Below are 454,420 nucleotides of genomic sequence, written 5' to 3'. Positions count from 1 at the left end.
GCTACACACGAACTGCAGAAACCGAAATTCAAACTGCTCACTCCCCTCTCTCCAAGATGGCTAAATGGCAGCGCGCGGAATTCTGGGAGCTCTACACGACAGCTGCGCAAACGTGTGCTGACGTCCCTCCTTCTCTCCGCCCCCAGGCTGAAGCTCGGCCTATGTGCGTGACGCAGGGTGAGGGCGGTGCCTCTGTAGTACTAGGGACGGGAGCATGACAGTTTCAAGATGAATGTTTGTCCATGGAGACACCTAGGCGGCTTGGAAACATTTGGAGCGAGGAATTAAAGCAAAAACTAAGCGTCACGGTTTAGCCTTTAAACGGAAAGCCATCTTGAATAGACTAGAGACCAGAAGGTTTTAACACAAGCCTGCGCTGTCAAATGTAAGGAAGTTCCTTGCAGTGCTTATTGGCACCTAGAGTGACTGGTGATATAATATGTAGATAGGGTCGCCATTATTTATTGGCTAAACATCGAAAATAGTTGCAAATGAAAACTACCCAATCTATCCCTCTATCTCTTATTTACAGTCCTCGGTTATAGAAGTTCTTGAATTCTGATAGTGTTATTGTTTCCACCACTTCACTCCAGTTATGTCTCCTTCAAGAACCTCCTTTTTGGACGGTTGCCTCCTGTGTATTCAGACTCTCCGTCTCTTTGCCACACTGAACTCTCTGCTCAAAGTGCCCCCACCTCCATCACTTTTCTCCAGACCATGGCCGATTACTTCTATGACAAGTTCCACAAAATTCATCTTGACTTCTCAACCAACCCACCTACACCTCTTCCTCCCCCTGCCCACTCTGTCAATTCTCCCTCAGCTCTTGCCTCCTTTTCCTAAAATCAATGACGAGGAAACTGCACATTTCTCCTCTTCCAAACTCACTATCTGATCCTTGGTCCCAATTCCTACTCCTCTACTCAATGCTATCTCTCCTACAGTCACCCCCTTCTATCTGTCACATCCACTGCAACTGTCACCAATACCTTCAAACATGCCATTCTCTCCTGGTTCTCTTCCTATCTCTCACATCGCACCTTTTGTGTATGCAGTGGTGGATCCTCCTCCACTGCTCTCCCACTATTGATCGAAATACCACAGGGCTCTGTCCTGGGCCCTCTTCTCCATCTATACTCATTCCCTTGGTTTTCAATATCACCTCTATATTGATAACTCCCAAATCTACCTCTTTACACCTGAAATCTCTACATGAATCCAAGCCTGAGTCTCAGCTTGCTTGTCCGACATTGCTGCCTGGATGTCCTGCCGTCACCTAAAACTAAACATGGCCAAGACTTTCCTTTTCCTTATCCTTTTGTCCAAACCTACATCTCCTCTTACCCCACTCTATCTCAGTGGATAACACTCATCTTCCCTGTCTCATCAGCTCACAACCTCAGTGTCATCTTTGACTCTTCTCTTCCACGCAAATCCAACAGACTGCCAAAACCTATCACTTTTTTCTCTGTAACATCACCAGAATTTGATCTTTCCTCTCTGAGCACACAACCAAAACCCTTATCCACTCCCTTATCACCTCTCGCGTAGACTATTGCAACATGCTTTTCACTGGCCTCCTACGTAATTATCTCTCTCCCCTTCTATCTGTTCAGAATGCTACTACACAACTTATATCCCACCAGAGTTACTATCCTCACATCACCCCTCTCCTCAAGTCACTTCACTGGCTCCCCATCTACTTCCTCATACAGTTCAAACTCCTCTTATTGACTTACAAGTGTATTCACTCTTTAGCTCCTCAATATCTCCTCTCTTGTCTTTCCCTACCCTCTTCCCTGGGAACTCCCTGGGAACTTTCTCTTCTATCGCCAACTCGAGACTGAACCCTTTCTCTTTCTGCACCTTACATCTGGAACATACTGCCTGAGTCAGTTTGTCAAGCTTCTTCTCTGGAACTATTCAAATCCAGAGTAAAAGCACACCTCTTTGAGAATGCATTTAACTCATAATCCCTCATCCTAAGCACCCTGAGAAACTCCCTAAGCCTCTATTTGTCCTGTTTTCTGTTAATTTAGATTGTAAGCTCTACTGAGCAGGGACTGTCTCTTAAATATCTTGTTGTACAGCACTGCATATGCCTATCAGCGCTAAAGAAATGTTTAAAATAGTAGTAGTAAATAGTAGTAGAGATATTTAAACATTTTCATCATCTTCCTTTTTCTCTATGGTATCCATGATTATAATAGTAATATATTAAATGACAATAAAGATCTGAATGGTCCATCCATTCTGCCCAATAGTTACATGCATTATAAATTCATGATTACATTAAATTCTCTTTTTTCTTTGGTATTTCTGGGTCATAGACTGAAGAAGCCTGCCCAGTACTGTCCTCAGGTTCAAACTACTAGAGCTGCTGTTGGAGATCACTCCAGCCTATCCAAACCATCTCGTCATTTGCGGGACACAGACCGTAAAAGTCTACCCAGCACTGTCCTCATGTTCCATGTTACTGGAGTTCAAGTCAAAGCCCCCCCCCCCCAGCTCATCCTAAACTGAATTGCTATATATGGGACACAGACTGTACAAGCCTGCCCAGTACCATCCTTAGTTCTTCAATTTATACCATTCATTATCTAATTAGAGATCCTCTGTGTTCATTCCTTGCTTTTTTTAATTCTGCCACCATTTTCATTTCCACCACTTCTCTCGGGAGGCATTCCAGGCATCAGCCACCCTCTCCATGAAAAATAATTTCCTAACATTACTCCTAAGTCTACCACCCTGTGACCTCAATTCATGCCCTCTAGTTTTACCATTTTCCCTTCTCTGGATAAGATTTGATTCTATATTATTACCTTTCAAGTATTTACCACAAAAAAACCTCTCTAGATGTGAGAACTTCGCATTCTTTATCCTTCATATTGCTGGTGGGTGAATTAGAGATGTAACCATAGGGGGCTGGGGCTCCCAGCTTAAGAACTCCCCTATCTTCCCAGCCAGACCACACAGCTGTAGTGGGCAGAACAGCTGGAGCTCAGCAGCAATAGCCCAGCCTTTTAAACAGGATAGAAGCATGGGGCTTCAGCAGATGTGAACTAATGGCCTACCATGTCCTTGCCAGCTCTGGTATGAGGCTCTGGGCTTTCTTGTTTTAGCTGCCAGGAGGCTGCTTTTTCTGAGCTCCACCATTCTGGGCCACCATATGTGTATGACAGGGGGGCAGAGGATACATGTCTATGGGAGAAATGGGTGTAGAGATGCTAAACTGCTGGGGGAATGGGAAAGGAGAAAAGAAAGCCTGCTGCTGGACCTCTGAGAGGACAGGGAAATACTGGACTATGGGGAAATAGAGAGATACTGGTCTGCAGGGTAAGATCAAAGTAGAAGAGAGAAAGAGGAGGTGCTAGATCAATGAGTGGGGGGAGGGAGGAAGATACTGTACTTTGAGAAAGGGAGGTGGACTGTGGGGGGAAGAGAGGGTGTGTGTGTGTGTGTGTGTAGAAATGCCCTTTTTCTTCACCCGAAAGTTCAGCAAGGGACATGCTGGACTACCAGAGAGGGGAGGGATGCTGGACTATGAGAGTGAGAAGATGCTGGACTTTGGGAGGAAAATTTGGATGAGCAGACTCTGGATTATAAGGAGAAGGGGAGGAGAAGAGAGAGAAGATGTTGAACCACTTGGGGGAAGGAGCAGGCAGCTGTTGGACCATGAGGGAAGAGAAGAAGTGTTGAAATGTTGGACTGCAGGGGGAAGGAAATAAGTGAGATGGTAATGCTTGACCATAGGGAGAAGGGGTACCGAAAAAACATCCAAATGCCATAGGGACAAGGGGGTGCCGAAAAAAACATCCAAATGCCAATTTAGAAGTTTTTGGGATGTTTTTGTTTTGAAAATACTCTTAAAAGTCAATGAAGAGAATGCATATTAGAAACATAGAAACATAGAAATAGACGGCAGATAAGGGCCACGGCCCATCAAGTCTGCCCACTCCAGTGATCCTCGCTATCTATCTTTGCGGATAGATCCCACATGTCTATCCCATCTGGCCTTAAAATCCGCCACACTGGTGGCCTCAATAACTCGAAGTGGAAGACTATTCCAGCGATCAACCACCCTTTCAGTGAAGAAGAACTTCCTAGTGTCACTGTGCAGTTTCCCGCCCCTGATTTTCCACGAATGCCCCCTTGTTGCCGCGGGACCCTTGAAGAAGAAGATGTCTTCTTCCACCTTGATGCGGCCCGTGAGATATTTGAATGTCTCGATCATATCTCCCCCCTCTCGACGCTCCTCGAGTGAGTAGAGCTGCAAATTCCCCAACCGCTCCTCGTACGGGAGCTCCCTGAGTCCCGAGACCATCCTGGTGGCCATCCTCTGGACCGACTCCAGTCTCAGCACATCCTTGCGGTAATGCGGCCTCCAGAATTGCACACAGTACTCCAGGTGCGGTCTCACCATGGATCTATATAGTGGCATAATGACTTCAGGTTTATGGCTGATGAAACTCCTGCGTATGCAACCTATGATTTGCCTTGCTTTGGATGAAGCTTGCTCCACTTGGTTTGCCGACTTCATGTCTTCCCTGACAATCACTCCCAAGTCTCTTTCTGCTACAGTTCTTGTCAGGATCTCGCCATTTAGGGTGTAGATCTTGCATGGATTCTGGCTTCCCAGGTGCATGACTTTGCATTTTTTGGCATTGAAACTGAGTTGCCAGGACCTAGACCAGTGCTCCAGCAGAAGTAAGTCATGCACCATATCGTCTGTCATTGCTTTTTTGTCTGTTGTGCTTTTGCTCACTACATTGCACAGTTTGGCATCATCGGCAAACAATGTTATTTTACCTCGAAGCCCTTCTGTCAGGTCTCTTATATAGATGTTGAACAAGATCGGGCCCAGGACGGAGCCCTGTGGCACTCCACTTATCACCTCCGACATCTCGGAGGGAGTGCCATTCACCATCACCCTCTGAAGCCTACCTCCAAGCCAGTTCCCAACCCATTTGGTTAAAGTGTCGCCCAAACCTAAAGAACTCATTTTACTGAGATAACATCGCAAAAGGAATCAACTGTAGAGGCATTTAATTTTTGAAAGGGCGACTATGATAAATGATAAAATGAGGAAAATGGTTAAAAAGAAGCTAAAGGGATCAGTTACAAAGGTTAGGACTGTAAACCAGGCGTGGATGCTATTTTAAAATACCATCATGGAAGCCTAGACCAGATCTAATCTAATCTTCTATTTGTGCGTCGCTCATACCTATACATGCTCAAGGTGACTAAAGAGAGGCAAGAGGGGAGAGGATGGGGAGAGAGGGGAGGTGAGAAGGTAGGAGAGAGGAAAGGGTAAAGGAGATTAGGTGTCGAACAGATGGGTTTTCAGTTTTCTTCGGAAGATGATGTGGCAAGGTTCAGTTCTGGTCCTTTCTATAAGGCCATTCCAAGTTTTTACTCCTAGAAAAGTGAGCATGGAGTGGAAAACTCATTTGTAGTGAAGATCTTATGTGGATGAGAGATTTAGTAGCATCCGGTTTAGGGTTCTGCGAGAAGTAGACCACGCTATTGAGAAGAGCTGGATGAGTAGGGCCGCAGAGTTTCCATAAAGTATGCGGTGAATGATGCAAGATATTTTGAATGTTATTCATGATGGGATGGGTAGCCAGTGCAGTTTTTGATGAAGGTTGTGACTGAGTCGTATCTTCACAATTGAAGATAAGTCTTATGGCAGTATTTTGGATGAGTTGTATTTTGTGAATTAGAGTAGTGTTGATTTCCTTGTAGATGGAGTTGCAGTAGTCCAGTTGTGGTAGGATCATCTGCTGTACGATTAAGGCAAAGTGGTGTTGGTGAAAGTACGGTCTGATTAGTCTTAATTGTCTCAGGGTGTAGAAAGACTTCTTTCAGAGACTAAATATTTGAGGTTCCATGGTAAGAGTGGGGTCCAGTATGCAACCTAGGATTTTGGAGGATTCGTCGATGGAGAGGGTTTCGCCTGATCGAAGGGTGATGCTTGTTGGTGCCATTTGCTGGGTCATGTGGAAGTATAGAACTTTGATTTTTGTTGTGTTTAGTTTCAGTTTGTTGGTTGTTGCCCAATTTTGGGGTTTTTTCTATATTGTGTGAGATTTTGTTGGATAAGTCCGATTGATTTTTGGTTGTGGGAATAAGGAGAAAATGTCAGCTGTGTAGGTGCCATAAGGCGGTAAAAGGGGCCAAAAGAGACTATGAGGAAAAAATAGCCACGGAGGCGAAGAACTTCAAGCCGTTCCTTCGATATATTAAGGGGAAATGACCCGCAAAGGAAACGGTGGGAACATTGCATGACCATAGAATAAAGGGAGCGCTAAAGGAGGATAAAGCAATTGCCGACAAACTGAACACATTTTTTGCGTCTGTATTTACCGAAGAAAATGTACACAGCATACCGGAACCCATCAGGCTATATGCTGGAAATGAAGACGAAAAGCTAACAGGATTGACGGTCAGTCTAGAGGAGGTATGTAGGCAGATTGATAGGCTTAAGAGCGATATATCCCGGGACCAGATGGCATCCATCTGAGGGTCATCAAGGAACTGAAAGGGACCATAGCTGAACTGCTTCAACTAATAGCCAATCTATTGATTGAATCGGGAAAGATTCCCGAAGGCTGGAAAGTGGCAAATGTTACACTGATCTTCAAGAAAGGTTCGAGGGGAGATCCAGGAAACTACAGACCGGTGAGTCTGACCTCGGTACCGGGAAAGATGGTAGAGTCACTGATAAAGGACCGTATCATTGATCATCTTGAAGGACATGGGCTGATAAAGACCAGTCAGCACAGTTTTAGCAAAGGCAGATTGTGTTTGACGAACTTGCTGCACTTCTTTGAGGGTGTAAACAGACAGATAGACAAGGGCAACCTAGTCGACACTGTATATCTGGATTTTCAGAAGGCGTCTGACAAGGTTCCACATGAACAACTACTTCGGAAAATTGCGAGCCATGGAATCAAGGGTGAAATACTCACGTGGATTAAAAACTGGTTGGATCATAGGAAACAGAGAGTGGGGGTAAATAAACAATACTCGGACTGGAAGAGCATCACCAGTGGGGTGCTGCAGAGCTCGGTGCTTGGACCCGTGCTCTTCAACATCTTTATAAATGATCTAGACACTGGTACGATGAGTGAGTGAGGGGATTAAATTTGCAGACGATACGAAGTTATTCAGAGTAGTGAAGACACAGGGGGATTGCGAAGATCTGCAACATGACATAATCAGGCTCGAGGAATGGGCATCAACATCGCAGATGAAGTTCATTGTGGATAAGTGTAAAGTGATGCATGTAGGTAACAAAAATCTCATGCACAAATACAGGATGTCCGGGGCGGTACTTGGAGAGACCTCCCAGGAAAGAGACTTGGGAGTTCTGATCGACAAATCGATGAAGTCATTCACGCAATGTGCGGCGGCAGCGAAAAGGGTAAACAGAATGCTAGGAATGATAAAGAAGGGGATCACAAACAGATCGGAGAAGATTATCATGCCGCTGTACCGGGCCATGGTGCGCCCTCACCTGGAGTACTACGTCCAGCACTGGTCGCTGTACATGAAAAAGGACACGGTACTACTCGAAAGGGTCCAGAGAAGAGCAACTAAGATGGTTAAGGGGCTGGAGGAGTTGCCATACAATAAAAGATTAGAGAAACTGGGCCTTTTCTCCCTCAAACAGAGGAGATTGAGAGGGGGCATGATCGAAACATTCAAGGTACTGAAGGGAATAGACTTAGTAGATAAGGACAGGTTGTTCACCCTCTCCAAGATAGGGAGAACGAGAGGGCACTCTCTAAAATTGAAAGGGAATAGATTCCGTACGAACATAAGGAAGTTCTTCTTCACTCATAGAGTGGTAGAAAACTGGAATGCTCTTCCGGAGTCTGTCATAGGGGAAAACACCCTCCAGGGATTCAAGACCAGAACTTACGCAGGTAGGGCTAGTCTCAGTTAGGGCGCTGGTCTTTGACCAAGGACCGCAGTGTGACTGTTGGGCACGATGGACCACTGGTCTGACCCAACAGCAGCAATTCTTATGTTCTTATGACAGGGGTAGGCAATTCCAGTCGTCGAGAGCCGGAGCCAGGTCAGGTTTTCATGATATCCATAATGAATATGTATGAAATGGATCTGCATGCACTGCCTCCTTGAGATGCAAATCTATCTCAAGCATATTTATTGTGGATATCCTGAAAACCTGACCTGTCTCCAGCTCTCGAGGACCAGAATTGCCTACCCCTGGCGTAGGACATTATGTTTTCGTCTTCAAATTTGATGTTACCTAGAGAGCTCATGAGGAGATTGAATAGAATGGGGGAGAGTGGGGAGCCTTGTGGCACACCACAGAAGGCTTTCCAGGAGTTTGAGGTCTCTCCATTCTTATTGATGATATATTCTCTGTTTTGTAGGAACTCTGAGAATCATTTTAGCACTGTGCCTGTTAGGCCTATTTCTGATAGTTTTATTAGTAGTAAATGGTGGTCAACTGAATCAAAGGCTGCTGAAATATCAAATTGGAGTATTGCTTGGCGTCGTGTGCTGAGCAGTTTGGTTTTTGTGATTAAGGTGAAGAGGAGAAGCTCTGTGCTGTGTTGTTGGCGGAATCTGAATTGGGACGGGTGAAGGCATGAGTGTTGTTCCATGTAAGTTGTGAGTTGTTTACTCACATAGGTCTGAATGATTTTTGTGAAAATGAGTATGCCGGCGTTAGGCCTATAATTTGAAGCCAAAGAGAGATCTGCCTTTGGTGATTTTGGTATCAGGGTGAGGGCAATCTTTCCCATTATCTTTGGCAAGTGGCCTTAGCTATTGAGTAGGTTGGTGATCCAGGTGGTGATTTGTTCAGGAGCAGCAGTGAGAAGGTAAGAGGGACAGTTATCTAGGGAGCTGCAGCGCGCAGATAGTTTGGATAGTAGTTTTTTTTGTGTCCGGGATGGACAAATTGGAGAATGAGGTCCAGATTTGGTCTGCTTTGGTGGGTTCAGGGGTATGTTGAGATGCACTGAGAATGTGTGTCTCGGTGGGGATTGATTTGGTTACCTCTGATTGTACAGTTTTGATTTTGTTGAGAAAGAAGTCTGCTAGATCCTAAGCGCTGATTTTGTTGGGTTGTCTTTTGGGTTCATGAGCCGGTGGGGTTGTGAGCTGTCACACCAGGTGAAATAGTTTCTTGTTATCCAGCGTTTTGGTGCCTAATTTGCTGGCGTAGTAGTTCTTTTTGGCCTTTGACATGTTGGATTTGGATTTGTTTATTGCCTCTCGCCACAGTGTTCTGTGTGCTAGTGTTCCGCTTTCTCACCATTTTCTTTCCAGACCCCTGCATAGTTGTTTATCCGATCTTAGAGATTCAGGGAACCAGGGGGAATTATGGTTTTGTTTTGCAAGGGTGGGGGGGTGAATATGTCCAATGCGTTGGTAATGGCTTGGTTCCAGTTCATTAGCATAGTCATATTGCAGTCTGAAGGGGGGGGGTTAGGGTATTCTCAACTAAGTTTCAGATGAGCTTCAATGTAGAGAAATGTAAAGTTATGCACATAGGGAAAGGGAACCTGATGTACAGTTACACGATGGGGCGGATAATATTGGGGGAAGGCAACCTAGAAAAGGACTTGGGGGTTTTGGTGGACAAAACAATGAAAACGGCGGCACAATGCGCAGGGGCCTCAAAAAAGGCGAACAGAATGTTGGGCATTATCAAAAAAGGTATCACTAACAGAACCAAGGAAGTTATCCTCCCGCTGTATAGGGCGATGGTACGACCGCATCTGGAGTACTGCGTTCAATACTGGGCGCCATACCTTAAGAAGGATATGGCGATACTCGAGAGGGTCCAGAGAAGAGCAACAAAAATGATAAAGGGCATGGAAAACCTATCATATGCTGAGAGGCTGGTGAAGCTGGGGCTCTTTTCCTTGGAAAAACAGAGACTTAGAGGGGATATGATAGAAACTTATAAGATCATGAAGGGTATAGTGAAGGTAGAGAGGGACAGATTCTTCAGACTGGCGGGGGCAACAAAAACTAGAGGGCACTCAAAATATTGAAGGGAGATAGGTTCAGAACAAATATTAGGAAGTTCTTCTTCACTCAGAGGGTGGGGGACACCTGGAATGCGCTTCCAGAGGAGGTGGTAGAGCAGAGTACGACTTTGGGTTTCAAAAAGGGACTGGATGAGTTCCTGAAGGAAAAGAGGATCCAGGGGTACAATTAGAGGGTTACTATACAGTACAAAATGCTTTAGAGTAATAGATCACTACAGGTTATTGACCTGGGGGGCCGCCACGGGAGAGGACTGCTCGGCATGATGGACCTATGGTCTGACTTGGCAAAGGCAATGCTTATGTGCTTATGTGGTCTTTCTTTGCACGAGTTTCACTTCCTTTGTGGCCTTGTTGTTCTGGTTCCCAGTTGTGAAGTTTAAGCAGAAGTTTAATAGGTAGTGGTCTAGGAGTTGATTCTAGTATGTTTAGGGTATGTCCTTTCTCATGGGTGGGACCTGAGGGTATGATCGTGATGTCACATTCTTCAAGTAGTGTTTTGAATTTGAAGACATCTTTGTTCTCAGTAGATTCGAGAGGGAGGTTGATGTTGTAAGGTTTGTTAGTGGCCCCCACAATGTATGATTGGTGGGGGTCACTTGAGAGGCGCCCTTACAAACGCCAGGTCCCAGGTTCAGTTCCCTCACAGATGATTCACCAGGAAGTAGAATCAAAGAGGCCAGAGGTGATTGCATAAAGAATATATTATAGAAATAGTCTTACAGAAAAGCAATATTCTGAAGCATTACAATTAAGTAGAGAGCAAAGCAGTTTCCCTGTCTTACAGAGTCCAGAAGGAAGCGTGAAGTTCCAGGGAAAGGCAGAGAGAGAGAGAAAAGGGGGATGGGGTGATGGTCTAAGCTTCGTGTTCCATAGATAAAGAGAAGGATAGACAGAGAAAGAGAGCGAGAGCTCAAGAGATAGAAGAGAGGACCAGAGTGCCAAGAGCCAAGAGATAGATTTTTGTGTGTTGCAGAGAGGAGGCTTTTATAGCTTGGAATCTTATTCTGTGTATAGAAACTATTGTATGTCCCAGTATCTTTCTGTTAGAATTTGTAAACTGTTTGAAACAATGGTTAATTTAATTGATAAGGAGGGTGTGATACTTGCAGGCATGGTAGATGGAATTAGTCTCTGGCTTCTTTGTCCCATTCAAGCAGCCTATCTTCTTGATAAACAATCCAGTCTGGCCGAATGATTAATGTATGTGAATTCGGTGCAGGAGCACAGAATTCTGCATCCAGAGTCAGATTGATATAATTTCCCATAGGCCTTCGCTGACATTAGTAATGCCAACTAAGAATGCTAGCAATAGCTATGCTGACAGATGTCTCCAAGGATGACTAGTTTATTGTACTGGCATGCTAGGTTTGTTATTATTTCACTCATTTTGGGGAGAGAGCTTGATTGAGAGTTGGGTGGTCGGTAGATCAGTAGGATTCCAATTTTGTTGCGTGTGGAGTTGGGCGTATCTTCGAGTTTGCAAGCAGTGTATTCTAGATCTGGGTGGGCTGCTGAGTCCAGCTCGGTGATGACGTACGAGCTTTTGTATGTTATTGCTTGTGTTTCCTAGGGAAATGCAGTATGTTGTACCCTTGGGGGCAAAGTTGGGGTAGTTCTGGGCTATCTAGGTCCTTTAGCCATGCTTCCACTATGAATGAGAGGTCTAGGTTGTTGGTTGAGATTAGGTCATTCAGGAGGAATAGCTTGTTTGCTTCCGATCTTGCGTTGGCATACATGCAGTGGATGGAGGTGAAGGTATTTCCGTTTTTTGATCCGGTTGAATGATTTACTGGTTGTGGATTGGTGAATGTTTAAAAGGGGATTGTTTTCTCTGCCTTTTGTTGTTGGTGTTTTTGTTCCAGAGTATAGGGATGGTGTTATGGTGGGTTTGAAGGTTCTTTGAATGAATATTGGGGGGTCTGGACCTCTGTTGTTTGGGGTGCCATGAAGGGGGGGGTGGCTTTTGCTGGAGGATGGGCTGTGCACAGCTGCCAAGCTGGAAAGGCAAATAATTGGGAGAATTTGGGTGAGTGGGAATTTCATTTTGATGGATTGATGATTTTGTAAGTGGTGCCCGTAGGAGATGGTAGGCCCTCTTCTTTGTTGGTACAAAGTGTAAAAGTATTTAAAAAAATGCAACAGTACAGACAAGGGCTGGGGTGCGGCTGAGGTGCAGCTCTTGTTTGGTGAAGATGTATCCTGTATGAGTCCTTATGTCAATGGTTGTCTGTAATCTGTGGTTTGTATGGGCTGAATTAATCTGTGTCAAAGTTTATCTGTGATCAATGGCTAATGTGAGGCTAAGTGAGATTTCTGTGATGAAGTTTGGTTGTTGTTGTTTTGTGTCTGTGAGTGACTTTTTTCTGCCCTCGGTCGCTGCCCAAAGGAGCGCACCTTTGGCTTGCCTTAGGCAGTAGTGCCGCAAGGACCATATCAGCAAAGGTGAAAAGAAGAGGAAACAAGAGCCAACGTGATTAAAAGGTGAAGTGAATGAGGCTATTAGAGCCAAAAAAACATCCTTTAAAGAATGGAAAAAGGATCCAAATGAAGAAAATAAGAAGAAACACAAGCACTGGCAAATTAGATGCAAAGCATTGATAAAGAAAGCTAATAAAAGAATATGAAGAGAAATTGCCAAAGAGGCAAAAACTCATAACAATTTTTTTAGGTACATCAGAAGCAGAAAACCTATGAGGGAATCTGTGAGACCGTTGGATGATGAAGGAGCAAAAGGGGTGCTTAGGGAGGATAAGACCATAGCGGACAGACAGAATTAATTCTTTACTTCGGACTTTATGGAAGAAGATGTAAGAGATCAACCTGAACCGGAAATGGTTTTCAAGGGTGATGATGCAGAGGAACTGAAAGAAATTTCAATGAATCTGGAAGATGTACTAAGCCAAATCAACAAGTTAAGAAGTGACAAATCACCTGGACCAGATGATATACATCCCAGGGTGCTAAAAGAACTCAAACATAAAATTGCTAACCTGTTGTTAGTGATCTGTAATCTGTTGCTAAAATCGTCTGTAGTACCTGAAGATTGGAGGGTAGCCAATGTTACGCCAATTTTTAAAAAGGGTTCCAGGGGAGATCTGTGAAATTACAGTCAGTTAAGCCTTGCAAAATGGTGGAAACAATTATAAAAAATAAAATTGTAGAACACGTAGACAAACATGATTTAATGAGACAGAGTCAGCATGGGTTCAGCCGAGGGAGATCTTGCCTCACCAATTTACTTGACTTAAGAACATAAGAACATAAGAAGTTGCCTCCGCTGAGGCAGACCAGAGGTCCATCTCGCCCAGCGGTCCGCTCCCGCGGCGGCCCATCAGGCCCATTGCCTGAGCAATGGTCCCAGACTATCCCTATAACCTACCGCTACTCTTATCTGTACCCCTCAATTCCTTTATCCTCTAGGAACCTATCCAAACTTTCTTTGAAGCCTTGTAACGTGCTCCGGCCTATCACAGCCTCCGGAAGCGCGTTCCATGTGTCCACCACCCTCTGGGTGAAAAAGAACTTTCTGGCATTTGTTTTAAACCTGTCTCCTTTTAATTTTTCCGAGTGCCCCCTTGTACTTGTGGTTCCCCATAATCTGAAAAATCTGTCCCTGTCTACTTTTTCTATACCCTTCAGGATCTTGAAGGTTTCTATCATGTCTCCTCTAAGTCTCCGCTTTTCCAGGGAGAACAGCCCCAGCTTTTTCAGTCTGTCAGTATATGAGAGGTTTTCCATACCTCTTATCAGTTTAGTTGCTCTTCTCTGGACTCCCTCAAGTACCGCCATGTCCTTTTTGAGGTACGGCGATCAATATTGGACACAGTACTCCAGATGCGGTCGCACTTCTTTGAAGGTGTGAATAAACATGGATATAGGTGAGCCGGTTGATGTAGTATATCTAGATTTTCAGAAAGCTTTTGACAAAGTTCTTCATGAGAGAAAATTAAAGTCATGGGATAGGTGGAGAAGTTCATTTGTGGATTAGGAATTGGTTATCGGATAGAAAACAGAGGGTAGAGTTAAATGGTCATTTTTCTCAATGGAGGAGAGTAAACAGTGGAGTGCCGCAGGATCTGTACTGGGACCGGTGCTATTTAATTTATTTATAAATGATCTGTAAATTGGAACGACGAGTAAGGTGATTAAATTTGCAGATGACACTAAACTGTTCAAAATTGTTAAAACGCATGCAGATTGTGAAATATTGCAGGCGGACCTTAGGAAGTTGGAAGACTAGGTGTCCAAGTGACAGATACAATTTATTGTGGACAAATGCAAAGTGATGCACATTGCGAAGAATAACCCAAATCACAGTTTGGATGGTAGGGTCCACCTTGGGGGTTAGCGCCCAAGAAAAGGATCTTTTAAAACCAATAGAAGGAAATATTTTTTCACTCAGAGAATAGTTACGGTAAGCTCTGGAACGCATTGCCAGAGGTTGTGGTAAGAGCAGATAGCATAGCTGGTTTTAAGAAGGGTTTGGACAATTTTCTGGAGGAAAAGTCCATAGTCTGTTATTGAGAAAGACATGGGGCAAGCCACTGCTTGCCCTAAATCGGTAGCATGGAATGTTGCTATTCTTTGGGTTTTGTCCAGGTACTAGTGACATGGATTGGCCACTGTGAGAAAGTGTCTACTGGGCTTGATGGACCTTTGGTCTGACCCAGGAAGGCTATTCTTATGTTCTTATGTGTCCTTTTACAAAGCTGCACTGGAGAGCAGCACACGCTAAATGCTGAACCGCCCATTCTATTCCTTTGGCGGTTCGGCTTTTAGCGTGCACCGCTCAGTAACGCAGTTTTGTAAAAGCCTGTCATAGGTTTTTAATGTAGTTTCAATTTTTTTGGGGGGGTTATAAAGTGACCCATTTTTTGAGCCTCGTTTTGAGTCAGGAGTGCAGTTAGTGCATCTGATCCTTTACTCTGACAAAGTGGTGTTTTGAGCCGCGAAACAATGGCTATCGTTGGAGGAAGATCATGATTTCATCTTCACTGGTCAGATAAGTGATTTATTTACTATCATTGAATACCTGCACGGATTCGTGCAGACTGTCACAAGACACTTTAAAAAGATTCTGAGAACAAATTTCAAATAAAGATTGGAATAAGATAATTCAAGAAGGGGTTGTTGTTGTATTTTTTGCCATTCATTGATGTCTGGTCCAGAGAGGCATTAACAGAAGTTTAGCTGCTCCATTGGTACATAGGATCTCGCTACACCATCTGAGGTTTTTTTTTTTCCGTCTTAAATTCATAGATATACAATATGCTTTATTACTGGAGTGTTTCATTTTGATGTAATAGGGTTATGAAGTAAAACATCCTACTTCTGTTCTTCTCCACTGCACTTCTTATGTTTTATGTCGTTTTATTGTAGTTATGTTGCTGGAAAAATGATTTAGGAAATAATATATAGATATTTGCTTTAGTACACTATTTATTAGCTTTGATGTTTCCATAATGTAAAATTTGTATTCTAAATATCCACCCTCCCCCCCCCCAACTCTTTTACTAAGCTGCAATACAGGTTTCTACCTGGCCCGGAGCACTAAATGCTCTGACGCTCATGAAACCTCTATCGCAGCTTAGTAAAAGAGCCATTATTCTTCTTGTGTATTTATAAAATTCAGTAGATATAAAATAAGACTTGAGGTACTGTATTTTCCCGTTTTAATAATATAGATTAAGGCAGCAATTGTTATAACATCAGGTTGTTTTTTTTAGAACATTTTGCAGGATATAATGTGTGTTGAGTCCTTATAGCAGACTTGTAGCTGGCCAGGTTTAAATTAAGTTATTGGACACTGCCTCTTGGGGCATCTTGAAATATAATTGAATTGTTTCCATAAGTGTTTATGTGCTTTCATGTTGATAAGTGCTTGAAATAATTGAGTTTAAAATATGTGACATGTCACTTGTGATGTATAGCAGCTGTTGCTTACTTAGGGCTCTTTTTTCAAAGGTGCGCTAGCGTTTTTAGCACGCGCTAACCCCGCGCTACACGGAAAATACTAACGCCAGCTCTATGGAGGCGTTAGTGTGTAGCGCGCACGGCAATGTAGCGCGCGCTAAAAACACTAGCGCACCTTCGTAAAAGGAGCCCTTACACATCCATTTTAAGTACATACAAAGACATTATATGTAACTAGCACAACTGAGATCTACATGCGTTAGTGTCCCGCTGTGCTCCTTTCCTCTCCCCATTTAACTCTTGGCCATGAGGCAGTGTCCAATAACTTAATTTAAACCTGGCCAGCTACAAGTCTGCTATAAGGACTCAACACACATTATATCCTGCAAAATGTTCTAAAAAAACAACCTGATGTTATAACAATTGCTGCCTTAATCTATATTATTAAAACGGAACAATACAGTACCTCAAGTCTTATTTTATATCTACTGAATTTTATAAATACACAAGAAGAATAATGGCTCTTTTACTAAGCTGCGGTAGAGGTTTCATGAGCGTTAGAGCATTTAGTGCTCCGGGCCAGGTAGAAACCTATATTGCAGCTTAGTAAAAGAGTGGGAGAAATGTAGAATACAAATTTTACATTATGGAAACATCAAAGCTAATAAATAGTGTACTAAAGCAAATATCTATATATTATTTCCTAAATCATTTTTCCAGCAACATAACTACAATAAAACGACATAAAATTACAGAAAAATAAAAAAAAAATGACAGCAGATAAAGACAATAGGGTCTATTCAGTCTGGCTATCCACATTAAGTACTAAGTTTTGCAAACCCTTCCTCTCACTCAATTAGAGATGTGCTGAGGGGCATAATCAAAACATATGTCTAAGTCTGATTTGGACGTAGGGCACTAGTCACTCAAAGTCAGCAGTGAGAAAACGTCTACAATATTTTTTTTCCCGAAAATCGTCTATCTAGACGTCCAGGCGTTTGATCGTCCAGACCGCCAGTATGCCTATCTTTATACCACATTCTCCACCACAAATTCGTCCAAGTCCCAAACGTCCAGAACAAGACCTTTTGGATGTGGGAGGGACCAGCATTGTGATGGACTGGCCACCCAGACACGACAACAGAGAAGTGGAGCACCTTACAGGGCACTGCTGTGAACTTCACAAAAAGGGTGCCACTTAAACATTTCACCAGAACTCCCTTGTAGGTTATGATGAGCCCCCAGAACACCCCACAAATCCATTATACCCACCTGTCTACAACCCCCCAATATCTTATAGCTGCAGGTAGCACTACATAGAAGTAGAGGAGGGTTTGGGGGGTTTTGGTGGGCGCACATGTTCCACCAAAAATGTAGTGGTTAGAGTGACTTATGGGCCTGGGTCCTCCTTTCTATGGTTCACTAGTCCACTCCCCCCCCCCCCCCAGGCTATTTAAGAGACCTGTGTGCAGCTCTGCTAGGCTTTCCTATTCTAGGTGCTGATGTTCTGGAGACAGGTATGTACGTTTTTATTCCGATCTTTGCGGAGGTGTGAGGTGGTCAGTGAACACTGGGGAGTTTGTGTGGGTCTTTACTTTGTCTCTGCAGTGGTTATCTGGTCACTTTGGATACCTTTTGGGCGCTTATACCTGTTTTTACATTGTCTAAGTCACAACATAAAAGTTCCGTCCAGGGAGTCTCATAAAACCTTTGATTATCCCTGCAGGACGACTAAGTCTAGGTCAGCCCACATCCCATCCTAACCATTTCTCCAGATATGCCCCTTTTAGCTCTGGGTGCACAGCGGCATTCAGAGGTCTAAAAGGCCCTGGATGCGTCCAAAAAATAGGTTTGATTATATCGGCACTTGGACGACCTGTATTTTATGTCGTCCAAGTGCTGACTTATGCAGGTTTTTAGACGTGTTTACGTTTCGATTATGAGACGCATAGACTGTTTACAGCTTTTAAATTCTGTTGTAATACTGATTTTTTAAAATTTTTTCAATAAACTTGAATTGATGTTTTAAAATACAAGAGCATATTGTCCCAGGTTGATGTATACAGTCCCTTCCCCACTTTTCCTTTTTTTTTCTGTTTGTTCAACGTGGGGTTGTTTCCTTGTTTTTGCTCTGTGCTTAATCCATAATAGGATATTATCTTTTATCCCATGACTTTCTAATTTCCTCAGAAGTCTTACATGAGGTACTATACTTTGTCAAATGCCTTTTGAAAATCCAGATAAACAATATTGACTGGCTCATTTTTTAATCAACATTCTCCCTTTCAAAAAAATGTAGTAGATTGGTGAGGCAAGATTTCCTTGACTAAATCCATGTTGGCTTTATCTCATTAATCCATGCTTATGTATATGTTCTGTCATTTTGTTTTTTATAATAGTCTCTACCATTTTGCCTGGCACTGACATCAGACTCACCAGTCTAGAATATACCAGATCACCTCTGGAACCCTTTTAAAAAATTATCATTACGTTGGCCACCTTCCAGTCTTCTGATACTATGCTGGATTTTAAAGTTAAATGACAAATTACTAACAATAGCTCTGCAAGTTCATTTTTTAATTCTATCAATACTCTGTATACCATCTGGTCCAGGTGATTTGCTACTGTTCAATTTGTCAAACTGATTCATATCTTCCAGTGTTAGCAGAGATTTGTTTTAGTTTCTCTGGTTCATCAGCATTGAATACCTTTTCTGGCACAATGGCCCAAATTCTGTAACTGGCGCCTAATGTTAGGCACCTATTTTGGAGGTGCCCAACTAGATAGGCACCTATCTAAATTGAATAACAAGCTCAATTAAGCTTTTTAATCAGCAATAATTGAAACTTAGGCGCCTATCAAGAAAGAACGATTCTGTAACAAGGTGCCTCTAAATATTTAGGCGGCCTTCAAAAAAATAGGTGCTATGCTTGTTAGGTATGGCTTTGTGTTAGGCACCTTGTTGCAGAATCGCTGCTCTTAAGCGTGCTTAAGCGCTCACACGGGCGCCTAAGTTTTAGTTGTGCCTAGAGCTGGCCTATTTATTGGGCGCCTCCAAAATAGGTGCCGCTCAGCGTGATTCACTAAACAGCAGCCAATTTTACTTGAATCACGCTGAACTTTTGGGCGCTTCTTATAGAATTTGTCCCAATGTCTCCCTCACATCTTCCTTGGTGAAAACTGAAGCAAAGAATTCATTTCATCTCTTTGCTATGGCCTTGCCTTCCCCAGGGAGATCTTGCTGATTTGCGTGGAATCATGGATTTAGTGCTTTAGCTGCTGGTTAGTTGCAGAACCAATATTAAGTTCAGAAATTATTTTGGGACCTAGCGAAGCATTTCAGGTGCACACATTGTTGTGCAATTCAGGGTACATATCTGGAATGCCAAATAGTATATAGTATATTCTGCACATAAATATTAATGGTATGATGGGAGGGGCATGGGTGTGTCTCTAACATTTACATTACTTATAGAATGCTATAAGTTACACACTTTGCAAGGCACACTTAAGCACGTCAGTTTAATCTGATTGATTTGGCATAATATTTGCATCTAAATTTAGGCATGTTTGCATCTAAATTTGGGTTTATGTTAGTATTCTATAGTGGTGTCTTGGCGCACAGATGCTGTTATAGAACCGATGCTCTTTGGAATTGCATACTGTACAGTAAAGTATTCACCATGAGCTACCACTGAAGAGGCATGGGCTAAATATTAAAACACGGGTGATAAATATGTGGCTTTAAATATGCATACTGCACAGTTCAGATTGCAGTATTGCCTCTCTGCTAACTAAAAGCATGTATTTAGGTATTTAGAAGACCTTGCTATATCCTGTACTGCCCTAGTGTTTCTTGGCTTTTACATTAAGACTTCACGCTCTAATCAGGGGAAGCTCAGTCTGAGCACAGGAGGTGTAACAAATCTGATCCTGATGAGACTTCAGCTGCTGTAAGAATTAACCTCTGACCCTAGGAGCAGTAAATTCAGAAGATTGATTTATTACTGAAGATAGATTAAAGGTCTCCATTATTTCATTTACAGCATGACTTAAAGCAATGGTAGCAGCAATGTGTTGGATAATTTAATTGTTAAGCCAAGCAGAATCATTAAGATCACATTTTATCCTAGATTCCTACAGAACAATACGAGAGATCATTTGTGTCTCCCCCCGCCCCCCCCCCCCCCCCCCGCATAAGTGTGTTCCATCCCTCCAAACACTTGCTAAATTAGACATCCAATTTCTGCTACAGACAGCATTCCACCCATGTGCCTAGATGTCTTTGACGCTCAGAATCACTGTGATTGTTTCTTTCATATAAGAAAACAGGTCAGTTTATTTAATTTTGGTTCTAATCTCAGGAAAATCAGAGCACGTTAACAGTATCATTGAGCTGCCCCACCTTTGTTTTCTGGAGGTCTGTGAAGGGGCTGCTGAAGAGGTAAACTGGAATGGGGAGGGGGCCATTCAAATTTCAAAAGCATTGTAGGATTTTTTTGGGGGGAGGGAGGAGGGAGAAAGCCAAGGAGACAGGATCCATAGTGCAGTATCTTCCCTATTTATATGTGAAGGGATAAGCTAGGGGTGTCAATATTTTGACTGATACCTATTGTTTAAATATCTTTAATCTCACAAGATGTTTGGGACTGCTAATTGTGGATTATCCCCTAAATTCAAAATATTTATTTATTTGATTTTTTTTAGCCCATCCTCCAAAAGGAGCTCAGAACGGGTTACAAATTAGGAACTCAAGCATTTTCCCTCTCTGTCCTGGCAGCTCACAAACTATCTAATGTACCTGGGACAGTGGAGGATTAAGTGACTTGCCCAGGGTCACAAGGAACAGCATCGGTTTGAACCCACAACCTCAGGGTGCTGAGGCTGTAGCTTTAACCACTATAGAAATCAAAATGTAGTAAAACTGAGTCAATTATAGGACAATCAAGCCATTGTGACATCACTGATAAGGTTGGCTCTTAGGCACTGGTAGAATGAGGCATTATGATGTCACAATACCAGCTCTGGTTATCACAGGCTGAAGCTTTTCACACTATTTATTTATTCAGTTTTCTATACCATTCTCCTAAGGGAGCTCAGAACGGTTTACATGAATTTATTCAGGCACTCAAGCATTTTCCCTGCCTGTCCCAGCAGGCTCATAATTATCTATCTAATGTACCTGGAGCAGTGGAAGATTAAATGACTTGCCCAGGGTCACAAGGAGCAGTGTGAGGTTTGAACCTACAACCTCAGGATGCTGAGGCTGTGGCTCTAACCACTATACCATACTCTCCCAAAAAATCAGAACTCGTTAATACGGCACTTAGTGCGATCCTACAAGGTATACATACCTTTTATACTGTAGAATTGCACTAAACACCAGTGCATCACATAACTTTTAGGCATGCCCATTTAGGCCTGCGCCTAAGTTGTACACTGACCTGGCACATAACTTTTAGGAGCACCTACAATCTGCCCATGTCCCTCCCCTGCCCACATCCCCTTTTGAGGTTTGTGCACTAGAACTGATGTGCACCATTGTATAGACAAAAAATTATCAATCAGGACTACTACTATTGAATCTTCTCAAATCTTGATAAATATTATTTGTTTCATACATTCAAAAGACATATACAGTATATATAATAAAGTGAAAGAAGTACTCGAACCTTAAAACTCTCACATACATTAGAAGCAAGAGATGAGGAACCATCAACACACTTCTCAATGTTCCTAACCACCACTATCACTGCTGTGGAAGCGAATTCACTTGGTTGGTGGGCACTAAATTATTACTTACTATGCATTATGGCGGTGTTTTTTTAGCCATTAAGCCACGAGACAGATGCCCAAATTGATGATATCATAAGTCTTTAGCGCCTAATGATGACCAAAGAATTTATAATGAATTTCCATAAAACAATGACATTATGTTTCCTCTACAAGCTCTGATATTAAACCATATTCACAGGTGATGCCATTCTATCTCAATGTTAACCCTCTTAGCACCACTGTATTCCAAATAAAGTGGATAATAAGTTAAATTAATGATTTTAACAAGCATTAATTGAAACTTAGATGTCTAAATGCTTGGCACGATTCTACATACAGATGTCAACAATTTCATGGATGTCCATTGGAAAAAGCTGCGCCTAAAAAATAGGTGTGGGCGTGGTGTAGGCATGACATGGGAGTGGCTTCGATTTGGACATCCATTTATAGACTCGTATGCCACTCAGCACCCGAATGCATCTACCTAATGCCTAAAATGTAGGCGCTGCAAAACCAGGTCTACTTTTGAGTGTGAGCTGGGTGCTAGGTAAACGCTAGTTAGGTGGATGTGACTTAGGCATCACTTAGGTGTCCGTTTATTTTAGGGTTTTAGAGAACTCCAGGTTGATATTAAGCTCAAAATATATTTAATAATGCATTACTTAAGCAACACATTAAAAAAAATATATTGCATATTAAACTTCTATTTTTGTTCTAAAGAGGACTCCAATTTGATAATAATAGAAAAATATATTTAATAATGCAGCTTCTCCTCTTCAAAGAAGCCACAAACAGTTGCAGTAAAGAGAAGAAACAGGCATAAAATTCTCTAGAGCACTGGCTGCAAAAGAACAAACTACACTTCTCCCTCCTTATTCGCAGGGGATAAGGGCAGAGCCGGACCGCAAATGGTAAAAAACCGTGAATATCCGGCTCTGACCCACCCCCGCCCCCTCCGCCTTCCCCTGGCATCCCAGCCTTACCTGGTGGTCTAGCTGGTTTTCGGGGCAGGAGCGATCTTCCTACACTCCTGCCCCATGCAGATAGCCATTAGGAAATGGCTGTGGGGAGTTCCTGTAGTCTCTCGAGAGACTACGGGAATTCCCCACAGCCATTTCCTAATGGCTATCTGCACGGGGCAGGAGCGTAGGAAGATCGCTCCTGCCCCGAAAACCAGCTAGACCACCAGGTAAGGCCGGGATGCCAGGGGGAAGACAAAAATATGGGGGGGGGGGGTTCCCTCCCCCCCAAAAAAAATTGTGATTATGTGAAATCGCAAGTAGGGAAACCGCGAATGGGGAGGGGGAAGTGTAACCCTTTACCCCTCCTCGGGGCTTGGGTTAAAACCCAGTGTTAGAGGATCTTCCTCTCAACCTGTCATTACCATGGATTTAAATGTGCTGTAAGTTAACATCTGCCTAAGGCCTTCATACAGTTATGCTGTAGGCAAAACTCATTTTTGCATTGGGCACCCCCAAAATTGGACACTGCTGAGCTAACCTGTTTGCAGAGCCTAGCACATTTTATTACACAGGCTCCTCAATATTTCCAATAAGGTAGTTAGGACTGTTTTGAAAAAAAGAATATAGTGATGTGCCAGTGATTGTAATATCCTCAGAATAACTAAATCGCAAATGCTAGAAATACCTTCACCGGGACCCCAAATCACCTAGACAAAATTTCTCTATCACCCATAGAAAAATAATCCTGTGCAGCAGAAAGAATCTGCTCAAACTTCCAAGACATACAATGGCTCGACCTAGACAAACTCTACATAAAATACAATCATGCGGCTTACGACCTCAATCACTGTCCCACATACCTATTAAAAACCGTCAGCATTAGTTTCTGCACCCACCTCCTGCAGTTGATCAACTACATGTTCAAAGAGGGCCAATTCCTACAAGATCTCACTGAGATCATCATAACCTCTATCCTGAAAGACCCTAAGGGAGCCACAGATCAACCATTCAATTACAGACCCACAGCCTCAATACCGTTATATGCCAAGCTAATAGAAGGCATCGTAGCAAAACTCCTCACCAAATACTTAGAAAACCACAACATACTCTGTCCCACACAATCAGGCTTCAGAAGCCAACACAGTACAGATACACTACTAGTCTCTTTCCTAGACACAACCAAACAACACCTAAGCAAAGGCAAAAAAATGCTGCTCATTCAACTTGATCTCACCGCAGCATTTGATCTGGTAGATCACGACATCCTACTACAAACACTGGAGGCAATAGGAATCACAGGCAGAGTCTACAATTGGTTTGAAGGATTCCTCCGCTCAAGGAAATACAAAGTCAAAGCAAAGAAAGAACAATCAGAAACCTGGAACAATTCATGCGGTGTCCCCCAAGGCTCTCCATTATCCCCAACACTCTTCAACCTTTATATAGCCACATTCGGCACATGCCTAGACAAACTAGGCATAACTTCATACAATTACGCAGATGATATCACCATCATCCAGCCTTTCAACCAATCCACCAACGACACAACAATCAAATTACATACAACACAAGAAACAATATCACAATGGATGAGAGACCACAAATTAAAGCTGAACCAAGACAAAACTAAAATCCTACATCTAGAAAAAATCCAAAACCCCTACCATAACATACCTAGAAGTAAACTCCATCTTATATCCCTTACAACCCAACCTAAAATTGTTGGGAATAATGAGAGAAATAGGCTGCACCATGCAACTGCAAATCGGCAAAACGGTCCAGAAGGTCTTCGCAACCATGTACAACCTAGGAAAAATCTGAAAATACTTCAACAAAGAACAATTCATACTCATGGGCCAAGCGCTAATCCTGGGACTGCTGGACTACTGTAACATCCTATACCTGTCATGCCCCACCTACACTTTAAAACAATTACAAACAGTATAAAACACAGCTCTCAGACTGATCTACTCGCTGAAATAATACGATCACATTACCACTGCTTTCTGAGACTCACACTGGCTCCCAATACAAGCTTGTGTACAATACAAATTCTACTGCACCCTATTCAGGGCCCTAAATGGAACTGGTCCTAGCTACCTAAACAAACATCTAATCAGAAAAAACTCATCAAGACCAAGGAGAACCAAGGAGAACACAAGATCTCTTCACTCATCCCCTAGTAAAAGGTATACAAAGCAAAAAATATACAACGATCTACTAGCCACCAGAGCAGCGAAAATAGACTGCCACATCGCCAAGCTATTGACCAAGACGACCAACTACAAAACATTTAGGAAAGAACAGAAAACTATGCTTTTCAAAAAATTTGTCAAATGATCTAGAAATTTCAAGAAACAAATAGGCTTGTAGATTATAGCAATACTTACATACTATTACCCATCTCTTTTGAAATGAGAGTGCTCACTTAAGTAGTTGAGAAGATACTAACTTTGGCTCACAGCTGTTGATCCTGTCAAACCAAGAGGAAAGACAACTGAGAATTTCAAGACATAAAGAGGGCTCTTTAGAAATAATGCCAGAAGGCAGGAGCATTTTAGAAATCTAAACAATAACTGATAAGGTCAAAACCACACTGTGGGGGCAATTCTATAAATGGTGTTAAAAGTTAAATTCCCAAAGCTGGGCTCTAAGCAGAATTGTGCATCAAATCTGTTTTAAAATACTAGTGTAAGTCCACAGTTGCATGCCAAACTGTAGATATGACCATTTATGCCACTGTCTATGGCTAGTGTAAATAGTGATGCCTGATGGACAATTGCATACAAGCAAGTACAGGCCCCCCTCACCTCCATATTCACGGGTTTAGTACTCATGACTTTGGTTATTTGCGAGTTTCTAAACCCTGATCCACCCCTGCCTCCTGGACCTCTCCACACCATACTTGTAAAGCCTGGTGGTCTAACAGTGAAATGGGGCAGAAGCAATCTTCCTACGCTCTTGCCCCGTGCACAGCCACAAACAAAAATGGCTGACGTGAGCTCCTGTGGTATTGTGAGACTACAGCGGGAACTCAAGGCAGCCATTTTTGTTCATGGCTCTGCATGGGGCAGGAGTGTAGGAAGATCACTCCTGCCCCGCTTCACCGCTAGACCACCAGGCTTTAAAAGTAAGGTGTGGAAAGGTCCGGGAGGCCGGGGGAGGGTCAGAGTGAGTCCTAAGTAAGGTGTGGCAAGGTCAGGAAGGAAGGAGGAAGGTGGAGGTGGGTCAGAGTCGGCCTAAAGGTATTTGTGAATTTTTCTTATTCACAGGCCAGCTTTGCCCCTACGAATATGAAAGGAGGAGTGTATTCTATAAAGCATATGTAAAGTTGGTTGAAACACCCTTGATGCACTCATTCTTCCACATTAATGCCTTCTTTGTAGCTGCATGTGAGCGAAGTTAGGTACTCCGTTTACAGAACAGGAGTGTAAGCAAACTACACATGCAGCTGCTATTTTGTGCCAGTTAGTGCTTGTTAATGGGAAGGAGTAAAACGCGGACCTCACGGACCTGACGGACCTCGCAGATCTAAAACCGCACGTTCTTAAAAATCTGAGGACTGTGCCACTTGTAGTTTCAGTGTCTGACAGACCTCTATGAGATTTTAGCACTGACGGGTCCGTCTCAGCATAGGGAGGGGAAAGTATTAGGATCCGTCAGCGCTAAAATCTCATAGAGGTCTGTCAGAGACTGAGGCCCGCGTTTTACCCCTTCCCCAAGAAAGGCAGAGCAGAGGGGTACATCGAGCAATTCAGAGGAAGGAAAGCAGCCGAGGCTCTGCCTCATGCCTACGATCCTCAGACTGAACCCCGGCAGCACCCAGCAACGTTTGGAGACTTCTTTTCCATAGCGCACTTCCCAAACCTATGTTCCCGCTCTCTTTGTCTTTCCGAAAACCTATACATAAGAAGGCTTCTGCTCTGCCGCTCCAGCACTAGTCTCTGGCTCTGACAGACCTCCATGAGATTTTAGCGCTGATGGATCCTAATACATTTCCCTCCCTATGCTGAGACGGATCCGTCAGCGCTAAAATCTCATAGAGGTCTGTCAGAGACTGAAACTACAAGTGGCACGGACATGGACCTCGGATTTTTAAGGACGTGCGGTTTTAGATCCATGAGGTCCGTCAGGTCTGCGTTTTACCCCTTCCCCTTGTTAACACCAATTATTGACACTAATCTCCAATTAAGTGCCAATTTAGAGCAAATCGATTATGCATTTACTGATAAACTAATTATGAATTTATTGGTCTTTATTAACCATCTTTTTCATAAAGGGATTCACCCAAATTGGTTTACAATACATTGACTAGTAATCAGGTACTCTGAGTATTTTTACTATCTTTCCCAGCATGCTTACAAGCTAACAGTGGTACCTGGGGCAATGGAGGGTCAAGTGACTTGCATAACAGACCCTGTTCCTTAACTGACTGTGCAATTGTGCACCCAATCTTAAGCACCATTTATAGAATTTGGGGGAATAGTTCAACCTATCCCAGTTTTTCCAATTTCTTAAAATAAGCTGCATGGCAACACCTGTCATTACTACTAGAAGCTTGTTATTTCTCATTGATAATTGGCTTTTAGCTCTCATAAGAGTACCAAATAAAACAGTATCATAACATAAAGCCACTGGATTCTCTAACATATTATTTACTTGGTCCCAAATAGACCTCCAAAACTGCAGTATCAAGGGACAATAGTAAAGTAAATGATCCAAAGTCCCAGCTTCAAGATGACAATGCCAGCATCTATTAGATTTGGAACTATCTAATTTATGTAAACGAACAGGGGTCCAGAAAGCTCTATGTAATAAGAAAAACCAAGTTTGCCTCATAGATGCTGACACTGTACATCTCATCCTCCAAGTCCAAATTCGTGGCCATTGAGACGCAGTAATCTGATGCTTAATCTCAATGCTCCAAATGTCACAAAGACCAGTTTTTGGTTTCTTATTCAAAAATCCAGATACACATTCTGGTGGGAATCCCTGTGTTATACATATAAAACAGAGCGTTGCATGGCCATACAGCAGGGACGATTTAAGAATTTTATGGATGTTTGGGAGCCATTGGCTAAATACTGTAAAGAGAAATAATTAATTTTATTTTATTGACAAGTAAACATACACATCTGGGGGAAAGGGGGGGGGGGTAAGTGTAGGGAGTGGAATTGGAATTGATCCGGGGATTTTATGAATAGTTTCATAAAGGTTTTGATATATTTGTTTATTAGCTGGGAGGGAGGGGAAAATTTCTTTGTCTAGTAATATTTGTAAGTTTGTTGCGCTTATTATATAATATACAAAAAGGTGAATCATTTATTGCGCATTTGTAGTTTGAAAATCAATAAAGAATTTTAAAAAATAATAATAATTTGGGGGAATATAACAAAATGGTGTATTATCTCTTTTTCAATTTGTAGTTTTGGGAGTGATATATATGGGGTGTATGTTAGTGGCTGGGGGAGTGTCTATGTGGAGGATTTTGTGTGTTTCTTTGGAAGGGGGAACAGTCATTGCTGTGGGTGTAGGTAGGACAATGGGGGGGGGGGGAAACAGCAGTTCAGGGTGCCAAGCCAGGAGAGTACCATGTTGATCTTTTAAAAATTATTTTAAATCATTTTTTTTGATAATTATATACCACAGAACATCTGTGATAAAACAGAAAAAGTAATATTACAACAAGAATTAATCATTACAGTTATTACATTACATCAAGACACACGCATATATCAATTATTGCCAATAATTGATAGCACTGATATTGGGTGCTATCAAATTGGCCCATTAAGCAATTACATTGCGCACACAAATTTGAGCACTATAGTTAGAATTAGGGGGATAGTGTTTGACTTATAAGCTCTACCTTCATCTGAGTCGAAACCAGGGCTGAGATCTGGTGTCATGAACCTTTATTCAGAACTACCAGGCTTCTCTCACCTTACATTCTCTTCCAACTCATACTGTAGTATAGTCCAGTCATTGTAGAGTCATCTCTACAGCAGTGTTTCCCCAGTCAGTTCTGGACCACCCCCTTGCCAGTCTGGCTTTCAGGATATCCACAATGAATATACATGAAAGAAATTGCATACGATAGAGCAGTGTATGCAAATCAATCTAATGCATATTTATTGTGGATATCCTGAAAACCGGACTGGAAAAGGGATACTCCAGGACCAACTTCGGAAACACTGTTCTATAGAATCCTCAGTTTTAGACGCCCAAGGTGGTGGAAGACCTGAGCCAGGAATAAAGCTGGCCCTATACACTCAAGTAGTTCTGGATGTGCAAGAGAAATCACAGAATGAAAGCTAAAAAGGGATATAAAATACAGGAGAATAAAAATCCCCAGGAACTTATAAATGAATGTTTGTGGCACTAGATCATAGCCCTGGTTCCGACAGAGCTGGAAACCCAGAGGAGCAAGAAAATATTTCCAGGGGGAAAATAATAAAGAAATATGAGTATAAATTTATAGGGTGCCTCCAAGAATCAAATCAGTAATAGTGATAGCTCTCATGAATATGCATGCCAATGATTTGCATGCCCAATACATCCATTGTATGTGGATCTCTTTCATGCATATTCATGAGGAATATCCTGAAAACCTGGTCTGCTTACAGCCCTGGAGGATTGAACTTGGACAAGCCTGTGCTAGAGGGAGCCCAAGCTGTTAGAAGGAGCGTGGAGCAGCAAACTCTTTCTGGCTGTTTAGCAGGCCCTAACTACACAGTACACAGCACAGTTTTGCTTTTTAACAGAGACAGTAAATATAGATTGCCAAACCAGGATTATGCCAGTAAATCTGGACATGTGGTAACCCTAAGACTGGAAAGATGAAAGAACATATAAATAAGCCTTCTTGCTCCCATGGGTTGCTTTCTGCAATTCGAAGAAATGTTTTTCTCTGAACTGGTACTGTGCTGCTTTTCTTCTCCAATGAACTACTGCCAGTTCACAATCTCAGGTATTTTTCTGACAGCCACACTGAGGCTTTCACTATATTTTTTTCTAAATTCGTTCTTAAGGTTATTCACAGAACAGACCTGGTTTTGTCCTGTTAAAGAAGCTAAAATGCTTGCTTGTTTCTCCCACTTGTAGGCCAGTTTAAGATAAACATGTGCAAGCATTTAACTTCTTAAAAACAGTGAAATTTAAGCATGCGGCCTACATTCTTCTAATTTTAAGGGCCGCTGGCCTTGATGAATGAAAGTCTCAGCTTACAGCATTCTCAGCATTCCAGTCTTATGATTTAATATGGTCCAGATCAAGTTTCATGTAACCCATCCTTATAGAACAATATAAACAGTTACAGACCTACTTGGCACACACAATTCTCATAGATATGGTATATGAATATCTTGGTCTTGATAGTTTCAGGTTTAAAAAGAAACCAAAACAAAAAAACAGAATTCACAGAGAAGGCATAGTGCTAATGCTGGACAGTAGTTCCAGATAGTTGCAGAATGGCCTGGGTTCCATTCCCAGCTCAGGTCTTCTGCAGTAAGAGAGCGAGAAGGAGTCATACTTAGGACCCAGATTTAGGGCCCATGATTGCGGGGTTCTAGCATGAGCATGAGCCCTGTTGTATGCCTCTGAATGAAGACAGCTGCTGCAATGACAGTAGGTCCAGCTCTGGTTCCAATCAAAGTGACGCTCAGAGGAGAAGGAGAAAACTGCCTGGTTAAAAAAACAATTATCCGGCTGATATTCAAAGCAATTTAAATGACCAGGAGATGCTTTTGGCAGTTTATGTTGCTTGTCCAGGGCTAAGTAGCAATATTCATTGGCACTTAATCGGACAGTGCCTCTGGATACTGCCTTTTAACAGCCAGCCCCTAATCAGAGAGGCTAGAAGTGGGCCAGAGATAGAGTTTGGGTGGAGTGGCCACGTAGCCACTTAGTAGTGCTATTCAGCCTGCTAACTGTCTAGGAACCTGCATAAAGTTTTTAGAACAGAAAAAAAAAGACTGTCCTAACTTTATACGGGAAAGGTAACTGGGGACCAATCTTAATATCAGCTGGTGCTCAGTTACATTCTGGATAATGGCCCTGGCTGCTCTCCCCCCTCTTCCCAGTCCTCACTCCCACTCTCCAAATGTAAAACATTTCCTGACTTGAATCCCCCTCTCTCCTCATGATACAGCAAGGTAGGCATAAATCTGGGCCTACTCTGATGAATCCCTGGTAGTCCAGTGGTAAATGGGAAGGAGTAATGCACACTGCCCTTGGCTATGTTAGCAGCCTTGAGGGGTGGATTGGGATCTGTGTCCCACCTAATCTAATCTGGGTTTTATATACCTTTATTATCCCCAGAACTGGGTCCAAAGCAGTTTACAAAAAGCACAACAAATGCAATGTCAAAGTTAACAAAGCAGTAATAATGAAAGCTAAGTTAGAACTCTCTGAAATAGCTATATTTTATGGCTCCTTCAAAACATTGCATATTAATCTAACTGTAGGAGGAAAGGTATTCCACAAAGAAATGACTTTATAAGTAAAAGGAAGAAAACATCAAAGTCAGATTGTAATCTCAATACTCTTCTGTCAAACAAAATTTAAATAAGATTTGTAACATCTTCAGGTGCCCCACCAAGTAATATCTTAAATATCAAGCACACTAGTTTGTACCTAATCCAAGCTTGTATGAAGAGCCAATGTGCTACAACCATTAGTGGGAGGTCACATGTTCGAAATGCGATTTCCTAAAAGTCAATCTTGTTGCTATATTTTGCAATAATTACAAATTTATTTTTAGCAATTTAGTTGAAATTCCAGAATAAAGTGAGTTTGTTTCCAGAATAAAGTGAGTTTGCATAGTCTAGTTGTGTCAAGACCAAGGCTTGAACTAAGGGCTCCTTTTACGAAAGCGCGTTAGGGCCTTAACATGCAGAATAGCACACACTAAAATGCTGTGCGCTAGCCGCTACTGCCTCCTCTTGAGCAGGCGGTAGTTTTTCGGCTAGCACGCGCTATAGCGCACGCTAATCCGGTGCATGCGCTAAAAACGCTAGCGCACCTTCGTAAAAGGAGCCCTAAAATGAGAATCATGAAAATAATGAATAGTCTGCAGCTATTTCATCCTAAAAACATAACACTTTTTATACACATGATTTACTTGCATTTCAAAGGACAAACTAGAGTCTGTAATAAAACCAAGAACACTTGTAGAAGTCACTACCGGTATATCTTCAGGTATTGTGGCTTCACATGGCATTAAATAGGGTTACCATATGGCTCCAGAAAAAGGATGGATTGAGACATCTGGGTTTTACTTCCATTGCTTTCCATGGAAGTAAAACCCAGATGTCTCAATCCATCCTCCTTTTTCTGGAGCCGTGATGTAACTGGGATACCTGAGGTCACTCTGAGGAGGACGATACATTCATGAATAAACTGCACAATAAATGCTTTTTGAATCCATTGCGACAATGCCAAAGAAACATGAACCCCTGATGAAGCTATTTAAGTGAAACGGCAGACTCTCAGCTGGGAGTTATGTTTTTCTAGTTTTTCAGCAATTTCAGTTGTTTATTTGAAATCAATATACAGTTGATGGGGTTTTTTAATTTTATTTTAAAACTTTCATTAAATAAATAAAAAAGTGACAGTGAGGTTTTTCTGGACCAATAATATTCATTATCCCATCAAAGACACCAGATTTGACCTAAAGTTTAGGTGTTTGAGATCCTTTTTCACAGTTGTCTTTTTTGATACTAGGTTGATTTAGGGCCTCTTTTATCAAGCCACAGTAGCAAGTGCTGTGTGCCAAATGCACCGAAGCCCATTCAATCCCTAAGGGCTTTGGTGTATTTATTGCACCAGCCCGTACTATTCAGTTTGATAACAGAGGCTTCTTAATGCGTTAGCTAATTTTGTTCGTTCTGAGGTAGTTGTGCCTTGCGTCTGCCACATGCTATTTACCACAGTTAAGTATGCGAGTATAAAAAGCAATACATTATTTTGACTGTGGGTAAACAGAGTTTGCAGGTCTAAAGCAGTTTGGCCAAAACAGAATTATATTATTATCTTTTTTCAGCCATGTGAGGTCCTAGAAATATTACACACATGGAGGAAAGTGCTATCACTGGCTGTGATGCCTGCCTAAGTCAGAGGCTCTGCACCTCCTGAACATCAAAGTGGAAAAGGGGGGTTGGGAGAGTGTGGCACAGTGGTCAAAGCCACAGCCTCGGTACCCTGAGGCCATGGGCTCAAACTCACACTGCTCCCTGTGACCCTGGGCAAGTCACCCAATCCCCCCATTGCTCCAGGTACATTAAATAGATTGTGAACCCACCAGGACAGACAGGGAAAAATGCTTGAGTACCTAAATAAATTCATGTAAACCATCCTGAGCTCCCCTGGGAGAATGGTATAGAAAATTAAATAAATTGACAGTGAAGATAAAGCAGGCAAGAAAAAGAGAATTGATACCATATTTTTCAAAAAGGTGGTACATGAATCCTAATAAATAAACAAAATAAATAACAGAAACAACTTCATCTACATCTCTGTAGCACAAACTGTATTGCTCTTGCCATACTTACCATTTCCTTTGCACTAATGAGAACAGGGAAATATATTACACTTTTTTCAATCTTGGCCAAAACCAAAACTGGCCCCATTCTCCAAACAGGAGCAGCACCACTCCCTCTTCCCCTGAACAATAACAGCCTCCATTCTCTCTTCTTCTCCCCCCCCCCTACCTAAACTACCAGTAGGCACTCCCTTCCAGCCTACCTTAGAGTCTCTGGTGGGTTAGTAGCTAAGTCATGGCAGGAAAGATCCCAAGTCACTCCTGCCATACCATCTCTATTATTAAAATGGCTGCCATGACCTCAAGCGGCAGTCTCATGGCAACCATTTTGAGATTGGCACTGGCATAGGCAGGAGTGATCACCAAGCCCTCCTGGGAGTCATTTTAGATTCCTGCTTGTCCTTTCAACCTCACATTCTTGTTATGGTTAAGAAGATTTATTTTAAATTACGATTGCTGAGCAATCTTAAATCTTATTTGTCTGGTATCAATTTTAAGTGCCTTCTACAATCTGTAGTGTTGTCCAGTTTTTGAACTATTGCAATTTGGTGCTGCTAGGTATTCCCAAGAGTGCGATTCATGCGCTACAAGTTACACACAACTCGATTATTCGCGTTCTGTTTGGTATTGGGAAATTTAACCATGTGTCTGAATTTTATGTGAATCTTTACTGGTTGAAGATTGATGTTAGAATACGGTATAAACTGCTGTTGCTAATTTACTTTTGCCTTCATCAAATGGCTCCGAGATATTAGATCAACTGTATATCTGAGTATGTACCATCATGTAGTTTATGCTCTGCTCATGCTGGAGAGTTATATATTCCTACTATACAGCAGGCAAGGTTGAAAGTCACATGAATGGGAGTTTTTTCTTGTGCTGGTCCAGAAGCGTGGAATGCTACTCCATTGTATATTAGAAAGCCAAAAGATTTCAAGATGGCTTCACAAACCTCCTCTTTACAGGTCAAAAACTTAGAGGAAAAAATTCAACATCAGGATAAAAGAAACAGGTCTCTGAGTTACAAAATTCTTCCAATTTGCATTTCAAGGATAAAGCATTGTTGATTAGGAAGATTGAGAACCTGGAAAATGCAAATAGGAATTTAAACCTAAGATTGATTAACTTTCCGGTCTCCAGGCTACAATCACTAAGGAACTATTTCAACTGTTTCTAACCTTTGTCTTAAAGTATCCAGAGACTACTATACCCCCATTACAGAAATTGTATAATCTAAATATTCCTAAAGAAACAAAGCAGGATTTGGGAAAATCAATCAACAGTATTAAATCACAGATATCCTTGAATCTTCACAATCTGAAATTTCTGTAAGGGCTACATTTCTTGTGACTTTTGTCTTTTTATAAGACAAAGAAGCTATTCTTCGCCTATTCTTCAGAGACGAGAATGTTGAATTTTTTGGTAGTAAAATAGCTGTTTTTTCTGACGTCTCTAAATGGACACAATCACAGCAGAAAAAATTTCTTATGTTACGTCAATCTGTATTGAGTTTAGGAGCTACCTTTCAGCTGCGCTTTCCCTGTAAATGTTATATTAATTATCAAGCTAATAGATAAGTTTTTTATGAACCAGATCAATTACAATTTTTCTTGGAGGGCAAAGTCGCTTCAATAGCCTCCGAGATACCTACTGATATCACTGTCCAGACCATTTAGTATGATATACAACTGATTTTGCTCTGTATTTATGTGTATATTGATATGTTTTTCTTTTCTTGAAATTCAACTACCCTTGATGGTGCTTGATTCTCTTTCCCTTAGTTGTGGACTACTTTCATAGTATATTTATGTTAATCAGAACCTTGGTCCAACTCGTGTGGAGTGCCACAAGGATCACCCCTGTCTCCCACACTCTTCAACCTATACATTGCCTCCCTAAGCTCCCACCTAGACAAACTAGGCATTACCTCATATAGCTATGCAGATGATATCACCTTACTCCTCCCCTTTGACCAACTTGAGCCCTTCATGATAGGCACAATACACGGAACACTTGAAACAGTAGCAACATGGATGAAAGAACACAAACTAAAACTTAACCTGGAGAAAACAAACTTCATCCTCCTTGAAAACTGCAAAACCCCAACCTTGACTAACTCAGTTTCATACCCCATTCAACCCACACTAAAACTCCTCGGAGTGCTGATAGACAGAGGCTGCACCATGCAACCACAAATCAACAAAATTATAAAAACATCATTCGCCACAATGAGAAACCTAAGACAAGTTCAAAAATTCTTTGACAGAAAACAATTCCAACTCATTGTTCAATCACTAATCCTAGGCCTAATAGACTACTGCAACATACTATATCTCCCCTGCCCAGAAACAATGATGAAACAACTTCAAACAATACAAAACACAGCCCTAAGACTTATCTATTCATTGAAAAAATACGACCACATCACAGAGTCATACCACGACTCACACTGGCTCCCAATAATAATAATAATAATAATTTATTTTCTTGTATACCAATACAAGCCAGAATACACTTCAAATTCCATTGCCTACTATTCGAAGCTAAAAACCAGGGGTGTCCAACCTGCGGCCCGAGGGCGATGCAGTGTTTTCCTCTGCTGCCCCTGGGTGTTTACCATCTTGCTGGCTCCCTCCTCTGTCTTGCTACAGTGTTTGCGCATTTGTGCGGCCCCAGAAACATTTTTTTTCGGCCAATGCGGCCCAGGGAAGCCAAAAGGTTGGACACCCCTGCTATAAATGGAAACAGCCCTACCTACTGGAACAATTGACTAACTCATTCCACCTCAAACAAACACAGGAGAACCCACACAATATTCACACACCCGCCAACCAAAAATGTCAAACGAAGAAAAATGTATGACAACCTACTGGCCACCAGAGCAACGAAACTGGACCGACAACTCACCAATCTGCTGACTTCAGTCACAGACTACAAAACCTTCAAAAAAGAAACAAAAACCCTACTCTTTAAAAAATACATAAAACCAATATAATACAACCAATAATGTTCCGAATTCCTCCTGCATTACCAACTACTCCTTAGCAAATTAGAAAATGTTCAAACTATTCCTTAAGTACTTCTTAATATCTTATCAATATGTACTTCTTAAGATCATAACAGTTCTTATGTAATCCGCCTTGAACTGCAAGATAAAGGCGGAATAGAAATCACTAATGTAATGTAATGTAATTATTTCATTATTGGACATTGTTATTTTCCCTTATCAAATGTGTTTTCTTTGATGTTAAATAAAGATAAATAAAATTAAAAAAAAGAAAGCCAAAAGATGTGATTGTTTTTATGAGGCTTTTGAAAATACATCTTTTTTTGCGAAATGAAGCATGGATGCTGAGCATTTTCACTGGGTAAATTGTATGATATGTTGACGAAATTTATACATGTGTGTCTAATGGCTGTTTGTAATGCTTATTGTGAATGTGGTATTGTAACCCACCTTGTTAAAAGGGGGATATAATTAAATAAACCATGTCAGCAGCCCTTACTACACCAGTAATCCACCAGGGACTCTAAGGTAGGTCCAGAAAGGCATACAAGATGGGTCCAGAAGATACCTCTGTTGGTGGGTGGGTGGGAGGGAGGGAAGGAGAAGAAGGAGAGAGTAGAAGCTGCTTCTGTTTAGGTGAGTGAGAGAGAGGAGGAAGTGGAGGCTGCTATTATTTGGGAGCAGGGCTGGTTTCCATTTTGACTGCAACATGGAGTGCACAGCAGCCATTTTGTCAGCAGAGCTGGCATGAGTAGTAGCAACTAGAGATTGCTCCTGCCCTGACTATACCATTAGTAGAGCTAATTCTTTTTGGTGGATAGGTGGAGCCTGCTCTGGTTGCTGTGAGGAATGCTATGGGGGCATAGCTATGTTCTCTCTATGTGAACAATTGCTCATACATTCTAGGAGAATTGCTCACAGATGTTACCTAGTTGCTCACAAAAATACTTACAAATCTAGACAATTCTTGGTTTTTAGAATTTGTTGTTATTAACGAGATCTATCTGCTTTTCCAATCCAATGTTTGACCATGCCCAGGATAGTTCTGTAAAACCAAAATGAAAAACCCAAACTCAATTACCTGCTTTCTCTATCTGCAGTCTCTACCATCTACAGTCCATGGTGTCTCTCCTTTAACTGAGAAGAGACTGATATCCCAAAGCTCTAGAACTCATATGCTGTGGAGATTTCGGGTGTGCCGTGACACACTGGCGAGGCTAATATAAATAGTGATGCCTGATGGACAATTGCATAAAAGCAAGTACAGCCCCCCCCCCTCCATATTCGCCCACGCCGGATGACTTCCTGTAGGAAGTCAGCTGGCACAGATGACTCTCCTCGCCGGTGTCTCTCCCCCGCAGGTCCCGTATCCCTCCACTGAAATGGGTTGCGGCCGGATGGGTCTCCGTGCATGCGTGGATGTCGACGCGATTTGCCTCTGGAAGCTGGAGCATAGTTTGCTGCTGCTACTGTTATTCTATAGCTCGAGAAAATCAACGCTCCACTACCTCCTGGTTTGCATGCCACCTGCTTGGCTATCCATGTCAGTGCGGCTTCTGATACCATGATCCTGCAGAGTGGAAGAAAAAACAAAGCCCAAGTGCAAATCACCAACTACAAGCACTCAAAACCTTGCATATACTCCCCTCCAGCCAAGGTACCCTTTACCTGGCTTTAGATAGAAGTACCTTTTCCAAGGGAACACACATACAGGTGGTTCTTGTAGGTCCTACCACAAAATGGTTTTCCAATCCAATGTCTGACCACATCCAAATTGGCTCTGTGACATCACAATGAAATATCCAACCATAACTACCATCTTCCTCTGTCTGCAATATCCACCATCCATAGCTCTACTTTCAGTCCCTCTGTACAGTCAAGGTGATGAGTTACTCAATTTACCAAAATTATTCAGGACCACCCAAAATTCCTGTGGAACCCTACAGCCACCTTCCCCTAGGGCCCATTCAGGTCCAAAAGGGCCTTTCTCCCTTCTGAATAGTCTTATTCTCAAGCTCTCTGTCTATGCAAAACAGTATACAAATGATATTTTCAGTTTATCTGTTGGGCACTACTCAGTCATTTCCAGTGCTCAGGGAATTTGGCACCAAGGATTTGAGGCTTAGCCCACCCCTGCCACCTCCCAAGTAGCTTTTCCTGTTCAGCTACTACCTCCCACAGTAGCGTCCCCAGTTGGGATGGGTTCTGTTCTCTTCTCTCCTTTCCATGATAAGACATACACCCTGTTACAGTTGCTCACCCCAAAAAACAGATTTTATAACATCATTCATGTGAGAAAAAATTTACATGCATCTGGCCAATTCTTAGAGGGAGCACTGGGGCACAGAACAGTTCCAAGTTTCAGCCAAAAATACACTGGCAGTTTTGACTAAAATTGAAACATAGCAAAATAAATTTTGGTCTAGTTTTGGCACCAAAATTTGGTCAGACTCTAATTACAAGGCTAGGCTAAGGGTGGTCTATACCAGTGTTTCTCAACTCGGTCCTGGAGTACCCCCTTGCCAGTCATGTTTTCGGGATATCCACATTGAATTTGCATAACCTTGATTTGCATACATTGCCTCCATTACCTATTCCTATTACCTATTGCCTAACTTACCTATTCAGCAAACACAACCCTTAATATTCCGTTCACCCCACATAACACTTACCCCACCCCTGCCCCCTTCCTCCTTCACCAGACCCTCCCTTCCACACTCTCTACTTCCCTTATCTAGTTCGACCAAACCTGCAATTTCTGTTATACTGATGTAAATCTTCCCCTCATTGCAGACAGTTGTAAATCGCTGTAATTTCACTGCTGACTACTGTAAATCGTTGTAATTTATCGTAAATCTGCTTGTAATTTGTTGTAAATCTACTTCTAATTTTGTTGTAAATCTGCTTGTCAATGCAGATCATTTGCTAATTGATGTAAACCGCCTAGAACTCACTGGGTATGGCGGTATATAAGAATAAAGAATAATAATAATAATAATTATATGCACATTTCATTCATGCATATTCATTGTGTATATCTTGAAAATCTGACTGGCAAGGGGGTACTCCAGGATCGAGTTGAGCAACACTATCAGAAGTAACAAGGCACTATCAGAAGTAGCAAGGGGTTATTACCACTCTGCTCTAATCTACCTGCAGTCTGGGGTACAATAGCGGTACCAACAATCCCACAGGCATTTTCCAGTCATGCAACATTTTGTCTGTCTAGGTTTGTATAATTGGTGGTAAGCAGAGCTTCAGAGAGGGCTGCTGTAATATGTTTTCATACTTAGGTCACATCATCTGAAATGCATTCCAGAGGAATTACAGAGTTTACAAGATTATTTATACCTTTGAAAGCTGGCCAATGAATGGCTTTTAGTTGAAGCAGAACGTTTTTTCATTGACACAACCAGAATGTAATCGGGCATACTAGTAGGCAACAACATCACATGACACCAGGGCGGAACTGCTCTCCCAGAGCTTAGAACGATAGTAAAGTTCTGAGCACATGCGGCCCTTCTCCTAGGTAGCAGAATCCTCATTCTCAGATTTGTTTTTCCAAATGGACTAAACGACAAAACTTTTCCATTTCCTCAGAGTTTAGTTAGTGTTCCATTAATGTCTTTAGACATTTTCTTGGTTTCAGCCTTAATATAAAGGTCCTGAGCTTTAATACTCATTTCAGGTGTCTCATCTGTTTAGGCTCAAATCCTAACCAAGCTGTATACAAGCACTGTAAAACCTGAGGCCAAGTTCAGAGCAGAGGGACAGCCAAATAGCAATGGCCCATGGAGGATCCAGGGCAGGATTAATTTGTCAAGGGTCCCTAGGCACCCAAATACACTGGGCCTCCTGCCCCGCCCCACCACACGCCCAGGCTGAAACAGGAAGCTGCGTCAGAGGGACGCTTTGGGCAAGCAGCACTGCTTGCACAATTACAGTTCCCGTTGTCCTTCTTACCCGCGTTGCTTGCTTGTCTTACTTTCCGTCAATGGAGGGGGGGGGGGGCGCGTTGCTGATCGGGGTGGGGGCCTGCGTTGGCGATCGATGTTGGAGGGGCCCATCACTGTTTGGAAAAAACAATGTTGATGCCCTCCTTCATCGGGCCCCCCTGACCATTTTGGGCCCTAGGCACGTGCCTACTTGGCCTATTGGTTAATCCTGCCCTGGGAGGACCCCTTCTGCTGGCAGGGCTTGGGAATCTCTACCAGCTCAGATATATGGGCGTCTTATGGGGGATGATGTGCACAGAGAGCAGAGCAGGAGCAGAGCAAAAAGTTTGTGCTTCCTCTCTTCTTGTATTCAGGGTCCCCAGAATTCAAAGTTTGGCTATGCAACTGCTGTAAACCATAAAGGATCACTTCAGTTACCTCTGTAAACACTGTGCATTCATATGTGCACAAAAGTTAAGTGATGTTTGGCTTCTGTACAAAGATCAGTTGACTCTACACACTCAAATAGATTCTTTTTTTGTGGATATCATCTCTACACCTTGCCCAGTGATTTTAAAAGTCCAGTTATGAAATAGCAATACCTGAGATTCTCCTGCTTAGCAGGAATCTCAGCTGAGACTTCTTGACCTAAAGAAGGTATTTCTATAAAATGGGTCCTAATATTTTTGTGCTCATAAATCAGAATAATTGTCTATATGTATGCACATATGCACATTAATGCCAAATTTCCACCTGAATGCTATTTTGTAAATGCATGCATATCTTCCATAGCCTATATTTGACTGGTGGGCATATACATAGGTGGAGTCTGGGTGGACCATGGACACGACATATAGAATACTATAAGTCACGTACATAGATGTGAGCATTTATAATAGCTCTGTTACTGAAATTAAATGCTCACAGCTAAATGATAGAGGTGTGTATAACTAGTTATGCTAGTATTTTCCACAGGAAACTAGAATTCATTGCTGGAGAATGCGGTAAAAGCAGTTAGTTTAGAAGGGTTTAAAAAAGGTTTGGATAATTTCCTAAAACCAAAGTCCATAAGCCATTATTACGATGGACTTGGGGAAATCCATTGCTTATTCCTAGGATGAACAGTATAAAATCTATTTTACTGCTTGGGATCTTTCCAGGTACTTGTGACCTGGGTTGGCCACTGTTGGAAACAGGATTTTGGGCTGGATGGACCTTCGGTCTGTCACATTATGGCAACTCATATTCTTAAGAGTATTTACTTATAGAATAGGTAGCCATAAGAATAGACATACTAGGTCAGACCAATGATCCATCCAGCCCAGTATCCTATTTCCAACAATGGCCAATCCAGGTCACAAGTACCTGGCAGAAACCCAAATAGTAGCAGTGCTGTCCCATGGTTTATTTTTCTTAGAACAGCAGAAGTAGTAGTAGGAGTATTGGGTGGAAGGAAGGAAAAGGAGGTAGATGCTGGATGTGGGATGGGGAAAGAGAGAAGGCTTCCGGTTCAGGCGCAGGATGCCCGTAGGAGCCACTGCCCGTGGCTTTGTGCACCGAATCAGTTAGGAAGAGGGAGTTGGCTCGAAGATAACGCCGCATCGATCGCACTGTGGACTGGCGGTTGAAGAACACTGTTTTGGGCCTGATGCACGTGCTGACTCTGTGGACCGGCAGAAAATTTCTGTGGACCGGCACTGGTCCATGGACCGGTGGTTGAAGAACACTGTTCTAGAGCACAAGAGGGGCTGCCCCAAATGTTGTTTATAGTCCATTATCAGTAGTAAAAGAAATATTTTAGTAGCTTGATATTTCGTTTTCATTTTTTAGGTGCCATATACACCTTTTAAAATTAATTAGATATGGAATGTACAGCTGAATTAAATATTGTCAAACTAATAAATGGAATTCCTATTAAAGCAGCAGTTATTGGGGGCTGAGAAAGGAGAGGCTTTTTATGTGACGATTTGGGTATTTAATTTTTATTACATTTTAAATAGAGGTAGAATGGGGTTGATTAGACTTGTATTAGCTGTTTTAAGAGATATATAGAAACATGAAACATGATGGCAGATAAAGGCCAAATGGCCCATCTAGTCTGCCGATCCACAGTAACCATTATCTTTTCCTCTCTCGAAGAGATCTCACGTGCCTATTCCAGGCTTTCTTGAAATCAGCCACAGTCTCTGTCTCCACCACCTCTATCGGGAGACTGTTCCACGCATCTACCACCCTTTCTGTATAAAAAAAACCACTTATCTGATAGAGAGAGGAAAATCTCCTTTCAGAACATGGCATTAAGGAATGCAGATGTTTCAGTGTGCTTTGTGTAGTTTAATTTTGTGGTTACCATTATATATTGTGTGTATATGAAGAATGAATGGAAGAAATGACATTACAATTAGTACTATTATTATGGAAGTGGAGTCTGGGGAGGAGCTTGGGCACCCCCAAGTATCTGTAAGTTTTGAAAAAGTGAAGAATCAATTCATTTGTATCCATTCTACATCACTTAGGATTTTGTTGATCTCAATCATAACCCCCCTCAGCAGAGCTCTAACCTCTTGAGCCTTTCCTCATACGAGAGAAGTTCCATCCCCTTTAAGATCTTGGTCATTTTTCTTTGAACCTTTTAGAATTCCGCTTATTAGAGGATTACTCTCTTAGTGCTGGACAAAACCAACTAGGTCTAATAATGAAGAAATTCCTAAGCCTCGTCCTAAAATAATAGAGGAGTGTTGCTATATCAGAACAAATAATCAGGGCATTATGTTTTAAGAGCAAGCAGTGCCAAAATCCCTACTGTTGTACTACCGACATCAAGCAAAAATCTCAGCAAGAACACGGTGTTGATATATGCCCGTTGCCATCAGGGTCGAAGGGTCAACTGTCTTCCAGCGCAGACATAGGAGGCACCTCAGCATAAGCCTAGCACACATTAGTTGGAATTTGGCACCATGCCACTCCATTCTCTGCGTAGTAACTTGCCTAGTTTTGTTTATTGTATTTATTTCCCACATGATCCAAAGTTCTCAACGTGTTACAATAAAACATTCAGAGTAAAAACAATCAAACCAACATTAGCACTAAATAAAACAGAATTCTGCAGAAATCTAACATAGAGTTAGATGTCTTATTCACCAATCATAGCGCAGGCTTTTAAATTGTACAGTATTTTTCTAGTGGAGCAACCTTTAGTTCTGCTCACAGAAGCAAAGCTTTTTTGGCATCAACTCCAACACTCTTAATGATGGTAGATGAGTTCTACCTGTCAGTGTCTCTGCTTCTGCTGAACCGTCATACTCGTTCTTGCATAACATAAGAACATAAGAAATGGCTTCGCCGGATCAGACTCTAGGTCCATCCAGTCCGGCGACCCGCACCCGCGGAGGCCAAGCTAGGTGTTCTCTGCTGAGAAACCTTGTTTACTCGTATCCCCCAATGTGATTTGCAAGAAGGTGTGCATCCAACTTGCTCTTGAATCCCAGAATGTTGGTCTCCATCATGACCTCCTCAGGGAGAGCGTTCCAAGCGTCCACCACTCGTTGTGCGAAACAGAACTTCCTAATATTTGTCCTGGGCCTTGTGCCCCTCAGTTTCAGCCCATGACCTCTTGTCTGGGTCACATTTGACAATGTGAATAACGATGTTTCTTGCTCTATTTTGTCAAATCCTTTTATTATTTTAAAAGTCTCTATCATGTCTCCTCGCAGTCTTCTCTTCTCGAGGGTGAACAATCCCAGTTTTCCGAGGCGTTCTTTGTAGCTCAAATTCTCGATACCTTTAACTAGCTTCGTGGCTCGTCTTTGCACCCTCTCCAGTAGGGTTATATCCTTCTTTAGGTAGGGAGACCAGTGTTGGACACAGTACTCCAAGTGTGGTCTGACCATTGCTCTGTAAAGCGGCATTATGACGTCCGCCGATCTACTTGTGATTCCCTTCTTTATCATACCCAACATCCTGTTTGCCTTCTTTGCTGCCGTTATCCGTGCAAAGGAAGAAATGTATTCATTCTAGGATATCATCGTTTCTCTGTTGTCCACTTGGATTAGAACAGCAGGGAAGAAATTCTTTCCCTCTTTCTCCCCCGTGGTCTGAAAACTTTCAAAGTGGTCCGGAGGATTATGCAGATGCAGACTGCATTCCAGAAGATTCATCTGAAGGAGTTCTCTACAAAGATCTCCTTTAGCTCTTCTCCTCTGGCTTAGAATGACTCTTTTAATGAAGATAAGTTTTGCCTCAGGTTTATTTAACACATATCTTTTCCCTTACAAGACCTAAGTCAGATGTTTTTATAAATAAAATTTTAAAGGGTAATTTTGCAAAGTAAAGCAACCACCAGCATAAAAGTACACATTTTGGCACGATGGTGTATACTTTGACTGTAGGCGTGCACAGGTCCAGGTACCAGCATCAGGGCATAATTCTGGGTGGCCTAGCAGCCTGGAGCTCTTGCAGACCCAACCAATATTCAGAGGAATACTTTGGGGGTAAGGTAAAACAATAAAAAAAAATCATATGACTGTAGTTTTAATATATTAGGAAGATTGCTCATTCTTGCCCAGCAGGTTCTTAGAAGGTGCAGTTTCCGGCTGTATTATAATAAACAGGGAGTATGACTCTAGAGAAATAGGTCATCTCGGTTTTGGCCCAAAGATCCTTCAAAGAGCCTTATTTTTAGTGCCTAGTCTGATGTTCGGTGGCAAAGCACTTCAAAGGGCTGGGATTAAACCAGAGAAATTCTGTATGGTCTGCTTTACTCAGTATGCATCCAAATATCTATTACATGCTGCAGTACTTAGATGAAAAGTTGTTCTCCACTAGTGCAATTATAAAAACTGTGGGGTCCTTTTACAAAGGCGCGGTAGCGGTTTAATGCACAGAATGCCACGCATTAAACCGCCTGCTGCGCTAGTACCTAACGCCTCCATTGACGAGGCGTTAGGATTTTAGGCTGCCACGGGGGTTAGCGTGCCTTGATAAAAGGAGCCCTATATTTTGTAAGATGTTACTAAAAATACAGTAATGAGAATATTTTTGAAACCTAATTTTAGCAGTCTTCCCTGCATATTAGATTCCAGTCTTCAAAAAAGCCTGGTGTGCAACTATATTTTCTAAATCTGAATATCTCTGAAAAGGGCCTTTTTAATAAGATGCACTACATAACGAGCTTAGTGCATTTTAATGCGGAACTTTCCCACAGGCTAAACTCATTTCTCTTGTGTTGCTAAAAAAAAATGCTTTTTTTTTCTTTTTTGCAGGTCCCATGCTAATTTTTCCATTAGTGTGAAAGACCTACAGAAACATAAGAACGTAAGAACATAAGAATTGCCACTGCTGAGTCAGACCAGTGGTCCATCATGCCCAGGAGTCTGCTCACGCGGCGGCCCTCTGGTCTAAGACCAGCACCCTAACTGAGACTAGCCCTACCAGCGCATGTTCTTGTTCAGCAGAAACTTGTCTAACTTTGTCTTGAATCCTTGGAGGGTGTTTTCTCCTATAACAGCCTCTGGAAGGGCGTTCCAGTTTTCTACCATTCTCTGGGTGAAGAAGAACTTCCTTACGTTTGTATGGAATCTATCCCCTTTCAACTTTAGAGAATGCCCTCTTGTTCTCCCTACCTTGGAGAGGGTGAACAACCTGTCCTTATCTACTAAGTCTATCCCCTTCAGTACCTTGAATGTTTTGATCATGTCCCCTCTCAATCTCCTCTGTTCGAGGGAGAAGAGGCCCAGTTTCTCTAATCTTTCGCTGTACGGCAGCTCCTCCAGCCCCTTAACCATCTTAGTCGCTCTTCTCTGGACCCTTTCGAGTAGTACCGTGTCCTTCTTCATGAAACATTTAGGAGGTGCATTATCAACGTGAACCAGTTAGTACACACTAATGTGAACACACTAGCTGGCTAACACTTCCATGCTCATTCCCCACCCATGACATGCCCCCTCCTGAAAACATAACAAAAAAAAATAGTATGCAAATTACCACATAACAAGAACTGTTGCAGAATGGGACCTGGGAGTAATCATTAGTGAAGATATGAAGACTTCCAATCAAGTAGAGAAAGCTTCATCCAAGGCTAGACAAATGCTGGGTTGCATCCAAAGAAGTTTTGTCAGCCGAAAGCCTGAAGTTATAATGCCGTTGTACAGGTCCATGGTGAGACCCCTTCTGGAATATTGTGTTCAATTTTGGTGGCCACACTATCAAATGGATGTGCTGAGAATGGAATCGGTTCAGCGAATGGCCACTAGGATGGTCTCAAGACTCAAGGATCTCCCATATGAAGAACGCCTAGGTAAGTTGCAGCTATACACTCAAGGAACTCAGAGAGAGGGGAGACATGATAGAGACGTTCAAATATGACGTATTGAGGTGGAAGAAGACATCTTTTTCCTCACAGGACCTAAGACTACAAGACGGCATCCATTAAAAATCAAGGGTGGGAGATTTCATGGTGACATCAGGAAGTATTTCTTCACCGAAAGGGTGGTTGATCATTGGAATGATCTTCCTCTTCAGGTAGTTGAGGCCAACAACGTGCTCGATTTTAAGAAAAAATGGGACAAACATGTGGGGTCACTTCGAGAGAGTATTTAGGGGGGGAGGGTTCTTCGAGTAGGCTGATGGCCCTTTTCTGCCGTCATACTCTATGTTTCTATGTTTCTATAACCCTTTAACCTTTGTTCTTGCATTAAGCACACATTAGTGTTTACAACAGTTTAGTCAAAGAGGTCCAAGTAATTTAGGGGTCCTTTTATTAAGGCGCGCTAACCGATTTAGTGTATGCTAAATGCTAAGGCATCCATTATATTCTATATGGACCTTAGCTTTAGCGCACACTAAATCAGTTAGTGCACCTTAATAAAAGGACCCCTTATAGCAGAATATTATGATTATAAGTACATTATTCTTAGATCATACTGTAAGAGAAACTCCATATTTTGGCCTTTTTGTTGGAATTTACCGATTACTGTAGCTCAGAACACTTCTGCTGTACCTGTGTCTAATACTGTAGACCAGTGGTAAGCTGGACAAGTTCCTGCTAAACTGGGGCGTACATAGGTGAGGCTGGACTCATTTTGGAGCACTAGTCTTTGACCTGGAGGCCGCCGCGTGAGCAGACTGCTGGGCGCGATGGACCACTGGTCTGACCCAGCAGCAGCAATACTTATGTTCTTATGTTATGTTCTTAATAAAAATAAAAACTTATGATGCCAGGGCCAGAGGGAGATTCCACTGGAACCTCAGTAGAAATGGGGAAAAAAGAAGAAAGTTCAGAAAGGTTTTGGATCAGTAACTTGGCATGATTTGGCAGAAAATCACCTCTGATATAGTCTGGATGCAGTGTGCCATTCTGCTTTAAGGATCAAATAACAGTAATAGACATGCCAAGTTGCAAGCATTCATTCACTCATTTGTTCATATCTTAAGGAAGGGATGAAGGTGTGTATAGATGATTAAAGCCAAACTCACAGGATGGGGACCTGAAATAACATATAGGTTATAAGAGGTCTTAGGATCTAATCCTATCTAACTCTATGATATACATCCCTTTTAGTCTTATACATTAACAAAGTAGGATCTCTTTAAATATATTTATATATTTTTATTATATATATATGTTCGTAAATTTTGCAATTTGTTTGTGCTTTAACTTATATGTCAGCAATTTGGATATATCCTATTTTATATTTACCCAATATTTCTATAAGTTACAAGCATTCGGCATGTGCTTTCAGGCCCCCTTCTCTAGCTCACACAAGGGACCCGATCTCACGCATTGGCTTCCAGCTGCCCAGCCCAACAACTTTCCCTTCCTTACCTTCCACGGGTCTAGCAAGTCTCTCTTTCTTCCCCCTCCCTCCACCGCTGGTCCTGCATCTGCGTCCCCTGTCTTCAACAATCAGCTTGTCATTGGTAGCACTAAACGTGCTTTTGCCGCCAGCTGCCAGTCTTTCTCTCTGCTTGGTCCCATGCGCAGGTTGCATTAAAAAAGGCAGAACCAAGCAGAGAGAAGGACTGGTAGCCAAAAGCAGCAGCACATCTTTAGCATTGCCCATGATTTACTGGTGTTTGAAGACATGGGAGAAGAGATGCCAGAGTAGCAGTGGGGACAGGAGAGAAAAGGGAGAGCTGCCAGACCTGAAGGATGTGGGAAGGGGGAAAGAAGAAGAGATGTCAGACTCATTGGGGGGGAAGGTGGGATGCCAGATCCATGGGGGGATAAGGAAGGGAGAGATGCCAAATCCATGGGTGGAGATGGAGGAGAAAAACAGATGCTGGACCAGCAGTGGCAGGAGGGGGAAGTGGGTGAACTGCTAGACTCATAGGAGGAAGAAATGCCAGACCCATTGCTGGGAGGGAGGGCAGAGAGGGAGAGAGAGATGCTAGATTTGCAGAGGGGTGAGGAAGGGAGACACCAGGCCAGAGAGTGAGGGGGAAAGAAAGAAGAGTGATGCTGGACTTTGGAGGAGTGGAAAAAAGAGAGGGAGAGACCAGACTATAAAGGGGGAAAGAGATATTGAACCCATGGTGGGGGAAGTGACGGAAAAAGAGAGACCAAGTGAGAGACGCTGGACCAATGGAGGGAGGGGAGAGAGAGAGGGAAAGATACTGGACTGTAAGGGTGGGCAAAGAAGAGAGAAGAAGTGATGTTGGCCCCAGTGTGGAAGTGCCATAGAAGGGAGGAAAGAGGGGACATGCTGAACAAAAGATGGGACAGGGACACAGAGAAAAGCATGGGCATGGAGGGAGCCTAGGGACAGTGGTGAGGGAGATAAGGATATTGAGAAGGCAGATGAGGAACAGAGGAGAGTTGCTGGATGGGACAGATAAGGGATGCAGAGGGAAGATTGGTGTTGGATATGGAGAGAAAAGAAGTGCCAAATGGACAAGGAGACACTGGCAAGATAGTTAAGAGAAGACAAAGAAAAGCAATAACTAGACTGGGACCAACACCATAAGAAAAATGAAATGACCAGAATACAAAGATAAAAAAAAAAATAATTGTATTTTCTATTTATGCATTAGCATATGTCAGTTTTCTGTAATGATAGATTGGAATCAACTGTAAGATGTTATCCCACAGCCTTGATGTACTTCATTCAACAATAATTTATTTGAAACTTATTTTCGTTTTGGATGCAATGGTTGGTTGAGTAGTATAAAGAGGGAGTGGGAACCTTGATAAAGCCCTCCGAATTGCACGGGCGAAACATGTTGGTGCATGGTGAAATAACCCCCCCCTGAACAGCGTCTTACCAAAAGCTAAGTACTCTCAGTATTTACATTAAGTTATTTATTGAAAAAGTTGAAGTAGCATAGACTGGATCCAATGACGAGTGGGAGCGTAAAGCCCAGCACAATGAGAGAGTTTGAGTGCATGGTGGCCCGCTGAGGACCAGTGAATATTAAGTTTCAAATAAATTATTGTTGAATGAAGTACATCAAGGCTGTGGGATAACATCTTACAGTTGATTCCAATCTATCTGATATTCTCTTCATTCGAATATACCTCATTATATTAGTGCCTTAGCTTACATTTTAAGTTTTCTGTAATGTGCATCTGCCAAGACTGGTTTTAGACATGGCTGGAGCCCATGAAAAAAACCTTACTCATTGACCTTCAATCTCCAGCACCATTGTTCCAGAGTTTAACTATTCTTTGAATGAAAAAATATTTCCTTCTATTGGTTTTAAAGGTAATTGTATGTAACTTTATTGTGTCTCCTAAATTTTTGATAGAGCAAAAAATTGATTCACCTTTACCTATTTGTACCACTCAAAATTTTGTAGACCTCAATTTTGGACTTGCTAACTTTCTGATTATGCTACTTATAGACATTCTATAGATAATTAAAAGCATTTTTGATAAATAATCATTTTTTTATTACCAAACTATAAAGAAAAAAATTGGATTGAGAAGCAATAATGTTGAAATAGATTATTCTTTCATATATATCTCTCAGTCAGTTTGAAAAAACTATAGTACCTTATGGCCATAAAGCTATCCCGTTAATCTTCTACAAACAAAAAGTCCTTTCTCTACTGGGCCCCAAAAGACCCTATTTATCTTGTGGTTGTGGTTCTCTCTCAGGCCTTCATTGGGGACCCCCTCCACTCGCAGGGTGAAAAGGAAATATTCACTACAACATTCAACATTTGGTCATTCTCTTGCTCCTTTAGGATAAGTGGGTAACAGTCTCTGATGTCATCCCCTTTCAGCCAGAACAACCTTATATATGTCCTCATTCCAAATGTTCCTCATTCCTATGCAAATGACTTCCAAAATTTCCTTCCAGTCACCATTCTCTTTCATGATTTCAATAACAGGTTAGGAAGTCCCGTTTAACTTATCAATATTCCTTTTCGCTCGGGAACTTTGGCAGCACAATCCTTTGGGATCGTTCTTTCTCCTATCTGGGTCTATCCCATCACCTGCACACTGCCAGCAACCTGAGGTAAAAGGATAGTTAGTAACCTTCCCTCCCCTCATATCCGTTCCATAGCTTGGGTCTCTTCTCAGACATCAGAGCCAGCCTATATTGTCTCCAGGTTCCTCTGGCTCCTCTACCTCCACGGGAACACCTTCTTTTACCCAAGCCCCATGTTTTTCAAAGTTGAGATGGTGTTATATACTGTTTACAAACCCATGAGGGTTCATCATCCTAGGTAGGTTTGACCTCATCCCAGCTAGGGAAATTATTTTCAACAGTGGTAGAGGGTTTTGGGGTTGACCCTGGGGAAGAAGCTGGGCCCTTCTCTTCCTGCTTATGACATTATAGTACTGTAATTGTCCTTAAAAAAGTTCCAAAATAGTTTTGGAATAGCCTGAGAGAGGGATTGTTTGGATACTGGTTTTGATATTTCCCTGCACTTTTTGGTTGGATCATTTATCTTTATAAAATAAGCATTACATAGCTGCCTTTCAATTACTTTGACATAGGTACTCACTTTTATTAAAATTAACCTCCACTCCATTCCCAGATGCCCAAAGAAAGAAGCATTTCCTTTGGTTTTTGTTTTAATTTTTTATAGTACATTGGAAAGTGGACTAACACGGCCACCACACCATTTCACTGCAATAGAAGTAATATGATTCTTCTATGATGAGATTGCAAAATTATTCAGAACCCTAAATTCACACAATCCTGACAACTGCAACATATTGTTTCAGTCTCTACTGCTTACTCAGTCAAGGGTATTTGTTTCTGGAGTTGGCAATTGCTCATACATTAACATACATAGATGAGTGAAATGTGACTTGTTCAGAATATAAAGTGATATGACTAATTCAGCTGGTGAACAGGTTAGATGTGATTTATGGCAGAAGAATTCTTAGTTGCTTTTCAGGGCTGAGTCATATTGCATGACTAGGGAATGACATAATCATGTTAGAAAGATAATTGATATATATTTTTAAAAAGCTGTATCCATACCTCAGCATTTAACACACCCTGGGAATTATGTTAAGTCCGTAGGCTGAGAGATACTTCGACATCTGCTTCAAGGTTTAAAGTGGAGGCTCTGGCCCCTCTTATAATTTGTGCACCCCATCTTAATTTCAGATGCTTTTGCCTCTACCCTTTTCATTTCAGAGCCTGGTAATTTCTTTCGAAATAGGCATTTTTATTAATATGTTAAACAATTCGATATAACTAACTAGAGAATTCATATAAAAATATATATAAATGTGCTCAGTGATTGAACAAATCATGTAGCCACAGGGAGGCTGAAGAAAATTCAACTTATAACATCATTGCCCATGTCCTACCTGCCTCCATTGTCCAAAATATCACTAGTAAAGTACGTCTACAAGATCAAAAAAGTATAAGTTAAAAAACTTATCTCAATTCTTGTAGATTCCCACAATTCATTCGGCAGGGAGCACGGACGTTATACCAATGATGAACACCTCGACCAGCTGGCAGACGAACACAACATGTGTGATCAATACTCCAAATTAATCCATAATAAAAATCAGGAACAAAATCAAAAACAAAAACAAAACACCATTGAAAGTCCAAATCAAGGAAGATTTAAAAGTGTGCAATAAATCCACAATTTGATTTTCCCCAGCACAGATCGTGTTTCTATTAGTTCTTTCTCAAGAGGAAAAAAATGCTGGAGAAATAAGCACACACAGTGATAAAAATCATCAAACACATCTCAAAAAATAATATGGAAGCCAATTTTAAATTTCAGTCAATAAATTAAGGGCTCCTTTTGCGAAGCCCGCGTTAGCGGCTTTATCGCACGTACCTTTTTAGCACGCGCTAACCCCCGCGCTAGCCGAAAAACTACCGCCTGCTCAAGAGGAGGCAGTAGTAGCTAGCGCGGCCGGCAAATTAACACGTGCTATTATGCTAGTTAAACCGCTAATTTGGCTTCATAAAAGGAGCAGAAACAGACAGAGGGATAGATGATTACTCAGAGTTCAAGTCCTTGTCAGTAAACAAATAACAGTTCTTTTTTGGGCAGCTAGGCTGCTAACAAAAATGAACAAGTTTTAGTGACAAAAGCTACATAAATATTATCAGCAACAAGAGGCAAAGATTTGTCAACAAGCAAATCAAAACATAAAAATGTGGTTAATATTTAACCCATCATGATCATGTTTTGACCCTCCCAAAAAAAGCTGCATCAGGGGTGAAACTAGAAGGGATTTCAGGAAAAAAAAAAAACTTGTCCCTTCAGAGTAGCAGCATGTCTACCATATAGGCAGTGACTGTCTTACTGGGTGGAGAGTCAAAACTACACATTACCCACTACCAAGTTTAGCGACTGAATTTTCGGGGGACCCAGCCGCGTGAGTACATGACCACTCACAATTCGATATATCAGAAGGTAATATAGTGGTGCAAATAAAATGAATATAGTCTAGAGCAGGGGTCTCAAAGTCCCTCCTTGAGGGCCGCAATCCAGTTGGGTTTTCAGGATTTCCCCAATGAATATGTATGAGATCTATGTGCATGCACTGCTTTCAATGCATATTCATTGGGGAAATCCTGAAAACCTGACTGGATTGTGGCCCTCAAGGAGGGACTTTGAGATCCCTGGTCTAGAGGAAACAGAATTACCCAGAATACTCAAAACACACTGGTACGTATTACAGATCATTAACAGTAATCTACTAGTTTAGGGAGAGCCTAAGATTTTTTTTACTGATTCAGCATAAGAAAAGTAAAAATGGTAGGTGCAAAAGTGTGGATACTTTTTCAGTCAGCAATTTGTGGCACCTCCTTTGGCTGAAATAACAGCTTCAAATATTTCTTCGGCCAACTAAAGAGGATAGGGAAATTTGATCAACATGGGTTACCATTAAGATGAGTTTTCTTATTGTTAAACCCTGTTATTGGTAACTAGCGGCCTCTTTTACAAAGCCACGCTAGCGGCTGCGCTGCACTAATGGCCCCAAAGCCCATAGAGATTTAAAGGGCTTCAGAGCTGTTGCTGCGTGGCTTTGTAAAAGAGGCCGAAGGTCTCATTGCACTAAAACAGTATGAGTTAGTGGTAAAATATGTCTTAACGGTAGCCCATATTGGTGTCAGTCTAACGTTTAGTAAGCTCTCAATACTAGTACTGCCCAATGGTGACTGGGGGTATAGTACAGTAGAGAGAGGCCCTGACCCTGCTCTATGTTGGCTTACCTGGTAGAGCTTGGATAGACTGGACAGGATTCAGGCTTGACAACCAGCAGAGGGCCCAGTGACAGAGTGTCTGAGGGACTAGGAGAGTTCTCAGAGAGAGAATGCCAGAAGGAATGATCAGTAACCAGAGGGTTTGTGAAAGGACCAGAATATCAGTGGCGTCTAGTTTGACCATGGCTGGTGGAGACTAGATCAGTGGGGAGGACTGGTAGTGAGAAGCCAGAGGGCCAAGTAGAGCTTGGGATGATCAGGAGCGTACTCCTGGCTTGACAAAAAGCAGAGGGACTGGTGAAGAGCATCCAGGACTGGGCCAGGGAGCAAGGGACCGGCTGTGGCCCCATAAAGATTGAGGGGGACTGGCAAGCGACTGACGGAGGGGCCAGTGCCAACCAACAGAGAGATTGGTAAATAGTACTAGGAGCTGTCAGAGGACCCCCTAGGAAGTAGCCTGATAACCCAGAGAGGTGAATGACCAGTGGTGACCAGATGGACCAGTGAAGAGGTAGCCCAAGAGACCAGGGAGGTCGTGTATGTTTTAGAACAGTGTGATTGAAGCAAGTCCAGAAGAAGAGAGTGAACAAGAAAGAAGACTGGAAGCACTTGGAGAGTGGAGAGGTGATGGGTAGAGACCGTTCGGCCTGATCACATGATCAGTCACTCTCAAGTTGTAGAAGGAATGCGTGATGGAATGGATGGTAGATGTTAGTCCAGCTGAATTTTCCCCATATATAGCCTTGTGGACTGTACATGTGCTTTTAAATTGGATTCTGCACTTAAATGGCAACCAGTGTAGCTCCGCCAGTAGCCGAATTGCCCTCTCCAACTGGGTCATGCGAAAGATCAGTCTAGCTGCTGTGTTCTGTTCATATACTTTTCCTCTTATTCAAATCAAAGAGCTTCTGTGTCTTGTTATCTGGTCCTGTTATGGGTAGTTTTGTCTTTTTCGTGGCACCATCAGCGGTGGAGCATTCAGTGTTTCTGTGATTCCTGTTATCCGAAGAATGCTTTCCAGCTAAAATTTGTAGAGCCTAGGAAGGCAGGCGTAGCACGGCGGCCCTGGATCCAGGCAGGCAGGGCAGCACTGCACAGCAACCAAGACCTCAGACGGCGCACCTCATGGAGACTTGGATGGTGTCAGCGAACAGTGGCAAGGGCGCAGGAGCACATCTGAGAATCGTGGACGACTCAGCAAAGAGTAGCGTGCAGCCAGATGCTGGTGCAAATTTTGAATGATTGATGTTAATTGGCTTAGCCAATTAATTTGCACGTGATTCACTGGAGGGTGCCCAAATTTTGACGCACAAATCTAAGCGCCATATATGGAATACAGGGGTGTATGTGTAAATTACAACTTTTGGGGACTTTGGGGGGGGGAAGTTTTCTAATTAAATTGCAACTTTGCCTTTTCTCCATTCAGACTCTGCCTCTGAGCATTCCTACTGTATACATATGTGCTGGCTTGCACTGCATATATTTTTAGATATGAACTAATTGTATAAGAGGCCATTTACATCGTTTATAAATTTACTCAAAATTACAGTCTGTTCAACTGGACTGGATTTATTTTTCCAAGAAAGCATTTATGTAGTTCACCCTACTGCTAACCACATAAGTGCTTTTTAAATATTGACCCAAGAATGTCTAGAATAGGAGGGTAATATCTATTCCTACCCTCTAAAAATATCATCACAAACACTAAGGAAGAAAGTATGAATTCATTTGGATGCTAAACACAGATAATTTATGCGGCTGGAGTGGAGAAGTAGCCTAATGGTTAGGATAGCAGACCACAATGCTGAGGAACTGGGAAGGACCGTATCATGCTGTTTATTGCACGGGGAAGATAACCTTCCATTGCCCAAGGTACAAAAACATAGACCAGGGGTAGTCCCTCTTCAAGGGCCGCAATCCAGTCTGGTTTTCAGGATTTCCCCAATGAATATGCATGATATCTATTTGCATGCACTGCTTTCATTGTATGCTAATAGATCTCATGCATATTCATTGGGGAAATCCTGAAAACCCGACTGGATTGCGGACCCTCGAGGAGGGACTTTGACACCCCTGGTCTAGTAGCACTATAGAAATGATTAGTAGTAGTAACTGTCACCTGATTATTTCCAGTCTTACTGATTTTGCTTTTATATTGATGATGTTTACTTTATTTGTTTATTTAAGTTATTTGCATACCACCTATTAATTGTCTAAGTCAGTGTCCCTTAAACCTTTTTACTCAGCGGCTGGAGGGCACCCGGAATCGACGTCTGTGTGAATACCCTCCAGACAGGGCCCCGAGCCACCAGTGGGGGGGAGGGGGGTGTGCTGGAGCAGGAGAGGCACCGATGAAGAGAGGAGGCGTGGATGCCAGCTGACTGCCTACAGGACATGCCTCTCGCTGTGAGGCAGTTAGCCAGCATCGTGCGGCATGCTCGGAAACTCGCCATGGCACACAGTTTGAGATATACTGGTCTAAGTGGTTTATATTCAGGTACTCAAGTCATTTGTCCCTATCTATCTCAGTGGGCTCACAGTCTGTCTAACATACCTGAGACAATGGAGGACTGAATGACTTGCCCAGGGTCATAAGAAGCAGTGCAGGGCTTGAACCCACGACCTCAGGGCTGAGGCTGTAGCTCTAACCACTAGGCCACTCCTTCCTCCATATGTTTTCTTTTTCTTGCATAATATCTAGAGTTACCAGGCTTTCCCGAAGGAAAATTTGGACCCATGGCCATGCCCCCAGGCCCGCACAGTTCTTCCCGCATCATGTCCCTCCCCCACCCCCAGTGGGGTATAAGAAACTGTATGGTACGACACAATGACATCGCATGCATGCGCGCATGCGTGCGTGATGTTATCATGTTGCATCTAAACGTTCGTGGATGCTGTCCAACGTCGGAAGCTTTTCTAAACCTGGACAAAGTCCGGGTTTTGAAAAGGCGTCTGGACTTCCGGACATGTCCTCAAAAGAAGGAAATTTGGACGTTTGGGAACCCTAATAATATCCTCAATGTATGAGGCACCAAGCTCTCTGTATAATGTTAATCATGTATGCTGCTCTCCTGTTCTGTTACTTGTATGTTGCACAAACAGATATTAATATATATAATACAGTAGTTATTTATAAGGTAAGAGTGGGTGAGAGGTAGATTTGAAAACAGATGGGCTATCAACCTACGAACGCTAAAGATATCTTATAATACAGTTTTTACAAAGTTTCTTATAGATAAACTTTGAAAACTAGGTGTAGCACCTTAATGCCTTTCTAAAACTGAAACTTTTATTCAGTCTAAATGAGTGAAATGTTCACATGTTTTGTCATGGAGAGTCTGCCCTGGAATTATCTAGAAATGAAATTGGAATAGTTGAGGTTGGTGGTGATGCCAGTGGCAGTGCTTCCACTGTAGTCTAGCACACCACTTGCAGTCTGAATTTTGCCGAGCACGATTAATGGAGAACATTCTGGAAAAGGAAACAAACTCCTTATACTGCGCTATTAAAGTTGGACTGTAGGTGACACTAGAGAGAGAAAGAGAAGCTATACAATAAGAAAGACCGTGGGAAAGGCTCAGGATCAAAGATTTCTGACTTGAAAATAGCAGGCACGGTTTTCCGTGGCAGCGTATGAGATTCTATCTTTCAGTGTTAAGCTGTGGTTGGCACCAGCTTTGAAGTTGTATTTTATGATTATGTAAAGATGCTCAGATGTTTTATGAGGTTTTATGATTTTTTAAAATGTATATTGCTATTATATTTTGTTGTTTGTTATTTGCTGATTGTGTATGTTTACACTGGTCTCTGCCTAGACTTGTAGATAGGCGGGCTACAAATAATTTTAAATAAATAAATAAGCATAAAAGGTTTCTGGAACTCCCAGAAACTGTTAAAAGAGGGGAATACACAATTGCAGTGGCATAGTAAGAGGGGGTGCGGTCTTTCACTGGTGTTGGCACCCCACCGTGTGCGTGCCTTCACTTCCCCCCACCGTAGCTCTTGCTCTTCGCCAGCACAAGCAGCAATGGCTCTCTCTCTAACATCACTTCCAGGACCTGCGCCTAGAAAGTAACGTCAGAAGACGAGCCAACCTGATGCGGGCAGCAAGTTGGTGATGCTACTTGTGCCAGTGAAATTAAAGAGTTATGGGGAAAGGGACGAGGCATGGGTGGGGGGGGGGCAGAGACGAGAGCGGGAGAAGTGCACCACTGCACTCATCCTCGGTACGCCACTGCACAATTGATTCTGTTTCTCTCTTTTTGCAGATTCCCAACAGTAAAGCACGGTTCCTTAACTGTAATGGGGGTTCTGTCTGTACAGAAGGAGGAGGTGATGTTATCTGAGTGTGCATTGGACTTTCCACATAGATGCTGTACCAAGTTTATTTGCCGTTTTTGATATACTGTTTAATCAACAAGTACCTAAAGGGTTTACAATGGAAGACTAAAGAAAAAAAAACAACAAAACATAACATAAAATAAGTAAATAATAAGACATACCAAAACCTGCTTTATGAGGGGGGATAGGTAACAAAAGACATACAAGAACAGAAGGAAGGAGGGACCAGGTAAGTGAATAAATACATCACGATAGAAACTAAAAATAATAAGTTCAAGTTTCAAGTTTATTTACATTTGATGGATCGCCTATTACAATATCTAAGCGATGTACATATTAAAAACCAACAGTTTTTGGTAATACATATAATATTGTAGGACAAGACATTAGACAGAGGGATTGGACATACATGAATGAGTGGGTAAGAGGGGAAAAAGTTACAATTGTAATGTTTAGTGAAATTACATAAATGGGAAATACATTAGGTAAGAATGGGATAGGAATTTAAAAAAAAAAAAAATTTTAGTTAATTGTTATAAAAATGCAGAAAATTGGAATATATTTGTTATAAATCAAATGCATCTTGAAATAAATATGTTTTTAAAATTTTTTTAAAAGAAGTGATGTCTTTTTCAAGTTTAATAAAATTTGGGAGGGCATTCCACAAGGAAGGTGCTACGACTGAAAACATATCATTTCGTCTTGTGCCGATAACCCTCAAAGACGGGATCGAAAGTAGATTCATTGAAGACGATCGTAGGGAACGAGAGGAATTATAAGGGACAATCATTTTTGATATGAATAGAGGTTCATTGAAGATTAATGTTTTATAAACCAAAAATATAACTTTAAAGGTGATTCGATGAGAGATAGGGAGCCAGTGTGATTTAATAAAAAGTGGGGTTACGTGATCATATTTTCTTGCTTTATGAATTAATTTTATTGCGGTGTTTTGGATTATTTGGAGCCGTCTCTTTTCTTTTTGGGTTATGTTAATCAAAAGAGAGTTACAATAATCTAGTTTTGAGATGATCAGTGAGTGTACTAGTATATTGATTGATTTAGAATCTAGAAAGTTTATATACCGCAGGACCGTGAAGTTCTATGCGGTTTACAATGTATAAAAAGTTACAGATTGAGTAGCACTAATAGTGTTAAGATTAGAGGGAGGATAATAGGTGAGAGTGTACATAAACACCCAATTACAGGTAAGAAATCACACTTTCTCGCATCAACAAAAATAATTAATTAGTTGCACAAAGGGGGATTCCCAGGCCTCCTGTGTAAGAGGATAGATTTCTTGTTTTGTTTTAAAAAATTGTTATGGTGATAATAGTGGAAGAATTTTTTTTTTTTTTTGCATTGATATGTTTCAATGTTGGAAAGCTCCCCTGTAGAGGAGCTAAAACTTTTTTTTTGGCTTGAAATATTTTTGTTTTTTTTAATTGAGAAAGCAAACAGACAGAACCAAATGCACATGTAGTCTTCTTGTAAAGTAGTTGGGTCTACAAAGCTGCTTGAGCAACCTTTTTCTTATACTGTAAGAGCCTCAATTTGGAATGGTCTTCTTGAAGTTATTATATTTCGTGAAATCTGTTTTATTGAAAATTTCAAGGCTATAAATAAACAGTTCAAACAGTATGAACATAACCTGTAAACATTTAGTCCATGTTGAACCCTAACCCCTACCCCATAACCTCCTGGTAAATAATGAACCAAGCAGCCAAAGGTGTGTAAGACCCATATCTAGAACATACACCTCTACTAAGAACAATACTATCCCCCCATCCTTTTCCCCTTTCCCCTACCCACCCACCCTCCCAACCTACACCCTGAAGATAAAATAGTACAAAGAAGGGCCACCCCACTCCAGGCACAAATTTGCCCCTCCAAGGGTGGGAGGACCAACCAATCATGTCAGAGGCCAAACTCTACAGACCCCTGAAGAGGTTATTATATTTAATAATTTGTATTCTGCATTTAGAAGAAGTTTGAAAGCATCCTATTTTAGGGATAATTGCTGTGATGCTTGGGGGGAATTTATCAACAGATGCTACCGTGTTAGCACCGGCTAAACGCTAAAATACACCCATAGGAAAATAATGAGCATCTTTTAGCATGAGCTAATCATTAGCATATGCTAACGCAGTTAGCGCTCATTAATTAATTCCATCCCTTAGTTTCTTTTTGTATTGCGATTACGTACTGTACTTCTGTTTTTGATGATGATGTTGTATAGAATAAGGCGGTTTAAAAATTTTAATAAAATGAGCTGAAAATAAATTATTATGGTTTAATTTTATTTTTTACTAGCTGATTACCCGGCATTGCCCAGATATTTATTTATCCCAATCATCTGTCATTTTTGATAATTTTTATATATCACCCCCTTCCCACCCCCACAGTATTTTTTCCCAGATAGTAAGTCATATGTATACCAAATTTGGTTGAAATCTCTCCATGCGTTCCAGAGTTATGCTAGAACTTCATCTCGGGGCCGAAAACTATGGGTTAGAGTTAGACACTAATAACTGTGGTTTTCAATAATTTTTACATATCACCCCCTTCCCACCCCCACAGTATTTTTCCCCAGATAGTAAGTCATGTGTATACCAAATTTGGTTGAAATCTCTCCACGCGTTCCAGAGTTATGCTGGAACTTCATCTCAACAAGGCCGAAAACTATAGGTTAGACAGTAATAACTGTGGTTTTTGATAATTTTTATATATCACCCCCTTCCCACCCCCACAGTATTTTTTCCCAGATAGTAAGTCATATGTATACCAAATTTGGTTGAAATCTCTCCATGCGTTCCAGAGTTATGCTGGAACTTCATCTCAACAAGGCCGAAAACTATAGGTTAGAGTTAGACACTAATATCTGTGGTTTTTGATAATTTTTACATATCACCCCTTCCCACCCCCACAGTATTTTTTCTCAGATAGTAAGTGATATGCATACCAAGTTTGGTTGAAATCTCTGTAAATTTTGGGACATTTATGCAAAAAAAATGTAGAAAAATCATATGTTGATTTAAGATATGTGTTTATTGGTTGCTTCTTTGTTTTAGGCATCCTTTTAAAAGTAGGAAGCCATTCTGGAAACTAGTATAAGCTATAAGATTAAAGACTAGTAAGCTATAAGATGCCATCAAGAACAGGAGAGATTATGTTACTGTATATACTCAAATATAAACCTAGATTTTGGGGGGAAAAATGGGGGTCTCAGTTTATATTCGAGTCTTACTTAGCATTTCTATAATACTGCTAGACATACACAGTACTGTTAATGTAAGAGATGATCCCTGATCAATAGAGCTTATAACCTAATTAAGATAGACAAACAGAACAAATAGGGGTTAGGGAAATTCTCACAGAGGGAATGATAAAACAGACATGGATCCATCTCGGGCCTCTCCCCAGGCCTACCTTAAACTCTGCTGGTCCAGTGGTGAACCAGGGCAAAAGCAATCCTCCTATGCTCCTGCCCTGTGCAGTCTCACTAACCTTGTGAGACTACTGTGAATTTGGTTTATATTGAAGTAAACTTTTTTCCCCTTTTTTGTGGGAAAAAAGCTTACCTCTGCTTATATTCGGATAGGTTTATATTTGAGTATATATGGTAATTAAAGGTTTGTTTCAAAGTATATTAACCTGACGACTATCTTTTTTTTTTTTTTTAGATACACGAATACCGGAGATTCTACCTCCTCAAGGTAGAACAAAAGAAGACAAAAGAGGTGACTTGTGATGCTTAATCTGTTTATTCACTGTTAATCCCCAACATGTACATGTTTCGGCCATAAGGCCTGCCTCAGTGATCTTGTTTCCAATGGAGTACAATTTATCGCATATGTCTCTTATCTAAAAAGATGGTAATTAAGATAGTTAGGTACCTGATCACTATACTGGCAACAACCTCACGCATCCACTCAAAATGAAAGTTTTGTTTCAAAGTTTATTAACCTCACGTCTATCTTTTTTTGTTGTTGTTGTTTTAGAACATCTTTTGAATAACCCTTGAAGAAAGCCACTGGTGAAATAAATGATAGGCCTCTGCTGGATTTTGAGATAAGTTCTTAGAATTAACTTTTGCACAACATGCATGTTTGATTAAAAAAAAAAAAATTACATAAAGGGAGGTTTAGACTAGAGAATGACACGGTGGTTGTTACCCGAGTAGCCGTGGGTAACCTGCCGAAAGAGGGAGAGAAAAATTCATGGTCGCTGCGGGGACGGGGACAAGGCCATTCACCATCCCGTGGAGCAGTGAATGGTCTTGTCTCCGCAGTGAAGCCAGCATGGATCGCGCAGTCCAGCATCCCCACCCGATTGTTGAATCTCCTCCTCTGATGCAACTGGAAACAGGAAGTTGGGTCAGAGGAGAAGATTCAACAGCTCAAGCAGCCGCACGCGTGGTTTATCAAAAGCATGTGGCTGGGAGAAGAATTAAAGTCGGACTCGGCAGGCACCTAAGGTGAGGTGGAGGGAGGGAAATGGCAGGATGCGGTGATCAGGTGGGAGGGGGCTTCTGGACTGCGCAATCCCTGATCGCGCATGTTCCCTCACACTAGGAAGGAGGGAGTGGACAGTAGTCGCCGGGATGGAGGTGGCACAGTGGTCGCAGGGACAGGGTGGTAACGGGAACAAATTTTTTTCCCCGTGTCATTCTAAGGTTTAGACCTTGGATGGAAGTTGAAAGCAGAAAAGGCAGTCAAATTTGTATCTTGCAGTAGCTTGAGGTCTTTTCCTCCATTAATTAAAAAGTTTGTGAAGATTTTATCAAAGGCTCTGTATCTGAAGGCATATTATTCATTCATTTTTCACTCAGCTTGTGGTGATTGATGAATTTTCCTCCTCAGACACCAGCAATACTGTTGTCACCGTGTGTGCTGATAATTTCAATACACAGTGTGCTTTCAGCATCAAATCATTCTGTGCAGAGCCGGCTCTGAATGATATACTACACTTATAAAATTATCTCCTTGCATCTCAGAGTAAATGAACTAATTGATTCAACTTAGAATTCTAACATTTACATTAGGATGATATATAGAAATCATCATTTTCCTTGAACAATGAATGACAATCTTAATCCACAAATGTTTCATTTTAGAGTAAAGTCAATTTGTAATAACCTTTATCTTCCAACAGATTGAATATATTGTGGAAGATTTTCAATACTACGTACTTAGATGGGTAGATTGCATTACATTCTAGCTTATATTCTGCCAAAGCCCTTATGAGTTCATGGCAGATAACAATATATTTCTATTAATGGGAACAAACCCAATTAAACATACAATGTCAAATATTCAAATAGTAGAAGATGATAAATTTCAAGACAATTTTTTTTTTAAAATAAATCTTTATTCATTTTTAAATCTTATAATAAGTGTGACAACAAATCATAACATTTTAACTTAAATACAACACTTAATATTCTTCAATAATCCATCTTAAAACTTATCTCCCCCCTCCCCCCATTCCATAACAATTTTTAACAACACATAAGAGCCCTTTGCCCTGATCCAGCCAGACAAGTAAGCTCTTCCCCAGCATTCCGTTGGAAAAATCAATATGCTTGCTTTTAAATATCATCAGAAGTAGGAGATCAACTGCTTTTACACCTAAGCAGCACCAAGACCAGCCGCCACTATCGAGAGCCTTTGTCCCAATCCAGCCAGACGTGTGTGCTCTTCACCATACAATTTGTTGGAGAGATCAATCTGCCTGCTTTTAAATATCAGCAGCATTGGGAAAACAACTGCTTTTACACCTAAGCAGCAGCGGGTACATCCGCAACCACCAAGAGCCCACAGACCCGATCCTGCCAGGAGCGTGAACTCCTCCCCCTGCAGTCCATTGGAGAGATCAATCTGCCTGCTTTTAAATATCAGCAGCAGTGGAGATCAACTGCTTTTACATCTAAGCAGCAATGAGACCAGCCACAACCACCGAGAGCACTCAGACCCGATCCTACCAAGAGTGTGAACTCTTCCCCCCCTGCAATCCGCTAAGAAGATCGACTGTCGGTTCCGGGAGGCTTTCCCGCAGAGGAGAGAATCCTGCATTCACCGTGGACCTCATCTGGGGCAGCCTCCTTGGAGCGGCTGGGGCACGGGCAGTGTGTCTGGGAGGGAATGCATGGATGGGAGAACATCGCAGGGGAGGAGACATAGGCATCCTGGGACTGTCGGCCAGAAGAAGCCCTTTCTGGATACGTCAATCGCGCCTCCTAAACTTACTTGCTCCACTTCATCACTGACGCTGACCCATTCTGCTTCTATTCCTTTCTCTCCTCTCTTCTACCTTCCAAAGTATTTAGATCAATGCTGTCTTTTTAAAATGTTTATTTTATTTTTATTTTTCCTCTAACTCTACTTTTCACTTCACTATTACCCTCCAGGTACTTTAGTTAGATTGTGAGCCTTCGGGACAGTAAGGGAATTTTCCAAGTACCTTTCTTATTTCTAATCTTAATGTATATTTTCTGTAAACCGCTTAGAACCTAACGGATGTAGCGGTATATAAGAAATAAATTACATTACATTACATTACATAAAAGCCTATAATAGAATCCTTTTGGACATTCCTTATTATTATATAAAGATTAAAAATCACCCCTCCCCCGTCCATGAAAATACACAAATTTAAGACAAATTTTTAAACAAGAATGTCTTTAAAAGTTTTCTAAAAACAGTATATTGGCCTATTGATCTTATTAAGGCCCTCTTTTATCAAGCTCAGTAAGGATTTTTTTAAAAAAAATCATAGACCACTGTGGTAAAAGCTCTGATGCTCATGGAATTCCTATGAGTGTCAGAGCTTTTACCGCAGTGGTCTGAGATTTAAGAAAACCCTTATTAAGCTTGATAAAAGGGGGCCTAAAATCATTCCAAATTAAAGGAGCCTAATGGAAGAAGGATACCTTCCATTGAACAAATGGCCTAATTATCTTTGGTGAGGGAAAATGAAGATAGAATTGCTTCCGTACAATATGACCTGGTTTCCCTGCTAGTAATGAAATCAATTCCACTAAATAATATGGCACCTAGCATTATAGAATGTTAAAAATCATAATACAAAGCTTAAAATAATTCCTTGCATTTACTGGCAGCCAATGAAATATGGTGTAATTCTATCATATTTAGAGATAAACACAGACCCCAGGGGTCTGTGCTGGGACCGCTGCTTTTTTAAACACATTTATCAATGATCTAGAGAAAGGAATAACTAGTGAGATAATTAAATTTGCTGATGACACAAAGTTGTTAAATCGCAAGAGGATTGTGAAAAATTGCAAGAGGGCCTTGTGAGACTGGAAGACTGGGAGTCAAAATGGCGGATGACGTTTAATGTGAGCAAGTGCAAAGTGATGCATGTGGGAAGCAGGAACCCGAACTATAGCTAAGTGATGCTGGGTTCTGTGTTAGGAGGCACCTCCCAGGAAAAGGATCTAGGTGTCATTGATGAGGATATGTTGAAACCCTCAGCTCAATGTGTGCCAGACTGAGGAGATGTATTTCTAGAGGAATGTTTTGGGCAGGGCTGAAAATATTTGTGGACTCAATTTTCATGTCTGTGTGTTCAGTTTCTTAGCAAATTTCTGTCTGCTGGAAATGCTGGTACAAAGTCTGTGGGTTTTTTGGATCCATGGACAATTCTAATAATGGAAGTGCATGCTTACTTTTTCTTTAGGTAATGTCTGCCAGCTTCTTTAAAAAATGTCTCCTTTAAAATCTATACATATTTGCAGCTCTAGTGAGCTGTTCTACACTCTGCAGCTTTTTATGGCACTTGGCAGGGCTAAGTATGTAGTACCTGCTTGTGCTTATTGCAAGGTTACACAAAACATCTTTATTCACCAGGGGAGATATGATTGAAGTCTACAAAATCCTGAGTGGAGTAGAACGGGTTCAAGTGGATCGATTTTTGACTCAGTCCAAAATTACAAAGACTAGGGGACACTCGATGAAATTGCAGGGAAATACTTTTAAAACCAATAGGAGAATAGTTAAACTCTGGAACACATTGCAAGGGGGTTGTGGTAAGAAAGGATAGTGTTGCTGGTTTTAAGAAAGTTTTGGACAATTTCCTGAAGGAAATGTTCAGTCCTTTATTGAGAAAGACATGGAGGAAGCCACTGCTTGCCCTGGATTGGTAACATGGAATGTTGCTACTCCTTGGGTTTTGACCAGGTACAAGGGACCTGAATTGGCCACCATGAGAACGGGCTACTGGGCGTGATGGACCATTGGTCTGCCTATATGGCAGTATAGTAGGATTTTGGTGGGTTTTGGTGGGCTCACACTTTCCACCATAAATGTAGTGGTTAGAGTGGCTTATGGGCCTGGCTCCTCCTCTCTATGGTTCACTAGCCCACTTACCAGGTTACTTAAAACACCTGTATAATGCTCTACTAGGTTTTCTCATACGATGTTTATGTGGGAGGAGGTCAGTGACCACTGGAATGGTCATAACAATCCCTCCAGTGGTCACCTGGTCAGTTTGGGTACCTTTTTGACACTTAGACACTTTTAAAACAGGTCTATCTCAGAACGTCTAAGTTCCATCCAGGACTTCTTGGGAAAGGTTTGATTATTACCACAAAACATCCAAGTCTAAGCCTTCCCAAAGCCAGCTCAGAACATGCCTCCAACATGTCACCTTTAGGTCTGGTTGCATAGCGGTTAGGATGCCTCACAAGACATCCAAAAAGACAGTATCAAAAATCGGCACGTGAAAGTTTTGATGGGAAAAACATCCAAGTGTTGATGTAATGCCATTTTTGAATGTCTTAGAGTTTTGATATTGTCCCTAAAAACTTCTAATTACTATCAATTAGTGGCAATTTTGAGGTGTTGATTGCCAATTATCGGCGCCGCTTGGTCTTGTTAAACCGTGAGTGAAGTTATGCACACAAATCAGCTGTGTGCTCCGATTTGTGCACACCATATATGGCGCAATATACAGAATGGGGGGGGGGGGGTTTGCTGATAGTGTACACTCCTTCAAAACTGTAGTCTATTGATGGCACACAAAAGAATACAGAATTATGTGTATTTTCTCTTCATTTTGGTTTGCCAACCTGATGAGTCAAATGGGAAATGTCATTTCAAACAGACATATGTGGAGATCCAAGGCTTAGATGGAACAAAAATCTACACACATATTCCTCATTTTACAAAGGGAACACAGGTCTCCCACCATATTTGAAGGGTTAGGGGCACAGCTCACTCGTGAATACCATAAATTCATGAATAACTTTAGGGCCCTTTTTGCTCTATGGACAGCTCCCACTTAGCAGCGATGATCACCAGCATTATGCCCAGGATGAACCACTCTGCGGATCCTGTCCAGCAGGCCTTTGACAATGACCGCCAAACCTGCAGGCAGTCTTATTGAGGATACTGCTAAGCCAGCTTGACTCACTTGTAGCAGCGGTGGGCTGAGCTTTCAAACAGAGGCTGGGGCACTTTCATGTCACTCTCCCTCAGGAACTCTCCAGTCACAGAAGTCACTCGGAGCACTGCCATTGTTACCACCCTGCTCCTAACAGCGCCGGTTTGGGGGGGGGGAGGGGCAGAGAGGAGGAGCATTCACTACAGAACCTCAGATGTTGTCCACTTTCTCACTGCACCCACCCACCCACCAAGCACCCCAAGCACTTCTCCTTCGTTCAGCTCTGCTGCAGATACAAGGCGTGAAGCGGGGCATTGTGGCTGCATGCTGCTAGGCTGAGGGGCGCAGTTTGCAGATTTAACAGCCAGAATTGTGGCAGCGGTGACACTGAGAAGGTGGAGCATTTTCTCTTTAAAATATTTTCTTATTGGATGCCCATACTGCATGGGCGATGCTTGTGCTGTTTGATTGAAAACTCATGAATAACCAAAGTTGCGAATGCCAAACCTGCAAATATGGAGGGAGACCTGTACAAATATATGAGAAAAAATTTCCTTGCCAAGTTTTGCATGAGCTTAAAGGCACACGCAGTTGGTTTTTTGTGTTTTTTTTTGAAGTGCTCGTTTTGGCATGGGCATAGCCCCTGCTGTTTATTTCTATTTCCAAAATGAAAAAAAAAATTAAATTAAAATAGCTGTTTCACTACTTAGTTGATGGCACTTTTACATGTTTGGCATGGCTAGACATGGAAGTGGTACCACTTAAAACATGAAAGTTGCAAAATCACCAACTCTATATCAAACTTGCTAAGTTTATGCTACTCACTTTTCCACATGTACATTTATAAAATGGCTGCTCGCACTATGCATGCCAGCAAATACAGGTGCATTCCTGTATGTCCTTATATGTTCTTTACCGAAGGCTCTTTGTTGGGCAGAGCCTTTTGTAAAGTAGTGCTGGAACTGAGCACATTTTGACCTGGATATCTCATGTCCAATCAATGTTCTATGCAAAATGGCCCTTATTATCTATTAATTACCGAGCATGAGAGACAACCAGAAATTCCACTGTATAATCATATTCCTAGATATTATTATTAGCCCAATTACAGACTTTCAGATTTAGATACTTTATATAATTCCAACCCGTAAAAATCAAATGGGTGTGGAGTTTTGGTACAGGTTCAACTTACCGTAACATTAGGAAGGACTATACACATACATTTCAGTGTTGATAAATTCAACTGATGGCATGTCACAACTGTGAGAATTATTGAACGGAAAAATGAATCACACCTGAATGAAATAGGCAAATCAAAGCAGAGGCATGAAAACTGCAAATTCTAGAATAATGGATTGGGATCTTTCTTGTAAAATTTATTGTAACTGTGAGTAAGTCACCTTATCTCAGGTACTCATTTAGACTATAAGCTTTCTGAGGTAGAAACTCATCAAAAGCAATTTTGAAAATTGACCTCGCATTTATTGGCAGCCGGTAAGAAAGCAATTCTATAACAATGAACTATATTGAGGCACCTAAAGAAGCCCATGGAGTGCCTGTTCTATAAAGGAAAGTAGAAACTTAGTTTCCGTTCTAGAATATTACCATTAACAGGTTTCAGATGCACTTGTATAATTTAGGCATAGACACACCAACCAGCCATAGAGCTGGTATAAGTGCTCACATCTAAACTGCAAAATCACATCCATAATTTATGTACTTAACTGTCCATCCAAACACCCCTATGTGTATGTCCACCTTCAAATTATGCACTTAGGCAACTTTTTTAAAAATAAAATTCAAGCATGCACATACACAATGATGTCGCTTGCATGGGTGGATACCCTCTAGACACAGCCCCAAGCTCTGGCAGAGCCAGGGTCTTTCCTGCACTTCCAGCCAGGACCAAATGAGTCTCCAGCATCTCACAATACAAGCTCTTGGCCCTGGACCACCAGTGCCCACTGTGGAACCATGATTGATGCAGCTTCCACATATGGGTGACCCCCAAGCCTCTTCATTCCTCCTGCATCCCCCTGAAGGTAAAAAATTTTAGGGTGGACTCAGAGAGAGTCCAAAACCTCAAAAAACGTCCGGACACCAGGACAGTCTTCTAAAAAGAGGACATGTCCAGGCAAATCCAGATATATGGTAACCTTAAGAAGGATAGAATACCATGAACTGAAAATCTCCTTTTTGAAATGTACTTTCTCTTGGCAGCTCTGATATTGAGAGGAGCTATGGTCAAAGATCGAACCAAGGGAGAATGGAGAGTAGCATTGTTCCTAAATAAGATCACATTCGATTTGCAATCACAATGTACTGATGTAAATCTTGACTGTAAATTGTTTAATAGCAGGAGGGAAAAAGACCTCAGACCATTCTTATATCATTTCAAAAACAGCTGAAGCTGGTCGGTTGAACAAGACTTCACTGTAATCATCTTTTTGAGTGTAGAGTTTTACTGGTCTGGTTTTTGTTGAGAGTAGTATTATTTCCATACCTTGCAAAAATTAAAATATTATTCTCTTATATTCCATAGGAGGTAGAAATTGAGGGGGGGGGGGGGCGGCACTGGGCTATGTGAGCCTAATGAAGTAGCCTAGCATCTGCAGCAGGAAGAGTGGAAGGAGACCTTTGGCAGTACTGGGGATGAGGGAGAAGGGACGTGGCTGCCTCACAAATTCTGCATGTTTCCTGACTTGTCTCTCTGGCTTTCCTCTTGCTTAATTTCTAGACACTTGCCAGTAGCGTACCTAGGGTATGTGGCACCGGGGGCCCATCACTTTTTGACACCCCCCCAACGTAAAAAATATTTTTTGTAATAACCATGAAATGGAATAAATGGTCAGAATAAAAACAGGCAGTGAAAATTTTTTTTAATTGAACCTCATATATGTAACCATTATTCCAAACATAACATAAATTATGTCTGAATTGTCATGACATCAGAAGTACATATGGAGTAGTTGCAGGTGATGCTTGGGACAGTTCTGATTGTGTTAGTTCGGTTTTATGTGTTTTTTGAATAGAAGGGGTTTTTTTTTTTTTTTGAAGGTTTTGTAGTCTGTGGTTGAGCTCAATAGGTTGTAGAGTTGGGGATTGAATGTTAGGAGGTTGTCGAACAGTTTTTTTTCTTTTGACGTTTTTGGTTGGAGGGTGTGGGAATGGTGCGTGAGTTCTCCTATGTCTGGTTGAGGTGGATTGAATTATTTAGCTGAAGAAATTAGTAAACCCCCCACCCCCCCTCATTCCACACACATTCTTTTCCATTTTTGTTCCCATTCTAAAAAAACACTGATAAGTTCCCAGAAAAAAAATACATTAAAATAAGAAGTGAAAACAAAGGCCCCTATAGATGAGAACATAACATAAGAATAGCCTAACTGGGTCAGACCAGTAGCCCATTCTCATGGTAACCAATCCAGGTCACTAGTACCTGGTCGAAACCCAAAGAGTAGCAAGATTCCATGCTACCGATCCAGGGCAAGCAGACACTTCCCCCATGTCTTAATAATAGACTATGGACTTTTCTTCCAGGAATTTATCCAAACCTTTCTTAAAACCAGCAACGCTATCTGCTTTCACCATAACTTCTGGCCACTTCATTTTTAAGCTTAGATTTTCCTTCCAAACAGAGACCTTGCTAGATGTCAAATACAGAAAGAACAAGGTAACTTCACAAGGACTTAGCTGTGCAGGAAATGTGAATCTCTTCATACACCCACCATATAGTGCAAAAATGTGCAAAGGTCTGTTTTTTTCTTTCGATCACTACATAGCCTAATGCCACACAAGCAGCGCTGTTACAAACATATTCTGAAGGTCAATGCTAAGGTTAACAAATTTTCCTTCCTTGGACCACAAGGAGATACTGACAAACCACTGGAAGAGATCCCAAAACAACTACCCAGGCACAACACCCAAAGACCCACTCAATGTGTGAACCAGTTGAGTGGAGTGGACTAACTGGGGGGTGGAAATGGGCCCGGAGTTTGCTCAGCAGAATTTCCCAGACCACCTCTTCCTCTCAACACATTGACATACTGCCACCACCACCACCATTAGGAACACCTCACCGGGTAGGCCAGCAATGCTTATAAACTTTATAAAACACATTATTATATTTTCTTATAAAGCACATATTTTAATTGAACTCTCTGACATCTTCAGCCTTGCCATTCACAAAAATAGAAGGAAGAAAAGTTCCCATTTCCTGCTGTCTCATGTCCCCGGCATATACAATATTTTTCTTCTGCAGACCCTTCAAAAGTCTGACCAAATCCTTGTTTCACTTGCATTATAAAGTACTGAGGATGCCATCTCTCCCCAATCCCAGGTCCTAAAGTCTAAGACAGTAACGCAAACTAGTGCTGCCCGATTCAGGGAAAAAAAAAATTCGATTCGATTCAGCTGATTGAATTGGTTTTTCGATTTGATTTTCCTGCCCAATTGGGTGGTTCTTTTCAAACATCCTGGTGAGTTTATTTTATAGCTTTTTCACCCCCCCTTTGGCTTCTCCTAACCACACCAGCGCTGTGGTGTAAATAAAATAAAGAAACAAAAATAACTTTTCCTCTCTCTGTTAAATCCTAGCTCACGTTTGTGGTCTAACACCAGCTCTGGCAGGATACACATTTCAAATCTGACATATTGTAATCACAAAACAGAAAATAAAATTAGTTTTTCTACCTTTTGTTGTCTTGTTATTTTTCAAATCTTGTTAGTCCAGGGCTCTGGTTGTCTTCTGATAACTTGCTTGCCAGGGTCTCCTTCTTCCTTCTTTCTGCATGCTAACCATCCATCTGCCATCTCTGTCCTCCCTGTTTCTCTTCCCTCCCCAGGAGGTCTGGCATCTTTCCTTTTTTCGTCTTCCTCCACAGATTCATCTTTTCTTAACTACCCTTTCATCCAGCATCTCTCCCTCCTTCCCAACCACCCCAGGGTCCACCATTTCTCCATTTCTTTTCCCAACTACCCTCCTATCCAGTATCTCTATCCCCCCTCCACACCATCCCTTGTGTCCAACTTATCTCCCTTTCTGTTCCTTCTCTCCCTAAAAACCATGGTCCATCATCTCTCTCCCTCTCCTCTATTTTCAGACCCATTATTTCTTCCCACCCAAAGTCCGACATATGCGCGTCTCTTTCAACCATCCCTTCATTCCGTGTACTTCTACACCAGGGCCCCCCCACCCCTGAAGGTCTGTCCCCCTTAAAGGTCTGCATCCCACCCCTGAAGGCCTATCCCCCCCCTTGAAGGCTTGCACCCCCCCGAAGGCCTGTCCCCCCGTTGAAGGCCTGTTCCCCCTTGAAGGCCTACCTGCCTGTCTCCCTTGAAGGCCTGTCCCCCCCTTGAAGGCCTGTCCCCCCCTTGAAGGTCTGCCTGTCTGTCCCCCTTGAAGGCCTGTCCCTCCCTTGAAGGCCTGTCCCCCCCTTGAAGGCCTGCCTGCCTGTCCCCTTTGAAGACCTGCCTGCCTGCCTGTCCCCCCCTTGAAGGCCTGCCTGCCTGTCCCCCCCCTTGAAGGCCTGTCCCACCCTTTGAATGCCTGTCCCCCTCTTGAAGGCCTGCCTGCCTCTCCCCCTTGAAGGCCTGTCCCCCCCTTTAAGGCCTGTCCCCCCTTGAAGGCCTGCCTGTCCCCCCCTTGAAGGCCTGTCCCCCCCCCTTGAAGGCCTGCCTGCCTGTCCCCCTTGAAGGCCTGTCCCTCCCTTGAAGGCCTGCCCCCCTTGAAGGTCTGCCTGTCTGTCCCCCTTGAAGGCCTGTCCCCCCCTTGAAGGCCTGCCTGCCTGTCCCCCCCCCCTTGAAGGCCTGCCTGCCTGTCCCCCTTGAAGGCCTGCCTGCCTACCTGTCCCCCCCTTGAAGGCCTATCCCCCCCTTGAAGGCCTGCCTGTCTGCCTGCCTGTCTGTCCCTCCCCCCCTTGAAGGCCTGCCTGCCCACCCCACCCCATCCTGAAGGCCTGATGCCCTGCCCCACCCCGAAGGACCGCTCGCTGCCCAACCCTGAAGGACCGCTCATCCCCCTGGCCTCCCCGCACCACCTACGGTAGAGAAGCAGCCCGCAGCAAGATCGCGATGCCAGGGATCCCTGCGCTGCTTCCTCTGCCACGGTCCCGCCCCTCCTCTGACATCAGAGGAGGGGTGGGACCGCGGTGGAGGAAGCAGCGCAGGGATCGCTGGCATCGCGATCCTGCTGCAGGCTTCTTCTCCACCGCAAATGGTGCGAAGGGGGTGCTGGGGGGAGAATCCGGACATCGGGGGGGGGGGGGGGAACCGGACACCAACCGCTTCAAGGCCGGGAGCACCCCGGGGCGGACTGCCCCCCCTTGGTACGCCACTGACACTTGCTCCCCTCTTTGCTTTTAGTAAAACTCTGCAACCACCTCCCAGGTCTCAACTCAGCTCCTTGAACTGGGTGCTTGTTCCTTGGCCACTGGAGCAATATCCTTCAGGCAGCCCAGAACATAGTGGCTTAGTATGGGTGCATGCTCTCACACTCAGCACGTAATCTTTGACGTTTCAAACTGTGATCCTTGCTGGGCTTCCAGAGCTCAGGATGCGCATGTGGCAAAGAATCTGATGTAGATTCTGCAGGCAGAGAGTAGACATTGGCTGGAATCTGAGAGTGCCAGGGGAAGTGCTGCAGTACTGCAAAAGGCAATGAGGAACCAATCTGTTATTGAGACTGGTTCCTCATTGCTTGCCCTGGATCAATAGCATGGATTGTTGCTACTATTTGAGTTTATGCCAGGTGCTTGTGACCTGGATTGGCCACCGTGAAGACAGGATACTGGGCTAGATGGACCATTGGTCTGACTCAGTAAGTCTATTCTTATGTTCTTTGAACAAACTACCTGAATGAACATGGATGGAAAAAAATTACTTTGCTTTACGGAATGCTGAATTGCAATCTACTACATGTAACCCCACAAATGCAGGCCATGTTTAAATTTATATTGGATAATCAAAATACAACAATCAGTAAAAGAATGATGCCTTCATCACAGCTAGCTTTTCATGGAGACAAGATGGAGAAAATCAGAGCAGAAGCAGCAAGATCAGCAGAGCCACCATATCTAAAAGCAAAGGTTGAGTGGCAGTCCATGAGATGGTACGAATTGCTTTTGTAAAGTTTATAATGAGGATTAAAATTTCTGTTTCTCTTAACCCTTTCAGGACCATAAGGATCGTAGGCCAATTTTTGTGGTTTTGACGACATTTTTGTGGTAAAAAGGGCTTGCAGATGCCAAAAAATTGATTTTTTTTGTGAAATATCATTATTTTTATTTAAAAAAAATCACACTTCTGGCTTATGGACAGTGTGGCAAGTGAATCTTCTCGTCAATCTGGCAACGACGCTAATGAATGAATGTCGGAACCAGTTTGTTTACATAAAGGCAGTATCATATGGAATCCGTACATATCAAATTTAGAACTGTAGACTATCCCAATCAAAATTGATAGGATTTTAAAGTTATGGGACAAATATGTCCCTTGGTCCTGAAAGGGTTAAGAAACATCATATTGCAGCTGCCTTAATGTGGGAATATGCACAGCAGGATGTGATGGAAATAGACTGAGACTTATGCAGACTTGGGTGGAACAAGATGTGTGTCATTCAGTGATGAGACTCCCGTGCTTAAAAGATAGCTGCTAGCAAACTCTCGCAAGTGTTATCAAATCCCTAGTTATGATGCTCCTAATTTTGGTCCAGGTGCGTGTTTTGTGCAATTGCCATTAATAGAGCCTGATATTGTCATAGTGGAGTCAGATTTTTGGTGCACAAGTAATCCTCCTTCAGTTATATCAGCTAAATGAGGATTTTCCTCTTTCCTGTTCAAAGAAAACCAAAAAAACTCTGTGGAGTGACGATGTTCCCAAATGGACTTTATTGGGGTCAATTCCTTTTGTTTTTTTCCTCTTTTCTGTTCAACAAACATGGTGAACAGTTGCAGTTGAGCCCAATGGAATGCATGACATCACCCTCATTTCATAAATTCATGGTATGTGAGAAAATGAGGTTACAGGAATAACCCCCCTCCCCCCCCCCCCCCCCACACACAGAAATTAAGTTGTGATCATTTGAACATTAGACATAAATATCTCCACAGGAAACAAAAGGGTCTGAATATATCATCAGTGTAATTCGCAGAGAAGTTCCTGAATAGATCATCAGTCCTAAAATATAAACACTTTCAATGCCATGATATAATTATACTGCAATGAAGAATGAAAGTCTGTCTCAAGAAAAGAACTTGCTATATAAAAATCAAAAATCAAGCTGAAGATCAAACAGATCTACAAAATACTGTATTACATAATGCAGTTTTAAAAATGAACACAGCTGTCAGATCTGCAAGCAGTGCTCCTTGTACTGATTACACATTCATGGAGTGCACGAGTGGAAAAAATGATGATCATTACATAATATTGATAAATAAGGATCTTCCTCCCACTACAATACTTATGTTTCCAGTTTTAGTTGCTTACTTTCTAAAGCTGAGTTGCACTCAAATATAGTTGGTGTAAGGCCCTGATAAGCTGTTCCTTCCTTCCCCCTGCCTGCCAGCAGGGACCACTGTGGTGTCTCTGGTTATATGGGTGCTCTCAGAACCAGTGTTCCCTCTAAGCTGCGCTGGCGTGCGCTGGCGCACAAAATATTACATCCAGCGCACAAGTTTCACGTCACAGCGCACGGCGGGCAGGGCGGCGAGAGGAGAATCGGGCGAGTTGGCTCATAACTTGCTGGCGCCCGATATTTTTAGCGCACAGCGAAAAAAATTTTGCTCACAACACCCGCCCGCTTAGAGGGAGCACTGCTCAGAACTCTGTTCCACACTTCCTGTTGGTGACAACACTGCTTCCTGTATATATAAAATTTCTAGCTCTTCTGCCTATTTGGTGCCAGAACATGGTCATTGCCCATATATTCAATATACTATAAACTAAACTATACCGTAAGGGGTTCATAATCGAAAGAGAAAAACATCCCAAAACCTGCCTTGGACGAACATTTCTCAAAAACGTCCAAGTGCCGATAATAAAAACGGGTTTTGGACGTATTTCTAAACGACCTAGGCCTTCATAGTGTCGCTCAACATCCAAAGCTAAACGGGACGTTTCGGGAGACGTGTCGAGGGCGGGAGTTGGGCGGGATGTGGGCCGGCTTAGACTTAGTCGTACAGCATGTATAACCGAAAGTTTAACAACAGAGCCTAGACGGAACTTGGACGTTGTGACTTAGACCATGTAAAACGTGGTCTAAGTAACAAAAATCCACCTAAACTCACCAGATAAGCACTGAAAACACATAACACAGACCCCCACACACTATCCCAATGATCACCAACCTCCCCCCACCCCCATAAAAAATTTTATTCTGAACTTTAAATTTCAGCCTCCAGACCATCGTCACCTGGCATAGGAAAGCCTAGTCATCCAGCCCAGAGGCAGCTTAAGTCATCTTGGGGGTGGGTTAGGGACCCATAGAGAGGAGGACCCATGCCCATAAGCCCCTGTAATCACTGCATTGATACTGAAACATGTGCACTGCCCTATACACCCCCCAAACCCTTTTTACTGGCATATAAGTGGCTCCTGCAGCCATAAGGGCTATTGGGGTGGTAGATAAGTGGATCTAGGGGATTCTGGAGGTGATTTGGGGGGGCTCACCATCACCTATTAGGGAGCTGTAGTGAGGAGAAGCCATGGCACCCTTTTTGTGAAGTTCACAGCAGTGCCCTGTAAGGTACCCCACTATTTAAGTGGCATGTCTGGGTGTGCAGTCCATCACTTTGCAGACCCCTCCCACGTCCAACAGGGCTTGTTCTAGGCGTTTTGGACTTGGACTGAAGGTTGGACGGAAATGTGGTATAAAGATAGACGATTTAGTGGCTTGGACGATCAAATCGACTCGACATATAATTAGATGATTTTTGAAAGTAAAATAAAGTTGGACATATCTTTCGAAAATGTGTCTTAGGCTCTTTTTAACTTTGGACAACTTGCGAGATGGACGTAAACGGACTTAGATGTCCCTTTTGATTATGCCCCTCCACGTTTGTAAACCACATCATCTCCATAAAGATAGAGCTCGGCATGGTTTACAGGTAATTCAATAAATGAGGGAAGGACATAATAAGAAATTAGAGGTTATGAAGAGGATAGCTAGCTTTACATTTTAAGTAGATAGCTTTATGTTTTGGAGAAAAGCCAGGTTTTCAGATGCTTTCGGAATAATTGGAATGAGCATAGGTTCCGCAGCGGGGCAGGGAGGTTATTCCAAAGCTCAGTGAATTTGAAGAAAAGGGATTTCCCTAATTTACCTGCATACATGACGCCTTTTAACGAGGGGAAAGATAGTTTGAGTATGTGGGCGGATCTGGTAGTGGCAGGTCTCGAAGAATTTCAGGATAGTGGAATTAGGGGAGGAAGAATGCCATGTAGGATCTTGAATATTAGGCAGGTACATTTAAAGTGAATTCTAGAAATCATCGGAAGCCAGTGAAGTTTTGACAGAGCGGGGAAACATGATTGAATTTGCTTTTTTGCGAAGATAAACCTAGCCGCAGTGTTCTGGATCCGCTGAAGTCTTTGAAGATTTTTCTTGGTTAGACTTAGATAGATCGAATTATAACAGTCCAGTCTGGAAAGAATGATTGATTGTACAAGGACAGCAAAATGTTGTTGGCGGAAGCAGGATCTCACTTTCCTCAACATATGAAGACTGAAAAAAAACATTTTTTTACTAGAGAGTTGAGATGATCATTAAAGGAAAGTGTAGAGTCAATAATGATGCCTAAAACTTTGCTTGAGAATTCGATCTGCAGTGTGGGACCAGAAGGTAATGAAATGAGCATGGGTAGGTGATCTAATTTAAACTATAGGTGATCTAATTTATACTATAGAGTCCATACTCTAATTCTTGGAAAAGTCCATCGGGAGTTCCTCAGGGTTCCCCCATATCTCCCACCTTATTTAACATCTATACTTCATCCTTAGGCCACCTTCTACAAAAGTTAAACCTTATATACTATATATACGCCGATGACATCTCTATCCTAATCCCAGTGACCAAAGTGACCAATGACACCTCAAAACAAATCTCCCACATAATGACCAAAATAGAACAATTGTCTATTAATTTTAAACTGAAACTAAACTCAGAAAAGACAAAAATCTTCATGGCAAGCCCAAAAGACAAAATCAACACAACAACAATACACTTAAATGGTCATGATCATCCAATATCCAAAACTATAAAAATACTAGGAGTCACCCTAGACACCCACCTGACCTTGATCGAACACACAAACTCGGTGACCAAAAAATGCTTCTCCACACTTTGGAAAGTAAAAACCATCAAAAAATATTTCGACCCTCCATCTTTTAGACTACTGGTACAATCACTGATCCTATCCACCTTAGACTACTGCAATATCATCTATGTGGGTATACCCAAAAAAACCTTGAGAAAATTAAGAATAGTGTAAAACACGTCCGTCCGATTAAAATTCGGACTAAAGAAAAGTGACCACATTAGTCCCTACTACAAACTGCTGCACTGGTTGCCAATTGAGGCACGGATTTTATTCAAGTTTTCCTGCTTTTGCTATAAACTGGTGTGGAGAATACCCAATTTACCTATTACCTCACTTCGAACTTTACACCCCCATAAGGACAACCAGAAATCGCAACCTCTTTGCCTACCCAAAGATCATAGGTTGCAAATACAGAACCTTTCTGGATAGAACTTTTAAGTTTCAAGCTGGCAGACAGCACACCTGGCTAGGCAACTTCACTGACAAAGCCAGGAAGACCTATGGCGCCTTTCGGAAAGAAATCAAGACTGCTCTATTCAATAGATTTATTTCCCAGCCAGACAATGCCCCCCCCCCCCATCCTAAAACTTTTCTCTTTATGCTGATACTGCGCTTCTTCACAAATATATTCTGTTCTTCTCTTGACTATTCAGTGTCTTCCTCACCATCTGTATTCTGTAATTCGCTGACCATCCAGCCCCTTTGATGTAAAATGTTTAAGATTATACTGTAACCTGTAAACACTGATTACTCAGTGACTTCCTACCTGTCCTCACCTGTAATTCGCTGATTGTACAGCTCTCTTTCACTGTAAACCGCCTAGAAGTCGCAAGATTATGGCGGTATAGAAAAAATAAAGTTATTATTATTATTACTTCTCAGAGTTCTGATCAGATTACCTTCTATTCATCTGCTTGCCCTCCTTTTGAAGACACCTTGCCCTTTCTGACTGTCTCAGGTTAAGACCTTGCTTTCTCTAAGTCCTGCAGGATGCCAGCATCTACAAGACCAAGGCGATGATAGGGGCAGCTTCAGCGAGGTGCAAACAGGGAATTTGCCCCATGTCATATGGGATACCATGTCATTGTGGGGGGGACCCTAACCTGCTTAAAGCTGTAGGAGATACAACCTGTTGAATGGGCTTTGGGGGCCTCCTCCTAAATTTCTGCGCTGGGTTCCAGCATGTTTAACATGGACTCTACATGAGGGGAATGCAGACAGTCAGTGCAGCCAGGAGACCATGTAGAGCTTCTCAGTCCTGAGCCTGCCTTTGCCACTGATGGATTTTCTGAAAGAAGGAACGAAGAGAATGGAGTCATTTCCTCATTTTGTTCTATAGTGTATGAGCACACTGAAAACAATTATTGCATATCAGTTATTGCATCAAATTTGAGTGTAGTTTTATTTCAGTTTTAAACAACTAAGGGTTCTATTTGTGGTATTTTCTTCTTTATTGAAATATGTTCACAATATTCAAATGTTCACAATGTGCATAAACAAAGTCTTCCAAGAATTACAGAATTGGGTATTTCCAGCTAAGGCATGTTTCCTGAAAAAAACACCACCACCAAAACAAAACACCAATGCACCTCTCTGCTTCTATGCTCCCTCCTATCAACAGCAATAGCCATCTCAATCACAAGTACTGCAAATCTGCTGGGCCCTGGGTAAGGCAGAAATAGCTGCCCCTTTGTTTAAATTTAATTCTTGCCCATTCTGACAGCAGATGACAGGATGCGAGTTCCATGAGGTATTCAAGTGCTCACAGGCACATAGCCATGGCGCTGCTGGCACCATTTCCTCAACTGGCTTTACTGACACATGCAATAAATGATCTAATGAAAACTGTAAACAGAAAGCCCATTAGGAATTTGTTTGTGGTTTGGCAGCAAGTTCAGCCAGCATTACAGAACGAAGCTCACACTCTTCTCAAAGTGACCACTAGGGTTTAGCACAGGATTAGCATCAGTTTTGAAGGATTCTTTTTTTTTATGCTCCTAGTGGGTTGGCATGCAGAATAATACAGATTCTGTTTCAGATAGTATATAATGATTTTCCTCATGGTAAAGGTACAGAAAGGATGTGAATCAGCACAGGTTTGTGAGCAGCAGCATTAATCACAAAGGCTTTACCCCTGGCCGATGACTATTTGCCCCAAAGTGATGGACTGGAAGACAACTGCTTGCCTTGTATTGGTAGCATGTAATACTGCTGCGCCTTGGGTTTTGGCCAGGTGCTGGTGGCCTGGGTTGGCCATCGTGAGAGCGTGCTATTGGGCTTGATGGACCATTGGTCTAACCCAGTAAGGCTATTCTTATGTTCTTAACAGAGGGTAGTGGTCAATGGAGATCGCTCTGAGGAAAAGGATGTTATCAGTGGTGTGCCTCAAAGTTCTGTTCTTGGGCCTGTTCTGGTTTTATGAAAGGTTTGGACAAGTTCCTAGAGGAAAAGTCCATAGTCTGTTATTGAGAAAGACATGGGGGAAGCCGCTGCTTGCCCTGAATTGGTAGCATGGAATATTGCTACTCCTTCAGTTTTGGCCAGGTACTAGTGACCTGGATTGGCCACCGTGAGAATGGGCTATTGGGCATGATGGACCATTGGTCTGACCCAGTATGGCTATTCTTATGTTCTTATGTTCTAAGCACAATGGCATCAGACAATTATAAAGGCATATAGAAGTGTTCTTTGTCCCAAGCATTATACATCTGTCTTTTGTTTTCTCATGGTTCCAATCAGTATTAGGATTTTATCATTATATACTCTATTTTATGTAGTTTATTGATGTATTGTTATTTTTAAGGAGTATTTGATTCTTGATTGTACTGATTCAAGTAAACCACTTTGGGCTGACCTTGTTTTGAGAAAGCAATATAAAAGCAATATAGAAATACAATCAGGCCTGCTTACTTCGTTACCTTGGAGATTGGATTCTGGAACAAAACGTCTATACTTGTTTTGCTTATGAACTGGCGTATTATCATCCTTTTAATACACTAAAAAAGGAATTCCCAAGTGGGCAAACTTCAAATAAACAGACACATTCTAGTTTAAGTGGGGATGATTGTTTGATAGTATTATCATCCTTGGCATTTATCCTCTCTGTTACATGTACCTCAGCCTTCTTTTCCTACTTACTTAGTCTCTTATTGGGATCTCTACGCAACATCTGGAAGATTTTGGTGTTGGGCTTGGGGGGCGGACGGGGGTGTCCGACCAATTGCCTCTGCATGGGAATCTTCAGTTCTTGCCCAGTAGCTCTTTGGCTTCTTTTCGACGATGGGGCCAATTGGGTCTGACTATTTTGGCACATGTACTTACCCCGGTCGGGACACTTCCCTCTTGGTGAGTTTTTCAGCTCAGGGAGGGGGTTCTGGAGTTTTTTGCTTATCTGCAATTGGATCATTATGTCCATTCCTTGCAGGTGGAAGGTCTGCAGATAGGCTTGGGAGACCGGCTTAGCACCTTTTTTGACCAAATTGAGGATATGGGCTTTCTATATCGACATTGCATAAGGCTTTGTGTTTGATGGGTCTGCCTCGATCTTGGGAGTCTTTAAGTAATCGTTGAGCTCTGGAATTAGGTTTGCAGCCAATAAACTTAGATATGGGAGATCATATCAAGCACATCCCGACTGTCTCTGTTTCTGCTGAACTCCGGGAATGTCAATTTTGGGTGGTGCAAAGGGCATATTTTGCATGGGTTCAACTGTATCATTCGGGCTTGGCAGACTTGGATCAATGTGAGAAATGTAACACCGCCCCTAAGTTCTTTTTTCATGCTTTTTGGAGTTGTCTGGTGGTCAAGTCTTTTTGGAGGTGGGTGGTTAGATATTTGGAGGGTTTGTTGGGCTGCTCTATACCTTTTACTCCGGTGGGATTTCTACTGGATAAATTTGAGGCATTTCGATTGTTGCCTGGTGTAGGCAGCCTTCTTATACGGAAAGCTGGTTTGCTGGCTAAGAAGGTTATCTTGACGAAATGGGTGTCGGACAACCACCCCTCTTATTGGGCGTGGCGTAATCAATTACATGATTTGATGTTGCTGGAGAGGGGTCGGGTGCTTGCTTTTTTTCGACAAACTAAATTCTTTTTGCGAATCTGGGGCCCTTATATTTATTCCTTGTCTCCTAGAACCCGTAGTCTGATTCTGAATGCCTTACGAGTCTGAGGTGATTTGAGTGGTGGGGGGAGGGGAATTGGCAGTGCTGGAGCGGCCTTTCCCCAGTAGGATCTCCTATGTTTTCCTTCAGACCCTTTTTTGTTTGGTTTGTTTTGTTGGAGTGTTTTTGTTTGTTTGTCTGTTAGAATGGTAGGTCCTATTTATTTATTTTTGGTGGGGGGAAGTGATATGGGGGGAGGCCTTGCCTTTGGTATCTCAGGGTTCATAAGAGCAAAGGGCTCTGTTTGCAGTGTTCACTAGACCATTTGTCTGGGCCTCTCCCGTTAGGTAGGGTTGGGCTTTTGGCTTTTTGCTGGTTTCTTTTCCTGCTCAAGGTTCTTGCTAGGGTATCATGCTGTGTGTTGGACTACTGTACCTTAGTAAATCGCCTTGGGTTTGTGTGGCAGATGACCATTATCTCTGTATCCATGGCATTCTTGTAGTAGTGGGGATTTGATGTCAGGTGGGGAAGGGTAGGCTACGGAAGAGGGGTGGGAGTTGGAGGCTGTTGTATATTTCTTGAACAGTTGTTATATCTCTAATGACTTTATATTTTTTTGTTTTTTCTTCCTGTTCAATAAAAAATTGTTTTACTAAAAAAAAGCAATATATGCCTTCACACACACATACACATATATCTAATCTAATCTAAACCTTAGGTTTATATACCGCGTCATCTCTACATTCGTAAAGCTCGACATGGTTAACAAGAGTTAGGGTAGAAAGGAACTCCAATATAGGGAAGAGTTAAAATGAAGAGAAAATTTAGGACTAGACTAACCAGAGAAGGAGGAGGAGTTACATTTTTGAGAATAACCAGGTTTTCAGATGTTTACGGAAGAGTTGGAGGGAGCTCAGATTCCTAAGAGGGGAGGTAAGGTTGTTCCAGAGCTGAGTGATTCTGAAGGGGAGGGAAGAACCTAGTTTTCCTACAAGGGAAACGCCTTTTAGAGAGGGAAAGGAGAGTTTCAGTTTTTGGGTGGATCTGGCGGAATTGGGGTTAGAGGAGTTCCAAGAAAGAGGAACGAAGGGAGGAAGGATACCGTGTAGGATCTTGAAAGTGAGGCAGGCACATTTGAAGTGGACTCTGGAGATTATCGGAAGCCAGTGGAGCTTGGACAAAAGCGGTGAGACGTGGTCGAATTTGCTTTTTGCGAAGATAAGCTTAGCAGCGGTATTCTGAATCTGCTGGAGTCTATGAAGGTTTTTCTTTGTTAGGCTAAGGTAGATAGAGTTGCAGTAGTCCAGTCTAGAAAGGATGATGGATTGGACAAGGACGGCAAAGTGTTTTTGATGGAAACAGGATCTCACTTTTCTCAGCATGTGAAGGCTGAAGAAACATTTTTTTACTAGAGAGTTGAGGTGATCATTGAAGGAAAGTGTAGAGTAAATGATGACTCCCAGAACTTTACTAGAATATTCAAGATGTAGAGTGGGGCCAGAGGGCAGTGGGATGGAGGTAGGCAGTTGGTCCAATTTTGGGCCGAGCCAGAGAAGTTTTGTTTTAGATTCGTTCAGTTTCATCTGCACGGTTTGGGCCCCACACCCCCACACACACACATCATAAATCACTCACACAACCAACACACACACACCACACACAGACACATATATCTATTTAAAGGAAGGGTTCTAAACCCAATCCTGAGGATACCCACTATGAATACGCTTGAAAAAGATTAACATAGAATGGAGGCAGTGCATGCAAATTTATCTCATGCGTATTCATTGTGGATATCCTGAAAATCTGACTGGCTAGGTGTGTTCCAAGCACTGGGCTGAGAACAACTGATCTAAAGTGAGAACACTCACTCCCCTCAGGCATATAAACTCTTAGAAAATGTGTGTATCAATGGAAAACAAGTTTGTAGGAGGAAGTGATTATCCAGGGACAAGAAAAAGGGTGGGGGCAAGGAGAAAAGAACAACCCCCCCCCAAAAAAAAAAAATTAACAGGGCTAGTCTGGTGGCTCAGTGACAAATGCTATGCACTTCTATGTAGAAAGCCTTTGGTTTAGTCTTCCACATTCTGGGTTCACTGGGTCTGGGGCTGAAAATGCAATGAAGCAGTGTCCCCCGTCCCTATTAGGAGTGGGAGGAGTCATGTTCATCCTAAAAAGGTGACCCTTGGTGGCCCATGAAATATTCTGTAGTTCTGGAGGAATCTCAGGACCATTGCTGAATGGCCAGACTATGGATAGTGAGAGGAAGATTCTTTTAAAATAAGGGATAAATGAAGGCACATACCATGAATTTATGAAATGAGGGTGATGTCATGCATTCCATTGAGTTCAACTGCAACTGTTCACCATGTTTGTTGAACAGGAAAGAGGAAAATCCTCATTCAACTGATATAACTGAAGTAGGATTACTTGTGCACCAAAAATTTGACTCCACTATGACAATATCAGGCACTATGATTTTGACACTAGTTCTGACAGCTACAAGGAAAAACTATAACTGGAACAAGGGCCTGGAATTGAGCTAAAATGACAACACCCATATACGAGGAGGTGCTGAAAAGTTCTCAGCCCAGCCAAGATGTGAATGACGTGGATATGGTTCAATCAATGACCTGAAACAATGTCAAAAAACATAGAATTTTGTTTCTGCAAACTGGCACTTAACGAAATAAGATAACACTCTTTTCAGCTACAGTGTCAAAATAACGCTCAGAATTTAGGGAGTTGGTTGGTTGGGATGATAACTCAGCACCCCCTTGTATGTAATAAAAGTGAGCCATGTATAGGACAATCAAGCCATTGTGACATCACTGATGAGGTTGGCTCTTATTGGTGGAATTAGGCATTATGACATCACAAATCTCAGCTCTGGTTACCAGAGACTGAAACTCTTCACACTATGAGGGGGTGCTGAAAAGTTCTCAGCCCAACTAAGAAGAGAATGACGTGGTTATAGTTCAATCAATGATCTGAAACAATGTCAAAAACATAGAATTTTGTTTCTGCAAACTGGCACTTAACGAAATAAGATAACACTCTTTTTCAACTACAATGGCAAAATAACACTCAGAATTGAGAAAGTTGGTTGGTTGGGCTGAGAACTTTTCAGCACCCCCTCATACAATGATGTTGTCATGATCCCCATCCCTGTAGAACTTCTGTCTACTATGGCGGCAAGAAGGAATAGAAATCCCTAATGTAATGTAATAATAAAGTGCTTACATGAAATGTCCATAAATGAGGCTATGTTATAAAGTAAATATAGTCACCTTTGTGCCTTTATAAAATAGACTTATACAATGACTTATAACAATGACCAGATGTCCAGATTTTTTTTTTTTTTTTTTTGTAAATCTTTATTGATTTTCAAACTAAAACAGTGCAATACGAACAAAAGAACAATAATTTCTACATACATTGCACTATTAACTGTACAGGTAACATATATATCATTCAAAATTCTCCCACATTTCCTACTTTTATTAGTAACATAACATAAGACATAATATGTAATGATAAAATTAAAATTACCCAAGTGTAACCATCAAGATTTATTTCCCTCCCTCCAACCCCCCCCCCCTGGATGTGTAAAGGTAAATGAGAAGAAATGAGAAGGTAAAGGTAAATGAGAAGAAGAAAAGAAAAGTTAAATAAACATTATTATTATAATTTCATAAATTTAGTCAATGGGCTCCACACCTTATTAAATGCACTACTAAATCCCCTACACTCCGCATTAATTCTTTCATATCTGCATGTAGTACACACATTCACCCACCAAAAAGTGTAACTTAGTCTGTCATGATTTTTCCAGTTGCTTGTGATCATAAAAAGACGGCTCTTATATTTATCTAAAGTGGGCTTACATGTAACATGTAATATCGTTCCACATATTATGACTTCATATGTTAGTGGAACATTTGATTCAAGAACAAGATTTATTTGTCCCCCATATAGACTTCCAAAATATAAATATCAAAGGACAAAAATATAACAGATGATCCAAAGTCGCTACATTAATATGACAATGCCAGCATCTATTAGACTTAGAGTTATCTATTTTATTTAAACGAACTGGGGTCCAGAAAATCCTATGCAATAAAAATAACCATGTTTGTCTCATAGATTCTGACGCTGTGCATTTCAATCTCCAAGTCCAAATTCATGGCCAACGAGCCACAGAAATATACTGTTTTATCTCGGTACTCCAAATGTCTCTAAGACTATTTTTTGGCTTCTTATTTAAAAATCCAGAAATCCGGTTGTACCACTGGGCAGCCTGATGTCCTACTAGATCTGTTTGGTAGCAAAGGATCTGCAAGCTAAAATAAGTTTTTACATTTTTCCATTCGGGGAACCCACTCTGAATAGCCTGCTTCAACTGCAACCACCTATATTGTTGAGATTTTAAAATGCCAAATGATTGCTGCAGTTGTGAAAAATCAAGCAGTTTTCCATTAGACATAACGTCATCTAATGTCCTAATATTTGCCTGCATCCAGCTCTTCCAAGCAATCCCAGCACCGGCTATACACGTGGGCTTTTCAAAACCCAGCACTTTAGGTTTTTGAAAAGCGTCCCGACAAAATTGCATTGAGAAAGGGCATTTGCGCGTGCGCGGACTTAACACAGTGACGTCACCACACCCATGCATGCATGGATGCCATCTGGGGGTGGGTCGGGGTTGGGGGGCAGAACTTGGGCAGTCCTGGGGGCATGGCCATGGGTCTGGATTTTCCCCAGGAAACTGAGAGCATTTGGTGCTAGGCCTTAGACGTTTCTGTGTGGATTAAGTTGTTTTAAGAAAGCCTTCATCTTGGACATTGACCCTCCACAAGTTTCTTCTTTAAGTTATACTATCTCCACAAGCTTATTTATATTTTCATTAAGGGCTCCTTTTATAAAGGTGCACTAGCGCGTTTAACGCGCGTAATACCGTGCGCTAAACCGCTGGCCGCGCTAGCCGCAATCGCCTCCTCTTGAGCAGGTGGTAGTTTTTAGGCCAGCGCGGGGATTAGCGCGTGATGAAAAGTCACGCACGTTAACCCCGCTAGCGCGGCTTAATAAAAGGAGCCCTAAGTCTTCCAAAGATCTCAGTGAATTGGGCAACCCTCCTGCCGGGAATGTTCATGAGGTGAGGTTTCCCTGCCACAGCCGCTCAGCTGATCGTGGCAGGGAGATTTCCTTGCTGCGATCAGTTTGGCAGCCATGTCTTTTTGAAATGTAGGCCAACATTTCAGTGGCCTACATTTCAGGCGCCTATCGCGGCCCTAGGGAGATGCCTAGGGAGGGTTAAGAGGAAATCAATGGATGTCCTGGCAGTGAAAATTGATGGGGCATTGGGATGTACAGGGGATCCATTGGGAGAAAGGGGAAGTGGAGGAAACTGCTGAGTTTGTACCAGCCCCTTTAAGAAGTACCAGGAGCGTCAGGCTGTAGCTTAGCACCCAATGCTCCTGGGCATTATGAATAATAAAGCTTGCAAGATTGACCACAAGCTGTAGCATATATTATGGGAGTAACCAACCTGCAGCACCAAGTTACAACAGGAAACTAAGATGCAGTAAAAGCATGGGGGGGGGGGGCATAATCGAAAGGGACATCTAAGTCCATTTACGTCCAACTCACAAGTTGTCCAAAGTAAAAAAACAGCTTAAGACACATTTTCAAAAAATACATCCAAATTTTTTTTCATTTTGAAAATCGTCTAATTATACGCCCTGCTGATCTGATCATCCAAGCTGCTAAATTGTCTATCTTTATACCACATTTTCGTCCAACTTTTCGTTCAAAACACCCAGAACAAGCCCTGTTGGACGTGGGAGGGGTCTGCAAAGTGATGGACTGCACACCCAGACATGCCACCTAAATAGCGGGGTACCTTACAGGGCACTGCTGTGAACTTCACAAAAAGGGTGCCATGTCTTCTCCTCCCTACAGCTCCCTTATAGGTCACGGTGAGCCCCCCAGACCACCTCCAGAATCCCTAGACCCACTTATTTACCACCCCAATAGCCCTTATGGCTGCAGGAGCCACTTATATACAAGTAAAAAAGGGTTTTGGAGGTGTATAGGGCAGTGCACATGTTTAAGTATCAATGCAGTGATTACAGGGGCTTATGGGCATGGGGCCTCCTCCCTAACCCACCCCCAAGACGGCTTAAGCTGCCTCTGGGCTGGATGACTAGGCTTTCCTATGCCAGGCGGCCATTTGATGATGGTCTGGAGACTAAATTTTGAAGTTGTGATTAATATTTATATGGGGGTGGGTGGGGGGTTGGTGATCACTGGTGTGGGGGTCTGTTTAATGTGTTTGCAGTGCTTATCTGGTGAGTTTAGGTGGGGTTTTGTGACTTAGACCATGTTTTACATGGTCTAAGTCACAACGTCCAAGTTCCATCGATCCTGGGCTGTATAACTTTTGGTTATACATGCTGTACGACTAAGTCTAAGCCGGCCCACGTCCCGCCCAACTCCCGCACTCAACACTCCTCCCAAAATGCCCCGTTTAGTTTGGTTGTTCAGCGGCACTAGAAAGGCCTAGGTCGTTTAGAAATACGTCCAAAACCCGTTTCGTATCGGCACTTGGACATATTTGGGAAATGTTTGTCCAAGTGCTAACTTCGGCCGGTTTTTGGACGTTTTTCTCTTTCGATTATGAGCCCCCTAACGTTTACCACATCTTAATAAATATGCACCTAAGTTAGTCCAATGTAAAGGTATCACTTAAACCTTGATTTTTACCCTTAGTTCCACATATCCAAGTGGGTTAACATGGCAATTACAAGTCTCTGCTCAGAAACAATCTTCAAATCCTTGTATTGACTCCTGAAGACGGTTCATAGGAAGTAAGAAAACCTGGTCTTTCCTTCTCCAAGTATTCCAGCCTGTGTACCGTAACTCTTCTAACTAGGCAGCCTTCATTTCAGCTGCCTTTCCGGATCAGTGGTTCAGGGTACATCAAGCTCTGAAGAGTTTTGTCTACAACAAGCAGTACAGTATGTCTGTTATATAATTGCTCTGACATAAGGGAGCTCTGTGTAGTAAGCCATGGATTTATGAACCTTTTATAGATGTACAGGCCATGTGGACTGTTTGCTAAATCAATCACTAGTTTACAAGTTCCTAAAATAAGAAGTTCTATGTTATGAACACATATAAAGGAAGAAAGGAAACCTGGCAGAAAAAGTTGATACTAATGTTAAAAAAATTTTATACTTGGAAATCTTAATGCTTTATTGGGGTAATTTTATAAACTTTTTTCCCATGAGTAAACCCTGTTTCATCTGCAGAAAAAGACTTCTATAAACAGCATCTCCCCTTGAGTGCAGAAAAATTCAGCGCTAACACTATTCTGTAAAGGGCTTATGCATTTAGCGCAGATCTTGCACATAACTTTGGAGCACCAGATGACGCCTTTGATAAATAATTAAGACCAAAACAACCGATTAAAATTCTGTGATGTTTATAAATTAGCCTTTTTGGCAATCAGCTACCCCTTCCTTTAATGATTTTCCCCTATTCGTTCCTCTTTAACGAAATTGTAGTTCCACCCTTTTACCCGAATTCTCTAGTTAGTCATGGTCTATGTCTGTCTATTATATGTATCTATACTCCTGATTTTATAAATGTAAATCGCTTTGAAATTTTTTATAAGCATTATATCAAATTTTAAATAAAACTTGGATGTATGACCAGGAGTAAATGCCGGTGCCCAACTTAGGCGTGCATAGGTAGTATTCAATAATTCCGTGCACATCTTTTCAGAAGGTCCCAAGTCCGTGGCCATGCCCCCTTTTGGGCTGCCCATGGGAAAATATATGCGTAGATCTTATAAAGTCATGTATAAGCAGTTGTGTGCGCAGCTCCAAATATGTATCAATTAATTCCAATAATTGATTCATAGTAGACAATTATTGCTTTTGTTATGGGTTTTTTTTTTTTTTTTTAAAATAAATAAATAAAAGCTTGTATGCATCTGTCTATGCATTATTCCAGTGTTTCCCAAATCAGTCCTAGAGTAATCCCTTGCCAGTCAGGTTTTCAGGATATCCGCAATGAGGCCTGGATTCTATAAACAGCATCCCGATTGTAGATGGCCAACTGCTGCCTAACCAGGATATCGAGACACACAAATTCTAAAAAAACCTCCCGAGGCAGGCCACCTACATTGGAGGTGCCTCTGGGAGCCTAGGGAGGTGCGCAAGCCCGCCTAAGCTCGCCTAAGGACAGGCGTGAGTGTGGCTTGGCCCGGAAGTAGCCTTAGCGGACCTAGGCAGTTGCATGCATCTCCCTAGGCCAGTGGTAGACATGTACAATGTAGGCCAACAAAATGCTGGCCTACATTGTAAGCAAAAGCGGCCGCAGAGCTTATCGCAGCAAGGGATCTCCCTGCCGCAATATGTTTAGCAATTGCAGTTGCAGCTGCCCATCCCCCCTTGTACATCCCGGCAAGAAGGATGCCCAATCCCTTCTGCCGGAACCCACCCCCCACCCACTGCGAACGATCATGGCAGGAGGGATGCCCAGTCCCTCCTTCCAACACCTGCTGCAAACCCCCCCAAATGATTGCGGCAGGAGAGATGCCCCGTCCCTCTTGCTGTCATCCACTGCAAACCCCCCAAATGATTGTGGCAGGAGGGATGCCCAGTCCCTCCTGCTGACCTCCACCGTGACTCCCTCGAATGATCACGGCAGGAGGAATGCCATTCAGACGAAGGTGGGCCTGCTGGCCAGACAAAGGGTGGACTTTCAAAAAAAGGTTAGAGGGAGTTCTGGGGAGGGGGTTGGGGGGTCCTGGTGGAGGTGGGGGTCTGGGAGAGGGTGGAGGGGGGTCCTGGGATGGGCTGTCCAGCAGGGGGGTGGGGGAGGTGTCCAACAAGAGGGACTGGACATCCCTCCTGCCAGTGAAGATCGTGCAGGTTTGGCTGGTATCCGGCAGGAGAGATTGGGCATCTCTCCTGTCAGTAAAGATCTGCTGGTTCTGCTGCATTCTTTTGTCCTGGGTAATACGTTGTTTTGCAAGCTTTTAATTATGGATTGAGAACATTCCTTTTGGGGGGTTTTACAAGTATATTGATGCCATCTACTGGATTTTATCTACACACCCTTGAGGATGGCTTTTCAAGCCGAAACACGGACCTTGTTGGAGTCCAGTACTAAAAGGATTAAAAAAATCTCTGTAAAGCTTGCCTTATGTTATAGCTATTTATATGTATATGTTTTTATCATTTATATGTTTTCAAACAATTGATTGTCCCTGTGGCTGCCTTCCCCATTTTTTTTGTCTTGCAAAGCTAAGAATTCTGCAGAGCCACCTTTCATCTTTCCTGAAAATAGAAAGAGCAATCAAGGTTTGGGTATTCCACAGTCAGGAAGAAGTTGTTCTCTATGATGTAGTCAAGGATTTTTTATTGCAATGGCTGGAGTAAATGGGAAAAGAGGCAGAGTGTGAAAAAGTAGAGCAAATTTTGGAGAGTCTTTAGCAAAAGATAAGAGATTGAAGGTAATAGCATTGAAGGTAATTTGTGCACATTAGAAAGATAGCTCTATAGCAGTGGTTTCAAACTCAAACCCTTTACAGGGCCACATTTTGGATTTGTAGGTACTTGGAGGGCCTCAGAAAAAAATAGCTAATGTCTTATTAAAGAAATGACAATTTTGCATGAGGTAAAACTCTTTATACACTTCTCCCTCCGTATTCGCTGTTATAGGGGATTAACAGAACTGCAAATACAGAAAAACCACGAATAACTTTTTCATATGTTATTCGCTGTTTTCTATTAAAAATCATCGTGAATATGGTGAAACCGCAAATAACATGGTGGAAGACCTGGCCTGTTCCTGAAGGAGAGGCAAAACACGGTGAAGAAAGTGCTGGGAATCAGTAATTTTTTGCTGTAAATCCTTGGAATCGGTGATTTCTCTATGCAAGCTGATGTAATTTGGGGGAGGAGCCAGCAAGCTAAAAACCATGAATAATTGAAACTGTAAATGCTGAAACCACGAATACGGAGGGAGAAGTGTAGTTTATAAATCTTTCCTTTAGGCTAAGTTTTAATAATAATATTGTAATTTCTAGCTAAAGAGACATATGATCAAGAAACTGTTTTATTCTACTCAAAATAATACCTGGCGGGCCACATGTGGCCCAGGCTGTGAATTTGAGACCACTTCTCTATAGTCACTCTTTATGAATGGTGGACTCTTTGTTTGTGTAACTTATAAATACGAAAGGGTTGCTGCTGAGAAAAAAGACATTTCTCTTCAGAACTGATCAAAGAAAAGGGCTGTGATGAATTTGTAGAAGACCCTGAAAATTGCTAATGTATGAATGCACGCACATCTTATTCAAAGCTGTTTAATGTTGCATTGTTGTTTCTTCTTTGATGGAAAATTCAATATAGAACATTTGAACATTAATAAAACCACTTTGAGGCGCATAATCCAGTGAAGATCAGTTCTGATTGAGTTGGAAGCTCAGGAACACGAGAAAACTGCCAGACCTCAGTAGAAGTGCAGCTTGGTGTATGATTAGATTTATTTTGGATGATTTTTTAATCAAATATTTGGTGGGTGAGTCCAGGCACTTCAAGGATAACATTATTCTGGATTTGCAAGTGGCTTGGTCTCTGTATTGCCTAGTAACGAAGCCTCAGTGCACTTTGCTCTCTCGGGAGTTTTCACAGGATTTATTGCGTACACTCAATGGCTAATATTTACTATTTATGGATGTGGCTAGGAGATGAGCAAAGGTTGGCTGTGAATATCATGAATCTGTCAGAGCATTCTGTAATTAAGACAGAATGTCCAATATTACTGCTATCAGTGAAACAAATCAAAAAGAACTTAGAGACTGGGTTACAAGTTCCAGCAGGTCCCCAAAAGTAGATGCTTCCCACAATTCATTTCCAGAGATAATAAATAGCTCTATCAAACATACAATTCCACTAGACAAAAAATTCTTAATAGAGGAACAGTTTCTTTATCATCTCATCTCATCAACTTACTGTTAAAAAAAGGAAGAAAAGGGTCTCAGAACCCAGGCCAGATGAACATTAAACTCTGGACAAACTTGAGGAAAACACTTCATTGGCTGAAAAAATACATCCCTTGCAGGTAATAATTGCACTGTGCACTATGCAATGTTATGGCAGTGCACAACAAAACAATTTGTTAGAAATGTTTTCAAATTATGAAAACAACCACTTATCTCAAGGGTTCCTTTTACTAAACCGCAGTAGAGCTTTTTACTGTGGGCCAGTGAGGTAAATGCTCCAATGCTCAATCAACGCCCGCCCGCAGTAAAAACCTCTACTGCGGTTTAGTAAAAACCAGCGTTAGTGCTCAAAAAATGGTTGTTAACATCATTTATATAATTATTTTGAAAAAATTTTCTAACAAATTGTTTGGCTGTGGACTGCCATAACATTGCATAGTAGGTGTAAAAAAGGGGTGCCCAATACATCGATCGCGGTCGACCGGTCGATCGCTCAGGCAACCAGAGTTGATCGTGGAACCATGTGGTTTCCCTTCTTTTTTTTTTCCCCTACTGACCGGCATGCAATTAATCTGCCTCATGGAGAACGCTGGCCAATCATAATTCTCTTCTCTTTTGTTTCCCCCCTGACTGGCGTGTAATTAATCTGCCTCTTGAAGAACGCTGACCAATCAGAGTGCTGGAAGGGTGGGGTTAGAAGGTAGGCGGGGATGGAGTTTAGTGCCCTACTAGAGGAGACAGAAGCAGTGCACCACCTGTTGTGGTAAAAGCCGAGGTTGGGAATAGTGCTGCCTGATTTGAATCGATTCACTTCGGGTGAATCGATACAATTTAATCCCCCCCCCAAAAAAAATGGCCTCCCGATTCAGTGACTGACCCTCCCTCCTCACCCCCTAAAGCAGGGTTGGCAGCACTGCCTTTGCTAGCCGGTCGCTGCCGCTCCTGCTTTAGAGGGCAAGGGGGGAGGGTCAGTCAGGAAGTGCTGTGGTGTCCAGCTTTCTCCCTGGCCTCCCGCGCATCCCTTTACATAATTCCAGCAGGGAGCAGCCTGCAGAGAGGATTGCCGGTACTTTAGCGATCCTTGCAGGTTGCCATAGGCCTCAGGAGCAGTCTTCCTTCTGCCGCGATACTGCCTCTGACTCAGAGGAGGGACAGGACCGCAACAGAGAAAAGCTCCTGAGGCCTATGGCAACCTGCAAGGATCGCTAAAGTACCGGCGATCCTCTCTGCAGGCTGCTCCCTACTGGAATTAGGTAAATGGATGTGCGGGAGGTCAGTGAGGAACACGCAGGCCTTCCGGGGGGGGAGGGGGAACAGGGGAGGGGACAGGCCTTCAGGGGTGGGGTGCAGGACTTCAGGGGGGACAGGTAGGTCTTCGGGGGGGGGAACAGGCAGGCCTTCAGGGGTGGGGTGCAGACCTTCAGGGGGGTAGTGCAGGCCTTCAGGGGGGATGGTGCAGGCCTTCAGGGGAGGAGGGCCCTGGTGTAGAAGTACATGGAGGGAGGGAGGGAGGGAAGAGGGTTCAAAGAGATGTGCATATACCGGACTTTGGGGGGGATGAAATAATGGGTCTAAAAACAGAGGAGAGGGAGAGAGATGGTGGACAATGGGATTTAGGGAGGGAAGGAACAGAAAGGGAAGAAGTTGGACACAAGGGATGGTTTGGAGGGGGGAATAGAGATACTGGATAGGAGGGTAGTTGGGAAAAGAAAGGGAGAGATGGTGGACCCTGGGGTGGTGGGAAGGAGGGAGAGATGCTGGATGAAAGGGTAGTTGAGAAAAGGTGGATCTGTGGCTGGAGACGAAAAAAAGGAAAGATGCCAGGAAGGGAAACAGAAGGGGAAGACAGAGATGGATGGTTAGCATGGAGAAAGAAGAAAATAACAAATGGGCAGGAGACCCTGGCAAGCGAGTTATCAGAAGCCAACCAGAGCCTGGGACCAAAATGATTTTAATAATGACCAGACAACAAAGGTAGGAAAATGATTTTATTTTCAATTTAGTGATCAAAATGTGGCTGTTTTGAGAATTTATATCTGCTGTCTATATTTTGCACTATGGCCCCCTTTTACTAAACCGCAAAAGCGGTTTTTAGTGCAGGAAGCCTATGAGCATCGAGAGCAGTGCAGGGCATTCAGCACAGCTCCCTGCATTAACAACCGCTATCGCGGTTTAGTAAAAAGAGAGGGGGTATATTTGTCTATTTTTGTATAGTTGTTACTGAGGTGACATTGCATAATGTCATCTGCCTTGATCTCTTTGAAAAAAAACCCAGAATATAAATGGTAATTAACATTTTCTCTGCGTACAGTGTGCTTTGTGGTTTTTAAAATTTTATTGTTGGTAGATCATTTTGACTTGGTCATTTTAAAAGTAGCTCGCAAGCCCAAAAAGTGTGGGCACCCTTGGTGTAAAATAATTGTGAAGGATGATTGAACAACTGATCTCCAGAGAACATGTCCAGTATCTCCCCCCTGATTTGATGTATTCATGTGATATTTTGCATAATCACAATACCCAGTAGCAGCCATGTACAATGAGCATTATAGGTATCCATGCAGCAAATCAAAAGAAGGAGCTGTCTGCCAGGAGGTGGAGGAGAACTTCTCCCATTTCAGATATAACGAAGTGTAGCTGAAGAACAGAAAACAATTCAATTCAAAACCACAAACAACTTCTACATGGAAGATGATTTTTGAAATGCCAAGATTAAGAACATGCTCCTAGTCAGTACTTGAACCATACAGGGACTATGTGTGCCTGGCTGTCTTCTTTTTTGTTGAAGGGCTTCCAAAGAGTGGCATGGGAAGATCTTGTTCTATTCTACTTCACTGTGAGTTATTTTAGAGCTCTGTGATATCTTCGTTACTAATTTAGGGCTCCTTTTACAAAGGTGTGCTAGTGGTTTTAGCGTGTGCTTAGCACCTCTTCTAAAACAGGTCTAAGTTCCATCCAGGATGTCTTGGAAAAAGTTCAGTTATTGTCACAAGAAATTGAAATTCCTAGTGTTTGTCCTCAGCCCATGGCTAGGGAAGGGCTCTCCCTCGCTCAATCTTATAAGAATCCTTCTGCTTCCCAGTGTTTTTTTCAACCCACAGTTAGGGAAGGGTTCTCTAGTGGAAGTCTTTCTTGGGGCCTCCTCTCTCAGGGACCTCTCCTGAATGATTCCAGTCTGGGGCAGAAATACTCCTCCCTGCCTGAATCTTACCCCTCTGACTCAGCAGCAGGGCAGGATTAACCAATAGGCCAAATAGGCACATGCCTAGGGCCCAAAATGGTCAGAGGGGCCCGATGAAGGAGGGCATCAACATTGTTTTTTCCAAACGGCGATGGGTCCCTCCAGCATCGATGGGCAATGCGGGCCCCCCCGATCGGCAACACGGGCCCCACCCCGATGGGCAACGCATCCCCCCCCTATCAACGTAAAGTAAGACAAGCAAGCAATGCTGGTAAAAAAGGCAACAGGAACTGTAATTGTGCAAGTGGTGCTGCTTGCCCAAAGCTTCCCTCTGACGCAGTTTCCTGTTTCCGCCTGGGCGCATGGTGGGGTGGGGCGGGGGGCCCCGTGTACTTGTGTGCCTAGGGGCTCTCGACAAATTAATCCTGCCCTGCTCAGCAAGGTTGTATCCCTTCCCTAATGGATCTCAGCACTGAGCTGCAAACCTCAGGGTATTCTGGGACAGGTAGTTTTCACCAATTTGTCTGCTGCCCCCTGCTGCCCAATGGTATAACTGCATTCTTAGTGAGAGAAACCCCTTAATCTCTCACAATGATATATTATAGTTCTTTGGAAATCTCTTACACAGCTGAAGCACTGCTCCCTCTAAGTCAGTGGTCTCAAACTCAAACCCTTTGCAGGGCCACATTTTGGATTTGTAGGTACTTGGAGGGCCGCAGAAAAAATAGTTAATGTCTTATTAAAGAAATGACAATTTTGCATGAGGTAAAACTCTTTATAGTTTATAAAACTTTCCTTTAACAGTTAAAAGGAAAGATATATAAACTATAAAGAGTTTTACCTTATGCAAAATTGTCATTTCTTTAATAAGACATTAACTATTTTTTCTGCAGCCCTCCAAGTACTCTATTTTTTTCTGCAGCACTCACATTTAAAGTTCAATATCTTTTTTTTCTCAAAACTGGCACATTTCAATCACTAAATTGAAAATAAAATCATTTTCCTACCTTTGTTTGGTAATTTCATCAGTCTCTGGTTGAACTTTGTTCTTCTGACTGTGCATCCAATACTTCTTACCTTCTTTCAGCCTCCTGTATGCTTCCTCTCCTCCAGACCTCATTCCCTCCCCCATCTTTTTCTTTCTTTCTCTGTCTGTCTTTCTCTGATTCCGTGCCCCATTTTTTGCTTTGTTTTTGGTTCCCTGTCCCCCCTCCTTCTTTCTTCCTTCCTCCGTGCCCCATTTTTTGCTTTTTTTTTCTGGCTCCCTGTCCCCACCCCACCTTCTTTCTTTCTTCCTTCCTTCCTGCCTGCCCTCCCCCATGCCACCGCCGCCGTGGAATAGGCTACTGCCGCTGCCGCTATCGGGAACAGGCAGAGATCTCCCTGCTTCTCTTCTGCACCGGGCCAACCAACTCTTGCGACCCGACGTCAATTCTAACGTCGGAAAGGACGTTCCGGGCAGCCAGGCAGCGATTGGCTAGCCAGAACGTCCTCTCGATGTCAGAATTGATGTCGAGCCACGAGAGTTGGTCGGCCCCGCAGGGAAGAGAAGCAGGGAGATCAAATAACAGGGTGCCGGCCTGATCCCCGATGGCAGCAGTGAGAAGGGAAGGGAAGCAGGTTCGGCACCACTACTCTAGACAAGCCACGAGCCGCACTCTAGGGAGAACAGTGGACCGCCCCCCCCCTTGGTACGCCACTGGAGCAGCAGCGTGTCTGGCGGCTCGTTCGTTCAAAGCTGTGGGTGGCGGTTCCTTGCGAGATCCGTGCCTGCGTCTGAAGCCTCTCTGATGTTGTGACATCAGAGAGGCTTCCGATGCAGGAGTGGATAGCGCAAGGAGCCGCCAACCCGCGGCTTTGAACGAACGAGCCGGCTGTTGCTCCAAAAGGAAGAGAATGATGCCTCCAGACCGCGGGCCGCAAATAAAACCTGGAGAGTCACATGCGGCCCAGTGTTTGAGACCGCTGCTCTAAGTTGAGCAGGAGCCCGCTACCTGGATTCCTGCCAGTGGAGAGTGCTTCTTTCACCATCCCATTTTCAGAACCATCCCATTTGCAGAACTCCGGGGAATTTGCTTTCCCATAGCAATTGAAAGCACACTATTGAAGCATCACTTTTTACTGGTAGCAATGCAATTGGAGGATACCCACTCAGCTTAGAGGGAACAGTGTTTTTCCAATGTGTAAGGGATTACACAAAAATGTTCTGAGTAGCAGACGGCAAAGAATGAAAGATGCCACCGAAAGGTAAAAGAGAGAATCTTCACAAGTCTTGCAATTCACTTTTTCTGCTCTGTGAATGAAATAGTGTTCTGTTTCCATTTACTGAAATACTGCCCTCTAAGAAATGGCCCTGTGCCATCAGTTATTGACATATCAGAGCACTGCCTGTCCTTTTCTGCAATTCTCAAGCAGGACATTTTCTGCATTAAGTGTATCTGTCCAGTAATTCTGCTTCTCCAGGCCATCAAGAACAGGGTGACAAAGCTGTAATAGCCCCTGCAGGTGAGTTTATTATGATTAAAATTCAAAAGTCAATCACTTCTGGCTGAGCTGAATAATTTATAGCTGACATAATTGTGGGGACTCTGAACTCAGTGCAGAGCTAACTTTTCTATTTAGGAGAGAGACTTCCTCTTTTTTTGCCAAATGTTTTCCCCTACTTCTCTCCTATAACGTCCCTTCTTCCAGTGGTGAACTGTAGGTCTCTTGTGCCTGTGGACCAGTTCTTGAATATGTGGAGGAGAGGCATGATTTTGCATTCCCACATGGCTTTCACCAGGGAAGGGCAATCAGGGTGCATCTGCATGCAAGGACTGGAAAGCAGGAAGTGCCTTGTTCAGACCTGCCAAGTTCCTCCACTTTTATGGGTCTTCTCCTGTGAAGGATCCCTAGCTAGCTGACATAGCTGGGTCACGGTGTATATGAAAAACTCCATCTTAGATCAGTGGGTAGTAAAACTAAAAACAGCAACCTGTGACTCCATTTTACTGCTCTGAGAAATCACGTATGCATGCAGGCCTGTTCTATGTATCTGTCTTAGTGCCTGGTACAGCCAGGAGGCAAAGGAATGTAGATGTTAGCTAGCCATTGATGTATAGATTATAGGATGGATTTATGGTTTTGTTTTTCTCTCTGCTGTTACCTTTTGGTCAGAGCTGGTTAGAACTGGTTTGAACTGGTTAGGACACTATATAACTTTGGTGTCCGAGATCCTCAGGGTCTTCTGTTTATGCAGCCAGTTCTGCCCAGAAGTCCAGCATATATGCTTGTTTAATAAAAGCCTTTTTAAATCTCTTCAGTCTCTGGCTCAAGTCTCTGCACTACTAAAGGAGGGCCTTATCCTAAAAGGTACCTTCATTTGGCGCAGCCGAACAGGGACTTGATCTACAGACTTGAGCCTGTTTGGCACGATCGTCTCCCTCGGAGGATTTCAAACCTTGCCTCCTACGAGACCCGTAATAGCCGGCATTAACCTGGTGGTTGACCAGGAACGGTTTTCTCGTCGAAGACAACGGATTGCACCTCGAGAAGGAACGAATCGGTGGAGATTTCTGGCTCCTGGTTTTGTTGTGCCGGTACCGGACCTGTCTTGGTAAGTGAGAAGTTGATTCCTTCTCTATCCTGTCTCTATCTCTTCTGTCTAGTAACTTCTTAATCAGTTGTGAAGCACAGAGAGGTATATAGGATTCTGGTTTCTGGAAATTGGAACTTTTGTTGGGTGCATATATAGATTGTATAATATGGGTCAGAACACCATCGAGCCCCTTCAGATCATGCTTAAATATTTTACAACTGCCTTTTCTGGCGATTATGGCGACCCTAAGATTTTTTTATTGTTTTCTTCATCCTTATTTTTATTGTTGTCAAAGGCTTAGTATTTGGAATATAATCAACTTTTTGTCATACTTGTCAAATTAAAAAAAAAACAAAAAAAAACAAAAGCTCTGGGGACACCTGACAAGACACAGAGAACGAGAAATTGGTGATGTTGAGAAATTACCCGGGGAGATGGAAATAGCATTTAGGTTGGAAACCTGGGAAAAGTTGGTAAAGCAAGCCAGCATGATTGTTTTGCCGAAAGTTGCAGACAGGATAGTGTAAGTTGCTTAACAGGGTAAAATGCATGTGGATCAAGACAGAATTAAGAATGTGAGTTCGCACTGATGAACGAGAATAAGGACTGTGATTTTAGATATATGTTGCGTGCAGTGGATTTGTTACAGACAGTGAGTAATTTAAAGAAAGTTGAGCCAGATAGTTTACGTGTTCTCGCAGTTGTCAAAGTGGTGTCTGCTGGTAATAAAAAAAGAAAAAAAAAAGCAACCGTTTGTCAGACATGTGGGATTTGTGTTTGGCACATCCCTGCCTTTGTATCCCAGTGTTGGGGGATTTAAAGTACAAGACTAACAATGATAGAGGTTAAGTATCCATATTTTTCTGAAAATTGAAATATTTGCTAAACATGGGCTTGATAATTCAAGTTCAAGTTTCAAGTTTTATTATTATTTGATGAATCGCCTATACAAACATTCTAAGCGCTGAACAATTAAAAAAAAAAAAACACATTTTAGAGGACAAACAATTTTAAGACACAAGTACAAAGTTAAATAACAAAGTTTTTAAGAGTTTTATAAAAGAGATAAGATCTTTTTCTTTTCTGATGTAAAGTGGCAGTGCATTCCACGTTTGTGGCGCTGTAACAGAAAACATGTCATTTCTTCTTGTACCCATAATTTTTAAGGAAGGGACAGTTAATAAGTCTTGTGATGATGATCGTAGAGAACGAGGGGCATAATAAGGAATGATCATTCTAGACATGAATTGAGGCTCATTGAAAGCTAGAACTTTAAAAACCAAGAATAATATCTTAAAAGTAATTCGGTGGCTAATAGGTAGCCAATGGGACTTAATCAATAGCGGTGTAATGTGGTCAACTTTTTTTATTTTTATTTTTTTTTCCCTTTATTACATTACATTACATTACATTAGGGATTTCTATTCCGCCATTACCTTGCGGTTCAAGGCGGATTACAAAAGGTTAATTAAAAAAAGTAGAGTTACAATGATTAGCTAGAGAGGTAAGTTGTAGATCTTATAAACATTTAACGTGTTGTTGTGGGTGAGGTGGTTTGTAAAAGAATTAAAAGGTGGTCGTAGTGGAGGTTCTTTTGTTATTATTAGTGCGGTAATGGGTAGGTCTAATGTCAGTTTTAGAGTTGCTAAGAGGTCGTGATGTTATTGCTGCTTCAGGAATTTCTTGAAAAGTATGGTTTTTATTTCCTTTCTGAACGTCCTATAGTCTGGGGTGGTCATCAGAAGGTTGGAGATCTGGTTGTCCAGTCTTGCGGCTCGAGTGGCTAGGAGGCCGTCGTGTAGTTTTGTTCTTTTGACTTCCTTGATTGGGGGGGGGTATGAATGGGGAGTGCGTTTTTCTGTGTCTGGTACTAGGTGCTTGGATGAGGCGATTGTTCAAGTATGATGGGCTGTCTCCGTGTAGGGTTTTAAATAATATGCAGTAGAATTTGAATTGGATTCTTTCTTGGATTTATGAATGAGTTTTATTGATAACGGATGGATTGAGATTACTTCTTTTGTGCTAACAGTCTCCCTTGCTTTCCCGTATTGTGTCTTTATCCTGGTGTTCTTTATGAATTCTTTCTTCCCATGCATGTTTGTATAAAGTGTTATTATCAATCTGATTCTAAATACAATTGGAAACAGAAATACCTTTAAAATAAACTTGGTAGCTCAAACTCCAGAGGAAGGGGGTAGTTATTATGTAAGGACAGTGCAGAGTAAAGTAGCTACATCTAGTCTGCAGCAGTGCCCACTCCTCAGAGTGTAGCGGGACCCAGGTGGCAGACAAGGGTTCCAGGTCTGCCTGCAGGGAACATGGCTAAGTGACCTCAGGGGTGGTGTCACGTTAAAATGTCTCTTCTTTGTCTTCGCAGTCATACATACAGAGCTGTTCTGGACCTGTTACAATGAGCCTTTTTCTACCCAGAGAAGGAGGACAATGTTCTGCTTTCAGTAACCTTGAAATGACCTTGCACTTAACATTTAACATGTTTCTTTTTTTCCCCTTTGAATTGACATTGCCATACTTCAGAATACCTCTATATTTAACATTGTACACTGTATCTTACTTTACCTAGTAAGTTTTGCTTATTTTTCAAGATTGAAGCACACCCTAGCAGTTGCGTCCCTGTCTGCCTTATGAATGTAATTGGCAGGGCACCAAGCCAGAGTGATCACATTCTTACGTTTTCTCTTTCGGATGTTCCAATAACCATTAATAGATGCCTTTTATGATTATGTGATTATTATGCCATGTGTTATATCGCACTTTACTTTGCCACTGTGTGCACACAATTATGATTCGTGCTATGATGGACGTTTGTTTTTGTATAACTGTGCATTTCTCTGCAGATCTAAGTTCAGCTCTGAATCCTTGCCAGCTGGAAGAAAAGTTTCACGCCTTTTCTGTTTTCTATGTTTGTTTATGCCCTGTAATCTTTGTGTTGTCTATCTGTTTGGTTTGTGGGGTACCCCGGGGAAACCAACTATACCATTGGCCATTTTTGGAGATTTTTCTCTCCCTTTTTGCATTTTTGTTTTTTTTCCTATCTAAATTGCCTTTCTAGCTGTTCACGCCCACGCTGTCCTCTGGCGCCAGCGTTCCTTCCTCACCTCCTCTGGATCCCCTATCCAACACCACCAACTCATCCTGGACCTTTTGGATGCTATCCTGCTACCCTCCAAAGTTTCTATCATGCACTGCCGGGCCCACCGTCGCCTCCGTGATTTCATCAGCCGCGGTAATGCCTTGGCTGACCGCTCGGCTCGCCAGGCGGCCCTCCAAGGTCCGCCCACACCCCCTCTTCTGTTATCCCTTTCCTCCCCTCAACCTTTCCTTCATTCCCTTTCCCCCCAGTACACTGACCCCGAGCGCAAGTGGGCCACGCAGCAACCTGGCCATTGCACCCTCCCATCCGGATGGATTACTATACCCTCCTGTATGTTCCACAACTCCTGGCCCTCACTGTTGTCCAACGTGCACACGATTTTTCTCATGCCGGTAACCCAGCCCTCCGCACTCTTCTCCGACAGAATTTCTATATCCCGAATCTCTCTCAACTCATCTCCCATGTTCTGCTCCGCTGTGTCATTTGCCTCCGACACAACCCCTCTTCTGTCAGACCCTCCGTTCTTGGTCACCAGCCTATCGGTTCACACCCCATGCAAGTCCTCTCTACAGATTTTACCCACTTGCCCCCCTCCCATGGGTTCCGTTACCTCCTGGTTTTCATTGATTCCCACACTGGGTGGCCAGAGGCCTACCCAGTGTGCACAGAGAAAAGTAGGGAAATAGTAAAGGTTTTACTCCATGACATCATCCCTCGCTATGGCCTGCCCCTAGTGATTGGCAGCGATAATGGCCCCGCCTACATATCACAAGTCACACAAGCTGTCTCTCGGGCTCTGCAAATCACCTGGAAATTACATACGGCCTATCACCCCCAGAGCTCTGGCCAAGTTGAACGCATCAATAGAACTATTAAAACCCTCCTCGGCAAAGCGGCAGAAGAAAGCCGCCTGCCATGGCCCAAACTGATCCCTTCTGTTCTATTTTGCATCCGCTGTACCCCAGGTAAACGCAATCAGTTGTCCCCATTTGAACCGCTGAAACCCCTTTGGACAGGGCCTTTCACTGTCTTACTTGCTTCTCCCACAGCTGTCAAATTGTCCCGCCACGAGTCTTGGATTCACTACAGCCGTGTGAAGCCCGCTGCTGAGTATATTTGTGAAAAAGGGCCTACTGACCTTCAACTGAAAATCACGCGGCTACCCCACACTCTGGAAGAGTAATCACGCACGTCTGATCCGGAGATCTGACAAGATATTTAATATGAACTCTGTTGTATATTTACTGCTTGTGATTTACGTCTTGCCAACATTGTCCATGTCCCCTACCCCTCCCACGCCTGGGTGTGCCCCTTGTGTGGCACTAGTGGACAATGGGGGCAAAACGGAAAATGTTATTAGATTTCAAACTAATTATGAGTGTAAGGGTCAACTAGTGACCCCTGTATATATATATAACAAGGTTGAATATTCTATATGTAATAATGGAGATTCACAGATCTGTTTCGACCCCAAAGCAACTAATAGGGATACTTGGATAGAGGTCAGGTCAGTCTGGGATCAGGGCCCCCTGATTCAACAAACCCTGGTCACTAATCCCCATGTCCCGGCCTCAGTCCTCTTTGATGCTTGCCATGCCATGGACAAGAACCCCACCTTCCTTGGACGTTGTGGTGCCCTAGCATGGAGGAGGGAATATATGCACAATAATAAATACATGTGCCTGGCGGGACAGAAGCCGTCCCACTGTGAAGGTTCTTCCGAACACTACTACTGTAACTACTGGAGATGTGTATCCTGGGCTACTTGGGGTATGACCCGACTGCCTACCACCCGAGCCATATTATCCAAAATGGGTGACTACCTCTGACTGTGGCCTCCAGAACTGTAACCCACTTAACTTCACTATCCTACAGCCGTTTAAATGGAACCTCGATGATAGCCTCCGGAAAGCTCGCTATCTTGTGGGCCTACAGATATATGGTAAGGGCACAGACCCTGGTACTGTCTTACACATCAAACTCGTTGAGAGACACCGGATCCCTGAACAACACAGCATTGTGTTTCCCGACTTTTATGAACATATGAAACTTGACCAACAAGACTTTGTGCCCTCTGCCACCACCCGCAACCTTTTCATACAGTTCGCTGAAACCATAGGAGCCACCTTAAATCTGACAAACTGTTATGTCTGCAGGGGCACCCAGCTGGCCCCTGAAAAACTCCATTCTGGCAAAACACTGCATACAGCGTCTCGGACCATCCTTTACCACTCGTGTTGGACACCTGCAGTGCCAATCCTTATGGACTAAAAACAGTACCTCTCAGCCCGGATGGACTTATTGGACCGGAGATCCTAAGTTAAAAATACCCAGACGATGGAATACTACTGGCAATGCTACCACATTAAATGTCTACCTCAACCTGCCTGCTTCTGCCCCTTGGGCTGCACCAGAAGGATACTACTGGATCTGTGGGAAAATGGCATACCCCACTCTACCCTCAAATTGGACTGGCACTTGTGTTCTGGGCACTATCAAACCAGCCTTCTTCCTCCTCCCGTTATCCGAAGGAGAACATCTGGCTGTCCCAGTATTCGATCAACGGGCCCGTTCTGAAAGAAGTTTGGAAATTGGTAAATGGGAAGACACTTGGCCCCCGGAGCGCATCATTGCTGTCTACGGTCCTGCTACTTGGGCTGATGATGATATGTTTGGACTCAACTCACTGACTGATTGGGCCTCCAAACCGGGACTCTTTAAAGCCCTCACCATACTTTTCCTGGTATTCTCTGTCATACTTTGTGTTCTTCCTTGCCTGTTACCATGTTTATTGAAAACCCTTAACCGTACTATTAGGACTACGATTGACAAAAGTACCACCGCTCTAGTCCTGGCCCTTTCCTCCTATCACCCAGTCCCCACCTCTGATACAGATGGCCCTGACCTCCCGTAACCCAGCTAGTCAGCTAGCCTACAGAAGAAAAGTTGGGAATGAAGGATCCCTAGCTAGCTGACATAGCTGGGTCACGGTGTATATGAAAAACTCCATCTTAGATCAGTGGGTAGTAAAACTAAAAACAGCAACCTGTGACTCCATTTTACTGCTCTGAGAAATCACGTATGCATGCAGGCCTGTTCTATGTATCTGTCTTAGTGCCTGGTACAGCCAGGAGGCAAAGGAATGTAGATGTTAGCTAGCCATTGATGTATAGATTATAGGATGGATTTATGGTTTTGTTTTTCTCTCTGCTGTTACCTTTTGGTCAGAGCTGGTTAGAACTGGTTTGAACTGGTTAGGACACTATATAACTTTGGTGTCCGAGATCCTCAGGGTCTTCTGTTTATGCAGCCAGTTCTGCCCAGAAGTCCAGCATATATGCTTGTTTAATAAAAGCCTTTTTAAATCTCTTCAGTCTCTGGCTCAAGTCTCTGCACTACTAAAGGAGGGCCTTATCCTAAAAGGTACCTTCATCCTGCAAATGGGCCGGGATCTCCTCTTGAGTTGCCTCCCAGTGCCATGCCAGCAGGAAAAGCCTTCATAAAAGGTCATTTCCTTCTGCTGCTAATCGTGCGGCAGCAGGAAATGACCTTTTATGAAGGCCTTCCCTGCTGCCCCGGCACCGGGGACTCAACTCCTTTTGCTTCTGACCATCAATCGGCTGTGCCAGAGGTGGAGCAATGGGCAGGCCAGGTGGCGTAATGGGTGGGGCAGAGCAATGGTGGGATACAGTGGGCTGGGAGCCAACCCTGAATCACCCACAAAGTGGGACCTCCTTGAAGCTCTGCCTATTGGTTAGGTCCCAGCTTCCTCCGTTCCTGAATCTTAACAAATTCTGGTTGAAAATGACAGGTACAGGACAATAACAAAATTAACACAAAAACCATTAAATAAAAGAAAAAGAGAGATCAAGAACTTTATCAGAAAATGGAGAAAAAACATCAGGATGATACCATTCATAAAGAGAGCTATGGCACTGTAGATATTTTATAATTTTTCTCACAATGAGCTCTGGATGTGCAAAAGGCCTTCTACATAACCAACAAAACCCTGGCAAGTTTTAATCATGTAAAACTATCATTAAAATGATTCAGTATCAATATTTACCAAGTAAACCGAGAGGGAAGACCTGAATATGTGGAGAATCCATGTCTAACTGCAATCTTACAAGATCTGCAGATTTAAAAAAATTCCAGGGGCATGAAGTCACTCCTGCCTATGGAATACATTTAACCTTTTCAGGACACTAGCTGTGGGAAAAGAAAAGACAGAACCAAATCCATGAGTTTCTTGTTACAGCTTTGCCACTGCGAACGCCAACCAAAACTGTGCCTGAAGCAGGGTATCAACAGGCAGGCAAAAGAGCACTAGCATAAAAGCAAGCCAATTACTATTACCAAAAGAAGAGAACCAAAGGTAAGTTTTTAAAAATAATAATATTCCGCATAGAAAATGACACAAGGAAAAAATTTATCACCATTCCCACTCCGTCCCTGTCCCCGTGAGCTCAATCTCCGTCCCTGCTCCGTCCCCGTGAGCTCAGTCCCTGTCCCCACCCTGCAAGCTTGGTCCCCGTTCAAGCCCTGCAAACTGTCAGATCCCATCCGCACAAGTCTCAAATAGTTATGATTTTAAACTGAACTTATTATATTAAAGTATAAAAAGAGACAATATTCTATGCAATTGTCATTTTATAAACACAAATAATACAGAGCAAGGATCAACAAAACCCCTGTCTTCCCTCCCTTTCACAAATATCCCCTCCACTATTGTGAAAACTGAACAAACCAAATTACTACAGAATGCTACATAGAAAAATCAAGCTAACAGAATACTTCAGTCACACATGGCAGGAATAGTGTTAGGGGAGAACAACTAGGGCAACTGCCCCCTGGTCAGAGAGAGTGAACCCTAAGCCAGCTGGAAGCTAAAGAAGCACATCCTGAGGTTTGCGGTCTAATATCAGCTCTAGCAGGATACATATTTCATATCTGAAATATTCTAATCACAAAATATAAAATACATTTATTTTTTTCTACCTTTTGTTGTCTGTTAATTTTATTCTTCAAATCACATTGGTCTCAGGCTTTGGATTTGGGTTCCTTTTGTCTTCATCGTGGCATGGCTGGCTCCTGAAGGTAAAATAAGAACATAAGTAGTGCCTCCGCTGGGTCAGACCAGAGGTCCATCATGCCTAGCAGTTCGCTCACGCGGCGGCCCATCAGGTCCAGGACCTGTGTAGTAATCCTCTATCCATACCATTTCTATCCCCTTTTCCTTCAGAAAATTGTCCAATCCCTTCTTGAACCCCAATACCGTACTCTGTCCTATCACACCCTCTGGAAGCGTATTCCAGGTATCCACCACCTGTTGGGTGAAGAAGAACTTCCTAGCATTGGTTCTGAATCTGTTCCCTTTCAATTTCTGCGAATGCCCTCTCGTTCTTGTAGTTTTCGAAAGTTTGAAGAATCTGTCCCTCTCCACTTTTTCTATGCCCGTCATGATCTTGTAAGACTCTATCATATCCCCTCGAAGTCTCCGTTTCTCCAGGAAAAAGAACCCCAGTTTCTCCAGTCTTTCAGCGTATGAAAGGTTTTCCATACCTTTTATCAAATGTGTCGTTCTCTTCTGAACCCTCTCGAGTATCGCCATATCCTTCTTAAGGTACGGTGACCAATATTGGATGCAGTACTCCAGATGCGGACGCACCATCGCCCGATACAGCAGCAGGATAACTTCTTTCGTTCTGGTTGCAATATCTTTCTTGATTATACCTAGCATTCTATTCGCTTTCTTAGCGGCCGCTGCGCACTGTGCCAACGGCTTCATTGTCTCGTCCACCATTACCCCCAAGTCCCTTTCTTGGGTACTCTCACTCAGTAACAGCCCTCCCATCGTATAGCTGTACCTTGTGTTTCTGTTTCCTACATGCAAGACTTTACATTTCTCTACATTGAACTTCATCTGCCATCTCGTCGCCCACTCCCCTAGTCTGTTCAAGAGGCACAAGAGGAGCTGGGGAGGAGATGCCAAGTCTGACACAGGCGCAATTTTTTTTACCACAGAAGAAAGACTTTTCACCACTCCCACAGGGCGGTAAAAGATCTTGTCCCCATTCCCGTGGGGAGGTGAAAAGTCTTGTCCCCAGTCCTGCGGTAAACCAGTTGCAAATGTCCCCATTCCTGTGGATTTACTGCGGTGACCATGGTTTACCACAGAAAATGGTCCCCGTGCCGTTCTCTAATTAAACTTGTGACCTGTGATTCAGTCAACTCCTCCATCAATCTACTGTAACAAGATCGCTAAATTCCTTTTGTATTTTTTTGGCCCAGCATTTTTACTGGTTTCATTTTTGATTCAGGATTTCAGAGGCTAACTCCATATCTATTAGCCATATGTGTATATAAAAACTGCCTTTCTTCCCGCCCATCCTTGCTGGGCTTCCAAATGGAATTTCAAAGCTCCAGGAAGTGGGTTCTTGCACCAGGAGGCCTTAGGCTGGGGAGTGGAGTTAGGGTTACCAGATGTCTGACGAGAGCAGGCAGCGGAGGGTGGGATTGGGGACGGGGATGGGTGGAATTGGGCAGGCCTGGGGGCAGGTCTAAGGGTCCGGATTTTCCAAACAGAAAATCTGGTAAGCCTAACTGGAGTCCTCTAGAGCAGAAGAGCAACCTAATGGTTAGAACAGCAGACTGGAAACCAGGGAAGCCAGGGTTCATATCCCTTTGGTGTAGGGTTACCAGACGTCCGGATTTTCCCGGACATGTCCTCTTTTTAGAGAACTGGGTGTCCAGACGGGTTTTCAAAACCCGACAGTTTGTCCGTGTTTTGAAAACCAATGGTAGCTTGGGACCGCTTCTGGAGGTCATCTGTGCATGCACAGATGTGACACAATGATGTCACATGCATGCATGTGATAACATCGTGTTGCATCTGCAGATGCGCAGATGCCCTCCAGACATGGCCCCAAAGAGACAAGGTTTGTATGGGACCTGGATTGGGGGAACGGATCGAGGCTATGGGCAGAACAGGGGGGGGGGGGGGGGGGGCAGAATGGGACAGGGCCACACGTCCTCTTTTTTTTTAATGTAGAAATCTGGTAACCCTGCTTATGGCCTTTAGCAAGTCAACCGTTGTTTCAGGTACAAATGTAGGAGTCGTTTTACTAAGGTGCACTAACAGATTTAGCATGCGCTAATGATTAGCATGTGATAAATGCTAAGAATCCCATTGGTATAAAATAGGCTTCTTAGCATTTAGCATGCACTAATTTTAGTGCGCACTAAATCCATTAGCGCACCCGTAGATTGTATAACCTCCAAGGATAGAGAAATATCTGTTGTAGCTGAATCTAATTAGCCTTAAGCTACTACCAAAAAGACATAGGAAGTTGCAGTGTGTGAAGGGTGAAGAGGCTGGTTGCAGGATACTGGCTAGCAGCCAAGTGCGGAGACCCAGAAGCTTATGAGGTAAAGCTGCGTATGAAGTCTATGGATAAGGAAGATTTGCAGTCCATACAGAGCAGTGAGAAGAACCCAGGAAATCAAAGGATCATCTTTAAGTCTTATTAATTTATCTGACTCATTTTGATGGTACTTTCTTTGCTGAATCCTTGCACCTATAGCTGTTCTGATTGCATCTTTCAATAAAAAAAACCCCTTTTTGACTCAGTCAGCATTCAGATTGTACAGTGAGCTTTTCTGACAGTGATTGGGGGGGGGGGGGGGGAGAAACATCCACAGTGGTAGAACTTGAAAGTTTCTTTAGCTTTTCCTAGGGTTACCATGTCTCCAGAAAAAGGAGGACAGATTGAGACAACTGTGTTTTACTTCTATTGAAAGCAATGGAAGTAAAACCCAGATGGCTTAATCCGTCCTCCTTTTTCTGGAGACATATGGTAACCCTAGCTTTCCCCCCCACTTAACATGGCCTCAAAGAAAAGGAAAGTGGAGTTCCAGCTTTGCCTCTCATCAGAAACCACAGGGCCACATTGTTTTAATTGCTCTGAATTTTTTGTGGAGGAGGCAATGGTTCTTTTAGTCAGTCTGCTAGTGACCATGTAGCAGATAACCGATTTGAACCTGATCTCAGTCCTGACATTGATAGCAGCTGCATTCCTTAGGATTTGCTACTAGGGAATGCTAAAACTGCTTATAAATGTAGCTGTCTGTGCATATGACAGCTGGGAAGAATGTTTTGTATAGAGTAGACTATCCTGAGAGTGACTGCAAAATTACTGAAAACTGGAGGCCTAGCACATGCCAGGAGCATTTGTAGCATTTGTAAAATACTCTACTGTTTCTTAGAGCCACTTATTGTACTGTATATACTTGAATATATACCTAGATTTTGGGGTCAAAAAAATGACCCAAAACTGGAGGTCTCAGTTTATATTCAATTTTTCCCCATCTCAGACCTATCACAGGCCTCTCCATGGGCCTACCTTAATCACTGCTGAGCCAGGGCAAGAGAAATCCTCTTATGCCAGGGGTGTCCAATGTCGGTCCTCGAGGGCCGCAATCCAGTCGGGTTTTCAGGATTTCCCCAATGAATATGCATTAAAAGCAGTGCATGCACATAGATCTCATGCATATTCATTGGGGAAATCCTGAAAACCCGACTGGATTGCGGCCCTCGAGGACCGACATTGGACACCCCTGTCTTATGCTCTTGTCCCACGCAGTCTCACATCTATTTCCTTAAATTACTCCTGAGCCTATCACCGCTTCACTTCATCCTATGCCCTCTCATTCTGGCTCGTAGTATTTTCTGAAACTGCATTTCAAGTATAAATCTATTTTTTTGAAAATTCAGTTTTCTATACCATTCTCCCAGGAGAGTACAGAACGGTTTATATGAGTTTATTCAGGGACTCTAGCATTTTTCCCTGTCTGTCCCAGCAGGCTCACAATCTATCTAATGTACCTGGGGCAATGGGAGGGATTAAGTGACTTGCCAAGGGTCACAAGGAGCAGCAGGAATTATGTGGTGTGTGGTGGGGGCATAGGAAGAGCAGATTCAGGAATAATGCAAGGAAATACTTGTTTATAGAAATGGTGACAGATGCATGAAGCAGCTTCCCTAGGGATTCAAGAAAGCACATGGGATCCGTCATTGTGGGAGGAGAGACACCAATGTGGAAAACCATGCAGGACATGCAGTATTGTGGAAGTTAGGAATATGGACTAGCTTTGCAGTCGTTTTTGACTCTTCTATTCTATATTTCTCTGTTTAAAGAAATGACCTTCAGATTTTCATTTGCTGACTTTTCCAAATTATGCTCAAGGCAGCTTATAGCATTATTCGAATTCGGGTGCACTAACCCTCTCACTCTGTAACAGGTTGCCTAAATTTAAGCATGTTTTGTACACTTAAATTTATAGAATACTGCCATCCAGGGGGGGCAAGTATACATTAACGTGTAAATGGCAGTAGTGCTTAAAATGCCTTAGTACATAATTACTAGAGGGGAATTCACTGGAGAGGAGCATGGGCGAGTCATAGACATGACCCAACATACTCGTATATGAGTGTACCATATAGAATACTGTAAATTATGTGCATAAATATTGCATTTAGGTGCTAACATTTACATCAGCCATAGAGCTGCTGTAAATATGTGTGCCTGTATTTAGCTGCGGAGAGAAGACAAGGATATACTTGTGTATAGTGGATTGTGCCCCTGAGGAAGAGAGCCAAACAGGGGACTCTGTAGAGCATTCAGCTGAGGCACACCCCAAAGAAAGAGCTCCATGCGGAAATATGAAAACTAAGTTTTCCTTTATATTTTAAATCAGTAGAGGAAACTGCTATCAACAAGAACTGTTGTATTTGAACGATTTTTATTGGACACTGATGGTTTCTTTGATTCTAAATTTGCACATGATACTTTATCCTTTATTTCTTTTATATAAAAAAAAGCACTTTAATATTTGGAGATGGTTTTCAGGTTGACGGAAGGTGATGTTTGCGGGTAAATTCCTGTAGGGCGTTTCTGCGTTCATGCGCTGAGGATATACCCAGGTGAAGTCCTTATGAAATTACGAGGAAGTTCCCATGAACTGATTAGTCATCCTGTTTAAACCATATTCAAATTTAAATTCAGTTACACTTTATTCTAAGAGTAGTCTTTTATGTGCAAAAAAAGAATACAAAGTACTAGGAGTAGGTCTTTAGGATTGATTGGTGTATGAGATTGACCCCTCCTTATATATCTTTTATCTGGGCTTTTTTATATTTGTGCCTGTATTTAGCCACACCGATTGCAGTTTATGTTAGTGTTTTATAACAAAACCTATTTGCTTAAGTGTTCTTACAAAATAGGCTCACTACCCATGTTATTTGGGCACCTAAATGGAGACACCCTATTATAGAAATGCCTCCTGAAAGGGTAATTTTCTAGTGGGGGCACCTAGTACAAGAGGGCACATCTTTATAAATACTAGGATGTGTCTTTATAAATACTAGGATAAGTGCCTCCATTGCAGGTGTGGACAGTTATACCTGCCTGAGAGCCTACATTATTAGGGTTACCAGATGCCCGGGAAAACCCGGACATGCCCTCTTTTTAGAGGAGTGTCCGGGTTCGCGGATGGACTTTCCAAAACCCGACAGTTTGTCCCAAGCTCCGGCCGTGTCTGGAGGGCCTTCAACAAGCATGTGTGGACAACATCACACACATCCGTGCACGCTGGAGGCTCTCCAGACACGGCCTGGAGGTCGGGAAAAGGAGACAAGGCTTTTTGGGAGCGGGGCTGAGGGTGGAACGAGGTGGCACCATGCATCCAGGTTTCTCCATAGTAAAATATGGTAGCCCTATACATTATTTGAATGTATATGCATAAATAGAGAAATTTGGACTTACCGTATATGCTAATTTCCTTTCCTTGAATCATGCCAGACCTGTTCAGATGAGTGTGTTATATCCTCCTGCTAGCCAGAGAGTCAGAGAAATCCAGTTTGGAGCTGATTTTACTCCCCTTTATATAGTATCCAATAAAAACACTAAGACCACTGAAGGCAATTCTCATGTTTTGTATTTCTAAATCACCCCCAAAGCCAAACGTAGTAGTACAGTCAGACTCATCAGTTCACTGTCATTAACCCAAGCCAACAACTGCTTAAGAGTGGACTACAATATACTTTTTGTTGGCTTCCTGAATTTGTCAGACCAAGAACCCTTGACTGTCATGGCTTCCATAGGTGAGTTCTGGACTGGTCAGGCAAGCCCACATTTCCCCTTCCCTTTTTGTCCATGCCAGACCAGTCCAGATAGGTGGGAAATGCCCATGCTCTAGCCACACCAGGTGGGAAGAAACTATGATAGCTGTCAGAACTCCTACATCTAAGGTATCAAACCTCTAGACCTGAATACCCTGGAGAGGGGTGCAATAGAGGCAGGGGCTCTGTACTACTAGTACCCTCTGGAAGACAGGGTCTAACTCTGCCTACAAGGTCTCTTGAGCATTAATCAAGTGAGCAAGCCAGCTCTCTTGGACTTACCAGCTCTTGTTGATGTAGTCAAAGGTAATCATTTTCTTGATTTCTTCTTGAATTGATGCCATAGAGAATACTGTGCCTTACTAGGACCAGAATGCTGTTCTTCCTTCTAATTATGGTTTTATACATGGACAAAACCCCTTAGGTAACCAAAATCTTTATTATGCTGTTCACCAAGAAAAAAATAAAAAAATATTTTGGCCTGGCCACTTTAGAATTAGGTAACTCAGCTAGAGGAGATCCTATCTTCAACTGTCAGATGTATCAAGAAACACTTGGTTGGGGGTGAGGCCTAGGACCACTCAGGAATGTGGGACCCTCTTACAGATTAACATTGTTCATGGTCTATCTAAGAGTTATCTGGAGATCAAGCTTCAGAAAATAAGAATCACCAGCTTCTCTTTCCTCACTATCTCTTTTCGAGGAGACAGTCAGTCTGCTTAACCAGATATCTCCTCTTCTTGGCCTGGTCAGTAGAATGCTCTAGCACCTCAACATTGCCAAAGTTAACCTGTGGTTCCTTCCATGCAGGAACATGGATTAAGGAAGACTCAAAGTGTAACCTAAAGGTGCTGCTGAAGTAGATCCCTCAGGATTTTTATTTAAATTATTCTCAGGTTGCAGAAAATTTAATGCATCATGAGCCCAGTCTGGGAAGCTTCACTTACGTAGAGGGGAGAGAGCCAATTCCCACTATTGATCCCCTAATTAGGAGAAAATGGGGAGGAGAGAGAATCTCTGATAGGCATATAGCACCAGCTTTGAATTATTAACTCAGCAGAAAACTGGAGCTGCAAAGGTTCGGTCATTCCTGAGGGTAGATTCGTGTGGCCTTTCTGAACTTCTCCAATTCTCTATTACAGTGAAAGAGGAAGATAAAGAACCCATCACGATTTAATTATGAATTTTGACACAAACTGGAAATAAAAATGCTACTGATCCTATCAACACAGCTTCGCTTTTGGCTGAGTGGTAATCCTATATAAATCACACCCACCTGCTTTCCTGTCTGCTCCCAAGCCAGGCTAAACACATTGGCTGACGTGCTGAACTATGAAGGGGTGCTGAAAAGTTCTCAGCCCAGCCAACTTCCTAAATTCTGAGTGTTATTTTGCCACTGTAGATGAAATGAAAAGGGTGTTATTTTATTTTGCAAAGTGCCAATTTGCAGAATCATAATGCTATGTTTTGACATTGTTTCAGATCATTGAATGAATCATGTCAACGAAAAGTGTGGAATTTTCAAGTGTGGAACTCCAGGCTGTCATGAAGTTCCTATTCCTATAGAAGAAAACTCCAAAGGAAATCCATGAATGTATGATGCAAACACTGAGTGACAAATGCCCATCATATTCTACAGTGAAGAAGTGGTGTGCAAACTTTCAGCGTGGAGATTTTTGAGACCGACACTGCAGCAAGGTCTGGGAGGCCTCAAATGGTGTCGGCTCCTGAAATTGTTGACCAGATCAGTGAATATCAGCTAAAACAATTGCTGAGACCCTACAGATATCCAAGGAAAGTGATGGGTGTATAATCTATGAGCAGCTGGGTTCCTTGATTGGCAGAAGCTGTCAGTCAAGTGGGTGCCCAAATATTTGAATGCTGGTGAGTAACAATGTCAAGTGGACACTTCCAAGTTGATTTTGCAGCATTTTTAGTGAGCTGATGTCAACTTTTTAAATGATTAGTTACTGTTAATGATTCATGGTTACATCACTATGATCCATAGACAAAACAACAGTCCATGCAATGGCGGCACTCAGGTTCTCCAAGGCCAAGGAAATTCAAGACCCAAAAGTCAGCAGGAAAGGACAAGGCTACTGTGTTTTGGGATCAGGAAGATGTTGTAATGACTCTCTTTCAAGGGGCCAAACAGTTAATGCAGAATACTACTGTAACTTGCTGTGCCAATTAAAGGAGGCACTGAAAGAAAAAAGGAGAGGGAAGCTGTAGAAAGGAGGAGCTCTCTTTTTGCAAGACAATGTACCTGTTCACAAGGCTGGCAAAACGATTGATATTTTGATTCAGTTGGGGTTTCAATGCATAGAACTTCCACCCTACGCTCCAGATCTTGCGCCATCTGACTATTTTCTGTTTCCAGAACTTAAAAAGAGTTTGAAAGGGTGACAATTTTTGAGTGATTCAGAGGTGATTGCAGCAGTGGAGCAATATTTCAGTGGATCAAACAGCGAAGATAGTCAGCTCTGCACAAACAGCAGCAAATCAAAAAAATAGAAGCAGAATGTGCCTGGTCTTTAAACGAACCACACATGGTAAAACACATGCAGAAAATCATCCGGCACAATAATGAACTCCAAAAGAATTGGAGTGGGACCATGGTACTCATATTTACCTTTTTATCTACTTTTTACGATCTGGCATTCGTTTCAGGAGCACTGTTTTTTTATCTAGTTTGTCATTTACAAGGACCGTGTCAAGTCCAATATTGTGCCTGATGCTTTGCTGCATGTGTTTTACCATTGCTTGCAATTAAAGTGTGGTTCATTTGAAGACCAGGCATACTCTGCTTCTGTTTTTTGCATTTGTCACAGTATTTCAGTGACCAGACATCAGAGTATTCTTTGGAAGGGTTACAGAAATTTCAGACACGATGTACCAAAGGGTGAATATGTGGAATAACTAATTTTCATGGCTCCACATCATTCCCTTCTTGGTTGGGCTGAGCACATTCCTTCGTACTGTGATTTACAGTACATATCGTGTATCATCTCTTTCTTCTTCTTTTTTTTTCTCAAGACATCCTGCAAGCAAGTGGAGGGAAACTGGATTTCCTGCTGGCCTGCCTATTCCCAGGCCAACCCAAATGCACCAACAGACACACTGAACAGCCAAAACACCTGCTGGTGCACCCTCTCTTTCCTCCCAGACATACTGGAAACAATTGGCAGGAAAGAGAAAGAAGGTGTGATTACTTTAGACTCACTATCGAGCGTCAATTAAACACAGCACCATAGCAGACCAAGAAGATGAATGTTGGAGGGCGGAGGTGGAAAGGAAAAGCTCATGGAGGCCAGTCTATGGGAGGGGGTTAGTTCCCTACTACCACCACTAACCTGAGCTTCTACCTCTTGCTCCCCCTCCCCAAAACAAAGCCGGCAGATTATGCCTACGAGTCAGCTCCTGAGGGCTTACGCTCTAGCTTTAAACTTGAGGCAATGATGGATAATATGACTTGCCCAAGGACACAAAGCATATCAGTAGCAGAAATGGAAGTGAATCTTGGCTTGCAGCCACTATGTTTCTCCTCCTGCTGGAGAGTTGCACAATAAAAAGTCATAATGCACAAAATTAAGATAGTAAATAATTTTAACTAAGGAACAGTAAACCTTTAAAAGGCTGGAATGGAAATGACTCTTTGACATGTGATTTGGCACCAGAATGGAGTTGTGGAAATCCCGTATGAAGCCAGGGTCTCTAAACTGTATCTGTCGTTTGTACTTTGGCTGGAATGAGGGATACTGGCATCACGTACTGTGAAAAGAAAGTTATTTTTTTCCATTCAGGATGTGCTGGAATTCTGCAGAAGACAAAGTCATGAGCATAAACATTCTGTTCTTTTCTATGAAAATCTGAATCTGAAGAACATTTTGGCCGCTTTTCATGTCAATGTGACATGCATTGCCTATCAAATTCCAGTGTACACTGCTAAAGAAAGTGCTGCACCATTCTTTTAGCTCAGTCTCTCTCTTTGAACACTGCTTTCCCCATTAGACACTCAAAGGTCAGTATTTAAATATCTATATCAGACCAGTGATAGACATTGCCTTAAAACCCACATCAAGATCCACTCGTTTGCCGACGACATACAACTGTATCTACCGTTAGCCTCAAACCGAGACACCCAAATCTCCAAACTACACAACTGCCTCTTGGAAATTAAAAGCTGGATGTCCGAAAACAAGCGGCGAAAAACCAAGCTCCTCTGGATATGGAGAGGTGACACTACATTCACCCACCTGATCTCTTGGGAATCAGCCACCCTGACAGCCAAAACCAAAGTACACAGCCTAGGGGTGATACTTGACAGTGACATCTTGCTCTCTGACCATATCTCCCAAGTAGTATCCACTTCGTTCTACTATCTCCAGCAATTACAGAAAATCAGATGATACTTCTCAGAACCAGACTTCTTTCAACTACTCTATGCCTTTGCCCTCTCTCATATGGACAATTGCAATTCACTCCTAAATGGGCTCACTGCAAAAAACCTCCACCGACTACAATGAGTATAAAATGCTGTCATCTGACTCCTAAAGAATTTCCACATACGATCTCCCTGATGTTACCTGTTGCCCACTGGCTGCTGATTGACAAACGATGTATATTCAAAGACCTAGTAATAGCCTACAAACTCTTCCACAACATGGTACTGGCCTATATGGCTTCCAAACTTCTGCCTTACACCCCAAATCGTTCGCTTTGCTTGCAAGAAGAAAAGAGATTACATGTGCCCTCAGGACGTGCCCTCCTCCTTAAGAATGCCCAAAAAAGATCTTACACTACCTACCATGCCTCTGGAACAAACCTACCAGCATAAGATCATTAGAAGATCTACTGAACTTCAGGAAGGCAAAAAAAACAAACAAACCTCACCTCTTCCCCTGAGCCTCTATAAGAGTGTGCCAGTCCAAATTTCCCGAACCTTCTGATAAAGTGCCCTGACCCTCCTCTATCTCAAATCTTAAATGCTATGTGCTTCATCCTATAACTGACCATGCCATGTTTTCTCATATAATGTTCTTCCACACTCTGTCATACTGTTCACCATCTTTGTCCTACTACACCATATTTACCATGCTATGTTTTTACCATACTATGTCTGCAAAGCTACAATCTCTCATGTCATGTTTGCCACACAATGTTTGCTGCTCCATGTCTTCCATGCTATGTTTTGTCTTACATGCTGGTCTTACCATTTTTGCCAAGTCATGTAATACTGTGCTATGTTATGCCATGTTATGTCATATTATGTTTTACCATGCTTTGTTAACTGTTTTGTCATCTCTGTCAGACAATGGTTGCCATGCTATCTTCTGTCATACTATATCTGAGAGTGTGGCGCAGGGGTTAGAGCTACAGCCTCAGTACCCTGACGTTGAGGGTTCAAACCCACACTGCTCCTTGTGACTCTGGGCAAGCCACATAGTCCCCCATTGCCTCAGATATATTAGATAGATTGTGAGACCACCACGACAGACAGGGAAAAATACTTGAGTACCTGAAAAATCCATGTAAACTGTCCTGAGCTTCCCTGGGAGAACATACATAAGAAGTGCCTTCACCGAATCAGACCTTAGGTCCATCTAGTCCGGCGACCTGCACACGCGGAGGCTAAGCTAAGTGTTCCCTGATGAAGACCCTGTTTTCCCGTATCCCTCAATGTGATTTGCAAGAAGGTGTGCATCCAACTTGCCCTTGAATCCCAGAATGGTGGTCTCCGTCACAACCTCCTCTGGGAGAGCATTCCAAGCATCTACCACTCGTTGTGTGAAACAGAACTTCCTGACATTTGTCCTGGGCCTGTTGCCCCTCAATTTCAGTCCATGACCTCTTGTCTGAGTCATTTTGACAACGTGAATAACGGTGTTTCTTGCTCTATTTTGTCGAATCCTTTTATTATTTTAAAAGTCTCTATCATATCCCCTCGCAGTCTTCTCTTCCCCAGGAAGAACAAGCCCAGTTTTCAGAGGCATTCTTTGTAGCTCAAATTCTCCATACCCTTTACTAGCTTTGTGGCTCGCCTCTGCACCCTCTCCAGCAGGGTTATATCCTTCTTTAGGTAGGGAGACCAGTGTTGGATACAATACTCCAAGTGTGGTCTGACCATTGCTCTGTAAAGCGGCATTATGACGTCCGCCGATCTACTTGTGATTCCCTTCTTTATCATGCCCAACATCCTGTTTGCTTTCTTTGCCGCTGCTGCACATTGAGCCAATGGCTTCAGGATCCTGTCTATCAATACTCCCAGGTCCCTTTCTTGTTTGCTCTTGACCAATGTCACACCTAACATTTTATATTCATGTTCCTTATTTTTCCTTCCCAGGTGCATAGAAAATTAAATAAATAAAAATGAGTTTAACTGGGCAGGGGAGACAGTTGCCTGGTTATACACAGTTGGTCATAGAAAAGTAGCCCGCCTTCAGCAATAGTATGACAAGATGAACAAGCAATTGGATTGTTTTTATTCACTTACCCACAAGTTACAACAGATGGTGAAAGTGGTCCCCGTTCACGTCTATGCACCTTTGGGCACGTCGGATCATGTTGGCTGATGCAGCTTGCATCTCTTCAACAGTGATGCTTTCCTTGAACTTATCCAGGGTATGTGGGTTGTTGGCGTACACTTTCTGCTTTAAATTTCCCCACAGATAAAAATCACATGTGGACAAGTCTGGGGAATGTGGTGGCCATAACCTCTTGCTCACAGTTTGCTCCTCTGTAAATAGTTCGTGAACCCATGCCAGTGAGTCACGTGAGGTGTAGCATGTTGCCCTATCTTGTTGGAAAAGCAGTACATTTTTTCTTCTGGTGTTAGTTGGTCATAAAATTGTTCAAAGACGTCCAGGTGATCCACGGTATTCACAGTTGATTTGAAGAAAATTGGACCCACTATTCGTGTTCCTGACACTGTACACCAAACGCCAATTTTCTGGACATGAAGTGGTGTTTCGTGAGTTAAGTGGGGATTTTCAGTGGACCAGTACCTCATATTCTGGGAATTTGTGTGACCTGATAAATGAAGTCAAGCTTCATCTGTCATGAAGTACAGCGATGAGTCCAAATGTCGGTCAGCAATCAGAGTCAGCAACCATGTACAGTAATTTATGCATTTAGCTTTGTCAGGCTCTTTCAGTTCCTGCACACATTCGGTACGGTTTGAGGTTCAGAGATTTTAGCACTCGCCGACACGTTGTTCGTGATACACCAACTTGCTGAAAGAGTCTTTGAGTTGATTTTTGGGGGCCAATTGCAATCCACTGCTGAGAGCAGAGAGCAAGGGGCTACGGCCTCCTTCCAAGAGCGTGACACCGATATTAGAGGCGGGCTACTTTGCCATGGCCCACCCTGTACCTTACTGAACTAACCAATCCCAGATATTCAGCAAGAGCTGCTTCTATCATTTTCAACAACTACGCAGCCTCTCTCCGTATATTAGGAAGGTAAATATTGTCTCAGTTGTGCTTGCCATGATACCATCAAGACTGGATTATTGTAATGCACTCTACACTGGTCTGACTACAAAGGGTCTGCATGAGCTCCAATTGATTCAGAATGCTGTGGCAAAAATGTTACTGGCTACCAGTATCATACAGATCTCAATTTAAAACTATGTCTGTTCTTCAAGGCCCTCGAGATAATGGCCCAGAGTACTTGAAAAACAGGATCTTGCTCTACACACCTTTAAGGTCACTAAGGTCCTTCCAAGGAGTATCCCTAACCACACCCTCTCTGAATGTGATACCTGCCAGCGTGCCTTCTCTGGAGTAGCCCCTACCCTCTGGAATGCACTCCCTGAAAGGCTTTGCTTAACACAAGACTATCTCTGTTTCAGGAAGCAGGTGATATCTTGGCTCTTCACCCAGGCTTATAATGGAAGAAGTAAATAACTTGCTAGTCACACACAGAAGACTGCATATACTATAGCAGGACATGTTTATCCATTCCTAACCTAGATGAGATAATTTTCAAGCACCAGTTTGACCTCACATCCAACTTTCTTCAAATTGGTCTCTTACTTTCTAATCTCTGTTACTTTATCTCTTCTATCTATATATTCCTTCTTTGCTTACACCTTATGCTGTCTATTAAAATGTTTTATCGCACATTGTGTTGACATTGTAATGTAACTGAGCCTAGCGGTAAATACTATTCTTTGAACTGTAATATGAATTTTTTTTTTAACTGTCATGTCTATTGATTACACCGTGCAACAAATTTTAACTTTTTTTCTGGGGTAACAAGAAAATGAGGTTTACATTTCTTCCTCCGTATTCGCGGTTTCAGCTATCGCGGTTTTGATTATTTGTGATTTTTAGCTTGCTGGCTCCTCCCCCAAATTACATCACCTTGCATAGAGAAATTACTGATTCCAAGTGTTTACAGAGAAAATTGCTGATTCCCAGCACTTTCTTCACCATGTTTTGCCTCTCCTTCAGGAATAGGCCAGGTCTACCACCATATTCACAATGGTTTTTAATAGAAAACAGCGAATAGCATATGAAAAAGTTATTCACGGTTTTTCTGTATTCACAGGTCTGTTAATCCCCTATCACAGCAAATAAGGAGGGAGAAGTGTACTTTATAGAATTTGATCTCCTGTGTATGAAAATAGCCTCAGTTTTCTCTTATCACATATAGTTTTTTGAGCAAATCATAAATATTTATGGCATGAGAAGTCATAATGTAACGCATTGCCCCGATTTAAGAGTTCCTTATAAATATTATTTTCTAGAATCATTTTGCTGTTGAAGTGTGTTTATAAACGAGATTAGGAGCATCTCTTATTAATGTCCAATAGTCAGCCAGCATTGATGAATTCCATCTGCCCTGATATCATTTCTACATTGTAGCAATGTCCTGGTGTAACCTTTCCCCGTGCTCATCGCTAACACTACCAAGATTATTATTACGAAGTGGCCAGTCTTTAATGATGTAATGGGATCCTGTGTCTCGGCTATCCCACTCACAGATAAAACAGCAGTGCTTTGTGTAGCCCAACTGCAGACCAAGTAACAATGCGATGACCTTCAGATCAGCACAAATCTGCCACTTGTGCTCGCTGTACTTAATATGATCTAAGAGGAGCATAGGCTTTCCATATGAGTGGAGACTTAACTGTACATTTCCCACAGATGTAACAGAAGATGTCAGGGTGGTGCGCACACTTTCCTGACATTATACAAACAGAACAGAAACTTTTCAAAAGCAACAACTTGATAACTAAGACGCAAAACCCTGGTACAAAATCAACGATTTAATCTCAGCTGTTCTGATGAAGCTTGAAAAATGCTGATGATGCAATAGGCCTACAGAGAACTGCATATTCCAGTTCCGCCTCCTCACCCATAATAATTTAATTATATAGCACATTATTACATCATTAAAATGGATACTTTAGCTTAAAAATCTAATTTGAGGCAAACTGGCTAAGTGAGTACATAAAGTTAGGACAGCTTTTTTTGCTGTCCTCACTTTGTGCACTTTGTGCAAGGCCAGCCGAAGGGAGACAGTAAGAGCTGTGCCTAGTCCTGAGCACATGGCAGAACAGTGAGCGGAGCAGGGAGCAGAGAGTGTGCTAGCAGGAAGGAGCGGAGAGAGGAGCAGAGAAGGCAGTGCAAGCAGGAGAAGAGGCGAGAGCTAACTCCGCCCACCCCCGACGTCATCAGCCAAACTCCCCCCATAAAAGGGGACGAGCCAACGGCAGAGAGTCCACAGTGCAAGGCCAGCTGAAGGGAGACTGTAGGAGCTGTGCATAGTCCTGAGCACATGGTAGAACAGCTAGACTTGGGAGAATCCATGGACGTCGTATACCTAGACTTCAGCAAAGCTTTCAATAGTGTCCCGCATCGCAGGCTGTTGAGCAAGATGAAATCAATGGGGCTGGTAGAAACACTAACTACATGGGTCAATGACTGGCTGAGTGGCAGACTTCAGAGGGTGGTAGTTAACGGTACCCTCTCTAAAACATCGGAGGTGACCAGTGGAGTACTGCAGGGCTCAGTCTTAGGCCCGCTCCTTTTCAACATATTCATAGGGGACCTAACTCAGGGGCTTCAAGGTAAGATAACGTTATTCGCTGATGACGCCAAACTATGCAATATAGTGAGAGACGGCAATTCACCCGATAGTATGACACAGGACCTACATTTGTTGGAGCTTTGGTCCTCGACCTGGCAGCTGGGCTTCAACGCTAAGAAATGCAAGATCATGCATCTCGGCAGCAGAAATCTGTGCAGAACTTACACCTTGAATGGTGAGACCTTAGCTAGAACTTCAACAGAACGAGACTTGGGAGTGATCATCAGCGCAGACATGAAGACTGCTGATCATGTGGAGAAGGCTTCATCTAAGGCAAGACAGTTGTTAGGTTGCATCCGCAGGAGTTTCGTCAGCCGGAAGCCTGAAGTCATAATGCCATTATACAGAACCATGGTGAGACCTCATTTGGAATACTGTGTGCAATTCTGGAGGCCACACTACCGAAAAGATGTGCTGAGAGTAGAGTCGGTGCAACGGATGGCCACCAGGATGGTCTCGGGGCTCAAGGATCTATCGTACGAGGAAAGGCAGAAAAATTTGCGGCTGTACTCACTCGAGGAACATAGGGAGAGAGGAGACATGATCGAGACGTTTAAGTAAATTACCGGCCGTATCGAGATGGAAGAAGAGATTCTCTTTCTCAAAGGACCCTCAGCCACAAGAGGGCATCCACTCAAACTCAGGGGCGGGAAATTTCATGGCAACACCAGGAAATATTTCTTCACCGAGAGAGTGGTTGATCCTTGGAATGAGCTCCCGGTGCAGGTGATCGAGGCAAACAGCATGCAATAATTTAAGAGCAAATGGGATGCCCATGTGGGATCCCTTAGAGGGTTAAGCCAAGGGAACCTGTCACCGGGAGTGGGATCCCTAGGATAGTAGACTTGGGGGTGGGTCAGTAGAGTGGGCAGACCTGATGGGCTATGGCCCTTATCTGCCGTCATCTTCTATGTTTCTATGAGTTAACTGGACAATGGGCTGAATAGTGGCTGGTGCTTGGTTTTCAGGATCGGCGCACCTACCAGGATATTCCACCAGAGTCACAATACCCATATCACCTCTCTCCTCAAGTCACTTTGGCTCTCTATCTATTTCCACATACAATTCAAACTCCTCTTATTAACCTACAAATGCATTAACTCTGCAGCTCCTCAATATCTGTCCTCTTTTATCTCTCCCTATACTCCTCCCCAGGACCTCTGCTCATTGGGCAAACCTCACTTATCTGTACCCTTCTCCTCTAATGCCAACTGAAGACTCCGTTCCTTCTCTCTTGCTGCACCATACGCCTGGAACAAACTGCCTGAGTCATGGCGCCAAACTCTGTCCATGGCAGTATTCAAATCCTGGCTAAGGCCCACTTATTCGGGGTTGCTTTTAACTCCTAACCCCCTACTTGTCCTGTTGTCTATTGATTAGATTGCAAGCTGTCCTGTGTAGGGACTGTCTTGGATGTTCTAATTTACAGCACTTTATATGTATATCAGCGCTATAGAAATGATACGTAGTAGTAGTTTCAGGAGCCCTGCATGCTCTGGCTTTGAATACCTGGGATTAGGTCAGCCCAGGGCTGGAAGCAGCCTATAACTCGCATACCACCATGGGCTAAATAGTATCCCCTCAGAGCACAATGAAAAATAATAGGGAAGATGGAGACTTGAGAAGGTCACAACTAGAAATTTACAAGTTCAAAATTGAGGAGGAAATATTCAGTGCTAGTTAATCATGTAGGGGAGGCAAGCGGATAACACCCAAATGCCTAGTGGCATATTTAGGGATGGAGTTGGCCTTAGGCGTCATTATGCACCGCTAGGCACGATTGTATGAACCCAGGCACTGCAAATTGTAGGCCTTTAAAACCCTGGTCTACAGCGCCTAAGTACGTCGTTAGGCGGATTCTGGAAGTGGCACTCGAAAGTGATTGGCACACGGCACACACTATTTGTCTAGGCGCCTGCCATTTCAGGCACCCCTTATAGAATCAGCCCTATAGTGCGCGCTGCTCAACCGTGCAGCTTTGCAAAAGCCCACCTTTGCATCTGTTGTAAATGCTCTGTGCATCAGTGGCTCGCAAACTTTGCCAAGCCGTGGCACACTAAACATGGTGGCCGCGGCTCGAGACATCCAGAAGTGTGCAGACGTTGAAGCGATGATGTCATGTGCGTGTGTGACATCATAATGTCGATGTCCGCACATGCGCGAAGGCCCTCTAATGGGGCCTTGAGCTGCCAGTGGGGGGTGCTGGAAGGGAAGACGTGTAGAGAAATGGAGTGGCGCTGGTGCTGGCTGACTGCTGCAGGATGTGCCTCTCGCCACGAGAGGGACGTCCTATAGGCAGTCAGCTGGCGCTTCTCCTTTTCGGCGTCTCAGGGCACACCTGGAATCTCGGGTGGCACAAAGTTTGCTGTATGTGGTTGTAGGGATTTACAATTTATCTGCCTAGAATCAACTGATAACATAAACATAAGAACATAAGAAGCGCCATCTCCGGATCAGACCTTTGGTCCATCAAGTCTGGCGATCCGCGCATGCGGAGGCCCTCCCAGGTATACACCTGGCATAATTTGTAGTCACCCATATCCTTCTATGCCTCTCATAAGGAGATGTGCATCTAGTTTGCTTTTAAATCCTAGGACGGTCGATTCCGCAATAACCTCATCGGGGAGAGCATTCCAGGTGTCCACCACTCTCTGCGTGAAGCAGAACTTCCTGATATTCGTCTTGAATTTGTCTCCCCTCAGCTTCATTTTGTGTCCTCTTGTACGTGTCCAATTGGACAATGTAAATAGTTTTTTTCTGCTCTATTTTGTCAATTCCTTTCAGTATTTTGAAGGTCACGATCATATCCCCTCGCAGTCTCCTTTTCTCAAGGGAGAACAATCCCAGTCTCGTAAGTCGATCTTCGTATTCTAGTTTCTCCATACCCATTACTAGCTTTGTTGCTTGCCTCTGCACCCTCTCCAGAGCTTTGTTTTATTTGGAAGACCATGTCCAGTATAAAGAGTGCTACTTTGGAGTGACTGTTTTAAGGATTCTCAACTAAATTGTCCCCCCTTTCCCTGCTCTCATGGTTCAGAATGAACCCAGGATTAAGTTAAGTTGCTAAGCTTTCAGGTCACCAGCTGCAAGAACATGGGAGTGGGGCCTACTTGGGGAAAAGTATGGAAAAAATGTATACAAAACCCAGTCGTATTTGTAAGATGATACGGTTGATTTTTTTTTTCTGCCTATGGGAGATATTTAAGATGCTTGAAGCGTTTTCTCCTTCACAGTCCCTCTGCCCCTGCCGAGTCCTGCATTGTTAGAACTGTTTATAACAACACTGCCTGTTACTCTGGAGAAGTTTGTTACAAAACTCATCAATATGGCTTTGACAGAATACCTATCTTGGGGCTCCTTTTTGCAGAGCCGCAGTAGAGGCTGCTGCTGCGGTAATCGCTCCAACGCCCATTGGGATTTAATGGGCGTTGCAGCATTTGTCACACCGCAGCCACTACCACAGCTTTGTAAAAAGGGGGGGGGGGAGGGTTAATTAATAAAGCTTAATTTCAAATGTTGATGTACTGTAAATCGGTTTATGCTCATTCCTGCAGCATGTTGCGAGAAAAGTGCTGCCCACAATTGAGAAAGACTCCGCAGAGACTTTGGGTAAAGTAGTGCAATTTAGTTTATTTGCTTTTTGGCCAATCTGCACAAAAATTGGCAAGGTAGGCACACAGAAGTTTACATGACCACACAATATATAGTTAGTTTATATCGGTGGTTCCCAAACCTGTCCTGGGGGACCCCCAGCCAGTCAGGTTTTCAAGATATCCCTAATGAATATGCATGAGAGAGATTTGCATATAATGGAAGTGACAGGTATGCAAATCTCTCTCATGCATATTCATTAGGGATATCTTGAAAACCTGACTGGCTGGGGGTCCCCCAGGACAGGTTTGGGAACCACTGGTTTATATCTTTATTAGTCCCTCCTGTCTGTCTGCTCATTGGATAGAGCAAGGACAGTTCACAACCTATCAGATACTTTCTCTGCCTCTTCCAGTCTCTCCACCCCTAATTACTTCTCCCATTACCATTATTCCCCAGACCTCTGACTCTATTTACCAGTGCCCATATTTGGGCACTGGCTCCTCCTCTCACATGCTCACCCTGCATGCTACGTACTTAGAATCGTGATCTGAGCAATAGGCCTTACACCTCTAATTCAAGGTTCACTTTACAGTCATTGTATTCAGTAACAAATATTGTCCCAGAAATGCCCCCCTCCTTTCTCAGCAAGTGTTTCTTACTTCTATATGCACTTAGGGCTAGATTCACTAAGCTCACCGATCGTGTCCTGACCAGTTTGCGAGCGTTTCTTGACCCCAACCCGATTCACTAACCTCCTGGCCAATCAACCTCCCAACCGATCTGGTCCGCCCATGCAAATGAGGGGAAATGGCATGCAAAGTAGGAAGACAGCAATTCACTAAACAGAAAAAGGAACACCGATTGGGCTGGCCGATCCAAAAAGAAGCGACTGCTGAGGACCTTACTGCTGAGGACTGCTCACGTCCTTACCGACTGCTGCCCTGAAATCCCAGTATCAAAACTAAAAACCAACAAAATAAAACATTTTAAACACATCTCCCTTGTGCAAAAAGCACAAGAAGGCAAGCTCTGCCGCCCCAACTCTCCTGCTCTCTGCCGCCCTGTCCCTGCAGTGCGAGCCCCTGGTTTTAACCCGTGGGTTAAAAACGTGTTCTGTTCCATCTGCAGTGTGTTTTGTCCTGGCTAAAGAATCTGGGCAGATGCCATTGTAGAATCCATGCTCAGCACTCAGCTCTTTGCATCCAAATTTGAGTTTCAAGTTCAAGTTTCAAGTTTATTAAGATTTGTTATCTACGCAATATCATATTTCAATGCGTATAACAATTTGTTAAAAAAAAAGGGGAGGACAAGACATTGGATACAAATTATATACATTCTGAAACAAACTGGCAAGAGGGATGAACTACAATGTAATGTAATGTAATGTAATTTATTTCTTATATACCGCTACATCCGTTAGGTTAATCTTTAAAGAAAGAAAAGAAACATTTAGGGAAGGACACATATGGTGGGAACACAAAAAAAATAAAAATAAAAAGAATAATTTGGTGACCTGCTCGAAAAATTGATGGCAACCTACTCATAAGATTAATAAAGGTTTAAAGGTTTAATAATTGGTGAGTTTTGCTGTCTATGTTTTGAATGTGTCCTTATACAGAAAGCTTTTTAAAAAGCGCTTGAATTTTTCTAAGGAAGGTTCATTATGCAGATATAATGGTAAATTGTTCCAAAGCTGGGTGACATTTTTTTAGAATTGTTCCACATAACGGGCAGTCCCTACTCCTTGTCAAGACAAACAGGACATATGACAAAAAGATAAACAAGAACTAATATTTATGTTTTATTAACATTTGATATACCGCTTAAGCATATTACAGATCTAAGTGGTTTACAATAAAATGCTGGTACTTAGAACTTCCCTATCTGTCCCGAAGGCTCACAATTGAGCTAAAGTACCTGAGTAAACAATTATTAAAATAGAATTCCATCTGGCTAAAGTGTGTTCTGTCCACTCAAAACTGCAGCCACCCCTTTATTTTGACCTCGCTTGTGCAGTCTAACCCTAACCCTAACCCTAAACTAAACCCCGATTCTGTAACCGGCATCCATGTTACAGACGCGGGTTAGATTAGACACGGCCCGCTACACTTATCGCGGCAAGGGATCTCTCTGGCGCTATAAGTATAGCGGGCCGTGGCCCCCTGACCAGAAGGTTGCCCAAACCCTCTGCCCGAAGACGCACCCCCCCCACTACCGACTGCCCCCCCGACACTACCGACCGCCCCCGACATTACCGATCCCCCCCCGACAATATCGATAGCTGGCAGGAGGGTGCCCAATCCCTCCTGCCCGAAGACGCACCCCCCCGGCGCTAACCCCCCCCAAACCTCCACTCCACCAAACCTGTTCTTAGATGGGTCTTGCACGTCTTGAGCCGGCAGGCACGCCTCGTCGAAATGAAGCGGGCCCGCCCCTTCCCGGCCCATCCCGCCGAAGCCTAAGGCCTGATTGGCCCAGGCTCTAGAAGCCTGGACCAATCAGGCCTTAGGCATAGCGGGTCCGCCCATCCCCACTAAGTCTAAGGTCTGATTGGCCTACATTTTAAGCTTCTCCTCTACTAGGGAGATGCGTAGGGCCGCCTAGGTTCAGCCTAAGGCCCGGCTAAGGCCCTTAGACGAGCTTAGGCATCTTGCGGGTCTCCCTAGGCTCCCGGAGGTGCCTTCAGGCTTGCCTGGGGAGCATTTTTTTTTTTAAAAACGTGCATCCCGATTGGCTGATTAGACAGCTGTAGGATGCCTAAAATCGGGATGCACTTTGGAGAATCAGGGCCTTGTTGTCTGGAAGTGTATGTGCATATGAAGTAGGGTGGAATTCATATAATGGCACCCAAAGATAGATAAAACAACAAAATGCAAATAGCATCAGATTGGTGGTGAGTGAACTAAGGGGTCGTTTTATTACGGAGTGGTAACCGATTTAGCGCGTGCTAAAGGTTACTACACACTACATGCTAAGACATTCATTATATTCCTATGGGCATCTTAGCAAGTAGCGCGCGCTAAATCGGTTAGCGCACCTTAATAAAAGGCCCCTTCCTCTGGAGCAGTGGCACTGAACTAGTGGGAGCGAAGAGGAAGGAGGAGTGATCCTACGAAAAGGAGCCCCGTAGAGCTTCAATATTGCAGCAAGAACGATGGACTAAATGTGTCTCACTTGATACCTTTTGTTTTTTTGACTTTATGAACTGTTTCACTCTAACTTTGGATATGAGAGGAAGAATTTTCGAAGTTGAACCTCAAATTGATTTTTGGACTTTTGTAGCAATAATATATTGCACAGTAGTATATTAGAGAGATGAATGGTGATTTAATCTTGGTTGTGTGATTTTGCACTTTATTCACTATTAAATTGGGTCCATAGATGTTTCATGCTTGAATAACCCGTTTGGGTTAATACAACTCAGTCACAACTTGATGTTACAGGCTGGGCCTGATAATCGAGCTGTGTAAATTGAGGACTCATCACAAAATTTAAAATTTAATATTATATTTATTATTTTGTCATTTATAAATATATCTCCAGTGATCTCCTAATATACTATATAACGTAGGAAGAATTCTTTCTTACCCTGTGAAGAAACAGGGTGCATGATTTTCCTTTCCTACGAGTTAATAAAGAAGTTTCCTTTACCTTTTGTTATCATGTCTGGCTGTTTGTGTGCTGGCCCAGACCCAAACCCTGCTCACGCTGTTACATGGACAGATCAACAATTACAGGAAACATTTACTTGAAGTTATTGCTGTTTAACAAAGTGTCACCAGTTACTGAGTGAAGGGCTTGCATACTTTTCTATTTGTTGCTGGAATGTTTTGTTGATTTAATAATAAAAATATAGCCGTTTTCCTGAGGATCCTATTTACTAAGCTGTTAGGTCATTAATAGAGGAGTCACCATGTAGTATCAGCATGGGCCTAAACAAACAGTTAATGCAGTGCCTTAATAGTGCATGGTGAGTTCCACATTAACCACCTAAAGCACAAAGGGGCATAGAAGCACCTCACATATAACATGTTCTTAGAGTTACCAGATGTTCAGGAAAACCCAGACATGTCCTCTTTTTAGAGGACTGTCTGGGTGCCTGGACGGACTTTCCAAAACCCAGCAGTTTGTCCAGGTTTTGGAAAGCAATGGCCACGTCTGATTTTGTTCTGGAAGTGGCTGGCAAGATCATCTTCACCTGGGCATTGGGTGGTTGTGTCTTTGGTGATATCTTCGGTGGATATCAGTGTTGTGAAGATCTTGAAAAGGCTCTTGGTAGAATTTTCCGATTTGCATATCAGCATGTCATAATGTGCCATTTTTGTCTCAGCTACCACTAGCTTATATTGCTGCACCGTCTTTCGCCAATTGATGTAGTGTTCTTTGCTGTTGTTCTTTTCCCATGCCCACTCTAGCCGTTGTACTTGTGCCCTCTGGGAGCGTAATTCCTTTGTGTACCAAAGATTGTTTTTCTCTGATCCTTATGTATTTCATAAGTGCTAGTTTATTAGTGGTTGAGGAAGAGAGGACCTGCCAGGAGGTAACGAGTTGATCAGCATTTCTATTCACTGGCCAATGTAAATCATAACTTCTTCCCAGTATTCCACTGGTGGGATCTTGCCTCGGGATTCCTTAAGTGATGTTTGTTTCTGTTTTGCATGTCTTGCTTGAAGCAATATCAGGGAGAATGTGAGGCGGTAGTGGTCTGACTAGATGGTGGGTTCTCAGATGATGTTGTTAGTTATAGGGTAGATCTCTCCTGTTGATAGAGTGGCTATTACATCTAGGCTATGTCCTTCCTTATGGGTTGGTTCTGGGAGGAGGTGTTGAAGTTTAGATGGGACAATGTGTCCTTAAAGGATCTCATCTTGAGGTCAGAGTTGTCTTCCAGATTTAAATTTATGTCCCTTAGCAGTATCAGTTTGGTGAAGATCATGGTGTGGTGTGTGATCAGGTTGAGAAGTTTGTCCTCTGCTGTGCTCCATTTGCCTGGTAGTCTTTAGAATAAGATTATTCCTGTGGCTTGGCATCCTTTGGGATTGCCTAAGCAGCAAACTAGGTGTTCCAAGTCTGGTTTGGTGTTATTGTCAATCAGCTGTAGGGTCAGCGGTAGTTTGTATAGTAGGATAAGTCCTCCTCCTCTCCTTGCTGTCCTGGGAGCTGTATTAGTTTATAGACCAATGGACAGAGGTCATTCAGGATAGGAGAGTTCTTGTCTTGAATCCAGGATTCGGTTATGCCGACTATGCTGGCAGTGTGTCTAGTGATTACAGTAGATCTTTCAGTGTCAAGGCTTTGTTGCAGACTGATCGTGCATTGAAATACAGAATCATGATTGATGAGTGTTTCAGTTCTGGTGTCGATTCCTTGGTATATGTGACCTGTCTCAGGTTCCATCTCTCAGGTCTGCATTTGCTGGTCTGAGGGAGGGTGCTTTTGGTGGACGGTTGCCTGAAATAACAGGTATGTTGTGAGGAGAGCTCTCCTGTGCTGGTGTTAGTACCTTGGGTAGATGGTTGCCTTGGATAGATTGAAGTGTGTTGCGTGGGGTGATTCTCTTGGCTGACTTAGGTGTAGAGATCTTCCAGCTGGACCCCATCATCTCAATGTAGTGCATAAATTTGATGAATGAGATGTGTAGTGGTGTAGAGTCACCCTCGTATTTTGTCATCGTCAGGTTTGTGTATGACCATGTTAGGATTAGGCCTAGTGAAACTATGGATGGAGTGTTTGGCAACCTCATTTGCCACTCACTTACCGTGTCTGGTCTGGGCTTTTGTTTGGAGGTAAGGATTCGACTGGTTTGGGCTTCCTGGCAGGGAGCAGTTGGGGGTCTCCACTGATGTGATCCTTCTGCTTGTAGTTCAAACCTATGGGTCAGAATGCTCAGCTTGTGTGTGGGACAGACTCTGGAGGCCAGTGGTTGTAGCAGTTCTCTTTGACCTACCTTGGGCCACACAAAGTCAGTGGGTCCCGCCTGGTCAGTGGCCCTTTAAGGGCTAGCCACGGTCGTCTGCATCCGGGGGTGGGTCCTTGATGATGCGACTGGGGACCGAAGGCTGGGGATTGGAATCTCCGCTGGGCAGCTGGTGCAGTGGGGACAAGATGGAGTCCTCCTTCCTTCTCACCGTTTGTTCTCTTGGTCCACACAAAAGACCCTTTGACAGGGCCCTTCAGAGGAATGGGCCCGCCTGTCATGTAGCCCTTTAGGTGGTTGGGGCCTCAGTCACGTGGTGCTCGGCTCCAGTGGGGAGAGGAGAGATGAAGATCTGGTGCCTATCACCTTTCCCTGCTAGGCTTATGTGCGTTGGTTGCCCGTTTTGATGCACTTTGTTTGAGCCATTGTGAGGCCCGAAGAAGGTGGGCAGGCCATCAGCTGCATGGTGCTCAGCTCCGGTGGGGAGAGGAGAGATGAAGATCTGGTGCCTTTTTCCTCTCCCTGCTAGGCTTGTGTGCGTTGGGTGCAGTTTGTTTGGGCCATTGGGACCCTGGATCCCATGGTTGAATTTGGCCCATTTTCAAATTTGTTGTACCTAATTCCTGGTTTTTCCTCCCATGCCAAATTTGTTCCTATTCTGTTAAGCTTTCAGAGTTACTTTGCCCTCAGACAGATGGACAAAGGGCCAGACATTTTCAACCTTATGTGTATTTCTTTCCAGCATTCTGTTAGATTACAAAGAAAAAACCCACTGTACAAGCACTGAAATTATTTAAGTATTGGTCATTTTCTAGTGATTGTGGCATTATTGTGTTTGTGTGAGCATGTGTTTCTTTTTATGTACACACTTCTTAATATTTGACAGTTGAAAAATATACAGATCCAAAAGGTGGAAGCATTCCCATCCAAGGTTTCAGAAGGCAAAATAAAATCTCATTCTTAAAGATAAATGACATGTTTGTAATGGCGATCACCTTCCAAATGGAGGTTAGTTAAAATGTGCCACTTGAATTTATGAAGGTCTAATACAGAACCCTTCTCCCCTCCTTGTGAACAACAGCCCAAAAGTACAGTTGACTGTGTGTGAACTTGTTTTGCTTAGCAAATAATGCAGAAATTGATGGCAAACTTCTGTTGAATGCTTACATTGATCCAGCATGCTATCTTCTCCCTCTGAAATGTGTCTTCAAAGACCCCAAGACTGGTAGAATCTATTAAATGCAGAACTAATTAAGCAATTTCCAGTATTGTCTAAATGATTATAATATAACTCAGGAGATGGCAAAGGAGAGGTTGCAATTTATAAAAACTCCTAACTCCCCTGCCTACAGCTGGTAGATTACAAAGAAATGTATATTGATACTAGATCCTCAGTATATGTTGTGTTAGGATAAAAACTTGTATTGAAAAAACTTGTAGTGTAACTATGGCAAATTGTATTCCCTTAACTATATTTTATGTATTTTAACCGGTGATCTGTCAAATGTGCACAGGACAATGGTGCGCCGACACTTCCGCCCTGACATTTGAGCAGGAGAAATGCACGCCGCCCACTCGCCGCCACCTATGGCTTCTCATTAGCGCTCTGAGGAGGGTTTGGGAGGGAGTCCCCTAACACACCCGCACTCCTGTTCAAGTGTGTGTGTGAGGGGGAACCCCACCACTACACTTAAAACTCCCACTCTCCTCCTGAAGCCTTCCCATGTCTACCCTTCTGCTCTGAGGGTGTGTGGAGGAATCCCCCCCCCCCCCGACTGCAATACCACTCTTGTTCGGGGGATGCTGACGTTGAAGATTGCCGCTAAACCCCCCCCACTCCACTTACAATTGTGCCCCGAAAACCCCGCTCCCTTCAAGTGCGTGCATTTGACAGAGCAGAATTGTCAGGGCACAGTTGTCCTGCGCGCTATTGATGGTGCACCATTTCAATGGTTCATAGTCAGTGGTGCGCAAGACACCAGCACGCTGACAATTCAGCACAAGAAAAAAGTGCGCCGCCGAAAGCTGCTGAAAAACTTATTTTTAAAGAGCTCCGACGGGGGTGTGGGGGTACCCCCCACACTTTAATGCATAGTGTTCGCGCTGCCATTAGGGGGGGTGGGGGGTGCAACCCCCCACATTGTAGAGAAAGCGGAACTTTTTCTGATTTTTTTCATCCTCCCCACTTCTAGCCAATGTGCCCTTCTATTCTCCCTTCCTTCTAGTATGTGCCCCCCTCTACCTCCACACTTTAATCCAGTTTGTGCCTGTCCCCCCACTTTCATCCAGTGTGCCCTTCTGTCCTTCCCACTTCCTTCCAATGTGTTTTCTGAACTTCCCACTTCCTTCCAGTTTGTGCACCTGTCCTTCCCACTTTCATCCAATATGACCTTCTGTCCTCCCCACTTCCATCCAGTTTGTGCCTCTGTCCCCCCACTTTCATCCAGTGTGCCCCTCTGTCCTCCCTACTTCCTTCCAATGTGCCCTTCTCAACTTCCCACTTCCATCCAGTTTGTGCCTCTGTCCCCCCCCTTTCATCCAGTGTGCCCCTCTGTCCTCCCTACTTCCTTCCAATGTGCCCTTCTCAACTTCCCACTTCCATCCAGTTTGTGCCTCTGTCCCCCCCCTTTCATCCAGTGTGCCCCTCTGTCCTCCCCACTTCCTTCCAATGTGCCCTTCTGAACTTTCCACTTCCTTCCAGTTTGTGCACCTGTCCTTCCCACTTCCATCTAATGTGCCCCTCTGCTCTCCCCACTTCCTTAAAGCATCCGGCTCCTTCCCCACCGCTGCCGCTTCCTCAAACCATCAATTTTTAGACAACCAGTTTACACATGTAAATGCAAATTTATCTGGGCAAAGAGCTCTGAAAATTGCCCTCTTGAATAAAATCTTGTTTTCAAAGTACCATGAGGGAACATGGTCAGTGGCTCTTTTGAAAACCAGTCAGTGAAAGAGCTGCAAGAGAAGACAAGATCCACTTTACACTGCCTCCATCAACTTTTTTTTTCTATATAAGCTTTCCAAATCATGACAGAAATATAGCAAAATTATGCTTGATTATTGTAATTGTGAAATGTGACAATTATCCAGTTTTATTGCACTGAAGTTGTACAATATGCTGTTGCATAGTGCTTTCATCTGAGCTGCTTCAAAGATAGACTGAGTAATTATTACTGTATAATTAATTACAATTACGTTTCAGGACTTGGAAGAATGAGAGAGTGAATCAATATGCTGGAATTTGAACTTAGGAAATGATCTAATCATCTGTTACAGTCTGGCATCTCTGACTAGTGGATCTATTCCTTCAGCAGTAACCTTGCAGTAGTATTTTACAAGAACTTAATTACTGCTGAATAGGCAGTAAACACCACATAAGAACCAACCTCCAAAGAAAAAAAATAGCACACCAAACACATTGGAGAGGACAAGAACATAAAAATAGCCTTACTGGGTCAGACCAATGGTCTATCAAGTCCAGTAGCCCGTTCTTATGGTGGCCAATCCAGGTCACTAGTACCTGGACAAAACCCAAGGAGTAGCAATAATCCATGCTACTGATCCAGAGCAAGCAGTAGTCCCCCCCCCCCCCCCACCAACCATGTCTTTCTCAATAACAGTCAATGGACTTCTCCTCCAGGAAATTGTCCAAACCTTTCTTAAAACCAGCTACGCTATTTGCTCTTACCACAACTTCTGGCATTGCATTCCAGAGCTTAACTATTCTGAGTGAAAAAAAAATTTCCTCCTATTAGTTTTAAAAGTATTTCCCAGTAACTTCATTGAGTGTCCCCTAGTCTTTGTAATTTTTGACGGAGTGAAAAATCAATCCACTTGTACTTACTCCACTAAGGATTTTTGTAGACTTCAATCATATCTCCCCTCAACTGTCTCTTTTCCAAGCTGAAGAGCCCTAACCGTTTTAGGCCTAGATTCACTAACCTGGCCGAGTCAGTCCGCTTCATGTCCTATCCAACACAGGCCGACTGATTCCCAACGGGCCTGTATTCAAATGGGGGCGATCGGAGGAATGCCCCCCACTGACCTCATGGATCGCTCTCCAGTGATCCAGACGCATGTGCAGACCATCTGCGCATGGTCTACGCATGCGTTTGATGTCCATTGGGGTTTTTTTTACTCAAGAGCCCGTGGTTTGAGCTCGCGGGTTTAAAGCGGGTTAAAACCACGGACTTGAGTCGGGGCAAGAGAATCGGAGCAGAGATCATGGTAGGAGAGTTGAGGCAGAGCTCGGAGCAGAGAGCAGGGCTGGAAGATCGGGGCAGGAGAGTTGGGGCAGAGAGCATGGCTGGAAGATTGGGGCAGGAGATTCAGAGCATAGATCGGGGCAGGAGATTCGGCATAGAGATCAGGCCAGGAGAGTCGGGGCATAGAGCAGGGCTGGAAGATCGGGGCAGGAGAGTCGGGGCAGAGCTCAGGGCAGAGAGCAAGGTTGGAAGATTAGGGCAAAGAGCAGGGCTGGAAGATTGGGGCAGAGAGCAGGGCTGTAAATCGGAGCAGAAAGCAGTGCGGCAATGGAGCAGGAGAGTCAGCAGGGACGTGTGCGACTGGTCCAGAGCAGTCATTTTTTCTGTTGATCGGCCAGCCCAGTCAGTGTCCCAGATTTGTTTAGTGAATCCCGTCCCTGCCTACTTTGCATGCCATTTCCCCTCATTTGCATGCACGGATCGGAATTGGATCGGCACAGAGGTTAGTGAATCGTGTCGGAGGAAAATCGGGTCGCAAACCGATCGGTACATGATCGGTTTGCTTAGTGAATCTAGCACTAAGTCTTTCCTCATACGAGAGGAGTTCCATCCCCTTTATCATCTTGGTCGCTCTTCTTTGAACCTTTTCTAGTTCCACTATATCTTTCTTGAGATAAGGAGACCAGAATTGAACACAATACTCCAGATGAGGTCGCACCAAGGAGCGATACAGGGGCATTATAACATTCTTAGTCTTGTTAGCCAACCCTTTTTTAATAATTCCTTGCATCATATTTGCTTTTTTGGCCACATATTGGGTGGAAGGCTTCATCGTATTGTCTATAATGATACCCAGAACCTTTTCTTGGACGCTAATCCTCAAGGTGGACCCTAGCATCCTGTAACTGTGATTCAGGTTACTCTTCCCAGTGTGCATCAATTTGCATTTGTCACCTTAAATTTCGTCTTCCAATTTCCTAAGGTCCACCTGCAATTTTTCACAACCCACATACGTTTTAACAACTTTGAACAGTTTAGTGTCATCTGTAAATTTAATCATCTCACTTGTTGTCCCAATTTCCAGATCATTTATATATAAGTTATATAGCACCAGTCCTAGTACAGACCCCTGCAGCACTCCACTGTTTACTTTCCTCCATTGAGAAAAATGACCATTTAACCCTACCCTCTGTTTTCTATCCAATAACTAATTCCTAATCCACAAATGAACTTTGCCACCTATCCCATGACACCAGACTTTATTAAACTGGGATGCACTAGGAATAGCCTAAGACTCCTATTGGCCAGATCCCTTAGGCCACTCCCATGGCCTAAGAGCCTACATTTCAGGCACCTATTGTAGCCCTAGGGATTCGACTAGGGACAACTAAGCTCGCTTAAGGCCACTTCCAGGTGAAACCATGCCCATGCCTTGCCTTGGGTGAACTTAAGCGGCCCTATGCACCTCCCTAGGCTCGTGAAAATGCCTACAATGTAGGCAGCCTGCCTCAGGGTGTTTTTAAAAAATAAAAATGTACATCTCGATTGGTTTGTGTGTTTTGTCTATGTGTAAGCTGTTTGGAGCAAGAGTTGTCTCTTATGCTACATCTATGATTATTTGTATTGTATATATTATTAGTATTAGTTTTACTTGAGTGCTTTGACCTTGGATGAGTGAGAAATTCTAGTATAATAAATACATGGGTACAGCACCACATGTTTCAAGCGCTACAGGTCCCAGCTCTGTAAGTGCTGTGGGTTCTCACGCACCTCCAATATTGAGCAAACTCCTTAACTGTGTTTAGGGAGGAGTCATTTGTATGTGTCTAGTATCCAAATTGTTTTGATAAGCTTGCTCCTATGATAGAAATAAACACTAGCAGTGAGATAGCAGAATGACTGAAAGCAAAACCATACTGAGGTATAGCCACACCCTATGCAACTTGCCCATTAGTACCCCCCATCCAGTGGCATAGTAAGGGGGTGGGGCAAACTGCCCCAGGTGCCAACTTTGCAGGGGGCACTGGCGCCTCTCCTCTGCGTGCCCCTGCTCATCCCTGTTGCCCTGACATCACCACACCCCCTTATCTCTTTCCAGCTTCATCAAAAGCAAGCCGGCTGTTCTACATGCTGCTTGTGCTGGCTTCATCCCTCCTTTGATGTCAGTTCTTGAGCGTGGGGCCAGGAATTGATGTCAGAAGGAAGCCTTAGCCAGAGTAAGCAGTGGCTTCTCCAGTCTGCTCATTGCCAGAGAAGATGGGAAAGAGGTATATGGGGAGAGTGTGATGCGGTAGTTTTGAGGCAGTGGGGAAGAGTAGGGGAACACGGTAATGTCGGGGTGGCAGGGAAGAGTAGGGGGCACAGTGATGTCAGGGCAGTGGGAAAAAATTAATGAGGGCACATGGGGTAGTGATGCTGGGTGCCTCTGCCCTGGGCGCCAACTTTCCTCACTACACCATGGCTTCCATCTTGCCCACTTCGCCATCGGCAATGAGAGGATATGTTAGGCTGGGAGCAACTTTTGTACTCCCTCTATAGTTGTGCTCTGTATGGCCTCACTGCTTCTTGACTGTAAGACAGCTTTGTGTGCACAGTAATCCACTTTTTACAACATTCTGACCCAGTAACAAAGGACAGATGAAGTAGGAGGTGTGCTTCTCATTTTTATAAGGCCCTTATTCAACAAAATGCCCCCTCAATTAAATTTATAGCAATCTGGGAAGGTCTATTGATTCCTGCCCCGTTGTTAATTCAATGGGATAAATTGTTTGAATTACACACTTCTATAGCGAGTTCTTTGGTGGAAAACAGATATAAGATGCTTAACTAGTGGTATCTCACACCAGTGCAGCTCCATAAAATGTATCTTCAGGTCTCTTATTTGTGCTGGAGAAATTGTGGGCAGCAAGGGTCTTTTCTTCATATTGGGTGGGAATGCCCCAGAGTTCTCCCTTATTGGGATATGGTGTTTGCAATACTGTCTGAGGTTTTGCGCAGGACAATTCCAAAATCTATGGGTAGTGCTCTTTTGCATTTACCATTGGCTGCGCTCCCTAGTAAATCTCATAAACTTGCATATTATGTATTTACTGCCAGTAGGCTTTTATTGGCGGCACATTGGAAGCAAGTTCATCCTCCGCCTAGGAGGCAATTACTTGGTAAGTTAGATTTTATTTTCACGTCTGAATTGACAGCATTCATGCATAATTGCATGTCACCCTTTCTTAAGGTGTGGGATCCATATATAAAGTGGATTGAAAACTCCCCTGAGCTAGGTTAAGCTTTTCCTTGGTTCCATGCATACATACCTGATTGCGTATTGCTTATTGATATGGCCCCAGGAATGGGGGTGGGGGTAGTCCAACCAGCTGTATATTTGGGCATTGTACTACAGAGTCACTGTACAACATTTTGTCTACTTTGGATGATTGGAAGGAAGGGGATGTGTGGTTTTCTTTGTTGCTATGTTACACATGTTGTAACTTTCTGACAAATATTTTCAATAAAAATGTTTTTGATCAGGAGCTGAGTGAGGAGAGGGGAAGCATTGATCATGGGTCCACCAGCCATTCTTTCAGTTCCTGCTTACTTTAGAGCTAACCACAGTTATTTTAAGAATGTGATTGCTGTAGATAATATGGTCCTGGCAGTTTCGATGCTTTACTGCTGTAAGACTTGTCCTACCTGCTACTAGTTTCACATTGAATGTGAACAGTGACAGTTCTGCTTTTAGACTGAACAAGATGAGAAATGTTACCCTACCCTGCTTTAAATGCAAGATTCATTGCTTTGCTAGAGAGAATCTTTGCTGTGAAACATCTGCTGATTGACTGTATTATATCTGACCACAACTTTTAAAATTCATCCATTCAACACTAGATGGCGATCTTTCTGTGTTGTTCTGTGTTCTTTTGCCTATCAGTTCCTCTCAACAATATCAACTTGGGAGCTTTATATAATAAAACTTTAGTAAAAAATGTATACTAAACTATATACGCTTTAACGCCAGCTGCAGTAAACGGTATGTAAATGCATCAGGAGTTTTTAAAAATGCACTAAGAATGAGATTATATTGAAAAGGGGAATTATGATTGGCAGTTTAATAAAAAAAAAGACATTATTTCCATTTTAAATATCTTTTTATTCATAGATTTTTATCACAATACAAGTGAAATGATCACAATAAAATATATTGATAACATTGGTAGATCATATAATATGGGGTTCTTTTACTAAGGCGCGCTAACCAAATTAGCATGCGCTAAATGCTAAGGCGCTCATTATATTATTAAAAAAGGGATGGTTAACAAGACTTAAGAATGTTATAATGTCCCTGTATCGCTCCATGGTGCGACCTCATCTAGAGTATTGCATTCAATTCTGGTCTTCGTATCTCAAGAAAGATATAGTGGCACTAGAAAAGTTTCAAAGAAGAGCGACCAAGATGATAAAGGGGATGGAACTCCTCTCGTATCAGGAAAGACTAAAATGGTTAGGGCTCTTCAGCTTGGAAAAGAGACGGCTGAGGGGAGATATGATGAAGTCTACAAAATCCTGAGTGGAGTAGAACGGGTTCAAGTGGATCAATTTTTCACTCCATCAAAAATTACAAAGACTAGGGGACACTCGATGAAGTTACAGGGAAATATTTTTAAAACCAATAGGAAGAAATTTTTTTTCACTCAGAGAATAGTTAAGCTCTGAAACACATTGCTAGAGGTTGTGGTTAGAGTGGTTAATGTAGCTGGTTTTAAGAAAAGTTTGGACAAGTTCCTGGAGGAAAAGTTCATAGTCTGTTATTGAAAAACACATTTAGCATGCACTAAAGATTAGCACATGCTAAATGCTAAGGCGCCCATAGAAAGGGACACAAGAGGGAAGGACATGCAAGAAGGGAACAGGCTGCAAACTCAAGTGTATGTACATGAACGCAAGGAGCCTTAGAAATAAGATGGGTGAATCAGAAGCTGTGGCACAAAAGGATAACGTTGACATCATTGGCATCACGGAAACATGGTGTACTGATGAAAATGTCTGGGACAAGGTGCTACTGGGATACAAACTATACCGCAGAGACAGAGTGACTCAAAAAGAAGGAGGCATTGCCATATAAGGCAAAGAGGAAATTAAATCTACTGGAGAGAACATGCCACAACAGATGGATAATTTAGAATCTCTATGTGTCAAAATTCCAGGACCAGAAACGAGAACAGGCATCTACAACCGACCCCCAGGGCAGTCCAAAAAAATTGATAGAGAAATGACAGATGAGATTAAACACAACTGTAAGGGAGGCAATGGAGTTATCATGGGCGACTTCAACTATCCAGGGATAGAATGGAACCTAGGCACCTCCGGCTGTGCTAGAGAGACCAAGTTCCTGTAAACTGTAGGCGATTGCTTCCTGGAACAACTTGTCAAGGAAAATACAAGAGGAAACACAATTCTGGACTTAATTCTAAGTGGACTGCGAGGACTGGCACAAGATGTAGAAGTAGAAGGGATGCTGGAAACAGCAATCACAATATGATCCACTTCAACCTGGAAATAGGGGCAAAACATCGGTCCAAAATGATGGCCACGGTGCTAAACTTCTGAAAAGGGAATTACGAAGGGATGAGACACATGGTGGGGAAGAAGATTAAGAAGAGGATGTGAACACTGTAAAGACGCTAGAGCAAGCTTGGTCTCTTTTTAAGGATACGATCACCAAGATGCAAAATCTATATATACCATGTATCAACAAGGGATTAAAGAGGAAAAAGAATAAGGAACCAGCGTGGCTCACTGTAGAGGTAAAGGAAGTGATCAGAGACAAAAAAAACCCCTCATTTAAAGGAATGGAAAAGATCAAAAATGGACGAAAACTGGAATAAACACAGACAACATCAACGCAGGTGCCATAAGGGGGTAAAAGGGGCCAAGAGAGACTACGAGGAAAAAATAGCCAAGGAGGTGAAAAACTTCAAACTGTTCTTTCGGTATATTCAAGGGAAACAACCCACAAAGGAAACAGTGGGACCTTTGGTTGGCCAAGGAATAAAGGGAACGCTACAGGAGGACAAAGCAATCACCGAAAGACTGAACACATTTTTTGCATCTGTATTTACTGAAGAGGATATACCCAGCATACCGGAATCCATCAGGCTATATGCTGGAAGTGAAAATGGTTAATGGTCAGTCTAGAAGAGGTATGCAGGCAGATTGATAGGCTTAAGAGTGATAAATCCCGAGGACAGGATGGCAAAGAACTGAAAGAGACCATAGCTGAACTGCTTCAACTAATAGCCAATCTGTTGATCAAATCGGGAAAGATTCTGGAGGACTGGAAGATGGTGAATGTAACGCCAATCTTCAAAAAAGGTTCGAGGGGAGACCTGGGAAACTACAGACCAGTGAGTCTGACCTCTGTACCAGGAAAGATGGTAGAGCTGCTGATAAAAAACTGCATCATTGATCACCTTGACGGACATGGTCTGAGGAGGACCAGCCAGCACGGTTTCACCAAAGGCAGATCTTGTTTGACAAACTTGCTGCACTTCTTCGAGGGAGTAAACAGGCAGATAAACAAGGGCAACCTGGTCAACAATGTATATCTGGACTTTCAGAAGGTATTCAACAAGGTTCGGAAAGTTGCGAGCTATGGAATCGAGAGTGAAATACTCACATGGATTAAAAACTGGCTGGAGCAAAGGAAACAGAGAGTGGGGGTAAATGGACAATACTCAGACTGGAAGAGCATCACCAGTGGGGTGCCCCAGGGCTCAGTGCTTGTACCCGTGCTCTTCAACATCTTTATAAATGATATAGATACAGGTACGATAAACGAGGTGATTAAATTTGTGAATGATACGAAGTTATTCAGAGTAGTGAAGATGCAGGGGGATTGCGAAGATCTGCAACGTTACATAATCAGGCTTAAGGAATGGGCATCGACATAGCAGATGAGGTTCAACATGGATAAGTGTAAAGTGATGCATGTCGGTGACAAAAATCTCATGCACGAATACAGGATGTCCGGGGCGGTACTTGGAGAGATCTCCCAGGAAAGGGACTTGGGAGTTCTGATCGACAAGTCGATGAAGCCGTCCATGCAATGTGCGGTGGCGGCAAAAAGAATGCTAGGAATGATAAAGAAGGGGATCACGAACAGATTGGAGAAGGTTATCATGCCGCTGTACCGGGCCATGGCGCGCCCTCACCTGGAGTACTGCGTCCAGCACTGGTCGTCGTACATGAAGAAGGACACAGTACTACTCGAAAGGGTCCAGAGAAGAGCGACTAAGATGGTTAAAGGGTTGGAGGAGCTGCCATACAGTGAGAGGCTAGAGAAACCAGGCCTCTTCTCCCTCAAACAGAGGAGACTGAGAAGGGACATGATTGAAACATTCAAGGTACTGAAGGGAATAGACTTAGTAGGTAAGGGCAGGTTGTTCACTCTCTCCAAGGTAGGGAGAACGAGAGGGCACTCTCTAAAGTTGAAAGGGGATAGATTCTGTATGAATGTAAAGAAGTTCTTCTTCACCCAGAGAGTGGTAGAAAACTGGTATGCTCCTCCGGAGTCTGTCATAGGGGAAAACACCCTCCAGGGATTCAAGACAAAGTTAGACAAGTTCCTGCTGAACCAGAACATTCGCAGGTAAGGCTAGTCTCAGTTAGGGCACTGGTCTTTGACTAGAGGGCCGCCACATGAGCAGAGTGCTGGGCACGATGGACCACTGGTCTGACCCAGCAGCAGCAATTCTTATGTTTTTATAATGGGACGCTCATAGGAATTTTATGAGTGTCAGAGCTTTTACTGCTTCAGCCAGCAATAAAAAACCCTAATGTGGCTTCATAAAAGGGGGGTGGGGTTAATGCACAAAAAATGATTTAATACACACCAGCCTGTGAATTAATGTGCACACAATCAATTTGCACACATTTCAATGTTTAGTTGCAGATTTTAAAAATTGTTATGAAACTGAATGTATAAAATGAACTGTGAAAACCAGCCGAAAATTGAGAAAATTCAAACACTTCAGAAAACAAATCATACCACAATGGTTAGGCAATGCACAACCCTTACATGTTACTTCTTATTCTGATTCTCAATAAAACAAATATCACAATTGTGGCCTTTGGTCACCCACTGTTTTGTGACCACTTCTAGAGAATTATCTGTTTCCTGTTTCTATACTATTAACTGCTTTCCACTTCTCTCCCTGTGCAAATTCACTCATTATCTCATTACACCCTCTTTTCTCCTTCTAACTGCCTCATTTGTTGTGGCTTCAATTAACTTCCTCATCCCTAACCCCAAGCTGCCATTTCTGTCCTGATGCTTCACATTATTTACTCTGCCTTTTTATAGCACGCCATTCATTGGCACTTCCTGCCCATACCAGAATGCCTTAAAGGGCAATTCTATGAAAGGCATCTAAGTTTGGCATCAAGGGGGAATTCAGTAAAGGTCATCCACAGTTAGGTTTGCAATAGTGCACACTAAGGGCCTGACTCTATATAGGTCGCTGGTTTCTGCAGCCGCCTAAGAAATGGCTGAGAATCGCACACCGGCATCCTATACAGAATCGCGTCTGCCCATAGAGACAGACGTCCAACCCCGCCTAACCGACCCAATTCTCTAACTGGTGGCCATGTCACAGGCGCCAGCTAGAGAACTGTGCCTGATCCTTTGCAATCAGCTGATTGTGGCAAGGGAATCCCCCTGCCATGATCAGCTGAGTGGCTGTGGCAAGGAACTCCTAAACCTCTCCTGCAAACTCGGCCGGCAGGACGGATGCCCACTCCCTCCTGCCAGAACCCCCAAACCCCCACTCGCAAAGTAAACCGGGCAGGAGGGATGCCCACTCCCTTATTCTCTGAAACCCCCTCTCCCTGAAATAAGCCAAGCAGAAGGGATGCCAACTCCCTCCTGCCCTGAACTCCCCCATCGAAGGAAGTTGGGCAGGAGGGATGGCCACTTCTTCCTGCTGCCATTCCCTGAACTCGAACTCCCTGAACCCAACCCCTCCACCCAATATCCCACCAAGGCTCAGGTCCCCAATCCCTCCTACCTTTCAGTTGAATATTCGGCCGAAGGGATGCTCATACCCTCTGGTCTGCCAGCCCGCCACTCCAAAATGGCAGGCCTTCCCATTCCCAGTGCATTCTGAGATGCACTGGGGAGGGGCCTAAGGCTCCGATGTCTAAGGCCTCGTCCATAGGAAAGGTCTTAGGTACCTGGGCCAACCAGAGTCTTAGGCCTCCTTCCCAGTGCATCCTGGGATAGAAAAAAGAGAGTAGGGCTAAGGGTATATAATGGGGTTCCCCAGGGGTCTGTGCTGGGACCACTGCTTTTTAATGTATTTACAAATTATCTATAGATAGGAAGAACTAGTGAGATAACTAAGGGCTCCCTTTACTAAACCACGGAAGAGTTTCTTGCCATGAACCAGCTAGATAAATGCTCCAACACTCATTCAATTCTTATGAGCATTTACCTCACCAGCCCACAGTAAGAACATAAGATTTGCCACTGCTGGGTCAGACCAGTGGTCCATCGTGCCCAGCAGTCTGCTCACATGGTGGCCCTTAGGTCAAAGACCAGTGCCCTATTTGAGTCTTGCCTTACTTGTGTATGTTCTGTCCAGTAGGAACTTATCCAACCTTGTTTTGATTCCCTGAAGGGTGCTTTCCCCTATAACAGCCTCTGGAAGAGCGTTCCAGATTTCTACCACTCTCTGGGTAAAGAAGAACTTCCTTATGTTTGTATGGAATTTTTTTCCCTTCTAACTTTAGTGAGTGCCCTCTCATTCTCTTCACCTTGGAGAGGGTGAACAAGCTCTCTTTTTCCACTAAGTCAATTCCCTTCAATATCTTGAATGTTTCGATCATGTCCCCTCTCAGTCTTCTCTTTTCAAGGGAGAAGAAGAGGCTCAGTTTCTCTAGCCTCTCGTTGTACGGCAACTCCCCCAGTCCCTTAACCATTTTTGTCGCTCTTCTCTGGACCCTTTTGAGTAGTACTATGTCCTTTTTCATGTACAGTGACCAGTGTTGGACACAGTATTTCAGGTGGGGGCGTACCATGGCCCAGTATAGCAGTATAACCTTTTCAGATCTGTTTGTGATCCCCTTCTTAATCATTCCTAGCATTTTGTTTGCCCTTTTCAATGCCGCCACGCATTGCGTGGACAGTTTCATTGACTTGTCTACAAGTACTCCCAAGTTTCTTTCCTGGAGGCTCTCTCCGAGTATAGCACTGGGCATCCTGTTTATTAAAACCCAGAATAAATGTGGTGACACAAAGTTGTTAAATCACAAGAGGATTGCAAAAAATTGCAAGAGGACCTTACGAGACTGAGCACCCAAATGGCAGATGACATTTCATGTGATCAAGTGCAAAGTGATGTATGTGGGAAAGAGAAATCCAAACTATAGTTACGTAATGCAAGGTTCCACATTTGAAGTCACCGCACAGATGATTTCATTGATGATACATTGAAACCCTCTGCTCAGTGTACACCAATGGCTAAAAAAGCAAATAGAATGTTAGGAATTATTAGGAAAGGAATGGAAAAGAAACATGAGAATATTATAATGCCTTTGTATCACTCAATAGTATGATTGCACCTTGACTCCTGTGTACAATTCTGGTCATCGCATCACATAAAAGATATAGCAGAATTAGAAAAGGTACAAAGAAGGGCACTGAAAATGATAAAAAGGATGGGACAACTTCCCTATGAGGAAAGGCTAAACAAGCTAGGGCTCTTCAGCTTGGAGAAGAGACGACTGAGGGGAGATATGATAGAGCGCTATAAAATACTGAATAGAGTGGAATAGGTAGATGTGCATTGCTTATATGTTAAAGCTTAACACCTTGTAGGAGTAGAAAGGTCCCTAGATTTTTTTTCTTTGGGTCACCAGGCAAAACTTCACAAGCAGACTGCCTGCATTTTTTTGGAGGAAGCAATCTACCGGTATGTATGAGTATTTTAACTTGTGTACAGTATTTGGTAAGTCATTGTTCTGGAAATGAGCATTTTGTGTGGAAGTCTTTTTTCCCTAGTTGGCGTACCATCGGTGGATCTCTTCTTGGTAGAATACAGCAGAAATTGCTGATTTTTTTTTTTCTTTCCTCATGACTGCTTTTAATATTGCTGACTGATGAGATAACTCCAATTACAAATGATGTCAAAGTTTAAGTGGTGTCACTCCAAACAACATTAACTCTTTTGGTTTTAATTTCTGATTTTTACCAGCCAACATAGCACACATTAACTCTTTAAATTAATGTTTTTATCTCAATTATTTTTTTTAAAGAATATCCAGGATGTCTAAAAATGAAGAGGTACACTTTGCTGATTTTATATAATCAAATCCCAGATTATATACCATACTTTAAGCGAGTTAAACCCTCCATGCTGATTCAAATGCAGATACCGTACTCGTCCTGTTTTCTGAGATATACTTTATTGAGTACGTATGACATAAATACTCACAGTGGTAGATTTTTCTCAGAAACGGATAAAGTCCCTCTGGGTACAGCTTCTTTATTCCAGTATGATGTAGAGGTGATGGTGTTTGATTGTCACCAGAATGTCATAAATCATTAGACTCTTATTAAGATTGTGTTCTTTTAAAGAATTAATCGGCCATAGCTGGAACCCACGCCCACACCGGATGACTACAATTACTACCCGTTAATAATGATTAGACTACATAAAGAAATAGATGTGAAAGTTCTAAGTAACAGTTTGCAAAGTTTTAATTAAATTACATCTTGTTACTTGTGTTATACCACAGCCATAATCAATTAAACACTAGTCTTTTTTTCACCGTATTGCATTTAAAAAGCCTGTAAGAAAATCCCCAAGAAACTCCATGAAGAATCAATTTTGGAACATACCTAAATGTGAATACAAAATAGATAAGTAAATAAACCCTATCAGAGACCCTTTGCATATGCTGAAAATATAGTGTGAATTTTGACACTAAACACAAAAGTTATAGTGGGCACACACATACATATCCATGGAAAAATCTCATATGCTTTCTTTCCTTTGCAGAGCAAGCTAAAAAATAAAAAAAGACTAGTCTTCTTGTTTAACATCACTGGCAGTTTTATTTCTTCAAAAATAAAATTAGAACAATAGACCCTACACACATGTTTTGTTTTAAATTATTAAGTGAAATAGGTGTGTGCAGGGACACAATTTATATGTGATGTTAAAGCATCATACATTATTGATTTGCAGAGAAGGCAATTAGCAAAATAAGGTCTTTACTCACAGCTTGCAGTAAATTCTGACTTGATCAATGAGAATTGCTGTGTTCATTCTTTTATTCTTTTTTATTGTTTTTCAGTATTTGAATTTCCAATTAGATGAAGTTCCTGTTGTTGTATACTGATGTTTGAATCAAGCAAGTAGCTCAGGAAATTCAGACGCAAATGGACTGTTCAATGGTTCCTTGCAGTGTCACAAATTCTTCCTTAGAACAAATTTTACTGATCTAACTAGTGTAACCCCAGCCTATAATTAGGAATGAGGGGAGCCCCAGAGCTGCCTACAAAATAATTTATACTGTGGTGCCTGTCACTTTAAAGCAGGGAAAATCTACAGTATATAAAATCGGATGTATCTGTGTGTGTGTTCCAGCATAACTCTGAAATACATGGACAGATTTCAACCAAACTTGGTATACATATGACTTACTATCTGGGGAAAATACTGTAGGGGTGGGAAGGGGGTGACTTGTAGAAATGATCAAAAACAACATATTTTAGTGTCTAGCCTATAGTTTTCGGGCTTGCTGAAACGCATGGAGAGATTTAATATTGCTTTAAAACTTGATCACGAATGCCTTACCTGCTGTCCCGATGCCCAGCACACCTCGGATGCAAACAACTGAAGGCAGAGTAATCCAAGTACGCAGACCATACCTTGATCATGCTATAGGAAATAAAATTAAGATCAGCAGTAGATATATTTGATTTGTATTACAATGAGTGTGATTTTAAAAATCAGCCTTATTTAGCTAATCACACGGCAGATTTAATCTGCCAACATCAAAGCCAATATGAAGTAACTATAATAAAAAATGTTTTTCAAACTTCTTAATTTTTCTATCAAAAACTGTGTTTTGTGCAAGGACCGAAAAGCTCTAGGGTTATGTTGATGCCTGGCTTTTAAGATCATTCACGGCATCCTTCCTCCCTTAATCCCACTATCTTATAACTCCTCGAGTCCTGACTCTACCAGACCCGCCCAAAGATATAGATTGATATAGCTAGATTGTGAGCCTTCGGGACAGCTAGGGAAATGCAAAGTACCATTTTTATTTATTTTATTTTAATGTATCTTTAATCTATCTTCATTGTAAACCGCTTTGAACCTCACGGTATAGCGGTATATAAGAAATAAAATAAAATAAATAAATTTCAACCAAATTTGGTACACACATGACTTACTATCTGGGGAAAAATACTGTGGAGGTGGGAAGGGTTGATATGTAAAAACTGATCTGATACCAGAAGACTGGGATAAATAAATAAATATCCGGGCAATGCCAGGTGATCAGCTAGGGTACAATAAAACACAGCAGAACAGGTTACCAACAGGGGTTCTTGGGACACTGAACTCGGGGTCCAAACTGAAGTAAAAATAATGACAAAAAGCAAAGGGACAAAATAGTATTATTTTAATAACACCCCCCGAAGAAAGAAAGAAAGAAATATACAGTTCATTCTTCATGCAACAAACAAGTCATAAATAGAACTGGTAGTCTCCCCTACAGTCCCATTTCTTGTCCTCCCCTCTTGAATCGTTCACAGGTAGGTATCTTCCTTTTCCTACTTTTTCTCATTTCGTAGATGATCTACCTGGAGATCAGCACTTCCGCTTTGTATTTATACTAGCTCTTGACTAAAGCACCAACAGTATATTAGTTTATTCAAGAAATCAAAATACTAACCCCCTTTTCTACGAAACCGCACTAGCGTTTTTTAGTGCAGAGAGCCGCGCTGAATGGCCTGTGCTGCTCCCGATGCTCAATGAGTTCCTAAGAGAATCGGGAGCAGTATGGACCATTTAGTGCAGCTCTCTGCGCTAAAAACCGCTAGCATGGTTTCGTAGAAGAGGGGGTAAATCTCTTAGGCCCTCTAAAAAATCAGGGGTATACATCTGCTATGGAGATCTCATTTGTTCTTGTCCCCAAAAGGGCCCATTATAAGTCTTATTGCACTAACTTCATCATGCATTCTCAAGGCTTTTCTCTTCACTGTTATAACTGTTACTCTATAATATAGCTCAGATATTTTTGTTAAAAAAAATCAATACAAGAAACTTTATGTACAAAAATTAACTTTTGACTCAGCGTTGGGCTGGGACCGGTGCTTCTGACATACTTTGCCTCACAGCTTTTTCAAGCCCCTATGAACAAAACCCATATTTAATTCTCTGTTTTCCAAACATCCATTTCTGCTCTAAAAATTTATTTCGGACTTAAGATCCTTAAGAATGTTCAAACTCCACTGGGCCAATCAATAGTATCCACTAGACTAGATGATCAGTGCTGGAACCTTTAAACCAGTTTGTGGATCATTTTTTACAACCAGAGACTGTTAAGATTGGATCCTATCTGAAGGATTCTTCTCATTTGTTGCATATTTTTGAGGATTTAGGGAGCTTACCTGAGTTTGTATGGTTGGCAACTTTGGATGTCACTTCCCTATATACCAACATTCCCCAACAAGGGGCTTTGAACATCTTTAAACAATGTTTGCAAGTAAGAGAGGGACAACCTCGTATATCTACAATTTTTCTGTGTCAATTGGCAGACTTGGTCATTAATCAAAATCGAGTTTTCTGGACATTTTTATCAGCAAATCCAGGGAATGGCGCCACTTTGGCTCTATTAATGGCAACATTGTATATGGCTGATTTTGAAGCATCATCGCTGTACCCTTCAGCAAAATCTTCATCTGGATGATGTAATTCTTTGGGGGGACAGGCACGGAACAGTCTTTACTGAAGTTTAGCCAATGGCTAAATATTTTTGATCCTCATTTGCAGTTTTTGTTGTCCTATGTATGACATTACACAATTCAAATTTTTGGACATGACCATTAATAATAATCATAATAATTTATTTATATGCCGCCATACCAGGGAGGTTCTAAGCAGCTCACAGCACAGAAAATAATGCATACAATTCCATAAAAAGTATCCTGGTAAAAATACAACAACAGACAATGCATACATTTCAATAATGCGTCAGAATAAAAAGCAGACCATGTAGATAAAAATACAAAGGGATAAAATAAACATAATTAAAAATTGAGAGAAGCGTTAAGATACCAACTTATTAAATAATTGAGTCTTTAACAATTTCCTAAAATCTAAATAAGAAGCAGCTTCTAGCATCATTTCACCGAGCCATGTATTCAATTTGGCAGCCTGAAAAGAAAAAGTTCTATCAAGGAACTTCTTATAGTGACAGGATTTTACAGAAGGATATGTAAATCAGTGGCGTACCAAGGGGGAAGCATGGGGGGGAGGTCCGCCCGGGTGCCAAGCCCTGAGGGGGTACTCCCGGTCCGGTCCGGTTCTCCCCCCCCTGCGCCGGGTGTCGCATCTGGAAACAGCCTGCAGCAAGATCGCGATGCTAGCGATCTTTGCCTGCTTCGGCTGTTTCTTCCGCCACGGTCCCGCCCCTCCTCTGACATCAGAGGAGGGGTGGGACCGCGGCGGAGGAAACAGCCGAAGCAAGCAAAGATTGCTGGCATCGCACGATCTTGCTGCAGGCTGTTTCCCCAGGGAAATGAAGCGGGGAGGCCGGGGGAATGAGCAGTGCTTCGTGGTGGTGGGGGGGGGGGCGAGCGGTCCTTCGGGGTAGTGGGGGAGGGGGACAGCAGGCCTTTAGGGTGGGGCAGGCAGGCAGGCAGACCTTGTGGAGGGGGGGAGACAGGCCTTCAGGGAGACAGGCCTTCATGGAGAACAGGCAGGCAAACCTTCAAAAGGGGGACAAACCTTCGGGGTTGTGCAGGCCTTCGGGGGGGGGGGGGACAGGCCTTCAAGGGGGGACAGGCAGGCCTTCGGGAGGGGGGTGACAGGCCGTCGGGGGGGGGGTGCAAGCCTTCAGGGGAACAGGCCTTCAAGGGAGGGCACAGGCCTTCAAGGGGGGTGCAGGCCTTCAAGGGGAACAGGCAGGCAGGCCTACAAGGGGGGGTGCAGGCCTTCAAGGGGAGGGGGACAGGCCTTCAAGGGGGACAGGCAGGCAGGCCTTCAAGGGGGGGGCAGGCCTTCAGGGGTGGGTTGCAGACCTTTAAGGGGGGACAGGCCTTCAGAGGAGGGGGGACCCTGGTGTAGAAGTATACGGAGGGAAGGGGGAGGGGTTCAAAGAGATGTGCATATGCCGGACTTTGGGTGGGAAGAAATAATGGGTCTGAAAATAGAGGAGAGAGAGAGAGATGACGGACATGGGTTTTAGGGAGGGAAGGAACAGAAAGGGAGAGAAGTTGGACACAAGGGATGGTGTGGAGGGGGGGATAAAGATACTGGTTAGGAGGGTAGTTGTGAAAAGAAAGGGAGAGATGGTGGATCCAGGGGTGGTGGGGAAGGAGAACGGGTAGTTAAGAAAAGGTGGATCTGTGGAGGGAGACAAAAAAAAGGAAAGATGCCAGACATCCGGGGGAGGGAAGGCAAACAGAAGGGGAGGACAGAGATGGCAGATGGATGGTTAGCACGGAGAAAGAAGAAAGAAGGAGACCCTGGCAAGCAAGTTATCAGAAGACAACCAGAGCCTTGGACCAACAAGATTTGAAAAATAACCAGACAACAAAAGGTAGAAAAACTAATTTTATTTTCTGTTTTGTGATTACAATATGTCAGATTTGAAATGTGTATCCTGCCAGAGCTGGTGTTAGACCACAAACGTGAGCTAGGATTTAACAGAGAGAGGAAAAGTTATTTTTGTTTCTTTATTTTATTTACACCACAGCGCTGGTGTGGTTAGGAGAAGCCAAAGGGGGGTGAAAAAGCTATAAAATAAACTCACCAGGATGTTTGAAAAGAACCACCCAATTGGGCAGGAAAATCAAATCGAAAAACCAATTCAATCAGCTGAATCGAATCGAATTTTTTTTTTTCCTGAATCGGGCAGCACTAGTTTGCGTTACTGTCTTAGACTTTAGGACCTGGGATTGGGGAGAGATGGCATCCTCAGTACTTTATAATGCAAGTGAAACAAGGATTTGGTCAGACTTTTGAAGGGTCTGCAGAAGAAAAATATTGTATATGCCGGGGACATGAGACAGCAGGAAATGGGAACTTTTCTTCCTTCTATTTTTGTGAATGGCAAGGCTGAAGATGTCAGAGAGTTCAATTAAAATATGTGCTTTATAAGAAAATATAATAATGTGTTTTACAAAGTTTATAGCATTGCTAGCCTACCCGGTGAGGTGTTCCTAGTGGTGGTGGTGGCAGCGTGTCAATGTGTTGAGAGGAAGAGGTGATCTGGGAAATTCTGCTGAGCAAACTCCGGGCCCATTTCCACCCCCCAGTTAGTCCACTCCACTCAACTGGTTCACACACTGAGTGGGTCTTTGGGTGTTGTTCCTGGGTAGTTGTTTTGGGATCTCTTCCAGTGGTTTGTCAGTATCTCCTTATGGTCCAAGGAAGGAAACTTTGTTAACCTTAGCACTGACCTACAGAATATGTTTGTAACAGCGCTGCTTGTGTGGCATTAGTCTATGTACTGATCGAAAGAAAATACCAGATCTTTGCACATTTTTGCACTATATGGTGGGTGTATGAGGAGATTCACATTTCCTGCACAGCTAAATCCGTGTGAAGTTACCTTGTGCTGTATTTGACATCTAGCAAAGTCTCTGTTTGAAAGGAAAGATCTCAGCTTAAAAATGAAGTGGCCAGAAGTTATGGTAAAAGCAGATAGCGTAGCTGGTTTTAAGAAAGGTTTGGACAAATTCCTGGAGGAAAAGTCCATAGTCTGTTATTAAGACATGGGGGAAACATCTGCTTGTCCTGGATCGGTAGCATGGAATGTTGCTACTCTTTGGGTTTTGACCAGGTACTAGTGACCTGGATTGGCTTCCATGAGAATGGGTTACTGGGCATGATGGACCATTTGTCTGACCCAGTTAGGTTATTCTTATGTTATGTTCTCATCTGTAGGGGCCTTTGTTTTCACTTCTTATTTTAATGTATTTTTTTTCTGAGAACTTATCAGTGTTTTTTATAATGGGAACAAAAATGGAAAAGAATTAATGTGTGTGGAATGGGGGGGCAACTAATTTTTTCAGCTAAATAATTCAATCCACCTCAACCAGACATAGGAGAACTCACGCACCATTCACACACCCTCCAACCAAAAAGTCAAAAGAAAAAAAACAGTTCGACAACCTCCTAGCCATTAGAGCTGCAACACTCGACCCCCAACTCTACAACCTATTGACCTCGACCACAAACTACAAAACCTTCAAAAAAGAAATAAAAACCCTTCTATTCAAAAAACACATAAAACCGAACTAACACAATCAGAACTGTCCCAAGCATCACCTGCAACTACTCCATACGTACTTCTGATATCATGACAATTCTCACCTGCAACTACTCCATATGTACTTCTGATGTCATGACAATTCAGACATAATTTATGTTATGTTATGGTATGTTTGGAATAATGGTTACATATATGAGGTTCAATAAAAGAAAATTTTCACTGCCTGTTTCTATTATGACCATTTATTCAGTTTCATGGTTATTACAAAAATTATTTTTTTACATGGGGAGTGTGTCAAAAAATTATGGGCCCCAGGTGCCACATACCCTAGGTACGCCACTGATGTAAATAGCTGTACTCTGTGTGTTTTTATTAGAATGATATCTAAAAAAGTGAATTCAATAATATAATACTTAATTAAATAAAATAAAATTTGAATTTGAGTGCTCAGTGTATTATCTTATTCAAAACCAGCGGGTTTGTAGAATAAAGATGTAATGATTCTACATCATTGCACTCACCTGCCTACCAACCTATTTATTACTTGTTGAATATAAATATGTAAATCTGGACTATAGTAGCCAACTTACAAAAGCAAAAAAATAAATTGCAGATGGTATTTAGCTGAATTTAGATGATATCAACATTCAAACAAAGAATGTAGAGTCCAGAATCCAACACTGTATCTTCACTAGATGAAGGAATATATATATTCAAATGGTGATGCAGGTGCTGAAGATCTTGCAATGAAAAAAACTGTACTCCAAGTTTATACCGCTGGTTCCAATCCAACAATAAAGTAAAAGTGAGTCCCCAAAAAGAAAACTGCTGAAACTTAACAGTGAAAAACCATGTGACAAGATATCCTCAATGTGCAACGAACAAATATCCAAAATTTCCTCTTCACCACAAATTGCTTCATCAGGAGGAAAAAATATAAGCCTCGGACCTCCTAACAGAGGGAACACGGGGCCAGAGAATCTCCACATGAAGAACTGATTCCAAGAAAAATGAGAAAGTAAATAACCTGGTGAGAGACCAAAAGCTACTTTGTAACAGATGCATGAAAACTTGAACATCACTCTAGACTCCACCGGTAACCATTGCAGTTTCAGATAGAAAGCAACAGAGGTGGTTGAGAACCACATTACATCGCAAGCCTGTGGAGAGGAACACTTTATTACAATTTTATAGTTTTTATCCTTATGTATTGAAGTTTACCAATAAGCACATTTTTGAGATTGCATCAATTTTGCTCTACTTTGGAGAATTTTCAACATCAATCTAAGATTCTTAGATCAAGATTTTTTACAGAGAAATTATTCCCAATTGACCATATGTAGTGCATACCTGAGAGCAAGATATGCTAATCGAGAATTGTTACTTAAGAAACTGCATCAGGATGTGAATGACAAATTGACTTGTATTTTACCTTATTATTCACAGTCTAAATTATTAATATGGTCTATGAAGAGACATTGGCATATTTTACAGCTATTTCCTACAATGTTTGAAGAGTTTTGAATGATAGCATATCAAAGGGGTAGAAATATTGGGGTACTTTTGGTGAAATATCAATATGGACCATACTGTGAGGATACAACCCAAAAGCAGCATAAGGGATGTGGTAAGTGTCAGTGATGTGATAAAACAATTGAAGGTACTCAGGGCCCAATTCTAAAAACAGAGGCCAAAGTTAGGTGCTGGTAGGCGCCCTACCTCCACCTAACTTAATTGGTATAATCGGCACACTAATTGGCTGCACCAATTAAAAAGGCCACTGTTATCCCGCCTACAGAGGCACCTTATGATGCCTAATGCCACTGTAGGCGTAGACGGCTGAGGGGAAATATGATTGAAGTCTACAAAATCCTGAGTAGAGTAGAACAGGCACAAGTGGATCGATTTTTCACTCCGTCAAAAATTACAAAGACTAGGGGACACTCGATGAAGTTAAAGGGAAAATTTACAAGAGGAAATTTTTTTTCACTCAGAGAATAGTTAAGCTCTGGAATGCATTGCTAGAGGTGGTGGTAAGAGTGGATAGCATAGCTGGTTTTAAGAAAGGTTTGGACAATGTTCTGGAGAAAAAGTCCATAGCCTGTTATTGAGAAAGACATGGGGGAAGCCACTGCTTGCCCTGGATCGGTACCTTGGAATATTACCACTCCTTGGGTTTTGGCTAGTGACCTGGATTAGCCACCGTGAGAATGGGCTACTGGGCTTGATGGCACTTCCATAGGCGCGATTCTCATGAAAGGTAGGTGCTGGAAATGAGGCCTTTAAAACCCTGGGTTACATTTCCGGTGCCTATCTTTCATGTAGCTGCAACTCTGCAAACTGCACCATTTACAGAATATGGGCCTAAGTGGACTTCCACACAATGAGGGAGTCGTGAGGACAGGATGTCAATAGACAAGCCATGGGTGTATTGTTCAAAAAAATCACTTTATTGATGAATAAGCCGCAATGGCTCAATAGACTTAACATTGGCAGTGCCTTTATCAAGAGTCTGGCTTGAATGTAGCACAGTGCTTATGTGCACTTTGGTAGACGCGCTGTAGAGATGTCGGTAAGAGCAAAAATGAAAACTAGTGTCAGGAGCGAAACTCAAGTGGACTTCACCAGACAGCAATATTACCATTATGGTGAAGAAGAATATCTCAAGTAAAAGTCAGAATGTGGTTTATATAATTATTTGCCCTTGCCAGTTGATTTATGTTGGACAGGTTAAATAAGCACAAGTCTCAAATTTTGACTGAAGTACTACATGCTGCTTTGGTTCACTTTTGGAAAACTTTAAAGCATAATATTGATGTAATACAATGGAGGATCACTGATGATATGAGTGAAGGAAGGGAGAGTGGAAATTATGAAAAAATGTTCAATTTTAAAGAGCAGAAATAGATTTATACTTTGAAAATGGTCACATCTTTAGGTTTGAATCAAGAGATAGAATGGATGTCTTTGCTGTAGTGATTGGCTAAATTGAATCATCTGTCATTTCCAGGGGGAGGGCTAAAAGATGAGCAAGAAATACTGCAACCATCTTGGATGGGGAAACAGACTGGGATGGACAGACGTGGTGAATTGGGGCAAGATTTGAATGTTTGAAGAGTATGCCTTTTTGATTTTTGGAAGTCAGAGAATTAATTATGGGTTTTGTTCATAGAGGAGTTCCTTGAAAAAGCTGCAAGGCGAAACATTTCAGAAGCACCGGTCCCCACCAGACTCAGAGTCAAAAGTTACGATTTTTGCATAACATTTATTGCATTGATTTATTAATATTTAAAATTTTTATTGAGTTTTCAAACATCTTAGAACACATCAAAGAACCAATCAAAATGATGTACAACACTACCCGGGAATAATACCCAGGCATGGTCGAGAATGCAAGAAACAAGTGAGCCCCTTGATCAATAGGCAGACAGCCCCATCCAACCTTGCCCCCAATACTGGGAGCCCACTTGCTCAAATGACTCCCCCTATCCACAAGGTACAGTAGTAGCACCTCTACCCCTAATACCCCTAAAACACTACATCTCCCCCAATCATTGCATTGATTTTTTAAACAAAAGTATGCGAGTTGTATTATAGAATAACAGTTATAACAGTGAAGAAAAAAGTCTCAAGATTGCATGATGAAATTAGTGCAATAAGGCTTATGGAAAAAAAATTAAATCTAAGAGGAGCACTTCTGAAGATCTGAAAACAAAGGCTTAAATGTTGTGAAAGTAATAGTAGTGTGCTGTGGATATTTCTTATGCACTGACAACAGCACCTTTGAAGTTTTGCTTGGTTATAATAGCTGCATATTATAAAATGAACACACAGCTGTCCATGTAAAGGAGTAGCTTAATGGTCAGAGCAGCCTGCTGTGAACCAGGGCAGAGGATCAAAGCTTGCTGGTTTAAGTCCCCTTTTTTTTTTTTTTTTTTTTTTTTACAATTGTGAATCCTCCAGAGACAAAAAAGTACTTACTGTGACTTTCTTTACTCCATTGCTTAATTGTAGCACCTTTCTGCAATCTGGACATGCTAAGCCCATATGTCCATCTTTTTGAACATGGATGAGCCTTTCCCTCCTGCATTTAGAACTAGATATCCATCTTTTGGCTCCTCCCTAGTCCTGCTTAAACCATGCCAAGACTACTTCCCTTGCCAAATGGATGTACAGCAGTTTGAGGCATCCATATTCTTGATTTATAAAATTGGTATTTGGATGTCCATGCAATATGGATGTCTAAATGTTGGTTTACAGACATACAAAACATGAATAGAGCTTCTAAAATAGTAAACTAACATGAGTAGAAAGGCCACTCTGAACCATCACAGGACTATGCTGTCATATGGGAAACATTTTTATCCATAAACATAAATGTGACCACTGTATCTGACTATCTTCCTCAAGTATCTTTAGTGACTTTATCAATAATATTATCAAACATCACAGTAGAATTTATGTCAATTACACAGTTTTATTTATAACTGCTAAATTTTTAGACTCTGCACAGATTAGTCCACAGAGAATTTTGCCAAAGATTCAATTTCAGTTGATAAATAATAGATTGAATTTTAAAAGGCACTGATTATTCAAACTTTTTAAGAAAAAAAAAACAACAACAAACCATAAAAAGATTTTGACCTCTGCTTCTGATCCATGACCTCTCAGCTTTCCTTTTTAGGGAAACAAATACAATAATCTCTCAGGGGTTTTATAAATTATTGTAATGCAAGGGGTTAATGAAAACAAAACATGGTGTAACATTTCTTGATTTGTTGTTGTCTGGTCAGCTAAATTTGTATGGACATTATGTTATTCATTTAACCTTGGATGCTATTATAACAAAATCAAGCGAAAGGCATGGTTTTTATTTTTTGCTAAAACGCCATTTTATATGGGCTATATGGGTTACTTAGATCTGGCTGCTCTGGAGCTTTGTTGGTAATATTTGCTGAATTTATTAAAATTTCCTTTTACAGGCACTATGGTTAATTCCTCTATCTGCAAGGAAACAAATAGTGACTGAGACAGTATGACAAACAAAATGTTTTCAATTTACTCCTAGAAAGGAACTTAGGAGAGAAATTATCAACCTGGGGCACTATTAAGTCAGGTTATCAGCACAGTGTCTCATTGCATAAAATGGGACCCTATGTTAAAATAAACTGGCTTGTGTCCATCCAATCTGCCCAATAAAGAGGCCATAGTTGAATCTGGCACTCTGTGCAGGTTTATTTTATTTATTTTTTTAAGTATTTATATACCACTTATAGCCTAAGTGGTTTACATTTAGGCACTCAAGCATTTTCCCCCATCTGTCTTGGTGAGCTCACACTCAATGGAGGATTAAGTGACTTGCCCAGAGTCACAAGGAGCAGCATGGGATTTGAACTGAGGCTATAGCTGTAACTACTGTGCCACACTGATATATGTGGTGGGGCATTTTTGATATGATGTCCAAACCTGATTTTGGACATTTTTTTTTTTTTTTTAAAGGGCAAAAACCAGTGGCAAACATGGCTAATTTTGAACAAGAAAAATGTCTATCTTTTTCATTTGAGAATTGCCCTATTTTAGACATTTTTATGCTCAGTGTAATTGCTTCTTCGAGCATTTTTTAAACAAGCATCCACGGGAAAACACACAATTCAAGTCAGTGGGATGTCTGGAGGTCAGCAGTCTTAGACTGGCCACGCAGATATCCCAAAACAATAGTGGGGCAGCATAAGGGGCACTGCAGTGAATATAAAAGATCCCAGGTACACATCACACCATAACTTCCTTATATTGTATGGTGAGCCCTCTAGGAATAGCAAAAAATGTAGTGTAACCAACTGTACACCACTACAATAGCCCTCAGTGGCGAAGTAAGGGTGATCGGCACCCAGGACGGTGGTGCCCCTCCCCTGCCAAGCATCTGCCCCTTCCCTTTCCCCATACTTTTTTTTTCTTTAAATTTTTATTGAGAATTTTGCCATATAAACACAGAAATGAAACAACCAGTGAGTAAACACAGCATCAATATCTTATATAGCTAAGAAATAAGTAAAGACAAAACCCTTCTATAACAACCATATCTCTCAAACCCTCCCCCCATACTCCAAAAATACCATACCAAATATAAAAAGAAAATATTCATATTCAAAATTAGACACAGCAAATCCCACTCCCTACCCGCCACCCTTCAACCAATTAGGAGCATACATGAGTCAGTATCAGTTGCTAATCTTTATAATGACGATTACAGTGTTCTTTTCTCTTATCAGTCACACATTCCAAATGTATAATGTGTTGCAGCCAACTTAACCATGTCTCCAAAGTAGGGGCATGAGACCACTTCCACTGAGATGCAACAAGACATTTAGCTGCAGAGAAGCCCAAATGAAATAACCGAGTTTGCCACTTAAAAAGCTTCTCAGAATGCAAGCCCAACAGACTGGCTTGAGGATTCAGTATCATATGACAATTACTCAAGCTCGCCAATCTAATGCCCACCTTTTAAACTTTTCCGGCATGAGCAGCATGCCCATGTCGGTGTCCGCTCACCTTTTGACATCACATCCTAGGTGCGAGTCCTAGAAGTGATGCCTGAGAGTGCTGATGCTGATGCAGGCAGCAACCTCGCATTGGGTAACTAAAAAAAGGTATGGTGGAAGGCAAGGATGAGTGTGCACGGCAAGGATAAGAGTGGGGGGGGAGGGGAGAGCAGGAGGGGTTCCATGCCCTTAGGAAGTCTGCCTGGGACGGACCGCCCCCTTACTACGCTGCTGATAGCCCTTATACCTGCAGGTATCACCTATACATGTATTTGGGTTCAGTAGTATTCTCTTGTTTTGTGGCACTCACTTGTTTCACCACAACGAGTGGGATATGGGCCTGGGTCCCCTTCTCTACAGTCCACTGCACCAACTATCAATCTGAGCTATCATTACCACTAACTCTTATTCTTGTTCCACAGGTCCCATTTTATATCATGAGACCTAATTACTAATAACTGGGTTATCAGTAAAATAACACATCTAAAAAGAATGTTGTTAATTTCCCCTCTTAGATGCATAGGGCATTTTTCATCTAAATACTATGCAAGATTTTTAAAATGACCTTCATGGTATATGTCACAGTTAAATATAAATTGTGAAAGCACCAGTATAAAGGTATTCAGGTACCAAAAGCTTTATTAACATCTGTTCCTCCTGGGTATAAAATCTCCTTTATATTCTTTGATTGTCCCTGAATCACTAACTGTAAACTTATGATTGGAATTCCCAGTTGAACCTTGAAAGTTTTGTTATTTTGTATAAGATTCAGTTACTATGTTTTCGCTGTGTGCATCTGATGCTCTCTTTAGATTTTACAAATCCAACAAAGCTGTAAAGAGCAATTAGATGTTAAGTTCAGAATTCTGTCATTTTCTAATGATGTCAGAAAGGAGTATAGATAGACAAAGATGACTTCAAAATTTTAAAAGTCAGACAAGCATAAACTGAACTGGCATTACAATCAGCTGTACCTGCTGTGCACTGCTTTGGATGAATCTCTTCATAAGGTGGTTAAGAAATACCAATAAAATAAGTAAATACAATAAATGTGGCAGTACTTGCATGTGTAAATCCCTTAGTGATAGTACTCTTTTTTGAACATTTTCATTTTTAAGATACCTTTCCCTATTTATTGACAATAACTTGATACACCGGGCCTTTTACACATAAGCTCTGCTAAGTTGTTAACAAGCAAAGAAGAGAAAAGAGAGAAAGATTAATGTCAGAAAAATAAAGAAAGAGAAGCAAGAAACACAGAAAAGAGAAAAATAATTCACAGGTTGATATTGTGCAGATATTTATTGGGATTTATTAATTGCTTTTTCCCTCTCTGTACCTGAATAAATGCATGTAAACCGTTCTGAGCTCCCCTGGGAGGACGGTATAAAACAGGGGTGCCCAATACGTCGATCGCGATCGACAGGTTGCTCGCTCAGGCGACCCCAGTCGATCGCAGAGTGGGTTCCCTTCTTCCCTTCTCTTTTTTCCCCTCCTGACTGGCCCGCTCCTGAATTCTGATGCTGCCGCCGCTGCTCAACATTTAAAAAAAAAAAAAACCGGCTTGGAGAACTTATGCTCCGGGGGCTAATGTGTGCTTGTACCAGCTTCCCTTCTCTTCCCTCTGAAACCGGAAGTTATGTCGTGGGGGGGGGGGGGGGGGGGAGAGAAGGGAAGCCGGCACGCACATGTTAGAGCCCTGTTCACGGGCTAAAGCGGGAGACAGGTCAGTGAAGCTTGCAATTTGCTCTTCTTGCTGCCAGGTCCTGCCTACTTTCTGTTTCCTCAAAGGCAGGACCCGGCAGCATTTCTCCCAATAGGTCGATCTTGGGCCGATCAGCCTTCCTCTCCCCGTCGTCAATTCTGCCGTCGGAGAGGAAGTTCTGGCCAGCGGAGGGCAGGGAGGAAGAAAGAGGGCAGGCAGGGAGACAGAAGGAAAGAAGAGAAACAGAAAAAAAGAAAGGGGGCATGAAGAGAGAAAGAAAGAGAGGGCAGGGAGAGAGGAAGAAAACTTTGGGGGGGGGAATGAGGTCAGGAGGAGAGGAAGCATACAGGCTAAAAGAAGGGAAGAAAGATTGGATGCACAGTCAGAAGAAGAAAGTGCAACCAGAGACTCATGAAATCACCAGACAAGGTAGGAAAAATGATTTTATTTTAAATTTAGTGATCAAAATGTATCTGAATTTATATCTGCTGTCTATATTTTACACTATGGTCCCCTTTTACTAAACCGTAATAGAGGTTTTTAGCGCAGGGAGCCTATGAGCATCAAGAGCAGCGCTGGGCATTCAGGCAGAAGGGGAAGTTTCTAGAGTCTACCAGGCCTTAAGAATCGCTCGAGGGAACCCGGCAAGTTTTGCGGGCAGGGCCTTGAGAAACGAGGGGACGCTCAGGCTGGTCAGACTGAGACTGGGTCCAGACCGAGGTCAGAGACGTCGAAGTCGGGACCAGTTGGCTCAACACCGAGGAAAGCTGCATGGTAAGAATAGCCTTAAGCATGTTCTTGAACATAGGCACCGAGATCAAAGAGGTTGGGTCTTAGGTGCAGCAGTGAGCTCCTTCGGGGGCGACCTCGAGGAAGAGTATTCCCTACGTGAGGAGGCACGCTTAGAGTAATGTCTCGAAGATGCCAACAAGGCGGCACTGACATGAGACTCGGAGGGAGGCTTCTTTGCCGGAACACCTGAGGAGGAAAGAGGAGACTTACCCGAGGCCGGAGTAACAGGAGGGGCCGAGGCCGGAGCCTTCAAGGCCGACGGGGACTTCGAGGCCGAAGCGCCCAACGAGGAAGCCGAGGCCGAGCTCGAGGCCTGTCCCACAGGATCTATGGGGCCAAAGAGTTGGAGAATCTTGGCCACCCTCCTACAAAGAGCCCGCGGTTGCAAAGTCGCACTAAGGGGGCACGATTCAGCGTGGTGCTCTGCACCCAGGCACTCCACACAGCAACGATGAGGGTCGGTGATGGAGATAACCCGGTTGCACTTAGTACAGTTTTTAAACCTGGAACAAGGCCGGGACATAAGAAAAGAGACGGCTGCGGCCCCGCGAGCCCAGGCGGCCGGAGGAAGACCGGGAACCTGGTCAAAAGGATACAAACTGAAAAACAACAAAAAGAAGAAAAATACAGACGCGAGCACAGCAACTCAAAATAAACTAACCAAACAAGCCGCGGTGCAAGAGGGACAACAATATCGTGCAAAGAAAGGGAGCAGTGCTTCTGGCTCCACGGAAAACAGAGAACTGAGGACACGCTGAAGAGACGCATGCCCTAGACCGAGCGGGAGGGGCACGCGCACATGCGTGGGCCAATCGCAAGCTTGAAGGTCTTCAAGCAAGTCTGCTTGCGAAAACATCCGCTAGGAGGCTCCATCGGTGACGTCACCCACATGTAGAGAATATGCTGCCTGCTTGTCATGGGATAATAAATTGTCCCATTTCGATGAATGTGGTCAGACATATTTAGTCAGTCAACAAGAAACATTTTTCAGTTACAGGTTTATCTGGTAAACCTTCTGGAAACTATATATTGGTTTACAAGTAAACTTTGGAGCTTTATGTAAGAGAATAGAACAAAGAGTCATCCATAGAGATGCTTTTGTTGCAGTGCTTTTTTAAAATCCCCCTTTATCTCTTCTTTTGTACACCTTTATGCCAGACAGCATGCCTGGACAATGTGTCTCTACACCAACCAGCTGGGAAATCTCTGAGACTTTACCCTTAACATCTGCTCTTCATCTCTTAGGGATCACGGTAGTAAAGGCCTTTCTCTTCCCCCTATCCCTCTGGAGTGCACCCAACTACTGCCTGCCTTGTATAAACAAGTAACTTCTGACTATAAACTTTCAGTAATATTCATTCTTAAGGCTAGAATCACACACATCACAATCAGGAAGCCTTGGCGGTGCAGCCAGTATGAGTATAAAACTTTTTCACATACAACATATCAGCACCAAAATTGTCATTGGTCTCAATTTTTTGTCCTTAATAGATATGTTTTAAATATACTTTCTTTAAATAGTGTAAAGGAGAAAAAATACTTTGAGTAAAACTATACTCATCTTAATTTACGCGGATGGGGGGTTATCACTCCAACATAGCAGCTATGTTTCACCTATAAAAGGCTGTATCAAGGAAATCCCCCTGCAAATATACAACAGTAGTATTAATAGCATTCTTACTACCACCATTCAGCAATTCTAAGCATACATTACTATTTAGAAAAGATATCTTTAGATCAGCAGTCTCATGTTCCTCGCGTCAGGCAACTTAGACCAGGAAACATAGCCATGGCTTTTTTGTGATATACACGTGATCTTACAACGTACTAACGTCATCCTCAATGTTACTCACACATGGGTCAGCCTATCAGCTGACACAGTCATCCATTCATTAAATTAATGTCATCCACTCAATCTCCGCATTTAACCCCATTGGTTTCACTGAATTTAAAACATAAATCCATTTCTGTTCTTTAAAATTTAATTGTTCTTTATAATTTCCACCCTCCCACCCAGCACGAACCTCATCTATGACCCTCCACCTAATATCAGAAATTTTATGTCTCTTCTCCCGCCAGTGTTGCGCCAGCGGGGCTTCCAGGTTACCCATATTAATCCTGGATTTATGTTCTATAAGCCAGATATTAAACAAAGGGTAGGGGGACACTCCATGACGTTACAGGGAAATACTCTTAAAACCAATAGGAGGAAATTTTTTTTCACTCAGAAAATAGTTAAGCTCTGGAACACGTTGCCAGAGATGTGAAGAGCGGATAGTGTAGCTGGTTTTAAGAAAGGTTTGGACAAGTTCGTGGAGGAAAAGTCCATAGTCCATCATTGAGAAAGACATGGAGAAGCAACTGCTTGCCCTGTATTGGTAGCATGGAATATTGCTACACCTTGGGTTTTGGCCAGGTACTAGTGACCTAGATTGGCCACCGTGAGACTGGGCTACTGGGCTTGATGGGCTACTGGGTCAGACCATTGGTCTGACCCAATAAGGCTATTCTTATGTTCTCTTCTTCAACCACACTGGCTGAAATTTGGAAAGAAAGCTCTCACATCAGGAGACCTACTAGTGAACTTCAGTCAAATCAGTTGATGGAGAAAGACCCCAAACCATGCATATAAAAAGACAGACAGATAGAAATTGGCAATGATGAAAGGAGCAACACTTTAATGAAACTTAATTAATCCCTCTCTCCAGACTTATATCTATACACAAGAGGAAAATTTCTAATTTTGATATTTATTAAAAGGAACATTTTATCATTATGGAAGATCTCACAGCACACATTTTACATTATTTTATATGTTTTTAAAGTATTTTCACGATGGATGGATAGAGTTGTATGAAATGAAAATAGTTTGTCAAACAAATTTTACAAGTACAGTATTTAGATTTTTTTTTTTACTGTTTGTAAATGAGGAGAAAGCTGACAAAATAAACCCCTTTTAAAGGGTATAATATTTCACTAAAGCAACAGATCACAGGGTAGCTTGCTCTGCCACTAGATAATTTCCTAATTATATAAGATGTCCTGAACCAAAGGGCAGGACATTTAATAGTGGTGCACAGCAATCTGCAATTATCATTAATATGGTGACAATATCATGCCACTCAGCAACTTTTAGCCTTTTATTCAAAACAGATATAAATTATTGCATGATGCCTGTTTCTTCTCTAGTAATATTGTTCAAGTACAAATTCCTCTGCTGCAGACTTCATCAGCTCTGACTACAAAAAATAAAATATGGCTTTTACAATTTAAAAATTGAGAGGGGCAGAGGGTTATCCAACCATTGCTTGATGGCTGACATACTATTTCTCTAAGTCTTACAGTCCACTTTTGAAACTTTCCAGATATGCATCTTTTAATCTGGAGGAAAGGGTGGGGGCATAGGGTAAAACAGTTTGGCAAAAGGTGGAAGAATGAAAACTTTCCTTAGCACTCAACTCCAATTAGCCTGGATTTGCCAGGGGAGATTGCACTTACTCTCCCCTCATTCTCTCTCACATGTACATATATGCTCTTACCCTCTCTCTTCTTTCCCAAGCTGAGCACAACACTCTCCTCCCCCTCCCTGTCCCACCAGGTCAAATCCCACCAGGCTTTACCCATCTCCCACCTGTTAATCTATTGCTGCCTTCTCAGCTGAGTGATGAAAGAAGCAGCTTCCTCCTTCTGACCCACAAGAGCTGACACCAACTCTTCTTTCTTCTAATTTTGTAGGCTGCCACTGAATGAGAACCTACACAAATGTGATCTGCTCTCTGCCTTCTGACTATCAGAGTACAACATAGAAACGCAGTAAATGGCAGAAAAAGGGCTATCCAGTCTGTTCATTCAAACCAACAGACCAGTTTCTATAACCCTTTCTTCTCCATCAGAGAACCTTGACGCTTGTCTTGTTCTTTCATACTCTACTACAAGGCTACCCTTTCCTTAAAGAAATATTTCCTTAAAATGTTCTGAGTCTGGCCCTTTCCACCCTCATTCTGTTTCAGAGCCTTACTTCCATTGAGAAAGCCTGAATCCCAAATATTTATACCTTGGAAGCATTTAAAAGTCTCCGTCATATCTCCCCTTTCCCGCATGTCTTCCAGGGTATACATGTTTAGATTTTTAAGTGACCCATTATGCTCTGTGATAAAGACCAGCCATTTTAGTAGTTATCCTCTAGAACTTAAGAGTTGAACTTGAACATAAGAGTTGTAAACTTTTTCAAGTGCAATTCTTATGTTCTAGAGCAGTGGTTCCCAACCCTGTTCTGGAGGACCACCAGGCTAATCGGGTTTTCAGTCTAGCCTTAATGAATGTGCATGGAGTAGATTTGCATGCCTGTCACTTCCATTATATGCAAATCTCTCTCATGCATATTCATTAGGGCTAGCCTGAAAACCCGATTGGCCTGTTGGTCCTCCAGGACAGGGTTGGGAACCACTGTTCTAGAGGACAACTTAGTAACATAGTAAATGACGGCAGATAAAGACCTGAACGGTCCATCCAGTCTGCCCATTAGTTATACCCATTAAAAATACATGATTAAACTAACTTGTCTCTTCTTTGATATTTCTGGGTCATAGACTGTAAAGTCCACCTGGTATTGTCCTAGGTTCTAAATGCTGAAGTTGCTGTCCAAGCTCACTCCAGCCTATCCAACCATCCTGTTTGCAGGATATCTACCATAAAGTCTGTCCAGTAACATTCTCATGTTCCAAGTTAGTGGAGTTCCCATTGATGCCCTCCCCAGCCCATCCTACACCAAATCACCACACATGGGACATAGACTGTGCAAATCTGTCCAGTACTGGCCTAAGCTCTTTAATTTACATTCTTCATTTTCTAAATAGAGATCCTCTATATTTATCCCATGCTTTTTTAAATTCCATTACCGTTTTTCTCTCCATCATTTCCCTCAGGAGGGCATTCCAGGCATCTACCACCCCTCTCCATGAAAAAGAATTTCCTAACATTGCTCCTAAGTCTTCCTCCCTGCAACCTCAAATTATGCCCTCTAGTTTTACCATTTTCTCTTCTCTGGAAAAGATTTGGTTCTATATTAATACCTTTCAAGTATTTAAATGTCTGTATCATATCTCCCCTGTCCCTCCTCTCCTCCAGAGTATACATATTTAGGCCTTTCAGTCTCTTTTTATATTTCTTTTGGTTCAAACCCCTTATCAATTTTGTCGCTTTCCTCTGGATTGTTTCAAGTCTTTTTATATCCTTCACCAGATATAGCCTCCAAAACTGAACACAATTCTCCAAGTGCGGCCTCACCAACAACCTATACAGGTGCATCAACACCTTTCTTCTTCTGCTGGTTATTCTTCTTTCTATACAGCCTAGCATCCTTCTGACTACAGCCACTGCCTTATCACACTATTTAAGATGTCTTTAGATCCTCAGACACAATCACCCCAAGGTCCCTCTCTCCATTAGTGCTTATCAGCCTCTCACCTCCTAGCACATACGATTCCCTCAAATTTCTATCCCCCAAATGCATCACTCTGCACATCTTCGCATTGAATTTTAGTTGCCAGATGTTAGACCATTCTTTTAACTTTTGCAGATCCATTTTCATGTTTTCCACTCCCTCCAAGGTGCCCACTCTGTTACAAATCTTGGTATTATCCACAAAAAGGCTAACCTTACCTTCTAACCCTTCATTAATGTCGCTCACAAACATATTAAACATAATTGGTCTTAGCATCAATCACTGAGGCACTCCACTAGTCACCTTTCCCTCCTCCGAGCGAATTCCATTAACCACCACCCTCTGGCGTCTGTCCGTCAACCAGCTTCTAATCCAGTTCATGTCTTTGGGCCCTAATTTCAGCCCATGGAGTTTGTTTAAGAGCCTCCTATAAGGAACCGTGTCAGAGGCTTTGTTGTCCTTGATCCAATTCTCTGGTCACCCAGTCAAAGAATTTAATTAGATTCCCATTTGGCACGATTTATCTTTAGTAAATCCATGTTGCCTCAGATCTTGTAATCCACTTGAAATCTTTATGTTTAAATACAATAAATTTTAAAATTTAAAAAAAATTTAAAAAAAGAACATAAGAGTTGACATACTGGGACAGACCGAAGGTCCATCAAGCCCAGTATCTGTTTCCAAGAGTTCAGCCCAGGTCACAAGTACCTGGCAAGATCCCAAAGAGTACAACAGATTTTATGCTGCTTATCTAATATAATAAAGCCCTAAGCGCGCATGCGCACTCCCACCTGCGTGCTCCCATTTTCCATGCGCTGTAGGGCACCGCAGGTAGGAATGCGCATGTGCGAGAATCCCCCGAGGCGGATGTCGGACGCGGAGGCTGTCGGCGGCTGCAGGCCATGGCAGAAGATGGCAGAAAATCCCACCTGTTTTTGATGGCAACACAAAATGCAGACATGCTTACTCTGTGGACTTCTTGCAGAAGGCATTTGCAGTCCGTTGGGACCCATCTTCGGGCCCCGGTGTGTGGCTTTTCCCCGGAATATGTTTGGCTGATGTGGAAAGCCTATCTTACGGACTCAGCTCATGTGGCACAGCCAGCAGGTGTGCCACTAGCTTCCAAGCCAGTGCATTATTTTGCTCAGGTCCCCAGTACCCAAATTGCTAAGGAGCCAGACTGCCTTAGTTGGCACACTGATACTATGCCACTTTTAGCACCAGATGCTGCTTCCATCCTGGACTGATTCCAGAGGTCACTGATTCCCTTTAACAATTAAACAAGATGCCTTAGGGAGCCTTAACCAGAGTGATGACCCCTCTATCCGCTGTCTGTTAAACTCTATCTACCATTTTATTGCAGACGAGGAGGAGCTGCGAGAGCTCCGCAGAGGCAGGAGGTGAGGAGAGTGAGACAGAGACAGATGGATGAGAAGGACAGAGGGGCTACTAGGGGGACCAAGAGAGATGGCAGGGGATAGGGAGAGATAGACTTCAGGAAGTGTGGAGGGGGCAGGAGAGAGAGATGGTCTTGGGGAAGGACAGAGGGGGACAGGAAAGGGAAAGATGGCAAAAGAGGTGAAACAGGGTCAGAGAGAGATGGTAGAGGGTGTGAAAGGGGGAAAGGGAGAGATGGAAATGGTAGGACCACTACTGCTTTGGGGCACTGAGGGAGGAAAGGTTGGTACGTCAGGACTGCTGCTGCTGCCTCGGGTAAGTAAAGACCCTGTCAGGAGGGCCAAAAGGGTACAAAGGAAATGGTGAAAGTTGAGGTGGTGGGACTGTGATCAGTGGGAGGCAGGGTCCGGGCATGATAGAGGCGGGGCATGGGTGGGGTCAGAGTCAGTGTCAGGGTATAGGTGGGGCTATTCTAACACCCGTTACTGTAACGAATGTAACGGGCTAAAAGGTCTAGTTCAAGGAATAAGCAGTAAAATGCTCCAAGTACATCTTAATAATGGCTTATGGACTATTATTTTAGGAAATTATCCAAAACTTTTCTAAACCTTGCTAAGCTAACTGCATTCACCACATTCTCTGTCAACAAATTCCAGAGTTTAATTACACGTTGGATGAAGAAATATTTTCTCTGGTTTGTTTTAAATCTCCTACTTAGTAGCTTCATTGCAAGCCCCCAAGTCCTAGTATTTTTGGAAAGAGAAAACAAAAAATTCACATCTACTTGTTTCATTCTGCTCTATATTTTATAGTCCTCTATCATATCTCCCCTGAGCCATTTCTTCTCCAGACCGAATAGCCCTAGCCATTCTAACATTTCCTCATACGGAAGTCATTCCATCCCTTTTATCATTTTCTTTGCCCTTCTTTGTACTTTTTCTAATTCCACTACAGTACATTTTTTTCAGATGCACACAGTATTTGAGGAGCAACTGCACCATGGAGTGATACAAGGGTATTATAACATTCTCATCTTTGTTTTCCTGATAATTCCTAACATTCTATTTGCTTTCTTAGCTGCCGCCGCCACACACTGAGCTGAGAGTTTCCTCAATAATGACACCTAGAACTTTTTCCAGGGCAGTGACTCCTAAAATGGAATCCTGCATCACATAGCTATAGTTCAAGTTCCTCTTCCCCACATGCATCACTTTGCACTTGTTCACATTAACCCTCCCCCCCACCTTTTACTAAGCCATGGTAGAGGTTTCTTCCGCAGCCCAGAGTGGTAAATACTCTGATGCTGATAGAATGCCTGTGAGTGTCATAGCAGTGTCGAAGCATTTAGGGCCCTAGGCCACAATAGAAACCTGTACCAAAGCTTAGTAAGAGAGGGCCTAAATGTCATCTGTTATTTTGATGCCCAGTCTCCCAGTTTTGCAAGGTCCTCTTGCAATTTTTACAAAACTCATGCGATTTAACAACTTTGAACAACTGTGTCATCAGCAAATTTAGGGGGTCTTTTACAAAGCTGCAATAGCGATGCTGCCATGGTAAATGCACTAAAGCCCATTCAATTACTATGGGCTTTGGTGCATTTACTGTAGAAGCATCACTAGCACAGCTTTTTATAAAGGGTCCTTAGTTATCTCACTAGTTTTTTCCCATCTCTAGATCATTGATAAATATGATAAAAAGCAGTGGTCCCAGCACAGACCACTGGGGAACCCCACTATCTACCCTTCTCCATTGACAATATTGACCATTAAACCCTACTCTCTTTTCTATCTTTTAACCAGTTCTTAATCCATAATAGGACATTTCCTTCTATTCCATTACTTTCTAATTTCCTCAGAAGTCTTTCTTGAGGCACTTTGGCAAATGTTTTTTGAAAATCCAAATACACAATATCTTACCTTTATCCATATGTTTATTCATCCCTTTGAAGAAATGTAGTAGATTTGGGAGGCAAGATTTCCCAACTAAATCCATGTTGGCTTTATCTCATTAATCCATGCTTATGTACATGTTTGTTATTATAATAGTCTACCATTTTACCTGGCACCAATATCTGACTCACCAGTCTATAACTTTACAGATCACCTTAGGAACCCTTTTTAAAAACTGGCATTACCCTCCAGTCTTCCAGTACCATGCTGGATTTTAAAGTTAAATTACAAAATTACTAACAATAGCTCTGCAAAGTTCAGTTTTCAATTCTATCAGTACTCTGTGATGTATACTATCCGGTCCAGGCGATTTGCTACTGTTCAATTTGTCAAACTGCCCCATTACATCTTCCAGTATTAGAGATTTGTTTCAGTTTCTCTGACTTAACAGCATTGAATCCGGTATCTCCCCTCCCCTCCCATCTTCCTCAGTAAAGACCAAAGCAAAAAGAATTCATTTATGCCATCTTTTACAAAGCCCGATAGTGCAGGCCACTGTGGTAACTGCCCGGAAGCCCATAGGGATTTAAAGGGCTTCAGGGCTTTTGTCATGTGGCTTTTTACAAAGGGGATTTACTCTTTGCTATGCCTTTGTCTTCCCCGAGCACCTCTTTTACCCTTCGGTCAGGTCCAACTGATTCTTTTCCTGGCTTCTTGCTTTTAAATATACACTAAAAAGTTTTTACTATTTGTTTTTGCCTCCAGTGCAATCTTCTTTTCAAGGTCTCTCTTTGCCTTCCTTTTCAGCACCTTGCAGTACCCTGAGGTTGTGGAATCAATCCCAGCACTGCTTCTTGTGACCATAGTCAAGTCACCTAATCCTTCATTGCCCCAGGTACAAAATAATTAGCTGTATATGTTAAACCACAAAAAAAGGCAGTATACAAAAGTCCCATCCCCTTTACAGTCACTCTAGTCTGTGATTTCCCAGTCTGCTATGCAAGTCTTTATTTGCAAGTTTCTTACAGACCTGCAAAATTCTGTTTTGTTTGAGAAAGAGATTAATTCTCTAGACCAGTAGGAGTTTGTCGCATTGGCCTTCTCGTCTCCTCTTTTTGGTCTCTCTTGGGAATTAATCTATCTCCAAAGAGCAACAAACAGCTTTCAGTCTACAGTATTTCTGACCTGAACCGGTAGCGTCTGGGACCCACTCCCCGAAGTAACAGTTCAGCTGGATCTGCACCGTTATTCTATCTACTCGGTGTTAATTTCTAGGAAGTGCTTCCGTTGCCATAACAACATGACGCGCCTCTCATAGGTCTAGCGGGCACAGGAGTCACCGCCGAGCACCTCAGGTCCTCCGTCTCCCCAAGAGAGCCCTGGTCCCCAGTCTCCAAACGAATCCTCCTTCATTCATAAAACGTAGGAAAACGCACCAAACAAGGCATTCGAAACGGGAACGTCAGAGACGAAAGTCCGAAAGGCATCATCTCCTTGCTGACGTCCCAGCAACGTCAACTGTACAAATGTTCTTCTACCGTATCAAACGTCGATTCTTATGTGATGTTTATTTTTCCTAATTAGTTTGCCTTCCTTTTATCTCCCTCAGACATACGCTACGTGACAGCTACGTCGAGATTTCGCGCGCTCCTGCGGGACAGCCCCCTTGATGCGCTCTTCTCAGTTTTTCCCGTTTGCGGCTTGGAATTCGGATGCGCGCGCCGTAAATGTCTTTAAAAGGAAAAGAAAATCTTCTTAAGGGAACAGTGAAAAATAGCCGCTGCTATGAAACGGTTTTTAAACCAAAAAAAAAAGTGATCAGATTTGTCAAGTGCTGAACTGTCAGCCAGGTTACGGGAAACCTTACAGGTCACAGCGCATAGGAAACAGTGTGATCAGAGTACAGCATAACGGTTCTGGGAGATAAAGCAAGAACTCAGTGGACGCACGTGCATAGAGGTGAAGGTGATTGGTATTCCTCCGCTGCAGACCTCATCACTTGCGGAGGGATCCGAGGAGGGTGGTACACCCGGTATTTTTTCGGCTCCTCTAGGTTGCCAGAGCTTAGATTATTCCTGGCAGTGACGGAGGGGACCTGTGCTGCTGCTGTGGTGCCATTCGGCAACACCGAACCTGGTCTTTTTTTTTTTTTTTTTTTGGTAATTTCCCCCCCCCCCCCCTCAAAAGGACTAACTAAGCAAAGGGAAAGCAAGCCCAAAAGAAAATGTCAGGTTGGCAGAGTTACGTGGATAGCTTGATGGCTGACGGCAGCTGCCAGGAGGCCGCCATTGTCGGTTACGTTGATGCCAAATACGTCTGGGCAACAACACCCGGAGGAATCTTTCAGTGTATTACGGTAAGTAAAGCAAAACGAGACAAAAATATCTTTAATGGGGGGAGGGGAGGGGGTAGAATTGACGCTGTGGTGACATATGAAGTGATTTTGAGGGAAGAGGTGGTAGAGAAAAAGTAAGAGATATCAATCTCTCTGTAAAGATAACACTTTTTAGAATACATGTTCTAAATTTACCTCCTCCGGTTTATTTTATTTTTCCTTAAAGCAAAGGTAACTGAGAATCCAGGGCTCTGTACTAACATTTTGTTGTGGGTGGGGGGATTTACGTATGTATGTTCCATCCATGCCTTTCGCAATCTGAAGGATAAGGCAAAAGGGCCTGTTAGCTTCCCGTTAGACCGAGAATACTGGAAACCGTTCTGTTGAAAATATTTAGGGCAGAAACATTAGATATCTATTGAGCGGTGCTCTAGTTCTGTCTTGAAACCTTTCTAGGCCGTATGGTGATGCGGACCCTGACCCCGCTAGCCTACGGACAGCTGCCGGCAATGCGGGTGTGTGGGATAAGGGATAAAAAGCGAATCTGGGCACGGCGGCCTCTTGAACAGATCTTGCGTAGGGTAGGCTCTGCTGAGCAGCACGTATGGGAGGAGACTTGCGTAATTCACGCAGTTGGCCTCCGTGAATCATATATTCGCGCTGCCTCCATATTCTTCGCCAAGATGGCGTACTCCCATTGAAATTTTCCCCCTATTCCATTATAACTATAGTTCTTGATGTGGGTTTTGGTTCTTAAGCTCCCAGAAAAGGGGGGGGGAGGGGCAGCTGTGCGGCCCCTTGACATGAATATAACAATATAATACACCGCTAAATGAAATGTGTTTCCTGAGACGCAGCAATAGACATCTTTAGCTCTCGAGGTTTATTTAATAAGTAAGACAGGTTTGTTTTTGTACAGCTTATAAAGTGCCTGATTTGCACTTCTTAAGCAGGTTGTAGTCGAGTAGCTTGTAGAACCTTTGGTATTTTTCAGAGGTCAACGCAATTCTTTCTTCTTAAGAAGAGGCTGCACTTGCACTCTGATTTATTGTCATCTTGTTAACAATTAGAGAATATAAGTTGCATTATTACGAAACTTTCATTTAATAGGATCGATGCCTTAAAATCGCAGGTGCCGGGCAGTTGTTTCTCTTTAGTTGGTCCTTTTTGGTTAACACACTCCTCCTTTAAGAGGTGGTGTGTGTATGTATATTCTCTTTTTTTAATGGAGATATATTGTGGTAGACAATCCTGGTTTTAAGGAATGGCTGGGGCCTGCCATGACTGTGCAGTTCTGAGGGAGGGCGATGCCTGCCAGCATTTCTTCAGATGAATCTTGTTCAGATATCGGTTTAGGCCAGCCGCTCTCACTAGAACATATGTTTGTGGCCAAGTCAGGGAAATAGATTTTTCACACCTTGTTCATGATGTAACGCGTTCGCTTGACTTGATTCTGGAAGCTTTTGTGCGCTAGGATATTAAAGTGGTTACCCATCAATAGAGGCGTGTTCTTAAACTGTTGCATGCTTACTGTTAAGTAGTAAAAGCTAAGATAACTTTAAAAGACCTGTTTGCCGAGAATGTCATCTCGCATTGTTTGAAAAATAGGGTTTAGGGGGGGCTCGGTACCAGTGTGTCTTTTATCCATACATATTACACTGCAGCACAATCAATATTCTTAGTAACCTTTCCTTATAGGGGTGAATAATCTCGAGTAGCTAAGTGCTATAAAAGAAATGGAAAGATATGGGAAAAACAGTAGTCCTTTTTCCTTTCCCCCCTCCCTCTGACGTTCCAGAACATTCTTTTATTAGAGACCATTAAGTTTGATAGTGAAGAAGCACACTAACGATTTCAGAGATTTAATGTTGGGTACTTTAAGCACACACTTCTACATCCAAGACCAGCTCAGAGAAACAAATGTATTGAAATGCTTTTTTAGGCTATTTACACCAATTCTCAAGGCCAAAGAATCATGGCATAGCACAAGAGCCTGTCCTTAAATCTGGCAAAAGTTTGGAAATGATTTCAAGGATATGTACTTCATGCAATTCCATACTGTAGTGTTGCTTTGAACATTGGAGTTTCTACTATATGTATATAATAAGCTATCGCTTGGTGAAACTAATTTCAGTCAGATTAAACTCCTGTGGGTTGTTAACACAGGCAGCCAGCCACATACTGATCCAATTCTTCTTTGGAAGCTACAAACTATCCCTTGCTCCTCTCCAAGGTTCCTTTCCTGTACCTTATTTTAACTAGGCTCCATACAAGCTGATACCCCCCACCCCAAATCAAATAACCAGAAGCTGCCTCTATCTGTGATGGCCACACTTCTATTCACTGCTTTGTCCATGCGCACACACAGGTCAGAAAGGGAGCATACACACCTAGCCTTGTACGCACAGTTGCTGACTTTTTGTACAAGTTTTCTGCCTCAAATCAATGTTTCATGTACAAATGGACCAGCAAAAATTAGCATTGCTATCTGGGGGATTTTTCCTATACAATGAGAAGCTAAGTCTTGTTAACCATAATGTGGACTAATGTGATATGAAGGTTGGATTATTGTAATTCACTTTACATTGATTCAGAATGCCACAGCATATGTAACTGCTTACAACCTATGTGATCATATTACACCATTTCTGCATGAACTTCACTGGCTACCAGTACAGTACTGAGTTAGATTTACAACTACTTCATCTTCAAGTACTTGGATCCTCCCAAGGAATTTCTCTAATCACCCACCAATGAACCTATGCTACAGTATCCCATCTTTCTCAGTCGCATTTCAGAAAGTCTTCAGGCAAGAATCGCTACTTTGTGGGGGAGAAAAAGTCAAGTTTTCACCTGCTTCCCAAGCTTTTATTAGAAGAGGCAGCCAACTAGCACTTGCTATAGGAGGCATATACACTTTTACTCATTTTATTACAGTGCTATCAGGTAATTGGGTATCAAGAAAAGCTATAAAACGGAAGAAGGAGGTGGAAGATGGCAGGTTGTAGCCACTGAAGAAAGGAGATGGAGTGCAGGGGATACAGTGCTGAAAGAGAGAGCATCCAAAACTTTTCTTTGACAAGAAATTTGTTGAGAGCTCTGAGGTCCAGGATTCTTTGGGACTAGAAAATAACGGGAATAAAATCCCATGTCCCATTGAGTCAAGGGGACTTCCTTGACAGCTTGGAGGCGAAGAAGAGCCTGACCCTCCTGAAGAAGAAGGGGAAGTTGCAACATGTTGGAAGGAAACTCTCTTGGAGAGAGATCTGATGGAATTTGAAGAAATTGAAGCGAGTAAGCCTCTTGAATGATGGTGAGAACCCAGAGGTCTGATGTAATCTGCTCCCACTGTTGGTAAAAATGATGGAGCCGTATGGGAGGAGAGAAGTCTGATGGATGAAGGTGGACGTTATGCTCAGACTTAGATTGCACAAAAGACTGTGCAGGCTTAGCTGCAGCAGAAGTCTGGGGTTTTTGCTGCTGCTGTGGTTGTTTCTGAGGCAGAGGCCTGGAGAAAGCTGGAGTAGATTTCTGTGGATATCGACGTGGAGGTGGCCTATAAGGCTTGGAAGTTGGAGGTTTAGCCTTAGGCCGAATCAAAGAGGCAAAGGACCGCTCATGCTCTGAGAGACGATTAGTGGCGGCCTCAGTTGAAGTTGTCAAAAAGCTCATTACCTTGACACGGTAATTTGACTAGACAATCCATGTGCTTGGAGGGATGGGAGCCTACATTCTAGAGCTGCATTTATTAGCTAAACTTGCTCCCTGTAGAGAAATACCTAATTTACATAGGATGCAATTCTCACAACATTGGTTGCTAGTTTTCTGCATATTCTTCTACTCAGCCATTTTTATCATGGGTGTTCACAATGAGTTCTACTACTACTTATTTCTATAGCACTACTAGTCATATGGAGCGCTGTACATCAAAACATAGAAGAGACGCTCCCTGCTCAAAAGAACTTACAATCTAGTCAAGACAGACTTGACAAGGTGCATCTATACACAGTGCTCAGGTGGGGGAATTTATAGAGGGAATGAAATTAGTGCTTAACAGGTGAGTTGGAGTTTGGAACTGAAAGCAATTTCAAAAAAGTGGCCTTTGAATCTGGGTTTGAATACTGCCAGAGACAATTTAATGTACTGAATCGGGCAGTCTGTTCCAGGCATATGGTGTTGCAAAGCAGAAGGGATGGAGTCTGGAGTTGGCCATAGAGAAGGGTACAGATACTGACCTGATAAGTGGAGCAGTGTTCTCCCCAGAAATTTTTTCCAGCCGGGTGGCATGAAAAAGTAGCCGGGTGGGGCGGGATGGGGAAATTTGGTGGTAGAGAAAATTAACCCCCTCTTTTACTAAGGTGTGCCAACATTTTTAGCACGCGCAAACTCCGCGCTATGTGGCAAAACAACGCCAGCTCAATGCTGGCATTAGTGTCTAGCGCACGTGGTAATTCTGCGCGTGCTAAGCACACGCTAAAACCATTTTCGCAACTTAGTAAAAGGAGCCCTAAATGTGTACTATTTTTATTAGTTAATTTATTATTTTCCAATGCTCAATATGACTTCCTTTTTTAAGGTTTGACACTTGTGCCAGAATATTTTTACTAAATTTAAGAAGCATCCAATGCTAGAAGGGAATAATTAGATATTTACCCTCTTTCAAATGGTATAGAGGTTTAAAAAAGGGAAAGGTGTTAATGAAGTCATTAGGTTCAGTCTAGCCATTTATTTCTGCATGAATTTAAACAACTAAAAAAAAAGATAAATATAGCTCATACAAGAATGGCTCTACAGCAGGAGTGCCCACACTTTGGGCTTGCGAGCTACTTTTAAAATGACCAAGTCAAAATTATTTACGAAAAATAAAATTTTAAAAAACACAAAGCACACTGTACACAGAAAATATTAATCATCATTTATATTCCGCGGGTTTTCAAAGAGGTCAAGGCAGATGACTCTATGCAATGTCACCTCAGGAACAACTAACCACAATAGCGGTTTTTAGTGCAGGGAGATGCACTGAATGCCCTGCGCTGCTCATAGGCTCCCTGCGCTAAAAACTGCTATTGCGGTTTAGTAAAAGGGGGCCATAGTGCAAAATATAAACAGCAGATATAAATTCTCAAAACAGACACATTTTGATCACTAAATTGAAAATAAAATCATTTTTTCCTACCTTTTATGTCTGGCGATTTCATGAGTCTCTGGTTGCACTTCCTTCTTCTGACTGTAAATCCAATATTTCTTTCTGCCAATTCCCTTTTCTTTCTTTCTCTCCCCCTGCCTCTCTCACCCCCTCTCCCTCTCCCTGCAGCAGCACTTCTCTTCCCCCTCCCCAATTGGGTGCTGCTGCAGCACTTCTCTTCCCCCTCCCCAATTGGGTGCTGCTGCAGCACTTCTCTTCCCCCTCCCCAATTGGGTGCTGCTGCAGCACTTCTCTTCCCCCTCCCCAATTGGGTGCTGCTGCAGCACTTCTCTTCCCCCTCCCCAATTGGGTGCTGCTGCAGCACTTCTCTTCCCCCTCCCCAATTGGGTGCTGCTGCAGCACTATTCTTCCCCGCCCCCTCCCCAATTGGGTGCTGCTGCAGCACTATTCTTCCCCGCCCCCTCCCCAATTGGGTGCAGCAGCAGCTTTTCTCTTCTCCCCCCCATTGGGTGCTTAGAGATCAGCGACGAAGGGAAGCTTACAACTTGCTGCTTTTACTTGCTTCAGGCCTGCCTACTTTGTTTCCGCAAAGGCAGGACCCGGCAGTGAGGAAGGCCCGTAGCAAGTAAAAGCAGCAAGTTGTAAGCTTCCCTCCAGGGCTCTATCGTGTGCGTGCCGGCTTCCCTTCTCTTCCCTCCAAAACTGGAAGTTGCATCCCATTGGGGTGGAGGGAAAAGAAGGGGAAGCCGGCACGCACACGATAGAGCCCTGGAGGGAAGCTTACAACTTGCTGCTTTTACTTGCTTCGGGCCTTCCTCGTTGCTGGGTCCTGCCTTCGCAGAAACAAAGTAGGTAGGTCCCGGTAACGAGGAAGGCCCGAAGCAAGTAAAAGCATGCTGGCAAAAAAAAAAAAAAAAAGGCAGGCGTCAAACAAAATTTTCAGTGGAGAGTCAACCCGGGAAGGAGCATCGGCGGCAGCAGAAGGATTCCCCGGGCGGTCATCTAAATTAGCTGGGCAGTGTGCCTGGCTAAAAGGCCCTGGGGAGAACACTGTGGAGTGCCCTGGGGAGATTGTGGGGAGAAATGAGAGGAGAGATACTAAGGAGCTTGTAGGTCATTGAGAGGAGTTTGAACTGTATGTGGAAATGGATAGGGAGCCAATGAATAGTGACACTAGCAGAATATGAGCTGTACAGATTTGAAGGGGAGAGAGATGGTTTAGCAGGCCAGTGAGAAGCAGGTTGCAGTAATCTAGGCGAGAGGTGATGGAAAGTATATGTACTACATATATGTCTGAGGAAAAGTGAAACTTGCAATGCCTCGTACATGTTTTTCAATTTTTTGATCATGCAATTAATGGCACTTCTCTCTAATGACTCTTCCCCCTAGGTCCAGCATGTTACTTTAATTATTGAGCATATATAAATGCTGCAGTACATGTACCTCAAAGTTATATTTCAAATATTATTTATTGCAGATTCATCAGAAATACCACTGATCAGCCAATCACTATTTCAATGGCTGTATAAAACTTTTTTGTGACATATCAAATCTGCTCTTTTTTTTTTTAAACTTATTTTGAAAAGTGCTTAGTGTTCATAATGTGCTTTTATAAAAACTTTCAAATCAAAGCAATATACAAATATTTTGATTAATTTAGCTTTATTGCCATTTCAATGTCGGCTTATTCCTTTATTTTTCTGAGTCGGGAAGGGACCCATTCAACATATTTTGCCATTCGGCTTTTTCAAGAATAGCCCCCCCCCTTTAATCTTGTCACACACCATCCCAACATTTTTGACAAAAGCAGAGTGGTGAAACATGTTGAATTGGTCCCTTCCCAACGCAGAAAAATAAAGGAATAAGCCTACAATATTGCTTTGATTTGAAAGTTTTTGTGTTTTTTTATTTTTTTTTTTAATAAAACACATTATGAACACTAAGCACTTTTTTTTATACTTATTTTGATAAGCAGGTTTGATGATAAATATGTCACAAAAAAGTTTTATATAGTTGAAATAGTGATTGGCTGGTTGGTGGCATTTCTGATGAATCTGCAATAAATATTTTAAATATAACTGAGGTACCTATACTGCTGCATTTATATATGCTTGAGAAGAGGCATATTGGGCTACATTGGGTAGTACCTTTAATGATTGAATCGCATAAGCCTTATCTGGAGACTTCCCTGCATAAACAGTAAGGAAGATGCAGAGACATCAGACTTGTGGGATGGGAGTGAAGGGAGAGGTGCTGGACCTGCAAGAGGTGAGAGGGAAGAGAGCAAGAGCTGACAGATTGCGAGTGACCAGGCTGCACTGTTAATTTTTTTTTTTGTTTTTTTTTTTTTGAGGGGGCGCATTTATTGCTACACCTTGGGTCACTTAACTGGCAGTGATGTAGGTGGCAGGCAAGGGCACAGCAACGCAGGCTTCAGTAAATATTCCTCTCCAGTAGCGGGAGGCAGTGACTTTGGTAGCAGCTCAAGCTCCTTAGCAGCAGGCACAGTGACATCTTGGTCTCAGATTTAAGGATGTGCCCCAACAATGTAATCATTTGGTGTTTAAAAGTGTGTATGTGGTTCTTGTCTAGTCTATTGTAGATGTGCACCAGAGGTCCTGGGTTCAATGACTTGGAGAACCAGTGGGAAGTGAAATTAATGATCATTATGGCCAAAGCGATTGCATTACATATATTGTTTAGAAATAAGGTTAATATTACATAGATGTGATTATTTTATTTATTTCGATTTCTATCCCGTTCTCCCAGAAGCTCAGAACGGGTTACAAGTAGACGTTCATAATCGTTTGAAAATAGGTTACAGTAGACAATAACAGAGCTTATTCTAGAGACCAGACTGGTTATAGCGAAGAGTACTAGGAGAAGTATATTGAGGAGGCAGTTTTTAATGGCCTGATTGGCGGAAAAGGAAGGTCTTTACTGCTCTGCGGAAGGTCATTAGTGAGTAGTGGGTAGTCGGTTCCATAGCTGAGGTAGGAAATGGCTGTAGGATCTTTTGTATGCTGTACTCTTTCGGAGAGATCTCCCTGTGGGAATGCTGAGTCTTTGTTCCGCTTTGGAGCGGAGGGGGCAGTTAGGGGTGTATAGGCGTAGCTTGGATGCTGTGTAGGCTGGGATTTTTTGGTAGAATCTCTTGTGTCATGACCAGGGCTTTGAAAATGCATCGCTTTTTGACTGGTAACTTAGAAGATACATCATACATATGCTTGGTACTAAGGTATGCATGTAACTTTGTAAACAGCATAGTTTTTATGCGGTATATAAATATTTAAATAAATTCTGTATTTTGTAATATGAGAGCTGTTTCTGTGTGTGGAGGAAAACATAAGACTTTTTCAGAACACAGAGAGGCACACGTAAATCACAGTATCTTGGGCCTGGATAGTGGGTGTATAGGTGTGATGGGCAGAAAAGGAGGAAGAGGCAAAGAGAAATCAATAAGAGGAGGGGGAAGGGCTTAACTTTTCGAACAAGCGTAAGACTTATAAATACAATAGCATCTATTGTGATTATCCATTTTCTAGTATTTTTCTGTTCATAATTTGGAAACTGTTTGAAAAAGTATATTTTTAAAATATATTTTTAAAAATTACAATTAGTTACCACACACATCAGACATGTTGTTCCTTCCCCTACTCCCCAATAGCACTTACTTACTGCAACGCCAGCCTTAATGTTCCACATTGTCATCTACAAGAGCATCTGGGATTGGCCGTTTGCCTGGAGGTCACCAGGGAGACAACAGGCTGCTATTTTGAAGACTCTGATGGTGTTAGCCCTGCACTGCTAGCTGTAAGCATTTTCTGTTGGCCTAACCAATGTTGGCAAAGGCCTATGGGGTATTATATTAAATAGATCTGTTCCTGGGCATGTCAGTGCACACAGACCATAAAAGCTCCTGCACAGAATCCACATACCTTAACTATCCAGCCAGACAGGATTATCAAAACGATATACTACTTGAATGGGACAAAAGCCAGAGACTAATTCTATCATTCCTGTAAGTGTCACACCTTCCTTATCAATTAAGCTTACCATTGTATATTGGGATTGTCAAAAGTAGAAAATTCTGTAATGAAACTCCCGAGTAACACATGAGTGTTTGCAGTTACTCTATCAATCGGGCAAGATTGATATTAATGCATGTACAGGATTTGAAGAGAATTTCAGCTGTTTGTGGGCTGCAATGGAGGGCTTTAGAGGATGCATGTTGGGAGACCACTCACTGCCTGTACATTTCTAGATTATACAGATTTGCTTTTTCAGGGACCCAATTAAAAAGATTGATTCAGTGGTCTGGTTCCAGAAGAGTACCAATTGTCACTATGCTCATCTTTTTCATGATCTTGTATAGTAATGCTGAGCATTAAATTGCATTAACATCAGTTTGACGCATTATTCTTAGTGTTGCTGAATCAATACAGTGGAACCTTGGTTTGTGAGCACAATTCGTTCCAGAAGTATGCTCGTAAACCAAAGTGCTCGTATATCAAAGCAAGTTTCCCCATAGAAAGTAAGGGAAACTCGCTTGATTCGTTACACATCCCCAAAAGAACCCCAGGCCACTGACATGCTTTCACCCCCTCCCTGGCGGATTGGCATTGTCCCCCCTACCCAAACCCTTACCGCAATGGGGCACCGGCTTGAAGCACCAACCCACAGGACGTGCCTATGTGCCAGTGCCCAAAGAGCGTGCTGCTGATTCTGCTGGGCCTTGAGCATCTGTGCATGCTCAAGGCCTTCTGGCTTCCGCTCTCTCTGTAAAGAAGAATTTCCTTACATTGTTCTTGAGTATACCAAGCCTCAACCTCAAATTATGTCCTCTGGTTTTACCATTTTCCTTTGTCACGAAAAGATTTTGTTCTACATTAATACCTTTCAAGTACAGTGGTACCTTGGATTACGAGCATAATCCGTTCCAGGAGCATGCTCGTAATCCAAAATGCTCGTATATCAAAGCAAGTTTCCTCATAGTAAGTAAGGGAAACTTGCTTTGATAGGTTCCCACCCCCCCTCTTCTTACTTCCAGTGTAGCCTCCACATCGGCACCAGCATGTCCTGTGCGTTGGTGCCGGTGCCCGAAAATTTGCTTCCTGTGCCGGGCCTTGAGTATGCACGCATGCTCAAGGCCCGGCACAGGAAGCAGATTTTCGGGCACCGGCACCAATGCACAGGACATGCTGGTGCCGATGCGGAGGCTACACTGGAAGTAAGAAGAGGGTTCGGGTGGGTTGGGGGATCTCAGGTTGTGGCGGGGGGGAGGGGCGCTCGTACAGCGAGGCAAGCTCAGTTTACAAGGCACCAAGTTTGCAAATGTTTTGCTCGTCTTGCAAGACACTCGTAAACCGAGGTACCACTGTACTTGAATGTCTGCATCATATCTCCCCTGTCCCTCCTTTCCTCTAGGGTATACATATTCAGGGCTTCAGTCTCTCCTCATGTTTTTTTGGCACAAACCTGTCATTTTCATTGCCCTCCTCTGGACCGCTTCAAGTCTTATGTCCTTCGCCAGATACGGTCTCCAAAACTGAACACAATACTCCAAGTGGGTCCTCACCAACGAACTGGGCAGGGGCATCAGCACCTTTCTTCTACTGGTTATGCCTCTCTTTATACAGTCGAGCATCCTTCCGGCAGCAGCCACCACCTTGTCGCACTGTTTTTTCGCCTTTAGATCTTCGGATACTTATCGCCTTAAAGTCGCTCTCCCCATCCGTGCATATCAGCCTCTCACCTCCCAGCATGTACGGTTCCTTCAGATTATTAATCCCCAAATGCATTGCATTGAATTTTAGCAGGCTGAATGGATGTGTTCCTCACAGCTCCTGGCTTCTGCTTATGGATTTCGGGCCAGGCCTGGCTATTGGAAAGAGGGGTGTCTGGCAGAATGCTGCCAGCTTTGGAGGTTACATCTGGCTCCCTCCCCATGCTCCCTATCTCGCCCTCTTCAGGATAACACCTGTTCTCTGCAGGTCCCTTTCCTTTTTGGTGTGGTGCCTTCTAGGTTTCTCCTTTCCCATGGACATGAAAAAAAAAGAGGAGGCACAATTGTGGAGTACTGGTTTTCTGCAGCGGTTTACATCCTCAGGGACTTCAGCTTTCTTGCTTCAAATGGAGTGAGTATTATGCTTTCCCTTCTGGGGGGCAGCTGGAGGAGCTGACACAGGCTCGAAGAACGTTGTTGGGCTAGCTCAGCCATGCAACTGTCATGGAGCCAAGTGTTCTCCTTTTCCCTTCAGAGGGAGGCTGGCAGCAGGGATAGCGGTACTGTTTACTTCGCAGGAGAGCAGAGGCTGATTTCCCTCTATCACGCGCTGCCATTTTAGTTTGCGGTCAAGGCCGGGTGGTGCACACGGCGTCAGTAGTTCACGGTGGTGGTCGCGCTGCAGGTGGATTTTTTAGCTTTCCTGCCAGGCCACCACTAAATGTAGTTTTGGCATGCTCTTTTGGGTCAGCACGCTGTATCAGGGGCTCTAGGGCATCTGCTGGAGGTGACTTGCATGTAAGTTTCTGTTCGGAGATGCAGCCACCGCTGACCAGTTGGCCGGCACCAGCCGCTGAGGAAATATGAGTAGTGGCAGGGTTCCGAAGGTCATGGTTGGGGCTCGGGGTTATAGCATGCTCTGCTTGTCAAGAGTTAAGTCTTTTTTCCCCGGATAATCTGAAGGTTTTGGTTGTGTTTTTTCTTTTCTGCAGCGCATTGAGGCATTTTGCTCGCTGCGAAGACCTACGAGACATAAATACACTCAAGGAATGGGCTGCGAAATAGCAAATGAGGTTCAACGTGGTTAAGTGCAAGGTGATGCATGTCAGTAACAAAAATCATATGCACAAATACAGGATATCCGGTGCTGTACTCGGAGAGAGCCTCCAGGAAAGAGACTTGGGAGTGCTTGTAGACAAGTCAATGAAGCCGTCCATGTGTGGCGGCGAAAGGGCGAACAGAATACTAGGAATGATTAAGAAGGGGATCACAAACAGATCTGAGAAGGTTATTATGCCACTGTACCGGGCCATGGTGCGCCCCCACCTGGATTACTGCATCCATCACTGGTTGCCGTACATGAAAAAGGACATAGTACTACTCAAAAGGGTCCAGAGGAGAGCGACAAAAATGGTTAAGGGACTGGAGGAGTTGCCTTACAGTGAGAGGCTAGAGAAACTGGGCCTCTTCTCCCTTGAAAAGAGGAGACTGAGAGGGGACATGATCGAAACATTCAAGATATTGATGGGAATTGACTTAGTAGACCGAGAGAGATTGTTCACCCTCTCCAAGGTGAAGAGAATGAGAGGGCACTCTCTAAAGTTAAAAGGGGATAGATTCCATACAAATGTAAAGAAGTTCTTCACCCAGAGAGTGGTAGAAATCTAACGCTCTTCCAGAGGCTGTTAAATGGGAAAGCATCCTCCAGGGATTCAAGAAAGGGTTAGATAAGTTCCCGCTGAACCAGAATGTACGCAGGTAAGGCTAAACTCAAATAGGACACTGGTCTTTGACCGAAGGGCCACCACGTGAGCAGATGACTGGGCACGATGGACCACTGGTCTGACCCAGCAGCGGCATTTCTTATGTTCTTATGCAGTGAATTTATTGTCCCAACCTGGATGTGGCAAGGGGGTATCCATTCTTGTGTTACTTAGTGGCTCTTTTGGGGGAGGATGCTCAGGTTTCCTGGTGTCTTGGTTCAGATCACTGTATTCTCTCTTCATCAATGCGTATTCAGAAGCCATCATTTGGGGCCTCTTAGTCTGCCCCGGAGCTTGCGGTCACAGTAAGCCTTCTCTTTGAGCTTGGTGGGTCCTTTGCCTGCTATTTCCCTGACCATTTGGGCATTTTGTCTTGTTTTCCAAAGCTATTTCCCTTAAAGGCTTTAGGTAGTGGTCTGGCTGGCACTGGTGCCATATATTCTCTGTTTTAGCTGATCTCTCTCGGCCACAATTCTTGTGGGTCCATCTACTAGTCAGTTCTTCAGCAGCTGCACGTATGCGCCTACACTTAGTATCATGAGGTACAACTGGGGGTTAGTGGCTTGCGATGTCCTTTTAGGCCACTGTCTAGGAGACTCTTTTCAGTTCCTCATTATCATATCTGTTGGGGCTCATGTGCTCTTCTAGGGATATTGTTTTTCTTGTTGTAGCAGTCGAAAGGTGTTTTTTTTTTTTTCTTCCCACACCTTCCTGGTGGGCTTCTTTCTTTAACTTCCTGATATTTATATTCTCTTGTCAGGGAATCACACTGCTTGTGATGGGAGATTAGATTTTCTGTCTGCTGTTTGCTATAATTTTTCAAGTATACAGCTGGAGACTGGTATATTTCTATGCTGTGCTTACTGGGCTATAGGGGGCAGGAGTTGTCTTTCACCTTCTTTTTGTCTGCCAGTGGCCTTTGGGGTTGCTATATCACCTTGCTCTTTTTATTGCAACCTTTGTCGCCCCCTGTGATTGACAGTTCCATTGGTATCATGGGGGCTATTTAGATACCTCTGAGCTGACTTCTTTTATCTCTCTCTGCCACAAACGAAAAACGCTTTCCTGTCATCCTCTACTTGTCCAGATTACAGACTTTTATTCCCCAAAGGCTTTGTCTGACACTTTTTTAAATTTTCTTTTTCTACATAGCATTGAATAATTTTATTGTCTTTCTACATTTGCCCTTATTGTCCCAACCTAGGTATGGGCAGGAGAAACCACTCTTTCAGTTCCCTGATGGTTTTTTGGGGAGAGGACACTCAGGTGTCCTGGCGACTTAGTTCGGATATGACTGAATTCTCTCAATATATATATATATGTCGGGTGTCACTACCAAATCTGTTTGGGACATCATAAGTGCGGTTCTAGCATGGAGCTTGAACCTGGATTGCCCCCGAAGCTTTTGCCCACAGGAGGGGACACGAAGATGTCAATTTCTGTGGTAGTAGTATTTCCGCACCTTTCTGGTGGGTTCATCTTTTATCTCTTCTTTACTGCAGGGGTGTAAAAAGTCCCTCCTCAAGGGCCGCAATCCAGTTGGGTTTTCAGGATTTCCGCAATGAATATGCATGAGATCTATTTGCATGCACTGCTTTTATTATATGCTAATAGATCTCATGCATATTCATTAGAGAAATCCTGAAAACCTGACTGGATTACGGCCCTTGAGGAGGGACTTTTGACACCCCTGCTTTACTGGATCTCTTGTAGGTGATTTTGGAGGCGTTTCCTTACCGTTTTTTTTCCTCCTCATTGGCTGTGGAGCCTGGCTCTGTTCCTTTGGTACCAGCATACCTGTTCCTATTTGACTGCTGGGTATATTCTATGAACTTCGTCTTGGATCTGCTGGCTGATCTCTTGGAGGAGGGTGAAATCCCTGTGGCAGAGCCCAACAACGCCTCGGTGGTTCAAATTTATCATAACAGAATGGAATCAAAACTTGGCATCACAGGACACCTTTGTTTTGAAAATGGGTCAGAAAAGATGAGGGTCTTGCAGAGAAATACTATCCAAGATAGCTCAATGCAATTCTAGCTTCTGCATTGTCAGAAGTGTAACACAATTTTAAATGGCTTTCAGAGAAAGGAACTACTCGTTTTGTACTCATCGCGTGTCAGCACAGCAACGGAGTTGAAAATCAAGTGTTGAACTTCATCTCCCAGACAGGTTCTTAGACAAAGAAATATCTCTGTAAAGTCTACTGTGACTGAACCATATACAGTAGACTCTCCGTTAACCGGAACTCTCAAGGAACCAGAAAAAAAATGTAGTATATTTAACTAAAAATTAAAATCCAATTTCTGGTGGAAACTTAAGTGTAAACTTGGCACACCATACTTGAGTACGCCCATGCTTTGCCTACCACATGTGCAGTAGTTTCTGGAACAGTTTTTGGTATGCCATAGTATAGGGTATAGTATTAGTTAAGCCTATTTTAAATAGTAACTCTCATGCAACCAGAAGCTTCATTTATCCACCTCTACCAATCCCCATGGGTGCCAGTTAACTGAAATTCTACTGTAGCTTAATTGTTGCTGTGTCTGTGTTGGATCTATTGGACAATTTTGCTTATGAGTACCTGTCTAATTTATCCTGCTAAGTAGAAAATCCATTGTTTGAGCAACTTGTTTGTTTATTGTATTTGCCACACTAATCTGAAAAAGTGGGTCATATTCCATTCCTAGTAGTAAATGGAAGTGGTCATTCTTTCCAGTGACATAGCTGATGCATAGGCTGGTGCCTCCTGAAACTGTTTGAGGTAAAGAAAATAGTTCAAGTTCAATTTGATATACCACTAATATAAAATCAAGGTTAAAATCCTCAGCGGTTTACAATAGAATTTAAAATATAGGAAAGGATTAAAACTAGAAACAAAGACAGGAAAAACAGGAAAAATACAATCAAAATACTGTACAGATAGTAACACTTGGACTGCAGCAAGTCCTAGGCATAGTTCCTCAGTGTGTAGTTTAAGGCCCATACAATGATTATACTGGAGCCAGGATCCTTAGGCTTAGAGCACAGAGTTTCTTTGCACCCCCCCAGCCAGCATCCAAACATACTGGCTTGGTGAAGTGTCTCGTGTGGGGGGGTTTTTATTTTGTGTTTGTTTTTTTTCTTTTTTTGAGGGGGGGGGAAGGTTGGGTTTTTTTGCTTCGAAAAGTAGAGGGTTTTTTGTCCTGGTCAGACCACACTGTGCTGGAGATCATTCAGGGAGTGTATAAGCTTGACTTTCCTCATCCCTTAACAGACATATTTGTAGACTCCCTAGTGGGGTGACCAGAAAGGTCATGCAGGGTCTTGCCAACTGTACAGAGACTTGTAGAAATTCAGGTCATAGAGCCAGTGCCGCCAGAAGAATCGGGCTTGGGCAGATACTCCATTTACTTCATAGTGCTCAAGAAAGGCTCAGGACTAGAGACCCTTTATGGATTTAGCACATGTCCACAAGGCCCTGAAGGTTCCATGCTTTTGCATGGAAACCGTGTGGTCAGTCATTGCAGTGGTGGCTCTGGAAGAATTTCTAGCTTCCCTAGACTTATTTAATAATTTTATATTCTGCATATCCTACAGTTCTATGCGGATTACAAATTATTCAGGTACTCGAGCATTTTTCTCTAACTGTCTTGGCGGGCTTACCCTCTATCTAATGTACCTGGGGCAATGGTGATTAAGTGACTTTCCCAGGGTCACAAGGAGCAGTGTGGGATTTAAACCCACAACCTCAGGGTGCCAAGGCTTTATCTCTAACTACTGTACCACACACTCCCATAGACTGCCTTCATGTTCCCATATTTTTGGAACACAGGAGATTCCTGAGATTCTATGTGCTGGAGAGACATTGTTTCTCAGCACTTCCCTTGGTTGGCAACAAGCACCCCTGCATATTCACCATGGTGGTGGTGGTAGCAGTGCATCTCCACAGGGCAGGATTGCAAGTGCATCACAAGAACATAAGAATTGCCGCTGCTGGGCCAGACCAGTGGACCATCCTGCCCAGCAGTCCGCTCACGCAGTGGCCCCAAGGTCAAGACCAGTGCTCCAAATGAGTCCAGTCTCACCTGTTTAGCATGAACTCGTCCAATATCTGGATGACTGACTGATCAGAACTCCATCATTTGAAAGGGGGAACAATCAATGGTTCAGGTCTTGCAAAGCCCGGGCTTGATGGTTAATTTTTGAAAGAGCCTACTGGTTCTGTCCTAATCCTGGGAGTACTATTCAACATGTCTGGAAGACAGACCTGGCCTTCTGAGGCACACAGATGGAAGCCTTGCTCTCAGGTAATGGACATGGAAACGGAGCCACACAGATGGAGCTGGCTTGGCCATCAAGTACTAGGCTCTATGGCAGCTACTATAGTTGTGATCCCTTGGGCGAAGGCTCACATGTGTCCTCTAGAATACAGTTCTTCAACCGCCGGTCTGCAAAGGATTCAGGACCCTGCCGCAGCAAAAGGTGCCGGAATCAGCTGACGTAAACTTTCTGTTGCTGTCACTGTGCCGGCACTCCTGCTGCCACCACAGACTCCTGCACCCCCAGAAAAGCAGCGGCAGGTCTGTTTGCTTTTAACTTCGGCACACAGCTGCCCCTAGGCAGTATTTTAGCGCGGTTTCATGAGGCAGCCTCGGGGCCTTTGGTATTATTTATATTTATAAAATGACAATTGTACAGAATATTGTTTCTTTTTATACTTTAATAAAATATGTTCAGTATAAAATCATAACTATTTGAGGCTTGTGCGGATGGGATCAGATGGTTAACGGGACCGAGCTCGCGAGGACAGGGCGTCAATGGGGTTTTTTAAAATTTCAGTCTTATTAGTTTGCCGGTCCACGAAATAATTATTTTATTTCCGCCAGTCCATAGGTGTAAAAAGGTTGAAGAACACTGCTCTAGAACACACTACTGTGTCTGGTTGGTCCCCCACAAATGAACTTCCTTCAAATAACTCTCCTGTGGCCTCTGGAATCCTTCCGTAGTATGAGTTTACTAAATTGGCATTGCAAAGCTAGAGAAGAATCTGGAAGGACAGGCAGTCTTGGATAATGCTACAGCATTGGCATTATTGCTAAGGAAGTACCAAGCATGCGCAGCTGAGTTTGGATGCTCGCTTGTTAGGTGGGCAGAGCTATACCTACAGGTGATCTCCACAGCACATGTAGCAAGAGTGGACAATTTCCAGGCTGATTACCACAGCATGCAGACCTTAGAGCTGAGAGAATGGACGTCATCTGCCTTGGTGTTTCAGCCCATCATTCTTTGATAGGATCAGCCAACTTTGATCTGATGGCTGTAACAAGGAACAAGAAGGCATATCATTCAGTTGAAGATTTTGAGCCTGGAAGCTATTATTATTATTATTATTTTTTTTTTTTTTTAAGGATGCTCTAGTCCAGCCATGGCCAAGAATGAGCTCTTGTCTGTGTTTCCTCCGTGGCCCATGATAGGGCAAATAATTTACAGAATAGTAAATTACCCAGGGAGAGTGATCCTCGTAGCACCGGATTGGCCATGCAGGCTGTGGTACGCCATCCTCGGAGGAACCAGGGTCTCGGACTGTAGGTACACCCCAATCTTCTGTCTCTGGGCTGAGTGGTCATAGAAAATCCAGATCACTTTGGTCTTACGGCATGACGTTAGAGCGCAGAGGATACTCTGATCGTGGTCTTTGCTACTCTCCTCGGAGCCAATAAGCCTGCGATAGTCGTCTCCTTGCACTAAGGCACGGGAAACGTTTTCAACACTTGTGCATGAAAGAGAAGGTGGAGCTATGTAGTGCTCTGATTGTGGTGGTGCTAGCTTTCCTCCAAGCAGGTCTCGACAAAGACCTTGCAGTAGCATCACTCAGGGTTCAAGTGATGGACCTTCTTGTGCTTCAAAACCTGTGGATGCAAAGCTCCCATAGCTGGCTTCAAATTCAGACAGATTCCTAAAGGACTGGATGTGAGGAGAATCCTACGTTATCTAGAGGTCACCTACAGGTTATCTGTCTGACCATCTATTTCTGCTCACCAGTCAGGCTAGGCGTGGTAGATCAGCATCTAAAGCTACCATTTCAAGATGGCTACAGATGGCTATCTTGTCAGCATATATTGCCTGTCAAAAGCAATTGCCAGTCTCCTTGAAAGCACATTCCACAAGAAGGGTGGCTTATTCGTGGGCAGAAGCTTGGGTGATTTTTGGCTTGGGGAGATTTGTAGGGCAGCAACCTGGTCCTTTCTGCATACATCTCAAAGTTCTACAGAGTGGGCATGACAGTATGGGAGGACACTTTTGACACGGACAGTCCAAGTTGCTAGTATAGGTAGATCAGGCATGTCATTCTGGAACACCATCCTGTCAGTGTTTACTCCTCCTGCCTACTGTCTCATTCAGGAAGTTTGAGTCAAAACTGAGATTTTTGATGTCTTGTCAGACCTTAAGGGTATGAAGAATAATCTATTTCTATAACATATTGGGGAATGTTTGAGATGCATAAATGTTTCTAATTGATATGGTTATTTCAATGTTTCGATTGTTGAATTAAAATGTTAACATTTTCTACAAATCTGTTCTGCTTTGAAAGTATATCGGGGAGTCTCCCCGTACCCTTCCTTGTGTGTTCTACATAGTGCTATCACCAATTTTGGTATAAACTGAAGGGGGGGGGGGCAACAGACTCCTCTGGAGAAGGAGTTAAAAACCTAGAAAGGATTCCTTCACGAGCATAGGGAGAATACCTTACTGTGCAGAATGACACTCCTATCTACTAGAAAAGAAGACTAATCTCTCTTTTTTTTTTTTTTTTTTTCCTCTCGACAGCCTTCAGAAATAGATGTACTGGTAGGAAAAGATCGGGAAGGTTTCTTCACTGGTGGTTTGACTATTGGTGGAAAGAAGTGTTCTGTGATCCGAGATAGCCTGTTTGTTGAAAATGACTTCACAATGGACATCCGGACAAAAAGTTATGGTGGCGAGCCAACATACAATATTGCTGTAGGCAGAGCTGGAAGAGGTGAGTCTGCAAGATCTTGTGATCCTGTAATTGTGAATTTAATGCTAGTTAATTTATCAGTAAAGCAGTGATGCACCAGAGACTTTATGTTGATGTATTTAATACATTCTCTTATAAAAGAAAATCAAACTTTTAATGTTACTCTGTGAATGGGTAACCACTTTTTATATTAGTTTAGAAACTATACACTTTCAGACTCTTCCCCACCCTCCCCCAAAACCTAATTTTCTTAAACTTTCACATACAAAATTTTGTTGCAGTTTGAGGCAGTAGTTCAAACCATGCTACAAAACAAAGGCCTGGTTTACTTTGCCCTTTGCAGCAGCAGGAGCTTAAAGCAATAGCTCATTTTTATCCTGGATATACCATATATACTAGAATATAAACCAATATTTTGGGGCCAAAAATGGGGGTCTTGGCTTATATTTGAGCCACCGCCTGACCAATGGCAAGGTGTCCTCCATTCAATTCTTGATGACTACCAGGCCTGTAATCTTCAGTAGGACTATGCCACCCCCCCTCCCCACCACAAGGTTATCCTCCATACATGCCGCCCCCCACCCCGTGATGAACCTCAGCACTGCTATCCTCCATGCACGCCCCGCTCCCTGAAAGCAGGCTTACCATTAGTATTGGAAACCTGCTGCTGCCGTCAATGCTGTATTCTGATCCAGTGCGGGGCCTTGAATATCTGTGCATGCTCAAGGCCTGCTCACCTTCTCTGAGAATTTTGATTGAGCAGAGAAGAGCTAGGATTTGGGATTAAAATTAAGCAGAGGGTAAGGAGCATGAATAGGGCAGTGTCACTGAGCCTAGAAAGATGGGAAAGGGAGATGGTTTGAAGGATAGTGTTGAGCAGGCAACTAAAAAAACAATTTAGGTTATGAAGAAATAAGGACAAAGGAATGGATAGTTTTAAAGTGGATTGGGGGAGGCTGGGACTGACAAGGGAATGAGTAAAAGGGTAGAAAATTATAAAACAGTAAGTAGGTGAAAATTGAAGACCAGAGAAGGAGGAATGAAATCTGGAAGTAAACTTTAATCCTGTTCTGTTATCTTCTATTTCTGCCATCTGCTTTTTAATTTAACCTCCAAATTTGGGGTGGGGAGGAGGGAGGAAGAAAACAGATTCATGGAAAAAGACTTTGAGCAATAAGAACAGACTTGTATAACCTAACTGGAAAAATTTTAAATATACCACAGTGGCCTTACATCAGAAGGTTCTCTTATGGCAGGCGTTCTAATATCTGAGGGTCATATTGCAAGATTTGCCCAACATGATTTGGCCTAGGGTGCCAGCCAGCCCTCAAAAAGGGGAGGGATGTTCAGGTAGAACAGAATATTATGCTTTAGACTTTCTCTTTACTTTCATTTTGCATAATAGTGTTATGCTGTAGGCAATACGAATTTGCCTGTTTTAAATTATATTACTTGCAGTTTTACAGTGCAGAATTAGTCTCCCTTCCCCCAGAAAAAAACACACATTTTAAAAAAAAACTACTAAGCATTTTAAATTGTCCTTCAATCCCTCTGAATATTCCAGATATTTGCAGAGGGTCTACAGAATTAAACAAGATGTGATTAAGAATAAGTGTGTAAAATGCCAAAGCACCAGTTCTACTTTGAGTTCTACCACCCTGCAGTACTTGGTAACAGTAGTGCAGAAGCCAGGGAAACAGGGAAGGAGTGCAAATTAGTTATTTTAGTTTTGGAGGACTTTGCTGTAGTTTGGCCTTTTCATTAAGTGATTTAAAATAAAGATCTTGCTGCTTCTCCTGATCATTGCATATCTGACACAGCTCAGAAAACATGGTTAGGGAATAAAAATATGAAGACTTGGCTATTAAGCAATTAATACACAAACAAGATCAGTGAAAAGGACACTGTCCCCAATGGAGAAAATTATTGAACAGCACCCTTGGTGCTGTATCCTAACTGCATATAATAACAGGTAGAGTTGACATTTAAGTACATTAAAAAAAACATGTATGAGACTGCCTGCTCAAGAGTTTACAAGTCTGTTCAAGACACAGGACAAATAAGGGATTAGGGAGAGTGATTAAAACACATAGGTACTGAACAGGTGGTGATCATTTCTTCTGCAGATACCAACATGGTCTACATAGTACAAAATTATGCTTGGTTTTCTGCTTTAATTTTATATCCTATTAATGTCTGAATTGGCAATTTTTTTAAATAGAAATGTGTTTAGCTTGGTAGAAGAGATTGAACAAGAAATAAATTTACACCTCTAAATCTACAATTCTAGTTTGAGCCTAGATAATCTGAGGACAAACTCAGGTGATACATATAATGGGGCTTCTCCTTGAAAGATCTTAAATCATCCCCTCAATTTGCAGTGTATCTTTAATCCTCAGCAATAGTGATAACTCTTATCAGCTTTGCTAGCATAACATAATCTAGTTAAAGTAGTTGTAATGTGGTAACTAATTTCTTGGTATATCCTATATTGTAATAAAGTTGTTGAAACATAGGATTGGATTGAATTGTTCAAAATGATCCCTAATAAGATTTCTTCAAAACATTTCTGTAGTCAAGTTGTCCTTGACCAGTTGCTGTATGTTCAGCCAGAAGTACTTACCATATATACTTGAATATAAGTTGAGACCCCCTTTCCCACCAAAAAGGAAGAAAAAATGGTTGACTCGAATATGTCGGGTGGCTTAATATTCAAGTGCCCTGTCAGGCTCTGCACCCAGCCCTCTTCCTTCTAAGCTCTACACTCAGCACCCTTCTCTACCTCCTGCTGAGCGGTTTCTTACTTCTAGAGCAAGGGTGTCAAAGTCTCTCCTCGAGGGCCGCAATCCAGTCGGGTTTTCAGGATTTCCTCAATGAATATGCATGAGATCTATTTGCATGCACTGCTTTCATTGTATGCTAATAGATCTCATGCATAATCATTGAGGAAATCCTGAAAACCCGACTGAATTGCGGCCCTCGAGGAGGGACTTTGACACCTGTGTTCTAGAGTGTTAAGTAGACGTAAGCAACGCTGTATAGAGTCGTGAAGGAGACAGTACCTGCTTGAAAAAGCTTACAATCTAAACAGAAGACACAAACAGGATGCCAGCCAGCCCACTTGGGATGGTGGGTGAGCAGTGGGGAGCAGGGTTATGAATGGAAGGAAAGGTCACGTGGCTTTCTGACATAGGACCTGCAGCACTGTTTTCTGAATGGGTAGAAGCAGGGACTACAAATCCAAGAATGCTTTCGGATAACTGGCCAAGGAATCTCCCTTCTGGAACTGGGTCCATCCAATGAAGCTGCTGCTTTTGGGGGAGGGGAAGGAGGGGTGTCTCTCTGATGTATGAGTGCGAGTCCGTGAGCGCCCCCCACTATGATCAGGCCAGCATCCAGCACTTCCTATCTATCCAGAAAAGTTGGCTTGTTCAGGCACATGAATCTGTGCGAGGGGAGGGATTACCGCCCTCTCGCTTTCCTAATGAGTCTGTCCAATCAGCAGGGGGCCTGGATGAAGAGTCTCGGCCTCTGTCCAATAGTTTGGGGCTGAGGATGGCACGACTCATGCTCTGTGCAATGGAAAGGAGTTAGGGGCAGCGTGGGTCATTTTTTGTCAGATAGCGAATTGGGGGGGGGGGGTGGAAGCAAGAAGAGGCTAGGGGGCGGGGAGGCTCATTCTTTGGAAATCCTGCGCAACTAGTGCTGACTAATAAGAGAGGCGGACGGTGGAAAGCATGATCAACATTTCCTCTTTGGTTACTAATCAGAGGCTGTGGTCATAGTGGGCTGCTTACTTGCAGGTTTTGTGGGGCGGGGCGGAAGCGTTCCTGTAGCTTTTCTTCTGGGGTTCCTGCTCGTTTCCTGCCCTGGAGTGATATCGCTGTGGCTACGGAGAGCCAATGGCGGCCAGGGAGCCTCGTTGTGCTGACACGTCCGATGAAGCTGTGCGAGGCACCTGTAACGATGCAGGGAGGGGGGCAGGGTGCAGAGCCCAGCGGCAGCCTGCAATAATTCTGGGAGGGGGGCGTTGGCTTTAATATAAACCGGGAACCCCCATTTTTGGGCCAATTTTTTGGCCCCAAAATCCCGGTTTATATTTGAATATATAAAGTAAGTGCAGGTTTTTCTTAGCTGATGGTGTTTGTCAGAATAGTTCTAACAACAAAAAAGGACTGCAGAGTAAATTGTACAAGTTGCAAGAATTTTATTAAAAATCAATAAAATATAATCCAAAGAATGGCTTTCGTATGCATAGGGACCAGACCCAACACGGTCCGTGTTTCAGAGAAACACTCCTTCCTCAGAGTCAGAGTGATCCTATGCACTATTTGAGAACCTTGTGGATAGCAATGATGAATCCGTGACAACTCCTGAGTAATGAATGCTCAGTGTGACCACTGAATCGAAAATGAATAGTGCTATCTTTTCTTCCGAAGGTGGTTTTTCCCCTTTGTGTTTAAGTCAAAGTTCTCCTTGGGCCTATCATAAACTGGTTGTTGGAGGGCTCCTGCAATATTTAAAGATGACAGTTCTTTTTGAGTCACTTTGTTCTGTGGTAGAAGCCAACTGAAACTGCAGCGGTCACTTCATTACCTGGATTAAGCTGAAAACTCGAGTTTGGTTGCATGAATGTGGATAAGTGAGGGTTGCTGGGGATTATCAGAGTTTGCAGTCACATCCCTCTGCTAAATCCACAGTATCCCAGCTATTTAACTTAAATAATGAGAAACTGTATCTTGCCTCAACACATAGGACTGTAGCTTAAGAAAACAAACTAAAAGCCACAATAAGTTCCCTGCAGGGACAGTGCTGACTGTGGGAGATCGCAGACCTTTGAAAAAGTCTGCTTCCAGGGGGTTCACTGCCCATCGGTACACTCTCGGGAAAGTCTGCACATCAGGTTGGGGCTCAGGAACCATTCCTTTGGGAACCTACTCACCCCAGGTTTGTCTGCTAAGTGGGTCAAACGCAGGCTGCGTGGCTCCATGGAGGCGCACCCAAGATCGGGGCCAGACTGAGTTCCTCTTCCAGGCATTTGCGCAGCGTGTCCAAGGATAGCGGAGGTACCTGATTGTGGATGTCCTGCTAGTGGGACAGTTGGAAGAATTGAAGTCCAGCTTGCCTGCTTCCTAAGGCAGAGGATCTCCCTGTAGGCTGTTTAAGCTCTATTTGCAGTGTTTTCCCATTCAGCACATGCACAGTGAGTACAGGCTGACAGCCTGAATCGGCGATTTCAGGGGAGGGGTTTTTAGGTGGTTTCCCTGCATGCCCCACCCCCACTTAAAATACTAAAATTGCCATTTTTTAGGGCTCCTTGTGTTTTTCCCAAGCTATTTTTAGTGAAAATCTACTAGAGCTTGCTTTTTTTTTTTTTTTTAAATTGTCCACAACTCTGGCATGCCCTTCCTGATCACATTGGGTCCGAAAACAATTTAGAACGTTTCAAATCTTTAAAAATTCTATATTTTCAGATGCATTTAACTAGTAGCTTCTATTCAATTGGCATATATTTATGTTTCAGGACTCAGTGAGCATCTATCTTATTTTATCTATCTTATTTGTTTATAATGTAACTTTCAATTCTCATTCTATTTTAACCTTTATATTAAATGTAAACCGCATAGATGCATTTGCCAATGCAGTATATCAAATAAACTTGGGGCAGAGCAGGAGCAGAGTAAGGCACACTCTGGGCATGGGAGCGAACTCCGCCCCCTCCCCTCCCGACGGTGCACCGCTGAGCCAGTTGGAAGGCTCAGCGGGATCTCCCCAACAGTTTAAAAGTTTGATTGTTGCCGGTTTTAGTTTCTTTTACTTTCTCGCCGGTCCTCAACACCTCCCTCCACAACCCACTCTCCTACCCAGACACTAAACACAGCCAACAACCTAACCACTGGAAACTACACTGCCTCTACCAGCAGCCCCACCTCCATAATGAAGCTAATTCCACAAACAAACACCCAGATTATTCTATTAATAATCCTTCTCATATCCAGCTGTAAGGTAGAAGCAAACAACCTACCCAACATTCCCACTAGCTCAATTGCAATCAAAACCCTTCACCCTAACAGGAGAGTTCCAATAGACAGAAACTCCAACCACCAAACAAGCATTCAACACCCCATAACACCAGCATGGGGAAGAAGAGCAACACAACCCAAGACCAAACCGCACCATAACCCAAATTCACTCATCTACCCTAAAATGATTCACAACCACCAAACAGAAACCACCACCCTAAAACTGTGCCCTAAAACATCAGAGCCCTAGGTCCAAAAACAGAACTTATAAAAACCTGGATAAAAAAAGAAAACCTAGACTGCCTCTTCCTCACAGAAACCTGGCTAACATCGGACACAGACCCAAGAATTACAAAAGTCTGCCCTCAAGGATACAAAATTACAGTGACCTGCAGAGAGAAAAAAGGAGGAGGTGGATTAGCGATCTTACTCAGACTCCCTAACCTTAAACATATTGGAAAAAACTTCCACCCCTTACATGGACCTTTTAACATGTCAAATCTCTTCTACCGCACTGAAAAACTCACTAAACTGCATGCTCTGTTATATAACACCGGGAAACTGGGCCATGGTTAGATCCGAATTTGAAAACTTCATATACCAAAACTCACTTACAGCAGCACACAATCTTATCCTAGGAGACTTAAACCTTCATCTTGAAGACCATTCATCCAAGCCAGTAGAAAATCTACTTTCTTTCCTCAATGCCCTATCCTTCCAAATTTTAAACCCACCAACTACTCATGAGAAAGGACATTGCAACCTTCATGACCCATCAAACATCTACTTCAGAAATTCAAACGTCTAATGGAACCTGGTCCCCTTCCCTCTGGTCAGACCACTACACTTACACCTTCAACATCATCTGGACCAAAAACAAATCCAAACCAATATCCAAAATAGTAACCTACACATCACGCAAACGCATTGAGCCCGCCATTTTATGGTCAAAAGTAGATGAAACAATCCAAGAAGATAACCCCAAAGACTTCATTTCACACTGGGGCTATTTGAGCAACAACATCCTTGATGAACAAGCCCCACTTCGAACCAAATCCAGAACATGCAGACGATCAGACCAATGGTTCAACGAAGAATTACTCCTACTCAAGAGACAATGTAGATGTCTGGAAAGAAAATTGAGAAAAACCAACCAAGATCACACGAAAACCGCCTGGAAAAAATTAACAAACAATACAAACTTCTATTAAAAGAAAAGAGAGAAAAACATTACACCAACCTAATAGGCACGGAAACCCAAGACACCAAAAAACTATTCCAAATATTAAAAGATCTAACTAACACCATACCCTATTTGACCACTAACAATAACTCCTCCCCTTCAGCCTCCCTCCTAGCTGAACACTTCAAGAATAAAATTACAAACACCAGAGCTACTCATTAGTAACCCAACCCACCTACTCGAAGTCACAATACTCCCCACAGAAAATGAATCTTGTGCTGAAGACAGATCTTGGTCCCAATTCCCTAAGATACATTGGACCGAATTCAACAAACTACAATAAGTACAGCCACGCATCATGTGAACTCAACCACTGCCCGCCATATCTCCTGTCAGCGAGCACTAAGTTCCGTACCTTACTCCTACACTGGATACAAACCATGCTCACAGATGGCATTTTCCCGAATGACCTCAGCGAAATCATCATCACCCCAATCTTAAAAGACCCAAAAGGACCAACAGACCTCTCATCCAACTACAGACCAGTAGCCTCAATACCTCTATATATCAAACTAACGGAAGGATTAGTAGCCAAATTCCTCGCCAACTATCTCGAGGACAATAACTTACTCCATCCCACGCAATCCGGCTTCAGAACTAACTTCAGCACAGAGACACTACTAGGCTCCCTTATCGACACAGCAAGACAACACCTCAGCATTGGAAAAAAAATGCTGCTCATACATTTGGACCTGATGGCGGCATTTGACCTGGTAGACCATAACATCCTACTGCAAATCTTGGACTCAATAGGCATCTCAGATAAAGTATACTCATGGTTTGAAGGTTTCTTAAAATCCAGAACATACAAAGTAAAATCAGACAAAAAAAATCCAAACCTTGGTCCGACCCCTGCGGTGTTCCACAAGGGTCCCCATTGTCCCCCTACTCTCTTCAACCTATATACGGCCTCTCTTGGCGTTTACCTGAACAAACAAGGCCTATCCTCTTATAGCTATACTGATATCACCATCCTAATTCCTTTCGACCAACCAATGCTATTAATGTCAGACACACTACACAGAACTCTAGCTACAGTTACGACTTAGAGGGAAGACCACAAACTGAAACTCAACCCAGACAAAACTAAATTCATCCTCCTAGAAAATAACAAAATCCCAACCATAACCAATTTAGAAATCAACTCTATCAACTACCCTTTGCAAACCACCCTAAAACTTCTAGGTATGACTATTGACAGAGGCTGCAACATGCAACCACAAATTAACAAAACAATACAGAAATCTTTCACAGTTATGAGAAACCTTAGACAAGTCCGAAAATTCTTCAAAAAAACACAATTTCAGCTCCTAGTACAATCTCTAATCCTAAGTATCCTAGACTATTGCAACATCCTCTACCTCCCCTACCCTGCAATAATGATTAAACAACTACAGACAATTCAGAATACAGCTTTGAGACTCATCTATTCATTGAAAAAACATGATCACATTACTGAGGCATTCATCAATTCTCATTGGCTTCCAATCTAGGAAAGAATACAATTTAAATTCTACTGTATACTTTTTAAAACTATAAATGGCCCAACCTACCTAAACGACCGCCTCATCCAAACCACCTCTACCAGGCATAGAAAAACACACACCCCATTCACTTACCCCCCCAATCAAAGAAGTAAAACGGAAAAAACTATACAACGGACTACTGGCCACTCAGGCAGCGAAGATAGACAACCAAGTCTCCAACCTATTGACAACAATCCCAGACTACAAGATGTTCAGAAAGAAAATAAAAAAACTATACTCTTCAAGAAATCCCTTAATAAAGCTTAATAACCATGATAAAGCTTAACCCCCCTCTTACCATCCCCTCCCTAACCCCAGATCCTACTTTTCCCTCTCTTGGAAACCTTCTCTGATCTAACGTTGTAACCCTTCTTCCATAACTCTTTTTGTAATCCGCTTTGAACCGAAAGGTAATGGCGGAATATAAATCTGTAATGTAATGTAAACTTGGAAAATCGGCACCTGTGGTGGCCATATTGGATTTTTCCCGATTTGGTTTTAAAGCTTATTTTTAGCACTTCCAAGCTTCGTTTTTGCAAGAAAACTACACAGATGGACTCGGGGCAGGATGTGATGGATTCATGCCTTATTTGCGGTGGATGGCTGTTGGGTTCGCTGCTGTGTTCCATGTGCACTGCAGCCCACGAGGGGGGCAAGACTTGCTCAGACTTGGTGCCTTCGACCTCTGAAGGAGGTCTTCCTACTATTTCTGCCCCAGAACCCACGAAAATGGTGTCTAGGTCCCTGGGGAGTGTTCAAGCGACGCTATGGTGAAACGCAAGCACATTTTGGGAGATGAACCTCGCAAATCCTCCAAACATTCAAAGAAAAGTTCGCTAAAGTCAGCTCCCACCGTGGAGGTAGCCATCTTGGATTTTAAACTCCTAGAAGTCTCCATCTGCATCAAAACCCCTCTATTTTTGCTTAAAATCGACAGGGATGAATTCCTCAGGCCTTTTTACCCCTATATCATGCCAAGTTTGTGCTGGATAGCCAGCTGGGGAGCATCCATGCCCCCAGCAGGAGAGTACCTATTTTACCTTTCCCGTCAGTTCCCGAGTCATAGTGCTCAGGCACTGACAGGAAAGTAAGGTCACTAGAGCTCAGACCTGTTGTGCACTATATAGTGCTCACTTTAATACAAATGAGCTACTTGAATTGCATTTGCATAGGATTTTTGGTGGCTGCTACCTCTCTTGATAAAAGCCACCAAGAAACCCCTTTGTGTACTGGAGGCTGAACTAATGTGCAAGCCAGTCTGGTTCCAAGCAGTCTTGCTTGCACGGTAAGCTTTTCAGCATCTGTTTGGGGGGGGGGGGGAGAGATGATAAAAAGGGATCCACATAAGGAGTGGGGCTGGAAAAGAGAAGGGTAGAATTGAGACAGGGAAGCCATGACCCTGCAAGGGAGGCTATTGGGGTTATTTGCTTGTTTTCATCTCCATATTCAGCCTTTTACAACATAGCTCTTTTCTTACATTCTGATTTGCTAAGAACACTGGGGAATCAAGTTTATTTGTAGTATACTAGGATGCATGGCATGCATGTCTGTATTGCTTTGGTTTTGTGAGGAGGCATTAAAAATTTGAAAAATGAAGAATTGTAGTGCTTATTGGTACCTTTTTTGAGGCAGTTGCAAATGGTCCAGAACAGTGTTTTTCAACCTTTTTATACCTAGGGACCGGCAGAAATAAAAAAATTATTCTGTGGACCGGCATCGATCCGTGGATCGGCGGTTGAAGAACACTAGCATCGCTTGAACACTCCCCAGGGACCTAGACACCATTATTCAAAGAGGGATTGGATGGATTCCTGAAGGATAGGAGGATTGAGGGATACAGATAAGGGTAGATAAGAGTATGGAAAGAGTAAAGATAAAAACAAGGGGGCTATAGGGCTAAATCAAGATAACATGACAGGTCATGGCCCCTTATGGGCCGCCGCGGGTGCAGACTGCTGGGCGCGGTGGACCTCTGGTCTGACCCAGCGGAAGCAAATTCTTATGTTCTTATGGGCTAAGTCGTGGGCCAGACCCCGCCCATCTCTACCCAATGTCCACCCCAGACCCTGCCCCCATAATTGCACCTTGCACGTCCCTTGCCTCATCAGGAAGCCTTCCCTCTGATGTTGCAACGTTGGCGAGAAGGCTTCCGGTTCAGGCGCAGGATGCCCTTAGGAGCCACTGCCTGTGGCTTTGTGCACTGAATTAGTTAGGAAGAGGGAGCTGGCTCGAAGATAATGCCACATCAATCGCACTGTGGACTGGCGGTTGAAGAACACTGTTTTGGGCCTGGTGCACGTGTTGGCCCTGTGGACCAGCAGGAAATTTCTGTGGACCGGTGGTTGAAGAACACTGGTCCAGAACACATGGTTGAGGTTAATAGGAGTGGGATATTGGCCCAGCTGTACTTCTGTGTAGTTGGAGCAGGTTCAGTTTAAACCTTTGGTAATGCTTTTTTATGGTCATTTATTTTAGGGGTTGGGCTGGTACCAGCCCTCAGACTGATAGGAATTTTTGTTGGATGTTCCCAGCTAAATCCTGATGCAGCTATTGTTCTTCATGACTTTAGTAATGTTTTGCTCTGAGGCATGACAGCGGTGTCTCTGGTAGTAATTTGGCTTAATAGATAATCTCTACGAAGAATTCAAAATATACTTATTATCCCCTTGCCAATCAGGGTTTCAGGATGTTCACAATGTGACTATGCATGAAAAATTTGTATACAGTAGAAGCAGTATGTGCAAATCTCAAGCATATTCATTGTGAACATCCTGAAACCATGACTGTCATGGGGGTACTCCAGGACCATCTTGGGGGGAAACACTGTCTAGGGCTTTTACAGGGGTAGGTATGTTGAATTCATATGTATTGCCTGGTTTTATATTTTAAACATAAATTCTTCTGTGCCAGACTTGGTCTAGAGGGAGTGGGTTATGTCCTGCCAACAGACAAGAGCCAGAGCTTTGACTTCATTCCAATCTTCTTTGTAGGTGACTGGTGTTGCCTTCAGTTTTCAAGTATGTATTTGGCTCCAGCAGATGGTGCTGACTTTGAGGTCTGGTGTAGAAGTCTATAGACCCAGATTCTTGGGGGATGCTGTAGGCAATGGTCCTTGGGACTTGTCCCCTTCATCCTACCCAGGAAACAGAGGGCTACGGATGCTAAACCCAGTGGGTGGGTGTTCAGTTGATGTGCCTGTTCACCCTGCTGTGGGAGGAGACCCGAGGTATATTTGAGTGCCAAAGAACTTTCAAAATTTTTGGAAGAGGAAGGGAAGTCTTTAATACAGTCTAAGAGCCTTCCTCATCTCTTGATCTGCTGTTGGAGTTAGGGTTACAATATTTAATGATGGGAAAACTCAAGCGCATGGCCCTGCCTTGTTCTGCCTCCACCCTCAAAAAGCCTTGTTTTTTTTGCCAATCTCCAGGCCGCTTCTGGAGGGCCTCCAGCATGCGCAGATGCATGCTTGTTGAAGACTCTCCAGACATGGCCGGAACTCAGGTTTTCCAAAATCTGGACAAACTGCTGGGTTTTGGAAAGTCCTTCTGGGAACCTGGACAATCCTCTAAAAAGAGGACATGTCCAGGTTTTCCCGGTCATCTGGTAACCCTATTTGGAGTGGGACTTGGCCAGAAGGTCTGAAGTGATACACTTCCTCCATTTTCCATCCACTCCCATTTTTTTTTTTTCCTTCAGTGTGTGTGGAGCAGGACAATAGAGAAAGGGAGGTAATACTATAGCTATGGCAGTTAAGTTTTCAGTACAGTTGGCCAGGTTTGGGAGGAAGCAGGCACCAGCTTGGTAAATACAAGCTAGGTAAATACAACTTGCTTTCCCGCCATGCATTTCTAATATCTGTAAATAAAGGGAGGGGCATGCTCTTAAGTATAGCTAGCTATGTGAAAAAATTTCCCTTCCTGAATTTTCACTATTGCATATGTCAACATTGGTTTCTGATTTTTAAACAACCTAATATAAGACAAAAGTATTCGGAAGTAAATCTAAAAAATTTGCAGTCATTTAAGGAACAACGTTATCCAACACCCACATCATTCAGATGGGGGGGGGGGTGAATACCCCTTAATCAACCAATTTAAATTCCATAATAGAGTTTAAGATGGCCAGTGGTAGTGCCCTTGTGGTAGCAGCTTACAAGGGCAATAGCAATAATGGTGCAAGGGAAAAATGAGTTACAGTAAACTTCAATTATAACAATGAGAGAGAGAGAGAATAGGAATACTGTATATTCTTGAATATAAACTGAGGTAACCCTTCCCCCCAAAAAAAAAGGGGGGTGGAGGGGAAGGTTGGTTTACAGTGATAACCTAGGTTTCTAACCTCTGTTTATATTTTGAATCAATCTACAAAGAGTAGACATTTTTGCCATAAGTTTTAATACATTATTTAACTTTACAATGTCTCCTTTTAACCTCTTTGCTTCTCTGACATAAACCTTAAAAATGGAGAAGTTTGTGTATATATTAAAAATTTATATACCGCTTGTAATCTTGGCAGTTTCCATATAACACCAAAAAAACTCTGGAGTGACGATGTTCTCAAATGGACTTTATTTGAAAGTATCAAAGTTCCAAAGGTCCACTAAAATCATCCACATAAAATAATTCCATCCACATAAAAGTAAATCATCCACATAAGAGCCTTAAAGGACCTAGTCCGCTAGGGATACAGGACCCAACACGGTCCGCGTTTCGACAAAAAGTCTTCTTCAGGGGTCCCTGGGGGTCCTATAAAGGTGTGTACGTGGGAAACAATTGTGTGGTGAACCGGTCCTTTAAGGTTCTTATGTGGATGATTTTAGTGGACCTTTGGAACTTTGATACTTTCAAATAAAGTCCTTTTGGGAACATCGTCACTCCAGAGTTTCTTTGGTTTTCTCTGGATTTTCTTCTTTGTGGATATTTTGGGGTCAATTCCTTTTGTTTTTTGCTTGTTAGTTTCCATAAAACAAACATACATAATATACATTAAGAGCTTCTTTTACCAAGCTGCGATAGCATTTTTAGCGCACGCAGGATTTTAGCATGCACTAAATCAGCACTACGCGGCTAGAACTAATGCCAGCCCAGTGCTGGCGTTGAGGTCCAGCGCGCGGGGCAATTCAGCGCGCGCTAAAACTGCTATTGCAACTTAGTAAAAGGAGCCCTAAATCTTACAATTAACAATTTACACATGATCCTAATACAATTGCTCCATTCAGTTCCTACAAGTAATAAAGTGCAACCTAAAAAAACTTGTGTTATAAATACAGTATTGCAGAAAAAAACCAAAGCACCTTCTAAGGAAATAGTTCACAAATAAGCATCTACAAACAGCTAGTTTTTATCAATTTCTTAAGCTGTAATCATTTTAAAGCCTCAATTGGGCAGTCGGCTTATTCCAAAGAGATATACCCATAAGCGAAAACATTCTCAATTTTGTAGCCACGTACCTTACATTCACAACAATTTGTGCTACTAATCTCATGCCCCTCTGATCTCAGGGCTCTATACAGTAAATCCCCATGGCTTTGCAATTTGTGAATCATGGACTCAGTAATTCGCAGTATTTTCCAACCACCTCTTCCTGGTACTAAAGTCGGGCTACACCAATCAGGAACTGCTTTGACATGCTATCTGGCATGTCAAAGCAGCTCCTGATTGGTGTAGCCTGACTTTAAGAACATATAAGAACAAAAGCAATGCCTCCGCTGGGTTAGACTTGAGGTCCATTGTGCCCAGCAGTCCACTCATTGCGACGGCCCCAACAGGTCTAGGACCTGTGCAGTAATTCTCTATCTATACCCCTCTATCCCTTTTTCCAGCAGAAAATTGTCCCAATCCTTTCTTAAACCCCAGTACCATTCTCTGCCCTATTACATCCTCTGGAAGTGCATTCCAGTTGTCCACCACGAGTTGGGTAAAGAAGAACTTCCTGGCATTTTTTTTAATCTATCCCCTTTCAACTTTTCCGAGTGCCTTCTTGTTCTTTTTTTTTTTGAAAGTTTGAAGAATCTGTCCCCTCTACTCCTCTCTATGCCCTTCATTTATCTTGTATATGTATCATATCCCCCTCTAAGTCTCTTCTTCTCTAGGGAAAAGAGACCCAGTTTCTCCAACCTCTCAGTGTCTGATAAAGGGATGGAAAACCTCTTATACATGTCGCTCTCCTCTGAACCCTCTCGAGTAACGCCATATCCTTCTTAAGGTATGGCGACCAATATTGGACCCAGTACTCCAGATGCGGATGCACGATCGCCCGATACATCGCAGGATAACTTCTTTCGTTCTGGTTGTATACCCTTCTTGATTATACCTAGCATTCTATTCGCTCTGTTAGTGGCCGCCGCACACTGTGCCATCAGCTGCATTGTCATGTCCACTATTACCCCCAAGTCCCTCTCTTGGGCACTCTCATTCAATAACATCCCTCCCATCGTATAGTTGTACCTCGGATTTCTGCTTCCCACATGTAATATTTTACATTTCTCAACGTTGAATTTCATCTGCCATCTCGTCGCCCATTCTTCTAGTTTGTTCAAGTCCCTTTGCAATTCTTCGCAGTCCTCTTTGGTCCGAGCTCCACTGAATAATTTTGTGTCTGCAAATTTTATTATCTCACACTTCGTCCCTGTTTCTAGATCATTTATGAATATATTAAATAGCAGCAGCCTGAGCACCGAACCCTGTGGAACACCACTCGTGACCCTACTCCAGTCCGAGTAGTGGCCCTTCACCCCTACCCTCTGTTTCCTACCCGCCAACCAGTTTCTGACACCCACCTGATTGTACGTCTCCTTCGACCCCATGGTTCTTCAGTTTCCGGGAGTAGATGTTCATGAGGCACCTTGTCGAAGGCTTTTTGGAAATCTAGGTAAATGATGTCTGGAGTGGTCTCCTTTGTCCATCCATTTGTTAATTCCTTCAAAAAAGTGCAGTAAGTTAGTTTTGGCACGATCTACCCTTGCAGAAACCATGTTTGCTGGTTATCAGAAGTTCGTTTCTTTCAAAATGTTCATCGATGCTTTCTTTTATCATTGCTTCCGCCATTTTCCCCGAATCGAGGTCAGACTCACCGGTTTGTAGTTTCCCTGGTCAAATGAAACCTCTTTAGTACCAGGAAGAGGCGGTCGGAAATACTGAGAATGATTTTCAGCATTCCTGCCTTTCGATCAGCTCCTAAACCGCATTCGCAGTTTTTTGAAGTTCGCAGGCGTTCCTGGAACGGAGCCTCTACAAATTTTGGGAGTAATATACCTCCCAGAGAAACTGAAACCAATTAGATGCAGATTGATACAGAATCTGATGCACCAAAGAGAACACACTTAAAGTGGATTCTTTGTTTAATTGGCAGCCAATTAAGGCTTTTCAATATGGGAGTTGTGAGTTGTTCTTGATAACATCATTAACCAGCCCTAGCTGCTGAATTTATTAGAACCTGCAGTGCTTTCAGCTTTGATTTGGCCTTTCCCAGGAATAGAGAATTACAATAGTCCAAACCTAGTTAAAAGCAAACATTGTACTACAGTTCTGAATCATCAGTTGTCAAAAGTGGGTTTAACCATGTACAACCGTTTGTAAGCTTTCATCTTGTTTCTTCCCTTTTATATTTCGTTTCCTTAAATTATTGTATTTCACCCTTCTTACACATTGTGTCCAGTATGTGAGTATGTTTGTATTTTGTACTTCCTTAGCATAAACAGTAGATGAATCCAGAGACAAGTGAGATAGAGCTGAGTTGCCTTCAGCCTTATTGGATGCACAGCCTCCTGGTCAACCAGTATACTCTATCTCCAGCAGTATGATGGATGTGTTCCTCACAGCTCCTGGCTTCTGCTTGTGGATTCCTGTCCAGGCCTGGCTCTTTAGAGCTGAGGGGTGTTCTGGCTGAGCAGTTCCAGCTTTAGGGGTTATATACCTGGGCCCCCCCCCCCCCCTAGGTCCCTACCTCACCTTCCTGGGGGACATATCTGCTCACTACAGGTCCCTTTCCCGACCTGTGTAATAATGATGTAATAATGGCCTCTGACAAATAAGGCCAGATATTAGTAACTTTAGCCTATGCAGCAGCAGCTCCTGTACTCAGGAAGGCAAAAGAACAAAGGTTATGGATCTTATGAAAAACGTTTCTACCTTATGTCAATATGATCTGGAACAGTGTGGTGAAAGGAGGACGGAAAGGGGCCAGAGGGGGAGGGGGAATGGAACAGAGGTTAGAGTTTTTCAGCTTCTTCAAGCCAAGTAATACCTAATTCTAACAAATATCAAGCGAGTACCCCTGCAGCTTCTGAGCTTTCTCCTTTCCCACGTTAAAAAAAAAAAGGCACAGTTTAAGAGTAACAGCTTTCACCAGCTGCTTACACCATCAGAAGGCTTAGGCTCTCTTGCTTCCGGAGATCTGTGTCCCAGCTCCTTCAGTTGGCTGTTCCTTCTTTATTTCAGGTGAGTGTGTCTTTGTTGCTCTTCTTGTTGTCGGGGACTCCATGTGGCTCGAGGTTTGGCAGCTGAAGGAGCTGATAGGGGCTCGGTGGAGCATAATAGTCTAGCTCCGTCAAATTTAGTTCGGATTTCAAGAGAGCATCAGCAGGAGGGGTATTTGTTGTTTTCCCCGCGCAGGAGAGCTGAGGCCACTTTCAGCACAGCAGCTTGCGGCCATGTTGGCTCGGATGGATTAGCTATGTGGTGCGCAAGTTTATCAGCTACTTGGCTCCGGTCAGCATGCTGTTCGGAGTTTGATATTTAGGGTCTGGTTGCTAAACAAGCCCAGATTTTTGGGCGTGTTCAGAAACTCGGGATGCTTTCTTGGGTGCCCTAGTACACCGGCAGGAATTTTCTGGCGCCAGCCAGTTTCAGGCACAATTCAGCTGGGGATACGAATGTTTCAGGACTAAGTCTCATGTTTGACTTGCCATCTCGGTGGTGGAGTTGGTTACTCCGTTTCCTCCCTCCCTTTCTCTTTCTAGTAGGGAGGGTGTTCATGTTTTGTTTGTCATTAGGGTACGAGGGATGTATTTCTGCATACTACTTTCGTTCCTGTGACAGTTCAGGAAGGCCATTTCAGAGTGTGTGTGTGTTCACACGGGCTGAGGACCTTGCCTATTTCAGCCTGGCCTAGCGCATGAGCTGCACTTCAGTGGTGGTTGGGTGGTGTGAACCTGCAACTGGCATCTGAGGGTTCTCTATCTCATGATTTTGGCTGATGCTTGCTGTAGTTTTATTATCTGGTCTTGCCAGGGTTAGGCCATTTTTTTTTGGGGGGGGGTTTTCCTTTCAGCTGTTCTGTTGCAGGCTATAGACTAACAGCTGTAGGCTGTCCTGGCATTGGGTACATTGGACAGGGCACCATTGGGTCCAGGTTCTGGTTCATTAGGCATGGTGTTGCATCTTTCAGGTGGGTGCCTTGATGTGCTGCTTTTTTGTTTATGGTCAGTTCCTACGGGCGATGTAATGGATGGGCATTTTGGGCTGGAGGGTACTATGCTTCATTGGCTTTCGGCCAGGCACTATCTTATGCCACTAAGGAGACCATGGGTCTTTCCCTGTCAATTGTCGGCAAGGCCACCTTCTGGCAGTGTTGGGCATGTGTCATTATGCTGGCACAGCAATTTGTAATGTCATGGATGGTCAGCAGTGTGTTAGCTGCCATTGTTTACACCAGTGGTTCCCAACCCTGTCCTGGAGGACCACCAGGCCAACCAGGTTTTCAGGCTAGCCCTAATGAATATGCATGGAGCAGATTTGCATGCCTGTCACTTCCATTATATGCAAATCTCTCTCATGCATATTCATTAGGGCTATCCTGAAAACCCGATTGGCCTGGTGGTCCTCCAGGACAGGGTTGGGAACCACTGGTTTACACTACTGGTTACTGTTTCCTTTTTGAGTTAGGTTGATGCTCTGGTTTGGGGTATGCAGATTTGACGCTTTTTCTTTCCGACACATCATCTTTGGGACTTCGGTGGGTCTTTTAATCCACAGTTGCCCCAGCACACATGGTACCAGGATATTATAGATGTGCCCACTTAAATTGTATTCTCGGCTAGGTGAGCTAGCATATACTGTCTCAAGTTCCCGGCGCCTTGGCGTGTAGGCTTACTTTTATTCTCCTAACCACAGGTGTGGTGTGTGCCTTTTGCATGTGGGTGGCTGCTTAAGGATTTCCAGAGTCATTTCCCTTCTGTTCTGCCGGAGATGGACATTGGTGGCACTGTGTGATGGATCCATGTTTCTCTGACCCAGCATAGCAGCCTTTTCTCTGACTACATGGTACCTGTATCCTTTTATGCTGCAAGAAAGTGCTGTTTTCTCCTGAATCATAGTGACATTCTTATGTCATAAGGTCACAGCGCATTTAAGGGATGGTAAAGTCTTCTGGTTTTTCTGCTAGGTCTATTCTGTACACTTTTCCTTTTGGCAGCTGGAATATTGTTATGCCATCCTTGTTAAGTTCTGGGAGGGACATGATATTGCACTCTGAGTCTGACACGGATTGCACCTCTCAAGATGTTGTATATGTGTTTGTGTACCCCTTGGTGATCTACTATATGTGGGGCGCACGTCAGGATGATCCGTGTGAGGCTCACTGAACACAAATCACGGATTCTTCACGATGTCACTCAGGCCCCCCTTGTGTCCCATTGGAAGGCGCTGAATCATAAGGTGGAGGATATGAGGTGGCAGGTCATATGTAAAGTGACAGGGAGGGATGGTGGGAAAGACCATAAGAAGCTAAATTTGACTGAACAGAGACAGATTTTTTTCAGTGAACACTGTGGAACCGTATGGATTGAATGGGGAGATAGAGTGGATGTCTGTGATTGGCTAAAGGCCTGTCCAATGATCCTCCAGGGGTTGGATTTCTGTATGAGGCAACAGGGGTATTTAAATGCCGAGGTGAACGCCGCTGCCATCTTACCCTGGACACTAATTGAGTCGGATGACACGCACGACCTCGGTAAGCATGTTTGTAACTTTAAACTTAAGAAGACTGAATAGTTTACGAGGGGAGACGTTTAGGATGAATTCACACTAACGCCTCTTTTTGCACTGATTGTTTTATAGGGAGACCCTTGACATAGCGCCTGTGTGGTGCGAAACATGTTGGGTTAAACTCCCTGGCGTTGGCTGAATACAGCTATGTACAAAAGCTAAGTACATTTACTTATTAAAGTTCTAAAAAATTCTAAAAAAATATATAAACACAGAAAAGCTAAGAAAATATTTAATAGTAAATCTAAAATGGTTATGAGCAGCCAATGATGAAGTGTCACATAATTTTCTCCGCAGTCAAGAGATAGTACAGCGGTGGAGTGGTGGGGTTGAGGCATACTCATATTCTATTAAAGCTATTGAAACATATTATATACCGGTTTCTGTTTATTGCTATACGAATCTTGTAGGGTAGGCAGAGTAGGATCTGGGACATCATAGCCTCTATAATGACAGTAGCTGCTTTGGTCACATGGACCTCTGACTCTTCCAGCTTCTATAGCTCTACAACAGTAGGCATTATGGTGTTCTGTCGCCCTCCTCTTTCATCTCAAACTGTTAACTCCTGTCTTTGGACAGTTCACTGTGTGACGAGGTGGCCATTTGGAGGGCTCTGAGCTTGCTTCTCATCTCTGTCCTTGGCATAGGTCAGGGTCTTTGCTTGATTCTTGCTAGCAGAATGTTTATTCATGTTCAACCTGCCACTATGGGCAGTATCAACCTCTTGGGTTTTGCATCGGTTCTACCATTCTCTTTGTGACAGCTTTCACTTTCTCACTTTGGGTTATTGTGGCTTGGTTGCGACCAGACTCGTTATTCTGGCGCTTACAATTCTTCTTACTGGTGGCTTATTTGTCTGATGGAGTTCCTGGAGCTCGCATGGCAGCAGTTTCTTTTGCTATTTTTTGGTTGGACTGCAAGGAAATTCTTCAGCAGCCACAAATGGAACATCTGGCCTAGATGACCTGCAGTAGCAAAGGCTGGTGATGGCCTTTACAGGCCACTGCTGAGTCAACACAGTTCCAGTCCTTGATTCTAGTACCTTTTGGATCTCGGGTGCCATTCTATGGATGGTGGTTTATCCATTTTGGGTAAAGGGGCTTATCTTGATGTCGTATGTACATTTTTCCAGGATGACTGCTGTACATGCATGTCAATAATAATTCTTCAAGAGCTCATTCTGCTAATGCATGTTATGTGTAAGCTATAAGCTGTTTGCATGAGCTTTTCTGTCTTTGTATCATCCCCGACCCTGATGAAGAACGAAACGCGTCAGTGGGGAATGAGACAGTAACTGTTCAAAAAACAATTAAAAGCTTAGTCTTTATATTCATATATTGAAAGAAAATGTATTAGATATAAGCACAGGCACTTTATGAAGTTATGACACATAATAAACTAAATATACCAATTTAAACAGTTCTGGTGAGGAGAGCCACCACACAAGATTTGCCAAGTTCATAGTGCAAGTGTGGTAATCTGAGGGACTTCGGTGTATATATAAAAAAGAGTACGTTAGCAGAATGAGCTCTTGAAGAATTATTATTGACATTTTTGTATCTGACACACGTGCCAGATTTATTCTTGCTGTGCATGCAGGCACATGGGTTGACAGTGCAGGGGATGCACGTCTTTGTCCTGTCATTGTGGGGGCTCGCAACCCTGGGGATGGACAGGCAGGGAGGCAACTGCTTTGGAAGGATTGTGGGCATGTTTCTATGGATACTTGGTTTGGAATTATATTGGAGTTCTAGTTCCTGTCTCCATCTATTAGTCTATATTGCAGTCTTATTTCCCCAATACCCTGTAAGTCATTCTCTGGTTTGAATTTTGTACATCGCATTGAATATATGATAATGCATTTTAATCAAATTTTATTCAACTTGAACTTGTTGAACCAAACTAGAGATTGGAGAGGAGAAATTTTTATTTAAGTTGAACCAACCTAGAAATTGGTTATCTGATAGCTCTCTTGAGTAGATGCTCAGGTTGGCCTGTTGTCCTTAGTATGGGTATACCTGAATTCTCTCTCCCCCGGAAGCCCGTCACTTGGGACTGTCACGAGGGTAATAGCCTGCATTGGGGCATACTGCCCAAGAAAGGGAAACCGAAGATAGTAATGCTGTCTATTTCTTTCTATAGCAGTTGGGCTGCATCTATTCTTTCCACACCTTGCTGTTGGGCTCATCTTTCTCTCTCTTCTTTTTCTGGAGCTCTTGTCAGTGCATCTAGGAGAGTCATCTTGAAACTATCTCCTCATTTTCTCGAACTTGGGTCTGTTCGTGTTGGTACCAGCATACCTTTTACTATTCGACTGTTTTAATATAGACACTACTTTTGGGAGGGCGATAAATACAGACCTACATGGTCCATATAGTCTGCCTCACATGCTAGACATGCCTGATGGGCGGGGTTACTTTGTCCGCATAGTATATCTTGATTCTTTGACATCTTCAGAGTATAGGCGATGTAGGTGGATTCCATTCTTCCCTCTCACTTCAGATATGGGCTAGCCAGTCCATACAAATCTACCTGGAACTGACTTTGCTTCTCTTGTGGGGCCAGGTATTTGACTCTCAGCTGGTTTGGTTCATCTCTGTTCACACCAGCTTGGTTAGTGGTTTCTGGAGTCTAGCTCTGCAACTTTTGGTAGGCTTCAGCAGGTAGTGGGTGGAGGCTTGATTCTGCCATGCCTCTGCTGCAGTATTCTGTATGTAGGTGTATGGGTCATTTCTTTTATGAGCTGGTTTGTAAATGGATTTGTTCAGCAGTTCGCCTCTTTTGGAGTACTCATGGCTTAGTAGTTTGAAATGGCTTCGTGCCCTAGAACCTTGCAAGGGGTATTGGGTCTGTTGTACTGTTGTGGTCTTTCCTGAGTGTTATTACTTTGCCAAGGGCTAGGGCCATTGGGAGATATAGCGAGTCAAACAAGAGTTTTTTGTGGAACTTTAGTCATGTAAGATTCACTGCACAGCAACAATCTATTCGTGTGGGGCGGTGTCACTATGGTTTCTGCAGCATCGTGGTTTAAGGCACTGATTGCTCCTGATCACATGCTTTCTGAGGGTTAGCCTTTTGTCTGAGTGTGGGGTGCATAACCCCTGTTGCTTGGTATCTTCTTGGACGGACACTGCATGGCATGCATTGGAAGTAAGGGGTATCGCAATACCTTGGTGGTTGTTCTCTAGGTATCCAGGGTTGTAGTCTGGATGTGGCGGCTAGTTACAACATGGCTTTTCATACGTCGAGCTGGTGGAACAGTGTTTACTTCCCTCCCTATGTTAGGACTGCTTTGCTACATCCCACTTGTCTCTGGATTCATCTGCTATTGATGCTAAGGAAAGAAAAATTATGTTCTTACCTGTTAATTTTCTTTCCTTTAGTCACAGATGAATCCAGAGCACCACCCTGTGTCTGCTTTTGTCGGTCTTGTGCATGGCTTTTGAGATGCTTTTTTTCTGCCGGGGTTTTCTTTTCGGTTTTTGAGTAATGATTTATCGTGTATCAGATGTGTGGGAATGGAGTTTCCCCGAGTCTAATTTTTCTGATGCTTTGTGAAGAATGATACTGTTTGGTCAAGGAGGCTGTGCATCCAATAAGGCTGAGGGCGACTCAGTTCTCTCTGTCTCCACTTGCTGGTAGATGGACGTAATCCCACTTGTCTCTGGATTCATCTGCTGTGACTAAAGGAAATAAATTTAACATGTAACAATTTTTCCTTATTTTTTAATGATTGTACCGTACATTGTCTAGAAGTTATGATATGCAATTAAATTTTTAATAAAACTTAAAACTTACTCATAGTCAATACTAAATCTAAGCAGACTCCCAGGATCGTAATTTCTTCCTTTACCTTAATCTGTTCACCCATGACATCCATACTTTTAATCGCATTAATATCATCTTCCCTTCTTCCTCTGTGGCATCAGGACCCCCGGGCTAGCGTGTTGTTGCCTCTGGCCGGTAATCTTTCTTTCCCTCCGGGGTTGGTGCCTTCAATTTTTGGAAGATGGCAGGCTAAGGGATGTGAATTTCTCTTTCAGGTTTTGCAGGATGGCGTGGAACTGCAGTCCTGCGCTGATTTACAGCAAGGGGGTCTTTCCTCTCTTGGTCTTGCTTACGCGCATTGTCAGTTGCAGCACTATGTGCACTCGCTTCCTAGAGCCTCCCTTTCATTGTCCTTTGGGAAGCAGTTTAGGGCTTTTTTGGAGGGGGGGGGAGGATCCGGAACCTCAGATCTCAGTTTCTTTTTTTTCAACGGCGGCTTGCGGCCCTGGGGCCTCCTCATGATTTTTCCTCTGTTTTGGAGGCGTGACGGAGGGATTTGGGGAAGGAGCTTGGGGCGGATTGGTTGCTCCGCGCTATACGCCGGGTTCCGGCCTTAGTATTTAATGCGGAACTGCGTGAGTGCCATTACAGGACCCTGTTGCGGGCCTATACCTCCCAGAGCCGGGCCTTTTATATGGGTTGTGTGGATACCCAGCTTTGTCTCACCTGTAACACTGAAGTGAATTCTTTCTTTCATGGCTTTTGGAGTTGTGAGAGTATACAGGGTTTTTGGGGGGCTTTGGCCTCCTTCTTGCAGGGCCTTCTTCGGGTTCCTGTCCCTCTTTCTGTCTATCACATGTTATTTGCTCTCTTCCCTGCCTTTTCTGTTTTTACTTCTGCTGAAAAACTGTTTTTGAGCAAATGTTATTTTAGGGAAGAAGTGTAACTTGAATCATTGGCTGGCCGATGTTCCTCCCTCCTTTTGGTATTGGAGAAACAAACTACATGAGTTGCTGTGTTAGGAGGCCCGGCTGGCTTGTTCCTCTCGTTGTAAGAACAGTGATTTTATTCACACTTGGTCTCCTTACTTGGACAGTTTGCTGCTGCGAAGTCGTAGTCAAATTGTGAATAGATTGCAACTGTATTCTGCACCACCTGTCTGACCTGGGATTCTTTTCTGTTGGGGTAGGGGGGGAGGGGTTTGGGGGGTAACAGGGGGGGTATGGGACTGTTGCGGGGTGTTTGGGTCTCTTCGTTCCCTGAGAGGACATCAGAGTCCAGTCCTCTTTGGGGGGGAGGTGGCCCTCTTTTGACTGTTATTGGAAATGTTATAATCCTTTTCTGTGTTCTGTGGCTATGAGTTGTTATTCTATTTACCAATAAAAAAAGTTTCATATTAATAATCTCATCTTCCTTCCCCACTATCATCAATTCTGTTTTATTCACGTTCAGCTTCAATCCATGCTGACATCTACTCACACACCCTTATCATACATTGATTCAGACTCGTATCGGCATTTTTCAAATGACTAACAATAGGGGGGGGAAGTATATCTAAATAAATCCCATATTGTACCCCTAAGTTCTGAAAAACCTGCCCAAGAGATGACATAAATGTTAAAACAATAACGCCGATAAGGCAGATCCCTGGGGCACATCTCTAGTAATCATTCTCTTCTCTGAAATCTTTTGCTCTCCTCATACACGCACACCTTTTCCTGAATACCTAGACTCTTCAATTTGGAGAGCAATACAGGAAGATTAACTATATCAAAGGCCCCAGATACACCACACATAAGACTGAGACTTAAAAATGTAAGTCACAAATCGTAGATATAAAATCAAGCAGTATAGCATAGCTGAAACATAAATTAAAAATATTACAGTATATAATAAATACAATAAATATAAGAATAACCACATTATCCCAGGACAAGCAGGCAGGTATTCTCACTAGTGGGTGATGTCATCAGACAGAGCCCCGGTACGGACGTCTCACAAGCACGTGTTGCTTGTAGAAACTTTAAGTTTCTACATGCCCGCACCGCGCATGCGCCGGTGCCTTCCTACCCGGAGATCCGGGCGTGTCTCCTCAGTTCTTTCTTTTCCGCGGAGCTGAGAAGTTCAACTTCTTCATGCGCTAGCTGAATTCAGTTAAATTTGCCTTCCTTGTCCGCGTTTTCGTTTTCTTTTAATTAAAGTTAACAGTTCTTTTCTTTTACAAAAAAAAAAAAAAAAAAAGAAGATTATTTCCTCCAGCGGGTCGAACGGGCCGGCCACGTGGCTCAGGCCCACTGGCTTCGACCTCGCGGCGGAGATTTTCCGGCCTATGTCCCGGCCAATCACCGGGTTTAAGAAATGCAGCAAGTGCCAACGCGCGATTTCACTCACGGACCCTCACTGGCGCTGTTTGCAGTGTTTGGGCCCTGACCACATCCCGAAATCGTGCGAGCCTTGCTCTACCCTTACGGCACGCTCATTCAAGCGGCGTTGCCTATTGTGGGAATCGATGTTCAAAATGGACGCAGCTAAGGATCCCACAGCCTCCACTTCATCTGATACCTCCCCGGTTCGGGCGAAACCGGCATCGACCACCCCTGCATTGAGTGTGGTGAAACCGGCATCGCTCACCCCGACACCATCCACGAGCTCGACGTCGGTGCCTGCCCCGGTCTCCTCGGTTCAGGTACCTCTTCCTTCCACAGTGCCACCAATGGTCATCAAAGTGCCGAAAGCTACTAAGCAGAAGCACTCGACCTCGAAGGAGCGCGATGTCCGTGCAGGAGGACCCCCTTTCGGTGCGGATCCCTCCCTATCGGCTTCGCTGCGGTCCGTGCTGGAAGCTCAATTCGTTGAGCTCATGCAGACCATCGGACCCGGGCTCATCGCTGCCATACAGGGTGACCTCCCGGTACCGATCCAAAGGGGCGGTCCGCCCCCTCCCCCTCACCGTTCGACCTCGACAACCGACGAGGACGAACGGGGGAGGGCGGCGATGCCCACGCGGCAAGCCTCGCTTACCGATATGCCGCCATTAGAACCCATTACGCCTCCGCGCCAACATGGGACCAGACCCCCGCTCGATACTCGAAGCCCTGGGCATAGTCAGGAAGAGTTCTTCCGTACTCCTTACCAGACTTGGGTAGCATCGCAAGAACCCGCATCGCAAACCCAGTTGCGATCCACCGCTTCCAGCCCTATCCACTTGGGGGCCTCGGGAGACCATGCGATGCACAGACGATCCCGATCCCCGTCCCGCCACCGAGACGGACACCGATCGAGACACTCATCCTGGCACTCCTCACGCCATTCGGAGGTGTCACCGCAGAAAAAACTGCAACGTAGGGGATACTCCTCATCAGAGGTGTCCCCTCCGAGGGGCCCGGAGTACGAGGAGACACCGGTACCCGATTCCCCTTGTCACTCCCCGATGTCCACGGACCTGGAGGCCTCATCCTCCTCCAGCCCGTCCCACAGACCGACGCTGGCGGAACAATTGTCCTTCTCATCATTCCTCCGACAAATGGCGGATGATCTGGATGTGACCCTTGACACGGGCTCCAGATACTCCAAAGAGTATCTGGACACCATGCACTTACCTAACCCTCCAACGGAATCGCTTCGGCTCCCCTTGCATAAATTACTGGACCAGACCTTCATGCAGTGCTTCGAAACGCCGTATTCCATACCGGCGATCCCCAGCAAACTCGATGCTCGATACCGCATCGTGCACCATAAAGGGTTCGAGGGCCCTCAACTCTCCCACCAATCCCTACTGGTCGAGTCCTCTCTTAAACGCTCTCATCCCTCCCAGGTCTACGCCTCTGTACCGCCGGGCCGAGAGGGGAGAACGATGGACAAATTTGGTAGAAAATTCTACCAAAACTCCATGATGGCGTCACGGGTGCTAAACTACAACTTCTTTTTCTCTTCCTATCTGGAGTTCTTCTTGCCGGTACTCCGCAAGTTCACTCCGTTCATAGACAACCAAGCTCGATTCGAGTTCGAGGAAGTGGTAGCCTCCCTCTCCCAATTACGACTCCAGCTGATGCAATCCTCCTTCGATGCATTCGAACTCTCGGCACGCGCCGCCGCAAGCGCGGTAGCCATGCGTCGCCTGGCATGGCTCCGTACTATCGATATGGATCCCAACCTACAGGACAGACTCGCCAACGTACCATGTGCTGGAGCTGACCTGTTCGATGAGTCTATCGAAACTGTTACCAAGAAAAATCCTTTCAATCCATCCTACGGCCCAAACCCAAACCTCAACAGTCTCGACCTTCCAGGCCACCCCTGATTTACCAGCGGCATTACATGCCCAGACAAACGCCCGCTGCGAGACAGCCTGCGAAGAGACAACCCCCCCAGAAGCCTCAGCAAAAACTCCAGCCACCGGCTGTACCTAAGGCTCCCCAGCCCTTTTGACGCCCCTCCCGGGAGCATAACCTCGGCCTCTCCCATAGGGGGCCGCCTCCATCTTTTTTACCACCGATGGGAGGCCATAACCACGGACCTATGGGTCCTCTCCATCATAAGAGAAGGATACTCTCTGCAATTCCACCGGGTCCCCCCCGGACCATCCTCCAAGAGAGTATCCTTCAAGCTCGACGCAGACCGCCCTTCTTCTTCAGGAAGTCCAAACCTTACTTCAGCTTCGGGCTGTCGAGACGGTCCCGTCAGACCAATTGAACCGAGGGTTTTACTCCCGGTACTTCCTCGTCCCGAAGAAAACGGGCGACCTGCGACCCATTTTAGACCTTCGGGCCCTCAACAAGTTCCTGGTCAAAGAGAAGTTTCGCATGTTGACTTTGGCTTCTCTATACCCCCTCCTTGAGCAGAACGACTGGTTATGCTCCCTGGATCTCAAGGAGGCCTACACTCACATCCCCATTCACCCGGCCTCCCGAAAGTTCCTCAGATTTCGGGTGGGAAATCTGCACCTACAGTATCGAGTGCTACCATTCGGCCTATCTTCGTCGCCCAGAGTCTTCACAAAGTGCCTGGTGGTAGTGGCCGCAGCACTCCGGGACAGGGGTCTACAGGTCTTTCCATACCTCGACGACTGGCTCATCAAGGCCCCGTCAGCCCCAGAGGTCACTTCGGCGGCCTTGGCTACGACCTACTTCCTCCAGAATTTGGGCTTCGAGATCAACTTCTCCAAGTCCCATCTACAACCCACCCAGTCCCTCCCCTTCATCGGAGCGGTCCTGGACACCACCCGACTCCGAGCATTCCTGCCCCGGCAACGCATGGAGTCTCTTCTTCATCTCTGCCAGTCGGTGGTCACTCACCAAACCATACCGGCGAGACAACTGATGGTGCTCCTGGGCCATATGGCCTCCACAGTACACGTGACACCCTTTGCCAGACTCCACCTCAGGATCCCCCAGTGGACCCTGGCATCACAGTGGAATCAGACATCCGATCCACTATCCAAATGCATCGTAGTCACACCTGCTCTTCGGCAGTCTCTACTTTGGTGGATGACCTCTTCGAATCTATCCAGAGGTTTGCTGATGCACTCTCCCCCCCATCAGAAAGTTCTCACAACCGATTCGTCGAATTACGCATGGGGGGCCCACCTGGAGGGTCTCCGCACCCAAGGATTCTGGACCAGTGCGGAAAGACTACACCAAATCAATCTACTGGAACTCAGAGCCATCTTCAATGCGCTCCAAGCTTTCCAACATCTACTTCACGACATGGTAATCCTCATTCGCACAGACAATCAGGCTGCCATGTATTACATCAACAAGCAAGGGGGCACGGGCTCGTCCCTCCTTTGCCAGGAAGCTCTACGAGTCTGGGACTGGGCGGTGCGCCACAACGCCCTACTCAGAGCAGTATACATCCAGGGGGAGAACAACGTCCTAGCAGACAAACTAAGCCGTCTGCTACAACCGCACGAATGGACTCTCCATTCCAACCCCCTTCACCAAATCTTCACGCAATGGGGGACGCCTCAGATAGACCTCTTTGCGGCTCCCCACAACGCCAAACTGCCTCAGTTCTGCTCCAGGATCTACACTCCTCATCGCCTCGAGGCAGATGCTTTTCTACTGAACTGGGGGGAAACGATTTCTATATGCGTTCCCACCATTCCCGCTGATCCAGAAGACTCTGGTCAAGCTGAAACTCGAGCGGGCCACCATGATTCTAATAGCTCCTCGGTGGCCCAGACAACCTTGGTTCTCCCTCCTACTTCAACTCAGCAGCAGGGAACCAGTACCACTTCCAGTGTTTCCTTCACTACTTACTCAACATCAAGGATCACTACTTCATCCCAACCTGCAGTCTCTCCACCTGACAGCTTGGTTCCTCTCAACGTAACCCCTCACCAATTCTCACAAGAAGTGAGGGAGGTCTTGGAAGCTTCCAGGAAGCCCGCCACTCGACAATGCTACTCCCAGAAATGGACCAGATTCTCCTCATGGTGCGTTTCTAAGTCAAAGGAACCTCAGCGAGCTTCCTTATCCTCCGTGCTGGACTATCTCCTGCACCTATCTCAATCTGGGCTCAAGTCCACATCCATACGAGTCCACCTGAGCGCTATTGCGGCGTTCCACCAGCCTCTACAAGGGAAACCCCTCTCGGCCCATCCGGTGGTCGCCAGATTTATGAAAGGACTCTTCCATGTTAACCCTCCTCTCATTGAGGTTTGGGACCTCAATGTAGTCCTTTCCCACCTCATGAAGCCCCCGTTTGAACCACTCAACAGGGCCCCTCTGAAGTACCTCACCTGGAAAGTGCTTTTCCTTGTAGCCCTTACGTCCGCTCGCAGAGTCAGCGAACTCCAGGCATTGATGGCGGACCCACCATTCACAGTATTCCACCATGACAAGGTGGTCCTCCGCACTCACCCGAAATTCCTGCCTAAGGTGGTCTCCGAATTTCATCTCAACCAATCCATCGTACTTCCAGTATTCTTCCCTAAGCCTCATTCTCACCACGGAGAATCGGCCCTTCACACTCTAGACTGTAAACGTGCCTTGGCTTTCTACCTGGATCGCACCAAGCCACACAGAACCACTCCTCAACTTTTTGTCTCCTTCGATCCTAACAAGTTGGGAAGACCCGTATCAAAGCGCACCATCTCTAACTGGATGGCGGCTTGTATCTCTTTCTGCTATGCCCAGGCTGGATTATCACTTCCTTGTAAGGTCACAGCCCATAAGGTCAGAGCAATGGCAGCCTCAGTAGCATTCCTCAGATCAACACCAATCGAGGAAATTTGCAAGGCTGCCACCTGGTCCTCGGTTCACACATTCACCTCACATTATTGCCTGGATACCCTCTCCAGACGGGATGGACAGTTTGGCCAAACAGTATTGAAAAATTTATTCTCTTAAGTCGCCAACTCCCCCTCCATCCCACTGAGGTTAGCTTGGAGGTCACCCACTAGTGAGAATACCTGCCTGCTTGTCCTGGGATAAAGCAATGTTACTTACCGTAACAGTTGTTATCCAGGGACAGCAGGCAGCTATTCTCACGTCCCACCCACCTCCCCTGGGTTGGCTTCTCAGGCTAGCTACCTGAACTGAGGAGACACGCCCGGATCTCCGGGTAGGAAGGCACCGGCGCATGCGCGGTGCGGGCATCTAGAAACTTTAAGTTTCTACAAGCAACACGTGCTTGTGAGACGTCCGTACCGGGGCTCTGTCTGATGACATCACCCACTAGTGAGAATAGCTGCCTGCTGTCCCTGGATAACAACTGTTACGGTAAGTAACATTGCTATACTAGCAGATAAATACTAAAATGCCATGCATTATGCCGATCTTCAAGAAAGGTTTGAGGTGATATCCGGGAAACTATAGACCGGCGAGTCTGACCTCAGTACTGGGAAAGATGGTAGAGGCGCTGATAAAGGACCGCATCATTGATCACCTTGATGGACACAATCTGATGAGGACCAGCCAGCACGGCTTCAGTAAGGGAAGATCTTGCTTGACGAACTTGCTGCATTTCTTCGAGGGAGTAAACAGGCAGATAGACAAGGGTGACCTGGTTGACATTGTATATCTGGATTTTCAGAAGGCATTCGACAAGATTCTGCATTAACGACTACTTCAAAAAATTGTGAGCCATGGAATCGAGGGTGAAATACTCACGTGGATTAAAAACTGGCTGGCGGATAGGAAACAGAGTGGGAGTAAATGGACAATATTTGGACTGGAAAAGTGTCATGAGTGGAGTGCCACAGGGTTTGGTGCTTGCACCCGTGCTCTTCAACATATTTATAAATGACATGGAAATTGGTACGACGAGGCGATTAAATTTGCAGACGATACGAAGTTATTCAGAGTAGTGAAGACGCAGGAGGATTGCAAAGACCTGCAACGGGACAAACACGCTCAAGAAATGAACCATGGCATGGCGAATGAGGTTTAATGTGGATAAGTGTAAGGTGTAATGCATGTCAGTAACAAAAATCTTATACACAAATACAGGAAGTCTGGTGCAGTACTTGGAGAGACCCCCCCCCCCCATCCAAGGGTTCTGAAGGAATTAAAGGAGGAGATAGCAGAACTACTGTGCACAGCAAGTTTGCAACCTATACCTGAAAACAAGCATGATCCCAGAGGATTGGAAGATAGCCAACGTCACACCCATCTTTAAAAAGGGATCAAGAGGTGACCCGGGAAACTACAGACCGGTGAGTCTGACCTCATTTCCGGGGAAAATGGCGGAAGCACTGAAAAGAAAACGTCGAACATTTTGAAAGAAACGAACTTCTGATAACCAGCCAACATGGTTTCTGAAGAGGGAGATCGTGCCTAACTAACTTATTACACTTCTTTGAAGGAATTAACAAATGGAGGGACAGAGGAGGCCCTATAGACATCGTATACCTAGATTTCCAAAAAGCCTTTGACAAGGTGCCTCATGAACCTCTGCTCCGGAAACGAAGAACCATGGGGTGGACGGAGAAGTAAATAGATGATCAGAAGCTGGTTGGCGGGTAGGAAACAGAGGGTAGGGGTGAAGGGCCACTACTCGGACTGGAGGAGGGTCACGTGTGGTGTTCCGCAGGGCTCGCTGCTTGGGCCACTGCTATTTAATATATTCATAAATTATCTAGAAACAAGGATGAAGTGTGAGGAGATAAAATTTGCGGACGACACCAAACTATTTAGTGGAGCTCGGACTAAGAGGACTGCGAAGAATTGCAAAGGGACTTGAACAAACTAGGGGAATGGGCGACGAGATGGCAGATGAAGTTCAACATTGAGAAATGTATGAGAAATGTAAATAAAGTATTGCATGTGGGAAGCAGAAACCCGAGGTACAACTATACGATGGGAGGGATATTATTGAATAAGAGTACCCAAGAAAGAGACTCGGGGGGGGGGGGGGGGTAATGGTGGACATGACAATGAAGCCGATGGCACAGTGGCCGCTAAGAGAGCGAATAGAATGCTATGTATAATCAAGAAGGGTATTACAAACAGAATGAAAGAAATTATCCTGCCGTTGTATCGGGCGATGGTACGGCTCGCATCTGGAATACTGTGTCCAATATTGGGCGCCGTACCTTAAGAACGATATGGCGTTACTCGACAGGGTTCAGAGGAGAGCGACATGTCTGATAAAAGGGATGGAAAACCTTTCATACGCTGAGAGATTGGAAACTGGGTCTCTCTTCCCTGGAGAAGAGGAGACTTAGAGGGGATATGATAGAGACTTGCAAGATCATGAAGGGCATAGAGAGAGTAGAGAGGGACAGATTCTTCAAACTTTCAAAAAATAAAAGAACAAGAGGGCATTCGGAAAAGTTGAAAGGGGTCAGATTCAAAACAAATGCTAGGAAGTTCTTTACCCGTGTGGTGGACACCTGGAATGCGTTTCCAGAGGATGTAATAGGGCAGAGTACGTTACTGGGGTTTAAGAAAGGATTGGACAATTTCCTGCTGGAAAAAGGATAGAAGGGTATAAATCAGGGGTGTTCAACCTGCGGCCTGAGGGCCACATGCGACCCACTGAAGTGTTTTGTGCGGCCCCAGTCGAGGACAATACAGTGTTTTCCTCTGCTGCCCCCGGGTGTTTACCGTCTTGCCGGCTCCCTCCTCTGTCTTGCTGTAGAGTTTGCACGTTTGTGCAGCCCCAGAAACTTTTTTTTTGACCAATACGGTCCAGTGAAGCCTAAAGGTTGGACACTCCTGGTATAAATAAAGGATTACTGCACAGTTCCTGCACCTGTTGGGCCGCCGCGTGAGCGGACTGCTGGGCATGATGGACCTCAGGTCTGACCCAGCGGAGGCATTGCTTATGCTCTTATGAAAAGTCAATGAATCCATTCGCGGAATGTGTGGTGACAGTGAAAAGAGTGAACAGAATGCTAGGAATGATAAGAAGGGGATCACAAACGGATCGGAAAAGGTTCATGCTGCTGTACCAGGCCATGGTATGCCCTTACCTGGAATACTGCGTCCAGCACTGGTCGCTGTACATGAAGAAGGACACAGTACTACTCAAAGGGTCCAGAGAAGAGCAACTAAAATGGTTAAGGGGCTGGGGGAGTTGCCGTACAGTAAGAAATTAGAGAAACTGGGCCTTTTCTCCCTTGGAAAGAGGAGACTGAGAGGGGACATGATCGAAACATTCAAGATAATGAAGGGAATAGACTTAGTAGATAAAGACAGGTTGTTCACCCTCTCCAAGGTAGCAAGGAGTTGACAGGGTGGTGACTGGATATCCTGGTAGAACAAGGACCAACATCTAGTCTCTGATTTCTCTGAAGGAATACTTTATCACCTTCCCCATCAGATTATTCCTTTCTGGAAGATCCCTTTTCATTTTTCCTCCTCATTGTTTTTTTTGGAAAATAGGGCAATATAACAAGGCTATTTAGTGTCAGGTGATCAAACTTTTGATGAAAGATGGCAAAGACTAGAGTTTTGAAGTCTCTAAGTTATTTCTGGAAGGATTTTTCTTAAGCTACTTCACATTTCAGGGCAGAGTGTGATTCAGGGATACAAGGAGTAGTGTGCATAACTATTTTGGTCATGGTTTAGTTTTTGAGAGGTTCTTAAGGCAGCAATTCCCAGAGGAATCAAGGGCAACTTGTTGATATAGAACTTAATGGTCAAAGTGGCTTATATAATATACATTTGCAGATATTTTTGTACCTGTAACTAGCCCACCCAGACTGCAGGAGTTCTCATAGGCACTGTTTAGTCTGAGGACACTGGTAGTAGTGTGCCCCTTCTCTGAGTACCTAAACATTGGTATGCAGGTCAGAGCTCCTACACTCTTGGTAAAGCTTGGGTGCCCCTCACTTGTCTTGACTAGTCTGGCATAGACAACAAAGGGGACATTAGGACTTACCTGCCAATATCCTTTGAGTCCTGCCAGACCACTCCAGAAACCACCTTGGAAACATGGTGGTTAAGAATTATTGGTCTGAAAAATTCAGTCATTGTTCTAACCCATTTTGTGGGTAGGTATTTTCCTTCGTGTATGGAGTACATGCCTGGGTTAGTGACGCAAACCGATTTTGACTGCAGCAGGTTGGTTTTGGAAGCGAATTGGAAACCAAAAATCAGAATTGCCTAAAAGTATCCTTAGCTTTTGATTTATAAGAACAGAACAGGGGGTGGCCAAGATGGCGGCGGTGAGCTATGCGTGTTGAGATCGAGCTCTGGGATTTGTGAATTTTTTTTCTTCTTAAAATGCCTCACACCAAGCGCAAAGGCACAATCCGAACGTGGCCCTTACCTTCAGATTCATCTATGCCAGACGTTGCTTGACTTCACTGCTAGACCTCCTCTTGATGTTGGAGTGCGTGGTGCCGTGGCGTTGCCCTCCCGGGACTTGGAAGGCAAGCCAGAGCCAAAAGTCTCTCTCTTGCCTCCCGACCACTCTATTCCTCTATGCCCCGCGACGGAGACGTCTGAGCTTGAAGGAAGCCCTGATACCGAAGTGGTTGCAGGAGCATTCCTTCATGAGGGAAGCACAGCCGGATATGGAGCCGCAGTGAAAAGAAAACAGCAAGGAGCTGAACATACCACCACAACTCCCTCGGAGGTTTCCCTTGTGGAAAATGGAAGGGACGATTCGAAAATCCACGGAAGAAACAGCAAATTTGGTAGGCAAAGTTAACTCTTTAGTAAAAACAGTAGATGGCATTTAAAAAAGACACAGAATTGAAGTTTTCAAAAATCAATGAGGATATTACATCTTTAAAATCAGTCAATGAAACTTTAATAAAAGATAAATTAATGATACAGAAGAAAATAGAACAATTGGAAAATTATAACAGGAGATTAAAACTTAAGGATATTGAATTTTCCAAAAAATTGTTATGTCTCCGGTTGAAATGTTTAGAAATTACCTATCACAGAATTTCAACTTCACACCTGAAATTTTTCCTCTGTTAAATAAAATTTATCTTCCAACTTCTTTAAAAAAAAAAAAAAAAGGTGTTGAAGCAATTACAACAGAGCCCGACTCAGGCTCAAATGGATCTAGGCAATATATCGGAGATATTGGCATCATCAACGGTGCAAATTGTGGAGAGGGCAACTGCTTGCCTCGTTTGTGCATTCCTGAAGTACTTTTTCATTATTGTGTTTAAATCTTGTTGAAAAACAGACTCCTTTCATGGGACAACGGTTTGGATTTACCCTGATGTTAATAAAGAAACCCAAGAGAGGAGAAAACATTTTCTTAATATGAGGCAAGAAGTGAAGGATTTGGGAGCAAGTTTTCAACTAGCATACCCATGTAAATGCCTCATTAAATATGTTGGGTTGAAATATACTTTCTTGGTTCCAGACCATTTGCGGATGTTTCTGGATTTAAAGAAGATCACCAAGGGTTAAATTGGTCATTAAGTTGATATAGAGGAGTATTCCCGTTAATGCCTATTAATAACAATGATTTTCCTGTTTGGTATAAGTCCTTTTTGTTTGGAGCCACCTCACTGTAAAAATTTATGTTGAGGTCTAAGAAGTTATTATTGATGTTTAACTTATAAAATGTATTTCCTTATACTTTGTTTCCTTTCGTTTTACTTAAACAAGTGTTTTTGCTTGCTCTGTATTTCAAAATTATAATAAATAATAAAAAAACAACCAAAAACCAGAACAGAATAGCCTTATTGGGTCAGACCAGTGGTCCATCTAGCCCAGTATCCCATCTTTACAGAGACCAATCCAAGTCACAGTACTGAGAAGCTGAAGGCAACATAAGCCCTGTAGGGAGTGAAGTTGGAGCTTTTTCTCTGGCTCCATCTGTAGGTAAGGAAACATAACCCCTTTTGGTCTGGCAGGACTGAAGTCCAAAATGAGCAGGTAAGTCCAAAATGAAGAATGTAGTAGATCTACTGTGCCCTGTTTAAAATGCCATAGGCCCAAGTTTCTTGGCTTTCTTTTTACTTTGCAGTTAGGTGTTTACCTGATGTTTTCTTGAATTGATTGCTTCAGCCACCTGTTGTAATACTTTTAGACACTAGATGTATGCACTGCAAGTTTCCTACATCCTTTTTTAAAACCTAAAAAAAACCCCAAACACCTAAAGAATTTAGAACCATGGCAAACCTGAACCAGTATCTTGCGTTTTTTTTGTCAAATATATTGAATATCTAAGTTAAACTGACTTTTTTTAACTTATAAAGCTGTGCTTTTTTATAATTATCTCCTACTTCAAATAAATTTACCTTGCTTAAAGTAACTAATGCTGCTTCTGTAACTTGCTTTTTTTCTGTCTTCTGCATGTTTAAATCCTTTTCTTTCCCTTTTTTTCCAGTCTTGGTCTTTTCAATGGGCAAAGAAGGGGTCCATGGAGGTGGATTGAATAAGAAGGCATTCTCGATGGCAAAATATTTGAGAGACTCTGGGTTCTAGTTAGACAGAATTGAGTATTAGGGAAAAATTGCTACTAAACTTTCCTGGTGGTGAACATAATGCCTTTATCTTGGAAACTTTATTAGCAATGCAGGACAATGGGCTATAAACCTGTGTCTCCTTTGTATCCCTTGGTTGGTGGGGAAAGGTGTTTATTTGTTCATCATTATTCATCTTTATTCATCTTTTTTTTTTTTCCCTTGTGTACTCCAGCATTGATTTTTATCATGGCAAAAGAAGGTATCCATGGAGGGCAGCTCAACAAGAAAGCATATGAAATGTCTGCATACCTGGGCAAGCTTGGATGCTAAGCAGCCTTTCCCCATCTTGCTGTCAACCGTCATCACATCCAGTTTTGTTCGCAAGGCTACCAGACTGTGGATGGTAGTTACGTGTTTGTTTTTTTTACCCATTTTTCTGATGTCATGATCCTGATTATCCTTTTGTTAATTTAACCACTATATATATACATATATAAAATTCCATGTTTTCACACTATCTCAGTACACAGATGATATGCATGAGATGTTGGGTAGGGGATATGCCAAGTTTGAGAATTGCTTTTCCTAGCAATTAATATTATACTGATAACTAAGACTTCAAATTTTAAATAACAAAGTGCCGATTGTACAATCTCTTAATTTGATCAATGCCTTTTCAGCACTTTGAGCAATTACATAGCTCATTTAGTCTTCCTTTTTTGTAGAGCATGGTTGGGAGAAAAGTGCATGCATATCTATCTTTTTTTCTTTCTCTCCCTACCTTTTTCATTTCATGGTTTGTTCACATCTCCTGACTTTCATACAGTGCCTCATCTGTTCAGCTTTCTAATACCACAATTTAATTTAGAGCTGCAATGTCTTGAATTAGTTTTAGTATTGCACTTTAAGTATGATCTTAAACTTGCAGGCAAAATGCTTGCTTCTTGATAGTGCAATTGTAAAACTGCTTCAGAAGGTGCAATTTGTATTTCTTCCTGTGATCTTGGCTCAATCATCCAGGCTTAAGGATCAAGTACCAAACCATTCTTAAAGGAAGTGCAAGATTTGCAGCATAATGATTTTACTCCTCGGAGTTTCAGAAATCCCTATAGCACCCTTTCTAAGTATCAGCGTTCATAAGAGGAAATCACTTAACTCTTCATTTGAAGTGGTGGTTCATGTAATACTTGGGTCCTTACCCGAGACAATGTTAAAGTAAACAAATGGATCGGTCACCTTTTTTAAGGCTTAATTTTCATAGGCTAAAAATCATAGCAACCAAGTGGTATCCCCCCCCTTTTTTTTTTTTTTTTTTTTTTTTAACAAATCTAAAATATCCTCTAACCATTCTTGAATAATTGTGTGACTGAAGATGCACCAACTTTAATTCAGAAAGCCTCAAGACTAAGAATCTGGTACCCTTTTTTTCTGAAACTAAAAGGCAGGGGCAAACTAAATTCACCTGTAACAAGCACCTCAGAACGCAAGGCTTGGTATATTTGATCTTTAAGGGGAAAGGATATTCTCAGTCAGTAGCTAGGCTGCTTTTTTGCCAACTCTTGTTCTGTAGTTCAATTGTACAAGGCTGTAATAGACATAATCCCAATATAATCATGCTAAGTATGTCCAGTTCCAGGTTTTCATAGGACCAATTTTGTTTGCAACTTGGGATTTTGTATTTATCCTTGTAGAAAAGATAACTTAGCCACCTTTTGTTAGTGGTAATAAGACATCTGACTAGATGTTATATCAGTAATTGGTAACATGCATTTATAGCTTTAATACCCATATTGGATAATGTGGTTTTCTTAATCTTGCAAAAGCATTTCTAAATCAAAATATTTGACCTGAGACCCATGCTGCAAAAAGTGGAGTAAACTTCCATGTGCTCTAGTCACCAGATGTGTATTGACTGTCTGTTTTTAAGCATGGTACTAACTTAAGTCCATTTTGAAGAAATTGCATTCTGTATACAAAAGAACAAATGAGATGGTATTGTTTAGAATAACTGACTTGGCTGTGTTGTGATAATTTGTACTCTGTGCCATATTCAACAAATGAACTGTTACAGCTTGGAGTTGGATTTCAAGTGATTGAGGGCATCTTTTGAATGGCACTGCTATTGGGACATTCTAGTATTGCTTCTATTGTTTGGGCCTTGTGGATTATGTACAAATTAAAACATCTTTTGTTCATTTCTTTCCCTGCACTTTTGTTACATCTGGGATACAGTAACTCATTTTTAATATGCATTTCAAAAAATGCCATAACACCTTGTTTACAGACAGATGAAATAAATTTATTCCAACCAAATATACACTTTTAATAATGTGTGGTTCTTTTGTGTAATGAGTGCTTTTGAAATAGATTTTTAATAAGACAGAGGTAGGAGGCTTAACCAGTTCACTGCAGTACAAATGATATGTTAATGGTATTAACAATGAACTAGATTAGCCATGTATTCAAGGTTGCTTCAACATATTATGCCATATTTAAATACTAAATGATCAGGAACTCAAGCCATTTAACACGGACATACATATTATGCCAGTCTTATGTATGAATGTCCTATATTCTTTACATACCTGTAGATTACAATATGTACATACAATTGTTAATACCTACTTCTGTACAAATATACAGGAAAAGACTACTCCATGGTTTTGCTTGCTGTCTCTTATTGCTCTGAAATTAAGCAAATCCTGGGGATATTCCATATAAATTAAATCAATAAAAGAACGAGACTAAATGTCCCATTATCAGCTATTTTCACATTCACTTTGGTGTCCATTTTGAAAATGTACTGGTCTACTTTGTAAAGCTCTTTTTTGTTACTGGATGTTTAACCCATAACCAGTGATTACCTGTTCTAACTGACAAAATTGCTGCAGATCGTCTTTTTGCCTTAATTCCTTATTTGAGTAAGATAAGCACCAGATCAGATTTTAACTATTAGTTCTGATAAAATATAGTGCTCTTGAGTGGAGGGGGGGGGTGTTGGTACCTACATTTCTTGTATTAAGAGGAACAATAACTGCAGTATGGGTTCAACCATTATAAAAGTAAGACAGCATTTACTTGTACAACTTCAAACTACATTGCTGCTCGGTTCCAGTTCAGCATGCTGTAGCTGAACCACAATGCTATCCTGTTCTGCATCACTACTGTCGGTAACTCCATTGTTGTCATCTTCATCATCTTCATACTCTGAAGATTCTGCTGCATTGTGCTGGGCATGAGAATCGAACAAAGCCCCAAAGGACTGAGTGGCAACGGATGTTAAAGGCCTAAGTAAAGGAGTGTGTTCTGAAACTTCATTTTCTTCTTGACTGCTGTCAGAGTCTGAATCTGAATCCTCTTGTGACAGAACAACCTTTTGTTTACACACTGGACAGGTCTTTTTAGTTTTTGTTAGCCATGGGTCCACACACTTGGAGTGATATGCTGTATGTTGGGGGGTGGGAGAAGAAAAAAAAAAAACTCTGCTCAATTACTAGGGCCAGACAAATTACAATCAGTTTGACATGCTTCAGAAGTAATTCTAAAGTAGTTACCTGAGTCCAAACTTCATCAAACTGAGTTTTTTCCTAAACAGTATGCTCAAAGCAAAGAAGCCCATTCAATACACAATTAATTGGTAGACCACTTAATAAAAAGAACCCTAAAAGCAGTGGGCCCAGCAAAAATTCTTTATCTACTTAGCCTTAAAATATAATTCACCATTTGTTTTGAAATAGTATTAGCTACTAATATAGAATAGAAGTGGGCGATTAGTCTCACTTTGCATGTTAATTGTTCATCTTATTTCAATTTTGAGGCTATTTGTTCAGTGATTAAGAGATTTCAAAAAATGCTTTTCAGCAGTTTACAGCACTGTGGGGGATATGGATCTTTCTCTAGACTTTTAGCTTCTTTTTTATTTTCTAGGGCTCTGATATGCCGGTATACTAGACCAGTATATCTTAACTCTGTCCTGAATATGCATGAAATTAATTTGCATATACTAGAGGCAATGTATGCAAATTTCTTTCATGCATATTAATTGTGGCTATCCTGAAAACCTGACAGGCAAGGGCCTGAAAATTGATGCCATGTCTGAATGATGTGTTGAAAGTGCCTTTATGCAAGACAACTTAAGCCTTTCCTTTTAGGCATTAAGTCTCACAAGTTGCATTTTTCCACAGTTAAACATTTTATGCATTTAAATTCAGAACCACAGAATACCATGAGAGCAAGGAAGTAATCTGAGTTTATCACCCTCTTCATATTCATCCAGGCAAATAGGACAGATATCATACTCATCACCTGCAATAGAAAAATGCAATACAAAATTACTAAATAGGCTGGGAAAGCCCTATGATAGGAATAGACAGTCACTTTCAGCATATCCATACTGCAAATGTATGGGTAATGTCCTGAGAACTTGGCTAGCTGGTGGTGCCCTCAGTGGTTTGGAAAGCACCATTGATTACATTAGTTTGACAAACACTATACTTAATGTAGAGCAGGGGTGTCCAACTTTTGGCTTCCCTGGGCTGCATTGGCTGAAAAAATTTTACTGGGGCCCTGCAAATACTGCCACGCCCTTGACCGGGGCTGCATAAAATACTTCACAGGGCCACAGGTTGGACACCCCTGATGTAAAGTCTCTACCATAGAAAATGTCTTGAGGGTAATGGAGCTGGTGGGGAAAACTTTAGATCAGTGTTCTGCAGAGGGATGTCCATGCCTGTTCTATAAGCATTCTGTAGAAGGTGCCAATCACAGCTTTTCAGCTCCTCCGCTATCTCTGCTGACCTCTTCAGTTCTTCCTTCTGAAGTTGAGAATGAAGGTGTTCTATCAGTTCCCTTTTATTTCTGCAGTATTTTTACAGTCTCTTTTGGTGGTTTTATGCAGCTCCAGGACTGGTTGTGCCTGCTTGGAGAGGAGCAGACATTGCACCTGGCAGATGCATCTTTCAGGGATCTGTTCAACCAGCCTGCTGAATATTTGTGGAGCTAAGGGTTCCAGGCTGTAGGGCCATTCCTGCACTGCCTTTTAGGCTGGTGGCCTAACTTAGGCCAAGAACCATTTTCTTTCCTGCTTGCATGGAATTTTGCAAGCTGTGTGTGTGCTTAGATAAGGTCATCTTTACCAGCACTGGGGCCTCTTGCTTCTCCAGTGGAATGTGTGTAGGGGAGAGACTACACTTGCAGAATTTTGGGACAATTTGTGCCTGGCCCTTATCTTTAAGGCATGATTTGTGGTTTCATCTGATGCTGGCAAGCAGGCTTCATCATTCTGCTATGTGACTGAAGAATGCCCCTGCAGAATGGGCACTAAGTGTGTATGGGGGGGGGGGTCACTTTAGACAGAGATGAGATGGGTGCTTAGACTTGCGTGGCTTCCTGTACTACCCCAAAAAGAAGTAGAGAGAGTGAGAGACTGAATTCAGTGACCTGCAACCTTTGCCTCTGTATGACAAATGAAGGACTAAATTTTACTGTCTGGCAATGCTGTAATCTGTCTAAGACCAGCAGAACCTGGGCACACTTCTGCCCGGGAGAGAGAATTCTTCATACCCCTCTACACACTAAGGGTGAGAGCAGCAATTCCTCTACTGTTGAGCTGGTTAAACAGCTTTACAGGGCATTTGGGGGAAAGGGAAAGGTTTATGGGTTGTGGTAATTTAGTTCAGTTATAACCTTAGCTCTGTGTTTTTCTGTCTCAGATCTGTTTCTAAATGCATATTCTGTGTCTGATCCAGATTTACTAAGGGTTTGTGGATGTTATCTAGCAGTGTTTTATGTTATACATGTATCTAATCCTTAGCATTGTTGTATGCCAGAATTAATTTTTCTATGAAATGCTAAAATTCTGAATAAAGGCATTCTTTGTATCTCTTGGTCTGGCTTACCGTAATGAAGAAGCTGGAAAACATTTGCTCCCTGGATTTGTAATTTAGTGTGATCCCTAGACCCATCTAACTTAGGACTAATTACTGATGATTAGTTTATAGCCCTAAGTATTCTACAGGGCCCTCAGCATTTGGTTGCCTCTTTGACACTGTCAGGAGCTTGAGTGCAAGATGTTGGGCTTCAATAGCATCCTTTGGGCTACTTTGTGCCATGTAGTTTCACCCCCCCATCCCTTTTTGGTAGTCACTGCTACCCAGGGCAGTAGAGGTTCAGTCTAACTAGCAGCCTGAAGCTTTTGCAGGACAGCTGAGTGGTGGCTGGAGGTAGAAAATATCTCCAGATCTAGCTTGCTCAAGGAACAGAGGCAGGCTGCAGCACCTTTTCCCTTGTACATGGTCTGTTGGGTAAAATCAAGAAAAAGGGGGGTGGGCAGGAACTAAAACTGTGTTTTGACTTTCTACAGCTAGAGCCCTGTCCACACCCCAAAGTACTATTGGTAGTGAATTTTGGTCAGCACTGAAGCTTTAAAATTGTTTGGCACAAAAATGCTGCTAAAATGGCCATCTTGGATTTCTTATTTTTTCCTTCCCCCTCCATTTGCCTCAAAATTGATATATAGTAAATACAAGAAATGTGTACACTTTAGTACATTAATTGTATGTTGAATATTTGTTTGACATTAGTGGATGGAGTGGGCTATAAATTTTCTATTATACCTTATTTGCACTTGCTAGTTAGCTAAAGAGCACCTGCACAGGAAGGAGGGGTGTGAACTTCAGCCTTAGCCCCTTGCAGTCCTCTAGGGCTTCAGAAAAATTGATGAGCCTGGCCGAGGGCATAAAATACTTTCTAGAGTTCCAGGACAGTGTTTCTGTACACCAGAAGGGTATAGAAGCTTTACAGTCCAAGAAAAGGCATCTGTTCCACCCTAAGAGATGATGAGACTTGCCCTTTACCACAGAGGGTATTAATATGAGCTGGCAGGCTTATGCACAAGCTATATGAATGTGAATAAGAGTGTTCAACACCCTTAATTCTTACAATTTCTAAGGTGTTTCAAAAGAAATTTAAACATTGAATACAAAAAGTATTTTAAGTGTACTCAGAGACAGCAAAAGTATTACTAGTCTCAGATTTAGGTTCAAGGTATAATCATTGCACACAAGGTTTTCTTATAGTAACAAAAGCTCCAAAACATGAATATGAAAGAGCTCTCTTTTTCTTAGTTTGACAAAATCAGGGTTCTGACATGGACCATGTTTTGACACCTTCAGCCTTTTTAAAAAATTGAGGTTTTTTGGATAAACCTTTGCATCAGGTTCCCTGAAGCAGGTGTTAGTGAGGCTTATGTACAAGGCAAAAATCTACTAGTCCAGTTCACAAGCAAGTGGACCAGCACACAGACTTTGCTGGAGTCTGAGCACTTCCTCAATAAAAGCAGAGTATTCGGACTATGATGGTCCTTCAGACAGGGACTCAGAGGATGAGGGGTCAGATCTGATCCCTTTACTGTCCCAAAGTGAGGCTTCCCTGATGGGCTTCCCATTCAGAGGATCAAGAGTTATTGGCTATAGATCAGGGAGACTAGGTCCTCAGCCCTAATGGAGATCATTACTGAATCCCTCAGAGATGAAAATAGACCTTCTGTAAACCCCATGGCACCTAGACATGAGGGTTTTAATTACAGAGAGAGACTACTGAAGGCTCCCTGAGTGTGGCTAAACTGTATTCCAGCAAAAGTAGATTCCCTGGTAGCCTAGGTAATCAAATGCACTTCCCTACCCAGTAGGAAAATTGCAGGTCCTGTCATAGAGAGAACAGTTTCTCCAGATTGCAGAGGCAGGAGTGACTTTGCACACAGTTGGTTTCTTTTAACCATAGGTTGTTTCAGCATTCCATATTGACCAAAAAGAGTGATTGCCAGCATTTCACCCAAGAAAAAGGACAAGGTTTTAGATGGCAGAGTGCTATTATGTTATCTGGAGGTAACCAATGAGTTTTGTGTCTCAGATCATTTTTTCATGTTAACCAATGAGGTGACTTTATATATTGCGGCAATATATAAACAGCAAACAGGCACCATATAGCTTTACAATATTAGAGATTTAAAAAGAGTACAGAGAATAGCTAGTGATTTAGAGAGAAGTGAATAAGGACTACACTAACAGTTGGTTAAGATTTATCAACCAATGAGGTGAGGCAGCCTGCTTTCAAGGCTCCCATCTCTAGCTGGATTCCTAAAACTATATGCTCTGCCTACATCATTTGTGGCAAACAGCTTGGCTCCTTGAAGGTGTATTCAGCAAGAGGCATGGCCTCCTCTTGGGCAATTCCACCCAAAGAGATTCATAAATCAGCAATCTGGTCCTCCCTGCATACTTTCACCAAATTCTACAGGGTGGACACAGCAGCACAGGACAATACTGCTTTTGGGTCCTCAATACTATGAGCAGGCTCCCCTATTGCACTGGAGAAAGAGTAGGTTCTTACCTCGATACCTTTTTCAGTAGAAGGAATGAATTGCTAGGTGCAGGGTTCAGCATACATCTGGCACACCTACTTTCTGACTCCAGCCTAATAGTCAGCTTCACAGTTAAGATTGCCTGTCACTCAGACTATAGGATTATGAAGATTCTCTATCTATACTTAAAAGCACGGAATGTTTTGAGCTCCATAAAATGTGCAGGCTGTTATATTCTTGTTTAACTTGCATTTTTCTTGCATGCAGGTTTCCCTCTCAGAGACTTAATGTTTTTCCTTGCATTACTGTTCATTTATCTGAGCAGATCAGACACTTGCCATCCCCTCTTTTACTAAGGTGCACCAAAAACTAACACCAGCTCAATGGTGGCGTTAGCATCTAGAGCGCACGGCAATGCAGCGCGCACTAAAAGGAGCCCTTGGTTTTGGGGAGTCCCTGTATCCTTCTGTCTATTATAGGGCTGTCACTGGCTTTGGTATGAACTGAAGAGGGCAGCAGCGACTTGGGGAGGGGGGGGGGGAGTGAGATCTGAAAAGCTGTGATTAACAGCACCTGCAGAATACTCACAAATAAGCAGACTATGCATCAGTTCAGCATAGCATTCCTATCAGCTGGAAAAGATATCAAACATAGAAACATAGAATATGACGGCAGAAAAGGGCCTTCAGCCCAACAAGTCTTCCCACTCAAATAACCCTCCCCCCTAAGTTCTTCTTTGAAGTGAACCCACATGTTGATCCCATTTGTTCTTAAAGTCAGTCACATTATTGGCCTCAACTACCTGAAGTGGAAGATCATTCCAACGGTCAACCACCCTTTCAGTGAAGAAGTACTTCCTGGTGTCACCATGAAATCTCCCACCCCTGATTTATAGCAGATGCCCTCTTGTTGCCAGTCCTGTAAGGAAAAAGATGTCTTCTTCCACCTCAATACGGTCATGTCACCCCTCTCTCTGCATTCCTCGAGAGAGTATAGCTGCAACTTACCTAGACGTTCTTCATATGGGATATCCTTGAGTCCTGAGACCATCCTGGTTGCCAACCATTGAACCGATTCTATTCTCAGCACATCCTTCTGATAATGTGGCCTCCAAAATTGTACACAGTATTCCAGATGTTGTCTCACCATTGACCTGTATAGCAGCATTACCACTTCGGGCTTTTGGCTGACAAAATTTCTCTGGATGCAACCCAGCATTTGTCTAGCCCTGGATGAGGCTTTCTCCACTTGATTGGCTGTCTTCATATTTTCACTAATGATTACTCCCAGGTCCCATTCTGCAACAGTTCTAGTTAAGGTTTCACCATTCAGAGTGTAGGTTCTGCATAGGTTTCTGCTACCAAGGTGCATAACTTTACACTTCTTGGCATTAAAACTCAGCTGCCAAATAGTAGACCAGTGCTCCAGTAAAAGTATGTCCTGTGTCATAGTGTCGGGCACGGTACCTCCGCCCACTATGTTGCATAATTTAGCATCATCGGCAAATAATGCAATTTTACCCCAAAGTCCCTGAGGCAGATCTCGTATGAAGATATTAAATAGGATTGGACCCAGGACCGAGCCCTGTGGTACTCCACTGTGCACTTCTGACTTTTTAGAGGCAGTACCGTTTACCACCACCCTTCGAAGTCTGCCACTGAGCCAGGGTTTAACCCATGCAGTTAATATTTCTCCTAGCCCCAACAAACTCATCTTGTTCAAAAGTCTACGGTGTGGGACGCTATCAAAAGCCTTACTGAAGTCCAGATACACTACATCTAAGGACTCTCCCTTATCTAGTTTTTTGTTATCCAGTCAAAGAATCTGATCAGGTTGGATTGGCAGGATCTCCCCCTTGTAAATCCATGCTGGTGGGGATCCCTCAGTCTTTCATCGTCCAGAACCGTATCTAATTTATGTTTAATCAGTTTCCATAAGTTTACACACTATTGACGTGAGACTTACCGGTCTGTAATTTGCAGTCTCTAACCTGCATCCTTTTTTGTGGAGCAGAATGACGTTAGCTGTTTTCCAGTCTAATGGAACTTTTCCCGTGCTCAGAGAAAGATTGAAGAGTGGGGCTAATGGCTCTGCCAGGACATCTCTCAATTCCCTAAGCACTCTGGGGTGCAATTTACCCAGTCCCATGGCTTTATTCACTTTGAGCCTTGACAATTCTTGGTAGATGCTGCTGGTGGAAAATTCAAAATTCCTGAACGGGTCTTCTGAGCTCTCCCTTTTTTGCAACTGTGGACCGGATCTCGGTGCCTCACAGGTAAAGACTGAGCAGAAGTATTTGTTCAGTAGTTCGGCTTTATCAGAGTCCGATTCTGCAAATTTGCCATCAGGTTTCTTCAGGCGCACTATCCCGTCTGTATTCCTCTTTCTATCACTAACATACCTGAAAGAAAGATTGATCCCCTTTTTTAATATTTCTAGCTAAATTTTCTTCCATCCGGAGTTTGGCGTTTCTGACCGCTGTTTTAACAATTCTAGATTTCTCTAGATAAGCTTCTTTGGCTTCTGGTCATTGTGATTGTTTGTAGGATACAAATGCTCTTTTCTTCTGTTTTACGAGCTCCGAGATCTCCGCAGAGAACCATTGGGGTTTGTTATTTCTCCGTCGTTTATTCACGGTTCTTATAAAGAGGTTGGTTGCTTCCTGTAGGACCCTACTTTAAAAAAAAAAAATCTGGTCTACTAACATTTCTCATTCAAAACAAAATTGTTTAACAAGCACACTGTAAAATACATGCAAGAGAAGCGAGGCTGGACCTTCCTTAGTTACCTTATAGAATGAAGAGGAAGTTAAAAAAACAAATGCCACATCATGGCAATGTGCAAAACCTCTTATGAAATATTGGTATGGGAGATAGAGCCATGCCCATACTTGTATCAGCTAAATTCTACATTTCAGGTGTACTTACAGCACCTAAATATTTACATAGAACACAAAATAAGTTGTTATAATAAAATAGCATAATTAAGCGCAGTTGTGGCTTAGAAGCCCAAAACAGCTTTTGTTCTGATATGTTACTAAGCAGCCATTGTAATAAAATTAAAAGTTAATTTAAAAAAACCCAAACTATTTCCTCACAAATAGATTATTCTTTGTAGTGAATCAAAGACTGAACTATTAACTTGTATCTGCCATCTATTTTAGATGGCAGTCGAAGTTAACAATTATTTGAACTATACCAGCTGTCACCCCACCAAACAGTCTTTGCCCATCAGCCAGTTCTTACGAATTCGTAGATTGTGCACGGACCTAGGCGAGTTTTGGAGACAAGCTCGCATCTTGTATACCCGCTTCAGGGAACGGGGGTACCCTCACAGAGTTCTTGCTCATGCCTATAATAGAACCCTGTACGCTAATAGGGCTTTACTTCTCTCAAAGGCTCCTTCCTGTGAGGATACCAAGACCATCTGTGTCCTTTCATTTTCAGACCATGCTTCTGAAGTGGCCCGGAGCATTAGGTCCCACTGGCACATTCTCCAGCTTCATCCTAGCTTTCAAGACTTATCTTGTATCGCTTATGCTCGCCCTAAGAACATTGCTGACCATGTGATCCATTCCAGATATATTTCCAACCGAACTCAGATTCAGCGCGTCGGTCAGCATGTAAAATGTGGCGACAATTGTGATATATGTGCCAATTCGATTGAGGGTTCTACGTGGCAACATCCTGGGACCCTGAAACTGTACTCTCATAAAACGGACACATCATGTACTTCTAAGTGGGTTATATATATAATCGAGTGTCCGTGCCATATGCTCTATGTGGGGCGCACCCAAAGGACCATCAGAACACGTCTCATAGAACATCGGAGCCGGATCAACACAAAATCTATGAGCTCTCCTATGGTGCCCCAGTGCATACAATTTAACCACACATTTCAGGATTTACGCTGGGCTGTCATTGAGAAGATTTACGAAGACTATCAGGGGAACAAATTAACTCTGTTACAACGAAGGGAACAGTACTGGATTTTTGAACTCCAAACCCTGTCCCCTACAGGACATAACGAATACATCGAGTGGCATCACACTTTTTAACCACTTTCAGTGGCTTCAGTATTTTTTGTGTCTTTTCTTGTTTATTCTGAACTTTATTCTTCATTACGTTTGGACTTATACTACTTATGCGAGGGTCAGTGAAATTTTTTTTTTCCCTGCTCTCAGCTGTTCAGTCATGTGATGCGTCATCATAGTGACGTCTCCTGTTCTGCAGTTTAAATCGGAGGCGTCCATTCTGGTTCAAGCGCCATTTTCCTTCACTGCCAAACCGCTACAGCCCGATGACTTGGGGGCTCTTGCTTTGAGCCAGCCGTTCCTGAAGAAGGGGGGTCTACCCCCGAAACGGAGTCCCGTAGGACGCTTGGTTATCTGCTGGCTGTTTTTTCTGAGAAGCTAAGTATCTTCCATTGGCTTTATTATTGAATTTGGACACTTGAACTTTCTTGTTTGACCCCCCTGGATCAGGGGCAGAGACCACTAGTAGAGAGGGTGCTTTCACTTTTTACGCACTCTTTTGCACTTTTGTGTTATTTATCACCAAAATTCACAAGAGAGCCCGGGGATGTTTCACAGTTGACACCTTTCTGGGTGCAAACCAGTGACAGCCGTTACCTCCGGGGGACTGGAGGATGGCTGTGTGACTGAGGGCTCTCTTCATAAATTAATAATTAATTCTCAATAGATCTAATATTTACTTTGAGTGGACCCTCTCTACCAGCGGTCTCTCTCATCTCAGTTTCCTTCTTGGGGCTCGGGAGAATCTTTGTTGTTTGAGTATAATCTCTTCTCCCATTTTTCGGGTTTTTTCGGGATCTATTTTAGTATGCCATTCTAAAAACCAAAAGGAGTAAACAGCAAAGGTGATCAGATGTGCTAGGATACCTTTAATTCAAACGAGTTTGTGAGTAGACATGTTCTCTTGAATTGCTGATAATGACAGACAGACCTTAATCATAATTCTATATAATCTGGATGGTAATCTTCATTATCCATTGAAGAATTAAAGTATCCTAGCACATCTGGTCGCCTTTGTGTTTCTTTGCATTCTCATCTGTGAAGGTGATTTCTCCTTTGTTTTGGTTGTGTTCTAAAAACAAGCCACGTTTTTGATAAACTGTTACTGTTCAGACAACTTGCAAGAACTGACTATTTTAATAGTTGCAATGCTTTAAACCAGTGTATTGTAAACTATGCCGCAGCGAGATGCTGGTGAGGAGGAGAAGCTCTAGCTGTTTGCTTACAGGACGTGCCTCTTGCGTATCCTGTAGGCGTATCCTGTAGGCATATCCTGTAGGCAGTCAGCCGGCGCCTCTCCTCCTCCCATGGCCTCCGCATGCACAGACATTGCTGTGATGACATCACACGTGTGCGACGTCAGTGCGTCGACGTTCACATTTCTGGATGCCTGCCAGCTGCAGCCCTGAGTTTTAATGTGCTGCCACTGCAAAAAGTTTGTGGGACACTGCTTTAAACCAATATGTGTGGTTTAAAAATTTTTTATTATAACGCTCAAACAGTAATGTCTTGGCAGGTGCAAAATATGCTCTAAACACTTTAATAATGGTGATCACCAAGTTGCACTTATTGCCGTAGGAGCCAACTTTTCAAAGGACTGGGGGTGCTGAACTTGGCAAAAACTACCAAGTCAATACAAAGGAAATTAAAGCATGATGAGTTATGAAACAGCTGGTCAGGCTATCCTTAAATGAAGAGTCCAGCCAAGCCGTGTAGATAAAAATATTAGGGGTAGCACTAAGTCCCACCTGTCTCTTTTCTTCCCTATTACCACAGTTTTCAATCCTACTCCCAGCACATCTACACTACATTCATGCTATGCCTTCCAGTCCATCCCGACTCATCTATACAACCCCTATTATCCTTAAATAAGCAAGCAGTATATTCTCACATGTGGGTGACATCATCCACAGAGCCCAGTATGGACAGTGGTAAAGTGTACTGTCACTTTAAGCTTTTAGCAAAACTTCAAGACCACCCGCATTGTGCATGTGCCTTCCCGTCCAACGCCGGCTTGCGAGATCATCAGTTTTCATTTTCTGCAGAGTGAAGACGATGCATCTGAACTTCATTCCCTTGAGTTTGCCTTCCTGCTTCACTTTTTCATTTTTAACTGGTAATTTTACATGTTCGCTTTCATTTTCTATCTTATTTCTTTAAAAAAAAAAATTGGTTTGAAGGGGCCTTTAGGCAATTTTAAATTTGTGGCCAGTGTCAACGGCTTTTTAGCCATCTTTTTACTCTACCACGGTATCCTCTCCTCCTGGTCCTGAGTCTGGGGCTAACTAAAAAAAACAAAACAAAAAACCCCAAATAATAACAACAACAAAAAAAACTAACATTGTTTTTTTCTTATTTCTAAATATTATTCTCTTTTAGAATATTAGGCCTGGAGTCTGTTTTCCAGCACCTTGGACTGTTCTGTAGTACCGATTCCTGACAATACCAGTGGACATGGACTAGTGTCATTTGTATATCTAGTATAGAGTCTCTTGCTGCATGCCTTTCATTGATGCCATCGTTCTTTGATGCAGGCTATAATTTCTGAAGCACATCACCTATTGAGGCAGCCATGCTTCGACACCTAGAAACATGACACCAGATGGCCCATCTAGTCTGCCCATCCACAGTAACTATTATTTCTTTCTCTCTGAGAGATCCCCATGTGCCTATCCCAGGCCCTCTTGAATTCTGATACAGTCTCCGCTTCCACCACCTCTTCTGGGAGGCAGCACCTTTGGTACCAGCTGACAGCATGTGGTACCGGTGCCTCCTTTTCATACATTAAGATCTTCCCCAGCAGTACATGTATATTTAGGTAACTTTCCTTGTAGGCCTTTACCACATACAGAAAAAGAGGATCAGTCACAGCCCCACCAAAATTTTGTCCATCCCGGCATGAGCTGGGGAGAACGGCGGGTTCAGGTGGTTCCCCCACCAACCAAAAAAGTGTTCTGCTGCCCCTGTTTACACCTTGAATCACACAGAACTGTCATTTGGGCCTATGATTTGCTTGAAATGCCATAAAGTTTGAGTTTTAAAAGTTTGAGTTTTCGAGCTTAGCTCCTCAAGCACTTATCCATGAGCATGCAGTTAAAAAAAAAAAAATACGCCACTTGTATGATTTCACAGTGCTACTTGCAAGTGACTTGCAAGCTTTATTTGGGATTATCTTTTGTAAAATAGCTCTTTCTGAAGTGCATCCCACCAAATACATATCAAGTTTCAAGTTTTATTAGGATTTTATATACCGCCTATCAAGGTTATCTAAGCGGTTTTTACAATCAGGTACTCAAGCATTTTCCCTCTCTGTCCCGGTGGGCTCACAATCTATCTAATGTACCTGGGGCTATGGAGGATTAAGTGACTTGCCCAGGGTCACATGGAACAGCGCAGGGTTTGAACCCACAACCCCAGGGTGCTGAGGCTGTAGATAACAACCACTGCGCCACACACTCCTCCTCATTCTTTGCTAGGGCTACATTTTAGATAAGGCTCCAGGTTCACTAAGCCTTTTCTAAAATACTAATGTTTTAAAAATGTCTGCTTCACTACCTGACTATCCTATACAGAGTTAACCTCTGAACTCCAATTGCTGGAATTAACAGCTCCATGCCTCATTTATGCGACACAGCAAAAGGAAAGTGGGAAAGGGCCTGTACATATCAATCTTGGTATATGATTAAATTTATTAGTCAATTATTACAATATAAAATAACCAATCTCTTGTGGTTTCTTCAAGTCCCACTTTCCTTTTGTTGTATATTGACTGTGGGTTGATTGGCCTTGTTCTGTGCACTACACTTCCTCATTTATGTGATGCATAAAATGTCCTCTCAAAGATGCAAACAAAGGCAACTATGAAAAATTGATTACTTTGCCAGATGTTTGTATACAAATGCAAATAACTATTATGAAAATGTTATCAAGCGCAAGCTGTGAAGACATAGTAGGCTGCATTTTATGTTAAACCATAAATGCATGACACAGTAGAAAGTCAAACCCTTGACAAGTTATAAACCAGAGGAGGATATGCCAAAATTGAGTAAACATGTTGGCCTCTAAAAGCAATGTTACATATCCAGGATTATCAGCACAGTTTTTAAGTTATGTATGCAAAAACATTCAGTATGGCATGTCAGAAGTATGTGTCTATTGGATCTCTAAGGAAGTGGCAGAAATAATAGATGGCATGGATAGGCAGACCATATAGGCCATATGGTCTTTATCTTACCTTCATTTTTCTGTTTCTATTCCTTTTGTGTAGTTGTGAAAAAATTACCGTATTTTCTCGCATATAACGCGCGCGTTATACGTGGTTTTTACGTACCGCGCATACCCTTGCACGTTATACGCGTGAGGCACCTGGGGGCGGGGCCTGAGGCACATGGGCCCAACCCGACCATGTGCCCAAGGCCCCGCCCCCAGGAGGGACCTAAGGCTCCCGGGCCTATTCTGATTGGCCCAGGCGCCTTAGGCCCCACCAGTAGGCGGAGCTTTGAGACGGATGGGCCAATCCGGCCTTATTCCGTTGTTGGCTGCCTGCCGGACAGGCGGGTTTGGCTCCCATCTGTCCAGCCAACTACACAAAGGTACAGGGAAGGGGGGTGGGGGTGTCGTGGGGGTCGGCCAGGGGGGTCGCGGGTCGGCTGGGGGGGGCGGTCGGAGGTTCTTGGAGGGGGGTTTGTGTCGAGGGCGGGAGGGCCTGGGATCCCTCCTGCCCGTAATGTAGTGCGGGGTGGGGGTAGGGGGTCGCCGTGGCCAGGAGGGTTTGGGCTCCCTCCTGGCCCAAAAAACTAGCGGGGGGGGGGGTCGCCAGGGCCAGGAGGACTTGGGCTCCCTCCTTGCCCGATATTGTCGGGTAGTTGGGGAGTCGGCGGGGCAAGAGGACTTGGGCTCCCTTTTGCCCCGATCGTGTCGGGGAGTCGGGGGGGCAAGAGGGCTTGAGCTCCCTCTTGCCCCAATCATGTCGGGGGTGCCGCGGTTGGCTGGGGCAAGAGGGCTTAAGCTCCCTCTTGCCCCGATCGTGTCGGGGGTGCCGCGGTTGGCTGGGGCAAGAGGGCTTGAGCTCCCTCTTGCCCCGATCGTGTTGGGACCGCCAAGAGGAAGCAGCAGGACACCGGTAGGAGCTTCTACATGATGGGGGGGGGTCGGGAGGCTGTGGGGGTGTGAGCGGTCCTTCAGGGTGGGGGTGCCGGGTGCGGGTGGGAGTGCGTGCGAGCGGTCCTTCGGGGTGGGGGTGCGGGTGCGTGCGAGTGGTCCTTCGGGGTGGGGGTGCGAGCGGTCCTGCGGGGGGGGGGTGAATCGGACGTCGGGGGGTCATCAGGCTTTCAGGGTGGGGACAGGACTTCAAGGTGGAGAGGAGAATCGGGGCGGGTGAAAGGAGAGTCGGGCAGCATGCGCGGTATACGGGTGTGCGCGGTATATAAAAATTTCTGTACATAAATTTGTGTTTTTCGTGTGCTATACCCGTGTGCACGTTTTACACGGGTGCGCGTTATCTACGTGAAAATATGGTAGGTTCTTACCTTGCTAATATCTTTTCTAGTAGATAAGTGTCATTCTGAACAGTGGGATATTCTCCCCATGCTCACAAGCCAAGCAGAAGGAATCCATTCCAGGTTTTCAACTCCTCCTTTCCCAAAAGGCTCTGCTGCTGCTTCAGTTTGTACCAACGCAGATGATAGCTCTATACAGGAACACATAAAGAGGGGTATGGGGAGACTCCCTGAAATACATATCTGTTTTGCTCTGAAAGTATAACATGTTAAACATTTTAATTGAACAATTGAAACATCCAAATAACCATACCAATCAGAAACATTTATGGAGCTCAAACATTCCCCCAATGTATTACAGCAATAGATTATTCTTTAAATCCTTTAAGGTATGACTGACATCAAAGTCTCCGTTTTCACTTGAACTTCCTGATTGAGACAGTAGTTGGACAGAGTAAACACTGACTGAGTGGGGTTCCAGAATGATACATCTGTTTATTAGAAAAAATATTAGAAAGGGAAGAACCTAATCTCTTTTTCTAGTGTAATAGATGTGTCATTCTGTATAGTAGGAGCACACAAAAGCAGTCCCAGAAATCTAGGGTGGGACCTCTGTACCTACTCATAACACTGAAGTCCCAAAGACGGTGTCATCTTTGCTGCTTCATTCACTTTGAAGAACTTGGAGAACATACGCAGAGTGGACCAAGTCACTGCCTTACAAATCTCCCAGGGCAAAATCACCCAAGCTTCTGTCCACAAAGAAGCCACATTTCTTGTGGAGGAACATGCTTTCAATGAGACTGGCAATTGCTTACCACAAGCAATATATGCTGATGAGATGGCCATCTGTATCCATCTTGAAATGGTAGCCTTAGATGTCGGTCTACCATGTCTTCTAGCCCTACTAGTGAGCACAAATATATGGTCAGACACTCAGAATTCATAGGTGACCTCAGATAACGTAGGAGGGCTCTTCTCACATCCAGTCTCCTGTGGTCTGGAATGATGGTAATCTTACCGCTTGATTGAAATAAAATGTCAAAAATGGCATTCAGCAAAAAGGACAGGACCATGCACAAAGAAACTCCTGCCTCCATAATCTTGAGGAAGGGCTCCCAGCATGGCAGGACCTGCAGCTCCAAGACTCATTTGGTTGATATAATGGCCATGAGGAAAACTGTCTTGGTAGTAAGATCCAACAAGGACATCTCTTGAATAGGCTCATATGGAGCTGACTGAGGCCATGGAAAACCAAGATTATAGCGACGGATGAACCTCCTTCTGAATTTATATGTGCCATTAAGATCGCTTAGATCAGAAAATCATAAATGTCTTGTAGTACTACCATATCAAAAAATAGTTCATAAACATATTAGATCTGTAACCTTTTCTATAAAGGACCCCCAACTTTGGAATGGTATACTGTTAACAATCAGACTGTTAGGGAATTTAGATAAATTTAAAACTGAATTAATATTTCTCTTTTTTCATATGCGTATGGAAAAAATTAGTAGTAGTTTGATTGGGGAGAATCCTGGAAAGACTATTAATTTTATTTATAATGATTATTGGTCTGTGTACTTTTAACTTAATTTTAATTTAAATTATTTAATTTAAATTTTTTATGATTTATGTAAACCTTTATTGATCTGTTAGATTTGTAAGCTGCCTAGAAGGCTAGGCCCTAGGAGTGGGAGAAATCTAAATACATTTGGAAACAGTTGTTTTATTGGTGGTCTGAGCCTTAGTACCCCTTTTAAGAATCTGGATAGGTCTGGATGAGAAGCCAATGGAGCTTTGCGTCCACAGGCTCTGAAGCACGAGAGGCCCACCTCTTGGAACCTGAGTGACACCACTGAGAGGTCTTTGTCGAGACCTGCATAGAGGAAAGCTAGCATCACTACGATCAGAGTACTAAACGGCTTCATCTTCTCTTTCATGCACCAGTGTTGAAAAGTCTCCCATGCCTTAGCATAAGTGGAGACCGTTGCAGGCTTAAGAACATAAGAAGTTGCCTCCACTGGGTCAGACCAGAGGTCCATCGCGTCCAGCGGTCCGCTCCCGCGGCGGCCCATCAGGCCTATGACCTGTGAAGTGGTCCCTGACTATTCCTATAACCTACCTCTACTTCTGTCTGTACCCCTCAATCCCCTTATCCTTTAGGAACCTATCTAAACCTTCCTTGAACCCCTGTAGCGTGCTCTGGCCTATCACAACCTCCGGAAGCACGTTCCATGTGTCCACCACCCTCCTAGCGTTTGTTCTAAACCTGTCCCCTTTCAATTTCTCCGAGTGCCCCCTTGTACTTGTGGTTCCCCACAGTCTGAAGAATCTGTCCCTGTCTACCTTCTCCATGCCCTTCAGGATTTTGAAGGTTTCTATCATGTCTCCTCTAAGTCTCCGCTTTTCCAGGGAGAATAGCCCCAGTATTTCCAACCTGTCAGCGTATTGAGGAAAGTAGTAATGACTACTTCTGAGCATTCTTTGTGCTTTAACACCGCGTGCTCAAGAGCCATACCGTAAGACCAAAATGATCCAGATCTTCTGTGACCATTGGCCCTGAGAAAGAAGATTGGGCTTTACCTGCAGTCTGAGACCCTGGACCCTCTGAAGACATTGTTTGCATACCATGTCCTGTGTGGTCAATCTGGTGTAAGAGGATCACTCTCCCTGGGTTGTTTGTTATTCTGTGAAGTATTCACCCCCATCATGGGCCATGGAGGAAACATGTACAAGATCTCATTCTTTGGCCATGACTAGACTATGCCGTCCAGACCTTCGCCTCCGGGCTTGGAACTTCAACTGAAGAAACGGTCAGCCTGCCATAGCCATCAGATCAAAAGTTGTCCAACCTCATCGAAGAATGATAGACTGAAACGCTGCTGCAGATAATGTCCATTCTCCAGGGTCTAAGATCTGCCTGCTGAGGTAATTAGAATGGACAACGTCCACTCCCACTACATGCACCACCGAGATCACCTGTAGGTATAGCTCTGCCTACCCAAACAATAAATGGTCTTCCAGGCTCAGCTGCCTGCACATCCTTGGAGCCTCCTTGGCGACTTGACATAAGCCACCACTGTAGTACTGTCCGAGAAGACTGGACCGCCTGTCCTTCCAGACTCTTCTCCAGCTTTAGTAGCGCCAGTCAAATGGCCCAAAGCTCCAGTCTGTTGATGGCCATTTTCTCTGGGAGGCCAACTACCACCCCTGGACTGGGCATCCATTGCAACGCTGAACAGGCGTAAGAATCGCCCACAAAATTATTCTGAGGTGGATGCCCCTAATAATAACTGTGGAAGGAGTCGCCAACTCATTCTGTGGCGGGATTCCAGAGTTCATGGGAGAGTCATTTTAAGGGAATCTTTTTGCCAAGACCACTGAGACAGTAGTGCATTCTGGAGAGGATGAATGTGAGCCTTCCCCACAAGAGACTATATCTATAATGGCTGCTATTGCACCTAGTACTTAGAGATAGTACTATGCAGATGGGGCTGGCTTGGCCATCATGTCTGTTATCTGAGAGCAAAACTTCTGTCTGTGTGCCTCTGAAACACAGACCTGGTCTTCTGCTGTGTTAAATAGTGCTCCTAGGTATTCCAAAGATGACCCAGTTGACTCTTTTGAAAATTCACTATCCAGCCCAGGCTCTGCAAGACTTGGACCACTTGAGCCACTGCTTGTTCCCCTTTCAATAATAATGGAGCTCTGATCAGCCAGTCATCCAGATATGGATGCACTACTACCACCATCACCTTGCTGAACTTGTGGGGTGCTGTTGCCAACCCAAAAGGAAGCACCGAGCGCTGATGTCTCTCAAGCACATGGAATCTCCTATGTTCCAGAAATATAGGAACATGAAGGTAGACTTCCGTCAAGTCTAGGGAAGCTAGAAATTCCTCCAAAGCAACCACCGTGATGACTGGAATCTTCAGGGCCTTGTGGACATGCATGAGATCCAGAATGGGTCTCTAGTCCTCTGAGCCTTTCTTGGGCACTATGAAGTAAATGGAGTAGCTGCCGGAGCCCAGTTCTTCTGACGGCACTGGCTCTATGACCTGAATTTCTAGAAGTCTCTGTACTGTTGTCAAGACTCTACATGACCTTTCTGGTTACCCCAGTAGGGAGTCCACAAACCAGTCTGTTAAGGGATGGGTGAACTCGAGTTTGTACCCTCCCCAAATGATCTCTAGCACCCAGCAGTCTGATGAGATCTGCACCCAGACCTCTACTTATGCAGAGAGCCTATTCTCAGGGGGAAGACTTTGGCACTGACGTCATTGCGCTTTCTTGGAGGCTGCTGTGGGATGAGAATTGGAGGCTTGGTTTCGCCTAGGTCCTGTGAATCTCTGCCTTGATCCCTGATAGGAACTCTGAGATGAGGCTCCTCCTGAGTATTGTCAAAAGTGCCTGGAATTACAAAAATTAGACTGCCCAGAACCGTTGTTAGGCAGAGATTTTGGCCGGCAATCTGCAACACTGACCATCCAGACCCTTTCTGATCATCATCTGTCCTTTGAAAGGGAGTCTGCTGAGAGTAGCCTTGGAGGTGGAATCTCCCACCCATTGGTGGGTCAGTAGAGTGGGCAGACTTGATGGGCTGTAGCCCTTTTCTGCCATCATCTTTCTATGTTCTATGTTTCTATGGAATAAGCTGAAACTTTGTTCATGACTAATGTCATTGAGAGCATCGGCTACATAATCCACCCCTGCTAAGAAAAGCTTCTTGGTATGACAAATTTGTGCCACAAAATATGCTGCCAATGCTGCTTTGATCCCTAGGGACAAAGCTTCAAACTGCCTTTTCAGTACCACATCTACTCTGCGACCCTGCATATCCTTTAATACGCCTCACTCACTTGGCAAGGATGTGCACTTGGTTACCTGAGCAACCAAGGAATCCACTTAAGGCTGAGCAAACATCTGTTGACATAGGATACAGCTTATGTTCTTATGTTCTTATGATACAGCTTAGTCATTGTCTTGGCTACCTTTTAAGAGCCCTCAGGGGTATCTCAATGCTCCACGACTATACATTCATATCACATATGCGCTCTCACTCTGCTCAGGATAGAACACTGAGTGGAAGGAGCCTGCTGGGAGTCCAACTGCAACTCACGCAGGGAGTCAATAATGAGCTGTAATAGGGTTGAAAGCTTGAACAGCTGGCGTACTGTGGGATCCTCCCCTTGGTCAAGGGCCACCGCTACTTCCTACACACTTGCAATCCTATTTTGCCCAGCAGGGAAGACTTGCTCTGTGACAGCAAGGCATAGACTGATCCCTCGCCTTCTGAATCCCTGTCAAAGTCCAGCAGATCCTGGTCAGCTTCTGCTAATGACCCTTAGGCACCCTGGGAGCCCAAGCCCCCTTGTGCTACTCTGACTCGCTGCCAGAATTCAGATGAGGCTAACCAAATAAGCTCTCCATATCAAATTAACAAATTCAAGAGAAAAGGCTTTACCAGGTAACCCTGAGTCCCCTTTAGGTAACTCCATCTTATGGAGAGAATATGTGTTCATGTGTGCTCTTCATATCTAGTCAAACAATGTTCATTTTCTCAAAACTCGCAAAGTTCATTTTTAAAAAAAATCCCAAACTAAATATTTTATAAACATTTCAAAATAAAACTTTTTATCTTGAGAGTCCTCCCTTCTACAAGATCATGTTTCAATACTCATTACGAAGTAAAGGCAACACAGTTTGGCATCCATTAATTTCCCCACCAATCCATTAGCCTCTGTACTCAGGTAGCAATTAGTCCCTTGAATTTTAAGAGCAACTCGTAACCTGCCATCACTTGTGGGTTTTGTGTCAATCATAAGCTTTGCTGACACCTCAGGTTAAGCCTGACAACATTCCTAGTTTCACCATACTCCATTTTGAGGGACCTTATTCCTAACCTATCATCTATTTAGCGGTCCTCATAACCACGTGTTGGGTTGCCGTTTACTCCAGCTGACCAGCTTTTTTTTTTTTTTTTTTTTGGGGGGGGTTCTGTGTTGCTCTGAAAATTCAAGGGACTAATTGCTACCTGAGTACAGAGGCTAATGGATTGGTAGTTGAAAGGCAGGACATGTTCACCACTATAGTGAAGTGGCATGTTGGAGGGAAATGTATGTATGTATACACTTTATTCTTGAAAAAGAAAGAGCTGAACCATTGAGGGCCATGGCAGATATCCCTTTAACCCACTGCTTCTCATCAGGACACATCTAGCCAGTCAGGCTTTCAGGATATCCAAAATGGATATGCATGAGATTGATTTGCATACCAAAGAGGCAGTGTGTGGGAATCTCTCTCATGCATATTTATTGTGGATAGCCTGAAAACCTGACTGGTTGGGTGTGCCCCAAGGACTGGATCGAGAAACACTGCTTGTAGTGATCCAATTAAAGCTTTGAGTTTACTGCAGTGATACTCACTTCCAGAATTTGAGCTCCGCCAGGAAATTCCTAATGAATATGCCTGGAGTGTATTTACTTGTATACAACTTCCATTAAATGTAAATATTTTGTTCGTATTCATTAGAAATGTGCCAGTAATCTTACCCATTTGTAGCCCTCAAAGACTGGCAGTGAACACATAATCTATGGTTTCAAAAGCCACACTCGAATCTAGGACTGACTTGCCTTTTTTATACTTATGTATTGGAAGCTTTTTAAGCTGATCCTTGCAGAGCCGATTTCTTCTTGCTCTGTGTCTGTCCTGAACAAATTTTGTGATCTGCAAGGCAAAAAGACAGAGACACAAAGAAGATAATGGTATATACACAATGACAGCAGCAGTAGCAGGATGATATTTGTTTTGCCTAACAAAATCATTGTACCCCCACCCCCCATCATTCTGATTTTGATTCCATTCCTCAAGAACTCTTCCTACATAGCATGAGTCTCAATGAACCAGTGACCCCGCCCCAAACAGGTATCGCACCAATGCTTGTAAGCATAAATGCAAATAACAGGGGAATATATGCTAGACACATGACCATAATGAAATGTTCAAACCTTTGACTACCAAAGGGGGAAGGAGAGAAAGAATAAATAAATTACAACTGAGAGCTCGGCTAGGCTAGTGAAAACCAGCAGAATGTGAGGGTGGCATCATTATTTTATTTCCCAGTTTCATCATTTTAAGCTCAAACCAATATTTCCTCCGTGAAATTTCAAAAATTAATCTAGTATACTCTTTAGTGAGTGATGATAAAACATCCATGCTCAGAGTATAGACACTTTTCCTGACAATAAGTGACAAAAAAGCCTTTTAATTACTACCAGCAATAATGAAGCTGGATTATTCTGAGGGTCTGGAGTCTTCACATCCCATAAACCCAAGACACAGTAAATATATTCTCTGCAACTTCCAAGGATCTCCCAAAACAAGTCAAACATCCTGTAAGGAAATGTACTTTTTCATCACAATGAGCTAATTCATGAATAAAGGGGTTAATTTGAATGGAGGAGTAGCCAACTGGGTTTTGATTCCCACTGCAGCTCCTTGCGACTCTGGTCAAGTCACTTAACCCTTCACTGCCCCAGGTACAAAATAAGTACCTGTATATACCATGTAAACCGCTTTGATTGTGGTCATAAAAAGGCTGAATATCAAGTCCAATCCCCTTTTTAAAACTGTCTACACTAGTAAAAAGTGCTTGCATACCTTTCACTCTATGGATTTTTCAAGACCTTCAGGTTAAAAATATGTACACATTTAAGTTTGAAAATTAGCTCAGGATAACTAAAGCACACATTTACAGCTTCTAATTGGTGCTGATGCATTTTCTGCTTAAAAATTCACACGTGCAGGCAAGGCTCTCCAAGAGGCCAATATAATAAGATGTGCTAAGCTTTATTCATCTTATTAATTTTACTTTATTAGATACCAAAAGTGTGCTAATTATTTCTAACTTAGGATTGGCTTTAGTACAACCAAAAGGTATCTTAAAATTGTATTCTTTTAGTGTAACTTCAAAGTTAATGCAGAGTGTGAGCCAATTTTGGGTAGTCCTGAGTTGAAAGTGGGTAGGCGCAAATTTTGGCTCAGCCTCCCCCCTCCCCTCATTCTCCTGAAAACTTCCTCCAAACGCAGCCAGAACTCCCTTTTACCAAGCTTGGCAGACAGCAGAAACATCCATGAGCCACCGCTGCCAACACCCTATGCATGCTTAGCTGTCGGTGGCTCAAGGATGCCGCTACCAACTACAGAGCCTAGAAGAAGAGAGTTCTGGCTACCTTTTTGGAAGAGATCCTAAGCTGTCGATGCTTAAGGATCCTCACCAGCTTCAACAAGGGTTAGGACTGGTGGTAGACAATGCTAGGGCCAAGGTTAGAAAATAAAGAAGGGGGCCCCCAGAACCCCCTCTCCTCCCCGACTCCCCTCTGATCTCTCCACCTGCCATTACAATTACAGCGACATACCCTCACCAGATACAGAACAAGGGATCACAAATTAGAAATAATACATAGACAAAAATTGAACTGGGAATCCCAAGAAGTTAAACAGCATGTAATGCAACAGTGGAGAAATAAAAAAGGGAAATACACTCCACAATACAAAGACAACTGCTAACATTTCAGTTAAATTAAAAATAAAATGCTTTTCTCTACCTTTTTGGTCTGGATTTGTTGGTTTCAATTTCTTTTTTCTGCTTTCCTGTCTCTCCTCTGCTAACTCTCCTTCAAGGATCTGCTGTCCATCTGTCTTTTCTCCTCTCTCCTGTCTTGTTCCATTCTCTCACTGCACCTGCCTCTGTCTTTTGTTCCCCCCTCCCTTTACAGCCTCTGTCCATTCAAATTTTACCCTCTCTCATCCTTCTTCTTTATACTTCTCAGCTGCCTATCAAATTCCATCTCCTGTTCTCACATATTAACTCTCCCATTCTCTAGTCTTCCATTCCCTTTCATTTTTAACCTATTTCTACCCCTTATAATCACTATCCTGTTTTCCTTCCTCTCCCACATGGTTCCGCCATTCCAAGCATCTGCTCCCTCTTTCTCCATTCCCTGATACCAACCTGTCCCTTTCACTCCACCTCTCTAGCATCTACCTGTCCCTTTTCTCTTCCCTCCTGTCCCCCTTCCCCCATGATCCACCCTTTCTCTCTCTTTCCTCCCTCCCATTATCCACATCTTTCCTTCAATCTCTTCTACCCCTGAATCCAACATTTCCTTCTTTTTCCCCTCCTTCTCCTCTGCATCTCTTCCACTAACTACATCTCTCTCTCACCCTGGGTTCAACATCTCTCCTTCTGTCCCTTCCACTGCCATATCCAACACCTCTCTCTTTCATCCCTTTCTCCCAATGTCTATCTCTCTCTCTCTTCCCTTTTCCTTGCACCCTAAGTCCGACATTTCCTCTCCCCCATCACCATGCAACACGTCTAATATTTTTCTCTTATCCCTCTCTCCTCTGTGCAGCATCTCTCTCTATAAACTTCTTCTTTTTTCAAAATTTGAAGATGTCCTTAAACTACCTGACATGGGCATGTTTCATCCAAACAAGGGCTGCATTGGGGGTAATTTTGCAAAGGAAGAATGCTAGTAACAAACACTCTTTACCATATGTGCTTCCTTTGACAAGATTACCTCTGATGAAGCCCTTGTTTGGGTAAAATATGGTCCACATCAGATAGTTTAAAGGACCTTTTAAGCTTTTTGAATGAAAGAATCTACGTTATACATCGTTTTGGGATCCACTGTTCTGGGGGGGGGAGGGTTGGTTGCTGGAGGGCACTGTGCTTTAAGGAATGGAGAAGCCTAGTTGTTAGAACAGCTGATGTTTCTTGTATTTTGTCTTTTGTTGCCTCAGGTAACAATTTCGCTTGAAAGCTCTCTGGTGCAGTAGCTAAAGTATAACTTGCCTCGAGCTGGGTTTGGAAAATGCAAGTAACTAAAACTAAAAGGCATATCTTGGGTGTGTGAGAGAGAAAGGACATTGTCTTCTTTAGAAGAAGCAACAACCTGTTTTTACAACGTACACTTGGAGGGGTTCCATAGTTTATAAGGGTTCCCCTCCTGCACTTATTGGCACATAAGAGATAAATCTGACCTGGGAAAAACTAATTTTTGGTGCCAAGTCTCCCAAGGCCTTATAAATAGTCAATCTAGTAAATAGAATATTTTACCCAGTAATACTACTAAAGTCTCTCGAGAAGTTTTAAAGAAACAGTAAATCACAAGTCACATGAAATTCAAGCCATTCTTCTTTAAATCTCTTGCGGTAAATGTCAGATATAAAGAAAATTTCCGTGGTGCTGCCTTTTAGTTACACATTCTGTTCTTTTCTTCCTAAATCTGCTTTTGCTATCTTTTCCTTTCTATGGTTGAGTTGGAGGGAAGGGGTGGCAGCAAGAGCAGAATACAAAGTAACAGGGAACACTAAGAATCTGACATGAGATTCTCACAAAAATGAAAGCCCGAGACCTTGTGTCAAAGGGCAAGAACGTAACACGGGGCTGGTGTGCCTCCGTGTCGAGCGGCTTAGGGGGAGTCAGGGGGGGGCGGAGAAATCGGGTGCGGGCTGATTGTGCCTTCGTAGGCTGAGGGACAACTTTAAACCGATTGGTCGGTGGCGGTTTTGCGTGGGAGGCGAGGGGATAAAGAGGGCAGGCATTGGAGGACTCAGCCGTTTTGGGTCCTCCAGGAAAAAATTTCGTTGACCTACCGCGTTTGTTTTGGTGGCGGCGCGGTCGTGAGGGCGGCGATGGCTGGCGCGAGACGGTCGGATGTGGCGGAGATATCTTTTAGGGCCGGCGATTCCCTGCTTGAAGATCCCGACGAGCAGGTGGGTACTGTCGTCGAGGCGGCTCGTGGTAGGCCGGAGCGCAGATCCAAGCGTGATGCGCTTTCGGCCCTCGCGGTAGCTGGGATCGCGGGCCGCGGGGGTGGTCGGTCTTCGACGTCGGGGGCGGCTCAGCTCGCGGCGGGGCCGCGTGAAGCGGCTGGGAGAGCAAAATCTGGTGGGCGGGGCAAGTCGGGCGGGCGGCTTCCCGTTCGGCAAGAGAGCAGCAGCTCAGTGGCTGTTTCTAGTCCTGGGGCCGGGGGTTTGGCTTCCGTTTCTTGCGCGGCTGCAGGGGATTTGCCTGCACCTCTAGTTCTTCCATTGCCTCCTGCCGGGAGCAGTGCGGCGGAGGTGCAGGCGTCTCTGGGTTTGGGCACAGAGGGGTCTGCTCGTGGAGAGGGGGGCCTGTTACAAGCGTCGCCCCTGCCTTCCACTTCCTGGGGCGCTGGGGCCTGGGGTTCTGGGGCTGGGGGACCTATGGGGTTACCTTTCGGGTCCTTCCCGGGGGGTCCTGTGCAGCAGGGGTGGTGTTCTGGGCAGCCAGGCTGGGGGCCCGGTTGGTTCTCTCCTTACTGGGGCGGGGGGGTGCCTCTAGGATGGATGGGTGCTCCGTCGCCGCATGGGGCTGGGGGTGCTGGTTGGGGGGCGCCTGGGGTTGGTTTCCTGGGCTCTGTTCCTGGTTTCGGTTTTTCTTCACAGAGTCCGATGCCTGTGCAGGAGTCTCCTTGTGGTGTGAGTGACAGAGTTCCAGGACCTTCATCTGTCAGCGTCGGTGGAGCGGCGGAGCAGCAGCATAGCGAAAGAGCTTCAGTTGTTTCTGTGTCGGAGCCAGTGGCTGTTGGCGGGGGCGCTACTGGTACCTCGGCTGATGTGGTGGTTGCTGGTCGAGGCGTCACTGTCGTGGAGCGTCCGGAGGTGGCGTCCTTGGAGGTTGTTTCCGGTGGCATCTCTGTTCCTGTGGAGGGACCTCCTGTTTCGGGTAAGGTGGCACCTGCTGGGGTTGCTGGGGGTAAGACACGTACTAGGAAGGGTAAAGGGAAGCGTAGGCGCAGGCGTGCGTCCTCTTCATCGAGTCGGTCTTCGTCCTCGTCCTCCTCTTCTTCGTCGGCCTCTTCTTCTTCGGTCCCTGGGTCGGGGGAGGGGGCGGGTCTTGTCGGAAGTAGTAGCGTGCCCTCGCAGAGTGAGGGTCGGGGCGTGCCTGCGCTGGTGGCCCTGACGGAACTTTGGGAGCGAGTGCCGCGTGCTTTGCGGCGTAAGATTAGAAGGCGTTCTTGCGTTGATATTTTTCGCCTTATGGAAGGCAGGGTGCATCGGCGGGGGCGTAAGAAGTCGAAGCGGGAGGCAGGGGCTTTGAAGATTTTCCCAGTGGCCCGGTCCATTATCAATTGGATCCGTGCTTTTATGCGACTGGCCAGTGTTTGGGGGCGAGCTCATCCTAGTGATTATGGTTTGCTGTTGGCATATGCTGACTCTGTGCTTGATGCGTACCAGCGCTTCGGTGGCTGGACGTGGTTAAATTATGATGAGGCTTTTAGGGATAAGATGGAGGAGAACTCTCATATGTCGTGGGGAACACAGGATGTTAACCTGTGGCTTACGCATATGTCCTCCAAGTCTGGGCAGGCTTCTGGGAGTGGTGGGCGCGTGTCGGTGGGTGTTCCGGGCGGCGGGCGGCCCTTTCGGTCCGGGGCGGGGGCGGGATCGGGCGGGGGAGCGGTCAGTGACGTTTGTTGGAGATTCAACAAGTCTGGCTGCTCTTTCTCCGACTGCAGGTTCCGTCACGCGTGCTCCCAGTGTGGGCAGCCACATTCCCTGCTTAAGTGCCCTAAGAAGCCGGCCGGGGCGACCGCGGGGGCTGGTAAATAAGGGTAGTTCGGGTGTAGTTCCCACGCCTGTTTTGGTAGGCGCCCTTGTGCCGTGGCTGCGTCGTTATCGGCCTGTGCGCGTAGCTGCTCTGTTGGAGCGTGGGTTTTCAGTTGGTTTCGAGATTCCGTTTCGGGGAGAGTTGTCGGGGGCGCGGTCGCGCAATGCGTCGTCTGTTGTTCATTTGAGTGCAGTGGTCCAGAAGAAATTGGATGAGGAATTGCGGCTGGGGCGGATTGCTGGTCCCTTCCGGGAGCGACCATTTCCGGTCATGATGGTTTCCCCACTGGCCATCGTCCCTAAGAAGGACCGTGGCAAGTTCCGCCTCATTCACAATTTATCCCGTCCGGTGGGGTTTTCCGTTAATGATGGTATTCCGCGGGATCTGTGTACTGTGCGGTATTCCTCGGTGGACTGCGCATTGCGGCTCGTTCTCAGGGCTGGTCGCGGTGCACTGCTGGCGAAGGTGGACATTCAGTCGGCCTTCAGGTTGTTGCCTGTGCATCCTCACTCTTACCATTTGCTAGGGTTTCGTTTCGGTGGGGCTTATTATTACGATCGTTGTCTTCCGATGGGTTGTTCTATCTCTTGTGCCTATTTCGAGATGTTCAGCACGTTCCTTCATTGGGTGGTGGTTCAGCGTTCCGGGTTGGACGCTGTGGTACACTATCTGGATGATTTTTTGTTTGTTGGTCCTGGGGATTCGGATGACTGCGGGCGTCTTAAGGGCAGTTTCGAAGCGATGGCCGCTGACTTTGGCATACCATTAGCGCTCGATAAGTCTGAAGGCCCGGTTACGTCCCTGGTTTTTCTGGGGATTGAATTGGATTCTGTTGCGTTGGTGACTCGCTTGCCTGTGGCTAAGGTCCGGCAGTTGCTCGATCTTATTGGGCGTGTCTTAGCTACTCCAAAGACTACTTTGCATGTGGTTCAGTCCTTGATTGGCTCACTTAATTTTGCTTGCCGGGTTTTGCCCATGGGTCGCGCTTTTTCGCGTCGGTTGGCTGCTTCCACGGCTGGGGTCCGTGACAAGCGCCATTTTTTGCGTCTGTCGGCTGGGGTTCGGGCGGATCTTCGCATGTGGGCTAGTTTTTTGCAGGATTTTAACGGGTGCCTGCCCATGCAGGCGCCGGAGATTGCTAATGGGGACTTAGAGCTCTTTTCTGACGCAGCAGGTGGGGTGGGTTTTGGCCTTTACTTTCAGGGCGCCTGGTGTGCTGAGCGGTGGCCTCCGGCTTGGGTGGCTCGGGGTATCACGCGTAACATCACGCTTTTGGAGTTGTTCCCCTTGGTTGTGGCCTTTGAGCTGTGGCCCGAGAAATTGAGGGATAGGCGTGTGGTGTTTTGGTGCGATAACTTGGGGGTGGTGGAGGTGGTTAACCGTCAGACGGCGCACTGTCTGTCGGTGAACGTGCTGGTTAGGGCGTTGGTCTTGCGCTGTCTGCGTCTTAACGTGTTCCTCAGGGCTCGGCATGTTCCCGGTTGTCAGAATGGCATTGCTGATGCTCTCTCTCGTTTCCATTTTCCGCAGTTTCGTCGGCTGGCGCCAGAGGCTCACGAGGAAGGTTCAGTGATGCCGGAGCATTTGTGGAACCTGGTCGAGAAGGAGTGTGGGAAATGCTCCGCCTGTCGGTAGCGCCTGCTACCTGGTCGCACTATTCCACGGGGTTTCGGGTGGTTTCTGCCTTTTTGTTCAGCAGGGGTTGGGTTCCGGGGGATGTGGCCGAGTCCTTTCTCGAGGATTTCGTGCTGGATTCAAGCAGAGCGGGGGTCTCCAAACGGGTGGTGCAGGGACGGTTGGCGGGATTCGCCTTTTTCTGTCGGGCGTTGGGCTGGAATTGTCCTTCTTCGGGTTTCATTGTCCGCCGGTTACTTCGTGCTATGGGAAGGGTTGTACCTGCTAGGCCGGATTCTCGTTTGCCTATTCATCATGATTTGCTCATTCAGCTTCTGTCGGTTCTGCCTGACTTGGCCCACTCCCCTTATGAGTCCGCTCTTTTTCAGGCAGCTTTTTCCCTGGCCTTTTTCGGGGCTTTGCGAGTGGGGGAGTTGTTGGTCAGCGCTTCCGACAGGGCGAGAGGGCGTGGGTTGTTAGTTCATCACGTGTTGTTGGGTGACAGCGAGGTTCGGATTTGTGTGGCTAGTTCTAAGACGGATCAGGCCGGTAGGGGCCAGTGGTTGGTCCTGCACCAGGTTGTGGGTTGTGTTTCTTGCCCTGTGGCTCGTCTGTCCGAGTATTTGTCGGTTCGAGTGGCGGTTTCTTCTGAATTTTTTGTTCATGCGGACGGGGCTCCTCTTTCCCGGTTTCAGTTTTTAGCGGTGTTACGTTTGGCATTGGTGCGTTGCGGTGAGGAGCCCCGGAGCTACGGCACGCACTCCTTTCGGATTGGTGCTGCCACCTGTGCTAGCGCGGCAGGTATGTCGGAAGCGGGCATTCGACGGTTGGGTCGCTGGGTGTCTGGGGCCTTCCGCGGGTACATTAGACCTTCTGGGGCATCTCGGGGGCGTGGGGGCAGTGCGATGGGTTTGTAATTGTTGAGGGGTAACGGGGGATTGTTTTGCTTAGTTCTGTTTTGTGCTGTTTGTGCCACTGTGTTTTGCCTTGCAGGTGCTGGCCGGAGCAGATACGTGTGGATTATCGGCCATTCTTTTGTACATTGGGCTGGCGAGCGGGCTTTGGTGCGCCCTGGAGGTCGTCATCTGGGACTTGGTCATCTGGGTGTAAGGGTATCTTGGTGGGGTCAGCGAGGCATGAGATGGCATCAACTGCTCCCCTTTTTGTCGCATTTGCGGTCTTGTCCTCGGCCTCCGGTTGTGCTCATCATCCATTTGGGGGGTAATGATGTTGATTCACTGTCGGCCAGACAGTTAGTCAACGTCATTAAGGATGATTTGCGAGTTCTGTTTGCTTGGTTTCCGGGTACACGTATTTTATGGTCGGATGTTATTCCGCGCCCGCGGTGTCTTGCTTCTCGGCGGTGGACCCGGGGTTTGGCGAAGTTTAACCGGCAGGTTGGGAAGTGGGTGGAGTCTCAGGGCGGTACACAGTTGTTGCACGGGTGGGTTGAGGTAGGTTGTGGCGGTCTTTTTCATACCGATGGGGTGCATTTGTCTGACATTGGTTGGGATTTGCTTTTAGACGATTTCGCGGTGGGTTGTGAGCGTGTGCTAGGTTTGGGTTAGCCGCTGCTCGGTTGTTGGGGGGGTGGCCTGTGGGGACCTCAGGCCTGTGGCGGATCTCCCGAGCTACTAGGTCATTGGGGCTCATCGGGTGATGAGCGGTGGGCCGGCAGGGTGCCGTGCCTGGTGGGTCAGGTGACCCGGATAATGGGGCATGAGGGTCATGCCACCCCTCTGACCCTTGTTGAAGTGGCAGGGTCGAGGGCACTGAATGTTTGTTTTCGTAGCTCGGGAGGAGCTGTTGAACTTATTGTTAATTACAGTTGATATGGAAATATAATATGTTAATTTATTATTAATAAACTGAGCTGCGGCTAATTACCAAAAATTTAGAGTTGGTGTTTTGTTGTTTATTAAACGGGAATGGTAATGGGGTGGGTGGAGGGATCTCGGGATTGGGTTACGAGGACAAAGGAGCCCATCCAGATCCCGTTGTTAATGAAAGCCCGAGACCTTGTGTCAAAGGGCAAGAACGTAACACGGGGCTGGTGTGCCTCCGTGTCGAGCGGCTTAGGGGGAGTCAGGGGGGGGCGGAGAAATCGGGTGCGGGCTGATTGTGCCTTCGTAGGCTGAGGGACAACTTTAAACCGATTGGTCGGTGGCGGTTTTGCGTGGGAGGCGAGGGGATAAAGAGGGCAGGCATTGGAGGACTCAGCCGTTTTGGGTCCTCCAGGAAAAAATTTCCCTCCCACCCTCCCCCTTTTTGTGTTTTCTTGTCCTATGGATATTGCTGGGGGCGGATCTCCCGAGCTACTAGGTCATTGGGGCTCATCGGGTGATGAGCGGTGGGCCGGCAGGGTGCCGTGCCTGGTGGGTCAGGTGACCCGGATAATGGGGCATGAGGGTCATGCCACCCCTCTGACCCTTGTTGAAGTGGCAGGGTCGAGGGCACTGAATGTTTGTTTTCGTAGCTCGGGAGGAGCTGTTGAACTTATTGTTAATTACAGTTGATATGGAAATATAATATGTTAATTTATTATTAATAAACTGAGCTGCGGCTAATTACCAAAAATTTAGAGTTGGTGTTTTGTTGTTTATTAAACGGGAATGGTAATGGGGTGGGTGGAGGGATCTCGGGATTGGGTTACGAGGACAAAGGAGCCCATCCAGATCCCGTTGTTAATAAAAGGTATAGGGGTTGATATTCAAAACAAGTTACGTATGTGAATCTGGAATCAGACATGAAAAGTCTAGCTAAAAACAGAAGCAGTTTTCAACCCAATTCTCAGGGACCACCTAACCAGTGATGCCTTCGCTCCACATGCAATTTGTTTATAATTGGCTTAAATGGTATGGTAATTGACCACACCATAAAAAAAGATTATTTTAATGACTAATTTAGGTTGTGTGTGGATATCTGTGCAGCACCTAGCAAAACTTAAGTCCAGGCGCCCTCGGATACCTACCTGAAAAGCAGGTGTAGGTGTGTTTAGGGACGGAGAATAGGCGTGGTTCACTTAGGAGTTGCTAGGTATCCGAGGTAGGTGCCAGGAAATTAGACCAGCCAGCACCTACCTCTAGAATGCTTAGCAATGCTTAAGTTCACTTAGGTGTAATTCTGTGATTCTGTAAAGGACATCTAGCAGTTGACTGACAACTGCACAGAGCAGCGCCTAAAAGTTAGGTGCCATTTATAGAACCAGGCCCAACATCTTCAAATAGGTTCATTCTGCACATACACAAAAGTAATAAACTTTGCTCCTGATCCATAGAACAATACCGATGTAAGTGACATACACAAATAATTCACAATGTTCCTTTCCAAATCTATGAATGTCCTGTTTAGATCAAAGACAATGTATATGTACATTAGGAAAGAAAAAGGTAAAAAGTGGGTCCATCAATGGAGAAAATATTCAATAAAAGCACTGTTGAAAAACTGTTGTCTTCTTTAACCAGAAAGAAAGAAGAAAAGGCAAATATTATAATTTAAAAATACCTACCATAAAGATGACAATTAGTACAAGACAGATTCCCACTATAATTAGGAAAGGGATTAAGTAGTATTCCAATGGCAGACTGACCTCAGGGAGTAACACAATATGGCCACTGTGAAAAATCAGTATGAGAAAGACCAGTTGGAATGGATTACAATTTACAAAGCAGAGATGTTCATGAAATAAAACCCAAATATGAAAACATTATCAAAACAAAAATTGTGTTTAAATATATAAAAATGAGCAGATGGTACCCATATAGTAACTTAAGAATGGCATGCAATACTTAAGTCATTAACAATGTCTGATGAGGTACAAACACAATGCGCTACTACAATGCCAATAGTCTAATTTATAGGGCATCTTTTTACATTTTAATTAAAAAAAATAAATAAATCTGAAGAGTGATTAATCAGCACACCAGTTTACAAATTAACAGTAGTCCTGCTTTCCTAATTAAGCAATAAAACAGGTATTGGCATATAATTTCATCTCAAAACAGACGAAATGGGAGAAAAAATCCTTTTAAACAAAGCCAGTTCTGGACCTTTTGCAAAGATGAAAATATATTCAATGTGAAATGTTCTTTCCACATGAAATACTAAAGTGACAGAATGTAATATAAGAAATTCCAAGGAAAACAAAATGTCAGCTATAGATTTCTCTCTCATGCCTGTCAAGTGATATAAAAGATTTATAATTACATGATAAAACTGAGGCAAGCAAACCACAAAACTACAACCAAAGGCATAATGTACAATAGTATAAAGCCACAAAAATCATAAGGCCCTTTTTTACAAAGGTGATTATTTTGGTGGGCCACAGTAATCACTCTGACACCCATAGGGATTCAATGGGTGTTGGAGCGTTTATTTATTGATTTTTAAAAATTTATATACCATTTAAACCTAAACGGTTTACATATCATTACATACATAATTCAGTAAGACAAATAAAAAACAAACAAACATTTATATATAATCATTGGAAAATCATGTAAAGTGCCCATCAAAAGAACAATCGCAAAGATCAGTTCCTAATAGTTTCTGAAATTACCCTTGTCATAACACGGCAGCCGCTACTGCGCTTGGGGGGGGGGAAGGGAAGGTAGGAATGCTTTGTACACAGGACTGGCTTAATCATTAAAAAACTAGGCAGTTACTTAAGGCAGCAATGAGCAGTTGCAATAAAAGCAAAACAGGAGGTCCTGAGAAGCATCAGTGCATGCTTTTATCTGAGGAAGATTGGGCAATTTTCCAAAATATTCCTTTTCTCTGGCTACACAACTTCCAGAGAGTTTTCAAAAAAATTTGTTAGATTCATCTCTCCATGTATAGCTCCAATATTGTCAGTTGGTGTAGAGCTTCCCAATTTATTCTTAATAGTGAGATACTGAGTTCTCAAAATTGGTGATAAACTCTCTAATGGTATCAATAAAATCTCACAAAAATGGATCCAAGATGGCCACCATCACCTGATGCCCATTTGGTCCTCGCTTCATTCTTACTGCTGTACATCAACTCGGGGTTCCCAGTCGGTATTTTCTATGCCGAAGCAGCAGGGAAAGAGCGCTGTTAGTGCCTCGCGACATCCAGAACCTGCAGCTTCAGGTTTTTTTTGAGAAGACTACAGCGGTTTTATTGGAAAGTGGTCCGCTGGAGACGCCGGCATAGAGTGGAGGCTCGGTTGATCTCCCTGGGCTGGATACGACACTAAGTCCCGATTATAGGGCTCCTCCCCCTCAGCCGCAGAATTCTAGCTCCCCGCAGCAGGTTCAGGAAACACCGAGGTTGGTGAAAGTTTATGATCCAGAGGCTCAAGTAAAATTGTCTGCGGATTTGGAGTTTCCTCAGTTGGAGGGCATTGTTTTGCCTGTGGAATCGCCCACTTCGATCATCAGATCAAAATCTACTTTCCATACCCTCTTTGAAAATTATAGGGACAAGGAGATCAGACATGTTCACAGTGATGGGACCACAATGGTGGAACGCCCTTCCTCAGTATATTAGAATTGAACACGACATCGTATCATTTAAAAAACTTTTAAAAACTTATTTATTTAATGATGCTTTTAACACTTGAAATTTATTTGTTTTAGGGACACTTCTTAAATTGTGCTTTGGTTTTACAACCCCTTACCTTTTGTTTTTACCTTTTTTACCGAACCCAAGATTGTAACTTTTTAATTTCTTTCCTCCCACCTCAAGTATATACTTTATGTAATTTTATTGTTAATATGTTAGTTTCTTTGTTTCTCTACTTGGATTATGTACATCGCCTAGCAATTTTAATAGGCGATTAATCAAATGTTTAATAAACTTGAAACTTGAACTTGACGTGTCAAACATCCGAGAGGGAGATATTGGACTCTACTGGAAGTATTCAGGAAGAGTTGCAGGGCGGTAAGAAAACTACAACTTTACAATTGCCAAAATTTTCCTTGACTAAACCTTCAGAAGTAACACTAGACTCACTATGGGATTTAGTTGCAAATCTGGGGAAATCATTGTGTCCCCAAATTCAATGTCTGGAGGAAAAAACAAAAAAGCCTGAAGAATTAAATGCAGTGAAAGTTGAAATAGGGGATCTTTGAAATCTCAAATTGACAATGTTAATAAAGATTTAAGTGAGACATCACATAAAAGAAGCTACGGTAAACATAATACTAACATGAGGAGAAAAATTGAATCATTAGAAATTAGTTCTCAAAATAATAATTTACATTTCTTGAATTTTCCTCAGGTATTCTCAGTAACACCTAAAGAAATGTTAAAAAAATATTTCTCAGAAATTCTTTTAGTTCTTGAAGAAACAATTCCTCCTTTCTCTCATTTATTACCTACCAGTGAAAAGTTTGCAAGAACAACAAAATCTTAATCAAGATGAAGCATCTCCTGATATTTCAACTATTTTGAAACTTTTGATAGAGAGGTGGCTAAATCCTCAACATTAGTGGCTTCTGTGGCACTTTTGCTGGACAAGATGTGGATTTTAAAAGTGTTCTTAAAAACAGACAAATAATTTTTAGGTTTTAAGATCCAGATATTCTCAGATGTGTCTCGAGATACACAAAAGCAAAGACGTCAGTTTTTGCTTTTGAAACCGGGTGTTACTCAGATTGGTGAACTTTTTATTTAAGATATCCATGCAAATGTATAGTAAGAGATCAATCCTTGAAATGTGTTTTCTTTGAACCATCTCACCTGTGTTTCTATCCATGATATGTCTTGAAGGAGTATGATAGACGAGTTCTTAAAATTAGATGTTTGCTTTTCTCTGTTTTTCAGGTGTCAGATGATATATTTCCTCTTTTTTTTGTGGGTAATCTAGTAATTTCCTTAAATAACTCTATTCTTTGTAATTTTGGATCCAAAATGAAGGACTTGAGAAGATTTAGTCTTATTTTCTTTTAAAAATTTTTTTCCTGATATGTATGACTATGGGCTCCTTTTATTAAGATGCGCTAGGGTTTTTAGCGCACACACAAAATTACCGTGTGCTATAGGAGGCGGTAGTGGCTAGCACGCTCGGGAACTTAACGCGCGCTAAGGCCCTAGCGTACCTTTGTAAAAAGGAGCCCTATGTTTTATTCTTTTCTGTACAAGTGTTTTGCTTGATATAAAGAATGAAAATTTAATAAATAAATAAATAAATAAAAATCTCACGTAAATATCTTCATACCATTTCAACAGCTGACACAAGTGGAGATCTAGGAAAGTTCAACATTCTCTGATTGTTTTTCCTTTGGTAATATTCCATATATTCAAACTTTTTTTGAAAAATAGATCTTTCTTTAATAATATCTATTTCTAACTCCTTAAGTTTCTTAAGTTGTTCTTCATGTTTTTTAATACTCTCACCGCGTTCCCGTAGGGTTTCACTTTGGGTATTCACCACAATCACAATCACAACCACAATCACTTCTCAATATGGAAACAGCTTTTTTTTTTAGGTTGGAGTCCATAACTTCAAAAGCCTTCCACAGAGCATCCGTATTGATTATAGATGGCTTCACCATTTCTCCGAACTGCAAGATCTCATTTCCAATTGTGCCAATGTTAAGGCCTCCGTAGTAATTCTCCATAGAGCCCCTGCTGGGCTCACACTTCCAGGTTGGAGAGGGGCCTGCCCGAGCCATGCTAATGTCAGCCATTTCATCTGGCATCTCTCCTGAAGCAGGTTGTACTTCCTTCACAGTCTGCAAAACCGGCCCCGGAATGGTAGTCTGAACAAGATGATTTGAGACTGCGGACGCTGGAGGACCATTCCGTGGAATCCCTTTTCGCTTCCCCATGGAAGAAACCACAAAAGGATGTAATAGCATTGCATTAATACCAGCCAGGAGGAGTGTGTTGTTTATGCGTCCGTCCCCGATGCCATCTTGGCCCTAAGGTCCCTATTTAAGAACAATCTTGTTACAACTCACCTTGCCTACAATTCTCAGAAAGTTGAACCCCCAGCCATATCAAGACTTAAGACTGTTGGCTTTTGGTCTGTACCCTTTTTTTTCTGGCACTCCACTTTCCATGTGGCTAGACAGATAACTATTCCAACACTCAGGTCTCTGCTCCTCTTCTTCTACCTATAACCTCTCCCCCCAATCTGTTTTTACAACTAATCCTCTAATGATAAGAATGCTAAAGGATTTTTTTTTTTTTTTTTAATTATTAGATTATTTATATACTGCCTTTCTGTTATACAACACAACACAACACAAGCTCACAATCTAAGGTTTTGTACCTGAGGCAAGAGAGGGTTAAATGACTCGCCCAGAGTCGCAAGGAACAGCAGTGTAAATGAAGCCCAGTTCCCTAGGTTCTCAGCCCACTACACTAACCATTAGGCTATTCCTCCACGCCACATATAGATCTAGAGATATATAAATATGCTGTTCATATACGAGTGTGAGAGAGAGAGCAAGCAAGCATGAAAGCAGTGTTAAGAAATGAAGCATCTGGTATGAACTGTTGCCCTGCCGTGGGGTGCAGTGCAGTGCGTAGGATGGAGTGGAGGGAATGTAGGTAAAGGGTGATAATGTCAGATATGAATCTTTATACAATGGTAACATAAAATACTGCCAAACAAAGGAATAAAAGCAGCATGTTGGGGCGTTGGCAGGCCATTCCAATAAGAATAAAGCCTTTACAAAAGCAGAGAGTGGTGCTAGCACTTGAAACAATGGGCTGAAACAATGTTCTTTTCAGGCTGTTTCAAAACTATACCAAGAAAATTTGCCTTTTATGAATATTCTCTTCAGTTCTATTAGAACACTATTTTGATATGTTATGGATTTTGTCTTAACAAAACTCTTTTTCCTTTCCGACCCCACCCTCCCTATAGTTGCCCTGTTCTATTTTCTGTTCACTTGGGCCTTCTAATTCCATCGTCAGCTCTGATCTTCGATGCCTTCTCGTCTTTCTCATTCAGTTTTTCTGACATCTAGGCTGTAGCTACATAGAACAGAAACCTCTGCTCCAGAAGCATTTGCAGAAAATGATGCCATACAGAAATGTGCTTGCAATTTGAGCACTAAATCCACACTCTCATCCTGCACAAATGTGTAGATGTCGTCCTCCCTCACCAAACCTGGCTACCCTTCAGAACAAAGAATACCGAAAAATAATTTCACTTCATACTGTAGTTTTCACAAGGAAATAAGAAGTCAAATGCCACTACTACTACTATTTATCACTTATATAGCGCTGAAAGGTGTATGCAGTGCTGTACATTTTGACATTTAATAGACGTCTCTTCTCAGAAGAGCTTACAATCTAACTTGGACAGTCAGACATGACATATAGGGTTAAAGATGCGGAACCCAAATTGAGAGGAGTTAGGAGTTGAAGGCAGTCTCAAAGAGGTGGGCTTTTAACTAGGCCTTGAACATTGCCAGAGATGGAGCCTACCATAGGAATTTGGGCAGCTTGTTCCAAGCATATGGCATAGCAAGGTAGACGGGGTAGAGTCTGAAGTTGGCGGAGGAAGAGAAGGGCACAGACAGGAGGGACTTAATCAGCTGAGTGGAGCTTGCTGGGGGGAGGGGGGGACATAGGGGGATATAAGTGAAAAGAAATAGTGAGGGGCAGCTGAGTGAGTGCATTTGTAGGTCAGTAAGAGGAGTTTGGATTGTATTTAGAAAAAAATGGGAAGTCACTGAAGTCACTTTAAGAGAGGAATAATGCAAGTATAGGGGCTCTCATGGAATATGACTCGTTCAGCTGAATTCTGGCGGATTGGAGAAGAGCGAGATGAATAAGCAGACGGCCTGAGAGTAGTGAGTTGCAGTAGTCTAAGCACGAGGTGATGAGGGTGTGGACAAGGGTGTTGCTAGTGTGCTCAGAGAGGAAGGATCAGATTTTGGTAATATTATAGAGAAAGAAGCAGCAGGTTTTAGTGATATGTTGTATCTGAGTAATGAAGGAGAGAAAGGAGTCAAAGATTACGCCGAGATTGCGAGCAGACTAAACAGGAAGGATGAGTGTATTGTCCATAGAGACAGAGAATGGGAGAAGCAGGGAGGTGGGTTTAGGTGGGAAAATGAACAGCTCTGTTTTAGCCATGCTCAGCTTTAGATGGCGGTGAGACATCCAGGCGGCAATGTTGGACAGGCAGGCTGAGACTCTGGTCTGGGTTGGGTCTGGTGCAGAGAGGTAGATCTGGAAGTCATCAGCATAGAGGTGATACTGAAAGCTATGGGAGGAAATCAGCACGCAAGTGAGCAAGGGTAGATTGAGAAAAGTAGTGTTTCCAGGACAGTCTTGAGGTACACAAATTGATAACAGAAGGCTGTGGAGGATGAAATCACCGTTGCATACATTGAAGGTGCGATGGGAGAGAGAGGACGAAAACCAGAGAGAGTAGAACCTTGGAATCCCAGCAAGGACAGTGTATCAAGGAGTAGGCAGTGATCAACCATATCAAAGGCGTCAGACAGATCAAGAAGGATGAGGATAGAGTAGAGGTATTTGGATCTGGCCAGGAACAGGTCATTAGAAACTTTTGTAAGGGCAGTTTCCATGGAATGCAGCGGGCGAAAGCCTGACTGACTCAGATCCAGAATATCTTGGAAGGAGAGGAAGTCCAGGCAACGGTGGTGAACAATACGTTCAAGTAATTTGGATAAGAAGGGGAGGATGGAGATGGGGTAATAGTTAGAGGGGCACGCGGGGTCCAGTGAGGATTTTTTGAGAAGGATTGTTTGAAGGCATCAAGGACAGTTGTAGTGGAGAGCAATAGGTTGAGGATGTGAGATAGGAGGGATGACAGTGGGCAAGACAGCGCCAAGTAGGTGAGTGGGAATTGGATTGGCGGAACATTTAGAGGTTTTGGAAGATAAAAGAAGATGTGCAGTTTCCTCCTCAGTGATTACGGAGAAGGAGGAGAAGGTGGCAGGTGTTGAGAGGAAAGCAGAAGGGACTGGTGGTGGGAGGGGAGGGGGGAGGCAGCCTGGTTGACAGCTTGAGGTGAATCTTCAGGATATTATTGTAGATGAACTCTGCTATAATTTGGGGAGAAAATGAAAGGGGGATAGGAGGTGAGGGTGCTCTGAGTAGGGAGTTTAATGTGGAAAAGAGACTGTGAGGGTTGAAGCTAACAGAGGTGGCTAAGTGGGTGTAGTATTCTTGTTCGGCTAGCAAGAGGGCAGACTGGAGTGATATCAGCATGAATTTGAAGTGTATGAAGTCAGCCTGCACACAGGATTTAAGACAGAGACATTCGGTAGAACGGGCACAGGAGAGCAGGTAGCGCTTCCATTTTGCAAGTGTTACATCAGAATATACAATTCTAATATTTTTTTATTTACAAATTTTACTTACAAAATTGCTGAACTACTTAAAAGACGACCAGTCGGGTAAGATTAATGTCTTTATAAGCTAGCAAGTTTTAAAGTCAAAAGATTTGAGAAGTGATAACATCTGTTAACTTTATACAATTACTTTTACTAGATAACAACTTAGCCAACTGGAATAAATTAAATGTTAACCAGCAACACTGCTGAGCTGAAGCTTTAATGCTAATTCCAAACATATGCTTTCATATACTTTACATCCCTATGACTCAGCGTTGTCTTGAATTTACACAAATTAAACAAGAAAGATTAATCTGAGCAGTTGAGCCACTGCATCTTGAGTGAAAAACCAAAAAGGACTTACCCTTTTTCAAAGATAAACTCATTTTTTAAGGAATTAGCTGAAGTCTCGCCAATAAAAACCGACGGGATGTCTATTTTCTTCAGAACATCAACTACAAAACAAGGAAATGAGTTCAAAAGTGAGCCATCCACATTCAGAGCCCTAATATCCCACTGCTGACATATCTATGTCTCATCCAGGCAGATAAATAATTGCCGAAAAGATGCTGCTTACAGGTTTATATTACAAGTTCTCAAATTAAAGGGAAAGACACCAGAGGGGTGCAGACCAGGCTCAGACTTATAATCATTTAGCAATGAAGATGTAGTGAAGTCTACAATAGATTTATCATATGACCTGGAATCCAGATGCTTCAGCCAGTGCACAACACTCTTTTACATATTTTTGGCAATATGAATCAACTACTTTCGATACATGCCATTTTATTGTGAATCTTTCAGACATGAAGGCCAACACATATAGTGGGAACAGTTATTTTATAAGGAAACATATTAAAGAATGGGGAAAGCAGGCAGAGCATGGCTCATAAAATTCCTTCCAGTGTGTGTGTGTTGCATCCATGGTCTACACAGGAACTTCCTCCCTTCCTGTGATAAGAGCAGTCTTCCAGTGCTCCATCCGCAAAGCCTTCCCCATTGGCTTGGTCCTACCTGCAGTTACACTGGAAACTGGCTCACTCACACAGGAGGGAGCAGGGGCAGCAGAATGCTGTCTTGTTTGGGGGGCCAAGGCACTCCACCCTGGCCCCGATGAAATTGTGCAGCAGCTGCCGTTTTAAATTATTGGGCAGGCGTCGCGCAGCATTAAAAATAAGGCCTGGCCCCAGAAGTCTTCATCCTACTTCCGGGCACAGGCCTGCTCCTTGACGCAGCGTGGTGGCGGCTGCCCGATCATTTTAAGTTAAACCCTGGAACTCAGGAGGGTGGGCGGGCACCAATTTTTGGGGAGGCCAGGGCCCCTGTGGCCTCCCCTGTTCCGACGCCTATGGGGGGGAGGATTAGAAAACTTCAGATAAGAAAGGTTTAAGCTCAGAAGAATGTCCAGATATATTAACTATATTTCAGCCTTCTGGACATTAAAGGCCTTCTACCACCTCACAGAACCGGTAAACGCCCTTATTCTCATGGCAAAAAAATTATTGCACCAGGGTCAACAATAGCAGCAACACCCCCTCCTCCCCACAAGACAGCATCTCCTCCCCAGCTCCCCTCGTAAGTACCTTACAAGAAAGAGCCAGCTGTGACACGCTGAAAAATCTTCAGAGGACTGTTCCGAGGCCTTCCTTTTGCCGGCAGGCCCTCCTTGATGTACATCTGGTTTCCGGACACTGCTCTTTTATGTTAGCTTTGTGGGGGATTTGTAGGTGTTTCCCAGGGGCCACAAGAGCACAAGAGTTAGGGCCCTCTGTTGGCTAGGCCTCCAGGTTGCTTTCTGTACAAATTTATTTTTACTCCCTCAGGGTTTCTCTTGCTGGGATGGGGGGGAGGGGGGGTAGGGATAGCTAGCATTCTGGGGAAGGTGGGAATGGGGAGTTGAGGATAGCTTTGGAAGAGGGATGCATGTTCAAAATTAACATTCGTTGAATCACTATTTGTCTTGCGTTTGGTTCTGCTGTTTTCCTTTTACTTATTCAACAATAAAATGGTTTGAACATAAAAGTATTTCCCTGAAACTTTTTGATGGAGTAAAAAATTGATTCACTTTTACCCGTTCTATTCAAGATTTTGTAGTCTTCAATCATATCTTCCCTCAGCCGTCTCTTTTCCAAGCTGTAATTGACCAGTGGAAAAACTATTCAAGCTCTGAGAAACAATATTGCACCCTTTCTACATTTAATAATTGAGCCAGGTTGGACAAAAAGTGTTAATCTGTCAACCACCTCCTAGCAGAAATGCAGAGCTGATACAAAGGAAGGTCATTAAGAACTGATAAAGGCTGGAACTGTGATATAAGAGTACAACCAAGAAAAAGGAATTGGTTGGCATAATATAATTTCAACAATTCTGCAGGTACAAAAAGTCTCTCTCTCTTTCATTCTGAAAGTTCTGAGAAGATTCATATCTAAGAGTTGCTGTATATACTCAAATATAAACCAACCCGAATATAAAAGGAGGAAAAAAAGGTTGACTCAAATATAAACCAGAAAGGGGGGGAAGGGAAGGGAAGGTATATTTAAGTGCCCTCCTACCTTGCACCCCCCACCCTTTCCTCCCTCCCTCTTTCGCTTCCTACCCTGCCTGAAGCCCTGGTGGCCCAGCAGTGAGCTGGGACAGGAACAATCCTTCCTACATCCAGTCAAAGCTGACTCTAAACCACCCCGCCTCCCTGATCCCTGTAGACCAGGGGTGACCAACCTGTGGCCCAGTGAAGTATTTTGTGCAGTCCCGGTTGAGGGCGATGCAGTTTTTCCTCTGCTGCCCCCGGGTGTTTACCATCTTGCCGGCTCCCTCCTCGGTCTTGCTGCAGCGTTCGCACATTTGTGCAGCCCCAGAAACATTTTTTTCGACCAATGTGGCCCAGAGAAGCCAAAAGGTTGGACACCCCTGCTATAGACCTTAACTTTAAAGCTCTGTTGATTTAGCAGTGAAGCGGAAAAGAAGCTATCTTTCTACACTCCTGCCCCATGAGAACTGCAATCAAAAAAGCGGCAGCTTTTTTATTACAGCTTTCATGGGGCAGGAGCTTAGGAAGATTGCTCCTGCCCCGCTTCACCACTAGGTCAGGACTTTAAAGATAAGGTTACTGGGGTCAAGGAGACGCAAAGGAGGTGTGGTGGTTTACAGTTGGCCAGGACAGGAAGCGGGAAGGATTGCTCCTATCCCGGCTCTCCACTAGACCATCAGGGCTTCAGGTAGGTCCACGGGAGGCCTGTATCAGGTCCAAGCAGGCGTGGGGAGTGGGATGGGGGGAGGCGCAGACCAGAGAACAGCCTTTTAAAAAATTATTTATTTATATTCAAATATACACTTCTCCTTCCATATTCACGGGGGTTGGGGTAGAACCGGTCTGCGAATAACTTTTAGAGCTGACTCTGACCCACCCCTGTCACCCTCCTACCTCCCCAGACCTCTCTGCACCTTACCTGGTAGTTTAGTGGTGAAGCAAGGCAGGAGCAATCTTCCTATGCTCCTGCCCTATGCAGAGCCATCAACAAAAATGGCTGCCATGAGTTCCCATGGTCTCATGGGACTACAACGAGAACTCACACCAGCCATTTTTGTTGATGGCTCTGCACAGGGCAGGAGCATAGGAAGATCATTTCTATCCCACTATGCCACCAGATACAGTGTGGAGAGGTCAGGGAGGCAGGGGTGGGTCAGGGTTTAGAAACTGGTGAATACCAGAAGTCGTGAGTTCTAAACCCGCGAATTTGGAAGGAGAAGTGTACTCATATATGACTTACTTGGCCTTTCACAGCAAATAGAAAGTCTTTCAGAAAAATGCTTAAAACGCAACTATTTATGACTGCTTTTCTACTACCTAATTAGTTAGCTGGGTATTGTCAGTAAATTGGGTAGGACGTGCAGGAGCAGTTATGTGCTGTGTTTTTGTATGTTGTTTTAATATTATGTATGTTCTTTGTAAACCACCTAGGTCTAGGCAGTGTATAAAATAAATATATATGGTAAGCACCAATCTGAACATTCCTGAATGCCTAACTGAGTACCTGGCCAGCCCAGAACATACGACGAGCTTTTCATCTTCTTCAGAATTAGTAAGAACCAGTTTCAACTTTTCCTGTATTGTGATTAGATTATTGCTCCAACATGTGACCTCAGTTCCTACATCTGCACAGATTAAGACCTTTTCCATTCTCACACCTACCTACTCAACAAGTAAAAGAATCCTTTCTCAACAGTCACTATTCGCTTCCTTTCTGGAAGTAAGAGAGCAATACTGCAGGCTCGTTTCCAAAATTCTAGAGAATCAAGCAGCTGAGTAGCAACAGACAGAAGGAGAACTTCTGGATCCAGAGCCTGCCACACTTGCCATTCACAGTGAATGCCTCATTTGTAAAAGTCTGTAAATAAACTGCTCTGCATATACAGAATAAGAATCATCCTTCCTTACTTTGTGTCTTTACACTTTGCAGTGCAGGTTTTCAATGAAGATTAGTGCTGTTCCCCAACGCATATATAATTAAATTCCTCTTGCATAAACAAAATACCTTACTATCTGGGTGGAATTATTTTTTTTTTTTAAATATGAATTCAAAGTAATGAAAGTAATTTTTTACCCATACAGTAGGAATTGCAGACAACTACACCAGTACTTTGTAAAGTTGCAGCAAGATCCACACTGTTTATAAAATATAGGATCTCTACCCCACCCAGCATGCAAGTAATGGCATGCTCTGCATATGCACAAATCTTATGCATGCATGTACTGCAGAGAAAAGAATGACACGGTGGCTGTTACCCACAGCTAGCTGCAGGTAACCTGCTGAAATGGTGAGGGGGAAAAGTGCTCACTCTAGGTATGGGGACAAGGCCCTCCACCGCCCCGTGAAGCGGTGAATGGCCTTGTTCCCGCAGTTAAGGGAGGAAACGCACGCAGCCCTCTCCCTCCTTCCTACCTACCTACCCGAATCTATCTATCTCCCTCCCCCTTACCTTTGCGGCGCATTTTGAGTAACTTCTTCACAAAGCCGTTGGAGCCTGCAAGCAGTAGCGTGCATGTGTGGGCGGAAGCTTCTCCTTTGACGCAACTTCCGGTTGCGTTAGAAGAGAAGCTTCCGCCCATACACGCATGCTACTGCTTGCAGGCACTGACAGCTTTTAAGAAGTTACTCAAAATGCACCGCAAAGGTAAAGGGGAGGGAGGGAGATAGCTAGATAGATTTGGGTAGGTTGGAAGGAGGGAGGGGTCTGCACGAGGGGTGCCGAAGGGCAGTAAGGTGGTGAGAGGGAAGTGTGGTGGAGGAAAGGAGCAGACGCTGACGAGGGGTGGAGAGGAACAGACGCTGAAGGGAAATGGGGACCAGAGAGTGGGGAGGAACAGATGCTGAAGGGAAATGGGGATGACAGAGTGGGGAGAAGACACTGGAAGGGAAGAAGACAGAGATGCCAGACTATGAGGGAGTGGAGGGAAGAAGATGGGTGCCAGACCAATTGGTGGGGGGAGGGTGAAGGGAGAGGCACAGTAACAGAGCAAATGGAAGATGAAGAGAGAAGACAGGTAGTGGATGGAAGGAATTGAATGAGAAAATGAGGGAAGCAGAAACCAGACAACAAAGGTAGAAAAAAAATTTTCTATTTTTTTTTTTTTTGCTTTAGGATAAAGTAGTATATTAGTTGTGTTTATAAAAATTTATAAACAAAGCCCTGCCAGCTGAACATCTTTCTCTAGTTCAGCATCCAGAACTTTGATTTATAAGGAAGGAATAAGCTAAACATTGCAGTACTGAGGCTTATATGGATGCTGCAGGGATAGTAGTCGCGGGGATGGGGCGGGGACAGTGGTCACGAGGATGGGGCGGTGACAGAGACAAATTTTTTCCCCTGTGTCATTCTCTATTGCAGGCATCGATAATATGGTCCTCTAAAGCTGTTTATCACTCCTGTGGGGTGGTAGAAGGTCTTATTCCTGTTCTCGCCATAAACCAGCTGCATTTTTTTCCATTCCTGTGGACTAATTGCGATTTACCACGAGAATCCTCTCCTCCTTGCCGGCGCGCCTCTGCTCCTTCTCCTCACCTCTCCTTCTGCAGCATCCCCCCCACAAGTAGCAATAAGAGGCTCAGGGCCGGAGCTCAAGGACATCAACGCAGGCATGGACGTCAAAGTAATGATGTCATGCATGCACATGATATCATCAATGCCCCTGCATTTCTGGGTGCCCTCCAGATGCAACCCCGTGATTGGTGTGCCGCATCTTAAAACGTTTGTATCACAGTGACCTAGAACATGGAAACACCCACACATACTGAGTTTTTATATGTTTGTTTCTTGTTATACTATGCTTCTTTACATTACCCTTAAAGAAACCTTATTTCGAAGTTGGAAATAAATACCTAACATTGCAATTTATAAACACTTAAGAACAGAGATTATTTACAATGTAAGTAGTGTGTGCATACTTTGGAATCATGTCCTCACCATGCCCCTTCATGCAAACCAGTTACATGTGCACATTGGGGGGTTTTTTCCTTTAAAATTGCTCTGCGCCTATACCTAGAAGCCTTTTAAAATTACTCCCAATAAGTGTAACGGATGAGATACTCACCATCATTGGATCCCATACTAAGTAAATCATCTGACGCAACATTGTGAATGATAGCTGCCTTGTATCCAGCATTCTGTGCATTTAAAACCTAAAAGCAAATAAACAAAAAGTACATTAAATGAAAATGTAATGATGCATATTAATGGGACTATGTTTAAAAACATTTTCTATAATCTAGTATTAGATCTCCTCCACACTTTCCTGGGGCATACTCTACTTTGGTCTGGATGCACTAAAGATACCGACTGGATCGCTGTTGGCCGATTCTGGACGAGCGACCAATGCACTACCAAGTTTGCATGCAAATGACTTGCATGAAGGTGCAAATCATCTGCATGCAAACCCGACAGATCAATTGCTCAGTGAGCAATTGACACATGCGTAGAGCCCTAACAGCAGCGACAAGGGAAGCAGCCGCCTGTCCCTGCTGTTAGGGCTTCTGTTTTTTGGGGGGTTTTTAATGGCACAAATCGCACCCCTCCTTCTGGATGGACACAGTTTGATCAAGCTGAGTGAAGCGGTGAGAGAATTACATAGAAAATGGAACATGGCACTTTGGACTAAGGGTCTGATGTATTAAAGGGTTTTTCCTACTTGTGGTATGGGAATAATGCTTAGTACATAAGCGCCTTTGGTGGCAGAAGCCCATGTAAGTTTGACTCAGTCATAAATTGGATTTCTAAAATAACTGTCACATTATAGTACTTCTTTCAGGCTGACATTGGTGGTGTGCAAAGTATCTTCCCCACTTACTCTACAGTACTAAAGTCTCAGTTTCCTTTACAAACTGTTCTCATAAGAAAGTATATCTGCCTGCCTGATAAATGTATCTTGCACATTCTGCCTTCTAATTAGCAACATGGCTCAGTCAAAAGTCTACAAATGTGTCCTTGAAAATGGAGCCCGTACCAGAAAATTACTGAAGCTTCAACAAAGCTGATACTTTTCAGAGTAAAACTGGAATGATAATCAGGGCCTATGCCAACAACATGAATTAACCAACTAAACCCACTCCAGTTTTACAAGTGCTAGTGAGGTGATTACATTTGCAGATGACACTAAACTGTTCAAAGTTGTTAAAATGCATGCGGATTGTGAAAAATTGCAGGCGTACCTTAGGAAATTGGAAGATTGGGCGTCCAAGTGGCAGATGAAATTTAATGTGGACAAATGCAAAGTGATGCACATTGGGAAGAATAACCTAAATCACAGTTACTGGATGCTGGGGTCCACCTTGGGAGTTAGCGTCCAAGAAAAGGAAATGGGTATCATTGTAGACAATACGCCCAATGTGTGGCGACGGTCAAAAAAGCAAACAGGATGCTGGGAATTATTAAAAAGGGATGATTAACAAGACTAAGAATGTCATAATGCCCCTGTATCACTCCGTGGTGCAACCTCATCTGGAGTATTGTGTTCAATTCTGGTCTCCTTGTCTCAAAAAAGATATAGTGGTGCTAGAAAAGGTCCAAAGAAGAGCGACCAAGATGGTAAAGGGGATAGAACTCCTCTCGTATGAGGAAAGATTAAAATGGTTAGGGCTCTTCAGCTTGGAAAAGAGATGTCTGAGTGGAGATATGATTGAAGTCTACAAAATCCTGAGTGGAGTAGAACGGGTACAAGTGGATTGATTTTTCACTCAGTCAAAAATTACAAAGACTAGGGGACACTCAATGAAGTTACAGGCTTTTAAAACCAATAGAAGGAAATTTTTTTTTTTTTACTCAGAGAATAGTTAAGCTCTGGAACGCGTTGCCAGAGGATGTGGGAGGGTGGATAGTGTAGCTGGTTTTAAGAAAGGTTTGGACAAGTTCCTGGAGGAAAAGTCCATAGTCTGTTATTGAAAAAGACATGGGGGAAGCCACTGCTTGCCCTGGATTGGTAGCATGGAATATTGCTACACCTTGGGTTTTGGCCAGGTACTAGTGACCTGGATTGGCCACCGTGAGAACGGGCTACTGGGCTTGATGGACCATTGGTCTGACCCAGTAAGGCTATTCTTATGTTCTTATGATTCTTGATTGATTTGGTGCGTCAGATCCCCACTGTAACAAGTTTGTGGTTAATCCTAAACTACAGCTTCAAAATACATTCTACTGTATATTTACCCTTCTGCATTGTTCATCTTAGTATCAAATAAAAGTTCCTTACGAACAAGATTAACCCCCTCCCCAAACCCCCCCCCCCAAAAAAAAAAAAACCAAAACACAACCCCCAAAAACCCAACCTCTTCAGCCAAGAGTCAAGATATGGTATGAAAAGGAAGTCTCAGAGCACCATTAATTTTCTTGTATACTGCTGGCTACTTGCCTAGTTCTGTTCAGCAATTTGGCTCAGGGAACCAGAGTGCTCCTAAAAGAGACAAATACACTTCAGCTAGAAAGATGCCAAGTGCCCTATAAACTGCCTTTATCTGAAACAACAAGCACACCCTTGAACTCATGAGAGCCAGTGTGATAAACCAATGCACTTTTACAAAGCCGCATTAGTAGTTTTAGCGCACGCAGCTTTTTAGCGTGCGCTAAACCCGCGCTACGTGGCCAGAACTAACGCCTGCTCAATTCTGGCGTTAGCATCTAGCACGGCCGGCAGTTTAGTATGTGCTATTACACGCGTTAAACCGTTAACCCGGCTTCGTAAAAGGAGCCCTAGGATTACTCCTCTTTTTTAATATTGACCCCCCCCCCCCCCACCGTGCATATCTCACCTGCAGGACACTAGTTCTCCTCAGCTGTAATAAAACACACAGATGCTTTGGTCAGTATTAGAGAATGACACGGTGACAAAATTCATCACCGTCCCCGTCCCCGCGGATAACCGCGGGAAACCATCTTCATGTCATTCTTTAAGGAGAGAGGGAAGAATCAGAGTATGAATGGCCACAACCAGTGACCTGCAAGCTTTGCTTTGAAGAATGCTGGTGTAGAAGGACCGAGGTTGAAATAGACACTACAGAATGACAGTCTCTGGTATCCAGAGCAGATATTGTGATGTCATAATGCCTCATTCCACCAGTGCCTATGAGCCAATCACATCAGTGATGTCACAATGGCTTCATTATCCTTGGCTCACATAAGAATCAGAGTATGAATGGCCACAACCACTGACCCTCAAGCTTTGCTTTGAAGAATGCTGGTGTAGAAGGACCGAGGTTGAAATAGACACTAGAAAATGACATGGGTTTATTTCCCGCAGTTATCCGCAGGGACGGGGACGGTGATGAATTTTGTCACCGTGTCATTCTCTAGTCAGTATCCAAGTTAACTCACTGAAGTAAGAACAGGGTCTGATTGCACCCACCAATGCCAATTCCTACTACCACTTTTATCCTGATGTTAAAACACATATTTCTGCTTCTGTGTACAATGGAAACAAATAGCACATTTACTTTTTTTTTTCCCCTCATCTCAGAAATCAGATGAAGGTGAATATGTATTTGGGAAGAAAAGTTACTAAAAAGTCCAACGCTTACCATCTGTGGCCAAATGGCAGCAAATAGGGTGGTAACATATAAAAGGCGGTGTTTTGAGGCCTCCAGGGCTCAGAACCACAGAAAAAACATTATCAGTCATTACAATATACAGTGGCTATAAAAGGTCTAGGCACCGATTATGGCATTTATCTCTTTATAATTAATAGTAGTAGCTGAGCACTTTGCCTAATGTTTCTGTTTGGAAATGTAAAAATTTGTAATTAACAGAAAGCCTGGGAGCCCGTCTCGACAGGCGCATTTAACACGGAGCTGGAGGCCCGCAAGATCGCCCGTCAAGGGGGGGGGGTGTTTAGTGAGGGGTTAGAGTAGGGGAAGGATTGGGTCTTCCCGCCATGGGAATGACTCAGGATTGGGGGAGGCCGCGGTGAGGGGGATGACGGGAGGGTGTTAAAGAGGGGGGAGCTTGGAGGACCCAAACGGTCACGGGGTCCTCCGAGGCTGCTTCCCTACCCAGCCGCCCACAATATTAAGTCAAGGGGGGTAAGGGTAGTTCAGGAGGCAGTATCCTGAGCTACTGGCTGCTGGGCTCATCAAGGGATGAGCGGTGAGCCGGCGCTGAGCCATGCCTGGTGGGTCAGATGACCCTAGACAATGGGGCATGTGTAGACATGCAACCCCTCGGACCCTTGCTAGCACGGTGGGGTCGGGGGCCATTTAATTCTTATATTACAGACACTCGCTAGCCTGGCGGGGTCGGGGAGCCATTTAATGGTTATAGTAGCTCGGGATCAAGACGTGTTTGTTTACAATGCTTGTTTGTTAAACATGGTTATAACTTATTTAAGTTATATGTTTATTTCAATAAACAGGGCTGGGCCAGGTTTCACCAATGATAGTGTGGAGTGACTCGAAGGGGTGTGGGTGAGAGGAGGTTTGTTGGGAGAGCGGGCCACTCCAGCTTTCGCTGTTAAAGGTCTACGCTTACTTTTTGTTGCCTTAAAGCCCGAATATAAAATGCATTAAAACCAAAACATAACAGTGTTTGTTCTATGTATTCACACATCTAACTCTACAACAACTAAGTGAAATATATATTTCAGAAAGATTTAGAAGAAGGGGGAAAAAAAAATATGGAACAGTTTGATTGAATATGTGTCCAAGTCCTTCCATTTCTGTAGAAGCCTAAATACTTGAAAGCTCTGGTGTAACCAATTGCCTTCAAAAGCACACACCATCCCTCAAATTCTGTATATGGTGCCTTAGGTTGTGCACAGCCAATGTGTGCGCACAACTTAATTTGTTGGCCTAATCAATACCAATTAGCACCTCGTAATTGATGCTAATTAGCACTTAGTTACCCGCACAACTCAGAAAGCACAATTCTATTTAAAAAATAGGCGCCAGATGCAGTGTGCAAATTTGAAAAGGGGGCATGGCCAAGGGTGGATCATGGATAGATCATGGGTGTGCCTAAAAACATGTATGTGATAGATCATCCTAAGAACTCTATAAATGTGTCCTTTATGGTGGGATGATGTTGACTTAGAGAAGAGGGATGGAGACTCACCTAATTGTTGCATTTCAGTTTAGTTTTGGATATATGCTTTACCTCCCAATAAAGCATTATTTCCCCTGAAAGGTGTGGAGTATGATATGTTGCCAAGTGGAAAAATCGTCATCACTAAATGCATGCAAGCCTGATGCACCGATACAAAAAAAAAAAAAGTGCGACAAAACATTCAAGCAGTGGTCCACCCACTTTAGATTTCGGTCCCATCTAGCAGCGTTACACCTCATTATGTTGCTGGTGGGGTTCCCAAGCCCTCCCAGCTGAAGCTGTCCATATTGGTTTAATCATTCCCATAATAAAAAGACCTCCTAATGTCTTACTTGTCCTGTTTATTTGTATTGAATGGATTGCAAGCTCTGTTGAGTGGGAATAGATTCCTATGTGTTTCTGTACAGTAGTACTATAGAAATAATAAGTAGTGGTAGTAGTCATAGTAAAGGACATCTGACTGCCATTTTTGGTGTATATTACAGAAACAAAACAAATTAGAGAGAATGGGTGAATTCCTGATTCTTTATAGCAGTGTCTCGCAAACTTTCAGGCCAGAAGGCACCCGGAAGTATGCGGACGTCGACACAATGACATCACGCGCCTGTGTGGAGGCCCATCTGGCCGAGACCCGCTTTGGAGAAGGGATCCGGGAGGTGCAAGGAGGAGGAGGAGGAGACGCTGGACCAGGAGGAGAATCATCCACGCTGGCTGACTTCCTACAGGACGTGCCTCTCGTGGCGAGAGGCACGTCCTGTAGGCAGTCAGCCGGCGTGGACGACTCTCCTCCTCACCAGTGTGTCGCGGCACACGTGAAATCTCGGGAGGTACACAGTTCGTGATACACTGCTTTATAGCTACCCAAGGCAAAAAATGAATGGCCACTGTAAGGTAGCGTTACTGCAGACGATATCTGGGAGGAAAAGGACAGCGCCGCGTACGGCTTTCAGCGCTATAGAAATAATAAATAGTAGTAGTAGGCATTCTTCCATCATCGAACCACTGCAAACAAATTTCCTTTCCCAGAACAATTATGAAGTTATGGCAAAGGTCTTTACCCACACTAGGCACGCTAAAATGCCCCCGTCTAAACTAACCAAATATAAACAAATTCAACTTATAGTTAAAGCTTTTTTTTTGTTTGTTTTGTTTTTTTTTGCAAACAGGATACTGAAAGCACAAAGTTTGTCAGTCAATAAGAGCTCATTGTGAGTCAGGGCACATTTTCTAGTCTGTGCCTTTTTATGTGGCTGTACGACAACCTATCCCAATACACATCCAAGCAATTCCACTTTCCTGCAGAGCACATCCAACTTAATTAAGCTTCGACTGCAGCCCTAATCATGTGAAATTGATTGTAGTTACATCTCTGCAATACCAGCATCTTCATTCACCAGACACCAGTTTGCGCTCATAGCTTCCGAGTGCATTAACCGATTTAGTGCAGGGTCAGAAATAATTTATGTTCCTGTAAACAGACTCTGGTCTGCATGGCTTAACAATTAACAGACTGCCAAGGAATGCAGTCACAGGACCACAAAACTTCACTTAAAAGTGCTTTAGGCACAGAAACCGAGGCTGGATTTCTTATCAAAAGGGTGGGCTTGGAAGTCACTATAAAGTGTTGCTGTCAGACGTGCTGAAGAAAAAGGCAGGGGAATTAGCTTCCTCGTTCGTAAAACATGTATGGCTTTATTTAATCAGGACAGCTCTATCATGATGGTCGCGGAATGCAGAATCCTAAACTAAACTAAACCTTAGGTTTGTATACCGCACCATCTCCATAGTTGTGGAGCTCGGCACGGTTTACAGGAATTGTAATGAGAAAGGAACTCCAAGGAAAGGGCTAGAAGAAGATCGGAGGAAAGAAGGAAGTTAGAGGGCTAGGATGTCAGATGAGGAGGGAGTGTTAGATTTTTGAGAAAAGCCAGGTTTTCAGATGTTTACGGAAGGGTTGGAGAGCACTCAGTTTCCGAAGAGGGGAGGTAAGGTTGTTCCAGAGCTCGGTGAATCTGAAGGGGAGGGAAGTCCCCGATATTCCTGGGAGGGAAATGCCTTTTAATGAGGGGAAGGATAATTTCGATTTTTGGGTAGGTCTGGTGGTATTAGGATTTGAGGAGTTCCAAGGAAGCGGAATTAATGGAGGAAGGATGCCGTGGAGGATCTTGAAAGTTAGGCAGATGCATTTGAAGCGGACTCTGGAAATTATCGGAATCCTCGAAAATGAGATGCTGTTTACCTTTGCAAAATGCGATGCTGGGCTACAATGCGTCCTTTTCGTATTTTTAAGAGCTACGTTATCTCATTCAGAAGGTCACTTTGACTTCTGACGCAGGCTATCCTGCCGAAACACAGCAGTCGGAGTCAACCTTGCATTTGGAATTGAGACTATGCATAAGATGGTTACTGACTGGAGCCGCCCTATTTGGTGCCTCTTTTCCCTTCTTCCCTAAGATCATGGCACTTATTGGTTAATTTTCTTTGTTGCTTCAGTTATCTTTATGGTTCCCCTCTTACCATAGGTCAGAGATCAGGTTTTTAAACAAAGTTCTGTAAATAACTCTCATCTTGTCCCCAAGGCTGCACATTAATTGTACTCCGTGATCCTTCCATGGCAAATGTTTTTGTTGTAAAGCGATTTTAGTTCCACAGCTTCCACTCATGTTAGATACTGAGATTTTGTGAATTGATTTCACACAGTTGTAGAGCCCTTCTTTATGAATGCTTTCAACATTATCTGCTGCCTCTTAATTTCCCAAATTTCCTAGATTTCAATAGTGCCTGCTGCATGTAACAAACTTACTACATGAAGACCAATGGCTACTAAATCAGTTTCTCCAAATTTAATAGTGAAAATAATTTTCTATTTGTGAATTATCATATAATACTCATCTCAGTCTACGCAGGTGGGGACAGCACTACTGACATAGCAACTATGTTTCGCCCAAGTTGGGCTTTATCAAGGAATATCCCCCTTAAGCCAAACGACTCATGCTCCCCGCGCTTAGTTGTTCAATCAGCTAGCTAAGCGCGGGGAGCATGAGTCGTTTGGCTTAAGGGGGATATTCCTTGATAAAGCCCAACTTGGGCAAAACATAGTTGCTATGTCAGGAGTGCTGTCCCCACCTGCGTAGACTGAGATGAGTATTATATGATAATTCACAAATAAAAAAATATTTTCAGTATTAAATCTGGAGAGACTGATTTATTGGTCTTCATGTAGGAAGTTTGTTACATGTAGCAGGCACTAACGAAGTCTGGGATTTGAGAAATATTTATATCAAGATAAATCTTTAGAGACATATGTTTAAGAAGTCTATTGCCGGAATAACGGGTCTCTGGACATACCAATTTGAGTTAATTTAGTTTGCCTCTTAATTTCCGACATACATCAGGGTTCCCTCTACTTATTCATTTTGCCCATTTCAGGAGCATAATATGCACCCAATACTTCATTTAAAATTCTCTTACTGGGCGCTTAAAACATACAAGACCACCCTGTAACTCTGCAAACTTAGCCATGGTGGAATTAGAGTAACAACTCTTCACTGGTTACTTCTCCTACCTTTTCTCCATTTTGTTTCACTATAACCATCTTGGAAAGTCAAAATTCCATAATGAAATTAGGCCAAAGTTTCTACAGTATGCAGACACTTTGTTTATACACAGTCAGTGCCAATAGGAGTCTGTAAAAATCACACATAACTCCCCCTCACTGGCCCACTTATAGGCCACCAGTTCCTTGACACACCAGTTAGACTTCACCGTATAAATTCAGATCTATACCTATCACATATTAGGCAGTTAACACTGAAGAAAACTTCATGAAATACAACTTGTGTATAGTTTTGGGAGTTGGCATATATCATGCACTAAACCCTGAGGCTGTGGGTTCAAATCCCTCACTGCTCCTAGTGACCCTGGGCAAGTCACTTAATCCCCTCATTGCCCCAGGTATACTAGATAGAGTTAGAGCCCGCCGGGATAGATAGGGAAACATGATAAACTACCTGAATGTAGACCACTTAGGATATAAGTGGTATATAAATAAACAAACAAACTCATTCATTCCCATGTCAGGTTATCTAAAAATCAAATTTTAAGTTCTTGAAATGTTTTACATTTCCCACTTCTGACTTTAAAATGTGCCTTTAACTTGGCTGAAACTAATTCAGGTTTGACGAATTCTCCGCACCCAGGAGCCATGGCTCTTGTGTTCTCCAAGACTTCCGGAAGACACTAATATTCACTTTTCACCTTGTATTCTGGATCCCCGTGTAACGATATTTTGGCTTCACTGGCAAAATTAAGGTCCTTGCAATCATCAATTTACTGTGGCTGTCTCTCAGTATATCCCAATCAATGGGTTCTTTCAATCTTCACAAAGAACCGAGATTATTTTATTTCAATTAATAAAGGGGTACTTTTACTAAGGCGCGCTAGCAGATTCAGCGTGCGTCAAATATTAGCGTGCACTAAATGCTTACGTGTCCATTATATTCTATGGACGCGTTAGCGTTTAGCACACGCTAAATCGGCTGGCGCGCCTTAGTAAAAGAGGGGGGAAAGTTTCCAAGTGAATTACATAGAAATTAAAAATACACACTCATTAAAATCTATCAAATTTACTAAAATGAACCAGTCCTAAAGTTAAACTGCCAAAACATTACTTGCAGATTGTTCACAAATCACGTCATCAATCTTTTCCTAAAACCTATATAATTCAGTTGTAAAGCAAGAACTGTCGGCAATTTATTACAAAGATAGACACCTTGAAACACGAATGCCGAGTGCTGTATACACTCTAATCAGAGAATGTTTCAAGTTTATTAGAGGTTTGTTTTTTATATATACCGCCTATCAAGGTTGTCTAAGCGGTTTTACAATCAGGTACTTGAGTATTTTTCCCTCTCTGTCCCGGTGGGCTCACAATCTATCTAACGTACCTGGGGCTATGGAGGACTGAGTGACTTGCCCAGGGTCACAAGGAGCAGCACGGGGTTTGAACAAGCCCAAACATCTTTGCTGTAAAGAATGCATCTGCCCTAAGGAAACATAGTCAGATAAGGCAGCAAGGAAAAAAGGACCAGTCTTACACACCTAATACAAGGTGGCGTACCTTGACACCCGGGCCGCTCATTTATTTCTTTTTAACACCCCTATCCTCTATATAAAAAATTATTTTTATTAATAATCTACAAGTCACACAACAAGGGTGCACCTAGAAAAAGGCTGCATTTTAAACACTGCAGTGAGCACTAGAACATCAATATACCTATTGTAAAGCTAAACAAGCCAGAGAGGAAAGTGTGGCGTAGTGAACCTGATTTGTAACCTGTTTCTGAACTCCTTTGGGAGGATGGGCTAAAAAAATAAATAAATAAATAAATTAGTACAGATCAATCCTTCACACTCAATACTAACAAGAAACCATGTCTTTTTCATATACATAGAACACAGTTACACCCTCGCCCAGTATGGAATAAAGTATCACAAACTAAAATTAGAAATATGTAGACAAAAGTTAAACTGAACCACCAAGAAGCCAGACTCTACATACAGGGTAACACCACAGAATTAACATTGACACACGTCCTCTAATACTGTGCAAAATATATAGATAGCATAAATTTGATGAAAAAGTGAAAAATAAACACCACTATACAAATTAACAAATAGAACTAAAACAAAATATGGAATACACCATTTTATTGGACCAATACATTTTTCAGTTAGCTTTCAGAGGCCAAAATCTCCTTCTTTAGATGAGTATAGTTTACTGCTGTTATGGTATCCCATCCTAACCAGAGGAAGGGGATTTCAGTGTCTGAAAGTTAGTAAAAATATATATTAAATTTAGTCCATTAAAAGATTACCTTATTTCTATTTTCTATTTATAAATGTTTATCAGTACAGCTACAATATTACTTTATTCTAAAACTACAAAAATATAGTTTTTCTACCTTTTGTCACCTCTGGTTTTTGCTTTCACCATCTTCTCTTCTTTCCATCCATTGTCTGTCTCTCTTTCTCTACCCCTCTTTCTCTGCACCTTCCATCCACTGTCTGCCCCTCCCCCTTCTATTTAGCCTGTGCCCCTTCTCTTCTTTATATAAGATTCATCTCTCTTCTCCTTCTTTCTACCCCACCCCATGGTTTGGTATCTGTCTATTTCCCTTCCCTAACCTCCACAACCTGGTATATCTCCCTCCATGGTTTGGCATCTCCAATCCTTCCTTTCCCTCCCTCATGGTGTGGTATCTCTCCTCTCCCTTCCCTTGTCTTCCTTCTCTTCCCTCTCAACCCCCACCCCCCAGATGGGTACCACCCTCTGTCACTGCCACTACTACCAAAAACTGCCGGTCCTGCCTACTTCCTGCTTCTGTGAAGGCAGGACCCAGCAGAGAGGAAGGCCCAATGCCGGCAGAATAGCAAGTTGTGAATGCTGCAACAGGGGCTGCTGCTGCCAGAATGGGAAGACACCGGCGCAGGGAGCACCCCCTTATAGGCTGCACTCGAGGTGAACCACCTCCCTCTTGGAAAGCCACTGAATATGTGAAAATTACATATAAAAATGTATAAAGGCCTACTACTCTTTTACGCTTGCCTTTTATGGCCACCATTTTCAAAAACGTGCAACAAGTCTTGATCTTTGACTGCTTCCAACAAACCAATTGACCTTACATTATTTTATCTCCTGAGACTCTTTAGGTCTTTGTTTGATTTGTTTTTTTTATTTTGAAGAAACTGAAATGTCTTTCTGGCATTAGATTTGGGCTCTTTGCCTCTGCACATTTGGTTGCATGAAGAAAAAGGACACCTCTTTTAGGGCCCTTTCACTAAGCTGCAGTAAGCATTAGCTTTAAGTGGTATACCATAGAGAGTGCCAAGGCATCCTGCGATAATTTATCCATGTGCAAATTCGAACAATGCACTAAAAAAATAGCATTGGGGAGGGAAAGGGGCAGAGAGTAGGCATGTTCTGTGCTAATTGGCTAGCGTAGCTACACTGCCACGCACTAATTAGTGCATTGTTAGCGTGAGCCCTTACCACTTACAAAAAAAGGTGTAGTTAAGGGCTCATATGTTAATGGCAATGTGCTAATGGGAAAATTAGTGCTAGAAATAGAAAATAGAAAAAAAAAATCTGCCGTTTTACCCATAAGGTAAAAAATGGCAATTAGTACACAGGAATGACCTGTGTAAACATAGTAAATGATACAGACCCGAGTGGTCCATCCAGTCTGCCCAACCATACATGCTCCATAAATTAATTATTTAGTTTAACTGGTCCTTTTACTTAGTATTTCTGGGCCAGAAACCCAGAGCCCTGTCCAGTAGTGTGTTCAGGTTCCATCTTCTGGAGTTTCCATCAAAGCTCACTCTTAACCATCCCAGCCCTCAACTGAATGTTCATGTACGGGACACAGGCCGTGCAAGCCTGCCCATTACTGGCCTTAGTTCCTTCAATGTATACCCATTATCTTCTGATTAGAGATCCTCTGTGTTCATCCCACGCTTGTTTGAACTTTCACCATTTTCTTCTCCACCACCTCCCTCGGGAGCGAATTCCACGCATCAACCACCACCCACAAAGGCTATTTTTTTCAAATCTGAGTAAAAGGGACCCTTAATTTTATCAATTGAAGATGAAGGCTGAACAACATTTGTTTCTAGGACCACTGCCACAATCCCAGAAAGCTCCTTAACCAATTCCTCTGGTAATCATTTAAATGTTCTGCTCCCATTCTTTTGCCATTTTAGCCTCCATAACTTTGTCTTCTTCTTTTGGAGTTCTTTGAGGTTTTATGGCATATCACCATTGCTCTTCTATAGAAATATATACACATTCTAAAGTTAATTGCAAAACTAAGTGCAGTAACTATGACCATGTGTAAAACAAACTGTAGAATTTTAACATGAAGTAGAAACGTTAACTCGGGTCTCTTTTAGGCATCCAGTCACCTGGAGGTCACCGAACGAAAGTAATCTCACTTAGTTTAAACATCAGAAATTACCACTAAGTATAGGCACAAAAATAAAGATAGAATGTACTGGTAAATTAGGTTAACACTGATTTATTGCAAGCAATGTAAAAAATTCTTGATGCATTCTAACTTTCTTTATTAGATAAATCAGCAATTAAGATTTTAAGTCAATAGATTACTGCATGTACAGCATCAGCCCACAATTCATTTCTGATCTCCTTTGTACCTCTATTTTTGTAATCAATAAAGCTTGGTCTGAAATGACTATCCACAAACAATATCCACTCACTCGTTGGAGTTTCCTTAGAGATTCCTATCACGGGTGGGAAAACATAGAAACATGATGGCAGATAAAGGCCAAATGGCCCATCTACTCTGCCCATCCACAGTAACAATTATCTCTTTCTCTCTCTGAGAGATCCCACGTGCCTATCCCAGGCCTTCTTGAATTCAGACATGGTCTCTGTTTCCACCACCTCTTGCAGGAGACTGTTCCACCATCTACCATCCTTTCCGTAAAAAAGTACTGTATAGATTACTCTGGAACCTATCACCTCTTAACTTCATCCTATGACCTCTCATTGCAGAGTTTCCTTTCAAATGAAAGAGACTCGACTCATGCACATTTATATTATGTAGGTATTTAAAAAGACTTGAAGTGCTCACAATTGCTGCACGTTAGAATGAACTTGTGTAGCACTATGAACACTTGAAGTCTTTTTCCACCCGTGATAGGACTCTCTAAGGCAGGGGTGTCCAATGTCAGTCCTCGAGGGCTGCAATCCAGCCGCATATTCCCCAATGAATATGCATGAGATCTATGTGCATGCACTGCTTTCAATGCATATTCATTGGGGAAATCCTGAAAATCCAACTGGACTGCGGCCCTCGAGGACCGACATTGGACACCCCTGCTCTAAGGAAACTCCAACGAGTGGATATTGTTTGCGGATAATTAACTATATATATGCCATATACCAGCATGCACCCTGCACTCAAGCCAAGAATACCTGCTGGAAAAACCCTCCTTCAGAGACATCAAATACAAAAGTGTCAGGACAAGAATGTTCTCAGTGATGGCTCCAAAGCTGGTGGAATTCCCTTCTGAAGGAATTAAAACTAGAAAAGGACACCGGAAAGTTCAAGAAAGGGATAAAGACCATCCCCTTCACAGACTATTTTAACAAATAATGTGGGCTAGTCCCCACTAGGAACATGATAAGAGTGAACGCAGTAGAGAAACCCAGAGGATATGATAAACAAAGTACAGATAACTAGAATTATCAGGATGTGTGTAAATCTAAGATGAACATAGAACATGATACAAGTATTATGTGTGCAAATAAGTAGGATTGTGGTATGAACACATTACATATTAGTATTATATGTGTATATAGATGATTGATTAAGGTATAAATGTATCTGTATTGAAAACCATCTCAGAAAACGTTAAACTGTATTGCAACACCTTTTCAGAAGCTCAAGTAAACTGCTCTGAATTGACTCCCCAGTCATTAGTCGCAGTATAGAAGCTAAGAATAAACTATATATACATAAACACACACAAATCTAGAATCCTGGCTGTCTTTCAGACTCTCCATTCTCTACCAAGCTGTCAGCTGTGAGCTTCCGAACACAATGTATTATATTAAAGTACAGCCTGCTGGAAACAAAAATCAGAGGCTAATGTTTAGAAAACCTTTCATGTATGCAGCAATAGATTATGCAACAACCTGATCTTAAAATAAACCCTCATGAATGTTACCCTGTTCAACGATATACAAAACCATTCTCCAGGCTGCAATTCCAAATACAGTACAAAAGCTGAATAGAAACAGAGAAAGGAAATAGATGGGCTAGCTAAGAAGAAGAAAAGGTTGGGCAGACTGGATGGACCATTTGGGTCTTTATCTGCCGTCATCTACTATGTATGTAATGTTACTAGAAAACAAATAAAATAAGAATGATGAAACTATTTGCAAAAGCGTAGCCATGAAAAAATCATTACACAATGCACTTGTAGCTCGGGAAGGACAATTTTCAAAAAGTTACTTATATGGGTATAAAGCATCTCATCCACATAAACCTGGAGTGGAGGGACTAGCCTAGTGGTTAGAACAGTGGGTTGGGAAATTAGGAAGCGTCATTCAAATCCTACTGCTGCTCCTTATGACCTTGGCAAGTCATTTAACCCTCCACTTCCTCAGATACAAACCTAGATTAGCAGCCCTGCAGCAACAGGAAAATCCATTAGAAAGTAATAAGCTAACTAGAAATAATATAACTGCTCTCCCTCGGAGCAGCTAAATGTTCATGAATTGTTCCACAAGTGGACTTTTAGCAGAACTAAGCAGCTTTGGAGAGGAATGGAAAGATGTGGTTAAGAAGTTTCAAATCCTTAAGCATAACTTTCCAGCAACAGTCTACCTATAGATAGAACAGGTACCAGCAACAGCGTATTTTACGCCAGAGGTGCACAATCTGCAGTCCATCATTTCATTTTATGTGGCCTCCGAGACCAAGGGAAGTATACACAGAAAATGTCATTAACCAGACAAAGCTTTGGCAATTTTAAATACAGTGGTACCTTGGATTACGAGCATAATCCGTTCTAGGAGCATGCTCGTAATCCAAAATGCTCATTTATCAAAGCGAGTTTCCCCATAGGAAATAATGGAAACTTGCTTTGATACGTTCCCCCCCACCCACGAGAACTGGCATTGCTCCCCCCAAAGGCCCCCCCTGCGATTCCCCCCCCCCCCGCCGCTTCTTACCGTCATCTGGGCACCGGCATGTCCTGTGCGTTGGTGCCAGTGCCCGAAGATCAGCCTCCTCTTCTGCTGGGCCTTGAGCATCTGCGCATGCTCAAGGCCTGTGAGTTCACGTTCTCTCCGAGATAGAACGTGAACTCACAGGCCTTGAGCATGCGCAGATGCTCAAGGCCCAGCAGAAGAGGCCGATTTTTGGGCACCGGCATCAACGCACAGGACATGCCGGTGCCCAGATGACGATAAGAAGCGGCGGGGGGTGCCCAATCACGTCAGGGGGGTGCGCTGGATCGCGGGGGGAGGGTGCTGGATCGCCGGGGGGGGAGGGGGTGCTCGTAAATCGAGCCATGCTCGGTTTTTGAGGCGTCAATTTTGCAAATGTTTTGCTCGTCTTGCAAAACACTCGCAAACCGGTGCACTCGTAAACCGAGGTACCACTGTACTGCTGTTTTAGCAGTTTGTTTCCATAATTTTAACTTAAATTTATTCTTATTTAACATAGGTGGGCCATGGAGCTCTGTGCATTTCCAGTTCCAACATTATGCAATGTTGAGGCCCACAAGGGTAGTAGAGACATTCGTGTGGCCTTCTGTGTATAAAGGTTGCCCTCCCCTGCTTTAAACCAAGATCAACCTTTTGAAATCTGGAGAAAAACCCCATGGGTAAAAGTACACATCTTTTTCTGAGTACAGGGAGCTTGAATAGTACCCCATAAAAAGAAGAAATTACGAGGAACATATTTACCCGCAATGCTCATTAACTATCACTTTTATTACCATAACCATCATTAGAAATATGAAAGGAAATAAAGAGGATTTCCAAAACAAAGGGAAAAATAATTTTTTTAAAGGATATTCAATACCTTTAAAGCTTAGCACTGTTTTCTTAATATTTTAATCACTTCAACTTCACTAAACAATGAGACATGTCAGCAAAACAATTAATCAATACTTCAAACCATGATGTCTGTCTACTACTACTACTACTATTTCTATAGCGCTGAAAGGTGTACTCAGCTCTGTACATTTTAAACAATACAATAAGCTCAGAAGAGCTTACAATCTAATTTAGACAGGACATTTCGGGGAAGTTATAGTGACTAGAGAATGACACGGTGGTTGTTACCCGCGGCTAGCCGCAAGTAGCCGTGGGTAACCTGTCGAAACAGGGAAAAAAAAATAGTAGTCGCTGGCCATTCACCGCCCCGTGGAGCGGTGAATGGTTTTGTTTCTGCAGTGAGGCATCAAGGATCGCGCGGTCCAGCAGCCCCCACCCGCCCGATCGCAGCGTTTAGCCAGCTCCCTCCCTCCACCTCACTTTATATGCTGTTTGCCGGCTTTCTTTTTCCCAGAGCCACACGCGTTCAAAAAGACGTGGCTGCGTGGTTGATCAATCTTCTCCTCTGACGCAACCAGAAACAGGAAGTTGCAGGAGAGGAGAAGATTGATCAACTTGCGCAGCAGCGTGTGCACGGCTTTTTGAATGTGTGCGGCTTGGGAAAAAAAGTCGGCAAACAGCATATAAGGTGAGGTGGAGGGAGGGAGCTGGCTAAACGCTGTGATCGGGCGGGTGGGGGCTGCTAGACCACGCAATCGTGCGTGTTCCCGGCTCACACTAGGAAGGAGGGAGTGAAAGGGAAAAAAGATTCTGGGTCAAGGGGATGAAGAGGGAAAGAAAGAAACCCACAGCAGGAAAGAAAGGGGAGGATAGGCAGGTGAGCCAGATGCTGGAAGAAGGGTGGGAGAGGGAAGAAAGAGGGAGAGAAGCTAGATGGGGTTGAAAAGAAGAGACACACTGGTATGGAAGAGGAAGATAGGGGAAATCTGGACACAGGAAGGTAACAGAAAAAGGGGAAATTATGTGCATGGGGCATAGGGACAGAGACATAAAGGGGACATGCCATAGGGATGGTATATGGACACAGGGGGGGAGGCAATGCCAGATACATAGGGGAGATATTAGAAACGGAGAAAATAAGAACACTGAAGCAAGATGGTGTGTGGGGATGGGACAGGGACCGAGCTCGCAGGCTCCAGCGGCTTGCACAAATTACATTGTAACGTGCCACGAAAATAAGTGGGAGGGAGGTAGATAGATAAGCCACGTGAGAAGGGTGGTAGAAAGGAACAGATGGTGAAGGAGGGAGGGAAGGGTGGTGGTAGAAAGGAATAGAACAGACATTGAAAGAGGGTAGAGAGGAACAGACCCTAAAGGGAAATGTGGAAGACAGAGTGGGAAGAAGACAGATGCCAGACTATGGGGGAGCGGAGGGAAGAAGATGGGTGCTAGACCAATGGGGGGGGGGGAAGGGAGAGGCACAGTAACAGCAAATGGAAGACGCAGAGAGAAGACACACAGTGGATGAAAGGAATTGAATGAGAAGATGTGGAAAGCAGAAACCAGACAACAAAGGTAGAAAAAAAAATTCTATTTATTTATTTATTTTTTGATTTAGGATAAAGTAGTATATTAGTTCTGTTGATAAAAATTTATAAACAAAGCCCTGCCAGCTGAACATCTTTTTCTGTAGTTCAGCAGCCAGAACTTTGATTTATAAGAAAGGAATAAGCTAAATATTGCATACTAAGGCTTATATGGATGCTGCGGGGATGGTGACGGGGCGGTGAATGGGATGGCAGTGACTGTGATGGGGCAGTGAAGGGGACGGTGGGCCGGGGACGGGGTGGTGAAGGGGGCAGATTTTTTCCCCATGTCATTCTCTAATAGTGACTATATGTATCTGACAGCAGCAGGGTTGGGGAGATTATAGTGGGTATAAGTATCTGATAGCAGTGAGGGGGAGTTAAGAGTTGAAAGCAGTTTCAAAAAAGTGGGCCTTTAGCTTGGATTTGAACACTGCTAGGGACGGAGCACGATGTATTGATTCAGGCAACCTGTGCCAGGCATATGGCACCGCAAGAAAGAAGGGACGGAGCTGGAGTTGGCAGTGGAAGAGAAGGGTACAGATAAGAGGGGCTTGCCTGATGAGCAGAAATCACGGGGGGAGGGGGGGAGGAGTATAGAGGGAGATGAGTGAGGAGAGATATCAGGGGGCTTCAGAGCCCTACATCATATCCCATAATAAGTTGGAAAGAATATTTATAATCAAATAAAAATTTATCATCAAATTAAAAAGAAAATTAGAAAAATAGAAAAAAAAAATCTTCCTATTAAATTCATTCAGAAAACTGATCTAGAAGATTCATATGCTATTGAGAGATTATTTTATCGTCTGTGTGAGCTGTTCTAATGCATGCTTATTCCACTCACTGTATCCAACACATGGATATCTACCTTGCATTTTAAGATGTGGCGAGACTTCTACACAAACTTGAAGTTCAAGATCAACAAATGAATATGTACAAGAGATTAAATTTTCTATTTCTTTTTTTTATAATTAGCTCATTCCTTTTTAATGGTAGCTCAGGGTTAGTTATATGCAGATACAGCAGATATTTCTCTGTACCCAAAGGGATTGTAATCTACTGTAGTCTTTACTCAAAGCAAGAACGAACTTGCCCAACAAGGATGGTCAAAGGGATACTGAATCGCATCAAGGTGGACTAGATTAGACCATGATTTCAATTAAATTTGCCATGGTCATTCTGCTTAACCCAAAATGGTTCAATGCAGATTTCAATCAAAAAACAGAAGGTCATAAGGAGTATAGGGACCATCTAAATCTTCTTTTTGCACTACACCACATCCTAAGCTCATCTTTGACTTTGATTTTTCCTTTATATCAGAGTGTGTCAGACAATAGTATGATACCAGCTTCATGTTAGTGCCATCCTGATAAAGAGAAGCAGTGGGTCAGGACTGAAAGGGAATCATTCCCTATTAACTGTAGAGATAGCTGAATATTTGCTCAACTATGACAAAAGGGGCTCCTTTTATTAATGGATTTAGTATGCACTAACGATTAGCAGGCACTGAATGCCAAGAAACCCTCACAGGAATAAAATGGGCTTCTTAGCATTTAGCACACACTACATGATTGCTTCTTAGGCTTCCCTACCTCCAAACCTAGGATCTTATAGGAACATGTTGGAAGCATTAGTACATACTGCATGCAAAGTTTCTAAAGTACCAAGCTGGAATTGTACGGGCTATGTTATATTATTCTAGCTTAAATCTATGCATTACTGAGATAAACTTGGTGCTGAGGAGTGAGGAAGACTACAGTAATCGACCTTGTATCTCAATTACTGCAGTATTGAGGAGATCTAGGAAGAGACATCCCTACTCCTTTGCTATCTAGGAAGGTGTTTGAGCCGGCCCATCTAGCTCATGGTATACAAAAATAAGGGGTAAACTGAGGGATATAAATGAATAAAATCACTTCAACATTTAAAAGAATCAAACATTTACAGAATTCTACCCTGAGAACCTGGAACAGCCAGAGGTGGATCTCGGGTATAACAATGAGAAACAAGAATGGAGAATTATGTAGATACCAATTTTTGTTAGTGCATTGTGTGAAATTCGTTATGCACAGCTTGAAACTACAAAAGAAATACCAGACTGTTTCTCTATCCACTGCTGATCTTAAATACAGAAAATATTGAGCAACAAAGTATTTTTGTCACAGAAAACATATTGTACTTTGCATGCTTTTGTCTCTTGGCAGCCTGCTCGATCTGAATGCAGAGGGTTGATTTTCAAAAACCTATAGAGTGGTTTAAGTAACTGGATAAAGTTACCCAGTTATCCATGAAGGCTTCTAGTTGCATTTACCTGGCTAGCTACATTCAGGAGTAATCTAAGGAAATACTTTTTTACAGAAAGGATGGTAGATGTGTGGAACAGTCTCCTGGAAGAGATGGTGGAGATAGAGACTGTGTCTGAATTCAAGAAAGCGTGGGATAGGCACGTGGGATTTCTTAAGAGCGAGGAAGAGATAATGGTTACTGCAGATGGGCAGACTGGATGGTCCATTTGGCCTTTATCCTCTGTCATGTTTCTATGATTTCTTTGAAAATATTTTTTCCTGACTTGAATTGAGTCAAATTTCAATTGATTCTCCGATGCAAATATAATTAACTGTAAGTCACCTATGTAACAAAAATATTAGATATTTAAACTTCTAGTCCCCATAAGAAAAAATACAGAGTAAATAAACTAGTAGATATTGGTCTCCGTGGCACTACAAATAGGACAACTGCAGAAGTAGCATCTCCAAAGAACACATTCAGACTGAAACTCCAGTAAAGCAAAGTAATGTGAAACTCCCCACGCCCCAATTCTCACCAGCCAATCACATATGTGTGTCAGTTATGCTTTGTATTCATCTCTGGACCAATAAAATAAATTTAAATGAGTGTCAACACTATCAAATACAGACAAACCCTCAAATTCTAAAACTTTGTTTGCCCAACTTTATGCTTTGGTCACTTGCACATGTAACAATATATTAATGAGCTGATAACTAGCAACAATGAGCACAAAATAGATTTAATTGATGCTAATTGGTAATTAGCATACACCTGACCTGATATCTTTAGTCTCTAAAATCTGCATGCAAAATCTAAAGCTTGCAACTTGGGAGGGGCATGGGCATGGGCAGGGCAAGGGCATTCCCAAGACTTGTGTACTTATGTTATGAAATCCATGCATTTACACCTCTGCCTTCAGTTAAGCATCCACACTTACACATTTGAGCTGGTGTAAGTGTTCACACCTAAAAACTTAGACAAGTAAATGCAGACTTACGCTAGTATTTTGTAACAGCAGTTCTGCATATAACTGCTGTAACAGAATTGACACATGCCCCGATTCTATAAACAGTGCCTAACTTTTAGGTTCCCAGGAGTACAATTGTCAAATCATCCGCTAGGCACTGTTTATGGAATCACACATAGCAGCGCCTAAGTGGTCTTAGGCAGTGGTACGCATTGAAACATTAGATGCCCTCCCATTTATGCCAGGGTTTTCTTGGCCTAAATGAGTGTGCCTAAGTCAAACTATGCCCAAAATCTGCCCCTAACCACACCTTTCTGATAGGCGCCTCAGAGTAGGCGCCTACCTCGAAGTGGTAGGCAACTACCAGCTAATTCATTTTTTTATTGTTTTTGTAATGGTGCTTTCAATTAACAACACCAATTTAGCCTAACTGAAAAAATTAAGGCACACCAATCTAGGCACTTAACTTCAGGCATCATTTATAAAATCTGGACCTTTGTGCCCAAATGTTTGGCATTTAACTTTAGGCAACTTTTCTTGAATTTACCTCATAAGGTGTAGCCAAATCAGTAGACTACCATCACCCTTATCTCAGTCCAATCTAAGATCACTGGACAGTCTCACAGCCCTGTCTGAACCCAAAGTAGAATGGGCCAAATCCTAACTCTGAATATTGTTGGGCCGATATTCAATTCACAGTGGTCAGCAGGTCATGACTGCTGCAGTCAGAATATGACTGGATATTCAATGCTCAAGCCCAATCTGAGCACCAGTGTGGAATAACAGGGTTTTGGACCATCTGCCAGAAATTATCCAGGTGCTGGTTAATATTCAGAATGGTGCCTGGATAACTGGCCAAATAAAGTTGCAATCAAAGCGGTTAACATATTTTAGACAGGTACTTATTTGTACCTGGGACAATGAAGTGTTAAAGTGACTTGCCCAGAGTCACATGCAGCTGCAGTGGGAATCAAACTCAAAATCTCAGGGTGCCAAGGCAGCTACACTAACCAGGAAGATGTGCCACTGCAAGATAAGTTTGGTTTAGTAGTCAGTATGGCTACATTATAAGATTCACAAGTTGCATGATACATTCACTCATGGACTTTTGTGGGAATATTTAGGCTAAACTGTAAAGAAAAATGAAAGAGAAATTAGCTAGGATTTAGATTCACACAACACTACCAGTGGAATCAATGACAATTGCTCCCGATAAGACTTATATTACCCTGTCGGCACTCTGAAGATTCCTGAAGACTTCATAGATATGGTGTAACACTTGCCACCTACATTTAGGTAAGCTATTACAGACTTACCCTAGTTTCCTTTAACAACATCTTGGTGTCTAGATGTAACAGGATTGGGGCTCCTAAAATGATGCACTAAGCTATAGAATTGCCCCTTTTGACTTTACTAGCAATTTTTAAATCGGTGAAGTTGACGTTTCTCTTTCAAATACCCCAGGCTTGATGCAGCTATGTTTTGCCTATGTTACTTTGTGAGCATGATATAAGGCCAGAGCAAAAGCCTGCATATACCATGTACAGCACTGTGTACCTCTAGCAGTGCTGTAGAAATGATAAGTAGAAGTAGTAGTGAAGTATTTTGTTGTACTTTATAGCAATATTAAGGGGTTGTATAAGATCCTGTCAACACTATAAATTTAATTCATAAATTGTTGCATTTAAAGAATAGTTGAAATACGAGGGTCGTTCAAAAAGAATCAGACCATTATTCATAAAAAATACTCTCTTTCAGATACAACAATCTTATACTAATCTCCTTCAAAGTAGTCCCCTTGGGCTGCCACATACTTCTTCCAATGGTTTTGCCACTGTCCGAACTCCTCTTTTGAGATTGCTCGCAACTGGTCCGTTGCATTCTGCATAATGTCTTCTCGTGACTGAAATCTGGTCCCTTTCAAGGGCATTTTCAGCTTGGGGAAAAATTAAGATCTGATACTTTTTAAACAGCCCTCGTATTACAAACTAACAGATCTATAATGTATGATGCTATTTAATGGCAGCAGTACAAAGTAATCAGAAGAGAGAGTTCTGTGTGAAAGAAAATATTTTATATTTTGATTGTATTGTCATATCCCCCCTCCCCTTTCAAATTATTATGTAAACCGCTTAGGATGGTTAAGCGATATATCAAGCTTGAATAAAACTTGAAACTTAAAAGTACAGCTTGAAAGATTGGAGCTCATCTATCATGTCCTTCACTTTCTAAGGCAGAGAAATCCCAAGTGCTGAAGACTTGTCAGCAGGGCCTTGGCATGGTGATCCCAGAGGTAATTAAATCACATGCTTCTCAAGTATGTGGCGACGGCTTTATCAGCACCACCACTGTGGTAGGGATTGTAGACAGAAACCAGAAAAGATGCCGCTTGTGTCACTGATGACAACCTAATCAAGAAACCCTGCTTAGATGCTGTACCCAGGGGAAAAGGGATGTTGGAATGTTTGCAGTGTTTCCACATAGTAAGTGTGAAAGATGCAAGAGTTCAAAAGATAACTTTTCAACACTGAGGCCTGGATGCACAAAAATCATCATTAAAATCCTATGGATTGCTGTGGGGCCGATAAATTGTCTGATTTGAAAATGGTGATCAATGTTTAAACTACTTCATACAAATGAGTTTTGTGGAGGTCTGTCGTAATCCCATCTGATCAGTAGCTTGAAAAGTGACTTTGACACGTTCACAGAGCCAGCAGGGGAAGCCTGAACAGCTGAGTGGCAGGGAAAGTCCCAAAGCAGTCTCTTGCCACTCAGCTGTTCAGGACAGAAAGATTTTTTTCATTTTTCTGGGCACAGGTGCAGTCACATATGCACAATATCTGTCCCCATTATCATAAAAAAAAAATTGTGGCAGCCCCCCTCCCCCTCCCCCTCCCAATGACAGCCGCCCTGAACAAAAACAAAAAAAGATAGGCAGGAGAGATACCAACTCCCTCTATTCGGAACTTACTCCCCCCTCTCCCACGAAGATCGGCGGCAGGAGGGATACCCACTCTCTACTGCCTCAGCCACACTGACTTCCCCCATGCCCCCACACCTTACACAGAAAACACCAGGAAGGATGCCCAGTTCCTCCTGCCAGCAGGCCTGCCTCTTCAAAATTTTCTCTATGTACAGCGTGCTTTGTGTGTGTTGTTTTTTTTTTATTTTGTGGTTATGTATTAATAAGATTATATTGTGCATATATGAAAAATGGATGGAAGAAATTGCCTTACAATTAGTACTATTATTATGGGGGTGGGATCTGGGGCAGAGGTACTTAGGGGGTACTTGGCTTGAAGAAGTTGAGAAACTCTGTGGTAAGCAAATTAATGGAAATGCTTTTAAAACAGAGAATAGTGAAGTTTCTGGAATTTGTGGATTACAGGACCAGAGGCAACATGGATTCACTAGAGGCAGGTGTTGTCAGACAAATCTGACAAATTTCTTTGACTGAGTGACCAGAGAATTGGATAGAGGGAATGCACTAGATATGGTGAATTTAGATTTTAGCAAAGCCTTTGACATTGTACCACACAGATGGCTAAAAAATAAACTGAGTGCTTTTGGGATGGACCCCAAAATGACGGGCTGGGTCAGGAACTGGTTAAGTGGAAGACAACAGAGGATAGTGGTCAATGAAGATCGTACTGAGGAAAGGGATGTTACCAGTGGTATACCTCATGGTTCTGTTCTTGGGCCTGTTCTTTTTAACATTTTTATAAGCGATATTGCTGAAGGGCTGTTGGGTAAGATCTGCCTGTTTGCGGATGATACCAAAATCCGCAATAAAGTAGACACCCCGGATAGTGTGAATGACATGAAAAAAGACCTAGCGAAACCTGAAAAATGGTCTGAAATTTGGCAGCTAAAATTTAATGCTAAGAAATGCAAGGTCATGCATTTGGGCTGCAAAAACTCAAAGGAATGGTACAGAAGAGTGGGACTTGGGTTTGATTGTATGTGATGATCTTAAGGTAGCCAAACAGGTTGAAAAGGTGATGGCAAAAGCTAGAAGGATGCTAGGGTGCATAGGAAGAAGTATGGCCAGGAAGAAAAAGGAGGTATTGATCTCCCTGTAAAAGACTCTGGTGAGACTTCATTTAGAATATTGTGTACAATTCTGGAGACCACATCTTCAAAAAGATATAAAAAAGATGGAGTTAATCCAGAGGAAGGCTACTAAAATAGTGTGTGGTCTTGATCATAAGGCGTATAGGGAAAGAAGATCTCAATATGTATAATTTAGAGGAAAGGTGGGAGAGGGGAGATATGATAAGACGTTTAAATCCCAAAAAAATTTCCAAAAAATGTCACTCACCAGCAGTGGGCTACCTCTCCAAGATCCAATATTGAAATTCAAAAACAGGTGGAGAAAAAGCCTCAAAAATGTTTTTAACGTGCATTCTTTTCTTATAGGTAAAAAAACTCACACCCACAGCACAATGTACAAAGATCTAAAAGGGAAAACCCCACTACTGTGCACAGTATTTTTAATTATTTTATATATATTTTTTTTTTGTTAAAACTTTTTATATATAAATATGAAATATAAAGTTCAAGATGCACTGAACAAGGAAGCAAAATTTGCCTGTCAACTCATGTATATTGGACAAACTTCATGTAGTTTTAAAACTAGGATTTTTGAGCACTTATACAATATCTCTAACAAAAAAGAAGTTGATCTTTTAAATAGACACTGTGTGAAAGAGAAACATCTGTTTACTGAATTTAAATGTGTTGTTCTTGAACACATTCCCTTTCTCAGAGAGACGAGGAAACATTAGAAGGAAACTGCATCAATGTGAACAAAGATGGATTTTTTTTCCCCCAGAATACCTTATGGCCATTTGGATTAAATAAAAAAAAAAATCAAGTGATGTGCTTTTTACTAACCTCTGATGTCATACCGGAAGTGGGAGCCCCGGAAATTAGTCCTGAGCCTGCTATTTCTACTTCCTGGTTATTCCGTGCCGTTGTGCACGTTTGAAGCTGGTGGTAAACTTTCTGGCTATGGAAGCTGTTTGGAGAATTTCTAAAGGAGAATTTTGAGAATCTTCTAAAGGAGAAACTTTTTGAGAATCCCTGAAGAAACCAAATGTGTTGGTGAAACGAGTGCTTGTTGGAGGCTTTGGCTCTGTCGTGGACCCGACTGTGTACTGTGAGAGGTTTTTGTTTGCCGTTGAAAAAAAGAAGAAGTAGAAATTTATACCAGTGGATTCCCTCCATTTCCATCCTTTAGCGCCAGAGCTAAGTATTTTGCTTCTTTGTTCAAAGATGTTGCATCTAGAACTTTATATTTCATATATTTATATATAAAAAGTTTTTACAAAAAATATATATATATAAAAGAATTAAAAATACTGTGCACAGTAGTGGGGTTTTCCCTTTTAGATCTTTGTATATTGTGCTGCGGGTGTGAGTTTTTTGCCTATAAGAAAAGAATGCCAGCTGTGAATCATGAATGATTGCTGCATGTTAAAAACGTTTTTGAGGCTTTTTCTCCACCTGTTTTTGAATTTCAATGTTGGATCTTAGAGAGTTAGCCCACTGCTGGTGAGTGACATTTTTTTTTGAATTTTTTGGTTTTGCTGTCACTACTTTTTTGATCTTGAGAGACGTTTAAATACCTACGTGGCATAAATGTGCATGAGTTGAGTCTCTTTCAATTGACAGGAAGCTCTGGAATGAGATGGCTTAGGATGAAGTTAAGGCAATAGGCTCAGGAATAAATCAAAGGAAATACTTTTTTTTTTTTTTTTTTACAGAAAGGGTGGTAGATGCATGAAACAGTCTCCTGGAAGAAGTTGTAGAGACAGAGACTGTGTCTGAATTCAAGAAGATAAAGAGATAATGGTTACTGCTGATGGGCAGACTAGATGGGCCATTTGGCCTTTATCTGCCATCATGTTTCTATGACTTCACAAAAACCAAGTGGGGTGTAGGACTGTACACATCAACCTTGGAGACAACAATTTTATTGATATAAATTCAAACAACTGAGCACATATATGAATACAGAAATAAGATGTCCATAGTCTTTGGGAACCCGACACGGTCTGTGTTTCAGCCTTCAGGCATAGGCCTACCTCAGGGGTACTGAAATTTGTCCACTAGATGTCACTATGGCACAAACAAATGCTCTAAAGTTAAACTTTTAACCTGTGCGTTAGCACATACGGTGCAGGAGTGGAAACTTCAAAAGATAAGATGCGTGAAGGTGCTCAATGAAGTTCAAGAAACTGCATTTAAGAGAGCCTTTCCTGTGGGTGTGTTTTGAGTGGTATTGGAAAATATCACATGTAAACTGGTTTTTCAAATCTCTGCACTCCAGAGAAATTTCCCCTTCACAAAAAGAAGGTGCACAGTCCAAGGATAACATACGTGTGACCAGTTTGAAAGGGAAAGAATGCATACACATTCTTACTGAAATTTAGGCAATTTTGTATGGTTTAATGTTTGTAATGGTATTTATTATGTCTGTTCATTTGTCCTTCACTTTGTATAAGACAAATAATAAACATAATACAATTATTATTTATTTGATTTATTAACCGCCTTTTCATGAAGAGTTTCACTCAAAGTGGTTTACAATACACTGAATAGTAATCAAGTACTCTTAAGCATTTTCTCTATCTGTCCCAGAAGGCTCACAATGTCCATGGCTGGCTAATGAAGAGTTTAAAAATCAGTAAACTGTACTGAACAGATGAAGACACAAAACTCTGAATAAATCTAAGATGTAAATCTTTCTTCCTGCACATGCTCTTCCTCTTTACAAGGTTCCCTAACACTGTCTATTTTCATCTTGGCTTAAACTATTTCCCGTGTTCTATCTATAATACAGTGTGACTGATAACTGGAGGTTGCTTTTATTTTTGTACTGATTCCTGACCGAAAATGTTTTTCCCTTTTTTACTGGAACCTGTCACATGAATACAGTGCCACAAGATCACAGTTCACCAGAGAGGTTGTTTCCTTCTCTTTCAGGCAGAGACCTTGGTTCCCTCCCAGCAGGTGTCAATGTTGACAGGCAACAAAATACCTTCCCAAGGAGGAAGGTAGTCCAGGAACTGAATCTGGATTTCCCTCATGACAATGCTGCTTGGGGACCTCCACCAGACTAGACATGGCTTTTTACCATGAGGGGTGTCACGTAACTCACAAACATACCTTCTGCTGGGCCAGAAGCACTGAAGATGTCTCCAATTTTAATCCAAATTGGATTGAATAGGGGTTTTGCAGTGTAAGTTTTACTTTTTTCACCTTTATAATCTTATTTTCTGTCTTGGGCAAAGTTATATTAGGTGGAGCTGCTCAGGCTGCTTGATTTGTGCAGTAAAACAACTTATATACATATGGAAAGGATACAAAATTGGATGAGGGATAATCAGTTGAAATTGAATTTGCAAGAGACAGAAATGATGTTTGTTGAGAATGACAATTCACTTTTGAATATAAAAGTGCAAGTAAATGATGTGAAAGTTCCAATTCGGTCACATATGAGGATACTGGGGGTATATCTGGATACGACACTTACTACGCAAGCTCATATACTGCAGGTGATTAGAATACTTTTTTCCAACTACGAGTATTGTCTAGAGCAGGGGTGGGCAAACTTTTTGACTCGTGGGCCACAATGGGTTCTTAAATTTGACAGAGGAGCCAGACCTTTTAAAATCCCCCCAGTACCTTTTTTAAAAACACCACCTGCTCCGTTGTACCTTTTTAAAAAACACACACTACCCGCCCTATCATACCTTTTTAAATCCCCCTTATAGCCTAGTGGTCCAGCATGTATCCTTCCCTCCCTCCCATTCCTCATGCAGCAGAACCCTTGCCAACTTCCATCCTTCCCTCCATCCCTCGTGCAGCAGAACCCTTGAGCACCCGCCCCGGCCGCCCCTCCATCCTTCCCTATGACCATGAGCCCATGACTACATACCTCCCTCCAGAGCAGTGTCGGGCCGGCAGCACTCTAAACAGGCTGCTTCACGGTCTTCTTGGGGCCTTCCGTGTGCTGCGTTACTGATGACATCAGTGATGCAGCAGAGGGAATTCCCCAACGAGAGGAGACCACGAAGCAGCCTGTTTAGAGTGCTGCCAGCCAGATGCTACTCTGAGGGAGGTATGTAGGGCTCGTGGTAGTTGGGGTTCAGATGGGAGGGAAGGATGGAGGGTCAGCGGGGGTTCGGCTGTGCGGCAGGGGCGGGTGCTCAAGGGTTCTGCTGTACAAGGGATAGGAGGGAAGGATGGAAGCTGGGCTCACGGTCGGTGTTCGGATGGTTGGCAGGCCAGATTAAAAAATTAAACGGGCCAGATATGGCCCATGGACCGTAATTTGCCCATGTCTGGTCTAGAATAAATTCAATGATGGCTGTATCTGATTTTTAGACAGTAGTACAGAACCTTGCAGTTACAAAATTAGTTTTTTGTAATGCATTGTCCTTAGGGATTGTAAAACAGAGTTAAGGCATTGCAGATTGTAAAAAATACTGCAGCAAGACTGATCTCAGGGGTGTCTAGGTATGTGCATGTTTCACCAGTGATAAAACAATTACACTGGTTACCAATGGAGTTCAGGATTGAATGCAAAGTTCTGACAATTGTGCAAATAATTTACAGAACAGTGCCTTGGTCTTTAACACAGGTATTGAGGAGGTATCTGCCAGCTCGCTCATTAAGATCAGAAACAGCAATGAGACTGTGGATCGAGTCAGTTGGGGAGATACGTTATAAGAAAACTCAGACAGCAGCTATATGGTTGCAGGTCTACGATTATGGAACCGTTTGCCAGGTTATCTAAGATTATGTAAAGAGTTGAAGTCTTTCAAAAAGGAATTGAAAATTTATTTATTTTGTACAAGCATTTTAATAGAGTGAAATGTTCTGAGAGACTTCTATACTTAGATAATTGAAAGAGGGAGTGATGATGTGTGGATAGCTGATGCCGTTTTGTTTTTGTTATAAAGATTAGGCGTTACATTTTATGTTTGTTTTATTGTAACCCGCTTAAGTTTTAAGCGGACTATAAATTTTAAAAATAAATAAATAATGCAAAAATTCTGCTGTGGCTTAAGCTGGTGAATTCTACCCAGACTAGTTTTGAAAGAAATGCAATATTCCCTGTTTTTGTGTGGGGATTTTTGTATTTCCTTTCTGTTCAACTCAAATTTTTCCTTTAAAAAAAAAAAAAAAGAAAACTCTCAAAGAATAGGACCACCGCCTCTATCCAATGAACCCCACAGTAGGGCTTAGTAACTCTTTCCTGGAATCTACAAAGACATGAAATTATGAAGGTTCAAAAAATAAACATTTAACTGAAGAAACGTTAACCAGAGAAGAAGTCGCCAAACCAAGAACTGCCTGATGCATAGCCAGGATTTGTTCTTACAATCCTGGTTAGCATCACACAAAGCCTAAAAAATATATAGGATATAACCAGGATACAGGCTAAGCACATTAGCAATTATATCAATAGACTGCACAATTTTCAAATAGTGGAGAAAAAAAAAGACCTCGGATATCTTGCTCCAAACAAGTCCTAACTTCATGAGATTGAATATATTTTATATATAGGAGCATCTCCAGTCATTGGTAAAAAAAAAAAAAAAAAAGAAAACCCACTCCACTTTAAGTATATCACTCTATTGCAGTCGTCAAAAATCACACAAATCAGAAAGAACCATATTTTTAGGCCCAGAAACGGAAAAGATCTTTTCCTAAAATGCAAATGCACATCATCCTAATCATGTAGGAAAACAAGAGTGTAAACAAGCAACCTGCTCCACTCCTCTCAGTACTTTATAAACCTCAATCATATCTCCCGTGAGCCGTCTCTTCTCTAGGCTGAAGAGCCCTAGCCACTTTAGTCTTTCCTCATAGTAACAGTAAATAATGGCAGATAAAGACCTGAACGGTCTATCCAATCTGCCCATAAGTTATATCCATTAAAAAAAAATACATGATTAAATTTAACTTCTCTCTTCTTTGATATTTCTGGGCCATAGACTGTAAAGTCTGGTATTGTCTTAGGTTCCAAATGCTGAAGTTGCCATCCAAGCTCATTCCAGCCTATCTAACCATCCCGTTGTTTGCAGGATATCAACCGTAAAGTCTGGCCAGTAACATACTCATGTTCCAAGTTAGTGGAGTTCCCACTGATGCTCACCCCAGCCCATCCTATACCAAATCACCATATATGGGAGACAGACCGTGCAAGTCTGTCCAATACCAGCATTAGTTCTTTAATTTACATCCTTCATTTTCTAATTAGAGATCCTCTATTTTTATATCATGCTTTTTTGAATTCCATCACAGTTTTCCTCTCCACCACTTCCCTCGGGAGGGCATTCCAGGCATCTACTACCCTCTCCGTGAAGAAGAATTTCTTACCATTGCTCCTAAGTCTTCCTCCCTGTAACCTCAAATTATGCCCTCTAGTTTTACCATTTTTTCTTCTCTGGAAAAGATTTGGTTTTAACATTTTCATCGCCCTTCTGTATCTTTTCTAAATCTGCTATATCTTTTTTGAGATGCAATGACTCAAATAAGCCAAGTAGTAAAAATGTGTTTCTACCACCTAAGACTACTGTGGTAATTAAAACCTGTGCTGACTGCAGATAATCTAGCAAAATTAATTCATGCTTTTATTACTAGTTGACTAGATTACTGCAACACATTGTATTTTAGGGTCAAGCATAGCCAACCTGTCCTTACAGCTTAAGTTCATCACAACTGGTTTGAAATCACCAGCCAGAGATATAAAACTAAAGACAACTAGAAAGAGAGTCTTCTCATATGCAGGTCCTAGCCTCTGAAACTCCTTACTTCAAGGATTCCTCGAAACAATTGAAATCAATTCTGTTCCATGAACACCATGGAACCCTATGCAATTACTCTCCATAGTCCACGTGTTAGCGTTTACCATTAACAGCAATGCCTCCAATTCTTATTGATCTTTGTGTCTCTGAGTCTCATATGTTCATTACCCTCGCTCTCTTTCTCATTTCTTTCACTTTCATGCTCTGTCGACCGCTTGCCTTTCTTCTATCCTCTGATGGACTGAAAACATGTAGCTCCTATCCCTAATGTGTTAGTTTTTTGTAACCTCCATTTCAAATGTAGTAGTATTGTAAACCACTTAATACTCATGTACTAACAGTATATCAAATGTAATAAATCCAATCCAGAAATGCACACAGTATTCGAGGCTATACCTTACTTTGCATTCACCTCCTTCTGCTAACTCCTGTCTCGACTTTTCCCACCCCAGAACTCAATGGGCTATAGATGTTGCATGCCTTCTGGAGAATAAGCAATCTTTACACTTGCACAGAGAAGCTCCTGCTGATGGTTTCATCATCATCCTGGCAGCATAGGCATACTGAGGCTTAATGGAACTTCTGCCTCCAGTCGCAGTACAGCTCCACAAGAAAAGCTCCTAGCTTTTGTGATGATGAGGCAGAGAAATGCTGCAAGACCATAGTCTGGCGTGGCATTGTAGGTTATGACAACAGAATTTCAAAAACATTGTATGTTGATTTGTTAATGAAACATCCTAATTTTGCTCTGTACCCAGTATTGAGAAAGTTTTATTGGTTAAGTCTGGGGATGTTCCATATTCCTACACTTAAGCTTTACACTTCCCTATCAACATAAGGCAACTGAAACAGCAGCTGAAAAAAAAAATCCATTCAACTTGCAGAATAAACTCTCCTCTTGCTCAAGATATCATCTGTTCCCCTGTTCACCCCTCTCCCCACCCCCGTTATTATGTACTTCTGAAATAGACAAAAAAAATGCAAAAATTCTATTAATGCATAGAAGACATCCAAAGAAATTACGCACGACAAGTTTATTAACAGTATGGCGTAATAGCTCATCATGGCAGGACAGAAAAAGGAGAGTCAATTTCTCTTTTTTTACTTTAATCCTCTTCGCTAATAAGTTTTTACAAACTTGATATGATCATAGACATCTTGTGGAAGAAGAAGATGGTATAAATCAAGGCAATGTATGCCTAGATGAGCACAAGTTCACATAAGATCTTTCGTTGCAACAGTAAAAGACAAAAATGCATATATATACTCAGATACTCAATGTTACCAAGAAGATATGTTGGTTTTGGAGCTGTCTCAAAAACATTTTCTGCATGTATCGTCAGTTCAAGAGTCTGGCATTCTTAATACATTCCATATTGGTTTTGACAGTTTGCAAATTATTTTTACCTGATTGCCGAGAACTGTTCTAATACTGCTCCTTCCTCTCTGAGCTTACTATTTTTATTCCCTTATATCAATATTTTAAAAATAAATTAGATGAATATGAATGAAACAAAATTGCAGAACTGGAGAATGAGACAAGATTCATCATTCAGATAGATGAGGTCAGTATTCATATGAAACATAGTAAAACAGGAAAACATATTCCATGTCATTTCTGGTTTAAATGTCTTTATTAATTTCATAAAATACAATAATTCAGCACAACAATTAATCTAATGTCATTTCTTATCGTTGGTAAACAAAAAAGTGCAGGAAAAAAAACCTCCAAAATATTTTGAGAGTTTTTGTGTGCTGTCAATGGTGTACACCAGGGATGCCTAAAAGGTCGATCGCAAGAGCAAAGCGAGTCGATCGCGGAGCCCATCCCAGGCTCCGCAAAAGACTCACTTTGCCTTTGCGTTCTCCCTGCTTCCCCGACACACAAAAGCCAGGCTTGTACAGCCACTACACAAGCATTGTGTCTCCCCCCCCTCCCCCGACGTCAATTCTGGCGTCGGAGAGAAAGTTCTGGGCCAGCCAATCGCTGCCTGGCTGGCCCAGAACTTCCTCTCCGACGCCAGAATTGACGTCCGGGGGGGGGGGGAACGCTTGTGTAGTGGCTGTACGGGCCTGGCTTTTACGCGTCAGGGAAACGGGGAGAATTTGGCAGCGGTGGCAGCTTGGGGGGGGGGGGGCAGGGAGAGAGAAAGAAAGACGGTGGCTGGGGGGGGGGGGCAGGGAGAATTCAAGATACAGAGCTTCATGCTTCCTGGAATTAAACAAGCTGCTGTTCCTCCATTGACCAACTAACAGTGTTGCCTTCTCTGGAGAGAGACAAAAAAGAAAGAGAGAAAGAAGGGGCAAAGAGAGAAAGAAAGGGGAGTGGGCAGGGAGAAAGGAAGAAAAAGTCAGGGGAGGGAATGGAGTATGTCGGGTGGCAGGGGACAGGAAGAAAAAATTGGATTCATGGAGGGACACAGAGATGTTTGTTGGAATGAGGTCTGGAGGAGAGGAAGCATGCAGGAGGAAGAAAGAAAGAAAGATTGGATGCACAGTCAGAAGAAGAAAGTGCAACCAGAGACTCATGAAATCACCAGACAACAAAGGTAGGAAAAATTATTTTATTTTCAATTTAGTGATCAAAATGTGTCAGTTGTGAGAATTTATATCTGTTGTCTATATTTTGCACTATGGCCCCCTTTTACTAAACCACAATAGTGGATATTAGCGCAGGGAACCTATGAGCGTTGAGCAGCACAGGGCATTCAGCACAGTTCCCTGCGTTAAAAACCGCTATCGTGGTTTAGTAAAAGGAGAGGGGGTATATTTGTCTATTTTTGTATAGTTGTTACTGAGGTGACATTGCATATTTTAGTCATCTGCCTTGACCTCTTTGAAAAAAAACCCTGAATATATATTATAATTAACATTTTCTCTGTGTACAGTGTGCTTTATGTTTTTTTAAATTTTATTGTTGGTAGCTCATTTTGACTTGGTCATTTTAAAAATAGCTTGCCAGCCAAAAAAGTGTGGGCACCCCTGGTGTACACTCTTTCAAAAGAGTGCACACTATTTGTGATGGGTGTATATTATTCAAGAACAAAAAACATTCTTTCCCAATAAAGCACTCATGTGGCATCAATCATACATGTACTACCAGAAAAAGCATGTATGCTTAACATTGTTCTGACCCTGAAACAAACAAAACAAATTTTCTAGCTTTCTCTAGTCAGTATACACCGCAATATTCTTAAAGACACAAAGGACACTCAAGTATAAAGGTGGTTTTCCCAGTCTGTAGCTCAGACCAATTATGGAGCAATCTTCCCTATCTAGGATAGTCATAGGAAAGGGAGGGGTGCATAAATCCTCATTAGATTAAGAGAGTGGGGGTACTTCAGGCTGCATGTCTGATTTGCACAAGACAGAGAGTTGATTATCATACAATTATTACCAGAATAGTCTGATACCCTATAGTGGTGCCTTGGATTACGAGCATAATCCGTTCCAGCAGCATGTTCGTAATCCAAAATGCTCGTTGGAAACTCGCTTTGATATGTTCCTCCCCACCCTCCCCCCCTGAGACCAGCAGCGCTGCTCCCCCCCCCCACGAGAACCGGCATTGCTCCCCCCGAAGGCCCCCCCCCCGTGAACCGGCACCCCCCCTGCTGCCATCGGGCACCCCCCCCAAACGATCTGAGGTCCCCCCAACCCACCCAAACCCTCTTCTTATTTTGGTGTAGCCTCCGCACTGGCACCGGCACCAGCATGTCCTGTGCGTTGGTGCCGATGCCCGAAGATCTGCCTCCTGTGCTGGGTCGAACGTGAACTCTCAGGCCTTGAGCATGCGCACATGCTCAAGGCCCAGCCCAGGAGGCAGATCTTCGGGCACCAGCACCAACGCACAGGACATGCTGATGCTGGTGCCGGTGCAGAGGCTACACCAAAGTAAGAAGAGGGTTCAGGTGGGTTGGGGGGACCTCAGGTTGCGGCGGGGGGGGGGTGATTGATGGTGGCGGGGGGGGGGTGCCGGATTGTGGGGGGAGGTTGCCGGTTCGTGGGGGGGGGGCGCTCGGTTTCCGAGGCGCCGATTTTGCGAATGTTTTGCTCGTCTAGCAAAACACTTGCAAACCGGTGCACTTGTAAACCGAGGTACCACTGTACTTCTCTCTTTCCAAACAATTACCAACACTGTCTGTCATACAAGTCTTGTCCTATTGTATTGTTCAACAATTCTGCCGATGACAAAAATTCTGGTTAATGATAAGACATTTATGTAGGCTATTTTCGGTACATACTTTCCATGGTCTCGATGACCACAGTTTGCTCACTCTGATTTTGAGGGTAATTTTGTGAACAGGACACCTGGTTTCAAGTAGGTGCCATTTTATAAAGATACAGCGTCATCTAGGTGCCTTTATAAAATACTAGCTTAAGCAGCACAAATCACATCCACCCTTCAGGTGCAGGACATTCACACCTGCTTGCGAAGTTCTTCAAGTATGTATATAGGTTAGCATATTTTAAAATCTACCAGCATACTTGCAAACTGTGCCTATGAGCTACCCAAATTTGCTCCTGTAGCCCAGTAGTCCATTCTCACGGTGGCCAATCCAGGTCACTAGTACCTGGCCAAAACCCAAAGATTAGCAACATTCCAGAACCTTAAATAGTAGCAACATTCCAAACAGAATCCCAAAGAATAGCAAGATTCCGGAACCACAAAGAGTAGCAACATTCATGCTACCGATCCAGGGCAAGCAGTGGCTTCCCCCATGTCTTTCTCAATAACAGACTATGGACTTTTTCTCCAGAAAATTGTCCAAACCTTTCTTAAAACCAGCTACGCTATCCACTCTTACCACCACCTCTGGCAACGCATTCCAGAGCTTAACTATTATCTGAGTGAAAAAAAAAATTTCCTCCTGTAAATTTCCCTGTAACTTCATCGAGTGTCCCTTAGTCTTTGTAATTTTTGACGGAGTGAAAAATCGATCCACTGGTGCCCGTTCTACTCCACTCAGGATTTTGTAGACATCAATCATATCTCCCCTCAGCCGTCTAGGCCTACAGTGGCATTAGGCATCATAAGGTGCCTCTGTAGGCGGGATAACAGTGGCCTTTTTAATTGATGCAGCCAATTATACCAATTAAGTTAGGTGGAAGTAGGGCGCCTACCAGCACCTAACTTTGGCCTCTGTTTTTAGAATTGGGCCCTGAGTGCCTTCAATTGTTTTATCACATCACTGACACATACCACATCTATTATGCTGCTTTTGGGTTGTATCCTCACAGTATGGTCCATATTGATATTTCACCAAAAGTACCCCAATATTTCTACCCCTTTGATATGCTATCATTGAAAACTCTTCAAACATTGAAGGAAATAGCTGTAAAATATGCCAATGTCTCTTCATAGACCGTATTAATAATTTAGACTGTGAATAATAAGGTAAAATACAAGTCAATTTGTCATTCACATCCTGATGCAGTTTCTTAAGTAACAATTCTTGATTAGCATATCTTGCTCTCTGGTATGCACTACATATGGTCAATTGGGAATAATTTCTCTGTAAAAAATCTTGATCTAAGAATCTTAGATTGATGTTGAAAATTCTCCAAAGTAGAGCAAAATTGATGCAATCTCAAAAATGTGCTTATTGGTAAACTTCAATACATAAGGATAAAAACTATAAAATTGTAATAAAGTGTTCCTCTCCACAGGCTTGCGATGTAATGTGGTTCTCAACCACCTCTGTTGCTTTCTATCTGAAACTGCAATGGTTACCGGTGGAGTCTAGAGTGATGTTCAAGTTTTCATGCATCTGTTACAAAGTAGCTTTTGGTCTCTCACCAGGTTATTTACTTTCTCATTTTTCTTGGAATCAGAGAGTGCAGCTATTTACATATCCTTCTGTAAAATCCTGTCACTATAAGAAGTTCCTTGATAGAACTTTTTCTTTTCAGGCTGCCAAATTGAATACATGGCTCGGTAAAATGATGCTAGAAGCTGCTGCTTATTTAGATTTTAGGAAATTGTTAAAGACTCAATTATTTAATAAATTGGTATCTTAACGCTTCTCTCAATTTTTAATTATGTTTATTTTATCCCTTTGTATTTTTATCTACATGGTCTGCTTTTTATTCTGACACATTATTGAAATGTATGCATTGTTTCTTGTTGTATTTTTATCAGGATACTTTTTATGGAATTGTATGTATTGTTTTCTGTGCTGTGAGCTGCTTAGAACCTCCCTGGTATGGCAGCATATAAATAGTTGTTATTTTTATATCATGGTGTGGACTTTTACACTGCTCTGTATTTTATAAGAGACTGTTTATACATATATGTGACCACATATGCAACAATAATTTTATAAAATTCCCTCCAAAGTAATGAATCTGCACTGATCAAGGCCTACTATAGTACACCCTACTGTTCAACGGCTCCCCCTTCTGCTTCTATTCCTTTCTCTTCTCTCTTCTACCTTCCAAAGTATTTAGATCAATACTGTTTTGTTAAAATGTTTATTTTATTTTTATTTTTCCTCTAACTCTACTTTTCACTTCTCTATTACCCTCCAGGTACTTTAGTTAGATTGTGAGCCTTCGGGACAGTAAGGGAATTTTTCAAGTACCTTTCTTATTTCTAATCTTAATGTATATTTTCTGTAAACCACTTAGAACCTAACGGATGTAGCGGTATATAAGAAATAAATTACATTACATTACATTACCCTCTACGCCAGTGGTCTCAAACTCAAACCCTTTGCAGGGCCACATTTTGAATTTGTAGGTACTTGGAGGGCCACAGAAAAAAGTTAATGTTTTATTAAAGAAATGACAATTTTGCATGAGGTAAAACTTTTTATAGTCTATAAATCTTTTCTTTAACAGATAAAGGAAAGATTTATAGACTATAAAGAGTTTTACCTCATGAAAAATTGTCATTTCTTTAATAAGACATCAACTATTTTTTTCTGCGGCCCTCACAGTTAAAGTTTAACATCTTTCCTTTCTCAGAACTGAAACATTTCAATCACTATACTGAAAATAAAATCATTTTCCCTACCTTTGTTTGGTGAATTTATTTTTCTGTGCTTTTAACTATGTTTCCAGGGCCTTCTTATCCATTGACTGTTTTTCTCTCCGTCTTCACTTTCTGCCTTGCATCCATCTTTGAAACAAAATAAAGTCACTGCTGGATCATCAAGAAATGTAATTTATATATTCAAGAGACTTGTTTTATACTTAGAACTCTGCTCAGAGACATGAAGGCTGATTACTCCGCCTCCGGAGTAATCAGCCTTCATGTCTCTGAGCAGAGTTCTAAGTATAAAACAAGTCTCTTGAATATATAAATTACATTTCTTGATGATCCAGCAGTGACTTTATTTTGTTTCACTGACCACTTTAGTCACTCCATAATATCAACGGTTTGAATTGGTCACCCCTGTATATATTTTGCATCCATCTTTAGCATCAACTTACCATTCAATTTTTCTGCTTTCTTCTCAAAATCTACGCTTCCATGTCTTACCTTTCCTTCCTATCTCTCTCTCCTTCCCTCCTTATTTCCATGGTCTCCCTCCTGCCCTCCTTTACCCCTAGTATAACATTTCTCTTTTCCTTCCTCGTTTCTGCCCCCTGTAGTCCATCTTCCTTCCCTTCCTCCTTTCTGGGCCCCCCTCCCAGCCCAACATTTCTCCCTCCTTGCCACCAGTCCAATATTTTTTTCTCTCTTCCTCCTGCATGATTCTCCTCTGATCCTCTTTCCCTCAACCAAACAGCATATCTCTCTCTCCCTCCATGAGTCCAACTTTTCACTCTCTGCCCTCTCCCCCTTCCCCATTGTAACATTTCTCCTTCCCTCCTTTCTATCCTCCCTATCCATCTTGCCCTCTCCATGAGTCCAACACTTTCTGCCTCCTGCACGCCTTCTTTCTCTGTCCTTGCTTCTTCCCTCAGTGGCATCCCTCCTTCGAACCCCCCCAACCCAACATGCTCTCTCCCCATGCACCATCTCACCCTCCCCTCCAGTGTGTAGCACCTTTCCTTTCTCTCTCTTTCTGCCAGGTCCAGCAGCATCTCTTATCCCTTCCTTTTACTTCCCCCTTGTCCAGCAGTACCCCTTCTCCCTTCCTTCCTCCCCTTGTCCAGCAGTACCTGGTCTTGTACACGATCTGGCACAATGGGCAGGAAGAGAGGCTCCAGCGTTGGTGTCAGCTGACTTGCAACTTCCTGCAGCCGTCACATATGCCGGGACTTCTGCCTTTGCGTATCTGCAAGATATGCGAAGGCAGGAGTCCCGGCATACAATACGGCAGCAGGCAGTTGCAAGTCAGCTGACGCCAGCGCCTCTGTTCCTGCCTAGAGTGCGGGATCAGGTATTAGACTGCAAGCCGCAAAATAGCACCTGGGGGGCTGCAAGTTTGAGACCACTGCTCTACACCAAAGTTCTTGACAGTTTTGACAATAAATGCGATTCTTTTTACGCAGAGAGTGGATGGGGATTATGACAAATCTTGAGAGAACATTAAATTTTGCTTATGACCGATGCTATGGTTCATTGGTGGTGCTAAGCACTGCTATGCAGGATACACCTGGGTTCAATGTCAAGTTTCTGCTCCCCAGGATGACTAAGGATATAGGGGTCATGTGCACAGCCCTTAGGTATGGATCAAAAGAGAGTAGAGGTGGGGAAGAGGGAGTCCCAGTACTCTAATAGAAGCGACACTTGGTGGCAAGTCTTAGAGGTACTGTATGCTAGAGAATAACATGGGGGACAAATTTATCCCCTTCCCCGTAGGAACTCAATTTCCCTATCCACGTGAGTTTTGTCGCTGTCCATGCCCCATTCCTGTAAGCTCTACCTTAACCACACAAGCCTCGGACACTTATGATTTTAAAGTGTTTGAGGCTTGTGCAGATGAGGACGGAGCTTAGGCATTGGTGGAATGAGGCATTATGACATCACAATCTGAGCTCTAGAATGTTGCTACTTATGATTTTAAAGTGTTTGAAGCATGTGCAGATGAGGACAGAGCTTGCAGAAATGGGGCAGGGACAGGAAAAGAACTCATGGTGATGGGATGGGAAAATGAGGGACGGGGAAAAATTTGTCCCCGTGTCATTCTCTACTGTATGCATACCAAGTTCCACAGGATTTTGCTTTCTGTGACCTTCACCCAAGGATGGTTACTGCAACGGCAAGACTAGTCAGTAAGAGCTGAAGGGGTTAAAAATTAGGCATGGACTCTAGCACAATTGTGAATTAAGCAGTATGGCACCGCAGCCCCACTGAGGCCTGTTTTTATCTGAGCTGGAATCCTAAAAGATCGAGAAAAAAAAAAACTATTGGAGTTTTTACATATTTTCAGTTAGGAATTCACAAAAAATACTCAACATTTTCCTACACATCTATAGCCAACCATGACCCCAAATAAATCATGAGTATGTATTTCCTTAATACTTAGCAGCATTTCTGTACTGTTACTGCCACATCCCAGGGGAATGGATATGTACAGTATTGCATTCTGCTACTGTACCGTTTGCTGACAGTCGATCTCCAGCAGGATTCCATACCTTATAAGGCACATAAGCTAAGCTATTAAGATGGAAAATGGTTTGTGTCTGTGTAAAGCTTGCTTTGTTCCAGCCTTCGCCAGCCATTCCATCTTACAGGGGTTAGACAGCAGCATAGGGAGTGCTGAGATCAGTTACACATAGTCAAGGGCCTGAAGGAAAATCAACAGAATTCTTTGTTCACTACTGCCATTGTGAGAAGACAATCAAGGCACTTAGAAAACAAATACCAGGTTGGCTCATCTTGGGGCTAAAGCACAGCAGACTCAGAAGCAAGCCCTGGGCCCCATGTCTGTCCGAAGCTGGAAATAGCACAGGTCTACTGGCAGGCTTTAAAGCACCCCTCCAAATTTTTGCTCTCAGCTCCATCATGTCTAACACTGGTCCTGTTCAGGCCAGCTATGACAAACACGTGCTGAATCTCAGGGAAGGAAGGGGCACAGCTGCTGCCATTTCTATGATGGCTTCTGCAAGCCATAAACAAAGCAGTGAGGGATCATGTCCGAGTCGCCAAATGTATTCCCACTACGGCTTACAATAGTTCACAGCACAGACTTAACGTACATTCAAACATGAAGAAAGGAGAAAATACATACTTATCGTGGCTCACGGGCAACCTAACTCATGCAGCCTAACATAATTGATAACTGTGATCATTTTGAGGAATACCCTGACTAAATGTTTGTTGAAAAAAGAACACAAGCAGAGTGTTTGGGTTGAAATATCACGTCTCCCCCTTTACTTACCAATCTTCACTGGCTCCCAGTACTTTCCAGAATTCACTTCAAATGCTCCTGCCTGGCTTTCAAGATAATTCATGGCATCCTTCCGCCACTAATCCCTCTATCCTACCTCGCCCTAACGCCTACTACCACCAGATCAGCCCACAGACATAAACTATCCTTCCCCTCTCTACATGGCATCCTCCACGCAGGTAAACTGGGAAGATCCCTCCTCTCCAAAATCACGGGCCTTTGGAACGATCTCACTATCCCGCTGCGGAACCTGGGCTCCCTCCAACTGTTCCGAAAACAACTGAAAACCTGGCTTTTCTCTAATATATAACATCTCTTCTCCTGTTTACTTCCCCTCTTTTCATATGCTCTTGTAAACTCTCTCTCCCCTCTCTTCTTGTATTTTTAAGCTTTGTAAACCGTGTCGAGCTCCACTTCCGTGGAGATGATGCGGTATATAAACTTAAGGCTTAGTTTAGTTTAGAAATATAAAAAGGGAGAAAAGTAATGGAGGAAAGTAAACACTTTCAAAATGGGATCACGGTGAAGCACAGCAAATTGTTGTTTCTGGGTTTGGTATTCTGGCACATTCAAGCTTATGGGAATGCATAAGCATGGGACAACCATGAAATAAAAAATGTGGTATATCAAAATTAATAATAAACTTGGAAACTTGGATAATAAGAAGTTTGTATTTTATATTTAAATTATACACCTTTTCAAATCCAAGCACAAGACAAGTTATTTCCCTGTCGTAGACGGCTTACAGCAGGGACCTGCTTACTAAATGTTTTCTTCCTCTTTGGGTTTAGGGGGGGGAGGAATGTTTTAAAATGAGCCTTAGGTTTATGCCGAAAGCAATAGAGCAGTGATTCCCAACCCTGTCCTGGAGGAACACCAGGCCAATCGGGTTTTCAGGCTAGCCCTAATGAATATGCATGAGAGATATTTGCATATGATGGAAGTGATAGGCATGCAAATTTGCTTCATGCATATTCATTAGGGCTAGCCTGAAAACCCAATTGGCCTGGTGTTCCTCCAGGACAGGGTTGGGAGCCACTGCAATAGAGAATGCCCTTGCAAATTTCTTTAACGAAAAGGTTACCACCCTAAGATGCTCCTTCCCCCCCACAGTCTCCTATAATTCCTTGACCTCTACTGATCTCAACCCTACCTCACCTGTATCCACTCCCATCCCTGCCGACAGATCCTGGACCTCCTTCGAGCTTGTCTCCGAACCACAAGTCTCCAAACTCTGCCTCAAATTAAAAACTTGTACCTGCTCGCTGGACCCTTTCCCCTCCTACTTATTCGAGAATATCCCTACACAGGCCATCGCTTCCCTCACTGAACTTATTAACTCTGCCCTAACATCGGGCCTTTTCTCCCCCGACATGGGACACATTTCATTGTCCCCTTTACTGAAAAAGGCCGACCTTGATCCCTCCATTCCATCAAATTACCGCCCTATAGCAAATATCCCTCTCCTAACCAAGCTATTAGAATCTATCATATCCACCCAACTCTCTTCCTACCTAGAAAGATTCTCTATCCTCCTACCCCACCAATTCGGCTTCAGACCCAACTTCAGCACCGAATCCCTCCTGGCCTCACTAATCTCTAAAGTGCAACAACTCCAATCGCGTAACAAATCTGCTGTTCTTCTTCAATTCGACCTCTCCGCAGCCTTCGATGTCGTTCACCACGACATCCTAATCTTCCAACTCTCCGAAATAGGCATAAGCTCCACTGTCCTAGACTGGTTCTCGAAATTCCTACGCTTCCGCTCCTACACCGTAAACACAAACGGTACCTCATCCCCCCCCTGGAAGCCGAAATGTGGAGTCCCGCAAGGCTCCCCCCTCTCCCCTATCCTTTTCAACATCTACATGTCCTCTCTGAAACTACTTCATCTATCCCCCCTAGAAACTCTCTACTCCTACGCTGACAACATCCTCATCCTCCTTGAGACCGACTCGAACCTCTCTAACCTCACTGAAAACATATCCTCATGTATCACGAACCTCCAATCCTGGGCCCAATCTGTACAAATGAAACTAAATGAGTCCAAAACAAAACTACTTTGGCTCGGCCCTATTTCAGACCATTTACCCTCCTCCATTCCACTACCTTCCGGCCCCACTCTCCAGCTCGAGTTTTCAAGCAAAGTCCTAGGCTTCATCCTAGACTCCTCCCTCTCCTTCAGTGATCACCTCAACTCCCTGGTAAAAAAATGCTTCTTTAGCCTCCATATGTTGAGGAAAGTAAGATCCTACTTTCACCATTCTCATTTTGCCATCCTCGTTCAATCCACCATCCTCTCCAGACTGGACTACTGCAACTCCCTCTATATATGCCTAACTAAGAAAAACCTCCACAGACTTCAACTAATTCAGAACGCCGCGGCCAAGCTTATTTTCACAAAGGGCAAGTTTGATCACGTCTCCCCTCTCCTCTCCAAGCTTCACTGGCTCCCAGTATACTCCAGAGTCCTCTACAAATGTGCCTGCTTATCCTTCAAGATTCTACATGGCATCCTACCCCCCGTTATCCCACTCCTTTGGAATTCCTCTAACCCACTCTCCTCTAGATCCTCCCAAAAACTGAAACTATCTTTCCCATCTACAAAAGGTATATCCCGCGCGGGAAAACTTGGAACATCCCTCCCTTTTAGAACCACAGAACTCTGGAACAACCTCCCATCCCCGCTCAGAAATGTTAGCTCCTTCCAATCCTTCCGTAAACATCTGAAAACTTGGCTCTTTTCAAAAATATAATCACCCCTCGTTCTCTAGTACCCTGTTCCCTCCCTATCTTCTTATTCCCTCTCCCATATCCATCTTTGTAGTTTCCTTTTCCTCCTAACCTCTGTAAACCGTGCCGAGCTCTGCGCTTGCGGAGATGATGCGGTATACAAACCTAAGGTTTAGTTTAGTTTAGTTTAGTGTATCAGTGGAGGAAGCGAGATTTGAATGCTGACTTCCCATAGCTCACAGCCTGCTCCAATAATCAGTATGACACTGAAATTTCCTCCACTCAGAGGCCTCACAATGTGTCCTCCAGCTCCAGGATTCCCCAGACTGAATCCTTGATGAGAACACTACCACCGAATATGGAGAAGACAATCTTTATTGCATACAGGAAAGTTCTAACAGTACTTTCCCTTTATAAACTATCAAAAAAATTCCAAATGAGGCACAAGTAAATTAACATTTTATGAGTCAGCAAAATCTCTGTTTTTGCTGTTCCTGTCCCATCCATACGCAGAGATCTGTGCACAGGTATTCTTCAAATTATTTAAGCAAAGGTCACAAGCTTTCCAGCATGCTTGCCAAAAACAATGCAAGGGAAGGGCTCCCAATAGCTGTTCTACAGAGCAGGACCAAGCAAACTATGAAATGTGTCTTTCTGTTATACTGGAAGAGGGTAATTTCAAAGGGCACCTAAGCCTGAAAGGCACACAGGAGCCCATGTGGCAATTTTATAAAAGACAACACAGATGCATAAATAAAGAGCCTCCTTGAAAGCTCTGTCACAAAGATACACTTGGCGGGAGAAATTGGTGCATGTGTGTGTACTTTATCAAATAAACACATATTTTCGAATCCCTTCCCAATTCCACCTATTCTCGGCCCCCAGGAACATCTACTATTCTGATTTACAACTCTTGCTATCTAGTTTTTTAACCACTTATTCTTCCACAAGGACATTGTATTCCTTTCAGCAGAATCTCCTGATGATTCACCAGCCAAGAGAGAACATAGTCAAATCAAATTTTATTAGCCTGTGAATGGTTTGAAATGCTGTCTTTCCCTTCCATGGTCCGATGAAAGCTGCGACAGACCCATTTTTGATGTGATCTAATGAGCCTTCTAACTAAACTCTCTGAGAAGTACAAATCATTGCTGCCTAAATGTGAATCCTCTAGGGCTCAGGCACAACACTTATTAAAAAGATGGATTACAAGACAGGTCTCACCAAACCTCTGCACTAAATACAGATACTTCCTCCACAATAGAGAATGACACGGGGAAAAATTTGTCCCCTTTCCAGCGAGCTCAGTCTCCGCCCTATCCTCACAAACCATCTGATCCCATCCACACAAGCCTCAAATAGTTATGATTTTTATATTGAACTTATTTTATTAAAGTATAAAAAGAAACAATATTCTAAACCAGAGGTGTCCACCTTTTGGCTTCCCTGGGCCGCATTGGCTGAAAAATTTTTTTCTGGGGCCACACAAACACTAGCTGATGAGCAAAAAAAAAAAAAAAAGGTTGAGCAGGTCCCAAATTTGCAATCACTAATATAGATGTACATATCGACTAATAAACCTTCCATTAAAGGGACACTGCGGAAAAGAACCCAAAAAAGCAGTAATACTTACCCTGACTGAGTGATCCTCCACGTGCACCACTAACAGTGGGAGCAACCACAGGCTTCCGCATCCCCACTCTGATGAGCAGGGATGCGCACTCCTGGTTTTTCCATTCACTTCTATTACAGCTACGGTGAGCCTCTTCAGAGGTGAGTCTCATCAGAGCGGGAATGCTGAATCAGCTATCAGCGGCGCACATGGAGGATCGTTCAGACAGGGTAAATATTATTGCTTTTTTGGGCCTCCCACTTTGAGCTTAGGCTCCCTCAAAATGAACATATCCCTTGCTGTAGCTAGTAGGGATCCCTAAGCCTTACCAACTGATGGCCACCTCTTCTCCCTCCAACTTCCCAAGTTCTGCAGCTGGCAGTAATATTGCAGAGCTGCTGCCTTCCCTCCTCCCTGCCCCCTCCCCCCCCCCCTTGGCTTTCATGCATGCATGAAAGCAGTGGCAGCTTGAGGATATTGCCATTGGCTGCAAAGCTTGGAGATTTTGAGTTGCCAGACTGGAGGAAGAAGTCTTCAGTTGGCAGGGCTTGGGAATCCCCACTAGCTGAAGTATTTATAAATTACACTCAGGCAGGGAGAAACTTTGGTGCCCATCCACTAATTTTGGGCTCCAGTCCCTCTCCCAAATCAGCTGTATATGACTACGCCACTGAAATACAAAGCTAACATATTCCAGTTAATAAATTCAAAATAAAACAATTTTTTTCTACCTTGTTGTCTGGATGTTTTGTTTTTCCATCATCTTGGTCCCAGTTTCTCTTTCTGATTTTTATCTATATTCAACTAATTCTCTATCCAGTGTCTGCTGTCCATTTTTTTCTCTCACCCTTCTTCTTTTTAAATGTTCAGCTACCTCTCAATTCTTCATCTTCTCTCAGTCCCTAGCTCTCCCATTCTCCATCTCACTCCTTTCCCAGCCTCTTATTCCCTTCTATCTACTCCCCATTACCACATTTCTACCACTGTACTCACTGCTCTCTCACTCATCTTGTCATCTTCCTTTTGACCTCATCTACATGGCTCACCAGTTTAAAAATCCTCCTCCATCTCTCCTCTGGTCAGGATATAACTCCCTGTCCCATCTCTTAGCATCTTCTTATCCCAGCTCTCTTCCCTCCTGCCCTCCCATGGGTCCATCTCTGCTCCTCTATCCCCATGGTCCAACATTTTACTCCCTCTCTTTTCTGTTTTTCTTCTTCCCTCCTCCCTTGATGCTGAACAATGAAACGGAGGGGGGAAAAAAGAGAGATGCTGCATCTCTCTGTCTTCCATCCACAGGCCTAACATTTCTCCCTCCCTTCCAGCCCCAGATACAACTTCTCTCCTTTTCTCTTCCCAACTGCCCCCATCCCATCTTTCCCCCAGGTCCACCATTTCTCCCTTTTTCTTCCCGTTCTCCCTTCAAGTATCTCTTTCCCTCTTCCTCCACACCATCCCAGGTCCAACTTCTCTCCCTTCAGACCATTGCCCACCATCTCTCTCTGTCCTCTGTTTCTGGCCCCATAAGCTCTCCCCCCTCCCCATCTAGCACTTTTTTTAATATCCTCCCCCCTCTGTACTTTTTTTTTTTTTTTTAAAGTAAAGGAGGCTTCCTCAGCCCAGTATGTTCTCCCCCTTCTCTCCGCATCCATGCATCTCTACCTCATTCCTCTACCACTACCATGTCCAATAATTCTCTTTCTCCCTCCCTCCTCTCTCTGCCTAACAGTTCTCCTCTTTTTTCGTCTCCCCATGTGCACTATCTCTTTCCCTAGTCAGACACCCAATTCTCCCTTTCTATTCTCTCCCTCACCTCAGCATCTCTTTCCCTCACTCCCTCCATTCTTTCATCTTATGGCTCATGCTCCCCTTCCTCTTTCCCTTCATTCATAGACCTAAGTTCATGCCCCTCCTTCCTTCCTTCCATCATTTGTCCTGTTTGTGCTCTCTCCCTCTCAAGTCCCAACACATCCTTCTCCCTCCCTTCTGTGCCACAGGTGTTTACCTTCTTGCCGGCTCCCTCATCCATCTTACTGCAGCATTCACTCAAAGTCATGGGCAGCGGCTCCTACACGCCTCCTGTGGCTGATCTGGAAGCCTTCTCTCTGATGTCGCAATGACAGAGGGAACGCTTCCGGGTCAGCCGCGGAAGGCACGTAGGAGTCGCTGTCCGCGACTTTGAGCGAATGCTGCAGCAAGACGAAGGAGGGAGCCGGCAAGAAGGTAAACACCCAGAGACGACAGGGGAAAACGCCGTATTGCCCTTGAGCGGGGCCGCACAAAATACCTCACGCAGCTGCTTGAGGCCTGCGGGCTGGACACCTCAGTTCTATAAAATTGTCATTTTATAAACACAAATAATACACAGCAAGGATCAACAAAACCCGTCTCCCCTCCACAAAAATTCCCTCCACTATTAAGACAACTGAATAAGCCAAATTACTACAGAATGCTACACAGAAAAATCATGCTAACAAAATACCACAATTACACATGACAACAATAGTGTTAGGGGAGTACAACTAGGGCAACTGCTCCCTGCTCAGAGAGAGCCCTAAGCCAGCTAGAAGCTAAAGAAGAACAGCTTGGGCTTTGCAGTCCCTAGTTATGTCTAACACCAGCTCTAGCAGGATACATATTTCAAATCTGATATATTCTAATCACAAAATAGAAAATAAAATTATTTTTTTCTACCTTTTGTTGTCTTAATTTATTCTTCAAATCATGTTGGTCTCAAGCGCTGGTCTCTGTTTTCTTTTGTCTTCTCTTAACTCACTTGCCAGGGTCTCTTGATCATTTGACATTGCTTCTTTTGCCATGCTCACCATCCATCCTCTATCTCTGTGTATGTATTGTTCCCCATGTTCAACATCAATGGAAGTTACACTGGAAGAAGAGACTCGGCGGGAAGGAGGTTCTGGAGCAGTTCTGCATGCAGAAAGCTTCTAAAAGACTGATAGGCCCACCTTGGGAGACGCAAAGGGGCTGACCCAGGCAAGTTGCAGGTTTGTTTGGGATTTTTTTGCCAGTTTTGGCCCGCACATACAGCGTGGGAGGGAGGGTGTGAGGGAGGAGAGATGTTGGACCCTGATAGGGAGGCTGCTGACTGGGAGGGGTGGGAAGGGTGACAATTCATGGCAGATCCTTTAATGCGAGGACATGGCCATTCATTGCTCCACAGGGCAGTGAAAAGCCTTGTCCCCATACCCACGGCAGGGAGGTGTGGGTGCAGATCAGCTCGTACCAATGGATGCTTGACATCATTCAGAAAGGATACAGGCTTGAATTCAGCTCCCTTTGAGGGATTGTTTTGTGGCTTCGGCAGCCAGGCCCAGAAAGGGCAGCCAGGAACCAAGCAACAATCCATAGGCTCTTAGGTCATTCAAGCTATAGAACTGAGTGAGATCATTACTGAATAAGAACAGTAACTCCAGCTGCTAAAGAACAGCACTCCAGCTGCTAAAGGTTCTAGGCTGGATTGTCAACTTCTGCAAGTGTCACTTAAGAGTGAGTTCAGAAACTGGAATACCTTGGAGTATACTTCAAAATGGAAAGGGCTGTTTCTTTCTTCTAAAAGCATGCAGATGAAAGCTGATAAAATCAGGCTGCAGATTTTCTGATGATTCTGGGTTCCATGACAGTGACCATAGAATTGGTCCCTTGGGCAAGGGCACACATGTGTACAATACAACATACTTTGCTGTCCCAGCTAGTCTCCTCAGACGGATTTGCTGCAGAAACCTCTGGCATAGTCCACAGAAGCTCGAAGGAGCTTGATTTGGTGGTTGAAGCCAGAGTCTGGGGAGGGCATTGTGATGGGGTCCAAGGTTGTTGGACCCCATCACAGAGGAAGTGGTCCATAAACTGTTTGGTGTTACAGGCCATTTGCCTAGCATTGCTGGTGCTGGAGAATTCACTGGAAGGCAAAGCGGTATGTGTGTTCTCAAACAATAGCATGGCTGTGGCTTATGTCAAATAAACAAGGGGGCACCAGCTACTGTTTCAGTGGACAGAGCTTTATCTACAAGCTATATCAATGGCACATGAAGTGGGAGTAGACAGTGTACAAGCTGATTATCTCAGCAGGAAGACTACACCCTTGGAAGTGGTCTCTGTCCCAAATGACATTCAACTGCATAGTGACATTCAACTGCATAGTGAGACACTGGGGGCACTGATGATCAACCTCATGGCAATGGCAGACAACAAGAAAGCAGATTGATTTTTCAGCAGAAGAGTCGAGACAGGAAGCGAAGGCCTAAACACCCTGGTTCAATCGTGGCCAGCGCAGAACCTGCTGTACATGTTTCCTCTGTGACCCGTGATAGGCAGGGTCATTTGCCGGATAGCGAGCCATCAAGGGCAGGAAATCCTGGTGGCTCCAAGTATGGTATGGGGACTTGGTGCCTGCAAGGGAACAAATGTCTCAATAGCACATGGATCTCCTGTCTCGCGGTCCAGTTCCCCTAGAAAATCTGAACTGCTTTGGTCTTACATCATGGCTCTTGATCGCTAGGCCCTCATGAGGAAAAGCTATTTGGAGGTGGTTACCACTACTCTCCTCAGAGCAAAAAAACCCATCAACTATTGCAGCATTTGCTAAGGCCTGGAGATTGTTTCAGCAATGGTGCACAAAGGATTAGGTAGAGCATGTGCACACACCAGTGTCCATAGTGTTGGCCTTTATACAAGCCAGTCTGGAAAAGGGACTGCAGAGGGGTCCCTTAAAATGCAGGTGGTGGGTCTCTCATGTTTTCAAGCCCATCTGGAAAGAGGATCCTTGGTTTTGCATCTGGATATAGGCAGATTTTTGAAGGGGGCACTCAGATTGAGACCCCTGCTAAGGCAGCCATTTCCATCTTGGAATCTGAACATTGTACTGATGGGCCTCTGGAGGATACCATTCAAGCCCTTGCGAGAGGCATCACTGCTGAATTTGAAAGTGAAGATGGTATTTTTGGTGGCTGTCTTCTCCGCGAGGAGAATCTCAGAGACACTGGCTTAGTCTTGTAGAGATCCATTTCTCAGGATTACAGAAGTAGGAGTGATAATTCAAACTGTGCCCTCATTCTTATCAAAGGTAGTCTTGGCATTCCATATTAATCAAGGAGGTCAGGATACCTGCTTTTCAGTCCACGGGATCCCGGAAGAACGATGACGTGTTGAAAGTACTGGATGTGAGGAGATCGTGTTAACAAAAGAGGCTCAGTGAAGCAGGCCGGCATCCAAGGCGACCATTGCCAGATGGATCCAAATGGCTACATCTTCAACATACATTGGCTGTGCAAACAGTCTTCAGATTTTGTGAGAACGCACTCTACCAGAAGTGTAGCATCTTCATGGGTGGCGATGCGGGCAATTTCTCCTAAAGAAATTTGTAGGGCAGCTACGTGGTCCACTCTCCACACATTTATGAAATGTTATAGTGTGAATGTAGCAGCAAGAAGGGATGCTGAATTTGGTTCTTCGGTGATAAGGGCAGGCTCATCTGTCCTGCCCTAGAGTCAGGACAGGAGATTGCTTTAGTACGTCACCTACTCTCAGGACTCGTATGCTTTGTGTAACAGAAGGGAAGATTAGGTATACAGCATACGAGTCTTGACAACCCGCTCTATCAGTCTAGAATTCACCTGTATATTTTTTGGCTCAGGGTTCAGTGTCCACTATTGAAAATTTCATGCTCTCAGTTAAAAAAAGTAAACAGAATGAAGGAAGAATGCTTCAAGGGGAAAGACACTCCGAGTTTCACGAGGTTAATGCATGTTGAATTTTTGGTGGGTGGTTTTTCGTTCTTGCACCCTAAGTTATTTCAGTTATTACTTGATATTTCTTACAGAACAGAACTGTGTTTTGCAGGGAGAGTCCCTGTACTCCCTCCCTTCTTGTGTTTTAGTGCTGTTCGATTGCTTTGGTACTAACTGAAGGGGGCTCTACAGCACTGAAAGAGGCAGAGCTGAAAAATATAAAATTTCACCCTCCTGCAGCCAACTTACAAGTATGGGATATTCACCTACTGTCAGGACTTGAATGCTTTGTGTTTTATTTCTAGGGCTCCAGCTCCCATGTTCCTTTCTAAATAGAGCAAGTTCCCTATTTCTAGGCCTATATTCTCCCTCTTGATATTTAACCAATAGAAAAATCACTGGCTCCCTCTCATATACAAAATATTATTACTAGTTTTCAAAACACAACATACAGGTGAACCTGCCTACTTAGCATGTATTGTCTTCTTATTCCACAAACACCTGAAAGAGCTCTTGGGTCTGCACACCAATATCAACTGTGTATAATTTTGAAGACTACACCTTCACAAAGATATAAAAAAAGATAGAGTTAGTCCAGAGGAAGGCTACTGAAATGGTGTGTGGTTTTCATCATAAGGTGTATTGGGACAGACTTAAAGATCTCAATCTGTTTACTTTGGAGGAAAGGTGGGAGAGGGGCGATACGATATAGATTTTTAAATATCTACATGATGTAAATGTAAATGTGCATGAGTCTAGTTGCTTTCATTTGAAAGGAATCTCTGGAATGAGAGGGCATAGGATGAAATTGAGAGGTGATAGGCTCAGGAGTAATCTAAGGAAATACTTTTTTACAGAAAGGGTGGTAGATGCATGGAACAGTCTCCCGGTAGAGGTGGTGGAGAAAGACTGAATTCAAGAAAGCCTGGGATAGGCACATGGGATCTCTTAGAAAGAGGAAGAGATAATGGTTACTGCGGATGAGCAGACTGCACGGGCCATTTGGCCTTTATCTGCCATCATGTTTCTATGTAACTGGAAGTTCCTTCTTACCGAGAAATAGTTCACGAGCACATCGGAGACTCTACTTCAGGGGTGCCCACACTTTATGGGCTTGCGAGCTACTTTTATAATGACTAAGTCAAAATGATCTACCAACAATAAAATTTAAAAAAACACAAAGCACACTGAAAGGCAGAGAAAATGTTCATTATTCATATTCCGGGTTTTTTCAAAGAGGTCACGGCAGATGACTCTATGCAATGTCACCTCAGTAACAAAATAGACAAATACACCCCCTCCCTTTTTACTAAACCACAATAGTAGGTTTTAGCACAGGGAGTTACGCTGAATGCCTCGTACTGCTCTCAATGCTCATAGGCTCCCTGCGCTAAAAAACGCTATTGCGGTTTAGTAAAAGGGAGCCATAGTGCAAAATATAGACAGCAGATATAAATTCTCAAAACCGACACATTTTGATCACTAAATTGAAAATAAAATCATTTTTCCTACCTTTGCTGTTTGGTGATTTCATGAGTCTCTGGTTGCACTTTCTTCTTCTGACTGTGCATCCAATCTTTCTTCCTTTCTTTCAGCTTCCTGTATGTTTCCTCTCCTCCAGACCTCATTCTCTCCCCCAACTTTTTCTTTCTGTCTCCTTGTTCCCCTTCTTTCTTTCTCCCTGTCTGCCCCCTTTCTTTCTTTCTCCGTGCCCTCCCCCAAGCCACTCTGTTTGCTGCCACCGCCATCGGGGGAACAGCCCCCAAGCCACCGCCGTCCCAAGCTTTCCCTGCAGAAGTGTCACGCTGACCAGCATTCCGCTCCCTGACGTCAATTCTGACGTAGGAGAGGAAGTTCCGGGCCAACAAGGCATTTCTCCTCATTCCATCCAGCCTGAGCCCCATCTCTCCTTGATCCAGCATTTCCCTTCTGTGTCTGTCAGAATTACCATTCCACCTATTTTCCAGCATCACACTTCTTTGTGTCCATCTCGCCTATATCCCTATCTCACCACTTTTTCAGAATCTTCATTTGTCTCTGTCCTTGTCTTTACCCCATGTTCACCATTTGCCCTTTCAATGTCTTTATCTCCTCCCCACACACACTTTTTCAGCATTACTTCTATGTCTCTATTTTACCTCCTCTTCATGTCCCCTCTGTATCTCTATCCTTATTCAGTAGGTCCTGCTTACTCTTTCTCTTCTTTGTGTCACTATCTCCATTTTCAGCTTTCCCCCCTTTTCCTTTGTTAATGCACCCTGTAGCCAGAATCTTTCCACCCTCCCTCCACTCCGGCCCAGCCCAGTATGAAATATTTCCTTTTGTTTCCCTCCCCTCTCTCTTTCTCTCTCTCTTCTGCTCCCTCACCCACGAGTCCTGCATCTGGCCCTCTCCCTTCTACCTGCTCCTGGCAAAAAAACCCTGCTCCGCGGCTCTCTTAAGCAACTCGTCAGCAGCGGTGATCAAGACAAGCTGCCGACATCGAGGCCTTCCCTCTACGAGTCCCGCCTTTGTGGAAAAAGGAAGTTGAAACAAGCGGGACTCGCAGAGGGTAGGCCCCAACGTCAGAAGCTTGTGTCGATCGCTGCTGCTGAGTTGCCGAAGAGAGCCCCGGAGCAGGGGGTGTGGCCGGAAGCAGGTAGAAAGGAGAGGGCTGCTGGAAGAGGTAGAAGTTCCGGAGTATGACACCGACCCAGGCCAGGATGATTTCTTTTTCAGGCTGTTGCTGCTGCCGCCACCACGCCCCCCCCCCCGAAATGACAAAAACAGCCTAATGCCCGGCGTCGGCGTCTTTGACGTCGGGGAGAGGAAGGCTGATAGGCCCGGTAGATCGGGACGGCAACACGAATCTATCACAGAGCCCGGGATGGGCTCTGCGATCGACTCACGTTGCCTTCCTGAGCTACCGGTCGATCGCGATCGACGCATTGGGCACCCCTACTCCAAACTCTGGAACTCCCTTATATCTACAACAATAAATGTCTCTAGAAGTGGTCAGTTTTGAACCTAAGACCTTCCTATTCAAAGATACTTACTTGTAATTCCTCTTCTTCATTCTTTTATCATTTAACTCTGATGTGAATTGCTGAAATGGTATCCCACGAGTATCCTATCATATATTGTAATTCTACCCCTGACCTTTCGCTATTCTGTCTATGTACAATTTTTCAACTGACCCCCTTCCTCTTTCCCTATTTAGACTGTAAGCCACAGAGCGATTATCCAATGGGCAGGATAGTAAATTTGATTAAACTTGAAACTTAATATAAGCCACAACAACAAAAATTCTGCTAGTCATTTCAACAGTACATTCTGAGGGGAAAAAAACCCCAAAAACAAAAAACAAAACCAAAATATTTTTTCCACTAAGCCTAAAAAAAAAAAAAGAAAAAATGATCAGGAATTCTCAGCCCAGTCTCAGCCACTCGTACACAACCACTGCATGCAAACCTCTCTCATCCATATTCGCTATGGATATCCTGAAAACCAAACAGACTGGATGTGTTGAGACCCCCTGCCATAGATCAATTGGACCAAAACTCAACAGGTATGTAACCACTTTGGTTCTAACTTGGATTCAAAGGACGGCACAGCCTGTTAATCTCATAGCAACGTTCATAACTATCTTTTGCATTAAAGCTGAATGGAAAATTCCTACCTTGACATCAAAGTTGCACTCAAGTCTTCGGATTAACACAATGTAAGCACTGGTTGAGTTGTCCGTGAGTGGTGGAGGAGCTATGGGCTCACAGGCATTCTCTGGCTTTGAATCAATCAGAAATCCCTTTAAATAAATAAAAGCATAATTATGGTATTATTTTATATATGAAATACATGACTATCATTCATACTTTATAGGACAATAAAAATTAAATCTAAGAGATCATTTACTAATGTTAACACTTGACAAGGTTCCGCTTTAGGAGGATGGCAGAAAACTCTAGTGGCTCTATTAAAGTATTATACTTTGATCTCTTTATATCACTTTAGCTTCTAGAACAAGGGAAAGGACCTCTTGACCTGTGAGATAATAGGAGGCAGCAGACCCCTTTTGGAGTAAAACTGGGACTAGTATAGAAGGTGAAAACATCAAATACAAAGAGGGTAGCGCATTAAAAAAAAAGTCCGTACACAAATTTTAGAGGATACTCATTTCTATGACTGGCATTGAGGACAGGTGTTTATGCTGAAACAATCCACTACCTACATGTCAAGAAATATCATTTATATTGCGCCTTGATGCTATAGATAGATTGTAAGCTTCCTTTATTTGGGACAGACTTCCAGAGCATTGAAGACTCTTATGGAAGAGAACCACTATTAAGTCAATAGTCATAGCATGGATGAGCCACTGGTATAGCAACAACAATATTGCTTCACCTACAACATTCCTTGAACTGTATTTATTGAGCTAACATAACAAAAAGGGTGAAATTGTCAAGACAAAGAACAATGCTGGATTTTCTATTTAGCCATTATAATACCATGAGATCTGAATTACTGCATAAAATGGAATGCATTTTTCTAATACAAATATCAAAAGGGATATGTATGAACCTGGACTGATCTTCAGATGGATGGTAGGGGACATCTGAATTTTGTCTGCCAATTGATTCTTTGAATCTTGTACAAGGAAGCCATTTTGTGTCATACTGGGAGTCAGATGCTATTCCCTGATGCAGCAATTGGGTGAAACAAGGTGTTTTGATGTCTTAAAAGAGCTACTTATGTATTATTTATTGCAGGGCCCATTGCATAAAATGGACTTTATGGTGAATGGTTAATAATGGTTCCCTTATCCTTACTAAGGGAGACATTTACTAACTAGCAGATAAGGTTTTAGCCACATCAAATGACATTTCAACTAAGAACAATTAGATCTGACCAGTGTCTGGATTTAATTGCATGGAAAGTATGACATTTCTTTTGAATCTGACAGCCTACACTAAGTCCTCAGGGACCCAGAAAAAAAATAGGCTAAACCTTAACTTCAAAATATGAGAGATTTATCTAGCATTACATCAGATAGCATTCTTCAAGCAGAGAAAGCAGTTAATCCAAAGTGCACTCTGCATGGCATGAACATCTTTTGGAGGTCCTGAATTCTAAGATCTGGCAGCTATAAGACACTGCTTTAAGAATATGGCTATCAAGTGTAACTTCAGTCATCGTCTTGCAAATTTTGCTAGACTAAACAATACATTTGAAACCCCAGTAGCTGCTCTCATTTTAAAAAAATAACAACCCAAAAACCTAACCATCTCTTCAATTTAAATGAATTTAATAGGCTAGTCACCTGAGTGTAATAAATCAATGCACTTTCTATTCTGTGACTCAAGGCATTAGGCAATCAAAACAAACAAAAAAACAACCAAAAAACAACTTAACTCAGGTCCAAGCACAAGAACCATATATACTCGAACAAAAGCTGAGATTTTGGAGCCAAAAATGAGTGTCTCGGCTTATATTTGAGTTATCGCCCTCCTGCCTGGACTTGTTGCAGGCCTCTGTTGGGGTGGGCTGAGACAGGAGGGATCTCTCCCTAATTCCCTACTTGTTCTGTATCTGTATGATTAGATTGTAAGCTTCAGTGCTGTCCGAGATTCAGGGGAAAAAAAAGTTAGATTCGATTTGGCCTATTGAATCGATTTTTCAATTCGATTCGCTTTTCCTGCCCAATCAGGCATTTGTTGTTTTGCAGTGTTCTCCCCAGAAATTTTTTCCAGCCGGGTGGGGTGGGGCGACGGGGAAATTTGGTGGTGGGGAAAATTAAATGTGTACTATTTTTATTAGTTAATTATTATTATTTTCCAATGCTCAATATGAGTTCCTTTTTAAGGTTTGACACTTGTGCCTGAATATTTTTTTATTAAATTTAAGAAGTATCCAATTCTAGATGTGAATAATTAGATAATCGTCCTCTTTCAAATGTTATAGAGGTTTAAAAATGGGAAATGCGTTAATGAAGTCATTAGGTTCAATCTAGCCATTTATTTCTGCATGAATTTAAACAACTAAAAAAAATGATAAATATCGCTCATCCAGTCATACAAGAAATGGCTCTACAGCACCTCTAATAATGTTTTGATCACTAGGTTCCTTCCTGAGGTCTCACTGAGGATATGAAATAGATGCGATCCTCACTTCCAGACCTCTTCCACATAATTTATGGAGAGGTGTTTCTGAGTCTTGAAGGACACCTGTGTGATTGCACTACAGCAAAATAAAAAAGTAGCAAAACAGTTTAGGTAAAGATACAGGTAATAATTAGCAATGTATTAAAACTATTTTATTTTTATTTGCTTATAATGTCATTTGAAAGCTGCTTGATAATACAACTTTAATTTAATTCTTTATTGTGTGTGTGTGGGGGGGGGACAACACCTACATCAACAGTAAAGTTAGAATAAGGTCATTAAATCCAGTGGCGTACCTAGTATATATGACAGCCAGTGCTGATCATTTTTAACAACCCCCTCCTCTATATAAAAAAGCTATTTTTAGTAATAATCCATGAGTCTCACAACAAGGGTGCACCTAGGAAAAGGCAGCATCTTAAACACTGCAGTGAGCACTAGAACACAACACACACATTGTAAAACTAAACAAGCCAGATCCTGCACAGTCAATTGATCCTGTACAGTCAATGCTAACAGAAAGCCATGTCCTTTTCATACACACAGAACACAGATACACCCTCGCCCAATATGGAATAATCACAAACTAAAAATAGAAATATGTAGACCAAAGTTAAACTGAACCAAGAAACCAGACTCTGCATACAATGCAACACCACAGAAACAGTGACACGTCCCTTAATACTGTGCAAAATATAAAGACAGTAGATGTAAATTTGAAAAAACTGCTACATAATCACAAGACTTGATATTGTTATTCATGCTGTTCTGCTGATCTGGCCTTATAATCATACCAAATCAAACAAAGCATACCTACTACATGATGATTTAATTTACACTAGCCTTTGAACAAGTCATTTAGGTAAACAGGTGGTGTGGTCAATTTAAAAACAAAGTGAACACACTTGATTTTTTTTTTTTTTTTAAAAAGGGGAGTTGCAAGACACAATGCATTAAACAAAAAAACAGCAAAAGATTGCAGTAACAAAAAATTGTTACTTTGAGTGCTGCTTGTTATAGGGTATACCAAGGATGACCAACTTTTTGGGCTTGTGAGCTACTTTTAAAATGACTAAGTCAAAATGATCTACCAACAATAAAAATTTAAACACAAAGCACACTGTACGACAGAGAAAATGTTAATCATTTATATTCCGCGGGTTTTCAAAGAGGTCAAGGCAGCTGACTTTATGCAATGTCACCTCAGTAACAACTATACAAAAAGTAGTCAACTATACCCCCTGCCTTTTTACTAAACCGCAAAAGCGGTTTTTAACACAGGGAGCTGTGCTGAATGCCCTGCGCTGCTCTCGATGCTCATAGGCTCCCTGCGCTAAAAAACGCTTTTGCGGTTTAGTAAGAGAGAGCCATAGTGCAAAATATAGACATCAGATAAAAATTCTCAAAACGGACACATTTTGATCACTAAATTGAAAATAAAATCATTTTTCCTACCTTTGTTGTCTGGTGATTTCATGAATCTCTGGTTGCACTTTCTTCTTCTGACTGTGCATCCAATATGTCTTCCCTTCTTTCAGCCTCCTGTATGCTGCTTCTCCTTAAGACCTCATTCCCTCCCCAAACTTTTTCTTCCTCTCTCCCTGCCCTCCTCCGTCTTTCTTTCTTTCTCCCTGCCCCCCCCCCTTTGTTTCTGTATGTCTGTCTTTCTCTCTCCATGCCCCCTTTCTTTCTTTCTATCGCCCTGTCTCTCTCTCCATGCCCCCTTTCTTTCTTTCTGTCTCCCTGTCTTTCTCTCTCCATGTCCTTTCTGTATGTCTCCCTTTCTCTCTCCATGCCCCCTTTCTTTCTGTCTCCCTGTCTTTCTCTCTATGCCCTTTTTGTCTGTCTCCCTTTCTCTCTCCATGCCCTTTCTGTCTGTCTCCCCTTTCTCTCTCCATGCTCCCTTTCTTTCTTTCTATCTCCCTGTCTTTCTCTCTCCATGCCCCCTTTCTGTCTTTCTCCCTGCTCTCCCCCAAGCCACCACTGCCATTGGGGAACAGGCTGCCTCCACCGCTGTTGCCATAAGGGAACAGGCAGCTGCCGTAAAGAGGACACTGAAGCGCTGGGCCAACCAACCTTCCCCACCCGATGTCAATTCTAATGTCGGAGAGGAAGTTCCGGAGGCAAGCCAATTGCTGCCTGGCTGGCCCGGAACGTCCTCTCCAACATCAGAATTGACGTCCAGTGAAGAACGTTGGTCAGCCCAGCACTTCAGCATCCTCTTTACAGGGTCAGGAAGCAGGTAGAACGGAAGACAACGCGAGTCTATCACGGAGCCTGAGATGGGCTCCGCGATCTTCTCATGTTGCCTTTGCGATCTACTGGTCGATCGCAATTGACCTTTTGGGCACCCCTGGGGTATACGATCACTCAGCTGTAATCCTAATACAGTAAAGCAATGTTACTTACCGTAACAGTTGTTATCCAGGGACAGCAGGCTATTCTTACTAGTGGGCGACGTCATCCAATGGAGCCTCGATGTGGACATCTCACAAGCATACTTGCTTGTAGAAACTCTTAGAAGTTTCGAGTTGCCCATACCGCGCATGCGCGAGTGCCTTCCCGCCCGATGCACCGGGCGCGTCTCCTCAGTTCAGATAGCTAGCAGAGATGCCAACCCAGGGGAGGTGGGTGGGACGTGAGAATAGCTGCCTGCTGTCCCTGGATAACAACTGTTATGGTAAGTAACATTGCTTTATCCCAGGACAAGCAGGCAGGTATTCTCACTAGTGGGTGACCTCCAAGCTAACCCAAATGGGATGGTGGGAGAGTTGGCAACTTAGGAGAATAAATTTTGCAATACTGTTTGGCCAAACTGTCCATCCCGTCTGGAGAAAGTATCCAGACAATAATGAGAAGTGAAGGTATGAACCGAGGACCAAGTAGCAGCCTTACAAATCTCCTCAATTGGTGTCGATCTGAGGAAGGCTACATTGGCTGCCATTGCTCTGACCTTATGGGCTGTGACTTTACTGTGAAGGGGTAATCCAGCCTGGGCATAGCAGAAAGAGATACAAGCCGCCATCCAGTTGGAGATGGTGCGCTTAGAGATAGGGCGTCCCAACTTGTTCGGATCGAAGAAGATGAAAAGTTGAGGAGCCATTCTGTGAGGCTTGCTGCGTTCCAGATAGAAAGCCAATACACGTTTACAGTCCAGAGTGTGAAGAGCTGATTCTCCAGGATGAGAATGAGGCTTCTGAAAAAACACAGGAAGAACAATGGATTGATTCAGATGAAATTCCGAGACCATCTTGGGGAGGAATTTGGGATGAGTGCGAAGGACCACCTTGTCATGATGAAACACTGTAAAGGGCGGATCTGCAACCAATGCTTGAAGTTCACTCACTCGACAAGCAGAAGTGAGGCCAAGGAGAAACACCACTTTCCAAGTGAGAAATTTCAGAGGAGCCTTGTTAAGAGGTTCAAATGGAGGCTTCATAAGTTGAGAAAGAACAACATTGAGGTCCCAAACCACTGGAGGCGGTTTGAGTGGAGGACTGACATGGAAAAGTCCTTTCATGAATCTGGAAACCACAGGATGTGCAGAAAGAGGTTTCCCTTGAAGAGGCTGGTGGAAAGCAGCAATTGCACTAAGATGGACTATGATCGATGTAGACTTGAGGCCAGATTGAGACAGGTGCAAAAGGTAGTCCAAAATAGAGGACAAGGGAGCATGTTGAGGCTCCTTGTGATGAGAAAAACACCAAGTAGAGAATCTAGTCCATTTCTGGGAATAGCATTGTCTAGTAGCAGGCTTCCTTGAAGCTTCCAAAACATCCCGCACAGCTTGTGATAACTGAAGGGGAGTTACGCTGAGAGGAACCAAGCTGTCAGGTGTAGCGACTGCAGGTTGGGATGAAGCAGAGATCCCTGATGCTGCATAAGCAGAGATGGAAACACTGGTAGAAGGAAGGGCTCCCTGCTGCTGAGTTGCAGAAGAAGGGAGTACCAAGGTTGCCTGGGCCACCGAGGAGCAATCAGAATCATGGTGGCCCGGTTGGACTTGAGCTTGACCAGAGTCTTTTGAATGAGAGGAAACGGAGGAAACGCATACAGAAAGAGATTCCCCCAGTCCAGAAGAAAAGCATCTGCCTTGAGACGATGAGGAGTGTAGATCCTGGAGCAGAACTGAGGCAGTTTGAAGTTGTGGGGAGCTGCAAAGAGGTCTATCTGAGGCGTTCCCCACAAGGAGAAGATGTGATGAAGGGGCGTGGAATGGAGAGTCCATTCATGAGGCTGGAGAAGACGACTCAAGTTGTCCGCCAAGGCATTGTCTGCCCCCTGAATGTAGACAGCCCTGAGGAAGGTGTTATGGCGAATCGCCCAATCCCAAACTTTCAGAGCTTCCTGACAGAGGGAGGCCGACCCCGTGCCGCCCTGCTTGTTGACATAATACATGGTGACCTGATTGTCCGTGCGAATGAGGACCATGTCGTGAAGTAGATGCTGAAAAGCAGTGAGAGCATTGAAAATCGCCCTGAATTCCAGGAGATTGATATGGCACAGATGATCCGCACTCGTCCAATAGCCCTGGGTGCGGAGACCGTCCAGATGAGCCCCCCCAAGCATAGTTCGAGGAGTCGGTCGTGAGGACCTTCTGATGGGGAGGCATGTGAAACAGAAAACCTCTGGAAAGATTGGAAGAGAGCATCCACCAGCGAAGCGACTTTAGCAAAGCAGGAGTGACCCGAATGTGTCGAGTCAGAGGGTCGGAGATCTGCGACCATTGAGACGCCAGGGTCCACTGAGGAATCCGCAGGTGAAGTCTGGCAAAAGGAGTCACGTGAACTGTAGAGGCCATGTGGCCCAGGAGCACCATTAAGTGTCTCGCCGAGATGGACAGGCGAGAGGAGACCGAGTGACAAAGATGAAGAAGAGCCGCCAGGCGTTGAGGAGGAAGGAATGCTCTGAGCTGAATAGTATCCAGAACAGCTCCGATGAAGGGAAGAGTCTGCGAAGGTTGTAGATGGGATTTGGGAAAGTTGATCTCGAATCCCAGACTCTGCAGAAATCAGATCGTCTTCTGAGTGGCCTGGACGACACCCTGAGACATGGAATCCTTGATCAGCCAGTCGTCGAGGTAGGGGGAACACCTGCAGACCATGGTTCCTGAGTGCTGCGGCCACAACCACCAGGCACTTGGTGAAGACTCTGGGTGACGAAGCCAGGCCGAAAGGGAGCACTCGGTATTGAAGATGAAGATGTCCCACCCGAAATCTGAGGTATTGACGGGAGGCCGGATGGATAGGAATATGAGTGTATGCCTCCTTGAGATCCAGAGAGCATAACCAGTCGTTCTGCTCGAAGAGGGGATAGAGAGAAGCCAGGGTCAACATGCGAAACTTCTCCCTGACCAGAAACTTGTTGAGCACCCTGAGGTCCAAAATAAGACGCAGGTCGCCCATCTTCTTCGGAACAAGGAAGTACCGGGAGTAAAAACCCTTGTTCAGTTGGTCCACAGGGACCGGCTCAACGGCACGAAGCCGGAGCAAAGCCTGAGCTTCCTGAAGAAGAAGGGCGGTCTGAGTCAAGTTGGAAGGATACTCTCTTGTAGGATGATCCAGAGGAACTTGATGGAACTGAAGAGAGTATTCCTCTCTTACGATGGAAAGGACCCAGAGGTCGGTGGTAATAGCCGTCCATCAATGGTAAAAGTGATGGAGACGACCTCCGATGGGAAAAAACGGGGAGGGCAGAACGATGGAAGTTATGCTCCCTACGAGACAGTCAAAAAGGCTGGGGAGCCTTTGGAACAGCAGAAGGTTGAGGCTTTTGTTGGGGCTTCTGCTGGTGCTGCCTCTTCACAGGCGGACGGATGGTGGGGGCCTGCTTCGGCGGGTAGCACCTCTGATAGATCATAGGCGGGCGAGACGGACGAGAAATAGCAGGCTTGGGCTTCTGGCGGAGAATAGATTGAAAGGATTTTTCATGCTTGGACAGCTTCTCCGTCGCCGCCTTGATGGACTCGTTGAAAAGGTCCGCTCCCACACAGGGAACGTTCGCTAGCCTGTCCTGGAGATTCGGGTCCATATCAATGGTCCGGAGCCACGCCAAGCATCTCATGGCCACCGAACAAGCAACAGCTCTGGCCGAGAGTTCAAAGGCATCGTAAGACGATTGCATCATCTGTAGGCGGAATTGGGACAACGACGCCAGGACCTCCGAGTACTCGAAGCGAGCCTGAGAGTCCAGATAGGGCAAAAACTTCTGAAGAATGGAGAGAAAAAACTCAAAGTAGGTCGCAAAATGAAAGCTGTAATTCAGGACCCGAGAAGCCATCATCGAGTTCTGATAGATGCGCCTGCCAAGTCTGTCCATGGTTTTACCCTCCCAGCCAGGAGGAGTGGAGGCATAGACCTGGGAGGGATGAGACTGCTTCAAGGAGGATTCAACTAATAGGGACTGGTTAGAGAGCTGCGCCCCGTCGAAGCCCTTATGGTGCACCGTGCTGTACCTGGCATCCAACTTCCCTGGGACCGCAGGGATGGAGTACGGAGTCTCGAAGCATCTCATGAAGGTCTGGTCCAGAAGCTTATGGAGAGGCAGACGGAAAGACTCAGCAGGAGGTTGGGGAAGATGCATCGTCTCCAAATATTCCTTAGAAAACTTGGAACCCGAATCCAGGGTGATATCCAGATCCACCGCCATCTGCCTCAGGAAGGACGAGAAGGACAACTGGTCAGCCAGGGCCGGGCCTCGAGACGGGCTTGAAGAAGACGAGGTAGCCTGGTCCGCTGAGGCCGAGGACCGGCAGGGAGAGAATGAACCCCCGAAGTCTTCGAGTTCCGGCATAGGAGGAGGTGAGTAATCCGGGGAAAACTCCAGAAAAAGGCTGCTTCAGATGAGGCGAGGCATGCCTCGATGAATGCCTTGATCGACGACCGGTGCATCAGGCGGGAAGGCACTCGCGCATGCGCGGTGTGGGCAACTCGAAACTTCTAAGAGTTTCTACAAGCAAGTATGCTTGTGAGATGTCCGCATCGGGGCTCCGTTGGATGACGTCACCCACTAGTGAGAATACCTGCCTGCTTGTCCTGGGATAAGACAAGATACCAACTCTCCTCTGCCTCAACACTAGAATTCACTTATCACTTTGTTCATGTACAAGCCAAAAAAATAGGTCGACAGACAGAGACAATACTTATGTCAATGAAAGAGCAACTGTACTAGGCACCATTTGCAGTTGTCTTCATGAAAGTAAAAAGAGCCACTGGGCAGTTCAACAGGTAGCACTATATTACAAGAATTAAGCTTTTAAAGGAAAATATAATGCTCCCTCAAATCAGATGATTTGGCAGAAACTCAGACACAACATAACGCCTCCATTCAACATTAATAGCAATACTATCATTTTGTTTTACAATATTTCACATTATCAGAGGCAGAAAAAAGTTCATCTTTCTCAATCTTCTTCTTCCCCTTTGCTTTATCCCTCTTTTCTCTGATGAAGTAATGTGGCTGCTATCAGCTCGTTACATATAATTAAGAACCAATACAAAGTAAATACTGTACAACAACTTCTTGAACTTAGTACAGTATAGTGCTTACCACAGGCCAAAACTGGATTGGGTGTTCACTGCCAAAAACAAACGAACACATGTATTGTTAACCTAATAAGAAACGTGTTGGGTTTCTTTCCTTTTTTTTTGGGGGGGGGGGCGGGAGGGAGAGATTTTCTAAATGTGAACATAAATTCCTCCAAAGGCTATTTCTTGTTTATAGAGCTTGTCACACCTCGAAGCCCCTTCTCCGGGAGGGAGTGGACGGGCTTCTTTTCCCTCCAGTTGTATTTCGTGCTCACCTCCTGCCTCCGCCACAAGGGCCATCTCACTCAGGCGCGTGGGCCCCACAAGTAACAGCAGCAGCCACCCGACTTTACTAAGAGATATCGCAACCCAATGCTACTCTACAGCAACACCACCTACAACCATCCTCTGAGCACCTAAATCCAGCACACTCCAGCGCCACCCTCTGACGATTGGTCAGCTCGACAAGATACCTAACTCAATAGCCAATCAGCTACGCCCAGCTTCTTCTAGGCCGTACATGTGCGTCCTATCACTTCGCGTAAAAAGTACAGTACGGGATACATACAGCCTAGGCTCAGACCGGCCCACCTTCTGTTTCTAACCTGCCAGGCGGTCATATAAATTAGCTGGGCGGAGCACCCGGCTAAAAGGTCCTAGGGAGAACACTGTTTTGGGGTTTGTTTGGGTTTTTTACACAAACGTCCTGGCAGGTTTATTTTGTAGCCTTTCCACCCAACTTTTCCCTCTCGAACCTCCTGCTGGTCTGTTGGTGTAAACAAAACAAACAAAAAAAGACTTTTCTCCTCTCTATTAGGTCCTAGCTCATGCTTGCTGTCTAACACCAGCTCTGGCGGATTACACATTTCACATATTACACATATTGTAATCACAAAATAGAAAATTATTTTTTTCTACCTTCCACTGCCATATCCAACATTTGTTTCTTTCCTACTGTCTACTGTATTTATTAGTGAGGTTCTAAGGAATCTGACCCCACTTGTTATAATAAGCATATTGGAGAGTCTGTAGTGTTATTTCTGTACTGATTTATTGTTCTTTTTCAATAAAACAGGACTTCACATAAAATGCTGAGTATGAAACATAAAAGTTATAGCTATAATACCAAGACATTTGTTCCATTAAGCAAAAATATCATTTTTTTTTTTAAATGGAGCTTTATGTAATCAGTGGCTTTGAGGGACCTAATGGTGGGCTTAAAAAGTGTTTAAAAATTATTTTCTGATCAAGTACAATCAAATTCATTGAAAAAAACCTCAATTTGCACAGTTTTTCCAACTTTAGGTTTTTTGTTTTTTTTTTGACAATCCTACATGGTTCAAAAGAATAAAAGCTGCCCTGCTGCCCTCTAGTGGGCAACAATTGATTTCTCAATTAATCAGGAATAAAGGGCCAATGTCACCATACAAGTTAGTGGTTCTCAAACCTGTCCTGGGTGAACCTTAGCAAGTCAGGTTTTCAAGACAGCCACAGTGCATAATTTATCTTGCTAGATTTCAACTAAAGCTTTGAAAATATGCCCCTAAAACACCATAGCTGCTGATACTGTTTACCTCTAAAACACATGACTTTCATCTGATGAAAAATTGTTATTAGTCACTCAAATTACATTACCCACTGCATGATTCCGCTTCCCATATTACTAAGCAGTCATATGACACAGCAACATTTAAGAAATCCTACCACATGGCTAGAGTCACTGTGCCAGAATTAGAGAGGTCAAAATGCAACTAGAAAACAAAATGCAACAGTAACACTTCTGAATAACAGCATTAACCAGAAAAGAAAGTGTTAGGTAGGACTCGATACTGGCCCAAATTTTAAAGAAAAATATCCCTTTCAGCCAAATAAGGACAAGGCTGGCACAAATAGAACTAAGCTGCACCATCCGGAAGAAAGAGGGAATTTGGAGACCAAGTGCCAATGCAATGGCACCTCCTAAACTGTACCGACTTAGCCTGTGTCACTTAGTGGATGGGCTGGCACCGTCTGAAAGAGATAAAGAGTTGCAAAGTTACTCAATTTCTGAAAACCCTATCAATTGCTTTATGGGACCTATAGTACTAATTTCAATGAGCAAAACTGTAAATAGCATGCTGAAAGGCGATGTAAGTCCAACAGGTCTCTCTTCTGGAAGTGGGTGACTTGTCAGCTCTGAGGCAGTGGACAGAGAACCAGGAAAGCTGGGAAAGCCATTTTTACCCTCCACACAGAGATGCCAAAGATGAACTGCCTCAAACAGTGAGATTTATGGACAATGTGAAGTATAAACTTACCAAGTTTTAGATATGAAAAAAGTTTCACAAATGGAAGAGGAAAAGAAAATATTCTCTCTCTCTGGTGTTAAAGAAAGGATAATGGTGACATACCTCCAAGGCCTCCTAAAGCAGCAGCAGTGCTCTGAATGGGCTGCTTTGCGCCTGCCCCACCGAGGCCTTCCCTCTGCCTTGTCACTGATGACATCAGTAACACCGCAGAGGGAAGCCCTAGTGGGGCAGGCTGTGAAACAGCCCATTCAGACCACTGCCATTGTGATGCTGCTTTAGGAGGCCTCAAAGGTATGTCAGGTCTCACAGCGGGAGGGTCGGTGGAATGCTGCTGTACAGGGGGATGGGAGGGAGGGATGGAAAGCTGCTGCACAGGAGGATGAGTGGGAGGAAAGATGCTGCACATGGGAGGGGAGAGAGGAAGAATTGTTGGGCTGGAGGAGAGGATGGGTGAGAAGAGGGCGAAAGGGGTGAGAGGTAGAAATTCTGCATATGGTGGAGAGGAGGGAGACATGCATAGAGAAGAGAAAGGGAGAAATGTTGGACATAGGGCAGGGAGAGATGTGCATGGGGAGACAGAAAGAAATATTTCACATGATAATGGAGGGGAGGACGAGAGAGATGCTGCATGGAGGGAAAGAGAGAGGTTTGACCCACGGCACAAGGCAGGGGAAGAGGGCGAGAGAGATGGTAGACAGTGGGAAAGAAACAAAATGTTGGATATGGCAGTGGAAGATAGAAAAATATAATTTTTTATTTTCTATTTTGTGATTACAATGTCTGATTTGAAATGTGTATCCTGCCAGAGCTGGTGTTAGATAGCAAGTGTGAGCCAGGACCTAACAGGAAGGAAAAGTCTTTTTTGTTTACACCACAGTGCCAGCGTGGGGTGCAGAGGGCAAAGGGGGGTTGGGTGGGTGGAGAGGCTACAAAATAAACCCACCAGGACGTTTTGGGGGAAAAAAAAAAAATATGCCCGATTGGGCGGGGAAAAAAAAGAAACCAAAAATTGAAATTTTTTTCCCTGAATCGGGCAGCACTAGTATGCACACAGTACATTTGGACCAGTGAACTTCTGCACTTCAGCTCAATTTTTCAGAAGGAAACTATTTACTTCAGACTGTCCTCATCAGAATCACAGAAACACACTCACTCACTCTCTAGATATCTGCATGCATGGGTCTGATTCTTCAGACACACACACACACACACACCCCCTCCTCAGAAAAACACATTCACACACTCTCATTTAGACATATACATAAATATATATGTGCATTCGTTCTCATTCTTCAGACACTTGCATGCATTTACACGCTCTCTCTCTTCAGTCACATGCATGCACTGACACTTTTCAAACAGACATACACACACCATCCTCTAGTGTTGTGCTACTTTCCGCTGTTCATGTGCTTATTCAATCAGTGCCTCTCCTCTCAAGCAACTTTGCTCACCATCACAAATTTGTTGCATGTCCTGCTGGCCCTTTTTCTCATTCAGCAGCAGACCCCTTTTATACTTTCCCCCAATTCCTATTATATTCCTACTCAGCCTTCCCACTGGCTGGATCTTATCATATTTTTGGCACTGGAAAAAGGTAGAAGTAAAGAGCTATACAGGGGTGAACTCTTAAAATAAAATATCAATACACTTTAATCATAGCCAACTGGCTGAGACAATTTACAAATCTGTAGAATCCTTTAAAAAATCCAACTGACAATCCCTGCCTCCTGAATCCCAAGCATATCTGATGAGGTTTCCCCCATCCCTAAATTTTTGTGCTGGTGGCATGTACCTAGTTTTCCTGCGTTTTAATCTGGCCCTGCATATTACAAGCCAGCAAGAAATTAATGTTCTGTAGCTCCAGGACTTACCTCCACACAATCTTCATTCCAGCAACATTAAAAAAAAAAAGGAGGAACAAACCCTGTGAAACTGTAAGCAAACACCACCAAAGAAACAGAGCAGGTGAAACGGCTTTCCAGTTGTATGTCCTCTGTTCATAATGCCTTTAATAAACTGAACCCAATTTTGGTGTGTTCCCTCTAGAAGACGCCACTGAGATTTTCAGTGTAAAAGTTGCAATTTGGCTTGCTAAAGGCTTATATGGTTTACTGTATAGCGTGTAATAATTACCACTTGCCTTTTTTGTAGGCTAACTCGACGTTTTAATAGTTGACCCCTGATGAAGGCAATTTTGTATTGCCAAAACTAGGATCTTTGTTGGGTCTCATCGTATCTAAAGATATTTTTCAAAGAAAAGATTCTCAATGTATTTAATAAAGACATTCTCAAGAATAGAGGACTGGTTAGCCTCTTCAAAGACATACAAATGGAAAGCCATCTCACATGCCCTGTTTCTTTGGTGGTGTTTGCAAAGGGTATATACATGACATATGCCCAGTTATGGGAAAATAAAATACTCATGAGTTACCTACATCATTGGCTTTCAGTCCACTCCTTATGGACCATTCAGCCAGACAGGTTTTCAGGATATTCACAATAGGGATAGGGATTAGGACTTGTATACCGCATTTCTGAAGTTTTACAACCACACTCAAAGCGGTTTACATACAGGTATTTCAAGCATTTTCCCTCTCTATCCCAGTGGGCTCACAATCTTGTCTAATGTACCTGGGGCAGTGGAGGATTAAGGCCTAGATGCACTAAAGTCAGTCAGTCAGTCATACCGACTGGATTGCTGTTGGCCGATTCTCGCCAAGCAATTGATGCACAACCAAGTTGACATGCAAATTATTTGAGCGGAGGCTTGCCCTAATCTCATCCAATTGATCGCTGCGAGAGCGATTTAAACTCATGTGCAGAGTACTCCTGTTGGTTCTTGATGAAATGTACGCATGCACCCGTTGTACCGTCGTAGGTGCGGTTTATTTGCATGCACATTGGTGTGCATCGAAAGCATCGGCCAGAAAGCATTGTTGTCGTAAAATGCGATATAAGGAATGCCGGAAGAGATTTCCCTTGTCTTGGGAGTTGCTGGAGGTAGCTTTTGAAAAGTTCGTTGTTGGAGATAGCTATTGAAGTTGGTTTTACACGCGCTTTTACACAGTATAGCGATCCCACGATGCTCTGTGGCTTCTCATGCCATAAAGTGTGCAGCAGACAATATGACGCCGTGACATCATATATATGCAACCATCAATGCCATACGGAAGGGGGCGGGGAGGTTGCAGTTTACTATGGGTAGCATAAATGAGGGTGTTATATATAGTGCTGGCCTTACTCTTTTGGAAAGAATACAATTGTGGGCACCCCTTATTCCACTGCCATCCCTTACATTTTTTATTGTGTACGCTGATAATGGATTTGCATTGAACGAAACTTAACACACTCTTTAAACACACACGCTCACAATGCGCATATGATACAAGCATATGCATAAGTTCCACTACATATCTATATTTGTTTTTATAGTTTTATAGTATAACTTCGATACTGATTCTATTGCTTTCAGGGCAGAAGAGCCGGCAAGGACAATTAGCAAATGGTCTTCACCAACCACTCTTTTTTGGATCACCAAACACAATCGGTATTTCTTCTGCTGGTAGAAGCCATTTTGTGCATCGATCGCTCACCTACTTTGCATGGCATTTCAATACTAATCCCTTCAATTTGTATGCTCGGATCGGAGAATGAGTGATCACTCAGAGAAACACACGGACAGCAGTTTTGTGCATGGGGTCAGGGAATCTGATCAATCACAAAACTGGTCAAACTGGTTTAGCAACAATCGTTAGACAGGGGGCAGGAAGCAGCAGAGGGAAGCCCCAGAGTCTGGAAGAAGGCAGCCTGTCTTCAGGCTGCTGTTGCTGGCTGAACGGAATCCAGGAACTGTTATGTGGCATTAAATGTAATGTAATGTAATTTATTTCTTATATACCGCTACACCCGTTAGGTTCTAAGCGGTTTGAAGAAAATATACATTAAGATTATAAATGAGAAGTAAGAAGGTACTTAAAAAATTCCCTTACTGTCCCAAAGGCTCACAATCTAACTAAAGTACCTGGAAATTAATAAAGAAGAGAAAATAAAGATGGTTGAAAAAAGAAAAATTCTATGTGAACTTATAGGATGGAAATTAAACTGACAGTGAAGAACTGTATGAAAAATACATATGAATGCAGTTAGAGAGGGTAGGTTACAATCTATTTATGGTATTTGTTTAATTGGAAGGTGTTAAGGTGGGTAATTTGGGGGAAGGTTATCTGAAGGTAGGTGAATCTTCTGGAGGTAAAAGAGGAGGAGTTAAGATATTTGGATGAATTTTTTGAAAAGCAGGGTTTTGATTTCTTTTCTGAATGTTTTTAAGTTGTCTGATATTGTCATAAGATTGGAGATGGAATGGTTGATTTTTACTGCTTGTGTTGCCAGAAGGTTGTCATACATTTTCTTGCGTTGTGTGCCTTTGAGTGGGGGGAAGGCGAAAGGGTTCGAGGTTCTTCTGTGTCTTGAGGTGGAGATTTGGTTTAAGCGGTTGTTTAGATAGGAGGGGGAAGAGCCGTGTAATGCTTTTAATATCAGGCAGTGGAATTTGAATTGGATTCGTGCTTGTATGGGTAGCCAGTGAGAGTCTAAGAAGGCAGTTGTTATGTGATCATATTTTTTGAGTGAGTAGATCAATCTGAGGGCGGTGTTTTGTATGGTCTGGAGTTGTTTTATCATAGTGGCTGGACAAAGAAGATATAGGGAGTTGCAATAATCCAGCAGACCTAAGACTAGGGATTGGACGATTAGTCTAAATCTGTTCCCTTTGGTCTTGACAGCAATCAAGTTGAATGCCCTCAACGCACAGTTAGATGCTTCAAATCGTCAAAAATGTTAGATCCAATGCTACTACAGGTGATGCATCAAAGAAAAGGAAAACAATCGTGATTGAACATAAAGTTGAAATAATTAAGCGAACGGAAAGAAGTGAAACGCCAATATTCATTTGAAAAGCATTAGGCTACATTCGGTCAACCATCTGAACAATTAAGAAAGATAAAGTGAAAATAATGGATTATGTGAAAGGCTCTGCACCAATGAGAACTACAATTATTACTAAACAATGCAGTGGTTTAAATGATCTAAATGGAAATCAGCATAACATACTTATTAGCCTTTTGTTAGTGCAGGCAAAGGCTCAAAGCCTTTTCAGTGATTTAAAAGCTCATGAAGGTTATGAAAAAAATGAGTGTGATGAAGAATTTGTAGCTAGTAGGGGCTGGTTCAACCACTTCAAAGTGAGAGCAAATTTGCACAAGGTGAAGCAGCAAGTGCTGATGTAAGTGTTGTAAGTGCTGTGAGTGCATTTCCTGAAAAGTTGAAAAATATTGAGGGAAGTTATGACAGACCAAATTTTAATGTCAATGAAACAGGGTTATTTTGGAAAAAATGCCTGAAAAAACCCTACATTTGGAGGGGGGAGGGGGGAAAGAGTGCACCAGGGCATAAAGCATTGAAGGATAGGCTAACATTATTGCTAGGAGGGAGGAACACATCTGGGAATTTCAAGCTAAAGATTTTGCTTGTATATCGTTCCCTAAATCCAAGGGCACTTAGCCATATTATTAAGGCAGCCCTTCCCATTATTTGGAAAGCAAACTCAAAGGCTTGGGTTACATCTTTGAAGACTGGTTCATGAACCATTTCATCCCTGCCGTTGAAAGTTATTGCTTGGAAAAATATTCCCTTTAAAATTCTCCTTGCGTTACATAACGCACTCGGACATCCAAGCACTTTAGATCAGGAATCTCAAAGTCCCTCCTTGAGGGCCGCAATCCAGTCGGGTTTTCAGGATTTCCCCAATGAATATGCATTGAAAGCAGTACATGCACATAGATCTCATGCATATTCATTGGGGAAATCCTGAAAACCCGACTGGATTGCGGCCATCAAGGAGGGACTTTGAGACCCCTGCTTTAGATTAACTTCACCCCACCATAAAAGTGCTATTTTTATCACCTAACACCAGATCCCTACTGCAGCCAATGGACCAGGGAGTAATAGCCTCATTTAAAGCCTATTATTTACAATGGACCTTCTCACAAGCAGTCAAGGCTACCCAAGAAAATGTGACCAATTTAAGGGATTTTTGGAAGAGTTATATTTATGATGCTTTCAAAATATTGTTCGGTCTTGGAATGAAGTGAAAAAGTTAAATATGGAAGGAGTGTGGAACAAACAGTGCCCACACCTTGTACCTGAGTTTCAAGTGTTTACAGAAGTTAGGCAAGCTATGGATGATATTGGAAATCAACTAAAGTTAGATATTGATGAAAATTATGTTGAGTTACTGGCTTCCTATGGCAAAGAACTGAGCAATGAAGACCTTAATGAATTAGAGAGGAAGATGGAAGCACAGGAGGAAACCGATGACATTGATATTCCAAAACATAAAAAAAAAAATTGAAGCAGGGATGGCAAAAATAGAGCAAGATGCAAATACAGAAAGGTTTACTAAAGCTTACTGTGCAGTTAAGAGCCTCAGCTGCTATAAAACTATTTATAATGAGAACAAAAATGCTCTGTAGCATCCTCCCTTGATGCCTACTTCAAGAAAACCAGTAAACCCAACAGTGAACCCTCACCAACAAGCAGTAAAATCCTGACTCTCGAGCATTAGGCCCATCCTTTCCAATACCACACATATCTTCAACAGTAGCCATCTCTCCATTATCATTTTCATCATTCAACTAATGTCATCCACTCCCCTTCCAGTAAGTAATAAGGTGATGAATGGAAGTAACTGTAAACCTCCTCTTTTTTCTATTTCTTTAATGCTTTTACAGACTGTATACTGTACATGAGAATATAAATACACACAAATTCTCACATGATCTGAATTACATACAAATCCGACTTAAGAACTGTTTTAAAAATGGAACGCGTTCTTAAAGTAATGTACCATCAAGTCCGTGGGTTAAGGCAAGTATTTGGTCAGATATATTTAAACCCCCATAAAACACCTTCTACTTAGTAGCAGTGGAAGAAGGAAGATTCAGATTAACCTCATCTCTTAAGAAAGCTGACAAACACAACATTCTCTTATTATCTTAATGATATCAGATAAAATTTCACTGTAAACAAAGTCATCTCCTAAGAAGAAATGTTCTCTCTCTCAAACTAGATGCTCTGACAACATTTGCAGCTTGGGGGGAGACCTTAAAATGCAAATTTGGCCCGACTCTAATGCATCAGGCTGGAAGAGTACACCGAGACATCTTTTTCCTGCATTATCTCAAGAAATAAGTCTAAACTACAGAATGACACGGGGACAAATTTGCCCCTGTCCCCACATGAACTCAAGTTCCCTGTCCCGTCCCCACAACTTTGTTGCCGTCTTTGTCCCTGCCCCATTCCTGTAAGCTCGGTCTTAACCACACAAGCCTCAAATACTAAGGCCCGGATTCAGTATAGGGTGCCAGTTCTCAGAAGCCACCTAAGCGGCTTTTGAGAATCGCACACTGGTGCCCTATAGAGAATCAACCTAAGCTGCCTAGCCTCCACTCTAACCAGGGCCCATATTGCAGGCACCGGTTAGAGAACCGCTTTGCCGCTGAACTGATGGCGGCAAGGGATCTCCTTGCCATGATCAGTTTAGCGGCTGCGGCCCATCCCCATCCCACCCCCTAATGAAGACTACCGACAGACCCTCCTGTTGGGACCTCCAAAGCTGCCCACCCCCACCCTCGAATGTTTGCAGTAGTAGGAGTACCCAATTCCTCCTACCACCATCGCGCTGACACATCCCCAGCAGGGAGACAGGCCTAAGATTCAGATTGGCCTAGGTACCCAAGGCCCCTCCTATGAGGGTACTTAGGCTCCTGGGCCAATCAGGCCCCTCCCTGGTGCATCCCACAATGCACCGGAAAGGGGCAGGCACACCATGCAGATGAAGACGGGCCTGCCAACAGACAGAGAAAGCATCCGGCCAGCCAACTACTAAAGGTATGGGGGTTCGTGTGGGCTGGGGGAGTTGGTCTGGATGGGCTAGGCAGAGGGGTTGTGGCTGGGCTTGGGGGGGGGGGCTTTCCTGCTGGGGGGTTAGCAGCCTACCTTCACCTGGGGGTGGAGGGTCCCTCCTGGGCGCGGTCATTACAGGGGGTGTGGGGTATCCGGCAGGAGAGACTGGGTATTCCTCCTGCCGGAGGAGGATGTGTCAACATTTCTCCTGCCATGGATATTTGGGGGTGGGCGGCCGGCCTATGGGGGTCCCTCCTGCCAGTAGTATTCGGGGGTGGGGGGTGGCGATGGGTCCCTGCTGCGGCCGCCAAACTGATCACCACAGGAAAGGTTCCTTTACCGATCAGTTCAGCAGACGCGTTTACTTGAAAGCCTAGGGAGGCATCTAGGGCCGCCTTAGATTGTCTAAGCCAATGGTCTCAAACTCATGGCCCGGGGGCCACATGCGGCCTGCCAGGTACTATTTTGAGGCCCTTGATATGTTTATCATAATCACAAAAGTAAAATAAAACAGTTTTTTGATCATATGTCTCTTTAGCTATAAATGACAATATTATTATTAAGACAGTCAAAAGGAAAGATTTATAAACTATAAAGAGTTTTACCTCATGCAAAATTGTAATTTCTTTAATAAGACATTAACTATTTTTTTCTGAGGCCCTACAAGTACCTACAAATCAAAAATGTGGCCCTGCAAAAGGTTTGAGTTCGAGACCATTGGTCTAAGCCCACTTCCAGGTGAAACCATGCCTAGCCTTACTTGGTTTCCAGAGGCACCTACAAGATATGTGGCCTGCATCGGGAGTTTTTTTTTTTTTTTCAAAAACGTGCGTCCCAATTGGCTTTTAGGCAGCAGTAGCCCACCTAAAATCGGGCGCCATTTATAGAATTTGCTCCTAAGTGTTTTCCCCATGTCATTTTCTAGTCTAAACTGTCAAAAAAAAAATGGACCTTCCTCAGCTTCTCCTACCCTGATTCTCTTTGGTATGCAAAACAAATCATACACTTTTCTTTAAAAATTAAGGCAAAGCTTTTAACACTTTCACAAAGAACTCATAAGTTTTGTCACAGGTATAATGCTGAATGTATTGCTGAAATTAACAAATCTCTCCCAATTAAATTCAAATTTTCAGCCCTCAATAATTGTTTTCTCTACTTCTATGTAATCTAATATATCCAGAAACAACCAAAGTTTCACCTGCATTTTTGATTCAGTAAACTGAAAGATCACTGATTAGCGCCATTTTCTGAAATGAGTATTTGATGGAATCCTGATTTTCCACTGAAGGCTAATTAAGAATGAAAGCATTTTGAAATGTGCAATGGTTCCATTGATTGTACACTAAAAAAAAAAAAAAGCCTATTGTTTGTTTCTGCTGGTACAACAATAGAATAAATTTCTACTGATTAAAACCAATTTAAAGCAGCTTCTTATAGAAGTAAAATGATTATGTCTAGCCACTCTGCTTTCTAATTTGCTACATCTAGCATGTTCAAGAAAATACATAAAAACAGAACAGTATTTCAGAGCATCTCTATGTACCAAATATGTAATGTGGCAAACTGAAATGCAGGCTTCCTATATGTCTTTGTAAAATGTCATTATCACCATGGCAGACACACACACAATATGAAAGACTGATAAAAGTCCGTTATCGTAAATCTCCCATGGGCTGGCTCTTCCCTTTTGAAGAAGATAGGGCTAGATTCACTAAGCAAACCGATCATGTACCGATCGGTTTGCGAGCCCTTTGCAACCAAATTTCCCTCCAACCCCATTCACTAAAGCCTGTAGCGATCTGATCCCGACCCTCTCATGCAAATTAGCAAAACCCCATGCAAAATAGCCAAGAGATTGATTCACTAACAATTGCTTGGCTATTTTGAATCGGGTTTTACTATTGGCAAACCCAACTGCTGCAGACCTGCCGGTAACTGAATTACCACCACCACACCCCCGACCAGACTGGCCCACTGCCTGGCCGACCCAACATCTCCCCTATACCTAAAAGTTGGGAGCAAGAGGGGTGCTGAATCCCTCCTGCTCCTTAGGCCTCCCTCCAGGACTGTTTTCCAGAGCAGGAGGAACCACAAAGTCCTCCTGCTCCTTCATCTCCTCCTCTCCTGGATGACGCACCACGAATGTGGGCCTTAGACCCCCGCCTTGGTGCATCATGTGATGCACGGGGAAGAGCCTAAGGCCCTGATTGGCTCAGTCGCCTCAGACTCCTCCTTTCTTGGGCGCCTCAGCCAATCAGGGACTTCCTTAGGGCTGAGTCAAAGGAAGTCCCTGATTGGCTATTACTTTGACCAATCAGGGACTTCCTTAGGCTCAGCCCTAAGAAAGTCCCCAATTGGCTTAGGCGCCACAGACCCCTCCCAAAGGAGAAGGAGTCTGAGGCACCTGAACCAATCAGGGCCTTAGGCTTCTCCCTGTGCATCACATGATGCACCAAGGTGGGGCCTAAAGCCCACATTCTCAGTGCATTATCCAGGAGAGGAGGAGACAAAGGAGCAGGACTTTGCAGTTCCTCCTGCTCTGGAAGACAGCGCTGGAGGGAGGCCTAAGGAGGAGGGATTCAGCACCCCTCCTGCTCCCAACTTTTAGGTACAGGGGAAGTGTAGAGCTGGGTCAGGTCAGGCCCGACTGGGGTGCGGTGGGCCGGTTGCAGTCATTTGCATGGTAGGAGGGTGTTGGCATCCCTCCTGCCTTTTGTAGGGGATCGGTGCGGGGGGTGTCATTTTTTAGGGGTTTGGGGAGGGAGGAGGCACTTTGGGAGGGGGGCTTTTTTATTTTTTAACTGAGCAGTTATTTTGCATGTGTAATACACGCAAACTATCTGCCCGATTAAAATAAAAAAGCCAGCAGAAGCCCTGACAGCAGTGACAGGAAGCTGCTTCTCCTGTCACTACTGTCAGGGTCTGCGCATGCTCCAGGATCGCTCTCTAGTGATCCTGGCCGTGGGTAGGGGGCGTGTTACCGATCGTTCCCATTTGCTTGCAGGCCTTTTGTGAATCTGTCGGTCTGCATGCAATCGGGAATGGATTGGACACGGAATCGGGGGTTAGTGAATCCAGCCCATAGTGCTTTCATTACTGCAAGCCAAATGGGGGCCTTTTTACTAAACAAAACACGAGCATGCACTACTGCAAGCTTAAAATGGCTTATTGTGGCACACACTCAGGCATCCTGTGCTAATTTCCAAATCAGCATGCGCTAACCTCAAGCTAAAATTTTTTTTTACATTTTTTGTTAGTAGTATCAGAAAGGAGGGGTAAAGAGTAGGCGTAATTGCGTTAAAAATGGTGCACCCACATTAAGAGTGCATTTAGCACAGTGTTTAGCACAAGATTACTGCGTGAGCCCTTACCACCTACAAAATAGGTGTTGGTAAATGTCCACACAATCATTTTTTATGGCCGCACACTAATTCAAAAAATGGAAAATGGGCCATTTAAGGGAGAGAATTTATCAAAGGGTGCTAAGCACATTAGCACACACTAACCACTAAAGATGCCCATTACATTCCTATGGGCACCTTTAGTGGTTAGCAAACGCTAATGCATTTGAATGCTAATACGCTTTTCGTCCTTTGATTAATTCCCCACTTAGGGCTATGGTAAAAATGACCTTAACACATGGAGAAAAAAAAAAAAATCTATGTATGAGCATGCAAGGTCCATTTTTTTGTCATCACGGTTTGGTAAAAGGCCACCTTAGATGCACAGAAAAAGATCGATGTGTGGATTTTTCTCTCATTATCCACAGTATTTATGTAGCTACAAATTCTGTTTTAAATGTTTGTGTTTCATCCCTATCCCCACCTTTCTTAGTTGTTTGGGTTTTTTGGGTTTGTTTGTTTTTTTTACTGCACTTGAATGCTAGAAATGCTATCCACTGTCTTTTGGAAAGCAGGGCTATAGAAAGAAAAAATAAGACCTACTCCAAAAATAGGCCCTAGTCCTGGGTAGGTCTTAATATAAGCCCTACCCCAAAAATAAGCCCTAGTCCTGGGATTTGCCGGCAACTCCTCAACCCGGCCCCACCCCACCACGCAGCCGAACCTCTGCTGACCCTCCATCCTTCCTTCCCCGCCGACCACGAGCAAGCCCTACCTTCAACCGAAGCAGTGTCGGATCGGCAGCACTCTAAACAGGCTGCTTAGCCTTGTCTGTCGGGGATTTAATTTTGCCGTGTTACTGATGATATCATCAATAACGCGGCAGATTGAATTCCCCGACGGACAAGGCCGAAGCAGCCTGTTTAGAGTGCTGCCGGCCCGACACTGCTTCAGTTGAAGGTAGGGCAAACTTCTGCTGCACAGGGGGATGGGAGGGAGGGGAAGAAAGATGCTGCACATGTGGGGAGAGAAAGGAAAGCGGAAGAATTGGGGTGAAGGAGAGGAAGGGAGAGATGATCATGTGCATACCCCAAAAATAAGACCTAGTGCCTTTTTGGGGCCCCAAATGAATATATGACACTGTCTTATTTTTGGAGAAACGGTAGTAAAAAAATGTTGAGCAATAAATTGAGCATACACACACGCGATTAGAAGATATAAGGCAGTGCATACACATAATATAATCGTATTAACAACACATAATGGTTAACCACAAAATTAAACTACAGAAAGCACACTGTATGCTTCTCAATATTCATTCCTACCAGAACCCAGATAACCTCATGTAAATAGGGACCAAAAACTAAAAGTACTAATATATACAAACAACCCCTAAGGTGCAAGATTCTGCATTCAGTACAACCCCAGAGGAAAAGAAACAAATGCATTTGTTCCTTAACAGACAGCCGATGTAAATCAATCACTAAATTTAAAAATAAAATCATTCCCCCTACAGTTGTCTCCCTCCCTCCATGCTGTGCCTTGCTTTCTGGCCTGCCCCCTCCCCCCGGTGTTATCTTCGGGCCGGCTCCCTCTGCTGCAGTGCACAAAGCCGTGGGCAGCGTCCCGCACCTCATCTAGAAGCCTTCCCTCCGATGTTGTGACGTCAGAAATAAGGCTTCCAGTTCAGGCACAGGACACGCATAGGAGCCTCTGCCCATGGCTTTGTACACTGCAGCACTGAGGAAGAGGGAGTAGGTCCGAAAGCAAGGCACAGCATGGGAGATGACGACGCATCGATTGCACCGTGGATCGGCTGCTGAAGAGCACTGTCTGGGGCCCGATGTACATGCTGGCCCTGCGGACTGGCAGGAAATTTCTGCAGACCGGCAGTTGAAGAACACTGGGCTAGGTGGCACTTAGCGCACGCTAATGTACGTTAACATGCATTAAGCTTTAGTGAAAGGGTCCCTTAAAGATTCAAGTGCATCAGCTCTCTTTCTCATCCTTTTACTTTATAAATTTTTTCAGCTTTGCAAAAAGCTAACTCCCCCTTTTTTTTTTTTTTACATAACCGCAATAGCTGTACAAAGTCACAAAGAAGAAGAAACAGTCCCTGCTCAAAAGAGCTTACAATCTAAACAGCCAAGACAGACAAACTGGATGTCATGGATACAGTTAAGGGGAACGGTTAATCACCTGGCTGGGTTGGAGTGCAGAGGAGTAGGGTTAAGGATTGAAGGCAACATCAAACAGGTGGATTTTTCAGTCTGCTTTTAAACAAGGGAAGGGAAGGGGCTTGACGAACAAACTGGGATAATTTATTCCAGGCATTGACTTAAGAGACATAAAACCTTCTCTCTAAAGCAGGGGGTCTCAAAGTCCCTCCTTGAAGGCCGCAATCCAGTCAGTTTTTCAGGATTTCCCCAATGAATATGCATAAGATCTATGTGATTGCACTGCTTGCAATGCATATTCATTGGGGAAATCCTGAAAAACCGACTGGATTGCGGCCCTCAAGGAGGGACTTTGAGATCCCTGCTCTAAAGGATACGGGTGAAGCCACTGCTTGCCCTGGATCATTAGCATGGAAAGTTGCTACTCCTTGGGTTTTGGCCAGGCACTAGTGACCTGGATTGCCCACCGGGAGAACGGGCTACTGGGTTTGATGGACCATTGATCTGACCCAGTAAGGCTATTCTTATGTTCTTATAATTGCCTACAGATGTTATATCTTTCAGTTTGGTTAACCTGTTTTGAGTTTAATCTGTCAGATTTTATTGAATTTCATTCTGAGTTTATGTTTATGATATGTATTGTGTGGATTTTGTAAGCTGCACAGGACTTTAGATGTGCAACTTAACAATTGTTTTAAACATTGATGACTAAAATTGTACTTACCATGTGTTAAATGCATTGCAAATAATGAGCAGAGCAATAGAAGAGGTGGGAGTCGGGGGGGGGGGCTACAACTTATAATGTTTTAAAATAACCCTCAAGCCCCTCTCAGGGTCACTGGTCCAAAGAACAATTATTTCACATCAATCTCCTGGAACTCAGGGTGATTTACAGGCCCTCAAAGCTTTTCAGCCTTTACTAGTCAACCACATAGACAATCAAGTAGCCATGTGCTATATAAACCAGGAAAGAGGCACAGGTTCTCTCCTTCTCTGTCAGGAGGCTCAAAATATCTGGCTTTGGGCAATTGCTCACAACATCTTTCTCAAAGCAGTCTATATTCAAGGAGAAGAAAATTCCTTGGCAGACAAACTCAGCATAATTCTTCAGCCTCACAAGCGGATGCTCAATTCTGCAGTTCTCCATCCCATTTTTTCTTAATAGGGGACGCCTCAAGTGGATCTGTTTGCGTCTCCCCACAACAACAAGTTGCCCCAATTCTGTCCCAGACTGTACTTTCCTCACCGTCTGGAGGCAGACGCTTTTCTTCTGGATTGGACGCACAAGTTCCTCTATGCGTTTCCACCCATTCCTCTTATTCTTAAGACACTTGTCAAAGCCAAGCAGGAGTCTGCCACTATGATACTCATAGATTCTTGGTGGCCCAGGCAGCCTTGGTTCACCCTTCTACTTCAACTCAGTATCAAGGAACCAATACCTCTGCCGATTTTTCCATCTCTTCATTCATTCATTCAGTTTTCTATACTGTTCTCCCAGGAGAGCTCAGAACGATTTACATTAATTTATTCAGGTACTCAAGCATTTTTCCATGTCTATCCCTGCGGGCTCACAATCTATCTAATAGGGGGATTAAGTGACTTGCCCAGGGTCACAAGGAACAGTGTGGATTTGAACCCACCACCACAGGTTGCTGAGGCTGTAGCTTAAAACACTGTGCCACACTCTCCCCTCTCTTCTTACGCAGTCACGGTTCTCTTCTACATCCCAACCTCCGGTCTTTACACCTGACAGCTTGGTATCTCTCGGGCTGAACTCAACTGATCTTCATCTTTCGCAGCCCGTCAGACTTATTTTGGAAGCTTTCAGAAAACTAGCCACTCAGCAGTGTTTCCAGCAAAAGTGAACATGTTTTTCATCCTGGTGTCTCCATCACTAGGATCCGAAATCTATCTCTGTTTCATTAGTTTTGGATTATCTTCTTCATTTATCCGACTCTGGTCTCAAGTCTACATCCATTAGAATCCATCTCAGTATTATCATTGCCTTTCATCAGCCAGTGGACGGTAAACCTCTTGCTGCTCATCCTCTAATCTACAGATTCATGAAAGGACTTTTCAATGTGAAACCACCTCTTAACCAGCCTCCAGTGGTTTGGGATCTCAATGTGGTTCTTGTTAAGTTGATGAAGCCTCTCTTTGATATTGCTTTTAAGAAAAACATGCGTCTTCCTTCTAAAGAGTCACAACTTCAAATGATTTACCTCTGGTTATACAGAAAATGATAGAGAAAGGATTTTTTTTTTTTAAGTTTCCAGTTTCATGGTTTTGTGGTCTAACCACATGGCCACATGGTAAGCAGCTCCAAAGGCCTGGGAGTTTTAAAACCCTCGAGACTCACAGCATCAAAATACACTTCCCTCATGAAAAGACACATTTCAAAACAATCAAGCATTTTCATAACACAAGTGTGGCTCTCTTAACAGATCACATCTTCTCCAAGCACCAGCTAATGTGGTTTTCCAATGCTGCATTTATTTATTTATTTATTTTTTTTTCAAAAGGCCGACTTCAATCCAGCGGTATAGTAAGGGTGAGTGGTGCCACTCCCTTGCACTTTTAACTTCTCCGGCGTGAGCGGCATGCCTATGTCGGTGTCAGCTCACCCTCTGATGTCACTTCCAAAAGTGACGTCAGAGAGTGCTGATGCAGGCAGCAACCTCACACTGGGGAAGTAAAAAAGGTACGAGGGAAGGTGAGGGGCGTGCGGCAAGCAGGAGGGGGGTGCCGCACACTTAGCAAGATGGCACTTGGGGCAGCCCGCCTCCCCCAAACTATGCCACTGCTTCAATCTAAATTTCAAGACATAATGATGGATTTGTTACAATTATTATAAGGGCATCTGTCTGTATGGTCAGCTCTGTAATCATCTTCTGTAAAAACCAATTAAATTTTCAGGGTACCCACAATGAATCTGCATAGCGCCTTGTGGATGTCTCAAAGCCACAAATAGCTATGAAATTTGAGAAACCTTATAAAATAGGATTCATAACGCAAGCATTTTCAGTATATCCCCCCCCACACACACACACACATATATATCCACAGCACTACAAGCACAGTCTGTTCTAAAGTAATTAAGAAGCTTCCCATATCTTGATCTGCATATCTTGTATCAGGATTTTTCTGTTTCATTTCAAAACTGCACTCCCATAATTTCAACAAGCTGTTGCTGTACCAGGTGCTGTGACTCAGTGCTAAATGTCCTTTTACACCAGATTTTCCCTAGACGTTCAGGGTCACCCATGTAACTAAAGAAACCACAATTTCAGGTTGCAACAGCTGGTTACAAACACAACACTGTGAAAATCAGAGTTATCACAGTTTCCAGTCATGGTATAATTTCAAAAGAGCTGGACAATGAAATGCTAGCCCAGGACTATACAGTGTTAAAACGTAGCACTTCACACAAGGAAGGAAAAAATGAGGTTTCTTACCTGCAACAGGCGTTATCCAAGAACCGCAGACAGATATTTTCACAAGTGGGCGGCATCCTCCACGGAGCCCAGTATGGACCGTACAAAAGTCCATCTTCTCTTTAAAAATGTCAAATGTTTGAAGACTACCTACACCGCGCATGCACAAGTACCTTCCCATCCTACACCAGCTCGCGGTTCCTTCAGTTCAGTAGCAAAGCTAAAAAACCAACTAGGGGCGGTGGGAGGGTGGTGAGAATATCTACCTGCTGTCCTTGGATAATGCCCGTTTCAAATAAATAACTTCACTTTTTCCCAGGACAAGCAGGCAATATATACTCACATGTGGGACTCCCTAGCTGCCAGGATCATGTCTTTGAGAGAAGGGTTATTGACAACTACTATGAGCCTGACAAAACCAACATGGAGGGAAATTGGCTTCCAAGTGGAAAACAAATTTTGTAGAACTGCTTGACCAAACTGGCTAAACAGTAGTGGGATGTAAAGAATCAGGTAGCTGCTTTACAAATGTTCTCAATAAGAGCGGGCAGATGCCTATGCACAAGACTTGGGTGTGCTGGTGGATACAACCATGAAATCATCAGCGCAATGTGCAGTGGCCTCGAAGAAAGCTAACAGAATGCTGGGCATCATTAAGAAGGGAATTACAACCAGGACAAAGGAAGTCATCATGCCACTGTATCGTGCAATGGTGCGCCCGCATCTAGAGTACTGAGTCCAATATTGGTCGCCGTACCTCAAGAAAGACATGGCGATACTTGAAGGTCCAGAGAAGAGCTACGAAAATGATAAATGGTATGGAGGACTGTTCATACGCTGACAGGCTGGACAAGCTGGGGCTCTTCTCCCTGGAAAAGAGGAGGCTTAGGGGAGACATGATAGAAACTTTCAAGATCATGAAGGAAATGGAGAAGGTAGACAAGGATAGATTCTTCAAACTACAGGCACAAGAGGGCACTCTGAGAAACTGGAAGGGGACAAGTTTAAAACCAATGCCAGGAGGTTCTTCTTCACACAGAGGTTGTGGACACATGGAACGCGCTCCCGGAGGAAGTGGTCGGGCAGAGTACCCTAAGGGGTTTCAAAGAGGGATTGGATGGATTCCTGAAGGATACGGAGATTGAGGGATACAGATAAGGGTAGATAAGAGTATGGAAAGAGTATAGATAAAAACAAGGGGCTATAGGGCTAAATCAAGATAACAAGACAGGTCATGGACCTGATGGGCCGCCGCGGGTGCGGACTGCTGGGCGCGATGGACCTCTGGTCTGACCCAGCGGAGGCAAATTCTTATGTTCTTAAATCCTGGCCTGTGTACAATAGTAAATTGAAAATAAACAAAATGGATTACAAAAGTAATAAAACAGTAATTTAAAAATGTTAGAGCAACTACTCACATTGTAAATATATGGCACAAATACTGGCAGAGGATCAGGCCGATAAAGTACACCTTGCAAATAAGGCACAGGTCTCAACTTTTGCAACACTTATATACGGCCTTTGTTGCAAGCCATACAAATGAGGGCAGCATTCAGAACCACAACTGCCACAAAAAAAAGTAAATAAATCTGGTCATCTTTATGTCCGATATTGAGTGGCCTGAAACATTTAGTTAAGACCAATGGACATGCAATCCTAAACTTATTTAAGGCAAGGGTTCTCTGCCAGTCAGGTTCTCAGAAACCACAACAAATATGCATGAGAGGTGGAAGTTCGGAAAAATATGGGGGGGCGCATATATGTCCCGTAGAAGCTTTTTTTCTACTCTGCATTTGTTTGGTTTGCTGGTAGTTCTCTGCCCCTCCCCTCCGCCTATGGTGATTGTATGCAGCAGTGGGGACCTGTGTTCCGATAGCCTGGAGTTTGGGTGTCAAGGTCCTGAAGCAGTGGCTCTGCCACTAAACGATCGTCGGCCTGGCTTTTTTCTAATTAGTGGTTTTTCCACATTGGGTTATCTCCCTTGCTATTTTCATGCTCCCACCTGCCAGTATTTAGTTTCTGCGAAAGTTTTTCTGCCTGAGATGCTTCGCCTCTCCGTTAGTCCGAAGCTTTTCTTTTGCTTAAACAGTACATTCTTTACTCTAGCATTTGGTTTATGGTGGTGCTTTTTGGAGCGTTTTGCATTTCTATTTTTGAGATAAATCTGCACACAGTACCTCCATTACTGCATATTCATTGTGGGTATTCTGAAAATCTGACTTGCTGGGTGTGTCCCGAGGCCTAGGTTGAAAACCATCGATTTAAGTCAACACTACTATTTGTGCAATGCCATTAAAGGTACCTGGGAAGCAGCTGAATATCACTGCTAACTTTTCATCTTGCCCAACAGAACACTCCAGCCTCTCTTTTATAGATAAACTTTGGCTACTGCACAATTGTTCAACAGAAGTATATGAGTAATTAAAAAGTGGGTGCTAATAACCTCAACTGAATACATCCCCCACCCTCCTCAGATACTTATTAATATGCACACAGCTATTTTTGTTTCAGGCCCTGATGTTCTAAACTTACTGTTAAAATCCTATGGGTTGTTGTAGTGCCGATAAATTTTCCAATTTCAAAAATACGAACGATGCCGCAAAAACTTCACATTTGCTCCGCGGAGGTCCACAAAAATTCCATCGGTCACTGGAGAAAGCGAATAGTCCATGGAAAGAGGCATAAAAGTGCACATGTGCCAGGAAATGCTACGTCACAGGCATGCATGAGCATTAATCACAAATGTGTCTTATTGTAGCACATTATGGGTGCACGTCATGAGGGAGGGGCAGAGAACTACCAACAAACCAATGCAATGTAGAAAAAAAGCTTCTATGGGACTTATATGCTGCCCCCATATTTTTCTGAACTTCCACCTCTCATGCAATCGACAGCCCTAGACCTGTCAGCATATGTTTTTAATGAACGGGCATGAGACACACCTTTAAGACCTATGCATGAGATGCGCTTTAGCACACACACATATGGCACCCCTCCTATCAAGTATGATAAATGTTACCTTCATCTCTCATGCAATTGGCAGCCCAGACCTGCCGGAGTATACTTTTTACGCACACATGAGATGTAATTTTAACACACACGATTCAACAGTACAGGAATCTCCAGACCTACCAGTAATTTTGGAGTGTTAAAGGTTAGTGCTTCATTTTGTAAATCACTAGGCAATGTCTGGGCATCATCCAGAGTGTTCATTTTAATATTAATGATCTCTATGTACTACATTTACATAGTATTAATCAGAGGATGCTACAAAGAACGGAAAAGACTGCTCAGAGTCATTATGTGCATCAGAAGCTAAAATATTTCGATGCTAAACTGGTTTAGTGTCGATCGTTAAAGGCACGGTAAGTTTAGAACATCAGGGCCTCAGTGAATACTTGTCCTGCAGTCATGGTTTATTCCTCTTCTTTAATTACATTACCTATAAGTTCAAAATGTAATATCTTACCTTTAAGCCATCACTTGGAAGCCTGTAACCAAACCTTGCTGGCAGGTCTTCAAATATCTGAGATATATTTTCTTTTGAAAACTAAAAGTAGACAAAAGAAGAAAAACTATTAAATCCTGTTTTGGGCATGAAGAATATAGCAGCATTATTGCTGCTCCAATCAACTGTGGGTATAGACCATTATATTGTTTATTAAAACTCTTGCTATACAGTGTTCCCCCCCATGAATTTGCGGTTCGCAGACTCACTAATTTGCGTATTCTCCGACTGCCTCTTCCCGTATTAAATTCAGGTTACATCAATCAGGAGCTGCGTGTCAAAGTAGCTCCTGATTGGTGTAGCTTGACTTTAGTAACAGGAAGAGGCGGTCGGAGCATCCCGCGAGTGATTTTGCAACCGCCAGCGCCCCAGCTGCCCTCTCCTGCCTCGAGCGATTTTGTCTAAGTACTTGCAGGACGATGCTAGCGTTGTATAGAACAGGGCAGCAAAGTAACTTCTCAGTGCTCAACACAAGAGACTGGCAGGGTGATGTGACTGCAATTAACCGCAAAGTGGGAACGGGGACAAACTGTGTCTGTGTCATTCTCTAAAAAAGTTTGAGACTAGTGTTAAAACATGCAGTACCAACTAGATGAACAGCTTCTATAACATGCTAGTATCGATATGTAAAAACTTAACACATCTTAGACAACTGACAACTGAATTCAGTGATTACAAGAAACTGCAGAAGCTGTTTTTGGATGTCAATGAGCTACTGTTAAATTACATCATTTGTGCGTTATCTGCCTTTGGTGTGGCAACAAGTCTTGACTGCTGATCATACTCCTACCATCTGTAACTTCCTTCCATCATGTGCTCAGTTGCTCAAGAATCTTACTGTTACTGCAACAGATTTGTCCATTGTTGCTGGCAACAAGGAGCATTTCTAACATTAGCCACTTATTTTCATGTTCATCCATTACATCAGGGGTGTCCAATGTCGGTCCTCGAGGGCCGCAGTCCAGTCGGGTTTTCAGGATTTCCCCAATGAATATGCATGAGATCTATTTGCATGCACTGCTTTCAATGCATATTCATTGGGGAAATCCTGAAAACCCGACTGGATTGCGGCCCTCGAGGACCGACATTGGACACCCCTGCATTACATAGTGTAGGTTCTCTTCTGCACCCATGTGTGAAAGACAATGTGATTATCTTCCCAGATGATGTAAAAACACAGGTAATTGAATCTTTGGGAAAACTGTATCAAAACCAGATCGAAATAGAAGGCACTATTTGTGATTTATAACAGTTGTAGAGAATATGGTCTTTTTATACTTTTAAAAATTTAAAATATAAAATCATAAGTGTTCGAGGCTTGTGCAGATGAGAACAAAGCATATGAGGATGGGGACAAACTGTCCCTGTGTCATTCTCTACTCAACATTAATGGCAGGCAAATAATATGCATGCTTTTTAGAACTGAGTTTTGGGAAGTTAAAAGGGGAGGAGTGCAAAAGTTGTGCAACAAGCTCAGCTCATGTGCACATGCGCCAGGCAAACCCAAAGGTAAAGCGCACACATTGAGATCTGTTTTCTGCATCTTAAATATAAGCTTTCCAATTTTTTTCCCTTGAAAGGCTAACATTTAAGCTGGAAACAAGCACCAACGTGTGCTTTTTTTTTTTTCAGGTTTTCTCCGACTCACACACATTTGTTTCACTGCCAATGTCAGAGTTTGGGCAGGGGTAGGGAACCAACCTTACCTCTGAATCCTAATGCCAGTTTGGAGCACGTGTTAAGAGTGTTTGAAGAGATGATTTCCCACACTTCCGCTTGAGTTTTATTTAATTTAAAAGCAGAAGGAAGCCCTTGCAAGCCCCTAAACCAGGGGTAGGGAACTCCGGTCCTCGAGAGCTGTATTCCAGTCAGGTTTTCAGGATTTCCCCAATGAATATGCATAAGATCTACTTACATGCACTGCTTTCAATGCATATTCATTGGGGAAATCCTGAAAACCTGACTGGAATACAGCTCTCGAGGACCGGAGTTCCCTACCCCTGGTTTAGGGGCTTGCAAGGGCTTCCTTCTGCTTTTAAATTAAATAAAACTCAAGCGGAAGCGTGGGAAATCATCTCTTCAAACACTCTTAACACGTGCTCCAAACTGGCATTAGGATTCAGAGGTAAGGTTGGATTTGTCTTTTGCACTGTTCGAGCACTGAGAAGGAACAGGAAATGACCTCAACATCAGTTGAGGCTTTTTTTTTAATGTATAAACTTTATTTAGGCATTCAAAAACAGTACAATTATCAATTCCAAAAACAGTAAACAATCCAACAGAGAAGAGTACAATAAACCATGATGTACTCGAGTTCTTTGGCACAAGCTAAAGTTAGCAAAATCCATGTACACCCACTGCAACCCTCCACCCCCTTCCCTTCCCCACCTCAACATCAGTTTGACTACATTTGCATGCTATTTACACTAATCTTTGGCGCACATCTTTCTTGCACCAGAGCCCTCTGTGCTTGGTAACATCAGCACTACTTGCCTCTTGGTTTTGAATGTCAGTCCACTAAAAATAGTAGCAGCATTCCATGCTACTGACTCATGTCTGTCTCAACAGCAAACTATGGACCTTTCCTCCAGGAACTTGTCCAAACCTTTTTTAAAACCAGCTACATTAACTGCTCTTACCATATCCTCTGGCAACGTGTTCCAGAGCTTAACTATTCTCTGAGTGAAAAAAATATTTCCTCCTATTGGTTTTAAAAGTATTACTCTAACGTCATCGAGTGTCCGCTAGTCCAGGGGTAGGCAATTCCGGTCCTTGAGAGCTGGAGCCAGGTCAGGTTTTTCAGGATATCCACAATAAATATGCATGAGATAGATTTGCATCTCAAGGAGGCAGTACATGCAAATCCATCTCATACATATTCATTGTGGATATCCTGAAAACCTGACCTGGCTCTGGCTCCATTGTGGATATCCTGAAAACCTGACCTGGCTCTGATATCCTGAAAACCTGACCTGGCTCTGGTTCTCGAGGACTGGAATTGCCTACCCCAGCCCTAGTCTTTGTAAATCTTGATGCAATAAAAAAAAATTGATCCTCTTGTACCCGTTCTATACCTCTCAGGAGTTTGTAGACTTCAAACATAGGAAACCAGCTACATTAAAAAGGAAATAAGGACAGGTTAGTTAGTGCAGTGCTCTCCTAGAGGTACATCTAGCCAGTTGGGTTTTCAGGAGTCCCACAAGGAATAAGCATGCTCCTACTGTATGTAGGTGATCCTGCAAAGTTGTTTCCAGGAGAGTGTTGAGAAGCACTGGCTTAGGGAAATAAAGCTGGCTGCTCAATAGCAAGTCTACTAATTTATGGCTCTTTAATTTAAACCTAGGAATCTATTTTGAGCCTGAGATTTAGGAACCTAAAAATCAGCCGAATGTAGCCACCTAAACTGAGGTGCTGAGTGTCCACTGAATAACTGGGATACAACCAAATCAAGGCATTAAAACTAAATTTTAAAAAACAATACACAGCATCTACAATTGTGAAAGATAGATAATTGCATGCAGCAATGATTTTATAAATGAACTGAGCAATGGAAGATAACATGCGTTATCCAAGGTCATGAACAGTTATAGTTATTTTATTTAATATACCGCCATTTTTAACAAAAAAGTCAAATCAAAGCGGTGTACAATAAATAAAAACAATGAGCAATATTTAAAATAAAAAATATAACAAGGGGAGTATACACAAACAAATTAACCAAACTAGACACAAGAGGACAAAAAGGGCAGGAGAGGTTTATAATATCTTAAGGGAAAACAGGCAGGATAGGAACAAGAGTTTCAGTGGAAGAAAGAAAGATTAGGTTCTTACCTTGATAATCTTCTCTTTTGTAGATGTGTCTACCAGCCCTGAACCACAGGGTTATGCATCTGAACCCACAAGTTGCTTGCAGAATGCTATCAATCATCTTTGAACTCCCAACTCCTTCCCAGGCAGCTGCTCCTGTCCCCTCAGTTTGTACAAAAGCAATCAAGGAGCATTGTAATGACAGACATAACTGAAAGGAGGGAAATGGGGAAATATCCCCAGCACTAAGTCTGTGGGGACAATCAGTGAAGTGTGCATGTGCGCTAATGATTTTATTATAGCGGATAGCACTATCAGATGCACGCAGAGCTGTACACTAAATATGCAAGAGACAGTCCCTGCTCGAAAAAGTTTACTATCTAATTATGACAAACACAATAGACTGAGAACCTGCCCCCTATCTGAGGGGGGGGGGGGCTTGGCCCCTGTCTTGGCATAATTTTGCTTTCTTGGAGGCTGGAGAGGGGTGAAAGCCATAGGCTTGCTGTCCTCTGCCCTCGCTAAACCTCTGCTGTGACCCCCGAAAGGACCTCTGCATCACTTGGCCTCCCACATAAGGGCTGAATCTTTGAGAGCCTCAAACAGTACCCAGATCCCGAGCCATCCAGGGTCTGCTGTCCAGCAAGGCTTTAGGGCGATGGTCTGTAACACTGGCCATCAAGTCATTCATACCCTTGCCAAATAGCATCTGCCCCTGAAAGGGAAGTATGCGCAGCATGACTTTAGAGACTGAATCTCCTGCCCACTGTCTGATCCAGAGCATCCACTGGGCAGAGAAAGCATAGGCTGACACCTTGATCATGACGATGTTATACAGAGCATACGCTATATACAGTCTATGAACCCTGGGTGACTCACAATCCTATGAATGATTTGACCTAGCATGGGCCATAGGGAAAACAAGAGACACTTCTCCGGCCACGAATGGACTAACGCGTCCAACCACATGTGTATCTTTGGCTGTAAAAGTGAGCAGCCTCTGTATTTTCTGCTGAGGTCATCAGATGCATCTGGGGATGCCCCCACCACCGAACAATGGAGTTGAATGCCTGAGGGAACAGAGACCATTCCTTGAGTCTGCTAACTGAAAGAGTTGGCCTGCACATTTTCCACTCCCACTACATGCATGGCCAAGAGAGCCTGCAAATGAGCTTCTGTACACTGAAAGAGAATTTGAGCTTCTAGGGATAACAGGGCACTTCTGGTGCCTCCTTGCCTGGTGACAGTCTTCTTAGTCAATGTAACAGCAGTGGCCTGACTGTCTTGCCTTCTAGAGATTCCTAGCTGAATGACTCAGAGTTCTAGGCGATGGACCACTTCTGCTAAGCCAGTGACCAACAATCCTGAACTAGATGTCTTTTGCAATGACATCCTCAATTGTAAAGGCTGGCATCGGTCATTAGTATCTCCCAGGAGGAAATGCAGATCGAAGCTGTCTGCAACCACGACTGCAGACTGTTCCTTGCTTCCAGTAACAATGGAAGTGGTTGCTGAAGCAAGAATGTCTGAGGAGATCAGTGAGATAAGGGAGTCTTGGAGAGGTCTTGTCCAATGGACCACCTCCTGCCATCGACTTCAGGACCTGCAGATATGCTACACCGTGGAAACAGGACTCTATAGTAGGTCCAAAATTTTTTTGAAGCTTCAGTCTGCATGGCTCTGGAAGAAAAACCTGGCCCAAGGCCATGTCAAACCAAAATCCCAGGTACTCCAGATGCTGAGTTGGCTCCAGCTGATTCTTCTTGAAGTTGACTATCCATCCCAGGTCCTGAAGGAGTTGGCCACTCTTAAAACGGTTGGTTCTCCTTCCTCCCCGGACAGGGCTCTGATTAGCCAATCACCTAAATATGAGTTGACTTGGAAACTTGCCTTGAGGAGATGCACTGCTACTTTCACCATAACCTTGGTAAAGGTGCAAAGTGCTGTTGCTAGGCTGAAGGGGAGTATAGAGAACTGGGAATGCTGCTCCAACACATGACACTGCAAATACTTCCTGTGGGCTGGAAAAATGAGAATGTGGAGATAGGCTTCCATCAAATAGAGGAAGGCAAGAAATTCCTCCAGTGCCACTGCTGCTATGATTGATCGCACGGTCTCCATACTGAAATACGGTACTTTCAGTGCAGCACTGATCGACTTGAGGTCCAGAACTGGCCCAAGCCTTTCTTTGGCACAATGAACTATATGGTGTATCTGCCCAAACCCAATTCTTCATCTGGGACTAGCTCTATGGCACGAAGATCCAGTAACCTTTGCAACACTGTCTGGACTCTAAGGGGTCTCTCCGGCCAGCTGGTCAGCAAATCTACAAAAAGATCGGAAAAGGAGGCACAGAATTCAATTTTGTAACCTTCTCAAACAACTTCTAGGACCCAACAGTCTGCGCCAATCTACAACTATTACTATTTATTATTTCTACTAGTTTTTTAGCTCGTTACATTAACAGGTGCTAGAATAGATGTGTAGACTTAGGCATTTCTTTCTTTCTGTCTGTCTCTCTCTCTCCCTGCCCCCTTTCTTTTTTCCTGTCTGTCCCCCCTGTATAGCAGCACCCCTTCCCTGCTCCCCCTGTCTAGTAGTAGCCCTTCTCCCTTACTTTTACCTCCCCCCTGTCCAGCAGCACCCCTTCCCTGCTCCCATTGTCCAGCAGTAGCCCTTCTCCCTTACTTTTACCTCCCTCCTATCCAGTAGTACCCCTTCTCCCTTCCCTGCTTCCCCTGTACAGCATCCGCTAGGCCGGGCAGCCTCGGGATTTTTGCTAGGCTGGCCCACCTTGCATTATCGAAGTGGGCCGGCCTATCAAATGCCCCGCAGCTGCTTGATGAAACCACGGCTGCTGCTGCTGGTCCGTGGGTGAGAAGAAGAGGCGTCCTGGCAGCGGCAGCGTAGTCAGAAGGCAGAAAGTCAGCTGGTGTTGGAGATCGGGGCAGGAAATTAGCTGAGGCAGGCACTGCGCATACGCGACACGGAGTCACGGATCACGGTGGCATGCAGATTGAAGTGCGCATGTGCGCTAAGGATTTTATTATAGCGGATAGCACTATCAGATGCACGCAGAGCTGTACACTAAATATGCAAGAGACAGTCCCTGCTCGAAAAAGTTTACAATCTAATTATGACAAACACAATAGACTGAGAACCTGCCCCCTATCTGAGGGGGGGGGCTTGGCCCCTGTCCCAGCATGATTTTGCTTTCTTGGAGGCTGGAGACGGGTGAAAGCCAGAGGCTTGCTGTCCTCTGCCCTCGCTAAACCTCTGCTGTGATCCCCGAAAGGACCTCTGCATCACTTGGCCTCCCACATAAGGGCTGAATCTTCGAGAGCCTCAAACAGTACCCTGTCCCAGATCCTGAGCCATCCAGGGTCTGCTGTCCAGCAAGGCTTTAGGGTGATGGTCTGTAACACTGGCCATCAAGTCATTCATACTCTTGCCAAATAGCATCTGCCCCTGAAAGGGAAGTATGCTCAGCATGACTTTAGAGACTGAATCTCCTGCCCACTGTCTGATCCAGAGCATCCACTGGGCAGAGAAAGCATAGGCTGACACCTTGATCATGACGATGTTATACAGAGCATACGCTATATACAGTAATTCACCCCAGATAGAAGTATTTGGGAGTCTTTGCCTTCCTTCGAGGCCAGGCCTCGAGACAGTCAGGTGTGGCAAGTACATGCCACAAAGAAGTTGCGGCTGAGGATCATATCCACTTTACAGTCTTGAGTATCCCTTAACATCACACCTCCTTCACTAGGCAAGGAGGTTCATTTGGTGACCTGCACCATCAGCAAATCCACCTTTGGCTGAACAAACAGCTGCTGCAAATCTGTAACCATAGGGTAAAACTAGGACATAGTCTTAGCCACCCACAGGACCCCTCTAGGGACTCCCAGTGGTCCATGACCAGCTTTGTGATGTCTGGATGCAAGGGAAAGAACATGATCGGAGTAACTGAGCCACTCACTATGTTGAGGAGGCTGGAGGAACTTCCAGCTTCCATTTTTGCAGTGAGGTAGAAATAATGCCCAAGAGCACAGAGGCTTTAAATAGCGCACCGTGGAGTCTTCCCCACTACCACTTCTGGACCACTGTTATCATACCGAGAACAAGACTTTGCTAAAGAAACTGCATCCTGGGACAATAATGGCATGGAATCGGACTTTCCATCCTCCCAGTCTATGTCAGATTGAACATCCAGTTTTGTGTCCTCATCTGGTTGGAATGTAGGCTGAAGGGAGATCCCCTGCACCACTGTTTCTGTCACACTTAACGCAGTTGCTAGGGACCCTTGGCATTTTACATAAGACTCACAAAATCCGGGGAGAAGCCTTATACTGGGGATCTCAAGGACCCTGGCAGGATCTCCTGCAGGTCCTCCTGGGCTCCGCAGCAGCCACACATTAGCGCTTAGCTAATGCATCTTCAGAGAGCTCTAGAAAGGGCCTCTTCCCTTGGGATCATGCCGCCTGTGGATTCCCAGCCCTGAAAGACTCAAGGCCCCCGCCCTTCCCCAGCGTACTCTGCCGCACGCAGGACGCAGGACGTCGGTGACTTGCTGACTGCTTACCAGAGAAGCTAAGTACCTTCTTTTGGCTTACAGATTGAATTTGGACACTTGTTCTTTTGCCCCCCTGGTTCAGGGGAAGAGACTGCTTATAGTGTACGTTTTTGATTTTTTGCACTTATAGCACCTTTGTGTTATTTAGCACTTAAATTCACAGAGAGCCCTAGGATGTTTCACAGTTGAAACCTTCTAGGTGCAAACCAGTGGCAGCCTTTTCCTCCGGAGTCCGGAGGTTGGCTGTGTGACTGAGGGCTCTCTATAAATTATTTTGAGTTATTAGTTAAGTTACTCTTTAGTAGTGGTGAAAGGGAGTAGTTTTCTACTTCAATCTCTCTGTGGACAGTCTCTCCCCCTGATCACAGTTTCTGTTTTGGGGCTTGGGAGATCTGCTTTTTCCTAGTTTTGTTAGCTCCCATTGTTCGGGTTTTCTTTAGATTCAGCACGCAGGACATGGACATTCCTTGACCGGCCATCCAGCGCAAACCTCAGCGGTCCAACCCTTCTCGATTTTAAGTAAAATCAAGGGGTTTTGAAGTAGGTTGAGGGTTTAGAAAAGATCATTTAACATTCAACATGGCCACCGCCAGCAAAATCATGCCAAAAAGGGCTCATTGGGACTCCCCTGAAGTACAAAAATGCAAGGAAAGGGGTTTTTACAGGTGGGGGTCCCTTGGCTCTGGCTGCAGAAACCTTCAAATTTTCCCCATGTGCCTGCCTGGTTCACCTTAGGAGTGCAACTGGAATAAATGGAGTAGAACTCTGCCTAACAGGTTCGCGGGATGAACTTGGTTTTCAGGCTGGCAGTCAGACCAATGTCAGACTGAGATTCAACCCCTGGAAAACCTCACGCTATGAAGGGACAAAGGATCACGCACCCGGCCTACTATTAATCTCAGTCAAACCAGGAAGGAGACAAACCGTCTGCACACAAGCTCCTGATAAAGATGCGAGCAGCTACACAGCAGATGGCCCCCAAGCTCCAAAAATTACAAAAACTGGCTGGCTAGCTAGGTGTTCCTGAGGGCTGATCATGCTAGAGGAAGACTTCTGCAGTACTAGAGGTATATAAGAAATAAATTACATTACATTACATTACAAGTCTGCATCTTCTCCCAGGCAGAGGTCCCTCCAACTGAATACTGAGAAAAATACCTGAAAATAATAAAACTGCAGATCAGAAACACTTCCGAGCAACTTGCTTGCAGAGAAAAACTGAGGGGGCAGGAGCAGCTGCCTGAGAAGGAGGCGGAGTTCAAAGACTGACAGAATTCTGCAAGCAACTTGCGGGTTCAGGTACATAACCCCTACAGTTCAAGACTACTAGACATATTGCATTAGAAGTGAGATTTGAACCTTGATCCTGAGCCCACTTCTATAAATACAAGGCTACGCCTCCATCCAAAATCAAAGGCTTAATGTACTAAGGGTTTTCTCATATATTTTGTTTACATTTTTAAAAAATCCTATGCCGAGATACAGGTCAAGAAAGCAAATAGGGGGCAAATTAAATACTTTGCACAAAGTACAAAGTATCAGTTCTCAGAAGGAAGTACTCTCTTTTTCTCCGAGGATGAGGTGGTGCAAAATATGCATCTTAAGAGTATCGCACTACGACTAATTTCTATAGTGCTCCCAGACACATGCAATACTGTACATTAACATACAAGAGACAGTCAAATTACTACAGAGCTGCTGCTCCCCGCTGCTTCCTCTTTGCTCCAAGCATGCTAGAACTTCTCGCACATGCTTTAAGTATATTCCAGAAATCCAGGCATGCTTGGAACAGGAAGGAAACGGTGAGGAGTGGCAGCACTGTAGTTATTTTACTGGCAGGGCTCAGTATCTCCACCAGCAAGGTAAAAGCGGGTACTGGAGTTCTGGAGGAGACACATGACCCCAAGGCCTCCCATGGCTATGTTCCTGAGTTGGTCAGCACCTTTTGTATGCGTGAGGAACCAAGTAGAGGCTAGAATACTGCATCCAGCACTGGTCGCCATACATGAAAAAGGACACAGTACTACTCGAAAGGGTCCAGAGAAGAGCGACTAAAATGGTTAAGGGGCTGGAGGAGATGCCGTACAGTGAGAGATTAGAGAAGCTGGGCCTATTCTCCCTTGAAAAGAGGGGACATGATCGAAACATTCAAGATAATGAAGGGAATAGACTTAATAGATAAAGTCAGGTTGTACAGCCTCTCCAAGTTAGAGAGAACGAGAGGGCGCTCTCTAAAGTTAAAAGGGGATAGATTCCATACAAATGTAAGGAAGTTCTTCTTCTCCCAGAGAGTTGTAGAGAACTGGAATGCTCTTCCGGAGTCTGTTATAAGGGAAAAGACTCTCCAGAGATTCAAGACAAGGTTAGACAAGTTCCTGCTGAACCAGAACAAACACAGGTAGGGCTGGTCTCAGTTAGGGCACTGGTCTTTGACCTGGGGGGGCTGCCGCATGAGCGGACTGCTGGGCGCGATGGACCACTGGTCTGACCAAGCAGCGGCAATTCTTATGTTCTTATGAATAGACCCATGTTCCACAATAGCCAGGAACACACACTTCATTCCTTTTCCAAATTCTGAACAACGATTCTGTTTAACATGGTTAGTCACAGGTGCTCTATATAAGTTGTATATACTAAGAGCTACATTTGAGAACCTGCAACTTTACAGATGTAAACGTCTTGTATTTACCCGAGTAAATGGTTTCAAATATTGCCCTCCCCATGAGCATTTAGTCATCTTAATATGGAGTTAGTAAAAATAAAAAATAAAAATTCTGCTGTGCATAATAAAGATCCATGCCAATATAGAAAAAGAAACATTGCCACACTCACCGCTTTTATGTCAGCTTCCACAAAAACCAGGTTTAGAACAGCAAACAGCTGGACTGCCAAAATAAAATAGATTCTGCTGGCCGACAACTCTAGCATTCCCACTGACGGCTGCATCTTTGACTGAACACCTAGTTTAGGGAAAAGAAATACTCATAAAAACAGGGTACATGGCAAGTTAGAATAAAATAAATACTTATATCATGTGTGGCAATAGTACTAAAAGCCCAGAAAGTGGATATGACAAGCATTGTTTGATATGTCTGTATGCAAATGCCAGAAGCCTAAGAAACAAGATGGGAGAATTAGAATATATTGCACTAATTGAAAGGATAGATATAATAGGCATCTCCGAGACCTGGTGGAAGAAAGATAACCAATAGGACACTGTCATACTGGGGTACAGACTATATTGAAGCAATAGGGTGGATCGAATTAGTAGAGGCATAGCAAAACAGTACTCCCCCAAAATTCACGGGGGTTTCAATTTCAAGCAGGAGAGGGCAGCTGGAGTGCCGGCAGGTAAAGAAAATCACTCGCGGTCTACTCCGACCGCCTCTTCCTGTAGAGAAGTCGGGCTACACCAATCAGGAGCTGCTTTGACACGCAGCTCCTGATTGGTGTAGCATGACTTTACTACAGAAGAGGCGGTCGGAGCAGACCGCAAATGAGTGAGTCCGCGATTCGCAAATTCATGGGGGAACACTGTATATGTTAAGGAGGGCCTTGAATCAAAAGGACTGAAAATTCTACAGGAGCAGAAACACACCTTGGAATCCCTATCGGTAAAAATTCCATGTGTAAGGTGGAAAAGGATAGTGATTGAAGTGTACTATTGTCCTCTAGGACTCTTTGAAGGCTGTCCTCAGAGGGCACCTTATTAAATGGAGGGCTCGGAAAAAATGCAAGTGGGAGCAGAGATACTTGACTTTGCTTGAACACTTGGGCCCGGATTGGGTCTTCTAGAATTTCTTCACCATTTTCCATTCGATTTGAAACTACTTTTCAGGCAGGTAGGGAGAGTGGTATATTCTTAAATTGGGAAAGATTATGATTATTTAGATTTTATCAATTTTTGGATGTGGGGGAGCTCATTTCCTTTGAGGACCTACAAGATCAATATCATCTGCCTCCAGGTGATGTTTTTCCCTACTTGCAAGTTAAACATTATGGGCTCCTTTTACAAAGGTGCGTTAGGGCCTTAACGTGTGGAATAGCACGCTCTAAAATGCCCCGCGTGCTAGCCGCTACTGCCTCCTCTTGAGCAGGCAGTAGTTTTTCAGCTAGCGCACCTTTGTAAAAGGAGCACTATATCATGAGTTAGGGGTGGCTTTGGGAAAGATCCCGACAAAATGGAATGTTTTGAAAATTTGTGTATGGCTTTGGGTAAATTGAAGGGTCCAGTTTCATTGTTATATAGATTTTTTAGTAATAGGGTCTCCCAGAAATATAAATACATGTCCTCTTGGGAATCTGATCAGAGTGTTAAGCTTGCACATAGTGAGTGGAAGCGAGTGATACATGAGGTGTATAAATCTTCTCTTTGTGTGTTAATAAAGGAAAATGCTTATAAGATTCTCAAACAATGGTATTATACACCGGACAGGATTCAAGCTATGTTTCCCACAACTGCTACTGGTATTTGTTGTAAAAGGGTACATTCGTTCACATATGGTGGACTTGCAAATTGATACAACATTTTTGGTCTGCAAAGGTGCAGGCTATGGGATTCGGACTGGGGTCACCTATTTTTGTGGACCCTAAAGTGTGTTTATTGAGACTACACAATACTCAAGGTCCATTTTAAATGGATTTGCTTTTCAGATGCTAAAAGTGTTATAGCCTTAAAGTGGAAGCAATCATCTGGACCATGCTCCAGGACTGGCATTTAAAGCTAACTCATTCGGTGGAATTAGAAAAATTGACTGATAAGCATCAGGTCCTCATGACTCCCACTCACAAATTATGGATTCAGATAGATGTGGTTTGGCATGAGTAACCTGGGGAATGTGAGCTGTATTTCAATTGGGGGGGGGGGGGGGTTGTAAAGTATTTCTTTATCTCTGCTGACTTATTTTGTATTTTTCTTGTGAATTCTTGGGTTGGGGGTGGGTGTTGGGTGTTTTTAGAGGGAAGACTAGCTTTTGTTGTAAATTTGAGGATTCTGTTTAATTTGTACTCTTGTCCACTTGGAGGGTTGTGTTCAATTTTTTGTCATGTTGCAAAATGTTCAATAAAAATTTATTAAAACAAACAAACAAAAGAAATGTACTACTGTCTGACTGACCAAGATGAACAGACTGATTGATGCTGAAATGTTATCAGAAATTAGTGAGCCAACACACTGGGTAACAATAATTATGGGTGATTTCAACTACCTGTATTAACAACAAAAAAAAAACCAAACCAACAAAAAAACTGAACCAGGCAGAATAGTATAATATCACAACACACTTTTCTATTCTCTCTACTGAGAAAGAGGCCACCAAATTACCACATTCAAATTATGGAGAAAAAAAAAGACCTCACAATCTATCTATTAAGGAGCTTAACATAACGGTACAAGCTGAAATCAAGTAAGCTCACTCTTCATTATAGGTCAGAAAAAAAAACCAAAACACACAACTTCACATTGAACAGAACTATGTATGCTCTTGTTCCTACAGTAGGAAACGCACAACAAACAGACCATAGAGTTTCTTCAAAAGTTCATATTCAATTTTAACGCTCTCCAGATTGTCAATATCATTTTTTTGCCATGTCCGTTCTGCTTGGCGTACTTCACACCTCACCTGCATCACATCAGCATGGACTTGGTATATAAATTTTGTCTCACTAAAATCTTCCTTTCAGGTGCAATTTTATCTAAAGAATCAATCAATATAGAGTTCCAATAATCAATTATATGATCAATTGTCATGGCTTCATCTAACTTAAGTTCTGGCAACCATAACGCTGTGAGAACTTTTATTTCAGTGATCCTTTACTTTAATCTTTTTCCATTTATAACTTCCTAAATCCTGCATGATCTTTTTTACATAGAAGGAAATAAGCTTATGATCACTCTATCTACATTTCAATAACTTCCAGTATCTGACATAATGCTGTTTTTAATCTTGGAGAGAGAAAAACTAAATCTAACAAAATTTCCTGCTTTATGCATACATGCAGACACCTTCCTCGATTCACTAAGGGATCCCTTCAAGGAGGAAAGAGACCATGCGACAATGGCGGGCCATACCTAAATTCCGGCAGAGAAAAAACAAAGGAGACAACAGGAACAAGCCAGAGGCCCACCAAAGCCTGTCCCAACCCCCTCTGAAGCCCAGTTCTCCAGAACAAGCTCAAAATAAAGAAACCACTGGGAGGCGCAACCAATGGCAACATTTTTTTCCCTCAATTAGCCTGCCATGGTGGGGAAGAAAGACAATCCAGTAAAGGAATCCGCAAACAACAAAGAGAACCCAATCAAATAAGGGAAGCATGAAGAGTAGGCCGCATTGTACTGCCCAATGATGGAAAAAAAAAACCTTCCCAACTCCAGTGAACTATACAGGTCGTCCCATTGACTGCCAGCCCAAATGCCACTCTGCCAAGCAGTTTCATCACCATACCATAACACAGCAGCTCCATGGAACGAGGGATTGTTCCCACCAAAAACAACCGCTGTCAACCCGAGTTTACTTCCCGCACCCGTTAGTGGGGGAGTAGGGGCACTAAAGCCACTAGGTTTCTGCAAGATTCTGCTCCTGTCCAAAGGCAGCAGTGCAGCATGCCCCTCTGAACCAAACTAAGGAAAAAAAGTAAAGTACACCATAACACCACCGAATGACAATGGTAAAGAGTGGTAGGAAACAAGTGCTTGTGACAAGCACCAGGAGGAAGAAATAGGATCTGAATGCTCACCCCCCTGTGTCATAGTGCTCTTTCATGTCATAGCTATCTATGGGCAGGAGTAGTACAAGTCATTGCTCGCCAAGACTTCCATGCAGCGAAGTCCCACCCTAGTGAGCGGCTGCAGCACAAACCAGCAAAGAGAAGCGGTCAGTGAAGGAGCACACACACACATACACTGTTCCATGCAGCAATGGCTAGGTTCCCCTCATATTATAGCAGGGAGCCTGTAGCTGGAAGTGGACTCTCTTGGGTTTAGCAAAACTTACTTTGTTCTTAAAATAGTGAGGAAGGAGAAAGGGAGCCAGTCTAAACAAGGGGTCTGGCACCACCAGCTAGGTACCCAGGAACCTAAATCCCCTGTTCTACTGAATTAGAGACTAAGATAGGAGCATAGGAGCATGCTGCAAATAAAACCAGGAGCTCAGAGAGACCATCCAGCTGCCTGTTAGAGATAGAGAAAACTACAAGACTGACAGAGCTTAGCTTTGGTGTTCTTTCTCCACCCGCTGGTGGATAGACTTAACCCACCTGTCTCTGGATTCATCTGCTACTGATGACAAGGAAACAGTCTTTCATTACGCAAATTACATTCCGACTTGGGATACTGTGGATTTAGCAGAAGGATGCAAGCCTTGACAATCTCCGGCAGTTCTCACTGATTTCACATTCACACAACCAAACTTGAGAAGATGGAGGAAGGCCTCAAATAAGATTGGATTCAGCTGCTACTTTCCAACTAAACAGGAGGATGTGGTCACTACCCAAGATTGTCCATTTTCCTTGCCAAAGCTTTTCACCAGGTCAAAAAAATTATTGCTCTAAACGCAACACTACTTCTTCTTTCCTTCAGACACCAGGTGCCACCTCTATCACTCCTAGTAATGGCTGGCAATGCTGAAATTGATTCAACCTGTTCTTAATACCAAATAAGCGGGCACAGCAAACAATGCATCACCATTTACAGTATCAATTTATTTTCAGTAATACTGCTCTGAAGAGCATATGACTGAGCCTAAAGCAGGGCAGAATCCAAATATTACAGCATTAGTGCAATTTGACAACTGGGCACCTCCATTTAGGTGCCCCGAGGATGAACGATGGGAACCTATTCAATAATGTTATAAGGGAATATAAGTGCCCAGATGCCAAAGGTTCTTAGCCCATTCCTTGGGACACACCCAGTGAGGTTTCAAGACATCCAAAATGAAAATGCATGCATTATAGCCACTGTATGCAAATCTATTTCATACATATTCATTGTGGATAGTCTGAAAACATAACTGTCTGGATGTATGGAGGACTGGTTTGAGAACCCCTATCTTATAAAATATGTTTGCACACTCACAGTCATAAAGCTGGCATTAACTGTAGTCACTTACCATAAATACAGTAGGACACATATAACTTACAGCATTCTGTAAGTTAAGTGCATTAAGAAGTTCCACCCATATATACACCCTCTTGCATATATTACTTACACAAAAATGTGCATTAAATGTACACTTAGGTGAAAGCACTAGTATTACATAAATTTATATGCAAAGGTGTGCATAAATACCAACTCCCAGTTCATAGACTTATTTCTATTCTAAAGTAAAATTATACAGCTAATAATGTGCCCCCTCTACAGTTCTGCTTTTATTCTCTTAACATATCTTGGAAGTCCACATTTGGGTTGCAAAATACACCATTCAGCCTGCTTTACTGCTTAAGAACAATATATTTGGGGTGCTCCACCATTTAATTTATTTCTGGCTTATATCAACTAAGTCTACAGATAAAAAATGAGTAAGTGGACAAGTGCTTTCCTATCAGCATGATTGCCTTACAAATGGAGAAGGGGTGGGGGGGGGGGGAGCAACTGGGGTGAAGAAAATAACCCCAGGTTTACTACATAGCGGAGTTACTAGAGAGGAACAGTATTAGATTCAGGGGAAATGGGACTTAGATTAAAGAGTAACATTTGGTATTTTAATACGTAATTCCATTTTGCTGCTTTAAATCGCCATGGGTTCTTTTGGGCGGAGGCAGCCTAAAACCAAAAATGCAATATATTATGACACCACAAAAAAAAAAAAAAAAAGCAGGAGACTCGAAAATCCCTGACTGACGCATAGTAAACATCACCCTCTCCAGACGGGAAGCAAGAATTGAATTTTGTGCTAGCCCCTCTTCAATTTTTAAATCATACTCAAAGGCGCATTTCTCCAAAGAGACAAAAACGGAAGCCCACCGCGCTAAACTTTAAATGCCCACGTTGACTAGCTAATGACAGCTGACCCTCCCGAGGGAACCCAAACCACCAAACGCCAGCAACAGTGCACCCTGGCAGAAAAAAAGGAGGAACCCAAAAGCAAAGACACCTACCGGGCTACAGGGCGAGGGTCCCAGGCGCTGGGCCAGCAGCCACTACCCCGCCTCTCTGCCAGGGCTCACCAGCAACATTTCCCCGCACTAGAAAGCAGGGCGGCAGCCACACGGAAATCCCTCCCCCCCCCCCCAACCCTCCGGGCACAGGGATTGGCTGCCTACAAGACGTCAATCAAGCGGGGAGCTGCCGTTCTTTGCTCGGTTTCGGCTTCCAGCTGTGGTTGTTGCTTTTATTTTGCACGTGACTCGTCTCCATTTTAGGGGAGGGGGGCGCGGCGAAATGGATGGGTCCTAAAGTAAAAGTCGGCAATTGTGTGCTGCTGCCGTGCCTGGTCACTGTCTCCTACGCCCAGTTGTTGGGGTTCTTTTTTCTTCTAAATTGGCATCCTAGGCTTTTCCCCATCACTTCTGTGCCAAGCTATCTACTTAATTTTAATTTGGGTTAGATCATTTGTGAAATTCCTATTTTTTATATTCGCAAGCTGAGCCGCTTTTACTTGGGGGGGAAGAAATGCTGCTACTGCGTCACCGGTAATAAAGTAACGGTCCTCCTCCGATTCCATCGCGCCAGTCCTTCGTGTTCCTGCAGTGTGCGAGCCACAGTAATCCCGGCGCAAAACAGTTTTGTTGCTTTTACCCTGCAGAGGTTTAGATTTTTGTGGGCCTAGACCAGTGGTCTCAAACAAACCCTTTGCAGGACCACATTTTGGATTTGTAGGTACTTGGAGGGCCTCAAAAAAAATAGTTAATGTCTTACTAAAGAAATGACAATTTTGTTTGAGGTAAAACTCTTTATAGTTTATAAATATTTCCTTTTGGCTGAAGTCTTAATAATAATATTGTAATTTATAACTAAAGAGACAAATAATCAAGAAACTGTTTTATTTTGCTTTTGTGATTATGATAAGCATACCGAGGGCCTCAAAATAGTACCTGGTGGGCCACATGTGGCCCCCCAGGCTGCGAGTTTGAGACCACTGGCCTAGAGAGAGTAGAGATGGTCCCTGGATATCAAGAAAGGCTCTATAGTTTGCACCAAGGAATATAAAGCCAATAAGCTGAAGTAGGGGCTAGGCCAGGGGGAAAAGCCTCAAGGAGAAGTTGATGAAAGGCTGTCAAGAGAGGCCTTGGTGCTTTACCATGCTGAAAAGGGAAAGGAACTGTTGTTTCGAGCACTCTTTCCCATCTGGTGCAGCCTGAACTGGACAAACTAAAGGTCCATTTGTGACCTGCCTGGAAGGGTCAAGCTTTTCTCCAGTGTTACAATATTCTCTCTCTATAAATAGATAAAACACATAAAGCCTGAGTAATTCCTGGATCACTGGTAGGGATGCATGGGGCATTTGGGTTTGGATGTTCTGATGAACTGGTCAGTTCATTTACACTACAGGGTGAGGGATAGGGCAAAAATAAAAGGTGAATAGGTACAGGAAGATGTGTGGTAATTGATAAGGAGCATGTTTGGATGGCACTAAACCATCATTAAATGCATGTATTTTACCAACCTATTAATATTAAAACTATGAGGTTATGAAGATTAAAACAAGCTCTCCGGGCGATCCTCCATTCACATGAAATCAGGGCTGATATTTAGTGACAGGGTCTGAGTAGGAGGCACTGACAGGAAAATAAAGCTCGGACCCTCCACCACGAATGGCCCTGATTCTTTCCCCCCCCCCAGTGCTCAAAAACAAACCTGGTGGTCTAGTGCCCCCCCTCCCCCAGCCATTGCCACCTCCCACCAATGCCTCCCCCAATTCCATGGCAATTCCCCCCTCAACCCCTCCACCAAGCCTGGTGGTCTAGTGCAGTGGTTCCCAACCCTGTCCTGGAGAACCACCAGGCCAATCGGGTTTTCAGGCTAGCCCTAATGAATATGCATGAGAGAGATTTGCATATAATGGAAGTGACAGGCATGCAAATCTGCTCCATGCATATTCATTAGGGTGATCCTGAAAACCCGATTGGCCTGGTGGTCCTCCAGGACAGGGTTGGGAACCACTGGTCTAGTGGGCCATTCCCCCCAAGCAGCAACCGCCCCCCATCACACCAATCCTGGTGGTCTAGTGAGTACCCGAACCCCCCCTGTACATTTTTTAGAAGACCAGCAGGAGGGATGCTCACTTCCGCCGATAAGCCCTCATCTTCAAAATGGCGGGCATTCCCCTTTCTGGTACATCCTGGGATGCTCCAGGGAGGGGCCTAAATCCCTGATTGGCTCAGGCACCTATGGGTGCATCGGGAAGGGGCCCATAGGAGGGGTCAGGCACCTGTGCCAGTCAGGGCCTTAGGCCCCTTCTCGATGCATCCCAGGATGTACTGGGAATGGGAAGGCTCGCCATTGTGAAGAAGTGGGCCTGGTGGTCGGAGGGAGCAAGCATCCCTCCTACCAGCCAAAGTACAGAAGGTACTGGGGGGTATTGGGTGGGAGATGAGGGTTTAGGTATGGGGGGGTGATATGGGTTTGGGGGGGTGCCTGCTGGCAGTAGGAAGTGGGCATCCCTCCTGCCTATTGCGGGTAGGAGGTGGGGTTCTGGCAGGAGGGAGTAGAGACTGAGGGGGAGTTCAAGTGTGGTGGTGGCAGGGATCGGGCATCTCTCCTGCCGTGGACAGTGTCAGGTGGGGGTTTAGGGGTGGTGGCAGGAGGAATTGGGCATCCCTCCTGCTGACTGAGTTTGCAGGGGTTGGTCCTGCCACAGCTGATTGCGGTAGGGGATTCCCTTGTCGCGATCAGCTGATGGGAAGGGATCAGGCGCAATTCTCTAACTGGCGTCTGTGACATCGGCGCCGGTTAGAGAATCAGGCAGGTTAGGCGGGGTTGGGCAAACGTGATTCTGTACGGGATGCTGGTATGCGATTCTCAGTTGCTTCTTAGGCAGCCGCAGAAACTGGCGTCCTATACAGAATTTCCCCCTTAATGTCTATGATAAAATCTTTTATGGGGATATCATCCACCATTTAATTGATGTTACAGACAGGCCCAAAGTGATAGGAGGCGATTTTAACATAGTAGCAGATCCCTATTTAGATAAAACCTCTTTTTCTTCCCAGGACCGAATTGCTCCCACTAAAGATACTCCTCTACTCTGTGACACTTTAGGAGTACGGAACGTTTGGCATATCCTACATCCTTGTGAAAGGGACTTCACACGTGTTCTAGGCCCATCAAACACATTCGTGAATAGACTACATTCTTGCAGACACTGATTTAATTTCTCAGCTGAGGCAGAGATTGGCCCTACTATAATATCTGACCATGCTCCTGTTTGGCTCACCATACAATTGGATGATGATACTCAGCAGTCTCAGTGCTGGTCCTTTCCCAACGATTTATACACTGTTGCTAAATTTGGGGACTACATCCTGGGGAAATAGGTTGATTATCGAACCTTTAATGCACAGCATTCCTTTGAAGCAATATATTGGGATGCTGCAAAGGCAGTCTTACAGGGTTATATCATCGCTTTCAGTAGAAATGGGCTAGGGAAGCGGAGATAACTCAGGTTGGGGAGGCAATTGGTTTCTTTGCGTAGACAATGTGGTTCTCCTACGCCAGCTCTTCAGACCCAATTGTTAGCCATCCAAATAGTGCTCTACAAACTCCTACATCAATGGCAAAATAAATCTCTCCTATATTATATCAATTTTTATAGACATGTCCAGAAGAGTGGGAAATTGCTGGCAAATCTTTTGAGGCTTGGGAGGCGGTATCAAAAGATTTTGGCTATGAAGCTTCCCCATGGTTCACATTGATACGGCCCTAATACAGTGTTTAGGGACTATTATTCTACGTAGTATGCTGTAGATTCCACTTCCTAGACTTCTTCAGAATCCCATGGGCTTAATTAACCTTTGACGGAAGATGAGGTCATTTGGGCAATTAAACGTTCACATTATAAGGCAACAAGTCCAGATGGTCTCAGCCGAATTCTATCAACTTTTGAAAGATGATATTGCTAAACCTTTTATCAGCTATGTTTAATCATATCATTCAGGACTATAAATTACCCCTTCACTGTGTATGGCTCAAGTTATTGTTTTCCCCAAACTGGGGAAGGATCTGATTCATCCCTCTTCATATAGACCCATCTCCTTACTGTGCTTCAAAACTAAATTGTTGGCCACTATTTTGGCTAATAGATTGGTGTAGATTCTATCCCAATTATTAGTCAACTCTCATATAGGCTTTATCATAATTGCCATACAGTCAAGAACATCAGAAAAATTTTGGGAGACAGGAACTTGCTAATTAGCTTTGACACTGAAAAAGCATTTAACCGGGTCCATTGGTCGTTTTCATATAAGCTTGTACCCCAGTATGGTATTGAGGGATTTTTTTTCTGGAGGTGGTCAACGCTCTTTACTATGGCCCTAAGGCTTCATTTTTGTTAATGGCCTGGAGTCTGCTCCCTTTTCTATTCAACGCGGGATGCACCAGGGTTGTCCATTATCTCCTCTGCTGTTTGTACTCACGTTGGACCCCTTCCTCAGGGATATTTTGAATAATCCAGAAATTGCAGGCATTCCGGTTGGTTCACAGACTTTCTTGATCTGTCCAATCTGGAGGTCTCTTTTCCAGTGCTCCTGGAGTACTTTAAAGAATACGGAGCATTTTCGGGATTTACCTTAAATATGGACAAATCAGAATGTCTTGCTTCTCAACCTCAGAGACAACAACAATGGAGGGGGAGTTTCTTCTGTGATGGAGAAGTGGTGTATTTTGTAACCTGGGGATTCAACTTCCTATGAACCCATCTCGCCTATATCATTACAACATAAAATCATTACTGCTGTACACAACACAGAAATTAGCCATCTGGCAGAATGTACCTTTGTCTTTAAATTGAAGAATTCATTTATAACATATGATACTATTCCCTCATTGGCTGTATGTCTTGCAACCGCTCCCTCTTTGTATATTGAGGAAAAATGTGAGGCTTTTACAGGGCTTACTCTGGACCTTTTTCTGGAGTGGTAAGAAACCCAAACTTCGACTGGCTTTTACTGTATGGCAGTTGGAGGTCAGGAGGACTGGGTCTCCCCAACTTGAGATTATATTACATGGCCTACCTCCTTAGACATTTACATGATTGGATTTTAGATACAGAGGATTGTACACCTTGGACTATAGAAAAGAAACTGTTTCACCCATATCATCCATTTTTTTTCTTTTACAGTCCCCTCTCCAGCTTATATCTTCAACATTCTATTGGCATGTCCTTTTGACTGCAGCACAGGGGACGTGGAGATTTCTCTTGCCTTTGCAGCATTGTAAACCTAGTAACACAGAGCTGATGCCTATAATTGGTAATTTACAATTTCCCCGGGGATTGCAACAAGAAACCTTTGCTCAATGGGCAGTTAATGGACTGATTCAGATGGAGGATTTCCTAACAGAGGATACAATACAATCTTTTAATATATTGCAGCAGCGGAGGGGTGTAGGGGTGTATGCTTACATTCAATTGACCCACTATATTCGTACTTTGCTTCAAGATAATTTTATTCTGTGAGTTTTTTTGCTACTTTAGTTGCCTTTTTTGCACACACCCCCAAACAGCATAGACTTTCCATTTCCAATCTACATTTGTCACTTTCTCAGTTGATGCCACCTAAGTCATATGCCTCCATCTTGATGACATGGGCATCTGAATTGCATGTTCCGCAATTCAGGCCTCATCTTACGCATGTTCCAGTATTAGAAAGGGATGTGCTTTCTGTGTAACATAGTATTCCTTTGGTGGTTCATAATGTCATTATTGCACTGTACTGAGAGCTTATTTATCTCAATCTCAATTATTTCATATGGGGGGCATACCATCAGCATTATGTAGCAAATGTGGTATGCATAAAAATACTCTTACTCATTCTTTGTGGGCATGTCCCTCCATAGTGCATTTCTAGGTTTCAATTTACAGTTTTCTGGGCCAGTTAAGCCAGTCTCTCACTGCACATAACAAGTTTGTCCAAAGTTGCCATGGAACAAAAAAAAAAAACAACCTTCCAAACTACTGCCATAGCAAGAGACTTCAGCTGCAACTCTATAAAGATTGTTTTCCCCCTTACTGCTTCTGCCGTGTTCAGAGCTCTGGAGGCTACAGCCATATACTCTACTGGGCCTATACAGAGAATCACTGTAAAACCTGGTGTTTTCTGACACAGTGACAGAGTTCTTGAATAGTGATATAGGAACTGTGGATAATCTAAAACTTTTAGCTGGAGCTAAAATGAAAGCATTATTGTATCTATGGATTGTTGTTCTAATTTCCAGGGCAGATAGGAAAGTTAGGAAGGTGTAGCTCACTGGTAGAGCTGCTGCCTCTGCACACAGAGGTTGTGAGATCAAATCCCAGTGCTGCTCCTTGTGACCCTGGGCAAGTCACTTAATCCTCCAGTGCCCACTACTTTGAATGTCAGCTTTGAAATGCCAAAGCCACAAAAAGGTGGTATACAAGTCCCCTTTCTCGCAAGGCAAGCAAGGCCAAGGGCCCAAATGTTTAGGAAAGGCTGGGGTTAGCATATGGCTCTTGAAAAAGGAGGACAGATTGAGACATCTGGGTTTTACTTCCACTGAAAGCAATAGAAATGAGGACAGAAAGAGACCTCTGAAAGCAATAGAAGTAAAACCCAGATGTCTTAATCTGTCCTTTTTCTAGAGCCATACGTAGAGTTACCAGATTTTATGTTTGTAAAATCCGGACCGTGGCCCCGCTGCTAGGCCCGCCCAGTTCCACCCACATAATGCCCTGTTCCACCCCAGCCTCATCCCCCCCCAGCCCTGCCCCCCTCAAGTGCTTGGATCCACGTTGGAAGCTTTTCAAAACCCAAAGTGCCGGGTTTTGAAAAGTCATCCAGACGCCTGGACATGTCCTCTAAAAAGAGGACATGTCCAGGTAAATCCGAATGTCTGGTAATCCTAACCATATGGTAATCCTAGGAAGGGCCCTCTCAGATAAGTCAATTCAGTGGCTCTTAAGGTGGGTTTTTGCCTTGGTAAGTCAGTTTATGGCAGAAAGAAGATTAGAGAGGAGGGACTAGAACCACCACTGCCCACAAAAGTCTGGCTGTTCTGCTCACCTCATGGGCACTGACTTCCAGTTGACAGGAAGAATCAGTGAGCAGCATTTCTTACCTGCTGCTTCTTCTTGTTCAGTTAGAACCATGAAAAACCTCATTTCTGGAAATGTTAAAAAGTATTTATATTACAATGAGAGTACTAATGCAGTGTTCTTCAACCACCGGTCCATGGACCAGTGCCGGTCCTGCCGGTCCATAGGGCCAGCACATGCATCAGGCTCAAAACAGTGTTCTTCAGCCGCCGGTCCACTGTGTGATCGATGCGGCGTTATCTTCGAGCCAGCTCCCTCTTCCTGATTCAGTGCACAAAGCCACGTTCAGTGGCTCCTACGGGCATCCTGCGCCTGAACTGGAAGCCTTCTCTCTGACGTTGCAGATGAGGCTCTGGACGTGCAAGATGCAATTAGTACTATTATGGGGGCGGGGTCTGGGATGGAGATGGGCGGGGTCTGGCCCACGACTTAGCCCAGTGTTCTTCAACCGCCGGTCCACAAACCGATGCCGGTCCACAGAATAATTCTTTTATTTCTGCCGGTCCGTAGGTGTAAAAACGTTGAAAAACACTGTCCTAATGCACTTGTTGCCTAGGGTTAGGGTTGCCCGATTTTCCATTTGGAAAATCTGGACCCCCTAGTCCTGTCCCCAGGCCCACCCAGTTCCACCCATCCCCACCTTAATCCCGCCCCATCCCCGCCCTAGCCCTGCACCCTCTGCCTGCTCTTGTCCACAAATTGCTTTGGGCGGGGATGGAAGTCTGCACATGCACAGTTTTCCTCCCTGCCCGACGCGATTTGAGGAGGCTTTTCAAATCCTAGACAAAGTGCCGGGTTTTGAAAAGCCGTCTGGACCCCTGGACATGTCCTTAAAATGAGGAAATGTTCGGGGAAATCCGGACGTCTGGTAACCCTACCTAGGGCCTCCTAAATTATTGATCCTGCCCTGCTAATTAACAAAACAGGCCTACAAATCTAATACCAAACCAGAGGTGGATCAGGAAAAGCCCCTGAATAATTCACCTGTAATAAACCCATGGCTCATGTTGTGCTTCATGGATTGTGAGGCTTGGAACATCATTGTTTTATGGTCCTTGCATGAGATGTAGCAAATTCTAATTTTAAAGTTGATAATATTTTGGAAATGTAGAGCAATGTTAAGCTTGTCTTGACCTGACAATAATTTTAGAACTTTTTTCTTTAAATCAGTCTTCATATTGTTTGCTTATATTATAGTACCTACCAGAACCTAATGTTGTCATGCTTGCAAAAATATCAACTTATGTTGTTCTTAGATGCAAGTGTGCAGCTGTTAGGCAACAAGAACATCATGCTTAATATGTATATACAAGGGGGTGCTGAAACGTTCTCAGCCCAACCAACTTCCTAAATTCTGAGCCCAATGACGTTCCTACTCCCTCTTCATTCCAAGCTACTGGAATCAACTGCCCCTACAAATTAGATCCCTTGAAGGACTCCACAACTTTAGGAAAGCAATAAAAACATACCTGTTCACATAACTCCCCCGCTCACGACCAAAGAAATGTATATTGATAAAAACTTGTATTGAGAAATCTTGTACTGTAACACTGACAAATTTAACCCGTAACTGTGTATTATGTATATTAGTATTAGATCCCTAGTATGTGTTGAGTTAGGACAAAAACTTCAATTGAAAAACCTTGCACTGTAACTGTGGTAAATTGCAACCTGTAAACTGTATATTATGTGCTGTATATTGGTATTAGATCCTTAGTATATGTCAAGTTAGGTTAAAAACTTGTACAAAAAAAAACTTGTACTATATCTATGGCAAATTGTAACCTGTTGACTGTATATTATGTATGTTAACCTGTAACTTGTTCTGAGCTCTTTGGGAAGGATGGGACAGAAAATGAAATAAATAATATTTTGCCACTGTAGCTGAAAAGTGTTACCGTATGTCCCTGAAAATAAGCCCTAATGCATTTTTTGGACCCAAAATTAATATAACTTACTATCTTATTTTCAGGGGATGTCCTATTTTTTTTCCATGTACAACAATCATCACTCTCGTCTTCTTCTCCTCCTCCCCAATTCTTCCTCTTTCCTTCCCCCCCAATGTGCAGCATCCTTCCTCTCCTCTCACCCATCCACTTCTGCAGCATCTTTCTTTTTTATGATTTATTTATAGTTTTCAATTATACAATCAAGTAAAAACTTGTACAGAAAGGAAATTAAGCGTGAAAATCTTTATATACCAAATAAAGAAAAAAAAAAAGGAAAAGTACATGCTTAAATTCAACTCAAGTCCTCTAGCTCAGAGGTGTCCAACCTTTTGGCTTCCCTGGGCCGCATTGGCCAAAAAAAATTTTTTCTGGGGCCGCGCAAACACTGCAGCAAGACAGAGGAGGGAGCCGGCAAGACGGTAAACACCCGGAGGCAGCAGAGGAAAACACTGCATCGCTCTTGACTGGGGCCGCACAAAATTCTTCAGGGGGCCGCAGGCTGGACACCCCTGCTCTAGCTTATTTGAGACCAAGATTTAATCATAATGGGATATAAATAAAATGAATAACAATAAAGAAGAAAAGACACCACTAATCTCTGAACTCAAGACTGCCCCATTACAATTCCACTTTAATTCAGGACTTAAAGCTTAGGTTTTTCTTTCTCCTTTTCTAGTCGCGATAGCGGTAGGAAAGTCATCAGTTGCGAGGGTTCAAGAAAGACATAAGCTAAATATATAACACATTTACAAGGGTGGCGTAAATAAAACGTTGCCCCCATAGCTAAGACTCCAGGTTTTAAAAGTAGGAATTCTCTCCGATGTCTCTGGGCATCTCTGGCTAGATCTGGACAACTGAATTTTTAAACCTAAAAATTCCTTCTTATATTTAAAGAAATTTTTCATGAGCCAATTCTTATCCTAAGCCACCGTCAACAACAAAGTCGTAGGTGTTACCAACTCTCTATAAGATATTTCAAGCAGCGTAGTTAGAGTCATATCATCAGCAATTTCTTGCTGTTGATTCTGCAATTTATTAGGTAAGTAGTAAACCTGTGTTAGAGGAGGTAATGCCTCCAACATATATCTCTCTACCATTTTCCTAAGGGTAGCCATAGTACTAGAGAAATTAACCAATCTTGTATTATTAGATCGAGAAAAATTCTCTAAGGATTCTAATTTTCTTCCAAGGTTTATATTGTCCTTAATCAAAGTTTCTTGAACCTTTTTAGACAAATTATTGCCTGAGTAATAGTACCCAAGGAGGTTTTTGAGTCAGCCATTTCAGATTATAAGTTCTTAATTTCTGTTGCTTGAATTTTCATTTTTTTTCTCCAAACATTGGAAATGGGGATTTATTAAAGTTGGCAAATTTGCAACAGGGTCCCAAATAGAGTCAAGAGTTACCTTTTGGGGTCTCGAGAGATGAGTAAGGGAAACTTGTGGGTTGAATTCCTCTCCAACTGCTACTTCTCCACGCTGCTCACTATCCTGGATTCGTCCGTCCCCAGACATTACCGCCACCTTAGGTTCCATACCCGAACTCCCTTCCAACTGCAGGGAGTCTGGCTTCACACTCCCTTGTCTGTTCTTTCTGGCCTCCAAAATGGATTCCGCTCCAACATCCGGGTGCTCATCAGTTTGCGGCCCTGAGGGCCTGGGGGCGGAGCCCTAGTGTCTGGACTGAGAGGTTTCAAATTCCAAGGAGAACGCCTCTGTCCCGCTGAACTGGGGCGTCTCCAGCAGGAAAGTCTCTGACAATGGAAGGGCAGCTTGCATTTGCCGCAGTAGCTCCTTAATATTGTCAGAGCTGGCCAATCCAGAGCTCCATGAGGCCCCAGCGGAGCGCCTTCCCCTCCACTTCGGCATCCCAATTCAGTAGGTATTTTTCTAAATAGAAAAACCAATAAGAGGAGCTCTCTGTTGCATGTAGTGCAGCCATCTTGGATCCTTGCTGTTTTTGTCTGCAGCATCTTTTCATCCCAACTATCCCCCTGTGCAGCAGAACCCCACTGACCTTCCCATCATGAGACTGACATACTTCCACTCCGAGGCCTCCAAAAACAGCAGCGGCGGCAACGCTCTGAACGGGCTGCTTCGCGGCCTTCCCCGCCGGGGCCTTCACTCTGCCACATCACTGATGATGTCATCAGTGATGCAGTAGAGGAAAGGCCCCAGCAGGGAAGACCATGAAGCAGCCCATTCGGAGTGCTGCTGCTGCTTTAGGAGGCCTTGGAGCGGAGATATGTCAAGTCTCACCGGGGTGGGGGTTGCTGAATTGACAAGTCTGATTTTTGTCGAGGAATTGAGCAGCACTAGTGTCAGAAATGGAGTCAGGGACTGTCGGGGACATTTGGGGGTGCACTTCAGCGGTGGATCTTAACTAGGGCTTATTTTGGGGGTAGGGCTTATATTAGGAGCATCTTTAAAAATCATGCTAGGGCTTATTTTGGGGATAGGTTTTATTTTCAGGGAAACAAGGTACATATCTTACTTCCCCCCCCTTTTTTTTTTTTTTTTTTTACAAAAGCGTAGCAGTTTTTAGCACCGGCCGCATGGTAACAGCTCCTAAGCTCATAGGAATTCTTTGAGCATTGGAGCTACTGCCCTGGCCAGCACTAAAAAATGCATTACACTTTTGTAAAAAGGGGGGGGGGGGTGTTATTTCATTATTTTTGCCACTGTAGCTGTAAACAAAATTCTATGTTTTGACATTGTTTCAGATCATTGATTGAAGCATATCCAGTCATTCTCTTCTTGGTTGGGCTGAGAACTTTTCAGTACCCCCTCTATGGGCTCCTTTTACTAAGCTTCGCAAGCGGTTATAGCACGTGCTTAGTGTGCGCTGCATTGCCGCGCATGCTAGATGCTTATGCCACCATTGAGCTGGCGTTAGTTTTTATGCATAGCGCAGGGGCAGCGCGCGCTAAAAACGCTAGCGCACCTTAGTAAAAGGAGCCCTATGTCTAGTATTTACAATGGAGCCCTTTTATTAAAACATATGGGCTTAGTGCATTTTAACCTGGGACTTTGCCACCTGCTAAGCCCAAATCATATACACCAGTATATTTAGACATTTTATTTATTTATTTCAGGTCCTGCACTATTTTTTCCTTTAATCCACGGGACTTGCAAAACAAAAATAATAATAATGTGGGAGCACTTAATACTTCCTATTAGGAACTATTAAGTGCTCCTGTAAGTCCATGTTATTCAGTTAGCACGAGCTAATTAGATTCACTAGCCGAATAAATCTTCTATGCCCGTTCCCCACCCATTGCACGCTCCAGCAGAAAAAAAATTAGGAAAAAAAATATATAAATAATGAGTGATTAGCGTATGTAAATAGGCAAATTACTGCAAAAAGCTTTAATGCGTTTTGCAGTACAACTTTTTGGCATGCCAAAGGGCCCCAGTATTTTCTATGAGAAGTTAAACAGCACAGAATTTGCACTCAGATCATGCCAACAGACTATTTTTAGTGCATCCATAGGAACCAGCTCTGTGGTGCTCACTCAGTTCCTTCCTTGTGTCCAGGGAGGGGCAATTTCTATTGTACATTATTTGGCTTTCAATCATTCAAAAATGTTGCCATCTATGACACAAACCATGACGTGGATAATGTGGGTTGATATATATATATAATTATTTTTTTACTAGCTCTTGGTGCATTGTTAGTTTTGACTTTGCATGTACTTGTTCACTCTTGCCTTGATCAACAGCGCCTTTGTTTAGCGATGGGGGTGGAGAATACGTGGCTGTTCAGTCTGGCCAGAGAAAGCCTCTTTTGTGCGCTTTATTTCAGCTGTGGTGAAATCCGTCCCTGCTGACCGCTTCTGGGCTGACGCCTCGCGCACGCACACTAGACCTGGAAAGATGTAGTCCGACATTTTCAGAACTGCCCCTGGCGCGCCTTGCAGAATGAAGGTCTTTATCGCTTTTGAAGGCATCTGTGAATCCTTCAATGTTCTCCCCGACCAGACAGTGCAGTCTGTGAAGCAGCTGATCAAGGTAGGTGCTCAACGCTGGAGCAAATTCTCTCCTACTGGTTCTCGGATGTTGCTTTAGGCTGTTGAAATTTAGCAACAAATGTTGGTCTATTAAAATAATATGAGCAGCCTCTGACTTCTTTCAGATTTTGTTCTAAAATAATGAGGGGAAAAGAGTTTACATGTAGAAAAGATTTTGGTTTTGTTTATAATCATATTTATTTTTTGTGTTTTTTTTTTTTTTGTTTCCTTTTGAAAGTAAAGGGCAGTGCTTCCACACTGCTTCAGTTTTATATCTGTTCCTCTGCATGGAAAACTCTATGGTTTTAATTCTCTCTTTTTTTTCAATCTTTTTATTGAATATTTCAAATAGATAAAGGAACAATTAGAACTATCAGGAAATGCCAATCCATATCAAAATAACAGCCAGACATGTCATACAAAGAAGAGATGATAATGATGATAGTGATAGTGATAAAAAGAAAAAGTTAATAGACATGCATGTCTGACAAAACACTTGTTTAGACCGGTATGAAATCCTAATTGTGGTTTTAATTCTCATAGGAAGTTTTGTTTGTGTTTTCATGGTGACATAAGCAAAGACCCCCATTTTCCCATTTTGTTTTTAAAGATGTCATCACTGAAAACATGAGTTTGAAAACAAGTACACTTCTCCCTCCGTATCCGCGGTTTCCGTATCTGCGGATTCGCTTATTTGCGATTTTCGGCTGCTGACTCCGCCCCCTAATTTTCGTCACTGAACCCGGCGTTTCACATTGGAAATTGCTGCTCCCGGTGGTTCCTGAAGGAAGTCGCTGCTCCCGGAGTTGTACGGAGCAAATCGCAGGTCGGCTTATCACGGTTTATTATCTTTCTCAGGTCTATTTTACTGAAAAACCGCGAATAATATGCAAAAAGTTATTTGCGGTTTTTTCGGTATTCATGGCTATGTTCTGCCCGGTTCATAGACAACAACGCGGAAGACAAAGGCGCGCATCGACAACTGAGCGCAAGACGGAGGCGCGCGCCGAAGTAAATTACTGTTTTTAGGGGCTCTGATGGGGGGTTTTGTTGGGGAGCACCCCCAGTTTACTTACTACAAATCGCGCCGGGGTTGGGGGAATTGTAACCCCCCACATTTTACTGTAAACTTAACTTTTTCCCTAAAAACAGGGAAAAAGTGAAGATTTCAGTAACATTTTGGGGGTTACAACCCCCTAAACCCCCCACAACGCGGCGCGATTTGTATTAAGTAAAGTGGGGGGGTTCCCCCCCACCCACCCCCCGTCGGAGCCCTAAAAACAGTAATTTTCTTCGGCGCACGCCTCCACGCTGCGCTCAATTGTCTGCTCGTGCCTTTGTCCCGGCGCGCTTTTGACCTGACACCGTTCTGCCCGCATCCCCCGCAAATACGGAGGGAAAAGTGTAGCATTAAAACAAATGATTTTGAAAATCACATAAGAAAAACTGCCATCCACCGTCCACCTGCACATTGAAATTACAAATGAGATAGGCTTGTTCAAATATTAGCAGAGCTTAGGACAGGCTGCACCAGGATACCAGTGGACTGGCTCCTGAACCTGGCAGCTGTTGTGCATAGCTGCCTCATTTTGCACAAAAGCTTCCATGACTGTACATGCATGATTTCTTTTTAAAAAAATAGATTTTATTGCATTTTTAAAGTTAACAATAGAAGCACATATAAGATATGTAAGCAATATACGATATATAGATAGTTACTTAAATATGCGGTCAAGCTTCAAACTATACAAAAATGCAAAAAACTCAAAAGCGGTTACAGAAATTATCAAAGGGTGCCCAGGTTTTTTACAAAAGATTTACAAGATTTTAAAGCGATAATATTTTCATATTTCCGTATAGAGCACACATAATAACTCCATTACTCACTAAAATTAAGTTTAGTATTATCTTTCCAGTTACAGATTATAAGATGAGTGGCAGTAGCGAGGAGAATGTTAAAAAATTTATTTTGATTATTGTGAATGATAATATTAGGGTTAGAGCAGTGTTTCGCAAACTGTGTGCCTCCTGAGATTCCAAGTATGCTGCGGCTCACAGAGGAGGAAGAGAAGCACTGGCCAGCTGACTTGCCTCTCGCCGTGTATCTCCCTGGATCTTACCTTCCGCGTCCTCTCCGCATCCCTGGAACAGCAGCGGCAGCTCAGTGTGCTTTTAACTTGGTCACAGAGCTGCCGCGAGGATTAATTTAGACGCGGTTTTCATCAACAGCCTCAGGCCCTTTGCTAGGCCGGCCCATTTCAATGATGCGACTATGAAATTATGAAAAGGGTAAAAAATTAACACTGTTCAACATGCATGATTTCTAAACTTGTCAGCTGGTTGTTATAAAAAAAAAACAATAAACCCCAAACTGAAATATGACAGTTGTTTCTTAAGCACTAAGGGCCCGATTCTCAAAAAAGTTGCAGAAAGTTAAGCATTGGCAGGCACCTAACTTAAGTGTTTTAATTGGTTTTAAGTGGCACAATGATTGGTTGTGTCATTAAAAACCAATTTTAAAAACTAGGCAATGTTTGTTTGTTTGTTTGTTTTTTTAAATAATATCTTTATTCGAACTCCAGCAAGGTTAAAAACTAGGCAATGCTAGGTGGCCTCCCGGACCAGCTACTGAGTCCATGATGTCTAGTGGCATGCTTAGGAGTGGCGCCGGATTTCGGCATCATTAAGCGCTGCTGTCTGCAATTCTGCAAGGGCCCTAGATGCTAGAAATGTAGACCTGTAAAGCCCTGGCCTACATTTCCAGCATCTAGAGTCTTCTGATTTTGTAAGTGGTGTCTGTCTGTGATTGGCATATGGCAGGTGCTCGTTTTCTTTCAGAATCAGCCCCTAAGGGCCTTCAAGTATGGAAGAAAGGAATTTCTTGTTATTGATGGACTCAACATGGGCTGTGTTTAGGTGCAACCACCTGCTTCAAGGGTCAACCAATGTAGTCCATTCACAGATCTAACAACGCTCAAGAATAGAACACAGTGGCTGACAGATCTTCTGAAGATTCATTAGTAGGAATATTCAGTATCAATACTGTGTTCCTTGTTTGGACATTATTAGATTTATGAATTAACTAACTTGGTTGACCCCTGCCACAGGCGGTTGTGCCGAAACAAGGTCCATGTCAGGTTCATCAATAAAAAGAAATTCCTATGGACTATAATTTAAAATCCCCAGTCTGTTTGGATACATCCATCTTTAGCATTAACTTTTAACATTCAACTTTCTTCCATTTTTCTGCTTTCTTCTCAAAATCGATCTACTTTTCCATGTCTTCCCTTCCCATCTATCCATGTGTAACATCTCCTCCCTCTTTCTTCTCCCCTATTCCCATCTATCCATAAGAAGCATGTCTTCTTATCTCTTCCCTGCCGCACCCATTCCTGTGCACCATCTCCATGATGATGGGAGAGGAGTGAGGTAGAGATGTATGGGGAAGAGAGAGATGTCAGACCACTGGAATGGGAAGGAGAGAGAGAGATACCAGACCATGGAATGGAAGGGAAAGAGGGGAGAGAGAGATGCCAGACTGCAGGGAGGAGAGATACCAAACCGCAGAAAGAAGAGGAGAGAAGGAGAGAGATGTTAGGCCTCGGGAAGAGGGAAGGAAGGAGATAGAGATGCCAGACAATGGGAAAGGAGAGAGATTCCAGGCTATGGGAAGGAGAGGAGAAAGATGCCAGACCATATGAGGGGGAAGGGGGAAGACAGAGTTGTCTGACCATGGGAGAAGGATGAGATGGTACACAGGGATGGATTGGCATATGATCAAAGTGCCAGGTTTTGAAAAGCCATCAGGACCCCCAGACATGTCTGGGGAAATCCAGGCGTCTGGTAACCCTAGGAAGGATAGACTGACTTATACATGTCATAGAAACATATGACAGCTTTGGCCTGCCCCTGCTTTTCTCTCTTAGGCAGTGGCTTACTTCCTGGGCAAAAACTTGCCAGCACACTTCAGTATACCACACGGGAACCACTGAACTAACAATCTGACAGGCCTCCCAAATATTTGGGGCCTAGGCACATTCCTAATTTGCCTATATCTTCCCCTGGCCCTGGTTTTGCCTAACATTTAAACTTTTGTATACATTTTTCTCTTTTAGGACTATTTCCATATTGAGCTGTCAAATGACAAACAGGGTCGGAGATATCTGGAGCTGAGGTACGCAGGAGCAGTCCTGAAAGATGACTGGGTCCTTGTTGATGTAGGAATCACACTTTGTTCAACCATTAAATGCATCATTAAGGTATGACAAAGATGGATTGGCCTTAATTGCCTGGTAATCTCATAAATATTCGCTACTTTGCAGAACCAGACATTCAGCTAAATGTAACGTTACAATAAGCAAGCAACTTTCATGTCCAGCTTGTACATTAAAAATGAGTGCTGGGGAGGAGAGAGACCTGTGAATTCCTATATATATTGATTGGGAAATGTTAATAAATAATAATAATAATAATAATAATAATTTTATTTCTTGTATACCGCTATACCGTGAGGTTCAAAGCGGTTTACAGTATAGATACCATAAATATGCAATAAAAATTGAAATAAATGAAAAAAGGTACTTAGAAATTCCCTAACTGTCCCGAAGGCTCACAATCTAGCTAAAGTACCCAAGAAAAATAATTTTTAGATAAAGCAGATAAAATAGCTAAAGACATAGATACAATATATCAGATATTATTTTTGGATATGTTACATAGGAAATTATTTCTGATTACATTTCATAAGACATAACATTACATAGGAATTACATAACATAATAAATTACATTTCATGGGAAAATTAATTCTGGTAACATTGCAAAAAGCTTATCTGATTTTCATAAAATGTTAAGTAGAAGGTTATAGTGAAAGATAATATGGATTAAGTTGATTATTTGGAAAACCTGTTGCTTATTAGGATATTGTGAGGATGATACCAGGGAGTAGACTATACATGGGAATGTTATAAAGAGAGTAGGCGAAGGAGGAGTTTAAGTAGGTTGAATATACTTTAAGAATAGGAAAGTTTTGATAATATGAAAAAAGAAACCCGCTAATCTAACAAATGTTTATATTTATTTTTAGGAGGAAGATAAGCCAGCTCTCTTTGTTTATAATGCTGTCACCAGGAAAACTATTCCTATTTTAGGGAATATATATTTCCTCACTACAACAATATCAAAACTGAAAACTCTGCTAACTCTGAAATGTGGATTTCCCATTGGTGTTTACTGTCTCAGGACATCGCAGGGAAAAGAGATGTACAATTGCAATACATTGAATGACTACAAAATTGATCTAGGTATAAATTACAGAGCCATTCCTGTGCTTTATAATCAGAAGCATTTTCACTGACTTTATATTATTAAAGGGTCAGTTTTACATGCAGACCAGGGCTTTTTAAAAATTGAGTTACATGGTGGAATATCATGCCACTTGTAAGCATTTCCTGAGGCATAGTTTGGGCAGAGCAGAGATGTACACACTTATTTTATATAATACGTGCGCATGGGGTTTTACTAATTTGCATGGCTGGATCAGAAAATGGGCGATCGAGGGGAAAAACATGCGGTGGGCTGTTTAGTGAATCGGGTCGGTTAGCAGCAATCATTGCTAAACCTGTGAAAACAGGTTTAGCGACAATCGATGACTTTAGTGAATCTAGCCCTTAGAGTACTGCGTACAATTCTGGAGACTACACCTTCAAAAAGATATAAACAGGATGGAGTCAATCCAGAGGGCGACTATTAAATGGTCAGTGGTCTTCATCATAAAATGTATGGGCATAGACTTAAAGATGTCAGTGTGCAGTACTCCCACAAAATTTGCGGGGATTCCGTTCTATGAACACTCACGAATATCGAAAACCGCGAATGTGGTTTTGAGTCTGTAAAAAGGCAGGAGAGGCAGCTGGGGCGCCGATGGGTCCAGTAAATCATACTCAGTATGTTCCGACCGTCTGGCAAAAGGCTGGAGACGACAGCTGGGGTGCCGGCAGTCATTTGTGGCATGCTCCCACCGTCTCTTCTTGTTACTAAAGTCATGCTACAGCAATCAGGAGCAACTTTGACACGCAGCTCCTGATTGGTATAGCCTGACTTTAGTACAGGAAGAGGCGGTCGGAGCATACCGCAAATTACTGGGTCAACGATTTGCGAACCATGAATTCACAGGGGAACACTATATATATTTTGAAAGAAAGGCAGAAGAGGGGAGATATGATAGAGACATTTAAATACCTCTGTGATATAAATGCACAGGATGTGAGTCTCTTAAAAGAGAGCTCTGGAATGAGGAGGCACAGGATGAAAGTGAAAGAGGACAGACAGTGGCATAGCGAGGGTGAGAGGCACCCAGGGTGGTTGTGTTCTTCCCCCGCCCTCTTCTCTGCCCCCCCATACACTCCTTCCCCGCCCCTCCTGCCATGCGCGTGTGCCCCTTCCCGTCCTCCATATCTCTTTAATGTTCCTGGCTCAAGCAACAATCCAATCTGCTGCTCGCGCCACTGTCGGCTCTTCCTCTGACGTCACTTCATAGGTGAAGGCCCAGGAAGTGACATCAGAGGAAGAGCCGCCGCTAGGGTGAGCAGCAGGTTGGGGTTGCTTCTCGCACCATGAATGTTAAAGAGGTATGAGGGAATGAAAGTGGTGGGGGGCACGCGCGCAATAGTGGGGAGGTGGGGAAGGAGCGGGAACAGATTCAAAAGTAACATTTTGCCATATCTTCAACAACTGCATTGGCTACCAGTCGCCTTGAGAATACAATATAAAGCAGTAATGATTTGCCATCAATTCTTGTATGGAAACATACCAAAATTGTTTAAAAATAATATGCTTAGCTATACACCAAACAGATTACTACGTTCTGAGAATTAGCTCTACTGAAGACAAATGTTAACCCAAGGCTTGTTGAGACTGGCAAAATGACTTTTTGCTGTGCAGGAGTTCAAATATGGAACACCCTTGTAGGCCGAATACGAAACTGTAGTCAAAAGGGCATGTTTAGAAAATTACTCAAGACACAATTATTTGTAAATGCCTTTTTTAGCCAATAATTAGCCAATAATTTGTAGATGCTTTTTTTAGCCAGTTGATGAATTATTCATGATTTTCATTATATAAGCTTTGGTATTAGTTTGTAGATATGATTTCTGAGAATTGTTTGTGTGTCTGTTTTATTATGTTTTTACAAAATTATGTATGTAAAGTATGTAAACTGTTTAATTTTAAACGGCATTAAAAAAAAAAAAAAAGAATAAGAATACTTCTTCATACGGTAGAAAGGGTAGTAAATTTGTGGAACAGTCTCCTGGTGCAGGTGGTAGAGACAAAAGACTATCTGAATTCAAGCAAGCTTGGGACAAGTACATAGGCTTTCTTAAAGAGAGGAGGGGGATAGTTGATGATATGTATATACAGGCTGGATACTCCATTTGGTTTTCAGATGTTTGTATGTTTCTATTGAATGGAATAGCTTTGAGTCGAACATTTCCATCAACCCCAGTTCATTGCTTAAGAGATCTAATGCAAGATTTACTAGATTACTAAAAAAAACCCAATAATTTTTATATTCCAAATAGTGTAGGATTTTTTTAAGCATTTGTTGTTTTGTTTTGTTTTGAAATACTGGAAACAATTGTTGATCTTTTTGCTTAATGGAACATATGAACTGCCCTTATCTTACTGGTGAGATAAGAAACAGAGAGAATGCAACCAGTGGAATAATCTGTCTGTCACTCCTGGATGTATCATTATTTCGTTTACTCTGCTTCTTTGTGGTTAAGGATCCAGAATGAGTGATAATGTGCTAATGTTTATAGAATGAGTGAAAACAATGTATATGTAGAGTGGCTTACAATCACTCTACATCAGTAGTCTCAAACCTGCGGCCCGCCAGGTACTATTTTGAGGCCCTCGGTATGTTTATCATAATCACAAAAGTAAAATAAAACAGTTTCTTGATCATATGTCTCTTTAGCTATAAATTATAATATTATTAAGGCTTAGCCAAAATGAAAGATTTATAAACTATAAAGAGTTTTACCTCATGCAAAATTGTCATTTCTTTAATAAGACATTAAATATTTTTTTTTGAGGCCCTCCAAGTACCTACAAATCCAAAATGTGGCCCTGCAAAGGGTTTGAGTTGGAGAGCTGCACGGGAACGGGGACGACGGGAATCCCGCGGGACCCGCGGGTTCCCCTTTCGGGTCACGGGGATCCCGTGGGGACGCCCCCTAGGGTCACGGGAATCCCATGGGGATGCCCCCTAGGGTCGCGGGGATCCCGTGGGGACGCCTCCGAGGGTAGCGGGGTTCCTGCGGGGCTGGATGTACTAAGTCGCGCGGCTTTTCTCCCTACCTGCTCTGCTTGCAGCACAGAGCCGAACGGAAGTCTTCCCGACGTCAGCGCTGACGTCGGGAAAACTTCCGTTCGGCTCTGTACTGCAGGCAGGGTAGGTAAGGAGGAGTAGCCTCGCGGCTCGAGTGGCTACCAAGGAAGGGGGGCGGTCCGCCCCGCCCCGGGTGCAGCACAGCCGGCCAGGTCCCCTTACTTTTGTGGCGCTAACCCGACCGACCGACAACAGCCCTGGTCCGACAAACCTCCCTGCCCTTAACCGCGAATCTAAATTACCTTCTTATAGCAGCTGTAAGAAGGAAATTTAGATTTGCGGTTAAGGGCAGGGAGGTTTGTCAGACTGGGGCTGTTGTTGGTCTGTCGGTCGGGGAAGTGCCACAAAAGTAAGGGGACCTGGCCGGCTGTGCTGCACCCGGGGCGGGAGAGAAGGAGGGGGGGAGAAGGACGCTGAAAGCACTGGGGAAGACAAAGGGGTGGAGAAGGACGCTGAAAGGCCATGGGGAAGACGGGGGGGGGGGAAGGACACTGAAAGTATTTGTGGAAGACAGAAGGGGGAGAAGGACGCTGACAGGACATGGGGAAGACGGGGGGAGAAGGACGCTGAAAGCACATGAGGAAGACAAAGGGGTGGAGAAGGACGCTGAAAGGACATGGGGAAGATGGGGGGGGTGGAGAAGGACGCTGAAAGGCCATGGGGAAGACGGGGGGTGGGTGGAGAAGGACGCTGAAAGGCCATGGGGAAGACAGAGGGGGGAGAAGGACGCTGACAGGACATGGGGAAGATGGGGGGGGAGAAGGACGCTGAAAGGAAATGGGGAAGAGAGAGTGAAGAGAAGACGCTGACAGGGAAGAAGACAGAGATGCCAGACTATGGGGGGAGCGGAGGGAAGAAGATGGGTGCCAGACCAATTTGGAAGGGGGGAGAAAGGGAGAGGCACAGTAACAGAGCAAATGGAAGACGCAGAAGGAAGAGAGACAGTGGATGGAAGGAACTGAATGAGAACATGAGGAAAGCAGAAACCAGGCAACAAAGGTAGGAAAAGAATTCTATTTCTTTTTTTCTTTTTTTTTGCTTCAGGATAAAGTAATATATTAGTTGTGTTGATAAAAATTTATAAACAAAAGAGGCTCTGGTAGAAACCCGTTTACAAAGTATGTATTCTTCCCAATTAATATTTCCAAATTAATAAAGTCTTTTTGCTTATTTGTAAATGGGTTTCTACCAGAACCTTTAATTCAGTAGCATAATTAAATGAAATAACTATTTCTGAAATTTATAGGGACGGGCGGGGACGGAGGGGATTCCTCACGGGGACGGAGGGGATTCCTCGCGGGGACGGGTGGGGACGGGTGGGATTCCTCACGGGGACGGGTGAGACTTTGGCGGGGACGGGTGGGATTTCTGTCCCTGCGCAACTCTCTAGTTTGAGTTTGAGACCACTGCTCTACATATTCAAAGACTCAGGCTTTCCAGTCTGACACATCAAGCAGTTGGCATTTTTGGTGTGCTTTATGGTTAATTGGCTTCATTGCCACAGTCAGAAATACTGGAGCAATGGTGAAAGCGAAGTTACTTACCTGTAACGGGAGTTCTCCGTGGACAGCAGGATAAGTCAGCCCCACTTTTGGTGACTCTCCAGCTGCGGGTGCGGAGGGTGTAAGAGGACGGGGTCCCCGTCGGGGATGGTCCCCTCTGCGTCCCCGCTACTTTGCTGCGGTAGGGTGAGGCTGCATAAATGTCAGATGAGGGACAGAGACAAAGCCCCAGTTACTGAGACCAGTCAGAGGTTATGCGTTGTAAACAATAGGAACTTTATGTTGGTCCTTAGAACTGGACCAACACTCCCTTTCTTTTTTTTTTTTTTTTTAATCTACCAATATGGTAGAGTATGTATCTCAATAACAGATAGCGATTATAACAAATATATATCAATAACGTGGTGTTTGAGTAACAATTTTTTTTTTTTTTTTTTTTTGATTGTGCAAATTGTGCCAACATAGCAGAATATAAGCTGTCTAACAATCTTTTCTGTCTGATTCAGACAGATCAGATAGTCCTGTTCATCTAGTCCAGGTATTGGTGTCTTTTGCTGTGTCTGTTTTGGTCACCATTCGTAGTGTGTTGAGACCAAAGTCATTGGAGGTCTGTTTTCGGGCGATCCAGGCAATAGTGTCTGGTGAGGGTGTGTGGGGTAGACCATGTGGCTGCTCTGCAAATGTCCTGAAGTGGCATGATGCTGAGGTTTGCCAATGTTGCGGCCATGGCTCTTAGTTGGTGTGCTGTGGTCTTTCTCTCAAGGGACACTCCCTCTTGCTCGTAGCAGGAGGCAATGCAGTTTGAGATCCAGTTGGATATAGTGCCACTGGTGTTCCTGGCTTGTTGGGGTCAAAGAAGACAAATAGTTGTACTGCCTTTCGCTAGTGTTGCATTCGTTAAATGTATAGGCGAAGTGCACGGGTGCAGTCCAAGATGTGTAGGAGTTGTTCCGTGCTGTTGGTATGTGGTCCCGGGCAGAAGGAGGGGAGCACTATCAATTTGGTTTACATGGAAAGATGAGACTACCTTAGGTAGGAACTTTGGATGAGTTCTCAGCACTGCTTGATCATGAAGGATCTGTGTGTCTGGTGGGTATGTCACCAGGGTCTGTAGCTCGCTGATACGCCTTGCTGATGTGATGGCAATAAGCAAGACTACTTTCCAGGTGATGAATTTGATTGGCGCATCCTCCAATGGCTCGAAGGGATGCGTTGTTACCCTGCGGAGGATGATGCCCAGGTCCCACGCTGGCGGTGGGCGGGGGGTGCAGGTTTATAAGCCCTTTCATGAATTTGGACACTAGTGGGTGTGTGGCTAGGGTCCTGTCCTCAATGCGGTTGCGGAACGCTGATATAGCGCTCAAGTGGACTCTTATGGAGGATGTTTTCAGGCCTGCTGTGGATAAGTCAAGTAAGTATTGAAATACTACTGGGATCTGGCAGGTGAGTGGATCTTCTCCTTTCGAGACACACCATATGTGGAATCTTTTCCACTTGCGCCTGTATGATTTCCTGGTTGCCGAGCGTCTGGCTGCTCGCAGTACCTCGGTCACCCCGGTTGACATGTGGAAAGGGTCCAGGATTAGCTTTTCCACATCCATGTTGTCAGTGTTAGTGCTTTCAATCTGGGATGCAGAGTTTGTCCCTGGTCCTGGGTGATGAGGTCCGGTCGCAGTGGTAGACTGATTGGCGGCTGTGTGCCGACATCTGGTATAGGCAGGGGAACCACACCTGTCTCGGCCAGTGGGGCGCAATGAAGATCACTGTGGCTGCCTCCTGCCTGATCTTCTGTAGCACTCTGTGGATGAGTGGTATGGGGGGAAAAGCATAGAGCAGGCGTTCCCCCCAATGTATGGAGAAAAACGTCCCTGGTTTGACTGGTATTGTGCCGGTCTTTTGGAGCAGAATTGAGGGCACTTCTTGTTGTCCTCTGCGGCGAGGAGGTCCCTTGTTGGGAGGCCCCATTTGGGAAGAGATCCTGGGCTACCTCCAGATGGAGGGACCATGCGTGGGGATCCAGCTTTCTGCTGAGGCTGTCCGCCAGGGCGTTGTTCAGGCTCGGGAGGTAGGTGGCATGGATGAGAATATTGGTTGGTAAAGCAAATGTCCAGATTTTTTTGGGCTTCCCTGCAGAGGGTGAGTGAGCCCGTGCCTCCCTGCTTGTTGATATAGAACATTGCCACCTGATTGTCTGTCTGGATCAGTAAGGTCTTGTTGGAGATCCAGGGAGCAAAGGCTTGTAGGACATTCCCAATTGCCCTGAGTTCTAGCGGGTTGATGTGTTGTTTGGCCTCGGAGGGTGACCAGGGGTTCTCAGATGGAGGAGGTGGGCTCCCCACCCCTGTTTTGAGGCATCTGTGGTGAGTGTCAGTTGGTGTTGTGGCTGCTGGAAAAGCTTGCCCGTGTACAAATTCTGTTGTTGTGTCCAACACTTGAGGTTGTTGCGAATTTTCTGATCCATTGGGACTCTGAGACAGAGGCTGTGTGTGTTGGTTCCAATTCTTTCTGAGGAACCACTGAAGGGGTCGCATGTGGAGTTTGGTGCGTGGGACAACATGCATGGAGGCTGCTTGATGGCCCAGGAGGCGTAGTATTGTTCTTGCTGTGAATGTGTGTGTCTCTGATATTTGCTGAACCAGTTTTTTGTATTGCTTGTCCCCTTGAGTGGGACAGAAAAGCTACATTCAGGGGCGTGCAGATCCTTGCCCCAATGAATTCTATTGATTATGCTGGTTGTAGCATGGATTTTTTTGGTGTTTACCCCTGGGATTGCAGGAGTGACATCGTTGTATTGACTGCTGTTGTCGTTTTCCAGGCTGATGGACCCCCCAGCAGCCAGTCGTCCAGGTAAGGGAACACGCATATGGCGCTCTTGCGGAGGTGTGCCGCTGCTACCATGACATATTTTGTGAAGACTCTCGGTTTTATTGCTCTTGCTTGAAGGAGAGCTTTGATTTCTCTGAGGATGAGTTCTTTGGTGGGTTGGCTGGCGGGTGTGTAGCACCCATTTTTCTGTTGTTATCTTCTCCCAGGCTTTGTTGAATGCGGAGAGGCGGCCCCCAACAGGGGTGGAGGGCCTTGTTGATGAGTCAAAAGCGGTGGTGGAAGTAGCTGGCTTCTGCTGATTTCCCTCCCTCTGGCGCTGCCTTTGCTGGTAAGGGGCGCTGCAGGGTTGTGCTTTCTGTGGGACGACTCTCTTGTCTGGTTGTCGAAGCGCCTTACGGTGTTATTTTGTCGGCGACAGTGGTTGGTGCTAAGCCGCCTTGATGCCGGGGTTTTTTACGAAGCCATCTGAGGAGAGGGTTTGGAGAGTTGTGCAATTGGCTTTCATTATGTCCACTGTTTCCGTGACTTTGTCTCCGAATAAGTTCTCCCCTGAGCAGGGTGCATCTGCGATACGCTCATGGGTGTCCTCGCATAGGCCCAATGCCTGCAGCCATGCCAGGCGTCTGGATGCTATGGCCACTCCGGCCGTGCGGGCAGATGTTTCAAATGCATCAAAAGTCGCTTTTATCATGTGTTTTTTGCATTCCTCCATATCCTGTAATATGGGGACTATGCAGGCTTTTCCCTCGGGGTGTAGCGTGTCTAGGGTTTCCTCTATTTTCCTCCGGAGGGCATCATTGTACAGGGTAAGGTGGAACAGGTGAGAGTCAATTTTGGCATTCAGTATGGAGCCATGGTGGACCTTTTTGGCGGTAGCGTCCAGGGTCCTGTGTTCTTTGCCCGGAGGGTCGTTGGCCTGCAGGCGATTGCTCTTAGCTTTCTTAAGGGCACTTTCTACTATGATGGACTGGTGAGGGAGCTGTGGTTTGTCAAACCCCAGTGCCTCGCTGATCTGGTATTTTTTGGTCTAGCCTCCTGGACACAGCCTGGCCTGACCGTGGGGTTTTCCGGATCTGGTCCTGGCAATCTAGTAGCATTCTGTGAGCTGGTAGTGCGACTATGGCCTTTTGCAACTTTAGGTATTTCAGCAGTCCCGGTGCTTCTTCTGTCGCCTCTAGCACCTGTATTGGGGTGAGTGCCAGCTTGGAAACTACCTTCTGGAGAAACTTTGGATAAGTGAGGTCCTCCGCCGGCATGTTGGACTGTGTTGTCCCAGACGCATGCTCTGTGTCTGGGGTGTCTTGGGTTGTTGATGTGTGTGGGCTGCCCCGTGTTGAAGCATAGCTTTGCTGGTAGCGCCCACTGCGTTCGGAGGCATAGCCGTCTGTGGCTGGAGAGTGTGATGCGGCTGTTTCTGCTCCCTGCCTCCATGTTGCCGGTGGTTGCAGTATCTGTTCTGCATTCGGTGCTGAGCTCTTGCTCTGCGCCCTTTGCCCTGAGAGTTGCTGTGCGATGAATCTGTTGAAAAAGTCTAACAATTGTCTGTGAGCGGTAGGAGTGGTCAGTTGGCGTGGCTGGATGTTGGGATCTGCGGCCGATGCACGTGGGTGGTCAGCTGGCTGATGGGGACTGCCCCTGCTCCTGCGATCTTTCGACCTTCTGCGCCTCCGCCGTCTTGGTGAGGCTGCTGCTGATGATGATGAAGAGGAGGGGGAGGAAGATGTTCTGTCTCCTTCATGTTCCCTCCTTGCAGGTTCTGGTGTGTTGGCTCCTGTGAGGCACATTGTCCTGTGCCTTTAGGTGTGCAGAGTTCTTTTCCATGCTTGCAAAGGCACTGTCTGTATCCAGGCTTGCCTTTTTGCTGTGTCTGTGCCTTTAAGGGGGCGGGGCCCAGTGCACTGATATCATCCTGGGATGAGATCGAGGCAGTTTGAATCTCGGGGCTGCAGGCATAGCATGGCTTTAATGGCCGCATGGCTTCGATTTTGAAATCGGAGCAGTCCCGAGTTGGTGCAGCTGGAATGGCCGGCGGAGGGGATAGGAGACCCTCGGCCATTTTTGCCACTGTCTGCACTTCTATGCTCTACCCTAGGCCATGGAGCAGCCGTCGGGGAGCTATCCTGTAGTCGGAAAGTTTCAGGAGCAGTCTACTCTGATTTTGCTGGGCTTCCTGAGGCATCAGGTAAGCAGGGGCTGCTTTTTGGCTGCATTTTATTTTATTTTTTTCTCTCTTCCTTCGCTGGTCTTCCCCCATGGTGTGCAGCTTTTGGAGCCGATTTCTTCTAGCCCTCTGAGACATTTTTAGGCACTGAGGGCAGGCTGCCATGAGGTGTGCTTCTCCTAGGCAATGGACACACACCTCATGGGGGTCCAAGGAGCTCCTTTTTCGTTTGCAGTCCGGGCACTTCTTGAAACCTGGTTTTCCTGCAGACTTTTCGTTTTTTTGTTTTGCCATTCTTCTTCTTTTCTTTCTTTCTGGGTTTTTTGTTGTTGTTGTTGGGTTTTTTTTTTGTTTTTTTTTGAATGGAGAGCTGTGATCCGTCCGTTTGGGAAGGGCGGATTAACTAAACTGGATTAGTGAGGGACAGCACAGGTATATATAGGGCTACCTACACATGCTCAGATGAGGCTCCTAAAGCCTCACCTGAGCTCTGGGAGAGCAAATCCGAATTGGGAACGTAGATGACGTCATCAAAAGTGGGGCTGACTTATACTGCTTGTCCATGGAGAAACCTTAGTTCATGGCATCCTCAGACTGACCAATCGCAGTGCAGAGTTGATTCAGGCAGTGTTATGGCTGGTGGAATCTGAAACATGAATATATAAGTTGCCGGTTTTTTGTAGTGTCATGACTGTACCTTTGTCTATTCAGAAGACATTTCACAAACCAAGAAATAAGTCCAATAAAATATGCTCGTATATGTGACCTACCTTAGAAATTAGAGAAGGAGGAAAAGACTTCATTTGTTTCAAGCATTTTTTGCACATTCATGCTTTTCAAATGAATTTACTGGAGCTGCAATGCTCCTTATTTTCTTCTCATTTTTTTAGCTTTTTTATCCATTCAATATAACTTAAATAATCTATATGCAACAACTTAAGCGATGCTGGCTTTTACAAGTTATTACATTACATTAGTGATTTTTATTCTGCCATTACCTTGCTGTTCAAGGCAGATTACAGAAGAGGATTTCCAAGTGCTGATTTATAATGCTTTATAGACATTTGTGTTTTTTAATTTGAGCCTGATAGTATTATACAAATAATATTTCATCGGACTTATTTCTTGGATAGTACAACATACACAAATTACTTGTAGAAAGTCCAAGCCATGGGTAGTTTCATAAAGACATGTAATTATTGTTTCAGCTTCAGTCAGAATGTTTGCTTTAGAATAGATGCCTTGAAACTATTAATTGCCTTATTGACTGGACCTTATTTGCAACTTCCTAGCATACGTTAAAAGACGCAAAGCCTGAAGGAACAAATAGGGAGCAGTTCTTTAATTGAACACCTCCGTTTAAGTGCTCTGATGCCGTGCAGTTAAAGCCTATCCTGCAGCCATAAGGGCTATTGGGGTAGTATATAGGTGGGTCTAGTAGATTCTGAGGGGTGTTTTGGGGGGCTCACCATGACCTATAAGGGAGCTGTAGTGAGATGTTTATGTGAGACTCTTTTTGTGAAGTTTACAGCAGTGCCCTGTAAGGTACCCCACTACTCTGGTGCCATGTCTGGGTGTCCAGTCCATCACTTTTCTGGCCCCTTCCGTGCCCAAAAGGTCTTTTTCTAGGCGTTTGTGACTTGGATAAATTTATGGACGAAAATGGGGTATAAAGATGGATGACTTAGCGGTCTGGACGATCAGACGGCTGGACGTACAGTTAGACGATTAAAAAAAAAAAAAAAAAAATGTCGGACGTATTTTCGAAAATGGACCTTTTCCCATGTCCAACTTTGGGCAACTTGCGACTTAGGCCCTAAATGGATTTAAACGTTTCTTTTGATTATGCCCCTCCACCTAATTTTCTGCAGCTCTCCAAGTACCTACAAATGTAAAATGTGGCCTAGCAAATGGTTTGAGTTTGAGTCCACTGCAGTAAAAGCATATTCACCAGACGAGTACAGCCAGTGTAATTCACTCCAGAACAATCAAGATGTATATTGATTTTGCACCTTGTAGATATTAACCTTAGCCTTGGTCTTAACATTGTCAGGAAAAGGTAAGAGTGAGATCAACATCATTACTGCATTCATTTACTGCATTCACTCCACACCGGTTAGTGGTTTTCATATTCTGATTACAGATGGCAGCGATAGCAATAGAACTTATTATATCTATCATACCTTGATACATTTTTAGAGTCCTTCTGACTTAGAAGGGTAAACTTAATTTCTCTACAACTTCACTCTTACATTCATGCTGTTTCTCAAGTAACTTTGATGCTGTAGTTTGTGCTCTCTGTGAGAATGCAGGTGTTTCTCATATCTACCTTCCCAAAAGTGCAGAATGTTAAAGACATAACGGAAAATGATCACTTTAAAGTTGAATCTCCAGAATTAAAATGCAACCAGTTTCATCTGTTTGGCAGGCACAACGCTTCGCTTGGATGCATGGGACGGGTGGAAAGAATTCCTCAGTGGGTGTATATCTGGACACATATGCAACATTCAAAAATATTTATCAGCAGAGAAACCAGTACTCAGGTACAGTAAACTAAATATATAGCTGGTATTTACTTTTCAGCTTAAATTTCTATGCATTATTCAAATGATACTGTTAATGAGGTGGTAGAATTTTCCTTGAATAATTTAGCTTGCATAATAATGAACTGCTTTTCATGCAGGTATATGTTTTACATCTCATTAGTGAAATCACTTTATATGTCCATACAACTAATACACATCATTCTCACCCTATACCAGAGCTTTTCAAATCCCAGGCGCCATGGTCGCTTTGAAATTGCACCCTGGCACCCGGGATTTCATACCCTTGAAAGAGATTTTATTCCTTCCAACATGGGCCATATTTTGCCTTTGGCTTAATCAGGGTGTGGTCCTATTATATAGAGTTTGATGGTGTTTGTAAAAATTAAAATAATAATTAGAATGTTTGCAAGTGTTATCAAACTCTATACAACAGGATTGCACCCTGATACAACCAAAGGCGAAACATGGCCCATTTTGGGGGCGGATCCTTTTAATCATTTTAGATAAGTGTAAAAACTATAAAACTTATATTGATAAATCTTGCACTGTAACTATGTCAAATTTATCCTGTAAACTACATATTCCCCCATCCCCACCCCTTTTTACAAAAACATAGTACAGTTTTTAATGCCAGCCGTGGTGGTAACAGCTCCAACGCTCAAAGGAATTCTATGAGCATCGGAGCTGTTACTGCCATGGCCAGTGCTAAAACCCGTGCTACGCTTTTCGGGGGGATTATGAATATTAGTATTAGATCCCTAGTATGTGTCAAGTAGGATAAATCTTGTATTTAAGAAACTTGCACTGGAACCATGGCAAATTCTGTTAACTGTATATTATGTATGTCAACCTATAAAACTTTCTGAGCTCTTTGGGGAGAACAGGATAGAAATGAATTAAATAAATACATTAATACTTTTATTAATTTAGAAGTATATGGGACAAGTGAAAAGGTTATATGTAATTTCACAGGTCAGTTTTTTTACTATTTTATTATTTCTCAAATATCTCATACTTAATTTGAGATAATAAAATAGTAAAAAAATTGACCTGTGACGCTACATCATATTAGTAGACATGCTTATTGTGGTCAATGGCAGGCCTAAGCTGGTATGCCTCAATGCACCTTACAATCTGGTATTATTCTATAAGTTGCACTCATTGCTAGATGGAATGCCCATGACACATCTATGTTCCACCCACTGATATAGCTCATTTGCCGTTACATGTTATGGGGCTCATTTAAAAAAAATTCAGACATCCAAAAAACGGCATAAACCAGCATTTTGTCATCCTAATTGCCAGGACATCCAAGTGCCTATTTTTAAAACTGACTTTCTGGATGTTTTGATAGGCTTTCCAGCTGCTGTGCATTCAACATTCAAGGAGAGGGGCATGTTGGAGGGATGTTATGGGTGGGCTTTGGGCGTGTTTAGACTTTGATGTCTTGCAGTAATAATCAAACCTTTCCTAAGACATCCTAGATGGGACTTAGACATTCAGAGCTAGACCTGTTTTAAAAATATCTAAGTGCTAAAAATATATCCAAACTGACTAAATTACCACTGGAGGGATTTAGTAATGACCCCCCCACACACACATACACCCCCCCAGTGGTCACTGACCCCCTTCCACCCCAAGGGCAGGATTAATTCTTCGAGGGCCCCTAGGCACACAAGTACACTGGGCCCCCCAGGGCCTGCCCCGCCCACCCACCCCACCCCCATTTATCTGTTTTCTTATTTACTTTTTTATTTCCACTTATATTTCTTTTTTTTTTAATTCAAAACAAACAAAGATTAGCATACCAGTCTACAGTTTTTCTTCTATGCAACACCCAAACATCTCTGAACAAATCCCACTTCTTTCCCTTCCCACCTACTTACCCAGGACATTAACTCTGAACCCTTTCAATACATATATAAAAGCGTTCAAATATATTGTAAAGCAGTAATACTATCTGAAATATAAGTCTATATTAATAACCAAATTTACATTGCCTAACTGCCTCACACTACATCAGGGGTGTCAAACTCAATCACATAAGGGGCCAAAATCTGAAAAAAAGGCTAAGTCGTGGATCAAATTTTTAATTAAGATACTTAGGGGTCCTTTTATTAAGGTACGCTAACTGCTTTTGCGCATGCTAAATGTGCACCTTAATAAACGGACCCCTAAGTGACTAAGGCTTAGTCTTAGCAGACATACAGGGTTACAACATCTCCAACCCCACACCGGCTCTGTGGTGTAAACAAAATAAATATTGTAATCACAAAACAGAAAATAAAATTATTTTTTCTACTTTTTGTTGGTCCCAGGCTCTGGTTGTCTTCTGATAACTCGCTTGCCAGGGTCTCCTGCCCATTTGTCGTTTTCTTCTTTCTCCGTGCTAACCATCCATCTTCCATCTCTGTCCTCCCCTTCCGTTTCCCTTCCCTCCCTCGGAGGTCTGGCATCTTTCCTTTTTTTCATGTCCATATCCGCAGCTTCGGCAATGGACCCCACCATCCCAGATCCACCATCTGTCCTTTTCTCAACTACCCTTTCATCCAGCATCTCTCCCTCCTTCCCCACCAACCCAGTGTCCATCATCTCTCCGTTTTTCTTCCCAACTACCCTGTCCTATGCCACTTCCAGAAACTGTATGCCTCCCCCTTCCATCTTTCCCTTCATCCCCACTAGTCTGGCATCCATCTTCTTCCATTCCCTCCTCCAATGATCTGGCATCTCTTTCCTCTCCTCTTCTTCCCTTCCCTCTCCCACACCCACAACCCCATGGTCTGGCATTTCATTCTCTTCTCTCTCTTCCCCCCACTTCCATCAGCATCTGCCCCCTTTCTTTCCCTCCAGCCTAAATCCATCTAGTATCCTTCCCCCTTGTTTTCTCCCTTTCCCTACACACCAATTCCATCAACATTAGCCCCCTTTCTTTCCTTCCAACCTAATTCCATCCAGTATCCTTCCCCCTTTCCCTACACACCAATTCCATCAGCATATGACCCCTTTCTCTCCCTCCACCAACCTTTCCACACTGTAACGGCAACGGGCCCCCCTCTTCCCTCCACAGCAATGGGCCCCCACCCGACAACAACGCTGCCCCCCCCAGTAATGGGCCCCCACCCGACAACAACAACGCTGGCCCTCCCCCCCAGCATCGACCGACGGCAATGCAGCCAATGAAGCTCGAAGAAGATCCTGCGATGACTGCGTCTGCTGATCCATCCTCCTCCGACGTCACTTACTTCTTCCAGCAGATGCAGTCATCGCGGGATCTTCTTCAAGCTTCATTGGCTGCATTGCCATCAGTTGATGCTAAGGGGGAAGGGCCGGCGTTGTTGTGTCAGGTGGGGGCCCATTGCGTGGAGGGAAGAGGGGGAGCCCGTTGCCATCTGGTATGTTGTCCTTCAGCGGACCCCATGACTATTTCAGGCCCTAGGCATGTGCCTAGTTGGCCTATTGGGTAATACGACCCTGTCCACCCCTCAAAATCTGAATGAAACAGTGCATACCTATCTCTAGAACAGCAGCACCTGGTATGTGAATTCTAGTAGAGCATCACACAGGTGTCTTAAGTAGCCTGATGGGTGGGAGAACCCAAACACATAAGCCTCTCTAATCACTATCCCCCTCTTTTACTAAGGCGCACTAGCTATTTTAGTGCACGCTAAATGCTAATGTGTCCATAGAATATATTTACGGTGGAAAGTGTGAGCCCACCAAAACCCTATTATATTGCGATATAGGTGCCACCTGCAGATATAAGAGCTATAGTGATGGTAGACAGGTAGGTATAGTAGGTTTGGTGGAGTTTTGGAGGGCTTACTATACACTATAAGGGGGTTATGGTGAGATGTACTTCTGGCACCATTTATGTGAAGTTCACAGCAGTGGCCTCTAAGGTGCCATACTGCTCTATTGGCATGTCTATGTGCCCACTCTTTTACAATGCTCGCCCGTCCCATATCCAAATGGTCTGGATTTGGAAGTTTTGAACTTGGGCATTTTTTGATCAAAAATGGCCAAAATATGTAGGTGTCCTAAGGTTGGATGTCCTAATGGACAAGACATCTAATTAGGCAATCTTTGAAAAAATTTTGAACATCTAGCGTTTTAGAAAATGGACATCTTGCAGAATTTGGATTCTGGATGTTCTTAGGATGTCTAAAGTTGGACTTAGACGCACTATCGAAAATGGCCCTCCACGCATCTAGTGCGCCAATTTTATAGAAGAGTGCCTAGTACATATGCATGTAAAAATATCTATTTATGATATCATTCACATGTGCAAATGCACCTATTCTATAAATTAGTGTAACCAATTGGCACCTAAATTTACGTGCTCTTTTTAGAATTACCCTTTTAGTACTTAGGCCCTACCATTTGCACATTTGTGACCGTCTCTAAGAAAAAAATGACTAAAAGTAGTTGAGAATGGCTGATTTTTCATGTCATGGATCCATAAGCAGTCTGCAATAGTTACATTTTTGAACTTCTGTACATTTTTTTTAATGTTTTCACATAAAAAGATGGTGTTTGGACAGTTCTTTTACAAATTGTTTGCTCTAACAAATTTAATTAAAACAGAATATTATTGTTTCTGGTGACTTTAGTCACTTTTTTTCTCAGATTGTCACATTGAGTTTGACAGAACATTACCTTACTATGTTCCTCTTTGTGGTCCTTTTAACAAATATGTATGTACCTGGTGACATTTGTAAAGGGCACCAGCACCATCAATCTTAAATTACATCAGATGACAGGTGAGGGGAAACCACTACAAATTAAAAATCTGCAAGCTTTAGCATCATCATATTCATTTCATTAGTGAATATGGTTTGTACCGTTATTTGAATGATTCAGGTATCAGCAGAAAGTGGCTCTTTATATGGCAGCATTTTTTGGCCACTGTGAACTTGCCAAGTGGGTTCTGAAGCTGGGAACAAGAGCAGATGAAGCAGTTGGTGTTCATCCTTACCGAGAATGGTGCTGTGAAACAGATCACCCAGATATCGCAAAATGCCCAATCCATGCTGCTGCTGAAACAGGTCAGCTTCTGATACTAAAGACATTCATTAATTGCAATATTCTGTGCTTAGAATGCCAAAACCCACTGGGGCATACACCACTGAAAATATGCATCAAACACAAACATAAGGACTGCGTTCGATATTTGGTCATGAAATTGTGGTCCATGGTTTCTTATCCTAAGCTTTCTCTTCCAATGAAGATCTACATTAAAATAAAAAGATGGCTCTACGTGGCACAAAAACATGCCCTTGCCAAAAAGTGGTTTTCTCGAACTACAACATTCAAAACTCGGGTTGGGGACACTGTTCTTGTTGATGGCTTCTCAGAGCCTAAAATGACCTCAAAAGGACTTTGCAAAGCCACAAGAAAGATTACAGAGAGCAAGTCTTACAAGCTGCCAGCCCTACAAAATGTCAAACATCCTGGGGTTAAATCTGATCGTGGAGCTGCAACTGTGCAAAGCCAAAATATGCAGGATTTCAATCTACCAGCAATAGAGCACACCAATCTTGAGCCACAGGAGAAGATAAGAATGGTCGCCATGACAGAGAATGACAATATGCTGATGGCACAAATCCCTCTTCCCCCAGTTTCCAGCATCACTGCTCTACGACCTCAATATTATTCTGTACCTAAAGTAGCGTTCCTTATCGACTCTTCCCTACAGACTTTCTCACAGCATAGTGGAAGAACACCAAGGGAGAATGCGATATATTGCTTGTCTCTTGCCAGGTACAGTTTTATGTTTTATTTTCTTTGAGTATCTTTAAATGGATAAATGCTCAAATGGACAGTCAGTGTTAATTTTAAATGCCAGCTGCAGTATTTCAATTTATGTGTATTCGGCACCAATAAATTGGTACAATCCTGGGCTGATGCAGGGCCTTGAGCATCTGCGCATGCTCAAGGCCTTCTGGCGCCCACCCTCTCCGAGAATCTCAAGAGAATCTTGGACTGGGTGGAAGCCAGAAGGCCTTGAGCATGCGCAGATGCTCAAGGGCCCGCAGCAGCCCAGCATAGATCAGCAGCAGGCGTGGTAGGCTCTTTCGGCACCGGCATGCATATGTCCTGTGGGTTGGTTCGTGCCGGTGTCCGCTCGAGGTAAGGGTTTGGGGGTGGGCTGCGGGGAGGGTGTGAAGCCGGTTCCCGGGGTGGGAGCGAGCAGTGTCAGTGGCCTCAGGCGGGGTTGGGGGTATTTTTGGGATGTGGAACAAATCATCCGAGTTTCCCTTATTTTCTATGGAGAAACTCGCTTTGATATACGAGCACGCTTCTGGAACGAATTATGCTCACAAACCAAGATACCACTGTAATGATAATTGCTAGGTGGTGGCGGCAGCGACATTTAGGTGAGGTGGCTGGGGTGAATTTAGGCTTATACTGCAGTTCAATCATTTGTGCTCTCATGATCAATTCAGTGCTCCAAACTAACCACAAACCCTAGATCCACTATTTAAAAAAATAATAATAAATGCCATTCCAAATAAATGTCTACTACAATTTAAGGAAACAAAATAATGATATTATCCTTTTTTTAGTGAATTTAAAGAAAAACCTTGGCTTCGACAGTTAGAAATGGCGAAGACTCTGGCCAAGAAGATGGTCTGCAGACCTGTGCGTTAAAGATGGCACTGAAGATATGATTAAAATTAAAAGGAAATGGTATATTAGAAAGACTTAGATGGTCTTTTAGGGGCGTTATCAAAAAACTAAGATGTCCAAAAAACCACCTAAGTCGGCACTTGGACGTTCTAATTGCCAGGACATCCAAGTGCCAATTTTCAAAACTGTTTTCCTGGATGTCTAATGAGATGTTTTCCCTGCTGTGTGTCCAGAGTTCAAAGGGGTGTGTTATGGGTGGGCTTAAAGCGTGCTTAAACTTGGATGTTTTGCAGCGATAATTGAACCTTTCCCAGGATGTCATAGACAGAACTTAGACCACTGGAGCTAGACCTGTTTTAGAAGTGTCTTAAGTGCCACAAATTGACCAGATGACCACTAGATGCATGAAGGTATGATCCCTCTACATTTCTCCAGAGGTCACTGACCCCCTCCTCCTCCCCAAATATCTTAATAAAACAGTCCATAGCTGTCTCTAGAGCAGCAGCATCTGGTATAGGGAAGCCTAGTACAGCAGCAAGCAGGTGTGTGGAGTTACTTGGTAGGTGGTGTAGGGAACCATATAGAGGGGGAGCCAGGCCTATATCTCACTCTATCTACTACATTAATGGTGAAATTGTGAGGCCACTAAAACCCTACTATACTGCCATATAAGTGGCACCTGGAGGAATAAGGGCAAATGTGGATGATAGACAGATGGGTATAGTGGGTTTGGGGAGAATTTTAGAGGGCTCACTATACACTATAAGAAAAATATGGTGAGATTCACATCTGGCACTCTTTATGTGAAGTTCACAACAGTACCCTCTAAGGTGTCCTACTACTCTGTTGGCATGTCTGTGTGGACAGTCCATTACAGTGCTGGCCCCTCCCACATCTAAATGGCTTGAGTTTGGATGTTTTGAACTTGAATGTTTTTGTGGTCTAAAATGACTTAAAAAGTTAGACGTCCTGTTGTTGGCCAGCCTGGATTATCAAAAACTTTGAACGTCTAGCACTTCCTGTTTCTATTATTTAATTGAAAGTGGCATCTGCTTGCATTACATTTCACATGTGATATCATGTGCTGTCACAGCAGTCACAACTCTCTGTATTCTTGGAAACAGTTGTATATCTCCTGACAATTGTCATCTCGATGTACCATTTCACTGCTGTTGATATCCTACTTTTCACAATATGACCTTGTCATGTTTGGATTATTAAACATTCTTAAAATGTCTCTTCTGTCATATGTTCTTTCTTGTTACATGTATATGGGAAACAGCTGTTTGCATATTTTCCAATGTTTTTAACAGTGTCTGGCCTGTTTCATAGTTTTTATGTCACCCTAATTTGTAACATTCTTTGTAAATCGCATTGAAGTAAGATTTTGCGATCAAATCAAAATTTTATTAAACTTGAAACTTGATTTAAGTTTTGATTAAACGTTTATCAAAGAATTTCCTTTCTGACCCTTAAATAGTTTATTTCTCTTAGCCTGGCACTATACAGTGAACATTTTCTCTCAGTATCAGTAATTACTCAGTCCTCAGCATATTCCATTCCAAGAGGTACTGAATACTCTTGCAGATATAATAGGATTTTTAAAAAATTAAGTTTAGACCTGAGCCTGTTATCTCACAGGCTCTGGTAAGGAAAAATTCCTCTCTCACCTCAAGAATAAACAGTTTTTTCTTAAGCAAGGTTCAAGGTTTGGTCCCAACCAGACCTACACATAGTCCACAATCATCACTATAACAAGATTTTCTTACATTGTTCAGCTATGTACCAAAAGTCTCACACTGTCAGATTTCTAACAGTCCTTGCCAGATTCTTGATTTCCCAGAGTTTTTCCTCAGCCCATGGCTAGGGAAGGGTTCTCTCAATCTCTTAAGAATCTCTCTGCTTTCCAAGGTTCTCCTTAATCCACAGCTAGGGAAGGGTTCTCTAGGGCAGTGTTTTTCAACCTTTTTTGGGCAAAGGCACACTTGTTTCATGAAAAAAATCACGAGGCACACCACCATTAGAAAATGTTAAAAAATTTAACTCTCTGCCTATATTGATTATATATAAAGTAATTCTCTTGAATAGGAATCAAATAAACACAAAGAAAGTATTTTATAATTACTTTATTATGAAATATTAAGTAAACAGAATAGTGAAAAATTATAAAATACTTTATTCAGTGCGAAACCTGAGCCTGTTTGGCTGAACACAAAGCTGATATTCTGGCTGGAATCGAAGAAAGACACACACGTAGCTCTTCGTCAACAGCTCTCAGTCTCTCTCTGTATTTGGTTTTTATAGCATACAAAAATAGACAAATATACCCTCCTCCATCCTTTTTATTAAACCACAATAGCAGTTTTTAGCGCAGGGAGCTGCGCTGAATGCCCAGCGCTGCTCTTGATGCTCATAGGCTCCCTGCGCTAAAAACCACTATTGCGGTTTAGTAAAAGGTGACCATATTGTAAAATATAGACAGCAGCTATAAATTCAGAACTGTGCATAGTAAGTGAAGGGAAGTTTTCATCTCTGGGAATTTACCCAGTTAACTATTAAGTTATTTGGGCAAATTCCTTTGAAAACTGTGGTAATACTGCCTCCACTTTGCTAAATTTAAAATAAAATCATTTTTCCTACCTTGTCTGGTGATTTCTGGTTGCACTTTCTTCTTCTGACTGTGCATCCAATCTTTCTTCCCTTCTATCAGCCTGTATGCTTTCTCTCCTCCACACCTCATTCCCTCCCCCAACTTTTTCTTCCTCTCTCCCTGACCTTTCTTTCTTTTTTTCTGTTTCTCTTCTTTCCTTCTGTTTCCCTGCCTGCCCCCTTTCTTTCTTTCTCCCTGCCGTTCCCCAAGCCACTGCCACTGCCGCTGCCATCGGGGAACAGGACCCACCAATGGATAACAGGCCCCAAAGCCGACGCCGACGCATGCTCTCCCTGACGTCAATTCTACAATCGGAGAGGAAGTTCCGCCCAGCCAGGCAGCGATTGGCTGGCCCGAACTTCCTCTCTGCCTGCAGAATTGACGTCGGGGAGAAGAAGACTTATCGGCTCGATAGATTAGATCGCCAAGACAAAGTGAGTCCTGGGTGATCGACTCACTTTGCCTTGGCGAGCTACTGGCGCCCCTGCCTCGGGCCCCCTGTCAGCTCCAGGCCCGGCGGCCCTGCGGCACACCAGGCAACATCTCGCGGCACACTAGTGTGCCGCGGAACAGCGGTTGAAAAACACTGCTCTAGGGCAGCGTTTCTCAACTCGTTCCTGGAGTACACCCTTGCCAGTCATGTTTTCAAGATATCCACAATGAATATGCATGAAAGAAATTTGCATATAATGGAGACAGTGTATGCAAATTAAGTTTATGCAAATTCTATGTGGATATCCTGAAAACCTGACTGGCAACGGGGTACTCCAGGACTGGAGAAACACTGCTTTAGTGCAGGGGTGTCAAAGTCCCTCCTCGAGGGCCGCAATCCAGTCAGGTTTTCAGGATTTCCACAATGAATATGCATGAGATCTATTAGCATACAATGAAAGCAGTGCATGCAAATAGATCTCATGCATATTCATTGGGAAAATCCTGAAAACCCGACTGGATTGCGGCCCTCAAGGAGGGACTTTGACACCCCTGCTCTAGTGGAAGTCTCTTCCTCAGGACCTCCCCTCTCAGGGACCTCCCTGAATGATTCGAGTTTTGACCAGAAGTACTCCTCCCTGCCTGAGTCCAGCTCCTCTGGCTTAGCAGGGCTATATTCCTTAATTGCTGTAACCCGTTCTGGGCTCCTGGGGAGAATGAACTAGAAAACTAACTAAATAAATAAATAATGGATTTCAGCACTAAGCTGCAATGCTCAGGGCATTCTGGGACAGGTATTTTTCCCGGATTTGTCTAATGCCTCCTGATGCCCAGTGACATGACCTGCAGTCTTAATAGGGAAAACTCCTTAATTCCTCACAAGGTGCCTATGGAGCTCATTTTCAAAAGAGAAAAACATTCAAAAAGTTGCATAAAGTACAAGATGGACATTTTTCTCGCTAAACTGTCCAAATTGCTATTTTCAAAACCTATTTTCTAGACAGATTAATACACTGTTAATCTGCAGTTTGTCTAAATCTCAAGGAGGTGTGTTTTGGGTGGGACTAGGGCAGATTTATGATTTGAACATTTTTCTGCCATAATCAAACATTTTAGAAAATGTCCAGGACATAGTTTGGATGTTTGGGTCTAGACCTGTTTTAAAAATGAAAAAGTGATTTTAAAAAAGCTGACCAGATGACCACTGAAGGGATGGAAACAAGACCTCCCTACACTCCCCCAGGGGTCACTGACCCCCTCCCATTCCTCAAAGATGTGAATGAAACAGTGCATACCTGCCTGTATGACAGCTATAGATGTTATGACCAGTCCTATGAGAGCAACAAGGAGATCTCTGGAATAGTCTGGTAGGTAGTGCAGTGGACTCCAGAGAAGGGATCCAGGCCCATATCCCACTCTACTATACTTATGGTGGAAAGTGTGAGCCCACCAAAACCCACCCAAAACCTGCTGTACCATCATATAGGTGACACCAACAGGCACAAGGGCTATTGGGGTGGTGTTCAGTTGGGTCCAGTAGGTTTTGGAGGGCTCACCATATAGCATAAGGGGGTTATGGTGAGATGTGTACCTAGGACCTTTAATGTGAAGCTCACTGCAGTGCCCTCTTAGGTGCCCAGCTGCTCTGCTAGGATGTCTGTGTGGCCAGTCTACTAGAAATGCTGGCTCCTCCTACATCCCAATGGCTTGTTTTGAGTGTTTTTCGTTTGAATGTTTTCTTTTTCAAAAATGGTAAAAAAAAATAATAAAATAGGCACACTAAGGGCAAGCACATCTAGAAAAGTCATTTTTGAAAAAAACAAGATACAAGCATTTTGCTGTTTCAAAAATGACCAATTTCTCTGATTTTTGGACGTACTTCATAAAATATTCAAACTTGGACTTAGATGTCATATAGAAAATGTCCTTTCACATGTCTTTATAAAATAGCCTAACAAAATACACGTCTCCCTCAGTATTTGCGGGGGTTAGGGGGCAGAGCCAGCCTGTGAATATTAAAAAACCATGAATAATATTCAGGCCGGTTCTGATCCATCCCACGCCTTCCCGGACCTTACCTTAAGCCCTCTGAGACTCCCCGGAACCTTACCTGGTGGTGTAGCAGGCTTTCGGGGCAGGAGCAATCTTCCTACACTCCTGCCCCATGCGGATCACTCATAGGAAATGGCTGCCATGAGCTCCCATCGTAGTCTCGAGAGACTATGGGAGCTCATGGCAGCCATTTCTTATGAATGATCTGCCCAGGGCAGGAGCTTAGGTAGATCGCTTCTGCCCCAAAACCCACTAGACCACCTGGTAAGGTTCTGGGAAGTCTCAAGAGGACTTAAAAATAGCCCAAAAAATTAAAATCGATTAAAAAAAAAAATCTCAAGTAACTGAATCCGCGGATACTGAAACCGCGGATTCGGAGGGAGAAGTGTATGCCAGAACTGTGGGTAAATGCAGCTTTGTACTAATACACCTGCCCAGGAAGCAGTATAAATATATGCATGTACTGTAAAGTCTGCTTGCAATCTTTTTGACTGCACCTGCGCTCAGCCCAAGTTCCTCCACCAAACAGCCTACTCTTGGGTCAAGTAAAAGTAGGCACTGACATTTTCTATGCCTACATGGTAAGTATGTAAACCTTTTACCAACGAAAAAAAAAGTTTATACAATTACCCCCAAATAACCTAGCACATTGATTCTCCACATTTTGGCTAACATCACACATCTGCAAGATTGCAGCAGGAGCTGAAGCTGGTCCATTTTTGGATTTTTCGGCTGGTGAAATGAGAATCGGTATAATATGGAGCAGATGGAAGAAGAAAGGAAAGCTCCTGCTTACAGTATCTTAATTCGATTGGCTACTGACCGCCGCCTCCCATTAAACCTCTTGTTAAAAATCCGCCTGTATCTGTCTCGTTGTGCAAGCCTCTTGGTAACGGAATAAATCCTATCACAATCTGTTTTACGACCGTACTTAGGTAGTTGGGATACTGGGCTTGATGGACCTTCGGTTTGTCCCAGTAGGGCAGTTCTTATGCTAATGCCTTCTCCCTTTCCTCATTCACTGTGCTAGCTAGCTTAGGACACAAGCGCCAGCAAAGCTAAAATAAAACCTTGCCCATGCTTTGCTTTTTTTCTACGGCTCTCATCTGTTTCCGGGACCAGGACTTGGCATCGGTTTCTCGCGCAGGGTCGCTTTGATTGGTCCTTTGCCAGCGTTGCTATGGAGCTATCGCCACGGGCCAGTTCGAGTCGCTGCCTGCAGAGGGCGCCCAGAACTTTAATCACGGGGTTTCTGGGTTTTTATCCAAGACGGACGTCTGACGCTGTTACACTGGACGCAGGTAGTCATGTGATTGGGGGCGCGCCGCCGCCGCCTGAGCTTTGTACTGAGCGGCGGAACTCGGTGGCCGGGGGTGTGTGTGCCCTCCTCGACCGGGCGGGAAGATGTCGCTGGTGCTCTCGGACGAGCAGAAGGAGCACTTAGGATTCCTCACGCGGGTGGACAGCGCTGGTGAGTAAGCAGCGGACGGAGCCCAGCTGGCAGGAATGGCAAGTTCCTCTTTCCTAGAAGAACCGGGAGCGAATGAGACTTGCTCACTCGCTTTGCAGAGAGCCCCTTAGTCCTGAACACAAGGCCTGTCGACAGCTCCAACTCCCCCCTACTGCTACCGAAACAGCAGCAACACTTCCCTCACCCAACCTGTCCTGTCTGAGTTGGGTTACTCAGACAGGACCAGCCTTAACCCCCCCCCCCCCCAACCCAAGCAGAAGATAGATCGCTGCTCCAAACACACTAGAACGACTCTCAAATGCCCATTTTAGTAGGACAACCTCCTCTCCCCCACACACACACACAAAAAAATGGCCACAAAGTAGAGAAAAAGAACTGTTAATCTTCATGGGTTAAAAAAAAATCCTCCACTTTGTCATATATCAAAATTCCCTTATGTTCATCCAATATAATATTAGCAGGTCCCATCAAAAAGTCAGTCTTCTTAGAGAGAATCGGTTCCAGTAGTATTCACACACAGTTCAAAGTGCAGCACTTGATTAACAATTCATATGCTACAGCAAAGGAAGTAAAGCAAAAGGGACCTCAGCTGCACACACTGAAGCATAACGTAGCAGGTAAGGCAAGTCTCAGTTAGGGCACTGGTCTTTGACCTAAGGGCCGCGGCGGGAGCAGACTGATGGGCACGATGGATCACTGGTCTGACCCAGCAGCGGCAATTCTTATGTTCTTATGAACCTGACAGGGAATCCCTATTTTGCCAAAAGATGCATCAGGGGTTTATCCTCTTCTTTGCTCCCTACAATCAAAAAAAGCAACAAGCTAAACATGATGCTAGCCCCAGCGCCCTGCATTCAAGCTCCTCCATCTCCTGCATCAGTATACACCAATAGCAGCAGCCTCTATTACTTTCCCTCCCTGAGATGGGCTACCCGGAGTGCACCACTCCTCCCTCCTAGACAGAATACATGAACAGCAGCAACTCCTCAGCTCCTGAGAGGAGATGCAAGGATGGCAGCAACAGCAGCTCCTGAATAGAGATGCATGGATGGCAGCAACAGCAGCTCCTGAATAGAGATGCAAGGAAGGCAGCAGCAGAAGCTCCTGAATAGAGATGCAAGGACAGCAGCAGCAGCAGCTCCTGAGTAGAGATGCAAGGACGGCAGCAGCAGCTCCTGAGTAGAGATGCAAGGACGGCAGCAGCAGTTCCTGAGTAGAGATGCAAGGACGGCAGCAGCAGCTGCTCTCCAGCAACTGGGATGGGATACACTAACAGAGCAGTCTCTACCGCACTGCCCTGAAATGTGTTACCATTACAGCAACAGTTCACTTAGTCCATCATCACGAGATGGGATGCACCAACTGAAGCTGCGAGATGGAAAACACATGAGCAGGCCCTACCCTCCTTAGATGGACAACCCTGTCCTCTTCCCCCACAACCAAGATGGGAAACACTAAAAGCAACAGCTCCCTAGCTTCTGAGACAGGATATGCCTACAAAACACCACAGTATGTGGGTGAATACACAAGTTTATTGTCAAAGAAGTCTTGATTATAAGTAGAACACACATGATATAGATAGTGGTCAATGATGTGAAAGAAACACAACATGGTCCGTCTTTTGGCATTTTTTGCCTTCTTCAAAGGGTCTTAGGAACAATTGAGCCACTATTTTTAACAAAGGGATTGAAGACTACATATATGTGTGTGTTCTTTTTTCATCTTTAGAAGGCAAAACATGACGAAGCATGGTCTGTGTTGGATCTGTTTTTACATCATTGACCACTATCTACTTTTTAATCAAGACTTTGACAATAAACTTGAGTGTGTTCATCCAGATACTGTGGTGTCTTATCCTACTGTATTTTGGCCCTTTTTGTTGTGGGATTTTTGGCCCTTCTTTGACAGGATATACCCACAGCAGGAACCCTACCTCCCTTCCCTGAATGGATTACTGTGACAGCCCTAGCCCCCATAAGTTGGGATAAACAGTTGAGGTACTGTGCCCCCAACATGGGATACTCTGACAGTCTGGGCCCCCCCATCCTCCTCAAACAATATACACCGAGAGAATCTCTTCCCTCCCCCCTTACCCAAATAGAATGGATGCACACTAGATTCATTCCTTTGATTCACATTGACATCCTGTTCTGGATGAGTGAGATAGTATGCTTTACTGATAGAGCCCTGTTGTCATGAGGAAGCGGACATCAGGTTCTTTGGCCAGTTAGTCAGGTGGAGAAGATCACAGAGGTAGGATACCAAGTTGATGGTATCTTGGGGAGATAGATGAGGAGTGGTGAATGAATTCACCGAGTAAGGGATTCAAAATACAGTAATGAACTTTTTCCAAATATTGACTTGGTTGTATTTCCATTATTTGGGTAGAAAATAGAGTTTGAAGTTGTACAAAGAAGATATTGAAAAATGATAGATTATATTTCTTTTTCAGTGGTCATTGAATTTGGCCGAATTGCTGTGGAGTTTCTAAGAAAAGGTTCCAATCCCAAAATATATGAAGGAGCAGCAAGTAAGATAACTTAAGTTTTATCCCTAAATTTTAGAGTTTATTATATACTCACCATTAATTCTTCTGCAGAAAGAGGTGGGTGTTCTTATCATTTGTCTTATAAGTTATATTTTGTTTAAAACCTTTTCACTGTACTTCTGTTAATAGAGTCTCTAGAAAAAACGCAAGTTGTAAGAAAGTTTAAAACTTATGTTTCAGGTCTTTGTGTTCAATGGACTAACACAACATTCTATACTACTTTATTCAGGGTTTTTCTAAACTTATGATCTTTGTATATTCTTCTGCATGTTATCTTTTGATGGTCTAGGGCAGGGGTAGGCAATTCCAGTCCTCGAGAGTCAGAACCAGGTCAGGTTTTCAGGATATCCACAATGAATATGTATGAGATGGATTGGCATGCACTGCCTCCTTGAGATGCAAATCTATCTCATGCATATTTATTGTGGATATCCTGAAAACCTGACCTGGCTCCAGCTCTCGAGGACCGGTATGGCCTACCCTTGGTCTAGGGATAACTATGGTTTCCTTTCAAGTTCTCTTGTTAATTCTTGGATGGAAGTTTCCTGCTAGTCAGATTCTTAGAGATAGAGAACCTGCCTAATTTAGAAAGGTTCCTTCTCCCAATGTATAGGAACTGTCTATCATAAATGAAGGATTTTTCTCTTCATACCGATTGACTAGACAGAACGCAGCTAGGTTTAGTCTTTTTGAATAAAAATGATTAAACAATTTTCATAAGTTAAGAGCTATTATTTCAGCAGCAGCTCCTGAGAAGAGATGCAAGGACGGCAGTAGCAGCTGCTCCCCAGCAACCAAGATGGTGCACATCACCCTCCAAATCCATATTCGCGGGTTGGGAAGTCACGACTTCGGTTATTGATGTTTTTTGTCTGAGTGATCCACCCCCAACACCCAGACTTCTCGACTTACTTACTTTTTAAAACCTGGTGGTCTAGCAGTGAAGCAGGGCAGGAGTGATCTTCCTACACTCCTGCCCTGTGCAGAACTGGGAACAAAAATGGCTGCTGTGAGTTCCCTTGGCTTTAAAAAGTAAGTACAGTGGAAAGGTCTGGGAGGCGGGGGTGGGTCAGTCTTGGCCCTAAAGTTATTTGCAATATTTTGGTATTCACAGGCGGGCTTTGCTCCTAACCCCTGCGAATATGGAGGGAGATGTGTATATACCAACAGTAGCAGTCTCTACCCCACTGTCTTGAAATGTGTTAATGTTTCATTTGCTGGATAAATTTTATAGGTTCTCTCTTACTAAGCTACATTAGGTGCTAATGCTCACCTAACACAACTTTTAAAACATACTGTGGGATGCACTCGGGCATCCTACGTTAATTGCTAAATGTGTGTGCCCCAACTGACCACTAAAAAATTTTTTTGAGGGGACATGTTGGGGTGGAGAGGAAACATTCCTGTGTGTGAGCCCTTACCACCTAAAAAAATGAGTAGTGCATGGTCAATAATAAAATACAAAAAGGCCATTTTTTTATGGTTGTGGTAAAATTGGCCTTAGTTCATGGTAAAACCTCTTTTAAAGGTGCATTAAGTCCACTTTTTACTGCAGCTTCATAAAAGTCCCCATAATCTCAAGTGGGTGACAAGGTTTAGTTCTAGTCATGCTGCTGTCACACCGTTGAAGTGCTTGAGTGATGTAGATTTTCATTTGTAAATAGCTTTCTAAAATTATTTACATGTACCTGCAATATCCATGTATAAATGCTGCTATAATATTTCTAAAATAGTCCTTTGTGATATTTCTGTGAATTGGAATATTAGATGGGTCTGGCATTCTTAACCTTCTGTCGAGGCCTGGATTTTGATTTGTATTTAACTAGAGAAACTTACTGTATGTACTTAGAAGAGGCTGTGTACTGATTCTTTTTAGGAAAACTTGATGTCACTAGTGACACTGTGCAGCATGGAGTGGAAGGTCTGAGTTATCTCCTTATTCAGAGTGCCAAGCTCATGGTAAGCTGTTTTCTAGGTAAGGAATCTATGTAGTTCTTGAATAAAAAATGTTCCCGGATACTTGTTATTGTTCAGGGGTCTCAAAGTCCCACCTTGAGGGCTGCAATCTAGTTGGGTTTTCAAGATTTTCTCAATGAATATGCATGAGATCTATGTGCGTGCACTGCTTTCAATGCATATTCATTGGGGAAATCCTGAAAACCCGACTGGATTGTGGCCCTCAAGGAGAGACTTTGAGATCCCTGTTATTGTTCCAACAAAAATGCAAAGAAAAATCTTAATAAAGAGTTAAGTTGCCTCGGTCCTTTAACACAACAGGGTGAATTCCTCGCTGTAGCAATTCTTGCTGTTGTAACTTGAAATATATTTATACTTTTATCCTTAAAATAACAGGATGAGCCAACTTGAAATTAGTGCATTGATGGGAAATAAGTATGCTCCAGCTAATTAGATTACTTGTAAAGAAAATGAAGATTCTGCTTGAAGTCATAATTATTTTTAGAATACTTACATTGGACTGTTTTTTAACCTTGGGTTACTTAGAGCTGTACCGAAAACCAACTTTTATTAGTTCTGTATGCAGTAGCCTTGAGATGATGCTGGTTTTGGGCCTGTTTATTGAAATGGATGAAAATACAGTGAAGCAGTGATGCTGCTCTGTGAATTGTGTGTATTGTTTATCCCCAGATTTCTGAGGTGGACTTTCAAGACTCGGTGCTTGTTTTGGGATTCTCAGAGGAATTAAATAAATTGTTGCTCCAGCTTTATCTTGACCATAGAAAGGAAATCAGAAACATCCTGAGTGAACTGGCCCCAGACCTTCCCCATTATCATAGCATGGAATGGAGGCTGGATGTGCAGGTATTGTCAATTTCACCAGGGAGAGAGCTCTGTCTTTCTCATTGGTTTATAAATTACTCTCATTTCATAGGTTCTGACTAAGGGCTAGATGCACTAAAGATACCGACTTGATTGCTGTTGGCCGATTCTCTGACCAATTCTCCAGCGATGCACTATCAAGTTTGCAAGCAAATGATTTGCAAGGAGGTGGGGCCTTAGGCATCTGAGTCAATGAGGCCTCAGGCACCTCCCTCTGTATCCAGGATACTGAGGGAGGATCCTAAGTCATGATTGACTCAGATGCCTATGGCCCCACCTCTTAGGAACGCCACCATTTTGAAGTCTCCAATGACCTCCCAGCCGCACTCATCATACTTCAAGGCGCCTAATAAGGTCTTAGTGTTATTGTAATCCTCTTTGAGGTGCACTGAGTGAGCCAATGGAAGAGAGTTTGATGCTCTTGGATAAGTTGTCAAATTACAGGCAGTTCCAGTTGCCTCAAATAGACTGATCACATTGTGGCAGAAGCAGAGCCCATCTTGATGGGTGAAGGTGGAAAAAGCTTGTTGATGCGTCCTCTGATCTGTGACTTGCACACTCTCATTCAACAAGTTCCACTGCTTGAGCCTAGATGTCAAATGCTTGGCATTGGACTTGGTGAGACCAAGATCTCTGAAGTCGTTAAGAACTGTTAGGTTTGGACGGTATGGGTTTCTCTCATCAGCTGCACCACTGATATTGTAAACTGGATCTACAACATCTCCCTCACTCTCTGACTTGCTGCTTTCTGGGGGAGTGGGTATGGAGAGGTCAGGGCAATGTTGCAATACCCTACTGTGCCTTTGTAAAAGGGTCCCTAAGTTTACTCAGCTTGGAATCAATCTGGAATGCTCTGCAAAAAAAATGGTAAATTTCAAAGTATCAGTGTCCTGCTCACAAAAGCAGTTTGAGGAGAATGATAGACATTTTCTATACTTGTAGTATAGGCAATTAATTGTTATAGTGTAATTCAGATGTACAAAGCAAAGGTTAGAATCTTTGAAAAGTAGGATTTTTAATAAATGGGATTTTGCAGAAAAAAATGTTTTCTGAGTAATTATGAAAGATATGATATGCAGTAACGTTTAGCTAAACCCTGACTATGGGTTCCTTTTACGAAGGTGCGTTAGCGGTTTTAGCACACGCACTGGATTAGCGTGCGCTAGCCAAAAATCTACCACCTGCTTTAAAGGAGGCGGTAGAGGCTAGCGTGCGCGGCAATTTAGCGCACTATTCCGCGCGTTAAGGCCCTAGTGCTCCGTTGTAAAAGGAGCCCTTTGAGTTTGTATATTGTGCTTTAATACTAAAAATCACTCACAAGCTGCATCTGTATAGATTCTCTGAATCTGATGCTTTTGCTTGAATATCTGTCACTGCAAAAATAATTTAGAATGACTACAGTTACCAAAGTTGTAATGCTGATTGTTTATTCCTCCTCTAGCTTGCCAGCAGAAGCTTAAGACAGCAAATAAAGCCAACTGTGACTCTTAAATTGCACCTAAAGCAGAACGGAGATAAGAGCAGCAAAGTATTACAGACAGATCCTGCCACACTGCTTCACTTGATTCAGCAGCTAGAACAAGCTCTAGGAGAAATGAAAACAAGCCACTGTAGAAGAATAGTCCGTAATATCAAATAGAACACAATTCACTTGGTCACATTTCTTCAAACCGAGTCTGGAGCAGTGAAAAGAACCAACTTTTGGGGTTTTTCTAGTGGACGGTGTGGATCAGATTGCTTTTACGGTGCCAAGATGTCAAGACAGCAGCATCAGCTGGAATGTGTTTGGTGCTGTACAGCAATTTCATGCTCTTTACTTGCTGATCTCCCAGTGATGTGTACATTCAAATATAACTAAAATAGAACTTTTTGGTATTCTGTATTTATGTCTGTACATAAATAGATTTTTTTTTTGTAGCAGAACTTACGAATAAACTCTTTGTTTTCCTTAACCTTTACCTTTCATATGCATGAAGAAAGACCTAGTGATGCTTGAAGAATGGTCTGAAATTTGGCAACTAAAATTTTGATGCTAAGGTATGCAAGGTCTTGCATTTGGGCTGCAAAAACCCAAGGGAATGGTGTAGTTAGGGGGTGAAGAACTTATGTGCACGATAGAAAAGCGGGACTTGAGTGTGATTATATGTGGTGATCTTAAGGTGGCCAAGAAGGTTGAAAAGTTGACGGTAAAAGCTAGAAGGATGCTAGGGTGCATAGGAAGAAGTATGGCCAGTAGGAAAAAGGAAGTATTGATGCCCCTATATAAGAAACTGGTGAGACCTCATTTAGAATATTATGTACAATTCTGGAGACCACACTTTCAAAAAGATATAAAAAGGATGGAGTCAGTCCAGAGGAAGGCTACTAAAATTTTGTGTGGTCTTCGTCATAAGGCGTATGGGGACAGACTTAAAGATCTCAATATGTATAGAGGAAAGGCGGGCGAGGGGAAATATGATAAGACGTTTTAAATAGAGAATGACACGGTGACAAAATTCATCACCGTTCCCGTCCCCGCAGATAACCGTGGGAAACCATCTACATGTCATTCTTTAAGGAGAGAGGGAAGAATTAGAGTATGAATGGCCACAACCACTGACCCGCAAGCTTTGCTTTGAAGAATGCTGGTGTAGAAGGACTGAGGTTGAAATAGACACTAGAAAATGACATGGGATTATTTCCCGCGGGGATGAGAACGATGATGAATTTTGTCACCGTGTCATTCTCTAGTTTTAAATACCTATGTGGCGTAAATGCGCTTGAGTCAAGTCTCATTTGAAAGGAAGCTCTGGAATGAGAGGGCATAGGATGAAGTTAAGTAGCTCAGGAGTAATCTAAGGAAATACTTTTTAATAGAAAGTGTGGTAGATGTGTGGAACAGTTTCCCGGAAGAGGTGGTGGAGACAGAGATTGTGTCTGAATTCAAGAAAGCGTGGGATATTTTAGAGGCATGAAGAGATAATAGTTACTGTGGATGGGCTGACTGGATGGGCCATTTGGCCTTTATCTGTCATCTTGTTTCTAAGTGTGTCTTTAACTTTGGAGAAAGGGAGATTGGGTAGACTGAGGATTGAGTCAGGACTAAGACCCCGATTCTATAAAATCTTATCTATAGTTAGGTGCCGATATCAGCACTGATTCTATAAAACTTAGGTGCCCATTATAGAATTATGCTCAGCATCCTAACATTTAGGCCTCACCAATTTATGCCAAGGTTTTCTGTGCCTAAAGTTACGTGCCGATACCAATGCCTAACGACAATTGATTCACAAAGAGGCACCAAACTCAAAAACACACGATGCGCCCCTAACCATGTCCACTTTTAGTATAGGCGCTTTGGGCTAGGCACCTGCGTCTTACAGGTTTGAGGCCTAACTTTCAATTAAGACTAATTAAAGCCCATTCAAATGTGTTGAGTGCCAGTATCAGCACCAATTAAGCCTATTTATCAATTAAGTTATGCACCTAACTTTAGGTGGGTTTTATATAATCAGGGCCTAAATGACTACATTTTTATGTGCACACTCTACCATCAACTGGAGATGCTAGGATTGTAACTTCTCTTTTTACTTGAATGATTCCAATAATTTCCTTTGACTGTTAATCACTGGAGTTTGTTTTAGGAAGTTTTTTTTCCCTTTAGAGCAAGGGTCTCCAAAGTCCCTCCTCGAGGGCCGAATCCAGTCAGGTTTTCAGGATTTCCCCAAAGAATATGCATTGAAAGCAGTACATGCACATAGATCTCATGCATATTCAATGGGGAAATCCTGAAAACCTGACTGGATTTGGCCCTCGAGGAGGGACTTTGGAGTCCCCAGTTATAGAGTAAGAAGTGGGAGAGAGTCTTGATACAACTGATCTTATTTACTTTCTTCCACATCTGTTTCACTCAAGCCTTTATTCTCTTAAGTTATTGAGAGTAAAAAATAATTTTGAGGAGACATCCAAGTTACATCCCCAGCTGCCATTTTTATTTTTAAATAGCAGTAGGAAACAAAACACTATTGGCCACATATTACTAAATGCTTGGCTCAGGAATTTTTTTAGCCTCCAGGGCTTTTTTTTTTCTGAAGTCTTCTCAGATATTAAGTTGTATCTTTGGCCTTTTAGAAAGTTAATCTAGGTCTTGCACAGCAGTACATAATAGTAACCTTGGCCAGCTTTCCTGTGAGTTTCTAAGAGTAACTTTGTGGCTCTTTGTCAGTTTTATGATTGTGGTAAACGAAAACATTGCAACTAAGTTTGAAATCAAGAAATCTGAACAGTGTGAAGAATTTGAGCAGCAATTGGGTGGAATTTAGATGAGGTTTCCCTACAGTTTTTCCCTTTATTCACTGAATAGGTATAGCACAGTTAGTGGCAGTGCCAGCTGGCTTATACTGCCCTGCCAATGTATCTTAACCCTGTTCTGCAGGGGGCCACCTGTATTGGTGAGAAAGTAATTTGGTCTTTAGCCACTCTTCTGAGATTGCTAGCAGTGGTTCCAGTTAGCACCAGCTTTTGATGTGACTGAAAGTGGAGTAAAGCCACAAAATGGTCTTCAGTGCTAATAATGGTATCCTTCCTTCTCTATAGTTTGGTGTCTATTAGAGTATGACACGATGACAAAATTAATCACCGTTCCCGTCCCCGCGGATAACCGCAGGAAACCATCTTCATGTCATTCTTTAAGGAGAGAGGGAAGAATCAGAGTATAATTGGGCACAACCACTGACCCGCAAGCTTTGCTTTGAAGAATGCTGGGGTAGAAGGACCGAGGTTGAAATAGACACTAGAAAATGACATGGGATTATTTCCCGCGGTTATCCGCGGGAACGGGGACGGTGATGAATTTTGTCACAGTGTCATTCTCTAGTGTCTATCTAAATCAGGGGTTCTCAATCCAGACCTGGATTACACCTACTAGTCAGGTTTTCAGGATACGCGTGAGATAATCGTGCACATTTGTCTCAGGTAGGTTCGTTGTGGATATCCTGAAAACCTGATTGGATGGGTGTGTCATGAATACTGGGTTGAGAACCCCCTGCTCTAAACAGTTACTAGAAAAAGAACCACTAAGACACCATTGTGTAGGATCTCCTCTTAGCCTCCAGGAAGAGTGGTCAGTGTGGCTCATAGACACCTAACCTGAGAGGAAAGGGTGTCTACATTGGGTGGAATTATCCTGGGTTTTAGCTTATTTTCTAAATTCTAATCCTGGTCTTTCCTTTTAGGATGACTTGCCGAAGTTTATATTTTATCTGTGCTAATGCATGTTATCCCAGGACAAGCAGGCAGATATTCTTTACGCATGGGTGACGTCACCGACGGAGCCCACGGTACGGACCTTTTTACTAGAAAGTTCTAGTTGGCCGCACCGCGCGTGCGCGAGTGCCTTCCCGCCCGACGGAGGAGTGCGTGGTCCTCAGTTTCTTCGTTTCCGCGGAGCGAAGAAGACGTGTGTTTTTCAACGTCGTTGAAATACTCCTTTTGCCTTCCCGCTCGCGTTCTTTTTTCGATTTTTTCACCTTCGGGTGCTTTTTTCTTTCTAATTTAAAAAAAAAAAAAAAAAAATTCCTTTCTTTTTGCTTTATTTTTCGTTCCTGCCCCGGCGGGGCCTGTTAGCACGATCCAGGCCTCGGGGTTTGATTTTGCGTAGGCCGTGTTCCCATTCATGCCCCCGCAGCCCGGTTTTAAGAAGTGCCAGCGGTGTGCACGCCCGATCTCCCTCACTGACCCACACAACTGGTGCTTACAGTGCTTGGGACCGGATCATCGGGCGGATTCCTGCACCCGCTGTGCCACTCTTAAAAAACGCACTTTGAAGAATCGTCACATCAAACAAAATCTACTTTTCGGAACCGGCCCGACTATGGATTCGACCTCTTCATCTGCGGCACCGTCGAAATCGACACCGACCACTTCGACACCACCTGAGTCGACATCGGCGCCCCCGGCGCCAGGTAAGCCGGCTAAGAAGCCTTCCACCCTTGAGCGCCCTCCCACCTCGGGGACGACACCAGTCCTTTCGGCTCCACGCCGAGCCAAAAAACGCTCCACTCCGATTTCGGTGAGTGCCTCGTCATTGGCCCCCTCATCGCCGGAGTGTAGAGCGGCACCCATGGAACCAAAGAAGAAAAAAGTGGTTCCGGTGCCTCCCCTGGATGACCGCATTGCGGCCATCCTCCAGGACAAGTTGCAGGAACAACTCCACAAGCAACTTAAGCAGCTCTTACCCTCTATCTTGGCACCGCTGCTCTCGGTACCAGACCGGCCCGAGCCCCATACCGTCCAACCGGTATCCACTCCCTCGGTACCTATGGACTCCTCCATGCCCATTCTCTCGGCACCACATCTCCATTCCCATGCCGAGGCTATGGCCTTGACGACGACCGATCCTCCTCGGGACCGGGCAGGGCACCGGTCTCCCCACGACTCTGACCGGCACCGTACTTCCCGGGACCGAGACAGACACAGGTCTGCATCACCCGGTAACGTCTCGGTACGCTCAGGCAAGTCTTTGTCTAAAACTCACCATGCCGAGCCTTCCACTCCAGTCTCTCGACACGCACATACCGATGTCAGAGACCCGGACCTATGGGAACAATCCCCTACCGGTACCGAGGAGGATGCATCGTCGTCGGATGAAGAGCCTTCGGCACCCGATACCGCATCTAAACCTGAACAATCTTCCTTCTCAAAATTCCTCAGGGAGTTGTCGGGTGCTTTGTCTTTGCCACTGGAATCTGACTCTAAGAAGTCACAAGCTTTCCTGGAGGCATTAGATTTCGATCAACCTCCCAAAGAGTTCCTAAAGTTGCCCGTGCATGATATCTTACGGGAAACTTTTTATAAAAATTGGGAGAACCCGCTGACTGTTCCTGGGGCTCCCCGTAAATTGGACAGCCTCTATAGGGTTATACCAATCCCAGGATTTGATAAACCCCAACTCCCTCATGAGTCTCTCCTGGTGGAGTCCACTTTAAAAAAGACTCAGGGCTCCAGTGTCTATGCCTCCACCCCTCCTGGCAGAGAGGGCAAAACTATGGACAAGTTTGGCAAGCGGCTCTATCAGAATGCCATGCTTGCCAACAGGGCAAACAACTACTCGTTCCATTTTTCATTCTACCTCAAACATCTGGTAATGCAACTCTCCGCCATGCAAAAGTACATGCCAGAGCATAAGGTCCCACTTTTCCAACAGCACGTCTCCAGCCTGCTTCAACTAAGAAAATTTATGGTGCGCTCTATCTATGACTCTTTTGAGCTCACCTCCCGTGCATCTGCCATCGCCGTGGCCATGCGCCGCCTGGCCTGGCTCAGGGTCTCTGATCTGGACGTCAACCATCAAGACCGATTAGCCAACGCCCCATGTCTTGGTGATGAATTATTCGGAGAGTCCCTGGATACCACCACGCAAAAACTCTCTGCCCATGAGACCAGATGGGACACTCTCATAAAACCTAAGAAAAAGGCTCCACCTGCTCGTCCTTACAGGCCACAGTCCTCATATCAACGCAGGTTCTCCGCTAGGCCGCTCAATCCACCTCCACAGCAACCTAGGCGGGCCCGCCAACACCAGCACGCCCAGGCTCGTGCCCAGTCTAATCAACCGGCCAAGGCTCTTCCTCCTGCCAAACCATCTCAGCCCTTTTGACTCCTCTCTCCAGGGCTTAGCCAGTCTTCCACCCTCATTGCCTCTTCCTCAGCCAATCGGAGGCAGGCTCCACATCTTCATCAGCCGTTGGGAGGTCATCACATCGGACCAGTGGGTCCTAAACATCATCCGCCACGGCTACTCTCTCAACTTCCAGACTCTTCCACCAGACAATCCTCCCGTAGAGTCTGCTTCTCTTTCAACTCAAACCCCCCTCCTCCTGAGGGAGGTCCAATCCCTCCTTCTACTCAATGCCATCGAAGAAGTACCTCTGGAACAAAGGGGCCGGGGATTCTACTCCCGTTACTTTCTAGTTCCAAAAAAGACAGGAGACCTACGTCCCATTCTCGACCTCCGGGACCTCAACAAGTGTCTCGTCAAGGAGAAGTTCAGAATGCTCTCCCTTGCCACGCTGTACCCTCATCTCTCTCGGAACGACTGGCTATGTTCCCTGGACCTCAAGGAGGCCTACACTCACATCCCAATCAATCCATCCTCACGTCGCTACCTACGATTCCAGGTGCACCATCGCCATTATCAGTACAAAGTGCTACCTTTTGGCCTGGCATCATCTCCCAGAGTGTTCACCAAATGCCTCATTGTGGCGGCGGCCTTCCTCAGGTCTCACAACCTCCAGGTGTTTCCCTACTTGGACGATTGGTTAGTGAAAGCACCTACGTCTCCACTTGTGCTACAAGCCACTCATCATACCATCTCTCTCCTCCATCTTCTGGGGTTCGAGATCAACTACCCCAAGTCGCATCTGCTTCCCACACAGCGACTTCAGTTCATCGGAGCGGTTCTCGACACCACACTAATGAGGGCGTTTCTCCCCTCCGATCGTCAGCGAACTCTGCTCCGCCTGTGTCGTCAGGTGCTCCTTCATCACTCCATTTCTGCCAGACAAATGATGGTCCTCCTGGGCCACATGGCCTCGACGGTGCATGTGCTTCCCCTGGCACGACTCCACCTCAGAACACCTCAATGGACTCTGGCCAACCAGTGGTCACAGACCTCGAATCTTCTTTCTCATCCCATCTCTGTGACATCGTCTCTTCAGCGATCTCTACAATGGTGGTTGAACTCCTCAAATCTTTCCAGGGGCCTTCTTTTTCATCTGCCCCCGCATTCCATGATCATCACCACGGATGCCTCCCCTTATGCATGGGGAGCTCACCTGGGAGACCTACGCACCCAAGGTCTTTGGACCCCGCAGGAGCGTCTCCATCACATCAATTTCCTGGAACTACGAGCCATGTTCTATGCTCTCAAGGCCTTCCAGCACCTTCTTTGCCCTCAGGTTCTGCTTCTGTGCACGGACAACCAAGTTGCCATGTACTACATCAACAAACAGGGCGGCACCGGATCTCGCCTCCTTTGTCAGGAGGCTCTTCGCATTTGGACCTGGGCCACGGCCCGCAGTCTCTTCCTCAAGGCTGTCTACATCCAGGGCGAACAGAACTCCCTGGCCGACAATCTCAGCCGCATCCTTCAACCTCACGAGTGGACTTTGGATCCTCCCACGCTCCACTCCATCTTTGCTCGCTGGGGCACTCCGCAGATGGACCTATTCGCAGCTCCTCACAACCATCAGCTGCCCCAGTTCTGCTCCAGACTCTTCTCTCCTCATCGTCTGGCCCCGGATGCATTCCTTCTCGACTGGACGGATCGGTTCCTCTATGCCTTTCCTCCTCTACCTCTGATGTTGCGGACTTTATCCAAACTCCGCAGGGACGGAGCCACCATGATCCTCATAGCTCCCCGGTGGCCTCGTCAACACTGGTTCTCCCTTCTACTTCAACTCAGCTCCAGGGAGCCCATTCCTCTACCTGTGTTTCCTACTCTACTTACACAGCAACATCAGTCTCTACTACATCCCAATCTGTCTTCCCTCCACCTGACAGCTTGGTTTCTCTCGGGCTGACCTCTTCAGGAAATCTGTCTCAGCCTGTCCGTCTCATTTTGGACGCCTCCAGGAAACCGGCCACCCTCCAATGTTACCATCAGAAGTGGACCAGGTTCTCCTCTTGGTGCCTCCGTCATCATCACAATCCCACCTCCTTAGCGGTGGAAACTGTTCTGGACTACTTACTCTCCCTGTCCAACGCAGGCCTCAAGTCTACCTCAATCAGAGTCCATCTCAGTGCCATCACGGCATTTCATGAGCCTGTCTTAGGAAAACCTCTCACGGCTCACCCTCTGGTTTCCCGATTCATGAGGGGCCTCTTCAACATCAAACCACCTCTGAAGCCTCCTCCGGTCGTCTGGGACCTGAATGTGGTTTTGTCTGCCCTCATGAAACCTCCCTTTGAGCCACTTGCCACAACTTCGCTCAAATTTCTGACATGGAAGGTTCTTTTCCTCATTGCCATCACCTCTGCCAGGAGGGTTAGTGAGCTTCATGCACTGGTTGCCGATCCACCGTTCACTATTTTTCACCATGACAAGGTGGTTCTGCGCACCCATCCAAAGTTCCTTCCAAAGGTGGTCTCAGCTTTTCACCTCAACCAGTCCATTGTTTTGCCTGTGTTCTTCCCGAAACCTCATTCACATCCCGGAGAACAGGCATTGCACAGTCTTGACTGCAAGCGTGCCCTGGCTTACTATCTCGATCGTACAAGGGCTCACCGCTTGTCCCCTCAGCTCTTCCTGACCTTCGACCCGAATCGTTTGGGTCGACCGGTCTCTAAACGGACGCTATCCAACTGGCTTGCAGCTTGCATCGCGTTCTGTTACGCTCGGGCCGGTCTGTCACTAGACGGTGCTGTCACGGCCCACAGGGTAAGAGCTATGGCCGCTTCTGTTGCTTTCCTCCGTTCCACACCCATTGAGGAAATCTGCAAGGCGGCCACCTGGTCCTCAGTTCACACATTCACTACTCACTACTGTCTGGATGCTTTCTCCAGACGGGATGGGCACTTCGGCCAATCTGTACTTCAGAATTTATTTTCCTAATGGCCAACCATCCCTCCTCCCTCTTTGTTAGCTTGGAGGTCACCCATGCGTAAAGAATATGCTGCCTGCTTGTCCTGGGATAAAGCACAGTTACTTACCGTAACAGGTGTTATCCAGGGACAGCAGGCAGATATTCTTACGTCCCACCCTCCTCCCCGGGTTGGCTTCTTAGCTGGCTTATACTAACTGGGGACCACGCACTCCTCCGTCGGGCGGGAAGGCACTCGCGCACGCGCGGTGCGGCCAACTAGAACTTTCTAGTAAAAAGGTCCGTACCGTGGGCTCCGTCGGTGACGTCACCCATGCGTAAAGAATATCTGCCTGCTGTCCCTGGATAACACCTGTTACGGTAAGTAAGTGTGCTTTATGGTGGCAGGCAGGCATTTTACAGTAAGGGCTATCTATATTCTAACATTATGGAACTAATTACCTTTAGCGATCTGTAGCGAGTCAAGTATTATGTAATAACAAGGGCAGAAGTATAGAAAACAATAATGAGAATATACAGAATGAGATTGCCAACACTCATCATTTACAACAGGAGTGTCCAACCTGCGGCCCGGTGAAGTATTTTGTGCGTCCCCGGTCAAAGGCGATGCAGTGTTTGTTTACCGTCTTGCCGGCTCCCTCCTCTGTCTTGCTACAGCGTTTGTGCGGCCTCAGGAACATTTTTTTCGGCCAATGTGGCCCAGGGAAGCCAAAAGGTTGGACACCCCTGATTTACAACTTCAAACAGTGCTATATTTTGCAAAAGTATACAGAGTGATAAAACTGTATGGTGCTGCATGTGTCTTATAGTGCTGTAAAAATGATTACTGGTAGCAGTAACTACCATAGATTACCTTATGAACCATGTTTTTGATGAGCAGTGAAACTGCAAGAAATTTGTTTCTTTTCATAGAATTAAAGGTAATATATTCCAAAGTTCTGGCCTTGCTCCTTCAATAGATTTTCTCCAACTTGTTAATTTAAAATGATTAAAGTACCTGTATGTAAACCACTTTGAGCATGGCTATAAAAATGTGCATACAAGTCCCAATCCCTATCCTTAAAATCATTTACTGCAGGGAGCTGAACCTTAGATTGCTCTCCTGATCACAGATGACATGTTGGAATGTTCCAAACTGCTTGTATATTTGAACACTATACCATGAAAATTAAGGGTCCCAAATAAATCAATTCAAACAGTCAGTAGAGGCTTTTGGCCATTTAAATTGCCTGTCCAGGGGTAACCAGGCATTTTAAGTGGCACTTAACTGAATAGTGCCACAGAAAATGCCTAGTTAGTGCCTAAGCCAAAACTGGCTATTTTGTTTGAGACTGTTTTGGAGGGTAGAGTAGGCATGTGGGCATCGAGAATCCTATGTAAGTACATTACAAGGAGCTTGGTAGTATTTAAATTATCTCTCCTTGTTATGAAGAAAAGGGAATGCTGCACTTTTACAGGGCAAACTTTTCCAGCAGATCTGGACCAGCTGGTAGCTGTTTGTGTGTGTGTTGTGTGAGGCACACAACATAGGCACAACAGCTGTACCCATTTTTAATTTTTTTTTTTTTTTTAAGTAAACTTCCCAACGGCCTCTCTTGCCTGTAATTAGTTGAGCCATCAGGGGAGAAGAGAAGAGCTGCCAACACCTAGCTGCGATCAGCTGACTGCGGCTCCATGCGGCTCAGATGACTGCTCTTCTTCCCTGCCAGCCCAGCTGATTGCGGGCAAGGGAGTAGAGTTGGGGGTTTGTTTGTTTTTTTTGTAGTAAGTCAGAGAAGGAGAAAGAGCTGAAAAGCTTTGCTTATGTTTGTTCTTCTGAGCAGGCGTCGGGCAGTTTTTAACTCTTTTACCAGGGCTGCTCTACAGAAATAGCATGCATATAATTTGCATGCTATTACATGGTGGATAACAATATATTTCTATTATTAGGAACAAACCCAGTTAAACATAACAGAATTACAAATATTCAAATAGAAAATTAACAATAGAAGATGATACATTTCAAGATTAATTTTTTTTAAAGCAAGAATGTTTTAAAAAGTTTTCTAAAAACTGTATATTGACTTAATGATCTTATTAAAATAGGGAGATCATTCCAAATTAAAGGAGCCTGATGAAAGAAAGATGTCTTCCATTGAACAAATGATCTAATTGTCTTTGGTGAGAGAAATTGAAGATAAAATTGATTCTGTACAATGTGACCTCTAGTAATAAAATCAGTTCCACTAAATAATATGGCACGTGACCAAATTGAATATTAAAAATCATAATACAAAGCTTAAAACAAATCCTTGCATATACTGGCAACCAATCGAATTTAATGAAATATGGTGTAATTCTATCATATTTAGAAATGAAAAAAAATTGCCCTCACCATAGTATTCTGCACAGTTTGTAATCTTTTTCAACAATTGTTTAGCACATCCTAAATAAACAATATTATCCCAGGACAAGCAGGCAGGTATTCTCACTAGTGGGTGATGTCATCCGACAGAGCCCCGATACGGACGTCTCACAAGCATGTCTTGCTTGAAGAAACTCAGAAGTTTCGAGATGCCCGCACCGCGCATGCGCCAGTGCCTTCCCGCCCGATGGTCCGGGCGTGTCTCCTCAGTTCTTTTTCTTCCGCGGAGCTGAGAAGTTCACTTCAATTCTGCGCCCATTGAATCTGTTTTTTTGCCTTCTTATTGCCACGGGTTGGGTTCTTTTGGCTCTCCCGTGCGTTTATTTTCTTTCTTTGATTTCTTTAAAAAAAAAAAAAATTTTTACTTCTGATACCGGGTCGGCCGCGTGGCTGAGGCCCCGCGCCTTCGACCTTGCGGCGGAACTTTTCCGGCCTATGTCCCGGCTGATCACCGGTTTTAAAAAGTGCAGCAAGTGCCAGCGCGCGATTTCGCTCACGGACCCTCATCGACGCTGCTTACAGTGTCTGGGCCCGAACCACTTTCTGAAATCGTGCCGGCCTTGCTCCACTCTGACGGCGCGAGCGTTTAAGCGCCGCTGCCTGCTGTGGGAGTCCATGTTCAAGATGGAAGCTTCGTTGGATCCTTCGGCTTCGACTGGTGCCTCGACTCCTTCGGCGAAGCCCTCTGCCTCCCCGGCCGCTTCGGGCCTTCTGAAACCAGCCTCGTTCACGCCGGTTTCGGCCTTGACCTCGGCGCCGGTGCCTTCTTCCGTCTCCTCGGAACAGGTATCGACCCCTATAGTTCCACCGGTGGTGCTTAAAGTGCCGAAGGCTGGCAAGCAAAAGCACGCAGCACCGAAAGAGCGCGGAGACCATGCGGAAGGGCCCCCTTTTGGTGCGGATCCCTCCATATCGGCTTCGCTGAGGTCCATTCTGGAGGCCCAGTTTGTGGAACTCATGACCACAATGGGTCCCCGGCTGATTGCCTCGATCCAGGGTGACCTGCCAGTTCCGGCTCCGAGGGGCGGCCCGCCCCCCCCTCCTCCACCGCACCGCTCGAACTCGTTGCTTAGCGAGGAGGAGCGGCGGGCGGTGTCCAGTTCGTCGAGGCGGTCCTCGGGTAGTGCCATGCCTCCCTTGGAACCGATTCCCTCGAGAAAGGCCTCCCTTAGTGATATGCCTCCCTTGGAGCCTATTCCCTCGAGGAAAGCTTCCCTTAGCGACTTACCTCCCTTGGAACCTATTACCCCGCCCCATGACACAGTGTGGCGTCCACCTTCGAGGCCTCCCAGTCCTGGGCATAGCAGGAAGCAGGACGAGTTCTTCCGAACCCCCTATCAAGCCTGGGTGGTTTCTGGGGAGGC

At 43.5% G+C, this 454,420-nt stretch overlaps 5 protein-coding genes and 1 long non-coding RNA gene across 9 annotated transcripts; 4 read left to right on the top strand and 2 right to left on the bottom strand.

The window, feature by feature from the left end:
• Window positions 1-150,620: 150,620 nt before the first annotated feature.
• LOC117366852 lies at window positions 150,621-176,678 on the bottom strand. Its single transcript, XR_004540656.1, has 3 exons — window positions 176,311-176,678; window positions 151,707-151,790; window positions 150,621-150,745 (listed from the first exon to the last, which is right to left on the bottom strand). It is a non-coding gene; the product is annotated as an uncharacterized LOC117366852 (long non-coding RNA).
• Window positions 176,679-176,880: 202 nt separating this feature from the next.
• Window positions 176,881-236,764, top strand: PFN2 (profilin 2). 2 transcript variants are annotated; one of them, XM_033958813.1, is made up of 3 exons: window positions 176,881-177,481; window positions 196,902-197,094; window positions 234,371-234,639. In XM_033958813.1, exons 1-3 carry the CDS (start codon window positions 177,350-177,352, stop codon window positions 234,466-234,468), a joined length of 423 nt encoding a protein of 140 aa, XP_033814704.1. In that variant the 5' UTR covers window positions 176,881-177,349; the 3' UTR covers window positions 234,469-234,639. The 2 variants fall into 2 exon arrangements, with proteins under 2 accessions (XP_033814704.1, XP_033814703.1); XM_033958812.1 differs by lacking the exon at window positions 234,371-234,639 and adding an exon at window positions 234,682-236,764 and having other exon boundaries at window positions 177,278-177,481.
• RNF13 (ring finger protein 13) lies at window positions 236,012-391,129 on the bottom strand. The gene is made up of 10 exons (XM_033958811.1): window positions 390,956-391,129; window positions 384,695-384,822; window positions 373,441-373,521; window positions 340,762-340,887; window positions 284,480-284,567; window positions 278,255-278,345; window positions 270,108-270,213; window positions 258,975-259,068; window positions 238,674-238,754; window positions 236,012-237,893 (listed from the first exon to the last, which is right to left on the bottom strand). The coding sequence occupies exons 2-10, from the start codon at window positions 384,806-384,808 to the stop codon at window positions 237,538-237,540; spliced, it is 1,137 nt and encodes a 378-aa protein (XP_033814702.1). The 5' UTR covers window positions 384,809-384,822; window positions 390,956-391,129; the 3' UTR covers window positions 236,012-237,537.
• On the top strand, window positions 263,690-268,666 carry LOC117366849. 3 transcript variants are annotated; one of them, XM_033958810.1, is made up of 3 exons: window positions 263,702-264,100; window positions 266,516-266,616; window positions 267,593-268,666. In XM_033958810.1, exons 1-3 carry the CDS (start codon window positions 263,722-263,724, stop codon window positions 267,707-267,709), a joined length of 597 nt encoding a protein of 198 aa, XP_033814701.1. In that variant the 5' UTR covers window positions 263,702-263,721; the 3' UTR covers window positions 267,710-268,666. The 3 variants fall into 3 exon arrangements, with proteins under 3 accessions (XP_033814698.1, XP_033814701.1, XP_033814699.1); XM_033958807.1 differs by lacking the exon at window positions 267,593-268,666 and having other exon boundaries at window positions 263,690-264,100; window positions 266,516-267,531; XM_033958808.1 differs by lacking the exon at window positions 266,516-266,616 and having other exon boundaries at window positions 263,704-264,100; window positions 267,593-268,660.
• Window positions 391,130-403,710: 12,581 nt separating the features above from the next.
• Window positions 403,711-429,507, top strand: ANKUB1 (ankyrin repeat and ubiquitin domain containing 1). The gene is made up of 6 exons (XM_033959114.1): window positions 403,711-404,026; window positions 408,141-408,284; window positions 409,111-409,327; window positions 421,334-421,448; window positions 426,312-427,211; window positions 428,018-429,507. The coding sequence occupies exons 1-6, from the start codon at window positions 403,937-403,939 to the stop codon at window positions 428,100-428,102; spliced, it is 1,551 nt and encodes a 516-aa protein (XP_033815005.1). The 5' UTR covers window positions 403,711-403,936; the 3' UTR covers window positions 428,103-429,507.
• A 4,966-nt stretch (window positions 429,508-434,473) lies between these two features.
• On the top strand, window positions 434,474-442,030 carry COMMD2 (COMM domain containing 2). The gene is made up of 5 exons (XM_033959707.1): window positions 434,474-434,686; window positions 437,139-437,216; window positions 439,111-439,193; window positions 439,881-440,054; window positions 441,514-442,030. Exons 1-5 carry the CDS (start codon window positions 434,620-434,622, stop codon window positions 441,709-441,711), a joined length of 600 nt encoding a protein of 199 aa, XP_033815598.1. The 5' UTR covers window positions 434,474-434,619; the 3' UTR covers window positions 441,712-442,030.
• Window positions 442,031-454,420: the final 12,390 nt, after the last annotated feature.

Source organism: Geotrypetes seraphini, chromosome 9, assembly GCF_902459505.1.
Source record: "Geotrypetes seraphini chromosome 9, aGeoSer1.1, whole genome shotgun sequence".
Taxonomy (NCBI): domain Eukaryota; kingdom Metazoa; phylum Chordata; class Amphibia; order Gymnophiona; family Dermophiidae; genus Geotrypetes; species Geotrypetes seraphini.
Note: the sequence above shows the minus strand (reverse complement) of the source record. Positions and strands in the feature narration are given on the sequence as shown.

What these genes read in the sequence shown, in the direction of transcription:
- PFN2 (XM_033958812.1), top strand. Translation starts at nt 177,350, where the DNA reads ATGTCAGGTTGGCAGAGTTACGTGGATAGCTTGATGGCTGACGGCAGC. An exon ending in GAATCTTTCAGTGTATTACG is followed by an intron (nt 177,482 to 196,901) that starts GTAAGTAAAGCA and finishes TCCTCTCGACAG; the next exon opens with CCTTCAGAAATAGATGTACT. An exon ending in TGTAGGCAGAGCTGGAAGAG is followed by an intron (nt 197,095 to 234,681) that starts GTGAGTCTGCAA and finishes TGTGTACTCCAG; the next exon opens with CATTGATTTTTATCATGGCA.
- LOC117366849 (XM_033958807.1), top strand. Translation starts at nt 263,722, where the DNA reads ATGGGTGCTCCGTCGCCGCATGGGGCTGGGGGTGCTGGTTGGGGGGCG. An exon ending in GGAGGGACCTCCTGTTTCGG is followed by an intron (nt 264,101 to 266,515) that starts GTAAGGTGGCAC and finishes CATTTTCCGCAG; the next exon opens with TTTCGTCGGCTGGCGCCAGA.
- RNF13 (XM_033958811.1), bottom strand. Translation starts at nt 384,808, where the DNA reads ATGCAGCCGTCAGTGGGAATGCTAGAGTTGTCGGCCAGCAGAATCTAT. An exon ending in TTCCAAGTGATGGCTTAAAG is followed by an intron (nt 340,888 to 373,440) that starts GTAAGATATTAC and finishes ATTTATTTAAAG; the next exon opens with GGATTTCTGATTGATTCAAA. An exon ending in ATTACTTCCTTGCTCTCATG is followed by an intron (nt 237,894 to 238,673) that starts GTATTCTGTGGT and finishes CCCAACATACAG; the next exon opens with CATATCACTCCAAGTGTGTG.
- ANKUB1 (XM_033959114.1), top strand. Translation starts at nt 403,937, where the DNA reads ATGAAGGTCTTTATCGCTTTTGAAGGCATCTGTGAATCCTTCAATGTT. An exon ending in CTGTGAAGCAGCTGATCAAG is followed by an intron (nt 404,027 to 408,140) that starts GTAGGTGCTCAA and finishes TTTCTCTTTTAG; the next exon opens with GACTATTTCCATATTGAGCT. An exon ending in TGACTACAAAATTGATCTAG is followed by an intron (nt 409,328 to 421,333) that starts GTATAAATTACA and finishes TCTGTTTGGCAG; the next exon opens with GCACAACGCTTCGCTTGGAT.
- COMMD2 (XM_033959707.1), top strand. Translation starts at nt 434,620, where the DNA reads ATGTCGCTGGTGCTCTCGGACGAGCAGAAGGAGCACTTAGGATTCCTC. An exon ending in TTCAGAGTGCCAAGCTCATG is followed by an intron (nt 439,194 to 439,880) that starts GTAAGCTGTTTT and finishes GTTTATCCCCAG; the next exon opens with ATTTCTGAGGTGGACTTTCA. An exon ending in AATGGAGGCTGGATGTGCAG is followed by an intron (nt 440,055 to 441,513) that starts GTATTGTCAATT and finishes TTCCTCCTCTAG; the next exon opens with CTTGCCAGCAGAAGCTTAAG.